The 576,716-nt window shown below is 42.2% G+C and overlaps 3 protein-coding genes across 4 annotated transcripts in view; all 3 read left to right on the forward strand.

The window, feature by feature from the left end:
• The window catches only part of cubn (cubilin (intrinsic factor-cobalamin receptor)), a 279,179-nt gene extending 243,077 nt beyond the window's left edge, over nt 1-36,102 (forward strand). Inside the window, 11 exon segments of the mRNA XM_039754274.1 lie at nt 6,401-6,530; nt 8,255-8,472; nt 15,063-15,268; nt 19,492-19,654; nt 22,363-22,425; nt 22,428-22,570; nt 25,754-25,898; nt 28,674-28,855; nt 30,475-30,640; nt 32,528-32,763; nt 35,800-36,102. Of these exon segments, the coding sequence (XP_039610208.1) occupies nt 6,401-6,530; nt 8,255-8,472; nt 15,063-15,268; nt 19,492-19,654; nt 22,363-22,425; nt 22,428-22,570; nt 25,754-25,898; nt 28,674-28,855; nt 30,475-30,640; nt 32,528-32,763; nt 35,800-35,907 (1,760 nt within the window). The 3' untranslated portion in view covers nt 35,908-36,102.
• Nucleotides 36,103-90,846: 54,744 nt separating this feature from the next.
• On the forward strand, nt 90,847-418,910 carry rsu1 (Ras suppressor protein 1). 2 transcript variants are annotated; one of them, XM_039754275.1, is made up of 9 exons: nt 90,847-90,864; nt 91,169-91,280; nt 121,459-121,509; nt 232,899-233,019; nt 249,789-249,907; nt 272,066-272,148; nt 272,443-272,557; nt 337,341-337,473; nt 418,342-418,910. In XM_039754275.1, the coding sequence occupies exons 2-9, from the start codon at nt 91,172-91,174 to the stop codon at nt 418,442-418,444; spliced, it is 834 nt and encodes a 277-aa protein (XP_039610209.1). In that variant the 5' UTR covers nt 90,847-90,864; nt 91,169-91,171; the 3' UTR covers nt 418,445-418,910. The 2 variants fall into 2 exon arrangements, with proteins under 2 accessions (XP_039610209.1, XP_039610210.1); XM_039754276.1 differs by lacking the exon at nt 90,847-90,864 and adding an exon at nt 90,871-91,018.
• Nucleotides 418,911-442,577: 23,667 nt separating this feature from the next.
• On the forward strand, nt 442,578-535,826 carry c1ql3a (complement component 1, q subcomponent-like 3a). Its single transcript, XM_039754277.1, has 2 exons — nt 442,578-443,382; nt 535,147-535,826. The coding sequence occupies exons 1-2, from the start codon at nt 442,792-442,794 to the stop codon at nt 535,324-535,326; spliced, it is 771 nt and encodes a 256-aa protein (XP_039610211.1). The 5' UTR covers nt 442,578-442,791; the 3' UTR covers nt 535,327-535,826.
• The last annotated feature ends 40,890 nt before the right edge of the window (nt 535,827-576,716 follow it).

Below are 576,716 nucleotides of genomic sequence, written 5' to 3' on the forward strand. Positions count from 1 at the left end.
CTGCAAACTGTGGAATTCCCACTAAATGTGACTCATACGCCCCACTGCTTACGTCCCTACCCTTTGTGCACACCCCCCTCCTACCGTGGTCGGGTATCTTGGTGGATTATATATAGAAAAGCAGCCAAAACTGAGGGGTATCCCATGGGGTCCTTAAAACATTCCTTTACAACTGAGGTTAAAACACAATGAAGTAGGCAGTCTTTAAAAAAGTTTCCGTTACGACGCGATCGTGTGCACCATAGCAAACTGTTTTACACGCTACATGCAGCAATTCGCATCCGCGACAAACATGCGTCTTCTTAGATCATATGTGTCAAACTCATGGCCCCCGAGATCATTTTATATATTACAGTATTGTTATTAATGGCCCGGGGATATGAAGCGCTGGTAACACAATAAACTACAGATCCCATAATGCAGCGCTTCAGCTGCCTTTTGAACACTTACCGCGTTAATCAAGTCTAGCTTATGATGCTGCAAGTTATTGCGAAGCTAGCCCACACGATGCCGAAGAGAAAAGGTGATTCTGAACATAGAGCCTTTAAAAACCGATGGGAGACTGAGTATATGTTTACTGACATTGCCGGTAAACCCGTGTGTCTCATTTGTGGAGCTAATGTGGCTGTAATTACAGAATTTAATCTATGAGACAAAACATCAGGATAACCTGAAACACCTGAATGCAAAGCAGAAGATACAGAAAGCAGAAGAGTTAAAGAAGAATCTGACACTTCAGCAGACGTTTTTACCCGTGCAAAATCACAAAGTGATTTCAAGTGAAGCTACTTTTATGGGAGACACAAATCTACCAGTGCAACTTGCCCCACTTTCCCTGTTGCCAAGTAATGTTGAACCAAGTCGGCACAACGGTGTTCCCAAATACGCACTTTGCTGATAAACTGAGCCACTGCACACGGCGCTTTGGTGACTTTGAAGAACATAAAAAGAATTTTCAGTTGTTTCAACCCATTTGCTGTCGATGTGGAAACTGCGCCTGTGCAGATTGAGATGGAGGTGATTGAGCTGCAGTGTAATGGCACACCGAAGGCAGAGTACGATACTGAAGGGCCTGCACAGTTTATTCACTCCATTCCCGCAGAAATGCTCCAGCTTCGTCTACATGCAGCTAGAACCTTGTGCATGTTTGGTAGACCGTGTGTCTACCCGGCGTGGGTAAGCCGATGAACCCCATTCAGGCTGCAAACTAAGTCCCACTAAGTGCGACTCATACGCTCCCACTGGTTGCGTCCCAACCCTTTGTACACACCTCGCTACTACCGTGGTCGGGTGTCTTGGTGGATTATATATAGAATAGCAGCCAAAACCGCACAGAGCAATGAAAAGTCTACGTCAGTCACAGGTACATCTGGACTGTGTAAAGACGGCGACTCAAGTGACGAGTTGGATGTGGACACATGAGCGGCAGTGCATACTGAACAAGAAATCAGCAGACTAGCACGACGGACGGAGCTGAATCGACGCCATTCTTCTCTCCTCCCGTTCCACACTCGCGCGTGCACCCCCATCCCTCTGTCTGGCAGGAGAAGGCGCGAGGACGGCGCCAGTTTTCAGTCACTTCAGACGATTGTGTGTTGGTTCGTTCCGTGCATTGTTACAATGTTGCTTTTCATGCTGATTTATTACATTACCGATTTTCAAATGTTAATTTTCTCCCTCTGCTTAAAAATCATTAAAAACCGCCTGATTATGCGTGTATGGTATGCCTGGGTTGGCTAGTGTTCTATATTTCTGCATAAATATGACCTAAAACATCATCAGATTTTCACTCAAGTCCTAAAAGTAGATAAAGAGAAACCAGTTAAACAAATGAGACAAAATATTATACTTGGTCATTTATTTATTAAGGAAAATGATCGAATATCACATATTTGTGAGTGGCAAAAGTATGTGAACCTTTGCTTTCAGTATCTGCTGTGACCCCCCAATAACTCAACTAAACGTTTCCGGTAACTTCTGATCATTCCTGCACACGGCTTGGAGGAATTTTCTCCCATTCCTCCGTACAGAACAGCTTCAACTCTGGGATGTTGGTGGGTTTCCTCACATGAACTGCTCTCTTCAGGTCCTTCCACAACATTTCGATTGGATTAAGGTCAGGACTTTGACTTGGCCATTCCAGAACATTCACTTTATTCTTCTTTAACCATTCTTTGGTAGAACGACTTGTGTGCTTAGGGTCGTTGTCTTGCTGCATGACCCACCTTCTCTTGAGATTCAGTTCATGGACAGATGTCCTGACATTTTCCTTTAGAATTCTCTGATATAATTCAGAATTCATTGTTCCATCAATGAAGGCAAGCCGTCCTGGCCCAGATGCAGCACAACAGGCCCAAACCATGATACTACCACCACCATGTTTCACAGATGGGATGAGGTTCTTATGCTGGAATGCAGTGTTTTCCTTTCTCCAAACATAACGCTTTTCATTTAAACCAAAAAGTTCTATTTTGGTCTCATCCGTCCACAAAACATTCTTCCAATAGCCTTCTGGTTTGTCCACGTGATCTTTAGCAAACTGCAGACGAGCAGCAATGTTTTTTGGAGAGCAGTGGCTTTCTCCTTGCAACCCTGCCATGCACACCATTGTTGTTCAGTGTTCTCCTGATGGTGGACTCATGAACATGAACATTAGCCAATGTGAGAGAGGCCTTCAGTTGCTTAGAAGTTACCCTGGGGTCCTTTGTGACCTTGCTGACTATTACACGTGTGCCTTGCTCTTGGAGTGATCTTTGTTGGTCGACCACTCCTTGGGAGGGTAACAATGGTCTTGAATTTCCTCCATTTGTACACAATCTGTCTGACTGTGGATTGGTGGAGTCCAAACTCTTTAGAGATGGTTTTGTAACCTTCTCCAGCCTGATGAGCATCAACAACTCTTTTTGTGAGGTCCTCAGAAATCTCTTTTGTTCATGCCATGATACACTTCTACAAACGTGTTGTGAAGAGCAGACTTTGATAGATCCTGTTCTTTAAATAACACAGGGTGCCCACTCACACCTGATTGGCATCCCATTGACTTGAATTTCACCTTCAAACTAACTGATCATCCGTGAGGTTCACATACTTTTGCCACTCACAAATATGTAATATTCGATCATTTTCCTCAATAAATAAATGACCAAGTATAATATTTTTATCTCATTTGTTTAACTGGTTTCTCTTTATCTACTTTTAGGACTTGAGTGAAAATCTGATGATGTTTTAGGTCATAGTTATGCAGAAATATAGAAAAGTCTAAAGGGTTCACAAACTTTCAAGCACAACTGTATGAAGGATTTCACTTCGCACATTAAAGGACCGCAGTCTCCTAAAGAAGAGTCTGCTCTGCCCTTTCTTCTCTACTTCTTCTGTCATACAAGATCAGTCCAGCCTGTCATTGATGGGGACCCCCAAGTACTTATAGGGGTGGACCACCGCTACATCCACTCCACCACCAGACATGCAGGCTCTTTGGTGCTGTGAAAGTCAATAAGCAGTTCCTCAGTTTTGCTGATGTTAAGCTGCAGACAGTCGTCCTGTAGATCCTCTGTGTTCCTACACCAGTTCTGCCTGTTCTTGAGGTGGACCCCCAAGTATTTGTTGCAATGTACATCCACCCCTTCAATGGTCAACGGGCTCAGAGCCTCTCTGGTGCAGCAATTCCTAGGTTTTTGCTATTAAGTGTCAAACAAATCTTCAATTTCTCCCCCTGACTCCTCTCCTCGGTCTCATCTCCCTCATCAGTACCCGCCATAAGTGCAGAATCCTATGAGAATTCTTACAACTGACCTGACCTGCTGCTCTATTTCTAGTCCAAGGTGTAAAGAGTGAAGAACAAAGAAGACAGGCCTGTTCCTTGTGGAGCTCCAATGTTGCCCACACAGTCCTTGAGTCTCACAATGAGTGGTCTGCCCCACAGAGAGTTCATCGTCAGGACCCCACAGGCTCATCCATCTGCGTATCTCTGACTTTAGCCCTTAACAGGGATGGCAGGAAGGCACTGGAGAAATCTACAAACACTCCTCACATTGCGGCCAGCTTTGTCCATCCTTGTGGAGCAGACAGATAATTAATAATAATAATAATAATAATTGTATCCTCTGCTCCAGTCTTTGGTCAATAGGCTGCAACTGCAATGTGTTCAGGTGGTCTACTACAAGAGGACTCATACAGTCCAGGACCAGCTCCTAGAAGATCTTCATGATGTGAGACGTGAGTGCCACTGGTCTGTAGTCATGAGGTGAAGAGGTGTCCACCTTACAATGCAGGATGGTTTCCACAGCAGTGGCACTTTCTGGAGCCTCAGTGACAGACTGGACAGGTGATAGAGGACTCCACACGGGCCTTAAGAACTTGAGGACGGACTCCATCTTGTTCCTCAGCTTTTCATATGTGAAGCTTTCCTCAGTTATCTCCTTCCACAATCTTCAGGTCTGGACGGTGCACACTGATGGTCAGAGGTGGACTCCTCACTGGCCATTCCAGCTGATGTGGTGGAAGTTGTTGATGTTGTAGGGGTGGTGTGGTGTGACTGGTCATTAGAAGGTGACAAAATGTAGATGGGATGCCTGTCCACTCACTCACACGGGGTCATTTTAAAATTGCCAGTTCAAACTGTCATGATCTGTAGAGCTTCTGCCAGGCATAATATGGTGAGGCCTTCAAAAAGAAGTTAGGAAGCAGGCCAGAAAGCTACAGTACCAGGCAGCCTTAACTTCAGCCAAACCAAGAAGCAAACTGCTGGCTTCATCTGCAGGAGACCCCAATAATAGGAAGATGGCAAAGCAGCTCAGTAAAGACCAAAAAATGTCACAACAACCCTACAAGTGGAAGGGTGACGGCAAACCTTTGGCTTGTCATTGAAGGGCGCACAGGGAATCTTTATGGATAAACATTTACTTTTCATAAATACTCTTGAAAAACAAGAACTCCACTAAAGGCACAGATGGACTGGCCTAGAAGAAGCAGTCCAGTAGTCAATGATGTCCCAAAACACAATCTGAAAGAATGGTCAAGAAACGGAGTTAAGAAGGCCGCAGTCCCGTAAATCTAAATTAGTAAAAGTAAAAACCGGAGAGCAGTCGCCGACACGACACCCGACATTACCGACGTACCCCATTGAACTGCCCACCTGCACTGCCTTTATAGGGCTGGGGGCGGTGCCTAGAAGGGGAGGGGCCATTGTCCCCACCTCTTGGGAACCACCCACAAAACACGACAACTTAACACATAGAAACATAATGTACACAAAAGTGAACTAAGTAACTATTATATAAAGAGCACTTTAACTTAAACAGAGGAGACATCAAAGAAAAGCAAAAACGGAGAATACGTCATGAACAGGTAGACACTTCACGCTTGGAAATGGAGAGAAAACCACAGAAGAAACCCCACCTAGTCATGGGGGGAACGTGCAAAGTGAAGACAGTAAATGAGCTGCTGTCCCACCATTCTGCCCTGAAGAAGAAATTAACCAAACATTTAGGGGGTCTCCCCACGAGGCCCCGCCTTTAAACTCCAAGGATGCTCTTTCAGTGCCCACCCAGACTGACTGCCAGACCCGGAGTTAGTCACTAAAGCAGAACGGTGTGCTCTGTGAAAGCTAGGGGGCATCACTGAGCCCCAATCCCCAAACATAAATGCACTAAATGGTCCCGGGTTCAAATCAGAGTTTTTTTTTGCATACCAATAAACAGGTCCTCCTCTTCTCTTCTCTACTCTTCTCCCTTTTCTCTCCTCACTTTTACTCCTGTAAGTCAAGTGTTGGTTTCCTTCTTCTCAGCTCCGACTTGTCGGGTTATGGAAGTGGTCTCCTTTTATTGTGTGCCCGGTAGCAGTTCTGGTGACGTGATGTGGCCACTTAGAAGCACTTCTGGGTCATAACAAAGCCGGGGAGCTCCTCCCCCTAGCAGCACCCAGGGACCCCTTCAGGGCTGCACTTCTGGACTCCAACTCCCATGCCAGCCCAAGGGTGTCCAAACTGGGTCTCTATATGAAGGACACCGCTACCTATTATCATGGGGGATGAACTGTTTCCTGCTGGCCTCTTTTTCCAGTTCCTGATGTGAATCATAAGGCACCCCTATTTTAGTCCATCTTTCCATTATAGCTTCCTGTCCTGGGCGGGATACCCGACTGTCCTCTGGGGCATCAACAGCTCATGTTTTTAATCTAAGGGAGCCACGAGTGGCAGTGACGACCCTAGAAATCAAAAAGTGTCACAGCTGTGAAGTGCCTTGTGGTGGTCTCACAGATAGTGAAGCCCCCTAGTGGTTAACTGGTCAAACCATCCAGCATTGAGATGATGCCATCCCAGTCTACTCCTCGCATGACACTGAATGTCCCTCGTCCTCTGCCAGGCCTCCTCTCACATGTCCCACATTTTGTGTTTTCCCAGCCTGTGGCGGCACATTCAACCAGTCATCCGGCACCATCAGCAGTCCGACGCACTCCGTCTCCAACTACCACAGTGACATGAACTGCACCTACCACCTGGTGGTGGCCAACAGCTGGGTCATCGAGCTCAAGTAAGTCGCACCGTCGTAAACCGCAGCAGGGTCTCCATGTAATACGGCTAAGGGAGCGAGTGGGACTCCATCATGACGTTTGAATTTCTCACTCTTTATTCATGTGGCCTTTTCCTGTGGTGGCATAATAATTACGATAATATATTTTAAAAAATTATTTAAGAGAGACCACCTGGTTAAGAATTGTTACAGAAAAAATGTGTGGTGAGGATTTTCAGGTTCTGAAGCCTGAAGTTTGGAGGTGAGGCGAGAGTGGCGGCATAGCGGGTGCAGGTGAGAACACGGGACAGCAAGGACCCCAGACGTGTCTAACAGATAGTGTGGCAAGGAGGTGAGAGAGGCGCCAGGCCAATAAAAGGAGAGACCACCGGCCCTTCAAGAGGTGAATGCTGGTGATGGGCGACTCTCGGATGATTTGTTCATTTTAGTGAAGACACATCGATTCGCCGGTACAAACAAATGGATTCAGTGGAGCTCAACGGGGTGCTAAAGCGCGATGCGTGTCCAGTGTGCTGTCATCAGGGTCTTATATTTCATGAAAAGGCACCGGAGAGAAGAGTTGCTGTTCTCCGTGTACTGGATGAATAGCTGACGTGGCGCCATTGAGCAAGTGGGGTCTCTAAAGGTGACGGTCACTCACCGCTGCACACCTCTGCGAATGCAAGTCTGCTATGTTGGCTCGTTGGCACTCTTTTTAGGAAGTTCAGTTTCTTATAGGAAGGACCTCACATAATAATACACAGTAATAACTACTGGGCTGACTATACTGCTGTATACTACAACTATATAACAACCCGAAACTCGCAGTCCAAAAGTTACAGTAATAAACTCTCTTATCAGAAAATTAAACCTACTAAAAACATCTCGGGTTTTGTCCAAATCTTGGCCGACCTGAACATCCGTGGCAGCACAACGGTGACGTCACATGCTGTGCGCATTTGACAACACAGTAGCAACGGCGCCACGAAATGCTGGTGATGACAAAAAATAAAATGGTGTCAAAAAAAAGATATGAATGTGACGTAATATGAATGTGACGTAATAACAAAAAAAAATGCCTCTTAACCCCATTCAGCAATCCAGCAATTCAGCAGAAACCATAACAACAACACAGAAAAATCTGAAATTCTCCACCAGAAATGAGTACAAATTTTTTTAAAAAAGCAAACATTTACAAAACCAGCAACCAAAACACAAAGCAAAACTCACAGTTGGGAATCGTTGGTGAAATTTGTTTATCCTGCAATTCCAAACCTCACAATAAAACTTTGGGTGTATCCGTAACCTCGGCTATGAAGTTTAACCTCCAAACTGGACGACAACCAAGGACTTGTGATCTGTGAGGCACTGTGCCACTCTGCCACTACTTTGTCAGTTAATAAATAAATTCAATGACTTCATTAGCTTTTTAATTTTTTTTATTCGTTTTATAAATGGTGACTTATGGTTAAATTCTATGAAGAAATTCCCAGTTTACCCAGTGCCCTCTGCCCTTTGCCTAACTCTGTTTTTCCTTCATACTCAGCTGTGAGGTGTGAATTCTGTCTTTACAGACAAGGCGAGGATGTGCCGTGCCAAGCCTGGCTCAGAGTGCCTTTTTGTTCAGCCTCTTGGGTGCCATGTGGGCACCGCAGTGCCATTTGCTGGCTCTCCTTCTGCCCCCTCTAACGCAGTGCCCTGCACTCTCTCTCTCTTTTTCTCTCTCGTGTCTGTTCCTCTTGCAGGTTTAATTCGTTTGACCTGGAGGTCTCCTCCAACTGCGCCTTTGATTACGTGGCTGTCTATGACGGAGTGGACACCTTTGCCCCCTTGCTTGGTAAATTCTGTGGCCGGGTCACCCCACCAGTCATTAAAAGCTCCTCAAATAACCTCTTCTTGGTGTTCAAGACAGACACCTCCATTACGGCGGGTGGCTGGAGGGCCACATTTCGTAAGACTATAGGTAAGTGACCAGGCCTCCTGCATCTTTGGTTCTGATTTTTGTCCTTACTGTCTGTTGAATTTGCTGACCTCCCAGCTTCCTGGTCCCTGGAGCCATTCAACAGAAGGTCAACGCTGCAGGATGTAGGATGGCATTGTGACCTCGGCTTAACTTTTTCATTTCCCAGTTCATCTTCTCTTTCTTCTCCTAACCGTTCTAACTGAGCGTGCATGACTTATTTCAACTGTCAGTATTGACTTTATAAAATATGAAAGCACACAGGCTCATAAAGGAAATTTGGATTGTGTTCACAAAAGAAAAGGCGCCATATAAAATTCCAGTGTGTTGGCTTAGATAGAGTGATTCTTCACTGAGTGCTAAAAACAGACAAAATATGAGAACAGCACTGATGGCTGCTTGGTGTTACAGTTTTTCTCGATTGGTTTGGCTCATTTCTTGAAACAGAAATTACATTCTTAAAACTATAAGATCATTTGGCCAAACAGTCTTACAGTTCTGCAACATTACAGCTCACTAGCAAAAGGTCATATCTTTCCCAAAACTGTTCATACATGCTTCAAAATAGATTCCTTTCCCATATAAAGAGTCAGTACCATCAAAATGTCAAAGATCTTTCTCAATTGCGTTGGCTCATTTGCATTCACTTAGTGCGTTTTCCAAAATAACCTGGATGGTTTAGCACAACACCATGGATCACCTGCAAAAGCTCGTATCTCTCCCAAAATAGTTTACCCATGTGTCAAAACTAAATTCCTTTCCCATTTAAATAGTTAGTGCCCCAAAATGCATCGTCCCTTTGGCATCGTGTAAGCACTGCAAGTCAAAATGCCTAGATGTTTTGTCACTATGGCAGAGGTCTAGCCAACAGAATACAATTATGTATAAAACTGAAAAAAGGATTTTACAGTAAGAGCAGCCTCCAAAGTTTGACATCAGACACACTGCACTCCTACTTCCAAGGAAATTGTAATCATTTTTATTGACACACATAAAGTAACTTCCATACATTAGAGTACATAAAATGTATACAGTATTCTGTACATGTACGAAATATAAACACAAACAAAAAACAAGAAAAATTATATCTAGCCTACAGTAGGGCTTACAGTAAATAAAGTTTCACAACTAAGGTAACTTTCACTGGTTGTTGTCGTCACCGTCCCTCTCCTGGCCACCATCCTCATCCTCCTGGCCATCCACGCTGCTCTCTGTTTGGCCATAGATTCTCATCCACATCAGCGGATATTTTCCCTTGCGATGCAGCGAGGAAGAAACGGCGAATGTCTCAACCATCCCCTACACTGATCCCCTGTAATGTCCTCACATGCAGCATCCATTGCATGGAGCAGGGATCTCTGGTCTTGAGCCTGATGTTCATAGACTTTCCACCTCCAAGCGGAAAAAAATTCCTCAATGGGATTAAGGAAAGGAGAGTATGGTGGTAGTAGCTCCATGAGCATCCTTGGATGGGTGGTGAACCAGGCCCTGATGAGCGCCCACGGTGGAAATTTACATTGTCCCACACGATCACATAGTGTGGTAGGTGAGGCCCTTCGAGACCTCTCTCATTTTCTGGGACCAGATGTGTATAAAGACGGTCCAAGAAAATGAGGAGCTTTGAGTGTTATATGGGCCTAAACTGGGGATGTGTGTGGCCACACCATTCTCAGATATGGCAGCACACATTGTTAAATTGCCCCCTCGCTGGCCTGGGACATCCACCGTGGCCCGCTGACCAATGATGTTACGGCCACGTCTGCCCTTGGCCAGGTTGAAACCAGCCTCATCGACAAATACAAGGATGTGAGATGTTTCATTCCCTTCCAATGCCATTATTCTCTACAATAGAGTAAAAAATCAAATCAGTCATATAGAGGAGTCATACACAACAGAAATAGAAAATTACATGGGATTGTTCTATGTTCTCCTCCACAAGTTCAATATAGCCTGCTACTGGCCACTACTCCAGTGGTTCCAAACCTGGGGTACAGGCCTATGCAGAGGCACTGCAGGGAGTATTTGACACAAAGAGGGAGAAACACTGTTGCAGTTTTAGGCAAAATGCTGTAGTCAGATAAAGCTGGATTCTAAAGGTAAAGAGGATACTGAAAACCAAACAAATTGGGAACCACTGCTTACTGTAATGTTACTATAATAGACAACCAATAACTGACTTACATGCACATACTGGTACCGCAGCTCTTTCACTCTGTCAGAATTCCTCTCAAATGGTACCCTGTAAATCTGCTTCATGGTCATCTGATGCTTCTTCAATACCCGGTCTATTGTGGAGATGCTGATAGAGTTGACATTTTGGAATATGGCATTGTCTTGAAGGATTGCATCACGGATCTGTCTCAAAGTGAGAGCATTATTTGCAATCACCATGTTACAGATCTCTTGTTCTTGTTGTTCATTGAGAAGTTTTCTTCTGCCACCCATGTGAGGTTGTCGTCCAATCCTAGACGTAGAAGTCAAAGGACAACACTGTATGACAATTGTAATGTATGCCGTATTTGTTACAGAATGAGTTACTGTACTGTAACATCATATTGCAACATCACATTGAGGTAATATATTACAGTACTGTAGGCCTACACACACACACACGGAATGAAGAGTTTATACATGTCTTGCTTTACAGTATGCACAGTACTGTATACTGTAATGACTCCATCATTGACTGAGTACATACCTGTTTTCCCTGCGAAAGGTTTGGATGATGGAGGAGACAGTAGAGCGAGGCACATTAGGCTGCACTCGGCCCAGCCTCTGCCATTGTCAGGCGATGGTTAACCACATGGTCTACAATTGTGGCCCGAATCTCATCCGGGACAGCATGGTGTCTTCGTGCTCCTCGGCCTCTTCCCCCTATTCCACCACCACGCATCCTCACTCCTCCTCCTCCGCCTCTTCTCTTCTTCTTCTTCCTCTTCCTCCTCCTCCTCCTCCTCTTCTTCCTCGAGCAGGAGGTTGCCCTTCTTGATTTACTTGGTGAGGTACCTCCATGTTCAAATGGTACTGGCCCTAGCCAAGCTCTATATATACACGTTTGGCAGCATTCACAACAATAGACAGCACCTGTCAGGTAACTAAACAAACTGTTTGGTTGGTCATCTGAGATGTGGGAAACTCCTCCTTCGTTGGTCAAGTTCTAATTTCACCTGATTGTCAATTACTGTCATGAATTTATCAAATGTTCCAAGAAATTCATATATGGTGTTCATGGTATTATGTTCTTGACTAATTTTGACAATTGAACAGACTATTGTGCATATGATGACTTACACGATGAAATCATGCTGACATGTTTTGGAGAGAACAACCATTAGACTGAGAATCAACTAATCAGTTTAGATCAGCAAGATCTATTTATTTGGAAAATGTGCTAAATGTGGGCTTATTGTGCTAACTGCAGGCTACTTGTACTTAACCATTTGCAAAGATGCACTGAGACACTTGAGACATGTACTAAGGCATTTGCAATTTGATGAAATCAATGAGAAATGCCATTCTGTTGTGAACATTTGCAAGGTGGTTTGGAGATCTGTCCATGTTATTTTGAGAATGTCATCTCGGTTTCAAGAAATGAGCCAAACCAATCGAGAAAAACTGTAATAGGGAGGCAGTGACCCCTAGTGGTCACAAGTTCATAGGTCAAGCCAGCAGCCATACCACATGCACTTCAGAACAGATCATCCACCTGAAGCTAAGCGTGATCAGACCCGGCCAGTACTTGGATGGGCTGGGGTTGCTGCTGGATGAGATGTGGGTGAGGCCAGTAGGGGGCGCTTACCCTGAGGTCTGTGCGTGATGGGGGACACTGATGTGAAAGTAGTGCTGTCCTTCAAATGAGACATAAAACCGAGGTCCTGGCTCTCTGTCGTCATGGGCATCCTTCTTAAAGAGTAGGGTGTATCCTGATGTCATGGCTAAATTGCCCACCATGGCCTGGTCATTCTGGTGCCCTAGTCATCCTCTAACTTCCTCTCTCATCCCTTCACCACATAATAACTAATGTTGGCACAAAATGGCTGCCGTCACGTCATCTAGGTGGGTGCTGCACATTGGTGGTGGTTGAGGTGGCTCCTAACTCCTTATGTAATTGATAATAGTTAACCCTTATACTGCCGCACACTTGGGGGTTAATGCCCACCCAGACGCTAAATACTTTTTTGCTGTGCTTTTTAAGTAAATGTCACGATTCACAAAGAATCGTCAATCTGGCTGAATGCCAGGCGCAGTGAGGCTGCAGTGCTGCGGGGGGCGCCAGTGTGCATGAATGGATGGCACGTACTGATCAGCACCGGCATGCTGACAAATTGCATTGGGAACCGACTATAGCCAGTTCTGGCGGTTTAAGGGTTAAGAATTATCATTGTTGTTGTTATTATTATTGTTATTATTTCGTTATTATTATTGTTATTAATGCTTAGCCATGTATTTGAACTATTTCTGTGTTTTTCTACATCATGGAGACAGACATTTTGTAATGCTCTGACTGTCCCAGATGGGCACCCATCTTAAGGCCTGGGTTTAGGACATCATGACAACCTTAAGCCACTACATCGTCCTAAATTTCACATCGTTATACAATGTGTCGTATCCAAGATATCGCACTGAAAATTGAACAATTTCCCTGAAGAATACGTGGGCTAAGCTTAAACAAGATCAGTGCACAGGCAGCCGAGTTATTTCATTTGGAGCGACAGACACAAAGACATGACGTCAGCAGTAGGTGCTTTTTGCATTTTATGTGGACGCACCTAAAAGCAGATATCCCAGTGCGTGACTTCTAGTCATGGGGTATGTCAGACTTTGTGACTGCGGTTCCTGAACTTGTCGCTGAACTATTGTATGTCAGTTTGCATTACCGAAAATCGATTGGTATATGTTCCAGTTTTTCTAGCCATTGTATACTCAGCAAAAAAAGAAACGTCTGACTTTCAACTGTTTTACTTTCAGTAAACTTAATGTGTAAATAATTGTATGAACACTAAAAGAGTCAACACCATAAGACATAAACTAAAAATGTTTCACAATGTGTCCCTGAATGAAGGAAGGGAGGCTCAAAATCCAAAGTACCAGTCAGTATGTGGTGTGGCCACCAGCTGCTTGAAGTACTGCAGTGCATCTCCTCCTCATGGACTGGACCAGATTTGTCAGTTCTTGCTGTGAGATGTTACCCCACTCTTCCACCAAGGCACCTGCAAGTTCCTGGACATTTCTGGGGGAATGGCCTAGCCCTCACCCTGCATCCAACAGGTCCCAGACGTGCTCAATGGGATTGAGATCCGGGCTCTTCCACTGCGAGGATGATCAGCTGTCCTTCCTGTCTCCCCTGTAGCGCTGTCTTAGGCGTCTCACAGTGCGGACATGGCCACATCAGCAGTCCTCATGACCTCCCTGCAGCATGCCTAATGCACGTTCACGCAGATGAGCAGGAACCCTGGGCAGCTTTCACAGTCGGTAGACAAGTCTCTTTAGTGTCCTGCGTTTTAGAACTGGGACCTTAAATGCCTACTTTCTGTAAGCTGTTAAGGTCTTAACGACCATTCCACAGGTGCATGTTAATTAATTGATTATGGTTAATTGAACATGCATGGAAAACATTGTTTAAACCCTTTACAATGAAGATCTGTAAAGTTATTTGGATTTTTAAAACATTATTGTTGAAATACACAGTCCTGAAAAGGGACGTTTCTTTTTGCTGAGTATATAAAGATTAATTGTGGGTCATGTCTCTATAAGACAATTGTCCCTTCTGTGATGTTTCTGAAGCATATTTTTGGAATTCTCTTTAATTTTTTCAACTTTAAAGGTAGTTACTCATTTAGGCTTGAGTAGGCCAGAGCCTGCAGGCAGTAATTTGGGACTTGGGGTTGGTCTCTACGGGATAGGCAGACTTAAACCGATTGCCCTCTTGAAGGGGTCGTCTCCAACCTCACAGATCGCGATTTCATCTCCTATGAGCACCTGCTATCTGGAGGAAGGAATGGAGCGGCTGGGATGCAATTTGACAATTTCCTGCCACTCATACCCTGGTAGGCACAAACCCAACCCACCACCCCCACACACACACCTTTCTCATTCCCTTAGTGGTCATCACATAACTGCCAGCGCATGTCAGTATAAGGTGAGCCAGGTAACTGAATGCCAGAGTAACGCCCCCTAGTGAGGTTAGCGCCATGTTGCTTCTCAAGACAGTTTTAGGCTTCTGTTTTCTTGTGTTCCCCAGACTCGTCCTTAGATATTACACGAGGGCTGACCTTAGAGTTCACGTTTAGTTAGTGACACTCCTTAGTCAGAATTAGAAAGCAGCAGTCATTAATCAAGTCTGACTATGGGGCCCCACTAATAGACAAAGCGAGGTCAGGGTCTCGATTTTCAGTGACACCCCATGTGTCCCCCACTGGAGTTTCTTGTATGTCTGCTGCATGCCCTGCTGTCTCATTTCATTTCTGTCCCACTTAGCTCACTGTTTATAATTTTTCTCCATCATACGGCCTCCATAAAAGTGTCGAGACACTCCAGGAAGTTCCATCCCAGTGCTGATTCGCTGCTAAGCTCTCACTTATCTCCTCTGACAGGACCACAGCAAGGCTGCGGTGGCTTCCTCAACGCGTCCACGGGCTCCTTCAGCTCACCTGACATCAACTCTGATGGCAAATATGAAATAAACCTCGACTGCCTGTGGTCCATAATGGTGCAGCCCAACAAATTGGTCAACCTCTCCTTCACGCAGTTCGATCTGGAGGGAACCTCTGGAGGGAATTGCCAATACGACTACCTCAAGGTACCAACAGTTGGGAATTTGGGAATTTCCCTGTATGTCTGTGGGGTTTTATTTTTAATAAGACATCATTACTCAGACCTGCTCAATTCTCTCTGGAGTAGCGTAGGCCGGAGCCGCTCATGGGTGTGAAGTGGAAACCAATCCTGCATAAGATGGCAGACCATTGGAAGGTCTGGTGTTTTTATTAGTGTGAATGTGAAGCTATCAATGTCATTCAAAGCATCTGATTTTATCATCTAGTGTTGAAATCATAAAGGCAACACCGCCATTATAATAAAGCTATTAGAACAGTAACAATCGGGTGACACTCCTCAGCCTCTCTGATGGCCTCTGCCCGGGCATTAGAAAGGAGGGTCTGTCTGTTGGTCAAACCTCAGATTCAGGAGGAACAGCAGTTGCAGAACACTTGAGCAACTCCTTATCCTCAGGAGAATTCCTGAAGGTCCATGGGTGTATGCCCAACCAGTTTACAAGTGTCCTGAGGACTTGGAAAAGGCATTTACCCGGGTCCCCTGGGGTGTCCTGTGAGGGGTACTTCAGGAGTACCAGGTACCAGGCTTGTGGTTGTGGGCTTTTCATTTCCTGTACTACTGGGGTGAAAGCTTGGCTCGCATTGCTGGCAGTAACTCAAATGTGTTCCCAGTGGGTTGGGGACTCAACTCTGTCACTGACTTTGTTCATAATTCTTATGGAGAGGATTTGCAGGTGCAGCCAAGGGGTGGACGTCGAAGCGGAAATGGGCACTCTTTGCCCAAAGAAGGCACTTGGAGTCTCAGGATAGGCAGCAGAATCCAACGCACATAGGGACTCAAATCAGATGACTTGAGTGATTAGCAATGGGGCTACCCCTACTTTTATTACCGTTCTTATCAAAAGTTTACCTCACTCAGTTCATTTGTCACCCACATCTGACTCCCAACATCTTATGGTCCTGCCGGTAATTAGTTCCACCAAATGAGTTTAGTACTCTGTTCTATCCATCATGCCCACCTGACAGGCCCTCTGCCCACCTTGAACCTGCCACCATCATTTCCAGTCCTCAGCTCACATTCACCACCTAGAATTGTGGGGGCTGTCAGTCAGCCCCTCTCTGCATACCTGACCTTGACTTCTGAAATATTGGTGGGTTTCCACCAGAAAAATAAAAAAATATACAAGCACAGGCCTTTTTATGACTTAACCCTTGCTATACTAGCATGCACTATGATGTAATGCTTATTTTCATATATGCTCCTAATTCTCTTTGAATATATGCAAATCATCATCTTTAAGAGAATACTTTTCTATATGGACAGGGCCCAGTTCAGTGACCTCAGGATGGCATTTCTGCCTTTTTTTACTTTCTTGTGTACGAAGTATAGGAAAGGAATTGTAATCATCCAAAGATTCGATGTCGAGATTTTGATGAATCTCAGTGTTGTAAGTCACTTTTAATAAAGACATCGGCCAAATGCATAAATATATAAAGAATTAAGCGCTCGATATGTGGATGGGTTTTACAGCAGGATGGTGTAGTCATTATGACCAGAGTCTCGTCCAACTCGCTCAAGTCTGTAACTTTTTACAGGCTTCTCATTCATGTCTCAGTAAAGCCTTCTGTAGTTCAGGGGTCTTCAGCAATACTGTGGTTACAGGTTTTCACTCCAAAACTTTTGAATCCGATTTACTTTCTCGTTGGGAAAGTATTGTAATCGTCCCAAAATTTGGCCTTGAGATTTTGATGAATCTCCATGTTTTAGACCTCACTAAGTCCACTTTACTTTCTCATAAGGTGTGAACACGCTGAATGCACCCCCAAGGGGACGTGGCTGCTCCTCCGAAACCCCCTCTTAAATAGTGACTCAATGGGAAACAAACACAGTTTTTTTTAGCTCCTCTTTGCTGGATCAGCTGCTGGCTTCCTGCTGCTGCCGTGCCACGTGAGCTACATCTCGCACGGCGCTTCGAACATTTAACAACCTGCACCGCAGCTGTCCTTTTTGTCTCACTGCCTTGTCTCTCTTCCCTCAGATATCCTCGGCTTTATTCTTTACGCTTTATTATACTGTATTTGAATAAAGTTTCTGTTTCTTGAAAGCCCTGAATGAACCTGTGCAACTTTGTGACCCAAGCGTGACAAGCGGTACCAGAAGTGGGAAAGTATTGCAGTCGTCCAAAAGTTCGATTTTGAGATTTTAATGAATCTCGAAGTTTTAGACCTCCCTGAGTCCGATTTTCTCTCTCTTAGGGAAAGTATTGGAATCGTCCAAAAATTCGACTTCGAGGTTTTGATGACTCTCGACGTTTTAGACCTCCCTGAGTCCCAAAATACCATTTTTGGAATAATGTCTGTGTGTGCGTGCGTAAACACGATAACTTGAGTGCTGTATCACTTCGGTCAATCAAATTTTGCATACAAGTATTAGGTACAAAACATGGATTTCTATCTACTTTTGGGCTAATTCCCAATCGGGAAATAATCGGGAGTGGTACTTTTGTGCATCTGCAGAGTCTGATTTATTCAACTTTACTTTTCTAATAATTGTTCAGTATCTTATTAATTTGATTTGATTTGTTGTTGATGGTTCTTTAATGTACATAATATACAATATAATCACTGTCTTGCCCTGCGGTGGGCTGGCGCCCTGCCCAGGGTTTGTTTCCTGCCTTGTGCCCAGTGTTGGCTGGGATTGGCTCCAGCAGACCCCCGTGGCCCTATGTTAGGATATAGTGGGTTGGATAATGGATGGATGAATCTTTGTCTTGCGGTTTACTCCATCCCCATATTTGCAGTTGATGTAGTGCTGTTGGCTTCATCAGGCTGTGACCTCAGGTGCACACTGGGGTGATTGGCAGCTGAGTGTGAAGCGGTCAGGATGAGGATCAGCAGCTCCAAGTATGAGGTGGTGGTCCTCAGTCGAACAAAGAATGGAGGGTCCTCATCAGGTTGGGGATGAGGTGCTGCCTCAAGCATAGGAGTTTAAGTAGCGTGGAGTCTTGTTCAGGAATGAGGGAAGAAGGGAGTGAGCGATCAGCAATTGGACTGAAGCAGCGTCCAGAGTCCGGTCAGTCGTGCTGAAACTAAAAGGCAAAGTTCTTGATTAACCGGTCAATCTACATTCTTACTCTCACCTACGGCCACAAAACAACAAGATTGTGGACACAAGAAGCAGTGGTGAGCGTCCTTCACAGGGCGTCTGTGCTCAGCGTTAGAGATACGGGGAGGGACACAGACAATCGAGGGGAACTCAAAGTAAAGTTGCTGCTCCTTCACACCAAAAGGAGCCCATCGAGGCGGTTCAGCCATCTGATTAGGGTCTCTGCCGGACGCCTCCCTGCAAACGTGTTTTGGGCAACGAGGACGTGCTCGAGTAAATAAGTAATGTCAAGCTTGGGTCACAGAGTTGCATGGGAGAGTTCAGCAGGTTTTCCAAGGAGTAGAAACTTTATTGCAGTTCTGCCAGTTACAAACACCAAGTCTCTTACAGAGCCTTTCAAGGAACAGGCGTCAAATGTGGCACATCGGCCCACAAAGTCTTCTTCATCACGGGGGTACAGCGGCCCAGTAGCGGCAGCCAGAGCGTCAGGGCCATCTTAACAGCATTATAGGCCCCCTGGCACTGGGACCCCTACCTACACAACCACTCAGCAAGTCACAGCATACATAGATTAGCATGGGGCACCTAATCTTGTGGAGCTCCCGGGCATTAAGATGGCCCTGTGGATTGGAGGGAATCAGGGGGAAGAGGGACAGGAGAGAGAGAGAGAGCCCAGGATGGCCGCGGCTCGGCCTTGTAAATGTTTGAAGCCCCACGCGAGGGTCATGTTGTGCACAAGCCAGCAGCTGATCCCGCAAAGAGGAGCGGTAAGAGTGAGTTTGTCTCCCTTTGAAAAACTGTTTAACAGGGGGATTCTGAGGGGCTGCCACGTCCCCCTGCAGCAGAAGTGGTCCCAGTAAATATGTCACTAGAGGAGTTGGAGGTCCTGGCAGGGAAATAGGGACCTCTGGGTACCTGTGCTGAGACTGTTGACCACATGGTAGAAGGAGAGATGGAGGGATGGATTGTAAAAGTGTTAGTAGAATTATTAACACCAAATGAACGCTGATGATTTGACTTCACTGCTAATAACGTCACCTCTTAGCCAGCGGCCACAATGACGACAGCAGATTGACTTGCTGGATTACCGTCGGATCGTAAGACTGTGTGTTTCTCTGTCAGCTCAGCTCAGCTCTCTCCTTTCAGATCTACGATGGCGACAGTGAACAGTTCCCGCTGGTGGGCACCTTCTGTGGTTCAGAGGTACCAGCGACCTTTGTCTCCAGCAGCAACTTCCTGACGGCACGCTTCATCTCAGACGGCTCCATAGTCAAGAGCGGCTTCATTGCCACATACGCTGCCATCGATGGTGAGTAGTCACGAGAGTCCAGTCTGAGGGGACTTCTCCAAAACCGATGAATCTCCAAGATGAACACGCAGTGTTACGATGAATGTGCAGAGATTACTTGTGACTTTTTTGTCTGTTTCCCGAATCCCCCCTTAAAATCGGCCATTTTACGAGTCAAAGCACTTGTTTGTTAACACCAGCCTGAAGCTGCTTAGTAAAACGCATTGGAGCTCATCTGAAAAAACTTCAATTGACGATACAAATTACAAACTAACGTCTTACGAAAATTTGAACACACGAAGAAAGTTCTTTTATTCCCGATTTCATTTCACAAACCACAGTGAAGCTGGATTTTTGCGGATACAACATCCAAGTCCGAGGAAGTTTCTAGATGTGCACCGTGAAGCACTAACACCCTTCACGGTCAATCCAAGTACACCTCGCTGCAGCCTGCACAACGGGGGTCTGGTGAGCTTGGTGCGGAGCTACAGGATTATGTGGTATTGCGGGTCCACAGCTCATGTCATCTTGGCATCATCTGCAAACTTTACCAGCTTGTTCGTTATATTCTGATCTAAATCATTTATAGATATTGAAAATAGCAGCGGCCCCCACACTGCCCCCTGGTGGTCACCACTCTTAACATCGGACAGTTCTGATGAAGTTCCTCGCACCTTCACCCTCTGCTTCCTGTGTCTGAGCCGATTCTGCACCCATCTAAAAACATCACCCTGAACTGCCACTTCTTTTAGTTTGATGGCCAACTTCTCATGTGCAGAGGCGGGTAGCAACGAGTTACATTTACTCCGTTACGTTTACTTGAGTAACTCACTGAGCCTGGAGCTGTGGAAGTCTTTTTACTCTTACTTGAACGTTTTGGTGGACTATAGCTTCTACTTGAGTGATTTTATTTTGGGTCGATTGTGCTGCTCATCAGACACTGACATTCGACAATCTTAGTGCATGCTGACTGTCCTGTCCTTGCAGACTAAATATTATAAGAAACGTCAGGCTGTGCACTGGTGACGTAACACATGAAGGCCGCGCACGAAATCAACAAACAGCCCAGCGGTGGAGACTCGACCGGCGCCTCTCCTGCTCTTTTTACACAGAATGACATTTTTGTTTTATTGTAAGCAGTTCAATTATTTTTGGCTCCTTTTCGCGGGGCTAAACATAACGCTAAGGGGGTTACATTAGCGGTTCACTTTATAAATATTCACATCATCAAGAGATTTTCAGAAATGAATGAATTTTCATAATGCGGGGAGGCCTGAAGTTGAGTTACTTCAGAAAGGATTCAGGCGTCGTCACTTTTTTCACATTTTGTTGGGTTGCAGACTTGTGGTAAAATATTTTTAAATTCATTTTTTTTTTCCTCATCAAACAACATTTAATACTGCAGAATGAGAAAGTAAAAAAAAAAAAAAAGAATTTGAGGAATTTCTGCAAATTTATTAAAAGTAAAAAACTGAGCTGTCACATTGAGCCAAGTGTTGGCTTTGGCTGAGGCGCCTCCCGTCCCACTGATCATAAGTGAGACGTTTCTGCTCTCTGCCCTCCGGTGGTCCGCTCAGTTGATTGGACGGATTAGGAAAGGCACACACTTGTCTGTCGGAGGCCAAAGGAGACAGGATGGTGTCGAGGCTCAGCTCTGAGGAATGGCTGCAGCATTGAAGAGCATAGCGGCCTTCCCAATTCTTACATGGAAGGACTTTGGAACCAACACAGCTCTGCCTAGAGCTGACCGCCCTGCCAAACTGAGCGATCACTGGAGAAGTGTCTCGATGAGAGAGGTGACCGTAAACCCGACGAGAACTCCGGCTGAGCTCCAGAGAGCCTGTGTGGAAATAGGGGGGCACTTCTAGAAGGACGACCGTGGGCTTTATGACAGAGTGGCCAGATTGAAGCCTCTCGTCAGTGAAAAAACACATTCAGACTGCGGCCAGGTGCCGGAATGACAGGTCACGACACCAAGGAAAAGCTGGGACCCCCTTTGGGCCCTGACATCCTATTACAAGCCCATATATGCAGCCATTTGTGTAAAGCCATTAGAAGCTGGCATGTGCCCGCAGAATGGAGAGACTGGCATACAGTCTGCGAAACACGGAAGTGAAAATGGACGCTTCTGGACTGTGCGCACCACTTTCAATTTTATTTCCTCAAGAAGATTGAAGTATTTGGCAGCTACTGTATAATAATAGTGATCATTTTTTTTTTTGTTTTTCCATTTTTGAGCTTCCAAGAAGGTGGAATATGCCACAAAATATTTTTTTCCGATAAAAACAGAAAATCCAGGGCTTAAAGGGTTAAAGTCCAAAACAAAATCACATCTCTTAGGCAATAAAGTAAATAGCCTGTTGAGCACAGCAACAGCAAAGTGTCCGGCTCCTGGCCGTCGAACAAGAGCCGCTCACTGGAGCTCCGTCTGGCAGGTCGCTCTTAGTGCAAATGGCGCCTCCTTCTGGGCCGAGTGGAAAGGAGACAAGTCTGAAAATGTCCGAGTTTGAGAATCAGGAGGACACAAGTGCCGGTCAGGAGAGGTTCAGACACACTAGGATACTAACAAAAGGCGCTGGAGGTGCACATGGGGCTCGAGATATCAAAGATTTTTCTGTGTATTCCATCACCGACTGACTGACTAGTGTTACAATTCTCTGCTACTTTTATATTTCAGATGAGTGCCGCTGCTTATTCTACTTGTTGTCTTTGCTCTTCTCTTTCTCCAGCACAATGTGGTGGGGTATTTTATGCCAACAGCACCCCACAGACCATCTCATCGCCCGCCTATCCCGGGCGTCCCCCGACTCCCTGCTCTGCCGCTGGGTCATCGACGCCGCATATCAAGAGAACGTCAAGCTGGTCATCCAGCACTTCCATCTGCAGCCCAGTCAGGACTGTGCCCAGGATTACTTGGAGTTTAAAGACTGGCCGGTGGTAAATAAATACATAAATAAATAAAAACATAAATCTACCAATTGATTGATTAATAAATATAAATGAACAAATGGACAAACAAATCAATAAATCAAAAATGAAATCAACTGGAATCCCCCCCTTCAGCCTTGAGCTTCTCCAGGTCCTTTTCACTGAGAATCAAAGTCTGGTCCTGGCACCAACAGCAGTGGGTCCTGCAGGGGGTGCCAGTACATTAAAGATGGCAGCAGCTTGCCCTTTGTCCCCTTAGCCCCTCCATTCACTCCCCCTCGCCGCTGTGCTCACACCTGCACTCCCATACAAGACTCCCTGTGGGTGTGGGCCCAATTGTGCTCTCTGTTACACTGGCGCCCCCTACAGGCACTTTACACCTGCACTCTTTCAGGGCTCATTTTTTTTTTTTTCCTTTTGTCCCAGGGCTGAAAATTATTCCAGAAAACTCAGTTTTCTAAAGCACACACAGAGCAAAGGGTTCACACATAAATCAACGTAAAATACGTATTTATGACAAAGATCACTCAGTTTTAGATTCCACGAGCCTCTGCAGTTTGTAAATCCACATACTTATTACGTACCTGTTTGTCTCATCACTTTTAAGATGAAAGACATTTTCTGGGGAAAGAAACAAATAAACCAGCTTGAAGTAGCTGAGGGGCTGGTAATCCATAGTGTGCCCCCTGAGACGCCGGGTGGGTCGTTTGATGAAGTCCAGTAGCCAGCTTGCCTGCCACGTATCGATGTCTGTGTAGCCGTCCCAAGCGAAGGTCACCATAGGCGCAGCAAGTTCAGCTGATGCAGGTCCCTGATTTTCATTGTCACTTGCATCAAAATCGGAGTTCAATGAGTCAGAATCCGATTCAGCAATAATAAATAAAAATAAATAAATAAGTACGCATGGAGTATTTCGCTTTGCTCTCTCGCCCGATGCCCTTGTAGACGCCGTTTAATCTACGCTACTCACGCACACGCAGGGATCTGACGTCAAGTCAATGAGTCTAACAGTCCTCTCAGTAAAGAGGGTCTACCTGTAACATAACGGTGACTTTTGTCAGTGTTTACAGCCCTGCCCCTGGATGTTAACTTTAGTCGACATCCACCCTCAATGTCTTGTGTCGACAAAAGTCCACATCCGCCCTAAAAGAGTTAAGGGACTGCTGCCTTGAAGATCGTTAGTTGAAAATCGGGTGGCTATATGGCATTCTCTATTTCTGATGGGGGCGGCACGATGGCACAGTGGGTAGCGCTGCTGCCTTGCAGTTAGGAGACCCATCTGGGTTCACTTCCCGGGTCCTCCCTGCGTGGAGTTTGCATGTTCTCCCCGTGTCTGCGTGGGTTTCCTCCCACAGTCCAAAGACATGCAGGTGAGGTGCTTTGACAATTCTAAATTGTCCCGTGTGTGTGTGTACCCTGTGGTGGGCTAGCACCCTGCCCGCGGTTTGTTTCCTGCCTTGTGCCCTGTGTTGGCTGGCGTTGGCTCCAGCAGACCCCCGTGACCCTGTAGTTAGGATATAGCAGGTCGGATAATGAATGAATGGATGGATGTTTCTGATGAAGCAGCACGTTCCACTTGTGGCCTGTAGGGGGTACTCTTGAGTCATTCCTGAATCACAGAACACACTCATACTGGGACAATTAATTATAAACACACGTCAGACGAGAAAGGATGAGCTGAAGGGGGCAAAGTAACCCCCAAAAAGGCGATGGGCTAACACATAAGCTGCCATCTGTTAGATCTTCACAGATTTCAATCACCTCCTGGACGTTTCTCACCACGTTGGTCCATTTTTCCTTCTGCTGTCACCTGCTCAGTAGAACTAAGGCCACAAGGAGTTCATATGCCTTCTTAATAATAACAATAATAATAATTCTTTACATTTATTTCTCGCTACTCAAAGTGCTTCAGTGAGTGGGGAGTCACCTCAACCACCACTAATGTGTAGCACCCACCTAGATGATGCGACGGCAGCCATTTTTGCTCCTGTACAGTCACCATACATCAGCTGTCAGGTGGTGAAGTGGTGAGATAGGCAATAAGAGAAAGGGGATAATTAGGGGGCCAGAATGACTAGGATGAGGTGGGCAATTTAGCCAAGAGATTAGGATACACCCTACTCTTCATGAAGGATGCTCAAGGATTTTTTATGACCACAGAAGGTCAGAACCACAGTTTTAGGTCTAATCCGAATGACGGCGCCATTTTTACAGCACAGTGGACCCGTCCCTGCACTGGCGCATTGGGATCCACATTCAAACCGCAGGGTAAGTACCCCCTGCTGACCTCACCAACACCTCTTCCAGCAGCAACCCAAGCTTTATTCTGGTTGGTGTCCCACTGAAGGACTATCTGGGCCTGAACACGCTTAGCGTCAGGTGGATGACCTCTTCAGAAGTGCGGGTGGTACAATATGGCTGCTGGCAGCAACAATTCTGGTTGAACCCTCAGATCATGTCTAGAGTCAGGAACAGCGTCCTCCTAGAACTCCATGGTGGCTCCAGGTGTCCCTTCAATCTTGGACCACAAGGTCCAGACAAACCCCCTTGAGGCTTGTCCTCCACAATATCAATCAATCAATCAACATTTATTTATATAGCACGTTTTCATACAGAAAAATGTAGCTCAAAGTGCTTTACAAAATGAAGAATAGAAAAATAGAAGACACAATAAAAAATAAAAATAAGTCAACATTAATTAACATAGAATAAGTAAGGTCCGATGGCCAGGGTGGACAGAAAAAACAAAAAAAAACTCCAAAGGCTGGAGAAAAAAAATAAAATCTGTAGGGGTTCCAAACCACGAGACCACCCAGTCCCCTCTGGGCAATCTACCTAACATAAGTCAAACAGTCCTCTTTGTATTTAGGGTTTTCATGGAAGGACCTGATGATGATGGTCACGTAGACTTCTGGCTTTCAGTCCATCAATGTTGGAGCATCATGATGCTTGGAGTAGGTGGAGGTGGTGACACAACAGGGGGTCAGGTGTGGGGTGCCGTCATCTGCTGGGCTCAGTTGTACTCAGCCTAATAACGAGTTAGGTTAAGGAGGAGATGGGCAGCATGGCTGTGCTCTTAGCAACACCCATTGCCTCATGATGCCTCACAAGCGCTCTTGCATTGGGCCTCCACTTCATTGTCCCGTCTCATGCAGACTCGCTCTAACTTTCATGTTATCTTTTGGTTTTCAGGGCGACTACGGCCAGGTCCACAGATTCTGCGGAGTGGACACAAGGATTCCCGACTTCTACTCGTACGGGCGGACGCTTCAAGTGATGTTTCAATCTGATGAGTACCAGCCTGGCAACGGCTTCAGCCTGACCTTCCAGATAGCAGGTATGTCCTCCGTTCTGATGGTCGCTGCTCACATTAGGAGCTTTGCTTAGAAATCAGCAAACAGTCCAAACCCAAGGGGAGACCATGAGAGTCCTGGTTGGCGTAGACCTTCATCCGCACCCATTCGGAGTCTGCACGCTCCGAGACCCGATTATTTATTTATCATCCGGTTATGGGCAGAAACCATTTCTGATTATTTCTGACCTTATTTTGTACGTTTTCTTCAACCATTTTTCCCAGTTAAGATTTGTAGAATCCGTTTTGTTCATTTCAAAATTAATTTGAAAAATGTGCCGCTTCTGTGTATGACATGCAGCGCCGCCTTAATGCGTGGGCACGCTGGGCAGTAGCCAGGGGTCCCCATGCTAATCTATGCACTGTATGCTGTGATGTAGATAGGGGTGCCAGTGCACTGCTTTGCCCGGTGGGCCTATAATGCTGCTAAGATGGTCCTGATCACATGATCTTTATCATGTGCACTTTTACAATGGTCTGCGTCACATCACAGCTGTCCTTACATTGGACAATGACAGACAGTGACAAACTAATTCTGCCAGCTTGAAATGTGTTGAAGTTAAAATATGGACCCTGGACCCTCGAGCACAGCCCTTGACCTGAAAATCGCTCTGGGGGTGCCGTACAATGGCTGACCCTGCCCTCTGACCCCCAAAGGTCATGTGAGAAAGAGATTTTCTTCATCAGGGATTAACATTGTATATCGAAATTGTTCATTTTATAATAAATGATATACATCTAAAAATATATGTTGTGTCCATACCATTTTATAGGTACAGAAATTGTATAATTCAAGCCTAAAATAAAATGTTCCACACAACCTCCACAGTCTACTCTGGTCACACCAGAAGATGGCTGCAGACACAACAACAACAACATTTATTTCTAGAGCACATTTTCATACAAGTGACGGAGCTCAAAGTGCTTTACATAATGAAGACAAAATAAATAAGAAAATAGAATTAGGGAACACTAAGTAACACAGAATAAGAGTAAGGTCTGATGGCCAGGGAGGACAAAAAAAAAACTCCAGACGGCTGGAGAAAGAAAATAAAATCTGCAGGGGGTCCGAGGCCACGAGACCACCCGGCCAGCCCCCTCTAGGCATTCTACCTCACATAAATGACCTCAAGCAGTCCTCATGGTATTCAGGGTTCACATGGAAGAACTTGATGATGTCGGTCATGTGGATGTCTGGCCTTTAGCCCATCAATGTAGTGACTGAAGGGTGCCCTGATCAGGTGGTGGTGGCGCAGATCAACACCACAGAAAACCGGAAATAGAGCAGCAGAGAAAGTAGGGGTTATTATGGATTACGGAGCCACCATGAATAATAATGATAATGCAATGCATATACAGAGTATCAGGATTAAACTAAAATGAAGCTCTGAGAAAGCCATGTTAAAGTAATTCATTTTCAGCAGTTTTTTAAAGTGCTCCACGCTATTAGCCTTGCGAATTTCTAGCAGTAAACTCGTATTTTACATTTTAGGTGCATAACAGCAGAAGGCCGCCCGCCCGTCTCACCTCTTCTTTTAAGTTTAGCTCTTGGAATTCTTAGCAGACACTCATGTGAAGATCTAAGGTTACGATTTGAAGTGTAAGGTGAGAGGCGTTCTGAGATATAAGATGGAGCAGAGGCTTTGTAAACCATCAGCAGTATTTGAAAGTCAATTCTAAATGGCACAGGAAACCAGCATAGTGACATCAGAACTGGAGAAATGTGCTCGGATTTTCTTTTTACGAATTAAGATTCTAGCAGCTCCATTCTGCACTCGTCGTAACCGATTGAAGTCTTTCTTGGGTGGTCCTGAGAGGAGTGCGTTACAACAATCTAGTTGACTGAACACAAAAGCGTCAGCTAATTTCTCAGCATCTTGCAATGATATAAGAGGTCTAACTTTTGTTATATTTCTTAAGTGAAAAAATGCTGTCCTAGTAATCTGATTAATATGTAATTTAAAATTAGGGTTAGGGTGAATAGTTTCCCCTAAATTCTTTACCTCCATCTTGACCTTTAATCCTAATGGATCAAGTTTATTCCTGATAACCTCATTATATCCATTTTTGCCAATCACTAAAATTTCTGATTTCTCCTTATTTAGTTTGAGGAAATGGCTACTCACCCATTTGGAAACACAAGTGAGACATTGGGGGTGAGTGAATCAAGAGAGTCGGGGTCATCAGGTGCTATTGATAAATACAGCTGCGTTTCATCAGCATAGCTGTGGTAGCTCATGTTACGCCCTGAGATAATCTGACCCAACGGAAGCATGTAAATCGAAAAGAGCAGCGGGCCCAGGAGAGACCCTCGTGGAATACCATATAGAACATCAGGGGTCTCTGAAGTATAATTACCACAACTCACAAAGCATTTTCTACCTGTTAAGTGAGACTCAAACCAATTTAAGACCCTGCCAGAGAGGCCCACCCACTGACTAACAATGTTGTGATCAATGGTGTCAAATGCGGCACTCAGATCTAAGAGGATGAGAACAGGTAGACGGCCTCTGTCTGCATTTATTTCTTTAACGAGTGCAGTTTCTGTGCTGTGATTTGTTCTGAAATCCGACTGAAAGTTATCGAGAATAGCAGGTTTATTGAGGTGGTCATTTAGCTGCGTAAAGACGGCTTTCTCTGAGATTCTACTTAAGAAAGGCAGATCAGAAATAGGGCTAAAGATCAACATCTTCACATCACGACAAATGAAAATGGCTGGCGCCAGTGAAATCTGACAAAATCTCCTCTTTTGCTTTGCAGGTTGCAGTCGAGAGTACAACCAATCATTCGGCCTCCTGAAGAGCCCCGGCTGGCCTGACGTCTACCCTCATAACATCGAGTGCACCATCGTCCTGCGGGCGCCCCTCAACAGCTCCATCTCGCTCTTCTTTGACGCCTTTGACTTGGAGTCTCATACGTCATGCAGCTATGACTATCTGGAGGTTTGTCTTGCGTGTACTGCCAAAGGCCACTAGGAGGCTCTCTGCTGTATTTCAGATGCTCCGCCCCCTCCCGGACGTCCGTCATTTCTGTCAGGCGTTTGTAAAGTTTGATATTCAGGTGTACCTACCATCTGTCTGTTCTATCTCAGAAAGAGACAGTGAGAAACATTCTAATTACAGAATCAGGAGGTGAAATAAAGGCAAAAAGGATTTTCCTAAAAAGCCAGCAAGCCCTAATCTGTAGGCCAACAATAAAATCCAAATAAATAATAGCAAAAATTCACAAAATAATGAAACGGAAAACCCAATGTGAATACACACCACAGCAACCTCAACGATGCTCGGAGGGACTCAACTCCTCCACCTCAGTATAAAGAGGGAGGGCGGGCTCTCAGTGGTGATGTCACAGTGGCCCCGCCCATTGGTTCTCTACCCGAAGGTGACAGGGCACATAACTAAACACCTTAAAAACACAACAGATTCACCAAATAATGTGCAACACCTCATGACAAGGACACGAATAATCACAGAAATGTACAAAATAACATCTGACAGACTTCAAAAATGAAAATTGACGTGAGCCACGGATAAAAACCCTGGCAAGTTTGTCTTGTGCTCCTCTTTGCTCCTTTGTGCTCCTCTTTGCTCCTTCCTGTGTGGTTTCTTTTCATCAAATCATCGAATTGAGTCCAATTCTGCTTTTTATTTTTAGCTTTTTCATTTTAGACAAGTTCATAAATTGTCACATTTTCTTTATTTGTTTTAATTTTTTTTCCTATAACTCGGTTGGTCACTGCCATTTTTGTCCTCTTGTTGCTGTAACTTTGGTATCATTTCCTGGCAGTCGCACCTCCCTGCGTCGATAGCTTATTAATATTTAAACCACTGGGGTGCTACAAACCGGATAGTCAAACAAATCTTTCCTGTGTGCCTTTTGGGATGTAGTGTTGTGGTTCCCAATCCGTCTGCTTCCGATCTCCAACATAAATTAGTGTTTTTCTTTTGACGTCTTGATTTACTGACCTCACGGTTTACAACCTTTGGCCCCCTGTCTCGACAGCGTTGTCCTCTCCTGGTCACCTTAGTGCAGTTGTGTGCCTCGTTTGCATTTCTTGGCAGAAGAACGACAAGGCCATTGAGACCATTGCATTTATTTCATCGATAAGCTAACAGCGATGTCCCAATGTCACATCAATTGTCTTAGTTAAAGGTTTTCAGAAATGGCTCTTTAACTTTCTTTGGTAGACGTTTGTTGCTTGCGCTATGACAAAAATCCTATCTCTGACACCAGTGTAGTGGTCAGTGCAGGAATCAGACCTGTCACATTCAACTCCAAAATGGATGAACAGCACCCCAGGAGGCTCCTCTCGCTCGGCTGTGCCATCACCAGGAACACTCAGCTCACACACACAAGTGGAGGGGTTAGATGACGAATCCACATAAACAGCAGACCCCTAAAGTGTTGTTGGGGGCAAATACAGAGCAGTGGCTGAATGGGGTCCATGGTAAGGACTGAGGGTGACAGCATGCAGGCAGACAGTGGTGTGCTTTTCTGCAAGGATCAGAACTCACTCAGGATGCTTTCTCAACTGACCTTTCACATTTCACTTTTATTTCAGATCAGAAATGGCAGCGACGCCTCTGCTGCTCTGCTTGGAAAGTACTGTGGCAGCACCCTGCCTAATCCTGTCTTCCCTGGGAGCAACCTGCTTTATCTCTATTTTAAGAGTGACTTTTCAATGGCACGCAATGGCTTTGAAATAACGTGGACTTCCTCGCCCAATGGTAAGCAAATCCGTGAAAAGCTGAAAATTAAATTTAGCAAAATCCTTTACTCCAACCCGTCCATTTGTCTGTTCTTTGCCCTTAGCCCCTGCTATCTGTGTCTGAAGCTCCACCCCAACTCTTCCTTTTGTTTATTTACCTTAGCTCCTCCCAGTTTTGTCCTATCATTTTGTTTGTCTGAAGCTCCACCCCAACTCTTCCTCCTTAGCTCCTCCCAGCCATTCATTTTGTTTGCATGCCTTGGCCCCTTCCTATCTGTGTCTGAAGCTCCACCCCAACTCTTCCTTTTGTTTATTTACCTTAGCTCCTCCCAGTTTTGTCTGAAGCTCCACCCAGCCTTTCCTTTGTGTGCTGTTTTCTTTCGCCCCTCCTCTCTGCATCTGAAGCACTGTCCCAGGCCTTCCTGGCTCCTCTCATCTGTGTCTGAAGCTCCACCTTTGCCTTTCTTTTCTCTGCTATTTGCTTTAGTCCTCCCTATCTCTGTTGAGGCTCGGCTCCATTCATTCCTTTAGTATATATGCCCTGGCCTCTCCTGTCTGTGTTAGAAGCTCCATCTTGGCCTTTCTTTTGCCTGCTATTTGCTTTGGACCTTACTATCGCTGTTGAGGCTCAGCTCCAGTCGTTCCTTTTGTCTGCTGTTTCTCTTGGCCCCTTCTAAATCTGTCTTACTCTCCTTCCTTCTTTCTCTTTACCATGGACCCTCCTATCTGTGCCTGAAGCTCCGCCCCAGTACTTCCTTTTGTGTATTCACCTTGGCCCTTCCTGTCTTTGTCTAAAGCACACACTGAGCCCCTCCTTTGTGTGCTGTTTGTTTTGGCCCCTCCTCTCATGCAGCCCGCCCCTTCCTTTTCTCTGTTAGACTTGGCCCTTCCTTAATTGTGTCTGAAGCTCCGCCTCACTATTTCTTTATGTCTATTAGCGTTTGCCCCTCCTATCTATGTCTGAAGCTCCGCCCCATTACTTCTTTTGCCAGCTATTTGCCTTTGTCCCTCCAATCTGTGCCTGTTGCTACTCTACTTATATAGCAGTCACATAATGTTCTGTGTATTGTATTGTATTTAACCCCTTTTTTTGTCACCGACTGCACCCCAACCTACATGGAAGGGGGTCTCTCTTTGAATTGCCTTTCCTTAGGTTTCTTCCATTTTTTCCCTACAAGGGTTTTTCCTTGTTTTCTTAGAGAGAGTCAAGCCTGGGGGGCTGTCAAGAGGCAGGGCCTGTTAAAGCCCAATGTGGCACTTCTTGTATGATTTTGGGTATATAAAAATAAATGGTATTGTATTGTATGATGGGGTGGGGTTAATAAGAAGGAGGAGCTGAGATGGTGTCATTGCTCTAGCATTATGTGTATTGTGTCTTTACAAAGACCACCATCTGAGCCATTTGTTCTAATGTTCAATGATTTGGGGGCATTTTGACTTTTTGATAATTAGTTTTGCGGCTCTCTGCTTGGTTCCCCTTTTAATTTGTACCTCTACTCACTGCTATGTTTGTTTTTGATTATTAATTTGAATTTTTGATGTTGAACAGACATCTTTTTGGTTTTTTTGTGTTTGTCATGACTCATCTTCCATTGTCTTGTCGTGTTTTGCACTTTGCTGTTAGCGTTGTGCTGCTGCAATCCAGAAAACATTTCACAGCCTACTTTGACTTCTAGGACGTAGCTAACAAGATGTGTGACCATAAAATCTTTTTGTTCAACAAAGGCATGGGTGACCCGTGGAAGGAGCCTTGCTAATGTACTTGTTCAAAACCTGCATTCACTTAGAAAATTGTGGACCCCCGTATTGAGCCATGTCGCTCAAATTAGCCAAACCTCCAATAAAGCTGAGAACTGCTGACTTGGTTCTTCCATTTTTATTCTTGTTTTGTGTCCTTCTTTTCCAGGATGTGGAGGAACCCTCTACGGAGATCATGGTTCCTTCACCAGTCCAAACTACCCTGCCTCATATGCCAATGGCACAGACTGTGAGTGGACCATCGTGGCACCAGTTGGACGTGTGGTCAGAGTCACCTTTGCCTTTGTAAGCATCGATGACCCAGGCGACTGTCTGAGCAACTACCTGAAGCTGTTCGACGGACCCAACGAGAGCAGCAGTTACGTGGGCCCTTATTGTGGACTGGTAGGTGGACACCATGGCTGTGCGTGTCAGGCAACTCCTCTCGATGCCAACAACAGTGGACCAATATGTGTGCCATCCATGGTTGTTAACTGCTCTGCCAGGATAAACTTTAGTTCTTGGCAATTTTGTTTTAAAGTAATGATTAAAAATCGGGTGTTGCAATTCCATGGCGTCCTGTAAAAAACGCACCGTTGAATAATTGAAGTGTTGGCATAGGATGAAACTCTGTGTTAGAAAATAAGGAACTGAAATACAGTAAACTCAAATGGCATAGCCCTCACTTTTACTCCATCCTTCCATCCATCCATCCACTGGTCTTCTGTCCCACTTAGGAACAAGAACCAATTGTGGCAGTAAAAGCTAGAAGGCTAGACGGTGGCCTGCAGGGGGCGCCGGTCCATCTGTCAATCGAGGCAACTCTGTGAGGACTCAATTCATCACTGCCATGAGTCACTCATTCATTCATTCAAATGGATCCCAGTGTGGTCCACCACACAAAGTCTCTACGTTTCCATTGTGCCATTTAAAGGGGCTTTCTGTGCTTCACACACAACTATTGCAATACTCAATGTCGAGGGTTCTACTCACTTTTATGACCTTTGCTCTTTATAGACCTGAATATCCTATACTCTTGGATCTCAGTTCTTTGTATGTAAACTTACCAGCCTAGTGTAGTTCCTGCCACCATCAGGGTCTCAAACTCAAGTGACTTGTTTCACTTCAAGGTTTGACACCCTTGCTTTACTTATTTATTTCACCCCAGGCGGAGTACAAAGCAAGCAGAGGAGCGGCTTCACACTTTCAAGTACTCCTGTGACGAGGATGGACAGGATTAGAAATGAGGACATTAGAGGGTCAGCTCAAGTTGGATGGTTGGGAGACAAAGTCAGAGATGCGAGATTATGTTGGTTTGGAGAGATGCGGAGTATAATGAGAGAAGGGTACTAAGGATAGAGCTGCCAGGTAAGAGAAGAAGAGGAAGGCCTAAGAGAAGGTTTATGGATGTGGTGAGAAAGGACATGGAGGTGATGGGTGTGACAGAACAAGATGACAAGGACAGAAAGATATGGAAGAAGATGATCCACTGTGGCAACCACTAACGGGAGCAGCTGATAGAAGAAGAAGAACATTTACATACATTTCAGTTTAATTTGTGCCTTGAGCAAGACCCTTAACCTGCCATTGCTCCATCCTGGGTATGACGTTAATGTGCCTCTAGGCCTGCAAGCAGGTCCTTCAACTTACAGGGAAAACTCAGGGGTTTAGTGGCAGTTTTGCCACTCCACCCACCATACAAAACCTCACATTGTGGTGCTGCACTCGGGTCCCAGTCCAGGTGGTTCATCGACTATCAGTGCCCATTCCCAACCTGGAATAAAAGCAAAGTGAGTTGGTTGAGGAAAACACGCCATACAACCTGGATGGACAGCACGACTGCTTACTACAAAATTCCAGGCACTCATTGTGCCCAAGATGTCAGGTGGTCCTATCAGATCTTGTGATGGTTAGTCTTTGGTGCGACATGGTCTCCTAGATGGATGAGGAGGCTGAGACCGTGAGATGCTGGTGGTTTCTATATTTATGTTGGTCTTATGTTTCTTTACTACACCCTTTGAACCAACGGAACATTAAAGTTTAGGAGCCATGCCTTGTGACTTTGAGCCAATCGTGATCATGCATTACCCACATTCTCAAGCCTTCTACCAATTGATGTTCTACCTTTGGCCGGAGGTAAAACGTGTCTGTTGGCTGCAGTTAAGGTGTGATGGTGGATAAGCTATAATTAGTCAACCTCGGGTTCCTCTTGTGACTTGTCATGGCTGGCCGTGGGCGTGCAAAGCAAACATTATGAGACTTATCTGTTAACTGAGATGTTACATTGTTACGTTGTATTCCTCTAGAATACAAGAAAGTTTTTGCTAAGCCCTATTTGGACGGAGGTCATTATGACTGGAGGAGGACTCTCTCATTCAAGTCCTGTCCAAATTACATTAAAGAACCATCAACGACAAATCAAATTAATAATATATTGAACAATTATTAGAAAAGTAAAAATTGAATAAATCGGACTCTACAGCTACATGAATAAAAAAGTATCACTTCCAGTTAGTGGAAATAGCTGAAAAGTTGATCGAAATTTACATTTTGTACCTAATACTTGTATGCAAAATTTGGTTGACCTACATGAAAGCGTCCTCAAGTTATCGTGTTTACATACAAACACACACAGACGTAATTCCAAAAATGGTATTTTTGGACTCGGGGAGGTCAAAAACCTCGAGATTCATGAAAATCTTGAAATGGAATTTTTGGAGGATTCCAATACTTTCCCTAAACTTTGCACAAGAGAAAGTAATAAACGTGTTAGAATGAAAACCTGCAACCACAGTAGTGCTCCTGGACCACCGCTGGAGACCCCTGAACTACAGAAGGCTTTACTGAGACATGAATGTGAAGACCGTAAAAAGTTACTGACTTGAGCGAGTCGGACGAAACTAGAATTACAAAGGTCCTCTGGTCATAATGACTTTACCTCATCCTGTTGTAAGACCCATCCACATATCGAGGGCTTAATTCTTTTTAAATGTATGCATTTGGCCGATGTCTTTATTAAAGGCGACTTACAACATTTGAGACACATTTGATTCCATTCATGGTCACATTTTTTAATTTTATTATACTTTATTAATCCCAAAGGAAATTACTTGTTTTTTTTGCATACCCCTTGGGGTCAGAGCGCAGGGTCAGGTTAAGGGCCTTGCTCAAGGGCCCAGCAGAGTAGCATCTCTTTTGGCAGTGACGGGATTCGAACCGGCAACCTTCAGGATGCCAGCGCAGATCCCTAGCCTCAGAGCCACCACTCTGCCAATGGTGTCAGTAGTGGGATTTGAACTTGCATCCTTGGAGTCTGAAGGCCAAAGCCGTACCCACTACGTCACACTGCCTATACATGCCTTATCGTTATCAAGATAATATCATACACTCGCTCACAGTCCCTTCTCAACGTGTTTTTCTTTCTTTATTTCTATTCCACAGGAAACCAACATCGCTCCTTTCACTTCATCATCGTTCCAAGTGTTGGTCAAGTTCCACTCCGAGTTGGTGGTGAATCCATCAGGGTTTAGACTGACGTGGAGCAGCTGAGGAGGCCCACGAAACAAAAATTTAAAATGCCTGAGCAGCGGCTGATGTGCCGGGCATTTGGTTTGAGTCTGCGCTGATCTTTTAGCCTTTGAGATTTGTGTCTTCTGTGCAATCTGTTGTATAGATTTTGAATACTTCATATTCATTGATGTTTAAAATTGGTCATTATTTTCTTATTAAATTAACTGAACTTGATGTTCTGTTCATTTTCTTTTTTCCGTCCGCCTGCTTGTTCCGTCAGTATTGTGTGATATACTGTAGTGCCTTCCACAGAGAGTTCTGCATCGCAGACTTTTAATCGAGCAGTTGCCCACCTCAGAGTGAAGATCTCTGAACTGTAAGGACGTCCAGTTGCTGGACGATACGATTAAAGCTCCAGCTTAAAACTCAAATGAGAAGAGCAGGCAAGCGACACTAATAATCAACCACTCACAAATGCTGAATAACCAACACAGGAAAGAAGAATAAGAACAAGATGGGTATCATGATTGCCATGCCCTGGATTTTGCTTTAACTTCCTTATAGTTTCTCCTTGACCTATAAAAATAATCAAAACCTCATTTTGGGGGTTTAAGACTGCAAGAAGGCAGCTTAAGCAGATGCGCAGCTCGAATGTGCGGCCATTTGGGCTCAACTGCAATGGCTGAGTAAAGAGGTGCTCTACTGCCATCTAGTGAACAAAAGAGGAATAAACGAGGAAATTCAGAGTTAAAGACAGAAATGTGTTTGGTGCTCCTTGTTTGTTATGACTGAACTAGTGATCTTTAAAAGTACAGACAAGGACTTGAGAAGAGGGGTTTTGTTTGGGGTAACAATGGAGCAGAATTAGTATTGACGATTAATACGACTTCTGCACAAGCAAACCTGAACTACAGCCCAGAGGGGCCCCGAAATATATATTAACTTGTATGAAAAAAAATATGTCTTCTGTATTTTTCACAGACATTTTAATGCCTCTACACTGGCCGATCGTGTCCTGTTTAACACCATCAAGACACTTTAGCCCCTGATGTTAGGTGTGTAGACCCAGATCTTCAAGAGCACACCACCCCGTCACCTTTTATATGGCCCCTGATCTTTGAGGGGTCAGCCCTGATTTCTCCTCATTGATTCATTTTCACTGTTTGTCTGAGACCGGGTAGAGAGGCCCACACGTCCCTTGCCCCAGCCACACTTGCCAACACGTTCTGTGGGATCACCAAGGCATTCCCAAGCCATCTGGGACATATAATATTATCCTCCAAGTGAGCCCTGGGTCTTCCCAGGGGTGTCCACCCAGCTAATTGAGACTGTTAAGCCTCCACATCCATATCAGATGCCCGAACCACCTCAGTTGGCTGCTCTTGATGTGGAGGGTCAGCAGCTCTACTCTGAGCCTCTCCCGTATTTCTGTACTTCTCACCCTATCTCAATGGGCCCAGACATCCTGCGCAGGTAGCTCATTTCGGGCCATTTGTGCCTGTGATCTCATCCTTACCCAAAGCAATAGGTGAGGGTAGGGATGTAGATAGTCTGGTAAATCAAGAGGTGTGCCATCTGACTCTGTGCCAGCTTCTAATGAGTTTTGAAAGTCCCTAAAGTCCTACTGTCTACCATGCTACTTGGTCGCTCATTCCAAGTGTCTATCGTTCCTTGTCTTAAGAAAAACTTCCTAATGTTTGTGTGAAATTCACCCTTCAAAAGTTTCCAACTGTGTCCCCGTGTTCTTGATGAACTCACTTTAAAGTCACCGTCTCGATCCACTGGACTAATTCACTTCATCACTTTAAACACTTCAATCAGGTCACCTCTGAATCTTCTGTTGATTTAACTGTAAATGTTCAGCTCTTTTAATCTTTCCTCATAACTCATCCCCTGTAGCCCCCCATAATCAGCCTAGTCGCTCTTCTCTGGACCTTCTCTTGTGCTGCTATGTCCTTTTTGTAGCCGGGGGACCAAAACTGCACCCAGGACTCCAGATGAGGCCTCACCAGTGTGTTATGAAGCTAAACAGAACCTCCTGTGACTTGTACTCCACACGTCAAGGCGCTATATAGCCTGACATTCCTTCTTAATGACTTCTGAACGCTGTCTGGAAGTCGATAGCTTAGAGTCCACTACGACTCCTAAATCCTTCACATAAGGTGGACTCTCGATTTTCTGACCGCCCATTGTGTATTCAAACCTCACCTTTTTACTTCCTATGTGTAATTCTTTACATTTACTGACATTAAATTTCATCTGCCACAAATCTGCCCAAGCCAGTCTGCTGTCTAAGTCCTTCTGTGATGATATAACGGATTCCAGATTATCTGCCAGTCCACCTATCTTGGTATCATCTACAAACGCAACCAGCTTGTTCCTTATCTTCCAATCTAAATCATTTATATTTATTAAAAATAGCAGCCGCCCCAGCACTGCCCCCTGCTGGTCACCACCCCTAACATCTGCCAGTTCTGATGAGGTTCCATGCACCATCACCCTCTGCTTCCTGTGTCTAAGCCAATTCTGTACCCATCTACACCCCACATCTTGACCTCCCACTTCTTTTAGTTTGATGCCCACCCTCTCATGTGGCACCTCATCAAATTCTTTCTGAAAGTCAAGATCCAGTTGTTCGGATCTGCACAGTCACCCTCTTTAGATAATGTGATAACATTTGCCATTTTCCAGTCCTTTGGAATCTCTCCAGTCTGCAGTGATTTCCTAAAAATATGCATCAAGGATTTATATCTGTACTTTCTAACCTCATTAAGAACTCTGTGATAAATATTATCTGGCCCTGGTGATTTGTTTGATTTCAGCCTATTTAATCATCACAGCTCTTCTCTCTCTACAATTTCCAAATCCCTCAGCACCTCCTTAGTAGTCCCTGTTACTGCTGAGAGGTTATTCACTTCCTCACTTGACAAGATCTGAGAGTTTAGAGCGTCTGCTATTTCCCTGTCTAAATCTTTTACTATTTCTGATGCACTTGACCTCCTCGCTGACTGTTCTTTTGCTACTAAAATACTGAAAGAATCTCTTAGGGTCGTCTCTCTCCATATCTGCTATATTCCTCTCCAACTGTCTTTTAGCCGCCTCAAGATTGCTCTTATTAGTTGCCCTCATGTTTTTATGCGCCCTACGATTAACACTGGAGTTATTAGTCTTATATGTTTTACTCATGTTGTGAAAGATGTCTGGGGACATTGCCCCACCAGGACGCTGAGAGAAGGGAAGGACCGGGAGAAGGGCAGTATTTTCCCAGGAACATGAGAGGACAGCCTTCCTGGGTTGTATGGGGGCCACAGAGCCAGAACGCTCAACCTTGTGAGAGGACTTGGCCACTGCCAGTGGGCGCCTGGACAGCTCTGGAATGATGGTCGACAGCACTTCTGCCACAACAAGAAGTGCTGCCAGAAGAGGAGCTGAACCCGTATGCAGCACTTCCTCCACACCCGGAAGTGCTGCCCGATGTTAATCAAGAAACACCTGGAGCACTTCTGAGTGCTGTATAAAGGAGGCCGCCGCACTCCACTCTGGGCCAGAGTCGGGAAGGAGAAGACAGGAGCCAGCAGAGAAGGTGGCCAAAGATGGAAAAGAAAGGATAAGCGAGAGAGCGAGAAAAGGGACTGAGTTGTCCGATTTAGGCATTGTGGTGTGTGACATGTGGCCGGCTTGTCATCCTGGCCAATACACCCAGGCCACCAGATGGAGCCCTCCCTGCAGTATGGAGGTGCCCCGAAAACCAGCAGGGAGTAATGGGAGATGTAGTTTTTATACACGACCCTGCTGGATACCACAGGGGCCGCAAGAGGGAGCTGCAGGGAGGACCAAAGACTTCTTTGTGCTCTTTAACCCGGAAGTTCGTCAAAGGAAGAGCGATGGGCTTCCGGGGTGAAAGGAAAGGACTTGTACCTGACCCAGAAGGGATTGAGAGTCACATGGACTGGGGATTGGAACACTTCCGGGTCAGGGAATATAAAAGGACTATGGGAGCTCCCAGACGGCGAGCTGAGCTGGGTGGAAGGGTGGCAACGCGTCTGGCAGTTGGAGGATTGTATTATTGTGGTTATTTGTGATTTATATGAGTATAGTGGAGGAGAGGGTGCTTTGTGCACTGTGGTGATTTAATAAAGTCAACTTGTGGACTTTTACCTGGTCTCTGGAGTCGTGGACAGGGGTTCAAGGGAGCGATAGCGACCCCTATCTGTCACAGGTGCTGCTTGTCATATTTAGAGAAATAAAAGTGTGTGTACAAACTACCGATTTTTTTTTTTAATTTCCTATTAATTCCAAATTTAGGTGCATATCTGTCCTGCATTACATGTAAAACATTTTTTAAACCTGTTCCACTGCTCCTCGACTGTGTCCTCAATTAAAAGCTTATCCCTGTCCAACCTCCTTAGACTTTGGTGCATCTGTTCAATGTTTGCCCTACCAAAGTTAAACTTAACAGTTTTTGTCTTTGCATCAGCGCACTCTTATGAAACTCTGCGAACTGCATTGCATTATGGTCATGTGACCCTGTATTACATTACGGTCATGTGACCCTGTATTACATTATGGTCCTGTGACCCTGCATTACATTATGGTCATGTGACCCTGTATTACATTACGGTCCCCTCCACACCCTCAATTCTATCCTGATTATTACCAAATACTAAATCCAGACAGGCTTCACCCCGTCCTGCTGCTGCTTTAACATACTGTGCTTAAAAACTTCTGCATTTGTGCTCCTCCATCTGCAAGGTTATCCCAGTTAATATTCAGGTAGTTAAAGTCCCCTTGTGATTATAATACCTCCCTGTAAACGTGCCTTTTTAATATTACTAAAGAAATGTGTATTGAAATTACTGCCTGCATTGGGTGGTCTGTAACACACTCCTAAAATAAGATCTCTTTCTCTAATGCTTTCCCGGCGAAGCCAGATGTTCTCACTAAGATGGGGCTCATCACCCAACTGAAGAAGACTTAAGTTCTGTTTGAAATAAATACAATAGAATACAATACAATTTATTTTTTGTATAACCTAAACTCACACAAGAAGTGCCGCAGTGGGCTTTAACAGACCCTGCCTCTTGACAGCCCCCCAGCCTCGACTCTCTAAGAAGACAACAACAACATTTATTTATATAGCACATTTTCATACAAAAAGTAGCTCACATGGAAAAACTCCCCAAAAAAAAAAACCCAGTAGGGAAAAATTGGAAGAAACCTTGGGAAAGGCAATTCAAAGAGAGACCCCTTTACCAGGTAGATTGGGCGTGCAGTGGGTGTCAAAAAGAAGAACAATACCACACACCAGCGTTTCTCAACCTTTAAGTATTTGTGACCCAAGTTTTCATAACAGTTTTAATCGCACCCCCCCAACATTTTTTTGAAATGTAGATGCATATTTTATTATACCTACATAACTTTTATCGACATTTATCTACAGTTGTGGCCAAAATTATTAGCCCCCCTGGAATCATGGAACATTTTCCTAAACTTCTTCCCAAAGTTTGCAACATTGATGAAACTTGATTTGATCAAACATCCACCAGTGCTATTTACTAGCTTTTGATACATTTTGTAATATAAAATATATTTTTAGTCTTGCTTTATATCAAATATAGTAAAAGATGGGGTGGTCCAAAATATTAGCCCCATGTTAATGTTTGCTTTCAAAACACACCTACACTAATTAACCAATCAGCTTTGAAACCACACCTGTGCAGTCAATTGGCTTCCTAACAACACTCAATCAGCATCAAAAGACTCCCAAGGAACAGGGCTCTTGAACACATGAGAGGGACTTCTGTTACTGACCATGCCAAAGACAAAGGAAATCAGTCTGGAGCTCAGAAAGAAGATAGTAGAGGCTTATGATAAGAGGGCAAGGCTACCCTGCCATTTCCAAGCGATTCACAGTGTCTAGAACTGCTGTACGTTGCATCATTGCCAAGTACAAGGAGACAAATTCTGTTAGAAACAAACCTGGCCGTGGCCGTAAGCGCAAGATTTCAAGACCTCTGGAGAGAAAAATAGTCAGAGATGTCAGCAAGGAACCCCAGACATCTGCCAAGATGATTGTTGCTGACCTGGCCTCTTCTGGAGTTGATGTTTCAAGAAGCACAGTTGTGAGGGCTCTTCACCGTGGTGGGCATCACGGCCATCGTCCCAGAAGAACCCCTTTACTCAAAGATCGGCACATCACAGCCCGACTGAGGTTTGCCCGTGAACATTTGAAATGTAAAGATGATTTTTGGAAGTCTGTGCTTTGGTCTGATGAGACTAAACTGGAACTGTTTGGGCACATGGATGTTGCTTATGTTTAGCGAAGAAAGGGACAGGCCTTCAACCCTAGGAACACAGTTGCCACAGTTAAACATGGTGGTGGGAGCATCATGCTGTGGGGCTGTTTTGCAGGCTCAGGCACAGGGAGCCTTGTTCGGGTGCATGGCATCATGAAAAAAGAAAATGATGTTGACATTCTGAGGGAGAATATGCAGAAATCTGCTCGTAGTCTAGGCTTAGGTCGTCGCTGGGTCTTCCAACAAGACAATGACCCAAAGCATACATCAAAATTAGTTCAACAGTTTTTCAAGGAAACCAAAACCAAGATCTTGGAGTGGCCCGCACAGAGCCCAGACCTCAATCCCATTGAGAATCTGTGGCGAGTGCTCAAAGTGAATGTCCATGCTCGGAAACCACCCAATTTGGACCAGCTAGAACAATTTGCAATGGAGGAATGGACCAAAATCCCTCAGGAGACCTGTGCTAATCTAGTAAAGACCTACTCTAATAGATTGTTGTCAGTTGTGGCTCAAAAAGGGTACAGTATTGACTATTATAACTCTATATTTATTGTTCTAGTATCAGAATGTAGTTTAAGTTGTTTTGGTTTCAACAGAAGTTTTTTCATATTTTTGATTCTTGTTTTCTTTTTTTCACATCTTCACGCCCCCCTTTTTGTTACTTCGCGCCCCCCTAGGGGGGCCCACCCCACAGGTTGAGAACCACTGCCATACACAGAACAGAACAAATCCTCAATACAGTATAAAAATAAAAATTTTAGAAGTACAGAGTAGAATTTAACAGTAGATGATATCCCATAATTCGATTTGGATTTCTTCAGAGTCCTGGAGACCTCAGCCATCAAGCTGCCTCTCCCATTTGGCCATTCCGCAGCTGAAATAGTGCTAATCCGATGAAAGGACCCCTCTTTCCCATGATTCCTGCGATCCTCCATCAGAGCTGACTTTACCACAGGCAGGCAGAACAACCTGGCAGGTGGGCCGTGGCACCAAGTGGCACATTTGAGTACCGAGAAGAGAAACAGAATAGGTGAGGGTTAGTAACAAATTACAACGATTATGTTACGTAGTGCTAATGACTGACAACAGAGATGCAGTCTGTACAGTTAATCAGCAACTCTAGTCAGGGTGTGCTAAACTGAAGTCGTGAGTCTTCAGCTGGGATTTGAAAGCTGAGACCGAAGGGGCATCTCTTAAAGTAGCAGGCAGACCAGTCCACAGTTTAGGGGTCCTGTAACTAAAAGCTCAACCTCCCACTGTTATTTTATTAATCCTTGGAATCCTAAGCAGACCGGCATCTTGAGATCTTAATGTGCGCTCAGGTTTGTAAGTCATGATAAGTTTAGACAAGTATTGACCTTGACCATTTAATGCTTTATATGTTAAAAGGAGGATTTTGAAATCTGCCCTGAATTTAACTGGGCGCCAGTGTAAGGATTTAAGAACTGGAGTTATGTGTTCGTATTTTCTTGTTCTTGTAATAATTCTTGCAGCAGCATTTTGGATTAACTGGAGCCTGAATAAAGAACAGTTTGAACATCCAGTGAACACCGCATTGCAGTAGTCAATCCTACTAGAGATAAACGCAGGAATTAATTTCTCAGAGTCCTGTTTATTTAGAAAGCACCTTAATCTCCCAACATTTTTAAGATGGAAGAAACCTGATTTGGACAACTTTGAGATGTGCGCTTTAAATGATAGCAACCCCACCTCCTTTCCTGTTCTGTCTATCCTTCCTAATAAATGTGTACCCCTCTATGTTAGACTCATCTCAATCTTTGTTATTTAGCCAGGTTTCCATTATTGCTGTAATATAATTTTGCTCCATTACATACAACTCCAATTCATTTGTTTTATTTTTGATACTTCTAGCATTAAAGCAAGCTATTTTTTAATGTATCAATCCTTTAAAATGTAAGCGTCGGGTTAGAATTTAAATTGCTACTCATTTTTATTTTTACACCATTGTTTGCTCCTCCATGTATGGAAGCACGTATATCCAGATAAAAACTGTAATTGATGGTTGTTGTATTTGTAATCCCAAGAGTGTGACGCGTAGATATAAATAGACACTGCAGATCATGATCCCTATCGGTGCCTTTCGGTTATTTTTTAAAGATGGCACCTAATCATCTTTCTTCCCAGCAAACTCCTGCAACACTCTAAAGCTGCCCAACGGTGTAACACTGCCAAGGCTGCTGGGATTTGTACAATGTGACTCAGTTGGCATTTCGTGACTAATGTGGGTGGTCTGTGACATTGTGGGTGCTCCGTCACCTGTGTCATACTTATTATGGGCTGCTGTTAGACTCATCTAGAAATGTCACACATGCCTTGCCCAGTCAATAGCTAAACAGGGTTTGGGAACTGCTGGCCTAGAGGAGACTATACTAAACTGGTTAGTCCATTCCAGGTCTTAACATGTCTTCTCTTTTTTGATTCAAGTTGTACAGTAAGCTCCTGACTTTGTTGTTTTTTTTTTTAAATAAATAGTACCTTAATAAATATCGAGTTCAGTATATTATATCACAGGTACATTTTTCCTATCATTTTCCTGCCTACAGTCTTAAAATAATGGCTCTTTGATGGCACTTTACTGGGTTGTGTGGTTCCTTGTGGAGCCTTTGCTTGATAAAGAACCATTTCATTCTGAGAAGGGGTATCTGCATACAAAACTGGATCTTGGGGCTATGGAAAGGTTCCTAATAGGTGGACAAAAGAGAACGTGAAGTTTACCTAACAGGTCAAGAAAACAAAAACTTTGCCCCGTGCTATTGAGTCCTTTAGAAGTCATAAATCCATTGGCATCTCACAAATTTGTAATAATCTATTCTATTATCTAAGGTTCTTTTTGGACCCTACACATGGATGGTTCTTTTAGGGACCAAAAATGGTTCTTCTGTGGCCTTTGTCTATAGAACCACTTTGGTACCAGTAGAGTATTTTGAGGGGAGCTTTTAGGACTCAATTGGAACACTCCCACCTACCTGTCCAATGAAGTTAGGCTTCTAGCCCCAGCGTTCAGCGTTTTGACAATGGTGGTCGACAGCGTGAAAACTTCACCGGGGCCCCTGTCATGATCAAGATCTTGATGGCCATCTGAATTGAACTGTGTTTGTGACTATAGATGTAATCATTTTGGGACCACCATGAGAAGTGTTTTTTCCTTCTCAGGTCTAATAGATGAAGGGGTTCATGATGGCTGGTGATCCAGTAGGTCCAGACATGAAAACTCGTTTCTTATCCATTACTAGGCTGACCTGCCTTTTAAGTTGACCACTTCTTAAGGCAATTCAATATGTCGATCAATATGTAGATCAATTTGATATTTTATACAAACTCATTCATTTGGTTATATTGCATTTGAGCAGTAGTACTTTAATACTCGTAGTTTCTGATATTTTTGTGATGAAATTCAAACTTTTTTTCTATATTGAGGTTGCCCTTTTGAACCCCCTGATATTTACTATGCGGTGAGGCATTTGTACTCCATCAACATTAATTATTTCCAGAGACATAATTTTGTCTATTTTTCCAGCGCATCGCGCACAAAAGCAAGGAAACGATGGGAGCACCAGAACTCTGCTCACATCGCATCGCTTCGTACCGCAAACTGCAAGTAGTAAGTCTGTGATAAGCGCAATACCGCTACGCTTTCCACTCACGGGACGGAAGGACAATCCCGACCGCTTTTATATAGTAAGAAGAAGAAGAAGATATCGCACAGTCTGGAGTAGAAAATCATCTTTTACCTGGAAAAATGAAACTACAAATCCCATCGTGCATTGCAAAATGGACGGGGCGTGTGTGAAACTCCGCGCCTGCGTAGCACTCACGGGACGGAAGGACAATCCCGACCGCTTTTATATAGAAGGACTGTTCAGTTTTTAGGTCATGTGGATCAACTCAGTAGTTCTTGTAGTCGGCAGCACCCAAAGTTGCTCAAGGGGCTCCAATGAAGTTCTTGCATGAGGCTTCTTCATCTGTAAATCCAAAACAGCACTTTCTATTGAAAACTCCTGGTGGTCAGCATCAGTCCTCAATTCAGTGCACACGTCTGCACCATAACGTACATTACTAAGGCTTCAGGTGGCCAGGTCTTCTCTTACTGTGCGCCCATTTCCATCATATAAGGGGTTTGCTGCTTTATTTTAATGTGTGCTCTGCCTTCGGTCCAATTTCAAAAATTTTCAGCGTGCTTCTGTCTTCTCTGGCTGCTCATATCGCACTTGTCATGATAGCAGGATAGCGATGGGGGATTTGAGAATGATTCCGTCATTTTTTAACGACTCTTTTCAGTGAATCATACCAATCGGTTTGTGAGCATGAATGGATCGATTCAGTGGAGTGCTAAAGCACATGAGTATCCTGTGTGATGGCATCAGAATCTTTCATTTCGCAGATGTTTGAAGTGCAGGAACAAGAACCACCTGAATCGAGAACCTCGACTCGCTTCACTTCTCATTCTTTTCAGTTCAAACTTTATCGATATCGGCAAACAAGATGACTCTCTCAGTCATCGTACAAGTTCAATACAGCAATGACACATTTATATTAGAATGCATTCATTGTTCGTTCTGTACAATTTATTATTGGAATTGTTTAAAGCTGAATGTTTAGGAAATGTCTCAGCCAGCGTTCCCCCCTTCGTGTCTCTTTTGTTCATTTTGATTCCTCGATGTTCAGTGATACCTTAAGATACGAGTTTGATTAATTTTGTGACCGAGCTCGTAAGTCAAAATCAGTCATCCCCATTGAAATTACAAACCGGATTCCAAAAAGTTGGGTTCGTGAATAAAACCTACAGGTGCCAACTTCTAATATTTTATTCAATGACACAAAAGTTTAAACTGAGAAAATGTATACTTTAGAATGCATTCATTGTTCCCAAAAAGTTCTGTACAATTTATTATTGGAATTGTTTAATACAGCTGAATGTTTAGGAAATGTCTCAGACTGGCCATTTCAGCGGATCCTTCTCCTACGCAGCCATGATGTTGTAATTGATGCAGAATGTGGTCTCTTTTGTTCCCTGAAAGAGATTTTGATGTTGTTTAGAACCTGAATATATTTTTCTGCATTGATTATGCAAGCTGCCCATACTCATTACCATCAGAGATGCAGGCTTCTGAACTTTTAACTTGGGTTGTCCTTGTCCTCTTTTTTGTCGATTTGTTCAGTGATACCATTTTAAGATACGCCTGAGTTTGGATTAGAAATGGCTTCTTCTTTGCACTGTAGAGTTTGTGACCGATGGCACGGTGGATTGTGTTCACTGACAAGTCTGGAAGTAAATTCTGTGATTTCCTTTCAGTAGCATTCCTGTTTGTGGTGCATCTAAGGACCCGGAGATCACGGGCATCCAGAATTTTCCAGAGATTGTTCCAGATTGAAAATATGCACAGTTGATGATGATAGATGCAAAGTCTTTGCAATGGGTAACAATATTTTTCTTTTCAACATAAGAAACTCTGAGAAGCATGTTGCCAATTGACCTAATTAATGAACATTTACTTTTTCCATATTGTATACAAACAAAATAAAACCTAATACATACGTTTGAAAGAGAATCTACAAGAAATAAACAGATGCTGGCCCCCAAAAAACCACCCCAATTTTTGTTTTCAACATAAGAGTCGTATACAAACAAAATAAAACCTAATACATGAAAGAGAATCTAAAGAAATAAACAGATGGCGAGTCGTACGATGTGATGTTTTTTTCTTTCACTTCACTTTTGCTTAACTTTATTTTCTTCTTCACTAGTTTTTTTATTTTTTGCCACACTTTCGTCATTTTCATTCGCAGAGCGTTTCAATAGAAACCTGTTCAAGCAGCTTTGTTTCTTCCTCCCCTTTAGAATGTTTCAGAAATGAGTTAGGCGAGTGTCATTAAATAGCGCCGCTGCACGATCAGTTGTAACTTTTTCAGGGTGTTTCTTTTCAATAAAGTTCGAAACTTTTTTCCCACATTGAAACACTTCCTTTATCTCACTTTAAAGATAACTTCCTCCTGCGAACCTCCATATGTTAGATAGATACTTTATTAATTCCAATTATTAATTCCAAGGAGAAAATCACATAATGTATGTTGCTGCGTCTGTAGTCTGTAGTTCCGTCAGTTCCTCAGAATGTGCGGCGACAAGCTCTTTGATGGCTCGTATTTCAAATTTTGGCTCGTAACTCAAGGCAAAAAATCGACCTAGTGAAGGCTCGTACCTCAAAACACTCATATGTTGGGGCACTCGTATCTCAAGGTACCACTGTACTGTATGTAAGTTCATGTGTTTTAGGGTGGTCCCACAAGAGATGGGGGGGGGAGGGGAGAGCCACCTGCCAATCTCCGCCGGGAACTGCCCTCCAGCCCTATCAAACCATTTGGTTTTCCAAAAGTTCCTGGCGGTTCATTGTCAATGTGCTCGGGAGTCAGTGAGTTTTTGTGTCTTGGTTGAGCTTTTGTGAATTTCTGCATTGTTGACCCTCTTGCTTTGTTCTTTCTCGATGTTCTATCGGGATTGTGTTTGCTTTAGATTTGCGTTATTGTTTAAGGCAACTCCTCTTTGGCTTTTGTGCTCCATGGAGCTTAATTCTTGTTATAAGCATTTGTGTGGACGTAAAGCTTTTTCATTTTATAAAGATTTTCTATGTTTGCTCTTATATCTAGCCAGGGTCTGGCAGTATGCCGCCCTCTCATGGACATTTTTGGAAGTGTTTTCGGAGAATTACAGGACTTTTTAGTGCTTAAAGAATTCTTCCATAATAGGGAGGACAGTAATACACGGGAAGCAAGCATGAGCTGATACAATAACTCCACCATGGACACCAAAACCTGGAAGAAACCCCACTCTGGACAGATACATAGACAGCTTCCGACAGAGGGTCAAAACTGGGATCCTGGACCGAGAGCAGAACCAGGTATACAATATCAGTTTACTAGAAAAGCTAGCCATACATTGACTAAGGGAAACCACAGAGATCATTGTCAAACCAGTCAATAAAGGGGGTGCCTTAGTAATCATGAACATGTCAAGTCAAGTCAAGTTGGGGAGCCTGTACTATGTTCAGACTATGTTCTATGTTCAATTTCCTCATAATAACTACTCATGGTGGCTCTAAAATCTGTACTGACCCCAACTCTCTCTTCTGTCTCTTTGGCCTCGCCACCTCCACCTACTCAAAGCTTCATGATGCTCTAACAATGATGGATGGATCAAAAGCCAGAAGTCTACGTGACCATCATCATCAAGCCCTTCCGTGAGACCCCTAAACCCAAAGAGGACTGTTTCATTTATGTTAGGTAGAATGCCCAGAGGGGACTGGTCAGGGGGTCTCATGGTCTGGAATCCCATCAGATTTTATTTTTTTCTCCAGCCGTCTGGAGTTTTTTTTTTTTTTGTCCCTGGCCATGGTCCTTACTCTTATTCGATGTTAATTAATGTTGATTTATTTTGTTTTCTTATTGTGTTTTATTTTTATATTCTTTATTATGTAAAGCACTTTGAGCTACTGTTTGTATGAAAATGTGCTATATAAATAAGTGTTGTTGTTGTTGTTGTTTCTGGTACAGTATGTTGTCACACCCACTACATAACAACACAATTCGGGATCCCGGTTGGCAACCCCCCAGGTAGACACGCAGTCCAGTCCCACCCTCTGGAAGTGACCCTCCATCTGCTGCAGCCAGGTGTTATGTGGGTGACCCCTTGGCCTGGTCCAGCCACTTGGGTCCCCAACAGTGAGGATCTTACGAGCTGATCACCCTACATGGCGCCACATGGCCGTAGTGCCGTAACTGACGCTCCCTTACAATGCAGGTCATGTGCCTCATTCAGGACTCCATGAGCAAAACAAAGTCAAACCAACAACACCCAAGGATTCTCCAGAGAGACACAGTAACAATGGAGTCCAGTCTTCATCTCAAGTCATTGGACAACCATATAGCAAGACAGGAAGCACCAGGCCTCTAAAGACTTCATCCTTTTGCTGAGATATCATGAGCACCACACACCCGTTTCCAGTGACCTCATGACCCCCCATGCTCTCCCAATCCGTCTACTGACTTCACAGGGAGAGTCACCAGAGACATGAATGCCACTGCCGATGTAAGTAAACCTCTCGATGACGAGGTCGACACTCTCTCTGCAGACAGACACACTGCTGATGGCCGTGCCCAAGAGGTCATTAAAGGCCTGGATGTCAGTTTTTATCAGGACCCTCACAAGCCCAGACACTCCTCACTCAGTCTCTTGAGCGTCCTGATCAGAGCCTCCATTGACTACGCGAAGATCACAGCATCGTCAGCAAAGTCAAGATTCGCATGAATCTCTCTTCACCAACAGATTCCCCACAGCCACTGGACCCCATGACCTTGACCAACACCCAGTCCATACAAAGAGAGTAGGAGAAGAACACACACCCCTGACAAACCCCAGAATCAACTGGGAAAAACGCAGAGGTGCGGCCTCCACTCTGCACAGCACTCGCAGTACCAGTGGACAGGCCGGCCATGATACCCAGCAACCTCAAGGGGATCCCACGAACCCGCAGGATGTCCCACAGGGCCACAGCACATGAATCATGAACACATCTGATTATATAAAAGAGGCAGCTTTCTAACACCACTTATTACTGCAAACTACAGGAGGACCCCACTGATGTTAACATGAAAGAACTAAAGAAACTGTTCAGCAACTTACCCGTTAACATCAAAGACCACATCAGTAGTCGAACCCCTGAGGATCCAAAAGTGGGATACTTCTACATGCTCCCCAAGATCCATAAAGATGGGAACCCAGGAAGGCCAATAATCTCAGGAATTGGCACACTGACGGAAAATATTTCAGGATGGGTTGAAAGTATTCTCAAACCCCTTGCCAGCTATGTACAGGACACCAGCTATCTCCTTATAAAACGTGCTGCCCTAGGCACCATTTCTGAGGGGGCCTCCCTTGTTACAATGGATGTGAAGGCATTATACACAAACATCCCCCATGATGATGGAACTATGGCCTGTCAGATGAACCTGCAACAACATGGCTTACAAACAGAGGCAGCGATACAATTGATAAAATTCCTACTAACTGTCACAATTTGTTTTCTTTTGGTCAGGACATTTACTTACAACTAATGGGAACTGCAATGGGATGTCATTTTGCACCCCACTTCTTCCTGGCAGGATCAGAACTTCTTGTCAACATGTGCGATTAAACCAATGCGTTTACCTTCGCTACACAGATGACATTCTTATAATCTGGACCGCAAGCGGAAAAGACCTTCTTTGCTTCCATAGGAATTACAATTCATTCCACCCCAACATAAAACTTAAATTAAATTATTCACAAACAGAAATCAGCTTTCTGGACACTACCATTCGCATAAAGGACGGTACCCTTATGACTTCTATTTTTCACAAATCAACAGACAGACGGACATATCTAAGAAATGAGAGTTTCCACCCAAAGCATATACTGAACTCCATCATCTGGTGGCGGCGGTGCCACTAAGATTCACACCGTCAAGATCGGTGATTTATTATTTTATAGAGGATCCCAGGGACGCTCCCAGCTTTGGCCTGAGCCTCATACACTCACAAACAGAGACAAAATAAAGCACACTGGGAACTAACAACAATCAAAGAATATAATGAAATGAAATAATATAAATGAAAACAATAATACCACCTCTGTACCCCTATGGCGGCGATATTACATAAAACACAACTCCACACAGCAAAGTCCAAGGAATACCACACGGGATGTAATGAGAGATGACGAGAGTAAGTCCAGAGATCTGTATGTTGAAAAGGAATTTTAAAACGGTCCTACCGGTGTAAGGGTGAAGACGGATGGATGGTTCAGGAGCGCCCCTACACTTGTGGGAAATCCACAATCAGTCCTTAGCACACAGGTAGACAGAAGATGCTCCAGACCCCAACAACGAATACGATCCAGGACACAGTGACTACATATGGCTTACTTAACAGACGAAACACAAAGTACAACAACAAAAAACACTTCTCCCCTTTCGGACACCTGCCCTTCTTTTAAACCCCTCTGACCACCTTCGACCCTAACAGCCCCTGCAGGGACTGCTGGGAGATGCAGTTTTAACTAACAGTAGCACTGCTACAATCTACAGCCGGGCAATACGTTACAAACATATTTGCTCAGACCCAGTGGATCGGGACACACAACTAGAGAAACTCAGGACAGACTTTATCAAACAAGGATACACTCCCAAATCAGGAGAGCTACGGCTATGCCCAGAGAAAACCTTCTGGAATACAAAGGTGCAGAAACCAAGAACCGGGTCCTACTAGTTGGAACTTATCATCCACATCTGGAAACACTTTGCAAAATTATGAAAGAGCTTCAACCCATTGTACAGAAAGACAATAAACTGAAGGATACAGTGGGAGGCAAAAGTTTGGGCAACCTTGTTAATAGTCATTATTTTCCTGTATAAATCGTTGGTTGTTACGATAAAAAATGTCAGTTAAATATATCATATAGGAGACACACACAGTGATATTTGAGAAGTGAAATTAAGTTTATTGGATTTACAGAAAGTGTGCAATAATTGTTCAAACAAAATCAGGCAGGTGCATACATTTGGGCACCGTTGTCATTTTATTGATTCCCAAACTTTTAGAACTAATTATTGGAACTCAAATTGGCTTGGTAAGCTCAGTGACCCCTGACCTACATACACAGGTGAATCCGAGTATTTAAGGGGGTCCATTGTAAGTTTCCCTCCTCCTTTAATTTTCTCTGAAGAGTAGCAACACGGGGGTCACAAAACAACTCTCAAATGACCTGAAGACAAAGATTGTTCACCATCATGGTTTAGGGGAAGGATACAGAAAGCTGTCCCAGAGATTGAAGCTGTCTGTTTCCACAGTTAGGAACATATTGAGGAAATGGAAGACCACTGGCTCAGTTCAAGTTAAGCCTCGAAGTGGCAGACCAAGAAAGATTTCGGATAGACAGAAGCGACGAATGGTGAGAACAGTCAGAGTCAACCCACAGACCAGCACCAAGACCTACAACATCATCTTGCAGCAGATGGAGTCACTGGGCATCGTTCAACCATTCGGCGCACTTTACACAAGGAGATGCTGTATGCGAGAGTGATGAAGAGGAAGCACAAACAGAGCCGCTTGAGGTCTGCTCAAGCACATTTGGACAAGCCAGCTTCATTTTGGAATAAGGTGCTGTGGACTGATGAAACTAAAATGGAGTTATTTGGGCATAACAAGGGCGTTATGCATGGAGGAAAAAACACACAGCATTCCAAGAAAAACACCTGCTACCTACAGTAAAATATGGTGGTGGTTCCATCATGCTGTGGGGCTGTGTGGCCAGTGCAGGGACTGGGAATCTTGTCAAAGCTCCATGGATTCCACTCAGTATCAGCAGATTCTGGAGACCAATGTCCAGGAATCAGTGACAAAGCTGAAGCTGCGCCCGCCGGGGCTGGATCTTTCAACAAGACAACGACCCGAAACACTGCTCAAAATCCACTAAGCATTCATGCAGAGGAACAAGTACAACGTTCTGGAATGGCCATCTCAGTCCTCAGACCTGAATAGAATTGAAAATCTGTGGTGTGAGTTAAAGAGAGCTGTCCATGCTCGGAAGCTATCAAACCTGAATGAACTCGAGATGTTTTGTAAAGAGGAATGGTCCAAAATACCTTCAACCACAATCCAGACTCTCATTGGAACCTACAGGAAGCGTTTAGAGGCTGGAATTTCTGCAAAAGGCGGATCTACTAAATATTGATTTCATTTCTTTTTTGTGGTGCCCAAATTTATGCACCTGCCTGATTTTGTTTGAACAATTATTGCACACTTTCTGTAAATCCAATAAACTTCATTTCACTTCTCAAATATCGCTGTGTGTGTCTCCTATATGATATATTTAACTGACATTTTTTATCGTAACAACCAACGATTTATACAGGAAAATAATGACTATTAACAAGGTTGCCCAAACTTTTGCATCCCACGGTATGCTGTATTCCCAGAACCTGCCCTCCTTGCATACAGACAACCACCAAACCTCAAACAACTGATTTGTTTGAAACTCTATGTGTGGCTCAGCAGCAAGTGGCACATCTCCCTGCCCACAGAACAGGTGTTGGCACCTGTGCACATGTCTACATGACAGATCAGGTAGTTATACCACATTGCCAGCAGGAGCATAAAATAAAGAGGTCATTCACATGCAGATCTGCTAATGTGGTCGGCCTAATCAGGTGCATAAGGTGCCCCAACACTGGACTGTGTGGAGGGGAAACTGGTCAGACACTGCGCCAGCGAATGAACTCACATAGATTTCATAACAATCAGAACAGTACTGATCTTTAACACATAATGGCCACAGCATAAAGGATCTGAGGGTCACTGTGCTTATGGGGAATTTCAAGACCCAACAGGAGCGGAGAGGATGGGAAGACAAACTTCTGCTTAAATTCAACACTCTACAAAATGGTCTGAATAGAGACAAGAGTTTTAGGAGCAGATATATGGACTAACAGACTGAGTGACCAGCTGACCACATCAGAGGCGCTCTTAAAGACAATGCACTTCAAAAAAAAACTTACAGGACTTTCTCTAGTGACGGTTATCTTTTCTCTACATTGTATTACACCGAAAAAATTATTACATTGATGTTGTTCATTCAATGTAAATGTTCTCTTTCAAGCAACTTAAGATTAGTCATTTAGTGTTGTAGCTTGAAATATTTGGTTTCAGATCTCAATCAAAGTAAATAAAATATGTTTGTACCAAAGTAAGTTATGGTGGAGGCAATAAACATAAAAATCCTATTTCAGTTAACCTAATATTTTCGGTTGTTCGTGTGCTGTGTTTGAGGGCCGTTTGTATATTTTTCAGCGTGCTGGCTTTCCAACTGCCAATAAAGAAGAACCCTTTCCAAAATGGAGCCGGCGTGGCTGTCCAGGTCTGGTCATTTTCAGCAGCAGACTTTCATAACGGAGGATTTCTGGTAAGTAACCCTGTTTCTCAACTGTTACTTTTAAGTATAAGAACTGGCAGTTAATAAAACAAACTTTCAAGAAAGCTGTAGAACCCTGCCTGGGATGGTTCCTGCCTTGTGCCCGTGTTCATAATTTTTGGTTGGATATTTAAGATTTACACTTGTGTATTTGCACTAGATTTTTAAATAAATGTGAAAGTACAGCATTGGAATGTGTTATGTTCATAATATTACTAATAGCATAAAAACAGGTTACGACCAATAAACCATTTTAAATTGTAACAACTTAAAAAATAGATTTACTTCAGTATAAAACAAGTGAATTACACCCAATCACTCAAAATGATTTGCCTCAACTTAAAAATTGTGGGTTCTATAAGATCCATCCATTATCCAACCTGCTGTATCCTAACTACAGGGTCTGCTGGAGCCAATCCCAACCAACACGGGGCACAAGGCAGGAAACAAACCCCGGGCAGAGCACCAGCCCACCGCAGGTTCAAGAAGATAAAAAGAATGATATTGGTTTAGATTGAAAATATAAAATGTGAATCATTACCTTAATTATTTTAAGTTGAATGGAGGTTATACTTTGTTCAGTGTAGTTCATTGTTCTCTTCTTTCAGGGTTAAATCATCTAAGGTTTATTAATTTTGCTAACATTTGAACAAAAAGGTTGATCAGATGAAATAAAAAAATCACTTTGCTGTCCCAGTATAAGCGAGAGTATTTTTCAGCTTCCTCGCCTGATGAAGGGGCCTTAGTCGCCTCGAAAGCTTGCATGGTTAATCTATTTAGTTAGCCCATAAAAGGCGTCTTTTCACCCTCCGTTCTCCTGTATCAATCTACAGTATGGCTAACTCGGTACAACACTCTACTGCTAGTGCTTGAACGGCAAGTCAGAGCAACATAAACAATTTAAAAACAATTTCAACAAATGAAACACACAGAACTGAACTGTATAAAATATTCTAATTTCTAACAATTATTTTCCACCAACTTTACATTAGTGCACATTTTTTTACAGCTCACTCACTTGGCTGAGCCTGAATGTTTTGAATGTGTTTCCGCCTGAACAAGTCACTTGATTCTCATCCAGCTGTGATTCTGTAATGTAGCGTCTTATTTTATTCCGACATCTTAAACTGTGCCGTACTGAAACAGAGCAATGACATATGAATTGTCTCATCGTTATCTCATTTTTCCATTCACTTTTCCCAGTGCGGGTCGTGGTGGCAGCAGGCCAAGCAGGTCAGCCCAGTCTACTCTGTCTCCAGCTAAAGATTCCAGCTCTTCCTAATTTCCAGGCATTCCCAGGCCAGCTGAGACATACAATCCCTACCAGCGTGTCCCAAGTCTACTACAGGGGGACCAGCCCTAGAAGGAGCCACCTCACGACATGCCCAGACCTCTAGTCTCCAATGCCAGGGTCTAGTATATCCAGGTCTTTCCTGCCTGTGCCTGCCCACTACGTGGGCATCGCACCTGACCCTCACCTTTCATCTTGCAGTTGGTGAGACCCCAAGATGACTCCACTTGAACATATCGGCCTGAGTCATATGAATTGTCAGCTTGTTAAATATATAATTAATTATATATACATTGTCAGGGATGCCAGGGGTAACGACCCGGCCGGGACGCCGTGAGGGACCGGATGTGGGTCTGCGCCCACCCTGGATCACGTGGGGGCCGCCTTCCTGGTTGCTTTGGGGGCCACGGGTTAAGGGCATGGAAGCCCCACCCTGCAGGGGCCCGTGGTCACCGCCAGGAGGCGCCCCAATGCCTTGGGGACCTGTTCCCTCAGCACTTCCGCCACACCAGGAAGTGCTGGGGGGAAGATTTAGAAGGGCACCCGGAGAGCTGCCGGGAGAACAGCCGGCACTTCCGCCACGCTGGGGCGTGGCCAACGAGGGACTGCCAGGAGCCACCTGGAGCTCGTCTGGGAGAGGATAAAAGGGGCCGTCTCCCTTCATTCAAAGCTAGAGTCGGGTGGGAGAGGATGAGGCATGAGGAGAAGGCATTTGTGGCCAGGACTGAGTATTGGGGTGTTTTTGTGCACAATTGACTGGGTCTTAGTGACCATTATATTTGTAAATAAACGTGTGGTGGTTGAAGAACAACATGTCCGCCTGTCTGTGTCCGGGTTGGCTCCACAACATATATACAAAATAAGGTACGAATTATGAAATGATATGTTTGTGATGTGACCAGTGGAGTGCCAATTATCAAACGTACCAACCTCTAATCCCAGAACTGAATCAAACGAATCAATTCGCTTAAATGTTTGAAACAAACTGAATCAGCAAAGTGAACTGAAATGCCCACCGCTGGCAGGGTGCTTGCTGTCTTAGCAAAAATCGTCCCTGTTAGTCAGTGAATCTCATTTCTCTTTAAGTGTTTGTTTTGCTTGTTATGTGTGTTTATGTTTGTGAATGCTGAAACAATTCAGGATTTTATTGTCTTTCAAATTAGAGTTGTAAATTTGTGTACGCGCTCAGAGCCTGTCCTCAGCGAAGGGGGCCGCACAATAACACACGGAGCCTAATTTAGGCATAATGGCAGTCAAATGGCGGGCAGCCTGTCAGCTCAAAACTATTTGCTCATTTTTTGCATACTCTGCATACTGAGTGCTACTTTACACCTAATTAGCAGGAGTGTCTGTCGTGTCCTGAGGCGATCGTCTAATCAGCCTTTTACTTGTAGCCTCGAGCACTTCAGCTTGGCGAGCTTCAGCAGACTCACCTCCAGAAGGTGCCGGGCCTGGCGCACCAAATGAAGGTAAGTGGGAGTGAAGAAGAGAGAAGCAGCACGTAGAAGTGGAACTGCGGCCATCACCACTGCAATAATGAAGGCAAGGCGGGGGGACGTGGGTGGGGTGAAGGCAACGTCTCAACCAGGAGGGGGCGCACGTCAGCTGTGCTCCGTAATCACTGCACGGCAGTCGCTTAAAATAAAACGTTAAAAAAGCACAAAGGAGTTGCCAGTGCAGAGTGTGGGAGTTTAGTAAAGACTTCTGTGAGATGAACCAGGAGCCAGCGTCCTGAGCCATTAGCTGATATCACAAAGTAAAATTTATGTCAGCCTCTCCCATCTGGAACCGAAAGAAACCATTTGTCATTGTGTTGAACTGGGGAAACATCACTGCTCAATGTTCCAGCTTGAGAAACTGGGAACCATTTTTATAAACTCATTTTAATGCTTAGAAGATTTCGTTGAAGGAATGCAGAGAAGGTCATTTTTTGATGGGTTACGCTTCTTCATCATTCGGCTGCTCCCATTAGGGGTTGCCACAGTGGATCATCTTCTTCAATATCTTTCTGTCCTCTTCATCTTACTCTGTCACCCCCATCACCTGCATGTCCTCTCTCATTACATTCATAAACTTCCTCTTAAGCCTTCCTCTTCTCCTCTTCCCTGTCAGCTCTATCCTTAGCACCCTTCTCCCAATATACTCAGCATCTCTCCTCTGCACATGTCCAAACCAACATAATCTCACCTCTCTGACTTTGTCTCCCAACCGTCCCACCTGAGCTGACCCTCTAATGTCCTCATTTCTAATCCTGTCCATCCTCGTCACACCCAATGCCAATCTTAACATCTTTAACTCTGCCACCTCCAGCTCTGTCTCCTGTGCCACCGTCTCCAGCCCATATAACATAGCTGGTCTCACTACCATCCTGTAGACCTTCCCTTTCATTCTTGCTGATACCCGTCTGTCACAAATCACTCCTGACACTCTTCTCCACCCACTCCACCCTGCCTGCACTCTCTTTTTCACTTCTCTTCCACAAACCCATTTACTCTGTACTGTCAATCCCAAGTATTTACACTCCTCCACCTTCGCCAACTCTACTCCCTCATCCTCACCATTCCACTGACCTCCCTCTCATTCACACACATGTATTCTGTCTTGGTGTCCTACTGACCTTCATTGCTCTCCTCTCATATCTCCACCTCTCCAGGGTCTCCTCAACCTGCTCCCTACTCTCACTACAGATCACAATGTCATCAGCAAACATCACAGTCCACGGGACTCCTGTCTAATCTCGTCTGTCAGCCTGTCCATCACCATTGTAAATAAGAAAGGGCTCAGAGCCGATCCCTGATGTAATCCCACCTCCGTCACTCCTACCACAGACCTCACCATGGTCACACTTCATATCCTGTAACACTCTTACGCACTTCTCTGCCACTCCCGACTTCCTCATACAATACCACAGCTCCTCTCAGTCACCCTGTCATATGCTTTCTCCAGGTCTACAAAGATGCAATGCAACTCCTTCTGACCTTCTCTCTACTTCTCCATCAACATCCTCAGAGCAAACATCTCATCTGTGGTGCTCTTTCTTGGCATGAAACCATCCTGCTGCTCACCAATCATCACCTCACTTCTTAACTGATCTTCCACTACTCTTTCCCATAACTTCATGCTGTGGCTCATCAATTTTATTCTCCCTGTAGTTACTGCAGTCCTGCACATCCCCCTTATTCTTAAATATAGGCACCAGTACACTTCTTCTCCACTCCTCAGGTATCCTCTCACTTTCCAAGATTCCATTAAACAATCTGGTTAAAAACTCCACTGCCATCTCTCCTAAACACCTCCATGCTTCCACAGGTATGTCATCTGGACCATTGCTGTCCTTACTTCCTCCTTGCAAATCCATTGCACTTCCTGATTCACTATCTCCACATCATCCAACCTCTTCTCTCTCACGTTCTCTTCATTCATCAGCCTCTCAAAGTCCTCTTTCAATCTGCTCAACACCCTCTCCTCGCTTGTGAGTCGTTTCCATCTTCATCCTTTATCACTCTAACCTGTTACTCATGTTTCCCAGCTCGGCCCCTCTCTGTAGCCCACCGGTCCTTTTCTCCCTCCTTAGTGTCCAACCTCTCATACAACTCATCATACGCCTTTTCTTTAGCCTTCGCCACCTCTCTCTTCACCTTGTGCCTTATCTCCTTGTACTCTTGTCTACTTTCTGCATCTCTCTGACTATCCCACTTCTTCTTTGCCATCCTCTTCCTCTGTATACTCTCCTGTATTTCCTCATTCCACCACCAGGTTTCCTTTTCCTCCTTCCTCTTTCCAGATGTCATGCCAAGCACCCTTTTTGCTGTCACCCTTACGTCATCTGCTGTAGTTTTCCAACTGTCTGGTAATTCTTCACTACCACCCAGTGCCAGTCTCACCTTCTCCCTAAACTCAACCTTGCAGTCTTCCTTTTTCAACTCCCACCATTAGATCCTTAGCTCTGCCCTCACTCTCTTCCTCTTCTTGATCTCCAACATCATCCTACAGACCATCCTATGCTGCTTAACTACACTTTCCCCTGCTACCACTTTACAGTCTTCAATCTCCTTCAGATCGACTCTTCTGCATAGGATGTGATCTACCTGTGGGCATCTTCCTCCACTCTTGTACGTCACCCTGTGTTCCACCCTCTTCTTAAAATACGTATTCACCACAGCCATGTCCATCTTTTTTGCAAAATCCGCTATCCTCTGACCTTCTTCATTCTTCTCCTTGACACCATACCTACCCATCATTTCCTCATCTCCACTGCTCCCTTCACCCATATGTCCATTAAAATCCGCTCCAATCACCACTTTCTGTCCCTTGAGTACACTGTTCACTTCATTCACATTACTCCTGAAATCTTTGTCATCCATTGCACACCCAACTTGTGGTGCATATGCACTAACAACATTCATCATCACACTTTCAATTCCCATCTTCATAATCATCACTCTGTCTGAGACTCTTTTCACCTCCAAACACTCTTGCCATGCTGTTCCTTCAGAATAACTCCTACTCCATTTCTCCTCCCATCCACACCATGATAGATCAATTTGAATCCACCTTTGATCCACCTGGCCTTACTCCTCTTCCATTTAGTCTCTTGCACACACAATATAGAGAATGATCTCTCCATCATATCGGCTAACACTCTCCCCTTACCAGTCATACTGCCAACATTCAAAGTTTCTACCCTCTGTTCCACTCTCTTTACCTTCCTCCTCTCTCCTGCCTCTGGACACGTCTCCCCCCTCTTCTTCTCCTTCTTCTTCTTCGGCCAACAGTAGCCCAATTTCCACAAGCACCCTGTTGACTGGTGGCAGTCGTTGTTAACCCAGGGGTCAAACGATCCGGTATGGAAATTTGTATTGTTGTCCGTATATTACTTGGCAAAATTTTACACCGGATGCCCTTCCTGACGTAACCCTCCCCATTTATCCAGGCTTGGGACTGGCATGAAGAAACACACTGGTGTGTGCATCCCCTGTGGCTGGAATATTTAAAATGAGATGAAATATGCCAATAGGTCAACTACCGATGCTTTTTAATGTTTAAAGTTCTCACCTGCAGCAGACTGAAAACTGAATATGCGGTATAAGAGAAGATAAGCGGTGCCAGATGTTGATTTGGCCACTGAATCTAAAGTATCTAAATCCATTTATTTATTTAAAGTGTCTTTTTCCCGTCTTCTTTACATTTGTCAGTCGTGTGGTTGCTATGAGCTCTTATGGGTTTTGGCTTCTTTTATTGTTAAGCTTTATAGTTTGTTTTGCCAATGAGGATCCTGTCAAAGCCCTTCTATGGTGCTCACCATTGCCAGCCCGCCAAGCCCTATCCTGGCACCATACAATCATTCCTACCCTTCTATAATGTGCGTAGCATCAAGTAAAGGGACATTTGGTGTTAAACGTGGCATGGAGGCTGGAAACAGAATCTGAAGAGAATTTCCTTCCTCATTTCTCTCGACTTTTATCCAAAGTGGCACACATCCTGCACTGAAAGCCGGACCTGAGAATACAGAGGACACCCCTATGTGTCACCTGAGGGGTCTTATCTCCTGAAATATCCGCCCTGCTATGCAGAGGACCCGAGAGAGCTAAACTAAGGGGGTCTCTTCACGACCAATTCAGCCTCTTGAAGTGTTGCTGACAGCCATCACAGGGAAGCAATAATTAAATCAGGTCTCCTGCCATGAAAAATAGGAACTGAGGCGTCCATCAAAACGTTACTTAAGGCAATCTTGTCCACCCACTCCAAATTCACAGTCTTAGGCTTCCTGCTGGGGTGGGATGTGACTGAGGCTGTGAGGGGGTCCGTGTCCTGCCCTGGCCTTTCATTTCCCAGTGTGCTCAGTGTGAGTGCTGGTGCCATCACAGGGTTGTGTTATAATGTGAAAGAAGGGCAAATGTGGGTGGATGATGAAGGAAAGTATAACATTACAATACAAGAGCAGGTGCTGGCGAGCGAGGATGGACTGTGCGCCGTGAAATGTAAAATAACGTGAGATGAAAAGGAAGCGCAACAATGTTACAACGTATCATGAATGATTCACCTAATATTTATTGATCTGCTCTCTCAACATGCTGTTTACGAGATTCAGGGGGGCCTCAACTCTACACAGCACAAGGCCGGAGCCCACCCTGGACAGGACGCCAAGGTGGCCTCACATGACCTCACCCACATCACCTCAGTTGACAGCTGCCATTCAGCCTCACAAAGCACTAGCGATGGTAAAAGGATAGCGTTGAAGCTGGTGTCAGTCAATCTGAAAGCGAGTGAAGCACCCAGTCAAAACACCGCTGTCATGTGACCCTGTGACGTTTGAAGGTTAGAACGTTGTCAGTGCTTCACAGCGCGCTTTATTGGTTTGACAGCTTTTCCACTAAATTAACAGTTCACTTATAATAAAATGCATCATTCTCATTCAGCAATGTTGGGCTGTGATGAGAGAGAGAGATTTGGAGAGCTTAGGTGACAGATGGGGAACGAACAGCGGAAAAATGGCGTTCCAAAGTTTGGGAATAAGGTAGAATATGTCGCCTCCTTATGGTCTACATTTGATGTTCTGATTAGAATCGTACTCTTACACTGTTAAATGATAAAATTATTGTGTCTCAATTATACAATGCTGTGTAGATGTGGTGTTTGCTGTCCACACAAGAGTTGTCTTATAACAACAACGCCTCATCCATGTTGAGACACCTGCGTCGCCATTTGTAAAGCTGCAGCAGGACATATCTCTGGTATGTCTTTTTAGTCCATTGTTTCGGATTCAGACTTTAATGTCTAATGATTGTGTATCCAATTAAATAGTATAAATGGACAAGGACCTTAGCAGAATAAAATGAACACAGACTTTTACTGACCTTTTTACTGGTGACATGAGACTGAAACAGTGAGTGCCGTTTCACTTGCACTCTGGAGAGCTCGCCTTGACCTCAGTTAACCACCAGATGTCACTGTTCATACTGGGGCTGAGGCTTCAAAGCGTCGAATCTTTTTGGCGCAAATAAAAAGAAAGCCTTAAAGCAGGGGTCTCCAACACGTCGCTCGCGAGATACAGGTGACAGGCCACCCCTTTCCAAGTAGCTTGCCAAAGGGTTAATGAATCCTACAGAAACTTGAAAACTTGATTAGTCAAATTAGTGCTGGGCGATCTTTCCAAAAAAATTATATCACGATCCTTTTAACACAAAATCACGACCCACAATCTGAACTGCAATCTCTCTTTTCAATGTGGCATACACTTTAGAGAATATTTGGACTAAGTAACAGTCAGTCAGTCAGTCAGTCATTAACCAACCCGCTATATCCTAACACAGGGTGACGGGGGGCTGCTGGAGGAAATCCCAGCCATGCACAGGGCGCAAGGGAGGAACAAACCCTGGGCAGGACACCAGCCCACTGCAGGGCACACACTCACCAAGCACACACCAGGGACAATTTAGGATCACCAATGCACCTAACATGCATGTCTTTGGACTGTGGGAGGAAAGCGAAGCACCCTGAGGGAACCCACGCCCAGGGGAGAACATGCAAACTCAGCGAACCCAGGTCTCCTTACTGCCAGGCAGTAGTACTACCACTTTGCCACCATGCTGCCCAACCTAAGTAACACTGTATTTTAAATATCAAAGTTGAATTCAATTGTTCTGTCGTTCGCTAGCTAAGCAGAGTTAAGGAAGACGCCCGAAGCTGGCGAGTGAGTAAGGAAGGCCCCCCCCTCGGCTCACTGCATGTCTCTCGGATTCGTGCAAATAAATCGTTACCGCAAGTGAACTCTGATACATAGCGAAATGAGAGAAGTCGCAAAATCAACCGGGATGTTCAAGCAGATTATAGAAAAAAAGGATCTAAATCCGTTAAGTAGTTCTCTTGTGAAAAACAACAGACATAGAGACAAACTGATGTTGGATTTTATACATTATATATTAGTAAACCTTCAAAATAATGTGCAGTTAAAGTCTCAACAGCATTCTCAGCATTTCTGGAGCTTAGTAGAGCCAGATAACTAGAAGAATCTTCACCAAGCAGCTCTGAATATGTCTGCTTTGTTTGAGTCTCCATACCTCTGTGAGTCTGAAATGAATGTCATGGCGCCAAAGTTCAGAACAAGACTGACAGACAGACATTTAAATGACTCCAGACGTGTGAACCTCATTGCCTACACTCCACCATACACCTCAGTGCCAGTCATCTAACTAACTATAAAACACATCACACGTGCAACTGGACATAATAAAGTGACACAGTGACATGTGACAAAATGACAAATGAATAAGGAGTATCTGTTGTAATAAATGGCTCTATATTGGCCCCTGACCCAACACAGACAGACACGGGAGGCACACTGATAAAACAAATAAATGTTTTATTTCTATTTCTTCGCCTGTGGGTAACGCCTTCCCCGTCCTCACAGGCACAACACAGTTCCACAAACACAGCACCAAACTCAATTCTCTTTCTCTTCTTCTTTCTCCACCACTCTTCTCCGTTAAGCTTTGTCTCCCTCCTCCCGACTCTGACTCCTGAGTGGTGGCTACTGGCTCCTTTTATATTTTTTTTTCTTTCCCCCCATACCAAACTAAAACGACAGATCCATTTTAGAAATCTGAAGAACATCAATGTGGATGCCTTGGCCCTGGACCTTAAACTTCTCTCCTCTGACCCTACCAGCTCCCTATCTGTTGCTGACCTTGTGGATTTTTACTACCAGTCTCTGAGCAGTCTCCTGGACTTCCACGCCCCCTTAACATCCAGGTCCGTCTCATTCTCGTGCTCAGCACCTTGGTACACCTGCGAACTGCGAAAAATGAAGACGGTTGGCCGTGTCCTTGAGCGGTGGTTCAAGGCCTCTGGGTTGACTGTCCACAAACAGGATTACAGGGAACACAAGAGGGCGTATGCAGAGGCTCTGAAGGTTGCACGGTCCAGGTTCTATTCCACTATCATCAGCAACAGCTCCAGGAACCCCAAAAAACCTTTTTCAACTATAAATCACCTTCTCAAACCTCCTTCACCTGCCTACTCTGAGGCCACCGATGAGAGGTGCAATATGCACATCAAATTTCTTCAAACAAAAAGTTGATAACATCCGCTTACACCTCTCCACCACGGATATCCTGCCCCCAACTGTCGACCTACTGTCTGAGACTGTCCAGCCCCTTTGCTCCTTTTCTGTTGCCACGGGAAGAGGTGGAGGATGTCATCAGGAAAATGAAACTGTCTACCAGTTCCCTGGACCCTTTCCCCTCAGCTTTGCTGAGGGCCAACGGCTCTGCCTCTCTCCACTTATCACCAGGATCATAAACCAGTCCCTTTTGGCTGGCCATATTCCTTCTTCACTAAAAACTACTGTTATCAGACCTCTACTGAAAAAAACCCACCCTGGATTCTGAAGTTCTCTCCAATTATAGGCCCATCTCCAATCTTCCATTTCTCTCTAAAGTTCTGGAAAAAACAGTTGCCACACAACTTCATGATCATCTCAAACTGAATAATCTGTTTGAAAAGTTTCAGTCTGGTGTCACACATGTGCGATTAGGAGGCAGTCAAAGAGCCTAAAGGTGAGTGAAACATCGAGATAGAGGGTTATCACGTGGTACTTACCCAAATCTCTTTTGGTCAACAGAACACCTGAAGAAAAATAGTTCCTCCACTTCCAGGTTCCAAAATGGCGCGACGCGTCACTTCCGCCAACCATGATGATGTCACTTCCGCTCCATCAATCCACCTCACTTCCGTCCAATCATGATGACGTTGTTTCCGGTTCCTGTTTCCAACGTCACTTCCTGCCAACCATTTCCTGTACCATAATCCTGTTCTGTATAAAGCCGCCATTTTGTCAAAGAAAGTTGTTCACTGTTTTACTTTTGGAAACTCTGAATCATTTACATTCTTTATTGTCTGGATGACAATATATGGGGACGGTCCCCAAAACTTTGTTTTGTTTGTGCTGTCTTCTTTGGGGAAGAATAAACACCACAATTGGCGAGTCGGCTAGGATTGTTTTTCGTCTGCTTCAAGATGTCGGAGGAACAGGACCTGAATACCGTTCTCAACACCATCATGGGCGATCTTCAAACCCTGAAATTACAGATGGGTAAACAAGGACCCAAGTAGCAGAAGCCACGCTCGTGCTGCTGCTGCAGGAGTACGGACGGAGGTCGCCGCCACCTCCTATTGCCATAACTACACTCACGGAGTCGGACGATATAGAAACATATTTTTGATCTTGAGCGCACGCTAAGCGGAACGCATGGCGAGGTCGGAATGGGCGCACCTACTGGCTCCCTACCTGAAGTAAACGGCGCAGAGAGCCTATTATGATCTAACTGAGGAGCAGGCTGCTGATTATGACGCTCTAAAGAAGGAGGTGTTCAAGCGCTCACGGCGTATCTCGGAACAGCAGGCGAGAGAATGGAGGGAGTGGCAGTTCGATCCGGAGAGACCGATAAGAACCCAGGGCTTTGAAGCCTGGGGGAAAGTATGTCGCTGGCTACGGCCCGACATTAATAATTCGCACAAGATGGCCGAGCTTATAGCGTGTGAAACCTTTGTGCATGCCCTCCCTGACCATATCGCCCAGCAAGTCCGCAAACAAAACTTCGAGGACATGGACACCTTAATACAAATCACAGAGCGCCACTGGGCGGCTTGCAAATCAGGGAAATCAGAACGGTTCTCACGCCGAACCCAACAGGCACGTGGGGCAGCTCCTGAGCCCACCCGACAAGCTCCCGAGCCTGCCGTCCGTAAACGGGACAGAGGTGCTAATCTTCCCCGCTGTTTCAAGTGTGGGGAGATTGGACATCTGTCTCCCCAACTGTTCCTTTGAGCCCATGGATTGCTCATTAGTTAGGGGAGAAAGGTATTGTGCCACTGTGACTAATCCTTTATCTCTTCCATATACAGGTGCAGTTATTATAAATGGCAGGAAGGTAAGAGCAATGTTTGATTCCGGGAGTAACATTTCCATTGTTGCTACCCGTTTCGTTTTACCGCAACAGTGGACTAGAATAAAAACTAGTCTAAAATGTATTCATGGGGATATCCGGTATTATAAAACTGCCAGATGTGTGGTATCGGTAAATCATCACCTTACGAGCATGGCCATGGCTGTATTACCGGATCCCCCTTTTCCAGTTATACTGGGTAGAGACTGGAATAAAATTACCAGCGGTAATAACGTAACTGTACCTAAAAAACATTTAGGCTTAGTAATGGAGAATACTGCTCCGACTGCCTCCACGCCATGTCCCACAGTAGCACGGACCCATACGGGTACCCAATGTGAAGGAATTGATGTCCCATCGACCTCTGCGGGAACTAGTACAGTTAACGAGAGGACGTGGTGACTGAAACCACACCCCTTGAGGTCGCACAAGACCCAATACAAGACTTAACTGCCCAATTTCTATTAACACCATCGTCTTTTAAAAGAGAACAATGGAACGATGATTCCTTAAAAAATATTAGGAATGCAATAGTATCTACCGAGGGTTATACAACCCTGGATCCCATGCCACCGATGCCGTTCTTTGTACTTAAAACGAATTATTATATAGAGTGGCAGAACATGAGGGAGAAGTGCGCGCTGTTGTTGATTCCACGCACCTTTCGGCGAAAGGTGTGTGAATTAGCACACGCTCACCTTCTAGGAGCCCACTTAGGCTCCGAAAAAACATTAGAGAGAATAAAACTCCGATTCTATTGGCCGGGAATTAACGAGGAGGTCCGGCGATTTTGCACTTCATGTCCGGAGTGTCAACTTCGCCAGATTCCAAGAAGGACGCGAGCTCCTCTCGTTCCCCTTCCCCTTATTGATATCCCTTTGAACAGTCGGTATCGATCTCGTAGGACCATTGGAACCCTCATTAAAAGGTTTTAAATATATTTTGGTGCTAGTAGATTATGCCACTGTTTTCCGAAGCTGTTCCGTTGCGCTCAGCTAATACGAAAAACATCGCACGGGAATTAGTAGGGATATTCGCCCGTGTTGGGATCCCCAAAGAGGTTTTAACGGACCAAGGGACTCCTTTCACTTCGGAGACGTTCAGGGAAGTAGCCAAATTACTCCGAATAAAACATCTGAAAACGTCTGTCTATCATCCCCAAACTGACGGGTTGGTGGAGCGTTTTAATCAAACTTTAAAACAGATGTTACGCAAGGTAGTTAACGAGGATGGAAGAAACTGGGATCAGTTGCTTCCTCTCGTTTTGTTTGCTTATCGGGAAGTCCCTCAGACCTCCACTGGTTTCTCTCCTTTGAATTATTATATGGAAGACAACCCAGGGGGCTTTTGGATATGTTAAAAGAAGGATGGGAAGAGGAGGTCCTCCCTACTTCAAATATTCTTGAATATATCGCAATTACGCGATAGATTAGAGAAAATCAGACCTATTCTAAAAGAAAATTTGGAAAAGGCACAAGCAGCGCAGTCCCGTTATTATAACCGAAACACCACCATTCGAGAATTTGTCCCGGGTGATCGTGTAATGGTGCTCGTCCCAACTTCTCATTCAAAGTTGTTAGCACATTGGCAAGGCCCTTATGAAATTAAAGAAAGAAAAGGTCTCGTTGATTATTTGGTTAAACAACCTAATCGCGACCGACTGAACGAGTGTATCATATTAATTTGCTGAAACCATGGAAGGACAGGGACCTGATCCCTCGTCCAATCAGCCTCGTTCTCTTTTATGTCATGTGCCCACCTTAATTTTGGCCCGATTTGACATTTAAACAACGACAAGATCTCGAGACGGCTATCTTGTCTGTCCCTAAAGTTGTGGACGAGTTACCTGGACGTACTGCGCTGATTGTTCACGACATTATTACTGACCCTGGAGTGATTGTCAGAGAGAGACCTTATAGGCTCCCGGAGGCAAAGAAAGCGGAAGTAGAGTTGGAAATTAGACGAATGCTGGAATTGGGGTTATTGAGAGCTATAGCCCTTGGTCTAGTCCAATTGTCTTAGTTTCTAAACCTGATGGGTCGTGGAGGTTCTGTAATGACTTTCGTCGACTTAATCAGGTCTCTAAATTTGATGCGTATCCCATGCCGCGAGTAGATGATTTACTTGATCGGTTAGGGAACGCTCAATTCCTAACTACTCTTGACATGACCAAAGGGTATTGGCAAATTCCCTTAGCGGACTCCGCCAAAGAAAAACGCTTTTAGTACTCCCAGTGGACATTGGCAATACAGGGTCCTTCCTTTTGGCTTGCACGGGGCACCAGCTACCTTCCAACGTCTGGTAGACACACTGCTACGGCCCCACAATTCATATAGTGCTGCCTACCTAGATGATGTTGTCATTTATTCCAGCACGTGGAAGGATCATGTATGGCAGGTTCAAACAATACTCTCACGCTAGCGTCTGCTGGTCTTGAATTAATCCGAAGAAATGTTTTTTTGGGTTAAGAGAAGCCAAATATTTAGGCTACCTAGTAGGAGGGGGTGTTGTTAAACCACAATGTTCTAAAATTGATGCCATTTTGAATTGGCCCCGTCCGATGAATAAGCGGCAAGTTCAAGCATTTTGGGATTGGCAGGTTACTATCGCGCTTTGTACCGCATTTCTCAGAAATTGCTGCCTTATCTAATTTAACAAGGAAACGCACCTTTAAAAGTGGTATGGGACATTTCGTTGATAAAGCATTCAGTGACTTAAAATTGGCCCTTACTTCAGCACCTGTTTTAAGTTCTCCTGATTTTTCTGTTCCTTTCATCCTCCAGACCGACGATCGCCACAGGTTTGGGTGCCGTGCTGAGCCAATGCGTTGATGGTGCTGAACACCCTGTTATGTACCTGAGCCGGAAACTGCTGGACCGGAGACCAAGTATGCTGCGGTGGAGCGAGAAGCCTTGGCGATTAAGTGGGCTGTCACGTCTTTGAGGTACTACCTATTGGGGCGTGAGTTTACTCTGGTGACGGATCATGCTGCTTTACAGTGGATGTCCCTTCATCGAGTCTAACCCTCGCATCACTAGGTGGTTTTGATCTTCAACCTTATCGTTTCAGTGTCATTTATCGTAAGGTTCCTTGCAGGCCAACGCAGATGCTCTCTCGTGTCCACGACCTCTCGGTGCAGGTCGCCCGACCCGATGGGTCTGGGCTGAGGGGGGGGTCATGTCACACATGTGCGATTAGGAGGCAGTCAAAGAGCCTAAAGGTGAGTGAAACATCGCGAGATAGAGGGTTATCACGTGGTACTTACCCAAATCTCTTTTGGTCAACAGAACACCTGAAGAAAAATAGTTCCTCCACTTCCAGGTTCCAAAATGGCGCGACGACGCCACTTCCGCCAACCATGATGACGTCACTTCCGCTCCATCAATCCACCTCACTTCCGTCCAATCATGATGACGTTGTTCCCGGTTCCTGTTTCCAACGTCACTTCCTGCCAACCATTTCCTGTACCATAATCCTGTTCTGTATAAAGCCGCCATTTTGTCAAAGAAAGTTGTTCACTGTTTTACTTTTGGAAACTCTGAATCATTTACATTCTTTATTGTCTGGATGACAATATATGGGGACGGTCCCCAAAACTTTGTTTTTGTTTGTGCTGTCTTCTTTGGGGAAGAATAAACACCACACTGGTTTCTGCCCTGGCCATAGCAACGAAACAGCCCTGGTCAGGTTCACCAATGATCTTCTGATAACAGCAGATACTGGTTCCCCTTCTTTACTCATCCTCCTTGACCTGACAGCTGCTTTTGACTCAATAGACCACAACATTCTCCTTCACCACCTGAAATACACCATTGGACTCTCAGGAAATGTTCACAATTGGTTCACATCTTACCTGACCGGCAGAACTGAGGACGTCGCCCTGGGCAGCACAAAATCTCATACCCACAACGTCACCTGTGGTGTCCCACAGGGCTCTGTGCTAGGCCCCATCCTTTTACCATCTACATGCTCCTCTTGGAAATGTCATTAGCAGACATGGTTTATCTTTTCATTGCTATGCTGATGACACTCAGCTTTACCTCAGGACTACCCCACCTCCCTCTACTGCTCCTCTGCCAATATCTACATTGACTACCTGCTTGAGGAGATAGAGGCATGGATGAGGCTCAATTTTCTTCAGCTAAACAGATCCAAAACAGAAGCCATCTTAGTTGGCACATCACACCATCTCCGCTCTTCTACCTTCACCAGTATCACTTTCCCTAACTAAAACATTCCCCTTTCCACATCTGTCACCAATTTTGGTGTTAAAATGGACCCTCAACTCACCTTTGACACCCACATCAAACACCTCTGTAAGTCTTCTTTCTACCACCTCAAGAACATCGCAACTCCACCAACTCTCACCCTGGCAGATGAAGAGAAGCTCGTCCATGCCTTTGTCTCCTCCAGGTTGGATTACTGTAATGCGCCCTCATCGGGATTCCTGGCAAGAGTATTCAGAGACTCCAGTATATTCAGAATTGCTGCCAGGATCCTGATGAGGGTGCTAAAGCATGACCATAACACCCCAATCCTGAAAACCCTTCACTAGCTCCCTGTTCCACTCAGAATTGAGTTCAAGGTCGTTCTCCTCACCCATCAGTGCATCTATGGACATGCCCCCCTTTACTTACAGGAACTCCTTACCCCTCATACCTCCTCACGCACCTCCGCTCTCTACACACTAACACTCTCCAAGTCCCTAGAACCAAGCTTCGCAGTATGGATGATAGGGCTTTGTCATCTGTGGGCGAGATTGTGGAACGCCTCCCTGACTACCTGAGAGCCCCACAGTCAACTGATGGTTTTAAACGGAATCTAAAAACTCATCTTTTAGAAAGATATTTTGTTAAAGTATAAATAGATTTTCTTGTTTTATTATGTTTGTTTTTACTATGTAGCACTTTGAGATTGCTAAAATATAAAGTGGAATATAAATAAAATTTATTATTATTATTATTATTATTATAAGGCACCCGGAAGTGCTCCAAGTGCTTGATTGCCCATTTCCAGCTGCACTTCCGGGTGTGGCGAAAACACTGCCCATAAGGGCTCAGCAGCTCCTCCTGCAGCACCCCCTGGCGGCACCTGTGGATCCCAACAGGCCTGAACCAAACTCCAACTCCCATGAAGCCCCAAGGGAGTCCGAGGCACCGCTGCAACCCAGGGGTGTTGCCATCTAGCGTCCCAGGAGAGGTATTGGGTAGCCCACGCTTGCTCCTCCGGAACATATACTGAAGGCTCGTCCCGCCAGGCATGGACACACTGTGGATTTGGAATTGCATTGTTTTGTTTTGACAGCCTTCATGTTTTAATTCAGTAGTGTGAGATACACTAGAAAATGCATCTATCTATCTATCTATCTATCTATCTATCTATCTATCTATCTATCTATCTATCTATCTATCTATCTATTATATAGTGCCTTTCACTCTATCTATCTATCTATCTATCTATCTATCTATCTATCTATCTATCATAGTGCCTTTCATTTCTATCTATCTATCTATCTATCTATCTATCTATCTATCTATCTATCTATCTATCTATCTATCTATCATAGTGCCTTTCATTTCTATCTATCTATCTATCTATCTATCTATCTATCTATCTATCTATCTATCTATCTATCTATCTATCTATCATAGTGACTTTCATTTCTATCTATCTATCTATTTAAAACAAGCTTATTCAGTTTGTTTGTGTTGAAATAAGCTATGAGAAGTAACGTTAGAAAACATGAGTAGTTCTCGGCCATTTTCGTTTTGTAAAAGGAGCTCTCAGGGGAAAAGAGGTTGGAGAGCCCTGCCTTAAAGCTTCACCATGCTTCATTTTCTCATCACCACAAAGCTTGTCACCGAGATCCACCAGAAAGGACCCTTGTGGACATACAGTATACTTCCTCGAAGTATTCTCACCCTTTGCTGTGTCACTCGGGCGCCTCATGTTTGCTTTCATTCTTCTTGAGATGTTTCCAGAACTGGATTGTTGCCCACCTGTGGCCTACTGAACTTACTGGACATCATTTAGATAGGCACACTTGTACCCGTGTATAGAGGGTCCCACAATTCACACTGCATGTCAGGACAAACACCAAGCCATGAAGTCGGCGGACTGCCAATTGTGCTGTGGCATACACCAGTGCAATGTAGAACTGGCATTTACCCCAAGGCACGTCTTTGGCTTGTGGGAAAGACACATGCCTAGGGTCACAAAGAGACCGGGCAGAGGACACGCAGGCAGCAAAGGCATGAGGCATTCATGCTTGGGACACAATCAGTGGCATCTTTGGCATGAAAATTGTGCTGGGGCCTTCCCAGAACTTTCCTTTCAGTATACAGATGCTAACATGAACACGTTTGAAAGTTTAGGTCTCGTTAAAGGGTTAGTGTTAAATGCAGTTTCAGAAGAAAAATGATACTAAAGATGACTCAAAAGGACGATGTTATGCTTAAATTAGCTGTACTTTAAAAACAAAACAAGACATGACAACAAGAAGAAGAAGAAGCCAGAAATCCCCATGGGTGTCTTGGTATTGTCTGTCTAACTTTGTTAAAGTTCACTTGCCTGAGACATCTGTTCCTGGCCAAAAATAATCGTAGGCTAAAGATAGTGAAGGACCCTCCTGCAACAAAACCTTCACAAAAATGTCTGTGCAGGACAAGGCGTGAGGAATTAAAGCATTCAGAGTCACAAAGGCGTCCCGGCACCAGCAGAGCGGCCCGCTTTGAACGATGTGCTTCCCGCTGAAGGTAAGGGCAGATGGCTCACTCTCATGGGCATCGGGGGACTGTCTGATTTGGCACTTGACTGGTTTGCATGTTTAATTTGAATTGTTCATTGCAGCAGATTAACACGCTGATCGAGATGCTGATGCCATTGCTTTGAGTTTATAAAGCTGAGCTTTAATATCAAAGGTTCTGGGACGGCTGCTTTTGGCTTAATGACATAAAGGAGACTCAGAAAGTATTGCGGCCACTTCACTTTCTGCACTTTTCTTCACTTTATTTTGTTGTCGGTTTCATTTTAAATATTAGAACATTAGAACAATCTGGACAAGAACAGGACATTCAGTCCAACAAAGCCATCCTATCCACTTAATTTTTCTAAAATACCATGAAGTTATGTAAATATGTGATTTTAGCCCATCAGTCTACACTCAGTAACCCAGAATGTCAAAGTAGAAATGTTCTGAAAGGTCCGCAAATTTATTAAAACTCAAAAGCTGAACTCTCTGATTCATAGAAGTGTGAATCCAAAACATCCTGCAGATACAATTCTAAAATGTTTATATACAAAATAGTAAGGTCTGTCCATCTCTCACGCAATAACCGCTGCAGTTAGAGCCTTGGTCTTGGTCTTAAATTGAAAGCTTCTGGCCTGATATGTTCTGGAAATTCAAAAAAAGTTTAGGTAGCATCATCCTTACCAGATTCACCTGTGTGTGTGGATTTATTACAGCATACTAACCGGCAAACCATGTAATATGGTGGAAAAAGTAAGAATAGCAGCAACATCTGCCGAGTGTCAAGCAAATCCTATGAGACAAAACGCCGTAATGGGAAATCCGTCTAACTATCTGACCCATATAGTGCCTTTTACATCTATCTATCTATCGTGATGGACAGCTCAACCCGGCCGACACACCCAGGACACTAGATGGCGACTTCCCTGCAGATTAACGGTGCCCTGGATTCCTGCAGGGCACTATGGGAGATGGAGTTTGGCTTCACAGCCCTGCTGGGTACTGTGGGTGCCATCGTGTGACGCTGCAGGGAGACACGGGGATTTTTGTTTCCCATATATATTGTGTTTTCTTCAGCCTGGAAGTACTCCTGTCCTTCCGTCCCCATGACTTGGGAGTACATCCGGGCTGAAGAAAACCCAAGACTTCATCTGACCCGGAAGTGCTGATGAATCACATGGAAGGAAGGACAGAAGTACTTCCAGGTCAAGGACTATATAAAGGACTATATAAAGGACTAGTGGAGACCCAGCAAGAGAGCCGGAGTTGGGAGGGAGTGTGACGGAGCTGCTGGGAGGAGAGAACTGTTGTATTTATTGTGTTAGTTTATTGTTCATTGGGGTGGTTGTGGTGTTTTGGAGCATAACACTGAAAAGAGAAGAAATTAAGTTACTTGTTAGTAATTTTATCCCATGTCTTGCGTACTGTCTGTTGGGGGTAAAGGTGATCTGATGAAGAATATTGTAATGGGAAAAAGAAGAAAAAGAAAAGCAGTGCCACTTGCTGAGTGTCAAATGTGGGATACACTATGCAAGAACTTCTTTCGGCTGCTCCCGTTAGTGGTCGCCACAGCGGATCATCTTCTTCCATATCTTCCTGTCCTTGTCATCTTGCTCTGTCACACTCATCTTATCCATAAACCTTCTCTTAGGCCTTCCCCTTCTCCTCTTGCCTGGCAGCTCTATCCTTAGCACCCTTCTCTCATTATACCCCTCATCTCTCTTCCTCACATGTCCAAACCAACACCATCTCGCCTCCCTGACTTTGCCTCCCAACCGTCTAACTTGAGCTGACCCTCTAATGTCCTCATTTCTAATCCTGTCCATCCTCATCACACCCAAATACAAGAATACAAGGATACACTATGCAAGAACAATGATGGAAAAATGCATGTGACTGTCAAATACGTGTTCAGAATTCATAATCAACTGTGAGTTCTTTTTGTTAACAACAGGCGGAGGGTTTAGTGCTCATATCGGTAGCTCCTTGTTTTTAACTACATTTCTGTTTCCCTTTGTAAGGGACGGCTGGTAGTCCAACCCGGCTGGGACGTCCTGAGAGTGAAAGGTTGGGGGAAGGCAGCTACTTTGGGACACTGCCTTCCCCCAAGATTCTGGATGACAGCTTCCCTGGAGTGTAGTGGTGCCCCGGATTCCCGCAGGGCACCATGGGACATGGAATTTGTTATCACAGCCCTGCTGGGTTCCATGGGTGCCGCAAGGGGATGCTGTGGATGGACGATGGGAGATAAGGTTCTCGCCTACTTCTGGGCTTCTGTTTTCATGACATGCCAGTTCTTCTGGGCTGATTAAAAAAAAGTGATCCATCTGACCCAGAAGTGCTGGTCAGGTCATGTGGATTGAAGAGCAGAAGCACTTCCAGGTTGGACACTAAATGGACTGCCTCAATCCCAGTAGTGAGTCGGGAGGATGTGGACAATGCTTGCTGGGAGGTGCGGAGGAGAAATAATTATGTATTGTGCTTTTATTTGCCCTGCGTTGGGCTGGCGCCCTGCCCAGGGTTTGTTTCCTGCCTTGCGCCCTGTGTTGGCTGGGATTGGCTCCAGCAGACCCCCGTGACCCTGTAGTCAGGATATAGCGGGCTGGATAATGAATGGATGGATTTATTTGCCTGTTAACCTGTGGCTGTGCTGCTAAGAGAGCACTGTAAGAAGAAACAAGAATAAAAAACGTTCTTGGTGCTTTGTTCTGCATGTCTGTCTGTTGGGTTTGAGGAGCGACAGTGCCCTCTAGCGTCCACACCTTTTATTTAAAAGCTGTAGGTCCGTGTGTTTCATTAGTGTATTATAAAATGAGCAGTAAACATTAACATACTCCATATGCAATCAATATTTGGTGTGCCCACCATTTACCTTTCAAACTGCTCCATTCTCTTTTGGGTCTGCTGTCTGCCTGTCCTTCTGTCTGTGGTTTGCCCCCAGACTTTTGTTGCACTCGCCCCAATTCTTCTGCACACTTTGGCTGTCTCCTTGCTCGGTCCTCCCAAACCAGCCTTGATGATGTGAAGATTGGCGGTCTGTGGAAGCCATGCCATCTGTTGTAGAACTCCTTGTTTTACTCTTTTTATGCCTAAAGCTGGCTTTGATGACCTTGGTTGTATCTTTGTGACCAATCAGACACCTCCCTGATGGCACTTTGTGATGCATGATGTGACAATATGGGCGTCGACCTGACACAGACAGACACGGGAGGCACACTTATAAAAGAAATAAACTTTTATTTTCTTCGTCTGAGGGCTACGTCTTCCACTTACCCACATGAAGCCCTGCTGGAGTCCGAGGTATCAATGCCATCCAAGGGGTTTGCCATCTAGCGTTCCGGGGGAGGTGATGCTCTGTCCACCCTTGCTCCCCCAGTCCTTCCAAGGCAGAGTCATCCCGGCCGGGCAGGGACCCCGGCCATCCATGACAATGACAACCTGCTTGGACATCTTCATCCTTTAGGACAGTGGTTCTCAACCTGTGGGTGGGTCGGACTCTAGGGGCAAGTAACAAAAAGGGGGGCGTGAAGATGTGAGAAAAAGAAAACAAGAATCAAAAATATGAAAAACTTCTGTTCAAACCAAAACAAATTAACTTAAACTACATTCTGATACTAGAACAATAAATATAGAGTTAGATAAATGTCGATAAAAGTTAAGTAGGTATAGTAAAATATGCATCTACATTTAAAAAAAAATGTTTTGGGGGACACGATTAAAACTGTTATGAAAACTCGGTCGCAAATACTTAAAGGTTGAGAAATGCTGCTTTAGGATTTCAGTCTTCCTGACAATCTCCAGAACCTTCCATGTTCTAGCATGGACTCTGTAGGATCTCAAACACCAGAAATAATATTTTAAATCAGAGAGGACCAGGAGACAAAGTTTGAGACCATTTTGATAATGGGAGGTTGAAATCATTTTAGCCGAACCAAAACTAAACCAGGGAATCAAAGTCAAAGAAAACAAAGCAAAAGTCAAAACCGCAATCAAAGAGATCCTGTGTTAGAACCAAAACAAGGTCAAAAATTCAGAGTCAAAAACAAGAGCGAGGACTTGTAATCTGGAAATAGTCACAAAGAAAGCCTTTAGAAAGCAATTCAAGGGTTCATCTGTCAAACTCGGGCTGACATTAAAATGAGTTCAGGGTCACAACCTCTGAGAACACACCCCTAGCAATCTGGAGGACGCATCATGGCAACGGAATCCACAAAAGGGCAGTGCCAGATAGAGAGAGACAAAATGGCGCCACGCAACATTTGAATTTTGTTAAGATGCATTAAACTCAAAAAGAAATCTCCAATTTGGAATCTCTGCCTGTTAAACGCCTATAATCGATAAACGATTAGCTTAGAAACTCTGTGAGATTTGCATAGTACATTTTTAAAAATCAAAGATCGTAAGAAAAACCACAGGTATGGTGAAATCTCTGAGGATCCAAAGGCGAGCAATAACAGAAACAAAGAAAATGTCACAGACTCCTTCTACATAAGAAATGGCATTGAGGATATCACAGAAAAGTGCACAATTTAGAATATGATGGCAATCGCTCTCTGGGGGCAAAAAAGTAATTGGTAAACCTTTGTTAGTGTGGCAGACGGCTAGGGCTCATGCCCAGTCAGGACACCTGGAGGATGGAAGGACCGGAGAGGAGCAACACCTCCCTGGAACCCGAGGGAGGCAGCCACCCTGGTGGGTGTTGAAGCCAACCTTGTGGGGACCCGTGGCCACTGCCAGGGCGCGCCTGGATGGTTAAGAAGCCATGGTATGCAACACTTCACCCACACTAGGAAGTGCTGCCAGACCAGGAAGCAGGTACACCAGGCAGTGTTGCAGGAAGGTCATCAGGGAGCACGTGGAGCACATCCGGGTGAACTATAAAGGGGCCACCTCAGTCCATTCAGGGAGCTGGAGTCGGGAGGCAGAGGACAGAGCTTGTGTGGAGTGGAGTGGAGTGGAGAGGAGAAGAGGCGGACAAACAGAAAAGAAGAGAGAGAAGAAGAAAAGGGACTGAACTTCATTGGGGTTTGTGTGTGCTGTGCTGAAATGGAAAAGAAGAAAATAAAAAGTGTGAACTTGTGCAAGTGTGCCTCTTGTGTCGCCATCTATTGTCACATCAGTGAACTCCATTTGTTGCTGCATCCTCAGGTGCTTGTTAAGGCTTTACTCTGCAGTCACTGTCCTGAAGTGCCACCAACGTCTCTGGGCTCATGTGACAGGAAATGTAGCGCAGTGGAATTGCATTTTGTGGTCCGCCGAGCCAACATTTCAGATCAGTTTTTGAAAAGAAAAAAGCGCAGCTATTGTGCACTGCAGGTCAAAGAGGAAAAGGACCATCCAAGCTGTTATGAGCGTCGGGGCAAAACCAGCATCTGTCATGAAGTAGGGGTGTGCCAGTGCCCATGGTATCTGTGATGGCACCATTAATGCAGAACGGTTCTGGACATATGCTGGAGCAGCATACGCCGAATTCCAGACATTACCTTTTCGAGAGATGTCCCCGCATTTTCCAGCTGGACAATTGTGCCCGGATTACAAGTGCATGGTGGTGTAAGCAGATAGCGGTACGAGATTGGCCTGCCTGCCCTCCTGACGAGTGGGACACATTACGAAACACAAAATATTGCAGCAAATGGTCCCATTGAATTACGGAGATGAAGACCTCCATTATGGATTGTCACACACGCGCATGGGAGACAGCTAAAGGGCTTGAGTGAATGGCAGTTCGAGACATGCCGGGATGTGGCAGAGTGCACTGACTCTTTTCTCCCTTCCCTGTAGACCATTCCCGGGAGTCCACCTGGCTCTGTTGACATCAATTCCGGGACCGAGCCAATGGAAGTCGACCTCACCAGCTCCGCCCCTCTGATGTCACGTCCGGCTGTGATCCAATGAGTGATGAACACGCGTCCGATCCTTATGACCTCACTTCCTGTCTTCCCTTTAAAAACCTGCCCTTTCCCTTTTCCCTCAGTCTTGTTTTGGACTCCGTTGTATGCACTTCAGTGCTAATTATTGTGATAAAACGACTTTTGCAGCCGGGATACCATATTACACGGTGGCTGCCCCAAACCTTTATCTGTTCATGTCTCGTTATTGTGACAGGATGAATTACGGAAAATTCCCTTGCTAAACTTAACCGCCTTGTGTCTCCAGTGTCCAAATTCTAATAAATGTTATTAAAAGAAATGGTGACGACATAACGGGAAACATCACCACTTATTTGAAAACAGTGAAATTCACAACATTAAATAATGTGTTGCTGTAGTATTTTCAGTAGAGTACGGGTGAAGACAAATCCCTCCTTTTTTATTGTCACAACTGTTTTTGAATTTTAACCTCCTTAGCATTGCATTTTATTCCAAAAGTCGGGAGTGTTCTCCTCCTAGACATTCTCATACACTCAGATATGGGGATGGATATTTGAAGAGTGAACTGCAAGAGAATAATTATATCTTCATATTATGTACATCAAAGAACCATCAACAACAAATCAAATCAAATGAATAATATACTGAATAATTATTATAAAAGTTGAATAAATTGGACTCTACAGCTGCATGAATAAAGGTTTAGTACCATTTCCAGCAAGCGGAAATAGCTCAAAAGTTGATAGAAAGTTACGCTTTGTACGAATACTTGTATACAAAGGTTGGTTGATCAAAGTGAAAGAGAACTCGTTATTGTGTTTACACACACACACACACAGACAGACACACAGAGACAGACATAATTCCAAAATTGCTCATCGCTGCTTCTTGTTTCCACAATCTTGTTCTTTCGTGGTCGTAGGTGCGAGTAAGAATGTAGATCGACCGGTAAATCAAGAGCTTTGCCTTTAGTTCAGCTCTCTTCAGCACGACTGACCGTTAGAACATCTGCGTGACTCTGGACGCTGCTTCAGTCCAACTGCTGATCTCTCGCTCCCTTCTTCACTCATTCCCAACCAGACCCCACGCTAACTTAAACTCCTCCCGCTTGAGGCAGCACCTCATCCCCAAACTGAAGAGGACCCTCCACCCTTTGTCCGGTTGAGGACCACCACCTAATACTTGGACATGGTGATCCTCGCCCTGACGCTTCACACTCAGCTGCTAACCACCCCAGTGTGCACCTGAGGTCACAGCCTGATGAAGCCAACAGGACAAATATGGGGATGGATATTTGAGAGTAAACCACAAGACAATGATTATATCTTTATATCATGTACATTAAAGAACCATCAACAACAAATCAAATCAAATTAATATGACATCGAACAATTATTATAAAAGTAAAGTGGAATACATCTTGCAGCTGCATGAATAAAAGGTAAAGTACCACTCCGGTTAACGGAAATAGCCCAAAAGTTGATAGAAATCTACGCTTTGTACATAATACTTGTATGTAAAATTCAGTTGAACTTCGTGAAAGCTTAACTCAAGTTATTGTGTTTACACACACACAGACATAATTTCAAAATGGTATTTTTTGGACTCAGGGAGGTCTAAAACGTCGAGATTCATCAAAATTTAGAAATTAAATTTTTGGACACTGTAATACTTTCCCTATACTTTGTATACCTAGAAAGCAAAAAAAAAAAATGTAAAAGCGTTGCATTTGTTTGTTGACGTGAAAAATTACATTTCTATTAAATCTCAAAAGTATAATGATACATACTAATGATGAATAAAAATAAGAATATGAAATGAAAAATAACAAAAACAATAATAATCTATATATATAATTCACTAAGGCAAGACAACTATGGAAAGCACGGGAAGGGCTGGATTCACTAAGCCGACAAGTGAGACACCTATGGCGCACACAGGAAGGAGCCACGCCCACAAACTCCAAGACCATTGGATACTTACGATTACCTCGCAGGGCCACACCCACCAACTCGGACGCCGACGACACAGAAAAATGGCGTCATTTATGTTCGCCTGTCGCAGAGGCCACATACAGTGCAGGTCAGGTTAATGTCATATACCTCCGAGCTACGTTGACTGTTCATAGAGGCATGTTTCTCGCAGAGGTGAATCGCCATATGCAGCGGTGAAACGGTTTATGCAGGGTATCCCATGGGATCCTTAAAACAATCCTTTAAAACTGAGGTTAAAGCACAATGAAGGAATCAGTCTTTAAAAACCAATAAGCCCTGTGCCTCTGTTTCATTACCGTCTCACCTGCTTCACCAATGCAGGCCCTGCAACAGTCGAGACGCTCTGTCAGCAGCTGACCTTCTCTGTGCCTGACCGGCTCACACAGAGGCAGCGCAAGAGAAAGCCGCGCCAGAGACAGACAGAGGCACACACACGGGCAGCTGGTGGACGGCTCTCCGTGAGTTTCTCTTGCGAGCGGACACATGAGCAGGCGGTGTGTATGCCTCGAGTGCGAGGGTGGACGCGACAGGACCGTCTAGGAAAAATCATAGTGCATGGATGTGATTCGCTGTATGCGCGCGTAGAACAGTTTGCGAGGGGTGTCCCTGTGTCTTTCCAGAAGTGTTCAACCATCAATAAATAATTATGCGGCGTTTGTTATGCCGCGGGTTCACTATTGTGTTGTATTTTGCTCTCTCCAGAGTTCCATCTTTTCATTCACTTACTGTTGTATTCTCACACTAACCTGTTTTAGACAACCGTGTCTTTCCAGAAGTGTTTACCATTCAATAAATAATTATGCATGAGATTGAGCGTGTGTCTAGGCGTGGTAAGCCGTTGAACCCCATTCGGCTGCAAACCGTGGAATTGACACTAAGTCACTCATACGCCCCACTGTTTTCGCCCCTACCCTTTGTACACACCCCCACACGCTGACTGTTAATAGAGGCATGTTTCTAGCGGAGGTGAATCGCCATATGCAGTGTGTGAAACGGTTTGCGAAGGGTATCCCATGGGATCATTAAAAGATTCCTTTACAACTGAGGTTAAAACACAATGAAGTGAGCAGTCTTTAAAAACGAAGTTTTTGTTTACGATGCGCACGACCGCGTGCAGCATAGTAAAGTGTTGTACACGCTACATACAGCAATTGCATCCGCGACAAACATGCGCTTCTTAGATGCTCCTGCACTTTGTACACACCCTCCCACCTCGCCACGCCGCACGGACAATTGTGTGTTGGTTCGTTCGTGCATTGTTACAATGTTGCTTTTCTTGCTGATTTATTACATTACCGATTTTGCAAATGTTACATTTTCTCCCTGTGCTTAAAAATGATTAAAAAACGCCTGATTATGTATATGGTACGCCATGGGTTGGCTAGTACTATTAATGGTGCCAAACCAGTATATAATCTCAAAATGAGTCCTTTGTGTGGTACATCTTAACTTACAGTGAAAGACACAATCCAATGTCATAGTCATGATAATATAATCATGTTTTCTTTCCAGATTGATCAGTTTTGAATAGCACACTGCGCAGGTACGAGTAGGGTTCTGTGTTTCTTTTCTGTTGGGGGTATATAATCAATAAAATGTCTACCAATAAGACTCTCTGGATTGACCCGCGATGTGCCGGGTTGACCGCGTCTTTTTAGCAGTAGTGTGGACGGTGGATGTGTGCCAATGATTTTGTCCTACAAGCTGTCATGTAAAGTTTGCATGAGACTCAGTTTCACCAGGTTTTCGTTTCTATAACACGAATTTGCTGTTCCACCAGATGACGACATATCTTTTTGTAGTTTTCATTTGTTGTCTCTGCATAACGGGATGGAAAGTCAATTCTTGATCCGCTGATCTACGCCGCCCATCATGCTACTGTAGTCGAGCACAACACAAGGCTTCGCGTGACCCAGTGACTGCAGCTGCATTATGTATGGTGCTAAGCTGACAAACATTTCATTTCATGCCAACACTTTACCCTTTTGCTGCTACTAGCGCACCGCACTCGTAATTTAGCTCTACCAAAGTCTTCAGGTATACCATGATGGTTAGGACACACTGTTCCACATGTGTTAGTCTTTCTTTGCAGCAAGATGTCAAATAGCTCTGGCTTAAGTATAAAATCTCTCCCTGTTTACACAGTCACCATGATCTGTCAGAGCGTCTATCAAAGTCGGCACTGATGACACAGCTACACCAAGACTGATCGTGATTTTCATATCAAACATTGTCCCTTTCCCAGTGTACAGATCCAGATTCCAAACGCTTTTGTGTTTTAGACTAACAAACTCGTAAAGCTTTATGCCAAGTCTTGATCTTTTGACTTGATGTTCTGTATCCATGACAGTCTTCCCTTATAAGCCAAGAGACTTTCATCGATGCTGACATTGTAGTCCGGCATGTAAACGCTCTGAAATTTTATTACAATGGCCTGGTATCCTACCTGGCAGGAGAAAATTCTTTGTTAGTTGTCGTAATTACAACTCAAAGACACATGATATTCTATATGGTGTTCCACAAGGCTCTATCCTGGGTCGCTGCTCTTCTCAATCTACATGCTTCCGTTAGGTTAGATTATCTCAGGTTACAACGTGAGTTACCACAGCTATGCTGATGACACACAGCTGTACTTATCAATAGCACCTGATGACTCCACTCTCGATTCACTAACACAATGTCTTACTGGTATTTCTGAATGGATGAATAGTAATTTTCTCAAGCTAAATAACGAGAAAACTGAAATTTTAGTGATTGGCAAAATGGATTCAATGAGGTTATCAGAAATAAACTTGATGCATTAGGATTAAAAGTTAAGACGAAGTAAAAACTTAGGGTAACTGTTGACTGTAATCTGAATTTTAAATCACATATTAATCAGATCACTAGGACAGCATTTTTCACTTAAGAAACATAGCAAAGTTAGAACTCTTATATCACTGAAAGATGCTGAGAAATGAGTTCACGCGTTTGTTTTCAGTCCACTAGATTACTGTAACGCACTCCTCTCAGGACCACCCAAAAAAGACATCAATCACTTGCAACGAGTGCAGAATGCAGCTGCTAGAATCCTAACTAATCCAAACACATCTCTCCAGTTTTGATGTCACTACACTGGTTACCTGTGTCATTCAGGATTGACTTTAAAATTCTGCTTATGGTTTATAAATCCTTCAATAATCTCGCCAAATCATATATATTGGAATGTCTGACACCTTATATCCCAAATCGTAACTTTAGATCCTCAAATGAGTGTCTCCTTACAATTCCAAAAGCTAAACTTAAAAGAAGTGGTGAGGCGGCCTTCTGATGTTATGCACCTAAAATATGGAAAATAGCCTGCCAATAGAAATTCACCAGGCTGATACGGTGGAGCACTAAAACACTGCTGAAAACACATTACTTTAAAATGGCTTTCTCCTAACTTCACTGTAATTTAATCCTGATACTCTGTATGTTCAATTCATCATAATAACTGCTCATGGTGGCTCTAAAATCCATACTGACCCCTACTCTCTCTTCTGTTTCTTTTTCCGGTTTCTTTGTGGTGGCAGCCAGCGCCACCACCACCCACTCAAAGCATCCTGATGCACCAACATTGATGGACTAAAAGCCAGAAGTCTACGTGACCATCATCATCAAGTCCTTCCCGTGAGAACCCTAACTACAAAGAGGACTGTTTCATTTATGTTAGGTAGAATACCCAGAGGGGACTGGGGGTCTCATGGTCTGGAATCCCTGCAGATTTTATTTTTTCTCCAGCGGTTTTTTTTTTTTTTCTGTCCACCTTGGCCATCGGACCTTACTGTTATTCTATGTTAATTAATGTTGACTTATTTTATTTTCTTACTGTGTCTTTTATTTCTCTATTCTTCATTATGTAAAGCACTTTGAGCTACTGTTTGTATGAAAATGTGCTATAAAAATAAATGTTGTTGTTGTTGGCATATCTCCCAAATTGTCTTCATTTTGGGTGCTGGATGGGTATTCTCATCAAAGTCTTCATTGTTGGTAAAGTGCAGATATTTCATAATTAGTGAATACCTGCACTCAGACGCAATTACTCCGAAGAACGTCAGCATTGACAGCACCTTTACAGCCCGAGTGATTCTCGGTTCTAATGCTTACGCAAGACAGCGACACTCGGAACTGACGCTTTTAGCACGGTTTTCACAGCCCGAGTAACGCTCAGGTCTAACACTAAGGACGCCAAGAAGCACAAAGCCACTGACTTGCCGTACGACGTATTGTGCAAGCGTCGCTGACCAACACTACGATTGCCTTTTCACTATTAAATGTTGTCAGGCATGAGCGTCAGAGGGTCACCTTCCGGGCTCATCCGAGGTAAGTGCTACCAGCAGGTCACTAGGGGGCACAGTCACTGACAGGATGGTCTCTTTTTTCACACACATCTCCGAGACGTGACCCCATGACGGCAACTAACTCCGCCCTTTCCAGACCCAGCCCTATAAAACCAACATGCCCGCAAAAGGAGGCGTCTCATTTGGGGAAAGAGCCGACCACTGGCTGGCTCTGCAACCGGCAACCCGAGACTTCGGTGCTAACCAGCCTTTATTCTGGAAGCCTTATAGCCTGATCTTTATATTCTTGAGTTTACGCCTGTTTATTTTGTTGCCTGGCCAAAGCTGCTATGAAAATAGGTGACCCGGTTGGCACCCCAGCATTTATTTTGGACTTGTATATTCCCTTTCTTGACCAGAGCGTGAAACATTATTACGGTTTTCTCCTATTTTTTCATAATTAAGACTACAACTTCATTGCCTTTAGTATTTGTGTATCCTTGCCATCAGATCAGATCCTTATAGATTTGGTCATATTCTTGTTTACGGACTTACAGTTTTGATTTAAGTAAAGTTTACTACTGGCCTTCACATATTCTGAAGAAATAAACTTACTGCATTTCAAAACATTCTTTTTATTATTTATTGTGATGTTTTATAATGATTATATGGGATTAATAATTGTGATTAGAGGAAAATACTTCTGTTTCTTATGTTAATGACCTATGGAAGCATGTTTTATGTGTTATACTAGATCAGTTATTAATAATCTGTAACATTTAATTAGGACATTAATTAAATTGTCCCTTTTATTTTGGACTCGGAAGGCATAATAGTTATAATTTAGGCATAATTGTACTTTCTCCTTAATGGGTTTGTTTGTTAATTAGTTTTGCTCTGAATTAAAATGTCCCCGTTGTTACAGTCATGAAAAAGTTTGTGAACTCCTCTCAGCCTGCATAATAATCGACTCTCCTTTCAACACAAAAGATATCAGTGGTGTGTCTTTCATTTCCTAGGAACATCTGAGTACTGCGGTGTTTTCTGAACAAAGATTTTTAGTGAAGCCGTATTTATCCATCCATCCATTATCCAACCCGCTATATCCTAACTACAGGGTCACAGGGGTCTGCTGGAGCCAATCCCAGCCAACACAGGGCGCAAGGCAGGAAACAAACCCCAGGCATGGCGCCAGCCCACCGCAGGGCACACCCACACACCAAGCACACACTAGGGACAATTTAGGATCGCCAATGCACCTCACCGGCATGTCTTTGGACTGTGGGAGGAAACCCACGCAGACACGGGGAGAACATGCAAACTCCACGCAGAGAGGACCCAGGAAGTGAACCCGGGTCTCCTAACTGCTAGGCACCAGTGCTACCACTGCGCCACCCAAGCAGTATTTAGTTGTATGAAATTAAATCAAATGTGAAAAACTGACTGTGCACAAATGTGTGTCCCCTTGTCATTGTGCTGATTTGAATGCCTGTCACTGCTCAATGCTGATTACTTGTTGGATGAGCTCATCAAGCCTTGAACTTCACAGACAGGAGTGTCCAATCATGAGTGGTCAAAGGTATTTAAGGTGGTCAATTGCAAGTTGTGCTTCCTTCCCTTTGACTCTCCTCTGAAGGAGGACAGACAGCATGGGATCCTCAAATCAACTCTCCAAAGATCTGAAAACAAAGATTGTTGAGTCTCCTGGTTTAGCGGAAGGCTACAAAAAGCCATCTCAGAGGTTTAAACTGTCAGTGTCAACTGTGAGGAATGGAATCAGGAAATGGAAGGCCACAGGCACAGTTGATGTTAAACCAACCCAGGTCTGGCAGGTGTGGACGCGTGACCCGGACACAGACAGACGGACAACGGTTTTGCACCCAACACACTCATATTTATTTACAGTACTTACAATTATCTTTCGTGCATAAACCCAGTGCCTCCTGCACCGATCCCCAAAGTCCAGGCCTCTCTTCCCAGTGCCTTCCTTCTGGCCACCTCCACTCCTCTCTCAGCTCCGTCCCTCTTCCACCCGACTCGCCTCGAATGCAGGGAGGCAGCCCCTTACATATCAGCCCGGATGGGCTCCAGCTGCTTCCGGCAGTCCTCCTCGGACACAAACCCGTGTGGCGGAAGTGCCAGGCTGCGCACCCGAAGCCCTCCGGTGTCCCAGTCTTCTCCCCCAGCATTTCCTGGTGTGGCGGAAGTGCTGAGGTCCAGGGTTCTTCAGGCACCGGGTGGCCCCAACACAACCAGGGCGTGCCTCGTGACGGAGGAGCGCAGTCTCCTCTGGTCCTCCTGGGCGTCCCAGCTGGGTACCACCCCAGCCGCCACACAGGCCAAGAAAATCCAGGAGTGGCATATGCAGAGTTAGGATTGTGAGAATGGTGACAGACAACCCACAGATCACCTCCAAAGACCTCAAGAACATCTCACTGCAGATGGTGTATCTGGACATCGTTCTACAATTCAGCGCAATTTGGGACATGGCTGTGTGTTGAGTTATTCTGAGGGGACAGCAACTTTACACTGTTATACAAGCTGTACACGGACTTCTTTACATTGTATCATATCATATCTTCAGTGTTGTCCCATGAAAAGATATCATAAAATATTTACAAAAATGTGAGGGGTGTACTTGCTTTTGTCAGATACTGTAAATGTAAAAGAATTAAAAAAAAAAAAAAAAGAATTATGTTGCCATTAACATGCAGTTAGGCGCACCCATGACTGAGTCAGAGCTCAACACGTACAGACACTTTTTTTCTTGTCATTATTCCCTAAACAGCACAGCCCTGTATAACAACTAAGTAAATTAAACTTACATTGCATTAGGCGTTATAAGTAATCTGGAGATGATTTAAAGTATACGAAAGGATGTGCGTAGGTTATATGCAAATTTTACGCTGTATTTTTTTTTTTTTTACATAAAGCTAGGATATAGTGGGTTGGATAATGGATGGCTGGACTTAAAGCATCGCACAGGGGGGTCCTGGAACCAAATCCCCACGGATACAGAGGGCCAAATGAACTTAAGTACAATTAATATCAAATATTTTAAAACTTCCACTTGTAGTTTGGGGTGCACACAGTGGTCTTGTAGCAAGGAGACGGGGTTTCATGTCATGGTTTCCTCCCTGCATAGAATTTGCATGTTCTCCCCTTGTCCATGTGGAGTTCCTCTTGCTGCTCTGGTGTCCCCCCACAGTTTGAAGACAGGCACGTTAGGTGGGTTGGAGATGCTAAACTGGCCCTAGTATGTGTTTGTGTGTTCACCCTGTAATGGCGCTCTGTCCAGGGAATTTTTCTGCCTTGCGCCCGATGTTTTCTGGTTTAGGTTCCAGCTTCCCCCCAAAATCTCGTCTGGATATGTGGGTTTATAAAACAGATGGACAGACTTGTAGTTTGCTCAGGGGCAAATGGTATAGAATGGTATTTCTATTTTTACTCAAGTATAGCTGATGCATACTATATACAATACTGGAATATGCTACACAAGTATGGGGGGGGGGTTAAAATGTATACACTAACATTTGTTATCTCAGGACTTTTCTGAAGTTTAACCGAATTACGGGAGCAATGTGTAGTATGACGTGATCTCGGAAGATGTCATTACTCGAAAGAACGAAACCAGCTACACTGGCAGCGCTTTGAGAAGAAATTGAAGCGGGATGCACGTTAGTCCCACTGGACACTTAGGCTAATGTTCTTCAAGCAGTAGTCTGCCATAATCAGCATTGTCTGGGCACTCATGGTAACCATTTTGAGCACCTGTTGTAAATGTTGAAGTCAAAAGTGACTTAAGTTAATCCCTTGATATTTGTATCAATTTAATATCACAACTTTAATACAGGGTTTTTTGTTGAAGTGTGTATACATTTTTTGGCCCCCTCTGTATTTGAAAAAACATAATTGTATACAACGTATCTTACGTGCTACATGTATACTTTTTATCTCGTGTTTATCTTCTTGTATTGTTTTTTTGTGACCAGTTTAAAGAAAACATGAAAGTAATTGTTTTATTGCCCTAAATGCACAAGGCAACACATAAGGCTGAAGTCCCCATTCAACTTCGGCAGGTGGTGTGCGGGTGCCTATCCTGGCCGCACTAAAGACTGAGCGATAACCAGAAGAAGTTGTGTATTTACACTTATTTTAAAGTACTTTACCCCAGCCTTTCTGTTTAAATCATTTCAAAATTGGCGTCCTTATAAGCTTTCTAACTAGGCGACGTCGGTCCGTCCTGCTCCTGGTCCCGCATCTTCACTCACGATCTCTTTGTAGCGTGCTGCGCCACCCGGCGCCTCCACTACTACTACAGGCAATACAGGCGCCCGCCGTTCAGCCTCCCGCGCCAGCTGGGGTGCCCGTTGCCCCGGTAACACGCTCGGCCACGCCCTCATCTCCGACACCGGCCCACACGTGCGACTGATTGGCTCGTCCCGAGGTTCTCCCGCCCGGCTCGCTCGCTTTCCAGAGGCGCCAGGGCCTGCGCGGCCGTCGAGTGAGGAAGTCTCCTTTTACGGAATGTGAGCATTTTCACTGCCTTCGGCGCTCATTTCCTGTTGGGCGTGCTCCGCTTTACGAGGAAGGGCGATTTTTTTTTTGCTCGTTTTCTTTCCGTATTCATTCTTCGATAACGCTAATCGGCATTTCCACGCAGTCCGGAATTTAGACGTAAAGGTCGGTTGCATCCTTTTTGCTTGTCTCGTCCTGTGCAGGTCGGAGGAGAGTTCGCTTGTCAGACAACTTTGTAGTCCCGAGTACAAGTTGCTCAGGCTTGTGTGTGTATGACCCGTAAAGCGAAACTTGTTTGTTTATTTCTCTTTTCAGAAAATGTCCAAATCTTTGAAGAAAATCGTTGAGGAGACTCGGGAGAAGAGCCTTCTCGAGGTGGACATGTCCGACAGGGGCATCTCCAACATGCTGGACGTGCCTGGGCTTTGTAAGTGAAACTCCGCCCTCCTTCTCCACCCCCGTTTGTCGGGAGTCGCAGGCGCATCACAAATACGAGGCTTTACGTGCTTGTAGCGTGCGGGTCTCTGCTGTCATAACTGATAGGTGATGGGGGGCACACGTCTGTTGATTTCACTTGGACGGTGAAACACCTGATCGTAACTGGGGGTAGTGGGATGAAATAAAGTTTTTTTTTTTTTTTATAATCATATCAGCCAGGCCATATAGCGCCTTTCGCATACCCAAATAAGTACATAGATCAGATCAATACGCAGGCCACATCACTGGAAATAAAACTGCAGGAAGTTTTCTGTTTTGTCAGAATTAATACAAGTCAGACAGTCTCAACATTCAGGTGTGTTCGGCGAACAAGTTAACTGATAGGGAATTTGAGGCATTTCATATTTTTATGTGCTTAAATCTAAGAATCAGTTGTTACATTTTTGTTTACTGAACAGGGAGCCATTTTCAAAAACTGATAACGATAACAGAATACAGTTTACAATACAATACAATACAGTTTATTTTTGTATAGCCCAAAATCACACAGGAAGTGCCGCAATGGGCTTTAACAGGCCCTGCCTTTGACAGCCCCCAGCCTTGACTCTCTGAGAAGACAAGGAAAAACTCCCAATAAAAACCTTGTAGGGAAAATGGAAGAAACCTCGGAAAGGCAGTTCAAAGAGAGACCCCTTTCCAGGTAGGTTGGGCGTGCAGTGGGTGTCAAAAGTAGGGGTCAATACAATACAATATACACAACAGAACAATTCCTTAAGACAGCATAATAATAAAAATTTTAGAAGTACGGTTTAACAGTAGATGATATGACATAATTAGGTTTGGATATTTTTAGAGTCCTGGAGACCTCATCCATCTAGCTGCCTCCCCATTTGGCCATGCCACGGCTGAAACGTTGTTCATGAAAGGACCCTCTTTCCCATGATTCCTGTGATCCTCCATCAGGGATGACTTTACCATAGGCAGGCAAACAACTTGGCAGGTGGGCGTGGCACCAATGGCCACATTTGGGTACCGAGAAAAGAAACAGAATAGGTGAGGGTTAGTATTCAAATATAATTATCATGTTACTTATGTTATAGTGCTAATGACTAACAACAGAGATGCAGTATGTACAGTTAATCAGCAGCTCTAGTCAGGATATGCTAAACTGAAGTAGTGAGTCTTCAGCCGGGATTTAAAGGCTGAGACTGAAGGGGCATCTCTTATGGAAGCAGGAAGACCATTCCACAGTTTAGGGGCCCTGTAACTAAAAGCTCGACCTCCCACTGTTATTTTATTAATCCTTGGAATCCTAAGCAGACCGCATCTTGAGATCTTAATGTGCCAGGTTTGTAAGTCATGATAAGTTCAGACAAGTAAGCGGACCTTGGCCATTTAATGCTTTATATGTTAAAAGGAGGATTTTGAAATCTGCCCTAAACTTAACTGGGAGCCAGTGTAAAGATTTAAGAACTGGGGTTATGTGTTCATATTTTCTTGTTCTTGTAATAATTCTTGCAGCGGCATTTTGGATTAACTGGAGGCTGTATAGAGAACAGTTTGAACAGCCAGTGAACACCGCATTGCAGTAGTCAATCCTACTAGAGATAAATGCATGAATTAATTTCTCACAATCCTGTTTATTTAGAAAGCCTTTAATTTCCTAACATTTTTAAGATGGAAGAAACATGTTTTGGACGACTTTGTAATATGTGCTTTAAATGACATGCTAGAGTCAAAGATAACTCCTAGATTGCGGGCTGATTCAGTAAAATTAATTGGGATTCCAACTGAGTTAAATGACGACAAAATATTGCTGTGATCAGCGCCATTCCCTCCAACAATTAACATCTCTGTTTTATCTGTATTTAAAGACAAGTAGTTCTCATTCATCCATTCCTTTAATTCACTAACACAACTAATTAAAGACAACATCGGAGAAACTTCATTTGATTTAAATGAAAGGTATAACTGGGTGTCATCTGCATACGAAAGTGAAAATTAACATTATGTTTCCTAATGAGAGATCCCAGTGGAAGCATGTAAAGTGAAAACAGTAAAGGTCCCAGTACTGAGTTCCTGCGGACACCATATTGAACTTCTGTGTATAATGATGGAGTACTGTCAGCACATTTCTGTACATACTGGAATCGATTTGATAAATAAGAACTGAACCAAGCGAGCACGGGGCCTGTAAGCCCAACATCGCTTTCTAGCCTGTGCAGTAAAATAGAATGGTCAATGGTGTCAAATGCTGCACTTAAGTCCAACAACATAATTACAGTGGAATTTCCTTCATCAGAGGATATCAGAATGTCATTTACAACCCGTGTTAGTGCCGTTTCTGTACTATGACCAGTGCGAAAGCCAGACTGGAATTTCTCAAATAAATTGTAACGCGTAAGGTGTGACTGAAGCTGACTGGCGACTACTTTCTAGTATTTTAGAGAGAAATGGTAAATTTGAAATAGGCCTATAGTTATTTAGTATGTGTGGGTCTAGGTCTGACTTTTTAAGTAAAGGTTTAATGACTGACACTTTTAGTGCATCAGGTACGGTGCCATGCAGTAATGAACTATTGATAACGGTTAGAATAGGCGCTGCAAGAACATCCATTGCACTTTTTACTAGTTTTGTTGGCACTGGATCTAGGGAACAAGTAGTGGGCTTCATTTTAGTAATTAAAGTTAAGACTTCCTGCTCAGTTACAGGATTAAAATTATTAAAGTGCTGAATGCAATGTGCGACAGGGTCTGCTAAGCTAGTATTTGGTTTGTACTGTGATGCTGAGATCTGGGATCTTATATTTTTAATTTTCTCATTGAAGAAGTTCATAAAGTCTGTACTGCTAATATCTGTTGGTATTTTGCACTGTTGATCTGAATTCCCATTTGTTAATTTAGCCACTGCTCTAAAAAGTACCCTAGGATTTTTATTATTGCTATCTATTAATGTAGAATAGTATTCTGAGCGAGCTTTAAAGAGGGCCTTTTTATATTTATATACACTCTCTGTCCATGCAATTTGAAAGACATGTAGCTTTGTTGTTCTCCATCTGCGCTCCAGTTTTCGACACTCTAATTTAAGAATACAACTCCATGTGTTAGCAGACTTCAATCCACACTTTGTAGCAGCACTTTACATTGGGGATCAAAATGTCACACGTCGAGGCGTGTGGTGGCTTAGTGCTCTCACACAGAGCAGACCTGCAATTCAGGTAAAAGTGAAAATGTCACCAACTGATGTGTGTTAATTAATGGTGGAGGCTCTGTCACTGACTGTTGTTCAGTTTTCCCAAAAATAACATTTTTGAAAGTCTACCCAATAGAGTCGTATCAATAATTAGCAAAGTATCCATTAATGTAAAATGACTGTTACTAGCAATAACAACATTTATTTCTATAGCACATTTTCATACAGATTATGTTGCTTAAAGTGCTTTACAAGGATGAAGGAAGAAAAATATAAAAATAAGATAAGACAACAACAACATTTATTTATATAGCACAAAAAAAATGTAGCTCAAAGTGCTTTACAAAATGAAGAATTGAAAAATAGAAGACACAATAAAAAATAAAAATAAGTCAACATTAATTAACATAGAATAAGTAAGGTCCGATGGCCAGGGTGGACTCGATGGATGGTGGACTCAATGATGATGGTCACGTAGACTTCTGGCTTTCCGTCCATCATTGCTGGAGCATCATTATGCTTTGAGTAGGTGGTGGTGGCAGGCCGCCACCACAAAGAAACCGGAAAAAGAAACCAAGAGAGTGTTGGGGTCAGTAATGGATTTTAGAGCCACCATGAATAGTTATTATGAAGAATTGAACATACAGAGTATCCGGATTAAGTTAAAGTGAAATTAGGAGAAAGCCATGTTAAAGTAATGTGTTTTCAGCAGTGTTTTAAAGTGCTCTACTGTATCAGCCTGGTGAATTCCTATTGGCAGGCTATTCCAGATTTGAGGTGCATAGCAGCAGAAGGTCAGCCTGCCCGCCTCACCACTTCTTTTAAGTTTTGTTCTTGGAATTCTAAGGAGACACTCATTTGAGGATCTGAGGTTGCGATTTGGAATATAGGGTGTCAAGACATTCCGATATATAAAATGGCAGATTATTTAAGGCTTTAAAAACCATAAGCAGAATTTTAAAGTCAATCCTGAATGACACAGGTAACCAGTGTAGTGACATCAAAACTGGAGAAATGTGCTCTGATTTTCTTTTCCTAGTTAGGATTCTAGCAGCTGCATTCTGCACTCGTTGCAAGTGATTGATGTCTTTTTTGGGTGGTCCTGAGAGGAGTGCGTTACAGTAATCTAGTCCAGGGGTCCTCAATCCCAGTCCTGGAGAGGCGCAGGGGCTGCAGGTTTTTGTTCTGACCTGGTTGCTTAATTAGAAAGCAATTCTTGCCAATAAAGCACTAACAAGCTATGAAATTAAATTAACTCTGCAATGTCAGGTCATTCTCATATCCTAGATTTTCTTTCCCTTTCTATCATGCAAATGATTTGAAGGCTAAAATGGACGAGTAATTCTCAGTCCTTCACTTTTTTCTCTTCATTTTTCTTCCAAGTATTTAATTAAACCCAATAGTGCAGGTAAATACACACAGGTGTAAATGTAAATAAGCTAAATGGAGAAATGCTGCTCTCTTGTCATTTGCATGTTATAAATAATAAGGAGCAATTAAAATAGCTGTTTAAGACAAAATTAAGCAATAAGGGCTCAAAATCACTAAAGTGAAGCAGAAGTGTTACTTTAGCAATAAGTGCTTTTATTAAGCAACTAGGTTGGAGCAAAACCTGCAGCCACTGCGGCTCTCCAGGACCGTGATTGAGGACCCTGATCTAGTCGACTGAAAAAAAAAACAATACTAATTTAAAGTAAGGTGCGATGGCTAGGAGGACAGAATAAAATCAATATCAATATTATCCAAAGAAAGGAGCAAAGGAACTAAAATAATTTCCCACTCTAGCTATTAATATTTGTTAAAACCCAGTAATTTGCTACAATTATAAAAATAAATGTGAACTTTGAAAGGAACCGATTTATTAGATAATGGGAATACAAATGGTTTACGATGGGCAAGAAGATGAGAGGCTTGTTGCGATTATTTGTGTATATCTGGGACTCGGAGATCAGGGAATTATGCCACTGAAGCCCCAACCTGATGCCACTTTCCATTTTTGAATCTATGTTTCTAAAAGTTAGAGCAACTGCCCCTTCCAAGTTATTAATTAGTTCAGACGCAGTTTATTTGCAGGTTGATAATGTCGTTTTTTTACAATAAAAATCTGCAGATAATATTGTTTCATCATTTCGGTCTTGTATGTGCTTACGTAATTGTTTTGCCATTCCAGAGAAGTGATACGTGTTTTTTTCCTACTCTTATTAGTTAACAGTGTGAATTGTGTGTGCTCATGTTTGGCACCCGTGCAGCTGTCAGATGAGTAAAGGAGGAAAATATACAAAGTATACAAGTTTAAGCAGCCGCTCTCACTGTAAAGTTTTTACAGTAACCTAATTACTAGTTGAAATCACGCAGAATGTTTCTCTGTTTAAAGACACACAAGTTCGCAAATTCGCCAATGCTTTCCAATGGGAGATTTCGAAGTTTTAAAGCTTCATACAGCGTGATCAGTTTGAGATATCTGATGGGAAGTTTAACTGACTCGACAAATTTGTTTGAAGAAAAGTGTGCCACATCTCAACAACATTGGTCCATGTTGAAACAAGTTGTTTTATATGGAAAGATAGACAGAGTGAACGAAGACATGGGCTTTCTCAATATGTGCAAGCGCACCTATAATCGGTATGGATTGGCCTTTATAGTACTTCCATGCAAATTAAACTTTTGTGATATTGCAGGAAATCACTCAGTGGAAGATTTTATAATATCACTGATTGTGCTATACAGTTTATAGATGGAAAGAGATGATCTGCTGTGCAACCCTTAATGGGAGCAGCCGAAAGAAGAAGTGCTATACAATTTTATAATCCAGTACAATTATTTATTATGTAAAGAAATGAATGGTGAGTAAAGTGAACAGTTTAAATAATATTAGTTAAATCCTTAACACATTGCATCAAGTCAAATGGCTCTATTATCATGCCATCCGTATGCAGTATTGCAGCATACAGTGGTACGAAGTAACAGGGCTGCGGTGCAACATATACAGTACATAAACACAGGACAATTGCAAGACACTATACTATAAATATATTAACAGTAAATAATGGGTAAGTAAATAGAGAGTAATAAATAATAACTGATAATAAAAAAAAAAATTGTAGTAAGACGGAGTACCAAATGTACTGCATATAAATAATCCACTAGGAGCAGATTTGAGGGTAGGGGGCCGCACAGAATGAAGTCAACAAGGTATACACAGCTTGATAGATCTGTAAAGGTAGACGCTGACAGAGGTATTAAGTCACTCCACGCCAATCTAAGTTTGTGTGTGTTCATTTCTTTCTGTTTATCATCAAACTTATGATCTGATAGGTCAAGCAAGCTGCCCAAACGTAATACAAATTTTGAGTGGCTGTGTGCCTCCATGTCCACCTGTATGTATATTAAAGTAACAAACTACTTGCGTGAAATCTTTGGAAATCAGCAGGCCTGGTACCATGACTAAGTGGGGCAAACTGCAAAACTCACAATTAAAATAAACAATTCTATTGCAGCTACCCTTAGACAGAGGTCAAACTGTTTCTGAAAAATACAGAGATAATGTCTGGACCAAACTGGATCAGAAACAGTACAATACGATACAATTTATTTTTTGTATAGCCCAAAATCACACAAGAAGTGCCGCAGTGGGCTTTAACAGGCCCTGCCTCTTGACAGCCCCCCAGCCTTGACTCTCTAAGAAGACAAAAAAAAACTCCCAAAAAAACCCTAGTAGGGAAAAATGGAAGAAACCTTGGGAAAGGCAGTTCAAAGAGAGACCCCTTTCCTGGTAGGTTGGGCGTGCAGTGGGTGTCAAAAAGAAGGAGGCCATTACAATACACAGAACTGAACAAATCCTCAATACAGTATAAAAATTAAAATTTTACAAGTTCGGAGCAGAATTTAACAGTAGATGATATCCCATAAAATGATTTGGATTTGTTTGGAGTCCTGGAGATATCGGCCATCAAGGTGCCTCCCCCTATTGGTCATTCCACAGCTGAGTCCACGCTGGGCCAGCCAATCCGATGAAAGGACCCCTTTACCTCACGATTCATGTGATCCTCCGTCAGGGATGACTTTACCTTAGGCAGGCAGAACAACTTGGCAGGTGGGCAGTGGCACCAAGTGTCACATTTGAGTACTAAGAAGAGAAACAGAATAAGTGAGGGTGAGTAACAAATTGTAACTAACAACAGAGATGCAGTCTTTACAGTGGGCTTTGGAGCCTGTGAGAATGATGTAACTTGTTTAAACAAGATACGTCATTTTTTTCAGCAGTTATTCTGTGCATTCTGGGTGGATATTTAAGAAGCCACATGTGCCACATTTTTGTTTCTTTGCCGAGATTTAGGTATCACAGAGTCATATACAAAAAAGGCCTAATATTGACTAAAACTGTCATTTTAAGACATGGAAGTCAATTTTGATTTTCCACAAGCACCCACAACCTGCTAAAATCTGCTTTTTTGATATTTGAAACATTGCATAATCAGACTCTCTACATATTTATTTCAATAGTGAATATTTGACCTCATTACCTTGTACCTCCACCTAAAAATAAATTTGGTAAAGTGAATGAGTTGTAGCCTTTCTCTAATCAAGCTGTGTTATGAAGAAGGTACAAAGCTGAGCAATTGCTGTTTTTGGATGTTTGGATTAACTCAGTTTCTTAGCAACTCGATCTGCCGTTTGTACTCTAAAACTTCCAGAATGAATCTGTGGAAAGATTTAGTAAAGTGCATAGAGTTTGCTGTAGGAGTGCTGGCTTGTTTCAACTCCATTGTTATCCATGGGTGATAGTGGATTTCCATAACATCTTATTCTCAGGCCGACTTAATCCATTTAAGTTTAATAGGGGCTTAATTCCATTCCTAGCTACAGAACAAGATAGAAAACAGGACAGGGTGCCAGTCCATTGTAGGGCTCAGTCACCTACACAAATGCGTTCACACTCATACCTGACACACACAAGGCATTTTCACACTCTTGGTCCATTTACACTGTGCCAGATCAGAACATACTTATTTTCTTCGTGCCAGTCTCCAGTAGTGCTGGGAGGAATACTGGTTCATACCGAAAACCGTTTTTTATTTTTGTTATACTGCAACACCGGTTTAAATAGCCTAAACATCGTTCGGAATGCGGCACAGTGGGAAACTGTTTAAGGGGGGACCTTTTTCACTGCTATACCGTACTGAACAGTGAAAATGGACAGAGAACATTCCGAAGCTGTAGCAGACAATAAAGTTGAACATGATGATGCGTGTCTGACCCCCTTCTTTTTGACACCCACTGCACACCCAACCTACCTGGCAAGGGGTTCACTCTCTGAACTGCCTTTCCCAAGGTTTCTTCCATTTTTTCCCTACAATTGTTTTTTTGGGAGTTTTTTCTTGTCTTCTTAGAGAGTCAAGACTAAGGGACTGTCAAGAGGCAGGGCCTGTTAAAGCCCATGTGTGATTTTGGGCGATACAAAAAATAAATTGTATTGTCTGTTGTCTGGAGATACTTTGTTTTAAAAGGTCGAATGTGGACCAAACAACTGTCTACTGCAAATGCTGTCAAGCGAAAGTTGTGGCTGGAGGCAGCAATTTGCTGCATCATCTTAGCTGCAAACATGCTTTGGAGTACCATGAACATATGGAACTAAGATTGGTACCCTCCACGCCCTCGAGTAAAACTGAAAAAGCTAGAGGACACTCGAGTCAGACGTCACTTGTAGACACGTTTGCTAGAGGTACTGCCTACGATAAAAAAAGCAAGCGGTGGATCGAGATAACCAACGCCATTACAATCCATATAGCTAACGTATCAGTGGAGAGAGATTGTTAACATTAACAGAAATTGTAGTTGGTTTACAATTGTACAATATACAATTCTCATGACAGTGGAAAAGGTTATTTTTAGGGCCGATTTATACTTCATGCTCAGAACGCGTACCTACCAAGATCATGGCTGCCACGCTCCCAGCGCTCATTTCACGCATCCTCTGAGCAGGTCTTCAAAATTAATGTGACGCGTGCCCGAGTTGCAGTACCAGCAAAAGTCGGGGCGAGTGTGCTAAAAGTCAGAATGTGACGCCAGAGTGTCTACATGTGACAGCAAGCCTCTATGGAGATCCTTCGGGATCGATGTACACGCTTTGCTGTTTGATGAATGGTTCAAAGTGGTGAAGCAAAATGCCAACATACAGATGCATTCGTGGTACTTTTATATTCAAGCGTCGATATTCCCGATCGTAATGACACGATACATTTTAAAAGTCTCACATACCATCTTTTGTGCCGCCTATTTTTTATTTTTTTACTTTACCTGCTGTCAGGTCCAAGAAGCTCAGAGCGATTTAAAACTGGGATGACGCTTACGATGGTCTGCTTTAATAATAAAGTAAACTACGACGTTAAAGTGGACATTTTGAGATTAAAGCCGAAATTTCCACTTTAATCACAAAATACACGCTTTCACCGTGTCCTTTATTTTTTTCTCAGTGGCTCAAATACAGCGCTATACATTATGTTGCCGATGTGAAGTTGCAAAAAAAAAAAATAGATGGCACAAAAGATGGTATTTGAGACTTTTAAAATGTACCGTGTCATTACGATCGGGAATATGCAACGCTTGAATATAAAAGCACTACGAATGCATCTGTATGTCGGCATTTTGCTTCAGCAGCGGAAAGCAGCAATAGATCGCCACACAGAACAAATTAAATGTATGATATTCCAACTCTCTGCACAGTTAAGAGTCTTTAGATTTATATTTGATATCACTTTCATGATGAAATGCATTAAAATGAGTATGTTACATTTTACATATAATTTCGTTTAAATAATGAATACTGTTAATAAATACACACATGGGGGAATAATTACACACATTGGGGTGTCACGATGGCGGAGCGATAGCACTGCTGTCTCGCAGGGAGTTATGTTGCTGGTATTTCCTGCTTGTATTCCATACTGTGCTCCAGTTTCCTTCCAAAGATATGCAGATTTGGGGATTTAGTGCCGCTAAAATGACGCTAGTGTATGTGTGTGCTTGTATTCACCTTGCGATGAGCTGAGGTCTCGCCAAGGGACTGTTTCTCACTCGTGCCCAATGCTTCCTGGAATGGACACATCCCTGGATTGATGGATTTAATCAATAAACATCCTTTTCAGAGATATTGCGATAAGGTGTCATCGGAATTTAATAGGTGTTCTAGGCAATTCACAACACAGAGAAGCCGAACATGTTCTCTACCGTGATAATATCTCACACTGCCACCTGGTGGATTCCTCCAGATTTACGTAAAGTACGCGCACAAGTATGAACACTACAACGCTTGTGTAGCAGAAGCATCTGCTGCAGCATGCATTGCGTCACATGAAGTATAACTCCGGCCTTAGCCAGTCTGCTGCAGTAATTGCAGTGGAAAATGTGGTTAACACCCACTCATGCATGGGAAAAAATATACCGTTAAATACCGTGAAACCGGTATAATTTTGAAAAATATCATGATATAGAATTTTGGTCTTACCGCCTAGCACTAGTCTCCAGTTAGTTATGGTGTGTTTCATACAGCAAACTACCAGGCGACCCATAAGTAACAATAAACACTCCATGGATGAGGCAGAAACTTCTTTGATTGGGCAGAAATTTAGTGAGAAATCAAGCAAAATGATCCCTTTAATTGGCTAAATTAAAAGATTACAATATGCAAGCTTTCGAGGCAACTTGGGCCCCTTCTTCAGGCAAGATGTAATCATTTTTACTCTTGGGGATACTCATGCAGGGTTGACCAAAGCTGTGTTTGTGCACCACTGCATTTGCAGTAATTGTGTGGCTTGTTTACCAAAAACAGCTCTGAGAGCAGAATGTCTGTTATGAGAAAACTCGAAGAGCACACAAAAATAACACGGCAGTCCACTTGCTGCAGAAAGAAAAGCATTCATCTGGGTGACTGTAGAGAAGGTGGTAAGCTCAAAGGGGGCGATACGATGGTGTGACCACTTCACTGACATTTAGACAGTCTGATGCTGCATATTTACTCTCGGACAGCCAATTGTATGAACACAGTGTCTACTTAGTTTATCTCAACTCACATTTACTGTCTTTAGGGCTGAAATTTTTATGAATTACGTTCATATTGGAGCTTCAGTGTTGGAGTGCTAGTGACATCATAATTTCAAAGCCATGAGGGTCTGAGATATTTTAAAACTTGTAATCTGAAAAATGCGTCCATCTTTTATATATAGTGGTATGCAAAAAATATATATATATATAAAATGTGACTCTTCCTATGAAGCCAGTAGACGGATTGGGAGAGCATGGGTGGTCATGGGTTCGCTGAAAAGGGGTGTGTGGCGCTCCCGATATCTATGCATAAGGATGAAGGTCCAAGTCTTTAGAGTCCTGGTGCTTCCTGTTTGTGAGACACGGACGCTATCCCGTGACCTGAGATGAAGACTGGACTTCTTTGGTACTTTGTCTGTCCGGAAAATCCTTGGGTACCGTTGGTTTGACTTTGTGTTGCTCATGGAGTCCCGAATGAGGGCACATTACCTGCATTGTGAGAAGGAGTCAGTTATGGCACTGCAGCCATGTGGTGCTATTACCCGAGGGTGATCTGGCTCATAGGACCCTCATTGTTGAAGACCCGAGCAGCTGGACCAGGCCAAGTGAACACCCACATAACACCTGACAGTGGGAGATGGATTATCGTTTCCAGAGGGTGGGACTGGACTGGGGGTTACCAACCAGGATCCTGAGCTCTTTCGTCATGTGGCGGGTGTGGCAATGTGCTGTACCAGTGCATGCTACCCAACCTGACCTGACCTGGTCTTTGTTGGTGAAGTGTGTGTGATCACCATGCTGAGATTGAGAGAGCTCTCAAGTCTTTAGAGTCCTGGTGCTTCCTGTTTGTGAGACATGGCCGCTATCCAGTGACCCGAGATGAAGACTGGACTCCTTTGGTACTATGTCTCTTCAGAAAATCCTTTGCTACCGTTTGTTTGACTTTGTGTTGCTCACACAATCCCGAATGATGCACACGACCAGCATTGTGAGGGAGCGTCAGTTACGGCACTACGACCATGTGGCGCGTTCCCCCGATGGTGATTCAGCTCGTAAGATCCTAGTGGGTGAGGCACCAGTGCATGCTTTACTTGAATTGTATGGAAAAGTTTGGGCACCTTTGCTTAAACTGTCTGTTAATGTGATTAGTTAAGTGAGCAGAAGATGATCTGATGGCCAAAAATCATGAAGTTAAAGATGACACATTTCCCTTCAGCATTTTTTGCAAGATTAGCGTCTTTCTTTTGTTTTGTACAATTGTATAGTGAAAAAGGGAAGGGAGCACCATGCAAAAGTTTGGGCGCCCCAATATATCTGAGGTCTCAGATAACTTTTCCCAAGGTGGTCTCAGACCTTAATTAGCTATTTAGGACTTTGGCTTGTTCACAGTCATTATTAGGAACCTCCAGGTGATGCAGATGTCAAAGCTGTATAAATTCTTGACCTCTTCAAACCTTTTGCCAACAATTAGCAGCCTCCCAGCACTCTGAAAAAAATAAAAGATTTAAGGCTCACAAAGCAGGACGCGGCTACAAGAAGACAGCAAAGCGTTTTGGGGTCGCCGTTTCCTCCGTTTGTAATGTTATTAAGACATGGCATTTAACAGGAATGGTGGAGGTCAAGTTGAGGTCTGGAAGACCAAGAAAACTTTCTGAAAGAGCTGCTCATTGGATTACTAGAAAGGCAAATAAAAACTCCCATCTGACTGCCAAAGACCTTCAGGAAGTTTTAGCAGACTCTGGAGTGGTGGTCCGCTGTCCTATTGTGCAGCTACACCTGAATAAATATAATCTTCATGGCACAGTCAGTAGAAGAATACCTTTCTTGTGTCCGATCCACAAAAGTCAGTGTCTGATGTTTGCAATTGAACATCTAAAGAAACCTGCTGCCTTTTAGAAACAAGTCCTGTGGACTGATGGAATGAAGATAGAAGTTTTTGACCACGATGTGCAAAAAGTATGTTTGGAGGAAAAAGGGAGTGGAATTATAGGAAAAGAACACGTCTCCAGCTATTAAGTATGGCCGTAGATCGATCAGGCTTTGGGTTTTTGTTTTAGCTGGTGGCACTGGGAACACATCATTGGTAGAGGGAAGGATGGATTCAAATAAATACCAGCTAAGTCTGGATGCAAACATCACACCATCTGTAAAAAAAAAAAAAAAAAGTTGAAGTTAAAAAGAGGATGGAGCCTACGACAAGATAATGATCTGAAACAGACCTCCAAATCTACAGTAGAAAACCTCAAGAGGCACAAGCTGATGTTTAGCTTGAGATGGTCATGACAAAACCATCATTAGAAATCTGTGGATATACCTCAAAAGAGAGAGCAGTGCATGCACGACAGCCCAAGAATCTCGAGGAATGAGAAGCTTTTGCAAAGATGAATGGCCGAAAATACCACAAGTAAGAACTGAAAAACTCTTAGCTGGCAATAAAAAGCTGTGATACCCGCCAAAGGGGTCTTGTTAAGTACTGAACATGTCAGGGGCCCAAACGTTTGCTTCAAGCTCTTTTCATTTTGGTATTTTTTACCTGTGAATGATGGAAATTAAAATATTAAAAGAAATGTGTTCTCTTTAACTTTATGCCATTTGGTGATCAGTTCACCTTCTGCTCACTTAACTGTTCAGACTGTTAACAGACATTTTAAGCAAGGGGGACCCAGACTTTTGCATGTCACTGTATCGTATAAAAAGGATTTCATTTTACCACCTCTCTGAAGTGCATTTTGTAAGGAGGGTAAAGTACTTAATTGTCTATTTGTCCCTTAGGGAAAATAAAGAAATTAAGAGCTATGTATTAGTGATGCGGACAAAATTAAAGGTTAATTTTTTTTTTTCAATTAATATCACCTGTTTATTGCATTGATGTGTTAGATTTATATAATATTCAACAAATTCAGCATAAAAGATTAAAGTGTTATCGTATTTATATTTACATGTTGATTAGCACAATTCCCCAATACTTTTTACCAAATGGCAACCAAATGGCAATAATGACCCCATACAACTATATTTGCAACAAGTAATTCATATAAGAGGGCGGTACGGTGGTGCAGTAGGTAGTGCCGTTGCCTCGCAGTTAGGAGACCTGGGTTCACTTCCCGTCCTCCCTGCATGGAGTTTGCATGTTCTCCCGTGTCTGCGGGTTTCATCCGGGTGCTCCGGTTTCCTCCCACAGTCCAAAGACATGCCTGTTAGGTGCATTGGCGATGCTAAATTGTCCCTAGTGTGTGCTTGGTGTGTGTGTGTGCCCTGTGGTGGGTTGGCGCCCTGCCCAGGGTTTGTTTCCTGCCTTGCTCTCTGTGTTGGCTGGGATTGGCTCCAGCAGACCCCCATGACCCTGTAATTATAGCGGGTTGGACAATGGATAGATGGATGGATTCATATAAGAACTCCTGGAGGCATCAACCACCTGTTGCACTTATATTTCACACATAAACCTTATGCTTACTAGCTGTTCTGGCTAACTAAGATGGGTTGATATCTTTGCTGTTATTTGCCTTTAGGTTTGGATTCATAAAAGCAGTGTTAATGTTTGTGATGCACCATCTGTTGGAGTGACTGAAATATAGCAAACAATGATACACACAGACACCTATCCTTTTCATCCATCCATTCATTATCCATACCTGCTATATCCTAACTACAGGGTCACGGGGTCTGTTGGAGCCAATCCCAGCCAACACAGGGCCCAAGGCAGGAAACAAACCCCAGGCAGGGTGCCAGCCCACCGCAGGACACGCACACACACACACACACACACACACACTAGGATCACCAATGCACCTAACCTGCATGTCTTTGGACTGTGGGAGGAAACCCACAAAGACACAGGGAGAACATGCAAACTCAACGCAGGGAGGACCAGGGAAGCGAATCCAGGTCTCATAAATGCAAGGCAGCAGTGCTACCACTGTGCCACTATGCCGCCTCACCTATCCTTTTTATTAAGGATGATTAATTATTAATTTTTTTGAGCCATACACCGTTTAATGCAAGTAAAATTAAGAGTTGTGCGTAAGACCCCACAAGACCTCATAAAATACGGTATTATAATTTTCTTTAGGATTGAACAGTTTTGTGTCATTCAAATAGGGAAAATCTACTGCAAGTCTAAGTGAGAATTTATACTCCTTATGTGATAAGATATCAGGTACAGTGCTTGTATAGAGGATTTTGTATAATAACCTCTAAATAAAATCCTTGAATCTTGCTGCTTGCCTAGAGAGTAGTCAAAAGGTCAGCACCTGCATATATTTGTATGTTTGAAGGGGCCAGGATGATATTGCAGAGCAGTAGCTTCCATGTGTGCAACTGTAAGGCATGCCTAATGTAAGAATGTTGTGACCATCGCTGGGTTGTGAGCACACAATGGGGGGAAAAAATGCAGTTTCAACTACTGGGATGTGAAGTAAGTGACAGTGTTATGTAATTCCCCATCTCTAGCTGCACTTAAGAAGTCATGTTTGTTTCAACTCGCAGGGCATTTTGATTGTTGCATGTGGGTCATCAGTGAACTTAAAAGGGTAAAAATGGATTCCAAAACCTCAAACTTTGAGAAACACTGTCAGATGCCCATCCTGCATGCATTAAAAAAAAAAAAAAAACTTATAGTATTACGAGTATTTCCCCAGATATACTGTATATAACACTGATCCTTGGGGACATTGCAGCACCACATGGCTAATTATGCATGTAAATTATGGTGTTCAGGTGCTCATAAAGTAAAATGGCAATACATTTATGAAACACGTTGGAAATTGGTTGAGTAGCATAAACACAGCTCAGCAGTCGGCACTTTTTCTGAAGGGCGAGCCAAGAATGAGTCCTCGGTCTGATTGACATGCTCGACAAAGCCAAAACATACCCTGAGAAATAAGCAACAGAGTTAAGCTGCAGTGAACCTCCATAGCTCCTCAAGTGCAGCTGAAGCTGTCAGATTTGATTGACAGTTTTCCCGCACCTACCCACGCCCACAATGCCTTTGGTCTGCAGCAACCCTTCTCAGAGTATGACGGCTGTCAAGTAATAGAAGTGACATCAGCGTGCAATCTAATTGGCTGCTCAGCAGAGCTCCAGAATCATGATTTCTGGGCCAAGCACAGGAGAAATGTGCATGTTTTGCTGCTTTCTTGTGAAAAATGATGTAGTTGTAATTATTTTTGTAAAAAAAAAAAAAAAGTTCACTGCAATAAGGTTTTTTTTTAGCATTAGTTCAATAGGAAATTGAGCAGGACCAGAAAAAACTGTTGAAACAGGGTTCATTCTAAGGGAATTTGATGACCTGTGTTTGAATTTAAAGTTGTTTTTAATATCGTGTTTCCACGAAAATAAGACAGGGTCCAATAATGTATAATGTACAATAATATATATTCCTATCCAAATACAGTCATGTCATCTTCTTCTGGAATATCATCATAACTCTCCACGTTCAAACCCTGAATTTCTTGCTACATCAGCTGCTTTTAGGACCCTCCAGAATCGATGTGCGCGCTTCGATGTTTGATGAATGGTTCGATGTGGTGAAGCAAAATGTAGACATACAAATGCATTTGAGGTGCTTTTATATTCAAGCGTTGCATATTCCCCAAAGTAATGACACTATGCTCTATAAAAGTCTCACATACCATCTACTGTGCCATCTTTTTTTTTTTTTCACAATTCCGTCAGAATGTACGGCGGCGTATTTGAGCCACAGAGAAAAAAAATAAGGACATAATGAAAATGTCTATTTTGTGGTCAAAGTAAAATTTCGTCTTTAACCTCGAAATGTCCACTTTAACCTCGTAGTTTAGTTTATCATTAAAGCAGACCGTCGTAAACGTCATCTTAAAACCGACCCAGTTGTTAAATCGCACGCGCTTCTGGGGCTTCCTACTGACCTGACAGTAGCGGCAAGCAGCATCGCCACACAGAACACATTACGTGTGTGATATCCCAGCTCTCTGAACATTTAGAATTCTTAGATTTCTACTTGATATCACTTTCATGATGAAATACATTAAAATATATATGTGACATTTTACAGATAATCGTTAACTTGGTTTAAATAATGAATACTGTTAATAGTTACACATATGGGGGTGGCGGCACAGGGACAGAGCGGTAGCACTGCTGTCTCGCAGGGAGCCCCGTCCCTTGTGATCCCTGCCTGGAGTTTGCATGTTTTCCTGCTGGGTTTCCACAGTGGGCTCAGTTTTCCATCCAAAGACATGAAGGTTTGGGGATTTGGTGAAGCTACAATGACGCCAGTGTGTGTATTGGCGCTTTTCCACTGCATAGTACGGCACTACACGGTTCAGTTCAGCTAACTTTTGGAGGGTTTTCCACTGGGAACAGTACCTGGTCCTTTTTAGTACCACCTCAGCCGAGGTTCCAAGCGCACCGAACCGCTACCAAAGCGTGGCGTGTAAACTCTGCTGGTCACAGATTGGCCAGAGAAAATCGCATTACTGCGTCACTGAACTTGCGACACGAGACACAACAGACCCGCTAGATTTTAGCACAGCCAGCGAGGTTCGACGCACCATTTTGTTTTAAACCAAAAATGGCTGTTTCGTGGTCTATTGAGGAAGTACAGACGTTCCTCGTTGGTAGCCGAAGAGCGGATCCAGCGAGAGCTGGATGGGGCGACGCGGAATGAAAAGTTTTTCAGGAGGTCGCTAAGCTCTTGGGTGCACACGGCTACCATCGGACTTACAAACAGTGTAGGGACAAGTTAAAAAAAATGAAGAGCGACTACAGGAGTATAAAGGACCACAACAGCCGGAGTGGTTCAAACAGGCGCTCGTGGAAGTGGTGTGTTTGTGGCGCGTTTACGATGATGCCACGGCAGTAGAGGCGGCGCAACTATAACGACATGTGAATAATCCCGCCCACTCTAAAGCGGTACTAAACTGCAGTCAAACGCAAACCGAGCCGAACGAAGGTGAGCTGTACTGAACCGTGCTGTGCCGTACTATGCAGTGGAAAAGCGCCATATGTGTGTCTGTGCTTGTGGTCACCTTGCGATGAGCAGATGTCCCGCCCAGAGATTTTGTTTCTGTCTTGCGCTGATACGCTGGAATGGGCACATCCCCGAATTGATGGATGTAATCATTAAACATCCTTTTCAGAGATATTGCGGCAAGGTGTCCTCGGAATTTAATGGATGTTTCGGGCACACGTGTCGCATCGTGTGAATAATAAACCTGGCATTAGGCGCCTTACTTTTCAGCTGACAATCTTGTCTAGGGCTTATTTTAGGGGTAGGGTTTATATTACAGAGCAGCCTAAAAATCATGCTAGGGCTTATTTTCGGAGTAGGTCTTATTTTCAGGGAAACACAGTAAGAGAGTTTGAGTCTTTTAACTTTTTCTTATCTTATAGCTCTGTTAAATGATGGATCGTAAACATATTTCACTTTTAACGCCGTAATCCAGAACTTCATGAGTTCATAAAACTGCAGTAGGTGCCCAGATTTCTTGGTCAATCTCTGGAGTTTTTGCAGTTCACATGTGAGACTCCCATCATTTTACCTGTAAACTCAGTCCAACAGTGTGACTCTGCAGCCCACTCCTGTCCTGTCCTAGCGGTGGCATTGTGGCTGGATGTTCATTATAGCCTTTTCAGGCTTACCCTGAACAAGCCACGTGGCTCCATTATGAAGACCCTCTACCTGCAAGCTGAAGGATTCACGTCAGACGCAGTGCCATTTGGGTGACAGGAGTCAGCATTGCCCAGGGCATAATTCAAATTGAAACTATGCCAACATATTCTGCTCACCACCCTGTCAGCACTACACTTGATGGTTATGTCAGATTAACGGCAGATGAATGCAGTACTCACTAATGTGTTTGAAATCTGATCTTCATAAGTACAGTATGTTAATCCTTATTTATATGTGCATACATTTATGTCTTCTTTCCTTGTAAAGTCAATGAAGTATTTATCAAAAGAAAATAATGAGCAGCCAGTAGGAATACGTGAAGGTCTGTTCTAAACGCTGCATATGCACCTGGAGCAAAATTGTAAGCTGTGCCTAATGACAGTGAAGGAATAGCAGCATCGACGTTTGTTTTAGCACATGAAAATGAATTCTGTATCCAATGGAGACCATTGCTCCACTTTGCTTTTGCATTTCCTTATTATTTTATTGTAGTTTAGCTCTTCGTGGGGATGTCACAGCCCTCCACATACTCTACTACCATTATTAAACTTTCCAATGGCTTTAAATATTTTGAGTTTTGTGCACTGGAATTAGTTCAATTTAAAGCAGTGGAAATGCTGAACCCTGCAGTCCAAGTGTGGATTTTCGGTGTTTTTAGGAAGTTAAATTTGTAAATCATTTGCTTTTCCATTCCGCTTTAGTTTTCTGTAATGCTGATCTACAGAATATGCACAGAATACTAAAATAGAAAACTGTGAAAGATAAGATTGCTTTCAGACCATTCCTAAACCCAGAAATATTGCTAAATAAGCCAGGGGATTAAATAATACAATATTTTTAATTAATAGAGCAATAGACTGGCGAAATTTAACACTAGAAGTACCAGAGTCTACGAAAAAACTTGTAGATCCATCCCACCTTAAATCGCTTCTTAAAACCGTTCTCACCTCTCCGCCAGCCTCCTTTGTCCTGTAAATGTGCTGATAAAACAAACTGCAAGCAGACGGCTATTCCAATCCCCACCGACTCAGAACATATACAAACTTCTCCCAGCTCATGCCTCGATTATCTGGGAGTGAAGTGGAGTTTTAAAGAGTGGAAATAACAGATTGTTATTTGGAACACACGCATTTCATGTCTGTTCCGTTTCTACAGTAATCTGTGTAAACACAATGTTAAAACAGAAACTTTTTCATATTTTAGTAATAAATGTCACATAATGTAGGCATAAACTATGAAATGTGTTAAGCCTGAAGGCCAAAGATCAAATAAACACTTTCACAAAAGGTTCAAGAATTTAACAACTGCTTCCATAGTGCACTGGTAAGATAGATTTGTCACTTAGAGCGCAGCAGACTTGCTGTACCTCAAGAGATGCGAGTTCCATTCCCCGCTGGGGAGAAAATTTATTTATTTTTAACCTTCGCTGTTCTGCCTGCCTGAACTCCCTGTCTATCTATACAGTAATAACAGTAATTTTATTATTATATAAGAGCTTCCCTGTCTGCCTATCATATAGTGCCTTTCCTTCCTACCTATCTATATATCTATCCCCTTAGCTGTTTTTATATATCTATTATACAGTGCCTTCCCTGTTTGTTTATATATATATAGTGCCTTCTCTGCCTGTCTGTCTGTCTGATTGCATATAGCGCTGAACTTACTGCTCTGTACTGTTCTGTCCTCTGTGTGTCCTGGAGTACAAAAGAAATACCACCATACAGCAACATGTGGGACTGGCAAGATCGGGGAAAAAACACGTCACTGATTACAAACCGCAAGATGAATGAAAGAGACAATACAGTGGTGTGAAAAACTATTTGCCCCCTTCCTGATTTCTTATTTTTTTGCATGTTTGTCACACAAAATGTTTCTGATCATCAAACACATTTAACCATTAGTCAAATATAACACAAGTAAACACAAAATGCAGTTTTAAATGATGGTTTTATTATTTAGGGAGAAAAAATCCAAACCTACATGGCCCTGTGTGAAAAAGTAATTGCCCCTGAACCTAATAACTGGTTGGGCCACCCTTAGCAGCAATAGCTGCAATCAAGCTTTTTATAACTTGCAATGAGTCTTTTACAGCTCTGGAGGAATTTTGGCCCACTCATCTTTGCAGAATTGTTGTAATTCAGCTTTATTTGAGGGTTTTCTAGCATGAAGCGCCTTTTTAAGATCATGCAGGTCATAGCATCTCAATTGGATTCAGGTCAGGACTTTGACTAGGCCACTCCAAAGTCTTCATTTTGTTTTTCTTCAGCCATTCAGAGGTGGATTTGCTGGTGTGTTTTGGGTCATTGTCCTGTTGCAGCACCCAAGATCGCTTCAGCTTGAGTTGACGAACAGATGGCGGACATTCTCCTTCAGGATTTTTGGTAGACAGTAGAATTCATGGTTCCAACTATCACAGCAAGCCTTCCAGATCCTGAAGCAGCAAAACAACCCCAGACCATCACACTACCACCACCATATTTTACTGTTGCTATGATGTTCTTTTTCTGAAATGCTGTGTTCCTTTTGCCAGATGTAACGGGACATTTGCCTTCCCAAAAGTTCAACTTTTGTCTCATCAGTCCACAAGGTATTTTCCCAAAAGTCTTGGCAATCATTGAGATGTTTCTTAGCAAAATTGAGACGAGCCCTAATGTTCTTTTGCTTAACAGTGGTTTGCGTCTTGGAAATCTGCCATGCAGGCCGTTTTGCCCAGTCTCTTTCTTATGATGGAGTCGTGAACACTGACCTTAATTGAGGCAAGTGAGGCCTGCAGTTCTTTAGACGTTGTCCTGGGGTCTTTGGTGACCTCTCGGATGAGTCGTCTCTGCGCTCTTGGGGTAATGTTGGTCGGCCGGCCACTCCTGGGAAGGTTCACCACTGTTCCATGTTTTTGCCATTTGTGGATAATGGCTCTCACTGTGGTTCGCTGGAGTCCCAAAGCTTTAGAAATGGCTTTATAACCTTTACCAGACTGATAGATCTCAATTACTTCTGTTCTCATTTGTTCCTGAATTTCTTTGGATCTTGGCATGATGTCTAGCTTTTGAGGTGCTTTTGGTCTACTTCTCTGTGTCAGGCAGCTCCTATTGAAGTGATTTCTTGATTGAAACAGGTGTGGCAGTAATCAGGCCTGGGGTGGCTACGGAAATTGAACTCAGGTGTGATACACCACAGTTAGGTGATTTTTGAACAAGGGGGCAATTACTTTTTCACACAGGGCCATGTAGGTTTGGATTTTTTTTCTCCCTAAATAATAAAAACCATCATTTAAAAACTGCATTTTGTGTTTACTTGTGTTATATTTGACTAATGGTTAAATGTGTTTGATGATCAGAAACATTTTGTGTGACAAACATGCAAAAGAATAAGAAATCAGGAAGGGGACAAATACTTTTTCACACCACTGTATATGTAAAACATCATCAGACTAATGCAATATTATTTGAAAATGAACACCGCCAGATCGGATTTGAATATGCCCGATCTGACACTGTTAATTTTCAAGTAATATTGCATGTACTGTACTATTTTAGAATAAAACATACATTTGATTTCAGTCAGTCTGTAAGAGCCAGTGTAAATGCATGATAATTGTAAAGGTTAGCTTTTTTTTTTTTAATTCAGTTCCATTCTTTCAGTCGCGTTCACGATCCCCCCCCCCCATCTGACACTGCTGTTTTCACATAAAGACGCGCAATAGCTCAAATGTGATTTATTTGGAGACGCGCTATAGCTTGAATGTTATTTATATAGGGAAGAAAGTACAGTGTCAGGTGCTCATTCAGTGTAATAGGAACCATAGCACAGAGAGCTGTGTACACTGCAACAAGTACACATGTCGTGAATGTAGGAAGAGTGTGTGGGAATTGTTAGTATTTGAATGGGATGATTTTATATAGCACGGATCGAAATCAGCAGTTCTTAGCATTGCACCACGCAAGCTATCGTATCAACCAGTGGGGGGTAGGGAAGGATCCTGAACACGACTGAGAGAATGAAAAGTGAATAAAAAAATAAATAAACTAACCTTTACAAGTATCATAAATTACACCGGCTGTTACAGACTGAAATCAAATGTATGTTTTTATTCTAAAATAGTAAGAATAAGAGCAGTTTACTTCTCAAAACTGAGTCGTGCAGGATCGAACTCATGAGCTTTTGATTACCAGTCAGCAGCTGATACCATTACACTACCGTGGCAATTGTAGTAAGTATGTGTCAATGTGGCATGCTAAGGCGGCTTTTTTTCTGCAGTTATATTTTTGAATAAAAGCGCACTTGTTCTGTTATATTTGCACCTTTTGTGAAAGTGTTTCTTTGATATTTGGACTTCAGGCTTCACACATTATACAGTTTATGCCTACATTTTGTCATTTGCTACTACAATATGAAAACGCTTTCTGTTTTAAAATATGTTTACACAGATTACTGTAGAAACGGAACACACGTGAAATGGTGTATTCCAAATAACGATCTATTATTTCCACTCTAAAACTCCACTTCACTCCCAGATAATCAATCAAGGCATGAGCTGGGAGAAGTTTGTGCACATTCTAAGTCGGTGGGGGATGGAATAGCCGGCTACTTGCAGTTTTCTTTATCAGCACATTTAGATTACAAAAGACGCTGGCGGAGAGGTGAGAATGGTTTTAAGAAGCGATTTTAGGGGGACGGATCTACGAGTTTTTTCGTAGGCTCTGGTAATTCTAGTGTTAAACACAAAGATAACAAAGTACTAAAGAAGCAGAAGAAAAGGGAAGACTTGGTCTTGATCCCGTGTGTAATGTCCTTGGTGCATTTAGAGCACTTTACCCTCCAACAGTACCACAATTCTGCTTCCACCTTCGATACTTCTTATAGACCCATGGCCACTCTCTCTACTTCTTGCCAGCTGAGTGGCTGTCCTTCCACTCTTTCCGACTCCACAGTCATTGGACTCGTTCAATCCAGGGCTCGGTGCTAGTAAGGAATGTGGACAAGGCTAGCACCATGTACCAATTTTTAAATTGACATTCCTTCCTTCCACCAGCACCTCCTCCACTATCTTGGTTTGTGTCCAGCCCTTCTCTATTTTTACCAGTCTCATCCTTAGTACATCAGCAACTTCAACCGCTGTGGCCAGTAATGAGTCTAAAGCTGTTGGCCAAGTGGTGAGACAACTAAGGAGGCTACACACAGGAAAAGCTGTATTACCAGATGCAGTTAGTCCTGGAGTTCTTAAGGACTGTGCTGACCAACCTTGTGTTGTCCTCTGTCACCTGTTCAGTCTGTCATTAAAGCCTCAAAAAGTGCCACTGCTGTGGAAAACATCCTGTATTGTAAGACCGGCACATCTTCACCAAATGAATACAGACTGGTGCTCCTTACATCCTACATCATAAGGACCTTTAAGACGCTGGTCCTGGACTATATGAGTCCTTGTATGATCAGCAGGACCCACTGCAGTTTGCCAATCAGACAAAGACTGGAGTGCAAGATGCGATTATTGATCTCCTCCACAAGGCATATTCTCACCTGGGCAAAGCTGGTAGTACTGCGAACATTTTGTTTTTTGATTTCTCCGGTATCTTCAATACCATCTAGCATGCCCCATTAAAGGGGGTAAGCTCAGAGATATGCAGGTATGCTGCGTCATGGACTGTTGGGATTTCAAGTACTCCTGGGGTTGGTAGGTAGAGTTCTTATTTGGCAGCCTAGAGAGTTCCAAAGGACAATCTGTCGGGCAGAGCCTCAAGCACTGTGTGAGCAACCCTGGAGCACCGCAAGGTACTGTCCTGTCTGCTCTTTGCTCTTCACTCTGTACACCTCAGTTCATTTCACTTGCAGAAATTCTCTGAAGAATCTTCAGTAATGCAGCATATTGACAAGGGGGATGAGGCAGAGGAGAAGAGTTAGGTAGAGAACTTTGTTTCTTGGTGCAAAGAGAATTCTCTACAGCTGAACATCAGCAAAACCAATAAATGGTGAGTGACTTTTTCTACACTAAAGGACCTCTATGACTGGTCAGTATTTTGGAAGTGGATGCAGCGGTGACGACTGCTGCAGATATTTGGGGGTCCACATCATTGACCGGCTGGACTGGTCTAGTAACAGAGAGGAACTATGTAAGAAGAGGCTGAGCAGAGCTGAGCTGAGCTTTTTCTTTTCTTTAAAGACTTTGTTCCTTTAATGAGGGCATTGACACCATGTATATCTTCTATTCCTCTGTGATGGCCAGTGCAATTCTTTTTTTTTTTCTTTCTCGTAATAATATGGTATGCTCAGCCTGTAACATCACTTTAAAACAGGGGTCTCCAACACGTCACTCGCGAGCTACTGGTAGCTGGCCACCACTTTCCAAGTAGCTCGCCAAAGGGTTAATGAATCCTACATAAATTTGAAAACTTGATTTAGCCAAATTAGGGGTGGGCGATCTTTCCAAAAAAATCATATCACGATCCTTTTAACACAAAATCATGATCCACAATCTGAATTGCAATCTATTGTGTCAAAGTGGCATACACTTTAGAGAATATCCGGACTCAAACTCATCAAGACCTAAGTAACACTTTATTTTAAATATCAAACAAAGTTGAATTCAATTGCTCTCTTGTTTGCTAGCTAAGCAGAATTAGAGTTGCGCCCCGAGGCTGGTGCGTGAGTGAGGAGGGCCTCGGCCCGCTTCGTCTCACTCGGATTTGCGCTAATAAATCTGTACCGCAAGCGAACTATGATACATAGCGAAATGAGAGAAGTCGCAAATTTAACCAGAATGTTCAAGCAAACAGAACAAAAAAAACGATGTAAATCCGTTAAGTAGTTCTCTCATGAAACGTGGACAGACAGACAAAGAGACATTGGATTTTGTATAATACTAGGGGGCTTCGCTTGCCCACCTCCGGGTTTGGTTTACCTGATATACAATTTAAGGGGTTAGTTATTTTCATTGGAATTGTTACATAAGCATTCACTTTCACTTTAAAACATTTGTAAAAACAATACTTGTCCTTTATTTCTGGCCCCCGGCGTGGGGCTGAACGCACACTAAGGAGAAGCAGTCGGATCGTGCGCTGGTTTCCTGCTGCTGCTGCTGGTAAGCTGCATGTTCTGCTTGTCGCTTGTTATTTTAAGAGCTGGGACCACATGATGTCTGTCTGCCAAAAGCATTCCAACAACTGCTTGGTGTGATGTCCGTGAACTTGTTTTAATTGTCTCACTGCCTTGTCTCGCGTGATGTTAAAGTGTCTCTCGCGGGACGTCAGATTGTCTTCCGAGAAGATCACGTCTTGTCTCCCTAGTTTTCCTTCCTGGATTTTTTTTTTCTAATAGAGAGATATATTGGTAAACCTTCAAAATAATGTGCAGTTAAAGTCTCAACAGCATTCTCAGCATCTCTAGAGTAGAAAATTATTGCCCATTGATTAGCACTTAATAATAATTTCAGTGTAAATGTGACAATAATGACCCATTAAAACTGTACTGTGTACCTTACACTTGATAATTATTTACATTTCTTTCAGATAATTATTTGTAAGTCTAATTATCATTAAAAAATGAAAGCCTGAATAATTTGGGATTGCTGTTACTGTTGTCTTCATGAATAGAATGGCACTGCTAAACAACAACTTGTAAAATAAAGATTTGCTTTATTCTTCAGCTTAATTCATGCTTGATTATTATTTACAATTTAGACAATAACTATTTGTAATTCTTTATAATGTTGTTGATTTTATTGAAATCACACAACAATCCATACAAATAGATGAATTTTACAAGGATAGGACTGAGAAAGAGAGCATGGGCAGCAGAATAAATCTTAAACCTAGTAAAAATAAGTAAATAGATAATAAGTGAATATAGATAAATGGAGAAGAAAAAGAAAATGGAATAGGGAGAGAATCTGCTTCCTCAGTGCTTTAAAAGCTTATTCTAAAATGTCACTGATCAGATCCTGCCAGGTTTTGAAAAATTTCTGCACAGATCCTCTAAGTGAGAATTAGAGTTTTTTCCCAATTTCAAATAGTAAATAACATCAGTCACCACACTGACTTAAAAGGGGAGAGTTAGGATTCTTCCAGTTGAGCAAGATAAGTCTGTGTGCCAGTAGTGTAGTGAAGGCAATCACAGTTTGTTTGTCCTTCTCACTTTAAACCCATCTGGAAGAACCCCAAACACGGCTGTTAATTAATTGGGTAATGGGTTAGGAGGGATTGGGACACCAATGCTGTCTGAAAGGCACTTAAAAATTTTGGTCCAGAATGATGTTAATTTGGTGCAGGCCCAAAACATGTGACTATTTGTAATTCTAATAATAATAATAATAAAATAAAATATGGAAAGACCTTATTGGTTCAGGATCTTCTTTCCTTCCTTCCAAATACTTTAACTGACACAAAACCAATGCTACCTGTGCTAATCCATTCATGGAGCCGGAGAAGAATTACCCTTTTGAAAATTGTTAACCAAGCTGTTTTTATCTTTGCTGCGGCCTTTTCCTCTTTGAATAGAGCCTCCCATTTTCATTGCTTCCTCTCATCGTTGCGTATCAGATTGACCACTCTTAACAGTCAAAAAATGCAGCGATGGTCGTTTTCACATTGGCCTCTTTTAGCTGTGCTAGCTTTTTCATGTCAGGGCTGCTGTTGTCAGAAGTACAAGTCGATTTATCGTTATTTTCACTCATCCCTTGCCCACCACTCACGGTTATAAGTTTTTAACTTTACAGATATGAACCTCGGGTTCATGTAGTCTGAGCAGGTGCAACAATTGTTTCTATTGTCGATGTATAACGTTGGACAACAGACTAGGCCGATAAGACCAATTTTCATATTTTAGAACCTTATTTAGTATTTTTAATATCATTTTTTTATTTTTTTGATCCTTGTACATGTTTAGCTTATTCTTAAAGTTTTCTTCATAACTCTAGCAACCTGGTCGGAGTGGTGGCTCTGAGGCTAGAGATCTGCTCCCGCAATTAGAAGGTTGCCAGTTCGGAGCCAGTAAATGCCAGAAGTGACTCTACTCCATTGGGCCCTTTGAGCAGTGACATTAATCTGAATCCATCCCCGCAGGCAGGCAGGCCGGCCCTCCAACTTACAGGGAACACTTGGGGGTTTGTGGCAGGGTTGGTACTCCAGCCACTCTTCCAGTGTGGTGCTGAGGTGTCACCCGCTGCACTCGGGTCCCAATCCAGGTGACAATGTGCTATCGGCGCATGCTCCCAACCTCTAGCAACCGGACACACACACACTTATCCTGCTGTTAAGGTGGATGATTTCATTGCTTTAATTCATATGAAGGACACCTTATGTTGACTACGAAGCATTCACCTGAAGAAATTGGTCCTCTCACTGTTCCCACTCGTTCTTTTCATTTGTCTAGTTGATGAACGACATGAGGGCACAGCGTTTAACACTGCTTCCTCATGGATCCAGGGCCCAGCATTTGCATCTTTTACATAGTTGCTTGGTTTGTGACTTTTGCACGAACTCCCAGTGTCAGTTTTTTTTTCATAAATCCCCAAATATGTACTTGCCACCTCCAAATTGAGGGGCTCTGGCCCACTGTAGCCCTGAATTTTGTTGATTTTGATAATTGTTTTTGTTATATTACTCTTTTCCAGTAGATGTCAGAAGGGAGCTACAGCTGTCAGGGCCACAAAAGGCTGCTTTGTCCTGCAGTGGAGATTGAAGCCGCCTGTGCACTAAGTCGGAATACAGTGCACCTTTATTTTGTATTTTTTCCTGTTTGGTGGAGTTCAATTTTATCTTAATACTTGTAAATCCTGTACTGTTATGTCTCTGTGATTGTTTGATTTAATCCTTTAGAGCAGGGGTGTCCAACTCCGTTCCTGAAGGGGTGCAGTGGCTGCAGGTTTTTCTTCCTGCCACTTTCTTAATCAGTTGCCAGTTTTGGCTGCTAATGAACTTTTTTCCTTTTCATTTTAATTGACTTGATTTTTAGTGTTCTGTCCTCTGAATTCTTTCTATCTTGCTTAAATGTGAACAAAACAAAAATGAAATATGAAGTGAATCAAAAGAAGAACAGACATCTACCAGCTTAACTCCAGCCAGTTTATTATTTAAAAGCTGATTATTGCTATTCATGTGGAAGAAATGACCATCACTCCCCACTTCTCCCCCAGCCTCATGTGACCCCCTTTCTTTCGTACAATTTGAAGGTAATGAACACAAGCAAGAGGAAGCATCAACCAGTCTTCTTAATTTTTCTCTAAGTCTTGCATGCTAGAGGCAGCACTTCTCACAAACATGCACACCAAGCTGGCAGCGTGTAAGTGTTACAAAGAGGAACTAATACTGTGTTCCTGTATACACCTTATCAATTACACAATAGTTCCAAAAATATATTTTATCAGCAAAGACCTTTACCATTTACATTTTGTTGCTATCAGAATACAGCAAAACGGAATTACGTAGTATGGTCTGGAGTGACCACATCCACTAAACTTACTGGCAGCCCATCAGCTCCACTGACCCATGTATACTGTATGTGACTTAAAACTCATACTAAGCACTTTGTTACAAACGGACCCATCAGTCAGTTTCTGGAGTCTAGTTCAACCTTTAGCTTCTGAACCTTCATCTCTTGCTGGGTGCACACCAAACCAGGGTTCAAAATTTTCTCCCACATTAATTAAACCCATCATTCAATTTCATGGCTTTTTGCTGCTCTCATTCTGACACCACAGACATTTCCAAAAGATTTTCTTTTTCTAAAACAGATCAGACCAGAGCAGATCAGCCTTACTCAGCCTTTATTTGCCAAAATTGCACAATGGACACAGTCTAGCTAGTCACGCGTTGGCTCATTTTGTATCTCATTACCTTTTGGTGGCTAATTATGGAAAAAGGAAACCAGAGGTGTGAGTCTTAAAATAGTAAGTCGATTAAATTAAACCAAAATAAGTTAATTAGCAGAAAAAAATGATCACTTGTTAAGAAATGCTTAGAATGAATGAAAATCTGCAGTCATAGCGCCCTCCAGGATCAGAGTTGGACACCCCTGCTTCAGAGGAGGAAGAGTTGTGTTTTTTTTTAATAAAATTGGATGGCAGTTTTAAACAATTTAGGTCATAACTTGTTTAAGGTAAATTACCCAAAAGGCACGGGTAATTTTGTTTCACATTGCCTTATGCCAGTGTCCATCCTTTTACGTTTTATCGTGTATTAAGAGATTACAACTTAAAAGTATATTGTAAAATAAATATTTCCGTAGATCTAAGATTTTTTTGGAAATTTGTCTGCTCATCTTTGCTCATTGGAAATATTTTCCTTTTGTTTTTCAGTCACTCTTTCAAACATCACTCAGCTGGTTCTTAGTCACAACAAGCTCACAAGTAAGTACTTACTCACTTTAGAAATGTATTCTTGTGTTCCTTTTTGCTGGTATATGCCTCAGCTCTTAAATGAATCATTTTGAGCATGCATGGTGCTTTTTGGATTACTTGCTTACATTTAGAATTTAAGAATAAGGGGATTTGCAGGACTGCAGTAACTACAGGGGATAAAATCGATGAGCCACAGCATGAAGTTATGGGAAAGAGTAGTGGAAGATCGGTTAAGAAGTGCGGTGATGATTAGCAAGCAGCAGGATGGTGTCATGCCAAGAAAGAGCACCACAGATGTGATGTTTGCTCTGAGGATGATGATGGAGAAGTAGAGAGAAGGTCTGAAAGAGTTGCATTGCATCTTTGTGGACATGGAGAAAGCAAATGACAGGGTGACTGAGAGGAGCTGTGGTATCATGTGAGGAAGTTGGGAGTGGCAGAGACGTAAGAGTTGTACAGGATATGTACAAAGGAAGAGCGACCGTGGTGAGGTCTGCGGTAGGAGTGACGGAGGTGGGATTACATCAGGGATCGGCTCTGAGCCCTTTCTTATATGCAATGGTGATGGACAGGTTGAAAGATGAGATTAGATAGGAGTCTGTGGTGTTTGCTGATGACATTGTGATCTGAAGTGATAGTAGGAAGTAGGTTGAGGAGACCCTGGAGAGGTGGAGATATGAGAGAAGAGGACTGAAGGTCAGTAGGACCACCAAGACAGAATAAATGTGTGTGAATGAGAGGAAGGTCAGTGGAATGGTGAGGATGCAGGGAGTAGAGTTGGCGAAGGTGGAGGAGTTTAAATACTTGGGATCAACAGTACAGAATAATGGAGGAGTGTGGAAGAGAAGTGAAAAGAGTGCATGCAGGGTGGAGAAGAGTGTCGGGAGTGATTTGTGACAGACGGGTGTCAGCAAGAGTGAAAGGGAAGGTCTACAGGACGGTAGTGAGACTGACGATGTGGGTTCTGGCTCCACACTCCCATTGCTATTTGGAAGCCTTTGAACCCAACACCGTCGATAATGTTACCGAGTGAGCTAGTCAGTGGAGGCAACAAGTAAGCAAGGGGATGGTAAAAGTGCAAAAGTGCTTTTATTTAAAAGACAATCAAAACAAAACAAAGTGTTCATAAAGTGCAGTGCTTCAAAAATTCAATAAATAATCCATAAAAAGGAACGTGGAGGTAAAATCAATAAATAGAAAAAACAATCCTTAAAACCACAGGTTAAAATGTTTCTTTGGAAGCAGTCTTTAAAATCAACAACAACAAGTCCGGTGCTTCTTCTGTGCTAGCGTCTCACCTGCTTATCCCACTTGGGCTTCGAGCAGGCAGACTCTCTCTGCAGCCGCCCTTTTCCCATTACACATTCAAACGAGACTGGAGACCTCCCGATCCTTCGCCGGTCTGGCACTCATCCCAGTTCGAGACTTGATTTCCACCACGGCCAGGTCGCTCACGTTGGGGACTTCACCACCAAGCCTCTCAACTTCCGCTGCCTTTCCGGCCTTCTGCGCTCGTCGCCATCCCCTGGTCACTCCTGCTACATGATCGCTCAGCGGGAGCGACTTCTACTTCAACTCCTGGGTGTAGGCCTAACACCCAGGTTTCCATGCAGCTGCCCACGAGCGCTCGTTCGCTCACCCACACGCTTCGTGTGTCTCTCTCACACCGCCCTGCTTCCTCATTCGCTCCCAGTAACCTCCGTCCTCTTTCATTCTCTTTTCTTTCGTTCTTTTCTTCCCCTAACCAAGTCGCTTCTTTTTATAATGCGAGGGGCTATAGCAGCTGTAACAAATTAGCCACGGAGCAATCACGGATGTGGGCAGTTCCTCACCTGTGCACTCGATGAGAAACGCCCACACCACAGATCGCCGCTGCTTGTTATGGACCAACGCCTCGCTAAGCCACGAGGCGTTGATTTATTTAAAATGGCCTTTGCTAAACAAGCTGTGGACCCACTATACCACAGAGACCAGCTATGTTGCATGGGTTGGAGACGGTGGCACTGACCAGAAAGTAGGAGACGGAGCTGAAGGTGGCAGAGTTAAAGATGCTAAGATTTGCATTGGGTGTGACGAGGATGGATAGGATTAGAAATGAGTACATTAGAGGGTCAGCTTGGATGGTTGGGAGACAAAGTCAGAGAGGCAAGATTGCGTTGGTTTGGACATGTCCAGAGGAGAGATGAGGGGTATATTGGGAGAAGGATGCTAAGGATAGAGCTGAAAGGTAAGAGGAAAAGAAGAAGACCTAAGAGGAGGTTTATGGATGTGGTGAGAGAGGACATGCAGGTGATGGATGTGACAGAGCAAGATGACGAAGACAGAAAGATATGGAACAAGATGATCTGCTGTGGCGACCTAACGGGAGCAGCCAGAAGAAGAAGAAGACATTTAGACAGGATATGTAGGAGAGTTCATGAGGCTCTTTGTGGTAGAAACCCACTTGATTTTTTTTTTTCCTTTTTTAAATTCCAACTGCCCTGAAGGGGGGTTGTTTTTTTCTTCCTGCCACTTTCTTAATCAGTTGCCAGTTTTGGCTGCTAATGAACTTTTTTTCCTTTTTATTTTAATTGACTTGATTTTTAGTGTTCTGTCCTCTGAATTCTTTCTATCTTGCTTAAATGTGAACAAAACAAAAATGAAATATGAAGTGAATCAAAAGAAGAACAGACATCTACCAGCTTAACTCCAGCCAGTTTATTATTTAAAAGCTGATTATTGCTATTCATGTGGAAGAAATGACCATCACTCCCCACTTCTCCCCCAGCCTCATGTGACCCCCTTTCTTTCGTACAATTTGAAGGTAATGAACACAAGCAAGAGGAAGCATCAACCAGTCTTCTTAATTTTTCTCTAAGTCTTGCATGCTAGAGGCAGCACTTCTCACAAACATGCACACCAAGCTGGCAGCGTGTAAGTGTTACAAAGAGGAACTAATACTGTGTTCCTGTATACACCTTATCAATTACACAATAGTTCCAAAAATATATTTTATCAGCAAAGACCTTTACCATTTACATTTTGTTGCTATCAGAATACAGCAAAACAGAATTACCTAGTATGGTCTGGAGTGACCACATCCACTAAACTTACTTACTGGCTGGCAGCCCATCAGCTCCACTGACCCATGTATACAGTGGTGTGAAAAACTATTTGCCCCCTTCCTGATTTCTTATTCTTTTGCATGTTTGTCACACAAAATGTTTCTGATCATCAAACACATTTAACCATTAGTCAAATATAACACAAGTAAACACAAAATGCAGTTTTTAAATGATGGTTTTTATTATTTAGGGAGAAAAAATCCAAACCTACATGGCCCTGTGTGAAAAAGTAATTGCCCCTTGTTCAAAAAGAACCTACCTGTGGTGTATCACACCTGAGTTCAATTTCCTGATTACTGCCACACCTGTTTCAATCAAGAAATCACTTCAATAGGAGCTGCCTGACACAGAGAAGTAGACCAAAAGCACCTCAAAAGCTAGACATCATGCCAAGATCCAAAGAAATTCAGGAACAAATGAGAACAGAAGTCATTGAGATCTATCAGTCTGGTAAAGGTTATAAAGCCATTTCTAAAGCTTTGGGACTCCAGCGAACCACAGTGAGAGCCATTATCCACAAATGGCAAAAACATGGAACAGTGGTGAACCTTCCCAGGAGTGGCCGGCCGACCAAAATGACCCCAAGCGCAGAGGCGACTCATCCGAGAGGTCACAAAGACCCCAGGACAACGTCTAAAGAACTGCAGGCCTCACTTGCCTCAATTAAGGTCAGTGTTCACGACTCCACCATAAGAAAGAGACTGGGCAAAAGCGGCCTGCATGGCAGATTTCCAAGGCGCAAACCACTGTTAAGCAAAAGAACATTAGGGCTCGTCTCAATTTGCTAAGAAACATCTCAATGATTGCCAAGACTTTTGGGAAAATACCTTGTGGACTGATGAGACAAAAGTTGAACTTTTGGAAGGCAAATGTCCGTTACATCTGGCGTAAAAGGAACACAGCATTTCAGAAAAAGAACATCATACCAACAGTAAAATATGGTGGTGGTAGTGTGATGGTCTGGGGTTGTTTTGCTGCTTCAGGACCTGGAAGGCTTGCTGTGATAGATGGAACCATGAATTCTACTGTCTACCAAAAAATCCTGAAGGAGAATGTCCGGCCATCTGTTCGTCAACTCAAGCTGAAGCGATCTTGGGTGCTGCAACAGGACAATGACCCAAAACACACCAGCAAATCCACCTCTGAATGGCTGAAGAAAAACAAAATGAAGACTTTGGAGTGGCCTAGTCAAAGTCCTGACCTGAATCCAATTGAGATGCTATGGCATGACCTTAAAAAGGCGGTTCATGCTAGAAAACCCTCAAATAAAGCCGAATTACAACAATTCTGCAAAGATGAGTGGGCCAAAATTCCTCCAGAGCGCTGTAAAAGACTCATTGCAAGTTATCGCAGCTTGATTGCAGTTATTGCTGCTAAGGGTGGCCCAACCAGTTATTAGGTTCAGGGGGCAATTCCTTTTTCACACAGGGCCATGTAGGTTTGGATTTTTTTTTCTCCCTAAATAATAAAAACCATCATTTAAAAGCTGCATTTTGTGTTTACTTGTGTTATATTTGACTAATGGTTAAATGTGTTTGATGATCAGAAACATTTTGTGTGACAAACATGCAAAAGAATAAGAAATCAGGAAGGGGGCAAATAGTTTTTTACACCACTGTATGTGACTTAAAACTCATACTAAGCACTTTGTTACAAACGGACCCATCAGTCAGTTTCTGGAGTCTAGTTCAACCTTTAGACTCTGCACCTTCATCTCTTTCTGGGTGCACACCAAACAAGGGTTCAAATATTTCTCCCACATTAATTAAACCCATCATTCAATTTCATGGCTTTTTGCTGCTCTCATTCTGACACCACAGACATTTCCAAAAGATTTTCTTTTTCTAAAAACAGATCAGACCAGAGCAGATCAGCCTTACTTAGCCTTTATTTGCCGAAATTGCACAATTGACACAGTCTAGCTAGTCACGCGTTGGCTCATTTTGTATCTCATTACCTTTTGGTGGCTAATTATGGAAAAAGGAAACCAGAGGTGTGAGTCTTAAAATAGTAAGTCGATTAAATTAAACTAAAATAAGTTAATTAGCAGAAAAAAATGATCACTTGTTAAGAAATGCTTAGAATGAATGAAAATCTGCAGTCATAGCGGCCCTCCAGGATCAGAGTTGGACACCCCTGCCTCAGAGGAGGAAGAGTTGTGTTTTTTTTTTGTTTTTTTTTAATAAAAATTGTATGGCAGTTTTGAACAATTTAGGTCATAACTTGTTTAAGGTAAATTACCCAAAAGGCACCGGGTAATTTTGTTTCACATTACCTTATGCCAGTGTCCATCCTTTTACGTTTTATCGGTGTATTAAGAGATTACAACATAAAATATATTGTAAAATAAATATTTCCGTAGATCTAAGATTTTTTTTTTTTTTTTAAATTTGTCTGCTCATCTTTGCTCATTGGAAATATTTCCCTTTTTGTTTTTCAGTCACTCTTTCAAACATCACTCAGCTGGTTCTTAGTCACAACAAGCTCACAAGTAAGTACTTACTCACTTTAGAAATGTATTCTTGTGTTAATTTTTTGCTGGTATATGCCTCAGCTCTTAAATGAATCATTTTGAGCATGCATGGTGCTTTTTGGATTACTTGCTTACATTTAGAATTTAAGAATAAGGGGGATTTGCAGGACTGTAGTAACTACAGGGGGATAAAATTGATGAGCCACAGCATGAAGTTATGGGAAAGAGTAGTGGAAACTCAGTTAAGAAGTGAGGTGATGATTAGTGAGCAGCAGGATGGTTTCATGCCAAGAAAGAGCACCACAGATGTGATGTTTGCTCTGAGGGTGATGATGGAGAAGCAGAGAGAAGGCCCAGAAGGAGTTGCATTGCATCTTTGTGGACCTGGAGAAAGCATAGGACAGGGTGACTTTGACGAGCTGTGGTATTGTGTGAGGAAGTCGGGAGTGGCACGTACGTACGTAAGAGTTGTACAGGATATGTACAAAGGAAGAGCGACCGTGGTGAGGTCTGCGGTAGGAGTGACGGAGGTGGGATTACATCAGGGATCGGCTCTGAGCCCTTTCTTATATGCAATGGTGATGGACAGGCTGAAAGATGAGATTAGATAGGAGTCTGTGATGTTTGCTGATGACATTGTGATCTGAAGTGATAGTAGGAAGCAGGTTGAGGAGACCCTGGAGAGGTGGAGATATCAAAGAAGAGGAATGAAGGTCAGTAGGACCACCAAGGCAGAATACATGTGTGTGAATGAGAGGGAGGTCAGTGGAGTGGTGAGGATGTAGGGAGTAGAGTTGGCGAAGTTGGAGCAGGTCAAATACTTGGGATCAACAGTACAGAGTAATGGAGGAGTGTGGAAGAGAAGTGAAAAAGAGTGCATGCAGGGTGGAATGTGTGGAGAAGAGTGTCAGGAGTGATTTGTGACAGATGGGTGTCAGCAAGAGTGACAGGGAAGGTCTAAAGGACGGTAGTGAGACCAGCTATGTTGCATGGGTTGGAGACGGTGGTACTGACCAGAAAGTAGGAGACAGAGCTGAAGGTGGCAGAGTTAAAGATGCTAAGATTTGCATTGGGTGTGACGAGGATGGATAGGATTAGAAATGAGTACCTTAGAGGGTCAGCTTGGATGGTTGGGAGACAAAGTCAGAGAGGTGAGATTGCGTTGGTTTCTACATGTGCAGAGGAGAGATGCTGAGTATATTGGGAGAAAGATGCTAAGGATAGGGATGCCAGGGAAGGTGGAAAAGAGGAAGGCCCAAGAGAAGGTTTATGGGTGTGGTGAGGGAGGACATGCAGGTGACGGGTGTGACAGAACAAGATGAGGAGGACAGAAAGATATGGAAGAAGATGATCTGCTGTGGCGACCCCTAACGGGAGCAGCCAGAAGAAGAAGAAGACATTGACAGGATATGTAGGAGAGTTCATGAGGCTCTTTGTGGTAGAAACCCACTTCAGATGGTTTTATCCATTTGTTTGATATTGTTGTGTAACAGACTTTTACGTTATCAGAGAGATCAATGCTGGCAACCCATTGATAACCATCACTGGTAAGGAAAGCTTAAAAAATACCTTCATGAAGTGTTAACAGGAAGTTCTGACCAAGAGTTACTCATACACTAAAAATTCAGCAGAATGTTTGTGGGAAGAGTTTAGTGAGGCCATGGATAGTGACCTTTTTGTTGATCTCAGAGACGTTCCTTACCATTGGCAGGGTAAGGAGATATTCAAACAGGCTTCTTCTCAAGTAGAGAAACATTAACCTAAATAGAGAATATCCTCAAGATGTGGACTCTGAGCCTTTTGAAGGGGCTAGTAAACCTGATAGATATTCTCTTTCTTTAGGATGGCTGTCGGAAGAATTGCCTAAGGTCGATCCCATTTTTGTTACTGAGGTCACTGTGCCGTTAAGTTCATAGAATTAAGGCTAAATATGAGACGCAACCTGAAATACTGAAAGCACTTTGCTTATTTTGTGAGCGCTTTGGTTAGCATCGCCATTCAACGTTTTGTGGAGAATAAGGACAGATGTTAGAAGTGTAGGCCTTTCCTTTAGAGAAATTGCAAAAGTGTCAATGAGTACAGTGGTGTCCTACACAATCCTAAGGCAACTGGAAGAAACTCGATAGGAAGAGATCTGGCAGAGCTAGACGTAATAGTCCTAATATTTGACAAGAAGGTATGATCTAATTATTTCAACTTTCTGAGAAAGCTTATGCCAGGAGACTGGAATGAGGAATCAATCCAGTGTTGAAACGTCAAAGTTAATTCCATACAACAAGTGGAACTGTAGACCCAACTCTTTGGCCTTGTTTGCATTACAGCAGTGTCAATAATACGTGGGAGAAAGGCAAGTGAGAATTCTGTTCTGCTGTGCACTCATGACCGTAAACTTGACCTTGAACTTGAACTTTGTTTTTGATATTTAGATGCAATCTGTGTCAGAGCAACACATTTTAAGAAGTGCTCCTGACTGACCAGCTCTGATTTGCTTCATACTTACTGAAGATAATGTCGTTGGACCCAATAACTAGTGTTGAAAATCTTAGGGTTGTATGGTAATTAGTTTCTGTGATAAGGGGGCGGGACCCTAATTTTACTGAAAAGCAAGTGCTACTAAACAAGGTCAATGTTCCATAGGTTGTTACGTTTGCACTGTTAATGTTAGATGTGTGAATTTTTCAGATATTGTTCATTATTACATGTCTTTAACTTCTAAAATAGCCGGCCCTTCATTGCATTTTCACCAATTTATGGCTTACTGAAAATTATATCAAATATGTATTTTATGCTGTAGAGCAACTTATGGCCCTTTATATGTCTACACCAAACAACATCAGAGGTTTCAGTTTGTGATAGGTATTACTAATGTTGTAGTTCTTTTTTTTGTAACTACACTACTGGTGAAAAGTTTTAGAATACTTCGATTTTTCCATTTTGTTTTCAAATTTAATTAATTGAAATGCAATGAATGACCTAAAATGGTGAAAGGCACATTTACAGGCCCGTCTTAAGTTTGCCATATGTGCCATCTTGAGCAGGAGGACCTTGTGGGCGCTGCAAGATTTCAGTCCATTACGGCGTAGTGTGTTCTTGGTGACAGTGGTCCCAACTGCCTTCAGACTCTTAACAAGCTCCTCCCGTGTAGTTTTGGGCTGATTCCTCACCTTTCTCATGATCATCCTCACCCCATGAGGCAAGATCTTGCATGGAGCTCCAAACCGAGGGCAATTGATGGTCATTTTATATTTCTTACATTTCCGAATTATCACACCAACAGTTGTCACCTTCTCATAAAGCGTCTTGCTGTTGGTTTTGTAGCCCATTCCAGCTTTGTGCAGGTTTTGTCCCTGACACCCTTTGACCGCTCTTTGGTCTTGCCCATGGTGGTGGAGAGATTGGAATGGAAGAAACTGATTCTGTGGACAGGGTAGGTTTAGACACATCATGAGTTGAGATCAGGAGTATCTGTAAGTGATTGATCGATTGTGGCACACAGCCAATCTGTGGGTTGGGTTGGGTTGTAAGGGATTGAATACTTGTTTCTCTCAATGACATGCAAATCAATTTATAACTTTTATGTAATGTGTTTTTTCTGGATTTTTGTTTGTTATTATATGCCTCAACAGTAAAACGAAACTACCATAACAATTAGTGACTGTTCATTTCTTTGTAAGTGAGCAAACTTACAAATTCAGCAGGGGATCAAATGCTTATTTCTCCCACTGTACACCCTTCAGATGTTTCTTTACAATTAAAGAAAGTTGAACCTTGCAAGTTGAAGCAAACAATTTGCACAGGTGCCCCAAATTCTGTTGATTACTTAAAATCCTCTGTGTCTCTTAAAGCAGAGCTGAAACAGTCTGTGTTACTGCATCCTTTGAAGTACTGCTTGGACAATATTGCAATGTAGAAAGTTTGAAATTCCAGTGATAATGGCAAGAAAATTGCAATTTACAAATGAAATGAGACAGAACAGTATTACCCTTAGAAGTGTAGGCCTTTCATTTAGAGTCCAGTGGTGTTTTACACAATCATAAGGCAATCGGAAACTCGATAGGAAAAGATCTGGCAGAGCCAAAGTCACAGCCCAGTCAGAAGAGAAGTTTCTGGGGGTCACCAGCTTTTGTGATTACAGGTGCTTCACAGCACAAGAGCTTCAAGCACAGCTTAACTGTGCAGGTCAGAAAAAGCAAGTATCAGTTTCTACTGGGAAGGGGAGACTTTGTGCTGCAGGTTTGACAGGGTGAGTGGTAATAAGAAAGTCATTACTGAAAGTACAAAATAGAGCCTTGAAATACCACCTGTGGACTATTTCAGACTGGCAGAAAGTCTGATGGACCGATGAATCAAAGTTTGAAATCTTCGGCTCATCATGCAAATCGAGTTGGTGATGGTTCCTCAGTGTGTGACATCAGCGGTCAAACATGGTGGAGGACGTGTGGTGGTCTGGGGTTCTTTTTCTGGATCCAGAACTGGTGCCTTGCACAGAGTGACTGGCATTCAGAATCACAAGAGTGACCACAGTTTGGCTGTTATAACGGTAAAAGTTGCAGACTACTTTGATGAATTTGAAGAAAAGTTTGTACATGTGGTAATTCCTGGACTCTTTTTATTTAGTTGTTCTATGCCATGATTTTATGCAACATTAAGATATTAAACTGCATACATTTCCATAAAAACTGAAAAAACTGAGGTGTTCTAAACGTTTTGACCAGTAGTGTAGGTGCCTGTCTGAAAGAAATCAACCTTTCTGATTTTTGAGGCATTAAAATGGAAAAAATGATTTCATGCCTATATTTCAAATGCATATTATCAGTGTATTACAAAATCTGACATAAAATAAAATACAACTGAAGGTATAAAAATATGAAGGTTGTGGCGAGTCGCCGGGGCTGCAACCCGGCCGGGATGCCTGGAAGGACCGGGAGGTGGCATGTATGTCCTCCGGACCACGAGGGGGCAACCGCCCTGGATCAGAGGAGGACCAAAGGGGAAGAACAAGGAGGCTTACGCCTATTGGGACCCGTAGCCACCGCCAGGGGGCGCCCTGAGCCTCAGAGGACCCAGGACTGATTCACTTCCGCCACACCCGGGAAGATGGAGGAGGATCCCTCCAGGGACGCCCGGACTGCTTCAGAATGCTCTCCGCCACATCAGGATGTGTCATCAGAGGGATCACCTGGAGCACATCCGGGTGAGAATAAAAGGGCCCGCCTTCCTACAGTCTGTGAGCTAGAGTCGGGAGTGGGAGCGGGATGAAGCTCCTGTGGAGAGAGGAAAGGCGGTCCAGGGACAGAAAGAGTGGGAAAAGCCCGTGAAGGAAAGCTGATTGGGGCAAGGAACCTAGTGTACTGTGCGGGACTGTGTATTTTGAAGGAAAATAAAATGTGCCTTTTTATAAAGATGCGCTGTCTGTCTGGTGGTGTTCGGGCATGTCTCACAACAGACCAAACTATATTTACTAAGGTATCAAGCACGCCATGTTTTACTGCAAAGATAAACGCAAAGTCCTGCTTCTCAATTGCTCTACTTTCCCCTTTTGTATTATTAACATGTAGCCTTTGTCAGAATGCCTCAAATCTCACAGACTTACCACTGTTTCTAAGATATTGTACCATATGACTTCTGCCAACCTTCCCTTCTACATTTATAACCTCAGGTAATTAGGTGTAGTAAAACAACAAGCAGGAGTTACATTTTAAATAATGTATTATTGATGATATTCATACATAATAATGATAAGCAAATTACATTTGAAAATTGGCAACCATACAGCCTGATAAATGGTGAGGTGCAGTTTCAGGTGGCACACAGACTTGTTAGTTACTTAAAATGTCTCTAGTTAAGCCCTCATTTGTGCTCATTCAGCTTTCTTCAGAATAGGCTGCATGCCTGTCTCAATATGGCTGCCGAGCTGTGCTCTTCACAATGTTGTCCTTTTCAGTTCCTGGTGTGTGAGATGTTCCTTCATCATTTGGTAAGAGAGAGAGAAAGGGGTAAAGCAAGCAAATTTATAGATTTTCTGTCCAACCTCTACAGCCAATAGGACGTCATGATACTCAAAGGCTTCTGATACAAGCCAATTCCAAACAGCCATACTTCAGACCAATGGGGCAGAGAATACCTTCACATCTGCCACCACCCAAAACCACGTGTTAAGGTGAAGCTTGCCAGCTGGACAGTCTGGCTTTCCTGTGGGGGTTGATTGAGAGAGCCTTGCAAAGAAACATTTGCCAAACTTGTTTTAGGCAGTTCCACCAACCCTGTTGTAAAATGCACGATCCTGACTTAGTCTCGAGTTGGCTAAACATGAGTGCTTCTCACTAGCAAAATACTAATATTACATTGCTTTGCCTAAGTTACAAATAAAGACATAAAAATATTTATCAACTTGTATGCAAAATTTCATATCACAGCAGTACTTATAATCAAAGACCTGTGTAAAGCAATTATTAAAATGTATCCGTGAATTCATGAACAAATAGTCAATGGTTTTATTTCTCCCATGGAGCAGGCTGCCATTGATGAAGCTATGTTCTGTGCATATCAGGTATATATGCAACTGTGGCAAAGACAAAGGAGCCACTGTTTTGTATCATCTACTTGAAGGTTTGCTAGTTTATAAAATGATTGCAGCCGCTGATAACGGCCTCCAAATAAGTCTAGCAAGGGTGGGTAGGTAGAACAGAGGAGCAGAGCTCTGCCAACATCAGCTGCCATTATTTGTATTGGCAAGTACAAACTCTCACAGCTATGTACTTCTAAAAAATAGTTACTAATACGTTGCAAAGTTTGTGGATTTAAAGATTACCTTTAGATTTTTATAGTATTAATAATTATTATTATTATTATTATCATTCATATGCTTTAAAAGAACAATTCTCTTTATAGCTACGATAACATGGCATTTTGGATATCTTAGTGAATACAGTTTGGTTCAAGGTACCAACTTCATATTTTGTGTGTTTACTAATTATACGTTTTTTCCAGTGGTATGTGTTCTTTATATGGTAGATTATAAAGATAGATAGATCATAAACGGGTAATATGTATTTAAAATAAATATTTTGGTGCCTGAAACATTTTAAGTATGAAGTATTTCGGAGATGGCTAGGAGGCCTCTGATGATTTCATTTGTATCTTATCTACATATCATTAACTGGGAAAATTCTTATTACAGTGTATCGCATTGTATCTCATGCAAGGTGTTTCAAAAATATCCGTTCCCTCAGTTGTTCCTGCACGCCATTCAGTCCCTGTACTTGTGAAACAAGAGTTGGACGTCCATGCTTTCCATTAGGCAAAAATTTGGGTGTGTTACTCTGCTAAGGGCCTTCCTCGCCTGTCCTTGATATCCTGGCCATGAAAATCATACTGAATTGGAGGTTTGGAAAGTATTTGTTTTGGTAATATAAAATTTGAATGTCTGCTCTTTGTTGATCAGGTCCTCTTAGTTTGTGATTTTTTTTTTAAATTGTTTTTTTTGATTAGGGCAAAACTCACTTTAGATGCTAATAGTAAAGTTTCACTGTAATTAAACTATGTGAGATTTGTAATCAATGCTTCTAATATCCATAAAAAAGCTGCTGCTATTCTGGTGACAACCTGCTATTTAGAAGAATAAACCAGTAAAATTACTGTAAAACGACGAGTTTTTTTTTTTTATTTGAATAACTTTTTCTATTGATCAGGATTCCTTTGATCTCAGTATTTTTGGTAAAAGTTCAGTGGTCAGGTAAAACATTGCCAGCTTCCTCTGTACATTGTGTGGCTGCAACTTTTCATGGTTTCTGTTTCTCATTAGAACCACCTGCAATTTCCCAAGAGGCGAGGTGTCATCACAATGATAAAGTCTCACATGAGTCAACAAACATCCCCAAGATCTGTTGATTGTCAAGGCAAATGATGGGATGACAGGAAACCTGGTGATATTTCGTTTACTGTGGCGGTGACATTGTTAGTGTTGCGTTTTCATGACACCATCCGTGCCATTTCTGCATTGTGGAAACTGCATGAGCTCAGTTTTGGTCAGCTTGTATTGTTGTAGGGCTTCCTTTACCACCAGAACAGCGAGGATGTTATACAGTAGTTGTAAATAGTTCTCAGTTACAATATAATACAATACAAAACAAGTTATTTTTCACAGAATGCAGACGTGGAATACTGTGAACAATTTTAGATGATTCTAATCATTAAATACAGAACTGGTACACATAAAAATGCAGATTTGTTAAAACACACAACGAAAAAGATAGAAACTGATTAAACATAAATTAAAACCAAGCATATTTGTGAATGAATTAATAAACTATGACAACGGAGGAGATTAAAATTGTAAAAGAGAAAATCATAAATAGTCCCAGTCCTTGAGACCTTGGCCAACTGGCCACCTACCTGCTCCTGGGTTTTCTTTCATGGAGTCTTTGCTGGCTGTCCAATCTGATGAGAGAATATTGCTGTCCAATGATTATAATTCTCCTTTATGCGAGATGACTTTCCATATGCAGGAGAGTAGCCTGGCAAGTAGAGCAGTGGCATCAAGTGTCACATCCAGATAGCGAGAAGAAAAACCAAACAGAATAGAGGAAGGGTAGTAATGGTTGAGGAATACTCTGATGCTTCTGTTTTTCTACAAACATTTGGGGATGCCCGGCTGTCACTCAGGTTGATAAAAAGTGAAACCATTTCCATTTATTATTCGGCAATTAATTTATTATTTGAATATTGTTCAAAAGTCAAACTGCCATTATTAATGAATAATGAATTATAGTTGCTACAAATCATTTAGCATGCCTTATCATACACAAAGTTTTTGGTTTCGCCATTAGGAACAAGAACGTATAAATTCTTTCTTGGTCCTACTCTGGATCAGGCAAAGTATAGCTGGCCGTGTGAAAAGCATGATTCTTTGAGGTAAACTCCTCCAGTCACTTTAAGTAATTGTCCTTATGCTTTATTGATGGACACTGCAAATGCAAGACATACTAGAAATTGATGTCGTTTGAATGCAAAAGGGAGTTCTTTGGAAATCACAGGTATACTTACATGTGGAATGAAAATGTCTTCTCCCTTTCTGATTCTGGTTAGAGTAGTAGCCTCGGTTGAGACATATATATATATATCACGATATATATCCACGTGAAAGACCAATACAAAGTGGTGTACACGTGAGAAGTGGAATGAAAATCATTCATGATTCCAAACGTTTTTTTACAAATAAATAACTTCAAAGTGGGTTGTGCGTAATTCTTCAGCCGCCTTTGGTCTGAGTGCAGTCAGTTGCCCATAGACCTTGCCTGATGAGTGCTAATGACTAAATAGAGTGCACCTGTGTGTAATCCAATGTCAGTACAAATACAGCTGCTCTGTGATGGCCTTAGAGGTTGTCTAAGAGAATTTTGGGAGCAACAACACCATGAAGTCCAAAGAACACACCAGACAGGTCAGGGATAAAGTTATTGAGAAATTTAAAGCAGGCTTAGGCTACAAAAAGATTTCCAAAGCCTTGAACATCCCACGGAGCACTGTTCAAGCGATCATTCAGAAATGGAAGGAGTATGGCACAACTGTAAACCTACCAAGACAAGGCCGTCCAACTAAACTCACAGGCGAACAAGGAGAGCGCTGATCAGAAATGCAGCCAAGAGGCCCATGGTGACTCTGGACGAGCTGCAGAGATCTACAGCTCAGGTGGGGGAATCTGTCCATAGGACAACTATTAGTCGTGCACTGCACAAAGTTGGCCTTTATGGAAGAGTGGCAAGAAGAAAGCCATTGTTAACAGAAAACCATCAGAAGTCCCGTTTGCAGTTTGCCACAAGCCATGTGGGGGACACAGCAAACATGTGGAAGAAGGTGTTCTGGTCAGATGAGACCAAAATGGAACTTTTTGGCCAAAATGCAAAACGCTATGTGTGGCGGAAAACTAACACTGCACATCACTCTGAACACACCATCCCCACTGTCAAATATGGTGGTGGCAGCATCATGCTCTGGGGTTGCTTCTCTTCAGCAGGGACAGGGAAGCTGGTCAGAGTTGATGGGAAGATGGATGGAGCCAAATACAGGGCAATCTTGGAAGAAAACCTCTTGGAGTCTGCAAAGACTTGAGACTGGGGTGGAGGTTCACCTTCCAGCAGGACAACGACCCTAAACATAAAGCAAGGGCAACAATGGAATGGTTTAAAACAAAACATATCCATGTGTTAGAATGGCCCAGTCAAAGTCCAGATCTAAATCCAATCGAGAATCTGTGGCAAGATCTGAAAACTGCTGTTCACAAACGCTGTCCATCTAATCTGACTGAGCTGGAGCTGTTTTGCAAAGAAGAATGGGCAAGGATTTCAGTCTCTAGATGTGCAAAGCTGGTAGAGACATACCCTAAAAGACTGGCAGCTGTAATTGCAGCAAAAGGTGGTTCTACAAAGTATTGACTCAGGGGGCTGAATAATTATGCACACCCCACTTTTCAGTTATTTATTTGTAAAAATGTTTGGAATCATGTATGATTTTCGTTCCACTTCTCGTGTACACCACTTTGCATTGGTCTTTCACGTGGAATTCCAATAAAATTGATTCATGTTTGTGGCTGTAATGTGACAAAATGTGGAAAAGTTCTTTTGCAAGCCACTGTATATATAATATATTTTATATATATATTGTGAATAAGGCGCTATATAAAGCGCCCGACCCGCCACAGATTCACACTGAGGCACGTGTAAATTAAACAGAAATCTTTTTTTTTTATTTTCTCTTCACCTGTGGGCACACGTCTTCCCCGTGTCCCACAGGCCCAACACAGTCCCAAACACTTAAACAGTTCAAACACTCTTCCCCTGTGGGGCACGTCTTCCCTGTGAACCCCACAGGTATAACACATTCCCAAAGCACCTTACTTTACACACAGAAATCCTTCCGCTGGCACCACCAGTCCTCCTCTCAGGCAACCTCGTCCTCTTCCTCCCGATTCTGGCCCAGAGTGGTGGTTGCTTGCTCCTTTATGGCCCTCCCAGGAGTGCTCCTGTTGCTTTTTCACCTGTTCCCAATTGCACTCCCGTGTGGGCCCGATGATTAAACCAGCTGGGCTTAATTACAGTGGTGTGAAAAACTATTTGCCCCTTCCTCCCATGTTTGTCACACAAAATGTGATCATCAAACACATTTAACCATTAGTCAAATATGTAAACACAAAATGCAGTTTTAAATGATGGTTTTATTATTTAGGGAGAAAAAATCCAAACCTACATGGCCCTGTGTGAAAAAGTAATTGCCCCTTGTTAAAAATAACCTAACTGTGGTGTATCACACCTGAGTTCAATTTCCTGATTACTGCCACACCTGTTTCAATCAAGAAATCACTTCAATAGGAGCTGCCTGACACAGAGAAGTAGACCAAAAGATGATTAAACCAGCTGGGCTTAATTATCTCTGCCTGGAAAAACGAACCTTCCCTGGCGGCCATTCTGGGTCCCCACAGGGTTGGGGAGAACTCCATTTCCCATGAAACCCTGCGGAAACTGAGGCATCATCAACCAGGAGGCTGCCACCAAGCGACCCCTGTGATAGGGAGGTACTGAGAATTCTATGGCTGCTCCACCCCAGACCATATACAGCATTGAGGTCGTCCCGACCAAATAAAGGGCATGGGACCCGCTGTCCATTACAATATATATATATATATTTTTTATAAATTAAATTAGAATTTACTGTTTTAGGGTTTTCCATAATTTTAAGACTCACGCTCACACATTTTTTTTTTAATATTCACTGAAACTGTAACTTTTGGATATTTACTCTCTCTCTCCCTCACTTGGTGATTGTGTTGTGTTGAACATTCGGACAGACAAACTTTCTTGGTTATCTATTAGATGACTAACAAACAGAAATGTTGGGTGCACAGCTATTCTGAAGCTCTAGTCAGGGTATGCTGGACCAAAGTAGTTCAGTTTGGATCATTTTATTATTGCCCTATCCTTGCTCTTTTTATAGTTGTTAAATAAACTGTCTTGTGCATCTACTTCCTTTTGTTGCGCTTCACCTTCTTACCAAACCAGATATTGGATCTGTACAATATGTTACAAACATGGCTGTTCATTTTCTCAGAGACCACTTCTTTAACATGCGTTTACTGTAAGCCACAGTTCTTGTACTAACCTGTAGTTAGAATGGGTATGGGGGCTACTCGTATTGACCCAACAAGAAAAACTGAAAAGAAGGCGACACCACTTTCTGCTGTAAAGGCCTTTGGTGTTTTGAAAGATGACACACACGTGACAGTCTCATGAAGGAGGTGGTAGCTGAACTTCACAGGCTGCCGTTGCATTGTTCACTTGTTTAAGCCGCACAGGAGTCAGGGATGGCTGTCCTTCCATGTCTTTTCAGCCAACCTGATTATTACAGTATGTGATGATGAAGAAATTCACAAAAAATGATTTAATAAAACCACAAGGGCTGCTTTTGAAATGGCTTCTTATTTTTGCATTTTTCTTATAAATACAAACTGTGTAACAGCACTAGCAGCAAAAACATTTATTTAAAAAAAAAAAAGTCAGAGTCCAAAAATGGCTCTTTTGTCTAGACCACAGCACAGGGAGTGAAATATCACGTAGGGGGTCCCTCACTGGTGGCCTTGATGCATTAAAGGTTGTAAAACACAGACTCCCAAGGCACCTGAACCCATTCCTCCTTTGAGGTGCATCAGTAGCCATTCTGTTGCATATAAGAGCATACTGACACGCTTTTTCTCTTTCATGGGAAATACTAACTTGCAGCTTCAAATGATCACATAGAAAAAGTATTTTGTTGGTGATGTTTACTCAGGTGAGAAATGGAATCTGACACTGCATGACTACGTTAATTTTATGGGGCACAAAGCACTTTAAAATTGAAGGTATACTGATTCAGAAAAGCTGAGTAACAGAGATAAATGCAGCTGAGTGTTCAAAAGATGTTCGTTCGTTGCAGGTGAGCAGGTTTTGCTTTTTAAACTGTTATTTTAAGGGAACTGATATTTGGCATGCCTGCGTATTTTGGGCACAGCAGGTGTGTCTGCTGATGGCTCTGCACGTTGAAAAGCTGTGGTGAAGTAAGCTAATCTGCCAAGTTTAATAAAATACTGTAGTAATAGCTCACAGTGTCTCATGCGTCACGTACAATAAATACAACTTAAATATTAACATCCCAGATGGTTTAATGGGCATTTGAAGCAAAATTAAAATGAAACTATAAAAAATGTTGCCTTGGGATTCTGTTTAAAAAATCATGCAGTATGCTGTCAATTTGAGGTTGCGTCTAAAATGTGCCACCTACGACTTCAAATTGTACAGACGTCGTTTCTGAGCAGCCTGTGAAACCACATACCACAACAAAATTTTGGTTGTGTTGCTATCTGAACATAAAGTATGTTAATGTGAAGAAAAACAAATTAAAGTATAAATTGGATTTCAATTGGTTGTCATTGGGCTACTTTATTACTGCTTGTGCAGCCACAATTCTACAATAGATAAGGCTGATTAAGGGTTGGGTATGAAGGTTGTGTGCAGGGACTGGTATTCTCTCTATAGCCAGTAGGGGTGGCTGCTGAGCTCCCAAATCCTTAGTCACAACTAAATAGCACAGTCTTGGGTTCAAACACAAGATATTTTTTATTTTGCAATACCATACACAGCCCTCCAAATCCACTTCCACAGGAGTACAATACGGTGATATGATTTCTTTCCTCACTCTGCCTCTTCCGCGTAGTCTTATCCACACTCCTACTACTACTCGTGTGTGAAAACAGGCTTCTTTTATGCCGGACTCTGGAGCACTTCTGGTGCCCCCGACTCGTGTGGAAGACCTTCAAACAAATGGTAACGTTTACCTGCAGCTCCCCAGGTGGCCCCAAATGAGGACACTGGGTCTGAAACCCAGGGAACCATAGCCAGTAACTAAAACGAAGACTTGTAAATAAGGAAAGAAAAGTGTGCTGATCATCCTTCTATGTGTCCCAGAGAAAACCAACTTGGAAGGATTGGAACAAAGCATCGCCTACACCAGGAGTCAACAGGAACCAAACAATAAGTACACCTACTTTGACTTTAAGAACCAGCTAATATATTCTTGTTATTAGTATTAGTGTAACTGAACCTTTGTAAAGGATATGTTTTTAACAATTTTAAGTATCTCTTCTGATATTCTGTAGGAAAGTACAGAGCAGCTTCTCAAATGTACACACATGTACGCAGACTTCCCCTTCTTCTTTTTGCTTCTCCCATTAGGGGTTGCCACAGCGGATCATCTGTTGCCATCTGTTGTCTGCTTCTTGCTCTGTTACACCCATCACCTGCATATCCTCTCTCATGCTATGAGCAAATTAATGTCACTCTTATGGTACAGATGGCAGAAACTTAAAAACTAGGTAAGAACATTTTTCATCTTGACCAGGGTGATTAAAAGATCAGAATTCATAAGTTATGTGCCCTTTTCTATAAAAAAGCTAGCAGCTAGCATATATTTAGTGGTGTTTGTTATTGTCCTTTGTTGTTATAGCTGTATTTGTGTACAGTGATTCCTCGCTATGTCGTGCTTCAACTTTCTCGGCTTCACTCCATCGCAGATTTTAAATGTATGCATATCTAAGTATATATCACGTATTTTTAAGCTGGTTCTGCGGATTTCTGGTTTTATGGTACATGCCCAGTTGATTTCATACAAGGGACGCTATTGGCAGATGGCTGAGAAGCTACCCAATCAGAGCACGTATTACGTACTAGCAAAATACCCGCGCTTCGCAGCGGTGAAGTACTGCCTTAAAATTTTTATTAATAAGAAAATTAAACCTTTTTAAACTGAGGGAAAATATACCAATAATTTTTTGTTAAGGATCTCTTTGCATACCACATTGTCAGTTCGGCCCTCCGGTTGTAATATGACCAAGCTGTGCGCTAAGCTTACTCTTGAGCATGCAACATACAGTTGGCCATTTGAAAAGTAATCTTGTTTCAGATTTCACAGCTTGGATTGCTGCTGTCATAATCGGTTTGAGTTTCATGGTTTGTTTCAATTAAGACAGCATTTGCAGAACAAGCGTTGTAAGCACACAACCGGTTTCATCGATAACTTCACATCCAGCTTTTGAGAGTTTAAACATTCATAAACATCAAAGTGTCCACTACTGAAATCGTCACCTGTGAACATAAGATGTTTAAGAGGCATTGACAGATGTCGAAAGGTGTAAAATATTTGGCCATTTCGTACACCTGAAAGCGACAACCGAACAATTCAGCGGCAGCCATCAAGTCACATGCAGAACCATAGGTGAAGGGCTTAAGCATTTCACTCTTCTAGTGCTCCTGTATAGTATAATTATCTCCTGTACCGTCATCAGTCCACACCTTGAACCTGTCCCAGTCATTCGATACATAAGACACAATGATTCTCAGGATTTCAACAGTGAGCCTGATATGGCTGTGCAATATGTAACAAAGACAATGGAAAAGGCAGGTGCCATCTCAGGGCATGGAAACCACTCGGTAAGTGACAGTTCTCTGATCGATGGTGATCGACTCGATAGACATGTTAATGGGGGTACAGTTGGAACGATAAAGGAAATGGGCACCTGAACAATGTAAAGTAAGTCTAAAATACCTACACAATAACTATGATTGTAATAACCGAACAATAAAACAGCGGAGAAGCCGTAGATTAAATAAAAAGGCCGCAGTTATCAGCAGGGAGACGTGAATCCGGTGGCGAAGCAAGGAAGGGAATGTAGAGACAGGAGCGACAGACCTTCGACAGGCCTTATATAGGCAGGCAGCCAACAAAGTGGGAGGCGTTGGGATGGGGGACCCAACGCCGCCTCACACGGTGACCGAGCTGCAGGCTATTGACGTGTATATATATACGTAAGTAGGATTCAGTTAGCGTTGGGAACCAGCGTACCAAATTTCTTGAAGATGGGCCCATAAGTAACAAAGACCGTTGGAAAGTTCAATATGGCGGCCGACAGTGGCGTCATACCACCGAAATAAGTATGTACATCGGTTTCAGTTAGCACAGGAAGCCGCCTACCAAATTTCGTGAAGATGGGTCCATAAATAAGAAAGTTCAACATGGCGGACGTTGTTGACCATTGTGACCGTTATCGTAGAATTTTGAAATGAAACCTGCTTAACTTTTGTAAGTAAGCTGTGAGGAATGAGCCTGCCAAATTTCAGCCTTCTACTTACACGGGAAGTTGGAGAATTAGTAGCGTTGGAAAGTTCAATATGGCGGCCGACGGTGGTGTCATACCACGAAATAAGTACGTACATCGGTTTCAGTTAGTGCAGGAAGCCGCCTACCAAATTTCGTGAAGATAGGGCCATAAATAAGAAAGTTCAATATGGCGGATGTTGTCGACCGTTATGACCGTTAACGTGTAGAATTTCAAAATGAAACCTGCTTAACTTTTGTAAGTAAGTTGTAAGGAATAAGCCTGCCAAATTTCAGCCTTCTACCTACACGAGAAGTTGGAGAATTAGTAATGAGTGAGTGAGTGGGTGAGTGAGTGAGTAGTCAGTGAGGGCTTTGCCTTTTATTAGTATAGATTAAATAAAACTCCTCGATATACGATATGCTTCCCACGGGTGCTTCACATACTTGAAAGCCCGAACGGCATGTACTGATTTTTGATTGTTTGCTTTTCTCTGTCTCTCTCTCTGTCTGACATTCTCTGCTCCTGACGGAGGGGGTGTGAGCAGAGGGCTGTTCACACTATAAAAATGCTGAAAGACTACCTTCACATTGCTCCCTTCCTTGCAGCTGCTTTGTCCTGTGGTGCGTCGCATACTTAAAAGCCCGAATAGCACTATTGATTTTTGATTGTTTGCTTTTCTCTCTCTCTGACATTCTCTGCTCCAGACGCGCACTCCTTTGAAGAGGAAGATATGTTTGCATTTATTTAATTGTGAGATGGAACTGTCATCACTGTCTTGTCATGGAGCACAGTTTAAACTTTTGACTAAAGGGTGTTATTTCATGTCTAGAGGGCTCTAATAATGTTAAACATATTTAGAATGTCTTAAACAGGTTTTCTATGCTCTAACTGCGAAAATATTCGATTTATAAACAAAGAATCCTACTTCGCGTAAATTCATTTATCACGGTAGAGTCTGGAACAGGCTAACCGCGATAAACGAGGGTTTACTGTATATCCGTATATACTTCTATACATTTATCTTCTGTTATCTTTGTTATGTGTGAATTGTATTACTTGGTTAATTGTAGCAAGTGCATTTCGGGTAGTTGATAAGAATCCATTTATCACCTTGTTCAAATCACAAATAGAAAGTGGGAGTGCTCGAATGTAGACTTTCACCAATTTGTGAAATTTGTTCATAATTTGTACGGATCAAGTCATAGTTCTGAAAGGTGAAACCGATAGATCCCTCGCACATCCTGCACCTGACAATGCACTTGAACTTAAAACTGCATCTCTGATCACACAGCCACACTATAAATGTTAACATCAAGTGTACCAGTCATGACCTCTGCACTTCTTGGAGCGCATGTGTATGCTATAGTGGGGTAAGCAGGCTTTTTAACTGTAAGATCACCTTTTGAATTCCAAATAAATGGAAGGTCCACTGTCATATACAGTATGCCAGACCTAGTCTATCCTGAGTAGATATTTATTCCAACTTCACTACAGCTACATCCACATCAATATAACTGTTTGCAGCATCTCAATAAAGTGCTGACAATCATGGCATTAACAGTCAGTCATACGTCTGTGGCTGTACGCTGTCTACAGGCGCTTAGTAGTCTTACTTGTGTAATGTCTGTTAAGTCAGTGTTCTGTCACATTTCTCAGCCCCTTCGAAAAATCCTCTGTGTCTGTTTTACTCGTGTTTCTCCATTTTCAAATTGGACACTGCTGTGTTTTTATTTGTCTATTCACATCTCATTTGTACCTTTTGCATCTGGTTTTGATTTCAGCAGCAGTGTCAAATAGTGGAATTTGAGGAGTTCATGCAAACTTCTGTTTGAGTATTTTCTATTATGTGTACTTTTCTTTCTTCTGGTTACATCATCGTTCATTGTGGTTTTACTTTTCTGGTACTAGAATTTATTGATTTATTTTTTTTTTCATTTAAATGTCACTTTAAACTTGTCTTTTATTAGTTTTAATTCCAGACATACATTTCAAGTTGTTTTGTTTCCTTATTTTTGTTTTTATTGTGATTTCTTGCCCTTCACTTTTTCCATTACTGTCTGTAAAAAGACAGCAAAGTCTGATTGGAAGCATGACACAGCCATATCTGTCACATTTTGCTTCCCTTGCTTTTGACAACAATGGCAGCAAAAAGTGACAGAACATAAGTATCATCACACTGCATGGATTTTCCAGCAATTTTTCAGTTCATATTTTGACAACCCTCACTTTTTTAGGTCTAGGAGAAAGTAATAGTTTGAGTAGAAGTGTGTCATGTTACAGCTTTTTTAGTTAGGGAACGACCTGTGATTTATAGTGAAGTACATTGTAGTCTCGAAAAATGGACTGTATGGGGAGGCAGTGCTTGTTGATCAGTGAGTCTGTTATTTAAGTTTTGTATTTTCCTATAAGCACTCAAGTGAGTATATACAGTGTCCTCCATAATGTTTGAGGGAGATGCCCTTTTTCCCTTGATTTAGCCCTCTGCTCCACAGTTTAAAATGACATATCCAACAATACAGACATGATTAAAACGTACATTGCAGACTTCATTTAAGGTTCTTTGCATACTTTTCAATCACAGCATGTATAAATGACAACACTTTTTCAGTATGGTCTACACATATCAGGGGTGACACCATAATGCCTGGAACTAAAGGCTCACAGGTGTTTGTGATTCCTCGGGTGCGTTTCATGGATTCATAAGATACCTTGGCTTGCTTTGATCCTTTGGAGTCTGTAGTTGCTATTGTTCAACATGAGGTCAAGAGCTGTGCCACCGAAAGTCAGAGCAGCCATTATGAGGTTGAAAAACAAGGATAAAACCATTTGAGACATTGGTAAATCCTTTGGATGACATAAATCAACTGTCTGATATACAGTGGAACCTCGGTTCGCGACCATAATTCGTTCCAAAACTCTGGTCCTAAACCGATTTGGTCGTGAACCGAAGCAATTTTCCCCCATAGGATTGTATGTAAATACAATTAATCCGTTCAGACCGTCGAACTGTATGTAAATATATATATTTTTTAAGTTTTTAAGCACAAATATAGTTAATGAAACCATAGAATGCACAGCGTAATAGTAAACTAAATGTTAAAACATTGAATAACACCGAGAAAACCTTAAGAAAACCTTGAACAACAGAGAAAACTAACACTGCAATAGTCTAAGTAAACCGAGGCTATGAAGCGCTACTAGTGAGTTCAACCGCTGGCTAAAAGCACTTTTCTTAATGAGTTTTAAGCACAGGGAAAAAAATGAACATTTGAAAAAATCCGTAATTTAATAAACCACCAAGAAAAATAATATTGCAACAATGCACGCTACAAAGCAATCGCTGGAAACAGAAGTGAAAACAAAATCAAGTCCAGTGCATTCTTTAACTGCCTTCCTACCTTAATGCGTCCAGATATCTCTCGGTGCCTGTGTGTGCGTCGTCTCTGCACTGTATGTGTGTGTGTGTGTGTGTGTGTCGCTCTCTCGCTCTCTCTTGCTCGCTGCACAGGAAATTCACAGGGAGAGACTGAATATGTACACACCGAAAGGAAAACTGGCTTGTTCGTATACCGAGTGTGTAGTCGTGAACCGAGGCAAAATTTTGGCGAACTTTTTGGTCGTAAACCGAGTTGTACGTGTACCAAGACGTTCGTGAACTGAGGTTCCACTGTATCTTGAAGAACAAATGCTGCACTAGTGAGTTCAGTAATTGCAAAGGGACTGGTAGGCCAAGGATGACCTCCATTGCTGAGGACAGAAGAATCCCCACTACGGTAAAGAAAAAGGCCCAAACGCCTGTCCCACAGAATAGTGGCAGTCTTCAGGAGGCAGATCTGGACGTGTCAGAGATGAATGTCTGCATGAGTAGACCTACAGAGGCCACACTGCAAGATGCAAATCACAAAAACAGGATGGCCAGATTACAGTTTGTGAAAAAAATGTTTTGTTGACAGGCGATACAAAGACGAAACTCATCAGAGTGATGGCAAGAACAAAGTGTGGATATAACAAAGAACTGGCCAAAATTCAAAGCATACCACTTATCTGTTAAAAATGGCGGGGTGAGGGTGTTATGGCTTGAGCATGTATGGCTGCCACAGGTCCTGGTACACTTCACTTTATTGACAATGGAACTGCTGACAGCAGCAGCACAATAATGACTTCTGAGGTGTGTAGAAACATTTGATCTGTTCAGATTCTAGTAAATTCCTCCAAACTCTCTGGATGGCACTTCTTCCTACAAGTTAATGGTCCAAACATACTGCTAAGGCCACATGGGAGCTCGAAAATGGAAAATTCTTGAATGGCCAAGCCAGCCACCTGGTTTAAATCCAATTGAGCAGGCCTTCCATATGGTGAAGAGAAAACTTAACGGGACAATCTCCCTAAAACTAGCAGGAACTGAAGATAGCTGCATTAGAGGCTTGGCAGAACATCACCAGAGAAGATCCTCAGCACCTGCTGATGTCTATGAACCACAGGCTTCAAGCGGTCATTGCATGTGAGGGATATGCGACAAAGTCCTAAATATGACAGCTTTAGTAGACTGCCATTCCTGTGTGCCAAACATGATGGTGCCCTGAAGTGGGAGGACCTTGTAGAAAAAGTGTTGTGTGACTGAAATGTCTGCAAATCCCCTTAAATGAAAGTCTGCAATGTGCACTTTAATCCCAAGTCTGAATTGTTTCATTTGTACTTTTAAACTGTGGAGCAGTGGGGGAAATCAAGGACAAATGTGTTATCCGAAACATTATGAAGGGCTGGTATGTCTACTAGTGTTGTATTTAGTAATTAGTATAATCTAAACTTGTAAACTTACTCGGGAATGGAAGTTGGGGGTGCAGCTGGATTTCATCATCCCTGCTACGTCTGCCACTTGAACAGGGTTTATGTGTACCACTGAAGGCCTATCGGAATAGGCAGTGTCACCTTTGACTGTCAGATGTTTCTCCAGAGATGTACAAGTTTGGGCTCTGGTTGGCCTATTCAAGGCCGTTTCTCAGCGTAGTTTCTAAGCCACCCCTGTGTTGCCTTTGCTTTGTACTTCGGGCCCTTGTCCTCATGGAAGGTGGACCTTCAGCCCAGTCTCGGGTCCAGAGCACATTTTTAATTAAGTATATCTCTGCACTTTACACCATTCAGCTTCCTTCTACCCTGACCTGTCTTCCAGTCCCTGCCACCACCATTCTTCACTGTTGCTTTGGAATTACACAGGTGATAGCAATGCCACCCTAGGCAGTGTCTCAGTAGAGTCAGCAGACGTTTCACAATGCTTGGTTAGTGGTGGATTTTCCTCAGCTCCTGGGGTACTTTGTCATTATCAGAAACTGTTGGATTTTGAAGCATCATGTCAACATACTGTATCTACCTGTGGTTCAGTTTAGTTTAACACTTTGAACGTGAGGTACGAGTTAGCTCTTGTTTCATTAAGCCTGTCAAGGCGTGATGGACGCGATAACACATACCGCAGTATACATCTGCTATAGACACTGCCAGTGTGCTGCCGACTTTTGCTGCCAGTCTCAGTTCCCTGCTACAGTGCTGCCATCTAGTGGGTAGCCATAGAATTTTTCTGTTTTGGTGGCAACAACTTGTGGAAAATAGTGTTATAAATAGACGGTGTGTAGTTATGTCATTGTGAAAAAGGTGTAGAGCTGCTGATGTTTTGAAACAACTAGACTTGCTGCAAGATGATTATTTTGATGATGATGACGGTGATTGAAATCGTGACAATCAATATTATGGTGTGGAACCTGTAGGCTCTTGCACTGATGCAGGGAGTTGCCCCAAAGGAATTTTCTTCATTACAAGGTACCCGACTTGTTACGACCATCAGCACAGCACAACATGGACATTCTGCTGTCCACCCAGCGCAAAGAGTCCCCAACTACCAAATGTGTGTGTGCAACAAATGAGGACAACACAAAGAGATGCGTTACATTTATGGTGCGTGTGCTTCTAAGCCTGCTCTCTGCATAGTGCCACGCTTGAAGGATTCTCCTTGAAATGAAGATTTTTAGTGAAACTGTTGCTGAAAAGACATTTTTCAGTGGATTCATTTACATTTTTAGAGTTACTGTTGATAAGTATAATGCATTTCTTTACATTTTCTATGAGTTTTGATATTTCTCACACATGCAGACCTGGTAGTCCGTGTGTTCAGTTATTCATTTTATACTTTGTTTTTGGTTGTTTATTCACCCTCTTGTATTAGAAGTTTATTTTTTGCATACCTCTTGGAGTCAGAGCACAAGGTCAGCTATTGTATCGCACCCCTGGAGCAATTGCAGGTTAAGGGCGTTGCTGAGGTGCCCAATGGAGTAGGATCCATTTTACCAGTAATGGGATTCAAACTGGCAACTCTTGGACACCAGAGCAGAGCCTTAGCCTCAGAGCCACCACTCCACCTACAGTAACATTTCTTCAGTGTCTTTTTATTAACTTTGAAAAAATAAAGAATTCTGCGTTTCCATCAAGAGACATTTTTCATTGCACATTCCAACTTGCATATCAAACTGGGTTAATTAAAAGTAAGAAAGATGCCCAGATTCTGAGATAAGCCCTGCAGTGACAGGAGTCCAGTAGGGCTCAACTTCGGTTCCGCTGTGTTTGAGGATGAATGCATTCATGTAGGCATATTTTGCACAACTTGAATGCGCAGCTTTGTTATGATCCAGTAGATTCGGCCAGGAGTCGAGTAGAAATTGGAGTGGCTTCCTGATGCAGATCACGTCGCACTGAATCCCTGCATCATGTTCAGCCCAAATGGAGAGATTTGAATAGTTCTGATTTCAAACAGAGAAGGGGAATAGGGACACTGTGAGAGGAAGGCACGTAAATAAAATTTTGTTTTATTAACGCACACCTCAGTCAGTCGAAGCAAAAAAGGAGAATTTTGCATTTGCCTTCCTGTAAGGATTACGTTGGCCTGTGTTCATTTGTTTTTGGCTGTTGTCACTAGAGGGAGCCCTTGGTTCAGTTATGCCTTTCACTTTAGCTATTTTTTTTTTAACGTATTATTATTGCCTTTAAATAAAAAAGAAAATATTCATGCATTGTAATGACACAGATCTCACAAGGTTACCACATGATAACAGTATGTTGTCCTAGATTAATTTATGAATACGCACACCTGATGTTGGTGCTACAGCCAAAATCTTGTGTCTCTTACCTCCTTACCTTTAACTTTTTTTTCCTTCATAGACTAACCTGTCTTTTAAACAGTGTCCAGGATGGCTATAATAATAGAAGGTTTGCATTGCTTACACATCACATAGGGGCGAGCATGATAACTTATTGATCCGACAATAACCCTCGAAGCTATGGCTGGTCTTATGCCTCAGGATATTTTTGTTATTTGATATAGTCGAGAGCTTTATCTATCCAAGTGTTTGCTTATTTGCTCACATATGCATTCCATAAGGAGTGAGCGCGGTGGGAGCTTTTTATGTATAATACGGGAGAAGCAAACCACATTCAGAAGTAATATTTCTGTTAATATTTTTTCTTTCAGTAGCAGTCCTGTTTTTTTTATTTTTCTTCTTCTTTTGTTCCTTTGCTGCTGTTTTGATTTTACGCATTTCACACATGCCACTGAGAGATCAAGCTGTGCATTTCCTGATTCTTTATAAAACCTGTAAGAAAATAATGATGATTATCATAGTTATAGGGGACATTTTTAATTTTCAGGTAGGGATCCTATGAAATCTTCTAGCAAGGCAAGAATAAGGTTTAACCTGAAATAAGAAAATATGTATTTACATAAAATAATACAATGATCTCCTGATTATTAGCTGGTATTTTGAGAAATTATTTAGTTGTAATAGTGGGCCCAATCATCGTATGGCATGGCAACCTGAAGGGCGTTAGATTTAGAGAAGCCGTACTTCTTCCAATTACTTCCCCAATCGGCTATCAAACAGGCAGAAAGGCAAATAGTAGGTAGGTTACTGAAGTGAATATACATATTAATGAAAAAGAAGTGAAACAAAATGCCAAACAGTATAAATATCTCACCTTCCTCTCCCCTAACATGAGTGAACGGCGGAATATTATAATAATAAATAATAATATACAGAGTAAAGCCTCCCTTGATCCTACACTGAACATTAAACAGATATGATGCACACGAAACACATAACACATGTAAAGTCCAGTAATGTGTCCAGAGAGTGATTAATGATTTAGAATTAGAATTAGAACAATCTAGGCGAGAACAGGCCATTCAGCCCAACAAAGCTCGCCAGTCCTATCCACTTGCTTCCTCCAAGAAAACATCAAGTCGAGTTTTGAAAGTCCCTAACGTCTTACTGTCTACCACACTACTTGGTAGCTTATTCCAAGTGTCTATCGTTCTTTGTGTAAAGAAAAACTTCCTAATATTTGTGCGAAATTCACCCTTAACAAGTTTCCAACTGTGTCCCGTGTTCTTGATGAGCTCATTTTAAAATACAAGTCTCGATCCACTGTACTAATTCCCTTCATAATTTTAAACACTTCAATCATGTCACCTCTTAATCTTCTTTTGCTTAAACTGTAAAGGCTCAGCTCTTTTAATCTTTCCTCATAATTCAACCCCTGTAGACCTGGAATCAGCCTAGTTGCTCTTCTCTGGACCTTTTCTAGTGCTGCTATGTCCTTTAGTAGCCTGGAGACCAAAACTGCACACAGTACTCAAGATGAGGCCTCACCAGTGCATTATAAAGGTTGAGCATAACCTCCTTGGACTTGTACTCCACAGATCGTGCTATATAACCTAACATTCTGTTAGCCTTCTTAATGGCTGCTGAACACTGTTTGGAAGTTGATAGCTTGGAGTCCACTATGACTCCTAAATCCTTCTCATAAGGTGTACTCTCGATTTTTCGACCGCCCATTGTGTATTCAAACCTAATATTTTTACTTCCTATGTGTAATACTTTACATTTACTGACATTAAATTTCATCTGCCACAAATCTGCCCAAGCCTGTATGCTATTCAAGTCCTTCTGTAATGATATAACGGATTCCAAATTATCTGCTAATCCACCTATCTTGGTATCATCTGCAAACTTAACCAGCTTGTTACTTATATTCCTATCTAAATCATTTATATATATTAAAAATAGCAGCGGCCCTAGCACTGACCCCTGTGGAACACCACTCTTAACATCGGCCAGTTCTGATGAGGTTCCTCGCACCATCACCCTCTGCTTCCTGTGTCTGAGCCAATTCTGCACCCATCTAAAAACATCACCCTGAATTCCCACTTCTTTTAACTTGATGCCCAACCTCTCATGTGGCACCTTATCAAATGCTTTCTGAAAGTCCAGATAAATAATATCATAAGCTCCAGTGATAACAAACTTGAACCGTTTAGAAAATGTCCAGCGGTAACTGCGATATGAAAGCACTTGATTGTTTGCTTCTTTCCCGAAATAAAAAGAACCGGTCTCACCATACGGTCCTTGCCGTGTCCTGTTACTACTGAACCTCAGGGTTTTGTGATAATGGCGAGATTGTTACAGGTCCGGCATTGAGAACAGCAAGCTGTGGAAAGTTGCGTGACAACCCGGATCGGCGTTTATGTTTCTTGATGTGTTTCTGTGTTGTATTCTGGTTTGTTTTTTTTTTTCTTCCTCCTTCTGTCCTCTTGTTTTTATTGGAAATAACTCAGGTGAACTTGATGGTTAGACAGGAAAATTACCCTGAGGGGTCACGGTCCTGCAGTGTTCTCCCTCCCCCTTTGTTTCCAGGTGACAGCATTTACACAGACCCACTATAGACTACATAAACGGGATAACGCTGCAAAAGGCGTGACTCGGCACAGAACACAATAAGTCGTCCCCATTCACGTAACTCCGCTACATAGTAATCTTGGGGAATGGTATTGGTCATTTATGTGCTTAGATAGATAGATAAATGTGAAAGGCACTATATAATAGATAGATAGAATTTTGCAGGTCATTACATAAACAAATAAGTAAATATATCTCTCAAACAGACGCTTTCATGTCCCGTCAGACTAGTCTTTGTGCCAAGAGATTTAACCAGGCCCGGGGCCGGAAATAAAACAAAGAGTAGATGACAAAGTAGAACGTCATAAAGAATTCAAAAACGCTGGTGCGGTACACATGCAGAGCAGGTTCGAGATAACGGAAGTACGAAAAGTCCAAAGTCTCAAAAAACGGTTAGTAAAGATAGCATTAGCGCAAAAAAACGGAAATTATGACTCGGTGAAATAACGGAACAGCGAAAGGAGATTGAATATATTGTTCGGATTTAAACTTGAAGTCGGAGACTTGTAGATCGTCTAATCCGTGTTGCCATCAGGGAATAAAAAGTAGTATCTCTTTCAAAAGAAGAGGCGTATCCCCAAGAATTTAAAGATTTGTTGTTTGGTTAAAGTGAAATCCCGCGAAAGAACGTTTCTCTTTCGTGTGAATACTATTGTCAGACACATTTCCTGTAGAGAAAAATGAAACTATATTCACTCACTGGCAGTTATACGTTGTGTTGTCACAATGAAATTACAAACACGGAATCAAAATTCAGTGTGATATTGACAAAAAGGTAAAAGCGGAAAGAGATCGAATATATGGACATAGGGGATATGATAGAAGTGCGCCGTGCGAGATGCAGATCACGTGGCACGGTGGTAGCAGCAGCAGCAGCAATCCAGCAGCTGATCGAGCAAAGAGGAGATTTAAAAAAAAAAACTGCATTTGTATATTGGGGGGGTTGGCAAGTGAATCGAGCAGGAGGTAAAGCCCCCCTAGTTTTGTAGAAGGGAGACAAAAACCAAGAAAAATGTGTGGTGTAGCCACCCGCATACTTGAAGAAAAGAGTTCTTGTTGAGCACAAAAGAGTATTCTTAACAGACTAAGTCCACAACTGAACTAACTGAAACACAAAACACGGCGGGCTTATATAGTGAAGACAAAGTCGGCGTCGAGAGTAAGGTCGGATGGGATTTCCTTCTGAAGGTCTGCAGAGGAAACAGTTTAAGGTGTTTGTGTGCCTCGCCAACCCCTTGTCCTGCGTACAGATGTCATTAGTGAAGACCATCGACTGCTTCCCATGCACACGTGTGACAATATATATACACACAATATTGACTTAAAAAAGAGGAAGAAATGTTTTAAAAGAATGAAATCGTCAGACTTTTTAGTCCCTGCCCCACTGGTGTATTACTGTTGGTATAAAGGTCCCCCAGTGGTGTTTCTTGACACACTTCTAATGAAAGATTCGCTGGCTGAAAGTCCTTAGTGTTGCTGTGTCACAGAGAGGATGTGCCACATTGTCTATAATGGCACTCAATTTTGTCATAATTCTCTCCTCCTCTACCACCTCCAGGCTTCCAAAAAATGTTTCCCATAACTGAGTCTGCCATTTTAATCAGCTTGTTAGTTCGGTGAGCCTCTCCTGAAGTGATGTTACCAGCCCAGCACACCTCTCTGGACATCCATTTTGTGGAGAAGATGGACTCTGAAATGAAACCTACAATTTGCAGTTGTATTTCTGGCACTCTGTGCAGCTGTGCAGTCACATAAATGTTTCCGATTTGTGTATGCCGATGTGTATTACATTTAGAGCATTCTCCAGCCTTCTGAATGCAGTGTTGTGAGAACAGGTTAACCGTAAAACTCTGGAGTAAGCAATTCATATCTTTAATTGTATTGAAAGAACGGTCTGTGAAGAAACTGCAGGCTTTTTATTTTGAAATGGACAAGTTGCGTTTTGACTTTATCCTTCCTGCCTTTCATCTGAAGGACTCGGCTAGTGTGACTTTCTACTCCTCAGCTTAGAGCAGGGTTCTCTAACCCCAGTCCTGGAGGGCCGCAGAGGCTGCAGGATTTCAATTGACTTATTGTTGTTGTTAAGATTTGTTTCCCTGAATTTCTTCATCGTTGTTTCCCTGAATTTCTTCATTTCTTTCCTTAAACGACACACAAACAGAAATGAAATAAGAAGTGAGTGAGCCAACAGAAGACCAACTAAGTCAGGGTCTCCAACTCCAATCAATTTCACTCCAAGTAGTTGCTTCATTAGGTGCTGATTCTTATGGTTAATTAATCCCATTCTTTAATTCCATGGCTTGTTGCTGCCCTTATTGTGCAACAGCAGACATTTCTGAAATTGTTGATTTTTCTCTTTTCTAAGAGAACTGGGGACCTGAGCAGATCGTCATTCCTGAGACCTTCATCTTTCTTTATTTTCAGATATTGTATGATGGACACCAGTTGTTTTGGCTCATTTTGTATCTCACTTTTGTTTGGCAGTTAATTAAGGAAAAAAAAAAAAACAATTAAGGGGTCTGAGTCTTCAAGAGCTGGTCAATTAAAATTAATTCAAAAGAAGTTAATTAGCAGCAGAAACAGGTCAATAATTAGGAAAAGGGTTAGAATGAAAACCTGCAGCCTCTGCGGCCCCCATAAGCAGAGTTTGAGAACCCTGCCTTGATTGATTGCAGACTAACTTATAGATCATACAGAGCTAAATTTCATAATCTTAGCCTTCAAAAACCAATGTACTTAAGCAGATCAGCACACACTTCATGCTATGCGTCTCTTCTACCAGGTCTCATTTTTCTGCAGTGTTCACACTTCTGTTCTGTGGGTGCTTCACCACATGCACATTTTTACAGGAAGGGCAGATGTTTGCTTTATGATGTTATCGCCCGTGGACAGTATCATCAGATCACTTACTAAGAACTAGTGTTAAGCTCATGCATAATACATGAATCAAAGGCTCTTTATGCACATGGTCTTAAATATTTGGCAAAGCATTCTGCCTGCATGAAGTCTGGGAACTTTAGACACACTTGGGCCTCCTCATACTTAGTCAGTGGAGCTCAGCATAATACAACATACTGGTCATCATAGTTCAGTGTGACTCAGTAGGGTGTGCAGCCCCCACATGCTTGCATGCACTACCCTCAATGTCTTAGCATGCTCCTGATGAGACGGAGTATGATGTTCTAGATCAGGGCATCAGTGAGCTCCTGGACAATCTGTGGCACTACTTGGCGGCATTGGATGTACCGATCCCAGAGGTTTTCAGTTGGATTCAGGTCTGGGGAACGTGCAGTGGTATCAATGCCTTCATCTTCCAGAGACCCTACACATTGTGGCCAGGCATTGTCCTGCACCAGGAGGATCCCAGTGCCCACTCTGCGGTCTGACAGTGGCTCTGAGGATTTCATCCTGGTACCTAACTGCAGTCAGGGTCCTTTAGCCTAGGACATGGAGGTCTGTGCAACCCTCCAAGATATGCCTCCCGAGACCATTACTGATCCACCACCAAACCGGTCATCCTGGATGATGTTAAAGGATGCATGGCTTGTCACCACAGCGTCTCTTTCACATCTATCACCTGTTCTCAATGTGAAGCTGCTGTTATCTGTGAAGAGAACGGGGCACCAATGGCGGAGCTGTCAATTGTGGTATTCTCTGGCGAATGCCAGTCGAGCTGCACAGTGATGGGCTGTGAGCACAGGTCCCACTAGAGGACATTGGACCCTCTTTCCTCCCACATAGAGTCTTTGTGACAGTTTAGTCAGAAACATTTTACACCATTAGCCAGCTAATAGTCATTTTGTAGGGCTCTGGCAGTGCTCCTCATGGTCGTCCATGCACAAAGAAGCAGATGGCGGTCCTGCTGCTGGGTTGACACCCTTGTATGACCCTGTGCAGCTCACCTCGTGTTAACGGCCTGTCTCCTGGTATCTCCTCCATCCTTTGGAGGCTGTGCTGGGAGACTTTACATCGAGTCGAGGCATGGTGAGTCTGTTTATATTTCACAAATGAAGTTACTGAATGTACTCTATGTTGCATTGTAATGATGTTTTCCTCCTCAGTTTTTTTCGGTAGGAACTTTTTATTAACAGAAACTTTACCTTCTAAATAAAAAAAAAAAAAAACAGCAAAAGTTTAAAACAAATCAAAAGAAGCACAGGTTAGAGTTTAAAAGCGAAAAAGCATTTTTTGGAAGGTAGACTAAGTGTGTGGAGATTGTGCGCTGCAATTACACTCTGATGGTCCGATTTGATAAGTTTGTAGAGTGAGGCTCCAGTCAAGTGCTGTGGCAGGGACCCAGTGGTCACAGAATAACATATAGGATTAAACTAAATGGGAGCAAAAATGTAACACATGTAAACTTAATGCATCTTTTTCATTACACGTTCATTTTAGGACTTATGCATCAAACCAGCAGCTTCCAAAAAATATGTGTGGTTGAGGTAGCTAGATATGCTTTCCTGACACTGCAATCACCCCTTAAAACTGTGACTTTAAAGCCATTAAATAATAAGAGGAAAATCTGAAACATGGCAGTTATTTACCATCATGTTTAATTAAACTAGCTTTTGTTTGTTATGATGAGTGCTCGAGGGTTTTAATGTAAAACAGGAGCAAATCAGGGATCTCGGGTGTTTCAGGATCAGGAGCAAAATGTAGTTTTGGAGCACTGGGCGAGTGTTTAAAATCTGCTGTTAGTGCACCCATTAACCAAAATGCAGAGCAGTGTAGTAGGAAAATCTGTCCATTGAATAATTAACGATACCAACTAACAATCAAAAATGATAAAAACACTGAGAATGGAAGTGATGTGTAAAAGAAGCTCTTGAAGCATAGAGATGTCTGGAGTAAGCAGGATGCGGAAGTTTAGCGTGAGGTAAAATAACCTTTTAGAATCAAATGTCAGCAGTTGCCACTGAATACACAATTTTCCATCTGGATTTGAACTATATTCAAATAGTGATATTTGACCTAACAGTAGTATTGGCCTACACTATTTCAGCACTCAATGTGTTTGCCATTAGCTGGTGGATAATACAAATCTGCTTATTTTAAATAAAATTTCTGAAACTAGAATTGTTTACACACAAATGCAGTGCAATTAAAATACATGTAATAAGCTAGTAATTCATACGCGACAGGTTTGAAAAGTAGAGGAGATGATAATATATTTGTTGTGTTTGCCTGTGCCCCCTGCTTGGTGACTTCTCGACATCTCAATTACTAATGTCCTAGAGAGTTCCCTCTGGGGTATTATTGCCTAGGCCAAAACATCCATACGCACAGCTCTTGAGTACCTCAACACCATCGCGCCGTAAAAGATTCATACATCGAGCCTCCATGGCCTTGTAGTGGTTTCAGCTTCACAGACAGAGAGGTCATCTTCCCACTTGTGTCTTCTCAGTCAAGAAGGTGGAGGATCAACGTTAGCAACAAACGTCTGTGGAAAACCAGTAGATGGTGCTGAAGAGACAGTGACAGCATACACTTAAAAAGAAACACTTGGGGACAAATATTGTTGGTAACATCTTAAGTCTCCCCCAAGTGACAGCATGACAGATTTCTCTAGAACTGGTAACTTGCTGTTTTGCAATACTGGAAACTGCAGCAGAGGGAGGTTGCATTGTTCCTGAATATGCATAAAATAAAACTGCATATTAAGTTTGGGTTTTATTTGATTGTTTGTATTAAATGATTACACTTTATCCACCCGTGATGTATTTTTCCACACTTTTTTCTTTGTACAAAATGAAGGAGTGAATAATAGCAAGATTGTCATGTCACATCAATTAACATGTTGTTAGTTCATTCATTCATCCATCACCCTGTGCTGTGGTGAAAGCCAGTCTGTCAGATGATGCCGTGAGACAAAGTCCCAGTAGGCTAATTTGTAGTTGCCAGTCTGTCGAACCTCAACATAGGGAGAACTTACGAATATCAGAATATACAGAGGCTGCCTTATGCCAAGAGATCTGAGGCAGGACTGTGGTATGCTTTCTTATTTTATAACCCAAAATACCTTTACAATGTAGACAAGTTCTATTTTAGCCTGTTTACGTTGGTGAGGAAGCATTGCAAAAATATTTGAAAGCGAGATGACCAAGAAGCATCTATAAACCTCACTCCATCGCTTCAGTCCACTGGCCCGGGTACTTGGCTGATCGCGAGTCTTGGAAAGGATCCTTGCTTGGATTGGCTCATGGAGTTTTGGAAAAGGAGTATAGATAGTGCTGCCTCTGACCCCAAATGAATGGCATGAATGAACAGGCAGTTAACACGGCAGAGTAAAGGTCATTGGAGCTACTTGGAAGGAGCAGTGGAAGATCGAAAGGGGAAGAGGCAACATTTGGATGCGGCTGGGGAAGCAGAAGGCCTCCAGTAAACCTCACATATGAGGGAGAGATGCTGTGTTTGACAATGCTTTAGGCTACCAGTCATAGTGACGATAAAATATCAGCTGAATAATGCCAAAATCAACACAGGTAATGGAGGGTTATTAGTATAGATTTATTCATCCAGAAAGAAATATTCTGTTACTTCAACAACATTAAAAATGTCAACCCTGAAAAGCAGAAAAATATGCAGACCTCTGTAGTTACGTAAGTGAAAGACCTAGAAGTGCACACATAATTAATCTATACTAATAAAAGGCAAAGCCCTCACTCACTCACTCACTGACTGACTCCTGACTGACTGACTGACTCACTCACTTATCACTAATTCTCCAACTTCCGGTGTAAGTAGAAGGCTGAAATTTGGCAGGCTCATTCCTTACAGCTTCCTTACAAAAGTTGGGCAGGTTTCATTTTGAAATTCTACACGTAACGGTCATAACTGGAAGCTATTTTTCTCCATTTACTGTAATGGAGTTGAGCTTGAAAGCCGTGGGGGGCGGAGTTTCGTGTGACATCATCACGCCTCCCACATAATCATGGGAACTGACTGTCAACGCAGTGCGTAGAAAACCAGGAAGAGCTCCAAAAAGCGCTGAAGAAAACATGCATTATATAATTGAGAAGGCAGCGAAACAATAAGAAGCGAGCGAGTGACGTATACAACCATATTCATGAGTGCTGCTACTTCGGAAACAAAGCACGGTGTAAACCTAAAGTTTAAATTAACTTCATAGACAGGCTGCCGCTGGTGTTTGTCATGCCCACGGGTAATGCGGGATACAAGTTTAATGAGAGGACGCAGGATATAAATGAGAGTTTTGATTACTTTGTAACTAAGTTAAAATTGCACGTGAAGGGCTGTGCTTATGCAAATTCGAGACTGTGTTTGTGGGGATTGACAGTTAAGGCGGGTGGGGAGTCACGTCATCATCTCCCTCCCATTCACCTCATTTGCTCTGAGCTGAGCTCCACAGCTAACGCCGTCTTCGAAGCAACTTTGTCACACTGCCACCAAATACTCACAGAAAAATCCACAAGTTAATACACACGCTGTCTCTAGAGTTTCTCCACACTGAATCCATTGACAATCGTGTTACGTTATTTTTAAAATGTTTCCTTTTCTTAGCACAAACACAGCTGAGAAGCTTGATGCATGTGCTCCATAATAGCGTTAAAAATCACGCATTTAATCACACTTTGCAATACAAGCAAAGGGAACTTCTGTCAATGCATGATTTCCTGGTACACCGATTACATTGATCAGCGCTTCCCGATTCATTTTACCCTCGCACCCCCTTGGTTTGAGAAGAAGTATTAAAAATATGAGGTTAACACAGAAAAACAGATCACCAATTGAAGCTTTATGAATAATCGATTCGCCATCAATAATTGTTTTGGTAAAGCCATACTCAGTGTAATCCTCCTTCCATTTTATAATTTTTCCGCCACTAGCCATGATTAAATGAGCGGTAAAAAGTAAGAGCGAGGGTGACTTATTCAGGCAGGCAGGCGACAGCTCAATAGCTTGAATTTGGATATAAGTGGGTTCTATTTAGTCGCCAGAAATATCTTTCTTAGGAATGGAAGTTGAATTTAGTCTTTAAATTTCTATGGTAAAGAAAAAGTTATGCAATGATGACTAAATTTAACTATATAAAGTCAAAAGTTTTATATATAAAGTCATTCCCGAATATATAAAGTCAAACCTTGATTATATAAAGTCAGCGTTGGTATATATAAAGTCAAAACTTGTTTCTGAATATATAAAGTCAAAACTTGAATGTATAAAGTCATTCCCAAATATATAAAGTCAAAACCTGAGTATATAAAGACGGCGTTGGAATATTTCTGAATATATAAAGTCATATCAATGACAAACCAATTACATTAACAATCATGTTACGTTATTTTTAAAATTTTTCCTTTTTCTTTTTCATAACTTCTTTATCACACTACTTCTCCGCTGCGAAGCGCGGGTATTCTGCTAGTAGTAATAATAACCAGGGGGCATCGCCCACCCTCGTGTTTGGTTTACCGGATATGCAATTTAAAGAGATTGTTGTTTTCATGGGAATTGTTACATATGCATTATTTTCACTTTTACTTGAAAATGTCAGTTAAAACAATACCTTTATTTCCAGCCTCGGGCGTGGTTACATCTCTTTCTTGCAGGACGTATAATGCTGCTCGCGTTGTAAAGGGGGTGAGGCTGAATGCACACTAAGGAGATGCTGTTGGATCATAGGCTGTCTTTCTGCTGCTGGCGAGCTGCTTGTCTCGCTGCCCGATCATTTCAAAGCCTGTACAGCAGCTGTTCTTTTGCCACTTCGTGTCTTTGCCATTTGCTTTGTAAATGGAAGGGGGGGGATGCTTAGGGTGGCTGAACGCATGCTAAGAAAAAGCGGTCGGATCATCTGCTGGTTTTCTGCTGCTGGTGTTCTGCGTATTTTGCTTGTCGCTTGTCCTTGTTTTAAGAGCTGGGAGCACATGATGCGTGTCTGCCAACAGCAATCCAACAACTGCTGGGTTAGATGTCTGTAAACTTGATTTAAATGATGGCTCACTGCCTTGTCTCGCATGACGTTGTAAAAACAATACTTGTCCTTTATTTCCGACCCCGGATGTGGTTATAACTCTTTCTTGCAGGACGTATAACACTGTTCACGTTGTGAAGGGGGGGAGGCTGAACACACGCTAAGGGCAGTGAAAGGCAACCTTTTTTGAGTTGCGGCGCACTAAGTCCAAAAATTTTCTTTTGCGCCGCACCTGAGGGACTGCCCATAAATGAAGTCGTGACAACACAATCTATGGACAATCATCAATAAAACAGTTAATTTTACAAGTTTGAAAGACATTTTATTAATAAAGGAATCAAAATATAAATCTTAAATTTAATTAATGTGAACGTTGAGATTTTTTCTCAGCACATATGAGATTGATGCGAGGATTGATTTTTGAAAGACAGATGCGCATTTCCTTGTCGATCATTTGAAGTCTCTTGCGTTTATTATAACGAGTATCTGTTTTTCCAACATAAAGTATATTTTTTAAACATTATCTTTTTAATCAACCAAAAGTTTAAAAGCACTAGCAATTTTAAATATTTTACAAATGTTTTCGCGGCGCACCAGTGCGCTGTTGCACTAAGGAGATGCCGTCAGATCATCTGCTGTCTTTCTGTTGCTGCTGCTGCTGTCGCACTGCCAGTCGATCATTTTAAAGCCTGTACTGCCACTGTTCTTTTTGCCACTTCATGTCTCTGCCGCTCGCGTTGTGAAGGGGTTAGGGTGGCTGAACGCATGCAAGGAGAAGCGATTGGATCATCTGCTGGCTTTCTACTGCTGGCGAGCTGCGTATTTTGCTTGTCGCTTGTCGTTGTTTTAAGAGCTGGGAACAAGTTAAAGTGTCTCTCGCGGGACTATAAATTGTCTTCCGAGAAGATCACATCTCGTCTCCATAGTCTGCCTCCCCAAGATTTTTTTTTACAATAGAGAGATGATAAAAAAATATACGAGACATCCTTATACCTGTCTGTCCTTTATAACTAGATAGAGCAAAGATGGGCATTACTTAAAAATAAGGTATCCAGTTGGTGTCTGTAGGCCCTAGTAGTACTTCCGACCACAATCTGGTGGAGTAAATTGGTGAATAAGGTTTCTCTGTGTCATGGGTTATGAAGAGGATGGATAGCAATAGGCATAATGACCATGATCCTCTTTTCTGCCACTGCCCATGCAGAGTCCAGGGTTAGTCCTGTAATACAGCTGACCTACATGATCAGTTCATTCATGATCTTTCTTCAGCAGACCACAGTATATGACATTATGATGCCCACTGTGGACTGGTAGGGCATTCCTGGCAACTTTTTGGACCTGTTAAAAAATTTTGCCTCCTCTTGAGCTTTTTATAGAGCAAGTCTATACTGTTCACCCAGTTCGGTGGGTATATCCGGTGGACCCCCAGGTATTTGTTCATGTGTACACCTCCTTCTGCCCTATTATGCTTCCAGGGACTCCCCGTTATGCTCCTAAGAGATCTCACAACTCCATTGTCATGGTAAATTTCATCTGCAGATGTTTGTCTTGGCAGTACGTGTCCTTGTCTACATTTCTGTCCTCCTCCTTCTCTACTTTATTAATCCAGATCCAAATCACGTACATTTGAGTTATGTTTAAATTTTACTTTGAAGTGATACAGAGGTAGAACAAAAGTCTGGGGTGACCCTGTGTTGTTGACCACCACACATTCCAGACCCCCATCAATTAGGTATTTCATGATCCAGGATATTGGGGTGTCACCTGCCTGCAGGGTGCCAGCTTTGTCCATACATTTTTTTACTCTCACGCAGCACAGACTAACACCACGGCCCGTTTTCAATTTCTTGGCAAAATTGGGCATCATGTGACGCCAAACATGGGCATTTCATGGGGTTAGGTGGAATTTCAGTGTAGGGCCTGTAAAGAACGACGTGATCATAATGGACTACCTGATGTATCTTATTAAATTTTGACTAAATTTATTCACTGACTCTTTCTGTTCAGTAACTAAGGCTTAAAATCAATACAAAAAAAATTTTTTAAAGTCAAACATTTTTACATCAGTGAAACGTGAAAATTTGAATACCAGAATTATGCAGAATATATTGTTTAAAGCAGCTGTAGTAACAACACATTTTTGAAATCAGTTTGTCAGTTTTGTGACATTTGCCATTCTGAGGTGAGATGAATGTTTGCATAATTATGCTGAGGAAACATTAGGGGGTTAATAGCACTTACCGAAAAGTTATTAATAGACATGTCAAAAGTACTCCGATTTCAAATGTCACAAACTCCTGATGCCTTTACTTTTCCACAAATGTCCCTCCTTTTTAGGTGTGTTTTCTGTTGGATCTGATAATGAGTATTCAATAAAACACAGATGGGCGCCAATAAATGTTTGAAACGGAAAGATGAATTTTGTTAATTATCAGTTTTGTCTTTGGTAATAGCAGTAAGTAATGAAATAATTTGTCCAGGTTCCTACTTTATTTACCTTGCCTTTCTCTGTTCTAGGAGGCCTTTATACTTGTACTGAGGTAACGGAAGTCCATTTGTTTTTGGAGATTTATTGATCGACACAAGGATTATAGAAATATGATAACTGCATATACTACATACAGTGGGCATAGAAAAGAATCCCCCCCTTCGAAATATTCCCATTTTTTTTTGCTTTACAGCCTTAAATGAAAACACACAAATGAATATTTCTTCCCAGCTTTACTTACTCAATGCCACCTCTAACATCCAAGTGAAAGACATCACAGCTACAGTTCAGAAAAACGATAACAAAATCAAAAACAAGAAATATTGAGATTAATAAAGGATAAAAAAAAACTCAATCAGGTGTCAGTGCCCACCATTTCCATTGCGGTTGCTGTCTTCCTTCCACCTGTGATCAACTGTAATTGGTGTGATTAGTGAAGCTGTTCCTGGTCCATTCATCCCTTTACTTAGTAGTGCGACTGACAGCAAACAACTGACTGTGGGTGGCAAGCAATTTTCAAAAGATCTCAGGGATAGAGTTGTGGACAGACAGAAGGCAGGAGATGGAGACAAAAACATCTCAAAGGCTTCATCAATCCCAAGGAGCTCAGTAAAGTCCATCATAAAGAAGTATTTGGTACGACTAGGAACCCTCCAGACTGGATGGAAGAGCAAGGAGGACACTAGTAAGAGAGGCTACCTGGAGGCCAATGGCCACTTTGAAGGAGTTACAGGATTTGATGGCACAGAGTGGTCATTAATGGTGTGCACGTGACAACAATTTGACAAGTGCTCCACCATTATGGCTTGTTCGGGAGAGTCACAAGGAAAAAGCCACATTAAGGCTCGTTTGAGCTTTCCCATAATGCACCTTGAAGATTCTGATGCCAAGTGGAAAAAAGGTCTTATGGTCAGATGAGACCAAAATCAAACTCTTTGGCCTCAACACCAAACGGTACACCAATGCAGCTCACCAACCACAACACATCATACCTACAGTAAAGCATGGAGGGGGCAGCATCCTGTTGTGGGGGGGCCTGGGGCTGGGAAAAATGGATGGGGCAAAATAGCATCAAATTCAGGAGGAAAACCTGCTACCCTCTGCCAGAACGTTGAAGACGGGCAGAATGTTCATCGTTCAACATAATGACCCGAAGCACACAGCAAAACGGACCACCCAGTGGCTGAAGGAGAAGAAAGTGAATGTCCTGGTGTGGCCAGTCAGAGCCCAGACCTGAATCACAGTGAAAATCTGTGGAAAGATCTAAAGATAGCAGACCACCAACGCTCACCAGCCAATGTGACCGAACTTGAATAGTTAAACTGTAAAGAAGAGCGGGGGGCAAATATTACACAGTCTACAGTAGGTGTGCCAAGCTGATAGAGAAGAATCAACAGACTGTCATTAAAGCAAAACGGGGGTCAACAAAATGACATTGACATGTGTGGGGGGGCTGACCCTTTATTAATCTCAGTTGGTCTTGTTTTTATTTTTTATAATTTTTCTGAACTGTAGCTGTGATGTCTTTCACTTGGATGTTAGAGGTGGCATTGAGTAAGTAAAGCTGGGAAGAAATATTAGTTTGTGGGTTTTCATTTAAGGCGGTAAAGCAAAAAAAAAAAAATGGGAGTATTTCGAAGGGGGGGATTCTTTTCGATACCCACTGTATATGTTGACATGTAAGACAAGACGCAGACACACTACAGGTAGGCAGTCAGCCATGTAACAGGCTGGCTGTTTTGAGTTCTGCCTTATCTTGGCATAGATAAATAGTTTTACGATACCAAGTCTTTAAAGATAATGTCCGATGTTGTGTGTGGTTGTTGCTTTGGTGTTGCTCTGGGTTCAAGTGGAGGATTCTCCTTGTGTTGATGTTCACTGTTTCTCTTTGCCGCATGGTCTTTTGTCTATGGTATTCTGTGACGCTGCTTTCTCAGCTTGCTTTCTGCTGTTAGGCCCTTTGCTGCGTCTTCTGAAGCATCTTGGGGAATAGCATTACTCTTCCTGGCACAAGAATTTAGATGCTGTAGTTCCCTTCTTGAAGTGATGGTGGGTTCTTAGCCATTTCAGCCCACTGGCCTACAGCTGGGCTAAGCAGAGAGATTGTCAGTTCAGCTCCCCAAACAGACGACGACTCACCAGCTTTTAGTTGCAAAGAGGAGTTTCAGAAGGTCAGTTTGCAGAATGAGAGCACAGTTTTCCCCTGGGGCTCTGAGTGCCTGTTGAGAATTTCATCAGAGTTCCCTTGAGAGAGCCAGAGATTGTCCCCAGAGAATTCCTCTGGATGGTGCAGAGAGTTTTAAGGGAATGCATAACTTCTCTTGAAAGGATTTAAGCAATTTCCAGTTACAGAGTCCATGTGTCCTCAGTCTGTGCATCAGAGTTGTCATTCCTTGAATTACACAAGTAGCTCTTTGCTCTTGCTTGAGTCCATTTCGGGTCTTCTGGCTCATAACGTCTACAGATTAAGGGCCTGTGGGGAGATGTCAGTTCATCTCTGATTTACACCTTGGTTATCAGGAACAAGCTGGAGTTTGGTCAGATTGTTTGGAATGCAAGTGGTGGGATTTGTACAGCTGGATGCCTGTATCCCTGTTAAAGCTGCTTTCTAAACAGGCCGGGTCGGGTTCCGGTTAGTGTGGTCACTAAAGCCTAGCAGAATAGGCAATGCCCACTTAGTCCTATATTGCATATGATGCAAAAAACACCTACTGTGAAAAAATGCTTTTTGGAGACCACTGATCAAGTCATTCGGGGTATAAATCAGTAATTATTTAGATCGGCAGCCAGTCAATTGGAGCACCACAAGTTTTTACTAAAATGAATAGCTAAACTGGGAACTTAGTGACTTTTCTCTTATTTGTAAAGTAATATTGATTGTGATTTGTGCTTGTATTGGTGGTCAGTTTGTATTTATTGCTTTATTTATTTTGGAGATTTCACTTTATTGTTATGAGTTGGCAAGTAGTGGGTAATTGAGAGGTAAGGTATTGTTACACTGCGGTGGGTTGGCACCCTGCCCAGGATTGATTCCTGCCTTGTGCCCTGTGTTGGCTGGGATTGGCTCCAGCAGACCCCCGTGACCCTGTATTTGGATTCGGCGGGTTAGAAAATGGATGGAAGGGTATTGTTACAGTAGTTGAGAAAAAGGTGATTGTATTTACTGCACTCAATACTTGGCTGTGTAGGCTATTGGGATTTTTAGATTTTGGGAATTTTTTTCTGGATCCCTTAGAACTAAAAAGAAACACAACTTCAAAAGAAAACCTTAAATTGCATAAATGGAGTGTCAGATCAATACTAAATTCTTATCAGAAAAGCTCCAGGCCTGCTCCCCTCTCCATCCTGGTCTTAATAAGCCTGTAATTTTACCTTGAGACTAACTCTCCATCAGGTACCTCTTTGAAAAATGTCATCTTTAAGAAGTTTGATCAACGGTGAGTCACAGACCCTCCACAGCCGGCAGCAGCCCATCAGTCGATGTCATTTTTGCATGTCTATGAATGGTGTTGAGTCACCACAAGCGTAGTTTGGCTGTACAGTATTACTTACTGTTACTACATGGCATTGCTGTTAGAAAGTGGAAAGAATGAAAGTGAAGCCTCCATTTCATTATCGGGGCCATGTGCGTGGTGATGTATTAATACAAAGCCGTTAACCTCCCTGTCATTTCTCACGTCCTCATTCTCTTCTGTGACTCTGGTGACATCATCACACTCTCAAACACTAGCACACACATCTGGTATCTTTATTCTGAAGTAATTCCATAATAAGAGAAAAGCAAGTAGCAATTCTGAAAGCAGTGTTACCAACAACAACATTTATTTCTATAGCACATTTTCATAAAAATAATGGAGCTCAAAGTGCTTTACATGATGAAGAAAGAGAAAAAAATGACAAAGTAAGAATTAAAATAAGACAACACTAAGTAACATAGAATAAAAGTAAGGTCCGATGGCCAGGGAGGACATAAAAAAAAAAAAAGAAAACTCCAGACGGCTGAAGAAGAAAATCAAATCTGCAGGGGTACCGAGGCCACGAGACCACCTGGCCAGCCCCCTTTAGGCATTCTACCAATCATAAATGATCTCAATCAGTCCTCATTGTATTCAGGGTTCTCATGGAAGGACTTGATGATAATACCAGGTGCATGGTTTCTCGCCCAGCTGGGATATTTTTGATCGACATCCATGGTGAAGACAAATGGGCTTTTACGGGTTGTGTTTTTTATAAACAACGCTGTATTTTGGGCTTTTTTCAACCCCCCTTGCATTTTTACCATGTTTTCCATCCATCTGGTACCCCTCCCCTCGCTATTTACACATTTATATGTTCTTTACTGTTGTGAAATCTGTGAAGGGGACCCCCTCTCCACACTGTGTCATATGGAGTTTGGGTCACAAAGTGGCACAGGAGACTTCAGTAGATTGAATACCTGTAACACCCATGGTGGGCTCAGATTTTGTCTGAGGCTTTCTGAGGGGTCCATAGTCACTTCAGAAAGATTATTTGCTGCTCCCTGCCTTCTACAAAGATTCAGTGTTTCTGACGATTCTTTTCTAAACTTTTAGATGATGACTTTTTGCTTGTGAAGATCAGAGTAAGCAACTTCTTTAGTGAAATACTTCCATTCCATATTCTTTGCACATATGCCACCCTTTTCTTTAATATACAGTTAAAACAAGTGTTAATCAGCACCATTTGGTGTTAATAACATCACACAACATCTGGCCAGTGTTGCACACATCACTGCTGTGCTGCTAAAGTGAATTATCTGCATAAAACTATTGAACTTTAGAGACAACAGATGCGTAAGAAAAAAAAAAAAAAGACATTTATTGCAAGGTTTTTTTTTTTTTTTTACTTTTTTATCTAATTAGATTGCCATGGTTTTCAAATGATATTTATTTATAAATAATTCTCAAGTGTTGAGGTTTATTATTTATATCTGAAAATGTTGTGCTGTTTTAAACACCCTCTTTTTAGCTTATTAGATCAGCAGACATCCACGTTGTAATGGAATTAAAGTTCACTGCTTTTGTGGCATGTCCTGGTATTGTCCATCTCATCTGTGGCTTTTTGTCACAGTTCTCTGTTTTCAAAGGCCAAATACTAAAAGAGAAAAACAAAAACGTGTCTCACTTTAGTGGAGATCATGTTTGGATGTATTGAGAAAGGGGGATGAGACTGACAAGAGGAGTCGGGGTGAGAACTTTGAGAATTGTCTGAAGCGTAACATTAGAAGAAATCAAGGAATTGCTTATTGACTTTTACTGCACATAAGAGTCTCTGTGTCCGGTCACAATTCAAGGAGTGCATGTAGAGGTGGTGCACTCCTACAGGTACTTGGGGGTCTCTATCAATGACAAGTTGGACTGCACTTGTAACACAAAGGAACTAGAGAAGATAGGGCAGCGCAGGGCAGGCTCTTTTTCTTTAGGAGACTGTGTTCCTTTAATGTGGGTAGTGACATCCTTCATATCTTCTACAGTACAACTCTGTGATGACTAGTGTGGTGTGCTGGGCTGGTAACATCACTTCAAGAGAGCACCACAAGCAGGGTTAGTTATGGGATACTCTGTGGACCCCGTGGAGTGTCTGCCAGTGAATCATCCAACAGAAGTGTGTCAAGAAATCAAGACAAGGGCTCCTTTTATATCAACAGCAATATGCCTTTATAGAGCCTTACTTGGGGGCTGAAGTTTTCGTTCTTTTTAATTTTTTCTCCCTTTTAAGTCATTCTGATGTGTGTGTGTGTGTATGTGTATATATATATATATATATATATATATATATATATATATATATATACACACACTAGCAGGAGTACCCGGCGAATCTATAAACAGTAACTCGGGGTGGCGGAAGAACTGCTCTCAAGGGCTCATCAGCAGCTGTAGTGCCCCCTGGTGGCTCCCATGGATCCCAACAGGGCTGCACCAAACTCCAAAACCCATGAAGCCCAGTGGGAGTCCAAGGTGCCACTGCAACCCAGGGGGGGCTCTCTTCCAGCATCCTGCGGGAGGTAATGTTCTGGCCACATCTCCTCCCCTGTTCCTTCCAATGTGGAGGCGTCTCGGCAAGGCAAGGATCCTGGCCATCCACCACAACACATACATACATACATATATATATCTATATATATATATATATATATATATATATATATATACTGCTCACAAAATTAAAGGAACACTTTAAAGAAACACATTAGATACATCAGATCTCAATATGAAGTTGGATATCTATACAAATAACGACAGGGCAATGTCTTAGGAACAAAAGGATGCCAAGTCTTTTAATGGAAATAAAAGTTTTCTGCCTACAGAGGGCTCAATTGTGTAGACACCCTAAAATCAGAGTGAAATGAAGATGTGGCAGGCTAGTCCATTTTTTCAAAAACTTAATTTCTGCTACTCAAAATGCTTTTCAGTATCTTGTGTGGCCCCACGAGCTTGTATGCATGCTTGACAACGCCGGGCATGCTCCTAATGAGACGACGGATGGTGTCTTGTGGCATTTCCTCCCAGATCTGTATGAGGGCATCCCTGAGCTGTTGTACAGTCTGAGGAGCAACCTGGCGCCTAATGGACCGAAACATAATGTCCCACAGATGTTCTATTGGGTTTAAGTCAGGGGATCGTGAAGGCCATTCAATTGTTTCAATTCCTTCATCCTCCAGGTACTGCCTGCATACTCTTGCCACATGAGGCCGGGCATTGTCGTGCATTAGGAGGAAACCAGGACCTACTGCACCAGCGTAGGGTCTGACAATGGGTTCAAGGATTTCATCTCGATACCTTATGGCAGTCAGAGCACCATTTCCTACGCAGTAGATGTCTGTGCGTCCCTCCATGGATATGCCTCCCCAGACCATCACTGACCCACCACCAAACCTGTCATGTTGAACGACGTTACAGGCAGTATATCGTTCTCCTTGGCTTCTCCAGACTCTTTCACGTCTATCACAGCTGCTCAGGGTGAACCTGCTCTCGTCTGTAAAAGTACAGGGTGCCAGTGGCGGACTTGCCAATTCTGGTGTTCTTGAGCAAAAGCCAGTCGAGCTCCACGGTGCTGGGCAGTGAGCACAGGGCCCACTACAGGACGCCGGGCCCTCAGGCCATCTTCATGAAGTCTGTTCCTGATTGTTTGGGTAGAGACATTCACACCAGTGGCCCTCTGGAGGTCATTCTGTAGGGCACGAGCAGTGCTCAGCCTGTTCCGCCTTGCACAAAGGAGCAGGCATTGGTCCTGCTGATGGGTTGAGGACCTTCTACGGCCCTGTCCAGCTCTCCGAGAATAACAGCCAGTCTCCTGAAATCTCCTCCATGTTCTGGAGATTGTGCTGGGAGACACATTAAACCTTCTTGCTGCAGCACGTGTGGATGTGCCATCCTGGAGAAGTTGGACAACCTGTGCAACTTCTGTAGGGTTAAGGAATCGCCTCATACTGCCAGTAGAGATGATTACTCAAGCCAAAACTAGCACGAGTGGAAAACCAGCCAAAAAGATCAAGAGGGAGAAACTTGAAATGACCTCCACATGTAAAACCAGTCCTGTTTTGAGGGTTTTCTAATTGTTGCCACTTTAGTGCACCTGTCGTTAAGTCCATGAACACCAATACAGCTGAAAGTGATTAACAATGACCTCAGCTGCTTAACCAACCAGAAAATTATCAGACAGGTTTAATTGATTTCATGCCAGGCCCAATAAAAAAAGTGTTCCTTTAATTTTTGTGAGCAATGTATATATATATATATATATATATATATATATATATATATATACACTAGCAGGAGTACCCGGCGAATCTATAAACAGTAACTCGGGGTGGCGGAAGAACTGCTCTCAAGGGCTCATCAGCAGCTGTAGTGCCCCCTGGTGGCTCCCATGGGTCCCAACAGGGCTGCACCAAACTCCAAAACCCATGAAGCCCAGCGGGAGTCCAAGGCACCACTGCAACCCAGGGGGGCTCTCTTCCAGCATCCTGGGGGAGGTAATGTTCTGGCCACATCTCCTCCCCTGTTCCTTCCAATGTGGAGGCGCTCGGCAAGGCAAGGATCCTAGCCATCCACCACAACACATACATACATACATATATATATCTATATATATATATGTGTGTGTGTGTGTGTGTGTGTATATATATACACACATACATACAGTATCTCACAAAAGTAAGTACACCCCTCACATTTTTGTAAATATTTTATATCTTTTCATGGGACAGCACTGAAGATATGACACTCTGATACAATGTCAAGTAGTCCGTGTACAGCTTGTATCACAGTGTCAATTTGCTGTCCCCTCAAAATAACTCAACACACAGCCATTAATGTCTAAACCACTGGCAACAAAAGTGAGTCCACCCCTAAGTGAGAAATGTCCAAATTGTGTCCAAAGTGTCAATATTTTGTGTGGCTGCCCACCATTATTTTCCAGCACTGCCTCTCTTGGGCATGGAGTTCACACGAGCGTCACAGGTTGCCACTGGAATCCTCTTCCACTCCTCCATTTGCTGGTGAATGTTAGAGACCTTGTGCTCGCTCCTCCACCTTCTGTTTGAGGATGCCCCACAGATGCCTAATAGGGTTTAGGTCTGGAGACATGCTTGGCCAGTCCAGCACCTTTACCCTCAGTGGTCGTCTCGGAGGAGTGTTTGGGGTCGTTATCATGTTGGCATACTGACTTGCGACCCAGTTTCCAAAGGGAGAGGATCACGCTCTGCTTCAGTATGTCACAGTACATGTTGGTATTCATGTTTACCTCAATGAACTGTAGCTCCCCAATACCAGTAGCACTCATGCAGCCCCAAACCATGACACTCCCACCGCCATGCTTGACTGTAGGGAAGACACACTTGTCTTTGTACTCCTCACCTGGTTGCCACCACACACGCTTGACACCATCTGAACCAAATAAGTTTATCTTGGTCTCATCAGACCACAGCACGTAGTTCCAGTAATCCATGTCCTTAGTCTGCTTGTCTTTCTTGTGCATCATCTTTAGAAGAGGCTTCCTTCTGGGACGACAGCCATGCAGACCAATTTGATGCCGTGTGCGGCGGGCGTATGGTCTGAGCACTGACAGGCTGACCTCTGCAGCAATGCCGGCAGCACTCATACGTCTGTTTTCAAAAGACAGCCTCTGGAGATGACGCTGAGCACATGCACTCAACTTCTCTGGTCGACCATGGTGAGGCCTGTTCTGAGTGGAATCTGTCCTGTTAAACCTGTCGCTCTATGGTCTTGGCCACCGTGCTGCAGCTCAGTTTCAGGGTGTTGGCAATCTTCTTATAGCCTCGGCCATCTTTATGTAGAGCGACAATTCTTTTTTTCAGATCCTCAGAGGATTCTTTTCCATGAGGTTCCATGTTGAACTTCCAGTAACCAGTATGAGAGAGTGTGAGAGCGAGAACACCGAATTTAACACACCTGCTCTCCATTCACACCTGAGACCTTGTAACACTAGCAAGTCACATCACACCGGGGAGGGAAAAATTGCTAATTGGGCACAATTTGGACATTTGTCACTTAGGGGTGCACTCACTTTTGTTGCCAGCGGTTTAGACATTAATGGCTGTGTGTTGAATTATTTTAAGGGGACAGCAGATTGACACTGTGATACAAGCTGTACACGGACTACTTGACATTGTGTCAAACTGTCATATCTTCAGTGTTGTCCCATGAAAAGATAGAATAAAATATTTACAAAAATGTGGGGGGTGTACTCACTTTTGTGAGATACTGTGTGTGTGTATATATATATATATATATATATATATATATATATATATATATATATATATATATATATTTTGTGTGGCAGGTGGCTGAGGGCTGTGCACAGCCGGGACACCTAGAAAGACCGAGGGGGACTATGCCTCCCCCAGACCATGAGAGGGCAGCCACCCTGGTTTGTATGGGGGCCACCTCCAGGGGGCGCCTGGATGAGTAAGGAACCCTGGTGATGGAAGAAATACCAGGGACACCCGGAGTGCTTCATCAAGGTCCACCTGGAGCATGTCCGGGTGGAAATTAAAGGGGCTGCCTCCCTCCAGTCGTCAGCCGGAGTTGGGAGGAAGAGGCCAAAACTTGGAGGAGAGCAGTGGAAGCGGTGAAGAAGAGTTGGATCATTAAAAGGGCCGGACTTGAGGGTGATTGGTGGAAGGACACTGGGTTATGTGCAGGACCTTACTAGTTGTAAATATTGGGAATAAAGGCATGTGTTTGGAACTGTTGGTGTCTGTCTGTCTGTCTGTGTCCCAGGCTGGTTTTCCACTATATATATATATATATATATATATATATATATATATATATATATATATACTCAGCAAAAAAAGAAACGTCCTCTGACTTTCAACTGTTTTTAGTTTCAGTAAACTTAATGTGTAAATATTTGTATGAACACTAAAAGCGTCAACACCATAAGACATAAACTCAAAATGTTTCACAATGTGTCCCTGAATGAAGGGAGACTCAAATTCAAAAGTACCAGTCAGTATCTGGTGTGGCCACCAGCTGCTTGAAGTACTGCAGTGCATCTCCTCCTCATGGACTGGACCAGATTTGTCAGTTCTTGCTGTGAGATGTTACCCCACTCTTCCACCAAGGCACCTGCAAGTTCCTGGATATTTCTGGGGGGAATGGCTCTAGCCCTCACCCTGCGATCTAACAGGTCCCAGACGTGCTCAATTCCTTCGACGATAAACACGAATCCGTCCATACACCCTGGTGAGACAAAACCGTGACTCATCAGTGAAGAGCACTTTTTGCCACTCCTGTCTGGTCCAGCGAAGGTGGGTTTGTGCCCATAGGCGGCGTTGTTGCTGGTGATGGATGTCTGGTAAGGACCTGCCTTACAACAGGCCTACAAGCCCTCAGTCCAGCCTCTCTCAGCCTATTGCGGACAGTCTGAGCACTGATGGAGGGATTGTGTGTTCCTGGTGTGACTCGGGCAGTTGTTGTGGCCATCCTGTACCTGTCACGCAGGTGTGATATTCGGATGTACCGATCCTGTGCAGGTGTTGTTACACGTGGTCTTCCACTGCGAGGATGATCAGCTGTCCTTCCTGTCTCCCTGTAGCGCAGTCTTAGGCGTCTCACAGTGCGGACATGGCAATTTATTCAGCAGTCCTCATGCCTCCCTGCAGCAGGCCTAATGCACGTTCACGCAGATGAGCAGGGACCCTGGGCATCTTTCACAGTCGGTAGACAAGTCTCTTTAGTGTCCTGCGTTTTTAGAACTGTGACCTTTAAATGCCTACTTTCTGTAAGCTGTTAAGGTCTTAACGACCATTCCACAGGTGCAGGTTAATTAATTGATTAGGGTTAATTGAACATGCATGGAAAACATTGTTGAAACACTTTACAATGAAGATCTGTAAAGTTATTTGGATTTTAAAAACATTATTGTTGAAATACACAGTCCTGAAAAAGGGACGTTTCTTTTTTTACTGAGTATATATATAAATATATATATTGTGGCCCCGGCCGGGGCGGGAGCCCGGCCGGGACGCCCAGGAGGACGTGAGGAGGGCTTGTGCCTCCTCCAGACCGCGAGGGGGCGTCCGTCCTGGTTCTGTTGGGGGCCACGGGTTGAGGGCATGGAAGCCCTTCCCTGTAGGGGCCCGTGGTCACCGCCAGGCGGCGCCCGATGCCGGGTTTATCCCGCGGCGGTTGCCGGTCGGGCAGGAGCCCTGCCGGGACGCCTTGGAGGACCGGAGGAGGGCGAGTGCCTCCTCCAGACAGAGTGGGGCGTCCGTCCTGGTTAGGCACGGGCCTCAGGTACAGGGCTTTGAAGCCCAGCCCTGTAGGGACCCGTGGCCACCGCCAGACGGCGCCCCGTGCCTGATTATCCGGGAACCCGACACTTCCGCCACACCAGGAAGTGCGGGGAAGACATTGTGGGAGGCAGAAGGACTGAGCTGGAGAGCGGACAGGAGGCGGCCAGGAAGAAAGGCACAGAGACTGTGGGCCCTGGACTTTGGGGGATTCGGTGCAAGAGGCACTGGGGTTCGTGAGTGCACGTGACATTTCTATGACTGTAAATAGTGTAAATAAACGGTGTGTGGGGAGCAAAATATGATGTCCGTCTGTCTGTGCCGGGGCCAGCGTTCACAATATATATATATAAAATTTGTTTTTGAGCTTCTGTAAAATGTCAACATCTAACTGTCTCTCTTTCTGTCTGTCCATCCGCATTGCAAACTGCTGTCCTCCTTGTGAAGAGGATTAGATCTCTTGATCTCCTGTATGTTTTCTATCGTCTTCCTTTTATTAGCTACTTTCATAAATGGGTTTGCTACTTCACTGCAGGTCAGTTTTGATGTTCAAAAATTTACTTTATATTACGGCCTTGAAATTAAAGATGTGTGGTTTACAACTGTTAAAGTTGTGCTTGTTAAATCTGTAGCCATTTCTGATTCCAGACTGAACTTCAATGCTCAAATCATAATGTGAAAAGATCCTGTAAATGTGGCCAGCTGTAAACTCATACTGCCTCACTGTGTAATAGTTTTTTATTTGTGTCCTTGTATAAATCTGTTCATGTCCTTACCGAAAGCTGCAAATCTTTTATTTATTGGATATCTGATGCAGTTTGCTTTCACTTGAGCATGTATGAGAAAAATGAATTGCATACGGACTACTGTTCATCCTGCTGTATTGGTCTGACAGGTAACGGCTACTTTTGCTTGACATGCATCTTTCTGTGCACTGTGCACCCATCCACTTTCCTGGCAGTTTCTTTTTTGTGCATGTGACATTTGGGAGGTATATATTCTTTGTCATATATAATTTCTTCAGTTAAATTATAAATGGTGGAAAATTGGGTCTATTGTGCTTTGAGCTATTGGACTTGAATTCCTTGAGATACTGCAGTATTCTGATTGACTGACCTTGATCTCAGTCAGTCACAAATACATTTTTCTTTCACCTTAATTGGGACATTTGCTTGCCATTCTATGTCTCTGATCATTCTTATTTTTTCATGTTTGTTTTAGTTCAGGGGCCTCATTTATAAAACTTTGAATTTGAGCGTTAAAATCCATCCATCCATTATCTAATCCGCTATATCCTAACTACAGGGTCACGAGGATCTGCTGGAGCCAGTCCCAGCCAACACAGGGCACAAGGCAGGAAACAAACCCCGGGCAGGGCGTTAGGCCAAATACATATGACAAAAAAAAAAATCTGCCAGCACACCGGCAAAAGCAAACCTCCTAAGAAAGACAGTCGCTTAGCTGCTAATTCACAAATGCTGTGAGCATGAATCCTTCTAGCAGAGAGATGCCCAGAGTAGTTCTGACGAGTTAAACACTTCCAAGGATCCCATGCTACACAGTTAGTATATACCAGGCGACTGCCATCATTCTTTATTTTTGAGCAGCACCGCGGCCCAAATTAAATACAGTTGGCCGGTTCCGAGCATCAACTATATGATAACATACACACACCACCCAAGGACAAGCACATTAGTGAGACTTTATCCATCCATCCATCCATTATCCAACCTGCTATATCCTAACTACAGGGTCACGGGGGTCTGCTAGAGCCAATCCCACCCAACACAGGGCACAAGGCAGGAAACAAACCTCGGGCCTGGCACCAGCCCACCACAGACACGGGGAGAACATGCAAACTCCACATTTGGAGGACCCGGGAAGCGAACCCAGCTTTATTGTTTGTTAATTTATTTTTATTTTTAAAGTTTTTTATTATGTTTTTCTCAAACTATTAAAAAAAACCTTTATCTTTCTCCCTGGGCAACGCTGGGTATTTCAGCTGGTATTTCATAAAGCCCGCATCATAGATGTGAATCTAAAAAAGAAAGGGAAACGACACAAAGCACTGCTTTGATGCCAGGTGCCGTCAGTTTGCAAAACTGAGTAGAAAAGTGTTTATGCATGGCGTGAGGCTGCCGTGAAAATATGTGTGGTGTTACGCTAAGTTTAGTTTTTATAAATCTCAAAGTGAATGCGGAACAACATTTTTATGCATACGCACCATTTAGACATGAGGCCCTAGGCCTTAAATAAAAGGAGAAGAAATAAAATGGTGACTAAGTAGATCTCTGGTCGTCGGCAGAGTGTGCTTCTAACGGAATGAGGCAAATAACACACCAGCGCTCTCTGATTTCATTCCGAGAATGACATCTGTAATTTGAGGTGCCTTTTTAAGTGGCATTATGCCAGAGCAATCCTGACGACTGTCAGTCTCATCTTGGCATCACAGATAATGTATGTTAATAGAATGTCACTGCTTATGGTTAACAAAACGAGCTTCATTCTCACAAGGTGCCCTTATTGCAATTTGAATGAATTAAAGTTCTCCGATTACTTGACAAGAACCGGACATTGCAGCAGATTGCCTTTTTATGTTATGTAACAACAGTGTGCAAAATACATGCATGCTTTGCTAAAGTATTGTTAAATAAAAAAATGAAATTACTCCACAAATGGGAAGCCCTGGATGACTTGGCATGTAGATTATGCAACACAAGTAATGCAGAATTGTTAACATATGTGCACCCACACCATATGAAAACTGGATGTAGCGCCTCTTCAGTCAGTGCGGCGGGCATAATGGAGTGAAGCTTGGCTGAGATATTCCCAACTTGTCGGGCAGTGACCCGAGAAGCAACAACAGGTAACCTAAACTGAGAAAACAAAAATGTTGTAATATGCTTCTGTATAGACAGGCAGAGGAAATTTAGATTTTTACAGAACTTCTTTAAATGAATATATTAATAAATAGAGACACACACACACTATAGTCTGAACACACACCACAATGACTAAAAAGGCAGAAAATTTAAAGACAGAATGGACAGTCCCATTCAGGTGCTATGCGGGTGTATAACAATTTGTTGGCTGAAAGTCTTCATAGTTGTTGTGTCAGAGAGAGGATGTTCATTATGGCACTCAGTTTGGTCTTCAGTCTCTCTTTCCTCATTGCATCCCATAACTGAGCCTGCCCTTTTAATTAGCCTGTTGATTCAATGAGCCTCACTTGTAGTGATGTCACCACCAGCCCAGTACATTGGGCCACACTGGCCATTGCAGAGTTGTAGGAGATGTGAAGGATGTCACTACAAACGTTAAAGGAACGTAGTCTTCTAAGTAGTTAGAGCTTGCTCTGCTCTTTCGTATATAGTTCTTCTACGTACCAAGACCAGTTCAACCCGTCATTAATGTGGACCTCCTCTACATCCACTCCCTAAGTAGACATCAGACATAGAGAATTGGCGCAACAAAAGTCTTTAACCAGTTTCTTGGTATTGCTGATGTTTAGTTGCAGACAATTCTCAAAATTCTCCCTCGACTCCTCTCTTCTGTCTCAGTACCCTGCACAAGTGCAGATTCATCTGTGAATTTCTACAAGTGACTTGACCTGCCATTATATTTATAGTTGGAGGTGTACTGAGTGAAGTATATATACAGTATGAAGATGTGTAAACAGTTGTACTACATTTACAGATTTTAAAACCCTAAAGATGGGTAGAGGTGTTAAATAAAATGTAGCTGGTGTTACACCATTGAGAATGAGCCACACATAAAAAGGGTTTGGGGCAGCCATCCGTATATTAGTTCCTGGCTGCTAAATTGAATAAATTAGTCACAAAGATGTGTATCGATCAGAGTCCAGAAGAGAACTGTCTTGTTGGCAAAAAATGTGGCGGTTTTAAAGCAGACCACAGGAAGTGACATCATGTCTGGGGCCGGAACTGGAAGTGACGTTGTTATACATAGACACAGAACTACTAGACGCCGCATGACCAGCAGCATCATACGTCAACGTCGCCGCCATATTGCGAGTGGCACTGCTGTGGAGTGAAGTAATGGATAAAGATGCCTACATGTGCTGCTTGGGATTGTACAAACCGCTGTACGCTCCAAACCAGATCCCGGGGGATTACATTTCATAGGTAAGGCTGAACAATTATTTAGGTTATATTTGGCCATTAGAAAATCCCTGTTTTATAATCTTAACTTTAGCTTTGCCAGGCTAAGCTAGCAAAGCTATGCATTTATGAGCTCAAGTGAGCCTCTAAACAACATTTTGGCTAAGCGTATTTAGTCACTAACTGTGTAGATTGTTGTTAGCTGTTTCTCAAACTTTGAAGGTTTCCCAAAGAAATCCACCTCAGGAAGCAGTGGGAGGTCAGGTAGCCCTTAGACGGATTTTGAGAAAGCTGTCCTGTGACGTGTGCCGTGCTAGTTTGGTAACAGATGCTGTACCGGCATCATATGTTCAAAGCTACCACTCGCTCACATTAAAAAACGAAGGAGGTCTGATGATTCCTTCTGAGGGTCCAGTCAAGGTGGTCAAACTAGCTGAGCGTGTTATTCGACAGTCGACATGAGGGCAAGCTGTCAGCGTATCTTTGATCAGTCAGTTTGTTCGGGCTGAGATTGGTTCAGACATCAAGGAAACACAGTTTGAAATTGACAGCCAGCATCTTCTGCTCATGTCTTTAGTTGTGTCTGTCTTCCACAAACTAAGGTTGCATCATATTGACAAACTGAATACTCTCAAATTATAGAGTGGCAACACGTGGAAAAGCTATGGAAGACAGTTCTGTTTCATGGATTTTAGATCCTATCCTTTCAGACATTGATCAAGTTTTCGTCTCAATAATTAATAATGATAATACATTTTATTTAATAGGCGCCTTTCTTAGCACTCAGGGCCACCTTACAATAAAATTAAACAACATTAGTAAAATTTAAACAAGAGAATGATAAATCAAAAAGCAATAATTAGCAAACAAACAAAAATAACTGGCAGTAACAGTACCAAATTCACAATTGGTATGCCAGTGGTTTTGAGTGGCCAAGTTTTAAGGGCAGTTTTAAAATGTGTTATTAAATCGAGCTGACGAATATATGAGAGGGAAGAGAATTCCCGAGTTGAGGAGCACCAGGAGAAACGCTCGAGTTTGATGTGTGGTACAGAAAGTCGAGCAGCAGAAGAGGATCTGAGTGAGCGAGAGGAGTGCCAGTCTGGAGGAGATCAGTGAGGTGTGGAGAGCTTTAAATGTTCAGAGCGGGATTTAGTATTGTATTCTGTAGTGAACAACAAGCCAGTGAAGTTGAGAGAAAATCGGTGTGATATGTTCGGTGGATTTACAACAGCAGGTTATTATCCTGGCGGCAGAATTTCGAAGAAGTTGTACGATGGTAATGCTTTTTGTCAATCAATCAATCAACATTTATTTATATAGCACATATTCATACAAAAAATGTAGCTCAAAGTGCTTTACAAAATGAATAGAGAAATAGAAGACACAATAAAAGATAAACATAAGTCAACATTAATTAACATAGAATAAGAGTAAGGTCCGATGGCCAGGGTGGACAGAAAAAAAAAAAAACTCCAAAAGCTGGAGAAAAAAATAAAATCTGTAGGGTTCCAGACAAGAGACCGCCCAGTCCCCTCTGGGCAATGTGGGATGTCAGCTAGAATAGCATTACAGTAATCTACACTATACGTGAGGTGGCATGAACCGATACTTCAGTACTGTGTTGTGTAAGAACGGGATGAAGTCTAGAAATGTTTCGGAGATGGAAGAAGGCAGTCTAAGAAATGTCACTTATATGGGAGGAATCATTTAATAATAACAATTATAATTATTTAATAATTGCCATTATTAGTGTATAAATGGATATAAATAATTACATGTAAGGGTACGGTGGCGCAGTGGTAGCGCTGCTGCCTCGCAGTTAGGAGACCCGGTTCGCTTCCGGGTCCTCCCTGCGTGGAGTTTGCATGTTCTCCTCGTGTCTGCGTGGGTTTCCTCGGTTTCCTCCCACAATCCAAAGACGTGCAGGTTAGGTGGATTGGCGATTCTAAATTGGCCCTAGTGTGTGCTTGTGTGGGTGTGTTTGTGTGTGTCCTGCGGTGGGTTGGCACCCTGCCCAGGATTGGTTCCTGCCTTGTGCCCTGTGTTGGCTGGGATTGGCTCCAGCAGACCCCGTGACCCTGTATTCGATTCAGCGGGTTAGAAAATGGATGGATGGATGGATAATTGCATGTAAATGATTCGCCAAAATCTGTTGTATGTAAACGATACTGTTTTCAGTGTTATTGCTTTTTCATCAGAAAACCCGGTTTCCACGTCTACCTGTATTAGTTTAAATGGCACTTTTGCCACTCGCAATATGGCGGATGCGCTGATGTATTGTATTGACTGGACAACACAGTGAATGCGGCGTCTACCTATATATGTCTATGTTGCTATACCCGTGACTGGACATGACATCAACTCTGGGGGCCGGTACTGGAAGTGGAGTCATTGAGACCAGAACTGGAAATGACGTCATCGAGGCCAGGCAGAATTTTCTGTAACTGGTCTGCAGAGGATTGAGAGAAAGAGTTAGTGCGCTCTGCCACCCCCTGGTCAGGCATGGAATTACTCTCATTCAGGCCCTTTAGCTGCCTCCCATGCGCACGTGTGTGACAAAGGTTTAAGTATTTTTTTCATCAATGGGAAAAGTGGGTTGCAATTCCATAATACAGGCATCTCTTGTTTCTTATTCTTAATCTGTGGAATAATGTTGTATATTTAAAGGACTGCAGCCCAAAATTGGTATTTTTATATGTTACTTTTTGCATGTGACTTGTTGTGAGAACACTTTTAAATGTCATGCTTTCATGAAGAATGGAGATGACCGTGTTTCACTGGAGCCTGTGCTGAGCAGTCCCGGACAACGGCAAACACTACTAAAAACATCCATGAAAAGCGTTGACGTTACTCATGTTGCATAATCTGCTTGTTCAGTCTTCCAGTCACATGCTAACAATGTGCAAAATACATGCATGCTTTGCTAAAGTATTGTTAAATAAAAAAATGAAATTACTCCACAAATGGGAAGCCCCTTGAAGACATCTCTTGACCAGTAAATGAGGGGGGAGAGATGGGTCTTCATTCTTAAAGCGTGATCCTGTGCAAAGGGGCTTCCTGTTTGTGGGCCACTTTGATTTTTGCAGAGGAATTTATTTTATATTATAACCAAAAATGTATGCGTTTTTTTTTTTTTTATGTTGTAAGCATACAACTGGATGACATGGCATTGGATTATGCAACACAAGTAATGCAGAATTTTTCCATATTTTCAAATTGTTTGGTATTTTCTAGTGTTGGTCACCATAGGCTCCCATTTTGTCTGAAACATAGCTTTCTTTTCTCCGTGAAGTATTTTTCTTGGCCATGATTGCAAACTTCATAGGGTAAGTAACATTTAAAAAAATGAAAGTATTTTTGGATGTAATGTTCCTTCAAATATCCCTGCAAACAAGTTTCCCTTTTGGAGTGTAAAAAATGCAATCTGCTGACAGCTTCTCCTTCTACATGGTTGTACTTTTGTCTGTCAAGTAACATACCCGTTCACAACCGAAGAAGCGCCACGTCTTTCTGTGCTGTGGCGCTCATTTGTCACCCGTCTGGTATAAACACTTCATTCAGTGCGGTCTGGCATTTTTAAAAGTGTGTAAGCGTACAGATATAATATTAGATATGTGCATTGACTATTATAATTCTAGAGTCATAGTGTCAACTATTTCTTACTTGCAAAAATGTATGTGCGTTTGCAAGGTGTCGCTGGCAGCTTCTTTGCCCTCCAGGGCCGAACATTTGCTGGGAAAGATTAAGGATACACAATTATAACATCGACAGCTTTAAAAATCACTTTTGAGACTGACAGAAAATCAGCATCAGTTTTGACTGAGAACTTGATAAAATTTGCACTTTTGCTTAGTTTAGTTCTTTCACAACAGATGCATGAACAATTTTTGTTTTTGCCTGCAAAATATGAAAATATCGCCGAAAAAGTGAAAGCCATTTTATTGCTACAGTCTGTAATGTTATGTACTGTATGAGTCATTTGATTTTATGGTAATGTGGAGTGTGGAGCGGAGCTGTGACTGGGGAAGGGCACCAGACGCATGGCTAGGACTTCATTTTCCTGCTGCACAAGGTTGAGGTGCAGCACAGCAGGATGAGGTCACCCACAACACCAACACACACCAAGACAAAAGACACAGCAGAAAGCAACACAGAGGAGTGGCAGACAACAACAATAAATACAACATACCGCCTTTTTAAGGTCATGCCATAGCATCTCAATTGGATTCAGGTCAGGACTTTGACTAGGCCACTCCAAAGTCTTCATTTTGTTTTTCTTCAGCCATTCAGAGGTGGATTTGCTGGTGTGTTTTGGGTCATTGTCCTGTTGCAGCACCCAAGATCGCTTCAGCTTGAGTTGACGAACAGATGGCGGACATTCTCCTTCAGGATTTTTGGTAGACAGTAGAATTCATGGTTCCATCTATCACAGCAAGCCTTCCAGGTCCTGAAGCAGCAAAACAACCCCAGACCATCACACTACCACCACCATATTTTACTGTTGGTATGATGTTCTTTTTCTGAAATGCTGTGTTCCTTTTACGCCAGATGTAACGGGACATTTGCCTTCCAAAAGTTCAACTTTTGTCTCATCAGTCCACAAGGTATTTTCCCAAAAGTCTTGGCAATCATTGAGATGTTTCTTAGCAAAATTGAGACGAGCCCTAATGTTCTTTTGCTTAACAGTGGTTTGCGTCTTGCAAATCTGCCATGCAGGCCGTTTTGCCCAGTCTCTTTCTTATGGTGGAGTCGTGAACACTGACCTTAATTGAGGCAAGTGAGGCCTGCAGTTCTTTAGACGTTGTCCTGGGGTCTTTGTGACCTCTGGATGAGTCGCCTCTACGCTCTTGGGGTAATTTTGGTCAGGCCGGCCACTCCTGGGAAGGTTCACCACTGTTCCATGTTTTTGCCATTTGTGGATAATGGCTCTCACTGTGGTTCACTGGAGTCCCAAAGCTTTAGAAATGGCTTTATAACCTTTACCAGACTGATAGATCTCAATGACTTCTGTTCTCATTTGTTCCTGAATTTCTTTGGATCTTGGCATGATGTCTAGCTTTTGAGGTGCTTTTGGTCTACTTCTCTGTGTCAGGCAGCTCCTATTTAAGTGATTTCTTGATTGAAACAGGTGTGGCAGTAATCAGGAAATTGAACTCAGGTGTGATACACCACAGTTAGGTGATTATATCTATAGCACATTTTCATACAAATAATGCAGCTCAAAGTGCTTTACATGATGAATATGAAAGAGAAAAGAGACAAAATAAGAATTAAAATAAGAGAACACTAACATAGAATAAGAGTAAGGTCCGATGGTCAGGGGTGACAGAAAAAACAATAAAAACTCCATGGGTACTGAGGCCACGAGACCACCCAGCCAGTCCCCTCTGGGCATTCTACCTAACATAAATGATTAGTCCTCATGGTATTCAGGATTCTCATGGAAGGACTTGATGATGACGGTCATGTGGACTTCTGGCCTTTAATCCATCAATGTAGGGACATCATGGTGCTTTGATCAGGTGTTGGTGGCGCAGGTGGTCACCACAGAAAACCGGAAAAACAACAGAAAAGAAAGTAGGGGTTAGTACGGATTTGGGAGCCACCATGAAGAATAATAATAATAATTAATTGAATATGCAGAGCATCAGGATTAAACTAAATTGAAGTTATGAGAAAGCCATGTTACAGTAATGTGTTTTCAGCAGTTTTTAAAGTGCTCCACCGTATCAGCCTGGCAAATTTCTATTGGCAGGCTACTCCAGATTTGAGGTACATAACAGCAGAAGGCCCGCCCGCCTCACCACTTCTTTTAAGTTTAGGTCTTGGAATTCTAAACAGACCCTCATTTGAAGATCTAAGGTTACGATTTGGAAATTAAGATGTCAGACACTCTGATATGTAGGATGGAGCAGATCATTGAAGGCTTTGTAAGCCATCAGCAGTATTTTAAAGTCAATTCTAAATGGCACAGGTAACCAGTGTAGTGACGCTCAGACTGGTGTGATGTGCTCGGATTTTCTTTTCCTAGTTAGAATTCTAGCAGCTCCATTCTGCACTCATTGTCACTGATTGATGTCTTTTTTGGGTGGTCCTGAGAGGAGTGCGTTACAGTAATCTAGTTGACTAAAAACAAAAGTTTGAACTCATTTCTCAACATCTTTCAATGATATAAGAGGTCTAACTTTTATTATATTTCTTAAGTGAACAAATGCTGTCCTAGTGGTCTGATTAATATGTGATTTAAAATGCAGGTCACAGTCAACAGTTACCCCTAAGTTCTTTACCTCTGTCTTGATTTTTAATCCTAATGCATCAAGTTTATTTCTGACTAATTTCTAGGACATGCAGACAGTGACCCACAAAACGTTAAGAATATTGAGTAAAAATGACATTTGATTTACAAATAAATATATGTTTGTGCTCCTCCGCATCAAGAGGAGTCCGATGAGGTGGCTCGGGCATCTGATCAGGATGCCTCCTGGATGCCTCCCTGGTGAGGTATTCTGGGCACGTCTAACTGGGAGGAGGCCCCGGGGAAGACCCAGGACATGCTGGGGGGACTATGTCTCTCGGCTGGCCTGGGAATGCCACAGGATTCCCCGGAAGAGCTGGAAGAAACGACCGAGTAGAGGGAAGTCTGGGCATCTCTGCTCAAGCTGCTGCCCCTGCGACCCAATCTCAGACAAGCCGAAGAGGATGGATGGATATATGTTGTGAGTTGCTTAATGCATTTAAGGTTAGCATTGAAATTAGTAGAGCTTGACAATCATCAGAAGGCAAGCATTTAGTATCCTGAGATGGCTACGTAGTGCTATGGTTAGCACTGCTGCCCAGTGGGTCTGAATGTCTTGTCTGGTGTGAGGTTTGTGTGTTCTCTTTGTGTTTATGTAGGGTTTCCTCCAGGCCGTCTGGGTAATTTAGTTATTTCAGATTATTAGTTCACTGTTTAATGTTTCATTCCCAGTATAGGTTTGTTTATTGTTTTTTTGTGCAATGCTACTGGGAAAGGCTGCTGAACTCCACCCCACACAAACTTAAAGTGGATTACACAAGTCTGAACTTTAGGTTGTCTTATCCTGCAAGCTGCTGTTTGTCTGCCAGCAGATGTTCCATAGCCTAGTGAAGAGAATCTCCGTGCCTTCTGAGGAATATGACATATGAGGTTGAGGTTTAAGGCTGACCCCGAGTCAGCCCACTCCACACATAGATCAGCAGCAGTATAATGTTTACTTGTTTGTTATCCACAAGATGTCTGTCTGCAGGTTTAATTTATTTTTTTATTTTCATTTGAAAAGTATGACTCACGTATTGTAGCTGAACTTCAACTTAACCGCTTCAAGCTTTTGGCACATTAGTCACCTTTTGATGAACGTTTACCACTGCTTACTAAGTGAAAACAAAAGAAACAGTGCCAACAAGTTTCTTAATGATTGATCATAACAAAGTACGAGTGAAGTTGGGAAGCATGCACTGGTACAGCGCGTTGCTACACCCACCACACGACGAAATAACTCGGGATCCCGGTTGGCAACCCCTCAGGCAGACACGCGGTCCAGTCCCACCCTCCAGAAATGACCCTCTATCTGCCGCAGCCAGGTGTTATGTGAGCGACCCTTTGGCCTGGTCCAGCCACTCGGGTCCCCAACAATGAGGATCTTACGAGCTGATCACATGGCCGTAGTGCCGTAACTGACGCTCCCTCACAATGCAGGTCATGTGCCTCATTCAGGACTCCATGGGCAACACAAAGTCAAACCAACGGTACCCAAGGATTTTCCAGAGAGACACAGTACCAAAGGAGTGCAGTCTTCACCTCAGTTTACTGGATAGCGTCCCTGTCTCACAACCATATAGCAAGACAGGAAGCACCAGGACTCTAAAGACTTGGATCTTCGTCCTTTTGCAGAGATATCAGGAGTGCCACACGCTCCTTTCTAGCGACCTCATGACCCCCTCGATGCTCTCCCAATCTGTCTACTGACTTCATAGACAGATAACAAAGTACTCTTGCAGAATAATCAGATCTTATATGATTATGATTAGCCACAAAAAACAAAGAAATGCTCTTCATCTCTTGCAGCTGCATTCCTCTGGTTTCCAAAAATTCTCCAGCTTCTGCTTTGTCATGGGGTTCAGGCAATGTGTGGGACTAAAACCTTCCAGAACCCCTGCAGCGTCTCCTGGTGGCACCCACGGTCCCCAGCAGGACTGCGAAGCCGAGATCCAGATCCCATGGTTCCCTGCGGGAATCCGGGGCACCGCTATGCTGCAGGGAAGTCGCCATCTAGTGTCTTGGGGGAGGCAGTGTCCCAAAGTTGCTGCCTTCCCCCATCCTTCCAGTCTTTGGGCGTCCCGACCGGGTTGAGCTACAGGCCGGCTGTCCGTCCGTCAGTCACAGTGTTTATTTGAGGTTGTTGAAACCTGATATCAGTTGCACCTTGTTTCCCAATTAAGATTTTCTTCTGGGATAGTCGCATCACAGCTGGAGAGTCACCAAAGGGCACCAGATTAAAAGAAGACAGTAATGCATTACAATTGGAAATAAGTGAGCCACACATGGAGGAGGTACATTGAAGTCCTCCTTTACTATTAAGGCTATCTTTAGAATTGCATACTGTGGAAATAAACTAATTACATTTATTTTAACTTTAACCAATGGATGGTAATCAACATCAAACGTCAAGGAAAACTGGCCGCAAGATATGCAAAAGAACAGAACTCCAGGTAGATGGCAATAACTTTTAAATTTAAAACTCAGTCTGACGCCTCCTCATCTTCACGGCAGGTTTAAAAGTATCAGTGTTCATATTTAAAATAATGTCATAAATTGGGAAAAAAAATGCTTGTTAAATAAGGACTGTACATTTAGAAGTGCCACCAGAATTTGTGACACAGCGCTTGAAGACAGACTATAATTGTGGAGCATATGGGAGTCAGAAATATCTTATGAATATATCTAAAATGGGAGTATTATAAAGAGGAACAATCACAGCTCTGCCTTAGAAATGTGTTTTTTGGTGAATAAATGCTGCATGAAGGTGAATAGAAAAGGTGGGTCCAACAACCACGGTGGGCTTTTCTCAATATTCATGACACAGCGAGACGTGGCTTCAGTCGCCACTTGTTGTGATGTCATTGACTTGTAAGCCAGCCCGAGGAGCGATGTTAAGCCCTTTCTTGTGAATACGTCGTTTTCTGGTTAAATGACTTGGCGCTTTGTTTTCTTCCACTGAGATTCTTATCTTACACATTTGGTTTTGTCGTTTTGTACGTTTTGCATTACTGCGTTTTCGTCCTTGCTAGTTTTCTGTTTCCTTTTTCTTCTCCTGGTCCTTTTATCTTGCCTGCCAACTTTTCTCTGGATTCATCTTACAGATTGTGATTGTGAAATTGGCATCACTAAAAATGTATCATCCTTTTTTAATTTTGTTTTGTTTAATTTTATTTTTTTATGATGATGTGGTGTGCTAGGCCTAGAACGTCACTTGAAGAGAAGCCCAATGGTAAAAGTGGTATCTCTTTCTGTGGAGATCTGTGCACCCGGTGTTGCCTGTTGTCAGTTGCAGATGACGTTGGTATTTGGTGTGAATTTCATGAAGAAGACAGCTGAGGACCTGGAAGGTGTTTGTTTCTCAAATTGCAGACTTTGTTGTCCTACTGCTTTTATTCAGTTGCCCATCTGGGGCTTCCCCTTCATTTTTTCTGAACACCAACTCCTCCAAAGGATCCATTGGAATATATGGGGGTCAGAGAAATACCGTAGATCCCGTTATATAAGCCGAGAATTTCGTCCTAGATTTTTGGCTTGGAGTTTGGGGGTCGGTTTATATAACGAGTATCGTTTCAGATTCAAAATTTCCAGCGCAATGCTGGTTTTGCCGATGAATACGGAAGTAAATAATGACGAAACCACAGAGCCATCTTTCAGGTGAAGAAGTAACTTTGCATGCCGGTACTTTAAATTAAATAAAGAATTGATTCAAAAAAGTGTTTTAGTTGTTGATTTTATTAATAAAATTTATTAGAAATTATCGGGAAGTTTAAAATGAAATTTTTTGTTTTGATTTACGACCAACATCTTGCGTTACGAAACGGATGCGGTCATGTGTATCCGCTTGCGCGATTGTAAACAAACAACCGAGAGCGTTAGTAGCGTCAGTCGGAGCCCAGATACATGTGTTTGTGGATATAATTTCCGTCATTGCAGTGATTTACCTATATATATATATATAATTCATTAAGACCATGCAAGCAAGACACATAATTGCTAAGGAAGGAAGAGAAGGTAAAAGTAAGCGATCGCAATCGAAACGAAGATGGACATTGTATGGAAATATCTCCTCCCTTACTGCAGCCCAAAGATGTCAAATTAAATGGTGAGTACAGTATGAAATTGTTTCTAGAATAGAATGCCTTTTATTGTCACTATACACATCTACAATGAGATTAAAAGCAGCTCCTTCAGTGCAGAAAAAATGTTCTGTATAGGGCTTGTATGGTTGTTTTTTAGCTTTAGCATAACGCCGGATCTGCGGCCCCGCTTCTGCTTTCCTTCCCTCCTCCGTCTGTGTCGTCTCCTAGACCCGACAACAATCCACGGAGAACCCGCTGGTCTCCCTATGTTGTCTGGGATGTTGTGCGTGTGATGAAAAACACTCGATGTCTATAAGGTTCCGAATGGTGTAGCGGATGTTTGCCGAACCGATCGTGCACAAACAAGGACAAAAAAAAGAGTGCACTGAAAAGGAGAGCCCTGAGCCACTGCGACCATGCGTGCCGCCATGCTCCTAGCTTAATCGAAGTAGGCTAGGTGCTTTTTATAACTTTTTGGTTAGTACATTAGAAAAATTATTGTTTTGGTAAATTATGCACATTATATTATATATCAAAAATGCCGGCAGTCTCAAATTCTCGCCGATAAACATTATAAATATACCCGAAGAGACACCTGAAGAAGGGGCCTGAGTTGCCTCGAAAGCTTGCATATTGTAATCTTTTTAGTTAGCCAATAAAAGGTGTCATTTTGCTTGGCTTTTCTCTACATTCATAATGGCTAACACGGTACAACAACCTAGTACTAAGGAAATTTAGAAAATTTTGCTTGGAGAAGGGGGTCGGCTTAAATACCGGTCATCGACAAATACATGTAATTTAGTAGGTAGAGAAGGGTATCGGCTAATATACCGGGTCGGCCTGTATTCTGGGATCTACGGTAATGAGTCCAGCTGCACTTTTAGCTCGGTGCAAAGACAGAGAAAGAGAGAACTTGATTTGTCCCCGGGGTAAATTTGGCTTTTCACAAATACATAAAAAGGTAGATATATAAATACATAAAAGTGTACACACACACTACGGTCAGAACACACACCAGAATGAGTAAAAAGAAAGAAAACTTCTGACTTGGCTGACCCAGTCCCAGTGAGGTGCTACATTGGTCTATTGGTGTTGGCATAAAGAACATTATCTGAAAGTCCTCAGTGTTGTTGTGTCACAAAGAGGATGTGCAGCATTGTTCATAATTCTCTCCTTTGCTACTACCTCCAAGGTGTCCAGAGTGCATTCCATAACTGAACTCGACCTTTTAATTAGCAAATGTTGATTTGGTGGGCCTCTCTTGAAGTGATGTTACCAGCCCAGCACACCACAAAGGCCCATCACAGAGCTCTAGAAGATCTGAAGGATGTCACTACCCACGTTTAAAGATTGCAGTCTTCTAAGAGAGAAGAGCCTGCTTTGCTATTTCTTCTTTGCGGTCCAAGACAGGTCTAACCTGTCGTTGATGTGGACCCCCAAGTACTTGTTGGAGTGGAGCACCTCTACATCCACACCTTGGATAGTGACCAGACACAGAGACTCTTTGGTGTGGTGAAAGTCAATAACCAGTTCCTCTGTATTGCTGATGTTAAGATGCAGAAAATTCTTAAAGCTCTCCTCTGTCTCAGTACACCCCATAAGTACAGGATCATCTGAGTGACATGACCTGGCATTACGTTTATAGTTGGAGGTGTACTGAGTGACGTTTTGCTGAGGTTCAGTTTGCTGACAAATCTCTCTGCACCAAGAAACAAAGTTCTCCCCCTGACTCCTCTCCTTGGTCTCATCCCCCTTATCAATACATCCCATAAGTGCAGAATCATCTGAGAATTTCTGCAAGTGATTTGAGCTGCTGTTCTATTTAGAGTCAGAGGGGTCCAGAATGAAGACCGAAGCAGACAAGCCTGTTCATTGTGGTGCTCCAGTGTTGCTCACGCAGTCCTTGAGTCTCACAAACTGCAGTCTACCTGACAGGTAGTACATCATTCAGGACACCACCGGCTCATCCACCTGCATATCTCTGAGCTTACTGATTAACAGAGATGGCTGGGTGGCATATTTATCCCTACAAGGCAAGATGTTACAAGAATGGCAACAGTTTAATCATTCGCATATTGCAGAGACAAATGCGGAAGTTTGAATAATAGCCATAAGCTTTCTAAAGGGCCAGCAGAGAGTGTGACCTTGGCAGCCAAGTTGAGCCACCAATTTGGCCATTCCTTCATTATTTTCATTTTGCTCTGTTGCAGCATGTCGTGTTATTTTATGTTACTAACATTACCCCTCCTGATATTTAAAGGAATACTTCACTCAAATAAGAGAATTTTTAAAATGTTACATATCCCATGTGGTTTGTACTGATGCTCAAGAAAAAAAAATGAATCTCATGTGTTCATACAGAACTGAGGTGACAAAATGTATGTGTAAGAGCCATTTCCTAGTTGCATAAGAATCATAAATGTTTTACTAAGTGATACTGCATAATTTATGGGAGGTTCCTATAACCCCCATAAGTAGAATTGAATTGGTATATTCTAGCTATTTCTAACTGCTCTTCTGACTTAACATTATTCTCAGTTAGTGATCAGCCTTGCCATGTGTAAGGTGTAGAGGGCACATGGTTTTAAACCGGGCCTGCACACCTTTCGAGCATTGCGTACCTTTGTGTGCTAAGAAACATGCAAGAAAAAGCACTTAACTTTCTATCTATCTATCTATCTATCTATCTATCTATCTATCTATCTATCTATCTATTATATAGTGCCTTTCACATCTATCTATCTATCAGTTATATAGTGCCTTTCACATCTATCTATCTATCTATCTATCTATCTATCTATCTATCTATCTATCTATCTATCTATCTACAGTGGTGTGAAAAACTATTTGCCCCCTTCCTGATTTCTTATTCTTTTGCATGTTTGTCACACAAAATGTTTCTGATCATCAAACACATTTAACCATTAGTCAAATATAACACAAGTAAACACAAAATGCAGTTTTTAAATGATGGTTTTTATTATTTAGGGAGAAAAAATCCAAACCTACATGGCCCTGTGTGAAAAAGTAATTGCCCCCTGAACCTAATAACTGGTTGGGCCACCCTTAGCAGCAATAACTGAAATCAAGCGTTTGCGATAACTTGCAATGAGTCTTTTACAGCGCTCTGGAGGAATTTTGGCCCACTCATCTCTGCAGAATTGTTGTAATTCAGCTTTATTTGAGGGTTTTCTAGCATGAACCGCTTTTTTAAGGTCATGCCATAGCATCTCAATTGAATTCAGGTCAGGATTTTGACTAGGCCACTCCAAAGTCTTCATTTTGTTTTTCTTCAGTCATACAGAGGTGGATTTGCTGGTGTGTTTTGGGTCATTGTCCTGTTGCAGCACCCAAGATTGCTTCAGCTTGAGTTGACGAACAGATGGCCGGACATTCTCCTTCAGGATTTTTTGGTAGACAGTAGAATTCATGGTTCCATCTATCACAGCAAGCCTTCCAGGTCCTGAAGCAGCAAAACAACCCCAGACCATCACACTACCACCACCATATTTTACTGTTGGTATGATGTTCTTTTCTGAAATGCTGTGTTCCTTTTACGCCAGATGTAACGGGACATTTGCCTTCCAAAAGTTCAACTTTTGTCTCATCAGTCCACAAGGTATTTTCCCAAAAGTCTTGGCAATCATTGAGATGTTTCTTAGCAAAATTGAGACGAGCCCTAATGTTCTTTTGCTTAACAGTGGTTTGCGTCTTGGAAATCTGCCATGCAGGCCGTTTTGCCCAGTCTCTTTCTTATGGTGGAGTCGTGAACACTGACCTTAATTGAGGCAAGTGAGGCCTGCAGTTCTTTAGACGTTGTCCTGGGGTCTTTTGTGACCTCTCGGATGAGTCGTCTCTGCGCTCTTGGGGTCATTTTGGTCGGCCGGCCACTCCTGGGAAGGTTCACCACTGTTCCATGTTTTTGCCATTTGTGGATAATGGCTCTCACTGTGGTTCGCTGGAGTCCCAAAGCTTTAGAAATGGCTTTATAACCTTTACCAGACTGATAGATCTCAATTACTTCTGTTCTCATTTGTTCCTGAAGTTCTTTGGATCTTGGCATGATGTCTAGCTTTTGAGGTGCTTTTGGTCTACTTCTCTGTGTCAGGCAGCTCCTATTTAAGGGATTTCTTGATTGAAACAGGTGTGGCAGTAATCAGGAAATTGAACTCAGGTGTGATACACCACAGTTAGGTGATTTTTTAACAAGGGGCAATTACTTTTTCACACAGGGCCATGTAGGTTTGGATTTTTTTTTCTCCCTAAATAATAAAAACCATCATTTAAAAACTGCATTTTGTGTTTACTTGTGTTATATTTGACTAATGGTTAAATGTGTTTGATGATCAGAAACATTTTGTGTGACAAACATGCAAAAGAATAAGAAATCAGGAAGGGGGCAAATAGTTTTTCACACCACTGTATCTATCTATCTATCTATCTATCTATCTATCTGAAAGTACTGTGGCATATGTTTAAAGCGTACAGAAGAAGTTAAGAATCTTTAAGTATAGAAACAACTAAAGTTTTTCAAGAAAAGCTTAAGTTTAGAGAAGATACATTTTTCCTTTTTTTTGCATTTTATTCTTCATGTGTAACAGCTTTTTAATCCATTATCCAGCCCGCTATATCCTAACTACAGGGTCAGAGGGGAGGACGCAAGGCAGGAAACAAACCCCAGGCAGGGCGCCAGCCCAGCATAGGACACACACACACCAGGGACAATTTTAGGACCGCCAATGCACCTAACCTACATGTCTTTGGACTGCGGGAGGAAACCGGAGTACCCGGAGGAAACCCACGCAGACGCGGAGAGAACATGCAATGTCCACGCAGGGAGGACCTGGGAAGCGCTTGTGTGGATTATTTGCTTTGACTTTACACTAAATATTTTTAAAACAAACTTTTGGACTGAGAGATTTCTTTCAGTATGTGTTTTACCCGTGCTTGAACTCGCCTTACACTCCGGCGGCTACAGTATGTGTGAGTGGAAGCGTACGTGAACCAAAGCTTGACGACACCAAATAACATCAACAATGTCCATTAAAACAATCTTGCGTCACTTATGTTGCGTATTCCATGTCAAGTCATCCGTGCTCAAAACATTTTTTTCCCTCAATATTGTTTAATAGAGACCTCTGGATAAAGAAAGTTCACACCCTCAAAGTGTGGTGTCGCATTTTTGAATTGAAGACAGAACTGTTGAGCAGTGAATCAGGGCTAGAGGCGGGTCATCAAATTAAAAGTGCAACTCCATGTTGGCAGGGTTTCCAACTTGTGGACTCTTTTCTTTGCCCAGAGGTATCCATTTAACAATCTTTAGTAAAAAAATGCATGCATTTTGTACGTTGTGAGCATGTGATTGGATGACTTGACATGTGGGTTATGTGACACGTAAGTAACATGAGATTTTTTTCCATGGACATTTTTGATATTTGTATTGGTGACCACACGCTTCTAATCAAGCCTAAACTTTGTAAGCTCCATTCTCCGTGACATCATGAGATTATATGATTTTTCTTGGCCAGATCTGCTAACCACATCAACAACAACAACAACATTTATTTTTATAGCACATTTTCATACAAAAAGTAGCTCAAAGTGCTTTACGTAATGGAGAATAGAAAATAAAAGACACAGTAAGAAAATAAAATAAGTCAACATTAATTAACATAGAATAAGAGTAAGGTCCAGTGGACAGAAAAAACAGGAAAAAAAAACTCCAGACGGCTGAAGAAAAAAAATTAAATCTGACGGGATTCCAGACCATGAGACCCCCCAGTCCCCTCTGGACATTCTACCTCACATAAATGAAACAGTCCTCTTTGGATTTAGGGTTCTCACAGAAGGACTTGATGATGATGATCATACAGACTTCTGGCTTTCCATCCATCATTGTTGGTGCATCATGAAGCTTTGAGTAGGTGGAGGTGGCGCAGGCCGCCACCACAAAGAAACCGGAAAAAGAAACAGAAGAGAGAGTAGAGGTTAGTACCGATTTTAGAGCCACCATGAATAGTTATTATGATGAAATTGAACATATAGAGTATCAGGATTAAAACTAAAATGAAGTTATGAGAAGGCCATGTTAAAGTAATGTGTTTTCAGCAGTGTTTTAAAGTGCTCTACTGTATCAGCCTGGTGAATTCCTATTGGCAGGCTATTCCAGATTTTAGGTGCATAACAGCAGAAGGCCCCTGCCTGCCTCACCACTTCTTTTAAGTTTTGTTCTTGGAATTCTAAGCAGACCCTCATTTGAGGATCTGAGGTTACGATTTGGAATATAAGGTGTCAGACATTCTGATATATAAGATAGGGCGAGATTATTTAAGGCTTTATAAACCATAAGCAGAATTTTAAAGTCAATTCTGAATGACACAGGCAACCAGTGTAGTGACATCAAAACTGGAGAGATGTGTTCGGATTTTCTTTTCCACATGACATAAGTGATGGGGAGGACCATATAGAAAAAGTGTTGTTTTACCAAAATGTGCCATCTGATGTGGTTGATTTGTAGTTTCAAATTTTGGAGCAGAAGGGTAAATAGAGGACAAATGTGTCTTTGTCCTAAAACATTACGGTAGGCACTGTATGATGTTGGAGTTGAAAGGAGCACCTTGGGAAACTCGGACAAATCTAGACCTGGAAGACATTTTCGGAACACTAAATAAAAGAAAATAAGATGTTTTAATGTAGACCAAGACATTTCTTATTTCCCATGTAAGTTGTATAGCATTTCTCCTTTAGTCATAGTAATAATTCAGAAGAAATGATGACTAACGTTCTTCATTACAGTGATATTTTTGTAGGACTACAGCATGACATATTATTATACCATCTAAGCCTAGCCAAAGCACCCTTTCACACTGGCGTACAGTACTGTGTATGCCCAGTAATAAATGCAGCCAAGCTCAAGTAACGGTGTCATCTTTATTCATTTGTGGTTTTGTCTGTATGTAGACATTTTTATGCAAATATACCCATAGTCGCACTTCATGGTTTTGTCAGCTTGTTTGGAGTTCTGCTTGTTGTCCGGATTTATTAGCGGTTTGCTAGCTCTTGTCTTTTTTTTCACCTTTTTATCTCATTAGCTAAACTAAGAAACATGTCTCATTTTGAACTTTCTCTTAAACCTATGTGGTTGACTGCTCCACTGAAATTAATTGAAAACGCCTGACTTGTTACCTGAATCAAAGCACTCGAACAGCTCTTTTAATCCTACACTCCTCTGCTGTACATACATAATTAGCTCCCTTCAAACAGTAAGCCAGGAGCTGAGATAGCAATTTGCATTCTTACTGTGCAGACACCTCTTCAAACGAGGTGACACTACTACGTGAACAGGACTGGAAGAAAATTCTGCAGGTTTGCTGTACGTTCCTTTGTCTGTTAAAGCCAATTTATGGGAGATGATGAAGTGATGGAGGTTATGTATCTGTGAAGGAAAGTGGCCTTCCCCTCCTTAAAAAAAATGTGAAGGTAGCAGAATAAAAATAAAATATGGAAGTAGCAGACTAGAACAGAAAACATAGTGTGTGAAAAGATTGGGACTCACTACCTAAGGTCAGAGTGGCGAAAACAAAACTGGGGAAACCCTTATGATGATCATTATTGAGATTGGTAGCTGGTTCCAAATCTGAACATTCGTGTAATTAATATTCAGTGGTGACGTTACGGCAATGAGGTTAGTGCTGCATTCTTAATAATGTGCACAATACGTCTTTGTTGTGACTCTCTGCATGTTCTCCCTATTGTTAGGAATGTGCCCTTTATTTAAACCTTAGAGGATTTCCTTCACCTTTTAGGGATGTTTTTAAAAGGCTAGCACCTGAATTTACTGTTAGTTCTGTGATCGGTGACTTAATCTTGATTCTGTACATTTTTTTTCACCACCATTTTGTTTGTTTTACATTCACAGCGATTTTAAACTCCCAGCATTAGGAAAGCAGCCCACGTTGTTAGGGGTGTGTCTCCGGGTGTCGTGACCTTTGTCATTGGTGCCATTGGTTTGAAAGGTTCATTCCCTACTTCTAAAATTTTTCAATTCAAAGTTATCCTTTTTTTTTTGTTCCTTGTAATTTTGTTGTAATGTTTGATCTTTATTTTTGTCTCACAGTTTGGTCTTCGTAACGGTGCTGCCGACTCCTCGGGTTTTGACTGTTTTTTTTTTCGGTTTTGACGTCTTGCCTGAAGAAGGGACCTGAGTCGCCTCGAAAAGCTTGCATATTGTAATCGTTTTAGTTAGCAAATAAAAGGTGTCATTTTACAATACAATACAATACAATACAATACAATTTATTAAAACCCCAAAGCACACAAGAAGTGCCACAATGGGCTTTATCAGGCCCTGCCTCTTGACAGCCCCCCAGCCCTGACTCTTAAGAAGACATGGAAAAATGGAAGAAACCTCAGGAAAGGCATTTCAATGAGAGACCCCTTTCCAGGTAGGTTGGGCATGCAGTCGTGTCAAATAGAAGGGGGTCAATACAGTGGAACCTCGGTTCACGGCCATAATTCGTTCCAAAACTCTGCTCGTAAACCGATTTGGTCGTGAACCGAAGCAATTTCCACCATAGGATTGTATGTAAATAAAATGAATCCGTTCCAGACTGTACGCGCTGTATGTAAATATATATTTTTTTAGTTTTGAAGCACAAATGTAGTTAGTTATACCATAGAATGCACAGCATAATAGTAAACTAAATGTAAAAACATTGAATAACACTGAGAAAACCTTGAACAACAGAGAAAACTAACACTGCAATAGTTTGAGCTATAGTGCTAGGAACCGCTCGCTAAAAACACTTTTTTTTTTTTTTTATGAGTTTTAAGCACAGGGAAAAAAATGAACATTTGAAAAATCTGTAATTTAATGAACCATCAAGAAAAATAACATTGCCACAATGCACGCTATGAACCGATCGCTGTAAACAGAACTGAAAACAAAAAACAAGCCTTTTCTACCGTATGCGTCCAGCCTTCCTTCTCTCTTTCTTGCTCGCGCCGCTTCTCTCTCTTTCATGTGTGTGCGTGTGTCTCGTTTGTGAGCCTGGAGCGCCTGTGTGTGTGCCTCTGTCTCATGTGCCTGTGTGTGTGTGTCTCTCACATGCACGCCTGTGTGTGTGTCGCGCTCTCTCTCGCTCGCTGCACAGGAAATGCACAGGGAGAGACTGAACATGTACAAACCTAAAGGGAACTGAGGCAAAAGTTTGGCGAACTTTTTGGTCGTAAACCGTGTTGTACGTGTACCGAGACGTTCGTGAACCGAGGTTCCACTGTACAATAAAATACACAGAACAGAACACAAGTAATCCTCAATACAATATAATAGTGCAATAGAAATATTACAAGTACAGAGCAGAATTCAGCAGGAGATGATCTTCCTATATAATACGCTACCGTGACTGTTCGTTTGTCTGTCCAGGATTTTAAATCACCTGTAGCTCGCAAACGTTTGAACTGTTGACCTGAAACTTGGTACATATATACTGCATGACGTCTACTATCTGCTTTCCGGGTAATGATTGACCTCCAAGGTTATTCCTCTTTTTATTTTTATTTTATTTTTTTGTAGAATCAACTCTCGGCAGTGGCCAGCACGGTGGCCGTGCAGCGCATGCGAACGGGTGCCGTTCTCATTCCCTACCACCTTTGCCATCACTTCCTCTACCTCTTCATATCTTAAATCATTCTTGATGCAGATTGAAGACTTAAGTGAAAAATGAAAGAAAACGTAGTAAACAATTGCAACACAAACACTGACTTAATCAGTTTTAATGCGAAAAGATGACGATGAATGAAGAGAAGAAGCGGGCTGCTAGGGTGGAGAAAAGAAGAGCTGCTCAGGAAGCAGCAAGCGCATCAACCTCTGAGCAAACGAATGATAAATATACAGAGAAAGAAAGAGGGTGAAGACTAGGAATGCTCAAATCAAGTGTACTCACTGCTCACTATCGTTCTAGAACTGCGCCGTTACTGGTATCTCGTAATACGATTTGGATTTGTTCAGAGTCCTGGAGACCTTGGCCATCAAGCTGCTTTCCCCTATTGGACATTCAACACCTGAGAGAGCGCTGGGCCAGCCAATCTGATGAAAGTACCCCTCTACCCGACGATTCCTGCGATTCTCCATCAGGGATGACTTTACCTTAGGCAGGCAAAACAACTTGGCAGGTGAGCTGTGACACCAAGTACCACATTTGAGTACAGAGAAGTAAAAAGAATAGGTGAGGGTTAGTAACAAATTATAACTGTCCTGTTACTTAATGTTTTAGTGCAAATGACAGTCTGTACAGTTAATCAGCAGCTCTAGTCAGGGTGTGCTAAACTGAAGTCGTGAGTCTTCAACTGGGATCTGAAAGGTTGAGACCGAAGGGGCATCTCTTAACATAGCAGGCAGACCACTCCACAGTTTAGGGGGTCTTGTAGCTAAAAGCTCAACTTTCCACTATTATTTTATTAATTCTTGGAATCCTTAGCAGACCAACATCTTGAGATCTTAATATGCACTCTGGTTTGTAAGTCATGATAAGTTCAGACAAGCAAGCAGGACCTCGGCCATTTAAGACTTTATATGTTAAAAGGAGGATTTTGAAATCTGCCCTAAACTTAACCGGGAGCCGGTGTAAGGATTTTGCTTGACTTCTCATTACATCCATAATGGCTAACACAGTACAACACCCTAGTATTCCAATTACCTTTGAAATATTCTTAAGCTTGCCTAGCGTATTACCTACTTTATGTCATCATGGATTTTATTTACAGTATGTACTCTCTGCTTCTTCCTACTTCCCAAAGACACAAGTTGGGATAACTGGTGGCTGTAAACTGGTGTTCATATGTAAGTGTTCTGTGTTAGTTCTCTTTTTCTCGGCTGTTGGGTTAGATCGTCTGTTGCTGTCTGTGGATTACGAGTAACCCCAACAATCCAACCCAAACTGACCTCCCATTTTGGTGTTAACAATCAACATTGTTGTGCCATATTGTTCCCTTTTTGTAATCACGCTCATTTCACAAAGGCAGACCCCACTCCTCTACTCATTAATGATGCTTTATAGCCCAATGAGGAAAGCGGCCTTCAGCTGCAGTTTGTGTGTGGCCAGTGAAGTTAAAAACTTTTAAATGGGCTGTGAGACGATAAAAGTGGAGAAACACAATTGTATATGATGGATTGGAGTTTTAGCATGGGTTGCCCTGGCCCTGATTTTTTCTGGAATACACGTGAGTGTGTTTGAGTGAGAATGTTTCTGTATGTATGTACACACACATCATACTGTATAAACACTATATGTATACATGCTTTGTGAAAGTGCTTGTGCGTATGTATACATGTCTGTACATATACAAATCAAGTCAAACTTTATTTATAAAGCACTAGTACAACAGCCGAAACTAAACCAAAGTACTTGTATTATTGTAGTATTTCCCTCTACGTACCCTTTACCTGTTTCCTCAAGGGTAAGTGTTCTCGTCAAGTTCGTTATCGAGTTGGTCTACTGTTGCACTTTAAGATGAACACACACACAGACCTATGAATGACACACACACGCTGATTACCCTTAGCACTTTAAACCACACAAGTGCTATAGGAATAACATCATTCAGCACTTCAAGAGACTGACTTATTTTCGGCACGAACAACATACGATGTTTTAGTGATATCTCAGACCTAAATATTACTTTTGGTCTACAAGAATACATTTAAACACACAAACACTCAGCACTCTTGACTATAGGCCATTTATCAGCCAAGAAAACCTTCTTTATCGTATTGTCCCTAACTATTGAGTAGCGCGCTCTCACTCTCAACCTTATAATCCTCGCAGCACAGAAATAATGGCAAAAATCTGGCTGTCACCAGGTGCTCAAAGAAATCTAACTTATTACTTCAATCACTCGACATTAAGACAAAGCATAGAAAGTTAAAAGCAGCTTGGTATTTATTACAAGAATAATAATAATACCACAAGAACAAAGAATACTAGAGAATAGGTACTGATAGGAAAGTCTGAAGACATATAGTCTTTAGAAAAAAGCTTATGAAAAAGTTACAGATGACAAGGATGAATGTCCCAGGGAGGCGTTTGATTTAACAATCGATGTTCATGATGCCTTTCTGACGACCAGGGCCGTCTTCGTCCGTTCCTCTTCTTCTTCTCCCTTTTCTTCCCTCTCACTTGCTTTTCAAACCAAGGCATATTTATTATGAAATGTCATGCCTTGGTTTCACAACACATGCACCTGATTGGCTGGCTGTCCAAATGATTGATGAATTAATTCACTGTCCGTTTTCCCAAACAACAAAACCTTTGATGTACTCTGAGGTGTCAGTAGTTCTTCCTGTCCCAGGCTGTAAACCAAACTGTTGTTCCAGATGTCCATCCATAAAGTAATACTAAGCTATGAACAAGTGTTATAAAAATAAGGTGTAAGGGAAGAAAACCTGCTTTAATTTGTCTTAGTTCATCTGTTGTCTTGTCTCAAACAAAATATAATGGAAACCAAAATGTACAGATTTTATACACCATAACAGTACTGTACAAGAAAGGTAAAAGAAGCAGTTATATATAAGAAGCAATGTACACACTTCTCTCTATGCTGTGGTTTCTATTGTGTGTGTAGCACAGAGAGGTGTGTACACGGCAACAAGTACACGGTCGTGAAATGTGTATATGTATATATACATATACACATGCACACCACAGAACTGCAAATGTAACCAACCATTACATAAAAGATAAACTCACGATACCCACACTCATGTATTTATAATCATGAATGTACATGAGCCGACATACACAAATATAATGCCAACTTTTGCAGGGTCAAATGCCAGCGAGAAGAGGTAAGACTTTAATGATGACTTGAAACTGGCCAGTGATGGGGCAGCCCTAATATAATAAGACAAGCCATTCCATAATTATGTATGTACAGCAGGGGAGTGTTTGTTCAAAAGCCTGATTCCCCCCTTTTGTTTCAGCCTCGACCATGGCACAACTTAGAGCATCTGGCTAGTAGACCGCAGTGCTATTGTTGGCACATACAACTGAAGAAGTTTTGAGAGGTAAGGTGTGGCTGTTCCATTCAAACGTGTATAAACAAGTAATAGAATTTTAAAATCAATTCTGCAGTGTATCAGATGCCAATGGAGCGAGGTCAGTAGTGATGAAATATGGTCAGACTTTACGAGAGCCAGTCAGTAAGCAAGCAGCAGCATTCTGGACGTGTTGTAGGCGTCGTAACAAGGCCTGATCAACACCTACATACAAAGAATAGTCCAAACGAGATGTTATGAAAGCATGGATGGCCTTTTCAAGATCACTAATTGAAAGAAAACCCTTTACCTTAGCTAATAGTGTCGGCTGGAAAAAGCTACATTAAGCACTGATTGTCGAGTTTGAATGAGCTGTAGGAAATCACACCGAGGTTTATAGCTGAAACTTTATGGTATATGGCAAGGGGTTCAAGAGCAACTTTAGGGACACTCAAGGTTCCTGAATACACACATGAAATATATTCATACATATTATATGTATCAATACTCATATATATATATATATATATATATATATATATATATATATATATATATATAATATTTATTTATGTCACACACACAAGAATTGGGAATATCTCATGGGTGTGGACTCATGTAAAATGTGAAGAAGGTTGTATGTGTGCTATTTACACAGTTTCCATTTCCTTTAGGGTAGAGAAGGCTACTCTTCCTCTTCCTCCACTATTTAACCAGCTCTACACAGGAAGCCATTGTTCACTGTGAACCCGACTTCTGATCAGCACAGAATTGCTCTGTGAAGAAGTCCACACCAGGCTGCCAAAGCCAACCAAATGCCACATGTGACATATTTCTACAGCTTGGACATTAAACATTGTGTTCTTTGGAGTCCTAATTCTTCTTTTGTTTCCCTTTTATTTCTTTAAAATATTTAGGTGTTTATACCAATTCGACATGTCGACTTTGAGCACCCAGTGTTAGCTTACTGTCCCATATATCCCTGACCTTGACATGCATCATTGTTATTAGACAGTCACCGCCATTCGCTTCATATGGCAGAGGTTGGAATGTTTTGGCTTATCAGTGTGTGCGTGTGTATACATTATATATAATAGGTATATACTGTAAATATAGATACATTATACAGTTTTAATGCCTCCATCTGTCTATCTTTATTTTAATTATCTTTATGTATATCTAAAGTACATACTGATTCTCTCGATATTCCAGTTTACTTATGTAGGCTTTTGTGCAGATACTAAGGAGTACAATATCTTGGTAAATGAAACTCGCCCTCTTGTTCCATTTAAAACTAAAAAACGTGAAGCATCAGCTCTGTGTGCCAGTCTTGAGGCAGTGTGCCCGCCTACCCCACAGCACAGGTGTGTTAGCATGTTTCAAATCCCAAGACGCGGTATATGGGTAAATGTATTTGTGTTTGATTGTCTGTCCCTATCAAACGCATTTCTGAAATTAAAAATAAATTTGTAGTCATTTTAAATTAGGGGCATTTGTATCGTATCCAGACCTATAACAACAACAACATTTATTTATATAGCACATTTTCATACAAACAGTAGCTCAAAGTGCTTTACATATTAAAGAATAGAAAAATGAAAGACACAATTATAAAAAATAAATCAACATTAACATCGAATAAGAGTAAGGTTCAATGGCCAGGGGGGACAGAAAAAACAAAAAAACTCCAGACGGCTGGAGAAAAATAAAATCTGTAGGGATTCCAGACCATGAGACCCCCTGACCAGTCCCCTCTGGGCATTCTACCTAACATAAATGAAACAGTCCTCTTTGGATTTAGGATTCTCACAGAAGGGCTGGATGATGATGATGGTCACGTAGACTTCTTCCTTTTAATCCGTCCATCATTGTTGGAGCATCACGAAGTATACTCTATACTTAGTGATGAATGTGCTTTGTCAAATTGAAGGAGATTGCAGCAATCTGACGTAGAAGAAAAGTGCTTGCCAATAGTTTTGTAAAAAAAAAAACAATTAACAAATGGAAAAGTTTGGAGCAGTTTTTAAAGTTTAACAATTGAATTTGTTCAAAAAGCAACACTGTCTTGAAATGGAAATCGAATCGTGAGGTGCTACAAATGGCCTGCAGACCCAGTATGAGGTCTGTTTGGCTTTGAACCTGCTTGTCAGACTGGCTTTTCATAAATGAGCGCACGGTGGCTTTGTGACATCTGTTACATTTGGCTCTGAAATTGTTCATCTCTGATTCTACAGCAAGAGCTCAAACTGTTTTATGAAAATGCTACCTTATCAATGAAAGTGAAAGCTCTTCAATAACTTTTTAGTTGTCACTGTCTGAAGGTTTTGTTTGATTGATTTGTCATGCTTTACTCTAGATGTTGGATGGCCTTCTCTTAAATTTGAATGCATTGTTTCAGGCAGAGTGAAGATTTTTATTTCTGGGTTTTGGTGATGGCTGAAGCACTATGAACTATGATTTTACTTCCCAACTTGAACGTATGTGCGCTATGCATGTTTTTCATATTTGGGTGATTTCTCCCATAGAGAAGTGTTTTCTTTCACTGGCCAAGAGCACATGTGTGTTTTGTGCCCACTGATGGAGAGCCCAAGGAGTCAATATGGTATCTAGGACTGGGCGTCGTGTGACTGCCGTTCACCTGGGATTGGCAACCATGTTTCTTTTCTCTAGTTACTTTGTCTTAACATGTTTACATTGTAGTTTTGTTTTATAAATGGTTCCCTTTGTCTTTCAGGGCAAGTGGAATTAAAAAAAAAATCCTGATGTCTTGGCACATTATACAACTCTGTCCACTATTTTCTGATCAACAGTACAAGTGTTTCCTAAATATTTTGACTCTACTTAATGTCCCAACAGAAAAATAAATTGTTTCTTGCATTCTACTTTATTAATGGTAGGAATGCACAAGTTGGATCAAAAAATGATATTGTCATTGTTTTAACACAAATTACTACGGTTGGAGATGCAATATTGTAAACATTTCGAGGATAAGTTTATTTTTCAAGCTGAAGTTATTTCTTCACAAATACGATATACTGTCCATGTGTTTGCCACATGTGCTCCAAAGTCCAGCGATTTCTATTCATTTAAAAACATTTTACCTGTACTGGCACTTTACAGTGGAGGAAGTGGCGCATGAAGATCCACTGTCAGATTAAAGTCTAAAACTCACAGCATGCATCCTCATTGACTTTGATTAAAGAGAAGTTCTCTTCTGTGTTTTTAACACGTTTGTTACAACTTAAGGGGATCCGGAAATAGTAATTCTAGTGCGTATTCCTGATGCTGTTTTATTCAAGGTATGGATGCGTTTTCTATTCGCACGTTCGAGTTCCCAGATAAATAAATACAGCAGTAAATCACAACAAAACCAACCACGTGGCAGGAAAAGGTGACTGTGATTTGTTCTGTTTTGGAGGAAACCACTTCCCTTTGGGGTGAAATGTTAGCGCTGAGGTATCGCGCACAGCTGGCTTTCTCTTAAAATGGCCAGATCTCATTATACTGGTGGGTGTTTTTTGTTTTTCTTTCTTCAAACAGGTAAAAACATTGCACAACAGTTTTTTTTTAAAGTCTTGCTTCCTGAAAAGTTTTTGCTGATTGTGACAGGTACCTACTGGCTATGCACAAATTTAGTTTTGGTTTTACTGCATCACATAGGAACTCTGAGAAATGGACGTTTATATGTTTACTGACAATAACGTATTTAGTCACGTTTGTTTCGTATAAGCTATTAAATTCAACAGAATTAAAATTGTTTTGCTCCTGATTTTCTTTTGTATTCAATGTCTGGTGCATCATGTTGCAGGGTCCAACAGTAGTCAGCAAGCATTGACGGATTCCAGTTGCCCTGGTATCGTCTCTCCATTGTAGCAATGTCCTGGTGAAACCTTTCGCCGTGTTCGTCGCTGACAGCACCAACATTTGAGTCCAAATGTGAGTGGAGGAAATGAATCTTGAGTGACATGTTGGACTTCATTGGCTTATATACTTTGAGAAGTTTGTCTACCAGCTGAATGGAGTTTGGGGCTCTGTAATTGCCCAGGAAATTGTCAACAACGTCTTTGAAGGCTTTCCTGGCATTTTTTTCTGGCCCAACTAACAGATCTTCAAACCTCTTGTCAACTCATAACATGTCTTATCTGGGGGCCAACACACATGCCATCTTAGATCGTCAGTTATTCTTAGGAGCATCTGTCGTGAATAACGAAAACCTTCGCCTTCCTTGTTTAGTGCTTTCACAAAATTCTTTATGAATCTCAGTTTTATGTTAAGAGAAGTCAAAAATATCTTTGCTGTGTCGACAAGCGATTCATGTGCCACATTTTTCTGTCCTGTAACTAACTTTTTATGGAGTGGTCATTTCTGTTGAGAATAGTGCGATTCTTTGGCACGGGTGTCCCATTCACAGTACTTTGTATAGCTGAGCTGCAGTCCTAGTAGCAGAGCAACGACTTTAAGATCTCCACAGATATTCCAGTTGTACCTGCTATGCTGGATGTGCTTCAGCAACAGTTCCATATTCTCATACGTTTCTTTCATGTGTGCTGCATAGCCAACAGGTACTGAAGGATAAACGTTGCCATTGTGTAGCAGAACAGCTTTCAGGCTTAACGCTGACGAATCAATGAGGAGACGCCACTCTTCCGCGTTGTGATCACAACTCAAGGCCAAGAACAATCCTTGAATGTCACAACAGCAACAGAGACTGTCGACTTGTGCAAAAAATGTGGTTATATCGTGATGTTGGCCTTAAAACACAGACATTTTTGTACCTGGTGACAGCAAACACCATTCCTGCAGTCTCGAACCAAACAGTTCGACTTTTGCTTTTGACAGACCCAAATCACTGACAAATCGTTCAATTCGGACTGTGTTATCAGATGTGGATCGCCTGATGTGCACAGTTCAAAATCCGGGTCAATGTCACTGCATTGCAGTTTCTTCATCTGGTTCGTCTAAGGTCCAATCCTCTGCTGGTTTCGGAATTGGAAGACTGTTGTCATGTGGCACGGGTCTCATTGCTGAAGGCAGATTAGGATATTTAATTGACTTCTTGTTTTTGGCATAAAAAACCAGACACATTAGTCAAACAGAAGTTACAGTCCGTCACATGGTCTTTCTGTTCTCGCCATATCATTGGAACAGCAAGCACCATCGTCTTTCGAGTGCCTCTGAGCCAGGCTCTCAGACTGACTGCACATGTCGCACAACAAATATGAGGCGCCCATTCCTTGTCTTTATCACCAATTTTGCAGCCGAAATACAGATGATAAACTTTCTTCACAAGAGCAGTCATCCAACGTCTCTGAGGTGCAAGTGTATATTCGCCACAGATATAGCAGAATGTATTGCAGCTGTTACGACATTGACGAGACAGATCACCCGACACCAAAACATCTATAGCATCAATCTTACTTACTGTTCTATTGCTACAGATACTATCCTTTACTATACTGATACCATACATACACACTGACTATCAATGGAAACCAAATGAGCAGGATCAGTGTATGCAGACCACCTTTATAGCATGCTGAGACAGCGTCAAGCACACATACACACCAGGCACACATTAAAGACAATTTAGGATCACCAATGCACCTAACCTGCATGTCTTTGGACTGTGGGAGGAAACCCACGCAGACACTGACAGAACATGCAAACTCCAAGCAGGGAGCACCCGGAAGCGAACCCAGGTCACCTTACTGCGAGGCAGCAACGCTACCATTGCACCACTGTGCCACTCTGCTTTAATTTCATAGCATCCTTAATGTGTCCCAGCAATTACTGTGTAAGGTAGTAAACCTTCTGAGATCTTGGCAGTCCCACAGAAAAAAAAAACACACATATAATTAAATCTAACCAGCAGATGCACAGCCACAACACGAGCTCTGACACAGGTAAGCAGCTTGATAGGCGCCTGTCTCATTAGTTGAGGACAGGTAGAATGTGCTGCTTGCAATTCCCAGCATGCTAAGTACGCCTCACCCCTGGCCTATCTCGGGGAGTTTAGTTACAGGGATGGAGGGGTCACACGTGTAACGGTACCTCAGTAAAGAAGTATGGTTTCTGCTGAGGGATCAGTCATTAGGTAATGGTAGGTTTTTGTGCTATCATTTTGCACTTTTACAACTTTATGAAAATACTGTGCCATTATCAAAAACTGTACAAGCATAAGGCCATCATACTGTACTGTACATACCTGTGGTTCACTTTGCCAGTATTATCAATAATGGACATTTTCCCTGCAAGTTGTGACTTATGGGCCCAAACAGGTTGCAGATGCAAATTGGGCAGGAATGGCTGAGAACTGGGATGCCATGTAAGGAAGTAATCTGAACGTCAGTCAGTTCTGTGCAAGTCAAGGTAGAGCACACTAAATCTGATAGTCGTACACAGAGGCATAAAAAAGTAACTGTGCAGAATGAGAGATTAAAAAAAAAAACTCACGACTGCAGCACATACTGTGTCACTGAATGGATTTGATTGATTTAACTGTTTTATTGTTAAATTTATCATATGTCCTCTTTGTTTAATAAGCCAAGACAACATCTTTTTGAAGCAGAATTTCATTAAATTTGAATGTCTGAATGTGCTACTCTGTTTATAATAATGCACTCCAGAATCGGTGAACTGCTATATAGGCTGAGAGTGGTGCTTTTAATTATTGGGATTGCACCCACAAAATACAAGGAAACAATAATGTTTACATAGTATCATCCAGTTTATTTATTTACTAACAAAAAATACATCAATAAAATAAACAGCAGAAAAACAATGTAATAAACAAAGAAGACACAGAAAAGGAAAATAAACAGAAACCAGGGAATACATTGTGGATGAAACATGGCGCTCCCCTGTTGAGGGCATTTTTGATTTGAAAGCTTTTGCTCTAAAATTGGGAATGTGCAGGCCGGAAGGCTGCATTTTCAGTTCACGGCCGTCATGGGGTCTACCAATAAATAGAATCTAAAAAGAGATGAGTAGAATCCAGAGCCAAAAACATCAAAGAACAGCAATTCTCTCTCGAAACTCCAAAAAGATTCAATGATCTGCTGCTGGGACCCGCTGTTTAAGCACAATATAAATACTTGGGATTAAAAGTACAGAGTAATTGGGATTGTGGGAGAGAGGAGAAGAAGAGAGTGCAGGCAGGGTGGAATGGGTGGAGAAGAGTGTCAGGAGTGATTTGGGACAGACGGGAACCAGCAAGAGTGAAAGGGAAGGTCTACAGGACGGTAGTGAGACCAGCTGTGTTATATGGGCTGGAGACGGTGGCACAGGAGACAGAGCTGGAGGTGGCAGAGTTAAAGATGTTAAGATTGGCATTGGGTGTGACGAGGATGGACAGGATTAGAAATGAGGACATTAGAGGGTCAGCTCAGGTTGGACGGTTGGGAGACAAAGTCAGAGAGGCAAGATGGCGTTGGTTTGGACGTGTGCAGAGGAGAGATGAGGGGTATTTTGGGAGAAGGATGTTAAGGATAGAGCTGCCAGGGAAGAGGAGAAAGGCCTGAGAGGAGGTTTATGGATGTGATGAGAGAGGACATGCAGGTGATGGTGTAACAGAACAAGATGATGAGACAGGAAGATATGAGAGAAGATGATCTGCTGTGGTAACCCCTAATGGGAGCAGCAGAAAGAAGAGGAAGAAGAAGTGATGTCAGGGTGACCCACCCCACAAAACACATGGAATGGTGGAATATTTAAAGGCACATCAGATTAATATGAAATAATAAATAAACACAATCAGAATCGCATGAAAAAAAAAAAAAAAAAACCAAAGCAATAAAAACAAACAAAATAAAAACAAACAAAAAAAGTGGTTTTAACAGTTAACAATACTGATGCAGATTCTGTTTCATTATAATTTTAGCACAGTGGTTTTGAAATTTATTATTGCGCTCATACATTGTGTGTATAGTGTAAATATGAATAATAACAAACATCAAAGTTAAACTTGTCAAAATGTGAGACTTTTTGCAGTCAGAAATCATTTGTGAACTCCATAAAAGTGTTAATTGCATCTAAAACTCTTAGCAAGCATTATTTAGTTTGCAGAAGCCCTTAATGGCATTGCTTGTATTTGCATTTACTGCACGGGCTGATCCAAATTTAGTGTTTTACATGAGGAAACAAGAGAAAGAAACTGTTTGTAAATATGCTAACATTTTGTGCCGCACTCTCGTCATTAATTTGCAACACCATTTCTTATGGGCTGCCAGAAGTAACAAGCCTGCTCTTTACAGAGGATGTGTTGCTCATGCTGGGAATTGATGGAGTCGACACATGGCGCCTCACATGATTTGTGAAACACCTGGCTTTTTGCGTTCATGAAGGTAACGTGTACCACGCAGCTCACTCCAAGAGCAGGAATCATTTTTTCCTCCCAATTAAAATTTATAAAATGTCAGAAAGGTCACAGTAGATATTAATTTTCTTTAACTGCTTTTTCGTGGGTTTCTCTTCCTTAAAAATCTCAAGGATTTGCTATCGGAGGACTCTATCTATCAGATTATTAATTTTAGCAAAGTAATGTATTAAAGGTTACCAAAAATGAACTCTTTCCTGAGATGAACTCTCCTATTTTTGTAGATTTTTTCATTTGAAGTTATTTTTTTCTGGCGAGAAGGAGTATGATGTCATAGCAGAGGCTTGATGGGAGTTTAAACCGCAGGGCTGCTGTTTCACTTTACGCTTCATCGTGACAAATATTAGTGATGCTGAACTAGGTAATGAGGCCACCACTTGACAGACTGTAAGAAAAGGTTCCTAAAATGGAATAAAATAGTGTCATGAGTAGCAAAATGCTGCATTAGGAGGATTATTTCCATAGTCCATAAGAAAAAGTAGAAACCATTGTTACAGTAGACCAAGATAAGCCATTTGTCCCCAAAACAACAAGTTTCTAACCTTAAATTGATAGATAACAAAGTACAATGTGCCAATAAATTAATAACTTTACAGATAGTAGCTAGGGTGTTTTACCGTGTTAGCCATTATGGATGTAGTGAGAAGTCAAGCAAAATGACCCCTGTTATTGGCTAACTAAAAAGATTACAATATGCAGGCTTTCAAGGCAACTCGGGCGCCTTCTTGAGGCGAGATGTCATACAGAAACTGGAGTCCCCTGTGAATATAGACACCAGGACAGATAACAACATTGGAAAAACTTTAAGTTGAGACGTCATGATGCCTTTCGGGATAAGACTTTTCTTTTTGCATTTTGTTAATAAGAAGATGTCACTGTCCATGTGTGCCAGTTTCTTCCAGCGGGTCTTCAATTCCATGTAGTCGCGGTACATTTCAGTGTCTTGTATGTCTGTAGTACTAGGGTGTTGCACCGTGTTAGTCATTACGGACATAGTGAGAAGTCCAGCAAGATGACACCTTTTATTAGCTAATGAAAAAGATTACAATATACAAGTTTTCAAGGCAACTCAGGGCCTTGAAAGCTTGCATATTGTAATCTTTTTCGTTAGCCAATAAAAGGTGTCATTTTGCTGGACTTCTCACTTTACAAAGAAATAGACAGGTTAGTTAATGATGGTAAATGAAGTAGGTTTCGTAAATGTGGACACTTATTGTGGTTAAGGGGTAGCAGTGGGTGGTATGCTGGGTCAACTGGTATACCAGGTGAACTTCTTCTTCCGGTATGGATTTGTAGCAGTGCTACGTAAATGAACTACAAATCCCAGCAGCCCCATGAGTACTTTGCCATTGGTCAGCTTCGGGTGTTGCTGCTGGTGTTGGTGGGGGAAATGAGGCGTGGTGTGCCAGAAGAAGAAGAATGAATTACGCTTCCCCAATATCTGTTTAGCAGCACTAGATGGCAGTGGATTTGTGAGAGACAGCTAAAACATAGGCATTCGTTGGTGGAGCTGTTAAGAATCTCCTCCAGGCTTATACTACTGAAGACTGCATCTCTATATACTGTATAATCCAGTCACACCTCAAAACACAGACATTCAAACTAAACAAATTGTTGTGCTTTAAATTAATTACACAGAGATTCAAACTCTTCATTTAGATCTTGATCTTTGTTTGTCTGCGAATTCCATGCATGCGTAGACCACCTTCCAGTTTAGTACGTTGTTGTTAGTCACGGATGTCAACAATGTGCCGGAATAACGAAAGGAATGGTGGACAGTGTTATGCTGGTTAGCTCCTGAGGCTTGATAAAAGGTACGTGCCTACGTAACTTATGGATGAAAGAAAGAAGACAGTGGGTACAATGAATGACAACGTAACAGCATGTTCTGGAAATTATTATTGTTACGTTGTAGCCGGCGAGTGCTGCGTGTCTCACAGTTGTACCGTGGCTTGCTCACATGTCAGTGAAGTGATCTCTATTTATGCTTTAAAGAGCCTGGATACCTGTGTGTCCCTCTTTTATAACCATTGCTCCGTGTATATTGCCTTACTCTTTGGATTGCCACAAAGCAACCTGCGAGATTTGAGAAAGGTTGAGAAGACATCATGAGAGGAAACAACAGCGTCGTGAAAATGAGACGGACTGTGAACAGACAGAAATGCTCCTACACCACCACATAATTATGATTCGGACAGTGATTCCGAGCAGGTCGTTCCTATCGAATCAATGTCCAAGGGCTTTCTTTTTTAATTTTGTTTCCCTTATAAAATATCATAATGCTGTGCGACGAAGGGCCCAGTTCACGACTGGCAGCCGCGTTTAAACAGGGAGCCCTTCACAAACAACTTTAACACGCGCAACGTAGTTGGGTGCACATGGCTAGTTAATTTATAATCCTCAATTGGCACTGGAACTGGATTGTGGTTGGACTTTGTATTGTCATGTTTATCAGCCATCTTTTTGTTCTGAGTGTTTAGTTGTGTGTTAGTTAATTAACAGTTGCCGTTGAGGATATTGGGGAGGGTTTTTATGTATGCATGAATTGTTTAATAATTGTTTATTATCTTTATTTGTTTTATATATATATATATATATATATATAAAATTTATATTTACTATTTACAGGTAAAATTCCATTACATTGAACTCCCAGGGACCTAAAAAATATTTCGTTATAATGAAAATTTCATTGTAATGAGATTCTGTATTTGTTACTATAGTGCTTTCTTTAACTTGCACCTAGGCGTTTGCAATCATTTCAATAGCTTCTTTTTTTGAGCAGATGCGACAATGTCTAAATAGGATAAACTGGGATAAGCTTTTAAGTGTGGAGACAGTCGAGGAGCAGTAGAACAGGTTTAAAAATGTTTTACATGTACAGAGGGGACTGGGTGGTCTCATGGTCTGGAATCCCTGCAGATTTTTTTTTTTTTTCTCCAGCCGTCTGGAGTTTTTTTTTGTTTTTTTTTTCTGTCCACCCTGGCCATCGGACCTTACTTATTCTATGTTAGTTAATGTTGACTTATTTTAATTTCTTACTGTGTCTTTTATTTTTCTATTCTTCATTTTGTAAAGCACTTTGAGCTACATTTTTGTATGAAAATGTGCTATATAAATAAATGTTGTTGTTGTTGTTGCAGGACAGATACAGATCTAAATTTGGAATTAATAGGAAACAAAAAAAAACTCCACAGTCGATTAATAAAGATTTAAAAAAAGAAGTTACAAAGGAAAAAAAAACTGCTGTATAATGCATATAAGACTAATGACTGCAAAGTGAATCGTAGCGCGTATGAGAACATGAGGGCAACCATTAAGAAGGATATCAGGGAGGCTGAAAGACAGTTGGAGAAGAATAGAGCAGATAAGGCGAAAGAAGACCCCAAGAGATTCTTTCAGTATTTTAGTAGTAAAAGAACAGTTAAGGAGGAGGTCAAGTTCATCAGGAATAGTAAAGGGGAATTAAAAGATACAGACAATGAAATAGCAGATGCCCTAAACTTACATTTTTCTGAGGTGTTCACAAGTGAACAAGTGGATAACCTCAGAGCAGTAACAGGGACTACTAAGGAGGTACTGATGGATTTGGAAATTGTAGAGGGAGAAGAGCTGCTCAGATTAAATAAGATGAAATCAAACAAATCGCCAGGACAGGTAATATTTATCCTCGTGTTCTTGAAGAGGCCAGTGAGTACAGAGAGAAACCCATGACACACATATTTTTAGGAAGTCACTGCGCACTGGAGAGATTCCAAAGGACAGGAAAATGACAAATATCATCCCATTATATAAAATGGGTGACAGGGCAGATCAGAGCAACTATAAGCCAGTAAGCTTAACATGAAACATCACAGGAAAATTAATGGAAGGAATTATTAAGGATAAGATTGAGCAACACTTGGCAAGGACAGGAGTTATTAGGAACAGTCAGAAGAGGGAGGTCGTGTTTTACTAACAGGCTGGAATTCTATGAGGAGGCAACAAAAGGATACGATCAAAGTGGAGCAAATGAGATTATTTATCTGGACTTTCAGAATGCATTTGATAAGGTGCCACATGAGAGGTTGGGCATCAAGTTAAAAGAAGTGGCAGTTCAGGGTAATATTTTTAGATGAGTGCAGAATTGGCTCAGACACGGGAAGCAAAGGGTGATGGTGTGAGGAACCTCATCAGATCTGACTGATGACCAGCAGGGGTCAGTGTTAGGGCTGCTGCTATCTTTAATATCTATAAATGATTTAGATATGAATATAAGGAACAAGCTGCAGATGATACCAAGATAGATGGACTAGCAGATAATTTGGAATCCTTTATATATTAACAGAAGGACTTGTATAGCATACAGAATTGGGCAGATTTGTGGCAGATGAAATGTCAGTAAATGTAAAGTATCACACATAGGGAGTAAAAATGTTAGGTTTGAATACACAATGTGTGGTCGGAAAATCGAGAGTACACCTTATGAGAAAGATTTAGGAGTCGTAATGAACTCTAAGCTATCGACTTCCTGACAGTGTTCAACAACAGCAACATTTATTTCTATAGCACATTTTCATACAAAAAGTAGCTCAAAGTGCTTTACATAATAAAGAATAGAAAAATAAAAGACACAATAAGAAAACAAAATAAATCAACATTAATTAACATCGAATAAGAGTAAGGTTTAATGGCCAGGGGGGACAGAAAAAACAAAAAAACTCCAGACGGCTGGAGAAAAAATAAAATCTGCAGGGATTCCAGACCATGAGACCCCCTGACCAGTTCCCTCTGGGCATTCTACCTAACATAAATGAAACAGTCCTCTTTGGATTTAGGGTTCTCACGGAAGGGCTTGCCTTTAAATCCATCCATCGTTGTTGGAGCATCATGAAGCTTTGAGTAGGTGGAGGTGGCGCAGGCCACCACCACAAAGAAACTGGAAAAAGAAACAGAAAAGAGAGTAGGGGTCAGTATGGATTTTAGAGCCACCATGAATAGTTATTATGAAGAATTAAACATATTGAGTATCAGGATTAAGTTAAATTAAGTTAAAGTGAAGTTATAAAAAGGCCATGTTAAAGTAATGTGTTCTCAGCAGTGTTTTAAAGTGTTCTACTGTATCAGCCTGGTGAATTCCTATTGGCAGGCTATTCCAGATTTTAGGTGCATAGCAGCAGAAGGCCGCCTCACCACTTCTTTTAAGTTTTGTTCTTGGAATTCTAAGGAGACCTTCATTTGAGGATCTGAGGTTACGATTTGAAATATAAGGTGTCAGACATTACGATATATAAGATGGGGCAAGATTATTTAAGGCTGTATAAACCATAAGCAGAATTTTAAAGTCAATCCTGAATGACACAGGTAACCAGTGTAGTGACATCAAAACTGGAGTAATGTGTTCAGATTTTCTGTTCAGAAGCCATAAAGAAGGCTAACAGAATGTCAGGTTATATAACACCTTGATGTGTGGAGTACAAGTCACAGGAGGTTCTGCTCAGCCTTTATAATGCACTGGTGAGGCCTCATCTGGAGTCCTGTTGTGAAGTTTTGGTCTCCAGGGTACAAAAAGGACATAACAGCACTAGAGAAGGTCCAGAGAAGAGCAACTAGGCTGATTCCAGGGCTACAGGGGTTGAGTGATGAGGAAAGATTAAAAGAGCTGAGCCTTTACAGTTTAAGCTAAAGAAGATTAAGAGGTGACCTGATTGAGTGTTTAAAATTATGAAGGGAATTAGTCCAGTGGATCGAGACTGTTATTTTTAAAAAGAGTTCATCAGGAACATGGGGACACAGTTGGAAATTTATGAAGGGTAAATTTCGCACAAACATTAGGAAGTTTTTCTTTACACAAAGAACGATAGACTCTTGGAATAAGCTTCCAAGTAGTGTGGTAGACAGTAAGATGTTAGGGACTTTCAAAACTCGACTTGATGTTTTCTTGGAAGAAATAAGTGGAGAGGACTGGCGAGCTTTGTTTGGCTGAATGGCCTGTTCTCGTCTAGAGTGTTCTAATGTTCTAATGTTTTGTGTTAATTTTAACCGCCTCCTGCCTACAAGTTATGCTGATGAGAATTTTTCTCAGAATTTCCTTCCAGCGTCTGTTTCCGGGGTAGGGCAAAAACAGGCTCATATTGCTGCAGTGAAGTGACACAAAGCAAGTCATAAAAGATCGGGGTCGCGCTATAAGTCCTTGTCTTGCACCCCAAAACACGAGGCTGAGTCTCAGTACTTTAGAAAAACTAACTTTATTCAGTTTGAAACACTTATTTATTGTAGCGTGATCTGCCACTCTGCTATACACAGACACAGAAGTCAGGCTGCATCACCCATCAATATCTTTTCTGTTTACTTTGGCAGAGAGACGCCGCATAGCTGAAACTTGCAGAATATCTTTGAGCCAGCTCTTGCCCCGGCAACAGATAAACAGTCTTCCATAGACGTGGAGATCGGACTTCACAACGCTCTTCAGCGTGTCGTCCAGTTAGTGGAGGTCCCAAGAGAGTTTACAAACCTCACATTTTCTTGAATGTGTGCCGCATTAATAGGAATGTTTCTTTAATGAGCATCACTGAACCACATCAAAATGGCTTTTTTGACGCCTTCAAATGCAGCAGTCCACATACGTTTGCAACCTGAGATTTTTTTTCTTTTTTTGCTCAGTCTTTCAAGAAAGTTGACAGCATCGATGGTGAAATTTCAAATTCACTGGCAACGTCTTTTTTTTTTTGACGCAATCGAGAGCTGCAAAAATATCAAGTTTTTTTTTCTAATATGAACTGTTAGCGTTTTTTCGTATCTGTCGTTTCTATAGGAGGGTGACAGTGAATTAAATTCCAATGAATGTTTCTTAAATGTTGATGAGCAATAAGCAAAAGGTATCACTGAAAACCGCAGGAAACAAAAAGGCCAAAAATAAAAAAAACAGTACGAGGAAAGTTCGAAGAAAGTAAAAAATTTACAATGTTTGTGTTTGGGGATCGTTGTGCACAACTGAGCTGCGACTGCAGAACTAACTGCTCTGCAGATGATTCATTCAGGCATTTCAAGGTCTTTTGGGCACTTTGTTATAATGAAAGTATCTGCTGAATGTACTTCGTAGTAACGGGATTTCTATAGACTCGCGTCATATGGGGAAGCTGTCGGGACCATAAAAATAGTTTGTTGTAAAGATATTCGTTATAATGGAATTTTACTTGTACTCATTTTCAGCAGCTTCTTTACATGTCTCTATGTGTATGTGTGTGCAAGCTTGGTCAAGGCTGGGTGTTTTCCTGGGGTCCCCATAATAAAATAAACAACCACTGTTTTCAGACGGTGTGAATATTAGTGTCATGCAGCTGCTACAGATTTATTGTGAACTCTTTTACTGGTGTGCTAAGCATTAGAGGAAAAGTTGCAATACAGTTAAATGCAAAGCGCACACGCAGAAGGAAACTGGAAAAGAATCTGCATACTCACATCTTAAAGGTCTTTTTGTGCGGACTTGTATGTGATCTGTGTGTAATAAATGAGCCTGCCACCTTTACTACTTACTGTTACTTGAAATGTTGTGCTGTTCACGGATTCCTGTGCTTTGTACTTGTGTAGAAGCAGCAGGTCGAGAGATGAAAATGTTTTAATAGCAGAGTTTTTATGAATATTTCAACAGGTAAGAGCTGTGCCTCTGTGCATAATTAGTTGGTAATACATCTCTCTATTATAAAAAAAAAAAAAATCTTGGGATGAGACTTTTTTCCCTGCGACGAGTTGTGATTTTTTGAAGAGAGACAGAGAGAGACTTTCATGTCCCGCGAGATGGTCAAGTCACACCCTACTTACAATCTTTGGAAGCAAGTCCTATGAGACAGTAACTTTTCAAGTCACGCCCTACTTACAACCATTTTCCAACAAGACCACGGTCATCTATGCTTTTGGCAGACACACCTCAAGAGATTTCAGTTGTTGGAATGCTTTTGGCAGACACACTTTCTGTGCTCTTAGCTCTTAAGCGAGAATTTGTGCCAAGAGATTTAACCACCGAGTGAAGAGGCTAGTTTGAAAAAGACAAAGTAGAACGCATTCCTAGTAAAGAATTCAAAAGCTTGTTTCACCTGCACAGGAGTCACTATGAGTAAATTAACGACACACAGTAATACTCATGCAGAGCAGGTTAGAGATAATGGGAGTAGGAAAATTAGAAAGTCTCAAAAAAATGATAGTAAAGATCACATTAGTGCAAACAAATGGAAAATATTGCAGATCCGCCCCACCTTAAATCGCTTCTCACCTTTTCATCAGCGTGAAATAACGGAACAGCTATCACATCCCCACCCCAAAAGAGATTGCATAGTGTTTGACCATGTCTGGGGGTCAAGAGAGACAAAGCAGTAATACTAAAGGACAGTTGCTGTTTAGGCTTTAAAATGTTCGAAGCGCTGCACAATGTCACACCCTAAGATGCAGATCACGCTGTTGTACATGAATGCTTTGATATTTGGATGAAATGCATGTGTCCCAAATAACCAAATAGTATTTATAAAAGGTGTCATTTTGCTTGACTTTTCACTTTATACAACTCCAAGCAACTGACACGCAGGTACACACACTTGAGCTGAGAAAACTGTGCTGGGTGAGGGGATGTGATAGCAGGCTGCTTGCTGCTTATCAACACATTTAAAGGACAAAAGACGCTGACGGAGAGGTGCGAAGTGATTCAAGGTGGGACGGATCTACGAGTTTTTTTGTAGGCTCTGGTAATTCTAGTGTTAATGTAGGTAGGAGAACAGGCCAGGAGTTTTGTGTCACTGTGCTTTTTGAATTGTTCACAATGGCAACCCGTTCAAAACTTGTTCTTGTTTGTGCTCAGAAGTATAGAGTCCTTTGATGTGTGTACTTTGTACCCATTTCAATGGCTTTGATTAATTGTTAATATGTCTATAAAGATTCTTGCTTTTAAACTGGACAAAAATGGTTAACTTCTGTAAGCTTGATGGACTATGGATAGTTTAGCTGTAATGTGACTTGGGTTTTACTAACGTTCAGCTTCTAGGTTACATGCGTCTTACTGATAAACACATGCCAAAATCTGCCTCGATATGTGTTACCATACAGCAAAAGTACACTCACGATACCAATGGAAAATATTAACGGCCAATTGGGTCCAGGGTTAGGAGAAAAATCAGGATGATGCAGCCGTATTCTCCAGGACTCAGTCTGCTGTGGTGTTCTTGCTGCCCAAGTTTGTGGCATCTGAGCCAAGTGAACTCGGGTACACCTTCACACCCACGGCAATCACCCAATGGAAGCACGGACCCTGTGTACAAATTGGTAGTGAAACCTGGCCTTGTATCAAAATATTAACTCTAGCCTCCTGGAGAAAAGGCAATTTTAATTTAATTTTAATCTGGCAGGCCTTATCTTTATTATACCCAGCTAACTGCACACGCTGTAGCTTTGCTGACCCACTAGAGTGAGGCCAGTTTGTTTGTGAGTAAAGACTTTCATGTTAACTCAGATTCATTTCTGCTCTCTTGGTGGGTAGGGAATTCTGACTGTAACTGTTCGATGGAGTTTTATAAATGCAGCACTGTATTGATCTGAAATATATGCAATGTAAGGAAATCTTGAAGGCAATAAATAATAAAAAAAAGTAGTCCAAGTTATTCACTGTTTACCTGAGGCAGTAGAATAAGTAGGCTGTAGATTCAGTCTGAGGATCTTTTTTTTTAAAGCCTTTAGCTTTGACCAGATAGGTAGAGTCGATGCCACAGTGTACATCTTCTGGCCAGCAGTTTAATTATGAAGCAGGCTATTCCGGCTTCTTTAAAAGCCTCACAGGTTTATCAGGTCCTTTTTGTCACACGTGAAATTCTTCCTTGCTTGTCTTAATCAAAATGGAGCACGTCTACCCTCTCAGGTGCTGTGATTAGTGAGTAGAACTACTTGTATGAAAATGTGCTTTATGAATAAATGTTGCTGTTGTATTTGAGATGAAATTAAAATATGCGGCAAAGAAATGGACCGAATTAAAGGGCTGCACAAAATGGCACCTGTTTTCTGAAACATCACTTTGTTGATGTCATTTTGCTGCTGCTTCACTTTGCTGTGTATTTATATTTCGGCCAGTCCACGGGAAATTGACAGAGGCCTCCTAATTAGCCATCTCTGATTGGCTTTGTACTTTATAAAAATAAAGTTTTCGTACCCCAAAACTAGTGTACCTAAACTTTAGGGTTGTATCTTCTAGATTCTGAGATTTGGAGGCTTTAAAAGCCAGTGTAGCCCTAATTTTATTATATTTTACTGAAGACATGAAGCTTATAAGCCATAACTTTTAAACTGTTCATGATAGATGTAAGTAGTTTTCAGTTATTGTTCTTTAGTATAAGATGCCATTACCTTTTAAAATAGTTGAACCACAGTTGTATAGCTTGCTGAAACTGAATGAAAATTTTTTTGTGCTGTGGAACAGCTTTGGCCCTCTGCATCTCCACAGTAAACCACATCAGAGTTTGCAAATTTTGTTAGGCGCTACTCGTGTTGTGGTTCATCTTTAGCAACTAGCGCCTGTCTGCACAAAATCAAACTTTCTGATTTATAAGTTATTAAAAACTGGGAAAAAATCATTTCATGGCTATATTTGAAATGCATGTTGGCCAAAGTCTGCCGTAAAAGATAAGAGAATTGGATGAAACTTCATTTGTCCCCAGGTAGAGATTTGGCTTTTTATAGAAGCTCATCAGATAGATAGCTAGATAGACAGATGGATGGATGGCTGGCTGGCTGGCATCCTTATCTGGATGGGATGCCCTCATGATGTAATGATATGGGGTAACAGCATCTGTGGGGCATTGTCTACCCCGGACTGCAAGATGGCAGCTCCCATCCAACAGTTTTCCACACAGTATCATGGGAACTGGGGTTCTTGGACTTGGCCCTGTTGGGTTCCACGGGTGATGTCAGGGTGCTTGGGAGCTGGAGCACCTCTTAACGTCCACAACAGATAGATAGATAGATAGATAGATATACACAGTATATACACACATCAATATGACAAAATGGTAGAAAATAAAACAAAAGAAAAACTTGATCTGATTTGTCCTATCCCCTGAGACACTATACAGGCGTATTGCCATAGGTGTGAAGGACCCCCAGTCTCGCTTACTTGACACATTTCCACTGAATGATCTATTGGCTGAAAGTCCTCAGTATTGGTGTGTCACAGAGAGGATGTGCAGAATTGTTCATAATGGCACTCAGTTTTTCCTTTATTCTCTTCCTCCACTACAACCTCCAGGGGTCCAGAGTGTGTCCCATAACTGAGCCTGCCCTTTAATCAGCTTGTTGATTCTTTGGGCCTCTCTTAAAGTGGTAATACCAGCCCAGCACAGCTCACTGGCCACCACAGAGTTGAAGATGATGTGAAGGACAGCACTACTCATATTATAGGAGCACAGTCTCCTAAGTAAAGAGTCTGCACTGCCCTTTCTCATACAGTTCCTGTGTTACGAGAGCAGTCTAATCTGTTCATTATGTGGACGTACTTATAGAACTGCACCACCTCTACATCTTCTCCCTGAATACTGACTGGACATAGATACTCTTTTGGTGTGGTAGAAGTCAGTAGCGGTTCATTTGATTTGTTAGTATTGCATTTCAGACAGTTCCTTCTCTACTAAGAAACAAACTTCTCCTAGAATGATGCCTCTGGAAAGACCTTGTGTAATTAGTAAATGCTCAGAATATTAAATTTTGTAGCTTGAACCATTCAATTTTTGCTTAGATATCAAACATGCCGTGGTTTACTACAGTTGATGTGCAAAGCACTGAGGCATACTATTTGTAATAGAGTTACAGACCTGTGTAATCTGCTCTGTAATAAATCACAAAGGGAGGCGTATCTAATCCCTTACAGAGATCTGATTGGTCAGTCTGTCTTTGGAGATGTGACCAAAGAGGAAGTGCAAGTGAAAGACGCACAAGGTGGAATAAAGGCACACGCGAGAGAGTCAGCCTTCAAAGTATAAAACTGAACAGGAGGCACAAAAGGCGACACATCATTGCCGTTTGACCCTTTTGAATCTCAATATAATATATCGACACAATATCTAGAGTTTGGACTCTGTCTCACCAAAATTGTTTCAATGTGTTTATTCTGAAAACAAACCAGAAGACGATACCAGAGACGCTTTAAAACACGTTTATGTCAATTTACCTCAATATAAAACCGAGGTCAGTGTGCTCCAAATTGTCTCAGGCGCTCGCATTTGCACTTGCACTACACATCTGTCTATCTTTGCATGAACCAACAGTAGTCACCCATCATGCTTCGGTATCAGTTTTCCTTCACTTTTGTATCTTGATGAAATCTTTCTCCATATTCATCTCTGACATCACTTAGATTTGGTGGAAATAAAGTTGAGATGAGAGTATAAAAAATGCGTCTTCAGTGACCTTCTGGCTCCCGTAAGCTGATACGCTTTCATCAGGTTCTTCACAAGCTCAGTGTAATTCTCTGCTCTGTGACTGTCAAGAAAATTCTGGACAACCTGCACGAATGAGGGTGTTGATTCGGTGGGCTTCAGTTTCCTTTTGAAGTCATCACCAAGCATCAGTTCATGGATTTCAGGGCCAACAGAAACACCTTCCTTAATGTTGGCTTCACTTTTCTCGAGACCAAACTTATTTCTTAAATGCTGAAACGCATCGCCTTTACTGTCCCGTCACCCTAGTTGTCCAAGACCTGGAACATCGTAACTAAAAAATGGGACGTGCTGGACAAAACGGTTTTCAGATTTGGAGTCAGCAAGTGAAATTTGTTAAAGGTGAAAGAATCCCAGTAGCAGAATGCTTGTTGACCAGTGTTATCATTCTAGCAGTGCCCCGTTACTGGTTTATTGTAATTTTATTTGCAATGTAAAAACTCCTGATAAAAAGGGAATTAGAGTAACATAAAGTAAGGATTGATTAATTTTAAAAGAGGCCTGGTGCTCAGAGCAGTGGCTGTTAATCTCCCACTGGTGTATATTTGCGGTTTTCAGAACATCCCGATACACTTCTGTTACACCAGTGCATTAGCCTACTCATTGGGAATTTTTTCATTTCTTAAAAGTGATTTTTCTCCCATAGTTGGGTTTAGATGAATTTCTGCATGGTGCACAAATGTTTCACTTGGTCTGACTCTTCATACGTTTCTGATGAGGTCTTGGTGTCCAGTTATTGGCCTCTTTAAATAACATGCAGCTGTTCCTTTGTTGGCTTGGAATTTAAAGATATTACTATAAGCCCAGCGGGTCTATTTATGTTTATTTGTTGACTTGCTGCAGTCTGTTTGTTCTGAAATAATGCTTACATTGGTAAATCGATTAAAACAAAAAAAAAAAGTATATATAACAGAAATACAAGGATTCTTGTGGTTATTTGAAATTCAGCCTTCAAGCTCTGAAAATGTCTACATTGCCATTTTATATGTGCATAGCCTTGTCTGGGAGTTCTGATCTGTGAATGCGTATTCATGTCATGTTCACTGATTTTTTTTTCCCTTTTATTTTTATTATTATACATACACATTGATCAGCAGCTTATCTGAAAGAACCTTGTTATCATCATTGATCTGCAGTCGCTCCTCAATTGAATCAGATCAAGGGAGAAATAAATCACTTGTGTTAAACATTTCATCATTACAAAGTCAAATATGTCCAGACTAGAATGATTGATAATTATTTAGTTGTTATGAGTAACCCTTAATTATATTATTCAGTAAGTAATGAAGTTATGCTTAAAGTTTGGACAATTGCCACTGTCTCTGCTTCAAGGTTATACGCTGAATAAGTCTTACTGTGATAATGTAAACCCAGAACAAATTCTAGATAGACAAATACAAAAATTTGACTTTTTACAGAAATTATATACACATACTGTACATGGCACCCTTTCAGTCTGGTGTCAGGGTGCGGCACAGCTGTGAAACTGCTCTGCTATGGGTAACCGATGATTTGCTTATGGCAGCAGACTCTGGACAGACCAGCATATTCATTCTGTTCCACCTCAGTGCAGCATTTGACACTCGGGGCAGACATGACATTCTACTGTCCAGAATGCAGAACATGCTGGGTATCTCTGGCACTGCCCTCCAGTGGTTCAAGTCCTATCTGACTGATAGGCAAGAGTTTGTTAGTCTTGGCAACAGCAGATGCAGCACAACGCCAGTCACACAAGGAGCTCCTCAGGGCTCTGTCCTCAGCCCTCTTCTCTTCTGTATTTAGATGCTTCCCCTTGGCCATATTATCCGTAGCTATGGACTGGATTATCATTTTATTTAGATGACACTCAACTCTATTTCAATGTCAAAAGCGCAACTTCATCAAGAGTTTTCTCAGCTCACAACTTGTCTCAATGAAATTAAAACCTGGATGGAGCAGAAATCTTTAAAATTAAATTACAACAAAACTGACCTCCTGTAAATTGGGACTAAAGTGCAACTTAAGGAAATGAGCTCCTTCCCAGTCACTCTTGATGGTGATCTCATCAGACCTTCTTCTGATGCAAGGAATCTTGGTGTCATTTTTGATTCCTCCTTTTCTTATTCCGCATAAACCACATTAAGAAGCTTTCAACTTTCACCTCCGTCACGAATCCCGTGTGCACGCATTCCTCTCCTTTTCTAATGCTGAGAAACTTGTCCCTGCTTTTATCACATCCTGCATCGATTATTGTAACTCGCTGCTTTCAGGTGCCCCTTCTAATCTTGTATCACAGCTCCAGTTAATTCAAAACTCTGCTGAAAGAGTCCGCACATCACAGCCATCCTGCTCCGCCTTCACAGTCTTCCTGCATCTTACAGGATTGAATATAAAATTCTACTAATAACCTTCAAAGCTTTACATGGCCTCACACCGGACTACAGCAGTGACCATCTAAATCACTAGGCTCCTGTTCGCCTACTAAGGTCTTCTGATTCTGGTAATCTTGTTGTGCCTCACACTAATCTACACTATGGGTGTAGACTTAATGAGATCAGCCGACTCCATTCATTCTTTTAAAAAACACATTCTTTTAAAAAACAACTTAAAACTCATCTATTCAGGATGGGGAGGGTCACAATGGTCTTGAATTTCCTCCACTTGTACCCAATCTGTCTGACTGTGGATTGGTGGAGTCCAAACTCTTTAGAGATGGTTTGGTAACCTTTAACAGCCTGATGGGCATCAACAACTCTTTTTGTGAGGTCCTCAGAAATCTCCTTTGTTGGTGCCATGATACCCTTCCACAAACATGTGTTGTGAAGAGCAGACTTTGATAGATCCTGTTCTTAAATAACACAGGGTGCCCACTCACAGCTGATTGGCATCCCATTGATTGAAAACCCAGTCAATTTCACCTTCAAACTAACTGATAATCCATGAGGTTCACAGACTTTGCCACTCACAAATATGTAATATTCGATCATTTTCCTTAATAAATAAATGACCAAATATAATATTTTGCCTCATTTGTTTATCTGGTTTCTCTTTATCTACTTTTAAGACTTGAGTGAAAATCTGATGATGTTTTAGGTCATATTTATGCAGAAATATAGAAAATTCTGAAGGGTTCACAAACTTTCAAGCACAACTGTAACTTAACTTTCTGAGCTTTCTTTCAGTTTACCAGGTGCTCAGGATAATTTGTGTGTCTATTATATCACAAGTTAGGTTTTTCTTTTAGTATTGAATTTTGTATTTTACTCTGGTTTATTGTCCTTTATTCTATTTAATGCTTTGTTATCTGTTTCATTGATCTATTCAGGAAAACATTTGTATCCAATGTTACATATACCCTGCTGTTTATTTCTAAGACTCTGTGAAGCGCCTTGAGCATGGGAAAGGCGCTATATAAATAAAATGTATTATTATTATTATTATTATACACAGAGACAGTAGATATAAAAGTCTGCTCACCCTGCCAAAAGCAAATTATGTAAATTAAAAAAAAAAAAAAAATGGAACCAAGATAAATCCTGTCAGAATTTACTTCCGCTTTATTGCAATCTATACAAAAGGAGGTGAAAACGAATCGGAAACTGTTTAGTGCTAAAGTCCTACAAAAACCTGATCTATTCTTAGCTGTATCACATTTCCAGTCTACATGCACTTTGTTAATATTTAATTGTTTAACTTGAGTCAAACATTTTGGGTCGCCTTCCATAAACTTCTTACAATAAGATGCTGAACGTTTGTCCCACTCCTCCAGACAGAACTCATGTAATTGGGACAGGTCGGTAGGCCCCGTGCTCGCACACACTTTTGCTATCGGATTGAGGTCATGGGCTGTTTGCTGGCCCCTCCAGTACCTTGACTTTGTTATCCTTAAGCCATTTTGACACAACTTTGGATGTCTGCTTGGGACCATTGTTTGTTTGCAGCTGAGCTTCGACTTCCTTGCTGAGATGTTGCCGCAGTTTAACTCCATCATTTTCCTTCCTCATGATGCCATCTATTTTGTGAAGCACACCAGCCCCTTCTGTAGCAAAGCACTCCCCCACAACCTGATGCCCCTACTCTCCATTCTTGACGGTTGAGATGATGTTCTTTGGCTTGCAAGCCTCACTATTTTTTCCTCCAAACATAACAATGGTCATTATGGCCAAGCAGTTTGATCTTGGGATTCGTCAGACCAGAGGTCTGATTTCTCTGGAAGGTCAGATCTTTGTCCCAATGTGCCACTGCAAACTACAGTCTGACTTTTTTATGATGGCTTTGAAGCAGAAGCCTTTCAGGTGATGTCGATGTCAGACTTGTTTTACTGTTGATATGGACAGGGCTGTGGAGTCGGTAGATAAATCCTTAGACTCTGACTCCTTAGTTTCCAGTACTTCTGACTCCCCGACTACGACTCCTCTGTATTTAATATGCTAATGTATTTTTCACGTTGATTGAAGGAAGGCAACATACACGTCGTCATTAAACCACAGAGCTACTGAACCCCTGAACACACCTCAGGCCACAGCACACACCTCCACCTACATCATTACACTTGTTTGCACTCACATGAACTTGTTAAGCACATTAGATCTGAAATCAAATGAAAACACTTTTTGTAATGTACCATAATGCAGGTTACAGTATGTGAATGTCAGGTTGTATAATCGCTCAGCTGAACTTCACACTTGTAGTAACACAACTATGCACTGAGTTTTATTCTTACATCAGAGAAGTACTTCATTGTGAAATGCGACATTTGAACTTGCTGTATTTTTTTTTCCATTACAATTTAGATTTATTAGGAGTTCATTTTTGCCGACCCCGACTCCAGGTACCCAAAATTGTCTCTGACTCCTCGACTCCGACTCCACAGCCCAGGATATGGAGACTTGTCTACCTGTTTCCTCCAGCATCTTCACATGGTCCTTTGCTGTTGTACTGGAAGTGATTTGCATTTTTTGTGCCAAAGTCCGTTCTTCACTATGAGAGACAATGCGCCCCCTTCCTAAGCAGTATGATGGCTGTGTGGTCCTGTGGTGTTTATACTTGCATATTATTGTTTGTACAGATGAAAGTGGAACCTTCAGGCTTTTGGAAATTGATCCCAAATGTCAACCAGATTTATGGAGGTTTGACGATTTCTGAGGTCTTGGATTTTCCTATTAAGTCAAGCAAGTGAGTTTGATGGTAGGCCTTAACATCCATCCACATGTTGACTCCAGTTACCAGATAATTTGTCTAATTGTCTAAAGGCTTGAAATCATTTTTTTTTTAATTTTCCAAGCTGTCTAAAGGCACAGTTAGCAAGGTGTGTGTAATCTGGTGTCCCACTGGAATTGTGATTTAGGCAATAAAAAGTGAAATACTCTATAAACTCTGTGAACATCCATCCATCCATCCTCTTCCGCTTATCCGAGGTCGGGTCGCGGGGGCAGCAGCTTAAGCAGAGAGGCCCAGACTTCCCTCTCCCCGGCCACTTCTTCCAGCTCTTCCGTGAGAATCCCAAAGTGTTCCCAGGCCAGCCAGGAGACATAGTCCCTCCAGCGTGTCCTGGGTTGGACGTTTGACGTGCCCGAACACCTCACCAGGAGGCGCCCAGGAGGCATCCTGATCAGATGCCCGAGCCACCTCATCTGACTCCCTCGATGCTCTACTCTGAGCCCCTCCCGGATGACTGAGCTTCTCACCCTATCTTTAAGGGAAAGCCCAGACACCCTGCGGAGGAAACTCATTTCAGCCGCTTGTACTCGCGATCTTGTTCTTTCGGTCACTACCCATAGCTCATGACCACAGGTGAGGGTAGGAACGAGATCTACTGGTAAATTGAGAGATTTGCCTTACGGCTCAGCTCCTTTTTCACCACGACAGACCGATGCAGAGCTCCTACCACTGTGGATGCCACACCGATCCGCCTGTCGATCTCACGCTCCATTCTTCCCTCACTCGTGAACAAGACCCTGAGATACTTGAACTCCTCCACTTGGGGCAGGATCTTGAGAGGGCACTCCACCCTTTTCCAGCTGAGGACCATGGTCTCGGATTTGGAGGTGCTGATTCTCATCCCAGCCGCTTCACACTCAGCTGAACATTGTTGAGGAAAAGATGACAAAGTAGACGTCTTAAAGGATTTGCCAAATTTGTAGCTTGTTAGTATAAAATCTGTGGAGGGTAACAGAGTGAGTTTTAAAGAATTCATCCCATGTATGTGGAAACGTCCGACTTCAACGGTGTAAAGGAGCCACCGTCGCATGTTTGCACCACTTTTGTGTATGTTTGTGGCATTCATCTTGTTGCTGTTTGCACATTGCTAGGGATGCCCTGATCAGGTTATTTTTAGGGCTGACACCGATCCTTGATTTCACATTACAATACAATACGATTTATTTTTGTTTAGCCCAAAATGACACAAGGAGGGACGTAATGGGCTTTAACAGGCCCTGCCTCTTGACAGACCTCCAGCCTTGACTCTCTAAGAAGACAAAAATAAAAACCCTTGTAGGGAAAAAAAATGGAAGAAATCTCGGGAAAGGCAGTTCAAAGAGAGACAGACCCCTTTCCAGGTAGGCTGGGTGTGCAGTGGGTGTCAAAAAAGGGGGTCAATACGAACACAATACAAAGAACAGAACACAAGTTACCCTCAATACAATAGTGCAATAGAAATATTACAGGTACAGAGCAGAATTTAACAGTAGATGATATCCCATAATAGGATTTGGATTCAGGTACCGATTCTGATTTGTTTTCTTAATCCCTTTAACTTTGTACTTATTTTCCTGCATGACCAACCGTGTGGAAGCTCTATACGTTATATTAAAGCAGTATTTTTTCATCTAAGCTGCAGGCCACAGATTTCATATGTTCATTTTTTTGTTAACAAAATTAATTTCTGTAGGCATGTTGTTCTGTGACCATTAATAAAACAAATACTAAAATCAATACCCTCCCCCTTTAAACCCTCATCTGTTAAAACATGTATACAAAATATTTGTCCATAATGCCATCAAAGAAATGAAAAAGATTTTTATTATTTCAAGCCATTTATCAAGACGGTACAAGGCTAACAAGACTAACAGGCTTACACATCGTCAAAGATGAGACAATAAGCCACAGAAAGATTTGGGGCAGCCACCCGGATAATTTTCCCTGGCTTCAAAACCGTTAACTTGTGTCCAGTTGTGTTCAGTTACGAGTCCATCGCAGAACTGTCTTGATGAGGCAGAGATGGCGGTTTTAAACCAGAGGATAGGACGTGACGTCATCAGGGCTGAAACCGTAAGTGACTTCACCAGGACCAGGCAGAATTTCCCATAATCGGTCTGCAGTTGGAAAGAGAGGAAGGGGTCAGTACACAATCCACCACCCCCCTGGTCTGGCATGGGTCATTCAGGCCCTTTAGCTGCCTCCCCTGCGCACGTACGTGTGTGACAACATAAAGTGACCACATTTGACTCTCAATCTAGTAAGCCTGTTGTTCACTAAGCAGTCTTCTTTAGCTGTTCTTTTTCTCATTAAAAATGTGAGCTGCTCTAGTAAACACTGGCCGTCTCGCGGTCCACACTCAGACTCGGGTGCGTCCATTTTAATTAAAGGATGAAATGAAAAGGTCTTAACTCATCAGGGAGCTTTTCTTTTTATTTCTGTCAAAGATGGAACTCTCTCTCCTTCCTTGCACTTCAGCTTCGGGTGGATGGCGTCTACAGTACCCTCCATAATGTTTGGCACAAAGACACATTTCCTTAATTCCCCCTTTGCTCGACAGTTTAAAATTGCAAATAAAACCATTCGGACATGATTCATGGGCATATTGCAGACTTTCATTTAAGGGGTATTTGCATACATTTAGGTCATGCCATGCAGAAGTGACAACACTTTTTCTGTATGTTTTCCCCCATTTCAAGAGGGGCACCATAATTTGTCAAGCCTACACGGGCTTGTTTAACGTATAACAAAGAATTACTTTTGGCTGGAGTGTTCCTTTAAGGTGCCCAGTCTACCTCATTAGAGCCTGCAGAGACAGATTGGAAAGCAACAGTTAAAACCGAGAAGTTCAATACGTTCCTGTGCCACTTCTTAATCCACTGCTTATGAATGGCTGGGCTATCCTGCACTTTCAGATTTGTTTGTAAATGTGCACGTGACTCTACAGCAAAGAAATTATCAATCCAATTCTTTTAAAGAGTATGCTTGTTCAATGTTTCTGTAATGTCGTTTTGCTTTCATTTAAAGTGATAAATGGTTGATTTTCACATGACGAGTTTTCAAAGCTGTTATTCTTGTGTACGTGTTAGCCTGCGTGTCAAGCTAAAATTTATGAAGCAACGTTTTCATTTCCTTCCATTCCTTTCTGTTCTTAGCTGTTCCACCAAACATAGCGGATCTGAAAAATTTGGAAGTGCTGAATTTTTTCAATAACCAGATTGAAGAGCTGCCAACGCAGATCAGCAGTCTTCAGAAGCTGAAGCATCTTAACCTGGGGTAAGCGCACAAGCTGTTGCATTGACTTTGTTTCAATAATTAGTTATTTACTCGTAACTGTTTCTAAGTTTCATTTGTGCTAATTTTGTTTGCTGTGAAACATATCATTACATTCTCTAACTTACTATAGGACAGAAGTGTCGAAATGTCTGTAGGTGAGGAAGGAATATACAGTCATCATCAGCAGACAGCAGTTAAGTGTTAAAGAATGAGCGGACATTATTGGCTGTACTGGGCCTTTAACATTTCACTCGTGAACTTTAGACATACCACAGCTGAAAGCAATACCACCTGTCCCTGGGCATAGTGTACGTGCAGTAAAGCTGGGTGTGCCACCCAAGGTGGCATCTCTTTATGTGTAAGATGCTCAGGTAGTTTGCTTTATTGCATTTGGTTCTTGAAAAACTGCTTCTGATGTTTGCACCTTCATTGTTGTATGTATTTGGCTTGCATTGTACGCCACCTTGGATAAATGAGCCTGCTAGATAAATAATAATGATGATAAAAAAAAAAACAAAACTTTGAAATGCTTGGAAGGTGGTCAGCATATGTCTGGACGTGTGTCACCAATCATGCACATATTTCTTCCTAATTTTTCATTTGCAAATTCATGTTTCAGAGGCTGTTTTTAGTACTTCTCACTTCAGACTAGGAATGGAGTACTTGCTCTTTGAGATTCATTCCTTCACTTCTAACATCGTTGAGTCTGACACTGTTATAAACCCCACAACATTCAGTGCTCTTTGCAGGACAGAAGAAGGTGAGGATAACGTTTGTCAAGGCATTTATGATGCAGGTCAAGTCTTCCAGGAAAGGCATGCCTACAAACCTGGCTCTTGATCTTGGGGTCAGACTGACAGAGTTCCAAACCAGATGTGTACACCACGGTCCATTATAGGATATTTTCAGGCCTACACGCACATCATGACTCTGTGAATGTGTATACAGTATATCATTACAAGAACGACACTTAGACATCATAAAGGTTTGGGGCAACCACCCGTATAATGTGCCTTGGCTTCAAAAAGGTATTTTTAAAGGTTGTGAGTTGTTCACTCGACTGAGTCCAAAACAGAACTGCAATATTAATTCAAGATGACGGCTTTAAAGGCCAGTGCCAGAAGTGACGTCATCAGAGCGCGTGCCCGGAAGTGACATCAACAGAGGGCATGACTGGAAGAGACATCATTAGAGAGCGTGCCCAGAAGTGACACCAGGAATGGAACTAATGTCATCAAAACAGAACTGCAATTTTGATTCAAGATGGCGGCTTTAAAGGCCAGTGCTGAAAGTGACGTCATCAGAGCCAGAAGTGGAAGTGACATCATAAGCGTGAATGGAAGTGACGTCATCAGAGCCAGAAGTGGAAGTGACATCATCAGAGGCATGGCCGGAAGTGACCTCAACGGAGGGCGTGACCGGAAGAGACATCATCAGGGAGCGTGCCCAGAAGGAACACCATCAACGGCACCAGGAGTGGAAGTGATGTCTTCAAAACAGAACTGCAATATTGATTCAAGATGGCGACTTTAAAGGCCAGTGCCAGAAGTAACGTCATCAGAGCCGGAAGTGACATCATCTGAGGCCTGACCAGAATTGACGCCATCATCTGGAATTGATGAGCAGATGTCCAGTAAGTGACACCATCAGACGAAGTGCACCAGGCAGCGGAAGTAATGTCATCAAAGGCGCCGGAACCCTGTGGGATTTCCCGAGAATAGTCTGCAAGGGACCGAGAACGCCAGACGTGGATTTGCCATTATCCTGGCCCTTAAGTTGACTCCCACTCGCACGTGTGTGACAATATGTATACGCAGCATATGTAGAACATATGTAGATGAATATTCACACCGTTTTAATTCATTGATATCAGAAATGGTGGCGCCAGAGAAGCAAATGGTACTACAGTAATCCCTCGCTATATCGCGCTTCGACTTTCGCGGCTTCACTCTATCGCGGATTTTAAATGTAAGCATATCTAAATATACAGTATATCACGGATTTTCCGCTGGTTCACGGATTTCTGCAGACATGGGTCTTTTAATTTATGGTACTTGCTTCCTCAGTTTGTTTGCCCAGTTGATTTCATACAAGGGACGCTATTGGCGGATGGCTTAGAGGCTACCCAATCAGAGCATGCATTACATATTAACTAAAACTCCTCAATGCTATAGGATATGCATCCCGCGCGGAGCTTGATTGTTTGCTTGTCTCTGCCTCTATCTCACCCTCTCTGACATTCTCTGCGCCTGACGGAGGTGGTGTGAGCAGAGGGGCTGTTTGCCTAGCGGATACGAACGCACCTCTAAGAAATGCTGCTTTATTGCGGTGCTTCCAAAAACACACTTATTGATTTTTTGATTGTTTGCTTTAATCTCGCTCTCTCTCTCTCTCTCTCTGACGTTCTCTGCGCCTGACGGAGATGTGAGCAGAAGGGCTGTTTGCACAGAGGATACTGACGCTCCTCTAAAAAATGCCGTCAAACTTAAAAGCACACGTATTGATTTTTTGATTGTTTGCTTTTCTTTGCGAGCGCGAGCTCTCTCTCTCTGAAATTCTCTGCTCCTGAAGAGAAGATATATTTGCATTCTTTTAATTGTGAGAAAGAACTGTCATCGCTGTCTTGTCATGGAGCACAGTTTAAACGTGTGACTAAAGGGTGTTATTTCATGTCTAGAGGGCTCTAATAATGTTAACAGTGTGGGAGAGTTTATAAGGGCTTAAAATATATAAAAATAACCATACAAACATATGGTTGCTACTTCGTGGATTTTCATCTATCGCGGGGGGTTCTGGAACGCAAACCCAGCGATCGAGGAGGGATTACTGTAATTTGTCTGTTTTTTAAACCCTTGATAACAATGCCCATTAAATAAAGTTTTCAACTTTAAATAAGCTTGAAATAAAATGCATCAGGAGCATTCACAATTGTAGCAGTTTTGCATGAACACAGACACACAGACGCAACTTGGTACAGGACAGCTTGGCAAAAAGAGAGGAGTTCGTGTATACAGCAGACCCTTGCAGTTGTTATGATGAGAGACGGGGTACAGAAAAATGTTAGTTTCTGCTTCATTTGTTATCGTACGTGCAATGCAGAAGGAAAAGCGTTGTTTTGCGGTTTGCCTTTTTTGTGTCTGTGATTGTAGATGAAAATCTGGGGCTCTTTTTGGTTCACCTGAGGAGTGGATACTACCAGAAACTTAGGTTTAGCACTTAGTTTATCCCACCTTGTAGTTATCGACAATTCAGCAGTTGCTGTGCCATTCCTGGGAAAAGCAGGATTAGTATCAGATTTTTGAGCAGAAAGCATTAATGTTGAGTCAAAGAGTCTTTGATCTTTCTTGATTTGGTATAAAATGGAGATTATGTCTTCAAGCTTAGAAGTTATTTGTTGGAGCTCACTGCAGTCCGCACAGTCAGGAGAAGAAAGATTATAAGTGTTGGAAAGTACTAGAGGCATTACAGGGCTTGAAGTCAAAGACATCTCTCAAAAGATAACAGTAATTCTGTTTTAGTCTATTAAAAATTGTGTAGCAGTCTTGTACTTGTTGAATGCTCCAGTGGAGACAACTCCGAGCCTTAATGTTCTACAGAGCTTTTCATGAACCAACATTTAGATGGCCTCTAACATTTAGACAGCTGTAATAAATGTATCTACTTAACAAACATACCTAATAAACCATCACACTCGCCCTGCGCTTTCTTGTTCAGTCTTTTCACTTCAAGCAAGCATGACAGTATGTTAGTTAACCGTGTGGATTAGACAACAGCGTGGCACTGCTGATATTGAAATGGAGACAACCGTTTAAAACAGGCTGACAGATTGCTGGACTTACATGCCATCCATGCTTTCTTCCTGCGGGGTGAATAAAGATGTAAGATCAGGCCAAATGCTTGGGGTTTCAACCAGACAAAAAACGTATTTAAGTGGAACATAAAACACAATTATGCGCCTCCATGTGCTTTCTTAAAGACTTTAGTTGTCCTTTCTGGAACTAATGATTGTGTTTGGCTTAGGTCAGCATCAGAACGAGGCGCCATCCTCTGTGAGTGTTCTCCTTTTATAGTGGGTGGACTGGAAGAGACGGGGCTGCCCTTGCTTTAGTGCCCTCAGGGGGTGGTTTCTCAAAGCTGTGAGGGGGGGAAAAGGAGACCAGACCGTTAGCGACAGCGCCCCCTCTCGTCCTAGTGTGGTACTGCTTACTTTCTGCAAACCTGGAAGGTGACTTGCTTTTTGTAGGTGGCTCTCACTCTGCCATTGCTCCCAAGACATGGTTTCCACTCCACCTTATGTAAAAATGAAAACTGAATGACCACACTGGATTTGAGCTGTTGTTCAAAAACTCTTTCTGTTTGCCAAATCAGCTAATATGTCAGAATGAAATCAACAAAAAAAATCCATAAAAGCAGTCAGCCTCAAATGCTTTAATTTATCAGACTGAAATATACTATATACATTAATATCACATGCAAATCACAAACCAGAGAAAATCCTTATTATATCAAACATAATGAATACATATATTATAACAACATAAAAGCCTGACTGAATAGGAAAACAAAAAAAAAAAAATAAAAACTCTCAGCCTGTCGTTACTCATAACTGCCATCTTCAGCCAAACTCTCATATTCATTTGACGATTATGGGGAAAATGTGTATACTACTGTGGCCGGGTCCACCAGCGATTTACTATCTCTAATGGTGGCAGCACAAGGACCGCTCCATACCCACTGTGTCTAGCGTGTCTGGTAAACAGTAAACCAAGCGCAGTAACAGTAATTGGATATCGACTGCAGGATCAGGCTTACTGTGTAACTAACATGCTTGTAGCACAATGGTTAGAACATTTAACACTGGGCACTTCCTGGTTTTCTGCCTTGTTTTCAATGCTGCTAGAAAAAATCTTGCCGTCTTGCAAACTCTGAATAGATTAGATTAAATACACTTCATTGATCCCCAATTAGAAATTAATTTTTATACAATCCATAGGTGTCGACTGAAAGTACAATATGAGACAATAGAATAAAAATGTATAGTATAATAAATATTATGCTAAAAACTGCTAGTCAACTGAAGTTTGTAGTTTTTTTTTTTTGACGGCTTCTGGCTGGTGTGAAAGTAAGGACGTTAGGAGAAAGCATTGGACTTTCTAATATCCACAGGCAGGAAAAAGTCCCCAGGCACACTTCTTAATACACTAAGGACTAAGCCTGTGGCTAGAAAGTGCCCCATGGAGGGGACGGGCAGTATTGATTATGATGGCATCCAAATTCGCCATCATGCTCTTTTCTATTGCAGCTTCCAGAGTGTACAAGATCAATCTTACAATGGAGATGGCTTTACTGATCAGTTTGTTCATCTGTTTTGCGTGACCTGAACTCAAAGAGATTCCTCAGTTGGGTGAATCAAGGATTGAGTTGTACGTCACATTTTTGCTTGTGCCCGTTTGTCACACTCAGAAAGATCAGAATAATAAAATAAATGAACAGCAGCACAGTCGTTGTTGTGTTGAAATAAACTCTCCAAAAGCGACCAAATTTACAGTGGTGTGAAAAACTATTTGCCCCCTTTCTGATTTCTTATTCTTTTGCATGTTTGTCACATAAAATGTTTCTGATCATCAAACACATTTAACCATTAGTCAAATATAACACAAGTAAACACAAAATGAACTTTTTAAATGATGGTTTTTATTATTTTAGGGAGAAAAAAAAATCCAAACCTACATGGCCCTGTGTGAAAAAGTAATTGCCCCCTGAACCTAATAACTGGTTTAGCCACCCTTAGCAGCAATAAATGCAATCAAGCGTTTGCAATAACTTGCAATGAGTCTTTTTCAGCGCTCTGGAGGAATTTTGGCCCACTCATCTTTGCAGAATTGTTGTAATTCAGCTTTATTTGAGGGTTTTCTAGCATGAACCGCCTTTTTAAGGTCATGCCATAGCATCTCAATTGGATTCAGGTCAGGACTTTGACTAGGCCACTCCAAAGTCTTCATTTTGTTTTTCTTCAGCCATTCAGAGGTGGATTTGCTGGTGTGTTTTGGGTCATTGTCCTGTTGCAGCACCCAAGATCGCTTCAGCTTGAGTTGACGAACAGATGGCCGGACATTCTCCTTCAGGATTTTTTGGTAGACAGTAGAATTCATGGTTCCATCTATCACAGCAAGCCTTCCAGGTCCTGAAGCAGCAAAACAACCCCAGACCATCACACTACCACCACCATATTTTACTGTTGGTATGATGTTCTTTTCTGAAATGCTGTGTTCCTTTGACGCCAGATGTAACGGGACATTTGCCTTCCAAAAAGTTCAACTTTTGTCTCATCAGTCCACAAGGTATTTTCCCAAAAGTCTTGGCAATCATTGAGATGTTTCTTAGCAAAATTGAGACGAGCCCTAATGTTCTTTTGCTTAACAGTGGTTTGCGTCTTGGAAATCTGCCATGCAGGCCGTTTTTGCCCAGTCTCTTTCTTACTGTATGGTGGAGTCGTGAACACTGACCTTAATGGAGGCAAGTGAGGCCTGCAGTTCTTTAGACGTTGTCCTGGGGTCTTTTGTGACCTCTCGGATGAGTCGTCTCTGCGCTCTTGGGGTCATTTTGGTCGGCCGCCACTCCTGGGAAGGTTCACCACTGTTCCATGTTTTTGCCATTTGTGGATAATGGCTCTCACTGTGGTTCGCTGGAGTCCCAAAGCTTTAGAAATGGCTTTATAACCTTTACCAGACTGATAGATCTCAATGACTTCTGTTCTCATTTGTTCCTGAATTTCTTTGGATCTTGGCATGATGTCTATCTTTTGAGGTGCTTTTGGTCTACTTCTCTGTGTCAGGCAGCTCCTATTGAAGTGATTTCTTGATTGAAACAGGTGTGGCAGTAATCAGGAAATTGAACTCCGGTGTGATACACCACAGGTAGGTGATTTTTGAACACTGCAAAAACTGCATTTTGTGTTTACTTGTGTTATATTTGACTAATGGTTAAATGTGTTTGATGATCAGAAACATTTTGTGTGACAAACATGCAAAAGAATAAGAAATCAGGAAGGGGGCAAATAGTTTTTCACACCACTGTATAGTTCAAAGTACAGCATGTTGAGTGCTTGCACCAGCCACACGATCCATGAGAAGTGTGATTATGCAGAGGTGTCGAGCTCCAGTCCTGGAGGGCCGCAGTGGCTGCAGGTTTTCATTCTTACCATCTTCTTAATTAGTAAGCAGTTTTTGCTGCTGATTACTTCTTTTAATTAACTTGACTCAGGTTCTTTAGTTGTTTCTTCTTCCTTAATTAGCAGCCAATAATAATGAGACACAAAACAAGCCGCCACATGACCAGCTCATCTGTTCTCATCACATAATATCTGAAAATAAAGAAAGGTGATGTTCTCAGTAAGGTTAATCTCTCAGGTCACCAAAACATGTTGACAATGTTCTCAGAAAAAAATAGAAAACCAACAGTTTTGGAAATGTGTGCTGTGGCAGAATGAGAGCAGCAACACGCCATGGAATTAAATAACGGCTTTAATTAACAGCAAGAATCGGCTTCTCATTAAGAAACTGGTTGGAGTTTGAAGCCCCAGTTTAGCTGGTCATCTGTTGGCTTGTTTCACATCTCATTTTTGTTTGGCTGTCATATAATGAAGAGAAGAATCAATTCAATGGGCTGAATCCTTCTAACAGGGCTATTAATATGAAGGGGGAAAAAAGTTAATTAGCAGTGAAAACTCGTCACTGATTAGTGAAAGGGTTAGAATGAAAACCTGTAGCTGCTGACACCTCTTCTGTAGAACATGCATGGAAATTAAAGCCAGCATATCATGCAGGACTTCCATTGTCAAGCAGCACGTTACAGACAAAAGGTTTTGCATCAACAAAGTGCTAGTACCAATTGTCTTAAAGAACAATTGTGTTGGTAGAACACAAATCTCAAACATGCTGACAGCAACTCTGGATGTATGGAGTACCTGATGCAAATTAATAACAAAGCTTTACCAGGGAAAGTGAAATTGTGGTGCTTTCATTTCAGCCTGATGCCCCGAATCTTGTGGCCAACCACAATCTATGAAGTTTCTCTTTGACTTGTCAATGACTTGTAGTGACTGAGTTGGCTCTCATGTGAGAAGGTGGCTTAGGTTACCAGCTCCATGACAAGGCTTCTGGACGAGGTATGAGTCATGGGGCAGGCCTTCAGAAATTAGTCCCCCTGTGATGCTGCTGAAGTGGGCAGGCCTTGACTGTGGTCAGAAAGAAAGGACACCAGTTGGGCTTCTAAATGACCGCTCTCAAACATCAAACAAACAGCTGGGGAGCACACACACCTGGGTCTGATCAATCTGTGATTGGCCTACCTTGGCATAGAGGTATCTTTTATTTAAATGGCCGACACACCCAATAGCATCTAGGTGCATAACTGAGGGTATGTCACAAACCAAGCAACTTCCCTAATTGGATAACATAGAGGAAAGAAAAATCGGCCCCACTCTCTACTGTCAAGACAGTGCTGAAACCTCAGGGACTGTAATATCCTGTCCTATAAAGCAATCAATAGGTAACAGTGCACTGACTATTGTTTAACTGCAAAGGTCAAATTGAGCAAAAAAAAAAAAAAAAGACATCTCAAAGCCAGCAGTAAATAAGATTCAGCGTGGCCTTAAATCCCCTCTCTCTGTTTATTTAATCACACACCCCGTCCTGCACATGTGCAGACTCCAGACTGAATTCCAAATGCCATACCAGATGAGCTGTGTCTGCCAGGATAGGCACCCGTCCCTGAATCTCTGAGCTGGATTAAGTGGGTTTGATAATGAATGGTTGGATAAAGCTTTGCTTTCATTTTAATTAAAATTTAATTCTGATCATCCTTAAAGGATAAGTTTGGTATTTTTCAAGCCAAAGTTATTTCTTCACAGTCATGGTAAATATTAATTTGCTACATGAAGTTGTCTTCTAAAGTGAAGTTATTTATTTATTTATTTTTTAAACAAATGTAGAAAATGTTACCTGGCCTGCTTTTGTGTTTTTTAATGGAGGTGCAGGGTTTCGGGTCCATACATGAAAATCCTTAAAATATACTAAATATATCAATTTTTCAAGTCAGTTATTTGTCTGCTTCTTGTGATTGCACACACAGTGCCAAACAGTATTTTCATGTCATTTTAGGAAGGAAAAACTAAAAAGCTAAACACTTTTGTGAGCTTCAACCAGTTTAAAAGCAGATCAGCTTTGTGCTTCACCTCTTTGATAGTCTACCTCTGCAGCAACCTGTCAACTCCAGGGGCGCAGTTGCACCATATACTCACCAACCCAAGCGTTACATCTTTTTTTTAGGTCTATTACTTTCTCACGCTGTTTGTAGTGAAGGCCAAGAAAACTTTTAGTCTCACTTTGTAACGATTAAACACTATAATCCCTGAAGCCTACAAAAAAGTCGTAATCGCGGCCACCTGAAATTCTTTCGCACCGCTTTCATCAGCACCTTTGTTTTGCAAATGTGTCAAGCAGCACAGGCAGCAATCAGCCTGCCATCCCATCCCTCACTGACACAGCAGAAGTCGCACAGAAGATTCTTAGATCTTAAGTCTCTTTATCTGGGTGTGAGGTGCCTGGAATTGTAGAGAGTAAATAATATGTTGTCATTTGGAATACACACATTTCACTTGGAATACACACATTTAAAAACGCTAACTTTTACAAGTACCATTTTACAGGATTCAAATCAAATTTATCTTTTATTATACTTTAGTAATAATTGACAAAATGTCTTTATTTAAAAACTAACAGTGTCAGATAAGAGGAAAGCATGACTGAGAGAATCAAACTGAAATTGGGAAAAATGTTAAATAAGCTGCCAGGTAACTTAAGAGGAGGTTTATGGATTTACAAGTACCATAAATTTACACTGGCTGTTATAAATGTTGGGAGGACTTGGGATTGAAGCCACAACCTCTTGATTATGAGACAGTGGTTCTTACTGCTCCACCAACCAAGCGGACATATCTATTTTGTACCCTAACCCAATTTCTTTTTTTTTGGTCATATTCTTAAACTAGCAAAATACCGAAAAAGTAAATGTTGGGAGGACTTCTCAGTGGTTCTTACCGCTCCACCAACCAAGCAGACATATCTATTTTGTACCCTACTGCTTTAAAAGCGCGAAGTTTTATTAAGAAGAAAATTAAACCTTTTTAAACTGAGGGAAAATATACCAATAATTATTTGTTAAGGATCTCTTTGTATACCACATTGTAATTTCGCCCTCTGGTTTTAATATGACCAAGCAGTGCGCTGAGCTTACTCTTGAGCATGCAACGTACAGTTGGCCATGTGAACAGTAATCTTGTCTCAAATCTCACAGCTTGGATTGCTGCTGTCATAATCGGTTTGAGTTTCATGGTTTGTTTCAATTATGACAGTATTTTCAGAATTTGTTGTATTGAAGTGACATTCGCATCTGTCAAGCGTTGCAAGCACACAACCGGTTTCAGCGATAAAATCACATCCAGCTTTTGAGAGTTTAAACATTCATAAACATCAAAGTGTCCACTACTGAAATCGTCACCTGTGAATCTAAGATGTTTAAGAGGCATTGGCGGTTGTCCAAAGGTGTAAAATATTTGGCCATTTCGGTACACTTGAAAGCGACAACCGAACAATTCAGCGGCAGCCATCAACTCACATGCAGAACCATAGGTGAAGGGCTTAAGCATTTCACTCTTCTAGTGCTCCTGTGTAGTCTAATTATCTCCTGTACCGTCATCAGTCCACACCTTGAACCTGTCCCAGTCATTCAATACATAAGACACAATGTTCCTCTGGATATCAAGAGTGAGCCTGATATGGCCGTGCAATATGTGACAAAGAGAATGGAAAAGGTAGGCGCCATCTCTGGGCATGGAAACCACTCGGTAAGTGACAGTTCTTTGATCGATGGTGATCACCTCGATAGACATATTAATGGGGTACGGTTGGAATGATAAAGGAAATAGGTACCTGAACAATGTAAAGTAAGTCTAAAATACCTACACAATAACTATAATCGTAATAAACGAACAATAAAACAGTGGAGAAGCTGTGGATTAAATAAAAGGCTGTAGTTATCAACAGGGAGACGTGAATCCGTGGCAAAGCATGGAAGGGAATGTAGAAACCAGAGTGATGGACGGCCTTATATAGGCAGGCAGCCAATATGGGAGGCGTTGGATGGGGACCCAACGCCACCTCACAAGGCGACCGAGCTGCAGGCTATGGACATATATTTGTATGTAAGTAGGATTCAGTTAATTGGGAGCCTTCTACCAAATTTCTTGAAGATGGGCCCATAAGTAGCAAAGACCATTGGAATGTTCAATATGGCGGCCGACAGTGGCGTCATACCACTGAAATAAGTATCACCGTGAAGATGGGGCCATAAATAAAAAGTTCAACATGGCGAATCGACCGTTATGACGTAGAATTTGAAATGAAACCTGCTTAACAGCTGTAGCCAAATTTCAGCCTTCTACCTACACGGAAGTTGGAGAATTAGTGGCGTTGGAAGTTCCGCCATACCACCTAAATAAATACAAAGTCTACCAAATTTCATGAAGATGCGGCCATGAATAAGAAAGTTCAACATGGCGAATGTTGTCAACCGTTATGACCGTTACGTGTAGAATTTCTAAATTAAACCTGCCTAACTTTTGTAAGTAAGCTGTAAGGAATGAGCCTGCCAAATTTCAGCCTTCTACCTACACGGGAAGTTGGAGAATTAGTGATTAGTGAGTCAGTCAGTCCGTCAGTGAGGGCTTTGCCATTTATTAGTATAGATAAAAGCACACTTGTTTAGTCACACTGTACCTTTTGTGAATGTGTTTATTTGATATTTAGACTTTAGTCCTCACACATTATACACTTCATGTCAACATTTTGTCAATTATTACTAAGCTAAACTTTTTTAGGTATGTGTTCATCATTTCCTGCCTCGCTTTTCCTGTCGTCCTACATTTACCCAGATCGTTGTAGACACGGAGCACACATGAAATGTATGTATTCCAGATGATGACATATTTACCCTCTACAACTCCAGACACCTCACACCCTGATAAACACGTTTGAGCTTTGAGAGTCTTCTGTGGTGACTTCAGCTCTGTCGGTATGAGGGTGTGATGGGATAGCAGGCTGCTTGTCGCTTGTGCTGATCGACAATTTTGCAAAGCAAAGACGCTGATGAAGAGCTGTGAGGGAATTTAAGGTGGCCCAGGACTACAACTTTTTTTGTAGGCTTCAGGGATTCTAGTTTTAATGGAAATAGCAAACTCTTATTTACTTCAATGGGGCCCCGCTTTGAACTGCAGCAAATAATGTCAAAAAGCCTATGAAAACTCTCAAATTACTCATGTCTCGTGATGTACATGTCAGGTATCCAGTCATATGTGCACAACATCTCCAAGACATTTGGCTTAAATAGTGTTAAATAAACTACTTCCAGAAGATTCTCTAACGCACAACAGAGGAGTGCATTCAAACTTCTGGCCACCTTGGGAATGATCTGAAGAGCTATTATTCCTCCAGGGTTTGCCACTGGTTCTCAAGCACCAAATGCTGTATGGGATGGGCATAAGGTGATCGTTTTCTGACCAATTCTGACTTGTAACAGCTTAGCTTTGGTGTTTCAGCTTTCTAAATTTCTCCTTTCATGACCTGTTGGTGAACAGGAAAATTGACTGGCTAGGTTGTCCCATTTTTTTCATTAAGTTAGATTTCTTAAACTGGAATCTGAAGTGCTGCATAGCAGACGTAAAGATGGACTTAATGTACTTACAGTTGATTCAGAAAGTCTTCAGATTCGGTCGCTTACTGCACACTTTATTGTGTTGTGCATTTAGTTTTAAAGGAATATATATGGCATTTGTGCACCCATCGCGACAAAGTAAAAACCTGTTTTCAGATAAGTTTGCAAGTTCATTAAAAATCTAAAACTGAAATCTTTCATTTATTGAAATGAATTATTCATTTGAATTGTTATCTTTATGTTGATTGGTTCAAATTAAAATACACTGCTCAAAAAATTAAAGGAGCACTTAATTCATCACAATTTAACACCAAGTCAGTGAAGCTTCAGGGAGTTAGGAAGTCCAGTTAGAAAGCAAAAGAAACTGACAACAGGCGCACAAGAGAAGCAACAGCAAGACGGCCAACAAAATGGGATTTTTTTTTCCCCAAGTGGCGGCCACAGACAGTTGCTCTTTCCTTATCCTTCCTGAATTTTGCTATTGTCCTTGTCACTGTTGTTAGCATGAGACAGTACATGTAGCCCATTCAGATTGCACAGGTAGTCCATCTCCTCCAGGATGGCATATCCATACATGCCATCACAATAAGGTTTGTTGTGTCGCCCAGCACAGTCTCAAGAGCATGGAGGAGATACTAGAGAGAGACCAGGAGATGGACTGTTAATATGAGAAGAGCTGTACGGGGCTGTAGAAGGGCATCAACTCAGCAGAAGGACCAGTAGCTGCTCCTTTGTGTGAGGTGGATTACTGCCAGAGCCCTACAGAATGACTTGCAGTTGGCCACTGATGTGCATCTTTCTGACCAAACTATCAGAAACAGACTCCATGAGGATGGAATGAGAGCCCAATGTCCTCTAGTCGGGATCTGTGTACACTGCCCATCACCATGCAGCTTGCTTGATATTCTCAAGAGAATAGCACAATCGGCAGCCCTGCTATTAGCATCCCATTCTTTTCACAGATGAAAGCAGGCTTATACTGAGCACATGTAACAGACGTGACAGAGTCTGGAGAACGCTGTGTTGAACGTTATGTAGCCTGCTTCATCATTCGGCATGTATGGTTTGGCGGTTGGTTAGTGATTGTCTGGGATGGCATATCCTTGGAGGGTCACACACCCCTCCACATCCTAAGCAATGGTACCCTGACTGCTGTTAGGTACCAGGATAAAATCCTCTGAGCCATTGTCACACTTTAAACTGGTGCAGGAAAATGCCTGGCCTCATGTGGCCAAAGTGTGTATGCAGATCTTGGATGACACAGGCAATGATGCCATTGACTGGCCCAAACTTTCCCCAGACCTGAGTCCAAGTAAGAACCTCTGGGGCATCACCAAATAATGCCACAGACTGTCCAGGAGCTCACTGATGCCCTGACCAAGGTCTGGGAGGAGATCCCCTAGGACACCATCTCATCAGGAGAACATTGTTGGGAGAGCATACAGGTACACGATGGCCATACACACTACTGAGTCGCATTAGGATTTGCCGTGCTGAAAGTCACACCAGTTGGCTCAGCCTGGGATTTCAATTTTTTACTTTGATTTTCAGTGTGATTTTTGAATCCAGCCCTCAATGGGTTGGTGATTTTGGTTTCCATTGATTGTTGTTACATCATTTTGTTCTTAACGAATTACTCAGTATTATTCAGTAAAGATTTTCCACTTGAATATTTCATTCTACAAGCTCCCATTTGTGATTTAAGTGTCCCGTTATTTATTTTTTTTTGAGCAGTGTATAATCACATAGTACACGATGAAAGAAACTGTTCTCTCTGAACTAACCAGTCATGCTCTAGAGCAAAGTACTGTTCACATTGCATGACTTAACTGGTCAGGAGTACATACAAAATGTCCATGTTAAATTTCATATATGACAATGGCTCCAGCCTCTTCTTTATTTTACGCGACAGCCTGCATCTGCTGAGTTGCTTACACAATAATAGTATTGTGGTGACACCTTAGTTTCAGTGCTGCAGAAGTGCCTCTTTTGCTCATTTACTGCTATGTAACAAAACCTTAACAAAGGCCTCTTTTGGTCTTACTAACCTTTACAAAGCATCAGTAAAGTTGTAATTCACCTTTGTGCAGTGTGGAATATTGACATGCTGGGAAGATCAATGGTCGATATGAAGAATTCACAGGTCTTACTCTTGAATATGCAATCTAAAAAAGAAACAGGTCTCAGTTATGCCACCTCTGACCATTCCAAAGTGAAGTTATTTTAATAAGCCATATTGCAAAAATGAATAAAAACTTAATTGATGCTTTGTAGGTGTTATTAAGACTGGAAGAGGTGTTTGTTACTGTCTTATTACATGATCACAAAAAAACTTGAAAGCCCCACTGAATGTGGAGAAGAGAGCCTTCAGGTCAGGAGATAAGGATAAAATCAAGCGGATGCAGTCAGAACTGAAGATGCAGCTCTGTGATGCCCACTACAGAGGCAGACTTGAGCACATATTATCAGATCTTCAACAGTTTTGACTCATTCTTGTCAGTCGAACTGTCCCTCAGCACTGCTAGCAGTTGTGTGTTAGCTGAGGAGGTTCCAGAATCCCAACTGCCATCTATATCCTGCGCAACTTTCTCCTACAATGACCTCACACCTCTGGTCTCCAGCCCCCCTCTACTTCCTGGACTTTGTGTCTCAGCTGATCGAGTGAGGACAGAGCTGGGAAAACTCTGCAAAAACAAGGCTTCATGGTCAGATGAAATCAGCCCCAGGGTGCTGAAAACACGTGCTAGACAACTCTGTGGGGTTCTTCAACATATTTTATTCCTTTCCCTGAATTTGCAGAAGGCATTCCTACTGTGGAAAACATCATATGTAGTTTCAGTGCCAAAGAAAGGACATTCCAGTGATCCCCAGGACTTCCGACCAGATGCTATTACTTCATAAACCATGAAAACCCTCTACAGAGCCTACTCCCGCTTGGGCAAAGCCAGTCAAGATCATATTCTTTAACTTTGCCAGTAGTTTTAACTTCATTCTTCCTCTTCAACCGGGGGGAAAGCTCAAGGCTCTGCGTCTTGAGGCTCCCATAATCTCCTGTATAATAGACTACCTGATCAACTACTAGCAATTTGTAAGGCTGAGGGACTGTGTGTCAGAAATGGCGGTGTGTAACCCTGGAGCACCTCGGGGAACTATCCTGTCTCCCTTCGTGTTTACCTTCTGTACATCAAACTTCCAGCACAACACCAGCGCTCGCCATCTACAGAAAATGTCTGATGACTCCTCCATCATAAGCTGCATTAATTAATAATGGAGCTCTGTCAGAGTACAGGAAAGCTGCGGAGAACTTTGTATTTTGGTCAAGGGAGAATAGCCTGCAACTCAACATCAGCAAGACAAAAGAGCTGGTGGTGGACTTCTGACATGCCATAGAGCTTCTGAAATCAGTCACCATTCAGGAGGAGGATGTGGAAGTGGTGCATAGTAACGGGTATCTGGGGGTTCACATAAACAATAAAATGGACTGGTCTGACAACACATTTGGAGAAGACTGGACTTCCTGAAGAGATCTCATCTTTTAATGTGTGCAGCAAGCGGCTGGAAATGTTCTGTCAGTCCATAGTAGCCCGTGTGGTGTTCTGTGCTGCAGTCTCCTTGGGGAAGCAACTTGAGAACTGGCAATGTAAGGTTTCACTGAGGACATTTCACTCAGTGCTGTGTCCAGCTCCACCCAGTGCCTGAGAACGCATGGACTTGTGCTGAAATGAGTTGTGTCCGTCAGTGCTGTGTAAAGTAGTTAAGACGTAAACAGCAAATGGCTGTTGTGCAGGTTCAGGTAAGCGTAATAAGCAAACACAAGATTCAAGTTATACAGCCACTTTGGGGTTATTTTTTATGGCATTTCTTTGGCCTATAATCACTACTTCAGAAATTTGGTTAATGATATTTGTATCATTTATTATAGAGAGATATTTAGGATTAAAGAAATATTTGGAGCATTGTCCAGATGATTTATCTGATTTCTTTGTTCTTTCTTTCAGCATGAACAGGTTAAGCTCTCTGCCCAGAGGATTTGGGTCCTTGCCTGCACTGGAGGTCCTGGACTTGACTTACAACAACCTTAATGAAGCTTCACTTCCTGGAAACTTCTTCTACCTCAGTAGGCAACTCTGTTTTTAAATCATTCCTAGATTACTAACCATACGTTACGCAGTGTGGCTGTGTGGTATAGCTCCAGTCATTTCACACTGAAGAGACCTACTTGATGTCTGTTGTTCATTACCTTGTTTATTCTAAGAAGAACCTGTCAGGTGAATCCTGCATCTTCACACTATGAAGTATACTTTGTCAAATAAGTAAATGTGTCAAGGCTCAGAACTTACAAGTCATCATTAAAGAAAACAACATTGTGTTGTTGTCACACCTGTTCTGCCCTTGTATAGACGTGTGTAAAAGAAAGTTCACCCTCCTTTAATAAAATCACAGGATTTAACAGGGTCTAAATCACTATTGTGTTGTCATCATTATCTTCTATAAACAGCAAAATCTAACCTCAGCTGACAAATAAAACATAACAGATTTCAATATGTAACTTACTTTTTGGATAAAAAATAACATTCAGAAACCATTTGGGGAAAAATACGTTCACCCATCCAACTTCTACAATAATTTAAGTATTTAGCGCCAATCAAATGCACAAGATTAGTTAATTACCGAGAAGTGTCACTACCCCTATAGAAGCAAAACTGTGGGAAGTTTGATTTTGTGGAACACAGCGTTCGCATCATGCCAAGAAGAAAAGACAGCCATGACATCAGAGAAGCAACTGTTGCCGCCTATCAATCTAAGAAGGCTTAAAAGGCCATTTCCAAATAATTTGAAATTCACCATTCTGCAGTGAGATATTTTTGAAATGGAGAGTTTTGAAGGCAGTTGCCAATCTTCCAGGAATTGATGTCCCAGCAAATTAAGCCCAAGGTCAGACCATATAATGCTTTGAGAAATCAAGATAAAACTAAGAACTATGTCTTGTGACCTTCAGACCTTGGTAAACACGTTAAATGTTCTTGTTTAAGACAGTGAAATTAGAAAAGGACTGAAAATGAAAGGGTGGCAAGTCAAAAGCCCCTTTGCCCAAAGAGAATATAGCAGCATAGCTTAGGTTTACTAATTTGCACCTGAACACAAGGCAGCAATTCTGGAACTCATCAGGCCTTTAGACTGATGAGACCTAGAGGTGGAGATACTTGGCCTTCATATGAGGTGCCATGTTTGGTGAAAACTGAACACAGTGTGTGACGGCCGACCCCTTACCCAGACTGGCCACTACACTACCAAGACTTATTCCTTGGATCACCTGAGGTTTCTTGCTCTAATAACAAGCCGTACTCCTTACAAGTTCTCTTACTATTATCGACACGACGAAATAACCAGTAAACAATAACAGATATGTAAAATCAAACATGGATATATTGTAAATTGAAAAGACAGACAAATATTCAATTTTCTATCTATCTATCTATCTATCTATCTATCTATCATCTCTCTATATATATCTATATCTATAGATATAGATATAGATATATATATATATATATATAGATATATATATATATATAGATATATATATATATATATATATATATATATATATATATATATAGATATATGTGCACGCAAAACACTACTATCCCAAAAACACCAGTGACTAATTACTATAAAAGAACACGAATATACAAATATTTACATTGACCCTCCTTTGCCCCTAAACAATAAACAAAAACACGTAACACAAATACAAACACGGATTAGATAAACGTAGCAACTGAAAAGGTGATTAATCCAAAATAAAGTCTGGCACTACTGCTACTGGCTCTAGTGTATTGTGCTCCTTCCCAAAAATGAAACGACCTCACCGTGAAAAGTCCTGGCAGTGGCTGGGATGAATCTGAACCCCTGGGTTTCTTGCTCTGGCTGTGGTGATGTTGAGTTGGTGGTTGAAAATGTAAGCAGTGGAATAAAGCAATCATCGGCAGTAATGAGTTTGATAATAATCCGGTAAAAAGTCTCCTTTCTCCTCTCGCCTGTCACCTCCTTCTTTCGCCTTCGCTCCTCTTTTTGAAATATAGAATGTCCCGGTGAGTTAATAGGTGATTTCTGTCTCGGGGCTGCGGTCTCTCTCCATCATCTTTCCCCTCTGCACTTATGGGGACAACATTTACTGACGTACATATAACGGACAGTAAACGGGACGATGAAAGCAAAATGTACTCAGCACAAATGTAGAACAACCTATTATTATGTAATCCCGCTACAAGTGTATCCCCACAAACACCTCATACCAGGGTTAAAATTTGGGATTGCTTTGTAGCCACAATACCTTGGAAACTTGCAGTCATTAAGACAACACTTTATACCAAAATATTGTTGAGGCAAATGTGAGGCCATCTGAGGCCATCTGTTCGACTGCTTAAGCCAAAATGAAATTGGATCAGGACAGTGACCCCCAAGTGCACCAGCAAAGCAACATCCGAATGGCTAAAAAAGAAAAAAGGTGAAAGTCAAAGTCTAGATCTCAATACCAGTGGGATTCTGTGGTAGGATCTTAAAAACATCAGTGAACTGAAGAAAAGAAAAGAAAAGTAGGCTGAAATTTTTCTGAAACGATTTGAGGAAACGCTTGCTTCAAACTATTGTGGCTAAAGGGTTTTTTTTTTACATGCTACTAAGTTATGGGGTGCACTTATTTTTTCCCCACTGTTTGCTTATGTTTTGGAAAAAATAACATATTGAAATCCATTCCATACCATATCATTTCTAAACCGGCTTAATCCTGAGCAGGGTCATTGGGAAGCTGAAGCCCAGCGGGCACACGGCAGAAACATTCCCTGGACATGGTGCCAGGCCTTCACAGCATATTGTAGTCTATTAGGGTTTATTTGTCTGTTAGCGGAAGTCTGTGATGACAACACAGTTGTGACTTAGACCCTGCTTAATATAATCACAGATATGAAGGGCAGTGCCCTCTTTTTTACTCCTGAGTGTGTGTGTTGATAGGTGTGTGTGTTGATAGTTTTCCTCAAACCACCTGTTTATTCTGCAAGGGGTGCCATGTCATCCACATCTTTCACTGTTACACAGTTGTTAATTTAAGTCATTCTTAACCCAATTTGTGATAAGTCAAAACCCTTCTTGAACTAGTAACTTTGTAAAGCAGTGGTTCTTAACCTGGAATGTCCACATCCCCAGTGGGTGTGAGGTGGCATTTCAGGTGCTTCAACAAAGAGGAAGGCTACGTTGTGATGTGCCAAATTTGAGTGAGGTGCGTTACCCAACTTTATTGTGGTGCAACTGGTGTCTTTCAGTGTCCTGTCGTTTGTAGGTCATATATTGGTTAGTATTCCTGTTTTATGAGACGAAAATATTTGAGCATGGCAATTGTCAATTGTGAATGAGCCGTGAAAATACCTGCTCTCATGGGTTTCTTGCTGCGGGAAGAGCATTCGTAAAGGCAAATAACTAAGAGAATGGAATTTGGAACCTTACAATGCTCCTTAGAGAAGGTCAAGGTCTAGAATCGATTTCTGTCCAAGCCCTGATCATAAAACATCACCGATTTCAAGGTTTAATTGACACTTTTGCCCGGGAGTCAAGGGACACCTGCTGCTTAAATTCAGATTCCGTCCTTCTCTCCTGCTGTCGGTCTTAGCGGTAGCGTAGCCATTTTAACTGAATAACGCATCTGTTTTTGAACTGAAGCACAGGGCACAAAGCTTGTTGATTGTGTTTTATTGCTTAGTGGTGTGCCAGCAGGTTGATCGCCGACCGCGTGTCATTTTCTTGCGGTGGGTCGTGGAATACCACAACCCCCATATCGTCAGTCCAGTGTTTAAGCTTCACGGAGGGAACATTTACAAAATTGGCGTTTATAAAGGTAAATTGCTCAATATATTGCGACGTGTGACTCCCTGTCTTGCACCCTAAAACACGAGACTGAGTCTCAGTACTTTAGCAAAACCAGCTTTATTCTGCTTGAAACAGCAGCAGCGCGGTTATTTATTGTAGCGGGATCTTCCACTCTCCTGTACACAGACACAGCAATCAGGCGGGGTCGTGGCCAAGTAATACTGTCCCCTGCATTTATAATGTTGCCTGCATCACCCATCGATGACAGGTGCTAATAGTGTGACTGTGGTCGAATGTAGTTTTGCTTTCACAGCGAGCCGCTGCTGCTGGGAGCCTGCAGTTGCCCCAGAAACGGAGAAGCTGTCTTCCACAGATATGGCAATCATGCTTTGGGACACTGTTCGCCGTGTCGTCCTGTTAGTCCCAAAAGAGTTTAGAAACTTTACAGTATATTTGCATTTTCTAGGTTCTGAGGTTAAAAGTTGTTCGTCCCATAGTACTGTAGGTGGTTCAAAAATTTATAAATTTGAGTTATCTTCAAATATGACATTACTGTTGTAAGGGTACAAACAGAAATCATACATTTTCTAAGGGTGTGGGCCATCAAAAATGTTGGGAGCCCCTGGTGTAAAGTAACCCTCTTACCAGACTGTAGCTCTGTTTCAACATTTCTAGACAACCACACTCTTCTACTCATTTTCTTTACTTTTGTTTTCATCAATATGACTGTAGTTTTGTGAAATGTAGAAATTATTAATTCTGCAAATTCAGACTATAAAATGAGAGAATAATATCGCCTGCATGAGGACAAGCCTATGGGAAAATCAATCAATGTTTTTAAAATTGCATGAAGAATTTTGAGTTGCATGCATAAGTAGATTCTTTGGTTTACAAGTTCCTCAGTGCAGAGTTCTGTCTTCTAGTGTGCTGTGGTATGATCTTCTCTTTTCGAGATTGTTGCCTTTTCATTGCTAGATATAACTTATAAAATGCCCAACAGCTCTGCCGATGTGACAAGTACAAGTTATTAAAATCTTATCAACCTGCATTAAATTTTTATGTTTGAAACTTCACCATGTCAGCACCTGGTAATTTAGGTTGAATGTGTCATTTATATTATGAACTGTTAGTGTTTAAATGAACTCCTATGGCTTCATTTTTTCCCCCCAATACAGTATACACATGGAAGTTGAAAATTGAGATTGTTTTGAATGAATAGAAATGTTCCTGTTTGGAAATGCTTCCAGGACGCATGTCTCACACTGGGCTAAATTTGTAAATCAAGCAATTATTTGGTCCCCACATCAGTTAAGTCGTTTACTGTAGACTGATGATTTGTTCACAGAATAAAAGGTTGCCACCAACACAACTTAATTAGGTAGCTGCAGACATTGACGTGACATGTACGTTTGGTCCCCCTTAGCTGTCATTTCTATTTTCAGGTCTCACAGTAATAGCGCATAATTGCGTCAAAGACTTAAAATATCTGTAAATTACTGTGCATATCTCTCTTAATGCTTTCTTTGAGAACTGGCCAAGTGAGGTGAACAATGGGAAGCGTTCTGTTGTGTGTTTAAACCACCTGCTGAAGAAAACGGGTGCTGCACTTAACTGTAACACCTATGTCTCTATTCAGTATTTAAGCTGTGCGTACATTCAGCTGTTGACACGGGTTCTGGGATGTGCCGTATTTGATATTGAGAGGACGCCAGGAAAACAGCAACATCTTCATGAGTTTACCATTTCACATGATATTCTTTTTAGCCTAATCACTTCTCAAAAGCAGCTGTAATTGATTATGCTATTCCATCCAAAAGCCTTAAAGATACAGCGTTTGATTCATCCTCTGAGGAGAAACAAGAGCACACCAGAGTACAATGAGGAAAAGAACCTGAATCTTGACATTGTTTTGAATCTGTATGCTTTGTCATCATCTTCTTCTTCCTTTGGCTTCTTCATTTAGGGGTCGCCTCAATGGATAACTCTGGCTCTGGCCTGTGCTTGAACCAGCATGCGTCACCGTCACTTCTGATTTCCTATCCAATGTCAGGCTACGTCTGTTAAAACCCCCCACCTGAACTGTTTGGCTCCTTCCAGAGGATAATGTGGATGCTTGAATCTAGAACCTTAAGTTGAATTTAGATAGATAGATACTTTATTAATCCCAAGGGGAAATTCCCATACTCCAGCAGCAGCATACTGATAAAAACAATATTAAATTAAAGAGTGATAACAATGCAGGTATAACAGACAATGACTTTGTATAATGTTAACGTTTACCCCCCCGGGTAGAATTGAAGAGTCGCATAGTGTGGGGTCTGTCAGTGGAGCAGGACGGTGACAGCAGTCTGTCTCTGAAGCTGCTCCTCTGTCTGGAGATGATCCTGTTCAGTGGATTCTCCATGATTGACAGGAGCCTGCTCAGCGCCCGTCGCTCTGCCACGGATGTCAAACTGTCCAGCTCCGTGCCTACAATAGAGCCTGCCTTCCTCACCAGTTTGTCCAGGCGTGAGGCGTCCTTCTTCTTTATGCTGCCTTGGGCTTTGTCTGTTGGCATATCTTCTTCAGTAACGTTGATTTTTTTTCTTTTGAGTTTTCATTAACATTTTTTCTCTTTTAATTCACTCCCACTCCTTACTTACTGGTGTGTACGGCTGCTGCAGCCCAAACATTAACACTTGTGTTATGGCCAACTGTTACGCTCCATGCTGTGTGCGTCAACCTAACCTAACCTGACATGACTGTAACTCTTGTCTTGACTGTAACTACCAGCCCACGACGCTATTCTCAGTATTGTTATCTTTTTGTGTTTTCGGTCAAAATGTGGATGGAACGAGTTCTATCAACTTTCTATCTACCATGTCTTATTTTTCCATTGAGGAAGTTATTTTCGTGATAATTATCTTTATTGTTTTATCGCCCAGTCCTAATTTTCAACCTTTGCTGACTCGGCAGAGACAAAGGAAAAAATGGTACAATGCCTGCCGTGGCCACTGTTACCAGGCATTCTTCAATGTCTTAAGCTGACAAACAAATCTGAATAGCTGGATTTAGAGGTTCAGGTAACAAAAAGAACAACTTCCTTCTTTGATGTCCTTATGCAAGAAGGCAAAGAAAGGTCTCAGTCATTTCTCAATAGACCACCAGAGTAGTGGACAGATAATGCAACCTTCAAGAAATTTTGTGAAATGCTGGCACACATGATGATAGCGAACAACACAGCTGAAGAGGAATGAGTCTCATTGAAAAATATAATGGCCTGCTGACAAAGAACGAGGAACAGAAGCAGTTTAATCTTCCAACTGGTGGCAAACTTCTCAAGAATATTCCAGCTTTGTCAAAGACGGTACTGATGTTGTAGACCTACAAGTGTGAAACGGTCGCTACTGTTCAGTTTGGGTGACATTAAAACTGACACATGGAGTGACTGCTAAATGCTGATCATTTTCATTTGGATTTTTTGTATTTGTTGTATATTTGATAGCCTCATGGAGAACTTGAATCTAATCTTTTTTTTTGGACGAACCAACTGGACACACTCATGAGCCCATCATATGGCCCTGTAATGACTCATAGTGTTGAGATTCTGGCAAGAAATCATTGAGCGGTATTTATATTTGTTTTACTTCCATGCAAATGGAAGTTTGGTGACGGGTTCATTAATTCACTATTAATTTAAGTTCAGATTCTAAATCTACAATGTTCAAAAAGTTGAGAAAAGTCCAATTTATTTAGCATGTTGTTTGTATGTCTTTTGAATATCAAATTTAATTTGGACCAGTGAATGCCCATACAGAAGTATCCTTCTATATAAAAGCGGTCAGGATTGTCCTTCCGTCCCGTGAGTGCTACGCAGGTGTGGAGTTTCACACACGCCCTGTCCATTTTGCAATGCATGATGGGATTTGTAGTTTCGTTTTCCAGGTAAAGATGATTTTCTACTCGCAGACTGTGCGATATCTTCTTCTTCTTTCTTACTATATAAAAGCGGTCAGGATTGTCCTTCTGTCCCGTGAGTGGAAAGCATAGCATTATTCCGCTTATCACAGACTTACTACTTGCAGTTTGCGGTACGAAGCGACATGATGTGAGCAGAGTTCTGGTGCTCCCATCGTTCCCTTCCTTTTGTGTGCGATGCGCTGGAAAAATAGACAAAATTATGTCTCTGGAAATAATTAATGTTGATGGAGTACAAATGCCTCACCGCGTAGTAAATATCAGGGGGGTTCAAAAGGTCGACCTCAATATAGAAAAAAAGTTTAAATTTCATCACAAAAATAACAGAAACTACGACTATTAAAGTACTACCGCTCAAATGCAATATAACCAAATTAATGAGTTTGTATAAAATATCAAATTGATCTACATATTGAATTGCCTTAAGAAGTGGTCAACTTAAAAGTCGGTCGCCTTAAAAGGCGGGTCAGCCTAGTAATGCATAAATGTAGCAACAAGAAATACAAATTTGAATCTTAAAAATAGAAGAGAAGCTCGTCTGTCTGATGTCTCATGTTTTAAATACTAAAACAGAATAGAAAAAGGAAGAAAGGGTCGAGACTGTGGCTGAACTCACCAGAGCTGTTAAGCATTCGCACAGTGCTGGCTCCATCAGGCAGCATGGGGGCTGTGAACCTCACAAACTGAAAAGCTCCTCGTCTGTCTCATGTTTTACATACCGTAACAGAATGCGAAAAAAGATATAAATGTACAAAACTGCTGCTGAACTCGCCTCATCTGTTAACCCTTCATACAGCTCCATCTTTATCAGGTAGCATGCTATTAGCTGTCTGGAGAATGGACAAACACGACACGACTGGAAGGTCAGCACCCAAGCTGGTAAATGTGACCTGGGCTGCAATATTCAGACATGCAGTTTGACATGTTGCAGTGACAAGATCAGCGACTGCAATCAGTCAATCTGACATACCTTACGACAAAGAAATTAGGATGTGAGCATCAGTAGGCTTTGCGCCCTAGGAATCAAGTTACCCAAACTATTCTATAACACTTCAGCAATTATTTACCACTCTGATGCTGATTTTTCTGATCATAAAATATTACAATAGCAATTGACGAGAAGAGTTCATAATTAATTACAGAGTTCTGGTATTTGAGGGTTCTTCTGGAGGGCCTCTTTCTCTTGCATGATTTGGCTCAAAAAACAAATCAGCACATCGACATCTCATAACAGGCCTAAGTTTTGAGTATTTTTCCATCCAGCCGTTTTAGCTCTAGACGGTCCTCAAGGAACCTGTGACGCACAGACAGATACACACCCATCACCGAGATATTAATGTTTTCGGTTTCAGGGGATCCTAAAATGTCGAGGTCCATCAAAAACCAGAGATTGAAATTTTTGACGAATCTCAATTTTTTTCGTTCCTTCTCCATAGACGATAGGTTATGGTGGGGGAGGGCACAAGGCAAAAAGTCACGTAATGTGACATAGGCTTAAGTTAAGCTGCTTGGGACTACCTCATCAGAAGAATGTGTGCTTATATTGCCCTTCCTGCAAAGAAAAGCAGAGATGTCCGTCTGGTTCAGAAAAATGCAAAACATCAGCTGGGACACGTATTTGGGATGCTGGGAAAAACCAGCAGTGGGTTCTTAGTGTCCAGTTGCTGATCTAGATGCTTGCCCGTGACTGAGCTTTTTGCAAAAAATGCATCTTGTTACATATGGTGACGTGTATACAAAAGCACAAACTGATTGAAAACAATGACAAAATATGGACCGTACAATAGGGATGGCCAGATCGATACTTCAATACTCAAACTGTACTCATTTGGTATTGTGCACCATTAAAAAATATTTTTTATGTACGAAACGGTTGCATGGTTCTTGCAGAGGCCCAGAATGTACTAAGACAGTTTCCTGATGCAAGAATTCCATGGACCCACACCCCTTTGATGCAAGAATTCCATGGACCCACACCCCTTACACAAGCGCAGACTGTACGACAACAGCAGACCAAAACATACCATTATATGCGGCCACTTTTTACAGATGGTAAAGAATACGGCCGCATAATGGCAAAGTTTATGAGAAGCAGGAGCAGTACGGTGGTAAAACAAGCAGCCTGTTTAAACATTTAAAAGGCACACATGCTGACCCAGAGAAAGACATTTGTAAAACATCAAAGAGATGAAGCACCGTGATTTAGCAATGATCAGCGTCAGATAAGGGACATTGCAGGAGATGTTATCCAGGTTACTCTACTGCTGGCGGGGTTAGGTAGACGGGGGTTTACCTAAGACTGTTTCAGTCGCGTTTAATACTTACTATACCATATATACCGAGGTACCACTGTATATATTAAAATGTACTAAGCAGTTATATGGGAATAGTGTATTTTTTTTTTTTTAACAATATTTTCATCTTGATTTTCATTCTACTTTTCTAGGTGTTCTAATTGTTTAATTAATCCATTTTTTACTAATTAGTGGGTCTGATGCTAAAGTAGTTGCAGCCTTTGAGTATTCCGTGTTGTTTGCCAGCATGTCTGTTCTGCTCATTTTTAATTGTCATTAATAAGACACAATGAAGGGGAAAACTGCACAGAGAAAGGGCAAAATAGAATGAAATCAACAAAAGAGAGTTTAAGCATTTACAGCAAATAGCAAAAGCACAAATATTTCTAAATGTCTATAAATGTAAAAATCATGCTGCTGTGCTTTTCTTAATGTAGAATAAAAGAAAAGTAATAGCATCTAATGAAAGTGTTGTCACTGATTAGGAATCTGGTTGGAACAAAAACCTGAAGACACAGGGAAGTCTCCAGGACTGAGGTTGGGAAACACTGTTCTAAGGGGATCAGTTGAAGTACTTTTGTAAAGTGGTTGCCTGTTTTACAAGTATTAAACAATTAATCAAATCTTTATGAAAACATAAAAGTTCATATTATCTTTATTCCGTTTGTATGTTCATTCTGGGCGGCATGGTGGTGAAGTGGTGCTACTGCTGCTTCACAATAAGGACACAAAGGTTTGCGACCTGGATCCTCCCTGCGTGGAGCTTTCATTTTCTCCCTGTGTCTGTGTAGGTGATCTGCCCATCCTCAAACAACACACACACACACACCAAAGATATTCAGTTTAGGTGAATTAGCAAACGTAAATTAGCCATAGTGTGTGTGTCTGGTGTGTTTGCCCTGCAATGGATAGATGCCCGGTCCTGGTTTTGCTCTCACCTCGTGCCCTATGGCAGCTGGAATAGGCTGTGGCACCCTCCCCCGGCCGTGGTCTCGGATAAGCAGGTTAGGAAATGACATGACATGTTCATTCTATTAATATATATCTCTCTATTATTAAAAAAAAGAAATCTTGGAAGGAGACGATACTGGATTTTCTCTGAGACATTTTAACGTCCCGTTAGACAAGGCAGTGAGACAAAATGACAGCTGCTGTACAGGCTTTTAAATGATCGACGCGCAGTGCGACAAGCAGAACACGCAGCAAGCCAGCAGCTGATCCGACCGCATCTCCTTAACGTGCCTTCAGCCCCTCTCATCCCTTCACAACGCGAGTGGTTTTGCAATAAATTTGTTATGGTGACCTTGAGGCTGTGCCGTGATATTACAGACATTAATATTAGCCATTCTAAAACACTATCACAATTTGAAAACAAATTCCTATGCTGTTTAAAAAAATACTTTGTATCGATATCAGAAATACTGACACACAACATACTTGTATCAGTATTGGTTTTAAAAATAGTGGCATCGCCCATCTCTACTGCCCAATGCCTCATTGTTAGTGATGCCTGCTTTATATTAATCCATGCCAAAGCAAGGACACTGGAGTTGAAAAGAAGAACGTTGGGTTTATGTGCTCATTTGTATCCGCAGAGTTGTCAGTACTTATTTATTATGTTTGTTTTATTTTTCTTGTATTTCTTTATTCCCATATACACTGATCAGCCACAACATTAACAGCACTGGTAGGTGATGTGAATCACATTGATCATCTCGTAACATTGATGTCTTTCAAGGGGTGGCATACATTAGACAGCAAGTGAACAGTCAGTTCTTGAAGATTCTGATGTATTAGAAACAGAAAAATGGGCCAACTTTGAGGATCTGAAGGACTTTGACAGAGACCAAATTATGCTGGCTACACGACTGGGTCAGAACATCTCCAAGATGGCAGGTCTTGTGCAGTGGTGCATGCCTACCAAAAATGGTCTAAGGAAAGACAACCGGTGAACCAATGACAGTGTCATAGAGTCATGGACACCTGAGGTTCATTGATGCATGTGGAGAGCGAAGGCTGATCCCACTGAACAGCCACTGTGACACAAAATTCTGAAAGGTGCAATGCTGGCTGTAGGAACAAGATGTTGGAACATGCAATGCATCACAGCTTGCTGTGTAGCCACAGACTGGTCAGAGTGCCAATGCTAAACCCATCCATTGTCGAAATGCCTGCAATAGGACCATGGAGCAAGAAGAAAGTGGTCTGGTCTAATGAATCATGTTTTTTTGTTGATCATGTGGATGGCCAAGTGAGTGTTCATCATTTACCGGGAGAAGAGATGGCAGTACCATGGGAAGACGGCAGTGTGATACTCTGGGCAACATTCTGCTGGGAAACCTTGGGACTTGGCATTGTCTGACACCTGCCACCTACCTAAAGATTTCTCCTGGCCATGTAACCCCTTCATGGCAACGGCATTCCCTGATGGCACTGGCCTGTTTCAGTAGGGTAATATCACCTGCCACACTACAAACATTTTTCAGGAATGGTTTAAGGAACATGACAAAGAGTTCAAGGTGTTGACTTGGCCTCCAATTTTCCCAGGCGTCAGTCCAATCGAGAATCAGTGGGATGTACTGGAAAAACAAGTCCAATCCATGGAGACCCCATCTCGCAACTAACAGGACTTAAAAGGATGTGCTGCTAACATCTTGGTGCCAGATACCAAAGGACACCTTTCAGTGGTCTTGTGGCGCCCATGCTTCGACGGGTTATGAAGGGGACCTACATAACATTAGGCAGGTAGTTTTTGCCCGATGAATACGTTTTAAAATGTAAGTTTGTTAATGGCCGTAGAGACGTGTGCAGATTAATGGGAGCCAATGACTTGTATCCCGGCTCCAGCTTTGGAGCTTCTCTGCCAGAGTACATCGTATTTTATTTTTCTAGCTCCCTGTGGCATTCCGGTCTTTCACAGAGAACCACGATATGTGAATTGCTGCTACCTTTAAAGATTAAGGAGCCACTTAAAGAAAACTAGAGGGCTGAAACATTTGTTGAGATGCCAGAGTCTGCCAGCTCTGTGCTAAAAGGAGATTTGCTGGGACACATTTTAGCTTATAGCGTCTACGGTAAATGCTTCCATATGAACGTTTGTAATAATGGTACATTTTTATGAAGCATCATTTCTATGCTGAAAGCCCTTAAACTCTCGGCATTTTTAAAAAAGAAAGTAAACACTGCAGAGTTCAGGGAAGCCTTACTGGTCAGAGACGAATGTGGGCAAAATAAATGCAGTTTGTGAAGGAAAAGACCGTTTATTAGATAACATCACAGATGAAGTCAGTTAAAAGATGGACTAAAAAAGGGAAACAGCAATTCTGCTTGTAAAAATGCATGTCAAGCAGCACATTGGAGAAAGAATATTTAGTGTATGTTTAAGTCGGGAATCGGGTGAATATACAGCTTGTCCCTTTTAAGCAGACATGTGCAATCGCATTGGAAAGAGTAGCCAACCCCACATGAATCACAAAGCGCTAAAGCGTTTGTGCTTTCTATATCTGGACCTTCTACTTAGAATTCTCAACAATCCAGAATGGGGAGAGTATAGTAGAGATTTAAGACTGGCACTTCTATTGTTTTACATTTAGCTCACAGCAAATTTATCACGTTCAAATAAAAAATGTATTTGCTGATAATGTGGCATTTTACTACAGGTGTTCACTGCAAACATTATTAGGAAATATTAAATAATTACAAGTCAATGGTTTATATAGCACCTTTCATAATGAGCAATGCTATATACACTACCGGTGAAAAGTTTTAGCACACCTCAGTTTTTATGGAAATGCGTGCAGTTTAATGTCTTAATGTTTCATGAATAATGGCAGATAAAAAAACAAGTTAAGGAATCATTTAAGTGTACAAAATTGTATTCAAATTTTTGGTTCATCAAAGTAGTCACTTTTTCCTGATATAGTAGCCCTTGTTATTTAGAATGCCAGCCCCTCAATGCAAGTTACCAACTCTGCCTCCACCAAAAGAACCCCAGACCGTCACACTTCCTCCTCCATGTTTGACTGTGTGAGTCACACACTCGCGAACCATCCGTTTACCAACTTGACGGCGCGCATAAGCACCCGAAGAGTTCAAATTTGGATTCATCGATCCGTAAGTCTTTCTTCCATTCTCCAGTAGTCCACATGCCAGAATTCCAAGACCCTGTTTTGTCCTTTCACGAATGGCTTTCTTTTTGCCACTCGTGCTGTCAGCCCTGCAGCACAGAGTCTCCTCTTCACAGTAGAAACTAGATACTGTCCAAGTAGCACCTCAGAGGGTGGAGTACACAGCCTGTTCCAGCTCTGCTTTTAAGACAAGCCGAGGGTTTTAAAGTAATCAACAGGTGTTGGGACCCCTGTGCAAATTGTTTGCTTCAACTTATAAGTTTTCATTTATTTGAGCTGTTGCAGAACATTTGTAGGTTGTAACCTATTAGTTGTTCCCCGAATAAGCCCCATTTGTAAATTTGTGAAATTTCCTTTTTTTCAGTTTTTGCTAACCTAAGCTTTGAATTTAAACCTCTGGCAGTGTACTGCTTACCTTTTCACCGTTGTAGGCGGAGTGGTGGCTCTGAGGCTAAGGATCTGCGCTGTTATCCTGAAGGTTGCCGGTTCGAATCCCCGTCACTGCCAAAAGAGATCCTCCTCTGCTGGGCCCTGAACCTTCAATTGCTCCAGGGCACACTGTACAATGGCTGACCCTGCGCTTTGACCCCAAGGGGTATGCGAAAACTAACAAATTCTTAATACAAGAAATTGTATAAGGTGAAATAAAGAACAAAAAAAAAATTAGGTCATTCATTGCATTTCATTTGATTTGAAGAAAATTGAAAAAAAACGGAGGTGTTCATTAACATTTGACCAGTCGCGTTAAGTTTTAATGTTCCATTGAAGTACTTTTAACAGCCATTTACTTAAATCTTTGGCTATGATAAAAGTGTTTGACTCTCAAGTTTGTGTGCAAAAATCTAATATTGTACTCCTTTTCTTTATTTCAATTATGATACAGAAGAGATACGCCGTTAGCAAGAATGTGGCTTTCCTGACTCTCCGGTCCAAATCCAAGACTGGTCATTACGTGTTGTTTTTGTGAGGTTTGTCTGAGTATACGAGTTTCCTGCCACATTCTGTGGACACCCATGTTAGGCTAATAAGATACGAGTCTGAATTGGACTTTTATTAGTAAGTGTAAATTGTAATGCTGAACAGAGTTGATCTCCACATTGAGTGCATTTATGTGTGCTTTAATAACTCAGTTAATCACAGGAACCTGCTTTCTAAAATGACATGTAAAGTGTTACTCCTGTTAGAGAATCCAGGTTATTGGTCTCTGAGAAACTTCGCTATGTGGCTCTGTAGACCCTTAACCAGATTACATTTAAGGATTTTGTAGTATGCATGTGTACATTGCGCTCTGCTCTCTTACGCGTGTGTTTCAGCTTAGCACATGCTTTCACATGCATGCGTCCTCAAGATAAATTTCTTAAGGCAAATGCATGAGCCATTGTAATTCTTTTTTCTCCCAGCTGAAATAATCTGTGTCATGATTTCAGAAATTGCAAAATTTATGTCGATGACCTGAAATATACGGTGTAAAGCATTAAAAGTAATGTGTGTTTAGTAGTCTGATTACTTTTTAAAGTAACAAGTAACTCAGTGCAATACTAATTTAACTGACATAAAAATACCTGAGTTGTTGTTATCAGAGTAGAACTGGGTTTAGTGCAAGAAGCAGACGTATCGGGTCCATTGCAGGGCTCAGTCACTCACACACACAAGCAAACAGGAGCGTGCTGCCAGTCACAGACACATATCATGAAAGTGTCAGTTTAGTTTTAATCAAGTTCTTTGCTCTAGGAATGTTGAAAGAGTGTGATCAGGTGACGCAGCAGCCATTGTTCATACCGAGAATCATTGGAGGCTCAGCTCGAGGATGTAAAAAGAGGATGAATGTTATTTAGATCACAGCGCATGAAGGATTAATTATGTATTTATAGCAACATAAAAAAATGATCACACGCCTCATGCTTATTTTCAGGTTCACAGTCGTTGATGATGACACTTAACTTTAAAATTGAACTTTTGGCACAGTTTTAATGACATTTGATTGTTTTGACAAAGGAGAACTCCAGAAGCGTTCTGGTTGCTGTCAAGGGTGCTTTTTAACTGGTTTATTTATTTATTTTAACCAGTTTATTTACCTTATTCCATTTTCATGTGTGCATGCAGATAGCTAGATAGAGCAATAGATAACAACAGCAACAACAACATTTATTTCGAGAGCACGTTTTCATACAAATGATTGAATGATTGAGCTCAAAGTGCTTTATAAGATGAAGAAAGAAAAGTCTATATATATATATATATATATATGTGTGTGTGTGTGTGTGTGAATACACTCACCTAAAGGATTATTAGGAACACCATACTAATACGGTGTTTGACCTTCAGAACTGCCTTAATTCTACGTGGCATTGATTCAACAAGGTGCTGAAAGCATTCTTTAGAAATGTTGGCCCATATTGATAGGATAGCATCTTGCAGTTGATGGAGATTTGTGGGATGCACATCCAAGGCACGAAGCTCCCGTTCCACCACATCCCAAAGATGCTCTATTGGGTTGAGATCTGGTGACTGTGGGGGCCATTTTAGTACAGTGAACTCATTGTCATGTTCAAGAAACCAATTTGAAATGATTCGAGCTTTGTGACATGGTGCATTATCCTGCTGGAAGTAGCCATCAGAGGATGGGTACATGGTGGTCATGAAGGGATGGACATGGTCAGAAACAATGCTCAGGTAGCCCGTGGCATTTAAACGATGCCCAATTGGCACTAAGGGGCCTAAAGTGTGCCAAGAAAACATCCCCCACACCATTACACCACCACCACCACCAGCCTGCACAGTGGTAACAAGGCATGATGGATCCATGTTCTCATTCTGTTTACGCCAAATTCTGACTCTACCATTTGAATGTCTCAACAGAAATCGAGACTCATCAGACCAGGCAACATTTTTCCAGTCTTCAACTGTCCAATTTTGGTGAGCTCGTGCAAATTGTAGCCTCTTTTTCCTATTTGTAGTGGAGATGAGTGGTACCCGGTGGGGTCTTCTGCTGTTGTAGCCCATCCGCCTCAAGGTTGTGCGTGTTGTGGCTTCACAAATGCTTTGCTGCATACCTCGGTTGTAACGAGTGGTTATTTCAGTCAAAGTTGCTCTTCTATCAGCTTGAATCAGTCGGCCCATTCTCCTCTGACCTCTAGCATCAACAAGGCATTTTCGGCCACAGGACTGCCGCATACTGGATGTTTTTCCCTTTTCACACCATTCTTTGTAAACCCTAGAAATGGTTGTGCGTGAAAATCCCAGTAACTGAGCAGATTGTGAAATACTCAGACCGCCCGTCTGGCACCAACAACCATGCCACGCTCCAAATTGCTTAAATCACCTTTCTTTCCCATTCTGACATTCAGTTTGGAGTTCAGGAGATTGTCTTGACCAGGACCACACCCTAAATGCATTGAAGCAACTGCCATGTGATTGGTTGATTAGATAATTGCATTGATGAGAGATTGAACAGGTGTACCTAATAATCCTTTAGGTAATTGTATATATAAAAGATTAGGCAATACTAAGTAACAAAGAATAAAGCAAGGTCCGATGGCCAGGAGGACAGAAAAATAAAAAAAATCTGCAGGGGTTCCAAGGCCACAAGACCACCGAGCCCCCACTGAGCATTCTACCTAACATCAATAATCTCAAGCAGTCCTCATGGTTTTCAGGCTTCATGTGGAAGAATTAGACGGTGATGGTCATGTGGACTTCTGGCCTTCAACCCATCAATGTAAGGACATGCACGGTGCCCTGATCAGGTGGTGGTGGCGCAGATCAACACCACAGAACAACAGAAAAAGTAGGGGTCAGTGTGGAGTGCGGAGCCTTGATAAAAATGACAATTAAATGCATATACAGAATTTCAGGGTTACACTAAAATGAAGCTATGAGAAAGCCATGTTAAAGTAATGAGCTTTCAGCAGCGTTTTAAAGTGCTCAACTGTATTAGCCTGGCAAATTTCTATCAGTGAACTGGTATTCCAGATTTGAGGTGCATAACAGCAGAAGGCCGCCCGCCCGCCTCACCACTTCTTTTAAGTTTACCTCTTGGAATTCTAAGCAGACACTCATTTGAAGATCCAAGGCTCCGATTTGGAGTGTAAGGTGACAGGCGTTCAGAGATATTGGATGGAGCAGATTATTGAAAGCTTTGTATATTAAAGTCAATTCTTAATGGCACCGGTAACCAGTGTAGTGACGCTCAGACTGGTGTGATGTGCTCAGCTTTTCTTTTCCTAGTTGAGATTCTTGCAGCTCCAATCTGCACTCGTAATCGATTGATGTCTTTTTTCGGTGGTCCTGAGAGGAGTGCATCACAATAATCTAGTTGACTACAAACAAAAGTGTCAACTCATTTCTCAGCATTTTACAAAGTTTTACGGCATCTAACTTTTGCTATGTTTCTTAAATGAAAAAATCTGATTAATATGTGAATTTAAATTCAGGTCAGAGTCAATAGTTACCCCTAAATTCTTTACCTCTGTCTTGACTTTTAAGCCTCATTGATCAAGTTTGTTTCTAATACCCTCATTATGTCCATATTTATATCCAATCACTAAGATTCCTCGAGATGGAGATGCTTTATTTGTCCCCAAGGGTAAACACGCTTATTGTCAATGGTGTGGCTGCCATAGGCTAGGACTCCCTAAAACCCTGCAGAAGAGCAAGTTGGTTCAACAAATGAGCTTGTAAATACAGTATGTACTTTACAGTTTTTATAATTGAGCTTTCTGGGGTTTATACCTTTAAGTTTGACATTGTGCACATAGTGTTGTGTTTGGTGCACATTCATGTGAACACTGCAGATTTATACATCAAGAAATGCTTTTTAGTTAAATTAATTAGTTCATTTAAACAACTGTGTTAATTATACTAAGACTCCAGGATGATGATGTCCTGCTAATGCTGTAATTGTTACCATACTGTATTAGCTTAAGTGCTCACAGCCTCCCTCTCATTTCTACTCATACTGATGTTACTCTGTGGTTTATGCTGACAGATTAACTGTAAAATAACCAAATTATGAAAAACTGTGTCTACAGGAAAAGTACTCTTGCAGTTTGAACGCACCCAGAAACATTCACGTTCCTGATAGAAATTGTTACCTTTTTATCAAGATACCTTTAAATTGACAACTGTGACGTTGCTTGTGCTGTGAATGGTTCTTACTGCTTTTATTTTTCACATCTGACTGCAAAGCCTTATTTTTAGCAGCCATTCATTCTGTACTGTTTCCTGTTGGTCAACTCCTCTAGCTTATCCTTAATTTGCCATTTTAAATTAGAATTGGTTATTAGAGAAGCCTTTGAAATTCCGTTTGCACCTTGTACTGGATGGACTGGTGTCCCACATGGGATGGACTTTGTTCCCTTACCTGGCCAGCAGGCCCAGAGAAATGTGACACCGCGGGAGACGGACTCCCGTATGCTGAACATTCCCCCATACATTGGATGGCAGAATCCCTTTTTGGCAAACCCCAGTTTGGACACTTGCATGGCAGCGTGGTGGGTGTGCACTGTTGCTTTACGTGTGGGCCACCATGGGTAGCTATTGGGAATTGACCGCCTGTGACCAGAAGATTCTGCCTGACCCAGAATTGCTTCCTGGAGACAATGGAATACCCACCTGAAGTACTCCTGGGTCAGGATTAAAAGAGAGCCCTCCAGCAAGTCAGGAAAAGAGCTGAACGACACTCGCCTAGGACGACCAGAGAAGAAAGAAGAGAAAGAATTGCATTGCAGTGGTGTGTTGGGCTGAACTAAATGTGAAGAAGCTTGTTAAAGGTACTTTGCTAAATAAAAATACTTGTTTTGAACCCTGGACTGGTCTCTGAGGAGCAGTGACTGAGGTCTGGGACTTGGCGGTGCTCCCTAGTGTCCAAAACAAGTGAAACTTTTTATTCTGGTCACTTGGGTTGCAAGGTACTGACATTCATAAAGTTCAGTTCCGAGTTCATAAAATGGCCAAAATGAAACATGTCAGTCTTTACTTACAGGTCCTCACTTTCAGTCGGCGTCTTCATTAAACACACAACAAAGGCTGACATGGGCAGAAACACAGACAGGGGACAGAAGATGACTGGGAAAAGCGTATTATGGCCATCTTTTCACTGTTGGAGACAACACGGGTATTTGGTGTGTATTTAAGGAAGAAACCAACTGAGGACTCCTCTTATCCTTCTTTTTCTGTCCTGGTTAGATCCTCTTCTCATCCTCATCCTCATCCTCTTCTCTCAAGATAGTTATAAACATCTTTGTATGAAATCTTCAATTTCTTGGCAGTCTGTCTCTTGGACAGAAATGACAAAGAAAGGAATAGACCAACATGTTTCTGAAGACGCTGTTTCACTTTGGCCATTTTTTGACCCCAGAACTGAACTTTGGCAATGCTGAGACCTGGCAACTCAAAGAAAAACAATTCACTTGCTCTAAGAGAAATAACAAGTGTCGGTGATGCTAATGCAAGCACAAAGGTTTTCTCTAATAACCAGTTAGCAATTAAAATGACTGATTAAATGTGAGCTAAGGGAGCTGACCACTAGCACACTGATGGAATTGCTTTTGAAAATGGGGCTTTGCAGTGCTATATGAACAATACGTTCAACATCAGTCGTCTCAAGCAGTAATAGCCATTAGCAAGGCTAGCAGTGTCTTAGCTATATTTTAAAATCAATCTAATGGTAACTTGATGAAAAAAGGTATCAATTTCTATCAGAAACGTGACAATTTCTAGGGGTGTCTAAACTTTTGACTGGCAGTGTAAATCCAGATCCCTTCACTTTCTGCACGCTTTATCATGTTGTAGATTTAATTTTAATAAAAGGTGACTATACAAGAAGCAATCTGAATACATTAAATGTAATGTAATTTGACCAGTTGGCTCATTGAGAGAATCTGTTCAGTGCTTATGTGCTATTTACACAAAGTCAGTCGGTGTCAAACGTGGTCCTGTGGACCCCCTGTGGCTGCAGTTTTTTGGTCCAACCAACTTTTCTTTTCATTTGACCTCCTAGCCTTACTAAGCAGCTTAGGATTTCCCGGTTTCTGTGTTTTGGAGATCAGTGAAAAAACAGGTGCATCTCAATAAATTAGAATATCTTTGAAAAGGTATTTCAGTGGCGGCGGCACGGTGGCGCAGTGGGTAGCACTGCTGCCTCGCAGTTAGGAGACCCGTCTGGGTTTGCTTCCCGGGTCCTCCCTGCGTGGAGTTTGCATGTTCTCCCCGTGTCTGCGTGGGTTTCCTCCCACAGTCCAAAGACATGCACGTCAGGTGCATTGGCGATCCTAAATTGTCCCTAGTGTGTGCTTTGTGTGTGTGTGTGTGTGTGCACCCTTCAGTGGGCTGGTGCCCTGCCCAGGGTTTGTTTCCTGCCTTGTGCCCTGTGCTGGCTGGTATTGGCTCGATCAGATCCCCGTGACCCTGTAATTAGGTTGGAGGATGGATGGATGGACTTAAAACTGTATCAAAAATATCAGTGTTTCTGAATGTCTTACAAATGTACAAATCACATCGAGGTGCTGTTCTGAATGCAAATTAAGTGATGGTGGAGAAACTAATACCAAATTAAATGAGATCAGTTAGAGGAAAAATGACTGACAAAAAAATTTGCAGCCACATGGGGATACCCAGGCCCGAGTTTAAGGACCACCACACTCAGTAAGTACAGTATATATCCCAATGTTTGTAACCGTTTTTTTTTTTTTTTACCATTGTCACCTCTGTTCTGCTGTTCTTGTTTCCTTGCCAAAAAAGAGTTATGGGCCAGGTAATAAGACAGCTTTAATTTGAATGGTTGTGCCAGGATGCTACGGGAGTTGTTAATTGTGTCAATCCATTGTGGATATAGATGTTTTCCTCAGCACTATGCCAACACAATAAGTCTGTAAATCTAAGTTTGACCTGCTTGTTGTTATTGTACGCCCTGGCTATGTCAGAGGCTTTTCACCAAGCTCGCGTTATTAATCAAACCTGACTCTTGTTATTGATCAGACCTCAAATGGTCTGCTTTTATGCCACCCTGTTTATATATTGCTGTTTAATTTGCAGCCACCCTGCGTGCACTCTATCTAAGTGACAACGATTTCGAAATCCTGCCTCCAGATATTGGAAAGCTTACCAAGCTGCAGATAGTAAGTAATTTATCTAAATTCGTGAAAAATCAATTCACTTTTCTCGGCCCTTGTAGGTCTTGAATCAAGTCAATTTGAACAGCAATTGGGCTTATTTTGAAGAAATAAACTACAACACCTGGTGCTGCTCTTTGCTCATCAGCTAAGGCTTGACAAGTAGTGAATAACGGGATGTATCAGGGGTATACACATTTAATGGGGGTGGGCATTTGCAGTGGGGCAAGCTTGTGAATTTGTTGTGTATTTTGATGCAAGCAAAATGTATCTCATATGTCTGATTCCTGTCTCTTTCAGCTTAGTCTGCGGGACAATGACCTTATTTCTTTGCCCAAAGATATCGGTGAACTCACACAGCTGAAGGAGCTCCACATACAAGGCAACCGCCTCACAGTGTTGCCCCCTGAATTGGGTAAGTTCTCTATTTCTGACGAGTCATAAAAATGAATGGAATTTAATTTGCAGAAATTCTTTGCGTTTGTAGAGGAGGAGTGAGGGCATCCATTAGCCCTTTGTAACCTTGAAATGATTTGGATTTGTTGTTCATTGACACATTTAAATTCTTTTATCATCTCCCAGCGGAGCTGTAATATTTAAACAGTTTGTAACCAGCGTTTGAAATAGTGAAATAAATGCAGCGCAGTTATATTGATTACAAGACATTACAAGGGCCGCCCTGTGGTGTCAGTAAAATATTTCAAAAAGATGGCATCTTCTGCACTGCTAATAGTGTGTGTGGCCTTACAGTGACTTGAAGTCATAATTGAGAGTTCCTTAGATTGCAGATCTGGGCTAGGAAGAGATCTGCGTCCATTGTAATCAAGTCGGCTAAAAATGAGCTAAAAGGAAATACAGTTTTATCATGTATACGTATATATGGGGGAAATACAATATCATACGTGAAAGCAGCATTCACCCTTGAGCCCGTCATGAAACCTGCAGAATAAAACTTCACCTTACTGTGCTTTCTACTACACGTCAATAGATGTTTATAGTGATTTATTAGAAAGAAAATTGTATCAATAAAATAAAACTGAAATGCCTCTGTAGTATGTACCTGCTAGTTTAGACAAGAGGGGAAGAGCTCACAACTGAATTATATTGACAGGGAGGCAAATCTAAAAATAAAAGATGAAGCAGTCCAGAAAATAACATAAAACCAAAGTGAAATCTTAAACTAGATTATTAGTTGTGAGCTTTACTGCCTGGGCCGTGTCTGACATGCTGGTCCCAACTCCAGGTGACTTCTGTCTGGAGCTCACTTTTTTACTTTCTCGTAGGGAAAGTATTATAATCATCCAAAATTTGATTGCGTGATTTTGATGAATCTCAACATTTTAGACCTCCCTGAATCCAATTTACTTTCTCATAGGGAAAGTATTGTAATCATCCAAAATTTGATTGCGTGATTTTGATGAATCTCAATGTTTTAGACCTCCCTGAATCCAATTTACTTTCTCATAGGGAAAGTATTGTAATCGTCCAAAATTCAGTTTCGAGATTTTGATGAATCTCAACGTTTTAGACCTCCCTGAGTCCGAAAATACAATTTTTGGAATTATTTCTGTGCGTCTGTCTGTGTGTATATGTAAACACAATCACTTGAGTATGTTTTCACTTAGGTCAACCAAATTTTGAATACAAGTATTAGGTACAAAACACAAAATTCTATCAACTTTTGAGCTATTTCCGCTAACTGCAAGTGGTACTTTTTTATTCATGCAGCTGCAGAGTCTGATTTATTCAACGTTACCTTTATAAGTCTTGTTCAATATATACTTAAGTTGATTTGATTTGTTGTTGATGGTTCTTTGATGTACATAATATAAAAATATAATTCTGCTCTTGCAGTTCACTCCATCCCCATATATGAGTATACGAGAAAATCCTGATTTTTTTTTACTTTTTACATCTCAGTCTAACGTCAGGTTTCTTTCAGAGTTTCAAGCGCTTTCAGTCTTATTGGTTCATCCAGGGTAGGTTGTAGACTTCATGAAGTTGATGTATTTGTGGCAAAAAGTGGGTACAGACAATAAATAAATGGAATTGTATTTGTCTCACAGAAACCAAGTACTGTTTTTAGTTTTTGTGCTTGCTTATGACAAAATACTTAATGGATGACATTATCCCTCCTGCTTAGAAATCTGAAAGCCAAGAGCAGTAGAAACAAATCTTTACACAGGATTTTTTTTGTCAGATGTTTACTGTTATATATTTCTTAATTTAGCATTTTCCTCCAAAACCTGATTATAGACAAACTTATTTGGAAATGTCTTGGTAAAAATGCAGCTTTAAATGATTGTTGGAAATTAAATATCCTAAATGAAATTTGATCCTGTCAGATTTGATCTTGCATGTGCTGGCTTTAAACGGTGATTGTTAAATATGGCTAGCAAACATCTTTCTTGTTTCAGCTGCCGTTTAATGTATTTCCAGCAAGTTAAATTCATTTACACAAATGATGTACTTCTTTACCTTCATCAGTGGAAGTCACTGTCCTGACAAAATATTAGGCCAAAGTTATTTTCCTTTCCATAGTGATACTTGATTCAGGCTTCCAGTTGTTTTTGTACCTCATCAGTATGTTCCATCATGCTGTCGTGTCACACTGTTAAGGCAATACTCTGTCTCGTACTTAGTGTATTGATTGTTTTAGAGCTGAATAAGGACATTTTTATTGTTGTAGCTGACCTAAAATTCTTCCTTTCTAAATATGCTTCTGCATGACACCATCTTTTTGCAGTCTCCTATTATCTACTTCTCAGTTTGCTCAGGGCCAGTCATTGTAATACTCTTGTCTGTCTTCTCAGGTGTCCTTCAATCAATCACATTTGACATTTTGCTGTGCATACCATCACAAAGAATAGATTTCAAAATAAAAAAAACTTTAATACAGAATCATTCAAATACACCAGGGGTGCCCAACTCCAGTCCTGGAGGGCCACAGTGGCTGCAGGTTTTCATTCTAACCCTTTTCTTTATTAGTGACCAGTTTTTGCTTCTAATTGACGCCTTTTGCTTTGCTCTTAAAGGCTTAGACCCCTCAATGGATTCTTTTTCCTTAATTAGCAGCCAAACAATAATGAGATACAAAACGAGCCAAAACAGGACCAGCAAACTGTGACCATCATACAATATCTGGAGATACAGAAAGGTGAAGTTCTCAGGAATGCTGACCTGCTTTTAGAAAACAGAAAATCCACAATTTCGCAAATGTCTGCTATTGCACAATGAGAGCAGCAACAAGCCATGGAATTAAAGAACGGGTATAATTAACGACAAGACTCGGCGCCTCATTAAGCAACTGGTTGGAGCGAAATTGGTTGGAGTTTATGGCCCTGACTTAGTTGGTCTTCTGTTGGCTCACTTACTTCACATTACACTTCTGTTTAGGTGCCATTTAAGGAATGAAATGAAGCAATTCAGAGGAATGATGAAGAAATTTAGGGAAACAAATCTTAAAAAACCAAGTCAATTAAAATTAAGAAAATTAATCAATTAAGCAGTTAATAAGCAGCAAAAACAGATCACTAATTAAGAAAAGGGTTAGAATGAAAACCTGCAGCCACTGTGGCCCTCCAGGACTGGAGTTGGCCACCCCTGAAATACACGATATGGCACAAGTTATACATATTTACTTTTACTTATTTGGCTAACGCCTTTTATCCGAGACGACTTACGATTGGTTCCATTTCTTTTGGTTTTCCAATTGGAGCACAGGTAGGTCAGGTGACTTGCTCAGGGTCACAAAGTGTCAGTAGTGGGATTTGCACCCACAACCTCAGAGTTTCAAGTCCAGAGCCATAACCACTACTCCACTCTGCCTCTCATATATTATGAGCAGCCCTACGAATGTGAAAATGTATCAATTATAGATGTCACAGTCGAGGGCTGGGTGAAAACATTGCTGTTTAAGGGCACAGATATTGGCTCAAAAGTCTTCTCGATGTTTAGGGATGTCTGTCACATTATTGATGGGCTGCAATTTCATGCTGTTTCTTCAGTCTAGTGATATTTTCCAGATGACTTTTTGTAATCCAGAGGTTTGCTATGATGGGGCATTTTTTCATCCTTTCTCTCTGCTTACTCTCTTGTAGACATTGCAACAGCAAAGCTTTTCACAGATTGGATAGGATCTCTCCATAAGTCCTCGATCTGTGGAGTTCTAACAGGATGATGGGTCACATTCTTAACCATGAGTATCTTGCTGGGGTTTTGTGAGGACTGTTTAATCTAGGAAGTATCTGGGTTGTGCCATGTTCTTTCTGTTTCCTAATTATGAGCTAAAGATTCGACACGTCACTCTGCACGTTTCAATCCACGTGTTTCACGAATGGTTTCGTGGATATCAAGATACACATATTTTCATGGCACAGACTGCCTGCTGTTAATCATTATTGGAATAGATGGATTTCATATCACATCATGCCTGTCAAATCTATGATAACAGATGCGCTCCAGTCAAGTGTTAGATTCACCTTTCAATTAAATTGGATGTACTATAATGTACTTTGGAGCATTAGCATAGGATCCGAGTACTTAATATATTATGAACGTTCAATATCATCCATCCATTCCTCCATTTTCAGACTCGCTTATCGTGAGCAGGGTTCTGCTCAAGGCAGAAACAAACATCTGAACATGGCACCACACCATCACAGGCTGAACAGACTCACTTACAAACACTATAATACTATGAGCCAACTCAGTAATGCCAGTTTACCCCTCCTGCATGTCTTTGGAGTGTATGAGGAAACCAGAATACCTGGAGGAAACCCACATGAACATGGCGAGAACATCCAAACTCCATGTAGGGAGCACCCAGGATGTGTACCTTGGTCTCCTTATTGTGAGACAAATATTTTAATTTGATTTCCAAAATGTACATTCCATTAAATAAAAAGAAATCTTTTGTAAATGTATATCTGTGTCTAGCAGAAACATCATTCTGCTTACAGTACTGCCTCCAGGCCACAATGGCTGCAAAACAACAACAAAAGACGATCACAGCACAAATAATAAGTTTAATACGTCTATAAAAGAATCAATTAGCATTAAAATGCAAAACGAAGCTCTGCCAGTAGACCCCGGTAAAAGTTGACCACGATGAACACAGCAGCTAGCCGAGTTGTTCAGAGTGCTGTTGTCTTCTCCAGATGCTGTCAGAGGATGTAGAATTTTGGTGGGAAGAAGGTTACAGAAAATATCCCAGAGTGCAGCAGGTCAGAAGCTGTGGTGCTACAGCATGCTTGGGGCTTAGCAGTTGTGGTGTCTGAAATGTCCATGGCATGATACTTTTATAAATTTAAGATGATATGGTTTCTGTACAACAAGCCAATCCATTTAAAGGGACTCTCTACCCAAAAATGTGTGTTTATATAATACATACACTAGGGGCTTTGCCCCCTTCTTGCTTTGCTCACTAACCCCTCACGCCAAGCAACGTTGTGAAGAGGGGGGCTGAACGTACCCCAAGGAGACGCGTTTGCTCCACCGAAACCCCTGTTAAATTGTGATACAATGGGAAACAAATTCCTTTTTTTTTACCTTCTCTTTGCTCGATCAGCTGCTGGATTGCCGCTGCTCCTGTGTGGCGTGATCTGCATTTCGTGTGGAGCTTCGAACGTTTAAAAGTCGCTGCCTTGTCTCTCTTCTCCCCCAGACATCCTCAAACACTATTTGATCTCTTTTGGCTGTTCCGTTATTTCACTGAGTAATATTTTCCGTTTGTTTGCGCTAATGTGAGCTTTACTCTCATTTTTTTGTAGTCTTTCAAAATTTCCTACTTTCATTATCTTTAACCTGCTCTGCATGTGTATCACGGGACTAGCTTCCAAAGGCTGTAAGTTTGACGTGACTTGCCTGTCTCGCGGGACGTGAAAGTGTCTCTCAAAGATCTCTCTTCAAAAGATCTCTCTTCAAAGATCACATCTCATTGCAGTCTCGTCCCAAGTTTTTTTTTTTTTATAACAGAGAGATATATACATATATCTATATGGTGGTCCAGATCTAATTACACGTCGCACTTATACAAACTGTTGCACGGTAGGGGCACCCACACTGGTAACAGGAATAATAGCTGGAGACTTCAGCCAACTGACTGCCCACTCCCTCCTGGTTACAGTGAAGTCAGTGCTGGGCCATCTAATGTGATGACAGAGTCTTTCTATCCATTGATTCCAAGGCTCCCAGTGTTCTCAAGTGTCTTTCAGTGAGCAGGAAAACACCTTTTGCAGTACAACAGTGGCACCAGTTACCACAACAAGATATCGAGAAGAGAAACTGAATAGATAAGGGTTGAAAGTGACCATCAAACAGAGATGCAATATACATAGCTAATCAGCAGCTCCAATCAGGGTTCACCAAATGCTAGAGTTTTAAAGGATTATACACAATCTTGGATGGAATTCTGAATGAACTTCCTACTTATAAAGTATTATGCACGTGACATTACAGTTTGTGACTTCCAAAAACATACCCCTAAGCCACCAGTGTCTGTGATGACTGAGCCACAAAATGGTGGTAACCCTGAAAAACAAAATGGCACCATTACGTAAACAAGCCATAACACTAATAACTAGTAACACTATCAAAATCATTATTATATGCTAGAAATAATACATTCTCATTCTACATGACTCAAAACACCAAAACATTTTTGCTGTGAACTTGGAGAAAGTTTACCACATCCTAACACCTGGAAACAACAGCTTCAGCAAACACTTAGAAGAATGAAATTGTATGGCTGGAGTGGTGTCTCTTATTAACTGGTACGGCATCTGATGTTCTTGTATTTAATGCCACAGCCTAATCCAGATGTGTATACCATGGTGTTTTCTAAATAATTGTTAGATGGAGTTCTTGTCATAGTCTTACAAACTGAAACCTCATATTTCATTACTCATGGATGTTAATTTATTATTTTTTTTTTTGTTCTTTATTTCGTCTTATGCAGTTACTCGTATTAGGAATTTGTTAGTTTTCGCATACCCCTTGGAGTCAGAGTGCAGGGTGAGCCATTGTACAGCACCCCTGGAGCAATTGAAGGTTAAGGGCCCACCAGAGTAGGATCTCTTTTGGCAGTGACGGGAATTCGAACCGGCAACCTTTGGCATACCAGCACAGATCCTTAGCCTCAGAGCCACCACTCCGCCTTAAGTTTGCACCAATTAAAGAAATTTGATGTTGCTGAGACACTTTTATCCTATGGGAATACAAAACATCATTGCAGTGGAAGATTTTTAAAAGGCATTTGGCATTCTCCTCGAGTATGTGCTGAAGTGACAAGTTTTCTCATAGCTGCTGTTCTAATTATTCTTTTGTACTTCAATTTTGTGTCAATTTTTTTTCTAATTGATTTTTTTTTTACTTTATACTTTGCATGTCACCAGCTCCTACTGATCCATTGAAGGCTATATAATGATAAATATGTGTATGCATTTACTTTCCTGGGTAGCTACCACTAGTCCCTAGCGTCCACTCTGCGAGCTGCTGTTCTCACATTTTCTTGGTGTTACTCTTCGGTTGGGGCACTAAGGCTTGTTTATGTTTTTGTTTTTTTTCTTTTTTGTTTTCTTATTATTTGGTTCAAGTCTGACAGCATATTTAAATTCATTGGTTTAAATACCAAGTCATCATCTTAGTTCATTTTTTCCCACTTTTCCTGAGGTGGTTCATCATGTGGTGGGTGTGGCAATGCACTGTATCTGTGCAAACTCCCAACCCCTTCCTCCTCCTCCTCCTCATGTGGTCGATGTGTTTGACCAGCCTGCTCCATTGAGCTCAATCCTGTACCTCCTCCCCAGTCTGACCCTAACCTTTCAAGTCTTCCTTTACCATATCCATCCAAGGGAGGAGTTTCCATACACTTAGGGTGGATTCTTTTATAAGCCACCCGCAGATTTTATACTAACAGACTATATATTTGGCATGTCGTTTAAGACATCTGCTTTGTGCAGGACAATGTTCACAGGCAGATTATTTCACTTTTTATTGACTATATCACAGTTCCAGTAGGTCACAGGCTTACATATACTTGGTTTACTGTGCCTTTTAAACAGCTCGGAAAATTCAAAAAAATGATGTCAAGCCTTTAGGCAATTAGACAATTATCTTCTGATAGCCAATTAGCCTAATTGGAGAAATAATCTGTCTGTGAACGTTGTTGGAAAAAATTACGTCTACCCTGCGCAAAGTAGATGTCTTAAACAATATACAAAATGTAATGTTTGCTAGTATAAAATCTGTGGAAGGCTTTTAAAGGGAGTTTTTTTTTTTTAAAGAATTCACCCTTAGTGTATGGAAACGTGACTGACGTGACTTTAACTGTACACTTTGGCCTTCTCCACTTTCTATTACCCACTACAATCACAGTCACCCTCGCAAAGCTGGTCTGATGCTTGTGGTATAGCGGGTCCACAACTCAGATGAAAAAGCCCAGTTTTAAATGGATAATTGCTGCTCTCGCGCCTTATAGAGGGGGCGTGGTCATGTGGTTGGAGCGGATCCCGAGCGCTTCGTGATGTGGGCGGTCCACACTTAAGTGCACAAATGAGTAGTCGTCCACATCCATAATTCACCTGAGCCACCTCCCCATTATATATAGTAGGAGCGCAAGTGCGGAGGGGAGAAAAAAGAAAGTGAACGGAAGTTAAGGGAGAAGAAGGGGGCAGGAAGGAGAAAGCCGGTGCGAGATTGAGAGAGCGAGTGATCAGGAGCTGACTCGCTGGTGGTTCTGTAGGGAGAGCCCCCTGGAAAGGGTGTTTGGCCGACAATCAAAGGGGCTGAAGGAAGCGGTTGCTATAGCTGAGCGATCAGGGAGCTGGAGTGACCCAGAAGGTGGTTGACTCGCTGCGTAAGGCCGTGGGAGCCAGGAAGGCTTAGGAGAATGAACCCCAGCGTGAGTGTCCTGGCCATTGGGGAACCTAAGACTTGGTCTGACAGACCAAGCGACCAAAAGGCAACCGGACGTAAAGGTCAGCTGCAGGTAAGGTGACTCCCCTGGTGCAAAGCCTAGATGGGAGAAGCAGGGGAGTCGCAGGTAGAAGGAGACATCGGCTTTGTTTTTAAAAGGACTGCTTCCAGACAGCTATATTTTAACTTTGTTTTTATTAGAAGTATTTTAACCTCCACATTTTTCACTTGGTTTTTAATGGATTTTGTATTTAATAACATTCTTTAGGAGGACTGCACTTTATTTTGAACACTGTGATTTTGTTGCTGTTTAAATAAAAGCACTCTTGCACTTTTTTGCACCGTCCCCTTGCTTCGTTGTATCTTCACTGTCCATGTCATCTGGTGACGTTACCGACAGTGTCGGGTTCAAGCGCTACCCAAAACGGAGATGGGCGCATGAAGTGGAACCCGCATTGTCACAATGCTGCATCTCCCTCACCTTAAATCCGTCCTAAATACTTTGGGGTGGTGGGGTTTGGTTAGGTAAAGCACCACTGTTGTCATCAATGAAGTAAAACATGCCTCCTGAAACACCCTCTAATATTACGAATAAAGACTTGCAACATATTTATCAACTTATAATCTAGAAGTCACTCCACCTTAATAATGTCAGAAGCACCTGTTGAGACTCTCTACATCAAACTAATTCACCCCCAGTGGACCAGTAGTTTTGTTCTGTTGTGGCACACACATCAACAGATTTCCTTGAAAAAATTGTAGAACAGATTGTGCTGCACAAAGTATTGAAATATTAACATCTCACACTTAAAAGCATTTGCAAGCTCTGGGTGACTTCAACTATGAATTAGTTTACTGTTACAGTTTTACCTTCAGAGCAGTTACATGAACTTATGTGATGTATATTTTGCAGGGATAGGCCAGTTAAATTTAATCAGAACTCTGAGGGTGCCACATGTGCAAGCCGCTCACAAAAACTCGCTTATCTGAGAATGGAAGAGGAAATCATTTATTTATTCATTTATTTTAAAGTACATTCAAACAATCTAAACAAGAACAGGCAATTCAACCCAACAAAGCTCTCCAGTTTTCTCCACTTAATTCCTTCTAATATAACATCAAGTTGAGTTTTGAAGGTCCCTAAAGTCCTATTGCCTACCACCCTATTTGGTCACTTATTCTATGTGTCTGTGGTTCTTTGTGTAAAGAAAAACTTCCAAATGTTTGTGCAAAATTTACCCTTCACAAGTTTTCCAACTGTGTCCCCGTGTTCTAAACCGTCTCGATCCACTGGACTGATTCACTTCATCATTTTAAACTCTTCACTCAGGTCTCCTCTTCATCTCCTGTAAAGGCTCAGCTCTTTTAATCTTTTCCTCATAACTCATCCCCTGTAGCCCCATAATCAGCCCAGTCTCTCTCCTCTTGACCTTTACTTGTGCTGCGATGTCCTTTTTGTAGCCTGGACTCCAGATGAGGCCTCACCAGTGTGTTATGAAGCTTCAGCAGAACCTCCTGTGACTTGTACTCCACACGTCAAGGCGCTATATAGCCTGACATTCTGTTAGCCTTCTTAATGGCTTCTGAACACTGTCTAAAAGTTGATACTGTCGAGTCCACTACGACTCCTAAAACCTTCTCATAAGGGGTACTTTTGAAATTCTGTTGCCTAATAAGCACAGATTGAAGTGACAAGTTGTCTGTATTTACATCACAGTGTAAACTGCCTCACAGCTGCATCATGTGCAAGTTATTAATGTCAAGAACAGACGCTCTTACCCTGCAGCTAAAAGGGGTTTGAACTGATCAGTCACACAGGAAGGTGCAGCTCCTCTAAGTGATTAAAAGAGAGCATGGGGGCTAGAAAAGGAACTGCAGGTATTGTGAGCACAGAAGATCAGAGCTGTGGGGCGTATAACAAGGACTGCAGTGTTTAAACATTTCTTTAGGGCACGAAAAGGCAGATTGTGTTGCAGATAGCAAGGTCACAACTATTAAAAGCACATCAATCAATCAATGCCATTTTCACATCACTTAATTTTGCATCATCTGTGCGTGGAAGTCATTGAACCACCACAACATCAGCTGTGCTCCACTTTTAAATACTTACTGTAGCTTTGTAAAGTACTGCTAAAAAGTAGGTTTGTCACGCAGTCTAACAAATGTAATTGTGTTCATAACACAGCACTTTGAAGTCATTTTAGTGTTTTGTTGATTTGTCTTGATGTCTAGTTATGCAAGACATTCAACTTTCTGGTGTTCCTCCCTATTCTTGGCTCTCCAAATCTGAAAACCCCTCCTTTTTAGGAATTTACACCCTCATGATGAAAAGTAAACCGATAGATGTCTTCAGCAAAAATGATCAGAAGAACTTGAAGTTGTGCGTGGCACATCAACAGACCCCAATGAAATAAAAGGAGTCAAAGTTACTCCTTTTCACAAAACCTTTTTATATGGGGGCAGCAATAATATAGGCATGTGGAGTGTCGTATTATGCCATTTTGAGGTTGTCGATCACAAATATATATTTTAATATTTGATTCTTTACTGGTGGTCCTAGCCCCGTAAGAGCCAATCTCAAAAGGGTAAAAATGGCAAATTTCAAACCTAAAGCAGGGTATCATGGTCAGTGATTCCAAATAGGATGCTTATCTGTGATCCTTTACTAGGAGTCTAGCCCTTTATGGACCGCTATCAGAGTGTGAAAAATAATACATTTCCATTACAATTGAGAATATTTGGACGCGAAGCACACATTTTAATCCTTCCAGTATTTGACACCACTATTCTTGGTTATTGTGTTCATTTACCTCATGAGGAATATCAGCACATTTCTTATGAACACCCAGAGTTAGGGCAGCTTACACTAATACAGACTTTATACATTTATTTATCTCTGTTATTTTAATATATAACTCATTGCTACAAAAATATTTAATAAACACAAATGTGGTTAACTGTTCTTTGATAAAGTAACCAAAAAACTGTACAATACCCCAAGTTTCTTATGAGTCTCTGAACGGACTTGAATGTTATGCCACTTATACTTTTCTAGCTCATTAAATATATGTGGCATCCAGCTGTATGTAGAAAAACAACTTGTTACACATCCTTCATTATTTAGTTGTTATTGTTTAATTAGCGAAAGAAGTAAAAATTGTTGTTTGCAAAACGAACTTAAACCTGAAAAAAAGAGCCATTTGGCTGTGATAGGAAAAATGTTAGGGTCCACAAAAAAATGCTAGAAATTATCTTTCACTGTTTGCAGTGCAAAAAAGTGGCTGTACTGTATCTCAAGGAATCTTTTAAACAAATGAAATTATTTCTGATCTCCAGGAGGAAGGTAAAGTTCATATGTCAAGCTTCATCAAAATCAAAACTAGCAAGCGCTGTTACACAGGTAGGCAGGCAGTGTGGTGCAGTGGTTAAGGCTTTGGACTTCAAACCCAGAGGTCGTGGGTTCAGATCCCACTGCAAATACTGTGCGACTCTGAGCAAGTCACCTGACCTGCCTGTGCTCCAATAGGAAAACCAAAAGAAATGTAACCAGTTGTGTCATAAATGTTGTATATATGTATATATACACAGTCTGTATATGTATATTATATATATGTGTGTGTGTGTATATACGGATGTATGTATATAGATATATATACAATATATAAGTATATATATATATATATATATATATATACACACAATATATATAATGTGTATGTGTGTGTATGTATATGTATACTATATATACTGTAAATGCTTATTAATAATAGACCAGAAAAAATACCTCACATGCAAACAGATTTGATTTTTCTCTCAGATTTGTTGGCTGTAAACAAACATTTTCTTCTCATTAAAGTATTCAGCTATTGATTTGTTTCACCTTTGTGAACTAAGATCCAATGTGCACTTTCAACAAGAACCTGAACGATTACATTCTTGCTTTTTGACATTTTTTGTATTTTTCTCACTAACGTAGTCTGGTAGCATTTTCTGTACCATCAAGTCCATGGTGTGGTATTTTCCTGTGGCAGAACAAGACCTCCCCGAAACCAGTAGAGTCTGTGCACAATTTTTCTAAATGTGTTTGAAATGCAACACAACACGTCTGTCACTCATACCTTTCACAGTGGAAAAAAGCAATTAACAGCTTTGTAGATGAGAACTTATTTTGTCATTAAAAGGTGAATGTTAGCAAGATGTGGGTAATCACACCATAGAGAGACCTCCATTGGGTTAAAGACCCAACTCTCACTTCATTATTTTTAAAAGGTCTGTATGCATTGCCTTTATTCCGACATTTGGCTGGTACACATGTCTTGAAATGACTCACCTGTCAAAGATGGCCTCATTAGTAAGTGCTACATGTCATAAATCAAAGCATTGGCGCAGTAATGCCTTCTTGAGCAGCTCACTAAATTCTGTTAAAAAAATAAAGCAGTCTCACCGTAAACTCGCCTCCAGTGCCATAGACAATTACAAGACAGAATGTTAGCTTCTGTTCCTTTCTAAATTTGAGGATTTTCTTTATTTCCATTTTATCCAGCTGGCCTTCTTTTTAGATGGGCTAAGACTTAGCATATTTACAGACAATAAAAATAAGTTTTATATGCTTATTAATCACAGTTAGATAGGGGTATAGCTAAAATATTTTAATATGCTTATTAACTTTAGTAACATTAGTAATCATTATTGGGACTAGAGTAAGGTCACCATCCCTCTTCCGTGTCATGCAAGGTGACTAAAGGAGGGTGGCATCACTCCTGCTATCAAAATGCCTGCTCCAATACCCGCTTGATGATAAGATACATTGGATGTGTGGATAGCGAGAAGCGCTAGATAAATGTAATGAATTATTATTATAAGAGTCACAAAGCATGGTTAGTGTGGAGGAAGCATGGACGGTGGACTTTAGTTTTGAGTTAAGGTGTGGCTGTAACAGAGATCTTTGATATTCATGATATTTGTGGAGATGGAGACCAGAGAAGTGTGTGAAAGGCTTTCCATGTGAGCTCTTGTTTGCAGGCGTTCTTTTTAAATAGCAAAAATGAGAAGATACTAAACTGGAAAGATAGTTAAAGGTATCAAGGCAAATACAGAAAAGATGAAGTAGTAGAAGTCAAGGAAAAGGTAGGTACATGGCTGCATGGTGTATGTGGCTAGGGGTGAGACTCAATCATATGCACAGTTCGGAAGTAGATGCATAAAAGATACAGTGATGTGAAGGGTAGTCTGAGATGGCCAGCCCAAGGTACCTGAGAAGGGTGTAGAATTAAATTTGAATTTAGATATTGGCAATGGAGAAAGTAGGGGAGTCCTGTTATTAAGTGACATGGTGGAGGTTTAGGCACAGCAGTGATGGTCAGAATATGGAAAATGTTCTGGAACCGTCTCTTATTCTGACTTCTAAAGGAGTCCTCCAAGTGTAAAGTTTATGTAATCTTCATGAGGAAGAGGATTATGAGAGTGCGACATGGCTGATGAGAACAGGAATCGGAGTTATCAAATAGATGTGTGGAGTGTAACGGAGTGAGAAGAGGATGAAGGCTGAGTTAAGTAAGAAGAAGACATGATGTGCAGGCGATTGGAAAAACAGGCTGAGGTGGGTTTAGACTCGTGGAGAGAAAGGCAGAGGATATTTGAGTGAAGAGATTCACCAAAATGGAGGTGGAGGGAGGCAGAAGACGACGACGTTGGAGAGGGTGTTGGAAATTTGAAAATGTTTAAGGTCCCCGGCGAGACGCTCCATGGCCATTCCTCCCGGGCAACGCTGGGTATTTCAGCTAGTGTGTTTATAAATACAGGTAACTTCAGTTTCTCTATTACACCTTGCCTGAAGAAAGGGCCTGAGCTGCCACAAAAGCCTGCAATATTATAATCTGTTCAGTTAGCCAATAAAAGTTGTCATTTTGCTTCACTTCTCATTGTACCCCAAAGACTATAACAATTTAAATACAGACTATTAGTCGAGACACCTGAACTTAGCGGTATTGTGCAAGGGGCTACAGAACTATGAGTCCCTGGAGTCCAGCAGACAACCAGCAGCTTTAAAGTGTCATTACGCAAAGGCCATTCTCTCAAGAGCAGCGGTGTGTGTGTGAAGTCTTTTCACTCAGAGCCTTTAATTCTCCTTCCCTCAAATGAGTGTTTTAATTCCTCAAATGAGTGTTTTAATTGTTTGCTCAGAACCTAAGTTTTAAAGGCTGTTTTCATGTTTCTAATGAAGAAATTTGACTTTGAAGGGAAAAGGGAACAGAAAATGATGCATTCTTTGTGAATTCTGTTCAGTTAATTTCTGAAATTGTAACATGTGAAAATCAATTGGAAATCAATGGCCTTCCATGTTACAACTAGGAGCACTGCAGGACTGCAAGGCATGAGTTATGAGGACAGATTGAAGGAATTTGTATCGGAGATACTTTAACCTTTTCATCTGACAGATTTCTGGTAATAGGCCTGAACAGGACGGCAGTGGATTCTGGGAAAGCTGAAAGGCAAAGCGGGATTCAGAGTACTTTACATAGTTAGAAAGCAAGAGAAGAACTTTGTCATTTTTCTTTTTTTTTTTTTAAATAGAATGTGTTTTTGCAGCTTTTTGATACCCATGTATGATAATGACTTAGCACCATTTGAGAAACTTCAAAATGGTCAACCGCCTCGTTTAGCAGAAATAAAGCCAGGCGCTTGCTTATGTTGAACGAGGAGGAAGTGGGGAGACTGGCTGCCTTTCATCAGACTTCTTTTTTAAGAGCTCTTTTAGTTCGGTTCAGTCGCTACCAAGGATGCTTTCATAGAGGTTTTAGTTCTGTCTTTTCTAAGGCATTCATCTCAGTTGCCATACAGTAAGTAGATGCTTGCAAGGAGCGTGCCGGGAGCTCTGTCTGACTGTCTGTTTGCTGCTGAACTCTCAAGTTAAAGACTTCTACTCACCATAAAGAACTCTTTCTTTTCATGTTCAGTTAAGGATTTGAAACTTGTAAGTAAGGAACTGGACCACTTGGAGTGTCCTACTGATATGTGGACCTAAAAGAGGTCCTTTACAGTGGAACCTTGGGTTGCGAACGTCTCAGACCACGTACAAATCGGGTTATGACCACAAATTTCACCAAACTTTCATCTGTTCACGACCACACACTCGGGTGACGAACAAGGCAGTTTCCCTTCCGGTTCTAACCCGCCAATGATTTCCGCGCGTGTTCAGGCTCTCCCTGTGCAGCGAGCGAGCGAGCGAACTAGAGAAAGAGAGGGAGAGCGCGAGAAGGCAGTTAAAGAATGAACCGGGCTTGTTAGTTGTTAGTTTTCTCTTCAAGGTTTTCTCAGTGCTATTCAATGTTTTTACGTCTAGTTTACTATTACACTGTGCATTCTATGGTATAATTAACTATTTTTGTGCTTAAAAGTCTTTTAAAAAATATATTTACATACAGAGCTCAGTACGGTCCGAACAGATTAATTGTATTTACATACAATCCTATGGGGGAAATTACTTCGGGTCACGACCAAATCGGGTTGCGACCAGAGTTTTGGAACGAATTACGGTCATGACCCGAGGTTCCACTGTATATATTTGCAGCTATTAGTTAATATAAACTTACTTAGTTAGTGTAAGCTTAAATTAATGTCTCTATCAAATTACCTCTAGCATGCTAAGAAGTTGTGATTGTCCATTTCTTGTGTAACTGCGGTCCGTTGCTGGCACAAGACAGCACTTCTGTGGGTTCCTCGGTTGGGGGTAAACTGGGTTGAAAGTAAAAAGCATCCCCAGTCAGCAAGCAGCCTTCCATTGGAGTTCCATCCATCCATATTCCAACCCGCTGAATCCGAACACAGGGTCAAGGTGGTCTGCTGGAGCCAATCCCAGCCAAAACAGGGCACAAGGCAGGAACCAATCCTGGGCAGGGTGCCAACCCACTGCAGGACACACACAAACACACTAATTTTTTGGCCAATTTAGAATCACCAATCCACCTAACCAGCATGTCTTTGGAAGGAAACCGGAGCCCCTGGAGGAAACAAACGCAGACACGGGGAGAACATGCAAACTCCACACAGGGAGGACCCGGAGGCGAACCCTGGTCTCCTAACTGCGAGGCAGCAGCACTACCACTGCGCCACCCCATTGGAGTTCCAGAGAGTTGAATACACGGAGTACAGTGTGGACAATGACACAGGTAAGAGGTTTCAGGTAACAGATGTATAGCTGGTCTTGACATTCCTTCCCATCCCACCATTAAAAAAGAGCCTTACAGGTTAGTTAGGTGCATATCATAGGCGATCTGATAACATCATAACGAGTTGAAACTTTTATTTTCAGCAAACAGAAACTAAGAGGTGACATGACTGTAGGCTTTACAGTTATGTCAAGCATTAATACAGTGAAACCCCTGGTGTTACAATAAAATAAATTCTTCAAGAAGAGCACGAGGACACAGTTGTAAACTTGTTAAGGGCAAGTTTCACACACATTTTGGAAAGGTTTTCATCGCACAAAGAACCAGAGACACACTGAATAAATTACCAGGTAGTGTGGCGGAGGGCCTAGGAGTGTGGGGACCTTCAAATCTCCACTCACCGTTAGTTTAAAGAAATGCAGCTTGTTGGGCTGAATGGCCTGCTCTCGTCACAATTGTTCTTCTGTCCTGAAATGTCCAGAATGATATGCACTAGCTGAACTAGTGCTGTAAGCTTGACTTTTAATGTTCATTTTAATCAGTATTGAGAAGCATGTTGTCTGTGCTCAAATGAAAACATTTATGCTTCACTATTTGATAACACTTTAGTTTGAGTATTACTCCTTTACTGTTTTCTAACAAGACCTTAACAAAGGCTTCTTTTGGTCTTCATAATACTTCTAAACCATCGGTAAAACAGATGTTCCTCTCTGCACAGTGTGGTACATTGACATGATGATATAATTACATATTAATATGAAGGATACAGTGAGGAACATAAGTATTTGAACACCCTACGATTTTGCAAGTTCTCCCACTTAGAAATCATGGAGGGGTCTGAAATTCACATTGTAGGTGCATCCCCACTGTGAGAGACAGAATGTAAAAAAAAAATAAATTCAGGAAATCGCATTGTATGATTTGTAATGAATTTATTTGTATTGCACTGCTGCGCATAAGTATTTGAACACCTGAGAAAATCAGTGTTAATATTTGGTACAGAAGCCTTTGTTTGCAATTCTAGAGGTCGCGTTTTCGTAGTTCTTGACCAGGTTTGCACACACTGCAACAGGGATTTTGGCCCACTCCTCCACACAGCTCTCCTCTCGATCTGTCAGGTTCCAGGGCTGGCACTGAGCAACACGGAGTTTCAGCTCCCTCCAAAGATTTTCGATTGGATTTAAATCTGGGGACTGGCTAGGCTACTCCAGAACCTTGATATGCTTCTTACGGAGCCACTCCTTGCTTATCCTGGCTGTGTGCTTCGGGTCATTGTCATGTTGGAAGACCCAGCCACGACCCATCTTCTGTGGGAAGGACGTTGTTGCTCAAAATCTCACAATACGTGGCCCCATTCATCCTCTCCTTAATGCAGTGCAGTCGTCCTGTCCTCTTTGCAGAAAAGCACCCCCAAAGCATGATGTTTCCACCCCCATGCTTCACAGTAAGGGATGGTGTTCTTGGGATGCAACTCCTCCTTCTTTTTCCTCCAAACACGGCGAGTGATGTTTAGACCAAAAAGTTCTATTTTGGTCTCATCTGACCACATGACTTTCTCCCATGCCTCTTCTGGATCATCCAGATGGTCATTGGCAAACTTCAGACGGGCCTGGGCATGTGATGACTTGAGCAGGGGAACCTTCCGTGCAATGCGTGATTTGAAGCCATGATGGCATAGTGTTCTACCGACAGTGACCTTCATGTCATTGACCAGCTCCTCCCGTGTAGTTCTGGGCTGATTCCTCACCTTTCTTATCATCTGTGATATCCCACGAGGTGAGATCTTGCATGGAGCCCCAGTCCGAGGGAGACTGACAGTCGTCTTTAGCCTCTTCCATTTTCTGACAATTGCTCCACAGTTGATCTATTTTCACCAAGCTGCTTGGCAATTGCCCCACAGCCCTTTCCAGCCTTGTGGAGGTCCACAATTTTGTCTCTGGTGTCTTTTGACAGCTCTGTGGTCTTGCCCATGGTAGTAGTCGGAGTCTGACTGACTGTGGGGTGGACAGGTATCTTTAAAGAGCTCAGACAGGTGCTACTAATTAAGATGACTAAGTGGAGTAGAGGTGGACTTCTTAAAGGCAGAGTAACAGGTCTTTGAGAGCCAGAATTCTTGCTGATTGCCAGGTGTTCAAATACTTATGTGCAGCAGTGCAATCCAAATAAATTCTGTACAAATCATAGAATGTGATTTCCTGAATTTTTTTTTTTTACACATTCTGTCTCTCACCCTGGAAATGCACCCTACAATGTGAATTTCAGACTCCTCCATGATTTCTAAGTGGGAGAACTTGCAGAATCGCAGGGTGTTCAAATACTTATGTTCCTCACTGTATATGAAGGGGGCGGCACGGTGGCGCAGTGGGTAGCGCTGCTGCCTCGCAGTTTAGGAGACCTGGCTTAGTTTCCCAGGTCCTCCCTGCGTGGACTTTGCATGTTCTCCCCGTGTCTGCGTGGGTTTGCTCCCACAGTCCAAAGAAATGCAGGTTAGGTGCATTGGTGATTATAAAATGTCCCTAGTGTGTGTTTGGTGCCCAGGGGTTTGTTTCCGCTGTTGCCCTGCCCAGGGGTTTGTTTCCTGCCTTGCACCCTGTGTTGGCTGGGATTGGCTCCAGAAGACCCCCGTGACCCTGTAAGTTAGGATATAGCAGGTTGGATAATGGATGGATGGATATATGAAGGCCTTATACTCAATATGTAATATCAAGAGAAATGCGTCTCAGTTAAGCCACCTCAGACCCCTCCAGACTGGCATTTTGCTCTTATGTCACATTGCAGAAATGAAGAAACACTTCACTAATGTTTTGCAAGTGTTATTAAGACCCAAAGAAGCCTTAGTTAAGGTCTTGTTACCAAACAGTAAATGAATAATAGATGCATTTTTGCAGTACCTAATTATTTTTTTATATTCATACTGATAGTGAAAAAAGAGTTTCACCTCAATACAGACTTAAACAAGGATCTTGGCTTCAGCCCACCAATCATTCACTTTGAGCAAGTTACTCCTGCCGTGGCAAGTCTATGTTTGTAGAGGGATGGGGTCTGGACCCCATGGGACCACATGAGATTAGCCTGGAGTCACGAGTGCCTCTGTTTATTAAAGGCTAATGTTTGTACCAGAGGGGACTGAGCGGTCTCATGGTCTGGAATCCTACAGATTTTATTTTTTCTCCAGCCGCCTGGAGTTTTTTGTTTTTCTGTCCCCCCTGGCCATTGAACCTTACTCTTATTCGATGTTAATTAATGTTGATTTATCTTGTTTTATTATTGTGTCTTTTATTTTTCTATTCTTTAATATGTAAAGCACTTTGAGCTACTGTTTGTATGAAAATGTGCTATATAAATAAATGTTGTTGTTGTAGATTATTGATTTCATGGCCTTTTTTTATGGAAAGAGAAGAAACTGTTGAATCATGAAGTTAAAGGGAGAAATCTTGACATCTCTTCAAAAAGTGGTGTCAAACTACAGTCCTGGAGGGCCGCAGTGGCTGCAGGTTTTCATTCTAACCCTTTTCCTAATCAGTGCCCAGTTTTTACTGCTAATTAACTCTTTGCCCCTTCATTTTAATAGCCCTGATTTTAAAGATCCCATCCTCTGAATTGATTCTTTTTTTTTATTAAATGACAGCCAAACAGAAATCAGATAAGAAATGAGCCACCAGATGACCAGCTAAATTGGGGGCTTCAAACTCCACCCAATTTCACTCCAACCAGTTTCTTGATGAGAAGCCAGTCCTTGTTGTTAATTAAAGCCATTATTTAATTCAATGGCTTGTTGCTGCACTCATTCTGCCACAGCAGACATTTCTAAAACTGTTGATTTTCTGTCTTTTCTAAGATCACCGTCAAGATGTTTTGGTGACCTGAGCAGATCAGCCTTACTGAGACCTCCACCTTTCTTTATTTTCAGAAATTGTGTGATGAGCTGGTCATGTGGCGCCTCGTTTTGTGTCTCATTATTGTTTGGCTACTAATTAAGGAAAAATAATCAACTAAGGGGCCTGAATCAAGTTAATTAAAACTAAGACAAAAGTTAATTAGCAGCCAAAACCGGTCACTAATGAAGAAAAGGATTAGAATGAAAACCTGCAGCCACTGCGGCCCTCCAGGACTGGAGTTCAACACCCCTGTTTTAAAAAGTGTGTGGATGACAAATTTATACAAGTTACACTATATGGCCAGAAGTTTGGGGATATCTGACAATCACACCTATATGAGTTTGTTTGAACATCCTATTCCCAAAATCGTGGGCACTAAAATGGAGTCCCTTGGCCCCCAATAAACCCACCTACCTCCTTTTACAACTGTAACAAACTCCACTCTTCTAGGAAGGCTTTCCACAAACATTTGAAGTGCATCTGTGAGAATTTGTGCCCATTCAGACTAAAAAGCGTTTGTGAGGTCAGGTACTTGACCTCCTTGTCTTTTTAGAGAGACAAAGCTGGGGGGTCTGTCAGAAAAACAAGGCCTAATAAAGCCCTTTGAGGCACTTTTTGTGCCATTTTAGGCTAAACAAGAAATACGTCGTTGTTGTACCGATGTTAGACGAGAAGACCTGGCTCACCAATTCATCCTAAAGGTGTTCAGTAGGCTTGAGTTCAGGGCTCTGTGCAGGCCACTTGAGTTCCTTCGTGTCTTTTTGCCTAGTTGGGGCTGGGTGGTCTCATGGCCTTTTTTCTCCAGGCCTCTGGAGTTTTTCTTTTTTTTGTTTTTTCTGTCCTCCTGGCCATCAGACCTTACTTTATTCTTTGTTAATTAATGTTGCAATGGGATGCCTACTTTTGTCTTTTTCTTTCTTCATCTTGTAAAGCACTTTGAGCTACGTCATTTGTATAAAAACATGCTATAGAAATAAATGTTGTTGTTGTTTATAGACCTGACTTTGTGCACTGAGCCATAGTTATGCTGCATCAGAATAGGGCCTACCCCAGACCGTCTCAAATGGCTTTGTGTTATGGTAGCATTAACAGTACCCTTCACTGCAAACAAATAGCCCATCCCAAACCCTGCCATTATCTCTTCTCCACTAAACCGAACTTTAGCCACTGTGCAGTCCAGAAGGTCGCATTTTCCTGGCATCCACCAAACTCTGATTGGTCCTTTACTCTCCCGAAAGAGAAATGTGCTTCCTCACTCCAGTGAACACATTTCCACTGCTCCAGAGTCCATTGCTGGCATACTTTACACCATTCCAGCCAACACTTGGTATTGCACATTGTGATTGTAGGCTCAGCCATGGAAACCCATTTCATGTGGTGACGGTGCTTGCAGAGTCTGTTTGGAATTCTGGTGTGAGTGAAATACGACAGAGGAATATGCTATTTCTGTGCTCAGTCCCACTCTGTGAGTTTCCATGGTCTACAGCTTCATAGCTGAACTTGCTCTTATCCTTTCATTTCACAATAATAGCACTTAGAGTTGACTGGGGCAGGTATAGCAAAGCTGAAACTTCACATGCTGACTTGTAGCAAAGGTGGCATCCTGTGACAGTGCCGTGTTTGAAATCACTGAGCTCATCAGTTTTAACCAAAGTTTGTCAATGTAGATTGAATGGCTATGTGTTTTTTAGATTGACACACCTGTTAACAATGAAACACCCGAATTCAATCAGACTAGAGAGAGAGAGCGAGAGATATGTGAAAGGCACTATATAATCGATAGATGTGAAAGGTGGTATATAAAGGATAGATATATATGAAAGACACTGTATAATAAATATACAGGTGCCGGTCATAAAATTAGAATATCATGACAAAGTTGATTTATTTCAGTAATTCCATTCAAAAAGTGAAACTTGTATGTTAGACTCATTCATTACACACAGACTGATGTATTTCAAATGTTTATTTCTTTTAATTTTGATGATTATAACTGACAACTAATGAAAGTCCCAAATTCAGTATCTCGAAAATTAGAATATTGTGAAAAGGTTCAATATTGAAGACACCTGGTGCCACACACTCTAATCAGCTAATGAACCTCAAAAGCCTTTAAATGGTCTCTCAGTCTAGTTCTGTAGGCTACACAATCATGGGGAAGACTGCTGACTTGACAGTTGTCCAAAAGACGACCATTGACACCTTGCACAAGGAGGGCAAGACACAAAAGGTCATTGCTAAAGAGGCTGGCTGTTCACAGAGCTCTGTGTCCAAGCACATTAATAGAGAGGCGAAGGGAAGGACAAGATGTGGTAGAAAAAGTGTACAAGCAATAGGGATAACCGCTTGTACCCTGGAGAGGATTGTGAAACAAAACTGTGGGGGAGATTCACAAAGAGTGGACTGCAGCTGGAGTCAGTGCTTCAAGAACCACCAGGCACAGACGTATGCAAGACATGGGTTTCAGCTGTCACATTCCTCGTGTCAAGCCACTCTTGAACAAGAGACAGCATCAGAAGCGTCTCGCCTGGGCTAAAGACAAAACTGCTGCTGAGTGGTCCAAAGTTATGTTCTCTGATGAAAGTAAATTTTGCATTTCCTTTGGAAATCAAGGTCCCAGAGTCTGGAGGAAGAGAGGAGAGGCACAGAATCCACGTTGCTTGAGGTCCAGTGTAAAGTTTCCACAGTCAGTGATGGTTTGGGGTGCCATGTCATCTGCTGGTGTTGGTCCATTGTGTTTTCTGAGGTCCAAGGTCAACGCAGCCGTCTACCAGGAAGTTTTAGAGCACTTCATGCTTCCTGCTGCTGACGAACTTTATGGAGATGCAGATTTCATTTTCCAACAGGACCTGGCACCTGCACAAAGTGCCAAAGCTACCAGTACCTGGTTTAAGGACCATGGTATCCCTGTTCTTGATTGGCCAGCAAACTCGCCTGACCTTAACCCCATAGAAAATCTATGGGTATTGTGAAGAGGAAGATGCAATACGCCAGACCCAACAATTCAGAAGAGCTGAAGGCCACTATCAGAGCAACATGGGCTCTCATAACACCTGAGCAGTGCCACAGACTGATCGACTCCATGCCACGCCGCATTGCTGCAGTAATCCAGGCCAAAGGAGCCCCAACTAAATATTGAGTGCTGTACCTGCTCATACTTTTCATGTTCATACCTTTCAGTTGGCCAACATTTCTAAAAATCCTTTTTTTGCATTGGTCTTAATTGATATTCTAATTTTCCAAGATACTGAATTTGGGACTTTCATTAGTTGTCAGTTATAATCATCAAAATTAAAAGAAATAAACATTTGAAATACAATCAGTCTTTGTGTAATGAATGAATCTAATATACAAGTTTCACTTTTTGAATGGAAATACTGAAATAAATCAACTTTATATGTCATGATATTCTAATTTTATGACCGGCACCTGTATAAGAAAGAGAGAATGAACAAATGAACTTCAATTATCCCCAGAGGGAAATCTGGCTTTACTGTCATTTTTCTGCCAAATAAATGTTGACTGAAACTCCTCAGTGTTATTGTGTCATGGAAAGGATGTACAGCATTGTTCATAGTGGCACTCAGTTTTATTTTCATTGTCTCCTCCAACGCTACCTCCAGAGTGTGTCTCATAACTGAGCCTGCCCTTTTGAATTCGCTTTTATTTCAGTGGGACACTCTTCAAGTGATGTTACCAGCCCACACAGGGCATCAGAGAGTTGTAGAAGAAATTCCACTCAGCACTGGTGTTGCAGAGCTATAAAGATTATACCATTAAAAATGTAAAGGTTTGATTTAATAAAATTGTAAAACTATGACATTTAGAACTGCAGTTTTAAAGAATGATCTTTTTCAGTAATTAGACTCATGTTAAAAGCTAGTTGTTTCGTGATTTGTGATGACCTCGTCTAAAGTGCTCCATTATCAATTGTTACCAGACTAACTATGCAATACAGTGATTTTTGTGTGTGGGTTTCATTTAAAATGCTTGCATTCAGCATATGTACAGCCATACATTGTCTAACTAAGGAAGGCATAAAAATCTTTTCAGGTGGCTATAACAAACTAAAGGACTGCAAGTGAAGGTAGTGATTTAAACAGGTGCGCCATTCCAGTCTCACAGAAGAAAGCAGGATGTGCTAAAGCAGTGGTGCCCAATGCGTCGATCGCGATTGACCGGTAGGTCGCATTGCATTCAAAAAAACTTTTTTTTAAACGTTAGTCTATCATATATCCTGTCTATGGCATTTGTCACTTGATTGACATACAGAGCGGCCAGTCTGAGATCTCTTGTCTTCTAACACACTGGTCATTCCGCACACACGATCAAACGCACGAGCTACTGAAAAACTCCGCTATCTAAGTGATCGAGTTAGCCTTCCAATTTATATCGACTAAAGAAGGGATTTAAAAAAAAATGGTTTGGAGAGGGTATGGGCTGGATGTGGAATTGGAAGAGGATGTTTTTTCTCCCAATGTCACAGTTGAAGTGCGTTTGCTACGAAACTGATGTCCTTCCAAAAAGCGATCTGAGAAAGAGAAAGGAGAGGGAACTAAAATTGCAGTTAATCGGACAGCCGTCATTTTTCACTCGGCTGAATTCAAAAGCTTCTTGACTGCATTATTCGGCCCTACTTACAGTATTTATGCGAGTCAGCCTTTTCCCACATGAAAATTATTAAATCCAAATACTGTAGTGACCATAAATGTATTGAATTGTTATTGTGCCATAAAGGTTATATATATATATAGCATTTTTAATGTAGGTGGATCATTTCAACCTGGTCATTTTAAAGTAGCTTGCAGAAAAGCCGTGCTAAAGGAAAAGCTTGCATTGGTCAGTAGAATCTGAAGAGAGCTCGCTGTAAAGTTTTGAAATGATTATTAATCTATGCCAAGTAATGGTCAGCGGAAAGTGTGAGTCTAAAAGTTTGTCAGAGTTTCAAAATGCCGGAAGCCACTTGGAACAAATGCGATGTTGACTCTTTGCCAAGAGAAATACCTTCGGTTTTACCTAAAGATGTTCCATTGCTTCACTTTGGCTGTACGTACTGTGGCGAACGGATGGGTACCTTACCCGGCCGGGATGCCTGGAAGCTCTGGGAGAGGGATTATACCTCCTCCGCGCCACGAGGGGAACCAAGCTGGGAAGCTCAGCCCTATAGGGGCCCATGGCCACCGCCAGGGGGTGCCCAATGGATCCTAGAGCCCTAGAAACCAGTACTTCAGCCACACCAGGAAGTGCTGGCAGAATGAATTCCAGGGTCAACCCGGAGTGCATCTTCAAGGGGCACCTGGAGCACATCAAGGGGCACCTGGAGCATATCCAGGCGAGCATAAAAGGGGCCGCATTCTAACAGTCGAGGAGCGAGAGTCGGGAGGAAGCGGACAAGGCATCGGAGAGAGAAGGGAAGGCGGCCCGAAGAGGACCATTGAGAGACCCAAGAAAAGGGTGTTTGGTGCTGGAGCACTGTGTGCTGTGCGGGACTTTACATAACTTGTATAGTGTAAATAAACCGTGTGTGGTGAACTTAAGAACATTGTCTGTCTGTCTGTCTGTGGTCAGGCTGGCACTCACAGTATGTATGTATTATGTACTGTAAGGAACCTTAGGAGTGAAAGTTACATTTTAAAGCAAGTTAAATATATACTTTCTTTTGTGCCTTGTTTCATATGTCTTAATATTTCCATCATGGTTACTGGAAACGGATATGCATAGTTTTATAGTAGTATAAGTAGTTTGAAAAGAACACAGATCTTTGGAGCATGTACCCCGTTGAATACAGCAGCTAAGCTTTATAAATAAGTTTCCGTCATCAGGTAAAATAATAACTCAGTCCACACTGTTCTTGAGCTACTACAGCCATGTGTGGATGATTCCTCAAACTCCATCTTATATATATATACTTATATATATATATATATATATATCTTTTCCCATCACTCCAAACAACGGTAATGTTTAATTCATAAAATGAACCCCTTCCCGTTTCCAACATGTGATGGGCCAGGTAAGGTTTTCTTAACTTTAATGGAGTGTCTCACTTGATCCACGTCAAAAGCCTAAGTACTGATTAATTTAATCAATAACATGTAAAATGAAACCTCTCTTGTCTCCAGGTGGGTTTACTTTGCAATCTGAGCAGTGTAATCTTACAGTACAATGCATTTATGGTGCTTCTTAGTCACAACTCATTTTTTCTACGGCATAATACAGTGAGGCATTGGACAATATTGTAGAGAATATGAAGAGACTTAAAAACTGTGTACGTGTGATGGCATGTACAAAGTCAGAGATTCAGTAACTAGAAGTTACTTTATCATTTCTCTTGGCTTAATTACCAACCTGAAGTCGTATGTTTCTGCCTGTCTGCCGAGACAATTGCTTCAAGGTACCATCTTTTTCCTCTTCTATTGTACTGCAGACTCCCATCCCTAGTGGTTTAATTTAATGTTTCCCAAAACTGTCACTCAAGTTTTCTTTCTGCAAACAAAGGCAAAAAATCTTTTGTATAACACCCTTCAATAGTGGTCACCATCCTAAACCTTTAATGCTAGTTACAGAAGTGATTTGTGTCAATACCTTGGTTTTGCCTGTAATGGTCCACCATGTGAAATTTGAGGATGATGCCAAAGTTGGAGGGACACTGGGCAGTAAAAGCAAATCCTGGACTGTGCTTCACATCTGGGCAAACACCTAGAAATTGGCGTTCATTTTAGAAAGTTGCAAAATGCTTCATACAGATCAAAGGCATGTTAAATACGAGAACATTAGGCAGATTTTAATGAGAGCAGTCCATCCCGCCCAGCATACCTCATCAATCCTTATTCTTCACTGTTACTATCAAGTTGAGATTTGAAAGTCTTCAAAGTACTTCCCCTTTCCTTGACTTGAACTCAGCACAGCATGGGTGCAATTCTTGATTTCCCTGACTCTGCAGCATTTTTTCTTAAATAATGGGCCGTTTGCTTGAATTTGGATCAGGCGGAGACTCACAGTTGTGTTTAATGTGAAAAAGCTGTGCTGAGGAGTGTCTCGTGATGGATCGCCGGGTGCAGATTATATAGTTTATGCCAACAGTTTGTCATTTACTACTAAAATATGAAAAACGTTTCTGTTTTAACAACGTGTTTACACAGATTATTGTAGAAACGGAACACACATGAAATGCATGTGTTCCAAATAACGATCTAAAACTCCAGCACTTCACTCCCACATAATCAATCAAGGCATCAGCTGGGAGAACTTTGTGCACGTTCTATGGCTGTGGGGGGATGAAAAAATAGCACGCTGCTTGCTGCTTGTCTTTATCAGCACATTTACAGGACAAAAGACGCTGACGGAGAGGTGTGAACGGATTTAAGGTGGGCCAGATCTGCGAGTTTTTTCGTAGGCTCTGGTAATTCTAGTGTTAAGCAATCGAGGGATGACTGTCAGCAGTCATTCTCCAAGGGGGACAACCCCCCGGGTCAGCTGGTCTCCAATGTTCCCGTAAACACTACTCTGCAGTATCTGCCAGACCCCACCCCAAGTTTAGTGTCAGGTTTAAATTTGACCAGCTTGTATGTAACATTTTGATCTGGATCATTTGTGTAAATCAACAGACTCATCTTGGAGGAACTCCACTTTTAACAGCACCTAAAAGTTCCTTGCATTGGGTGTCAGCTCGCACATACACACAAGCCCACCCAATGACCTAAGACAAAATCAAACCTGTTTGATCTGGTCAGACTGAGCTGCTGGGGATTTCAGACTACACGACTGGACTTCACAGGATTTCACAGCGGCTGCATCAACTCACCGCGATTATGTGAATGAGCTCAGGGACTGAAATATTTTATAATGTAACTTGACTCTTTCAGGGTGGATGTCATTGAGGGTGGCAGTAGTCGACATCCAGGGGTAGAGGGCGATAACCAGCTGTAAACATCGACAAAACCCACCGTTATGTTAAACTTCAACCTTTTCGATAGAAGGAAAGTTAGCCTCATCGATTTGAGCTTGATTCCTTGCACTACCATGAGTAGCGAAGAGCAATCAACATCAAAAATGGCATCAACATTTGGCGAGAGAACGAAGTGAATATGCACTCCACAGACGACGTTTTGAGTATCATAACTGAATCAGATTTTGATGCAAGTGATCTGGAGGTCGAGATCGAACAGGAAAGTGAAGTAACCCGTGCCAGCTAATCACTCTCCAGCTGATCATGGTGCTGAACACGCTCATGTAGCTGATACACCTAAGGCAGCATTCACCTGGGAAGAATACCCAACGATGCGGCATGCTAGTGGACACAAAGAACTACTGGCTGCTGGAATACTTCAAGCAGTTCTTTCCGGAGGCTACCTTTTGAGCTCATGAGACATAGGTACCCTGAACATTTTTTTTTTATTTCCCAGCTGAATTGTCACAGCATTCTTGTTTCTCAAAGTCAAAGCCCGCAACCAAAGACAAGATAAAGGTTTACGTGGCATTGCAGATTGAGATGGGACTGGACTGGCGCTATAACTATAGGGTACACTAGTCCAAATGTACTCTGCTACATGATAGGTACGTGCTTCTGCAAAGTTTCATTTATTTTTGAGACAATGAGAAGCGCCTCCCAAGGGATGAACCAGGGTATAACCCCCTTGTGGGATATGGCCGGCTGTTCATCCCGGCCATTACCCCTAGGCCGCCAGGTGGAGCCCTTCTTACAACATAGAGGTGCCCCGAGTTCCAGCAGAGCATCATGTACAGTGGAGTTTTTCATCACAGCCCTGCTGGATACCATGGGGACCTGCAGGGAGGAGCAGAGACTACTGTTTTCCCTATAACCCGGAAGTACGTGTTAGGAACAGCGACAGAGGAAATGACGTACTTCCGGGATGAAAAAGAAGACTTTTGATCTGACCTGGAAGTGATGATAATCACATGCACTGAGAGGATCAAAGGGTCAGGGACTATAAAAGGACTATGGGAAATCCCAGACAGACGAGCTGAGTCGGGTGGCAGAGGAACAACGCATCAGGGAGTGGAAGATTGATTAATTGTGGTGATTTATTGATTGTATATTGGAGTAGTGGTGCTTTGTGCACTTTATTATTACAATAAATTCACTATTTGGACTTTTATCTGGTGTCTGGCATCTGATCAGAGGGTTCAATGGATCGATAGCGCCCCCTATCTGTCACACTCCTGTGTAAAATTCAGCCTCTGCTAGACTTTACTGTGCCAACGTACAAACAAGTTTATTAGCCTAGCTGTGATTTGTGTGTAGATGACCTAGTGATAAAGTAAAAGGGGTGCCGGCTTTTCCATCAGGATTTTGTGTTGGGAGAAGCAAACACTGCTTTCTGCCTGAAAAACATGACGTACACGGGAAAATACTCCTTTCCTCAAACATACAGTCTCTTGATGAGTCAAGTTGTCTTGTTTAACACTTGGGTTACGTAGTGTACATGGATAACTTGTTATTTATTCATCGAGTTACAGAACAGGGGATTTAGAGTATATGGCACCGTCAGGATAAATAGGAGACATATGCCTTCAACAACTGAAGCCAGACAGGCTGAAAACATGGTGATGATCCAGTTTTTATGTGGGCAGGAAACTTGGTGGCAGTGACATGGCATGACGTGAAACGAGTTACTTGTCAGACAACAGTGCGCACAAAATACACCTGTGAGAAAGTTATTTGTCAAAAGGAAAGCCAGGTTCAACAGCGGAATATAATTGCAAAATGTCAGGAGTCAATCAACTGGAAAAGATGGTGTGGGGTCGTACACCTACAGCAACAAGTGCAAAAAAATGGTACCACACTGTGTATCATCGCGTCCATGAGGTTGCACTGACCAGTGGCTTCTTACTGTTCAATCGGGCAAACGGTGACAGCTGAATGACTGCTGCTGATTGCTGCAAGAAGGTGGTCGACGGCTTGCTGTCAGTGTATGTCATAGCGCCTACTGCAAAGCAAGGAAGGCCATCATAAAGACCAGTTCCAGACAGGCTGACTTTCCTGCCATGTACAACGACAAGTACAAACCAGATTGTGTCGTACGCAGCAACAGATGCCTGAAACAGTGGCACCAGTGCAACACCTACTGCAAGCTGTGTAATGTGGCAATGCATGCAATTGGCTGCTTTGAATGTTACCATACCTGGCAGGACGATGCCACATATACATAATAGGTACAGTATGTGAAATCACGTTGGGTAGAGGCTCTTACAACATCCAATGCATTAATATTTGTCATAAATATTTTTTGTAGATTAACGTGTGAAACCATTGCCTTGTGTGCTTTTTAGTAAACTTGTGTTTTTTGGAAAAATATTAATTCCTGTGACAAATAGGAGAAAAAAAAAACTAATTAGCCCTCAAAGAGTTAAGGCTGTGGGTAAAAAAATATAATAATGCTTAGCTGCAGTGTGAGATCTCATTCCACCAGTACACAGTAATGGTAGTGATGCCGAATATGAAGACAAATGACTAATTATATTTATTTGAACACTGTGTGAAGCAGTGTTTCAGTGATTATTTTTACTTAACCACAGATACTTGCATTTGTACCACACTTATCATATTGTACTTTGTCTCCTACAGTTGACTTGTTCAGGTTTGGTCCTTGCTGTACACCAGGGCTGTTATAGTTAATGAAAACTAAAATCAAAACTGAAACTATTATTAAAAAAACATTTTCATAAACTGAAATTAAATAATTAACAAAACCAAAATGAAAAACTAAAACTAAGTGAAACCGTTATAGTAGCTGGAAAAACTAACTGAAATGAAGTAATAATTTGCTAAAATATTGTTAGTTTTCATTTTTGAATGAATATTCTTGCCATTAGTCTTTAATCCAAGACAAGGCCTACAGGATCTTTTAAAAATGAAGGTATTTATTTGAAAATCATCAAAAGAGACACATAAAGGCAAAGTAAGGGCAACAATGATTTGCCTTAAATGTCAATCTAAAGCAAACAAGTCTAATCCGTAATCTTAAGGTCTTTAATCCTTGTAATTTTTAACCTTAAAACAGAAAGTCATCGACCACAAGCTACCTGCATATATTTATCCCTTGAAAGGCGGATGGTGACGGAGGGCGGGTGTTCACACTGCATCACGACAAGCTAACCACAGGCACGTAAAGCATGTGAAATAGAAAGCGATTTACTGTGCCACCTTTCTTTGTGCTTCTTGTATATCAAGATGTAACTCACACGTCTGAAATCGGAATGTGCTGCTCAACAAAACCTTTACCGTATGGACAGAAAAATCACGAGTGAGTAATGTTTTAGTTTATTTCTCAGGTGTCTGCTTTTTGTTGACAGTAATTCACCTGTCACTTCGCACAGGAGAAATCCTTTCTGAAAATAAAACGGCGCTGATCGAGAAACTGACATCATACAAGATCAGCATATTGTTACTGAACAATCACTTTGCTTTAAAAAAGTTGTTTACCAACAAAACGATACAAACCTTGTAAAATTCCCGAGCTGGCAATGTCAGCTACAGGTAGGTAGGAGAAAAGAGTCTCTGCCGACTGCTTAAAAACTAAACATACCAATGTGTTTTTGTAATTATTCTACATTTATTAATTTATCATTTCTTTAGTTTGCATTCACAGTTCAAAATACGTGATATTGTGAAAATAATCCAGTAGCAGAATTATGTTTTAAAATATCTGTCCCCCTTTTTTCAATTTTTCTCTATCTCTCTCAAAATAGATAGTTGAAATATCATATTCTTTTTGTTGTTAACATCAACCATGTCATACATATTGCATGCCAGAGATTTTAATGTAATATTGAAGGCATTAGTTATAAGCACATTGTCTTAGAGTGAGATATGTCGTGTGCTGTAGACATTTAGAGTATAAACCCTCAATCCTTAAAATTCACCATTTCATTACAAATTGGCCCATTCTGGGCAAGTAAAGGAAAAGATGAAAAGTGCCAACAGTTAGCGCACAAATGACATAGAAAATATTTTAAAAATTATAAAATTGTATAAAACTGGTATTGATTATGCTTGTTTTTATCAAACAACAAAAAAAAAAACAGTGAATCATGTAGTGTAGTAAACTTCCGCAAACACTAAACTCATCTTCACATCCGTTTAGTGTACAGTTCTGTCTGATTGTGACACAGAACTAAACTCCATAGTAGCTCTTTAACCATACCATAATTACTAAAACTCAACCGGAAACTAATATATATATATAAAACCAAAATAGAAATGTCGCTGTGAAATAAGAAAAAGACAATGAAGGAGAACTAAAACTAAACTGACTTTCAAATTAAGGTCAGAAAAAATCTAAAAATAAAAACTATTATAAAAAGACAAAACTATAATAACAGTTCTGGTGAAGTCAACACTGGCCTAAACCTAACACACTGGATGAATGAATATGGCATTTAGTGTTAAGCCTATTTATAGCATTGTTAGTGAACTTACACTTTGTTTGTTTTGTGCTGTAACAAAGGCATTCATCCAGTGCACCAAATTATGGAGGACTTTAGTTATTGTAGCCTTCTTTGAGCTAAACCATAAACATGAGGTGAGACACAAAAATAACTGGAGTGATAAAAAATATATATATATTTATTGATGACTTACAGCATTCTAAACGTTGTCACCTTCTCTATACTCCCCCTCCCGATCTCTACACCTCTTCATACGTATCTTCCATTGATTGAGACAGCGCTGGAAGTCTTCTTGCTTGAGGCTTTTCAACAGGCTTGCTGTTTCTGTCTTCACTTCATCCATTGAAGAAAAATGTGTTCCCTTCAGGTCACTTTTGGTTTTCGGGAACAAGTAAAAATTACATGTAGCTAAATCGGCGAATTGGGAGGATGATCGAACACAGGAATGTTTTTGTCAGTCAAAAACCACTTTATGGAAAAAAAAAATTTGTGTGGGAGTGTTGTCTTGTCTTGTCTCACTGTTTGCTTTTCTTACCCGACATTGTCGCGGCAACTTGTGTAGCGATTGTTCTGCAAATACCGACTGGGCTCTTCACAGGATATGTGTAGCCGGCCGGCGGTTTGAGAGGGCTTGTAGGAGGGGATATAGTTCCATGATTCATGTCTGACCGACTTCCAGACGGTTTTCCAGGAAAGCCCTAAGGCCAGTCCAGTTGTTTTTATGTTTCACCTCGTATATCGAGTGAAACTTCTATAGCATGAAATAACCCAGTGAATTAAGGAGCTGAAGGTGATTTTTACCCCAATCCCTTTTTCTTGATTAATATGTTAAGCAGGCTCTGGTATAAAGTAATTCAGATGAGTTTTGTGCAAATTTCTGCGATTATGTTTTTATATTGTGCATGAAAATTGGTCACTGAATGACTTGTGCCCAATCTATGGAATTTTCTTTAAATCCACAGTTCTTTTTTGTTCAATGTTTCTATCACTTTCGGCCTTTTTTTTTACCATTTTGTTAAGGACATGGGTGACTTTAAAATGCTGCTGATTATATGATAGCTTTCTATAATGTTCCTAATGAGATGGAGGCAGCTTATTAGCCTTCACTGACTAACGTGAATGTGTTTGACGTGTTATTGGATATGTTAAGGGGATGTGTGACTACTTGTAACTGTGACTGGTGCTGTTGGTATTAAATTACATTTTCTTCCTAAAATAACCCGATTAGAGTACATGATTCCACTGAGTGCATCTTTGGACACTCTGAGAACGACATCATTGAGTATATACAGGTACAACATCAAGCAAGGCATCTATCTATCTATCTATCTATCTATCTATCTATCTATCTATCTATCTATCTATCTATCTATCTATCTATCTATCTATCATATAGTGCCTTTCACTCTATCTATCTATCTATCTATCTATCTATCTATCTATCTATCTATCTATCTATCTATCTATCTATCTATCTATCTATCTATCTATCTATCTATTTTCTAAGAATGGATTGCAGTAATATAGTTTCCTTGTGCCATCTCCCTCAAGTCAGACTGTCAAGAGTGAAAGTTGTGTGCTGTGATTTGAACCTTCTGCAAACGTCCTTCTTCTGACACAAAACCAAATTTTTGCATATTTCGGTTACAGATGTGCTTTCCAAATAAAAAAGGATGTGTGGTCTTGAAAAAGACCCATAAACCAGTATGCCTAGACTATGCCTCACCCCAGATGCCTTGACCTCCAAACTCTGCAGTCAGCCTTCAACCTATACAGGCTGTGAAATGAAACACCGTTAACACCACAAAAAGGTTTTTGGCAGCCACCCCGTATACTTGAAGTCTGGCTGAAAAAGGCAAAAAACGGAGCAATTAGTCTTTATAGACAAGAGTCCAAAACAGAACTGAGGTTTTTAAGCCAGACAGGGGAAATGACATTGCCTGGACAGGAACTGGAAGTGACATCTTTGATCCCAAGCAGAACTTCCCATGGTGGTTCTGCTGGGACAAAAGAGAAAGGATTTGTGCACTCTGCCACCACCTGGTCTGGCATAGAATTACCTTCTTTTGAGCCCTTTAGCTGCCTCCCATTGTGTGACAAGGCCCAAATGGGAAATTTTCATTTAAAAGTTCAAAAATGCCTTAGAAGGACAAGGCCTACAGGATCTTTTAAAAATGAAGGTATTTATTTGAAAATCATCAAAAGAGACACATAAAGGCAAAGTAAGGGCAACAATGATTTGCCTTAAATGTCAATCTAAAGCAAACAAGTCTAATCCGTAATCTTAAAAACAGAAGCCAGAAATCCAAAAGCTGTCAGAACGCATACCCTAGGACAGCTCACAGAGCCCACTCAATCAGCACATAGGCGCTGGCTTCAAACCAGGGTGCTGAATCTGTGGTGCAGCAGTGCTGACCAGTGTACCACCTTGCCACCCTGCCGTGGTTAGTACTGTTTAAGGTAAATGCATACATTTACTTTGATTTCCCTGAAAGTTCTCCTATAATTTGTAGCTTGAAAACCAAGCTAACACTCGTATTACCGCACTGTAGGACAGATCAACGTTGAAGATAACAGTCACATTGTAGGCTGAGTCAACAAAATGAACATTCAGCCCTTCTGAGGTAAATGGTGGCAGTACCTGGTAACTGTCAGCAGCAGTCCCTCCAGCTCATAGATTTTCTTGTCTCTGTATAAAGACAATAATTTATCACTTATCCAATGTTTTAACCCACTTAAACAATTAATTAAAGACACAGTAGGAGAAACCTTGTTACGTCTGATCGATAGTTGACTGTCATCCTTCTAAGGGTGAAATGGAGTACTGTGGGTTTTTTATTTATTTATTTTTTAACAATATCTCTTGTTGAATTAATGTAAAAGTTACACATTTAATGATTTGACTTCCAAGCCATTAGGGACACTTTGTGTGACCTTAGAACTTATTGATGGGGTCAAATACTTTTAAAAAAAATCAGATAAGAATAAACTGAACTACACAAGATCAGTGCCTAATAATCCAAAATGCAGAATGGACCAAATACCAGCACCCCTACATGAAAAGGATTTTTCAGAATTGCAAAATGTAGCCTCAAAGGCGAGTCCTTGTGGTAAAGCAAGTTGGGGGTCCATGGCGGTGCAGGATTTTAAAGTACAAACTGTGCGGCTCAAGCGTGTGAGGGTGTCTGCTGCGAAAAGGGGAGTTCAATGGGGAAACGAGCTGATTACTTGGTACTGTGCAGACGCAATCATCTCCTGAGAGTGTTGACAGCTCCTCCGTTTTAAGATGGATGCGTTTGCAATATCCACCAATGCTTTTCAGTGTGAAACTTTAAAACTTTCTACAGCACAATCTGTTCAAGATATCTGAACGAAAATTGAACTGTCTTGACCAATTTCCTTAAAGAATAAGTTTGCCACACCTCAACAAAATTGAGTTGCTTCATGAAGACAGACAGACGTGGGCATTCACAAATGGCTGCTTTGCAAATTATCTGCAAACACTCCCAAAAATGTTGTCACACACGTGCGAGTTGGAGGCAGTCAAAGAGCCTAAAGGTGAGTGAAATCTCGCGAGACAAGGGTTTATCACGTGGTGCTTACCTGACTCTCTTTCTATCTACAGAAAACCGGAAGACAAGTAAAACAGTCGCAAACTCACAAATCCAAAATGGCCGCGATGACATCACTTCCGGTTTCCATCTGATGACGTCACTTCCGGTTCTAACTCGATTACTTCAGTCTGCTCCTGGTGACGTTGGTTCCGTGGTCCCGCCTCCAAACGTCACTTCCTGCCAACCACTTCCTCCCATCATCCCATCCTCTATATAAACGCCATTTTGTTATAGCATTTGATTCATTTGTGTACTGAAAAGGTCATATTTGGATCATTCACTTCATTTTTGTCTGGACGACAATATACGGGGATAAAACCCCAAACCTTTTTCTATTTTGAAGACTCTTTATTTATTACAGTTGGCGTAGTCGGCAGGATACAATTGTTCATCATGAGCGAGGAACAAGACCTGAATACTGTTCTGAATACGATCATGGGAGATCTCCAAACCCTGAAGATCCAGATGGGGGAGACCCGAACCCAGTTGGCAGAAGCCGAGGCTCGTTCCTGTGCTGGTGCACGGACGGAGGTGGCTCGGTCACAGCCAATCCAGTTAACACCTTTAACTGAAAGTGATGACATAGAGTCCTATTTTTTGATCTTTGAAAGAACCGCGAAGCGGAATGCTTGGCCGAGGTCGGAGTGGGCGTACCTACTGGCTCCCTATTTGAAGGAACGCGCAGAGGGCTTATTACGACTTAACCGAGGAACAGGCAGCCAACTATGACGCCTGAAGACTGAGGTGTTTAAGCGCCACGGCGTTTCATCCGAACAACAGGCGAGAGTGGAGGGAGTGGCAGTTTGATCCCGAAGGCCGATAAGAACGCAGGGCTTTGAAGCTTGGGGAAAGGTGTGTCGCTGGCTACGGCCCGACATTAACTCCTCCCATAAAATAGCGGAGCTCCTTGCATGTGAGACCTTCGCCCATGCCCTCCCTGACCACATCGCCCACCAAATAAGAAAACAAACGTCGAGGATATGGACACCCTGATTCAGATAACGGAGCGCCATTGGGGCCAGTAAATCGGGCGGTCGGAACGGACTTCTCCAACCCAACAGATCGTGGGGCAGTCCCTGAGCCCCCGACAAACTCCGAACCTGCCGTCGTAGAAGGGACAGACCAGCCGGCCCCTCGCTGTTTCAAGTGCGGGAGATCGGACATCTGTCCCGAAGCTGTGCCTACGAGCGATGGATTGCTCGATAGTAAGGGGAGAAAGGTACTGTGCCACAGTGAATAACCCTCTGTCTCTTCCATATACAGGTGCAGTTATTATAAATGGCAGAAAGGTAAGGGCAATGTTTGATTCCGGGAGTAACATTTCCATTGTTGCTACCGTTACGTATTACCGCAACAGTGGACTAAGGAGAAATCTAGTCTAAAGTGTATACATGGGGATATTAAATATTACAAAACCGCCAGGTGTGTCATATCCGTAGAATATAAAATAATATCTATGGCTATGGCAGTATTGCCCGATCCCCCTTTTCCAGTCATATTAGGAAGAGATTGGAATAAAATTAACAGCGGTAAAACGTAACTGCATCTAATAAGAATTTGGGCTTAGTAATGGAGAATACTGCTCCGACTGCCTCCACGCCGTGTCCCTCAGTAGCACGGATCCATACGGGTACCCAGTGCGAAAGTTTTGATGTCCCATCGTCCTCTGCGGGAGCTGCTACAGTCGACGCAGAAGACGTAGAGGCAATAGCTCCTCCCATTGAATTAGAACAAGATCCTATTCAAAATTTAACGCACAATTTAGATTAACCCGTCATCATTCAAAAGAGAACAATGGAATGATGATTCATTAAAAAATGCTAGAAATGCAATAGTATCTACTGACGGTTATACAAACCTAGATCCCATGCCACCGATGCCGTTCTTTGTAATTAAAAATGAATTATTATATCGAGTGGCAGAACACGAGGGTGAAGTGCGGGCTTTGTTGTTAATTCCACGACGCTTCGTGAAAGTATGTGAATTAGCACGCCCACCTTCTAGGAGCCCATCTCGGCCCGATAAGACTTTAGAGAGAATAAAACTCAGATTTTTTTGGCCGGGAATTAATGAGGAGGTCAGGCGATTTTGCGCTTCATGTCCGGAGTGTCAATTGCGCCAGATACCTAGAAGGACTAAAGCTCCTCTTATTCCCCTTCCCTCATTGATGTCCCGCTTGAACGAGTAGGTATCGATCTCGTTGGTCCTTACAACCCTCGTTAAAAGGATTTAAATATATTTTAGTTTTAGTAGATTATGCCACTCGCTTCCAGAGCTGTTCCGCTGCGCCAGCTAATACAAAAATATCGCACGGGAATTAGTAGGGATATTCGCGCGTGTTGGGATCCCCAAAGAAGTCTTAACAGATCAAGGGACTCCTTTCACTTCAGAAACGTTCAGGAAGTGGCCAAATTACTCAAGATAAAACATCTAAAAACATCGGTTTATCATCCTCAAACTGATGGATTGGTTGAACGCTTTAACCAGACGCTAAAACAGATGTTACGCAAGGTAGTTAACGAGGACGGAGAAACTGGGATCAGTTGCTTCCTCTCGCTTTGTTTGCCTACCGGGAGGTGCCCAAACCTCAACAGGGTTTTCTCCTTTGAATTATTATATGGAAGACAACCCAGGGGGATTTTGGACATGCTAAAAGAGGGTTGGGAGGAGGAGGTACTCCCTACCTCAAATATTCTTGAATATATCGCGCAATTACGCGATAGACTAGAGAAAATTAGGCCTATCCTAAAAGAGAATTTAGAAAAAGCGCAAGCAGCGCAGTCACGCTATAATAATAGAAACACCACCATTCGGAATTTGTCCCGGTGATCGTGTTATGGTATTAGTCCCAACATCCCATTATAAATTGTTAGCCCATTGGCAAGGACCTTATGAAATTAAAGAAAGAAAAGGTCTCCGACTATTTAGTTAAACAACCAAATCGAATCGAAAGTGAAAGAATATATCATATTAACTTGCTGAAACCGTGGAAGGACAGGGAACCCGACCCTCCTCCGACAGCCTACTTCACTTTTTATGTCCTGTGCCAAACTTAATTTTGGTTGCAACTTAACATCAGAACAAAGACAAGATCTCGAAAAGGCTATCTTGTCTGTACCTAAGGTGGTAGATGAATTACCTGGACGTACTGCATTGATTGCGCATGATATTATTACGGACCCTGGAGTGATTGTCAGGGAGAGACCTTACAGACTCCCCGAGGCAAAGAAAGCGGAAGTAGAGTTGGAAATTAGACTAATGCTGGATTTAGGGGTTATCGAGGAAAGCTATAGCCCTTGGTCTAGTCCAATTGTCTTAGTTTCTAAGCCCGATGGGTCTTGGAGGTTTTGTAATGACTTCCGGCGACTCAATCAGGTCTCTAAGTTTGATGCTTATCCAATGCCACGAGTGGATGACCTGCTTGATCGGCTAGGAGGCTCAATTCCTAACTACCCTTGACATGACAAAAGGGTATTGGCAAATTCCCTTAGCGGATTCTGCTAAAGAAAAAACCGCATTTAGCACTCCCAGTGGACATTGGCAGTACAGAGTCCTTCCATTTGGTTTGCACGGGCCAGCTACTTTCCAACGCCTGGTAGACACACTGCTACGGCCCCACAATTCCTATTGTGCGCCTACCTAGATGACGCGTCATCTATTCCAGCACATGGAAGGATCATGTATGGCAGGTGAAAATGGTACTTTCCACACTAGCAGCAGCCGGGCTTCGTATTAATCCAAAGAAATGTTTCTTTGGGTTGAGAGAAGCCAAATATTTGGGCTATCTGGTGGGGGGAGGTGTCGTGAAGCCACAATGTCTTAAAATTGATGCCATCATAAATTGGCCCCGTCCGATTAATAAGCGGCAAGTACAAGCATTTTTGGGTTTAGCTGGTTACTATCGTCGCTTTGTGCCACATTTCTCAGAAATTGCTTCGCCCTTATCTAATTTGACAAAGAAACGGGCACCTATAAAAGTGGTATGGGATGATATAGTAGATAAAGCATTTAGTGACTTAAAATTGGCCCTTACGCCAGCACCTGTTTTAAAATCTCCTGACTTTTCTCTTCCTTTTGTTCTCCAGACCGATGCATCGCCACAGGACTGGGTGCCGTGTTGAGTCAATGTATCGACGGTGCTGAACACCCCGTTATGTATCTGAGCCGGAAACTGCTGGACCGTGAGACAAAGTATGCTGCGGTGGAGCGAGAGGCCTTGGCGATTAAGTGGGCTATCACATCATTGAGGTACTACCTATTGGGGCGAGAGTTTACTCTGGTGACGGACCATGCCGCTTTACAGTGGATGTCCCTTCATCGGGAGTCGAATCCTCGCGTCACTAGGTGGTTTTGATCTTCAACCATATCGCTTTAGCGCTACTTATCGTAGAGGTTCCTTGCAGGCCAACGCAGATGCTCTCTCCCGGGTTCACGACCTCTCGGTGCAGGTCGCCCGACCGGATGGGTCTGGGCTGAGGGGGGGGTCATGTCACACACGCGAGTTGGAGGCAGTCAAAGAGCCTAAAGGTGAGTGAAATCTCGCGAGACAAGGGTTTATCACGTGGTGCTTACCTGACTCTCTTTCTATCTACAGAAAACCGGAAGACAAGTAAAACAGTCGCAAACTCACAAATCCAAAATGGCCGCGATGACATCACTTCCGGTTTCCATCTGATGACGTCACTTCCGGTTCCAACTCGATTACTTCAGTCTGCTCCTGGTGACGTTGGTTCCGTGGTCCCCTCCAAACGTCACTTCCTGCCAACCACTTCCTCCCATCATCCCATCCTCTATATAAACGCCATTTTGTTATAGCATTTGATTCATTTGTGTACTGAAAAGGTCATATTTGGATCATTCACTTCATTTTTGTCTGGACGACAATATACGGGGATAAAACCCCAAACCTTTTTCTATTTTGAAGACTCTTTATTTATTACAATGTATATATATTTTTGGTGGGCTGTTTCTTTAAGACTGCGTTAGTGAGTAATACCTTTTAAGTAGCAGCTGTATTCTTTAAAACTGCCAGACAGTCTGCAACCTAAAAGTGTAAAGCACATGTTAGGCACCTTTTTCAAACACTTTATCTTCGGATTTGTATGAAAGCACACAATAATACTTCCTGTTCTTTGTAATTCCTGGTGTGTAATATGTGAGTTCTGCTATGCCGTATTGTAAGCTGCAGGTAGTAAACACACATTAATTTGTGACTGGTGAGTCACTTGGTCAATAATAAGCACTTTATTCTATCAGTCGAGCAGTAAAGCACCAAAGCCCGCGCCCTGTGCCTGCCATCATACTTTGTCAGAAGCACTGGCTTTGTCTTATTATGTTCCCTGTGTCACATTGCTTAATCCCTCTGCCTGCTGGTTTGATCCTTGTTAAAACAGCAGCAGCGCTCAGCCCTCTAATAGAAGAGAGGGGTGTGAAGATTCTAACTGGAAGCAGTGAAGCGTAAGGCAAAGAGGTTTGTTGCTGTCTGACTGACATCTGAGGTCAAATGCATTCAGCATGTTATTGTTTAATAGAACATACTTGAGAAATCTGACAGAGCGGCCTCACTGAAGTGCTTGTGACTTGGCTCGTGTGGAACAACTGCCACTCTTACGTTTATCCTGTGACATTTGGGATGCAGCGGCTACTGATATGTCTCAAAGTGACCATTTTCTCTGACGTTATCTTTTAAAGGAGTTGAAACGATGGATTCTCAAGACAAGTGACATCACTCTTGTCATGTTTTTGTTTCTTTTTCCTTTGCCTTCAGTGTTTTATGTGTATATTTTGAAAAAATATCTCGCCAGTTTGAATTAAATAGAAAATCTCTCTCTCAAGTGCCATGTTTGTGCAGGCAGTTGTTCATACATTAGAACTGTTCTTTTTACTCAAGAAATCTATTTTTCCACAACATTCAGATGTGTGTTGTTACCATGTTTGATTTCCTGCTTGACTCACTTTTGCTATCACCCCACTGCCACGCTGCACCATATCTACACTGCTCACAAAAATTAAAGGAACACTTTAAAGAAACACATTAGATACATCAGATCTCAATATGAAGTTGGATATCTATACAAATAACGACAGGGCAATGTCTTAGGAACAAAAGGATGCCAAGTCTTTTAATGGAAATAAAAGTTTTCTGCCTACAGGGGGCTCAATTATGTAGACACCCTAAAATCAGAGTAAAATGAAGATGTGGCAGGCTAGTCCATTTTTTCAAAAACTTCATTTCTGCTACTCAAAATGCTTTTCAGTATCTTGTGTGCCCCTCACGAGCTTGTATGCATGCTTGACAACGTCGGGGCATGCTCCTAATGAGACGACGGATGGTGTCTTGTGGCATTTCCTCCCAGATCTGTATGAGGGCATCCCTGAGCTGTTGTACAGTCTGAGGAGCAACCTGGCGGCGCCTAATGGACCAAACATAATGTCCCACAGATGTTCTATTGGGTTTAAGTCAGGGGATCGTGGAAGGCCATTCAATTGTTTCAATTCCTTCATCTTCCAGGTACTGCCTGCATACTCTTGCCACATGAGGCCGGGCATTGTCGTGCATTAGGAGGAAACCAGGACCTACTGCACCAGCGTAGGGTCTGACAATGGGTCCAAGGATTTCATCCTGATACCTAATGGCAGTCAAGATGCCGTTGTCTAGCCTGTAGAGGTCTGTGAGTCGCTCCATGGATATGCCTCCAAGATCATCACTGACCCACCACCAAACCAGTCATGCTAAACGATGTTACAGGCAGCATAATATTCTCCACGGCTTCTCCTGACCCTTTCACGCCTTTCACATATACTCAGGGTGAACCTGCTCTCATCTGTGAAAAGCACAGGACGCCAGTGGTGGATCTGCCAATTCTGGTATTCTATGGCAAATGCCAATTGAGCCCCCGGTGCTGTGCAGTGAGCACAGGGCGCAGTAGACATTTGGGCCCTCAGGCAACCCTCATGAAGTCTGTTTCTGATTGTTTGGTCAGAGACATTCACACCAGTGGCCTGCTGGAGGTCATTTTGTAGGGCTCTGGCAGTGCTCATCCTGTTCCTCCTTGCCCAAAGGAGCAGATACTGGTCCTGCTGATGGGTTATGGACCTTCTATGGCCCTCTCCAGCTCTCCTAGAGTAACTGCTTGTCTCCTAGAATCTCCTCCATGCCCTTGAGACTGTGCAGGGAGACACAGCAAACCTTCTGGCAATGACACGTATTGATGTGCCATCCTGGAGAAGTTGGACTACCTGTGCAACCTCTGTAGGGTCCAGGTATCACCTCATGCTACCAGTAGTGACACTGACTGTAGCCAAATGCAAAACTAGTGAAGAAACAGTCAGAAAAGATGAGGAGGGAAAAATGTCAGTGGCCTCCACCTGTTAAACCATTGCTGTTTTGGGGGTCATCTCATTGTTGCCCCTCTAGTGCATCTGTTGTTAATTTCATTAACACCACAGCAGCTGAAACTGATTAACAACCCCCTCTGCTACTTAACTGACCAGATTAATATCCCATAAGTTTCATTGACTTTATGCTATACTCTGATTAAAAAGTGTTCCTTTAATTCTTTGGAGCAGTATACATGTATGAGATGTACAGTATTCATATTGCCGTAGTTTTCCATGTAACGTGGGTAAGAACTGGTCCATAGCAAAGATATCCGTCAGGAAGCCTCAAATAATTTAATGCACAGTATTCAGAAGTGTTCAGCAGTACGTACACATTGAAAATTAGTAAAATGGATGACGCATAACAGGTCATTGCTCTGGCTTTTAGTGTGTGTCCATACTTTAAACCTGTGAGCAATCAACTCACCCACCCTTCTACTCCACATGACAGCCAAAATAACTGCCCCATGAGTACAAGTCACCCTGAACTTTAGCGCAGTTTGGTGACCATCCTGAACTACAATATGTACTTGTGTTAAGTAGTAATGAAACAGGACAAGCTTTAAAAATCAATAAACAAAAAGGTATCGCCAGCTAAGCAGTGGCCTGTTATTCTCTAAAGCGCAGAGGTAGACCGACTCCCCACTCCTGACGTCACGCAGCAGCCTCTGTCTCAGATTACTGTGAATATATCGCTCCTGCAAATGAACTATGATTCTTAGCATGATGAGAGAAATCGCAAAATCAACCGGAATGTTCAAGCCAATTCTAGAAAAAAAAAACCCAATCTAAATCCTTTAAGTAGTTCTCTCGTTCACTAGCCAACTGGATGTAAGATATGCCCATGAGGCTGGCGCGTGAATGATGAAGGCCCCGCTCCCCTCGCCTCGGCCTGCTGGGTGTCTCTTGGATTCGCACAAATAAATCAGTACCACACGCGAACTATGATACTTAGTGCAATGAGAGAAGTCGCAAAATCAACTGAAATGTCCGAGCAAATTATTGAAAAAAACCGATCTAAATCCGTTAAGTAGTTCTCTCATGAAAAGCAGACAGACGGATGTTGGATTTTACATACATACATACACACACACAGTAGACCCCCACGAAGTCACGGTTCAGCATTCGCAGATTTTTCCTTAGAACCTAACTAATAATTGTTAGCGGAAACCACAAATATCCTCCGCAATTCTTATGGCTTTTCTCGTGGCAATACTGTACTGTAGAGAGAACAGGAATCAGCTGTAGAGAAAACCGCGACTTGGGATGGTGAAAGTAGCCAATAGAATTTGAAACTACAACTCCCAGCAGGCCCTGCAGTGGCTCTTATTGGTTTTCAGCTGAGGGTGCTGGGACGGTTGAGATCAAAGAATGTCAGCACGGCTTTTTAAAAGGGGGCCGGTGACCAAAAGCAAAAAAATTTGTGTTACAAGTTCCTGTCTGTCTGCTTTCGGTTGGGTTACCTGTACTTACTCATTTTGTCCTAAATCGTTTCGTGCGTCTGGATTGTCTGCCTGTGTACCTGAGGACTGCAAGTGGATTCATGGCCATCCTGCAAAGAAAGGAGCGCTCCTGAACCCATCCACCCGTCTTCACCATTTCAGAAACTACCAGTAGGACTATCTGTACGTTCCCATTTTACGTGCGGATCTCTGGACTATCTATTTTCATCATTACATTTCATCTGTTGCCGTTTTTCATGAACTTTTTCATGATTTACTGTGTGTGTTTTGTTTGTGCTTTGTTGTATTTAATGTGTAACCGTCGTAAGGGGAACAGGGGTGGTATCGTCATTTTCTTATTTCATTTGTTTTCATTATATTCTTTACTAGCAAAATACCCGCGCTTCGCAGCAGCGAAGTACTGCATTAAAATTTTTATTAAGAAGAAAATTTAACCTTTTTAAACTGAGGGAAAATATGCCAATAATTATTTGTTAAGGATCTCTTTGTATGCCACGTTGTCAGTTCTGCCCTCTCGTTGTAATATTACCAAGCTTTGCGCTGAGCTTACTCTTGAGCATGTAACGTACAGTTGGCCATGTGAACAGTAATCTTGTCTCAAATCTCACAGCTTGGATTGCTGCTGTCATAATCAGTTTGAGTTTCATGGTTTGTTTCAATTACGACAGTATTTGCAGGACTTGTGTTGAAGTGACGTTCGGCATCTGTCAAGCGTTGTAAGTATACAACCAGTTTCATCGATAACTTCACATCCAGCTTTTGAGAGTTTAAACATTCATAAACATCAAAGTGTCCACTACTGAAATCGTCACCTGTCAATCTAAAATGTTTAAGAGGCATTGGCGGTTGTCCAAAGGTGTAAAATATTTGGCCATTTCGGTACACTTGAAAGCGACAACCAAACAATTCAGCGGCAGCCATCAACTCACATGCAGAACCATAGGTGAAGGGCTTAAGCATTTCACTCTTCTAGTGCTCCTGTGTAGTCTAATTATCTCCTGTACCGTCAACAGTCCACACCTTGAACCTGTCCCAGTCATTCAATACATAAGACACAATGTTCCTCCGGATATCAAGAGTGAGCCTGATATGGCCGTGCAATATGTGACAAAGAGAATGGGAAAGGTAGGCGCCATCGCCGGGCATGGAAACCACTCGGTAAGTGACAGTTCTTTGATCGATGGTGATCACCTCGATAGGCATGTTAATGGGGGTTGGAATGATAAAGGAAATGGGTACCTGAGCAATGTAAAGTAAGTGTAAAATACCTACACAATAACTATAATTGTAATAAACGAACAATAAAACAGCGGAGAAGCCGTGGATTAAACAAAAAGGCTGCGGTTATCAGTAGGGAGACGTGAATCCCATGGCGGAGCAAGGAAGGGAATGTAGAGACCGGAGCGACGGACGGCCTTATATATACAGGCAGCCAACAGCATGGGAGGTGTTGGGATGGGGGACCCAACGCCGCCTCACACGGTGACCGAGCTGCAGGATAAGGACGTATATATGTACGTAAGTAGGATTCAGTTAGCGTTGGGAACCTATGTACCAAATTTCTTGAAGATGGGCCCATAAGTAACAAAGACTGTTGAAAAGTTCAATATGGCGGCCGACGGTGGCATCATACCACTGAAATAAGTACGTACATTGGTTTTGGTTAGTGCAGGGAAGCCGCCTACCAAATTTCGTGAAGATGGGGCCATAAATAAGAAAGCTCAACATGACGGACGTTGTCGACTGTTATGACCGTATACGTAGAATTTCGAAATGAAACCTGCTTAACTTTTGTAAGTAAGCTGTAAGGAATGGGCCTGCCAAATTTCATCCTTCTACCTACACGGGAAGTTGGAGAATTAGTGATGAGTCAGTGAGTCAGTCAGTGAGTGAGGGCTTTGCCTTTTATTATTGTAGATTTGCTGTTTGATTACCGGTTTGCTTTGTTTTTGTCTCTCAAGGCTGGGTGCATCCCTGGAATCTCCACCATAAAGATAAATAAATCACAGTCTTCTCGATTTGCAGTGTCTCGCACAACAATACGCTTACTTAAAATCCTGCACAGCACCTTTCCTTTTTGGCTGATTGCTTTGTTTCTCTCTCTCCTCCCCCAGACAGTCTCTGCTCCTGTTGGGGGTTGTGCTCCCCTATGATGTTTGTCTATTATTTAATCGATAACTAACTGCATACTGAGCTCTTTTTACTTCTGAAAGAGACATGTTTGTTTGAAGTGTTTGAATAAAGTTCCTTTCTCTACTATCTCCTGTGTTTCTGTGCAATTCTGTGACCCAAACTGCACTAAGACTAGCCTGCCAACGTCAGTGTTTACCTCTGTGTGCTTGCGTGCTGCCAGTTCAAGCGCAGTTGGCTCAGTGATTGGCATCAGTTGCACTTTGTACATATTGTTCCAGTAGTTTTTTAAATAGTTTTTACAGTTCGGTTTGGTTTGGTTTAGGTTTATTTGTCATATATAGGTTAACACAGGGTTAACATACAATGGAATGTGTATGACGAGAAAAACAAGTCACTCAGCCTAGATCCAATAAAGCTAAAATATAATTAAAAAAAAAAAATAAGTTCATTAGCAGTGCGTAAAATTGTGATGCTCTTTGCATGAAAAAAAATGAGTTCCATTAAAATTTCGCTTTTTCTTTGTTAATTGTGACGTTTACTTAAAGTGCAGCAAAAAAGTATTTGGCATCCAGGAATGCATTAACCCCCAAGTATGTGGCAGTTTAAGGGTTAAAGCCCCAAGATGCTGCCGAAACGAGCTCCACCGTCTAAGGCACGGGTGTCGAACTCCAGGCCTGGAGGGCCGCAATGGCTGCAGGTTTTCATTCTAACCACCTTCTTAATTAGTGACCTGTTTTTGCTGCTAATGAACGTCTTTTTCCTTAGTTTTAATGAACTCGACTCAGACCCCTTAGTTCTTTCTTTTTCCTTAATTAGCAGCCAAACAATAGTGAGATACAAAACAAGCAAACAGGTGACCAGTTGACCACATCATCTGAACATAAAGAAAGGCGAAGGTCTCAGTAAGGTTGATGTCTCGGGTTAATAATCAGAAACAGAAATTCAGCAGTTTGGAAAATGTCTGCTGTAGCAGAATGAGAGCAGCAACAAGCCATGAAATTAACCAACAGGTTTAATTAACAAGAATTACCTTCTCATTAAGGAACTGGTTGGAGTGAAATTGGTTGGAGTTTGACGTTCCAGTTTATCTGGTCATTTGTTGGCTCGTTTCACATCTCATTTCTGTTTGGCTGCCATTTAATGAAAAAAGAGTCAATTTAGAGAACTGAACCCTTAAAAACAGGGCTATTAAAATAAAGGGAAAAGGAGATAATTAGCAGTGAAAACGGGTCCATTTTTAGAATGAAAACCTGCAGCCACTGCGGCCCTACAGAGTTTGACACCCATGGTCTAAGGCTTCTGGCAATGAAAATGTGCTTGCATGAATTACAGTACATATAGTGGTGACATTGGTATTTTACATTCTAGCACTGCGGAAGACATAGCATATTTAGGGTTTAAACTATGAGAATAGGCTTTTTTTTAACCACATCCAAAATTTGTGGTTTTTCACAATTCGCGGGTGCCCTAAGAAAGTAACCCCCACGAATTTTGGGGGTGTACTGTATATTATAATATATATATATATATATATTTATATATATATACTGTATATATATATATATATATATATATATATATATATATATATATATATATATCACTGAGTCATTTAATTGATTTAAAATTTGCAGTATAGCCAAGACATTACTAATGTGCAAACAGTAGGATGTTGGCCTTACAGGCAGAGCATTAAAGAAAAGGTTATAATGAGCAAAAGAACAAACATGGCATAGTGGACGACTGGAAAACGAATGTTATGGACTGCTTTTTTTGTGTTTTTAAAACAATTAATTATGAGCACACACACAAGCAGTGCCAGTAAGAAGTATTCACCCCCTTGGTAGTTTTCACCTATTATTGCTATGCCACATTGAAACACAGTGGAATTAAATTTGCTTTTTTGACATTGATGAACAGAACAGACTCTTTCATGTCAAAGTGAAAGCAGATCTTGCAGTCTAAATTAATATGAAGAATGTGACTGACTGAAACAACTTCTTGTGTTTAAATCAATATGCACATTTGTTAACAACCACCTATGGACTCAAGAAAGCGCTTCACTCTGTAAAAAAATAGGCTGCTACACACGCAGACACACTCTCTGAGATATTAAATCAAAGCTAGCAGAACTGGCTCTGGAGGAGGAGGATGACAGCATTACCAGTTTAGAAAACCGACGAGAGCAATGGTGGCACTGAAGATGCTCAAAATCAATACCCACATAAACACCCAAGTGAGGTAAAAACAAAGATACAGCTCCTATGAAAAATGTTCACCACCGTGAAGTTTCCAATTTTATTATGCAGCATTGCGTCACAGTGGATTTAGTTTGGGGGTTTTTGACACGGATAACAGAATAATAGTCCTTAGTATCAATGAGAAAGCAGATCTCTGTAAAATTATATTAAATACCAATATAAAACACCAAATAATGGATCACTTAAGTGTTCACCCCTTCAAGTCAGTATTTAGCAGATGACAGCCGTGAATCTGTGTGATCAGCTCTGTCTCTCTGTCAGCTCTGCCGTTTCTCTCCTCTCTTCTTTATATAAGCGCTCAAGCTCTGTCACATATCATGGGGGTCGCCAGCCACAAATACTCAATTGGTGTGAAATTTGGACTCTGATTTGGCCACTCCGGGCACGCACATTGCTGCCTTTATCTCGGTTGTAAGGCTTGTTGCATTGCTGGAAAAATGAGTCTTCTCCCAAGGTGCAGGTTTCTTGCAGACTCCATCCTGGATTTCTCCCGATTTTGGTATATTCATTTTACTGTCTGCTACAGAGAAGCATTCCCACAGCCAGATACTGCCACCACCATACGTCAAGGTGGAAATGGGCACGTTTCTGGTAATATGCAGTGTAACATGATGTTTGGTCTAATGGCCAAAAAGATCCATTTTGGTCTCATAGGACATTTCCCCGACTGAGTTTAGTCTCAGATGTGCTGAGGTGTTTTTTCTCATTGTTAAAAGGTTCACCTGCAGAACAATTGTTACTGAATCTCAAGGGGCGAGAGCAGAGGGCCAGCATTTTGTCCCACTCTGCCGAGGCCCGAGTGCCTGCCAGTCTGCTTCAGCAATGTGGTTGAATGACTTTATCCTTTGGGGTCTGTTGTGTTAGCAAGTCTTGGCATTCTGTTCTCAGTATTAGTATCTATCTATCTATCTATCTATCTATCTATCTATCTATCTATCTATCTATCTATCTATCTATCTATCTATTATATAGTGCTTTTCATATCTATCTATCTATCTATCTATCTATCTATCTATCTATCTATCTATCTATCTATCTATCTATCATATAGTGCTTTTCATATCTATCTATCTATCTATCTATCTATCTATCTATCTATCTATCTATCAATCATACACTTTTTTCACATACATTCATTACATTTCTACATTGGCATTGAAGCATAGTGCTATTGAAAGTGATTTGCCTCTTGAGCTCTTAAGCGCGAACACATTGTGATGATTGTTGGTACACAAAATGATGTGTTTATGGTTAACAGGTAGCAAAATTGTATTGTGAGTCGGGTCCACCAGAACCTGCTTCAGTATCAGTAGGGTTTTCAGGAGCGTAACCCTGGCAAGATAACAAGAATTGAATTTATTTTGATGCATTCATTTTCCCCTCTCGATAGCCTGATGATGCCACCACCATGCTTCAAGCAGGTGATGATGTGTTTTGGGTGTCATCAGACCACTGAACCTTCTTCTTGCTGACTTCAGAGTCTCCCATATACCTTCTGCTGAGATGTCCTGTACATTTGTTCTCCTTGAAACTCTCCCATCAAAATGCAACTCGTGAAGCACCAGGGTTCGATTGTAGTCTGCACAGTCTCATCTACTGTAGCTTGTGACACCTTCAGAGTTTATAGAGGTCTCTTGATGGCCTCCCTCACTCATCTTCAGTTTTTGTGGCTGGCCTGCTCTATTGGATTTCAGCTCTGCCACACTTTCTCCATTTCTTCACGACTGATTTATGTGAATATTTAGTGACTTGCACAGTTTTTTGCTTCCATCTCCTGACTTGTGCTTTTCACAGAGTTGCTTGTCGTGATCCTTTGTCTTCATCGTGTAGGGCAGGCCAGCAGACTGACTCAACACAAGCTGGACCTTTCAGATACAATCAGTGGACGCCCCGTACAGGTGATCTTAGTCACAGATAATGAACTGTCTGTCGTACAGACCGTACAGACTCGAGGACTCTGTTTGCGCACCACAAGGGACAGGCCTGACTCCTGTTCTCCTCTTCAGTCCGCACGCCTCTATAAATATAACAGCAGGTCATGTCACTTGTAGAAATTTCCTTATCATTCTGCCCTTATGGGGTGCATTGATAAAGGGGGACAGGACAGAGGAGAGAAGTCAGGGGGTTTACTTTGAGTATTGTCAGCAAAGCCAAGGAACTGCTTATTGACTTTGACCAAAGAACCTCATTGACCGCTCACTGTTCAAGGAGTGGAGGCAGAGGTGGTCCACTCCTACAGGTATTTGGGGGTCCACATTAATAACAAATTGGTCTGATCTCGGATCACTGAGAAACTATAAACGAAAGGGCAGAGCAGGCTTTTCTTCTTTAGGAGACTGTGTTCCTATAGTGAAGTTTTTTTGCAGAGATCAGCTTTTACTTTCTCATTAAAAAGTCTCTTTCTGTTGATGAGTGTTAAAAAAAAAAAAAAAAAAGCTAAATTAAGTCCCCAGTGATTTAGTGTACTTTAAAAATAAAATGTAAAAACTTCCAAGGGGGTGAATAACTTTATAGACACTGTATAAACACAGAGATAACAGTCAGTTGGTTTCCCCTCATATTGTTGTTTTAGCTTCATTGATTTGAATCTCGGATGCAGAAACCATAAGCAGTTATGGGTTTAAAAAGTAAATAAAGTGTTGTAGGCGTTAAAGTGTGACGTGACAGGCCCTGTCAACAGCATGCAGGGAGCAACAGAGTGACGTGATGTGGTAGCACGAGCCAACTTTAAGTACGTGAAAAATAACCGCAGGACAGTTGAATATCATAGGTACGTTACGTGTGTCGTGTTGTGATTGGATTCCTCCATCACCTTACCTGCTTGAGCTCTCTTGCTGTCTGCTGTCCTTGCTGCAAGTCATTCTTCTTCAGGTGGGAGCCATTTCTCACACGCGCCCAGGCATACACTTCTTTGTAAATGCTGTAAGACTCTTAGGTGAAAAGGAAATGAAATTAAGTTATCTGCTTGTATGTTTGTTCTAATTTGGAGTAGTCCTTGTGTTTTAACTGGCCGAGGATTTGTTGTGTCTTAGACATCAGATGTGGAGGACAGAGTAACGTGTGGGGTTATGTTGTATTGAGATAAGGCTCTGTACTTGGCTGTTTCAATGGCACTTTCCTTATTTAGCTACTTTTGATCCTTTAAGTTTAATGAGGTCTCACAATATTGCTTGGTTTTTAGCTGGTGGCTCTGTAGGGCCAGGTGGTTGTAGTTATTTTTTTGCCTTTCCTTCTCTTTTTTGTTAGAATGGATTAGGGTCTCAGAGAATTTGGTCCTTTCCAGTTTTAAGTATATTTTTCATAATATTTTTTCATATCCCTTTTTAGGTGGGTTTGCAGAAGATGCACAAAGTCTATCTGTCTGTGTGTCTGCAGGTTGATACAGCTGGCGCCCCAAAGAAGGCACGTGGAGACTTCAGAACATCGCTATATCATAACTACAGGGTCACGGGGGTCTGCCGGAGCCAATCCCAGCCAACACAGGGCGCAAGGCAGGAAACAAACCCCGGGCAGGGCGCCAGTCCACCGCAGAATACACACACACACCCCAAGCACACACTAGGGACAGTTCAGAATTGCCAAGCACCAAACCAAACCAAACCAAACTCCACGCAGGGAGGACCCGGGAAGCGAACCTGGGTCTCCTTACTGCAAGGCAGCAGCGCTATCCACTGCGCCATCGTGCTTTCACTTCAGAACTGACAGGAGAATTAAGTTTTATTGTATGGCGCGCATACAGACTCCTTTAAGATGGAACAATGAACAAACAACTAAAAGCAACTCTTTCATTTATTACAATTCTTAGCACACAAGTCATTATTCATCCTCATCGGACTCCTAGCCTTCTACTGCTCTACTGTTGTCCTGCCTCTAATTAATTCCAGCAATACGTCAAGCCCTGCTCTGTCTGTCTTATCTGTTTGATAAAGTCTGTTCTTGCTTGCTACAATAATTTACAGCCAAAGAGTTCACATTCTCTCTCTAGGCCAGGGGCCTTTCTCCAGCTCTCCTGCATGTCTTACCTTTGGCTTAATAAACTATTAGTGGTTTCTAACTCATACACAATATTAAAAAATCTTTTTAAAACCTTAACTCTTACACCTTAATGCTTAATAAAATATAGTGTCTACTTTTCTTATGTGCTTTTAATACTTTTCTAATACATAGAGATTACCAATTTTAAGAGTACTATTTTCTATAATAACTCGGCCCCTGTGCTCCAATTTTGAACTGTGGAATGCTTATTCTTCAATGAATCTTGTCAAGACGTTTCAGTTTTCATTCAGATATCTCCAACAGATTGCACTGTGTGAAATTTAAAAATCTTCCTCTAAAAAGCATTGCGAATTTGCAAACTTGTCAGTCTTAAAATGGAAAAAACATTCTGTGCGACTTCAGCTGCAAATTAGGTTACTCTTTCATTCAAATTTACCTTTAGAGCAGTTGCTTGAACTTGTATATTTTGTATATTTTCCCCTTGTACTTGTCTGGCAGCCTCTCAAATCCCTTGTTTATATCTCCATTGTGAAGTGCTGATAAAAAGCTTGTTTTTCGTGTCATCTACTAACACATGGAATTGCCTTCTGTTATCGCTATTACTTTTGAATACAACTAATTGTTAGAAAAAATCTCTCTATTATAAAAAAAAAAAATCTTGGAAAGAGACAAGACATGTTTTTCTCGGAGATACACTTATATGTCCAGCGAGACGAGCCCATGCCCGAGGCTGGAAATAATGGAAAAAAAAAGTAGATAACAAAGTAGAACATCGTAAAGAATTAAAAAATGTTGGCGCGGTACACAGAGCAGGTTAGAGAAAGGATAAGAAAGATCGCGCTAGTGCAAACAAATGGAAATTGTTGCTCGGTGAAATAACGGAACAGTGAAAAGAGATGAATATATTGTTCAGATTTAAGCTTTAAGTTGGAGATGTGTAGATGGTCTAATTCGTGTTGCCAGCGAGAATTAAAAGATTCCAAAAATGTTGCCGCGGTATGAAGTCCCGTGAGACGAAGACATTTAACATGAGATTCTTTCAAGTCATGCCCTCCTTACAACTATTTTCAAACAAGACCACGATCATCTAACCTCAGTCGTGTAAATGCTTTTGTCAGACACACTTCCTGCGATCTCAGCTGTTAAAACTTTTATCAGGAGTATAATTTTATACATTCTAGATGACACGTCAACGACTAAGCGAAGAAGAAAGAGCATGGACAAACATTCAAAAAAGTCATTTTATTTATTAGAGAGAAAGAAACGATATTCACTCAGAGGCAGTCATATGTTGCGTTGTCATGATGCAAGTCAAACACGGAATCAACATTCAATGCGATCTTTAAGAAAAGTTCATTCCAAACATTGTTTTTACTGAAGTTTTAAAGTAAAAATGAAAATAATGCATATGTAACTATTCCAATGAAATTAACAATCTGTTTAAATTGTATATCCGGTTAACCAACCCAGGGGTGGGCAAGCAAAGGGAGCAGGGGGCAGAGCTCTATCCAGCAGGGGGCGCTACCTCCCTGGTTAGAATACGTTCTTTTGTAATTGGGGCATGTTACGTAACCAGAAACAATATATATATAACATAAAAAGGCGATACCCCTCCCTTAGTAATACAGCGGTAAGAAATCACATAGGAGAAATAGCTTAGCTTTCTTTAATGACGGTTTACGCAGCATAACAGACGGAAAATCATGATAGGACCTTGTGTAGAGTCTGCCATTTTCATCACTGCGTTGGAAGCATTTTCTGGATCGGATGACGTTATCTCCTATCCGTCGGTTGGCTTCAAAGGTGTGCCGGGAAGGCTTTATACTCTTTCTCCATGTGCCGGCCGCCACTTAGGTGAATCGTGCCATTCCAAACAAGGAAAAGAAGATCCAATGTCATGCTGACTCTGACACACAGAAATAGTACAATGCCCATTTCGACGTTTGTTCCTGTCTTCTAATGCTTGTCTAACAGTTCGAGATGATGAGCCCCAGTGTGCTAAATCTTGTGTTAGCTGTACATGTGAGAAGATTGTACAGAGCACCGTGACATATTAAACATATAAACTTATTACAAGAGCCCCCTAGTTTAGTAAACAAAAATGTAATAACTGACTCTTGGATGACGTAAATAAAAAAAATGTCAATTTCTCCAGCTTTCAACTCAGTTAACTTAATCACTGAAGGCACCTGAGTAGCACACCATGCTGACATTGGCTAACTTGTAACCGACTGTTTTTGACATAACGGATTATTCCTGCTTTTGACCTCCTGGATGCATTGTAGCTGTTTTGAGACTGTGATCTCAACAAACTATTGTATTATTTTTTTTTTGTGTGTAATACTTAACTGGAGTTTCTGATTTACTTGGCTACTACTACCAGGGTGCAGAGGTAAAGACCTGACTCTGTGGTTGGTGATGCCTCTAAATGTCTGTTCGTAGATGAACTACTCACATGGACAGATATTGTTGGGTTTCATTTCCGTTAATCGGTTTCAAAATACTTTGTTTTCCTGTCTGTTTTCACAAACCTATGTCTTTATGTGTATTCATTATATAATTTAATAGTTTGTCAAATTTATACTTGGAATTTACCTAAGAATTTGGCACACTGGGTTAGGTAGGCATTATTATCCCAGAGGGAAATTTGTTTGCAGTAGGAAAGCACAAACACACAAGATATTGTTACAGAGATCCAATAGATCAACAAAGACACAACATTTGACAACCAATGTTATTGCGTAAACACACACTCCAATCAATACAAAGAAGAATTACTTTCAATCATACACAAAAGAATAATACAAAGTTTAACATTTAGCATTATCCCTTAGGGACAGACTGAACAAGTGACAGAGGACACCATAAAGTTGGTCAGCATAGGCCTTAATAACTCAACCATCTGGTGCCACAGCTTTTCCTGCGTGTAGTTTCCTCAGTTGTCTCCTTATTTGGTCTTCACTTATGGACAGAAGTGGACTTGTCACTGGCCATTCGGGAAGAGTAATTGTGTGATTTGTTGCACTGGACACATTTAGAAACGCTCTTTATTGTTAACTAGAAAACCCGCAGTGTAGCATACGCCACATAATTATTTATTGATGTGTGAACACTTCCTGTGTTCACAGTTGTCCAAATGGGGTGGGTTTGAGGATACGACTGTGAATGAATGAAAAGATGGAACTCTGGAGAGAGCAACATACAATTGTCCGTGACTGAAAACAGGTTTTGGCAGATACAGGCATATCTTTTTGAAAGTTTGGCCCTGTGCCTTATTGATTGTCATTGCAAACGGCAGTCTAACAGGAAATTGTCTGTGTGTAAAAGTAAAAGGCAAATTTGAATCTGATGGGGTCAGAGAAATCTGGGGAATAAGGACAGTTTGTGAGGTAGCAGCTGCGATAGTTTTATACTCCAGTACATTGCGGTGAATGCTGGTAACAGTCATGCGGGCGGGCAAGCCAACAAAAACACTATGCTCTTAGTATGGTATGAATCAGGTTTTTGTAGACAGGTTTTCCCAGTTCCTGCAGGACCATCTAAGAAGAAGCATGTTTGTCATGGATGGGAATCGCTGTATGCAGCATGTAAAACAGTTTGTGAGGGTGGACGTGGAAGGAGGGTTAGACTTGGTGGACGGGGCTCTGTCGTGTGTATCTCATGGTCTCTGTCTTGCTTGCCATGGTCGGCTGCTTAGTGAATTATACTGTATATATAGATGTGAAAATGTCATTGGCAGACCTCGGCTTCTTCACAGTCGTGGACTTTGCACTTTCTGTCTGTGTCTGTGTGGGGTTTTGTAACAGTATCAGGAATTCTAACATGTATGTGTTGTTAGGCTACTTGATGACTCCAGATTGCCTCCGTGCAGGTGTGAGCCGGTATGGACTCTGAGATGAAGCCATTGTCTGGTGCTGACAGGATTGCCTCCACTTACTTGTGACACACAATTGGATTGAATTGTTCAAGAAATGGATGGCTGTGTTTGGTGGACGCCCAGATGGGCTTAAAGTGGAAAAAGACAGACAGACTGTAATGGCCTTTACTTCACTACTAGCGCATATACTTATCTTGATCAACTGGAGTACTGGGGTGTTGTACCGTGTTAGCCATTATGAATGTTGTGAAAAGTCAAGCAAAATGAGCCCTTTTATTGGTTAACTAAAAAGATTACAATATGCAAGCTTTCGAGGCAACTCGGGCCCCTTCATCAGGGAAGATGTAATCAACTAAATCAGGCCTGAGTCGCCTTGAAAGCTTGCATATTGTAATCTTTTTAGTTAGCCAATAAAGGGGGTCATTTTGCTTGACTTTTGATCAACTGGAAGAATCCAGACCCACCTGTGTTAAGTCAGGTAGGTAACTAATGTTGTATACCAAGAGTTCCCAAAGTGGTCGATATGACCCCTGGGGTCGATTTGAACTTTCTAGGGGTCGATAGTTTCAATAAAAAAATGTGGGGGTCGACGACAGCAAAAATAGACCCCCTTACTACTGCTATTTGTTTGTTACTTCAAAATATCTATGATTCCAATAGGTACCTAATTAAGAAGTAAAATAATTCAAAAAAACACTTTTTTGATAAAAACACATTACATACCAAACTTGTGAACGAAAAGGTAGAATGTGTCATTAAAAGAGTCACACGAAAGAATGCATGAAAATACACGTAGCACAACCATGTCTGTGCATTGTCTTATCGAACGTATCAAAGCAAGTGTGGACATGAAAAAAAACGTTGCAAGTGACTAGGGGGTCGACGGTTTTAAAAGTTTTTGGTAAAGGGGTCTGCGGCCGAAAAAAGTTTGCGAACTCCTGTTGTATACTATTTGAAACTGGAAACAGTCAGATTCTCACTTTGGGGATCTTTTTTAAAACGTGGCAGGACCTAATCTATAACATTTTGGAATAAGCATTTATATTGGGGGGAAAAGACTCCTTTGTCTCTTTACTACTCTTTTAACAGTTTTGCTCTGGTTGTTGGCCTTTGTCTCTTTTAAATTGGTGGGCTTGATTTGATTTTAGTTTTATTAAGTGTGACTTGATTGTATGGAGTGTTATATGCTTTTAATAAATTCAATAAAAATTAAGAAAAGAAGAAAAAGAAATGGATGGCTAGATAGACGGATGTCTTCTATAGTAAATATGAAACGCATTGGGAGTGTGATCCTTACAGGGAGGTTCTACGTAAAATGAAATATTTACTGTACTGCTTTGAAGAGGAGACTTATAAGGTGTCAGTGTTATCCTTGGATTTAAAAGTTTAAGGTGTTCAGTTTCATATCTTTAGATTCCTACTCCAAAAATGTGAGATTAAAGCTAAAAAAAATCCATCCATTATCCAACCGGCTATATCCTAACTACAGGGTCATGAGTGTCTGCTGGAGCCAGTCCCAGCCAACACAGGGTGCAAGGCAGGAAACAAACCCTCGGCAGGGCGCCAGTCCACCACAAGGCACACACACTAGGGACAATTTAGGATGGCCAATGCACCTAACCCTGCATGTCTTTGGACTGTGGGAGGAAACCCACGCAGACACGGGGAGAACATGCAAACTCCACACAGGGAGAACCTGGGAAGCGAACTTGGGTCTCCTGACTGCGAGGCAACAGCGCTACCCACTGTGCCACCGTGTTGCCCAGCTAAAAAAATTGTTTCTGTAAATTATGATTTATTCTATTTAATTTAGTGCATAAAAAACTTTTTGCTACTGTATATTTGGTGGATGTTGTATTCCAAAATAACTTAGAAAATCAGCATTAGACAGTTGTTTCCATCTGTTTTTACCATCGTTGGGTTACGAGCAGGTAAAGTGACCGGTTCAGTGTGTCAGCGGAGAAGAAAGAACTGCCTGCCTTGTACTTTAAAGTCCAGCACCCCGGTGCCTAATTTGATGTGTTATTGCAAAGTAGAAAATCCAGTCGAATGGAATTTGTCACTTGGAAAGCAGAGCTGCGCGGTACATTGTCATCAAAGCCGCCAGTCCTGCTAATTTGCAGTGCGTTTTCTTTGACAGCAGATAACAATCACTTAACCCAAAAGGTGTCCCCACTTCCCCGCCTGCCTGTCTTTATCCTGCATCTCCCACTGTCTGTCTAACTTACACTTTATAGTCCTCACAGCGTGCTTAATGCTTCGTACGCCCCTTGGGGTGGTCCAGATATCTGCCACATTCTCCTCCATCTGCTGACCATTATCTGTAAATTATGAACAGAACTCCCGGTGTCTGTGATGGATGCTTTGTCCTTCAGAATAGCTTATTCCCCTCAGCTATCGGACATTTCTGTAATGCATCCGTTCACATTCGTTTACAGTTTGCGTTCTTTTTATGGGTCCTGAAGCAAGGGGTGCACTTTTCTTTACTTTTATGGTATGTATGCCCCCCTTTAACTCTGTTGACCTGGCAGCCTGCCCACTGAGCTATCAAATACTAAATTAGAGGATACACACCTGAATGTGTTGCACGTGCATGATTTCTCCTCATGGCTCAGTGTGTCCCTTCATTTCAAAGGCCCACCCAGAAGAGGAAGCAGGTGGGCTCTCCCACACTCATTGACTCTAAGAGGATTAAAGTTAAAAAATGAATAAGGAATCGGTGCCATTATCATAAAAAAACAAATTAAATCTTTTTATATCATTGCAAATGTAGGCCCTCCAGCATTAGCATGTAAGACGTCTTGTACTGTATAACGGACCGAGTGTGAGCAGCTGTCAGAAAAAAATGTGCTAAGCAGAGAAAAGAGCCAGTTAGTTATTTGGCAAGGAAGCAAAAATCACATTTATTTACAGCAGTGAAGTGGGTGCACACCTTAGAGTCGTAGCAGTAGTTACCATATTGCTCAGAAGTCTAAACAGAGCTTTGAAAAAAGTTAAAAATATAAATAAATAAATAAATTAAAAAGAGGCTAGAAAAAGACACGCAGTACGACACAAGCCGAGGGGCCGGGCACAGTGGGACAAATTCAGCATTGGAGCAAACTCTTACCTGCGAGGTGTTCTGATTTCTCGTTCTGGCATCAATTCTGAAGAATTACAGAATAATAATAGCACCCTTTAAAATGAAGGATTAGGTATTAAAACAAAGACAAAAAAAATACAATAAAGAGCAACACGACATTGGTGTGAAATAATTATTACAGCGTAATGGAGGTTTATTTAAAAATCCTGAAATTGTATTTGTTTTACAATCTTTAAAGACTAAAGAAGTTAATCTAATAATTATTTTGCGCGTGTTATATGCAATACTAGCTGAAATACCCAGCGTTGCCCAGGAGAAAAATAAAGTGCTTTTTATGTAATTGTTTGAGAAAAGCATAATTAAAAAAAATCTGAACTTAAAAATAAATTAACAAACAATAAAGACTCACTAATGTCCTTGTCTTGCGGTGTTGTATGTATGTTATCATCTAGTTGATACTCGGAACTGGCCAACTCGATTTAATTTGAAAAGCAACAGGGGTGCGGTTCTGCTTAAACCTGCTATATACTAACTGTGTAAGCCGAATCTACAAAGTATTGAAATCGTCAGAACTACTCTGGGCATCTCTCTGCTATGAGGATTCGTGTTGCCAATGTGCTCGCTTCGTTTGTGCATTAGCAGCTAAGCGACTGTCTTTCTTAGGAGGTTTGCTTATGCCGGTGTGCTGGCTTCACTTGCGTATCCTCGGAGCTGGAGCCCTCACCCCGACACTACGTCTCACTTCCGGGCTGGACAGACACACACACTTGCACGTGTAGAACTCTTATTTAATTTCAAAAGCGCCAGGGACGTGGTGGCACTCAAACATAAAGAATGCTGGCAGTCACCTCCAGTTCGCCCGCTGGTGGTCGTTCCGAGTGTCAAATGAATGATAACATGCATACAAGACCCCGTAAGATCACCCCCACCCTACCCAGAAGGGGGTGGGTTAGGGCTGATTTCACCCTACAGTATTTATAGTCGACCATTGAGAAACATGTGTGGCATGAAAATCGCTCCAGCCATTCGAATGTGATGCTGGAACATACATACATACACACATTGACTTTATATATATATATACATACAGTGGGTACGGAAAGTATTCAGACCCCCTTCAATTTTTCACTCTTTGTTATATTGCAGCCATTTGCTAAATTCATTTAAATTGTTTTTTCCTCATTAATGTACACACAGCACCCCATATTGACAGACAAAAAAAATAATTTTTGAAATTGTTGCAGATTTATTAAAAAAGAAACACTGAAATATCACATGGTCCTAAGTATTCAGACCCTTTGCTCAGTATTTAGTAAAAGCCCCTTTTGAGCTCATACAGCCATGAGTCTTCTTGGGAAAGATGCAACAAGTTTTTCACACCTGGATTTGGGGATCCTCTGCCATTCCTCCTTGCAGATCCTCTCCAGTTCTGTCAGGTTGGATGGTAAACGTTGGTGGACAGCCATTTTTAGGTCTCTCCAGAGATGCTCAATTGGGTTTAAGTCAGGGCTCTGGCTGGGCCATTCAAGAACAGTCACAGAGTTGTTGTGAAGCCACTCCTTCGTTATTTTAGCTGTGTGCTTAGAGTCATTGTCTTGTTGGAAGGTAAACCTTCGGCCCAGTCTGAGGTCCTTAGCACTCTGGAGAAGGTTTTTGTCCAGGATATCCCTGTACTTGCCGCATTCATCTTTCCCTCGATTGCAACCAGTCGTCCTGTCCCTGCAGCTGAAAAACACCCCCACAGCATGATGCTGCCACCGTCATGCTTCACTGTGGGGACTGTATTGGACAAGTGATGAGCAGTGCCTGGTTGTCTCCACACATACCGCTTAGAATTAAGGCCAAAAAGTTCTATCTTGATCTCATCAGACCAGAGAATCTTGCTTCTCACCATCTCCGAGTCCTTCAGGTGTCTTTTAGCAAACTCCATGCAGGCTGTCATGTGTCTTGCCTCTCCTCAGTGTGTAAAGACAACCAGGCACTGCTCATCACTCAGAAAATGTAGCTGTCGACGTCTGACACGTCTCCTTTTTACTGTTTTCTCGCAGCTTAGATTGCTGCTGACGGACGGCCTTATATGGGCAGGCAGTCAGTTACGTGGGAGGCGTGGTGATGGGGGACGCAACTCCGCCTCACACGGTGACCGAGCTGCAGGCTATGGACATATATATATAACGTAAGTAGGATTCAGTTATGACCGTTGAAAAGAAAAGGAACGCGTAGAATTTCAAAATGAAACCTGCTTAACTTTTGTAAGTAACCTGTAAGGCATGAGCCTGCCAAATTTCTTCTTCTACCTACACAGGAAGTTGGAGAATTAGTGATGAGTGAGTCAGTCAGTCAGTCAGTGAGGGCTTTGCCTTTTATTAGTATAGATAACACAGACACACATATATGTGGTGTGAAATGATACGCCTTGACACACGAAAAAGGTTTGGGGCAGCCACTCGTATACTTGAATCCAGGATGCAGAAAAGCAAGTATTAAGTACAGATGTGTACAGAGTTGAGTCCAGAACAGAATTGAGTAAAAGCAAGCAGGATGTACTGCGGCTTTTATGGCTGGTCGGCGGAAGTGATGTCATCAGGGCCAGAACCAGAAGTGACGTCATCAAGGCCGGAACCAGGCAGAATTTCCCGTGATTTGTCTGTAAGGTTATCAAAGAAAGGTTTAGCACATCCCGCCAACCCCCTGGCCTGGCGTGGAATTACCTTCTATTAGTCCTTTTAGCTGCCTCCCATGCACACGTGTGTGACAATGTACAGAGTCATGTCATGTCACTGTTTCAGTGTTGCACTGCACCGGCTGACTGCCCAGATGGATCAGTGCAGTCCAACACCTTACAAGTCCAAGGAGGTTATGCTGAAGCTTTATAACGCACTTGGTGAAGCCTCATCTGGAGTACTGTGTGCAGCTTTGGTCTACAAAATGATAAAGGGAAATAGTCCAGTGGGTCGAGACGGTAACTTTAAAATGAGTTCACCAAGAACATGGGAACACAGTTGGAAACTTGTTAAAGGGGAAATTTCACACAAACGTTAGGACGTTTTTTTTTTTCGCATAGAGAACCACAGACACATGGAGTAAGCGACCAAGTAGTGTGGCAGACAGTAGGACTTTAGGAACCTACAAAGCTTGACTTGATGTTTTTTTGGAAAAACTAAGTGTATAGGACAGGCGAGCCTTGTCTAGATTGTTCTAATGTTGTTGTGTCCCAACTAACTTTTAGCAGACTAGACCCCGACATGCCAGTCCATGCCATGATGCTGTCATATTTGCATATTCTTAGACTTTCAGGCCCCCCTGATCCTTTCCTCAAGCCCTGTCATCACATGGCCCTCAATGGTTGTCTTATCACTTGCCTGAAGTGCCTTAGCTTACAGGTTTTAATGTGGCTCAGCAGTTCACTTTCCATTCTTTCCAGCTTGCAGACTTGGCGTAAAGAGTGTGTACCTCAAATGCAATTCTACTTGTAGTACTCAAACTGAGATCTAACCAGTGAGTTCTCTTGCCTGAGCGTAAACTCCCTTGACAAGTACTGCACAAGGCAGGAACACCCTGGGCTTTATAAGTTAACCTCCTTGTGGGTGGCTTCTGGTCATTGTCTTGAAGCTGCTAGTGACCAGTCCACCGTTCTTCTCATAGGTTCTGTATTCAGATCTCACATTTTTATATTCTTACATTAAAATGTATCTCCTGAATGCCAGTATTCTGTCCAGTTCCCTCTGTAGACCCTCTTCCATTCTTAAGTTGTAAGTTTGTATTAATGTTTCATTTGTATGAACTTCACATAATTACACTTGCCACAACTGACATTATTATGGAAGTAAAGTAAAGATGTTTCCTTACATGTTCACTATGAGCGAACAGAGGAACTGAAGTAACTCCCATAAGTCACACAGGGGAGCTGATGGGGGGGACTTGAACCTCTGACATTTTCACCCCTACCACGAGGGTCAGACGTTTAAGGTGAGCAGAGTAACAGGCAATAACAAGACTGGTTTTGTTTTATTTTCCAGGCAATCTGGACCTCACAGGCCCCAAACAAGTTTTCAAAGCAGAGAATAACTCCTGGGTGACGCCTATTGCAGACCAGTTCCAGCTCGGAGTTTCACATGTTTTTGAATATGTTCGCTCAGAAACCTACAAATAGTAAGTAGGCTGTTAATTGTTGTTTGATTTGGTTTCGCTTGCACCGTTGATTGTATTGTCTGTGTGCAGGTTTTTGCACCAAAGATGAGCAGCAAGCAGTGATCCACTTTTATGGGCAGAAGGAGTACCAGGGACGAAAATCCATTAAAGGCTTCCGCACATTATTGAAACACTGCATGGCGGAGTGTTTACGAATGGATAGAGGAGTTCAGAAATGGGCAAACAAGCGTGAGGCACAAAGAAGCAGTGCATTCACATCAACTACTGACAACGACATGGAGCAAATCCATACCATGAGACTGATTAACCGATGGGGATTTCAGCCCCTAGTACACCATCAGCCCATAAAACCAAATCACTTCGCCACTCTTCTGTGGTGCAAACAGACTGTGGAGTGGTCATGTTTAGAAACCGACAAGAGACACGGACTGATCAAAACCTGAACTTTACCACCGTGACTACGGGCACTCCATCTGTTCCCCAAGTGCAAGGGAAAGTGTGCAGCCAACCCAAACAAAATTATTACAAAGGCACAAATCGTTTTAATATTTATTTCTGAAAAAAGCACTCAAACACTAAAATATGACATGTGAACATTGCCAAGCTCATGTTTTGGTGTTTGTTTCTTTTTAATGATAGTCCTCTACAAACTTATCATATTAGAACATGGATTGTAAATTTTCTGTATCGTTTTAAGTTTTTCTGTCCTTTCCATTTGAACTATATGAGTGACACGCATAGCACATTTAATTATTTATGGCTCTGAAGATCACAGCTGCTTTCTTGCCTTTTGTGCAGCTGTACAATAGGCAGTCAACTTAAAGTTTAGGAGATCACAAACAATGACTGTACCTATAAAAGTATTCATTCTCTTGAATTTTTCAACTTTTATTATTATACAGTATTCACTCACAATGAGTTTAAATTGACTTTTTGATCAACGGAATGTCAAAGTGCAAACAGATCTGTTCAAAGTGGTCTAAATTAACTACAAATATAAAACACAGAAAAATTGATTGCATTCACCCCTTTTACTATGACACCCTAAATCTACCCTGGAGCAGCCCATTTGGTTTTAGAAGTCCTACCATTATTTTAATGGAGATCACCTGTCTGGGGTTTCAGTTGATTGTATTCGATGGTCCAGCTTGTGGCGAGTCAGTATGGTGGTCTATCATACACAATAAACACAAAAGGACACAGGGAGCGCAAGTCAGAGGGAGGAGACAAGAAAACATCAAGTCACTGAATATCCAAGTAAAGCAATCATCAAGAAATGGAATGGCTATGGAACAACTGGGAATCTGCTAGAGCAGGCCATCTATAAAACTGAAGATGATGAGTGAGGAAGGCCATCAAGAGACTTCCGTCAAAATTTAGTAGATGGCATCTCTGTCTTTATCTTCTCTGCCATTTCTCCTCATTCCTCATTGCAAAGCTCCTCAAACTCTGTTTAGGAGTTAATACTTGTTCAATGAATTATTTTACGTTTTATATTTATTACAAACTAGCGTCCCCGCTGCGCCCAGATTGTAGTGAAACAGGACAAACTTTAAAATCAATAAACAAACAGGTATTGCTAGCAGGGCTGTGGAGTCGGTAGATAAATGCTCCGACTCCTCAGTTTCTAAATCTTCCGACTCCGACTCCCCGACTCCGACTCCTCTGTATGTATATACTATGCTAATGTATTTTCTACATCCATTGAAGGAAAGGAAGGCAACATACATGTCATTTCACCACAGAACTACTGGCTAGGAAGCCAACACTCTACTATAATGCCAGATTAAAGACAAACACAATGAAAACAAGGTTTTGTTTATTTTTTTTTTTTAAACAAGTGTCTGGATAGTAATAGCAGGCATAAAAATCAGGAACAGGAAATGTATTGGTTCAAAAATACAAACCACATTCTTTGGTAGTTTTAACTTTTAAAACAAAAAAAAGCTTAACTATATGAACTAAAAACCATATCTGGAAAACCTATATTAAACTTGGAATACAGTTATAGTTAAAGGAAAGAAAATAAATATGGCAGCCTCCATATTCCTCTGACCTCGGGTTCCCTTTAAATGCAATCTAAAATCAGTGGGCTTTAGGCTAGGTTCACAGTTCCCTGTAACAGTGGAACACGACACAATGGAAAGCGGTGCCGCACCTTACCTGTGCATTACATCCCATATAGTGACGCATACAGTCAATGAAAAGCATGCTTCATGGTTACTTGACATGTTAGTTTTGTGGTAACATTATGCACTGCATGCATTGGGCTTTATTCTTACAGCAGAGAAGTAGTTCATTATGACTGTTTGTGAATTGGGACATTTCAACTTACTTTTTTATTCCCATTTAAATTTAGTGAGTCGGTTAACTTTTGCCGACTCCGACTCCACCCAAAATTGTCTCCGACTCCTCGACTCCGACTCCACAGCCCTGATTGCTAGCTAAGCGAGGCGGCGAGGTCTGCTCAAAGCGTGGCCAGAGGTAGACCAACTCCTTAATCCTGACATCACACTAACCCCCATATATACATGTGTGTGATATACAGTATTCATATTGCCATACTTTTCCATGTAGTGAGTTGAAGAACTGGTCCACGAAAAGATAACAGGAAGCCTCCAGTAATTAAATGCACGGTATCCAGAAGTGTTCAACAGTACATACATATTGAAAATGAGTAAAATAGATGCTGTATGACAGGTTGTTGCTCTGGCTTTTAGTGTGTGTCCATACATCAACTCACCCACCTTCTACTACGCATGGCAGCCAAAATAACTGCCCCTCAGGTACAAGTCACCCTGAACTTTAGAGCAGCTTGACAACCACCTTGAACGTTTCTGCACTAGTGTTCAAAAGTTTAGAATCACTCACAAATGTTCATGTTTTTCTAGGAATTAATATATATATATATATATATATATATATATATATTGTGGAAAGCGGCCTGAACACAGACAGGCAGACATCGTTGGTTCAAACCCACACACGTTTATTTACAATTACTAATATTTACAAAGTGCACACACAACCCCAAACTCCCCAAAGTCCAGGCCTTTCAGACACTGCCTTCTTCACGCCTCCACTCCTCTCCACCAAGCTCTGTCCACGGAAGTACCGGCTACACACCGGAAGCATTCCGGTGTCCCTGATCTTCTTCCCCCAGCACTTCCGGTGTGGCGGAAGTGCTGAGGCCACGGCTCCTCAGGCAGTGGGGCACCCCTGGTGGTGACCACGGGCCCCTATAGGGTTGAGCTTCCAAGCCTCGTTCCTGTGGTCCACAAAGCCACCAGGCGGTCACCCCTCATGGTCTGGAGGGCGCAAGCCCTCCTCCGGTCCTCCTAGTCATCCCAGCTGGGTACCACCCCCAGCCACTCGCCACTATATATATATACACACACTAGCCATTCCCCACAGCTCTGTCCAGCGTAGTAGTAAAACAGGACAAACTTTAAAATCAATAAACAATCGGGTATCGCTAGCTAAGCAGAGGCCTCTCCAAAACACAGAGGTAGACCGACTCCCCACTCCTGACCACGCCTCCCCTCCCTCGGCCCGCAGCCTCTGTCTCGGATTAGTGTGAATATAGCGCTTCTGAAAAGCGGACTATGATTCTTAGCGCGATGAAAGAAGTCGCTAACGTTCAAGCAAATTCTAGTAAAAATCCCGATCTAAATCTGTTGAGTAGTTCTCTCGTTCACTAACTAAACAGAGTTAAGGCCACGCCCGAGGCTGCAGCATGAGTCAGGAGGCCCCCCCTCCCCTCAGGATCCGCCCTAATAAATCAGTACTGCAAGCAAACTCTGATTCTTAGCGTGATGAGAGTGGTTGCTAAATCAGCCAGAATGTTCAAGCAAATCATAGAAGAAAAAATAAAAAACATCTAAATCCGTTTAGTACTTCTCTTGTGAAAAGCGGACAGACAGACAAACATTGGATTTTATACTGTATATAGAGCAGTTTAGTCAACTTTGCCATTATTTTCAAATTAAAGAGTCTTTTTCTGTTTATTAGTGTCAAAAAGCCTAATGAAATCCACTGTGAATCAGTGATAAGAGGAGATGTGAGTGTGGTGATGCTTTCTTGGCAGGATCGCAGCCGGTAGATTAATAGGCCGTAATTGATGGGGCAGTGTGTCTTTTCCAAGTTATTGTCTTTTTATTTATACTTTCTTATTATAGGTTTATTTCATCTCCTTCTCTTATTTCATGTGAGCAAATTGTTTTAAGGACCTACATTGGGACCTCCACTGGGAGACACCCTAGAACAGTTTAATATGTTGCCTTTTTCTGCCAGTGTAACACTTTGACAATAGAAAGTTTGCTGAGGGTCCAGGCAGATGGAGTCACACATGTCACGACTGTCTCAGTCTTCAAACAAACAAAGCGTAAATTCCACCTGCTAAGGGCACAGTGCACAGCTGTAATAGGTGGCTTCTGCTGCTGTTTTTGGCAAAAATTGGTACAAGTCAGAGATCTTTTCTGGAAATGTTTTTTTATTGTGATGCAGATGAGGAAAGAAATGTCATTTTGTGTAAAATTTAGACCCAGTACCAGTGTAGCTGGCATTTTCTGGGGATGCCTTCAAATTATAATGCATCACTCAGGAGTCAGAAGTCAGCTGTGGTATCATAGTGCTTAGATAGACAAGACGTGTATAGAATGGGTAAGGTGGCATTCTGTGAATTTCATTGAATGGCAGCTTAAGCAAATGTAATGGAACTAATAAAACACCTTAAATGACACCGAAGTCAAATCGACCTGACGCAGAATACTCGCTACACATCTACAATACCTCTGGGGTGCTGCTCTGAACAGACATGGCCGAGTGTAATTAACTAATCATATTGTGACTTACTACATTAATGGAAAGAATCATCTGCTACCCAAAATGGCACATGTTTTAAGTTTTCTTCCACATTCCACCATGCCAGGTTAGCGAGTAGCCAATTATCTAAACTCGCACACCCCTAGCATGTAGAGGAAAAGCCTGGATTTAAAAAAAGAATGCGAAAAAGTAGGGGGTCATTTATATTGTAGTCCATGCAGCCTATTGGGTTTTAATTCATAAATTAACATCATGTTATTCTGTTTTCTGGTTGACCACATTCTCATTATTGAATACACGGTATCCTCTAGAGTCCCATTCAGGCTCCATGCTTGTCTGAGACAGAAACGCAAATCTCCTGTGCCATATGTTAGGAAATCCTCTCTTAGCTTGCAAGGCTTTCTCTTCTGATTACTTTGCTTTCTGAAGTCTGTATCTTTATTCTGTAAATGGATGGATGCACTGGTGTGGGTTACAGCTGTCCAAGTCTTTGAACAGAATCTGTAGTTAAGATTACAAAAATTGCAGAAACAGACTGGATCCTATAATTAGTGTACGGCTGTCAAATTAGACAAAAATTTGGGGTTGACTTTTTATATTCAATAAAGTAAATATTGAAATATATTTGAACATAGGTTCAAAATTATAAGTGCTTTAAGATTCAGGTACAGTGGTTACATATGTGCAGCTTTTTATATCAGAAGGACAGCAGTCAGTCAGTCATTTTATAAACCGCTTAGTCCTTAACAGGGTCACAGGGGTCTGGTGGCACGTATCCCAGCAAGCGAAAGGTAGAAGGCAAGAAACAAACCGTGGACAGAGCACAGGGCAAACACACACTAGGGCCAATTCAGGATTGACCAGTCACCTAACCTGCTTGTCTTTGGTCTGTGGGAGGAAACTGGAACACCTGGAGGAAACCCGCACATACACAGGAAGAACATGCAAACTGTACGGATAGCAGAATATTACAGTTTTGAAGAGAACAGGCTGGTCAGCCCACCAAGCGTCTCAAATCCTCTTCTCTTAGATTCTCCCAGATGGCCCTGAATCGAGGTTTGAAGGTCCCTAAAGTTCTACTGTCAGCCTCACAATAGGTCATTTATTTCATGTGTCTGGGGTTCTTTCAGTCAAGAATAACTTTCTATCATTTTTTGCGTGATCTGTCCTTATCAAGTTTTCGATTATGTCTCTGTATTTTTGTTGCAGAATTTTTATTTTAATGTAACAACTAGGAATCTACTGTACTCATTTCTTTCACACTTTAGTTCTTTCTGTAATTTAGCTCCTAATACTTTCTTTCTATAATTTTAATAATGTCATTTGTGATTTTAAACACGTCAATCATCCATCCATCCTCTAACGCTTATCTAAGATCAGGTCGCGGGGCAGCAGCTTGAGCAGAGATACCCAGACTTCCTTCTCCCCAACCACTTCTTCTAGTTCTTCTGGGGGAATCCCGAGGCGTTCCCAGGCCAGCCGGGAGACACAGTCCCTCCCTGGATTTCCCCGGGGCCTCCTCCCCCTCACCAGGGAGGAGTCCAGGAGGCATCCTGATCAGATGCCCGAGCCACCTCATCTGACTCCTCTCGATGTGGAGGAGCAGCGGCTCTACTCTGAGCTTCTCACCCCATCTTTAAGGGAAAGCCCAGACACCCTGCGGAGGAAATTCATTTCAGCCGTTTGATTTTGCGATCTCGTTCTTTCGGTCACTACCCACAGCTCATGACCATATGTGAGGGTAGGAACGTAGATTGACCCGTAAATTGAGAGCTTTTCCTTATGGCTCAGCTCCTTTTTCACCACGACAGACCGATGTACAGCCCTCATCACCGTAGACCCCACAGCAATCCACCTGTCGATCTCATGGTCCATTCTTCCATCACTCGTGAACAAGATCCAGAGATACTTGAACTCCTCCACTTGGGGCAGGATCCCGCTCCCAACCCTGAGAGTGCACTCCACCCTCTTCCGGCTGAGGACCATGGTCTTGTATTTGCAGGTGCTGATTCTCATCCCAGCCACTTCACACTCAGCTGTGAACCGATTCAGAGTGAGCTGAAGATCACGGCCTGATGAAGCAAACAGGACAACACATCTGCAAAAAGCAGTGACCCAATCCTGAGTCCACCAAACCGGACCCTCTCAACGTCCATAAAAGTTCTGAACAGAATCTGTGACAATGGGCAGCCCTGGCGTAGTCCAACAGTCCCCGGAAACGGGTTTGACTTACTTCCGGCAATGAGGACCAAGCTCTGGCACCGGTTGTACAGAGACCGAACAGCCCTTACCAGGTGGTCCGGTACCCCATACTCCCAGAGCACCCCCAACAGGATTCCCCAAGGGACACAGTCGAACACTTTTCCAAGTTCACAAAACACATGTAAACTGGTTGGGCAAACTCCCATTCATCCTCCAGGACTCTGCTAAGGGTGTAGAGCTGGTCCGCAACTGGGACGAAAACCACACTGTTCCTCCTGAATCTGAGGTTCGACTATCTGATGGACCCTCCTCTCCAGAACCCCCGAATAGACTTTTCAAGGGAGGCTGAGGAGTGTGATCTCTCTGTAGTTAGAACACACCCTCCGGTCCCCCTTTTTAAAGAATCCTGTCCCTCTTTAGTCTCTGCTTACGTAAACTGAAAGCTCCAACTCCTTTGATCTCCCCTCATCGCTCGTAAATCTTGGGGTCGTTCTTCTCTGCACTTTCTCTACTAATGCTGTGTGATTTTTTTATAATACGAAGACCAAAACTGAACTCCAGTTGAGGCCTGAAGCTGAAATGAAGATATAAGTTAGCAATTTAAGAATATGAAAATGACATTTGTGGAAGAGATGTGCAAAAACAGATCTCTAAAATACCACAGCATGTGTGGAGTAACACAGGGCTTGGTGAAACAAGCCAAATGTCTTCAATAAAATAACTTTTTTTTTTAAATACATTCAAACTATACTCGCAAAAAAAAGCGTCCTCTGACTTTCAACTGTTTTTCCTTTCAGTAAACTTAATGTGTAAATATTTGTATGAACACTAAAAGAGTCAACACCATAAGACATAAACTAAAAATGTTTCACAATGTGTCCCTGAATGAAGGAAGGAGGCTCAAAATCCAAAGTACCAGTCAGTATGTATCTGGTGTGGCCACCAGCTGCTTGAAGTACTGCAGTGCATCTCCTCCTCATGGACTGGACCAGATTTGTCAGTTCTTGCTGTGAGATGTTACCCCACTCTTCCACCAAGGCACCTGCAAGTTCCTGGACATTTCTGGGGGGAATGGCCCTAGCCCTCACCCTGCGATCCAACAGGTCCCAGACGTGCTCAGTGGGATTGAGATCCGGGCTCTTCCACTGCGAGGATGATCAGCTGTCCTTCCTGTCTCCCTGTAGCGCTGTCTTAGGCGTCTCACAGTGCGGACATGGCCACATCAGCAGTCCTCATGCCTCCCTGCAGCATGCCTAATGCGCGTTCACGCAGATGAGCAGGGACCCTGGGCATCTTTCTTTGGGTGTTTTCACAGTCGGTAGACAAGTCTCTTTAGTGTCCTGCGTTTTAGAACTGTGACCTTAAATGCCTACTTTCTGTAAGCTGTTAAGGTCTTAACGACCATTCCACAGGTGCATGTTAATTCATTGATTAGGGTTAATTGAACATGCATGGAAAACATTGTTTAAACCTTTTACAATGAAGATCTGTAAAGTTATTTGGATTTTTAAAACATTATTGTTGAAATACACAGTCCTGAAAAAGGGACGTTTGTTTTTTTGCTGAGTATATATTCAAATAGTCACAGTTCAATCTGACAGCACGTGTGTGGTGGCTTCTTCCAAAATTAAACTTGTTTGTTGGGGGTTTTTCTAAAATGTACCTTTCACTGCCTTTTCAGTTCCCTGCTTTGGACAAATATTTATTGTGCTTTTTTATCATTTGCTTATTGCTGTTTTTGTGTAAACCTACAAGACCTTAGAAAATCTTGACAGCCCGAGCTGTTGAAGGTGAAGGAAAGGTAAATCAAACCTCATTGTTGTCTAATAGCTGACAAGTCATTCTCTGATAGAGAATTTCAACTTTGCAGAAGCTGCTGTTTCTGGAAACCTTTTGTTCTCATTAAAAAGACCTTCCAGCTTCAAATGAGGAGGAGGAGGATAGAATTTGTTGTTCTCCTTTATTTCAGGAGTTTTTTTTAGCAACGTAAACTCCAATATTCACCTGCTTTACAGTGTGGACTACTTCAATGCCTCTTCCTAAATACTAGGTTTGTATTCAGTGGTTTTTAGAATTTCCTTTTTAAATTAATACCAATAAATAATTTCATTACTCCCATTTAATCCTTAAAAACCATGACCAGTATTGTTCATAGAAGCTTCTATTTCTGTTGTTTTTTTATTATTATTATTTGTGTTTATTAATTGTCTGTTTCCATTTAGTGACATAAGTACATTCCAGTTAAAAATAAAATCCATAAATTAAGTTTAGGTGGCACCAATGTCCCTGCAGGTAGCCCTTCTTCCTTAGAGCTCCTTGGGCCGGGATTTAAATGTCAGCCTGGCCACTGTCACCGTCTGTGCAGAGCTTGTATGCTGGGCCTTCTGCCTTTGTGGGTTTTTCTCCAGGACCTCCGTGTTTTTTGTTTTTTTTCCACACATCCAGTAGGGGCTGTTTAGAGTTGACAAGTAACCAGAAACACCAAAGGCTTTAAGAACGGCAGGTCAACTTGGAGTACCTGGAGGAGAAGTCCAGGCCACGAGAAACACTCACAGTGCACAGCAATAGAGAAGGTAGCCTTTACAAATGTACTCCATTATACAACAGTTTTACCAGGTAGGACTGAACTGTGATTCAGTTGGGGCCCCCCTTCTGCTGGGGTTCAAGTGCTGTTCTTCATTGTCCGTCAGTTTCAATGTATCTACACTACTGGTCAAAAGTTTTAGAGCAACTCGGGTTTTTCAGTTTTTATGGAAATGCACACAGTTTAACCCTTAAACCGCCACATACTTGGGGGTTAATGCACCCCTGGACGCCAAATCTTTTTTTGCTGCACTTTATAAGTAAACGTCACAATTCACAAAGAAAATGTAAAATTTTAATGGAGCATGTATTTTCTTTCATGCAAAGAGCATCACAATTACTGCAACGCTGATCATTTTACACAGTGCCAATGAATTGTAAAAACTATAAAAAAAAAAAGAAAATAATAAAAACTATTGCAACAATCAATTATTCTGTGTACAAGGGGCAACTGACGCCATTGATGAAATTCAGTAAATCACGAGCCAACTGCTCTTGAACTGGCTGCACACGAGTACACAGAGGCCAGCGTTGATGACTGCAGGCTAGTGTTGTGCAGCAGCAGAATCCCAGGGACAGTGATGCTGATTCGCTAGCGGGCGCCAGTGGTCATGAGGTGGCCATTCAACGAATGTACGGCACGGACTGATCAGCTCTGGCGTGCTGGCAAATTGATCTGTGAAGCGACCATAGCTGGTTGCTGCGTTCATTGAATATACGTTGCTGAATATACTCGGCTCCAGCATGCTGGCAAATTTCACTGGGAAGCAACTATAGCCGGTTGTAGAGTTCAGTGAATGGACATCGCCGAATATACTCGACTCCGACGTGCTGGCAAATTGCATTGGGAACTGACTAGATAGATAGATAGTCACTTTATTAATCCCAAGGGGAAAGCATTTTAAGGGTTAATGTCTTAAATGTTTCATGAATTCAAGGTATAAAACAAATAAACAATGGCAAATAAAAAAAAAATAAGTCAAAGAATTTCAATAAGCATGCAAAATTTTATTTATACTATAGTTCACTATCTTGCCCCTCGAAACACAAGGCTGAGACTCAGTACTTTAGCAAAACCAGCTTTAATCAGCTTGAAACAGGAACAGCATGGTCGTAGCGGGTTCTAGCACTGTCCTATACACGGACAAGGCAGTCAGGCAGGGTCGTGGCCAGGTTAGTGGCCAAGTAATACTGTTCCCTGCATTTATAGTGTTCCTTGCATCCCCCATTGATGACAGGCTCTTATAGAGCGACCGTGATCAGCTCGTAGTTCATTCCGCAGCTCTCCACTGCAGCACTGTGAGCCTGCGGCTGCCCCAGCAATGGACAAGCAGTCTTCCACATACGCAGCAGTGGCGCTTTGGAACGCACTTCGGTGTGTCGTCCTGTTTTAGTCCCAAAAGCGTTCAGAAAGCTCACAATATTTTTGATTCATCAAAGCAGCCACCTTTTTGCTGATATAACAGCCAAACACATACGTGGCATTCTTTCTATAAGGGAAATGAAATATTGGTCAGAATGATCTTCCCAGCACTGTTGCAGAAGTTCCCACAAATGGGTTGCACTTGTTGGTTGCTTTCCTTTCACCCTCCTGTCCAGTTCATCTCAGACTAACTCAGTGGCATTGAAGTCTGGATTCTGTGCTGGCCAGTCCATGTTTTGAAGTGGTCCTTCTTGTTCTTTTCTTTTAACGTACTGCAGCTCGGACATAGCCTGGAGGTATGTTTTGGTCGTTGTCTTGCTGTAGGATGAACCCTAAACCTACTAGACACAGAAGGGAAGGCACTGTGTGGTGCTACAAAATGCTGTGGTAACCCCTTGTGATTCTAAATGCCAGTCACTCTGTGCAAGCCACCAGACCATCACAGTTCCTCCTCCATGTTTGACTGTTGGTGTCACACACTAAGGAACCAACTCAGCAGCATACAAACACCCTACATGATGAACTAGAGTTCACATTGTGATTCACCAGTCCGTAAGACTTTCTTCCAGTCTGCAGTAGTCCACAGGCGGTATTTCGAGACCCTGTTGTGTCCTTTAAGGGATGGCTTTCTCCCTGTCACTCGCCCTGTCAAACCTGCAGCACAAAGTCTCCTCTTCACAGTAGAAACTGACACTTGCTTTTAACAACGACCGCTGTGAGTTGAGCTGTGCCTTGAAGCTGTTGTGCTGGGAGGCCATGTGACCACTCAAGCTGGTGACCCTGAGAAACTTGTCTTCTGATTGGCTTGTGACTTTGACTCTGTCAGATCTCTTCCTATCAGAGTTTGTTCCAGTTTCCAATTGCCTTTGGATTGTGTAGGACACCAGTGGACTCACTGACACCTTGATTTTTATTTTATTTTCATATTTTTTTGCAGTTTCTCTAAATGAAAGGCTTACACTTCTAAGAGGAATAATGTTTTGTCTCATTTATTTTGTTAATTGACATTTTCTTGCCATTATCATTGTCATATTTTCCAAGCAGTACTTCAGAGGGTGCAGTAACACAGTCTGTTCCAACTCTGCTTTAAGACAGACAGAGGGATTTTAAGTAATCAACAGAAGTTGGGACACCTGTGCAAATTGTTTGCTTCAACTTGCAAGGCTTCATTTAGTTGAATGGCTGCAGAACATCTGTAGGTTGTAACCTATAAGTTGTTCCCTGAAGAAGTTCCATTTGTAATTCTGAAATTTCCTTTTTTTTTTGTTAAACTAAACCTTACATTTAAATCTCTGGCAGTTTACTGCTTACTTATCCACCATTTTCAGGCATTCTTTGCATTTCAACTGATGAAATTTGAAGAAAAACTGAGGAGTTCTAAAAATATTGGCGGGGTAGTACCTTACAATACAATACAATTTATTTTTGTATAGTCCAAAATCACGCAAGAAGTGAGTGGGCTTTAACAGGCCCTGCCTCTTGACAGCCCCCAGCCTTGACTCTCTAAGAAGACAAAGAAAAAACCATGAGGGGAGAAAAATGGAAGAAACCTCAGGAAAAGCAATTCAAAGAGAGAACCCTTTAAAGGTAGGTTGGGCGTGCAGTGGGTGTCAAAAAGAAAAAGAATACACAGAACAGAACAAATCCTCAAAACAGTATACAAATACAAATTTTTGAAGTATGTAGCAGAATTTAACAGTAGATGATATCCCATAATATGATTTAGATTTGTTTAGAATCCTGGAGACCTCATCCATCAAGCTGCCTCCCCCATTTGGTGATTCCACGGCTGAAACAGTGCTGAGCCAGCCAATCCGATGAAAGGACCCCTCTTTCCCATAATTCCTGCGATCCTCCATCACCATAGGCAGTCAAAACAACTCGGCAGGTGGGCCGTGGCACCAAGTGCCACATTTGAGTACCAAGAAGAGAAACAGAATAGGTGAGGGTAGTGTATACATTTACTCTTTCATTTTGTATGTCTTGTGGGAAGTTCCTGAAGAGGCGGGACCACCTGCCCATCACCACAAAGTGTTGACCTCAGCAGTGCAGAGGCGGAGGAAACCCCACAGTTCCTTACGGTTCAGTGAATGTGTCTGTGTTGCTGAGTGTCTTTTGTGATTATTCTGTGCTTTGTGAAGTGTACTGGATTTTTTGACCTAATGCTCAGTTTTTGACTTTGTATTCTGGATTTGTATACTGGGACCTGTTTGCCTTGGATTGCTTTTGACTTTTCAGGCATTCCCTGCTTTGCATGTTCTGCTCTTCGGAACTTCACTGTTTTTAGGATATTTTTTGTGTTATCTTTTTATTTCTAAAGACAGTTTGTTGCCCAAATCCCTACTAATCGGAGTTTGACAGTTTTCCCCCCTCTAGTGGTCATTTTGAGAATGTTTGGGAGCTCTTTACTTCATTACAGTAGGTAGGTCAGTATGTCTGGCATCACACACGTCAGTTGTCTTCTTCAGAGGTGGCTATTGAGCCAATCTCAACTGTTACCTTTAAGGCAAAAATGAGTTGAAAGAAAATGTGATTTCTTTACAGAAGAGTTTTACTGAGTCACTAAGTAAATTTGCCCTGTACTTCCATATCAATTAGTACATACTTTCTGTATGCAGGCTTACTGCATCTTGGTGTGCATTATTCACATTGCATCTTTCATCATGCATCAATGTAGGTATTGATGTAGCATGAACTCTGTACTAGCGTATGCATTACACGTGTGCGTGCACTGAAGTAAATGACAGTGCTGGAAAAATTAATTTACATTAAATTCAACTGTTCTCCTATTGGCAATGAGTGCATCTCACAACAGTCAGTCAGTAGTAATCACAGCACAGCAGTACATTCTGGAAGAAGTGGCACGTCCTTTGCTTCCTTTGCTGCCATGTGTAATCCTTTAGAATTAGCGGACGCCTCTGCACTATATGACATAGAATCAGCATGCGATATGCAGGCTAGGGGCTTGACTAGTGGTTTGTAGTTAAATAAACAGTACATCGAGATCCATTAGCTTTAGTTAACCTGTAATCATAGTTGTGCCAGTATATAATCCAGTAAGGCGTATGAAGTCCTGTTCAAACAAGAATGTAGACAAATAACAGTGGAACAGAGGAAAAATAAATTCTACTTAATAGAGTTTGTAAAGTAAATACGCTTCTGGAGAGCCTACAATTATATTTGTAAAGTATATTCAGAGTCTAACTAACCAAAGCTAAGTGGCCATCCTCAGGTAGCTTTTAGAACGTTCTGGGAAAAAATGACTGGCCACTGGCATTGCCTTCTGCTGTACATACTGTACAGTGGATTCACAAAGTCTTCAGACACCTTCACTTTCTGCACATTTTATGGAGCTGTAGATTTCATTTTAAATGGATAAGTTTACCATTTTTGCTGTCCAGTCCACAGTCAATAACGCATAATGACAAAGTGAAGGCATCTTTTCAGAAAGGTTTACAAATCTATTAAAAATCAAAAATGGAATTCTTTCATGTATATTAAGTATTCATACCCTTTGCTGAGTCGTTCCAAATTGTGCTCAGGTGCCTCCAGTTTCTTTTAATTCTCCTTGAGATTTGTCGAGAACTTGACTGGATTCCACCTGTGGTCAGCTGAATTGCTAGGACATCATTTAGAAAACCACATGTGTACCTGTGTAGAGAAGGTCCACAATTCAGAGTGCATGTCAGGCCAAAATCTGAGCCATGAAGTCCAAGGACCCCTATGTAGACCTCCACGATCAAATTGTGGTGAGGCACAGATCAAGGCAAGGGCAGAAAACTATTTCTGAAGTTGTGAATTTTCTGAGGAGCTCAATAACAGTGAAATGGAAGAAGTTTAGAAACAACGGGACTTTTCCAGAGTCTCAAGCGGAGTTACCAGGCTAGAAGGGCCTTGGTCAGGGAGATGATGAAGAACATAATGGTCTCTCTGACAGAGCTAAAGAAGTCTTTTGCTGAGATGGGAGAACCTGTTGGAGGGAAGACCATCTGAGCAGCACTCCTCCAGTCAGGCAACAACAACATTTATTTCCGTAGCACATTTTCATACAGCAATGAAGCTCAAAGTGTTTTACAAGAAGACCAAGAAAAAGTTACAAGAAAAGAAAAACAATTAAGATGAGGCAATAATATTAAAGAATAAGTAACAACAAAGGACAGATGGACGCAAGAACGGAAAAAACTAAAAAAAAACCCTTCATACTGGAGGGAAAAAAAAGAACAAAATCCGCAGGGGTTCCAAGGCCAAAAGACAGCCAGGCCTCCACTGGGCATTCTACCTCACATAATTTTTTTTTTTTAATTCAGTCCTCTTAGTTTTCATGCTTTACATGATGAGGTTGGTCTCGTGGAAAGCTGAGATTCCCAACTTCCTTATGTCATCACAGACTTTTTTAAACTGTTCCACAGTATTAGCCTGGCATGTCTCAATTGGTAGGTGCACAGCAGCACTCGGCCACCTCACCACTTCTTTTAAGCTTTGCTCTTTGAATTATAAGCAGACTTTCATTCAGAGATCTAAGGTTACGACTTGGAGTGTATGTGAACAGGCATTTCAAAATATCGGAAGGGGCAAGATTGTTTAAAGCTTTATAAGCCATTAGCAAGCATTTTAAGGTCAATTCTAAATTAGATGGGTAACCAATGTAATGACACTAAGATTGGTAAGATGTGCTCGGATTTTCTTTTTCTCGTTAAGATTCTTGCTGCTGCATTCTGCACTAATTGTAATCAGTTGATGTCTTTCTTAAATAGTCCTTTTAGGAGTGCATTACAGTAATCCAGTCCACTAAAAACAAAAGCGTGAATTAATTTTTCAGCATTTTGTAGTTATAAGTGCTTTAACTTTTACATTATTCATTAAGTGAAAAGATGAAATCCTTGTAAACTGGTTATTATGTGATTTAAAGTTTAGGTCATATTCCATGATTACCCCTAAAGTCCTTACCTTGGCCTTGACTTTTAAACCTAAGGGATCAAGTTTATGTCTAATGTCCTTACTATATCAATCACTACGATTTCTGTTTTCTTGTTGTTTAGTTTGAGTAAGTTACTACTCATTCAGTCAGAAATACTGCCAAGTCATTGAATCAGAGAGGCATGAGCATCAGGGTCGTCAGGCACTATTGATAAATAAAGCTGTGTGTCATCCGCATAGAGTGGTAGCTCACTTTGTGCTTTGAGATAATCTGACCTAATGGAAGCACAGAGATTGAAGAGAGCAGCGTACCCAGAGTAGATCCTTTTGGTACACTATATACAATATCAGAGGTCTCTAAAGTACAATCACCACAACTAATTAACACTAGAATTACCAGAGCCTACGAAAAAACTCGAAGATCCAGCCCGCCTTAAATGCGTTCGCACCTCTCCGTCAGCGTCTTTTGTTCTGTAAATGTGCTGATAAAGACAAGCAGCACGCATCCTACCATTCCATCCCCCCACAGCTGCAGAACGTGCACAAAGTTCTCTTAGCTCATGCCTTGATTAATTATCTGGGAGTGAAGTGCTGGAGTTTTAGAGTGGAAATAATAGATCGTTATTTGGAACACATGCATTTCATGTGTGTTCTGTTTCAACAGTAATCTGTGTAAACACATCGTTAAAACAGAAACGTTTTTCATATTTTAGTAGTAAATGACAAAATGTTGGCATAAACTATAGAATATGTGAAGCCTGAAGTCCAAAGATCAAATAAACACCTTCACAAAAGATTCAAGGATAACACAACAGCTTCTGTGGCATAGCGGTAAGATTTGCTGACTTGTAATCAAGAGTCCTCGGTTCGATCCCGACTGCCTCCTATATTTGCCGTTTTCAGTAGTGAGCTGTTCTTATTGTTAATATTATACAGTACATGCATACATTTGGCTTGCGTCTGTAACAGACCGTGTACATTTATAGTATTTGTTACCGTTTTATTTTCACTTTTATTCTCTTAGTCACGATCACAAATCAAACAGACTCACTTGCCCTTCACTTCTAGGATGAGAGATTTATTTTCCCCACTGTTTCTGAAATTTTCTGCACTCACTTGCTATTGTGCATTTCTTTGGTTCTGCCATTTTTGGTCACCCGTAGCAAAATTGTTCTTTGGTTACACTTGTTTGCGAAGACACTGCCTTGGTCAAGACAGTAGCTCTGCCTTGTGTTAAACCTAAGAAGTACAATACAGTTAAAAACAAGTTTCATGTGTGGGCCATAATTCATTATACTGTATTTTTAGAATTTGCTGCTGGCCAATTAAAATGGACCACGGTCCACAGTTTGGACACCCCTGTTCTAGGGGCAATCAGAGTAATGTCTGATTTTTGATTTTCTTAAACAAAGCACATAATGGCTGAACTAGGGCTTGAAGCTTAAGGGTAAGTTTTTATGCTTACTGATGCTGACTTTCTAATGGAAGATGGCACTTAAGTACTCTGAACTCCTAGGGCCTTGATTTAGATTCATCTAAGCAGATGGTAACATTGTCTCTTTTGCTATGTTTATATTTATGAACTAAGGTCTAGATGTCATGCTTTTTGTGTTTTAACTTCTACACTGTGTGCATGCCTAGTGAAGGCGTAGGCCTGTGTCTTGTGTGTTTTCTGGTGGTTCTGTGTATACCTTCGTAAACGATGTGAACACTCATGTGCATACAGCTGGGGGGTTCACCCCCTGCTCACTTTGCTCGCCAACCCTGTGCTACGTGCCTGCCACTTCAAGTCTCTGCTGCTCGCGTTGTGAAGAGGAGGGCTGAACGCACCCCAAGGAGACGCGGTCGCTCCTCCGAAACCGCGTCTTAAACGGTGATACAATGGGAAACAAATACATTTTTTTTTATTACCTTCCTTTTTGCTTGATCAGCAACTGCTGCTGTGCTGTGTAATCTGCATCTCGTGCGGTGCTTTGAACATTTAAAAGCCTGTACAGCAGCTGTCCAACTCTTTGTTTTTTATTTCCGGCCCCGGCCCTGGTTAAATCTCTTGGCACAACACGTTATCGGCAATACACTAATAACCCAATTGTGCTCCACTCACTTAGAATCTGGAACCAATGTAGAAAGCATTTTAAGACGGAGAAGCTTCTTTCTGTGGCACCCCTGCAAAAGAACCACCTCTTTCAACCTTCACAAACATATGCAGTTTTTAATATCTGGAAAAAATTAGGAATTAACTTGCTTAGAGATCTTTATATAGACAACGTCTTTGCATCCTATGAACAATTACATTCCAAATTTAACATTCCAGCTCCACATTTCTTTCACTATCTTCAAATCAGGAACTTTGTGAAACAGAACCTTCCAGATTTTCCTCATCTTGCACCCTCATCCACGCTGGAAAAATTATTGCTCAATTTCAAGGAGTTAGACTCCATCTCTACAATATATAAAATCCTTTTACAATCCCTTCCTTTCAAAGATCCAAGAGGACACTGGGAAAATGACCTCTCAATTAATATATCAGAAAGGAGTGGAAAGTAGCAATGCAGAGAATTCACTCAAGCTCCATACAGAAAGCATACAATTATACAACTCAAAATTATATATCGAGCACATCTGTCTCACTAAAACTCTCCAAAATGTTTCCAGGACATGATCCAACCTTAACGTTGCAACCAAGCCCCAGCCTCACTAGGGTCACATGTTCTGGGCCTGCACCAAATTAACATTATTCTGGACAAACATTTTTAATTACCTCTCAGACAGTCTTGGACTCACAATCCCTCCTAACCCATTAACAGCTGTGTTTGGGGTTCTTCCAGAGGGTCTTAAAGTGGAGAAAGACAAACAAACTGTGGTTGCATTCACTACACTGTTGGCACGCAGACTTATTCTGATTAACTGGAAGAACCCAAACTCTCCTCTTTAAGTCAGTGGAAACTGATGTGTTATATTATTTAAAATTGGAAAAAATCAAATACTCAGTTAGAGGATCTGTGCAGACTTTTTTCAAAACATGGCAGGATCTAATCAGTAATATTTTGAAATGATTTTATAAAGCACAGAGAATTTGTTGATTTAGGTATTTTACAAGCCTTAAATTTTACACCGTTTGGCTTGCTCTCTCTCTCAAGGGTGGGGATCGATCTTTTCTTAGCATAATTCTTTTTTTTTTTTTGTAAAAACTGTAATAAATAATATTAAACTGTAACTGTAAATATTAAACTGTAATAATATGTATTGATTGTAATAAAATTAATAAAAAAAAAAAAAAATCTCTTGGCACAAAGTCTCGTCTCGCGGGACGTGATTTCTTGATATTTTTAGTTTTTAATTTAAAAACGAAATAAGAATCTGAAAATCTAACAACATCACATTAAAGTTCGATAAATTCTGAAAAGAATGATACCAAACATATATATATATATATATATATACACTGCTCACAAAAATTAAAGGAACACTTTTTTTATTGGGCCTGGCATGAAATCAATTAAACCTGTCTGATAATTTTCTGGTTGGTTAAGCAGCTGAGGTCATTGTTAATCACTTTCAGCTGTATTGGTGTTCATGGACTTAACGACAGGTGCACTAAAGTGGCAACAATTAGAAAACCCTCCAAACAGGACTGGTTTTACATGTGGAGGTCATTTCAAGTTTCTCCCTCTTGATCTTTTTTGGCTGGTTTTCCACTCGTGCTAGTTTTGGCTTGAGTAATCATCTCTACTGGCAGTATGAGGCGATTCCTTAACCCTACAGAAGTTGCACAGGTTGTCCAACTTCTCCAGGATGGCACATCCACACGTGCTGCAGCAAGAAGGTTTAATGTGTCTCCCAGCACAATCTCCAGAACATGGAGGAGATTTCAGGAGACTGGCTGTTATTCTCGGAGAGCTGGACAGGGCCGTAGAAGGTCCTCAACCCATCAGCAGGACCGATACCTGCTCCTTTGTGCAAGGCGGAACAGGCTGAGCACTGCTCGTGGCCTACAGAATGACCTCCAGAGGGCCACTGGTGTGAATGTCTCTACCCAAACAATCAGGAACAGACTTCATGAAGATGGCCTGAGGGCCCAACGTCCTGTAGTGGGCCCTGTGCTCACTGCCCAGCACCGTGGAGCTCGACTGGCATTTGCTCAAGAACACCAGGATTGGCAAGTCCGCCACTGGCCTGTACTTTTACAGACGAGAAGCAGGTTCACCCTGAGCAGCTGTGATAGACGTGAAAGAGTCTGGAGAAGACAAGGAGAACGATATGCTGCATGCAACGCGTTCAACATGACAGGTTTGGTGGTGGGTCAGTGATGGTCTGGGAGGCATATCCATGGAAGGACGCGACAGACATCTACTGCGTAGGAAATGGTGCTCTGACTGCCATAAGGTATCGAGATGAAATCCTTGAACCCATTGTCAGACCCTACGCTGGTGCAGTAGGTCCTGGTTTCCTCCTAATGCACGACAATGCCCGGCCTCATGTGGCAAGAGTATGCAGGCAGTACCTGGAGGATGAAGGAATTGAAACAATTGAATGGCCTTCACGATCCCCTGACTTAAACCCAATAGAACATCTGTGGGACATTATGTTTCGGTTCATTAGGCGCCGCCAGGTTGCTCATCAACTGTACAACAGCTCAGGGATGCCCTCATACAGATCTGGGAGGAAATGCCACAAGACACCATCCGTCGTCCCCTTAGGAGCATGCCCCGACGTTGTCAAGCATGCATACAAGCTCCTGGGGGCCATACAAGATACTGAAAAGCATTTTGAGTCGCAAAAATTAAGTTTTAAAAAAAATGGACTAGCCTGCCACATCTTCATTTCACTCTGATTTTAGGGTGTCTACACAATTGAGCCCCCTGTAGGCAGAAAACTTTTGTTTCCATTAAAAGACTTGGCATCCTTTTTGTTCCTAAGACATTGCCCTGTCGTTATTTGTATAGATATCCAACTTCATATTGAGATCTGATGTATCTAATGTGTTTCTTTAAAGTGTTCCTTTAATTTTTGTGAGCAGTGTATATGAAAATAAGCTGATTTAAAGCATGACATAAAAAGTCATATAAAATAGTTGCACTTTTAGGCTTACGATTTAATATAAATATAGAGAGTAGATCTAGCTGCTTTCTTAAGTTCAAGGCGTTTTTAGTGTGGACGTAGCCTTAACCTGAGTGACTCTCCGGCAGTCGTTCAATAAGGATACAAAACAGGCTGCGTGACAACATTTAAGAGCCAAGTGTGCATCGTACAATGTGCTTCCTTTATCATTTCACAAGGGGAGAATAAAGTAGTCGCCACAATACAATTGTATACCACAATTTTCAGGCATTTCTTCAGAAAGCAAACATAAAGCACCATCCCTTGTTTTATTGCTTAGTGAAACATAATAATAATAATAAAAATAATCATACATTTTATTTATATAACACCTTCCCAGTGCTCAAGGAAACTTATAATGCCTTGCACTAGTATTCTGTGCCCTTGAAGTCCATCACCTTTCTCTAGATTTCAAAAAATGCACATATTCCTTTAATAAATGTTGAAATAAATTGTCAAAAATATATTTCTAAAAAATAAAAGCTGGAAAAACGTGGTGTCCTGGCACCCTGCTCAGGAATTGTTCCTGCCTTGCACCCCATGCTGACTGGGACATATTCCATCTTCCTTGCGACCCTGCTCAGGTCCATTTATCGGATGAATGGATGGATTTGTGTATGAAGGTCCGTGCCAATTGAATTGTGCTGTAAATTAGGCGTTGCTCTGTTTTCCCCGTGGGTCTGTACTTTTACTGGATTATTGACTTTTAAGCGCACTTAAATAACTGATACTGCCAAAGATGTTGACAAATGAAATCTTTCTATTTTAGGACTTGTCAATCTTTAGGTGGTGATTGATCAGACAATACATTTTTGATGAATATTAAAGTACTGAAAGTGCACTTTCCAGACAGAAAAAAATCAGATCTGTCAAAATGTAATCAGCATCAGCAAAGCGCCATCATGTGCATAATGTAAAAGTGTGCTCTTCTACACCATGCTGTTAGATCATATCCAGTCATTCAAACTCCTTTGTTTTGAGGTATCACAGTGCTCAGTTATCGAGAGTGCATGTATTTGCATCAATTGATTACTGTAAGAGCACAGCGTTAATGAAGAATAATAAAGAAATATTCCAGGCCATTGTGATCTGAAGGTTACCAGCCACATGATAAAAGTAAAGAGTATAAATGGGAATACTCTAAAAATACACTTCACCTCCTCCCATTTGCTTATTCAGGAGTTTTTGTCCATTGCTGTGATTTGCTTTTCAGCTGCCTCCAGAATTTTTCCACTTTCTTCAGTTTTTGGTTTAGTGTTTTTCAAATGAACATCAATGGACAAAAGGCCAGGAACTCCCTGAACTGGTGAACAGTCTGAGCTACTTCACAACATGAGCATCTGTCAATGTAAATCTTGAACTGTGTGTGAGGTGATCAATTCGTTTATTTTATGTATATATACATATATATATATATATATATATATATATATATATATATATATATATATATATTTTATGTATATATACACAGTGGGATGCAAAAGTTTGGGCAACCTTGTTAATAGTCATTATTTTCCTGTATAAATCGTTGGTTGTTACGATAAAAAATGTCAGTTAAATATATCATATAGGAGACACACACAGTGATATTTGAGAAGTGAAATGAAGTTTATTGGATTTACAGAAAGTGTGCAATAATTGTTCAAACAAAATCAGGCAGGTGCATACATGTAGGCACCACAAAAAAGAAATGAAATCAATATTTAGTAGATCCGCCTTTTGCAGAAATTACAGCCTCTAAACGCTTCCTGTAGGTTCCAATGAGAGTCTGGATTGTGGTTGAAGGTATTTTGGACCATTCCTCTTTACAAAACATCTCTAGTTCATTCAGGTTTGATGGCTTCCGAGCATGGACAGCTCTCTTTAACTCACACCACAGATTTTCAATTATATTCAGGTCTGGGGACTGAGATGGCCATTCCAGAACGTTGTACTTGTTCCTCTGCATGAATGCCTTAGTGGATTTTGAGCAGTGTTTCGGGTCGTTGTCTTGTTGAAAGATCCAGCCCCGGCGGGCGCAGCTTCAGCTTTGTCACTGATTCCTGGACATTGGTCTCCAGAATCTGCTGATACTGAGTGGAATCCATGCGTCCCTCAACTTTGACAAGATTCCCAGTCCCTGCACTGGCCACACAGCCCCACAGCATGATGGAACCACCACCATATTTTACTGTAGGTAGCAGGTGTTTTTCTTGGAATGCTGTGTTCTTTTTCCTCCATGCATAACGCCCCTTGTTATGCCCAAATAACTCCATTTTAGTTTCATCAGTCCACAGCACCTTATTCCAAAATGAAGCTGGCTTGTCCAAATGTGCTTGAGCAGACCTCAAGCGGCTCTGTTTGTGCTTCCTCTGCATCACTCTCGCATACAGCATCTCCTTGTGTAAAGTGCGAATGGTTGAACGATGCACAGTGACTCCATCTGCTGCAAGATGATGTTGTAGGTCTTTGGTGCTGGTCTGTGGGTTGACTCTGACCGTTCTCACCATTCGCCGCTTCTGTCTATCCGAAATCTTTCTTGGTCTGCCACTTGAGCCTTAACTTGAACTGAGCCTGTGGTCTTCCATTTCCTCAATATGTTCCTAACTGTGGAAACAGACAGCTTCAATCTCTGGGACAGCTTTCTGTATCCTTCCCTAAACCATGATGGTGAACAATCTTTGTCTTCAGGTCATTTGAGAGTTGTTTTGTGACCCCATGTTGCTACTCTTCAGAGAAAATTAAAGGAGGAAACTTACAATGGACCCCCTTAAATACTCGGATTCACCTGTGTATGTAGGTCAGGGGTCACTGAGCTTACCAAGCCAATTTGAGTTCCAATAATTAGTTCTAAAAGTTTTGGAATCAATAAAATGACAACGGTGCCCAAATTTATGCACCTGCCTGATTTTGTTTGAACAATTATTGCACACTTTCTGTAAATCCAATAAACTTCATTTCACTTCTCAAATATCACTGTGTGTGTCTCCTATATGATATATTTAACTGACATTTTTATCGTAACAACCAACGATTTATACAGGAAAATAATGACTATTAACAAGGTTGCCCAAACTTTTGCATCCCACTGTATGTATATATATATATATATATATATATATATATATACACTGCTCACAAAAATTAAAGGAACACTTTAAAGAAACACATTAGATACATCAGATCTCAATATGAAGTTGGATATCTATACAAATAACGACAGGGCAATGTCTTAGGAACAAAAGGATGCCAAGTCTTTTAATGGAAATAAAAGTTTTCTGCCTACAGAGGGCTCAATTGTGTAGACACCCTAAAATCAGAGTGAAATGAAGATGTGGCAGGCTAGTCCATTTTTCAAAAACTTAATTTCTGCTACTCAAAATGCTTTTCAGTATCTTGTGTGGCCCCACGAGCTTGTATGCATGCTTGACAACGTCGGGGCATGCTCCTAATGAGACGACGGATGGTGTCTTGTGGCATTTCCTCCCAGATCTGTATGAGGGCATCCCTGAGCTGTTGTACAGTCTGAGGAGCAACCTGGCGGCCTAATGGACCGAAACATAATGTCCCACAGATGTTCTATTGGGTTTAAGTCAGGGGATCGTGAAGGCCATTCAATTGTTTCAATTCCTTCATCCTCCAGGTACTGCCTGCATACTCTTGCCACATGAGGCCGGGCATTGTCATGCATTAGGAGGAAACCAGGACCTACTGCACCAGCGTAGGGTCTGACAATGGGTCCAAGGATTTCATCCTGATACCTAATGGCAGTCAAGATGCCGTTGTCTAGCCTGTAGAGGTCTGTGAGTCGCTCCATGGATATGCCTCCAAGATCATCACTGACCCACCACCAAACCAGTCATGCTAAGCGATGTTACAGGCAGCATAATATTCTCCACGGCTTCTCCTGACCCTTTCCGTCTTTCACATATACTCAGGGTGAACCTGCTCTCATCTGTGAAAAGCACAGGGCGCCAGTGGTGGACCTGCCAATTCTGGTATTCTATGGCAAATGCCAATTGAGCTCCCGGTGCTGTGCAGTGAGCACAGGCGCAGTAGACATTTGGGCCCTCAGGCAACCCTCATGAAGTCTGTTTCTGATTGTTTGGTCAGAGACATTCACACCAGTGGCCTGCTGGAGGTCATTTTGTAGGGCTCTGGCAGTGCTCATCCTGTTCCTCCTTGCCCAAAGGAGCAGATACTGGTCCTGCTGATGGGTTATGGACCTTCTATGGCCCTCTCCAGCTCTCCTAGAGTAACTGCTTGTCTCCTAGAATCTCCTCCATGCCCTTGAGACTGTGCAGGGAGACACAGCAAACCTTCTGGCAATGACACGTATTGATGTGCCATCCTGGAGAAGTTGGACTACCTGTGCAACCTCTGTAGGGTCCCTCATGCTACCAGTAGTGACACTGACTGTAGCCAAATGCAAAACTAGTGAAGAAACAGTCAGAAAAGATGAGGAGGGAAAAATGTCAGTGGCCTCCACCTGTTAAACCATTCCTGTTTTGGGGGTCATCTCATTGTTGCCCCTCTAGTGCATCTGTTGTTAATTTCATTAACACCACAGCAGCTGAAACTGATTAACAACCCCTCTGCTACTTAACTGACCAGATTAATATCCCATAAGTTTCATTGACTTTATGCTATACTCTGATTAAAAAGTGTTCCTTTAATTCTTTTGAGCAGTATATATATATATATATATATATATATATATATATATATATATATATATATATATTTAAGGTGATTATTCTAATTCAAGACTGAAATCCTGTGCCACCAGAACTGAGTTCAACTCCGCTCAGGACAGGGTGCCAGTCAATCGCATGCTCACAATAACACAGGTTATATTTTGCTCCTTAATTAAATGACAGCTTTATTACAAATGCTTACATTCTACAAAAAAATAAAAATAGAGTTCCATTGTGTTATCACCAAACATACTGATAATAAATGATTTACTGTGTTCAATTTTCTAAAAATGGAAATTAGAAATGGTATTTCCAAGTCTCTCGTTGAATTGTTCTCATTACACAACTCTTGAATTCAGGCAGGTACTTTCTCAAAGGAGTTGACCTATTTATGATCATGGCTTAGATGGATGAAATCATTCATTAAGTGAAATGACGACTATGCAGTCGTGTGGGGAGTTTACCCAGACTTCATTCGACCATTAAGAGCATAATGTTAGAGTGTAGATACACAGAACTTTATTTCTCCCCAGGGGGAGATTTGGCTTTTTACAGAAGCTCCTTCAGTAAATAAATATATAAATGGGTAGATAAATAAAAAAAATGCACACACACACACACACAAACACTATGGTATAAAAAGACATCAGACTGAATAAAATGAAAGAAAAACTCCTGACTTGGTGGTCCCAGTCCCAGTGAGGTGCTGTACAGATGTATTGCTGCTGTTATGAAGGACCCCCAGTTGCGTTTCCTGACACACTTCTGCTGAATAATCCGTTGGCTAAAAGTCCTCATTATTGGTGTCATAGAGAGGATGTGCAGCATTGTTCATAATGGCACTCAGTTTTGCCTTCATTCTCTCCTCCACTTCTGCCTTCAGGGGGTTCAGATTGTGTCCCATCACTGAGCCTGCCCTTTTCATTAGCTTGATGATTCGGTGGGCCTCTCTTGAAGTGATGTTGTCAGCCCAGCTCACCACACTGGCCACCACAGAGTTGTCGAAGATGTGAAGGATGTCACCAGCCATGTTAAAGGAATACAGTCTCCTAAGATAAAATAGCCTGCTCTGCCCAGTTTTATGTACTGTATTCTCCATGACCTTTGGGACAAAGACCCATTTTTTCCTTGATTTCCCCCACACACAGCTTTGAATTACAAATTAGATGTGATAAAAGTGCACGTGGCAGACTTTCATTTAAGGGTATTTTCTCGCATCTCGGTTACACCATCTAGAAATTACATCAATTTTTATACAAGGTCCCCCTCATGGGTGCATTAGTGGCTTGGCAGAGCGTCACCTGAGACAATCCTCAGCATCACCATCACCTCTGCTAATGTCTGTGAATCGCAGACTTCAAGCAGTCATTGCATGTGAGAGTTAAATGTGACAGCTTTAATTTACCTGCTATTGCTGTGTCCCTAATATTACGTTACCCTTAAAGGGGGCACTATGTAGAAAAAAGTGGCGTAACCAAAATGTATGCAAATCTCCTTAAATGAAAGTCTGCATTGTGTTTGATTTGTAGTTTTAAACCGTGGAGCAGAGGGAGGAAATCAAGAAAAAGTGTGTCTTGGTCCTAAACATTATGGTGGGCACTGTATGTATATACAGAGAGAAAAACAGGCTTTGTCAAACCTCAATTAATTAATTAATTGATTTCATCTGCTGTTCTAATCTGGCCAATCAGGAAAACTGGAGAGTCCTTGGCCGTGTCCCATTTTGTTTTTGCCAAACTAGTATCGGAGCTTGTGTGTTCTGGCAGTGGGTTTGCTCCCTAATTTGAAGCAGTTACAATAAACGCGAGAGACGGTTAGTCCTGCTGAAATGTGAAATGCAGCTAATATGCGTACTGTCAAATCAACGATAATCATGTCAGCGAAGGCCCGCACCTGTCATAAATATTTCATTTGCATCTTGTTAAACTGACAGCACATTCGCAGCAGAATGAAATGAAAACCAGTTCTTAACTTGGACTGTAATGCATTTTCACATTGTAAACCTATTACAGAGGGGGCTTTTATATTATTAATAGCAGTTAAATGCTGCTCATAAAAGCTAAAGAAATCGATGCATGAACTGCTTATAAGTAGAAAGGAGCGGTGTAATCTAATTTGACTTTAGTGAAGCTTAAAGAGGACTTGTGTCAGATGGATGTGGTTGGCGTATGTAACACGTAATGACCAGCAGTGTTGTTAAATACCTCAGCCAGCCCTGCTCGGTCCACTTTTCTCGCTCCTCTGTTTTGGACTAATTGCAGATACTCCAGCAGATTCTGAAGTAGGTTTTAACCGCAGGTCATAAGGCTGTGCAAGAGCGACTTATACATTAGATCAGATACATTACTTGTGGTGTACATGCAGTATGTTGGCACTGAGGTAGCTGCTGTATTAATTATCCTCATGCTAACCCATCATGTTACTAATCTGAGAGAGAATTTTATTGTGCTGGGTACAGTAAACACGAGTCGCGAGGGAACACTAAGGAAGGAACTTCTTCGGTCCTGTGAAAGTGACTTAATCACAGTTTTCTTCATAATATTTGTATTTATATGCAGACTATAAGAGCCATTCATAGTAAATTAATGGTAATGTTTCATTTCGTGTAGAAGGACAAATAATGCTGCACAGTAAAAGCCAAAAGCTTGGGGTGCCAACTGGGTAAATCTCGTATAATTCCAACAAAAATTAATCAAAATTACGTGCTCACAGGTGCTACCTACTAAGGACAATTCCCTTTAGGTAGTTCTCTCCCCAGTCACACTTCCTCTGCTTTTCAAAGTTTTCACTGTCGTGGTCGGGTACGAAATGAGATGCCATCTTCCAGGAGCTTCTCCCTTTTATACCAGGCAGACCGGACAGGGCTGTGGCTTCCTTGGCATTGTTGCCCTCAATAGGAGGTTTCTCGAGTCTGTGAGGTTAAGGAGACCAAACTTTTAGCAACAGGAGCCCCTCTAGACCCTGGGATGTTACCACGTACCTTAGGTGGGCCTGAAAGGCAACCCTCTGGCGCATTTGTGTGACATTACACTGTGTGCACAATTATTAGGCAAAATGTATTTTTGAGGATTCATTTTAATATGGAACAAACACAGTGCTATCAGTCAATCCAAAATGGTAATAAACCTGAAACCTGAATGTTTTACAGAGGAAATGTGAGTGTGAACATCATCAGGGGAATACATATGTGTGCGCACAATTATTAGGCAATTATTAGTGTGCAGAATTATTATGCAACTAAAGGAAAAATGAAAATCTCCCTTGTTTATTTTCATCAGTTACAGTGAGAATAATAAACAAACAACTTCACAAATAAACATTTCTGACATTTCAAAAAAGAAAAAAATCAGTGACCAATGTAGCCACCATCTTTTCAGTAACAGTCACAACAACAAGAACCTTTATTTCTGTCGCACATTTTCATACAAATAATGGAGCTCAAAGTGCTTTACATGAAGAAGAAAAGAGAAATAAAAGACAAAGGAAGAATTTAAATAAGACAACACTAATTAACATAGAATAAGACTAAGGTCTGATGGCCAGGGAGGACAGAAAAAAACAAAAACAAAAAACTCCAGATGGCTGGAGAGAAGAAATAAAATCTGCAGGGGGTCCAGACCATGAGACCCCTCAGGCCCCTCTGGACATTCTACCTAACATAAATGAAACAGTCCTCTTTGTATTTAGGGTTTTCATGGAAGGACTTGATGATGACGGTCATGTAGACTTCTGGTTTTTAATCCATTAATGTAGAAACATCACGGTGCTTTGATCAGGTGGTGGTGGCACAGGTCGCCACCACAGAAAACCAAGAAAGAAACAGAAGAGAGAGTAGGGGTCAGTACGGATTTTAGAGCCACCATGAATAGTTACTATGATGAACTGAATACCTAGAGTATCAGGATTAAATTAAGGTGAAGTTATGAGAAGGCCATGTTAAATTAATGTGTTTTCAGCAGTGTTTTAAAGAGCTCCACCTATCAGCCTGGCGAATTCCTATTGGCAGGCTATTCCAGATTTGAGGTGCATAACAGCAGAAGGCCGCCTCACCACTTTTTTTAAGTTTTGCTCTTGGAATTCTAAGCAGACCCTCATTTGAGGATCTAATCTGGATGGAGTCTGTCAGTTTCTTGATCTGTTGACGATCAACTTTTTGTGGAGCAGTGACCACAGCCTCCCAGAGAGGTATATTGTTTTTCTTCCCCGTAAATCTCACGTTTAAGAAGGTCCCACAAGTTCTCAATAGAGTTTAGGTCAGATGAGGAATGGGGGCCATATCATTATTCTTTCCTCTTTAAGGTCTTTACTGGCTAGCCACGTAGTGGAGTACTTTGATGAAAGGGATGGAGCATTGGCCTGCATAATAATCATGGTCTTCTTGAAAGACTTTTTCCTGTATCACTGTTTGAAGAACATGTCTTGTAAAAACTGGCAGTAGGTTTAGGAGTTGATTTTGAGTTCATCTTCAACACGAAAAGGTCCACCTAGCTCATCTTTAAAAATACCAGCCCATACCAGTACCCCACCTCCACCTTGCTGGCATCTGAGTCGAAGTGGAGCTCTGTGCCCGTTACTGATCCACGGGCCCAACCATCTGGTCAGTCAAGAGTCACTCTCATCTCATCAGTCCATAAAACCTTTGACAAAATCTGTCTTCAGATATTTCTTGACGTTTCAACTTATGTTTCTTGTTCAGAGGTGGTCGGGTTTCAGTCCTCCTTACCTTGGCCATGTCTCTGAGCACTGAACACCTTGTACTTCTGGGCAGTTCTGGAATATGACAGCACTGGAGGATAACGGGTTCCTGGTAGCTTCACGTTTGATTCTTCTCAAATCTTTGGCTGTCAATTTGCGTCTTTTTTTTCTCAACATGTTTCTTCCAGCCCTGTTGACTATTTGCACCAAAACGTTTGATGGTTCTGTGATCACGCCCCAATATCTTAGCAATTTCAAGAGTGCTGCATCCCTCTGAAAGACTTTTTACAATTCAGTTAAATAACTTTTTTGGCCCATTTTGCATGGGGAAATCTAGCTGCCTAATAATTCTGCACACCTTGATAGAGGGCATTGGTCTCCTTAGGCCACACCCTCCCTCATTACACAAATACACATCACCTGACATGCTTAAATCCAATAAGCATTCAAGTTTATACAGCTTGGAGTTGGAATATACACATATAAAAATGATATGATCAAAATACTCACTTTCCTAATAATTGTGCACACAGTGTATATATGAATTTATTTTGTAGTGTTCAAATATTTGAATGTGTAAAGTACAAAGTTAAGTAGATAACAGTAGATTCTAACCATATCCCCTACAAGCCAGCATGTAATGGCATGACCTTGTTATGCCAAACACAAGGCAAGCTACAACTGAAGAGACGAAGGTGACCAGAAGAAGAAACACCATGAAGGTCTTTGCAAGAGAAGGTCTGTCAGATCTTCTACCAAACCAAACTTTTTTTTTTTTTTTTTTTATTTATTTATTAATTTTATTACAATCAATACATAGCAATCAAGTTTTTAAAAAAAAAAAGAATTATGCTAAGAACAGATCGATCCCCACCCTTGAGAGAGAGAGCAAGCCAAGCGTGTAAAATTTAAGGCTTTTAAAAATACCTAAATCAACAAATTCTCTGTGCTTTATAAATCATTTCAAAATATTACTGATTAGATCCTGCCATGTTTTGAAAAAGTCTGCACAGATCCTCTAACTGAGTATTTGATTTTTCCAATTTTAAATAATATAACACATCAGTTTCCCACTGACTTAAAGAGGAGAGTTTGGGTTCTTCCAGTTTATCAGAATAAGTCTGCGTGCCAACAGTGTAGTGAATGCAATCACAATTTGTTTGTCTTTCTCCACTTTAAGACCCTCTGGAAGAACCCCAAACACAGCTGTTAATGGGTTAGGAGGGATTGTGAGTCCAAGACTGTCTGAGAGGTAATTAAAAATTTTTGTCCAGAATAATGTTAATTTGGAGCAGGCCCAGAACATGTGACCTAGTGAGGCTGGGGCTTGGTTGCAACGTCGCAGGTTGGATCATGCCCTGGAAACATTTTGAGAGTTTTAGTGAGACAGATGTGCTCGATATATAATTTTGAGTTGTATAATTGTATGCTTTGCATATGGAGCTTGAGTGAATTCTCTGCATTGCTACTTTCCACTCCTTTTCTGATATATTAATTGAGAGGTCATTTTCCCAGTGTCCTCTTGGATCTTTGAAAGGAAGGGATTGTAAAAGGATTTTATATATTGTAGAGATGGAGTCTAACTCCTTGAAATTGAGCAATAATTTTTCCAGCGTGGATGAGGGTGCAAGATGAGGAAAATCTGGAAGGTTCTGTTTAACAAAGTTCCTGATTTGAAGATAGTGAAAGAAATTTGTAGCTGGAATGTTAAATTTGGAATGTAATTGTTCATAGGATGCAAAGGCGTTGTCTATATAAAGATCTCTAAGCAAGTTAATTCCAAATTTTTCCAGATATTAAAACTGCATATGTTTGTGAGGGTTGAAAGAGGTGGTTCTTTTGCAGGGTGCCACAGAAAGAAGCTTCTCCGTCTTAAAATGCTTTCTACATTGGTTCCAGATTCTAAGTGAGTGGAGCACAATTGGGTTATTAGTGTATTGCCGATAGCGTGTGTTTATTGGAGCACAAAGCAAGGAATACAAAGAAGTACTGCAGGATTTTACTTCTATTGCGGTCCATGCCTGTGTATGTTCTTCTATTTGTGTCCAGGTTCTTATCGACTGTATATTTGCCGCCCAGTAATAAAACTGGAAGTTAGGTAGAGCCATGCCGCCTTCTGCCTTTTGTCTTTGTAGGGTCTCTTTTGATGCGTGGATGTTTAGAATTCCAAATAAATGAGGTTATTGTTGAATCTAATTGCTTAAAGAACGATTTATTAATGTATATTGGTATGTTTTGAAATAAAAAGGAGCTTAGGAAGAATATTCATCTTAACAGTGTTAATTCTTCCAGCTAGTGTGAGATGAAGGGTTGACCATCTATGCAAGTCTTGTTTAATTTTTTCCATGCAGACGATAAATTTTGTTGATAAAGAGCTTTATGTTTACTTGTGATGTTTACCCGAGGTATTTAAACTGTTCTGCAATGATAAAAGGAAGGGTGTCTAATCTAATATTATATGCTTGCGAATTCACGGAAAGAGTACACTTTTATTCAGATTAATTCTGAGACCAGAGAGCTTTTGAAATTCTGTGAGTGCTGCTAAGACTGCAGGCACAGAATTTTCTGGGTCCGATATATACAGTACCATGTCATCTGCATATAATGAGATTTTCTGTTCCAGTCCTTCTCTGCTAATCCCCTTTATCTGATCAGTATTTCGACAATGTATTGCCAGTGGTTCAATGGCAATTGCAAACAGCAGTGGTGACAAAGGGCATCCTTGTCTTGTGCCACGTTCTAGTTTAAAGTAGTCTGAGCAAATGTTATTGATGCAAACTGAAGCTTCTGGGTTAGTATACAGTAATTTAATCCATGCACAAATGTTCGGGCCAAACCCAAACTTCTCCAAAATAGTAAAAGGTATTTCCATTCAATCATGTCGAATGCTTTTCTGCATCCAATGATAATAATATTTCTGGGGTGTTTGATTTAGTTGGTGAGTATATTACATTAAACAGGCGAAGATTTGAAGATAAGTGTCGGCCCCTAATAAATCCAGTTTGGTCTTGTGATATTACTGAGGGGAGCACTTTCTCCATCCTTCTAGCTATGATTTTAGAGAGTATTTTAACGTCGTTATTCAGAAGTGAAATTGGTCTGTATGATGCACATTGTAATAAGTCCTTATTTTGTTTTGGAAAGACAGTGATTAGTGCTTGGCGAAAGGTTTGTGGAAGAGATTGGTTATCTCTGGCTTCTGTAAATGTTGCTAATAGGAGGGGAGCTAGCTGAGCGGAGAATTTCTTGTAAAACTCTGCAGGGTAGCCGTCAGGGCCTGCTGCTTTTCCACCTTGGAGTGACTTTATAGCATCCAGTAATTCTGATAATGACAGAGGTTTATCGAGCTCCTCCACACTAATAGCGTCAATTTGTGGTATCTGTAATTTATCCAGAAATGCATTAGATTGTATATTGTCTTCTTTAAACTCAGTAGTAAACCAAACTTCTAACCAACCTGAAGTGTAATACATAATGCAAGTCCTAAACGCTAACCAGAACTTCACTGGGGCTTTGCTTGTTTATATCCCAAACTCAGATGACCAGAGGTACACGACGATGACGATGACGTCAGCACCACGTACCTGTTGGTGGTATTGCACAGTAACGTTCTGGCGACTGCTACTCAAAATGACAGCACCCAGGAAAAAATGAGATAGACAGAAAATATCTAAAAACCAGATCCTAGTTAAAAGTAATACCAATGATGGATTCTGTGACCCAAAAAAACTATAGTAGAATTTATTTTTTTCTTCCAAAAATACATTGCTAATAAACACAGGTCATAGGTCATAACAGCCCAAAAATAATTTGCTGCTGTTCTGAGTAGAGACGACTTCAGTTTTTTTTTTTTTTTACCTTTATGGGTGTCAAATAGTTTCTAACCTTAACCTGTAGCCTATTGACTAGAAATGAACATAACCAGAGCTTAATATGGCTTTAGATTTACGTTTTATTTGTCACATATACACTTACAGGACTATACAGTGAAATGCGGCCTTTACTGTGCAATAAAATTAAAGTATATATCTAAAAATAAGTATTAAAAAGTTCAGATTAAAAATACTCCAGGAGCTGTACTGTAGTACTAAGGTGTTGTACTGTGTTAGCCATCATGGATGTAATGAGAAGTCAAAGAAAATGACACCTTTTATTGGCTCACTAAAACGATTACAATAACAAGATTTCGAAGCAACTCGGGTCTCTTCTTCAGGTAAGGTTACGTCTTGCAGCTACACAAACCATAAGTGGAGGGCCGGATTTGAGTGGAACAAAAAAAATGCAGACTGAAAGTTAAATCCTTAAAGTGAAACATTAAAATTACAAACTTAATATTTCAGATAGATATGAAAGGCACTCTATTGTACATACATAGTGTAATAAAACACAAAGAAGCTCGTAAACGGTCTGGGGCACCTGAAGGCAAACCCTGTATATTATAAAGAGCGCAGAAGATGCGTGTTAACACAAAGTCGAGACTAGTCCCGTTGTTTCAGTCGAAGTCTGTTTCGTGATGGCGGTAGTTTCGTTTATAGGAGGAAGAGGCGGGCACTGATTTGCTGACCCCAGATGTGACATCATAGATGGTGGCACGTCAGTCTTCCTTTTTGAAGAGGGGAAAGTAGAAGAGATACCATTCTTGCTTAGCGGCCTCGCTTGGTTGAGGGTAGCATTGTCATCATCTAAGCCCCCCAAGTGCACACTTGTGACAATCGATAGATGGATAAATATGAAAAGTACTCTATAATAGACAGATAGATAGGAACTTTATAAATCCCAAAAGAAATTGAAAGGATTACAGTAGAAGATAAAAATGGTGCAAATATACGTACAACAAGAATTTATTGTAGGTATGCTAACAAGGTACAAATACATATAGGAATTGTCTGTAAGCAGATTTAAAAAGCGTAGGTATTTGCTAAGCTCAGTACAACTTATTTTTTGTAGAGTGCAGGCACAGGGTGCTATGAACAATTCTCAGTCAAAATGCAAGTACAGATGATACTAATGACTAAATACAAAGAACAAGGTAGGCCGATGTTAAAACAAATGGCAAACAACAATACCTGTCCATTAATTAATTGATGAACTGTGGCCAGTTCACAACAATGGATAATAAAATCGTAAAAAAGAAAGTCAGAGTCCCGGTTTTCTATAGAGGAGTCTCTTCTGGCCATCCAAAGTGTAAAGTGATTAGAATTGAACATCCTTGTAAGTAACAGTTTTCATAGAACCGGATGTCATCAGCATAGCATATAGCACATGGCGCCATTGTCTGTGAAGATGTCTGCTAGACCAGCTGATTACCATTTAGAACACAGAGGGCACAAGACCACCTCAGCTGCCCGATGGCAAGAGAGGGTAGAACTGACCGCACATGGCGCCCCTTAGAGCAGTGCAGTGGTCATCGTCTGGGATGGTGAGCAGCTTCCTGACTCTTTGTGCCACTTTCTCTAGTAAGTCCAGCCTGACTCCAGAGGCCGATTTGGCCTTTTTGATTAACTTTTTTAATCTGTTGGCATCTCCTACACATCATACTGTGAAAACTCCATTTATTCATTCATCCACACTTATTAGGGCTTCTACCAAGACACCGTCAGCCACAGATTAAACTACTGCTTCCATTATTTGGGTTTGGATTCTCTTACCCTGCATAGGCCTTCATTACTCCCACTGCTAAAGAGCACTGGTGGTCCTGGTTTCAGTGCCATTAAAAATAAGTCAGGGTCCTCATATCTGGTTAGATCTTTTGTGATTTACTTAAATAAAGCAGTAAGCTTTGAATATAACTGATCATCTTCTGTAACTTTTTTAAGGGTTATCTGTAATAGCCGTGTAGTTTTGTGGCAATAACATTATTGAGACCATTTATTAAATGCTAGACTGTTCGGTTTATTTGTGTTGTGCCAAATCAGGCAGTAATCCTAAAGTTCTACTTGGAAAATACACGGCAGAAATTCCATCATTTTAACAATGAAATGGGCATTGCATTGGCAAGCTGGTATCTGTTCAGTAGCAATGCTTCTGTAATTGGATTAAAGCTGTTATAAATTGAAAGTGGTGAGGAAATCCCCAGGCGAAGCATAACAAATAGTTTTTGCAAATGATGTAAGCTTTATTGAGTAAAGGTAATAATGAGAAAGTAATTGGCCATTTCATTTTAATGCTCCAATGTGTTCGCAATTAGCATCCATTACTCAGCCTGTTGTGTGTAGCGTATTAGTCATGGTAAGCTGCATCTTCTTGCTCGTGTATATTTTAAATTTGAGTGGGTTAGTGAGCTTGTGAGTACGGCTGAGCCAGATTTCACTGCAGTAAAATTGCATTTATTAGTCTGAAGAAAATAAACCGCCAAGCACACATATTTTTGGTCAATTCAGAAGAAAAATGCATGCGTGTGTCCTTGCCTCTGCATACTCAAACAGGGATACTGCTTGTCTTATCTGCCTCTTAAATATCTGCTTCCACACGTCACACATTTTGCACATTTCCTAGGTAATTATGCTTATGTAGGGAGTTGAAATGCTCACTGTTGTCTTAACTACATCACCATGTCAATGGGAATTATGCAGTTTACATTCGCATCTTTTGCTTGATGCTTTCTTTCGTTTATAGCTTCAGCCATGTTGCACGAGGATATATTAAATAAGCAATGCCAAAACCATTTCACTAAGTACTGGGTTTGTGTCAAGTTTGAGGTTGTGTGGTATAGTGAATAAGGAAATGGACCCTAAATAATAACTGAAGACATGTTCAGTTTCCTCCTTCACCCTGTTGTTCTCTGTTAGACACTGATGCTCAGCATAGCCGCTACCCCAACCAGGTCTTCCTAGCCAGACTCCGCTGCAGCTCCCTACTTTTATGTTCTGTTAGCACCATCATTATAGGCCTGCTCACTAACAATGACGAGACCTGCTTACAGAAAAGAGCTCTGGGATGTAATACAGGGTGCCAGAACAACTATCTCATCTTTAAAGGCAGAAAAACCAAGCAGAGGCTGCGAAACACTCCAGTCTGCGGAGAGGATAAGCAGTTTGATATTTCTGATAACCTGAAGTAGGCACAATAAGTCATCAAGGAAGGGTGAACAATGATTTCACGTCTTCAGATGTCGACAAAAAAAGCTCAGATGTTCTCATCCATGCTGAATAATTTCTACAGGTGCATGATCGATAATGGAGGGGAACGGCACTATATAATAGATGGATACATACATATATACACTACCAGTCAAACGTTTTAGAACACCTCAGTTGAAATACAATGAATTACCTAAAATGGTGAAAAGATCAACAGTAAACAGCCAGAGGTTTAAATGTAAAGTTTAGTTTAGCAAAAAAGGAAATTTCAGAATATTACCAATGGGCCTTCTTCAGGCAACAACTAATCCTTATATATAATTTGATACTATCCTTATGTATGGTGTTCGCGTCGTCAATACCCCGTATTTATGGTGTTCACGTTGTCAATACAAGTTAGAACCACGCAATGGGACTCTGCCTCTGTAGTTAGAACATAACCTGGCAAACGCGGACGCAGTATTGCATGATTGGCTAATAATGTTCGAATGCTTCAGTGACGCCGCTGGACGGCCGAGTATAGTAAGCCGGTGTTGGTTCGAGCAGATATCAGTACGTTCGGATGGTTTTTGGAACGTTGGTTTGGTGGGGCGTACTTTCCAGGTCTAACATCGTCAACTGACTTAAACCCTTTGACAGCTCCAGAAAGTAAGTAATTTAGAACGTATCGCCATTTGCTTGGTACGTCAAAATCTATTTTTCGGCAGTTAGGTTTTGGCATCCATCCTTCTGACATCTATTGGCAAACTGAGTAATGACGGTCATTGTTTAAATTATAGCTGATCTCAGATCTAAAATGACCACGCCAACATAATTATTACTCCGACTCTGATTAGAGTTGTAAAATATGGTTTGTTTTGAAAATTTGTTTGCCGGGAAAAAATCAAATGAGGTGCGCCGAAGAGCTGAGTTCACGTCTCGCAGCCCCGTGTAAACAGGAAGCTCTTCATTACATCGGCCAAATCAGTGCCATGATGATAAAATCATTTCAAGGACTTAAAAAAACAAATAATTCTTTGCAGAGAAAGTATGAACTTCACAAACGTAGAATTTGTAGCCCGATTCGATCAGGCTCCCAGTCGCTATAGGTTATAACCTACAGATGTTCTGCAGCAATTAAAGTAAATGAAGCCATGCAACTTGAAGCAAACAATTTGCACAGGTGTCCAAACTTGTGTCGATTACTTAAAATCCCCCTGTCTGTCTTAAAGCAGAGTTGGAACAGACTGTGTTACTACAAGGCTTAATTTGCTTTAATTGCCATAGAGCAGAAAACAAACTCGTACTATTAGTGTAAAAGAAAAAAAGACAGAGAGGATGAGAAAAGAAAGAAAACTGCATTTGTTGTCATGGTGGTAATAGAGATATTCAGACTTTTTGCTGTGTAGTCAGGTCCATCTTATTTGCTTTAATTCTCCTTGAGATGTTTCTAGAACTTGGGTGGAGTCCTCCTGTGGCAAATTGAATTGACTGGGCATCTCTCTGCCCCTGTTCACCCACTAAAGTCCTGCTATTCTGGCAGTTTTGTTGTGCCTCACCCTACCCTGCAGTCTATGGGTGACAGCAGGGCCTTCAACTGTATAGTGCAGGCTTTGGAATGACCTCCTGTACTTAACGAGATCCGCCGACTCCATTCATTCTTTTCAAAAACAACAAGCAGCTCATCAGTTCAGGAAGGCTGTTGACTTAACTTGACATTCAGTCTTCCTCTCTGTCCAGATGCTCAGGATAATTTGTGTGTGTGTTAAATAACAAATTATATGATTTGTTCAGGCATTTCTTTTAGTATTGAATTTAGTTTTTTTTCTGGTTTTTCTTTTACTTTTATTTTATTTAATGCCTTGTATATCCTCTTTTTATTTATTGTTTTATATAATGAGAAGTTGGCTAACTAAAAAGATTACAATGTGCAAGCTTTCAGGGCAACTCCGGCCCCTTCTTCAGGCAAGATGTCATACAGAAACTGGAGTTCCTTGTGCTCTATGCAGAAAACAGGTATTATCTTAAGGGTCACGGGGGTCTGCTGAAGCCAATCCCAGCCAGCACAAGGCAGGAACAAATCCCGGGCAGGGTGCCAGCCCACCACAGGGCACACACACACACACACACACACACCAAGGACAATTTAGCATCTCCAATGCACCTCACCTGCATGTCTTTGGACCGTGGAAGGAAATCCTCACAGACACGGGGAGAACATGCAAACTCCATGCAGGGAGGACCCGGGAAGCGAACCCATGTCTCCTTACTGCGAGGCAGCAGCGCTACCCACTGCACCACCGTGCCACCCTAAATAAAATGTGTTATTATTATTATTATTTATTATTTACAAAGGCACACGTGTGTACCTGTCTATAGAATTCACACTGCATGTTAGGACAAAAATCAAACCATCAAGTCCAAGGAAGTCTCTGCAGAGCTCTCTGATCAAATTGTGATGAGGCACAGATCAGGGTAAGCCATCAGTCAGTGCTGTGGTAAAATGATTGCTGTAGGCTTAGATTTAGCCTGCCATACTCTGTACTGCATGTGAGCTTGATGGGCAATTAACAGTTGTGTTCCATGTTTTCTTGACCAGTCTTCATCTGTACTCAATATAAAATAAAGTTCTTAGGCCGAGGGTGTCACTCAGGCTTATCTGGTGGCATTGTGACTTCAAGTTCACTGGTGTTTAAATCAGCAGTATGAAATAGTTTAGAGGTTCTGAAGAGGCAGAACCTTAAAAAGATTTAGTCGAGAACAGGTCATTCAGCCCAACAAAACTCAACAGTCTTGGTATTATTTTGGAAGAATTAAATAGACAAGTCTAGCCTTTAAGGTTCCTAAAGTCCTACTGTCCACCACACTACTTGGTCACTTAGTCCATGTGTCTGTAGTTCTCTGTGTGAAGAAAAACTTCCTATTGTGTGTGCAAAATTTACCCTTAACACAACATTAGAACAATCCAGACAAGGCTCGCCTCTCCTATACATCTAATATTTCCAAAAAAACATCAAGTCAAGCTTTGAAGGTCCCTAAAGTCCTGCTGTCTACCACACTACTTGGTCGCTTATTGCACGTGTCTGTGGTTCTCTATGCAAAATAATTAAACGTCCTAATGTTTGTGTGAAATTTCCCCTTAACAAGTTTCCAACTGTGTCCACATGTTCTTGATGAGCTCATTTTAAAGTCACAGTCTCAGTCCACTGTCCTGTTTCTCTTCATGATTTTAAACACTTCAGCTCTTTTAATCTTCCCTCATAATTCATTCCTTGGAATCCTGGAGTCAGCCTAGTTGATCTTCTCTGGACTTTTTCTAATGCTTCTATGACACAAAACTCCAGATGAGGCCTCACCAGTGTGTCATAAAGCCTGAGCCGAACCTCCTGTGACTTGTACTCCACACGTCAAGGCGCTATATAACCTGACATTCTGTTAGCCTTCCTAATGACTTATGAACACTGTTGCCAGGCAGTTGATAGTGAGAATCCACTACGACTCCTAAATCCTTCTCATAAGGTATATTTTAGATTTTCAGACCTCCCATTGTGTATTCAGACCTCACATTTTTACTTCCCACGTGTTATACTTTACATTCATTGGCATTAAATTTCATCTGCCACAAATCTGCCCAATTCTGAGTGCAGTCCAGATCCCTCTGAAATGATTCAATGGATTCTAAATTATCTACCAATCTGCCTCACTTGGCATCCTCTGAAAAATTAACCAGCTTGTTATTTATATACCAATTTTGAGACTCCTTGTCAAAGTGCCTTGACTATCAGATCTTAAAGATCAGCCCAAGATTATTTTATTTTGATGACCGGGTTAACCTGTATTAGTGATGATTCTAGTTTTTAGAACTGATGACATTTAGGACGTTTCTATAGGATGTAAACAAACTTTACCTTAAATGAATTTTAAAATCCCAAAGATATATGCAGATAGATCCATACACAGTACTATATCTGTCCCAAGGGGTTTTACAAATTTTCAAGAAATATATATATATATATATATATATATATATATATATATATATATATATATATATATATATACACTCACCTAAAGGATTATTAGGAACACCTGTTCAATTTCTCATGAATGCAATTATCTAATCAACCAATCACATGGCAGTTGCTTCAATGCATTTAGCTGTGTGGTCCTGGTCAAGACAATCTCCTGAACTCCAAACTGAATGTCAGAATGGCAAAGAAAGGGGATTGAAGCAATTTGGAGCGTGGCATGGTTGTTGGTGCCAGACGGGCCGGTCTGAGTATTTCACAATCTGCTCAGTTACTGGGATTTTCACGCACAACCATTTCTAGGCTTTACAAAGAATGGTGTGAAAAGGGAAAAACATCCAGTATGCGGCAGTCCTGTGGCCGAAAATGCCTTGTTGATGCTAGAGGTCAGAGGAGAATGAATGGGCCGACTGATTCAAGCTGATAGAAGAGCAACTTTGACTTAAATAACCACTCGTTACAACCGAGGTATGCAGCAAAGCATTTGTGAAGCCACAACACGCACAACCTTGAGGCGGATGGGCTACAACAGCAGAAGACCCCACCGGGTACCACTCATCTCCACTACAAATAGGAAAAAGAGGCTACAATTTGCACGAGCTCACCAAAATTGGACAGTTGAAGACTGGAAAAATGTCACCTGGTCTGATGAGTCTCGATTTCTGTTGAGACATTCAAATGGTAGAGTCAGTATTTGGCGTAAACACAATGAGAACATGGATCCATCATGCCTTGTTACCACTGTGCAGGCTGCTGGTGGTGGTGGTGTAATGGTGTGGGGGATGTTTTCTTGGCACACTTTAGGCCCCTTAGTGCCAATTGGGCATCGTTTAAATGCCACGGGCTACCTGAGCATTGTTTCTGACCATGTCCATCCCTTCATGACCACCATGTACCTATCCTCTGATGGCTACTTCCAGCAGGATAATGCACCATGTCACAAAGCTCGAATCATTTCAAATTGGTTTCTTGAACATGACAATGAGTTCACTGTACTAAAATGGCCCCCACAGTCATCAGATCTCAACCCAATAGAGCATCTTTGGGATGTGGTGGAACGGGAGCTTCGTGCCCTGGATGTGCATCCCACAAATCTCCATCAACTGCAAGATGCTATCCTATCGATATGGGCCAACATTTCTAAAGAATGCTTTCAGCACCTTGTTGAATCAATGCCACGTAGAATTGAGGCAGTTCTGAAGGTCAAACACCGTATTAGTATGGTGGTCCTAATAATCCTTCAGGTGAGTGTGTATATATATATATATATATATATATATATATATATATATATATATATATATATATATATATATATATATATATATATATATATATATATATATACATATATACCAGTAACGGAGCACTGCACGATAACATGCAGTGAATACACCTGATTTATAGTTTTCATCCTCTTTCTCTGTATGTTTAGCATTCGTTTGCGCTTGCTGCTTCCTTGGCAGCTTTTCTTTTCTCCACCCTAGCTGCCCGCTTCTTCTCTTCTTCCATTGGCATCTTTTTGCATTATAACTGATTAAGTCTATGTTTGTGTTGCAATTACTTAGTACATTTTCTTTAATTGTTCTCTTAAGCTGGCACTCAAATCTTCAGTCTGCCTCAAGAATGATTTAAGATATGATGAGGTAGGGCAAGTGATGGTGAAGGTGGTAGGGAATGAGAATGGCGCCCGTACGCAATGAAATAAAATATAAAAAAAATAAATAAAAAATAAAAAGAGGAATAACCTTGGAGGTCAAGCGGATAGTAGACGTCACATAGTATTTGTGTACCAAATTTCAGGTCAATTGGTCAAAAGTGTTTGCGAGCTACAGGTGATTTAAAATCCTGGACAGCCACAGTAGCATATTATATAGAAAAATGGTAGGTCAAAGTTGACTAGACGGACATGGCAATGTACAAAAAAGTGTAGCAACTGTGCAGAATGTGACATTTGGAAACATTTTTGCTTTTTTCAAAGATGGGGCACTTTAGTGAGGCTCTTAACATTTCTGAGCTGAAAAGATTCAGTTTAAGATTTTGAATGGGTTGTGAACAAACTGCACTAAATGCAGTGGAAAATCCATTAAAGTCAATGGCGGGCCAAAACTGACCCAAACGACGTGGTAAGATTACGTTTTTATAGATGCTGTACAAATGATAGGAAGTTTGCGTTTTTTTTTTTATTATTATTTTTTTTTTAATTCTTCATTAATTTGGAGAAGTGTAGGAAACATTCTCTTCTTCCTCTGAGCCCATTGTACTGTTCAGAAAATACAGATATAGCCTGAAATAAAGAAGTGCAAATGTGATGTTGATGCTGAGACATAAGCAGAGAAATCAGTCCAGACGATGATTTCTTATGAGTGGTAAGTAACAAAGGCATCGCTGCTGGAACGAGTAGCGAGACAAAAGTTATCTTTGCATAAATGTTTTCATTTTTCTGTTAGGACATCAAAGGAAAGACTTTATCGGCTTTCTTCCGGTGTGTTGGTTCTCTTAAAAACACTGCAGATGTTCTGTATAAATATATTACTACAGTGCAATATGAAATTTGTCAGAAAGAAAATCTCTAAATTTAGTGTCAACATTCAATTCCAGTAACTCTTAATATCTTTCAAGTATTGTATGCCTTTTTAATTGATGGTTTGAACCACAGTGTGTTATTTGTATTTAATACTAGGGGGCTCCGCTCGCAAACCCCTGGGTGTGTGTATGGGATCATCAAAGAATTGTTTGAGGCAGAAGATTTCGTTAAAAATAGTAAAACGTAATTAATTGAAAGAAAATTATGTTTCATGTTGTGTTTAGCTATCATTTGCGTTATACGTTTTCATTCTGTTTGTCTTTGATATTAACATGCAAATACTTTTTAAACTTACAGTACTTTAAAACTTCAGTAAAAACAATATTTGGAATTAACTTTTCTTCAATATCACATTGAATTTTGATTCCGTGTTTGGACTTACATCGTGCCAACGCAACGTATAACTGCCCGTGAGTGAATTTCGTTTCTTTCTCTCTAATAAATAAACCGACTTTTTTGATTGTTTGCCCCTGTGCTTTGTTAATTGCCATAGCAAAAGCGATTCTAACAGGAAACTGTAAATGTTTTAATACAGATGGCATATCAAGATCTCCGTTGGTGTCTAATGTTATTCACAGAATATGTACTACATTACCTTTCTCGTCGCCTGTTAAAATTTTAAATGTTAGAATTGTTCGACCAATTTTTATACAACTAATCTTGTCCCATTGCATAGCCCATCACTCAAACATAAATGACGCAATAACATTCCGACAGTAATTCAGCAGCTGGAAGGCCGGATGGTGTTAACGGTGACTTGAAAAAATCTCATGGCAAAAGTCTCGTCTCACCGGACATGAAAAAATCTCTTTGAAATAGTCTTGTCCCATCTCAGGATTTTTTTTATATAATAGAGAGATGTGAATTCTTTTTTCAAGAATAAAAATGCATACAAAACTTGAATTTGCAAACAGTGACAGCTTAACTGGTCCTCAGCTGTTCATTTATCACAACAGATGTCTCAATTAACTCTTAATTGCTAGAATAATATTGTTGAAAGTGTTGCCAGGCACTGCCTTTTGCATTGAAGTCATTGAAACTCAATGTCCGAGTCAGCGGAAGGCGAACTTTGAAGGCATGAAGGTTTCTTTTGACATTGAAAACTCAAACCCTGGACATACTCTGTTCTCTTGCTCTTTGTACCCAGAATGCTTTTGTCTCCAGTGTGAATATCTTGTACATGAGGTAAAGAAGGTTACATGGAGCAGAACTTGTTTTAAATGAAATGATTATCTTAATAATCATTTTAATAGTTTAATAGATACATTTTAATAGATTAGATAAACTTTATTAATTCCAGGGGAAATGTAGACGCATACAGCAGCAAAAACATAAAAAGCAAGGATCAGAACTCACAGCACAAATAGTACAATCAATAGAAAAGTAAATAAATGAATGTATACTGTGCAACGTAAAGAGCATAATTATTTAGTCTAGAACATCAGGTGGAAGCATTGAATTGAACCAAACCCAGATATGCTTCTTAGCACACCGTGTAGGAATGAGCCTGTAGATGAAAGTGCTCCAAGAGAGCTTCTCCTGGAGGGGATTTTTCATGATTGCATCCAAATTTGCTACCATCCTCTTTTCCACAATACCTTTCAGTGTATCCAGAATTAACCCTGTGATGAAGCATAAGTTTGTTCAGGCATTTTGCTTCATTTGAACTCGTTGTTCCCCCAGGAGACAAAAACATTAAACAATGCACTGGCTGCTGTAGAATTATAACACATTTCCTGCATCTTGCTGCACACATTGAATAACTTGAGTCTCCTAAGGAGGTTCATTCTGCTCTGTCCTTCTTGTCCAGCACCACTGTTTTGTCATAGCAGTCCATTTCCCTGTTCATATGGAGCTCCGGGTACTTGTAGCTCTGCACCACTTCCACGTCCTCCTCCTTAAGGGTGACTGATTTCAGAGGCTCTTTGGCACTCCAGAAGTCCACCACCATCTCTTTTGTCTTGTTGATGCTGAGCTGCCAGTGGCTTACCCTGCATCACAAGATGAAGATCTCCCTAAACCACCTGTACACCCTAAACCACCTGTCTCCCATTATTAATGCAGCCTGTGATGGAGGAATCATCTGAGAATTTCTGTTGCTGGCAAGTCCATTATGTAGACGGTAAACAAGAAGGGAAACGGGACAGTTCCATGATGTGTTCCAGTATTACACACTACCATTTCTGACACACAGTCCTTGAACCTCACAAACTGCTATCTGTTGGTCAGGTAGTTCATGATCCAGGAAACTGAGGTGACATCAAGATGCATAGCCTTGAGCTTCTTCCCCATACGATGAAGCAGAATGGTGTTAAAGGCACTGGAAAAATCAAAGAATGTGATACTTACTGTGGTACCGGCTTTGTCCAAGTGGGAGTAGGATCTGTGGATCATGGAAAACTATGCATCCTCCACACCTGTATGAGAAGATTATATTGAAACATTGTGCATTCCCCAGGATAGCCTTTATGAACCTGAATGAAAAGTTACCAGGGGGTAAAAATCAATATACAAACTTACAACATCACTGAATAATGTAATTCCAATTCATTATAACATCTTTGAATAATATAGTCCCAATTTTTGGCCTTCAATAAGCAGCTAATTATTTAATAATAATTATTATAATAATAAATATATATGTGTGTTTATATATATATATATATATATATATATATATTTATTGGAGCCAACCCGGACATAAGACAGGCAGACATGTTGTTTTTCAACCACCACACGTTTATTTACACTATAAATATTTACAAATATAAAGTCCAGTGCGCAGACCCCAACTCAGTCCTGGCCACTCAATGCCTTTCTTCGGGCCGCCTCCACACCTCTCTCGTGCCTCGTCCTGCTTCCACCCGACTCCAGCCTTGAATGAAGGGAGACGGCCCCTTTTATATACTCCTGGACCATCTCCAGGTGGTTCCCGGCATTCCCCTCTTGGCCACGCCCCAGCGTGGTGGAAGTGCCGGCTGTTCTCCTGGCAGCTCTCTGGGTGTCCTCCTAAATATTCCCCCCAGCACTTCCTGGTGTGGCGGAAGTGCTGAGGTCACAAGTCCCCAAGGCATTGGGACACCTCCTGGCAGTGACCATGGGCCCCTACAGGGTGGGGCTTCCATGCCCTGAACCCGTGGCCCCCAAAGCAACTAGGAAGGCGGCCCCCACGTGATCCCAGATGGGCACACGCCCACTTCCGGTCCTCCAAGGCGCCCCGCCGAAGTCGTTGCCCCTGGCATTCGCGACACTATACACTAATATATATATATATATATATGGAAGAGAAGGTCTGTGATACGGTTTGCATATTTGCAGCTGGAGATCCACAAAGGGAGAAAATGAATCACATATAAAGTAGTTTTTATTCTTCAGCTTTCAACCCCTGCCAGGGGTCTTCATCAGAGGATAATGCTTAGACTTACAAGAATCAAAGGCAATATATAGCAAAAAAATTACGTGGTATTGGGTATGAAGTCTTGTTTATTATGAATATGTTCTTCTTAAGTTTGCATATGCTGGATTTATGTCCAAGTGTCTGTTGATGGTGTTCTCGTTTGATAACCAAGATTCGGCCAGCTCTCTGGCACTTTTCATACCGGCCTTGAATTTTACTTGTACAGTTCATCCGGAAAGTATTCCCAGCGCATCACTTTTTCCACATTTTGTTATGTTACAGCCTTATTCCAAAATGGATTAGATTTATTTTTTCCTCAGAATTCTACACACAACACCCCATAATAACAATGTGAAAAAAAGTTTACTTGAGGTTTTTGCAAATTTATTAAAAATAAAAAAGCTGAGAAATCCCATGTCCATAAGTATTCACAGCCTTTGCTCAATACTTTGTCGATGCACCTTTGGCAGCAATTCCAGCCTCAAGTCTTTTTAAATATGATGCCACAAGCTTGGCACACCTGTCCTTGGCCAGTGTCTCATCAGATCAGAGAATTTTGTTTCTCATGGTCTGAGAGTCCTTCAGGTGCCTTTTGGCAAACTCTAGGCGGACTGCCATGTGCCTTTTACTAAGGAGTGGCTTCCGTCTGACCACTCTATCATACAGGCCTGATAGGTGGATTGCTCCAGAGATGGTTGTCCTTCTGGAAGGTTCTCCTTTCTCCACAGAGGACCTCTGGAGCTCTGACAGAGTGACCATTGGGTTCTTGGTCACCTCCCTGACTAAGGCCCTTCTCCCAAGATCTCTCAGTTTAGATGGCCGGCCAGCTCTAGGAAGAGTCCTGGTGGTTTCGAACTTCTTCCACTTACAGATGATGGTGGCCACTGTGCTCATTGGGACCTTCAAAGGAGCAGACATTTTTCTGCAACCTTCCCCAGATTTGTGCATCGAGACAATCCTGTCTCGGAGGTCTACAGACAATTCCTTTGACTTCATGCTTGGTTTGTGCTCTGACATGAACTGTCAACTGTGGGACCTTCTATAGACAGGTGTGTGCCTTTCCAAATCATGTCCAGTCAACTGAATTGACCACAGGTGGACTCCAATTAAACATCTCAAGGATGATCAGGGAAAACAGGATGCACCTGAGCTCAATTTGGAGCTTCATGGCAAAGGCTGTGAATACTTATGGACATGTGCTTTCTCAGTTTTTTTATTTTTAATAAATTTGCAAAAATCTCAAGTAAACTTTTTTCACATTGTGATTATGGGGTGTTGTGTGTAGAATTCTGAGGAAAAAAATGAATTTAATCCATTTTGGAATAAGGCTGTAACATAACAAAATGTGGAAAAAGTGATGCGCTGTGAATACTTTCTGGATGCACTGTACGTGGTCCCAGTTCAATGTATCTGCTACGGTGCCCAGAATTAGGGCGAAACACGTGTTGTGTACTCTTTGCATTATTTGACAGTAAAACTGTGCAACATTCTATGATCTGCTTCTCGCAACTGAAGAGGGCACCGTGGTGGATGTTAGCCAACTTGCAGACCAACCACAAGCGTTACCTGGTAGGTAACCACCCATACAATCAGATTGTGATTCAGACTTTGAATGCCATGAATATATATATATATATATATATATATATATATATATATATATATATATATATATATATATATATATATATATAATATAGTCATAGATGGCCTGGGCCCTTGCCTGGCCAGGACACCTCTGCTATGGAAGGACCGGGGCAGCTAGTGTGGACAGAACACTACCTCCCCCGAAAAACTAGATCGGAGTCCCCCGGGTGGCAGCCGTATCTCGGACTCCTGCAGGGCTTCATGGGATATGGAGTCCGAAACAGCCCTGTTGGGATCCGGGGGCGCTGCCAGGGAGCACTGAAGCTGTTCCTGAGCCCTTGTGGGCTGTTCTTCAGCCACATCCGCAAGTAGGACAACAAGCACTTGAAACACTTATATAAGGGGCCAGTGGACAGTATTCGGTGAGCCAGAGTCAGGTGGTAGGAGGACGAAGCTTGCCAAGGATCAGTGGAGAAGAAAAGAGAATTTATTGGTATTATGCTTGTGGGAAACCGGGAAGGCATTTCCCATGCAGTGAAGAAAAAATAAAAACATTTGTGTTTTTATCAGTGCGCCTCTAGCAACTGTCTGAGTCAGGTTGGGTGGCTGGCATGCCCCCTATATCATATATAAATGTCTGCGCGTGGAAATGTGTCTCTCTGTCTGTCCGGCCCAGAAGTGCGAGGCTACAGCATAAATCTCAAAGAGCCGGCAAGGTGGCCCCAAGTTAATGAGTCGGAAGAAGAAGAAAGTACGAGGCTACAGCATGAAGCTGAAAGAAAGCAGCTCCATCTCCAAAGTGAAGCTGCCGAGGAAAGACAAATGAGAGACAAACTCGCTTAGCTGCCGAGAGACTGGGGGGGCGAGTACGTCTGCAAAACGAAATCACCGACTTTGCTTTTCAATTTTGTTTTCTGACGATATCTATAGTTTCTGGGAGCTCAAGATTGTTACAGCACAGGCTTACACAGCTAGTAATATATATAAAGCAAAGAAAACATCTGCCTTGGCATTCACAGTCACCATGAGACATTATGGTAGACGTATTGCTGTTGGTATAAAGGAGCCTCAGTCGCATTTCTTGACACACTTCTGCTCAATAATTCATTGGCTGAAAGTCTTCAGTGTTGGTGTGTCACAGAGAGGATGGTGTAGCATTGTTCATAATGGCACTCAGTTTTGTCGTCATTCTGTGCTCTACTTCTTCTGCCAGGGGTCCAGAGTGTGTCCCATAACTTTGTTGATTTGGTGGTCCTCTCTTGAGTTGGTGTGACCAGCCTAGCACATCACACTGGCTATCACAGAGTTGTAGAAGATGTGAACGATGTAACTACCCACATTAAATCAATGCAGTCTCCTCAGGAAGAAGAGCCTGCTCTGCCCTTTTCTACAGTAGTTCCTCTGTGTTATGAGACCAGTCCAGCCTGCCATTGATGTGGACCTCCAAGTACTTGCAGAAACGTACCACCTGCTCATCCTCTCCCTGAATAGAGACCGGACATAGAAGCTCTTTGGTGCGGCAGTTTCTTGGTTTTGCTGATACTGAGTTGCAGACAGTTCTCCAAGTTCTCCCCCTGACTCCTCTCCTCTGTCTCATCCCCCTCATCAATTCCCCCCATAAGTGCAGACTTATCTGAGAATTGCTGCAAGTGACAAGAGTGTCATTTCAAGTAATTTAGAGCCCCTTACAGCATATAGAAGTGTGTTATTAACTTTGACACTGGATTATGGAGACTATCGGCCTAAGAATCATATCCACAAAGAGAAGACCAAACTGGGCTCGATTCAAACAACTTAACATGGCACCCAGTCTGGTTCACAATCCTGACAGGTGCAATTATTATGCTTGTTTGTCTGTTTTTAAGGAGGAGAGAGAAAAATGTTGAAGTTGCGGCGGGTGCCACTTGAGAACCGTTCTCTTGGCAGTCACTAGATGATCCTAGATTTTGATCTATTTTATACATTTGCCTACTGCTTTGGCCTTATCTGCATTGTCTAGGTTAGAATTGGTCAGCAATTCTATGTCTGGTGGACATTTATTTTTCCCTAAAAAGCTTGGTTTTTGTCAAAATTGACATCATGGTGGAGTTTTTTTTTTACTTTCCTGTCCTCTGCTGCTACCAAGCCAACTTTGGTATTTACTTTATATGTGAAGCCCTTGTGCTAAAAGTTTGACAAATTATTATATTCATAGATGCATCCACGGGCTTGCTTTCAAATCGAACTCTTTTGGTATAAAGGAGATTGTGGGGATATAATAATAATAATATAGTAATAATAATGCATTTTATTTACTGTATAGGGCACTTTACATTAGCAGTAAATCAAGATACATAACCTTGAGCTTTGTCCCCTGTCAATGTAGCAGAATGGTGTTACAGGCACTGGAAAAGTCAAAGAGCGTGAACCTGACTGTGGTGCCAGCTTTGTCTGAGTGGGAGTTGGATCTATGGAGCATGGAGAACAAAGAAAGCATCTATATGAGAAAGTGGCTTCGAAATTTGGTGCATTTTTCAGGATAGCCTTTATGAATTAGAATGAATGTGGGTGAGTGTGTGCCCTGCGGTGGGCTGGCTCCCTGCCCAGGGTTTGTTTCCTGCCTTGCGCCCTGTGTTGGCTAGGACTGGCTCCAGCAGACCCCCGTGATCCTGTAGTTAGGATATAGCAGGTTGGGCAATGGATGGATGGACATACCAGGGGGTACAAATCAATAATTCCTGTTCAGTTGGACCACCGAACCACAAAATTCTTATCGTATTGAAACTCAGACATTACTGCAGCACTCATAAGCTATAAATGTGAGAGTGAGACATTGACACTTGTATTCCTCGCTAGGAGTATTTATACAGCAGTGGGCCATGCATTGCTCTCTACGGCAGTCCTCTCACATGGTGAAGAGGGAGAGCAGCTGAATTCCCAGTGCTTGCTTTACTGGTCAAATCATCCTGCTGTCTCTGCTACATGCATCCCACGTGAGGGTAGATGATATTGACATAGCAGATAGGCCTCGGCTTTGTGTGGAATGTTGACGTCCACATGTATTTTAAAAGGGCATATCAGGTCTGACCAAAAAAAAAAAATGAGACACCCCAAGTGTGGGAGGGGACAACAAAGAGATGGTTCTAGAATACCGTATGTTCTGACGTGTCACAGTGAGAAAAGGCTCATGTCGGGTCGTTTCACTCGGTACGAGTAGACTGAGTGTTCAAATGTACATTTTCTTACCCTCGCTCGGAAAATGTCGGCATGCAAGAGTGAAGAGCACGTTAATATCAAGTTTCTTGTGACACTGAAGAAATCTACAACGGAAGCTTTCCAAGCGGTGTAAGAAAACTTTTTACACACATTAATTTTATTTTAATTCTTTTCATTTTTATGACTCTTTAATTGAATATTGTTTTTTGTATCCGTATACTGCTGCTGAATTAAAAGCTATATAAATAAAATGTGTCATTATTATTGACTGAGGCTTACGGTCAGAGTTCATGTCTCGCACAAGTGTTTTTGAATGGCACTAGTCCATACTCAATGGAATTCATTTATTGTCGGTACAAGTTGTGAAAGCAAAAATGACGGAGATCCTCAACAGCCTTTCAGAAAATGATGTGCAGAATTCCTTTGAATGTTGACAGCATTGTGTGCAGCTCTGTGTCAACTCAGAATGAGAAGGTGATCGTAGTTCGTTTTCAAAATAAAGAGTTACAGGCACAGTCTTGTGACACGCGACACATTCTTCATGGATCCCAGTCAGCACTCACAGCTAACAGGCCAGTAAGGGAATCAAACAGTAAAACAAAAAGGCAAGCCATTGTTGGAGAAATGCTTGATGTTAACATAGACAATAAAAAGATGCATTTAAATTTGAGTGGTTTGCACAGCAATAACTTTAAATATATTTGGCTGCAGTGCAAATGTTTTATGTTAATATTATGTTAATAAAAATAAAAAAGCTTACAAAAACATACTGTATTTGTACATCAATTTGAATTTCACAATGTTTTTGATTTATGAATTTCTAATAATAAGTCACACTAAACATACAACCGATTTCTGTTATAAAAATGGCACATCGTAGGAATACCGTCTGGTGAAACCTGAACTGCACTATGAATTACATCGTGTATCGTGACAGTCCTTGTGTTCACATGCACTTTAATAACCCAGTTAGGTACAAACACCTGGTTTCCAAAATGTCATAAAGACCCTAATTCATGTTAGCCAGGTTAACAGATGTTGATTTCTTCGTTGGTGACCTGGTTATTTTGCCATATAAACCCTTCGCCAGGTTACCCTTAAAGATTTTTTAGTCTGCACATGTCTGTTGCACTCTGCTAGTCTGTACAGGTATTTGCTTCACACGTTTTCAGAAGCCACAGTTGGATACGTCCACAAGATAAATTTCCTGTGGCAAATGCTTGGACGATCTCATTACTCCTGCTCCTGGTTGAAATAATCAATCTCAATAATTTACAAATCGCAAACTTCATGTTGATGAGCTGAACGTGCAGTGCTAAGCTCAGCAGCACAATCTCTGGAGCAGCATTTGGGGTGATGTGTTAAAACACCTGTGCGTGACTTAGTCCAGTTACTTTTTAAAGTAACACGTAACATAATGCAATACTTATTTTATTAAAATAAAAATACCTGTTATTTCTTTAGAATAATTTATATTCATTATTATTATACTTAGTAGTCATTCTCATGTGTGTTCAGACCATAGTGTGTATATACAGAGGGTACGGAAAGTATTCAGACCCCCTTCAGTTTTTCACTTTTTGTTATATGTGCCATTTGCTAAAATCATTTAAATTAATTTTTTCCCTCATTAATGTACACACAGCACCCCATATTGACAGACAAAAATAAGAATTTTTGAAATTGTTGCAGATTAAAAATATCACCTGGTCCTAAGTATTCAGACCCTTTGAACCCTCAGTATTTAGTAGAAGTCCCCTTTTGAGCTCATACAGCCAGGAGTCTTCTTGGGAAAGATGCAACAAGTTTTTCACATCTGAATTTGGGGATCCTCTGCCATTCCTCCTTGCAGATCCTCTCCAGTTCTGTCAGGCTGGATGGTAAACGTTGGTGGACAGCCATTTTAGGTCTGTCCAGAGATGCTCAATTGGGTTTAAGTCAGGGCTCTGGCTGGGCCATTCAAGAACAGTCACAGAGTTGTTGTGAAGCCACTCCTTCATTATTTTAGCTGTGTGCTTAGGGTCATTGTCTTGTTGGTAGGTAAACCTTCAGCCCAGTCTGAGGTCCATAGCACACTGGAGAAGGTTTTTGTCCAGGATATCCCTGTACTTGGCGTATTCATCTTTCCCTTGATTGCAAACAGTCGTCCTGTCCCTGCAGCTGAAAACTGTATTGGACAAGTGATGAGCAGTGCCTGGTTGTCTCCACACATACCGCTTAGAATTAAGGCCAAAAAGTTCTATCTTGGTCTCATCAGACCAGAGAATCTTATTTCTCACCATCTCAGAGTCCTTCAGGTGTCTTTTAGCAAACTTCATGCAGGCTGTCATGTGTCCTGCACTGAGGAGAGGCTTCCGACAGGCCACTCTGCCATAAAGCCCCGACTGGTGGAGGGCTGCAGTGATGGTTGACTTTCTACAACTTTCTCCCATCTCGTGACTGCATCTCTGGAGCTCAGCCAAAGTGATCTTTGGGTTCTTCTTTACCTCTCTCACCAAGGCTCTTCTCCCGGTAGCTCAGCTTGGCCGGACGCCATCTCTAGGAATGGTTCTGGTCGCCCCAAACGTCTTCAATTTAAGGATTATGGAGGCCACTGTGCTCTTGGGAACCTTAAGTGCAGCAGAAAATTTTTTGTAACCTTGAATCAAACACAGCTGGACTCAAATGAAGGTGATCTCAAGGATGATCAGAAGAAATGGAAAGCACCGGAGTTAAATATATGAGTGTCACAGCAAAGGGTCTGAATACTTAGGACCATGGGATATTTCAGTTTTTCTTTTTTAATAAATCTGCAACAATTTCAAAAATTCTTTTTTGTCTGTCAAAATGGGGTGCTGTGTGTACATTAATCAGGGAAAAATTAATTTAAATGATTTTAGCAAATGGCCACAATATAACAAAGAGTGAAAAATTGAAGGGGTCTGAATACTTTCCGCACTCCACTGTATATACAGTGGTGTGAAAAACTATTTGCCCCTTCCTGATTTCTTATTCTTTTGCATGTTTGTCACACAAAATGTTTCTGATCATCAAACACATTTAACCATTAGTCAAATATAACACAAGTAAACACAAAATGCAGTTTTTAAATGATGGTTTTATTATTTAGGGAGAAAAAAATCCAAACCTACATGGCCCTGTGTGAAAAAGTAATTGCCCCTTGTTAAAAATCACCTAACTGTGGTGTATCACACCTGAGTTCAATTTCCGTAGCCACCCCCAGGCCTGATTACTGCCACACCTGTTTCAATCAAGAAATCACTTCAATAGGAGCTGCCTGACACAGAGTAGACCAAAAGCACCTCAAAAGCTAGACATCATGCCAAGATCCAAAGAAATTCAGGAACAAATGAGAACAGAAGTAATTGAGATCTATCAGTCTGGTAAAGGTTATAAAGCCATTTCTAAAGCTTTGGGACTCCAGCGAACCACAGTGAGAGCCATTATCCACAAATGGCAAAAACATGGAACAGTGGTGAACCTTCCCAGGAGTGGCCGGCCGACCAAAATTACCCCAAGAGGCGCAGAGACGACTCATCCGAGAGGTCACAAAGACCCCAGGACAACGCCTAAAGAACTGCAGGCCTCACTTGCCTCAATTAAGGTCAGTGTTCACGACTCCACCATAAGAAAGAGACTGGGCAAAAACGGCCTGCATGGCAGATTTCCAAAACGCGCAAACCACTGTTAAGCAAAAAGAACATTAGGGCTCGTCTCAATTTTGCTAAGAAACATCTCAATGATTGCCAAGACTTTTGGGAAAATACCTTGTGGACTGATGAGACAAAAGTTGAACTTTTGGAAGGCAAATGTCCCGCTACATCTGGCGAAAAGGAACACAGCATTTCAGAAAAGAACATCATACCAACAGTAAAATATGGTGGTGGTAGTGTGATGGTCTGGGGTTGTTTTGCTGCTTCAGGACCTGGAAGGCTTGCTGTGATAGATGGAACCATGAATTCTACTGTCTACCAAAAATCCTGAAGGAGAATGTCCGCCATCTGTTCGCATCTCAAGCTGAAGCGATCTGGGTGCTGCAACAGGAAATGACCCAAAACACACCAGCAAATCCACCTCTGAATGGCTGAAGAAAAACAAAATGAAGACTTTGGAGTGGCCTAGTCAAAGTCCTGACCTGAATCCAATTGAGATGCTATGGCATGACCTTAAAAAGGCGGTTCATGCTAGAAAACCCTCAAATAAAGCTGAATTACAACAATTCTGCAAAGATGAGTGGGCCAAAATTCCTCCAGAGCTGTAAAAGACTCATTGCAAGTTATCACAAACGCTTGATTGCAGTTATTGCTGCTAAGGGTGGCCCAACCAGTTATTAGGTTCAGGGGCAATTACTTTTTCACACAGGGCCATGTAGGTTTGGATTTTTTTTCTCCTAAATAATAAAACCATCATTTAAAAACTGCATTTTGTGTTTACTTGTGTTATATTTGACTAATGGTTAAATGTGTTTGATGATCAGAAACATTTTGTGTGACAAACATGCAAAAGAATAAGAAATCAGGAAGGGGGCAAATAGTTTTTCACACCACTGTACATATACACACACATACACACACACATATATATGTATATATATGTATATGTATGTATAGATATAGTTATCTATATATTCGTATTTTTATTGTCTCCACTTTTGACAATAAAGATCTGTCTGCCTCTCTGTCTGTCTGTCTGTCTGTCTATGTGCCTTTCCTATCTATCTATCTATCTATCTATCTATCTATCTATCTATCTTATATAGTGCCTTTCACAGCCAAGTAGAAAAGATCGTGCTGCATGCAGTGCAGTAACAGAAACACATTGAGAAGCGTCAGTTTGGTTTTCATCCTGCTATTTGATGTAGTTGAACTGCAGTGTGATGAGGTGACACAGCGGCCAGTTTTCAAACCATGAATCATCGGTAGCTCAGGTCAGCAATGTGTGGTTTATTTCACAGCCCACGCAGGACTAAATGTATTTATAAAACACAAGAAGATTATTACAGGCTTCCTGCTTGTTTTCGGATTCACAATGACCAATGGTGATGTTTAACTCTTTTGCACAATTTCATGACATCTTAACTCCAGAAGCACACTTGTAAATGGCGGTTTTTAAGAAAGCAGGTTTCTCCCTTCACTGGGTTTATTCATTTTATCCCAGTTTTGTGTGTGCATGTAAACACTCTCAAATGATGCAGTTATACGATGAGACTGGCATCCACCATCAAGATAAGAGATCAGCATGCACTTCAGCATGTCACACCACAGTCTTCTTCGATGAGGCAGCCATGTCAACTGTATGTGTCTTCTCATTTCATTGGTTGCAGATTCCTGATTCCTTGTGGTGTAAAACACTGACATGACACCTGGAAAGGCACACAGGTGTGTCATGTACAACACCAAAATGGTGCACCGTAATGGTGTCCTTAAAAGTAATGTTACCCTGTGACAGAGCAACCCAGCCACTTAAGGTAGCAAAGCCACCCAAAGGCTTGTGACGTCTGGTATGGTGTTGGGCAGATTTATCACAAAAAAAAATAAAAGGCCTTCATCATAATTTGGAATCCAAGCACACCATTCACAAACAGTAAGACCACTCGGAGCAACACGTGTCAGTCATAAAGTACAAAGTCAAACATCCCGCTCGACCGCCGGCCTTCAACATTAATTTGTCTTTACAAAGACCGACATGCATTGTGCATTGCATACCACACGGACCTGAACTGCTTTTCTGCTCTTGCCTGCATGATTACATGATTTGATTTGACCTTTTTTACTGAGAGACCAAGAGGGAGTTAGAATTCCACTGCAGTCTGTCCAGACAGAGCTGAACCTTTCAAAGCTTATTTTACAGGATAATAAACCGCAGAATTGTTTCTATTTACATTTGTGCCTGATGAGCTTTTCAAATGACCGAAACGCATCATTTAAACGCACATCACGGTGTGAAAACCGCGCTTGGCAGACTTTAAATCCAATTGTAACTCAGAGTCCACCAAGCCAGTGGAAAGTTCGCTGCCTCAGCTCTTCTGTCTCCCAAAAGCCACAAGAGATTTTTTTTTTTACCGCCAGTACAAGTTTTCAAGCAAGGAACGGGATTAGTGAGGCAGCGGGAGACAAGTTTATCAAAACAGCTGCTTTTGAGGTTTTACACTTTAATAACCATACAGATCAGAGCACAGCTTCATCCCGAAATGATCCAGGAGATGGGGGGAAAAAAGCAAAGGGCTGCACAAACGTACCATCGGGAAGAGTTCATCTGGCAGCCCAGGTTGTTTGTTTTTATTTTTAGGAGTTTTGTATGGCAGAAAGTTTCAAGTGGAAGTTGTTTTGGTCATTTTTGCCATCGTGCATTTTTTTTTGCTGTTAACTCTTTGATAGAAAACAGAAGGTGAAACAGGTCAGCCATTTTAATCTCTGCATATAAAAGGCAAAGCCCTCCCTGGCTCATCACTGATTCTCCCACTTTCCTTATATGTGGGAAGCTAAACTTTCGCGTGCTCATTCCTTGCCGTGTACTTCCAAAAGTTAGGTGTGTTTCATGTCCTATTGCAACACCCAAGGGGGGAAACGGGTGTACCCCCTAAACTGTATATATAGGCAGGGGAAACCCCTCCTCAATATTTCTGCGACTTCCAATATACGTAGGAAGCCCGAATTTCCCGTGTTCATCCTCTACACTGTACTTACAAACGTTAAGTATGTTTCATTATGCGCCGTGCCCCATTAACGAACTTTCAAAAATAACGTCTTCCTTTTGGCGGTTCCATTTCCTTATTTCCATTAACAGAGGATTTATTTCACGGCAGAGATGCGCAAGGGCGCCCCCGGTCCCCTTCCTATTTCCTCACACCTACCATGTGGTTGGCTCCCTGCCTATATACATTAACGACATCCCGCGCTCGTGTGCCTCCTCACTCGCTTCCTTACTTTCCTCAGCTGTTCGTCATGCTCACTGCTCCCTTCTTCTTCACTCCACTGCTTCAGGCCACTTTTTGTTGGCCTTCCTTCATGTCTCCCTCCTCGTGACTGTTGCCTTTTATTTTACTCCACCGTTTCAAGGCTGTCATTGTCGGTCTTCCTTACTTGCTCACGTATGTCTTCCTGGTGCCGACTTCTGCTTTTCATTACCTGCTCCACCTCTTCTCAATGGGTGCAAGTTCACCCCTAATAACATGTCTATTCCGGTGGTCACCGTCGATCACAATTTCGCCGACCCTTACCCAGTGGTTTCCATTCCCCGAGTTCGCGCCTCCCTCTTCCATTCTCTCTTTTACTAATCGCATGGCCATATCAGTGTCAGCCTTGACATTGTGTCTTATGTACTGATTGACTGGACAGGTTCAAGGTGTGGACTGATGACGGTACAGAAGACAATTATACTACACAGGACCACTAGAGCAGTGAAATGCTTCAGCTCTCAACCAGTGATTCTGCATTTCAACTGATGGCTGCCACGGAATTGCTTCGTTGTCGCTTTCAAGTGTATAGAAATGGGGAAATATTTTACACCTTTGGACAACCGGGAATGCCTGTTAAACATCTTAGATTCGTGGGGAGCGATTTGGGTAGTGGACACTTCGATGTTTATGAATGTTTCAACTCTGACAACGTGGACACAAAGTTATCAATGAAACCTGTCGCATCTTTACAACGATTGACAAACACGGAATGTAACTTGAACACAACACGTCCTCCAGATACGAACCTGATTGAAAGAAATAATGGGAATCGAATCCTTGATGACAGCAACACTCATAACACTCACAAAACAATTACATTGACAATCAGGTTATGTTATTTTTAAAATGTTTTCTTTTTCATAACTTCTTTAACACACTACTTCTTTGCTGTGAAGCGCGGGTATTTTGCTAGTCTTTTATGTATGAGTTGTTAGGGTTACCAGACATCCCATATTTCCCTGGTCACTCATGCATTTCTTGCCCTTTTTGGTGAGACTTTAAAACATCCTGATTTGGCCTCTTATTTTAAACATAACTCATTTCTTAGTTTATCAACAGAGCAGCATGCTAGTCATTGTAGATAGAGTGCTTGGGAGCGTCCATCCCTTCAATGCATTTCAAATGACCAGTCCTGTCAATTCCATTCAAAACAGGCAATGTCACATCATGAAATGAAGCTTATGAACTGGTTTCCAGCTTGTCAATATGCCTACACATTTGTGCTCTTTTATCAAAGAATTTCTGAGAAAACTTAGCTTTAGAAAAGACGTATTTGGTTCATAGAAGAGCAAATTGATATGTCAAACATGTGGAGGCAGATGTTGTGTTTTCCGTGGATGACGCAGAGGTATTACTCAGCCTCTATGAAAAAAAAAAAACACAAAGACGCCAAAAAAGAGTGAGTGCGGCAGGTAGGCCAGGAATTGAAGCAGGCACAATTAATGCAAGTGTTGGGCTGTTCACGTGTCATTGGGCAGAATAAATGAAGTATTCTCTGAGTGGCTGCGTAGGGCTGTGCAAGCCGTGTCCAAGTGGCTCTAGATGGCATTGTGGCACAGCAATGCTCCCCCAGCCAATGCACGAGGCATTGTTAAAAGTACAAAAAGGAATAAAGTACCATATTTTAATAAATGGCTTTGAAGGCTATATTTCTTAGGTTTTATTCTTTAGAGTTGTCATGCGTATGAGCTGTGTAAATGCGTTTGTATACAGCATTGTCATATCGCAGTACCCCCAGTCTCTGCTCCCCAATGACCCACTGCTTCCCCAAAGGAACCGTCCCATATTCTTTAAGGGACAATCTGGTCACCCTATTGTTGTTCATGATGATAGGGCCCATTGTGGTATCCTTGCATTATTCATATCAATGGCCATATTCTTAAAATAAAAATTGGTACTCAGTGGGTTTATTTTTCTTCCATGAATAATTATCTTTTTTTATAACTCCTCAAAAATCTGTAACCCACAAACCAATAGCACACTATGAATATTCAGACTTCATTTTAGGTCAATGAAATTAAAAACAGATTCTTGAGGTAAGGAGACAATCACACACACACACGTTTGTATTCCAAGGATGGTTGGATGAGGCACCGGCATGACGCCTCGTAGACTTAACATCTATGGCATATTACTATGACGTACATTAGGCACCCGAGAACTGAATGGTGTTTGTCTCTCTATTATAAAAAAAAAAATCCTGGTAAGGAAAAGCAGGGCATCGATACGTGATCTTCTTGACACTTAAAAGACCCACGAGACACAAACAATATCAAATAACACTCAGTCGTGTAAAGGCACGTGGCACACACAGATCCTGTGCTCTCAGCACATATAAAGCATATAAGGACAATACGTTCTCGATGAAACGTCAACGATTAAGTAAAGAAGAAAGAGCAGCGTGAAGAAAAGAGACTCCAAAGCGTTGGAGAGAAAAAAGGCAGATAAGAGATTGTGAAAGCAGTGGAATTCGAAAGGCTCAAACAAATGGGGGTCTCTAGAACTAGTTAGGACCGAGATGAGCTGACAAATCTCACATGGAGCAAGGGGATGGTGGAAAAAGTGCTTTTATTAAAAACAGACAAAAACGAAGCAAAAGTGTCCACTGTGCAGTCATCTAAAAACAGTACATAAAGAAATCCAAGTGAAAAGTGGGGGATATAATGAGTATATCTGTTAAAATGTAGTCTTCCAATCTCAGGACACCTCCTTCTTTATTTCCCCGACTCACCCATCACTCACGTAGCCGGCGGAGACTCAGCAGCCACGAACTTCACTCCTCTGACCCCGGTCTTGGCAGCCTCAATTGCGCAGCCAGACCGTCAGAGGTCAGCTCCCCTCCTGTCGCTTTTCTTGGATCCATAGAAAGTTCCATTTTCATGCTCGCCTCACTCCATGCAAATATTCAGTGAACCCGCCCCTTGAGCGCCACAACCTGTGCTCCTTCACGGGGCCCCAGCTCGTATTTCCTTCACCTTCCAGGTGGCCAGATCGTCCTCCCGAGACTGCTCTTCACGTCTTCACCTCAGTTCTCTCTCATTCTTTCTCTCTCACAATTTCCCCCCCGTGTGCCAGCCTGTACTTGTATGGCTCTGTGGGCACAGCACCTTAATCACATACCGCAGGAAGCCGATGAAGCAATTGAGAACCTGTATGTGCAGGTGCAACTCGCCCCAATTACCTCAGTAACTTCCTGCGGTCGTGCAGTCGCGCTCATGGAGACTGACACGGCTATCTGGATTTAAAACTGGCCTTTGAAGCCACGGACCCGCTGCACCACATACCTCCCCCCTTTAGCCTCCAGTTGCACAGGAAGGCTCCATGACTCCACCAACCCAGTGCAACTGGCAGCCTAGGTCCTCGGCTTGGCCCTGCCACTGCACTAAAACCACCAATCTTTATATATAATACATTACCGTGGCTGTCTAGGATTTAAATCACCTGTAGCTCGCAAAGCGTTTGACCAATTGACCTGAAATTTGTGGTACACATGTACTACATGACGTTTACTATCCGCTTTCGGGGTGATGATTGAACTCTAAGGTTATTCCTCTTTTTTTTTTTCCATTTTATTTTATAGTAGAGTCAACTCTTGGCAGCAGCCAGCAGGGCAGCCGTGTGGCACATACATACGGGCACCATTCTCATTACCTACCATCTTCGCCGTCACTTCCCCTACCTCTTTATATCTTAAATCATTCTTGAGATAATTGAAGACTTAAGTGCCAGCTTAAGTGAAAAATTAAAGAAAACATACTAAGTAATTGCAACACAAAAACTGGCAATCAGTTTTAACGTGAAAAGATGCCAACGAATGAAGAGAAGAAGAGGGCTGCTAGGGTGGAAAAAAGAAGAGCTGCTCAGGAAGAAGTAAGAACATCAACCTTTGAGCAAATGAATGATAAACAGAGACAGAGAAAGAAAGAAAGAAAGAAAGAAAGAAAGGATAAAAACTAGGAATGCTCAAGTCAAGTGTATTCACTGCACGTTATCGTTATACCAGTGCGCCGTTACTGGTAAATAATAAAATCCCACCCTGACCTTTAGTATTATTTACTTAACCTCGAAGATGTGTTTACCTTCAGAGTCTTCTATTTCATTTTCAGGCCCTGGCACTGCATGGGTGGAGTTGGCATGTTCTTCTTGTGTCTGCATAGGTCTTTCTCTGTGTATGCCAGTTTTCATCCCAAGTGCATGCATGGCTAGGTTAATTGGCAACTCCACATTGGCCCAGTATGAGTGTGTGTGGGTATGCCCTACTGTGCACTGGCACACCATCTGCACTGTCCTCCATAATGTTTCGGGTGACACAAAGATACGTTTGTCCTTGATTACTGTACTCTGCTTCACAATTGCTGAAGAGAAAACAGAAGAGGACAAGCCCCCGCAATAAGCAGGAGCTGAAGATGGCCACATTAGAGGCCTGGCAGAGTGTCACCAGAGAAGATCCTCAGCACTTGCTGATGTCTTTGAATCACAGGCTTCAAGCAGTCATTGCATGAGAGGGACAAGTCCTAAATATGACGGCTTTAATAGACCTGCCATTGCTGTGTGCCAAACATTTATGGTGCCCTAAAATGGGGGGCTATGTACAAAAAAGTGGGGTAACCAAAATGTATGCAAATCACCTTAAATGAAAGTCTGCATCGTGCGTTTTAATCATGTCTAGGGACATCAAGGAAAAGTGTGTCTTTGTCCTAAACATTATGGACGGCACTGTATGTATATACAGAGAGAAAGATATATATATATGTATTTATATTTAGAGCGAGAGAGAGAGAGAGAAATAGGCTTTGTCAAACTGCTAGTTTTCAACATGAATTTCATCTGCTATTCTAAACTAGCCAATCGGGAAAACTGGGGAGACCGTGACTGTGTCACGTTTATATTTTGCCAAATTAGTATCAGCTCAGAAAATGTGTGGAAATGTCTTCAGATCCCCTTAAATGAAAATCCGCAATGTGTCTGAATTGTCTCTCTATTATAAGAAAAGACTGAGAAGAGAAGAGACTGTGACGAGACGTGATCTTTTGAAGTGAGACAGAGAGACACTTTCATGTCCCACGAGACCGACAAGTCACGTCATACTTACAACCTTTGGAAGCAAGTCTCGTGATACACATGCAGAACAGGTCACAGATAATGGAAGTAGGAAAATTTGAAAGTTTAAAAAAAATGAGAGTAAAGATCACATTAGCGCAAACAAACGGAAAATAAGCAGTAAGAGATTGAGGAGTGTTTGAGGATATCTGGGGGAGAAGAGAGACAAGGCAGTGACTTTAAAACGTTCAAAGCGCCGCACGAAATGCAGATCACGCCGCACAGGAGCAGCAGCAAGCCAGCAGCTGATCGAACAATGAGGAGCAAAAAAAAAAAGGAACTTGTTTCCGGTTGTATCGCTGTTTAAGAGGGGGTTTCAGTGGAGCGACCGCGTCTCCTTGGGGTGCGTTCAGCCCCACTTTTCACAACGACGTGTAACGCTTGGCACGGGGGTTGGCCAGTGAAGTGAGTGGGGGTGAAGCCCCCCTCTTTAATTTAGAATTTTAAACAGTGGAGCAGAGGGGCAAATCAAGGAATGGAAAACCTTATGGAGGGCACTGTAGGTTGGGTTGATTCCTGTCTTGTGCTACTGGAACACTAAATTGAATAATGAAATTTTAAATGGGTGGAAGAATGGGTTTAGGTATTTAAATTTTTGGCAGGGCACTTTTACTGGTCCCGAATTAAATTAGAGTTTTTTTAGTACTGTTAACCATAAGTTGGAACGAACACCATATAAAGATAAACTAAATAGCATACCTTGGGCCAAGGGCCTCTCTGACGTTTTAGTGTACAGTATTTTCTGATATAATGTTTTATTTGCCTTTTTAATTGCTTCTGCTCCTTGCCTGTAGAATGACACCGCTATGTCAACATAAGCCCCTCAGTGTTTTAAGAGTTTGCCTCTTGTAGATCAATGTCATGTCTTGTACTTGTAATTAATGTTCCTGTTAACTAGATTACCCACTGGTCTACATTTAATTATATTTCCCATTACATTTTCTTGTCGTCTTTATCTCTTGTTCAGATTCATGGTGGTCTTTTTTAGTATTAACAGACTAGAACTGAATTGAAGCGCCGCTACAGAGTCCTGACTCAATAGAAACAGAACCAAAGGTGAAATGTGAAAGGATAACAAATCTGTTAGATTGTGCACACTAAATTAACATCCCGCACACAATTTGGCCTCTTCCTCTCAGACGGAGTCATGGTCATCTACTTCTGATGATAATTCACGTCCCTGTTTTCCTTTACGTCAACTTTATACTAATTGTGACCGATGTCCTGCCTTTTTGTCGCTGTCATTGCAGATTCAATTTCTTTTGATCCACACTTTGTTGTTTTTCCTCCATGATTGTTGTTCTGACTCAGAAAGAGACATTAAGAGTTTATCAAAAGAGATGAGAAGAAATTAGGCCGAGGTCAAAGCCAAACGTTAACCGATGGGATGTCAAGATCAAACTTCAGGATAAAAAAAAAAATCAAATGTCATGAAAACAATACTAAGGTCATTTACCAGAAAAGAATCAGACAATAGGAGAACCACACATCAGCACTGCTATCATCCTAATCCGGAATACAAAAGGGAAGCAGTCAATTTTGGTGACATCATAGGTGGCGAACTCCCAGTGCCTTCTGGGAATTCATTTCATGGAAACCGTGATGCTAAGTGTAGTCCACAAAACTGGCATTGCAGTATAATAATAATAAAAAATGAACTTTTTCTAGTGGTATTATGTGGACAAATTAATATAAATTATCAGTCTAGAACAACCCTAAAATGGATGCTTAAAAGTCGAAAAAGAATTCTAAAATGTCTACAAAAACACTTGTGTTTATTAGGTGTGTTTGCATATATCCTGCGAAAAGCACCTACTGTGTTAGTCGTGTTTGCCTGGGCTCCCAATGAACTGATTCTTGTTGAAATTTGGCACAGCTTATTCTTTAAGGTAGTTTCTCAGGACAAATACAGTTTTGTGGATCTCTCAGAATGTCTCACTGTTACACATTTGTACAGTTTAAAAGCATTGGCGAATTTGCAAATCCTTCTGTCTTTAACCAGAGAATAACAACAACATTTATTTCTATAGCACATTTTCATACAAACAGTAGCTCAAAGTGCTTTACATAATGAAGAAAAGAAAAATAAAAGACAAAATAAGAAATTAAAATAAATCAACATTAATTAACATAGAATAAGAGTAAGGTCCAATGGCCAGGAGGAACAGAAAAACAAAAAAAAACTCCAGACGGCTGGAGAAAAAAATAAAATCTGCAGGGATTCCAGACCATGAGACCCCCTGACCAGTCCCCTCTGGACATTCTACCTAACATAAATGAAACAGTCCGCTTTGGATGTAGGGTTCTCACGGAAGGACTTGATGATGATGGTCACTCAGAATTCTGCCTTTTAATCCGTCCATCATTGTTGGAGCATCATGAAGCTTTGAGTAGGTGGAGGTGGCGCAGGCCACCACCACAAAGAAACCGGAAAAAGAAACAGAAAAGAGAGTAGGGGTCAGTACGGATTTTAGAGCCACCATGAATAGTTATTATGATGAATTGAACATACAGAGTATCAGGATTAAGTTATAAAAAGGCCATGTTAAAGTAATGTGTTTTCAGCAGTGTTTTAAAGTGCTCTACTGTATCAGCCTGGCGAATTCCTATTGGCAGGCTATTCCAGATTTGAGGTGCATAACAGCAGAAGGCCGCCGCCTCAGCACTTCTTTTAAGTTTTGTTCTTGGAATTCTAAGGAGACACTCATTTGAGGATCTGAGGTTACGATTTGGAACATTCTGTGTGAGTTCAATTACTGATTAGTTTATTCACTTTTTACCTTAAGATGGATTCCTCAGACATGTCTGTGTCTTATTATTTTTTTTTTATTTTACTCGTTTGACAGTAGAACAGCTGCAGTTTAGGACTCTGAAGCAAATATTCCTCACTGAGCATGTGGGATGTGGCAGGTCAGATGACTACGTATTACCATATAAGAAAGGTACAGAGTTAGAAGCATATTTATTTATTACATTTGATAGTTATATCATTATATCATATATCATGTCTGATTGGCCTGTGCAATGTGCTTCACTCTTAACAGCAGATATTCCCACTGTCCTTTCGTTTCAGCTTTGGTGTGTGCCTACACGGCTATTCTTTACCTCTCAACCAAGGTGTGTCCGCCATTTGCCTAGAGAATGACCTGAGACCCCCATTACTTTGTAGGTGTGTGGCCCACACATCCAATTGTTTGCTGCTGGAGCACATATCACATCCTAAGCTTTTGATAAAGACCAAGATGAAGAATCAAGGGCCAGTGATTTGCAGGTTTTTGCATAACAGATGGACATCCTTAGAATTATATATATATATAAATTAGCTGTGGTACTCATCTAAGTACTAATATTGAATCTACCTGCATTAGAATGTATTTTCTAATTCATGTAGTAATGAAAAGCATTGCACTTGTCATTCCAACATTTGCCACATCACATGGCACATAACAGAGGCGTAGTAACCGGATGGACACACAGACATTTTTCTTTTTATTAAGGTCAAAGACAGGTTGAAATCTAAGTATTAAACAGCATATTCAGCATTCACATTTGCAGTGCACCATCTTTTGGAATTTATTTTGTAATGCATGCAATAATAAAATGTATCCCATTTGTCACTGCAACAGATGGCACATCACAAACCCATGCACTGGTATTGTGAACCATACCAAATGGCTTATAACAGAGGCGTAGTAGCCAGACAGACATGTATTCCTTTATTAAAGTGGAAAGGCTTACTAGGTGTTTTAGATTTCAATATGTATTTAGAGTAACTGTTATAAAGGGAGGAGAGGGTTTTAGGAGCCTTCATCTTGACGTGAAGGCCTTGTACGTTATGCAAGCAGAGCACAGCAAGGTAATCTTTCTCGTGCTCTTAAATACACACAAGAGCCATTAAGACTGTCTTAGCGCTGGCCTCTGGTAAATATTTAATGTTAACTTTGCTGTGACTAAGCCATTCCTGGCATTTAGTAGGTGGTAATTAGAATTATTTTTTAAATGACATATTTTAATTATAGTCTGCATTTGGCTTGCTTCCATTACACAGCCCAGTCTATTTCATTGTGGCTTGCACTCACACCACCTTAATCATAGCCCACTTTATCAACATTTAATCAGTGGTACTTATTAATGTGGCATTGATGGCTGGGTAGCTAGCCCAGTGCCATCGATCACAGCAGCATAGCGAAGAAGGGCTCTGACATCATTTCTCTTTGTCACATTATTGTGCCCCTGGGTTTTCTGGTTAGGCAGGAAACTCACTCGGCTGGAAACGGGCACTCTGTCTCTCCAGCTCAACCCAATTTGTGTAATTGTTGATGTTTTTCCTTCTGCCTCTGAGAAATGTTTTTTTTTTTCTTCTTTCTTTTCCCCTACTTCAGCTAAACAGAGAGATGCCAGTGTAAGATCTAGTGCCCACTTCGCCGCTGTGTGTCTGTCTGCAGTTCTCCTTCACGTAACCCGAGCTCATGTATGTGTTAACGTGGTAACATGTATGTGTTACCAACAGAATTCATATTATGAACTTCACCTGGACCCTTACTATAAGGGAAAAGAAGTGATTAGACAGATTAAGTGTTGGGGAGCCTCTCCGTGTATTGGTCGTGAGTTCCAGTAGCTGAAGACAAAGTCCAAATCAGAACAAAAATCAGATACATCTCTGTTAAAATAAAAATGTCTTGGGAGATGAGACGTGACTTTCAGAGAGACTTTTCGGAAATGAAGTCCCATGAGACAGACTTTTAACATGAGATTCTTTCAAGTCACGCCATACTTACAGCCATTTTCATACAAGGCCACGGCCATCTAACTTCAGTCGTGTGAAAACTTTTGGCAGACATACTTCCTCCACACTTAGCTTTTATAAATTTTATCAGGACAATAATTTTATACGTTCTAGATGACACATCAATGACAAAGCGAACAAGAAAGAGCAGGGACAAACATTCGAGAAAGTCATTATTCATTAGAGAGAGGGAAACGATATTCAATCACAGGCAGTTATACATTGCTTTGTCACGATGTAAGTCCAAACACGGAATCAAAATGCAATGCGATCTTAAAGAAAAGTTGACTCCAAATATTGTTTTTACTAAAGTTTTAAATTAAAAGTGAAAATAATGCCTATGTAACAATTCCATGAAAAAAACAATCTGTTTAAATTGTATATCTGATTAACCAAACCCAGTGGTGGGCGAGGCGAGCAGGGAGCAGAGCCCCCTAGTTTGACAAAATTTCAACGGAGTCACAAAGCTTTTATAGAGGGACAAATAAAATGAATGGATGTGATGAATATCGAGGAAGCCGGAGATGACGTAAGAAGGTCAGGGTCGGAACTGAAGTCATCAGGATGGGACTGGAAATGAGGTGATTCCAAGAAGCCGATTTAGAGCATTTCTGCATTGTGAGGACAATGAGGAGATCGGTCGCGGTACGAGCTTTTTATTCGGGCGTCTTTCTGTAGAAAAGGAGAGAAGAGTGTTAATACCATGTCTCAGACTGCCATCTCTTGTAGTTTTGTGCACGATCGGCGCTGAGTATCCCCTAATCGTGCGTGTGTGACATGCACAATTAATAGAAGTGCAGAGTACTACAGGAAGGCACATCGCTCACATTAGATACTGTACATACAGTCATATCCTCCTAAAAACTTTGTTTTGATAAACTAGAAGGATAAACTAGAAGGTTCTAACTGACATCACATTTTATCTTTAAATAGTCTGTGGTTCGGGATGGGGGTGGGAAGATAGTTTGCGTACAGAAAATAAGGTGACCGGAAAGAATCGCACGGGAAACAACCGCACGTGGATAAATGCGACGTGGATAAATGCGCATACGGCAAAGGTGTATATGCAAAGAAGAAAACATTTTTATATTATACATGAAATAAACGAAATTGCATCACCACAGTCAACACTGCAGCCCATTCCAAGTCGTAGGGTTTGCCAAAATAAGTTCAAATTTTTGTGAAAAAAAGCAATTGCAAAAGATTTTCATAAAGTACATCTGACATCCTTCCAGCACTTTTATTGTGAATTTCACTTTTTCTGCAATTCCATTTGGAGGACAGGAGAGCGAGAATTGTTTGTTTTTAGCTCAACTCTCTCCTCTGTGTGACTTTTGTGCGAGGAACTGGATGGAGGCTGAAATTAAATTATAAATGTACATGTTAAATATGGTGCAATAGCATTTTTTAGCTGCTTGAAATGATAAAGGATTAAAACGTAGAATCAAATTGAAATACAGTAATCCCTCCTCGATCGCGGGGGTTGCGTTCCAGAACCCCCCACGATAGATGAAAATCCCAAGTAGAAACCATATGTTTGTATGGTTATTTTTATATATTTTAAGCCCTTATAAACTCTCCCACACTGTTAACAATATTAGAGCCCTCTAGACATGAAATAACACCCTTTAGTCAAAAGTTTAAACAGACAGAGATTGCAGTTCTTTCTCACAATTAAAAGAATGCAAACATATCTTATCTTCAAAGGAGCGCCGTCAGGAGCAGAGAATGTCAGAGAGAGAGAAAAGCAAACAATCAAAAAATCAATACGTGCTTTTAAGTATGCCGAAGCACCGCGATAAGGCGCCATTTTGTAGAGGAGCGTCCGTATCCTCTGTGCAAACAGCCCCTCTGCTCACACCCCTCCGTCAGGCAGAGAGAGTGAGAGAGACAGAGAGAAGCAAACAATCAAGCACCGCTGGAAGCACATCGTATGTCATTGAGGAGTTTTAGTTAATATGTAATACATCCTCTGATTGGGTAGCTTCTAAGCCATCCGCCAATAGCGTCCCTTGTATGAAATCAACTGGGCAAACAAACTGAGGAAGCATGTACCATAAATTAAAAGACCCATTGTCCAGAAATACGAACCAGCGAAAAATCCATGATATATATTTAAATATGCTTACATTTAAAATCCGCGATAGAGTGAAGCCGCGAAAGTCGAAGCGCGATATAGCGAGGGATCACTGTATTGATGACTCAGTACTGGTTATTCTGATTAAAGGGCTTTAATTTAGCAATCCTGTGTCAAGTAACTTGAAATAAAACAGTTTCTTTAATTCAGAGGAGACATTAGTTGTGCATTATAGTTTAACTTGGGAGTCGTGCACCTACAAAGTCATATAATGTGATTTATATAAAAGGCTTATAAGTCAAAGAAAAATGACCTGGAATTCAAGGTGCAATGTGTAGATGGGTGCAAAATTGGCTCAAAGGAACACCCTACCCAAAAGTGACATATTTATATGTTAGTTACCTCGTGTACTTGTATTTTGTACCAATGGCTGAGGAAAATCTGCAGTCTAATGCTATTCATGCAAAAATGGAGATATCAGTGTTTCTGATATAACGGGGGTTCATGGTTGTCATGATCTGCTGCTTAAGTATCTCCTCCTCCACCTTCTACCAATTTATGGTTTCTGTCCCCAAATCATGCCCCTCCAGGTGATATTTATACAAATATTATGGCTTAGCCACAGAAACGTTTGTTTTTAATGTGCAAGGAACGCAAAACGGCTTTTTAAAGCTCTTATATTCTTTCCAAACTATGAGGCAAAATAGATAAACTGTATCTAAAGATAAAACAAAGTAAACTATAGAAATCAAATAACAGCAATTTAGACTCTTCTATTGGTTCTACTATTTTCTTAAATAAGTAAATCAATCAAACACTGTTTTAGTCAGAGACCAGTTTCTTTATATAGTTTCTAACTTTTCTCATATTTTGGAAACTACCATCAGTCTTGACTTGCATTAGAATTTGTATCTTTTAAATATCCATTAAATCAAATCAAATAGCCTTTGATTGTCAATTCACTATACGTACAGAACATACAGAAGAATCGAAATACTGTTTCTCTGAAATAAAATATTGTACTACAAAGATGAGAGAAAAACAGTATTTATATCAAATCATATTAATAGATTCTGTGTATTTCCGCATAATAAGATATCATCAGAAATGACCGTTGTGGACATAAAAGACACCTTATATGAACATACACATCATACACAGCAAAGACTAAAATTGTTAACTTGAACTGTCTGCAGATGATACCAAGATAGGTGGATTAGCAGATAATTTGGAATGCGTTATATCATCACAGAAGGACTTGGATAGCAGACAGGCTTGGGCAGATTGGTGGAAGATGAAATTTAATGTCAGTAAATGTAAAGAATTACACATAGGAAGTAAAAAGGTGAGGTCTGAATACACAATGGGGGTCTGAAAATCAAGAGTCCACCTTATGAGAAGAATTTAGGGGTCAAAGTGGACTCTAAGCTATTGACTTCCTGACAGTGTTCAGAAGCCATTAAGAAGGCTAACAGAATGTCAGGTTATATAGCCTTGATGTGAGGAGTACAAGTCACAGGAGGTTCTGCTCAAGCTTTATAACACACTGGTGAGGCCTCATCTGGAGTCCTGGGTGAAGTTTTGTTCTCCTGGGTATAAAATGGACATAACAGCACAAGAAAACAACAACAACATTTATTTCTATAGCACATTTTCATACTAACAGTAGCTCAAAGTGCTTTACATATTAAAGAATAGAAAAATAAAAGACACAATAAGAAAACAAAAATAAATCAACATTAATTAACATCGAATAAGAGTAAGGTCCAATGGCCAGGGGGGACAGAAAAAACAAAAAAAACTCCAGACGGCTGGAGAAAAAATAAAATCTGCAGGGATTCCAGACCATGAGACCCCCTGACCAGTCCCCTCTGGACATTCTACCTAACATAAATGAAACAGTCCTCTTTGGATTTAGGGTTCTCATGGAAGGACTTGATGATGATGGTCACGTAGACTTCTGGCTTTTGATCCATCCATCATTGTTGGAGCATCATGAAGCTTTGAGTAGGTGGAGGTGGCGAGGCCACCACCACAAAGAAACCGGAAAAAGAAACAGAAGAGAGAGTAGGGGTCAGTATGGATTTTAGAGCCACCGTGAATAGTTATTATGAGGAAATTGAACATGCAGAGTATCAGGATTAAGTTAAAGTGAAGTTATGAAAAGGCCATGTTAAAGTAATGTGTTTTCAGCAGTGTTTTAAAGTGCTCTACTGTATCAGCCTGGTGAATTCCTATTGGCAGGCTATTCCAGATTTGAGGTGCATAACAGCAGAAGGCCTCACCACTTCTTTTAAGTTTTGTTCTTGGAATTCTAAGGAGACACTCATTTGAGGATCTGAGGTTACGATTTGGAATATAAGGTGTCAGACATTCCGATATATAAGATGGAGCGAGATTATTTAAGGCTTTATAAACCATAAGCAGTATTTTAAAGTCAATCCTGAACGACACAGGTAACCAGTGTAGTAACACCAAAACTGGAGTAATGTGTTCAGATTTTCTTTTCCTAGTTAGGATTCTAGCAGCTGCATTCTACACTAGTTACAAACGATTTATGTCTTTTTTGGGTAGTCCTGAGAGGAGTGCGTTACAGTAATCTAGTCGACAAAAGGTCCAGAGAAGAGCAACTAGGCTGATTATGGAGGACTACAGGGGATGAGTTATGAGAAAAGATTAAAAGAGCTGAGCCTTTACAGTTTAAGAAAAGAAGATGAAGAGGAGACCTGACTGAAGTGTTTAAAACGATGAAGATTATTAGTCCAGTGGTTTGAGATGGTGACTTTAAAGTGAGTTCATCAAGAACACGGGGACACAGCTTAAACTTGTTGAGGGTAAATTTCGCACAAACATTAGGAAGTTTTTCTTTACACAAAGAACAGTAGACACTTGGAATAAGCAACCAAGTAGTGTGGGAGACAGTAAGACTTTAGGGACTTTCAGAACTCGACTTGATGTTTTCTTGGGAGAAATAAGTGGAGAGGACTGGCGAGCTTTGTTGGGCTGAATGGCCTGCTCTCGTCTCGAGGGTTCTAATGTTCTAATGTTGATTGTTTCTGGCTGTCGTTAGTTGTTTCCCCCAACTGAGTTGTCTCTTTGTTTCGTGCCTGTGCACAACAAATCAGGCACTACGGAGCCAGCCTCTAATTAGCAGCTCATATTTGGACCCCATATGTAGGCAGTGCCGTAGCCTCCAATTTGAGCGTATCAATAACAACAATAGACAGATATTTACCTAAACAAGAAACTTATGTAACAAGATAATGAAGCACTCTACCAAGAAAAAGATAAGGAAAAACTACCAACATTGACTAAACAATCCTGTTAAACAATACCTGTGCATATGAAAAGCCAAACCAATAAACTGCACCCTCAAGAGCCGACTCACGGTGAGTTTATCATAACGAGTATAGGTGATATTTATGTCCTGTATTGCACGTTATTATCCCTTGTGGAACGAGCCACGGACGCAGACAGGTAGACCTGTTTAAAAGCACCACCACACGTTTATTTTATAACTGCTATATACAATAATAAGTGAACAACACACAACTCTCCCAAAGTCCAGGCCTCTTTATCCAATGCCTCCTTTCTCCTGACCTCCTCCATTCCTCTCCTCCTGAGCTCCGTCCTCTTCCACCCGACTCCAGCCATCGAATGGAGGGAGGTGGCTCCTTTTATAGTCCCCTGGATGTGCTCCAGGTGTCTGCCGACACTCCCCAGCACTCTGGGTGTCCCTGATCCTCTTCTGGGTGTGGCGGAAGTGCTGAGGTCCAGTGCTCCAAAGGCATTGGGGTGCCCCCTGGCGGTGACCACGGGCCCCTACAGGGCTGAGCTTCAAAGCTTTGTACCCGTGGTCCCCATAGCCACCAGGGCGGTCGCCCCCACGTGGTCTGGGTGAGGCGTAACCCCTCCTTCGGTCAAGCCTTTAAAACCGATGGGAGGTTGAGTATATGTTTACTGACATTGCCAGTAAACCCGTGTCTCATTTGTGGAGCTAATGTGGCTGTAATTACAGAATTTAATCTAAGATGGCACTATGAGACAAAACATCAGGATAACCTGAAAGACCTGAATACAATGCACAAGATACAGAAAGCAGAAGAGTTAAAGAAGAATCTGACACTTCAGCAGACATTTTTACCCGTGCAAAATCACAAAGTGATTTCAAGTGAAGCTACTTTTATGGGAGACAAATGCACCAGTGCAACTTGCCCCACTTTCCCTGTTGCCAAGTAATTGAACCAAGTCGTCACTCACGGTGTTCCCAAATACGCACTTTGCTGATAAACTGAGCGACTGCGCACTGAGTTCGACGGCGCTTTGGTGGCTTTGAAGAACAAAAAAAGAATTTTGAGTTGTTTCGCAACCCATTTGCCGTCGATATGGAAACTGCACCTGTGCAGATTAAGATGGAGGTGATTGAGCTGCACTGTAATGGCACACTGAAGGCAAAGTACGATACTGCACGGCCCGCACAGTTTATTCACTCCATTTCCGCAAAAATGCTCCAGCTCCGTCTACATGCGGCTCGAACCTTGTGCATGTTTGGTAGCACATATCTGTGTGAGAAGCTCTTCTCAGTCATGAAGACTAACACAACAGCACACAGGAGTCGCCTCACTGATGAGCACCTGCAATCCATCCTGAGAATCTCCACAACACAGAAAATCACAGCAAACAGAAACGAACTTGTGGCCAAAAAGATGCCAGGCGCCCATCTCTGATAAAATGACGTAAGAGCAAAGACAACTGAATGATTTGATTTGTTATTGCTGAAAAGAACACATTTTATTTATATTTCCAGGTTTTGTTATGCACCATGTTCATTTTACTATTATTTACGTTTATTTTTATATAAATTACATAAGAGTAAAGAAATTTGAATGTTTGTTCTTTTAACGCTTACTTTATTTCTAACTTGTATAATTTAGACAGGATATATTTTTATGGAGAGCAAAATATTCTAAGTTATTTAAGGTTTGAATTGATTTATTCCGAATAATATTCTGTCGACTAAATAAAAATTCCTTCTATTTCAAATTTAAATAGAACTTGAACAGAAACGATAGTTCATAATATCCACGCAGACTTGCACGTAAGAGCGGAGTCATCCGCTTTAACAAGCAGCGTATTGCACTGATCTGAAATAACCTGCCCATTTAATTATTTAGGAATGGATAAATAAATGAAGATTTTGTACAACTAATGTTTTTCATTTTTCTTCCTTCATGGATTCTGGCACCCCAGCAACAGTTGCTCGCACCCCAAAGACTGTATATTATGTGTGTGTGTGTGTGTGTGTGTGTATATATGTAGATATGTATGGATATGTATATATATATATGTTTATATGTGTGTGTGTGTGTATGTGTATATATACTGCTCAAAAGAATTAAAGGAACACTTTTAATCAGAGTATAGCATAAAGTCAATGAAACTTATGGGATATTAATCTGGTCAGTTAAGTAGCAGAGGGGTTGTTAATCAGTTTCAGCTGCTGTGGTGTTAATGAAATTAACAACAGATGCACTAGAGGGGCAACAATGAGATGACCCCCAAAACAGGAATGGTTTAACAGGTGGAGGCCACTGACATTTTTCCCTCCTCATCTTTTCTGACTGTTTCTTCACTAGTTTTGCATTTGGCTACAGTCAGTGTCACTACTGGTAGCATGAGGCGATACCTGGACCCTACAGAGGTTGCACAGGTAGTCCAACTTCTCCAGGATGGCACATCAATACGTGTCATTGCCAGAAGGTTTGCTGTGTCTCCCTGCACAGTCTCAAGGGCATGGAGGAGATTCTAGGAGACAAGCAGTTACTCTAGGAGAGCTGGAGAGGGCCATAGAAGGTCCATAACCCATCAGCAGGACCAGTATCTGCTCCTTTGGGCAAGGAGGAACAGGATGAGCACTGCCAGAGCCCTACAAAATGACCTCCAGCAGGCCACTGGTGTGAATGTCTCTGACCAAACAACCAGAAAGACTTCATGAGGGTGACCCAAGGGCCCCATGTCCTCTAATGGGCCCTGAGCTCACTGCCCAGCAGCATGCAGCTCGATTGGCATTCGCCATAGAATACCAGAATTGGCAGATGCACCACTGGTGCCCTGTGCTTTTACAGATGAGAGCAGGTTCACCCTGAGCACGTGACAGAAGTGAAAGGGTCTGGAGAAGCCATGGAGAACATTATGCTGCCTGTAACATCATTCAGCATGAGCAGTTTGGTGGTGGGTTAATGATTGTCTGGGGAGGCATATCCATGGAGGGTCACACAGACCGCTACAGGCTTGACAAAGGCACCTTGGCTGCCATTAGGTATCAGGATGAAATCCTTGGACCCATTGTCAGACCCTATGCTGGTACAGTGGCTCCTGGTGCACGACAATTCCTGGCCTCATGTGGTGAGAGTATGCAGGCAGTTCCTGGAGGATGAAGGAATTGATACCATTGACTGGCCACCACACTTTCCTGACCTAAATCCAATAGAACACCTCTGGGACATTATGTTTTGGTCCATCCAATGCCACCAGGTTGCACCTCAGACTGTCCAGGAGCTCAGTGATGCCCTGGTCCAGATCTGGGAGGAGATCCCCACAACACCATCTGTCATCTCATTAGAAGCATGCACCGATGTTGTCAGGCATGTATACAAGAACACAGGGGCCATACAAAGTGCTGCGTACAATTTTGAGTTGCTGCAATTAAATTTTGGCAAAATGGACTAGCCTGCCACATCATTTTTTGGGGCGTCTTTGAATTCAGGGCTCTGTAGGTTGATCATTTTCATTTCCATCAAACGATGTGGCATCCTTTCGTTCCTAACACATTACCCAGTCTATATCAGTATAGATATCCAGGAGGATTTCTTTTTCCCATTGAGATCTGATGTGTTTTCAAAGTGTTCCTTTAATTTTTTGAGCAGTTTATATATATATATATATATATATATATATATATATATATGACAGAAACACTCACAACAGTGACAAAACAATTACATTGACAATCATGTTACGTTATTTTCAAAATGTTTCCTTTTCTTTTCATTACTTCTTTAACACACTACTTCTCGGCTGCAAGCTGGTATTTTGCTACTGTATATATATATAGTAGTACTGCCTTAAAATGTTTATTAAGAAGAAAATTAAACCTTTTAAACTGAGGGAAAATATACCAATAATTATTTGTTAAGGATCTCTTTGTATACCACATTGTCAGTTCGCCCTCCGGTTGTAATATGACCAAGCTGTGCGCTGAGCTTATTCTTGAGCATGTAACGTACAGTCGGCCATGTGAACAGTAATCTTGTCTCAAATCTCACAGCTTGGATTGCTGCTGTCATAATCGGTTTGAGTTTCATGGTTTGTTTCAATTACGACAGTATTTGCAGGACTTGTTGTGTTGAAGTGACATTCAGCATCTGTCAAGCATTGTAAGTATAAAACCGGTTTCATCAATAACTTCACATCCAGCTTTTGAGAGTTTAAACATTCATAAACATCAAAGTGTCCACTACTGAAATCGTCACCTGTCAATCTAAGATGTTTAAGAGGCATTGGCGGTTCTCCAAAGGTGTAAAATATATTTGCGGGTTAAGGACTGTGCTTAGCATATTCATAAGTAAGGCTGCTGCGCTACTCAGCTACGCCTCCCATTAAATTGACTGCCTGCCCATATAACAACAACAACAACATTTATTTATGTAGCACATTTTCATACAAACAGTAGCTCAAAGTGCTTTACATATAAAAGAATATAAAAATGAAAGACACAATTATAAAACAAAATAAATCAACATTAATTAACATCAAATAAGAGTAAGGTTCAGTGGCCAGGGGACAGAAAAACAAAAACTCCAGACGGCTGGAGAAAAAAATAAAATCTGTAGGGGGTCCAGACCATGAGACCGCCTGACCAGTCCCCTCTGGGCATTCTACCTAACATAAATGAAACAGTCCTCTTTGGATTTAGGGTTCTCACGGAAGGGCTTGATGATGAATATAAGGCCATTCTTCGATACGGTGTGTTCATTCCTTTCCTTGCTTCGCCAAGGAAGCGGCCTTCTCACAGCTTCTGCACTGTTTTATAAACGAACGACATATAAGAAAGTCCTTTTTCCTTGCTTTGTCAACGAAACAGCCTTTTTATTCAATCCACGGGTTCTCCACTGTTTTATTGTTCATTTATTACGATTGTTATACATATTGTGTAGGTATTTTACACTTAGTTTACTGTTCAGGTACCCATTCCTTTAATTTAATCTGCGGCTTTTCTGCTGTTGTTTTGTTCGTTTATTACGATTATAGTTATTTGATTCCCTTTCTTTGCCTGACTGCCTGCCCATATAAGGTGCTCCGCAGCTTTTTTGTGAGGCAGCCTTTACACAGCTTCTTCGCTGTGTTATAAACGAATGCCATATAAGTCCGCCCTTTCTCCTTGCTTTGCGGTTCTCTACTGTTTTATTGTTCGTTTATTACGATTGTTATAGTTATTGTGTAGCTATTTTAGACTTAGTTTACTGTTCAAGTACCCATTTCCTTTATTTAATTTGCGGGTTCTCCACTATTTTTTTGTTCCTTTATTACGATTATAGTTATTTATTGATTCCCTTCTTTGACTGACTGCCTGCCCATATAAGGCTCCGCTGTTTTTTGGTGAAGCAGCCTTCACACAGCTTCTCCACTGTTTTATAAACTAACGCCATATAAGGCCGTGCTTTTCCTTGCTTCGCCAACTAAGCAGCCTTTTATTTAATCCACGGGTTCTCCTCTGTTTTATTGTTGGGAGCTCTTCCTTCTTTTCTGCACTGCGGTCACAGTCAGTTCACGTGATTACGTGGGAGGCGTGATGATGTCACGCAGCTCCGCCCCACCCCATGGCCGCCGAGCTAATCTCCATTACAGTATATGGAGAAAAATAGCTTCCAGTTATGACCGTTACGCATAGAATTTCAAAATGAAACCTGCCTAACTTGTGTAAGTAAGCTGTAAGGAATGAGCCTGCCAAATTTCAGCCTTCTACCTACACGGAAGTTGGAGAATTTTGGATGAGTGAGTGTGTCAGTGAGGGCTTTGCCTTTTATTAGTATAGATGACACAACAGAAAATGTTCCTGTGATAAAAAGCGGAATGTGCTGAGACCCAAACGAGCATTTGAACTGTAGATCCACCTCCCATTGGTGTGTTTGCAGTCGCATCAATAACTGGAGTATTTAATGGTCGACTGTGAAATTGCACAGGTGAACTGTTGAAGCGTCTCAGACCCGCACAGTTTAAAGTGAAGGAATGTGCTTTTACTGGGTTTTATCGTTTGGTGCCATTTTTTATTGTCATCTCACATAACTCAACGTTAGCCAATGAAGAAGCTGGACTCCTAACCAATGAGTGAGTCAGATGCTCAGGTTTTTCATTTTCGTTCACAAGAGCATTTTCTAGAAATTGCCTATTTGATAATATTTTAGTAAAAGTACATGTGTCCAGGACATTGTGAGCATATGACTTGGGTGACTTGACTATTGGGTTATGTGACTAGAGATTGGCAGACTGGCCCAAATGGCCCATTTTTCTCAGCACGAAAGTTGAAAACATGAATGTTTCATACACTGGACCTTTACTGTGTATTGCAGTTCATTCATAAACCTTTTTTTTTTTTGCCTCTTTTCATTGCAGTTTGTATGGAAGACATTTGCAGGCAAATCCAGAACCTCCCAAAAAGAACAACGACAAGTCAAAGAAGATAAGTCGCAAGCCTCTGGCAGCGAAGAATAAGTAAAGGAAGTCACCATGTTGGAATCGAAGCGTCTTGCATGTGCCTTTTATCTGTTTCAGTACCTCAACATGAAAAGGAGCAGAAAAATCATTTGTATGTAAAAATGTTTCAACTCTCAAGACAGGATTCTGGGATGGCATTGCCAGTGTTCTCTCTTGCAGTTTGTACTCATGCTTGCTTGAGTAGCTTCAAATGTTTAATTTATGCAATCTGCATTTTCTACCACTTGTTGTATTATTTTCACTTACTGTAATAATGGACACTGCCCTGAGAACACCGCTAAGCCGTTACTAACATAAAATATTCTGATAAACCTCTGAAAAAACTTTGCTGTTTTACACTGAGCAAAAATGATGGAACAAAAATGTGTGTTAGGAGAAGTATTAGAGGATAGAAAATATTGTATACTGAGTGTCATTTTTAACATTGATGGTAACTATTATTAAATGCACAGAAGTATGTTCTGGTGTGCCTGTCTGGAACTTTGTGATTTACATTAGCGGCTTTTCCTTTATTTTCTTTCTGTATGTAAGCGATTTCTATGTTGCCTTTGGTTGTCACCTCAAAACTCTTGTGATATTCCAGCAGCCCCACTGTCAGACTCTGTACATCCGTTGGGAGGATCACTGGTCCAGTTCCAGCAGCCTCACAAGACAAAGATGGGCAACTTTGAATCCATGACCAGTGGACAGACCACCGCATGAAAATGCTGACCCCCCCCAACTCAAAGCAAGTCCTCTACTCTACTCCCTGTTAGCCAGGAGAAGTCGGATATCCAAGGATCCCATCAAGGCCGGATCAGCCTTACCAGCTAGGAGACCAGAGCCTTTGAATATTCAGTATGGCATTGATTGAGGCACCAGTTCACATCGAGACCAGCCACACTTCTGAGGAGCCATTCAGAAGACTGTGGCAGGAGAAGAAGAAGAAGACACCCTGTTTGTGTAAGGTATGGAGAATCTGTGACTTGGGGGGGTGCAGGTGCACAAATATAACCACGACAGACATCTTTCTTACTTTGTGAGACCAAACAGAGTATGAAAGGTACAGCAGGTTCTTTACACAAATTCACCAAAGTCTACCAAAGCAAAGCTTCCACTCACACAAAGTCTCTTTAAATTCAAAATCAGTGTATGAATATTGGAGAAAAATCATGATTTAAAAGTTGTGATAGAAAGTAAGGATTGACTAAGAAGAAACTCCACCAGTTGGCCATTCATGCACAGCATACACAACACAAGATTAGTCTTCAATTTCAAGATCACCTTTCATCAATTTCAAGATCACCTTTCATAGTCGCAGAAAGTGCTGAACAAGACAGTAGAGTACAGAATAACACACAAAGCACCCCGCTTTTATTTTATATATCAACTTACAATATGCAGCATCAAAAGGCACATTGTGGAGTAATGAAGAATGCTCTGTAAATCAGACCTGTCAGTTGTTTTTCTATATAGCGCCTTTCATCACAAAGTAAATTGGAATAACTGCAAAATCATAAAATCATTACATTTAATATAAGAATAATAATACATTTTATTTATATAGCGCCTTTCCCATGTTCAAGGCACTAAGAGGGAACACTCATTAGTGTATATGAGGAACACACAGTCAGACATACTCTGAACAGATGAAATTTTGGACGTCGAAAGTTAACAAGCAGTCAACAAAATGAAAAAAGGCAAATGTTAGTCAACCAGAAAGCCGAGGTGATGATTATTGATTGTAAAATTAATCATCAGCAGATCATAAGATTTGCAGGCTTGGGAAGTAGCAGAGAATCTTATGTATCTCGGTGCACTGATTTGTAATGACGACGTTAGCCGTGAATAAATTCAACGTAGAATAGAAATGGTGATGATGACTTATCTAAATAAAATATTTGTTGTGCTTCCTGCCACAGCCTACCTCAGAAATGGCAGATAGGCCTCAAATTTAACAAAATCAAAACTTACCTTCTTTGCAGGTCTGAAACCTCTAAATATCCCTCACCATAGACAGCCTTGTCCCAAACCTTAATGGCAGGCTTCTGGCCTGCTTAGGCCCAGAAATGGGACCATGGGTTTAAAATAGTAAAATGTGAAAAAGTTCCAAAGTAAGCAAGAAGGAAACTTTGAACTTTTAACAATCCCTTTGAGTGCCATTCAGAGTGTTGTTAAAGAGTGGCACCATCAACACGTTGCCTTGATCAAATTGTGTGGGACAAACTGGATGACCGGGCCAGGATGATATTGAACCAAGAGGCCAATGACAGCGTTGATGGACTTCCAAGTGTTCATGGCTGAGATTGGTCAGTCTGTGCATGTGACAACCATCTGTGTGGCAGGGTGGCAAGAGAGAGCCTCTTCTGAGTCTTGTTGGCACTTTGCAAAAGAGCTCTTGAAAGATCTGATGCCACACGTGTAGCATTCCAGCCGGACTTTATTCAGACGATGCACTCAATAATCCTGACGAATGGACCATGGTGGGGTATTCCAACACGTTTATTCACAAATTACCATGGACACATCGTAAGAGCTGTTCGCCTTCCAGCTTGATGCTAATTTAAAGATGGATGGAAAACGATAACTTTCTCATTAACCTTTTCTGGTGAGCAAAAAGTAGCAGTTTGAACTTCCTTCCCGGAAGTTGCCCATTTCAAAATAAGAGTCTAATGAACATTATAAGGTATAATTTGTTCAGGGATTTAAGTATCTAATCAAATAGAACAAATAATGTGGGTTATTTACAACACGGTCAAACGTTTTATGGTCAGATGAGTCCAAGATTGAACTTTCTGGACTGAATGCAAGTGTTATGTTTGGGGAAAAAACTAAACACAGCATAGCATCATAAACACAGCATAGCATCATGATGGGAACATTAGTTTGTTGGGGTGTGCGAGGAACAGGTGATTGGTCAGGATTGATCGGAAAACGGATGCTACCAATTACACCCACGTTTTTGAGGAAAACCTGCAGCCCTTTGCCAGACAGCGAAAGATGGGCACAACATCCCTAAATGTACCACCCAAGAGATAATGCAAAGGCTTAAAGGATTGGGAGATGAATGTCCTTGAGTGGCCAAGTCAAAGCCTTGACTTAAAGAGAAAATCTGTGGATGGACTTGAAGAGAGTAGACCATCACTGCTCACCATGGAATTCGACTGAACGTGGAAGAATTTTACAAGGAGCCATGGGCATACATACCCAGATGAAAATGGGCAAAGCTGAAGAAGACAAATGAAAGCAGACTCACGGCCATCATTAAAGCAGAAGGTGGCTTTCTGAACTGTTCAGTCAAGGAATGGATCAGTTTTTCAACACTGCTCTTCTAGTTTTTCATGTTTTATTGATCAGAACTGTTATTTTTTGTGACTTAAATGTTGTGTGGGGGTCCCGGTCGGGACACCCCTTCAGCATATGTTCCAGAGGAGCAAACATAGGAGACCCAATACCTCCCCCTGGATGCTAGACGGCAGCCACCCTGGGTTGCAGCGGGCCTCGGACTCCTGCAGGGAGTTGTAGTTTGGTGCAGCCCTGTTGGGTTCCTCAGGCGCCACCAGGGGGTGCTGCAGTGGGAGCTGCTGGGCCCTTGTGGGCAGTATTTTCGCCACACCCGGAAGTCGGCCATCAAGCAGCTGGAGCACTTATGGGCACCTAATAAAAGGAGCCAGCGGCCACCACTCTGAGAGCCTGAGTCGGGAGGAGGAGGACAACGCTTGCCGAGAGCAGTGGTAGAGAAGAGTGTGTTGTAGTTTGTGCTTTACTTTGCTTTATTTGGTGTGCTTAAGTGCTTTGGGACTGTGATAGGGCTGAGGGACACGGGGAAGACGTGGACCTCAGCTGAAGAAAAATGAATGTTTTTGTTGATTTTAACATGCCTCCGCTGTCAGTCTGTGTGGGGTCGGGCGCATATATAGCGCCTTTTACAGTTGTACAGTAAAATGTGTCAACAAAGCAGGAATAAACGTTTTTAATGGGTTTTCTTGTCTTCCTGTAGGACAAAAGTAAGTGACGACTTCCAAGGAGTCTTAACAATTTTCTGTAGACAGCGTATTGTATATCTGGATGTGCCCGAGTTTACAACACTGCGTCTCGTTCAAAAGCTGCTGACTTCAGCTGATGCAGGCCTTAATGGATTCCCTATCCGAGTTAGGGGCTCTCTTGCACATTTTAGGGATTAGATAGATAGATACCTACTTACTTAATTTATTAAACCCAAGGGGAAATTCCCATACTCCGGCAGCAGCATACTGATAAAGAACAATATTAAATTAAAGAGTGATAACAATGCAGGACAATGCAGGTATAACAGACAATAACTTTGTATAATGTTAACGTTTACCCCAGGTCTGGAATTGAAGAGTCTCATAGTGTGGGGTCTCCTCAGTCTGTCAGTGGAGCAGGACGGTGACAGCAGTCTGTCTCTGAAGCTGCTCCTCTGTCTGGAGATGATCCTGTTCAGTGGATGCAGTGGATTCTCCATGACTGACAGGAGTCTGCTCAGCGCCGCCGCTCTGCCACAGATGTCAAACTGTCCAACTTACTCCTACAATAGAGCCTGCCTTCCTCACCAGTTTGTCCCTCTTTTTTATGCTGCCTGCCCAGCACACCACCGCGTAGAAGAGGGCCCTCGCCACAACCGTCTGATAGAACATCTGCAGCATCTTACTGCAGATGTTGAAGGACGCCAGCCTTCTAATGAAGTCTAGTCGGCTCTGTCCTCTCTTACACAGAGCATCAGTATTGGCAGTCCAGTCCAGTTTATCATCCAGCTGCACTCCCAGGCATTTATAGGTCTGCACCCTCTGCACAGTCACCTCTGATGATCACGGGTCCATGAGGGGCCTGGTCCTCCTAAAATCCACCACCAGCTCCTTGGTTTTGCTGGTGTTCAGGTGTAGGTGGTTTGAGTCGCACCATTTAACAAAGTCCTTGATTAGGTTCCTATACTCCTCCTCCTGCCCACTCCTGATGCAGCCCACCATAGCAGTGTCGTCAGTGAACTTTTGCACATGGCAGGACTCCGAGTTGTATTGGAAGTCTGATGTATGTTGGCTGAACAGGACCAGAGAAAGTCCAGTCCCCTGCGGCGCTCCTGTGCTGCTGACCACAATGTCAGACCTGCAGTTCCCAAGACGCACATACTGAGGTCTGTCTGTAAGATAGTCCATGATCCATGGCACCAGGTGTGAGTCTACTCCCATCTCAGTCAGCTTGTCCCTAAGGAGCAGAGGTTGGATGGTGTTGAAGGCCTAGAGAAGTCCAGAAACATAATTCTTACAGCACCACTGCCTCTGTCCAGGTGGGAGAGGGATCGGTGTAGCATGTAGATGATGGCATCCTCCGCTCCCACCTTCTCCTGGTATGCGAACTGCAGAGGGTCAGGGCGTGGTGGACCTGTGGCCTCAGGTGGTGAAGCAGCAGCCGTCTCCATGGTCTTCATCAGATGTGACGCCAGAGCAACAGGCCGGAAGTCATTCAGCTCACTAGGACGTGATACCTTTGGACTGAGGTGATGCAAGATGCTTTCCAAAGCCTCAGGACTCTCCCTGTTCCAGGCTCAGGTTGAAGATGCTGTAGAGGACTCCCCAGCTCCAGTGGACAGGCCTTCAGCAGTCGTGGCGATACACCATCTGGACCCGCTGCTTTGCTGGCATGAAGTCAATGTAATTGTGGGTTGGGATGTCTCTGCTATGCTGGTATCCGCAGAAGGATGGGTGGAGGGTGCAGTACTCCGAGGTGAGAGTGGGTTAGGGAGGTCAAACCTGTTGAAGAAGTTGTTCATCTGGTTTGCTCTCTCCACGTCTCTCTCGATGGAGTAAATAAATAACTGCAGGGGGTTCCAATTCCTAAGGCCAATTCTCTCTTCCATGAGCTAATCAACATGTAATGTGCCGACACTCTCTGGCCCCCTCATTAGTGAGTACAACCACCGGACCCCGTAGCTGATGTGTCACATGTCGATTATCACAGCCAAGCAAAAACCTCACCACATGCTGCACAGGCGGACCACAAGGACTCCATGAACCCACAAACGTCCTCTCCCTTACCGCTTTGGCTGCCCCGCTCAGTCGATGTGACAGTCAACATGAGTCAGTTTATGGCAGCAGATCCAACACAAGGAAACTGAACGTGTCGAGTCCCAAAAAGTAAACTGAAAATGGAAAATCCAAAAAGCAAAGCAGAAGGTCAAAAAACAAGCATTTGGAAAAGGAACCCAAACACCGGAGCCTACCTGAAAAAGCCACGAAACTCTGCTGTAAGACACGTGCAGTGTATGAAGGAGAAAAGAACCAGGAGGTGACTTTACTTCAAGCAGATGAAGCTACGATTATTGTGAGCAGTACGTGTTAATTCTCAGTGTTATAAGGGGTGATGCTTTTTTTATGTCCAAGAACTTCTCTTGATGCTCAGATTAATTGTATGTTGCCTCAGGAAGTAGCGTTAATTATGTGATTGCACCGTCATTTATGTACAGTTGTTAGGACTCCGCTGCCGGTTACCGGGGCACGAGGTTCCATTCTCCTCTACCTTCTGTAGTCACTGGCGCAATGACAGACCGTTCAGTGTCCGTGATTTGGATGACAACAAAGTACTTGTGCACGTTACTTTTTGAAGTCAGGATTGTGATCTCGCTGCTAATCTACCGGCTCCATTTGGCCAATCTGACCACAACTTGATTCCCAGCTACAAACAGCAAACTGACAGCACCAGAATAACGAGGACATGGAGGCCAAAATGGCTCTGAATGAACAAGTGACAGACTGAGCGCTGGCATGTGAGTCACATGGGAACGATATTGAGGGACTCTGTCACAGGATCACAGACTATACTGTATATTGACTTCTGTGTCGACACAGCGGTCCTCTCAAAGACGGTGCGCTGCTCTCCAAACAACAAGCCCTGGATGACTAAGGAGCTAAAAGGTCTCCAGAATGAGAAGAAGAGAAGAGCATTCAAATCTTGTGATAAGAGGCTCTGAAGACACACAATGAAAAGAAAGAGCCGAGTGAAGGAAAGGAAGCTTACAAAGTGATAAGAGAACACAAACTCACTCAGAATAACATGAAAGATGGCTGGGATGGACCGGCATCGTTAAGGAACTCAAACAGCAGACTCTTCTTCCTTGGGAGACGGCATTCCTTTAGTGTGGGTAGTGACATCCTTCACATTTTCTACAACTCTGTGGTGGCCATCACTTTAAGAGCAGACCACCGAGTCAACAAGTTAATGAAATGACAAGCTCACTTACAGGATGAACATTGGACCTCCTGGAGGTCATAGTGGAGGAGGAGAGAATGAGGACAACACTGAGTGCCATGATGAACAACGCTGCACATCCTCTCTGTGACACAACAACACTGTTAACACTCTATGTACGTATGTCCAGTTCTCTATCTATCATATAGTGCCTTCCATATCTATCTATCTATCTATCTATCTATCTATCTATCTATCTATCTATCTATCAAATCCTGCCTACTATACTAATATTAAATTTTATCTATCTATCTATCTATCTATCTATCTATCTATCTATCTAATCCTGCCAACTACACTAATATTAAATTTTATCTATCTATCTATCTATCTATCTATCTATCTATCTATCTATCTATCTATCTATCTATCTATCTATCTATCTTATTTTTGGAGATCGACTTTGACTTTCTGCTCCGACTGTTACTAAGCTACATAAAGTGTGGGATACGGGGCAGCGTGTGATTTTTGTTTATCTACCATTTTTATTTTATTGTCCCTTTTCCTATTGTTGTCTGTGCTCACTTGTATTCTTTCTGCGCACTGCAATAGAAAGTGTAGCCCCTTATATAGGAGACCCCACTAGAAAGACTTGGGATATTTCAAGTCCAGTTTGGGAAAGCAGAAAGGAGAAGAGAGATTGAGCAGCCATCCTTAGGGATTTGATGGCCACAACCAGGACCTGCTGAAGGAGAAAGCCAAGAGAAAAATCCCAGAAGGAATTAAAGATGAAGAAGGTCGCGGTTGGAGGACACGTTCTGATCGGCCGAGTGGCAGATTTGCGGGGTCCAGACATCGTGGAGGAGAGTCTTAGAAAGCGGCTGATCTCAGGTGAGCTCCACGTCGTCCATTTGTAGCTAAGACGTGTTTATAGTGAAAGAACTGATTTTGGAATCTGGAATGGCCGGCACTCATGAGGTTAAGGGTTTAGTGGCCCAGGACAAGTCAAAGTTAAAGATGTTGAATGAGGTGATACTTCTTACGTTAGAAGTGCTGTGTATGTTTTTTGTTTCCTTTGTCATCAATATCTGATCTGGCATAACCTTAGGAGTTAGGAGTGCTGCAGGAAGGGCTTTTGACACTAAGACTATTGCGGCCGTCAGCTGGGTGGGCCACGACAAGTGAAGACAGTTATAAAATGCTTACACAGGTCTGCTGTTTTTATTAACGTCCTTCTCGTTTCTTCTTCTGCTCCCACTCTTTCTATTTTTCCTCTCGGCCTTTGCGGAGTACAAAGAAGATGTTGATGTGCACACAAAATATCACAACGTGAAAGGAAATCACAGGTCACAGTCATCAGTGGTCAAACAGCCTCAGTCCAAAATCAAGTTGAAATCCAATTTTTTAAGAATTTTACCCAAAACCGTGAACATTGAAATTTCTGCATTGCCATTTAAAACGAGAACAGTGCTGTGACGTCACTCAACTAGTGCCACCTGCCTGCCGACATCCCATGTGGGACAAAACAAAACTCTAAAGTGGTGTCCCAGTGATGTCACAAACGCAATGTTAACCATCAACAGAATTAAATGTGACCAATCAGAACGTCTAGAAGTTCTAAAATGGATGACTTCTGACAGCAAATTTACTTTTTTTTTTAGCAAAGGCAGGGAAATAAACAATTTATGCAAATCTCGTATCCCTGACACCCCTCCCTCTGTCATGTGACAGCTGCACAACAACTATCGCTAAGCAACAGACCTGGATGGGAGGGGCCTGGAACAGGAATGACTAGGAGTGGAGGCCCCGCCCACAGGTGACTGACTTAATATTTGGGTTCCCGTGGCTTTGACCCTACGGCGCCCCCTATTGCAACCCACGTTCAGCCTCTCGAATTCTGCCCAAGTGCTTTATCTCTTCAGACCTCTGCTGTGGCTTCTGTTTAGGTGGCAGGATTTGGGCACCGATGTCAGGGCTGATGTCTTAACCCGTAGAGCTGGGCCGCGCCACACGAGTTGCGCTGGAGTGTAATTTACTGAAGGGCCGTGCTGGGGAAATATTTCATTAGCAGAAAGTTAATTGAGTGCTTTGGTCAACGGTTTTGAAAGCTCTGAACGCGATCAATACGCTCAAGTGCTACTTAACTGCCATCGACAAGCAGCGAGGCGCCGGCTTCACGGCCAATCAATCCTGATGTCGGCGCAGGCGGGCGGCTCAGCTTCGTCTTCTATTCACTCGGCTCTCCTCGTCCGCCGATGGCGGAATACAACTACGGTTAGAAATTGTAAGAGCGCTTCACTTGTGATGATCAATTTTGTCACCTTGTCCTGTCACACCTGTTCCCAAACAGTCCCCCAGACTGATGTTTACTCGATGATGTGTTTGGGTGAAAAGCGCCTGCTAAGCAAATTCATGTAAATACAAATGAACTGGTGGGCCGCCCAGCAGCATTGACTTGTGTGATCTGTGGGCTTGAAGGGTGCAGAGGGGGGAACGAGGGTGAAAGTGACACGACGCTTTGGAGATCTGAGTCTTAGGGGACAGCTGTGGCAGTGGTGACGGTGACAGAGAGAGAGAGACCCCAGGTGACGTCACCACACGTGGGCGGACTTCTCCTTTTAGCTCACGCCACAAAGCACAAATTAATAATTATTTAATAATTAATAATGTATTCAATATTTTAATAATTAATCAATATTTTATTAGTTAATTAATTTAATAATTACATTAATAACAATTCACAGCTCCCCACCGACGCAAATCTTCAAACTGAGGGGCTTCACGGTGCGAGTCCACAGCAATTCACAATTCCGCGTACAAACCCCAGGAGACTTTAGAGCCGTAAGAATGATTTAATGGCACTGAAGTGACATCTGAGATGAGGAACGTCAGGAGGGCACGGAGTTCAAAAGCATTAAAGAGAACGGTGGCTGGGGGAAGACCACCTGTGTGGCTTGTTACGCCAGATCAGCCCTAGCGAGCAGAATCACCTGCCAGGTAAGAAAATGTCGACAGGAGACCAGAAGAGCGCCGAGTGTGAAGGACAAGCAGTCACGATGGACTAGGAGATCAAACCGACCACAAACTGTGGAAGATCAACTGCAAGCCGATGTGTAAACCACATTGTGATGCGAAGCGTGTGATGGTGACGGTTCTATCGCCTCGTCATTAGAAACATTTCAACGCGACGGCACGTCGTTTGTCTATCAGTTTAAAGTGCGACACAAAAGCACATTATGTTTGAGTTTCTCATTTTCTCGTGAGTCATAACTTAAAACAAGGAAGACGTATTGCATTTCACTGCTGTGAGTCGATTGCTTTTTGAATCAACGACGATGCGTTAATCAGGCGAATTTAATCCAACGACCAATCGGCATCAGCAGTGGGGGTCAGAGGCCTACATTGAGGTCATAACGCTATAAATATGCAGACGTTTCACTGTTTGCTGTTCCTCGGTGGCTCACGCGACATTCGGTTTGGCGTTGTTGGCTTTTTTATTCCCAAGTTGACCCTCATGCCAGGTGGATTTTTTGTTTTTTTCACTCTCACCTGCGCCCTTCACTTTTGATTTTTTTTTTTTTTTGTGTTGGCGTTACTGTCTCGCCTCTTGGCTCGTCCGTTCTCGCTCCATTTTGACTTCCTGGTTACGTTTGGTCCCCTGTGTCGTTTGCCACATGTGTTGAAGACCATGGAGCGGCTGCTGCTTCACCACCTGAGGCCACAGGTCCGCCACGCCCTCGACCCTCTGCAGTTCGCATACCAGGAGAAGGTGGGAGCGGAGGAGGCCATCATCTACATGCTACACCGATCCCTCTCCACTTGGACAGAGGCAGTGGTGCTGTAAGAATTATGTTTCTGGACTTCTCTAGTGCCTTCAACACCATCCAACCTCTGCTCCTTAGGGACAAGCTGACTGAGATGAGAGTAGATTCACACCTGGTGCCTTGGATTGTGGACTATCTTACAGACAGACCTCAGTATGTGCGTCTCGGGAACTGCAGGTCTGACATTGTGGTCAGCAGCACAGGAGCTCCACAGAGGACTGTACTTTCTCCGGTCCTGTTCAGCCAACATACATCAGACTTCCAATACAACTCAGAGTCCTGCCACGTGCAGAAGTTCACTGACGACACTGCTATGGTGGGCTGCATCAGGAGTGGGCAGGACGAGGAGTATAGGAACCTAATCAAGGACTTTGTTAAATGGTATGACTCAAACCACCTACACCTGAACACCAGCAAAACCAAGGAGCTGGTGGTGGATTTTAGGAGGACCAGACCCCTCATGGACCACATGATCATCAGAGGTGACTGTGCAGAGGGTAAAGACCTATAAATACCTGGGAGTGCAGCTGGATGATAAACTGGACTGGACTGCCAACACTGATGATCTGTGTAAGAGAGGACAGAGCCGACTATACTTCATTAGAAAGCTGGCGTCTTTCAACATCTGTAATAAGATGCTGCAGATGTTCTATCAGACGGTCGTGGTGAGCGCCCTCTTCTACACGGTGGTGTGCTGGGAGGCAGCATAAAGAAGAGGGACGCCTCACGCCTGGACAAACTGGTGAGGAAGGCAGGCTCTATTGTAGGCACAGAGCTGGACAGTTTAACATCTGTGGCAGAGCGATGGGCGCTGAGCAGGCTGCTGCCAATCATGGAGAATCCACTGAACAGGATCATCTCCAGACAGAGGAGCAGCTTCAGAGACAGACTGCTGTCACCATCCTGCTTCACTGACAGACTGAGGAGACGCCACACTATGTGACTCGGGGGGGTAAACGTTAACATTATACAAAGCTATTGTCTGTTATACCTGCATTGTTACTTTAATTTAATATTGATTATTATCAACAACAACATTTATTTCTGTCGCACAGTTTCATACAAAAAGTAGCTCAACGTGCTTTACATACTGAAGAAAAGAAAAATAAAAGACAAAATAAGAACTTAAAATAAGACAACATTAGTTAATTATAGTAAAGGAGTAAGGTCCAATGGCCAGGGTGGACAGAAAAAAAAAACTCCAGACGGCTGGAGAAAAAAATAAAATCTGCAGGGTTTCCAAGGCCACAAGACCACCAGTCCAGTCCCCTCTGGGCATTCTACCTAACATCAATGAAACAGTCCTCTTTGTAGTTAGGGTCCTCATGGAGTCACTTGATGTTGATGGTCACGTAGACGTCTGCCTTTTAATCCGCCCATCATTGTTGGAGCATCGTGAAGCTTTGAGTAGGAAAAAGAAACAGAAGAGAGAGTAGGGGTCAGTACGGATTTTAGAGCCACCATGAATAGTTATTATGATGAATTGAACATACAGAGTATCAGGATTAAGTTAAAGTGAAGTTATGAGAAGGCCATGTTACAGTCATGTGTTTTCAGCAGTGCTTTAAACTGCTCTACTGTATCAGCCTGGTGAATTCCTATTGGCAGGCTATTCCAGATTTGAGGTGCATAACAGCAGAAGGCCGCCTGCCCGCCTCACCACTTCTTTTAAGTTTAGCTCTTGGAATTCTAAGGAGACACTCATTTGAAGATCTAAGGTTACGATTTGGAATATAACGTGGTGTGAAAAACTATTTGCCCCCTTCCTGATTTCTTCTTCTTTTGCATGTTTGTCACACAAAATGTTTCTGATCATCAAACACATTTAACCATTAGTCAAATATAACACAAGTAAACACAAAATGCAGTTTTTAAATGATGGTTTTTATTATTTAGGGAGAAAAAAAAATCCAAACCTACATGGCCCTGTGTGAAAAAGTAATTGCCCCCTGAACCTAATAACTGGTTTAGCCACCCTTAGCAGCAATAACTGCAATCAAGCGTTTGCGATAACTTGCAATGAGTCTTTTACGGCGCTCTGGAGGAATTTTGGCCCACTCATCTTTGCAGAATTGTTTTATTTGAGGGTTTTCTAGCATGAACTGCCTTTTTAAGGTCATGCCATAGCATCTCAATTGGATTCAGGTCAGGACTTTGACTAGGCCACTCCAAAGTCTTCATTTTGTTTTTCTTCAGCCATTCAGAGGTGGATTTGCTGGTGTGTTTTGGGTCATTGTCCTGTTGCAGCACCCAAGATCGCTTCAGCTTGAGTTGATGAACAGATGGCCGGACATTCTCCTTCAGGATTTTTGGTAGACAGTAGAATTCATGGTTCCATCTATCACAGCAAGCCTTCCAGGTCCTGAAGCAGCAAAACAACCCCAGACCATCACACTACCACCACCATATTTTACTGTTGGTATGATGTTCTTTTTCTGAAATGCTGTGTTCCTTTTACGCCAGATGTAACGGACATTTGCCTTCCAAAAGTTCAACTTTTGTCTCATCAGTCCACAAGGTATTTTCCCAAAAGTCTTGGCAATCATTGAGATGTTTCTTAGCAAAATTGAGACGAGCCCTAATGTTCTTTTTGCTTAACAGTGGTTTGTGTCTTGGAAATCTGCCATGCAGGCCGGTTTGCCAGTCTCTTTCTTATGGTGGAGTCGTGAACACTGACCTTAATTGAGGCAAGTGAGGCCTGCAGTTCTTTAGACGTTGTCCTGGGGTCTTTTGTGACCTCTCGGATGAGTCGTCTCTGCGCTCTTGGGGTAATTTTGGTGGCCACTCCTGGGAAGGTTCACCACTGTTCCATGTTTTTGCCATTTGTGGATAATGGCTCTCACTGTGGTTCGCTGGAGTCCCAAAGCTTTAGAAATGGCTTTATAACCTTTACCAGACTGATAGATCTCAATTACTTCTGTTCTCATTTGTTCCTGAATTTCTTTGGATCTTGGCATGATGTCTAGCTTTTGAGGTGCTTTTGGTCTACTTCTCTGTGTCAGGCAGCTCCTATTGAAGTGATTTCTTGATTGAAACACGTGTGGCAGTAATCAGGAAATTGAACTCAGGTGTGATACACCACAGTTAGGTGATTTTTGAACAAGGGGCAATTACTTTTCACACAGGGCCATGTAGGTTTGGATTTTTTCTCCCTAAATAATAAAACCATCATTTAAAAACTGCATTTTGTGTTTACTTGTGTTATATTTGACTAATGGTTAAATGTGTTTGATGATCAGAAACATTTTGTGTGACAAACATGCAAAAGAATAAGAAATCAGGAAGGGGGCAAATAGTTTTTCACACCACTGTAAGGTGTCAGGCATTCCGATATATAAGATGGGGCGAGATGATTTTTTAAGGCTTTATAAACCATAAGCAGAATTTTAAAGTCAATCCTGAATGACACAGGTGACCAGTGTAGTGACGCTAAGACTGGTGTGATGTGCTCGGATTTTCTTTTCGTAGTTAGGATTCTAGCAGCTGCATTCTGCACTCATTGCAAGTGATTTATATCTTTTTTGGGTGGTCCTGAGAGGAGTGCGTTACAGTAATCTAGTCGACTGAAAACAAACGCGTGAACTAATTTCTCAGCATCTTTCAGTGATATAAGAGGTCTAACTTTACTTATGTTTCTTAAGTGAAAAAATGCTGTCCTAGTGATCTGATTAATATGCGATTTAAAATTCAGGTCACAGTCAACAGTTACCCTAAATTCCTTACCTCCGTCTTGACTTTTAATCCTAATGTATCCAGTTTATTTCTAATAGCCTCATTGTATCCATTATTGCCGATCACCAAAACTTCAGTTTTCTCTTTATTTAACTTGAGAAAATTACTATTCATCCATTCTGAGATACAAGTCAGACATTGTGTTAGTGAATCAAGAGAGTCGGGGTCATCAGGTGCTATTGATAAGTACAGCTGTGTGTCATCAGCATAGCTGTGGTAGCTCACGTTGTGCCCTGAGATAATCTGACCTAAAGGAAGCATGTAGATTGAGAAGAGCAGCGGACCAGGATAGAGCCTTGTGGACCACCATATTGGATATCATGTGACTTCGAGTTGTAATTACCACAACTCACAAAGAATTTTCTCCCTGCCAGGTAGGATTCAAACCAATTTAAGACCCTGCCAGAGAGGCCCACCCATTGACTAAGGCGATCAGTATGCTATCAGTATACTGCTGCTAGAGTATGTGAATTTCCCCTTGGGATTAATAAAGTATCTATCTATCTATCTATCTATCTATCTATCTATCTATCTATCTATCTATCTATCTTATATAGTGCCTTTCATATCTATCTATCTATCTATCTATCTATCTATCTATCTATCTATCTATCTATCTATCTATCTATCTATCTATCTATCTATCTATCTATCATATAGTGCCTTATCTATCTATCTATCTATCTATCTATCTATCTATCTATCTATCTATCTATCTATCTATCTATCTATCTATCCATGGCCTCAGATTTGGAGGTGCTGACTCTCATCCCTGCCACTTCACACTCGGCTGTGAACCGCTCCAGTGAGAGATGGAGGTCACTGTCCGATGAAGCCAACAGAACCACGTCATCCACAAATAGCAGAGACGAGATTCTGAGGTCACCAAACCAGACCCCCTCTGCTCCTTATTGCGTCTTGAAATTCTGTCCATAAAACTTAAGAACAGAATCGGTGACAAAGGGCAGCCCTGGTGGAGTCCAACCTCAACAGGAAACGAGTCCGACTTATTACCGGCAATGCGGACCAAACTCCTGCTCGTCCGTAACAACGAGCCTTGTACCCCGTACTCTTGGAGCACACCCCCCAGGATGCTTCGAGGGACGTGGCCGAATGCCTTCTCCAAATCCACAAAACACAAGTGGACTGGTTGGGAAAACTCCCAAGCCCCTTCCAGGATCCCAGCCAGGGTGTAGAGCTGGTCCAGTGATCCACAGCCGGGACGAATCCACATTGTTCCTCTTGAATCCGAGATTCAACCATCGACCGTACTCTCTTCTCCAGCACCCCAGAATAGACCTTACCGGTGGAGGCTGAGGAGTGTGATCCCCTATAGTTGGAGCACATCCTCCGGTGGCCCTTCTTCAAAACACAATATATTAATATTTATGAATACAATGAAGTCCTATCTGAATGTTTAAATACCGTGCATTGTAAATCTACTCTCCAAAGGGTGTCCAGTCCCCCTGAGCAATCTGATTGGTCAGCTTGACTTTGGTGACACCAGCGTGAGACGCACAAGGAGGAGTAAAGGCGTCTTCAAACATGCAACATATAAAACCACAAAGGCGCTTCGAAAATAACAACAGAGTCTGAGTTGCCGGCGTTTCGAGAACGCGCTCACGAGAGGGACTGCCGGTTCATGTAGGGCAAGACAAAGTCAACATTATTAGCTGTCAACAGGAACTGATTAATAATAAACTGCAAAAAAACATGACCATGCCATTCATGACCACTTGGAGGCCATCTTCAGGGCTCCAAAAAAATGAAGCGATGCCACTCCAGAGCAGTAGGGGGCGCCCACATTAACACTCCTGTAGCAGCACTACTTACACTTCCTACAACGCCCAGCAGTCCCTGTAGGCTGACACCATTGGGTAGCTCCAGAGTAGCTGGGGTTGCTGGGAATTAGACGCTCCCTTTAAAAAGCAGCCATGAAGGCGCCGAGGGGTCGCGGCCCTGTGTGTTTCTTTGTTTCTGCGCCCCACAGGCGCCACTGGATTCCAGTTTCACTCCAGATGTATGTGCTTGTCCTGTGCCTGCCTGTCCGTGTGATTTCATCTTCGTCTGGAAAGCATTGCTGTAAGTGACGCTCCCTCGCCATGCAGGTCATGTGCCTCATTCTGGACTCGGTGAGTAACACAAAGTCAAACCGGTGATACCTGAGGACCCTCTGAAGGGACACACATGAAGGAGTCGAGTCTTCATCTCAGGTCTCCGGGTAGCGTCCATGTCTCACAAACTGGGAGCACCAGGACACTAAAGACTTGGACCTTCGTCTTTTTTCAGAGATATCAGGAGGGGGCGCCACACACCCCTTTAAAGTGACCTCATGACCCCCCAAGCTCTCCCAATCCGTCTACTGACTTCACAGGAAGAGTCACCAGAGTCACATGAATGTCACCCCTGAGGTAAGTAAACCTCTCGTTGACGAGGTCGACACTCTCTCCGCAGACAGACACACTGCTGATGGCCGTGCCCAGGAGGTCATTAAAGGCCTGGCACTTTGGTTTTTATCAGGACCCTTACAAGCCCAGACCCTCAGACTCCTCACTCAGTCTCTCGAGACCCCCGATCAGAGCCTCCATTGACTCCGCAAAAGATCACAGCATCATCAGCAAAGTCAGGATCTGGGAATCTCTCTTCACCAACAGATGCCCCCCAGCCGCTGGACCCCATGGCCTTGACCAACACCAAGTCCATCTCACCCAAAATGATTCAGGAGGGCGATCCACAGACACACATGCCTGACCCCCCTGATTTAAAAAGGCTGCCCCTTCACACCTCGTCCTTTGCTTGGATTTGCCAATTTGCTCTCATTGGGGGTCCACGGGCTCATTTTATTTGACCATATTCCACACACACACACACGTGTTTTATTTCACTGTGCACACACTACGCCATTGCAGCGGTCAGACTACAGGGGGTTACCTGCGTCACTTGTACCGATGACATGCAGGGTCATGGCTGTCATCGGAGTTGCAGTAAACACGGAGCAGGAGTTTCCTCTCCGGCCACAACAATGGAGATGCTCATTTAAGCAAATTGAATTTGTATCTCATTAGGGACGATACAGGGTGGTCCGGTCAATGCCAGCGTAGTCTGATAAAAATAGTCAAGAAAGAAAGAAAGTGAGCACGGAGTGAAGACAGCAGAACTGGGCAGCCATTAGATACGTACAACCGTAGTGATGTCAGAGTGGCCCCACCTTTTTATGACTCCACCTATAGCAGTAGAGATGTCGAGGTAGCTCCTCCTTCTGTGGCTCCATCCCACAGCAGCAATGATGTCAGAATGGCCCCAACCCTCCTGGAGCTTCATCTTCATCAGCTGTGACATCAGGGTGGCCCTGCCTTCTGTGACTGAACACACATAATAGGAAAAGATGTCAGGATGGTCCTACTTTATGCTGCTCCCCCCACAGCAGCTGTGATGTTTGGGTGGCCCTGCCTCCTTTGGCTCCACCTACAGCATTAGAGCTGTCAGCATGATCCTGTCTTCTGTGGCTCCACCCACAAAAGGAACATCAGGTTGCCCCCACCTTCTGTGGCTCCACCCACATTAGCAGTGATGTCATGATGGCCCCACCTCCTGGAGCTCCACCCTCAGCAGCTGTGATGTTTGGGTGGCCCCAACTTCTTTGATCCACCTACAGCATTAGTGCTGTCAGCATGGTCCTGACTTCTGTGACTCCACCCACAAAATTAACATCAGGTTTCACCCACCTCTGTGGCTCCACCCACAGCAGCAGTGACGTCATAATGGTCTCACTTCCTGGAGCTCCACCCACAGCAGCTGTGATGCCTCCTTTGGCTCCACCTACAGCATTAGAGCTGTCCGCACAAAAAGGAAAACCATGACCCCAACTTCTGTGGCTCCACCCACTGTGATGCCTCCTTTGGCTCCAAAGGAAAATCAGGTTGCCCCCACCTTCTGTGGCTCCACCCACAACAGTAGTGATGTCAGGGTGGCTTCACCCACAAACTTCACAGAATGGACTCACATTTATAGAGACAGTAAAGTCACAAGTCAAACATATTGGAAAACACACAAAAAAACGCCATGAAACATCAACATGCAGATCCATATGTAACACATGCCACCTGCTCACCTGGACTTGGTGACAAACTCCTCTGCCATAATGTCCCCAACTCCAAGAGCTGTCCCAGCACCAGGGTCCTACCTGAGTCGTGGACCATTTGCGTGTTCTGAACGCCTCTTTCCGGTGAGTCCTAAGAATCGCCTGGTGAGCTGAGCACCGATGAGCACCAATGAGTCGATTCCGCGGAGCTCGACGGGAGTGCAGTAGTGTGTGTGCGTCACGCCGCCACCATGTTTGAGATGTTTAAAGTGAAAGTGCGAGGACCAGCAGTCTGATTCGGGATTCTCTTAATATGATTTTGGGTCCGAGCTGAGTCATTACTGGAGATCTGTCCATCACCGATGGCTCTCTAGTTCATCACACAATGACACCTGTAAGTGGAATGTAATATAGCGCCCTGAGAGGGGCAGGGCTACCTGGACAAGACGGCCATAAAGGCAGAAGCTAAGAGGAGTCAACTGGCATGTAAAGGTAAACCAATGGGGCCAATCAGGACTCACCGAGTGCTGCGAAAGGCGCTATACAAAGGGACAAGAGCTTTATTATGAATACAAAATGAAAATCAGAAATAGATGGACTGTCCCATCATCACTTGTAGGATAAATGCAATTCATTCAAAAGGTACTTAAGGAAAGGACCCCCAAAATGTGCTGCCACCTGGCCAGGACCCCCTGCTGATATAAACCCAACGCTGTGAAGTGCAACATGAACTTTCATCTCGGTGACTGCTGACAAAGAAAGACGCAGCAGGATTTGAGGTAAAAGTGGACCTGATGGTCCAAGCGAAGGCCTAAATGGACAGCAGGCTGAGGGAGTCTTGAGACCCTCCACTTCTACCCACTTGACTGTGGTGGAGATTTCATCTGAAGTGGAGAAATTGGCCATTTCTGTCCACCAGTCTACCCTCAGTAACTCATGATGACAAAGTGACAACATGTGACCAAAAAGCTTTGCAAACGTATTAAGAATCAGAACCTGAAATCTCTCATTCCTAGAAGACCCTCGCAGTGGCACTCTGGTCCATCCTCTCTGCTTCACTTAACTTCATTGGAGCCCACCTGAAACTGAATTGAGTGGGCTTCACTGAGAAAGGCAGACATGTACCTCTGTCTCATAACATCAGGACAAAAAGCTGGCCATGGAGTCCAAGGGGCTCTCTGTAGACCCCTGCAATCAAATTGGGCTGAGGCTTACATCAGGCCAAGGGGATAAAACCAACTTCAAAAGCTTTTGAGTGCCCCCAAGAGCACAGTGGCATCAAGAATTATGGGATGGAAGATGTTTGGCTCCTCCACGACTCTTCCTAGAGTTGGCTGTCCAGCAACACTGAGAAAGAGGGATCTGACAGAGCTACTGACGTCCAGTGCTGAGACAGGAAGGTCATCTCAGCTACACCACATCTGTCAGACCTTCATATCGATGGGGCTGAAAGTGGAGACCACTCTGGAGCTAAGGGCGTTTCACACTCGACTTGGGGGGCTCTAAGAACGTGTGGTCTGGAGAATCAAAAACTCCAAGCACTCTGTCTGATGAAGACCAGGCACCGCTCATCACCCGCCTAATGCCATCTCTACGCTGATGCCATGCTGTGGTGATAAGGAGACTCTTCAGAATCGAAGGAAAGAGGAACGCAGCCAAATACAGAGAGGTCCTCAGAGAAAACCTGCAGCTCCAGAGAGACTGGGGTGACAGTTCAATGCCCCGACACATACAGCCAAGACAGTGCAGGAGTGGCCTGGGGACAAGTCTCCCTCTGAGGGTCCTCGAGTGGCCTGGACTTCAACCCTGTGGAGGGTCCTGAAGATGGCAGTTCACAGACGCTCCTCATCCCATCAGATGGAGCTTAGGAGGATCCGAATGGGATCAGCTGGCCAAACGCAGCTGTGCGAAGCTTGTAGAGAAGAAGACCCCAAGCAGGAATTGCTGCCTTCCACCAAGTCCTGAATTAAGAGTGTCGGTGCTTCGAGGAACGGCAGATTGGAGTGCAGTAACCTCCATTGTGTCAGATTGGGGGTTGATGGACAAAAATGACAATCTTTTTGGTTTCAAATTAAATCAATTAAAGTGTGCAGCAAGTGAGGGGGTCTCAAGACTTTCACAGTCCACCTTCTGCAATCATTGTATTGGGGTCTTTTTATTAACTTTGCAGTTTATTATTGTATTGTGTGTATCTTTAACTGGATCATGTGGAGTGTGTGTGTGTGTTCATCATGATATTCATTTTCACGTAAAGCCCATTGGTAGCTCACTGATTGCTGCTGCTCCTTCACAAATCCCTCACATGAGTGCAGTTTGCATGTTCTCCCCGTGTCTTTGTTGGTTTTCCTCTCACATCCACAAAGACACGCCAGTCGTGGTCATCTGACGTTCCTAAACGGTCCGACTCTGAGTGGCCATCTCGTCCCAGGTTGTTTCCTGCCTCGTGCCCAGTGCTGCTGCGAGAGGCTCCATCTTGACCCCATAAGCAGCCCTGGACTGTGTTAAAGGAACTGCCTGTGACGCCGAGCTCTAGTCGGAGCTTGAATTGTGATACATGAATTATTAAGAGTGTCCTGCAAACTGAGCTGATCTGCCTCTCATTTTTGGTTTCAGGTCTGCCACCGGTGCCTGGTCAGATGTCCACTGGGCCACCCAAGAAAATGTGGAACCAGCTGAAGTAAGCGTATGAAGCACGGAGAGAGCACCTCACCTGTCAGCTGCCACCTCATTGACTGCTGCGTTCATTCAACAGTTAAGTAAAAGGCGCTATATGAGATGATCTTGTTAACTGCACATGTAAGGCGCTGTATAAACGGCTTCTTCAAACAGCTCAGAGTGTAAGGCACTATATATAAAGTGACCTTGTAAGTGCACTATTAAATAGTTCAATGTGTAAGGCGCTATATAAAATGACCTTTGTATCTGCATTGTTAGATGGTTCAGCTCTATAATGTAACCTCACGAGGGTCTAATAAGCAACATTAAATGGTTGTGTTAACTGCTGTGCTCAAAGGTGAAGTGTAAGTCACTATACTTAAGAAACAAAGTGTATTGTTAAGCCGTTTAGTGTGTAAGGCGCTATATAAATGGACCTTATTGATTGCTGTTTTAAACGGCCCAGTGTGTTAGGCGCTACATGAAAATAACCCTGTTAATTGCATCGGTAAATGAGCTGGCATGTAAGGCGCTATATAACTCGGAGTCTGTTCATTGTTTCCTTAAACGTTTGAGATTGCATTGTTAGACGGTTCAGTACGTGAGGCCGCGCTCATTACGCCATTAAACGACTGTGTGACTTGATCTGGCTGATTGCCTTGAGAACGGACTAGCATGTAAGGCGCTATATGACTGAAGTGCTGCTTTAAACGGCTCTCTATAGAAGACGCCGCACTAAACACCCTTGTTGGTCGCATTGTAAACGATATAATATGTAAGGCGCTATATACATGGGCCTTGTTATTTGCTTGTTTAAATATCCAGTGTATAAGGTGCTAAATGACTTCCATCCATCCGTCCATTATCCAACCCGCTATATCCTAACTACAGGGTCACGGGGGTCTGCTGGAGCCAATCCCAGCCAACACAGGGCGCAAGGCAGGAACAAACCCCGGGCAGGGTGCCACCCCACCGTAGGCTAAATTAATTGATTTGCTTAATTACCTTGTAAACGGCCTAGCAGGTAAGGCGCTATATAAATTAACTTTATAAACTGCTGCGTTAAACGGTTCTGTACTTAAAACGCATAGCACAGCCTTGTTAATTGCATTGTAAATGTTCCAAAGTGGGCGCACGGTGGCGCAGTGGTTCACTTCCGGGTCCTCCCTGCGTGGAGTTTGCATGTTCTCCCGTGTCTGCGTGGGTTTCCTCGGCGCTCCGGTTTCCTCCCACAATCTTAAGCCCAGCGTGGATTGGCGATTCTAAATTGGCCCTAGTGTGTGCTTGGTGTGTGGGTGTGTTTGTGTGTGTCCTGCGTTGGGTTGGCACCCTGCTCAGGATTGGTTCCTGCCTTGTGCCCTGTGTTGGCTGTGACCCTGTATTCGGATTCAGCGGGTTGGAAAATGGATGGATGTTCCAAAGTGTAAGGCGCTATATAAATGGACTTTGTTAACTGTTGCTCTAAACAGTTCTGTGTATACAATAAGACGCCCCACAACACAGCCTCGTTAACTGCGTTGTAAGCGGACTAAAAGGTAAGGCGCTATATACGTTAGCCTTGTTAGTTGCCTCTTTGAACGGTTCAGTATGTAAGGCGCTATATAAAACAATTCTGCTAACTGCATTGTTATAGTACCTCACAGAGTGAACCGTTTAACAATGCATGTAGCAAGATTGTTGTATATAGCGCCTTACATACTGACCGCTAAACGGACCAGCGTGTAAGGCGCTGTATACAATGACGTTGTAAACTGCTCCGATAAACGGTCTAACGTGTAAGGCGCTATATTAAAAATTAACATCATTTTTAAGTGTTTATTTAAAGGCCTCAAGCCGTTAGACACAATATAAGCGGCCTTGTCGATTATTTCTTTAAACGTTTAAATACGCATATGAATTTGAAATAACGTTTGAATTTGCGGCGCTTCGTGACACAGCGGCTCAGTATATGAGGCAGCACGTGGAATGGCCGTGTTCATTACACCGATAAACGGCCCCGTGTGTTTGGCGCTATATAAACTGACGGAGACCCCCAGCTCATCGATTGGTGGGCCAGTCGAGAATTCGGACAGGAGACGCACGGACTTGTCGACCTGCGCGACGCAGACAGCGCACTTCACTTCACTTCACTTCACGTGACGCGGCCATTCACTCAGACGCGGGTGTGTTGGGGAGTGCGGAGCGGAGTGAGTCAGTCGACTTGCGCTCGGTCTGCTCTCTCACTCTTACTCTCACTCTCACTCTCTCCTTGCTTAGCAGATCCACCAAATGAACTCTGAAGGAGCTGCGAGGACAGCCGCGGATCGCCTCCCACATTAATTCCTGACGTTTTTTCTTTCTTTTTTTACTTTGGGGGCTCCGGCGGGCTCCCCTGTGACTCGCTCAGACAGCGGAGGCAGCGGCGGCTGGTGGTCTCGAGCTCGTCTCTCCGCGCTCTCCCGCTCACCCTATAGCGCAACTCGATTTTTATCTCTGAAGTGGGATGGCTCGCAAAAGTCGATCGGCTTCGAGAGCATAAAAATGAAGTGGTGATGCTGCGCTGCCGAGAGCTGCCGGCTCGCGGACGGACCGAGGGACGGGCGGACTGGCGGACCTGCTCTGAAGCCGAGCGCTCAGGTGTCGTTGGACGCCGTCGCACCTGAAGACTCAGTGAGGTGACGGGCCACTCCGAGGAGCCACAGAGAGGCGAGCTCGGCGACTGGAAGGGGGAGCGCGCGCGCGCTTATCGATCCGTCCACCGAAACCCGATTCTCCTTAGCGAGGCTCCGCACGACCAGCAAAATTTCGTCCAAAAGCAGACAAGACGATCGCCCCGCGCTGACACGAATTGTCGGCAGGAAGCGGCTCATCGCCGCCGGGGCTCTGGGGGTCGTCATGGTTCTGGTCTTGGTGATCCTCATTCCGGTGCTTGTCAACTCGGCGGGGACTTCGGCCCATTACGAGATGCTCGGCACCTGCAGAATGGTCTGCGACCCCTACGGGACTAAGTCGCCCAGCAGCACCGCCACTGCAGAGACCATTCGGGACCACAGCCTGATCCAGTCGTTGCCCACCTTCATCCAAGGACCGAAAGGAGAACCGGGCCGACCGGGGAAGGTTGGCCCTCGGGGACCCCCTGGAGAGCCGGGGCCTCCAGGTCCGGCGGGACCCCCGGGGGAAAGGGGAGAGCCCGGCCGGCCAGGATTACCCGGTCCGCCGGGCCCAAACGTGGCCGCCGGGGCGATCAGCGCCGCCACGTACAGCACGGTGCCCAAAATCGCCTTCTACGCTGGGCTTAAGAAGCAGCACGAGGGATACGAGGTGCTCCGGTTCGACGACGTGGTCACAAACCTGGGAAACCACTACGACCCCACGACCGGCAAGTTCACCTGCTCCATCCCTGGCATCTACTTCTTCACTTATCACGTCCTCATGCGAGGGGGCGACGGGACCAGCATGTGGGCGGACCTCTGCAAGAACAACCAGGTGAGCGAGCTGAAGCAGGTAACTCGGCCGGGGCTCCGCAGGTGAGCCGCGACGGTTTGGGTAAAGTGAAGAAGAGGGGCGAGTAGCTTTTTGGGGGGGGAATGGCGAAAGCTGGGGCTGGTAAAAGTTATCGGATCGGCGAAATACAGTAATTCTGAACAAGAGCTGCGCGAGTATGGAGGAGAAGCAGCGACTGGGACCAGCGCCGTGTATCGCTCCTGCCTAACGGTGATGCTGATGCCGGGGTAGGCTGCTGTCCCTTTCGTACGTCAGTTTAAGAATCCATCCATCAATTTTCCATCCCGCTATATCCTAACTACAGGGTCACGGGGGTCTGCTGGAGCCAATCCCAGCCAACACAGGGCGCAAGGCAGGAAACAAACCCTGGGCAGGGCGCCAGCCCACCGCAGCGAGTTTAAGAATCTTAATCTTTAATAATATAATAATAAAACAGCTCATCAGTTCCTTTCACTCCACTTTAGTTTGTATAGCGCCCTTCGCAGAGCGCTGTCACATTATCTCAGGTATATATAATATATATATATGAGGGCTAGTATAACTGTGTCATTGGGTAGTATAACTGTGTCATTGGGCTCCGACCACCGCAGATGTCACTTCGCGTCTTAAGTTGACCGAAACTTTAAGAATAATTTGGGGGGATAAATAAATAAATACGCTACTCGAGCTCCCATCTCCCGGCTGATTCTGAGTTAATCCGAGAGATGCGACTTGACGACTCCCGTTATCCGCTCTCCAGATGTCCTGTAAAACTCCGGTAACGTGGCGGCGCGCGTCCCTTTTTTTTGTTCCAAACTTCGTTCCAGCTTCTGGATTGCGCGCGAGCCTTTCCAGCTCAGCTTCTTCCAGTTCTCCCAGTTCTTCTGGCCCTCAGACCGACTCTCACGGCCACGTTAGCGCCATGCGACTTTGGATTTTAGGCTCTGGTCACGTTTGAGACGGACTTCTGTTTAAGTGTCGGGGTGGGAAGGGACCGTCAGCTAAGGAGACGGAAAACAAACAAACACAGGAATACAAATGCTGAATACCAGCAATATGGTGGACACCTGTGCAAGGCACTATATAGGGCACCACAGTAGGCCGATATAAAAGGCTCGATAGGTAGACCTAGTCTCTACTTACTTGACAGATCGAAAACATGCTGTGTGTAATTTTAGATGGACGGATATGAAATACACCATATAATAAATAAATAGCCTGCAATTTTGAACACTGGCTTTATCCCCCATCTTTATATGAAAGGCACTATATAAGAAATATATAAGCGATAGATAGAAATACTGTATTTAAGACACTGGCTTTATCCTCACAACCTACAAAAAGACACAACATAACAAATAAATAAATGCAGTTTTGAACACCAGCTTTATTCTTATCTCTTCCAGATATGAAAGGCGCTACATAATGGACTAATAGATTTTAAAAACGCCTAATTTAAGCGAGCGATAGACTGCAGTTTTAAACCCCAGCTTTATCCCCTGTGTTTCACGTATGAAGTTCACTGCATGATAAATGAACAGAAAAAGCGCAGTGTAAGCGACAGATAAACTGATAGACAGACTGCAGTTTAAATCTCCACCCCTTCAGTATAATTATCAGTATAATTACTGTAGATATTAATTAGATATAAAGATACACTGCGGTTTTAAACGCTGGCCTTATCCCCATTTTTCACACCTGAAAGGCACCATATAACAGAAACATGGCTATAAAACGTGCAGTGTAATCCAAAGATGTACAGGTAGCAGTATTTCCATATCGGCTATCAGATAACAATTGCAGTTTTAACACCAGCTTTGTTTCCATACCTTCCATATATAAAAAGACGCCATATAATAGATTAATTTTTTAAAAGCCTAAAAGCGATAAGAATGCAATTTGAAACACTGGCTTTATCTGTCATCGTCCACATATGAAAGGCGCCATATAATTGATAAATGGACAGGAAAAGTGCGGATATAATTGATAGATATTGAGATAGTTTTAAACTCTTTTTATCTTATCCGCATACATATCATAAATCATCATATATTATATATCCGTCCATTTACGAAAGGCACTATATAATAGATAGACTGCAATTTCAAAGCCAGGCTTTATCCGCACACCTTCATGTAGGGAGGGCGCTATATAACAGAAACACAGAGAAAGCGACAGCTAGCACTTTGACACGCTGGATTTGTCCCCGCACCTTCCAAATATGGACACACGCTATATAACAGAAAACATTTTTTGTTACAGATAACAGATGTAATAATAGGTTTTGTCCCCATACTTTCCTTATATTAAACTCACTATATAATAGAAAAACCGATGCAAAATGCACAATATAGTTAACAGATCTCCATTTAACCGCCGGCATTGTCCCCATCCTTCCCTTTTGTCTCTTAAGGTCGCCATGTCGTTATACGGTCAGCTCCTACAAAAGCCAATGCTGAAGCAGCCTCGTGTTTTTATTATTCCTTATTTATTTTATGTATTTAATTTACGCCTCTAGTTGCACACACCGTCAATACATGTTTAGAGGCTAAAGGAGCTCACAGAGGAGAACACAACGCTGCTCGTCCGTCCGCACACACGCGCGACTCCACGTTCTTATCAGATAAAGTTCATACTTTAAATATTTAAGTGTTGCCCTTTTTATGATGTATGGCTACAACAGAAGCAGTGCCATAAATAGGAAACGAAAAGTCGTGTATAACAGACATGAAAGGCCCACTAAAGGCACATAAAGTACAGAACAAAAGATGGACATGAACGACGCTATATGATAGATGAGCTGATTCGACGCTACTACGGGAAATCCGCACACGTGAAGCGCAGCGGTTATCGTTCTACTTTTATGTCTCCCCGTTTACGCAGTTTAATTAATTCCCAATTTCCTAAGCCATCCGTCCAGCTCATTCATGTTTAACAAATTCTCCGCCTATCTGTCTCGTCTCGGTACGAGTGACAGTGCGGGCCAGTCTGGGGCCGGTCCCCTCCATCGAGCGAGCGTGCGGGTCAGCAGAAAGTTACCCGTTGGTTCCGAGAACGCGGCGAGGCGGGAGCGCATTACGAAGTGTCACCGGTGGTGACAACATCGTGAGGGAAAGCTGTCATGCGGGGTCACGTGACGCCGAGCGAGCGCATTTTGAACCCAATTAGTGGCGCGATCTTCATTGACAAACACGAGCGGAGGCACAAATGAGTCCCACGAACGAGAGATGAGTGACGCGCACTTGATAACTGAACCCGCAGTGAATCGGACACGAGATGCGCCGCGCTCACCTGTCAGCTCTCCTACCTGTCGAAATAAAGTACAACAGAAATCGTTTAAAAAATAGGAGGAACAAATAAGGCAGTGCCGTTAAAGAAATGGTGGAGATACCTAAAATACAAGCGTCATGCAAAGATACCAAGACGAGCCTCGAAAACCTCATCTCGTTGAACATTTTATACGAAAAGTACGTAAACCGCTAGAGGCGTGTTTGACTTCTCAGAGCCTCGGGCATTTGGGGTAGCGGAGAGAAAAATCGGCAGTGGTCTCACCTCGACTTTAACGTATACTCAGATATGGGGATGGATATTTGAGGAGAAAACCGTAAGACAAGGATTATAACTTTATATTATGTACATGAAAGAGCCATCAACAACAAATTAAATCAAATTAATAATATATTGAAAACATATTATAAAGTAAAGTTGAATAAATCTGATCTGCAGCTGCATACATAAAAGGTAAAGTACCACTTCCGGTTAACGGAAATAGCCTAAAAGTTAATAGAAATCTACGTTTTGTACCGAATACTTGTATGCAAAACTTGGTTGACCGAAGTGAAAGAGCATTCAAGTTATTGTGTTTCCACACACACACACACACACACAACAAACATTACAAAAATGTTGAGATGCATCAAAATCTTGAAACTGAATTTGTGGAGGATTCTAATACTTTACCTGTACTTCGTTTACGCGAAAGTAAAAAGTAAGAACACAAAAGTGGACGAGTTAGGGGCGCAGACACACACGACTAGGACAGCCTGGGCTCGCACGGTGTCCCTCGGTGGTCTCGAAAAGAAGAGGGCGGGCATCGGCAAGAGCGCCAGGACAGAAAACCGAAAGTCGCACAGCTGGAGAGATCGGCCAAAATATGAAGAAATCTGCACGGGCAGCTTTGTTAGGGCGCCTTACAGGTACATTTACACTGCAGGGATTTCTTCTTCTTCTTCTTCTTCTTACCCGAAACACATGTAGAGTAAGCGACTCACACGGTGACTCAGAGCCGAGGACTGAGCCACAAACTCCGCGGCTTGAAACTGTGACCCACCGCTTGAGGTATTCGGCCAGGGAGAAGACAACCTTAGAATGGCTGAGATGATGATGATAATAATAATAATAATCCATCCATTCATCCATTATCCAACCCGCTATATCCTAATTACAGGGTCACGGAGGTCTGCTGGAGCCAATCCCAGCCAGCACAGGGCGCAAGGCAGGAAACAAATCCCAGCCCACCGCAGATAATAATAATAATAATAATAATAATAATAATAACTTTAAAATAAAATCCTGTACACACAGCTAGAAAGGTTCAAATTATGAAGTAAAATATGGGAAAGGCGCTATTGATTTAAGATTATGGAGGTAAATATGTGAAAGGCGCTCATCTGTCGCAATTAGGAAGAAAAGAAAGGAAAGGCACTATATTAATCTATTTCAGAGTAATGGAGTAAATATGTAAAGACGCTTTATCTGTCTGTCTATGTACAGTTTTCTAATGCACGGTTATTCATCTATCTATTGTCGCCTTTCAAATATCTTAAATAGAACCTCTTACATCTACTATAGCACACATATCTATCTATCTATCTATCTATCTATCTATCTATCTATCGATGAGTGTCAAAGAGTCGGATGAGCTCCGTGCTTTTCAGTTTGAAGAAGTCGCTGTCCCACTAAAGATGTCCCTTTTATCCACCTATTAAGAGCCTTTTCAAAGCCTAAGGAGCCTCCTCCATATGCGAAGATGCCATCCCAGAAAGAAATGTTTCTGTTTCAAGCAAGGGGTTAACAAGGAACCAACTACACAGCCCAGTGAAGTACCATTAAAGAGCCGAGTGTGACCGGACATTCGCGTCTTAACCTAACAGTGGTTAAGGTTTTGGACCCCAAAGCCTGAGGTGTGTGACTATGAGCGAGTCATTTCACATGTCTGTGCTACATTTGGGGAAACCAAAAGAAAAGGAACCAGTTGGAGCTCAAATATTATAAATGGACATGGATAAAGGAGTCAGCTTAATTAATAATAATAAGGGCCACGCAGAGCAGGGCAGAACGCACAACTTCCCCACGGCCACTCCAGAAAGAAACGACCCAGTATGAATACGTGTACCTTGATTTGTGACCCTTTAGTGCGCTCCGTCCCCAGAAGCCCAGTAGGTCACCGACACGTCACCATCCTCAGCCTCACTCCATCCATCCGGGCTTCTCGTCGGCTGTGCCGTTCACAGACGAATTGGTTTGTAATTTGTTATTTTATTCACTCGGACTTTAAAAACGATACAAGGCATAAGCAGCGCTCGGAGTCGGCGCTCATACAAACACAAACGGGGCTGAAGTGAATTAAAATAGCCGACCAAAAGGCAACTGCGCGTATTTCATGGTGTAGAAGCCACTAGCAGACAAACTACATAATAATAATAATAATAATAATCAACTAAAGCCGAGTTGTTCACCACTTGTCCAGATGTCGAGGTCTCAGTTTCAGTCCTGTCGTGTTAATCTTTTTGTGCATTTTTTTGCGCCGCCCTTTGCGTTATAAAGTTCCCGTTTAGGAAGCCCCTCGTGTCCATAACATTACATTATACTCGTAGTTGTAGAAGTAGGATTTCAAACTCCGAGGCTGTGGGTTCAAATCTCGCTGTCACTGTGTGACCCTGAGCGAGTCACTTCACCTGTCCGTCCTCCAACTGGAAAACCAAAAGAGATGAAAGTCGCGTTGAATAAAGACGTCAGCCGAATACAAATAAAGACGTCAGCCGAATACAAAGTGATGGCGATTAGAAAGGATTGAAAGGCACTCTTAGATAAATATGAGAGGTACTATAATAAATAGATAAATATGAGAGGTACTATAATAAATAGATATAAATATGAAAGGCAGTGTGGTGTAATTACAGGGGCTTTGGACTTCATATCCTAAGGCTGTGGGCTTAAATCCCAGTACTGTGACCCTGAACCAGTCACTTCACCTCTCTGTGCTCCAATTTGGAAACTAAAAGAAATGGAGTCGTTTGTGTCTCAAATGCCATAAGTCTCCATGGAAAAGGGCGTCTGCCATGTAATAATAATCATAACAATCAATGAAGATTTCTTTACGCAGCACACCTATTCTTTTTTATGCATCAGCTGTCAATTTAAGCAGAACTATCATTGTCTGATATATTGCCATTAACAAAACACTCAGCGACTGGGAGTTTTCAAAAGGACATCACGGATGTGAAGTCCCCCAAGTGTGTAGATATGACCGGGGTCTGTTCCGAAGGCCCCCAAAAGCGGCAGGCTGGGCATGTTTTGCCGTGTCAGGCAGAAATCGTCACATTATGAGCGATGGAGTCCGCCTGATGACCCCGTTAAGTTAATGTGCGTGGGCAGGACCCCCGTCCCGAGACTTTCTTGCAGCTCTTTTTATTTTTTTTTTCTCCCACGCTTGTAAATTGTTTGATGTTTGATACAAAAGACGCGCAATGAGGCAAATCTGCTGATCTCTGCGGGCGCCCCCAGCTGGCGAACTCACGAAGCTCGCGTCGTCATTTGAACCCCCGTTAAGGCCAAACTGAATGAGGCGCGTGTGCCCGGCGGACTTTTTCACAGGTTCTTAATTTTTTTCTTCCTCACTAATAATTGAAAGAATAATTTGGGTTAAACATCGCAGGTCACCTTTGGCAAACAGGGAATCCATCATTGTCGGGATGAGTTGGTATCCACATTCGCAACGTTTTAATTAAAGAGAAATCCGCCTGAGCTTTGTGACTCGGCCAAAGCATTAAAGAGAGCCGCGAATGATTTCAGATAAACGGATTGTGAGTTTAGTTAGTTGTTTATTTATTTTCCGTTTCTGCTGATACGCAACTTCCTTAAGCAGCACTCAGCACGAGCGCCTCCGCGTCCGCCAGTTTGATCAGCCGCCCCTCTTCACCTCTTAGGGGGGCTCCAGTGTTAGGAGTCAACTGTCGCGATGACGTCTCAAGATTTGGTCATAGAAGATGACATTTGGTCCCTGAAAGGTGGAGTCCTCATCCGTTAACCTGAACAGCTTTAAATCATGGCGGTGCTGCTTTATGTCGTGGAGGTCGGGGTCTGCCGCTCCGCGCTACATGAGCTTTCTTTCTTTCTTTCTTTCTTTCTTTCTTTCTTTCTTTCTTTCTTTCTTATCCTATTCACCCGAGCTCTTATTGCGCTGCAGTTTTCAGTTCTTCATCTTGGCTATCATTCTGGTTCTCACCGTTTCTTTTTATTTTCGTGCACACCACACCCGAGAAGTGAGGATTTAATATTATTATAAAGTGCCTTTCCTGTCTGTCTGTCTATTTATCTTGAGAGACAATCACCATTATCATCAGCAGTTGTTGCTGTTTGGCATTAGTTAGTGAAATCAACAATGAAATTTGGTGCCATGTGGGTACTAAAGGATACAAAGACTAAGACCAACAGTTTCTTCTTTAGGCACCTTGAATGGCTGCTCATCTACTGAATGAGGTGCCCAGAGCAGGATGAATCTGATCCCCTTTCTTCTTTTAAAGGCCTTGGGCTGGAAGGGGCACATTTGCAGTCATAGAGCCAGAGGCCGCGTCACCGTTTGTCCTGCAAGTCATCTTGCGGTCTGAGGGAAACAGGAGGGGGTAAGTTAAGGACGGTGGGACGCTCTTATTCCCTGCCGTACCTTCCTTTTCAGAGCAAGGCAGTTGCTCCTGCAGCTCACATGTGTGCGGCATTATCTGTCACTAAGTAATCAGCCTTTCACGCCTGTCTTTTTTGTAGTGTTTTTCATACTTCTGTGTGTTATATTAGCAATTTATATCAATTTATGTATCTCTCCATTTGTAATACTATTTGTAGAGGTAGTAGTACTATTGTCCCAGTACTACATACTGTAGATAGATAGACTTGACAGTCACTATATAATAAATAGATAGGATAGATATGAAGGGCACTATATAATAGATAGATGGATGTGAAAGGCACTATATGATAAATAGATAGATATGAAAGGCACTATATAATAGACAGATAGATGTGAAAGGCACTATATGATAGACAGATACTGGACAGCAGTAGACGTATTGTCAGGTGTACAGAGTCCAGTGAATTTCTCACCTCATACTCGTCCTCCACCATCCAGCACGTTGCCCCTTGGCATCACAATAAAGACGACGGTCTTCAGGTGGAGGGCTGCTTTGAGTGACCGAGTTGCTCGCCTGATGTCCTCCTCGGCTTTGTTTCCACACCACTGGCCCAGATGTGCAGTTTACTTGTAATAATTCAAGCCGCTGCCTCGCAGTAAGGAGATCATCAGTTTGTGTCTCGGGTCCTCCCTGCGTGGAGTTTGCGAAGCACTTTAAGTAGTGAGAAAGTGCTATATGAATGTAAAGATCATAATAATAATAATTATTATTCTAGTTATTAAGATAAAGTATACAAAGACATTTATAGAATGTAACTTATTTTTACTGTATTGTATTATTTATAGAATACTAGTAATGATGCACTTATGAACTGGGTGATCATTTTATACTGCCAGCTAAACGCTTGTGCTCGAGCAAGTCAGACACGTGAACTCATAAAATACGATGCAGGATAAATCTCATTCTTAATAAACTCTACTGTATCTTTTAAAATGCAGTGTTAAAAATCAAAGAATTAGAATTAGCTGCCATAACTCAGGGTGTTTGTGAGACATGTGAAGGTTTAGTTCAAGAGGTTGAACTACATTAATAAACAAGAAGAGTCACCTGAGATATCTGAAATATTAAAATGTGTGCTTCAGGTTAAGTGTTTCAATTCTAAGTATTCTCCAACATAACAGAGAGATGTCACTCTCAGATAAAAAACGTCCATCGATGGCTAGTAAAGGATCTAAAATAACTTCTTATTCATAATCACTGACCATGAAATACTCTGAAACAATACCCCAAATGGCAGTTAGGAGACCCTTAAGGGTTCACTTCCCAGGTCCTCCCTGTGTGGAGTTTGCATGTTCTCCCCGTGTCTGCGTGGGTTTCCTTCCACAGTCCAAAGACATGCAGGTCAGCTGCATTGGCGATCCTAACTTGTCCCTAATGTGTGCTTGGTGTGTGTGTGTGTGTGCCCTGCATTGGACTGGCGCCCTGCCCGGGGTTTGTTTCCTGCCTTGCGCCCTGTATTGGCTGGGATTGTCTCCAGCAGACCCCTGTGACCCTGTAGTTAGGATATAGTGGGTTGGATAATGGATGGATGGAGGGATACCCCACATTCCTCATTTCAAACCTTCTGGGAGTGACTATTGGAGGACTAGGACCACCGGTAAAGAATCAAACATCAAAAGCAGGACCACATTATTTTATTCATTTAGCTGATGCCTTTATCCAAGGCGACTTACATCATTTATGATAAAGTTTCTTCCGTTTCTCTTTTGGTTTCCCTATTGGAGCAAAGGCAGGTCAGGTGACTTGCTCAGGGTCACATAGTGGTGTCAGCAGTGGGATTTGAACTCCCAAACCTCAGAGCCTTAACCACTGCAACCCCTGAAGCCTACAAAAAAACTCGTAATCCTGACATCCCTTTGCACCTCTTCATCAGCGTCTTTTGTGTTGTAAATGTGTCGATCAGCACAAGCAGCAAGCAGCCTGCAGACCCCCACTGCCGCGGCCAAAGACGTCTCCCAGCTCAAGTCTGTTTATCTGGGTGTGAGGTGTGTCTGGAGTTGTAGAGGGTTAATAATATCTCATTATTTGGAATAAATGCATTTCATGTCTGTTCTCTGTCTGCAATGATCAGGGTAAATGTAGGATGACAGGGAATGCAAGGCAAGAAATGCTGCACACATACCTAAAATAGAAACTTTTTTCATGTTATTGTAATAACTGATAAAATGTTGACATAAATTTGTATAATGTGTGAGGACTGAAGTCCAAATATCAAATAAACACGTTCACAAAAGGTACATGTATAACAAAACAAGTGCTCTTTTATTCAAGAATATAACCGAAGAAAAAGAAATCGGGTTAGGAGACGACACTGACACGACAGCTTGGGTGGTACAGCAGTAAGAACTGGCGACTCATAATCAAGAGGTTGCAGGTTCGATCCCGGGCCCTTCCTAGATTTACCATTTTGAGTAGCGAGCTGCTCTTATTGCTACTATTATAGAATAAAAACTTACATTTGATTGGAGTCTGTAACAGCCGGTGTTACAGCGCATGGTAACCACTACACCACACTGCCTGCCATTCGTATTCATGATCAGCAACCTCAAAATAGCATAAACTGACGCTCCTCAAACTGATCTGAAGTTTTTTTTGGAAAAACTTTGACCCCTCATAACGGGCCACATAACAAATGCGACTCTACTGAGGTCTAAAGCTGAAGGCAACATGACGCAGTTGATGTGGCCTGCTCAACACCAGGTCCTTCTGCCCATTTTTGCTGAAAAAATCCGTCTCTCGGCCCAAAGAAATCTCACTACGGCACATTGATCAACTAAGGTGCAGACGAGCGTCCACGTTCATTTGACGTCAACGAGACGAACAGCAGAGAGCTGTGTTGTGCGTGATCAAACTACCCATAAGCCACTGTGATTGTGTTGCATCGCAGTTATCACGTAGTTTGCAAATGTCACATATGGGCACTTTGTCGTTCTCTTTGGCAGTCAGTTAACTTTTATATTTGCAATATCTGTGCCTTCTGGTGGGCAAATAGTCTTTTAAAAAATGGCAAAGCCCACCTTAGGTTTATAAAAAAATGAGCAGACATCATCTCAATGTGTAATGGGGCATCTCACCATATTGGAGAGTGGCTGGCCGGGCCATAGGGAGCATTTAATTGCAAAGGGGGCCGAGCAGGTACAAGAAGTAGAATTAGTGTGATTAGTGAACATTGGTTAAATATGCGGTAAGGGGGCTTCAGACTTGAAATTCCACTCCCACCAGGGCTGAGTTCAGATGTGTCCAAGGTGCAGTCCGACGGGATATGTGAGTGCTGAGTGTCCCAAGAAAAACAATTTCAGAAACAAGATGAGGGACTTCACAATGGGAGTAGCTTATCAGTGGCCAGCAGGAAATCTGGACGCCTAAACTCCAATCTGAAATGTCACCTCCACCCAAAAAATAAGAATAGAAGAAGTTTAAACAACGAAAGGAGACCATTCAGTCCATCGAGCTTGTTGGGTAAATGAAGACCTGAGTAGAGTCGGCCATTCGTGAACGCCGGGTTTGAAATCTGAAAGCAATCACCACGAGAAAAATGAGATCAATAAGGGAAGGCCTGAACATAAAATATCTGTGTGCGCTCGGGAGCTGCTGCTTTATATCCCACATATTTACGCGATCATCTATGCCATCCATATTAAGTTTGCTAGGAGAATTTCTTAAGATCTCCAGATTCAAAATGACTTTGTATGAAAGTCTGCTTGTTATTCCAGAGAACTCTCTAGTAAGGTCAGAACACATCAGATATTTTTATTGATTGTATCAGAGCAGTTCGAATTATTATGACAAGGGAGTATAAAGATCTCTTTAAACTCAATTTTGGTAGGACGATGGAGAACGTCAAACAAGGTGTTAATAGAGGGCCTTTCCTCCATCTTACTTCAGACAAGAGAATCAATATTGTCAAAGTGAATATCCTCCCAAAGCCCCTCAATCTCTTTCATAAAATCCCAACATACATCGACAAATCCTTCTTTAAGAAATTAGACTCAATTATAACATCATTGATCTGGGATTCGAAACGGCCACAGATCAGAAAGGCGACTCCACAGAGGCCTAAAGCTGAAGGCGATGTGCCGCGGCCTGGCATTCACTTCTATTACGGAGTACAAACATTCATGCAATGAAATATCAAAGCTGGCCGAAGACCTCAAATCTTCACCTGCTTGGTTAGTCACGGAAGGGAAATTTTGCTCTAAATCGGCGTTTCTTAAACTTTAATTTCTTGTAACCCAATCTTGCCATTCTTAGTGTTTTCGAGAGCCAGTCGGATCTTGCCCCTCTTGGAGAGTCGGTTGATTGCGGTGTAATGTCGATTGCTTAAAAATTTCTGAGCACCACATGACGAGACACCACAAACCAGACGCGACCATTTAATACAACGGTCAATCATGACCTTGCATGACCCAAAAGCCATCAACCCGCGACCCATAGTTTAAGAAACTACATCCTAAACTCTCTCTCCTAAAGCCTCTCTTTGTAGGCTTTGCTCCAGTTACTAGTAAGAATTGTGAAATTAACCAGCAACCCAGTGGTCCACCACTTTGTAAACCTAACCCTGACCCTAGTTAGGATTGTTAGCCAAACTTCCGCCATCTTCGACGTTGCATCCCCACCTGTTATGAAGCTTTCTCCACTTCTTTCTATCCTGTGCCTCTTGCTCCAGGTTTCTCCCTCTTGCTCCTCTGTCTCTTGCTTCCTGTATCTCCATACCTCTCCACCTGCTCTTCTCCCTCCTACTGGAATCCATATTTCCACTCTTCTTGCTGTCCATGAGTCAGCCATGCGCCACACACACCCTGCTTATCTTATCATTCTCTATACACCTACACTGACAAAACTTTTCTCCCAAATCCTCATTACTACTTGTTCTTGACCATCTCATTCTCGAAACTCCGTCTCAGGTGTTATTTGGTCAAACACATCCAGCCTTCTCTTAATTGCCCGGCTGAATATCCCGCTCTCGGCTCCACACAAAGCTACTAGTTCATTGTGGACTCTTCATTTCGTCTCTGCACCCCTAAAGTCCTCTTTCTAACTTAACCTCCCTGACCTCCCGCCAAACTTTAATCTCTTCATCACGTTCATCTCACAGCCTCCTTTCACCGTGATCTCGCATCCCAAATACGTGAATCTCTCTACTCTTTCCAGCTCTTGACCTTTCAGTTTCAATCTGTTTGTTTCTTCTTGCTCACCAATCTTCATCCATTTTGCTTAATTCCACCTTCTCTGACTCCGATCCAAATACTCTCAATAGCTCTGCTAATGCCGTTACACTCACTGCCGGAAACGCCATATCATCTGCATATTCAAGACCTCTCAGTGGTGCTCCGCTACTGTTATCTTTTTCATCAACCTCCCTCAAGACCTGGTCCACAGTCAGCTTGGACAAGCATGGTGACATAAATACATCCTTGTCTTTCTCCTTCCTGTCTTGACTCCAGACCACTGGGTCCTCTCTTTTTCAATTCTCATGCACACTTCTGTGCTCTCGTACAGTTTGATTACCATTTTCATGATCTTCTCTGGTCTATTGTCTCTTCCCATTATCACCCACCGTCCCTCTCTTCAAACTGAATCGTGGGCCTGTTCAAAATCTACCAAACACACATAAAGCGTTTGTGCAAACACCACTGACTTGTCAATAATGCGATGCATTGTGAGAATTTGATCTTGACATCCACGGGCCGGTCTGAGTCCACGTACGACTTGCTTTACCTTTGCAAATATTCGATTCAGAATCGCTCGCTCGTGTTTCCCAGGACACTTATATATGCCGCTTGCATTATTACATTCTTTGTGACTTCCTTTCTTTTGCAGTGTGTGGTCAGGTGTGGTAACAACAGACTCGAAGGCAGTGGAATGTTGAGACACCAACTGGGTTATTTCTTTTATTCATCAATGTATAAGAAACAAAAGTGGAAAAAACAAAAATCACGTAAACCGCGTGTCTTGGTCCTTTTTCCTTCTACGGTTCACAAAAAGGTTTAGGGTGGTGCTTCATCCTGCAACTTGCTTGAGCCTTCTGGGACATCTGGGATTTATGTCGGTGGGATCGGAATGAGAAGCTCTTCTTGCCCTCACTGGGCAGGTTCTCAGCATTATGAGGGAAGAAACAGAAGACAGGATTAGCATCAGCGCCCCCCTCTCGCCCCGGTGGGTTATTACATACCTTGACAGAGCCTGTGAGGGAGTCCTCTGACACACATGCGTGACAATTGGAACATTTACCATTTTTCTTCAGGTATCACTTCATCCCTCCACTCCAACCTCACCACTCTGCCTACATTCAGTTACCTTCTCTCCTCCATCCTTAAGCCGTTCCACGTATATATCTTGTCTATAACACCTACTTTACGATTCACAAGTTGTTCAATCGACAGTTCTACTGTACTTCTGTAACTCTTGGATTGACCGCCATTTTGTTGTCCACCTGTACCAAGCTTTCTAATCTAAGTTGCTCTAAGTCTCTACACCCACTCTCCTTATTTAGCAATGTTTCAAAATGCTGCTTCAGTTGGTTCCTGATCTCTTCCTTCTTTGTCAGTCTTTCCTTTCCATGAGCCCTTTTTATAGAGTCCAAGCAAACTGGTCCCTGTGGAAATGGTGGCTGCCACCACTGGTCCTAGACCAGAAAACTCCAAATAAACAGATGAATCAATGAACCCTCACCCTAACCCTAACCCTACTACGGGTACATTCTGTTGCTTGTACGTGTGATAATCAGTGTGATAATCACTTCTTTCAGTCATCATTAACATATGCAACATTTAGGGATTGTGACATTTAGAAGTCTCTCTGTTGATAATGTTGTGAGAAACTGAACCTGAATGGTGAAATGGGGTCTCTCACCTTCCTAAAAATTGTCCTCCGAATCACAGAAAGTATTTCTTTGCAGATCAGAAGATGAAAATGGGAATGAAACAGAATATATGCCAGGGTCGAAACCAAAGAGACAAAACGATCTTTCACCAAAGCAAGAATTAGAAACGTAAGATAGAAAGCATGTCAGAAAAACCAAGAACGTTAAGTTGGTTTAGTTTATTTAAACATGGATACCAAAACAGAGCAGAGTCAATGTTGTGTCATTTTCTAACCTGCTCAGTTCAGACCAGGGCTGTGGCCGAGGTGTAGATGGCACCTATCCCAGCTAGCAGAGGGCACAAGGTGGCAACAAACCCCAGACAGGGTGCATAGCAGGACCCATTATAGGGTTGATATAATGATGATGTCACGAGAGCACACTTCCAGGGAATTCTGGGAGGTCGACTCAGCAAAGGCCAACACAAAAATCACAAAATGGTGCCAATCAATATTCAAAATGGCTCGTCGAAGGGATGCTAAAAAACTACCAAGATTGGAATGAGTTAAATATCCATCCATCCATTTTCCAACCCGTTGAATCCAAACACAGGGTCATGGGGGTCTGCTGGATCCAATCCCAGCCAACACTGGGCGCAAGGCAGGGTGCCAGCCCACCGCAGGACAAACACACCCACACACCAAGCACACACCGGGGACAATTTAGAATCGCCTAATCCATGTCTTTGGACTGTGGGAGGAAACCGGAGCGCCCGGAGGAAACCCACACAGACACGAGGAGAACATGCAAACTCCACGCAGGGAGGACCTGAGAAGCGAACCCGGGTCTCCTAACTGCGAGGCAGCAGAGCTGCCACTGCGCCACCGTGCCGCCCCATGAGTTAAATATCCGAGTTATATTCCTCAACCTTAGAAGATAAAGAATATTCACCAAGAAGACCCAAAAAACTCAACAGGAAGGCAGAAAGATATGAATAAAGACCACCAGTCACAACACGGCACTGGAGTTCTTGTCGTTGGTTTGGTTGAGTTGTGCTCCTTTATGTTTTGTTCTCAAAGAATCGGATTAAATAAATGGCTACACTTTAGTGTAGGTGCTGCACAAACACAACGCATTACTCATAAAGTGCTGTTTATCAAGACCCCAGCAAAGGCTTCTTGTGGATTTAGTGACACTTACAAAGCATCAGTGAAGTGGTTAGTCACCTCATGTGAAGAGCCTCTGATACGTTGGTGGAATTACTTATGAATATGAAGGATTAACAGATCTTATAAAAAAACAAGCTGTGACCACCACAGTGTGAAGGTATTCTGGTGGGCCGTGTTGTAAAGATGAATGGCTGCTCTACCGATGCCGTCCTTGTTGTGTTATTCAGAACAGAAGACGTCTTTGTTAAGGTCTCATTTCATGACAGTGCAGGAGTAACAGATTCATTTTTTCAAGTCCTAAACTAAAAACAAAAAGAAAGCCAATTGTATTCTTCATGACTGGAACACAGGCAGGGAAAAATGGCAAACTGGACCAGAAGACGGACAAAACTTCACTTGTAATTTCTAGTCTGGCTTGCTACCCTCACTAGCACGGCCAGATCTCTCCTCTACCTTCAACAAGATCAACCACCTTGTCACCCTCTCTGTCACCCTCTCTGGCCTTAGCGTCACTGGGACCACCCTCATGTGCTTTGAGTCCCACCTTTCTTGGGGTGATCCTGCCAGACAAGCAGAGAAGTGTCCCAAGGATCGCTCTTAGGTCCTCTTCTCTCTCTCTTTCTCTCACCCAGTCTTATGGTTTCTCTTACTAGTGCTTTGCCGATGATATGCAGCTGTGCCCGTCGTTCCCTTCCAGTGGACTACACATTATCAGCTACAATCTGTGCCTGCCTCACTGATATCGTAACCAGGACGGAGGAACATCATGTAAAGGTCCGCCTGGCAAAGACAGCCCTTCTTGTTATGTCAGCTTGTCCATCTAATCATCACCCCCATCTCTGTTCAGCTTGGCTCACCACTCAAACTTGGGGTGGTGGTCGATGGTCAGCTGTGCTTCACTGACTATGTTGCTCTGGTTGTCTTGGTCTTGCAGATTTACTTCTTACACCGTCTACAAGATCAGAATGTACCTGGCAGAGAGTTTGCACCACAACTCCTGGTCCAGACTTCTGCCTTGTGACATCTGGGCTACTACAGCTGTCTGCTGGCACGAGCCACCGGTATGTGTCACCAAGCCACTGCAGATGATTCATAATACAGCAGCAACCAACCAAGGCGGGCACTTGTCACTCCTCTCTTTAGATCGCTACTTTGGCCCCCTGTAGTGTCACTCATTAAATTCAAATCCTACAGAGTAGTCAGTGGATCAGCACCTATATATGTATGGAGACCATTGTGAGGTCCTCTACTACTTCTCACCCACTCAGGTGTTCTGATGTATGGCACTCGGTGGTGATGTCAGCTCTGTGTGACATCAAATCTCAATCCAGACCCTTCTCGTGTGTAGCTTCTGGCTGGTGGAATGAGCTGCCCACCTCCTTCAATGTGCTTAAGATGTGTTTGAGGACCCTTTTGATTTGCGAGTTTCTGTCCAACTGAAATTAGTTGTTAGGCTTTGCAACCTGTGAACTTGCTGGCATTTTGTACTGAGCTCTTTATTTGTAGTGGTAATAATAATAATAATTATAACTAGCCGAAGCCCGTCGTAGCATACGGCGGTGTAAGAATAGGAACGGAAAATGGTGAGAAAGGAATTCAGTATAACAAAGGCTTAGGAAACCACCGTCGCAGTATAACGGAAATAGCAGGGAGCGAAACCAATGCCAATGGTCGAGAGAGTACCTTCATGTAGCAGGCTACGGAAAACACAGACATATGTAGATAGACGCTGCATTCACTGGGTTACCCAGTCGACACGATAAGTCAGCGCGTCCGCCATATTGCGAGTGGTAAAAGTGCCATTTAAACTAAAACAGGTAGACGTGGAAACCGCGCTTTCTGATGATAAAACAGTAACGTTTAAAACAGTATCGTTTACATACAACAGATTTTGGTGAATCGTTTACATGCAATTATTTATATCCATTTATACACTAATAATGGCAATTATTAAAAAATAATAATAATAATAAGTATTATTATTAAATAATTCCTCTCATATAAGTAACATTTCTCGGACTGCCTTCTTCCATCTCCGACACATTTCTAGACATCGTCCTGTTCTTATCTAACACAGTACTGAAGTATCGGTTCATGCCACCTCACATATAGATTACTGTAATGCTATTCTATCTGGCATCCCACAAAACGTACCCATCGCTTACAACTTCTTCAAAATTCTGCTGCCAGGATAATAACCTGCTGTTGTAAATCCACTGAACATATCACACCGATTCTCTCTCAACGTCACTGGCTCCCTGTTCACTACAGAATACAATACTAATACCGCTCTGAACATTTGAAGCTCTCCACAACCTCACTGATCTCCTCCAGACTGGCACTCCTCTCGCTCACTCAGATCCTCCTCTGCAGCTCGACTTTCTGTACCACACGTCAGACTCAGTGCTAAGGGAGCTCGAGCGTCTCTCCTGGTGCTCCTCAATTCTCTAATTCTCTTCCCTCTCATATTCGTCAGCTCGATTCAATAACACATTTTTAAAACTACCCTCAAAACTTATCTTTTCAAACTGGCATACCAATTCAGAATTTGGCACTGTTACTGCCAGTTATCTCCGTTTGTTTGCTAATTATTGCTGTTTGATTTAGCCTTCTCTTTATCCTCGAGAGCAACGGTGGACGCGGGAGGAGGGTTAGAGTGGGCGGGCGAGGTTCTGTCGTGCGTACCCCATGGTCGGGCGGCTCAGTCGATTATATATATATATAGAAAAGCAGCCGGTATCGAAAAGAACAATGAAAAGTCAACGTGGCTCTGAGGTTCATATGGACTGTAGCAGAGACGAAAGCGACTGAGGCTGTGTCCAGATATTATTTATCTGGACTTTCAGAAAGTATCTGATGAGGTGCCACATGAGAAGTTGGGCATCAAGTTAAAAGAAGTGGCAGTTCAGGGTGATGTTTTTAGATGGGTGCAGAATTGGCTCAGACACAGGAAGCAGAGGGTGACGATGGTGTGAGGAACCTCATCAGAACTGGCCGATGTTAAGAGTGGTGACCAGCAGGGGTCAGTGCTAGGGCCGCTGCTATTTTAATATATATAAATGATTTAGATAGGAATATAAGTAACAAGCTGGTTAAGTTTGCAGATGATACCAAGATAGGTGGATTAGCAGATAATTTGGAATCCGTTATATCATCACAGAAGGACTTGGATAGCAGACAGGCTTGGGCAGATTTGTGGCAGATGAAATTTAATGTCAGTAAATGTAAAGTATTACACATAGGAAGTAAAAATATTAGGTTTGAATACACAATGGGCGGTCAGAAAATCGAGAGTACACCTTATGAGAAGGATTTAGGAGTCATAGTGGACTCTAAGCTATCAACTTCCTGACAGTGTTCAGAAGCCATTAAGAAGGCTAACAGACTGGCAGGTTATATAGCGCCTTGATCTGTGGAGTACAAGTCACAGGAGGTTCTGCTCAACCTTTATAATGCACTGGTGAGGCCTCATCTGGAGTCCTGTGTGCAGTTTTGGTCTCCAGGCTACAAAAAGGACATAACAGCACAAGAAGAGGTCCAGAGAAGAGCGACTAGGCTGATTCAGGTCTACAGGGGATGAATTATGAGGAAAGATTAAAAGAGCTGAGCCTTTACAGTTTAAGCAAAAGAAGATTAAGAGGAGACCTGAATGAAGTGTTTAAAATTATGAAGTGAATTAGTCCAGTGGATCGAGACTTGAATTTTAAAATGAGCTCATCAAGAACACGGGGACACAGCTCAGAAACTTGTTAAAGGTAAATTTCACACAAACATTAGGAAGTTTTTCTTTACACAAAGAACGATAGACACTTGGAATAAGCGACCAAGTAGTGTGGTAGACAGTAAGACGTTAGGGACTTTCAAAACTCGACTTGATGTTTTCTTGAAGGAAACAAGTGGATAGGACTGGCGAGCTTTGTTGGGCTGAATGGCCTGTTCTCGTCTAGATTGTTCTAATTCTAATGTTTGGTGAGGTGTTGCGTGCGGGCACATGAGTAGGCAGTGCGCATGCCTCGAGAGCGAGGGTGGAGGCAGCAGGTGAGTTAGAGTTGGTGGGCGGGGCTCTGTGAGTTGGTGGGCGTGGCTCTCTGTCTTGCGTGCCCCTAGTGAATTATATACTGTATATAGATAATAATAAATCTTTTTTCGGCTGCTCCCATTAGGGGTTGCCACAGCGGATCATTTTTTATGTATGTACCTGTTCTGTGCATCTTGCTCTGTAATAATAATAATAATAATAATAATTTACATTTATAAAGTGCCTTTCTTACTACTCAAAGTACTTCAATGAGTGTGGAGCCACTTCAACCACCACTAATGTGCAGCATCCATCTAGATGATGTGACAGCAGCCATTTTTGCACCAGTATGCTCAACACACATGAGCTGTTAGGGGGTGAAGGGGTGATAGAGAGAGGGGATGATTAGGGGGCCAGAATGACTAGGCTGTGGTGGGCTGTTTGTTCAGGCCAACATCCTACTGTTTATGCAGGATGCTCAGACATCATTAACGATAGTCGCAGATAGTCAGCACCTCGGTTTTACATGTCATCTAAAGGACGGTACCATTTGTACAGCACAGTGTCCCCGTCACTGCACTGGGGCATTGGGATCCACATTAAAGGCCACTGGGTAGGCGCCCCCTGCTGGCCTCTCCAACACCTCTTCCAGCAGCAACCCAAGGTTTTTCTAGATGGTAAATTCTGTCCCCTCATCTTGTCGCACTTGTTCCCAAACAGACTGATGTTTATTCGATTATGTTGACGTCTTTTGTTAGTCACTTTGTATAAAAGCATCGGTTCAACAAAATGCAACAAACTATCAATCCCAATATGCAAACCCCAGAAGACCCCCAGGAGTTTCTAAACCTACAAGCCATAGATGCACACTAGCTATCACTGTAAAACATTTTCTCTTCTTTAGTCCAGAATCTTGGACAACCAGGAAGGGCTGACCTTTGATAGGCTCACAGCAGTGATGTCGCCCACCACCCTCTCCGTGAAACGACATCGCCAGAGAGATGGGGAGTTGTAATGAATGATGGCAACCAGAGGACAGACAAGAAAGAAGTAATAAAATGCATTGCACTTGTCATTCCAACAGATGGTGCCTCACAAATATCCTTAGTAATAAACTGGATTACTGCAAATGCTTGTGATGATCCATCTTTTGGAATGACAAAAGCGATGCATATGTGTTAGTTATGTGCCATTTGGTGATGGCATTCGTAAAAGCAGTGGTAATGTTAGTGAAGTGCCACCTTCAGCATGGGAAAGGTGCTAAATAAATAACATGTATTACTATTATTATTATTATTACTATGTGTTTGAATGACAGATGCAATGCATTTTAGTAATTAATAATAATTCTTTACATTTATATAGTGTTTTTCTCACTACTTGAAGCGCTTTGCAAACTCCATGCAGGGAGGTCCCCAGATGTGAGTCCATGATCTCCTTACTGCGAGGCAGCCGTGCTATTTATTGCTAAAACTGTTTGTGATGCGCCATCTTTGTTATTAAGGTGGATACCAGCGGGCCCAGTCCACAATAAATTGTAGATTATTGATCTAGCGCTTAAATCTCAGTGCAGAAGTGTCACCTAATCAATATAAATGTGCCACCATACCTACAGAGCCAGTTGCGACTCGCTCACTCCAGGGCGCCATCCTGGGCACAGCCATTTGAAGGTGTGCTGTGTGTTCTAATAAAATGCGTTGTGTTTTTCATTCTAGCACATGGCATATAAAGGGGATGATATGAACTAATAAAGAAAATCTGAAACAGAACAAAATGACAGAAAATCAAAACGTATGATCGAGGAAGCGCTAATCCATTTGGAGACCCCTGACCGTCGGAGTGCCAGTCTGACATCAGAACCCTAACTCAGGAGGCCAGCGTACCCTCTTTACAAGGCGTTAATGGAATTTGTGATTTATTGACACAATTTCTTCTTGCTCTCATTTTCGAGGACGGATCGCTTGAATGTTTAATGGACCCCAATGAGATTGGGACTCTGTCTATCATTCTTTTTTTATTTCTTATATTTTTTATTCCTTTATGAAGTTATTGTGTAGGGCACAAGGTGCTGCATCACGACAAGCAGGCCAGGGTTTGTGCCCCGAGTTCCCTCTCTGGAGTTTGCATGTTCTCCCTGTGTGTAGAGGGATTTGATTTTATGTTTTATTTCATGATCTTTAAAATTGTTATAAAGGTTGTAGACATTATACTGTATGCTATTACTGCTCTATGCTAGAAGTAACTGTAAGAGGAGATGTTGGTGCAGACAGAGAGCAGACAGTAGGATTTATAAAGTTAAAACTTTAAGCAGTGAAATTATATATTAAGGTCAAGTTTTAATTGTCATGTTGTGTTCCATATGCCATTCCAAAAGTGAAGCTCTTGACCCATTGGTTATCGTTTTGTTGTGCTCATTTCATGGACATGTACTGTGTGACCACTAAGGGGTGGCCCAGGGCCCCGGACATCAGACACAATTCCAGGTTAAAACAACGTCATTTCATTTTTGTTAATAACAATAGCTCACTAGGCTCAGTGCAACACAACACACCTTCTCCTCTTCCTCACTCCCCTGACTCCCAGATGTGGTGGCATCTTTAACGCTGGACTCGAGAGTACTTCTGGTGCCATAGCATTGTATGTCAGAAGCACTTATGAACCAGACAGAAGTAAAGTAGCCTTGGTGGCCCCCAAGTACCCTGGCAGCCTATCAGGACTACAGCTCCCAATATGCCCTCTGGGTATACAAGAGGAATATTTTCACCGTGTATATTGGGCACATAACCCTGGGAAGTTCCCTCCCACTCCAAAGTCCTTCTGTTATGTCCTCCAGACTGGGGAAGGACCAACAACCCACATGGCCGGGAATGCCTGTCCATCCACATCCTTTCATTATGGCGAGAAATCACCTTTTATCCTGGTTAGGATGCCAGTCTGTCTGTTATTGTATTTAGAACTGATATGGTCTGTCAAAATGTCATTGGATGGAGAGGGGCTACGGTGGGTCACCTTGACACTGACAAGCGGTAAAAAGTCATCAGCTTAAAATGAAAGTATCATTCCTATCATTCAATCATCTACTGAATTGAACAGAAGAACCAGGAAGGAAGAGGAGCACAAAAGAGCACCGACATCCAGAAACGTGACCTTAAAGAAACCGAGTGCCACACACGTGTAGGTGCGTATGCCAGCAGCGTCTGTGACAGCTCCTGAAATATTCCAGCTTGTGTTAACTGATTTACCGCACATTTATATTTTGCTTTCATTTTTGTCACATTAAGAATATTTAAGGATGTTAAAAATGTTGGGGGTGAGTGAGAAGGCAGAATGAATCCTTAATTAGTTGGGGTGCCACCCGGAGATATGCCATTTAATTTCAAACAAAATGAAAAGCACAAAGGCCTCCTATTGCTCTGTAGCAGTATTTTCAGGTAATTACAAGTTTTGTAGTCATTCCTGAAAGTCGGACTCACAGGTCCAAATTAGAAGCCACATTCTGGGGACGTCTCCTTTTTATATCGCCCTGACAGAAGGGGTGGTGCTTATTTGGCTCTGTTACCCTACATGGGTGGTGCTTATTTGGCTCTGTTGCCCTACATGGGTGGTGCTTATTTGGCTCTGTTGCCCTACATGGGTGGTGCTTATTTGGCTCTGTTGCCCTAAATGGGCGGTGCTAATATGGCTCTGTTTCCGTACATGGGTGGTGCTTATTTGGCTCTGTTGCCCTAAAGCTGTGGTTTCTCAACTCAAGACTATTAGCGGCAGCTTCTTCTCTCAACCTGGGGTGGTACCACCTGCCTTAGATATGCCTGGTAGGTAACCCTCCGACATGCATGTGTGACACTGATTAAAACTTTATTGCCTGCTCCCCTCACTTGTGTTTAGTATTTGCTCTTTTTCACCATCTGGGGTATACATAATGAGAAGGAGACGTCCTCTAATAGGTGAAGTGTAGCACAGCCACAGTCGCTTCTAGGAGCAGATTGGATCTGTAGTCCCAGCTGGTCTCTCCACCCAGGTCAGGTGAGAACAAGGATAGGAGAACAAGAGTTGGTGTGGAGAACATGTATGTGGATCTACATGACAAAGAATCTGGACTTGGGGGGGAAAAAAAGTTTTTATTGTTGATCAGATAGATTCACAACAAAACCCTTCCTCAATAAAACACTGTGTTCATGTGTGTCTCCTTTGGGTGCTCAGGTTTCATCCCACAGTCCAAAGACATGCAGGTTAGGTGGGGTAGGGAGGTTAAATTGTCCCATCTGTGTAAGCAGGTTTGGAAATTGGATGAATGGCTGGGCGATCAGATGAAGTGGACAAAAGGCAGTTACATTCATTTACAATAAGAGTGTCGAACTCCAGGCCTAGAGGGCCGTAGTGGCTGCAGGTTTTCATTCTAACCCTTTCCCTAATCAGTGACCAGTTTTCACTGCTAATTAACTTATTTTTCCCTTCATTTTAATGGCTCTGTTTTTAAGGATTCAGTTCTCTCAATTAATTCTTTTCTTCATTAAATGACAGCCAAACAGAAATGAGACATGAGACGAGCCAACAGGTGACCAGCTAAATTGGGGCTGCAAACTCCAACCAATTTCACTCCAAACACTTTCTTCATGAGAAGCCGATTCTTGTTGTTAATTACACTCATTTTTTAATTCCATGGCTTGTCGCTGCTCTCATTCTGCCACAGCACCATCAAAATGCTTTGGTGACCTGCGAGATCAGTCTTACTGAGACCTTCACCTTTCTTTATTTTCAGATATCGTGTGATGGGCGCAGGTGAGCTGGTCATATGGCGGCTTGTTTTGTTTCTCATTATTATTTGGCTGCAAATTAAGGAAAAAAGAAACACCAAAGGGGACAGAGTCAAGGTAATTAAAATTAAGGCGAAAGAAGTTAATTAGCAGCAAAAACTGGTCACTAATGAAGGAGATGGTTAGAATGAAAACCTGCAGCCAGTGCGACCCTCCAGGACAGGAGTTTGACACCCCTATGTTTATATTCCTCACTCTCTAAATACGCTCTCGGCATACAGAAACAGTTCACTCCGTCATCCCCAGATGTGACTCTCAAATAAGAATACACATCTGTTAAAAATGTAATAGTGAATAGTGGTGAAATCCTCTGCTGCAAAGGCTGCAGGGTCCCTTCCTGAAACACTTGGCTGACCGCACACTCACGTGCCAATGCAAGCACATCATTCAGGTGCCACATTCTGACCTCGCAGTGGGGCGGAGGGTCACAGCTGCTCTCAATCAAGCCACTGCACAGCAGAGAGAGAAGGAGACAAAGAAAAAGAGAGAGACAAGGGACGAAGGAAAAAGAGAGAGAATGGAGATGGAGGTTAAAAGGGAAAAGATTAAAAGGAGTCACCAGGGTGCAGAAGAAAGGAGGCAGGCAGCCAGGAGGAGAGCCCCTTGGTAGAGAGTAAGGCCAGCGCTCGAGGGGGCTGAAGAGGGTCACTCCAGCTGAACATTTCTTAGCTTATTCCAGCATAAGCCTGAGGAGTAACATCGGCAGATGAAGGAGCGAGGTGCGGTGATCCTGGGGTCATATAAGCGACCCGAGCCTGTTAAAGATGGCTGGCTGTGCCTGTCAGAAGGACGTCTCCTCGGGCTGCAGGATCCCGTGCAGGGTAAGCAATGGAGACATCGGTTTTAGAAAGGATACGCTGGCGACTGAGTTTTTAGAAACATTCCCTCCCCTAGGATTTTAACCTCATTTTACCAGATTATTTATTGGATTTCTAACCTCACGGATTTTATCATTTTTATGGATTATTTATTTAGTTATCCAAAGAAGATTTTTGATGCACTGCATTCTTATTTGTTATCTTTCATAAAAGCTCTGACATCTTTCATAAAAGCTCTGACACTTTCACACCTACTCCTCTCTGTCAGTGTATGTCCTCATCTGCGTGGCTCATCCTGGTCTATGACTATCAACGTTTTGGGTTCAAGAGGCTCCTGGAAGCAGCAGAGAGCATGGAGCCGACCCGGACCGTCACAATTTTCCTGGACCAGGCCTCTAATTTTTTCAGGCTTAGATCGACTCCGACACTATCAACAGAGAGAACACACGGCACATGCGGCAACACATCATTCACTTTTACTGCTAGTCTATCGATGTCTTTGAATGCCGATACATAATCCAATTTTACAGAAAGGTTTTTCTTTTGGCACGGGTTATGTTAGTTTTTAAAATATGCAATGAGCTCTTTTCTACATTTATATACACATTTATATGTCTAATAGTGGTTTTAAGGAGACTTTCTCGGCTGTAGACGTCCATCGTAATCAAAAGCTTGCTGTGTGTTGGATCAGCTTAGTGAGAGACCCTCTGATGTTTGCAGTTCAAAGTCACCGTCCCTGCTGTGAGCTCCGCCTTCACGTGGCATTTGATTGGTTTAGAAATGTGACACTCAGTGAGGCGTCTAATTGTTCCCACCCCGGTTTTAAACACAATTCACTCAGGGATGACTCCAGGTGTTGGTGTTGTACGTCTGGCTCAGCGAGACCACTAGAGCCCCAATGATGAAACATTCTGCATATGTGGTGACTTTGTAGGGAGCAATGACTAACCTTGGTGTGTGTGTGTGTCTGTCATATTTCATTCAAGCTGGATGTGTGTTCATTTGTTTAAATTTTATTTTATTATTCAAATCCAGAATATTAGAGTGGCAATCAACGAATCAAACATATTATAACAGCATACCCCATACAACCATTTACTTCAAATGAATTGCAAAGAAAGCAAAACAAAAATACAAATAAAAAACAATAGCAGAGGAAAAAGACAAAATGAAAAGAAAAGATTCAACCCCCACTCATAAGCAAGAGAAAAAATAGAGGGATGCTGGCAAAAATGGAATCAAAGAAACAAAACCCTTGTCATCGTTTTTTTAAGAGGTGATAAACGAGTTATTGAGGTTACTCCGTCAGTCACAGGCCCAGTGTGCTTTTCCTAATAAATTCTTTCCATATTTTTAAAAAGTTTTGAATGTGACCTCTGAGAGAGAATTTGAGATCATAGAGAGAAGGTCAATTGCTCACAGAGTTATAGGAGGTGGGCTGCGATGCTCCCATTGGCATACGAGTAGTTGTGTGGTGGGGGGCATTACAGTCGATGTCTCAATTAATGCCATCCTGGAGTCCACCAAATGTCACAAAGACAGACTAAGCAGAAATCTTAGAAATACTATATGTACTGAAAAAGAATTCAATCAATGAATACAGCAACTTATGAAAATACTGTATATAATTTCACTCTTTATATATTATTTATAATAAAGGAAGAAACTAAAAATTAAAAGAAAAAATTAAACATATGGAAAGGAACACATCTCAAAACCCAAACCGATATTGACAACTTCAATAGAGTTACAATGAAAAGCATATAAATAAAATAAATGCACAATCTACAGTATATTCCAATCTAGGAGGGTCATTGTGTGGTGGGTGCAACAAAGTGCTGTAGAAATCAGGCCATGTGGCCCCAACTCTCTCTCTCTCTCTCTCTATACATATATATATATATATATATATATATATATATATATATATATATATATAGAGGTACAGAGGTATCGGTATCCACTTTGGAGTAAGTCCAACTCGGTATACGTCCTGTTTGGACGCGGAAAAATTTTGCTTGGTATACGACCTTTGTTTGGAATACGACTCGCGTGCTAGAACACCGCATGAGCGATACCCTTGTTTACCTCTCTCGAGACAAAGCCACGACTGCCTACGAGAGTCAGTACGCCAGTGGCTAGAATTCAGTGAACAACCTGCACTATAACTCTCTGTGAATTTTCACGTGATTTTGTGTTTTTTGCATAAATTTGAATTGATTGTTGAAAAGTATGAAGTTGGCATGCGTATCCGGGACTTGGCTGCTGCATACCGTATGCCGAGAACGATTGTGAAAAAAACGTTATTAAAAAGTAAAGTGGCGTTAAATTTTCATTTATTTCATCTAATTGCTTTTGTATTTATGTATTTTAGTATTAAGCAGTGTTTAAATTATTTTACTACAACCCCATCAATACGTATATAATATGCCAATAACAATAGGATTTTTTTTTCATGGGAACGGATTAATCATTTTCCCTTTATTTGTTATGGGAAAAATTTGTTTGGCATACGTCTTGTTTAGTAGAAGTCAAAGGATTTGGAATGGATTAAGGACGTATACCGAGGTACCACAGTATATACTGTATATATACAGTCATATGAAAAAGTTTGTGAACCCCTCTCTGCCTGCATAATAATTGACTCTCCTTTCAACAAAAAGATATCAGTGGTATGTCTTTCATTTCCTAGGAGTACTGCGGTGTTTTCTGAACAAAGATTTTTAGTGACCAGTATTTAGTTGTATGAAATTAAATCAAATGTGAAAAACTGGCTGTGCACAAATGTGGGTCCCCTTGTCATTGTGCTGATTTGAATGCCTGTCACTGCTCAATGCTGATTACTTGTTGGATGAGCTCGTTAAGCCTTGAACTTCATAGACAGGAGTGTCCAATCATGAGTGGTCAAAGGTATTTAAGGTGGTCAACTACAAGTTGTGCTTCCTTCCCTTTGACTCTCCTCTGAAGAGTGACAGACAGCATGGGATCCTCAAAGCAACTCTCAGAAGATCTGAAAACAAAGATTGTTGAGTCTCCTGGTTTAGGGGAAGGCTACAAAAAGCCATCTCAGAGGTTTAAACTGTCAGGTTCAACTGTAAGGAATGTGATCAAGAAATGGAAGGCCACAGGCACAGTTGATGTTAAACCAACCACAGGTCTGGTAGGCCAAGAAAAATACAGGAGCGACATATGAAGAGTCAGGATTGTGAGAATGGTGACAGACAACCACAGATCACCTCCAAAACCTGCAAGAACATCTCGCTGCAGATGGTGTATCTGTACATCGTTCTACAATTCAGCACAATTTGTACAAAGAACATCTGTATGGCAGGGTGATGAGAAAGAAGCCCTTTCTGCACTCACGCCACAAACAGAGTCGCTTGTTGTATCAAATGCTCATTTAGACAAGCCAGATTCATTTTGGAACAAAGTGCTTTGGACTGATGAGACAGAAATGGAGTTATTTGGTCAGAACAAAAGTGCTTTGCATGGTGGAAGAAGAACACCGCATTCCAAGAAAACACCTGCTACCTCCTGTCAAATGTGGTGGAGGTCCCATCATGCTGTGGGGCTGTGTGGCAGTTCAGGGACTGGGGCCCTTGTTAAAGTCGAGGGTGAGATGAATTCAACCCAATATCAAGAAATTCTTCAGGATAATGTTCAAGCATCAGTCACAAAGATGAAGTTACGCAGGGGTTGGATATTCCAACAAGACAATGACCCAAAACACAGTTGGAAATCTACAAAGGCATTCATGCAGAGGGAGAAGTACAATGTTCTGGAATGGCCATCACAGTCCCCTGACTTGAATATCATCGACAATCTATGGGATGATTTGAAGCAGGCTGTCCATCACATTGAACTGAACTGGAGAGATTTTGTATGAAGAATGGTGAGAAATACCTCCATTCAGAGTCCAGACACTCATCACAGGCTATAGGAGGACAGCGTCTGGAGGCTCAAAGGAGCAAAAGGAGGCTCAACTAAGTATTGATGTCATATCTCTGTTGAGGTGCCCACATTTATGCACCTGTCTAATTTTGTTATGATGCATATTTCATATTTTCTGTTAATCTAATAAACTTAATGTCGCTGCTGAAATCCTACTGGGTCCATAAGGCATGTCAGATATTAAAAGGAAGTTGATACTTTGACAGCTCAGCCAATGAGAAACAAAAATCCAAAGAATTAAGAGGGGTTCCCAAACTTTTTCATATGACTGCTGTGGTACATGGCCGGCTGTTCATCCCGGCCAATACCCCCTGGCCGCCAGATGGAGCCCTCCTTGCAGCATTGAAATACCCCGAATTCCAGCAGTGAATTATGGACAGTGGACTTTTAATGCACAGCCCTGCTGGATACCATGGGGGCCACTAGGAGTCGCTGCAGGGAGGCCCAGGGACTATTTTTCTACACCCCGGAAGTACGTCCCAGTCACATGGACAGAAGAAATGACGTGCTTCCGGGATGAAGAAAGTTTTTACCTGACCCGGAAGTGATAGAACGTCACATGGACTGAGGCACAAACACTTCCGGGTCAAGGACTATAAAGGACTCTGGAAAATCCCAGACGGAGTTGGGAGGCAGGGTGGCTAAGCGTTTGGGAGAGTGGAGGATTGGTTATTGTTTATTTGATTATTGGTTATTGTTATTGGACTATTGTGGAGAGGAGGGTGCTTTGTGCACTTTATCATTATAATAAATATTAATCTTTGGACTTTTACCTGGTGTCTGACGTGTGGTCTGAGGGTTCAAGGGAGCGAGAGAGCCCTAAACTGTCACACTGTATACACACACATACACACACACACACACACACACTAGCTGTTGCCCGTGTAGTAGTGAAACAGGACAAACTTTAAAAATTAATAAAAAAAAAATGTAATTTGCATTAAGAAGCATTTATATTGATAGCTTTCATATCTGAGGGCCTCTTGATATACAATATTTTTGGTTTTGCTATCAGAGTTTCTTGGGGAACTAACCCAGGAGAAAGTGACGTAAAGCTGACCATGCGAGAAGCCTGGTGAGCTAAGATCAAGCCCTGCCATCTTGAGTGTCTGTCCCTGGGCCTTGTTCATTGACACTGCAAAGCAAAGCTTCACCGGGAACTGTAATCTCTTGAATTGAAAGGCATGTCCGTCGTGATTAGAGGAATGCGAGGGATTGAAACCCTCTCGCCGGTGTCTCATCCTGTAATGATTATCGTCTCTGCGATGTTGTTCTGAAGCTGACAGACCTGGAGACGGGTACCATTGCAAAGTTTTGGTGGGCTCAGGTTTCTCAAAATGGTAATCGGTGCCCCTACTTTCAATGCTGAGTCATGGGGCGGCATACCAGGAGGATTAATGGAATTAAAAAAATTCTGTAGGATAATAAACTGAATTGTTGTGTTATTGAAGCATATGTCCGAGACAGCATGTCATATAATTTGATCAACAATTGATTAATTTCATGCATCTTCCTCCCCTCGGGCTGCAGTCTCTCTGTCTTTGCTTTGCGCTTATAAATCAGTGCCAGAAGCAAACTGATACTCAGCGTGATGAGAGAGGTTGCAAAATCAACCGGAATGTTCAAGCAAATTATAGAAAAAAAAACCATCTAAATTCGTTAAGTGGTTCTCTTGTGAAAGGCAGATGAATATACAGACAACAGACAGACAGACATTGAATTATATATACTGTAGATATACATACACTAGCTGTGTAAGCCTGTGCTGTAAAAAGCCCGGGCTCCTAGAAACTATTGAAATCGTCAGAAAAAAAATTAAAGTTAAAGTCTATCAGTGGCTAAGCGAGTTTCTCTCTCCTCAGAGGTTTCGTTTTGCAGATGTGCTCGACTCACTTGTGTATCAGCAGCTAAGCAGGTTTGTCTTTCATCGGCTGTTTCACTTTTGCGACGGAGTCTCTTTCTTTCAGCTCCATGCTGTAGCCTCGCACTTCTGGGCCAGACAGACAGGCACACACATTTCCACATGTAGACATTTATATATAAGACTAGCCATGTGTTAAAGTTGTCTGTGAAGGGCTCCCTGTTTAAACGCGGCTGCCAGTCTTGAACTGGGCCCTTCGTCGCACAGCTTTATGATTTTTTATAAGGGAAACAAAATTGCAAAGAAAGCCCTTGGACATTGATTCGATAGGAACGGCCTACTCGGAATCACTGTCCGAATCGTAATTATGTGGTGAAGGTGGTGTAGGAGCATTTCTGCTTCTGTCCGTTCACAGTCCGTCTCGTTTTCATGACGCTGTCGTTTCCTCTCACGATCTCTTCTCAACCTCTCTCCAATCTCGCAGGTTGCTTTGTGGCAATCCAAAGAGTTAGGTTATTACAGGGGGACACATAGGTATCCAGACTCTTTAAAGCATAAATAGGGATCACTTCACTGACATGTGAGCAAGCCACGGTACAACTGTGAGACGCGCAGCACTCGCCAGCTACAACGTAACAATAATAATTTCCAGAACATGCTGTTACGTTGTCATTCATTGTACCCACTGTCTTTCTTTCATCCATATGTTACGTAGGCACGTACCTTTTATCTTCGGCAATCTCATTCTCTAACCAGGCCTCAGGAGCTCACCAGCGTAACACTGTCCACCACCCCTTTCGTTATTCCGGCACATTGTTGACATCAGTGACTAACAACAACGTACTAAACTGGAAGGTGGTCTACGCACGCATGGAATTCGCGGACAAACAAAGATCAAGATCTAAATGAAGATCTCTTTAGTTAGTTTAAAGCACAACAATTTGTTTAGTTTGAATGTCTGTGTTTTGAGGTGTGACTGACGTACTACAGTCTTCAGTAGTATAAGCCTGGAGGAGATTCTTAATGCAATGCCTATGTTTTAGCTGTCTCTCTACTGCCATCTAGTGCTTCTTCTTCTAATTCATTCGCTGACAAACAAAGATCAAGATCCAAATGAAGATTATATATAGAGATTACATATATATATATATATACAGAATATATAGTATGTAGATATAGCATGTTCCCTTATACTAACTTAGCATTTAAACAAGACGTTAAAATAAAATCTAACAAAGAAGCAATGCAGTTAAACAAGTGCCAATAAAAAAAGCACAACCGAAAGGTAGAGAGTAAAATAACTTTGAAACATGTATAAAATGAACAATCACAAAATAGCTACAAAATAACAATCGAAAAAAGTGTGAGCCCATAAAATGAACCGATCACTCCTAGAATTATCTGACAATCATTTGTAGAGAATGTGTCATAAAGCCTAAACAGGGACAGCATCAGGAGGAACTGAGCGAAGTGTCACTCGATTCCTGATCGTTTCCAGTGATGTGAAGTGTGGTTCTGGCTGACGTGTTTCAAAGGAGGATTGTCTTCCTCGGAGCACATCAAACCACTATTGAACATACAAAATATAATAAAACACTAAACAAGTAAAAACAATAGAATATATACATCAATAAATACATGAGGTGGCACTGTGGTGCAGTGGGTAGCGCTGCTGCCTCGTAGTTAGGAGACCCGTCTGTGTTCGCTTCCCAGGTCCTCCCTGCGTGGAGTCTGCATGTTCTCCCCATGTCTGCATGGGTTTCTTCCCACAGCCCAAAGACATGCAGGTGAGGTGGATTGGTGATCCTAAATTGTCTCTAGTGTGTGCTTGGTGTGCCCTGCTGTGGGCTGGCACCCTGCCTGGGGTTTGTTTCCTGCCTTGTGCCCTGTGTTGGCTGGGATTGGCTCCAGCAGACCCCCATGACCCTGTAGTTAGGATATAGTGGGTTTTATAATCAATGGATGGATGAATACATGAAACTACCTATTGTATCAGGGCAGGTGCTCAGAATTGTAGATCCATCATCAATCAGTTGACCAAAAACAAAAGCTGTATGAACAAAAGAAAGAGTAATCATAAATTAATAAATCGGATGTATCTGCACTAAAGGAAGAAACTACTCAACAAGAGGTGAAGCTTACCTCACCAATAAATAAATAAATCCTCATAATCTCTTGATTGAGGGGCTTGTAATTAACTGAAAGGAAAGCTCAACAGAATGAACAGTCAAGAAAGCCGAGTCAGAGAGCCAGCCAGCCAACTGATGCAGAGTGAAAACAATGAAAACCAGTTTACCTTCTTCTTCCTTTATTTTGAATAATATGTATACGGTGAAATTATATATTTTGATAATTTGTTGTAGTCATTGATTTCATTATTTTTCAGAATATTTAATATTGCTTCAGTTTCTTCTTACTCTGTCTTTGTGGTTTTACGCCTAGTAAAAAGGTTAATGTAATTTCTTTTGCGATTTGTACGGTAACTTTGCTTCACCAAATGTCGCCGCTAATGGATTTGGAGCTAATGCAGCATAGAAGTTGTTGGAGACGTAGGTAAAAATGTTTGTCCAAAATAATCTTCATTTAGTGCATCCCTAAAAATGTGGCCAGGTGATACTGGGGTACGTGTTTTATGGGAGATAAATGACAAAATTTTATTTGAATTATGGAGTGCTTGACACAGATAGAACTGACGTGGATCCAATGGATCGCTGAGTTCTACTCCTGTTTCTGAGAGGTTCCTGTCCCACCATTCCCTAGGATCTTTGAGAGGTTGATTCTTTGAAATGTTTTTATATATTGAGATGCTGTCTGACCTTTGAAGAATTGATGGCCTTGAGTTGTGGTGCTGGCAAAGAATATTAACCATACCAAGGACCACCAGGACTATCTTGGAGGAAGTTTAGCTGGAATGCTCCTTAGAGGGGAGGATGGCAAAACTCTGTGTCATGTACTTTGGACATGTTGTCATAAGGGACCAGTCCCTAGAAAAGGACATCATGCTTGGTAAAGTGGAAGGACAATAAAAGAATGGATGACCCCCTATGAGATGGATTGATAAAGTGGTGGCAACAATGGGGTCAAACCTGTCAGACATTGTGAGGAAGGTGCAGGACTGGGCAGTTTTTCATTCTGTTGTACGGTGGGTCACTATGAGTCGGAATTGGCTTGATGGTCCCTAACAACAGCAAGAGCAATGAGCAGTGCTGTACAACGGCAAACGATGTGGAAAACGTTCATGGAAAGAAATAAAGAAAAAAAGTCTCACGTTACTCGTGCTACATAATCCACGTGTCAGTTATCCAGTCGTATGAGCAAAACATACAAAATGCCTGCTTTATTCATAATCATTGTATTAGAATGACCTCTTAAGTTATCAGCGCGTGTGTTACCGGCCTCAGGCCTAGGGAATCCTGGGTCAGGTACAAAGCACTGTTGTTACACGGTGTAGTCACAGCGATACGGCGAAAAAGCATAAAAGAAGCAGGCAACAGTCACGAGTCTCAGACCAGATGTCTCTGTTCTACTTTAGTCTCATTTACCCAAATATATAAAAATGTTTCAATCTCTGCATAGATCAACATGATGATCAGTTAAACAATGGTGCATTTGTGTGGTTCAACAAAAAAGGTATTGTTCTCAGCTCTCAAGAAGTACCTGATTAGAAACCAATGTCCCCAGAATAAAGGAAGCAGGCAGTTCTGTATCACCACATCGTGTGTGGATGACATACTAAATCAAAGCAGTCTGATTATTCAAAGCAGGTCACTCTTTTGCAAGACAGGTAAATATTTATGTCCTGTGCATAGCCATCAACAATAACCTGTAGCAGAATTTTCCAGAAATGTTGCCTTGTCTTTGAAACACTGGTCTACAGCCCATTACACTAAGCCACACACAGAAATGTCATTTTCTGTAAATCACTAAATTCCAGCCCATTACATGTGCATAAATAGGGAACCTAAAGCCTTATGGGACTGACTTTGTTGAATTGATGACAGGACTCTCGACCAATGAATGAGTTTTTAGGTATAACTGCCACCATAAACACCACTGTGAGTTTGGCGCTACTTTGCCTTTCTGCTGACAGAAACGTCTCATGATGTACCTCAAGTTAGCCGACCCACACTGCTATATCATTTTGTAATGGAGTTTCATTCTCTCAGCTCCACTTGCTATAAAATGGATTTGTTTGAACTTTTCATGACGTATATGCTATGCTTTTCTGCATTGTTTCACTGTTCTGGATTATTAAATACTCAGCTTCTAACACTGAGGTTAGTATATGGTTTACATTTTTCAAAAGTCGTTACGTTGTTTGTGTTCCTTTTCTGATGCCATTTTGTTTTTCATGGGTGCCACCGTTTTGTTAGAGGACGTTGGTTTGGAGATCACGGCCTGTCACTTACCATTGCACCATTTAAAATGTCAGCACAATTCAAGTCCTGGCATCCGAGATTACGGATAAACTACCTCAATGTTATCAATTGTGCACTCTAAGAATTTTGTTCTTAAAATATTTTTTTGAATAATATATTATGTGGGAATTTGGTCTGATTATTCTCTTGCACGTTCTGCGTTGTTCCTTTCCAGAATGTAATGATTAATTATTCACAGGGCCACAACACCATTGTGTTTTACAGTCGGGTGGAACCAGGTTGTTCTTCCCAATACTGGCTCACAGCTCCCAGTTGATGTAGAAGTTATGTAGCGCAACAGCGAGCCTTACGTCACCAGTGGGACCCTATATATCTGGCACAAAGATTCATTTGATATCCTAAGTGAGATAAAAAAAGTACACTTTACACTGCTTTCTGTTTCTGATTGTACCGTTTTCCTCTCTCTGACTTTATGATTATCGTGATTGGTGTTTAGGGTTTGGTCTTTACAGTTTCAACTCATTTCTGGTTCGACAAACGTTTCACGTCCTGGTCTCCTTCTCGTCTTCATGCAGAATGCTCAGAACTCAGCGTCTGATTCTTATTGGTTTGTGTTTCCTGGTATAAGAAATTTACCTTCAACTTTTGACTTTGATTAACAATAAAATGTAACACGTATCACACAAAAACAATCACATTAATCTTGGGTCCAAATAGACTTTTAAAGTCTGTGCATAAATGTCTACATCAGATAAACCCATTCTGCAAGAGTTAGCCAGCTTAGATTCCAAACTCATTTCTTTTACACTTTGTGGACACGACCCGGACACAGACAGGCGGACATGTTGTTTCTCAACCACCACACGTTTATTCACAATATTTACTTGGTCACACAGACCCAATTCAGTGCACATTCCCCAAAACACAGTCCTGGCCACAATGCCTCTCTTCGGGCCGGCCTCCACACCTCCTCTGTGCTTCGTCCTTCCTCCTCCCGACTCCAGCGCTGAATGAATGGAGACGGCACCTTTTATACAGTCCCTGGATGAGCCCCAGGTGTTCCCGGCATTCCTCCCTTGGCCACGCCCCAGCGTGGCGGAAGTGCCGGCTGTCCTCCCGGCAGCTCTCCGGGTGCCGTCCTAAGTCTTCCCCCCAGCACTTCCTGTTGTGGCAAAAGTGCTGGGGTAACAGGTCCACAAGGCATTGGGGCGCCTCCTGGCGGTGACCACGGGCCCCTACAGGGTGGACCTTCCATGCCCTGTATCCGTGGCCCCCAGAGCAACCAGGAAGGCGGCCCCCACGTGATCCTGGGTGGGCTCTGACCCTCTTCCGGTCCCTCACGGCATCCCGGCCGGGTCGTTGCCCCTGGCATCCCTGACAACTTCCAGTCCACAAGTCTAAGAGGTAAAGATGGCACTCAGCCGACAACAACAACAACAACAACATTTATTTCTATAGCACATTTTCATACAAACAGTAGCTTAAAGTGCTTTACATATTAAAGAATAGAAAAATGAAAGATACAATTATAAAACAAAATAAATCAACATTAACATCGAATAAGAGTAAGGTCCAATGGCCAGGGGACAGCAGACTGGAGAAAAAAATAAAATAAAATTGACACCAGTTGTTTGCCAAGGCACTCACTCCACGATGCCCCATGGATGTCCATCTTGTGACTTGTTTGTTGTTGGCTTTGAATTAATGTGTGTTGTCAGGAAGTATGGACTGATAAAGTGGTTACAATCATGGGATCAAACCTGCCAGAAATTGTGAGGAAGGTGCAGGGTTGGGCTGTTAGTTTATTCTGTTGTACGTAGTATTAATATCAGCATTAGTATTAGTAATTAGTATTAGCATGAGTAGTAGCAGTGCAGCTTACTTCATGGGAGATAAACGACAGAATTTTATTTGAATTATGGAATGCTTGACACAGAACTGGAGTGGATTCAATGGAAGGCTGAGTTCCACTTCTTTTTCTGAGAGGTCCCTGACCCACCATTCCCTAGGATTAGCATTAACATTGATATTAGTAAATAGTATTAGTATTAGTAATTAGTATTAGTGTTAGTATTGGTATTAGCATTAATATAAATATTACCATTAGTATTAGTAATTAGTATTAATAATTAGTATTAATATCACTATTAGCATTAGTATTAGTAAACATCCACCCATCCATCCATTTTCCAAGCTGAATCTGAACACAGGGTCACGGGGTCTTGGAGCCAATCCCAGCCAACACATGGCAGTAGGCAGGAACCAAGCCTGTGCAGGGTGCCAACCCACCCAGGGTTTGTAACACTGCCACACACCAAGCACACACTAGGGCCAATTTAGAATCACCAATCCACCTAACCTGCATGTCTTTGGACTGTGGGAGGATAGCGCCGGAGGGTTGGACACGGGAGAACAGGCAAACTCCTATTAGCAGTTTTAGTAATTAGAATTACTGTTAGTATTAGTAATTAGCATTAGGATTAGCATTAATATTAATATTAATATTAGTTTTAGTAATTAGTATTAATAATTAGTATTAGTATCACTGTTAGATTAGTTTAGTTTTAGTAATTAGTTGTTAGTATTAGCATTCACTTTAGTATTAAAGTATTGTATTAACATTAGCATTAGTATTAATATTAGTAATTGATATTAGTATTCGCTTTAGAGAGAGAGGGAGAGGGAAGGAGCAGACACTGAAACAGCGCATCGCCGCACCCCCACATGACAAACCAACTTTAGGACCCGAGTGCAGCCACACAATGTCTAGTATTAGTAATTATTATTAGCAACGGCATTGACTCAATGGTACCTAACAATGAATGGTTAAATCCACCAGTGAGCACGAGCAGACACTTTGGGTGACAGCTTCTCCTCTTTTACCTCTGAGGCTGATCTTCCACTGGAGTTCTGACGTCACTTCCTTCAAACGACAGTTTGAAAGGCAACCGGGAGGGGAGACAAGGACAAAAAAACAAAGCAAAGATCAGAAATAGTAGTGAAAACGTAAGACAAAATAGTCAGGAAAAGATGAAAAGATGTTTAAAAACAAGCAAATCAAAAAGAGTCATTTAAAGAAAGGGACAACACAAGGGTTTTGGGGAAATTCATGTACTTGTATGCAGAAACAATGGGAACTGCTGACAAAAAGGCAAGATGGCGGCATAAACAGTCTGATGAATATATTAAAAAAAAAACTACGGCAGTAGGTGAAACTCTGATGTAAGCACTAGAATCCTTTTGGTAAGAACCCCCCATATATGCACCAAATCAGGGATCACTGGAATTTCCATAATAAATCAACAAATGCAGAGCAACGTGACACTCGGCCCACCAGACCAGATGTCTGCCTCTTCCATCTCAGATTGGATAACGATACTCCCTGTGAATTAAATAATTGTAGGATATCAGTTTAATGATGGCGGGGGGTCAAGCTGTGCCTATGGGTCCTTGTGTAATGTGCTGTTCTGTCACATAACGGGATGCTCTTTCTTCGAAAAGGAGGCGCCCTTTTTGAAAGGAGGAGAGGAGCAACCTGGACAAGGAGTTCAACGGGCTCTCCAAAAAAACCCATGAGACTCCAGTGCGGGTGGATTGGTTTGTGTGCACACTATGAAAAGTGTTGACCAACCATCACAGGACGTCCATTTGTCCATTTTTGCTTTCTCATATATGAAGTAAAGGGAAAAAAGTGTAATCGTTCAAAATTTGATGTTGAGATTTTGATGAATGTCGATTTTTTGGACCTCCCCAAATCTGAAAATACCATTTTTGGAAATATGTGTGTGTGTTTGTGTGTTGTGTGTGTGTGTGTAAACTCGATAACTTGAGTTCCCTTTCACTGAGGTCAACCAAATTTTACATACAAGTATCAGGTACAAAACGCACATTTCTGTCAAATTTTGGGCTATTTCCGCTAACTGGAAGTCCAATTTCTTCAATTTTACTTTTAAGTCCAATTTCTTCAATTTTACTTTTATAACAATTGTTCAATATATTGTTAATTTGATTCGATTTGTTGATGGTTCTTTAATGTACTTAACATAAAAATATAATCATTGCTTCAAATATCCATCCCCATATCTGAGTATACAAGAAAGTCGAGTGGAGAGCACTCCCGATTTTTTTTTCTAATGAAGCTTGCGTCTCCCACTGCAGAGTGAGGAACGCGTTACACCATGACACCTGGGTGAGGCGTTCATCGGCTTCAAGGACAGGATTCGGCTCAGAACCGGTGAGAAGACTCTATTATAGCTAAAGGGAAAGCACACCAGTTGTTTCATTTTTCCTGTAACTTGGAATTAACTGTGGATTACCCAGTCAGGTTGGATCTTTTAGAAAATACACAGGGATAAGGGTACTGGTTCAAAAAAGGGACTGGCGGTCTGTTGATTGTGGGGTAAAGGAGAGGTACTGTATGTCTCTGTCTAAAATATATATAAAGGTGGAATCTCATTGTAATGAAATTCATGGTACCATAAAAATATTTCATTATAATGGAAATTTTGTTATAACAAATATGGGGAAAATACGTACAGTGATCCCTCCTCGATCACGGGGGCTGCGTTCCAGAACCCCCGACAAAAGGTGAAAATCCATAAAGTAAAAACCATAAGTTTAAATGGTTATTGTTATATATTTGAAGCCCTTATAAACTCTCCCACACTCTTCTAAACATTTCCCACACAGTTATACAGCAGAAACCCTTTGTATTCTCTTAGATATTAGGTAAGATTTGTTAAAGTTATGTATGTAAACACACTGTTTATATACAGTAAAACCTAAATATTATTTTAAAGATATCGAGTGTCTCCGATATCACAGATGTTACAGCCATTACGACAGACAGGCCACCAGCAATAAATACGTACAATGCAAGAAAAATTGTATACAGTAAAATGTGTGTACAGTGACACTAAACGTACGTACATGTACTAAGTGCTGTAAGTAGAAAATGAGTTCTTGTCATTTTTCTCCAATATTTCGGCGAGTGTTATCCCCTTATGGTACCCTAGCTCCTGTTCTTGTCTGCTTCATTCTTATTGCACCATCTTCTTTTATCACCCTTGATGGCCTTAACGTTCCCCTTTCTTTGTCACCGTAATACTTATATGATGGATGCTGAATCTCTCTTTTTCTCCTCCTCCTCCTCCTCCTCATCCCCTTTCTCATTGCAAGCAGGACTGAAATCATTCCGGAAGTCGTCGTCCCCCCCCAGTCTCTCCCTACTGTCACCCCTATTGCCTAAATCATGAGGTTCTCTCTCAAATATTTTTTTTATATTTTTATATTGAGTTTCCACAAAGAACAAATGACAGTACAGAAAATACAAAATGAATTACTGTATGTAACAAAAATACATTACACATGTAATATCCCTGTTTTCCTAATTTTATTTTTATACATCTAGGGTCCAAAAACAAAATGAAAGTACAAAATAAAGGTGACAAAACCTCTGTAAACATTCAGTAAATAATCACAATGGAGTAAGGAGCCTCCATTTGTTTAACACTTAGTTTTGTTTTCTAGGCCTTATTTGAAGCCTGGGGCTGGAGTTTGTAGGCAAAGCCTCATTTTGATCACTGACCACAGCTAATAAAAGCTTTTAGAAGTGATGTCTGATTTGGTTTTTCCTGAGTTTCCCTTCAGCCCAAAGTGTTCTCACTCATTGAATCCGCTCCTTATGTTTCCCTTTTGTTTAGAGTGATTATGCTTGGCATTGGGGCCATTTTGTGTGGTTTGAGTTGCCTGTTGCCATGGTAATTCTTCCCATGAAGCACCACAGTGGTGTGATGATGATGTCACCGACGCAGTGGTATATAAAGACCATCACATTGGAGGCTGACTAAACTTAAAGATTCTTTTGGTGATTCCCGGCTCTGAACTTGGCTTTGATTTTTTGACTTTGTTCTTTCTCCTGGTCCTTAGTGATCCATTTTTTTTTTGCAGTCAGCACAAAAGTGAAGAGCCAGCCTTTTAAGACTTTGGAAACTACAATTAATAAAAATCTGTCACACACCTTTCTCGATACTCTGATCACGCTGCCCAGGATTTACCGATAAACGACCCTTCATTGGTGCTCACCTGTCAAGTAAAGACGCTATAAACATCAGGCATTTGCGGGATGCTGGAGATGGATGAGGCATCACCAAGTTTGCTGGGCACATTATGTCTTCTCATGAACAGTCTGATGATTTCTTCTGTTGCTCAAAAATCACAGAGAATTTCAAAATTTATGTTTCAGACTAGTGAGTGTAGTGAGACAATTTATTGTGATTTTGGTGAGTGTCTCGGATCAGGAGGTAAAAATGTGAATGAAAGTCATAGGCAGTGCCAGGCAAAGGTCAAAAATGGGAGATCAAAAAAAATATACCAAGCGGCCAAAGCACTGGAGCAACCAAAAACCAAAGTGTGTTTGCACCAAAGAAGAGCAGCAAGCAGTACCAGGGGCCGAAATCTACAGAGGGGCTTTCTGCACAAGTCTTACATATGAATGGATTGAGAAGTTCAGAAATGGTCAGACTGAAGAAGAAGTGGGACGTCTATTCGTGTCCATTACCAACCGGCAACACTGAGCCAAGATTGTGATAAATCATGATATGGACCATGATGGACCCTCATAGTTAATCAAAGCAAATACTTAACTGGAGCAGACGTTTAATGTGTATGTGATCAGATATTAGGAATCATATATTATCCTGTTGCATAAAAATGGTGCCCGGGCAGATCCAAGAAACTATCGGCCAGTAAGCTTAACGTGCATCACAGGAAAATTAATGGAAGGAATTATTAAGGATAAGATTGAGCAACACCTGGCAAGGACAGGAGTTATTAGGAACAGTCAGTGTGGGGTCAGAAGAGGGAGGTCGTGTTTTATTAAAATGTTGGAATTCTATGAGGAGAAACAAAAGGATACGACCAGAGTGAAGCAGGTGAGATTATTGATCTGGACTTTCAGAAAGCGTTTGATGAGGTGCCACATGAGAGGGTGGGCATCAAACTAAAAGAAGTGGGAGTTCAGGGTGTGGGGTGCAGAATTGGCTCAGACACAGGAAGCAGAGGATGATGGTAGAAGGAACCTCATCAGAACTGGATGATGTTAAGAGTGGTGACCAGCAGGGGGCAGTGCTGGGGCCGCTGCTATTTTTAATAAATATAAATGATTTGGAAAGAAATATCAATCAATCAATCAATCAATCAGTCAATCAGTCAATCAGCATTTATTTATATAGCACATATTCATACAAAAAAATGTAGCTCAAAGTGCTTTACAAAATGAATAGAAAAATAGAAGACACAATAAAAAATAAACATAAGTCAACATTAATTAACATAGAATAAGTAAGGTCCGATGGCCAGGGTGGACAGAAAAAACAAAAAAAAACTCCAAGAGCTGGAGAAAAAAAAATAAAATCTGTAGGGGTTCCAGACCACGAGACCACCCAGTCCCCTCTGGGCAATCTACCTAACATAAGTCAAACAGTCCTCTTTGTATTTAGGGTTCTCATGGAAGGACCTGATGATGATGGTCACGTAGACGTCTGGCTTTCAGTCCATCAATGTTGGTGCATCATGATGCTTTGAGTAGGTGGTGGTGGCGCAGGCCGCAACCACAAAGAAACCGGAAAAAGAAACAGAGAGTTGGGGTCAGTACGGATTTTGGAGCCACCATGAATAGTTATTATGAAGAATTGAACATACAGAGTATCAGGATTAAGTTAAAGTGAAGTTATAAAAAGGCCATGTTAAAGTAATGTGTTTTCAGCAGTGTTTTAAAGTGCTCTACTGTATCAGCCTGGTGAATTCCTATTGGCAGGCTATTCCAGATTTTAGGTGCATAACAGCAGAAGGCCGCCTCACCACTTCTTTTAAGTTTAGCTTTTGGAATAATATAAGTAACAAGTTGGTTAAGTTTGCAGATGATACCAAGATAGATGGACTTGCAGGTAATCTGATGAATCATTACAGAGGGACTTGGACAGCAGACAGCCTTGGGCAGGTAACATTTAATGTCAGTAAATATGTAGAGTTACACATCGGAAGTAAAAATGTGAGGTTTGAATACACAATGGGCAATCGGAAAATCGAGAGTCCACCTTATGAGAAGGATTTAGGAGTCGTAGTGGACTCTAAGCTATCGACTTTCCACAGTGTTCAGAAGCCATTAAGAAGGTTAACAGAATGTCAGGTTATATAGCGCCTTGATGTGTGGAGTACAAGTCACAGGAGGTTCTGCTCAAGCTTTATAACACACTGGTGAGGCCTCGTCTGGAGTCCTGGGTGCAGTTTTGGTCTCCAGGCTACAAAAAGGACATAACAGCACTAGAGAAGGACCAGAGAAGAGCGACTAGGACTGATTATGGGGGCTACAGGGGATGAGTTATGAGGAAAGATTAAAAGAGCTGAGCCTTTACAGAGATGAAGAGGAGACCTGACTGAAGAGTTAAAAATGATGAAGGGAATTAGTCCAGTGGATCAAGACGGTGACTTCAAAATGAGTTCATCAAGAACACGGGGACACAGCTGGAAACTTGTGAAGGGGAAATTTCACACAAACATCTGGAAGTTTTTCTTTACACAAAGAACGACAGACACTTGGAATAAGAGACCAAGTAGTGTGGTGAACAGGAGGACTTTAGGGACTTTCAAAACTCAACTCGATATTATTTTAGAAGAATTAAGCGGAGAGGACTGGTGAGCTTTGTTGGGCTGAATGGCCTGATCTTGTCCCATTTATTCTGATGTTCTAATGGAGATGTCACTTGAGATCTCCAGACGGTAACGTAACTACACTGATTAAGGCCTACATTCATACACAAAGTGAATATTTATTTCAAAACTATATATAGCATTTTAAAGAAGTTCTTTCAAGAACAGGAAACAGCAATCCATAAGGGCAAAACTAATATGGATTGGAAGATGAAGCCTTTTCATAGATGGTACCAATTAAAGTATCCTACCGTTAGTCAGAATTTGTAATGTCAACCAAAAGTCTTCATCAAAACGCAATTTCTAGTTCATAAACTGCAAGATCAACCATAAAGCCACTTTTAGACTATCAATACAATCCCAATGCTAGGATGACGAGTGCCTCACACCGCTAACTTAAATACCGTCATGTCGATGGCACCTAGCAGCCTGCCACCACGCTCTTAACTACAAGCCACAGAATGGCGGCCTCCATTACAAAACCAAAATGACATTGCGGTGAATTCCAAATTAATTAATATTCATTTTATAAATAGTATAACCATAACTGTTCTACGCTGTTGTCAAAAGATGTACAGTACCTGAACAAAGTAATCCGGAAGGTCTCCTACATCACAGGCCGAACCCTGGACACACCAAAAGAGGATGGTGGTGTTAAATTTCAGCCAGGATGGCAAAATTGGATGCCATCATGAAAACTCCCCTCTGTCCCCTCCAAGAGGCGCTCTCTCTTGGAGCACTTTGAGCCACCGGCTCATTTCACAACAATACAATACAATACAATACAATTTATTGTTGTATAGCCCAAAATCACACAAGAAGTGCCACAATGGGCTTTAACAGATCCTGCCTCTTGACAGCCCCCCAGCCTCGACTCTCTAAGAAACCAATAAAAAAAATCCCAAAAATACCATTGTAGGAAAAAAATGGAAGAAACCTCTGGAAAGGCAGTTCAGAGACAGACCCCTTTCAAGGTAGGCTGGGCGTGCGGTGGGTGTCAAAAGAAGGGAGTCCATACAATACAATACAATGCACAGAACAGAACAAATCCTCAATACAGTATTTAAATAAAACTTTTAGAAGTATTTAGCAGAATTCAACAGGAGATGATATTCACATAATATGATTTGGATTTTTTTAGAGTCCTGGAGACCTCATCCATTAAGCTGCCTCCCCATTTGGCCATTCCACGGCTGAAACTGTGCTGCCAGCCAATGATGAAAGGACCCTCTTTCCCATGATTCCTGTGATCCTCCATCAGGGATGACTTTACCATAGGCAGGCAAACAACTTGGCAGGTGGCCCGTGGCACCAAGTGCCACATTTGAGTACCGAGAAGAGAAACAGAATAGGTGAGGGTTAGTATTCAAATTTAACTATCATGTTACTTATGTTTTAGTGCTAATGACTAACAACAGAGATGCAGTCTGTACAGTTAATCAGCAGCTCTAGTCAGGATATGCTAAACTGAAGTAGTGAGTCTTCAGCCGGGATTTAAAGGCTGAGACTGAAGGGGCATCTCTTATAGTAGCAGGCAGACCATTCCACAGTTTAGGGGCCCTGTAACTAAAAGCTCGACCTCCCACTGTTATTTTATTAATCCTTGGAATCCTAAGCAGACCGGCATCTTGAGATCTTAATGTGTGCTCAGGTTTGTAAGTCATGATAAGTTCAGACAAGTAAGCTGGACCTTGGCCATTTAATGCTTTATATGTTAAAAGGAGGATTTTGAAATCTGCCCTAAACTTAACTGGGAGCCAGTGTAAGGATTTAAGAACTGGAGTTATGTGTTCATATTTTCTTGTTCTTGTAATAATTCTTGCAGCAGCATTTTGGATTAACTGGAGGCTGAATAAAGAACAGTTTGAACAGCCAGTGAACACCGCATTGCAGTAGTCAATCCTACTAGAGATAAATGCATGAATTAATTTCTCAGAATCCTGTTTATTTAGAAAGCACCTTAATTTCCTAACATTTTTAAGATGGAAGAAACATGTTTTGGACAACTTTGTAATATGCTTTAAATGACATGCTAGAGTCAAAGATAACTCCTAGATTGCGGGCTGATTCAGTAAAATTAATTGGGATTCCAACTGAGTTAAATGATGACAAAATATTGCTGTGATCAGCGTCATTCCCTCCAACAATTAACATCTCTGTTTTATCTGTATTTAAAGACAAGTAGTTCTCATTCATCCACTCCTTTAATTCACTAACACAACTAATTAAAGACAACATTGGAGAAACTTCATTTGATTTAAATGAAAGGTATAACTGGGTGTCATCTGCATACGAGTAAAAATTAACATTATGTTTCCTAATGAGAGATCCCAGTGGAAGCATGTAAAGTGAAAACAGTAAAGGTCCCAGTACTGAGCCCTGCGGGACACCATATTGAACTTCTGTGTATAATGATGGAGTACTGTCAGCACATTTCTGTACATATTGGAATCGATTTGATAAATAAGAACTGAAAACCAAGGCCTGTAAGTACATTTTCTAGTCTGTGCAGTAAAATAGAATGGTCAATGGTGTCAAATGCTGCACTTAAGTCCAACAACATAATTACAGTGGAGTTTCCTTCATCAGAGGATATCAGAATGTCATTTACAACCCGTGTTAGTGCTTTCTGTACTATGACCAGTGCGAAACCAGACTGGAATTTCTCAAATAAATTGTAATGCGTAAAGTGTGACTGAAGCTGACTGACGACTACTTTTTCTAGTATTTTAGAGAGAAATGGTAAATTTGAAATAGGCCTATAATTATTTAGTATGTGTGGGTCTAGGTCTGACTTTTTAAGTAAAGGTTTAATGACTGACACTTTTAGTGCATCAGGTACTGTGCCATGCAGTAATGAACTATTGATAATGGTTAGAATAGGCGCTGCAAGAACATCCATTGCACTTTTTACTAGTTTTGTTGGCACTGGATCTAGGGAACAAGTAGTGGGCTTCATTTTAGTAATTAAAGTTAAGACTTCCTGCTCAGTTACAGGATTAAAATTACTAAAGTGCTGAATGCAATGTGAGACAGGGTCTGCTAAGCTAGTATTTGGTTTGTACTGTGATGCTGAGATCTGGGATCTTATATTTTTAATTTTCTCATTGAAGAAGTTCATAAAGTCTGTACTGCTAATATCTGTTGGTATTTTGCACTGTTGATGTGAATTCCCATTTGTTAATTTAGCGACTGTTCTAAACAGTACCTGAGGATTTTTATTATTGCTATCTATTAATGTAGAATAGTATTCTGAGCGAGCTTTAAAGAGAGCTTTTTTATATTTATTAACACTCTCTGTCCATGCAATTTGAAAGACATGTAGCTTTGTTGTTCTCCATCTGCGCTCCAGTTTTGACACTCTAATTTAAGAGCTCGAGTGTTTTCATTAAACCAGGGAGAGTTTCTATGTGCTTTGATCACTTTTGTTTTTAGGGGAGCCACTGTGTCCAGAGCATCTCTCAAGGTCACATTATAATGTGATGTTAGCTGATCTCAATGGTTTTCCACAATTACACTCGACTTACTCAAAGTATCTATAACTTTTAACACAGAATTACAATCTAGATGTCACACTTTCTTTGTTTTAATCTGTGAGTGCATTGCCAAGGGCAGAGCTAAATCAAATGTAATTAAGTAGTGATTGGAAATAACTTCATTTAATGGAGTAATATTTAAATTTTGAATTTCAGCTTTGTAAGTTATAATTAAATCTAATGTGTGGTTATGATTATGAGTTGGACTTTTGACAATCTGACAAAATCCTACTAATTTTTGTACAACAGTGTGCAAAGAAGCACCTCTAGGGGTCTTTTCTGCCTGCTGCCATCAGGCAATTCAGTGCTTCCTCCTGAGGTCCCAATCTAAATGCCTGTACTCTATTAAGTTCATTGAACAATTTCTGCACCGATATGTATTTGTGATTATGTTGTAAATGTGTCCTAGAAGTCTCAATCTATTTTTTATGTTTCTGCTGCTGTATGCATCTAAATTTACAACTGAGATTAATATAGTTTCTTGAGTCTAATCTAATCTAAGAAACCCCCCAAATAATAAAATATTGAAAATCCATGATTTAAAAATATAGAAATTATGTTTGAATAAACACTAGAAAACCAGTAAAAATAATGAACAAAGTTCAAAATTCACAAACAAATTGAAATCAAATTTCTAGCAGCAGGTAGCCTTAGGCAGGAGTACTTGAGCTGGTTGCTGAGTACGTCCATCCATCCATTATCCAACCAGCTGAATCCGAACACAGGGTCACGGGGGTCTGCTGGAGCCAATCCCAGCCAAAACAGGGCACAAGGCAGGAACAAAGCCTGGGCAGGGTGCCAGCCCACCGCAGGACACACATCAGGGACAATTTAGGATCGCCAATGCACCTAACCTGCATATCTTAGGACTGTGGGAGGAAACCCACACAGACACGGGGAGAACGTGCAAACTCCATGCAGCGAGGACCCGGGAAGTGAACCCAGATGGGTCTCCTAACTGTGAGGCAGCAGCGCTACCCACTGCGCCACCGTGCTTGCTGAGTATGTGTTTACAGTAAACTCTTATCATGAATTTTATGAAAATTACCAGAGAGATTTCAAAGGACTTGAAAGGTGACTGGGCAGATTCAAGTCACTAAGTGCCAGTAAACTTGACATGCATCACAGGGAAATTCATGGGAGGAATTATTAAGGAAAAGATCGAGCAGCACGATGTGTGTTTTATCATCGGCGTCTCTATTAGATAGTACTAGATAGATAGATAGAACTTTATTTGTCCCCAGTTGTAAATTTGGCTTTTCACAGAAGCTCATCAACTCCTCCATAATGAAAGGATAAATGTTGGTGTGTCTGTCCGGTTGCTATGTCTCTGTCACACCAAAAGTTGATGCATCACAAACATTTTTAGTCATAAAATGCATTGTGCTTGTCATTTCAACAGATGGTGCACTAACAACACCAACACTGCTTTTCTGAATCTCATACCCAATGGGATATAACAGGCATATGCAAGGCATGGTGCACTGCAAACGTTAACACCGAGGTCTGCATTCTAGAAAGTTGATTCAGTTCATCTGGACATCATAGTTTGTTTTCCAGGTAGATACGTTACATCACTCTCGTGTCTCAGTTGATTGCAGGTTTCTCCAACCTTATAAACAGTAACTTTGCATAATGACCGGAACTAGCACCATTGACTAACAATGGGCCGTGTGATCAATGATATGCAAATTGTCCATGAGTACCATTCACAGAGAGTTGGGGAATGACTGCAATCACACCATTGTAAGATGGCAAAAAACACTATGGCCAGACGAACTGAATCAACTTTCTAGAACTTCCTTACCTGGATCATTGAGAATGCATCGCGAGGTGTCCTGTGTGCCTATCTGTTGGGTTTAAGGGGCAACAGTGACCCCTAGTGTCCACAATATAGCGATAACTTGCAATGAGTCTCTTACAGGCTCTGGAGGAATTTTGGCCCACTCATCTTTGCAGAATTGTTGTAATTCAGCTTTATTTGAGGGTTTTCTAGCATGAACCGCCTTTTTAAGGTCATGCCATAGCATTTTAATTGAATTCAGGTCAGGACTTTGACTAGGCCACTCCAAAGTCTTCATTTTGTTTTTCTTCAGCCATTCAGAGGTGGATTTGCTGGTGTGTTTTGGGTCATTGTCCTGTTGCAGCACCCAAGATCGCTTCAGCTTAAGTTGACGAACAGATGGCCGGACATTCTCCTTCAGGATTTTTTGGTAGACAGTAGAATTCATGGTTCCATCTATCACAGCACGCCTTCCAGGTCCTGAAGCAGCAAAACAACCCCAGACCATCACACTACTACCACCATATTTTACTGTTGGTATGATGTTCTTTTTCTGAAATGCTGTGTTCCTTTTACGCCAGATGTAACGGGACATTTGCCTTCCAAAAGTTCAACTTTTGTCTCATCAGTCCACAAGGTATTTTCCCAAAAGTCTTGGCAATCATTGAGATGTTTCTTAGCAAAATTGAGACAAGCCCTAATGTTCTTTTGCTTAACAGTGGTTTGCGTCTTGGAAATCTGCCATGCAGGCCGTTTTTGCCCAGTCTCTTTCTTATGGTGGAGTCGTGAACACTGACCTTAATTGAGGCAAGTGAGGCCTGCAGTTCTTTAGACGTTGTCCTGGGGTCTTTGTGACCTCTCAGATGAGTCGTCTCTGTGCTCTTGGGGTCATTTTGGTCGGCCGGCCACTCCTGGGAAGGTTCACCACTGTTCCATGTTTTTGCCATTTGTGGATAATGGCTCTCACTGTGGTTCGCTGGAGTCCCAAAGCTTTAGAAATGGCTTTATAACCTTTACCAGACTGATAGATCTCAATGACTTTTGTTCTCATTTGTTCCTGAATTTCTTTGGATCTTGGCATGATGTCTAGCTTTTGAGGTGCTTTTGGTCTACTTCTATATTTTATGTGACACCTGGGAGTACCTCTGGTGACCTGAAGCACTTCTGGGTGAAGTTAGAGCCTGACACAGCACGGCTCACCATCTCCCTCAGCGCCCCCAACAGGGCTGAGCAGGTGGTCTCCAATTCCCATGATGCCCGGTGGGAAAGCGTGGCGATGCCACAATCCAGGAGGGCTGCCATTTAACATACTGGGGGAGTCAATACCCTGCAAACACCGTCTCCCCCATCCTCCCATACTGTGGGCACCCCAGCTGGGCCGGAAATCAGTTGAAAAATATATTAACTGTTAATTCCATGAATATATGTAATTAATTATGATTCATTGCATACTGTATAACATTAAAAAATAATACATAAATCATGAAGTAAATACACACTGAATCACACGTTTAATGTAGAATCAACAGAAAGGAATTAAAAAAAATAATAATAGCATAGTTTAAACCTAAACAATGACCTTACACCTGAACTTTTCACAAAATACAACCTGAGCAAAGAAAACCTGAATCTGAAGGGCAAGTTAAAAAGAAGGCAACAAGAAAACAATGCCAATGTATTCATTCTTAAATTGGCATAGCATGTGAGACACAGACGTGTCAAACTAAAAAATGAAACAATCAAAATGACTGCTGACTTTGAATACACTGCTGAAGACTGATTTAATTAAAAGAAAGCACATCTCTTAAACGGGCATACATTAACACTTGTGTTAAAACTCCACAAACACTCTCCTCAACTGTTCATCACCATCAGCGACTTGATAATTATACTCTACACAAGTGTTTCTCAACTGGCGCCCTGTGGAAATAGCAGGCAGAGAAAAACAATTGGAAAGCAACTGCTGTACCTGCACCTTTGGTGCTGGCACACGAAAAGAGATCTCCGTAGCTAGCTGGTGTCTCACGTAAAAACTGACACTGCGCATTACAATACAATACAATTTATTGTTGTATAGCCCAAATCACACAAGAAGTGCTGCAATGGGCTTTAACAGGCCCTGCCTCTCGACAGCCCCCCAGCCTTGACTCTCTAAGAAGACAAAGAAAAACTCCCAAATAAAAAACCCTTGTAGGAAAAAAATGGAAGAAACCTCAGGAAAGGCAGTTCAAAGAGAGACCCCTTTCCAGGTAGGCTGAACGTGCGGTGGGTGTCAAAAAGAAGGGGGTCAATACAATACAATACAATGCGCAGAACAGAACAAATCCTCAATACAGTATAAAAATAAAAATTGTAGAAGTACGGAGCAGAATTTAACAGTAGATGATATCCCATAATATGATTTGAATTTGTTTAGAGTCCTGGAGACCTCAGCCATCAAGCTGCCTCCCCAATTTGGCCATTCCACAGCTGAAACAGTGCTGGGCCAGCCGATCCGATGAAAGGACCCCTCTACCTGATGATTCCTGTGATCCTCCATCAGAGATGACTTTACCACAGGCAGGCAAAACAACTTGGCAGGTGGGCCGTGGCACCAAGTGGCACATTTGAGTACCATGAAGAGAAACAGAATAGGTGAGGGTTAGTATTAAATTCTAACTATCATGTTACTTATGTTTTAGTGCTAATGACTAACAACAGAGATGCAGTCTGTACAGTTAATCAGCAGCTCTAGTCAGGGTGTGCTAAACTGAAGTAGTGAGTCTTCAGCTGGGATTTGAAAGCTGAGACCGAAGGGGCATCTCTTATAGTAGCAGGCAGACCAGTCCACAGTTTAGGGGGGTCCTGTAACTAAAGGCTTGACCTCCCCCTGTTATTTTATTAATCCTTGGAATCCTAAGCAGACCGGCATTTTGAGATCTTAATGTGCTCTCTGATTTGTAAGCCATGATAACTGCAGACAAGTAAGCCGGACCTTGGCCATTTAATGCTTTATATGTTAAAAGGAGGATTTTGAAATCTGCCCTAAACTTAACCGGGAGCCAGTGTAAGGATTTAAGAACTGGAGTTATGTGTTCATATTTTCTTGTTCTTGTAATAATTCTTGCAGCAGCATTTTGGATTAACTGGAGGCTGAATAAAGAACAGTTTGAACATCCAGTGAACACCGCATTGCAGTAGTCAATCCTACTAGAAATAAATGCAGGAATAAATTTCTCAGAGTCCTGTTTATTTAGAAAGCGCCTTCATTTCCCAAACATTTTTAAGATGGAAGAAACCTGATTTGGACAACTTTGTAATATGCTCTTTAAATGACCTGCTAGAGTCACTAGAGAACTCTGAGATGATTCAGTAAAATTATTGGTGATTCCAACTGAGCTAAATGATGACAGAATATTATTGTGATCAGCGTCATTCCCTCCAACAATTAACAGCTCTGTTTTATTTGTGTTTAAAGACAAGTAGTTCACATCCATCCACTCCTTTAATTCGCTAACACAACTAATTAAAGACAACATTGGAGAAACTTAATTTGATTTAAATGAAAGGTATAACTGGGTGTCATCTGCATACGAGTGAAAATGAACGTGATGTCTCCTAATGAGAGATCCCAGTGGAAGCATGTAAAGTGAAAACAGTGAAGATTAAGGTACTGAGCCCTGCGGGACACCATATTGAACTTCTGTGTATAATGATGGAGTCCTGTCAGCACATTTCTGTACATATTGGAATCGATTTGATAAATAAGAACTAAACCAAGCGAGTACAGTGCCTGTGAGCCCAACATCAACAGCCCAACAGCCCAGCTTGGATGGTTATGCTCCATTCTTTGTATAAATAAGCAAAGATACTTCAAACGTGAATAACTGGTACAGATAATCACTACACTTCTGTTCTGTAGAATCGTGTCGTCATAGTAGGTCAGTCAGCACTGTAAGCTACCTGGCAGACCGACGAGTTTAATACCGAGGCACTGGAGGCTGATTTTGGTTTTAATGCCACTCAAAGATAACTGATTTAGTACTCATGTGATATGACGCTCTCTCGATCTTCTTACAGAAACATGAATAAAAAAATCAGGAGTGCTCTGTCTCCCCTCGACCTTCTCGTATACTCAGATATGGGGATGGATATTTGAGGAGTAAACCACAAGACAAGGATTATATCTTTATATGATGTACGTTAAAGAACAATCAACAACAAATCAAATCTAATTAATACTATATTGAAATTATTATTAAAACTAAAGTTGAATAAATCAGGTGCATAAATAAAAGGTAAAGAAATAGCCCAAAGGTTGATAGAAATCCATGTTTTGTACCGAATACTTGTATACAAAATTTGCTTGACCAAAGTGAAAAAGTACTTAAGTTATCAAGTTTACACACACACAGACAAATTTCCAAAAATGGTATTTTCCGGACTCAGGGAGGTCTAAAATATCGAGATTCATCAAAATCTTGACATCAAATGTTTGGATGATGTTAAAATGTTAAATGGACAATGCTAAAAAAAATTAAAAAATACACAAAATTGCCTCTCTGACCAAAACACTGCATGAGGCGTTAACCTGATGGCTGGCCCTGGATGCTGTGATATTTTTTAACATGTAAAACAGGCCACATTAATTGCAAAAATTAATGCGTTAACTTCTCTAGACCCTATATATACATATATATATATATATATATATATATATATATATATATATATATATATATATATATATATATATATATATATATATAATCTTCATTTGGATCTTGATCTTTGTTTGTCCGCAAATGAATTAGAAGAAGAAGCACTAGATGGCAGTAGAGAGACAGCTAAAACATAGGCATTGCATTAAGAGTCTCCTCCAGGCTTATACTACTGAAGACTGTAGTACGCAGTCACACCTCAAAACACAGACATTCAAACTAAACAAATTGTTGTGCTTTAAATTAACTAAAGAGATCTTCATTTAGATCTTGATCTTTGTTTGTCTGCGAATTCCATGCATGCGTAGACCACCTTCCAGTTTAGTACGTTGTTGTTAGTCACGGATGTCAACAATGTGCCGGAATAACGAAAGGAATGGTGGACAGTGTTATGCTGGTTAGCTCCTGAGGCCTGGTTAGAGAATGAGATTGCCGAAGATAAAAGGTACGTGCCTACGTAACATATGAATTAAAGAAAGACAGTGGGTAAAATGAATGACAACGTAACAGCACGTTCTGGAAATTCTTATTGTTACGTTGTAGCCGGCGAGTGCTGCGCGTCTCACAGTTGTACCGTGGCTTGCTCACATGTCAGTGAAGTGATCCCTATTTATGCTTTAAAGAGCCTGGATACCTATGTGTCCCCTTTTATAACCATTGCTCCGTGTATATTGCCTTACTCTTTGGATTGCCACAAAGCAACCTGCGAGACTGGAGAAAGGTTAAGGCGAGATCGTGAGAGGAAAGCGATAGCGTCGTGAAAACGAGACGGACTGTGAAAGGACAGAAACAGAAATGCTCCCACACCACCACATAATTACGATTGGACAGTGATTCCGAGTAGGCGTTCCTATCGAATCAATGTCCAAGGGTTTTCTTTGTAATTTTGTTTCCCTTATAAAAATTATAATGCTGTGCGACGAAGGGCCCAGTTCACGACTGGCGGCCGTGTTTAAACAGGGAGCCCTTCACAGACAACTTTAACACGTAGTTGGGCACATGGCTAGTATATATACATAAACTGCTCAAAAATTAAAGGACCACTTTGAAACACATCAGATCTCAATGGGTAAAAAAAAAATCCTGCTGTCTTTCTCTGCTGATATGGTGATGTGTGAGGAACGAAAGGATGGCAGCCTCATCATTTGATGGCAATGAAGATGATCAGCTGACAGAGGGCTGAATTCAAAGTCACCCCGAAAATCAAAGGGAAACAAATGATGCAGTGGCAGGCAGGCAGGCAGGCAGGCGAGCCCATTTGTCCGAAATTTCTTTGCAGTAACTCCAAATTGTACTCAGTAGTTTGTATGCCCCCCAACCCCCATAGCTTGACGATGTCCTAATGAGATGACGGATGGTGTCCTGGTGGATCTCCTCCCAGATCTGGACCAGGGCATCACTGAGCTACTAGACAGGCTGAGGCATCAGATGGTGTGAATCATAATGTCCCACCCAGAGGTGTTCTATTGAATTGAGGTCAGGCGAGTGAGTGTGCTGGAAGGCAGTCAATGGTATCAACTCCTTCATCCTCTCGCCACATGAGTCTTGGCATGGTCGTGCACCAGGAGGAACCAGCATAGGATCTGACAATGGGTTCAAGGATTTCATCCTGATACCTAATGGCAGTCCGGGTGCCATTGTCTAGCCTGTAGTGGTCCCTCCATGGATATGCCTCCCCAGACCATCACTGACCCACCACCACAACGGTCAGGCTGAACGATGTTACAGGCAGCATAACGTTCTTCACCCTCCTGAAGTCTGTTTCTGATTGTTTGGTCAGACATTAACACCAGTGGCCTGCCTGCCTGCTGGAGGTCATTTTGTAGGCCCTGCCAGTGCTCATTCTGTTCCTCGTTGCCCAAAGGAGCAGATACGGTGTGTCCTGCTGATGGGTTAAGGACTTCTACGAGGGGCCCTGTCCAGCTCTCCTAGAGTAACTGCCTGCCTGTCTCCTGGAATCTCCTCCTTGCCCTTGAGACTGTGCTGGGAGACACAACAAACCTTCTGGCAATGGAAGGCACATATTCTGCCATCCTGGAGAAGCTGGACTACCTGTGCCAGCCCTTTAGGTTCCAGGTATGGCCTCATGCTACCAGTAGTGACACTGACCATAGCCAAATACAATATGAGTGACAAAATAAATGAGGGGGGAGAAATGTCAGTAGGCTCCCTCCAGCTGTTAATCCATTCATTCCTGTTTTGGAGGTCATCTCATTGTTGTAACCCAAGTGCACCAAGACAGCTGAAACTGATGAACAAGCCCCTCTGCTACTGAACTGAGCAGATCAACAGCCCAGAAGTTTCATTGACTTGATGCTTTACTCTCATTCAAAAGTGGTCCTTTAATTTTTTGAGCAGTATACACTCACCTAAAGGATTATTAGGAACACCATACTAATACAATGTTTGACCCCTTTCGCCTTCAGAACTGCCTTAATTCTACATGGCATTGATTCAACAAGGTGCTGAAAGCATTCTTTAGAAATGTTGGCCCATATTGATAGGATAGCATCTTGCAGTTGATGGAGATTTGTGGGATGCACATCCAGGGCACGAAGCTCCGTTCCACCACATCCCAAAGATGCTCTATTGGGTTGAGATCTGGTGACTGTGGGGCCATTTTAGTACAGTGAACTCATTGTCATGTTCAAGAAACCAATGTGAAATGATTCGAGCTTTGTGACATGGTGCATTAATCTGCTGGAAGTAGCCATCAGAGGATGGGTACAAGGTGGTCATGAAGGGATGGACATGGTCAGAAACAATGCTCAGGTAGCCCGTGGCATTTAAACGATGCCCAATTGGCACTAAGGGGCCTAAAGTGTGCCAAGAAAACATCCCCCACACCATTACACCACCACCACCAGCCTGCACAGTGGTAACAAGGCATGATGGATCCATGTTCTCATTCTGTTTACGCCAAATTCTGACTCTACCATTTGAATGTCTCAACAGAAATCGAGACTCATCAGACCAGGCCACATTTTTCTAGTCTTCAACTGTTCAATTTTGGTGAGCTCGTGCAAATTGTAGCCTCTTTTTCCTATTTGTAGTGGAGATGAGTGGTACCGGTGGGGTCTTCTGCTGTTGTAGCCCATCCGCCTCAAGGTTGTGCGTGTTGTGGCTTCACAAATGCTTTGCTGCATACCTCGGTTGTAACGAGTGGTTATTTCAGTCAAAGTTGCTCTTCTATCAGCTTGAATCAGTCGGCCCATTCTCCTCTGACCTCTAGCATCAACAAGGCATTTTAGCCCACAGGACTGCCGCATACTGGATGTTTTCCCTTTTCACACCATTCTTTGTAAACCCTAGAAATGGTTGTGCGTGAAAATCCCAGTAACTGAGCAGATTGTGAAATACTCAGACCGCCCGTCTGGCACCAACAACCATGCCAAGCTCAAAATTGCTTAAATCACCTTTCTTTGCCATTCTGACATTCAGTTTGGAGTTCAGGAGATTGTCTTGACCAGGACCACACCCCTAAATGCATTGAAGCAACTGCCATGTGATTGGTTGATTAGATAATTGCATTAATGAGAAATTGAACAGGTGTTCCTAATAATCCTTTAGGTGAGTGTATATATAAAGAATAAACAATCACACACACACAGTATAAATGTTTATATACAGACACACACTATGGTCTGAATGCATACCAGAATGACTGAAATGGAAAAATGTAAAAGAAGAAGAAAACCTCTGACAATCCTAGTGGAAACGAGGTGATCTTCTCATGTATCGCTGTTGGTATGATGGACCCCCAGATGTGTTTCTTGACCACTTCTGTTGAATGATTTGCTGTCTGAGAGTCCTCAGTGTTGTCGTGTCACAGCGAGAATATGCAACATTGTTCATAATGGCACCCAGCTTTGTCTTCATTCTCTCCTCCTCTGTTATCTCCGGGAGGTCCAGAGTGTGTCTTGTTGTTGTTTTGGTGGTCCCCTCTTGAAGTGATGTCACCAGACCAGCACACCACACTGGCCGTCACGTGCCAGGATGTCATTACCCACATAAATGGAGTGCAGCCTCCTAAGAACAAAGAGCCTGCTCTACCCTTTCTTCTTCAGTTCTCTGTGTTATGAGACTAGTCATTGATATGGATAGATAGATAGATAGATATGAAAGGCACTATATAATAGATACTGTATATAGATAGATAAATAGATAAATGGAGGAAAGGCGCTATATAAGAGATAGATAGATAGATGGAGGAAAGGCACTATATAATAGGTAGATAGATAGATAGATAGATAGATAGATATGAAAGGCACTATATAATAGATAGATAGATAGGTAGATAGATAGGTAGATGGAGGAAAGGCACTCCCAGGTATTTATAGGTCTGCACCCTCTGCACTGTCACCTCTGATGATCATGAGGTCCATGAGGGGCCTGGGCCTCCTAAAATCCACCACCAGTTCCTTGGTTTTGTTGGTGTTCAGGTGTAGGTGGTTTGAGTCGCACCATTTAACAAAGTCCTTGATTAGGTTCCTATACTACTCCTCCTGCCCACTCCTGATACAGCCCACCATAGCAGTGTCGTCAGCGAACATTTGCACGTGGACCCTCAAGTACTTGTAGGAGTGGACCACATCTACATGCACTCTCTGAAAAGTGACCACCGAACAATAGAGGCTCTCTCTTCAGTGTAGTGAAAGTCAATAAGCAGTTTCTCTGTTTTTGCTGCTGTTGAGCTGCAGACGATTCTCAAAGTTCTCCCCCTGACTCCTCTCCTCTGTCTTATCCCCCCTTATCATCTGAGAATCTCTACAATGACCTGCTGTGTTGTTATATTTCTAGTTGGAGGTGTGCAGAGTGAAGAGTGAAGGTGACAGGCCTGTTCTTGTGCTGAGCCTCACAACCCGCGGTGTGCCAAGCAGAGGGCCCTTTATCCAGGACAGCATTCACGGGCAGTGACTTGTTCATGGATTAAGAGACTGAGAATCATTAGACTGGCTCTTGGGTAGCGACGTGTTAACGGATCAAATGAGTCAAGACTCCTGAATCACTCAATCTAATGAAAAACAATCAAAACGAAAGATGGTGATGACATGACACAGGAATGACACGCATGAGTTTCAGAACGCCCGTTGAACTCCACTGCACCGATTGTGTTCATGAATTCATTTAAATGATTAATTGGAAAGAGTTGTTCAAAAAGTACAAATTGGCTGCCCGTCTCTACGACTAGTGTGAAGTTATGAGCTGCTGGGTGTGAGGAGCAGTGACGAGAGACCTTCATTTTGTATTCTGTTTTAGTAATAACAGTTTTACTTCTGATTCTCAGAGCTGGTCAATCTAATAGGAGACATAGGTGGCACCATCACCCGAGGAGTGGCACTTATGAAGCTTAAGGGGTGCCATTCATATAAGCCAAGCATTGTGCACTCTGGAATAACTCAATGCCACGCTATGGTAACTTAGGGGGCTTGTGCTCTGGACACCCCCTGTCCTCCAAGTCTAGCAGCCTAATAATACAGAATGTGCACGATGGACACTGAGGGTCCCTGTTTGTGTAACTAACCCGCTCCCATCCCCTCTCCCGGACACCAAGGGGGACAAACCCCACTCACCTGTGGGCTTTGACGGGCACTGCCAATTGATAGATAGATAGATAGATAGATAGATAGATTAAAGGCACAAAATAATAGATAGATAGATAGATAGATAGATAGATAGATAGATAGATAGATAGATAGATAGATACTTTATTAATCCCAAGGGGAAATTCACATAATCCAGCAGCAGTATACTGATACAAAAAAAATGTAATTAAAGAGTAATAAAAATGCATGTAAAAGCAGACAATAACTTTGAGTAATGTTAGCATTTACTCCCGGGTGGAACTGAAGAGTCGCATAGTGTGGGGTCTCCTTAGTCTGTCGCTGAAGCTGCTCCTCTGTCTGGAGATGATCCTGTTCAGTTGATTCTCCATGATTGACAGGAGTCTGCTCAGCGCCCGTCGCTCTGCCACGGATGTCAAACTGTCCAGCTCCGTCCAATAGAGCCTGCCTTCCTCACCAGTTTGTCCAGGCGTGAGGCGCCCTTCATCTTTATGCTGCCTCCCCAGCACACCACAGCGTAGAAGAGGCTCACCACAACTGTCTGATAGAACATCTGCAGCATCTTATTGCAGATGTTGAAGGACGGCAACAATCTAATGAAGTATAGTCAGCTCTGTCCTCTCTTACACAGAGCATCAGTATTGGCAGTCCAGTCCAGTTTATCATTCAGCTGCACTCCCAGGTATTTATAGGTCTGCACCCTCTGCACAGTCACCTCTGATGATCACAGGGTCCATGAGGGGCCTGGTCCTCCTAAAATCCACCTCCAGCTCCTTGGTCTTGCTGGTGTTCAGGTGTAGGTGGTTTGAGTCGCACCATTTAACAAAGTCCTTGATTAGGTTCCTTTTCTCCTCCTCCTGCCCACTCCTGATGCAGCCCACCATAGCAGTGTCGTCAGTGAACTTTGTATGTGGCAGGACTCTGAGTCGTATTTGAAGTCCGATGTATGTTGGCTGAACAGGACCGGAGAAAGTCCAGTCCCCTGCGGCGCTCCTGTGCTGCTGACCACAATGTCAGACCTGCAGTTCCCGAGACGCACATACTGAGGTCTGTCTGTAAGATACTCCATGATCCATGGCACCAGGTGTGAATCTACTGCCATCTCAGTCAGCTTGTCCCTAAGCAGCAGAGGTTGGATGGTGTTGAAGGCACTAGAGAGTCCAGAAACATAATTCTTACAGCACCGCTGCCTCTGTCCAAGTGGGAGAGGGATCATTTTAGCATGTAGATGATGGCCTCCTCCGCTCCCACCTTCTCCTGGTATGCGGACTGCAGAGGGTCGAGGCGTGGCGGACTTGTGGCCTCAGGTGGTGAAGCAGCAGCCGCTCCATGGTCTTCATCATATGTGACATCAGAGCGACAGGCCGGAAGTCATTCAGCTCACTAGGACGTGATACCTTTAGGACTGAGTGATGCAAGATTTTTAAGCAGAAGCAATATGGCTGTGGGTGCTCGTTTTTCATTTTAGTCTTTGAGTTTTCCATTTGTTGTTTTTTGATTATTTTCTTTCTGTCCTACATGAAGTATCTGAGAAAGAAGAAGAAGGAGGAGGAGGAGGAGGAGGATGAGTCTGTTTTTTTGTCCTCATCACTGTTGATTTGGAGCCGCAGTTATTATTGTACTGTATTTGGCACCTGACTTTACTTACCAGTGCATGCTCCCTAGCCTGACCTGACCTGAACCAGAATATATATCATCATTTTTGACACATCTGGAATTAACCAGAATTTTTGATTTTTGAGCAGTCACTATTGTCTGGGTCTCAGTTCTTCATCTTCTGGCTGCTCAGTTATGGCTCCAGGTTCCCAGAGTCTGAATTGTGGGCATGGGGCACCACAGTAGCACCAGCTGTGTTTAGGTTGATACTCGTATGTTCAATTTATGTTGTACTGGGAGTTGACAGCAAATGCCATTCTACGGTGACAATAAAGGCTGATCCATGACATGGTATTCTTGTCTAACTGGGAACAGGTGCTGTGTGAAGTTCTTATAACTTCTAAAATCGGCTGCTTTGGCTCAAGCTTCTGAAATTGTAAATGGGAGCCAAAGCATTTTCATACAGCTTAGTAGCGCCTCTCGAAATCAGCCAGCACAGCCATTACAGGATCAGTTTGCATTACAGATGACAGCAAACACAAGTCCAAGCAATACCTGAGATAGATGGAAGGCTGCAGAGCTTTTACACTTTCTGCTTAAACTAATTGTCAAGTACAAACACCAAACCTTTAGTGAACAAGACACGGTTGTGGTAAGCCAAGAAGAATGACCTGCTGCTTTAACATAACAGGCTCTTTGAGCGTTACAAGAAAAGAAAAAGAAAAGCATTACAATGCAAAACTAGACATCTTTGTACAAGACACAATATATCAAGAAGATCAGGCGTGTTAGTGAGGGCTCTGAGCGGCAGGTCGTGTTTGGCTAATATGGAGGACTAGCTGTGCTACCCATCTAAGACAGCTTGAAGTAATCAGTATAGGCCATGGCATTAACATGTGCAGTGCACCATACAACGTGTGTGTCTTTGTTATATACCATTTGGTATGGGATTTGTAAATGAGGTGCTAATGTTTGTGATGGGCTATCTGTTAGAATGAAAAATGGAATGCATACTTCGCTGTTCTATGCCATTTGGCGTGTGATTTAGTAAAGCAATGTTAATCTTTGTGGATCACCCTCTGTTGGAATGAAAATGCAATGCATGCTCTGTTATATGCCATTTGGTATGGGATTTATTAAAAAAGTAGTGTTCATTTCTGTGATGTGCCATCTATTGGAATGCGGGTAGCATAGTGGCACCAGTAGTGGTGCTGCTTCATAGTATGTTAGTCCAGGGTTCAGGTCCTGGGTCCTCCATGTGCGGAGTTGACATGTTCTCACCATGTCTGTATGGGTTTTCACCAGGTGCTCCAGTTTCCTCCCACTGTTCAAGGACATGCAGATTAGGTGAAATGGCAACTAAAAATTGGCCCTAATGTGTGTTTTGGGTGCAAGTGTGTGTGTGTTTATCCTGTGATGTACTGCCACCCGGTCCAGGATTTGTTCTTGCCTTGAGCCCTGTGCTAGCTGGAATAGGCTCTGGCACCTCGGCTTTGATTTAAATTGAGCGAGTTAGAAAATGACATGTATTGGTTACTGTTGGAATGGCGAATGCAATGCATATGTTTCTGTTATATGCCATTTGGTATGAGATGAGTAAAAGCAGTGTATTTTGTGGTGCACCATCTGTTGGAATGTCAAATGCAATGCACAGGTCTCTGTTATATGCCATTTAGTGTGCAATTTATGTAAGCAGTTGTAATGTTTATGAATTGCCATCTGTTGGACTGAGAAATGCAATGCACATGTTTCTGTTTTGTGCCATTTGGAATGGGATTTATTAAAGCAATGCTTGTGGTATGCCATCTGTTGAAATGGCAAATGCAATGCATTTGTTTCTATTATAAGCCATTTGGTATGGATTACTAAAAGCAGTGTTGTGTGTGGTGCACCATCTGTTGGAATGTCAAATGCAATGCATAGGTCTGTGTTATATGCGATTTAGTGTGGAGTTCATTAAAACAATGTTAATGTTTGTGAAGCGCCATCTGTTATGTGTCATTTGCGTTGGGATGCGTACAAGAAGTGGTCATTTTTGTAATACGCCATCTGTTGGAATGACAAGCGGAATGCATTTTTTTACGAAAAAGGATTGTGATGCACCACCTTTTGTAATGACACAGACAAGGTAACTACATGGACATACAGACAGACACACAGGCACTTATCCTTTTATAAACGTTGAATCAATGAGGAAGCATCAAATGCAGATGATCAGGGAGGTGCTGATTATTGATTTGGATCTTCTGAAAGCCACTGCTAAGAGACGTTAGCACGCAAACAAGACAGAGTTGGAGACTGAAGCAAGTTATGTAGGTGACAGGAAAATTTGTTTAAAACCCAGTAACCGAATGTTTTGTTGCAAGGGACTTTTTAGGAATTAGGTGGTGCTAACAGTGGTGTCCATCAGGGGTCAGTGCTGGGGCCGCTGCTCTCTTTAATTACATAAGTGGCCTGGATAAGAATATAATCAATACGCTAGTGAAGTCTGCAGATGACACCAAGCTTGGTGGAAGGGTCCATCTGGTGTGAGCAGCTAAATCATTATAGGCAGACCTGGACAGCAGACTGGCTTGGACAAATTTGTGAACTTTAAAGTTAGTAAATGTAAAGAATTGCATGGAGGGAGTGAAAATGTGAAAAAGGTTTGAATAAAGAATGGGAGGTTGGAAAATCAAAAGGCCACCTATGAGAAGGATTTAGGAGTTGTAATGGACTCGACACGATCAACTGGCAGACATTAAGACGCCATTAACTGTCAGGTTATATAGCGCCTTGACGTGTGGAGTACAAGTCACAGGAGGTTCTGCTCAAACTTTATAACACACTGGTGAGGCCTCATCTGGAGTCCTGGGTGCAGTTTGGTCTGCAGGCTATGAAAAGGACATAGCAGCACAAGAGAAGGTCCAGAGGAGAGCGACGAGGCTGATTACGAGGGGCTACAGGGTTGGAAAGATTAAAAGAGCTGAGCCTAATGCTTGCATTAACTTTAAGTCTTGTTAGGTCTGATTACACAATGGGCGGTAAGAAAATCGAGAGTCCACCTTATGAGAAGGATTTAGGAGTCGTAGTGGACTCTAAGCTATCGACTGCGAGACAGTGTTCAGAAGCCATTAAGAAGGCTAACAGAATGTCAGGTTATATAGCGCCTTGACGTGTGGAGTACAAGTCACAGGAGGTTCTGCTCAAGCTTTATAACACACTGGTGAGGCCTCATCTGGAGTCCTGGGTGCAGTTTGGGTCTCCAGGCTACAAAAAGGACAAAGCAGCACAAGAAAAGGTCAAGAGAAGAGCGACTACAGGGGATGAGTAGTGAGGGAAAGATTAGAAGAGCTGAGCCCAATGCTTGAATTAAGTTTAGGTCTTGTTAGGTCCAAATACACAATGGGCAGTCTGAAACTCGAAAGTCCACCTTCTCAGAAGGACTTGAGTCATAGTGAACTCAGTATTATCAACGTCCAGACAGTGTTCAGAAGCCATTAAGAAGGCTAAGAGAATGTCAGGTTATATAGCGCCTTGACGTGTGGAGTACAAGTCACAGGAGGGTCTGCTCCACATTTATAACACAACTGGTGAGGCCTCATCTGGAGTCCTGGGTGTAGTTTTGGTCTCCAGGCTATGAAAAGGACATAACAGCACAAGAGAAGGTCCAGAGGAGAGCGACTAGGCTGATTACGAGGGGCTACAGGGTTGGAAAGATTAGAAGAGCTGAGCCTGATGCTTGAATTAAGTTTAGGTCTTGTTAGGTCCAAATACACAATGGGCAGTCTGAAACTCGAAAGTCCACCTTCTGAGAAGGACTTAGGAGTCGTAGTGGACTCAGCATTATCAACTACCAGACAGTGTTCAGAAGCCATTAAGAAGGCTAACAGACTGTCAGGTTATATAGCGCCTTGACATGTGGAGTACAAATCACAGGAAGTTCTTCTCAAGCTTTATAACACAACTGGTGAGGCCTCATCTGGAGTCCTGGGTGCAGTTTGGGTCTCCAGGCTACAAAAAGGACAAAGCAGCACAAGAAAAGGTCAAGAGAAGAGCGACTACAGGGGATGAGTAGTGAGGGAAAGATTAGAAGAGCTGAGCCTAATGCTTGAATTAAGTTTAGGTCTTGTTAGGTCCAAATACACAATGGGCAGTCTGAAACTCGAAAGTCCACCTTCTGAGAAGGACTTAGGAGTCGTAGTGGACTGTAAGCTATTGACTGACAGCCAATGTTCAGAAGCCATTAAGAAGGCTAACAGAATGTCAGGTTATATAGCGCCTTGATGTGTGGAGTACAAGTCACGGGAGGTTCTGCTCAAGCTTTATAACACACTGGTGAGGCCTCATCTGGAGTCCTGGGTGCAGTTCTGGCCTTCATATTACAGAACAGACAAAGCAGTGCTAGAGAAGATCCAGAAGAGAGTAACAAGGCTGCTCCTGGACCACAGAGACCAACAATGGAGGGAAGACTGAACCCAAAGGCCCATTGTTGCCTAAATTTATTTCCAATCATATAAAAAAGAAATTATTTGTGCTTTTACTGTCAAGCAGATGCTAAATTAAGTGGAGACTGTTAATTTGGATATAGCACACAAGCAAACAGTAAGCTGGGACGTATTTTTATCTTAGCACAGCTTACCTCAAATTTAGATAATTTCTCGAAATTAGCAGCCAAAATCCACAAGCACAGCCACGCCAACACTTCACTTCCATCAGGCTGATGCAGTTTCCACGACGACTGCTAGATGGCGTGACCAGTGCTTCCAATACGTTCCTTGGTACCAGCATTGGCGGGATACATACGCCACCGCGACTGCATTAGGTTTGAATCGATTTTGCGACAATCGTCTACAAGGGGTTAAGAGGTGACATGATTGAAGTGGACTCAAGTGACATTGGAGGCTCTTTGGATATTAGTTTATATAGCGCCCTGATGTGTGGAGCACAAATCAAGGGATGATAATGCTCAAGACATGTATCACACTGTTGAGGCCTCACCTGGAGTTCTGGGTGCCCCATATTGTAAAAGAAGACATAACAGCACGAGAGGAATCCTCGGCTGATTCTGGGATGAAGAGGTCTGGGCTTTAAGAAGTTGAACCTTAACGGAGATCAAGAGATGATGTGAGTAAAGTGTTTAAAATTAGAAAGGGAAAGAGTCCAGTGGGTCGAGGCAAGGACTTTAAAATGAGTTTGACGAGAACACGGGGACAAAGCTGGGAACACAAACTTTAAGACATTCTGCTTTATGCAAGGAGCCACAATGACCAGGTAGTGTGGTGGACAGTAGGACTTTAGGAACCTTCAAAACTCGACTTGATGTTATTTTCGCTATCCAGTAGTGCTGGGGAAAAGAACAGAGGACGCCGAATCGGAACTGAGAGGTCTGTGCTATGAGGAGAGATTGAATTTAATTAAACGTGTACCACGGCCACGACCGTTACAACAGGACTACAGAGTTTAAAATTACGACAGGCATTAGCACAGTGGGTGGGCCCTGGCTGTGACTTTAAATAAGCTGGAAACTTAAGGGCAGGTTGCACTGAAAAGTTCGACAGCTTTACTTCACACAATGACGCAGACACATGGAGTAAACTACGGAGGCGTATGGAAGACAGTAAACCTTCAGGGACTTCCGTTATATTAAAGATTGACCGAGTTACCAGCAGATTCTTCTTTGCATTGCCACAACACGCTGCGACTCCTGTTCGTGTTTTAGTCTTTTAAGATCTTTTTCTGCTTCTTTGGGCAAACCTAAGATACAGAATTGGCCATCAAATATTACTTTTAGATTGGCTGGAAACACGAGGCCATACCTGATCTCAGCTCTGCGTAAGCGCACTTTGATACTGTAGAGTGCAGCTCGTCTGGCAGCCTGGGAAAAATACGACTACGGCTGTTCTCAGATATGATCTTCTCTTGGTGTCTGAGAAGTTTTCATTAAATCGGTAGCTTGTGGAATCCGACAGTCGGGCTTCTAGGCTTTGAGGCAATCACTCAGCGAATGCAACAAGCCGTCCGATTTAAAGTCACGCCCTGATATTCTGTAAAATAATTCAGCTATGGATTTCACAGCTTTCAGGAAGTCTATTTGGTTCTGATGTCGTTCCTTCAAAATCCGTCTTCAAGAGCTGCTACTTCATCACGAAGCTCTCTGTGTTTCGGAGTCCAAGGCCGTTTTTTTGTTTTTTTCTTGGCGGCGGATTCAGCTGTTTTAATTCTTTAATGTGAGTTGTAAATGTTTGCTTGACTTCTTCCAGGTGAGCATTAAGTACTCCATTTTGCTCATATTTTCATTTATTTCTCCATTGGTTTTTGCCAGATTTTCTAAAAGAGTTTTAGGCCTTCGACAGATCAGACACTGTGAGGCCCAGAAATGCTTTGTATTTATGAGAGAAACACGATGACGTTTAGTTTGAGCCTCCTGTATACCTGTGCGCTTAAGTAATTCACTAATTGGATTCAACAGACACTTTTATTGTGATATTGTCGTGTGTCGATTTACCTAAAAATCTAAATTAAACTTAATCTAAAAGTGCTGCAGTCCAGGGCTCCAGAACTGTCCGGGCGCCCCCTGGCGGTGTCCTGGGGGAGGTCATTTTTCTCCCTTGGTCTTTTCATCCTTCAGGTGTCCCGGCTGGGCAAGAGCCCCAGCTGTCTGTCACTACAGTATATGTATATACTGTATATATATATATATATATATATATATATATATATATATATATATATATATATATATATATATATATATAGTGGTAGAAATTTAACATCCTGCGGTGGGTTTGTGCCCTGCCCAGGGTTTGTTTCCTGCCTTGCCCCCTGTGTTGGCTGGGATTGGCTCCAGCAGACCCCCGTGACCCTGTAGTTAGGATATAGCAGGTTGGCTAATGGATGGATGGATGGAATTGAACATCTTATTAAAGAAAAAAACATCCTCTAACAGGTGTGACAGATAGGGGGTGCTGTCGTCCCCTTAAACCCTCAGATTAGACGCCAGACACCAGGTAAAAGTCCAATAAATTATTTTAGTCGGACAATAATGTGCACCAAGCACCCTCCACTCCACAATACTTATAAATAATAACAATAATCAATGCAATATTCAAATCCTCCACTCCCAGACACATTGTCACCCTTCCTCCCAACTCAGCTCAATGGTGGGGTCTCCCACAGTCCTTTTTATAGTTCTTGACCTGGACGTGTTTCTCTTCTCTCTGTCCATGTGACTGGCAACACTTCTGGGTCGGATGAAAACTCTTTTTTTCTTCAACCCGTAAGTACGTCATTTCTTCTGTCCACGTGACTGGGACGTACTTCCGGGCTTCCTTGATCCTCCCTGCAGTGTCCTCTGGCGGCCCCCATGGTATCCAGCAGGGCTGTGAATAAACACTCCATTGTCTATGATTCCTTGCTGGCATTCGGGGCACCTCCATGCTTCAGGGAGGGCTCCATCTAGTGGCCTGGGAGTATTGGCCATACAGTATACCACACAGGACAATTCAGTAATCAGGCTGGAGAAAAGCTCTTCATTGTTATCTTTTAATTTACCCCTAAGCAAAATTACTTGGAGGGAGCCGTCTGTCACAGCCTGGTCAGAGAAACAAAGGGAAGAGGTTTTTATAAACTGTTTGCATACAGTGTCAATCAAAGCATACATTTTACTCTGGTAGGTTCGTTGGTTTACACCCAAATGATTTATATAAAATAAAAGTCTGTTATATTAGATTTTGGTTCTTCTTATACCTTTTGAGATGAGACACCACCCTTGAAATTTCTGTGCATAAAACAAGTGTCCATTCTCATTTGTCTCAGTACATCTGCTGATTTCTTACTCATCCTTCAGTACGTTTTGTATATTACATCAGCCTTTCTTCTGGTACATTCTTTATTTACTTGACCATCTTGGTATTTTTCCTAAACCAAATCTTGTCTTTCAGTGTACATTTTGTTGTTCACTTGACCTTTATTTGGTTTCCCACATTTATTAACCCTTTATGCTATTTCTTTAATACACACACACACACACACACATATATGTACATACACATATACAGTATATACACACACACACATATATATCTCTCTCTATATATAAAAAAAAATCCTGGAATGTAAAAGCCAGGCAACAAGACGTGATCTTCTCGGAAGTTCTCAAAAGATATTTTAAAGACCAGGCCATGGAGCATCTCTGGGACCGTAAACATGAGACTTGGTGCCAACAGATTGTCCCAGGGCCGTCTCACGGGACGTGGAACATAAGAGTCTTGCAAGTCACACCTTCTTATCAATTAAGAGCTCGGACAGCCAGCAACACATTCAGTCATGTAAAGTCACACTTTTAGCAAAGAAGAAAGAGCAGTGCGGAGAAAAGAGAAACATATGCAGAGAAAGGTAAAGAATATGAAAGCAGTTACAGTCGAAAGTATTGTAGCGTCCCAGCCAACCTGAAGCCTTTTTTGTTTTAAGTGACTGTTAGGTCCATTCGAGGGAGGGCAGAATACAACACAGCAGACTAATAGCTGGGTGCTGATTGATGCGGTAAGGGGGACGCGAGACTTGTGAGAGGAAGGGTTGGAGAGGGTGCTAGAAAGTTGTGTTTGGGGTTACGCAGTCGGCGATTGTTAATTTATTACGTCAGTCGCTACAGTATCAAAAAAAGATAGTACAGATCATTATTGACACAGACAAAAGGAAATGAGTTTAAGTCAGAGAATTTCAAAAACGGGGTTTAACTCACGTGCATTGATTGGTTACTTTGCAAAAAAAATGCTGCTGATGATGAAGATCATTTTGTCTGTGCTGAAATTTCAAACAGAGAAACCTATTCTGAATTATGGTACAAAGTTATTAAACACACGTCTCACAGACCTCATTAAAAAGATTCAGCATATTGGGACACGACAAATTCCAAATATTGTTTTTACAGAAGTTCTGAAATGAAAGTGAAACTAATGAAATAGCAACAATTCAAAGAAAAAAAATCTTACAAGTGTGTATCCGGAAAGCCAAACACGGGGGTTGGCGAGCAAAGCAAGCAGGGGGCAAAACCCCCTAGTGTGTATGTAATATATATTGTGACGGACAGCCAGGTCCCATGCCTGGTCGTGACTCCTCTGCTACATACGTCCCGGGGGAGCCACCATGGACAGTGCAATGCCTCCCGGCGCCTGGGGCAGCCTCCTGGCCGTGGGTCCTTCCTCAGTCTCCCCGTGGCTCCATGGGACATGGAGTCCACCACAGCCCAGTTGGGAGATGGGGTGGCCGCTAGGGGTTCTATGGAGAGCCAGCCGCTACAATGGACGACTTACCAGCCCCACCCGGAGGTGCAATTAAGACCAGCTGGTTAGGCACCTGGAGCACTTCGGGTGGGCTATAAAGCAGGCAACCTCCCTCCATTCTGGGCCAGAATCGGGAAGAAGAGGACGAGGTTGCCTGGGAGGAGCGGTGGTGGCAGAAAGGGTTGGTTGTAGTTTGTTTGGTGCTTTTGGGACTGTGTATTGCCTGTGGGTCGCGGGGAAGACGTGCGCCCACGGGTGAAGAAAAAACAATAAAGCCTGTGTTTTGTACACGTGCCTCTGCGTGGTCTGTGCCAAGTCGGGCGCTATATAGCCTTTACTATATATATATATATATATATATACTTATAAAACGCAAAGCCCTCACTGACTGGCTGACTCACTCATCACTAATTCTCCAACTTCCCGTGTAGGTAGAAGGCTGAAATTTGGCTCATTCCTTACAACTTACTTACAAAAGTTAAGCAGGTTTCATTTCAAAATTCCACGTGTAACTGGAAGCTACTTTCGTACATATATACCGGCCATAGCCTGCAGCTCGGTCGCTGTGTGAGGCGGAGTTGCGTCTCTCATCGTCACGCCTCCCACGTAATTGAGTGCCTGCCCATATAAGGCCGTCCGTCAGCGGCAATCCAATAGACACGCTGCCGCTAAATATTCACGGGTGAAGGACTGTGCTTATGGAAACAAAGATGAGATGGTCAGGGATAGACTAGTGTTCGGCACAAACTCAGCGAAATTGCGACAGAAACTTTTAAGTGCCGGGTCTGAGCTAACATTAAAGCCGTGGACATCGAAAGATCACACGAGATAGCACAAGCACAGCTGAGAACCTTCGATGCATGTACTCCGAGCGGCTCACGTGAACTCACTTTGCAGGACTGGGAAAGGTAAACCCGTGCATGCAGTGTATGATGTCTCAGATAACGAGGAAGACGAGCTGCTTATTGATGCAGTAGGAAAGGAGCAACACTCTAAAACTGAACAAGTCTTTGTAGACATATCAATAGGAAAGCAAGATGTAAAGCTTAAGTTTAAATTACGTTCATAGACACGCGGCCGCTAAATATTTGCAGGCAAATCCACAACTTAATACCGAGAATGCCTGTTAAACATCTTAGATTCACGAGTAACGATTTGGGTAGTGATCACGTCGATGAAACTTAACTGATAGTTATCTTTACAACGGTTGACAACGAAGATGAGATGGTCAGGGATAGACTAGACAAACACGGAATGTAACTCGAACACAACACATCCTCCAAATACGAACCTGATTTAAGGAAACAATGATAATCAAATCCTTGATGACAGCAACACTCATAACAGTCACAAAAAATCTACATTGACAATCATGTTACGTTATTTTTAAAATGTTCCCTTTTCTTTTTCATAACTTCTTTAACACACTACTCCTCTGCTGCGAAGTGCGGCTATTTTGCTAGTATATATATATACATATATACACACACGTAGTATAGTTCTCTTGTGCAGTTCTCTCATGAAAAGCGGACAGACTAACAGATGAATTTGATATACAGGGTGGGCCATTTATATGGATACAAGTTCAATGTGAAATGAGAATGGTTGGTGATATTAACTTCCTGTTTGTGGCACTTTAGTATATGTGAGGGGGGAAACTTTTCAAGATGGGTGCTGACCATGGTGGCCATTTGAAGTCGGCCATTTTGGATCCAACTTTTGTTTTTTCAATAGGAAGAGGTGACACATCAAATATTGGGAATTTCACAAGAAAAACAATGGTGTGCTTGGTTTTAACGTAACTTTATTCTTTCATGAGTTATTTACAAGTTTCTGACCACTTATAAAATGTGTTCAATGTGCTGCCCATTGTGTTGGATTGTCTTCTCCCACTCTTCACACACTGATAGCAACACCGCAGGAGAAATGCTAGCACAGGCTTCCAGTATCCGTAGTTTCAGGTGCTGCACATCTCGTATCTTCACAGCATAGACAATTGCCTTCAGATGACCCCAAAGATAAAAGTCTAAGGGGGTCAGATCGGGAGACCTTGGGGCCATTCAACTGGCCCACGACCAATCCACTTTCCAGGAAACTGTTCATCTAGGAATGCTCGGACCTGACACCCATAATGTGGTGGTGCACCATCTTGCTGGAAAAACTCAGGGAACGTGCCAGCTTCAGTGCATAAAGAGGGAAACACATCATCATGTAGCAATTTCGCATATCCAGTGGCCTTGAGGTTTCCATTGATGAAGAATGGCCCCACTATCTTTGTACCCCATATACCACACCATACCATCAATTTTTTTGTTCCAACAGTCTTGGAGGGATCTATCCAATGTGGGTTAGTGTCAGACCAATAGCGGTGGTTTTGTTTGTTAACTTCACCATTCACATAAAAGTTTGCCTCATCACTGAACAAAATCTTCTGCGTAAACTGAGGGTCCTGTTCCAATTTTTGTTTTGCCCATTCTGCAAATTCAGTGCGCCGATCTGGGTCATCCTCGTTGAGATGCTGCAGTAGCTGGAGTTTGTAAGGGTGCCATTTGTGAGTAGCTAATATCCGCCGAAGGGATGTTCGACTAATGCCACTCTCCAGTGACATGCGGCGAGTGCTACGCTGTGGGCTCTTGCTGAATGAAGCTAGGACAGCCACTGATGTTTCTTCATTAGTGACAGTTTTCATGCGTCCACATTTTGGCAAATCAACACTGAACCAGTTTCACGAAACTTAGCAAGCAGTTTGCTAACTGTAGCATGGGAGAAGGGTGGTCTCGTAGGGTGTCTTGCATTGAAATCTGCTGCAATGACACGGTTACTGCGTTCACCAGACATCAACACAATTTCTATCCGCTCCTCACGTGTTAACCTCTGTGACATGTCAATGGCTGTAAACAAAGAGAAACTTGTAAATAACTCATGAAAGAATAAAGTTACGTTAAAACCAAGCACACCATTGTTTTTCTTGTGAAATTCCCAATAAGTTTGATGTGTCACATGACCCTCTTCCTATTGAAAAAACAAAAGTTGGATCCAAAATGGCCGACTTCCAAATGGCCACCATGGTCACCACCCATCTTGAAAAGTTTCCCCCCTCACATATACTAATGTGGCACAAACAGGAAGTTAATATCACCAACCATTCCCATTTTATTGAGGTGTATCCATATAAATGGCCCACCCTGTATATATATATCTAACAATAGCAAGAGACACATCCATTCTGGGGTTTTGCTTCAGATGCCAAACTGAGAGACCTCGATATCTGAGAAGTTTAACAATTGTTGAATACACAGGCCTGAACAGAAACTAAATGGTGTGTTTAACGTAGGCGTCAGTACACTGGTGAAAAGGGGCGTGGCTCCTGGAAAGTGGGTGGAGACAAAGGAGAGGCCGCTGACAGGGTGCGTCATCTTACGGGCCTCAGAATGTCTCAGGTCGCTGAATCTGTCCGAGGCTTCAGACTGTCTTGCCTGCTGCTGGACTCTGTTGAGGTTTTCTTTTAGCTTTACGTGAATGTTATTGTTTAACTGTACCTCCTGATCTTTTACGGTATACCCTGGTTCAGCTTATTTATTCTGCTGTGTGATCGCATGATATCCTTCTTCACATTCTTCTTTATTTATTATAGAATTCGTTTTAAAGCTTTGGTACTTACTTTCAGAGCTGATTATGGACGAGCTCCTGAGTACCTAACCAGTCTGCTCCATCGTTATACAGCTTGTCGGACTCTTAGATCTGAGCAACACGGCCTTCTAGTCGTCCCCCGTCGGGATCGTGACTTTGAGTCTGTGGCACCGAGACTGTGGAGTAGCCTGCCTTCTGGTCTGCGCGCAGCTTAGTCTGCTGATTCTGTTAAAAACAACTGAAAATATTTCTTTGTAAACAGGCTTTTAATCAGTGCTGAATAGTTCAAGTTTATTTATTATTTTTATTGGTTTTGTTTTAACTGTTGTATTTGTACTGTATTGCCGCTCAGCAATACCTTGGGATTTAATAACTGGTTGGCCCTCCTTTGGCAGCAATGACCTCAAGCAGGCGCTTCCTGTAACTGAAGATCAGACCTGCACATCGTGCAGGGGGGAATTTGAGCAGAACTGCCTTAACTCTTCCATATTCTTTGATTGTCTTCTCTCTGTTCAAGTCATTTAATAGGATTGAGATCTGGGCTGTGACTGACCGCTCCACAAGGCAGACTTTGTTCTTCTGAGGCCATTGTGCTGTGGATTTGCTGTAATGTTTGGGGTTAGGGTTAGGGTTAGGGTTGAGTCCCTGTGGCATCACCCAGCCTCTTTCTTCTGAGTTTAAGTTGACGGACAGACACCCTCACATTAACCTTGGGTATTTGTTGATAAACTTGTGAATTCGTTTTCCCCTCAATGATGGCAAGCTGTCCAAGGCCTGATACAGCAAAGCAGGCCCAAATCGTGATGTTCCCTCCACCGTACTTTACTTGTAGGGATGATTTTTTGCTGTTGATATGCAGTGCCCTTTTTACACCAAATGAAGCTGTGCTTGTTCCTCCCAAATAGTTCCATTTTGGTCTCATCACTCCACAAGACCTTTTCCCAGTAGCATTGTGGAGTGTCCAAGTGCTCGTTCAGCGATGTTCTTTTTTGATAGCAGTGGCTACCTGCCATGGACTCCTTTCTTGTTGAATGTTTTGCGTATAGTTGACTCCTGAACAGAGATGTCAGCCAGTTCTGATGACTTCTTCAAGTCCATTGCTGTCACTCTAGGGTTCTTCGTTGCCTCAAAGCTGACTGTGCGTTGTGCTCTTGGGGTCATCTTGACAGGGTGCCCATTTACAGGCAGAGTGGCCACAATACCAAATTGTCTCCATTTATAGACACCTTGCCTAACAACAGACTGATGAATATCTCAGATCTTTGAGATGACTTTGTAATCCTTTCCAGCCTCATGTAGATTAACAAATCTCCATCGTAGCTCTTCAGACAGCTCTTTTGTGCGAGGCGTGATGCCCATCTGGATTTGCGTCTTGTCAAAAGCTCAAACTCAAACCTTATCATGGTTTTTATCAATCAAGCTAATTCTAGGCCTCACCTCTGAACTCGTTTCATTAAATGGACTCCAGCTGTGCTAAATTCGGACTGCAATGAGCTTTTTAAAAAGTCGTTAGCTTAGGGTTCACTTACTTTATCCAACCTTCAGTTTTTTCAGTTTGAATGATTTACTCAATACGGTCAAAAATTCTCTGAAAATCTGTGTATCTTTAGTTCTAGGAGACGGTGTTTGTTCATTAATGTGACTGACATGAAGATACGACCATTTTTTATATGGGAATTAGACATAAAAAGAGAGAATTCCGAGGGGTTCACATACTATTTACTCTGAATGCTCAGAATGGATTCTCACACTGACAGTTGTGACATTTTCATATAATAAAAGCTCCTTTTCCTTCTTATTTCATAAACACAATCCTACAGCGTCCGATTTCTTTTTCAAAAACGCTGTCGTCCCCTAAGATTGGGTTACGGGTGACACCATTCTGCACATTCAGGACCATCTTCTTTTTTTTTTTTTTTCTTTTTGACCGTCCTCTCATGTCACCAGAAATCGGAGTCTTTTCTTTCTTGACAAATGCAGTTCATTCTGGCCAATGACAAGCTCGATAGGAAAACTGTAGAACTTTTAATTGCAGAAGAAGAAGAAAAAAAAAATCCCATGAATAGGATTAATTGCAAAGAAAATGAGGAGGAAATGAGAAGCGTGTTTGAAAGAAAGGCAGCCACGCACCGGGAGTGAGGATCTCCTTGCGGTGACCTTACTGAGTTCCTTTCACAATAATTGCCTCTGATTGTTCGCCGATTTTCAGATAGAGGACTCGTCGTTGCCATAAAAGATGCGTGCAGCAATAAGTACAAATGAAAAAACGCACCAAACGTTTAAACCAAATACAATAAACCAAAGATCAAAATCTATAAAATACAGACACACACTAGCTACCATCGCAAAGCTTTTTTGTTGTTGAATCCAAAATCTCGGACAACAGGAAGAGTGTGACACTGAGCTTCATACCATTACAACGATGACATCATGTGCCACCACTTCTGGTGGTTAAGTGGTAGAAATTGGGACAGAAACCAAACACAAACATGACTCAAAATGGCAGTGCCTATCAGACAACAAAATGTTGGCAGGCCAAGATGGTAAATATTTTAGGTGCGTAAAATGACCTCAAATCAGTCAACTGAAAAATTCCATGCAAACCAAATTCTTCAAACACAAGAAAACAGGAGGGAAATGCATGGAATATGTGCAGAAGAAAATTGAAAAAATGTACAAATCCATCACAGATGGAAGCCCCGATGCAGTGACAAGCACATATTTGTTTAGAGCTCGCTTGATATCGCGGTGCCAATCACTTCTGTAAGGTAAGAGACATTAAACCCACGTTAGAAAACTGGAAACAACTGCAAACCCGAGGATTGTGAGACACATTTTAAGGATACGGGACACAGCGGAGCGAAACTTATGACTTACGTTGCACCACTTTAGGTGAGGCTGTGCCCAGTGGCCCTTAACGCACAAAAACCATTGACGTGTTTGTATGTAATGTGCAGGCAAGGTAAACTCCTGGCACATGTGAACGCATTAGCCGAATAACACAAAGTTCAAGGTAAAGAAAGTACATAGAAAGTAGTAGTATTAGTAGGGCTAATTTTGAGCAGATGCGACAAAGTCTAAGTAGGATAGACTGGGATAAGCTTTTAAATGTGGAGACAGTCGAGGAGCAGTGGAACAGGTTTAAAAATGTTTTACATGTAATGCAGGACAGATACATACCTAAATTTGGAAGTAATAGGAAACTAAAAAATCTCCACGATGGATTAATAAAGATTTAAAAAGAAGTTGCAAAGGAAAAACTGCTGTATAAGGCATATAAGACTAATGACTGCAAAGAGAACCGTAGCAGTATGAGAAAATGAGGGCAACCATTAAGAAGGATATCAGAGAGGCTAAAAGACAGTTGGAGAGGAATATAGCAGATAAGGCGAAAGAAGACCCCAAGAGATTCTTTCAGTATTTTAGTAGTAAAAGAACAGTTAAGGAGGAGGTCAAGTTCATCAGGAATAGTAAAGGGAATTAAAAGATACAGACAATGAAATAGCAGATGCCCTAAACTTACATTTTTCTGAGGTGTTTACAAGTGAGCAAGTGGATAACCTGCCAGAGGTAAACGCAACTACTAAGGAGGTACTGAGGGATTTGGAAATTGTAGAGGGAGAAGTGCTGCTCAGATTAAATAAGATGAAATCAAACAAATCACCAGGCCCAGATAATATTTATCCTCGTGTTCTTAAGGAGGCTAGTGAGTACATATATAAACCCTTGACACATATTTTTAGGAAGTCACTGTGCACTGGAGAGATTCCAAAGGACTGGAAAATGGCAAATATCATCCCATTATATAAAAAGGGTGACAGGGCAGATCCAAGCAACTATAGGCCAGTAAGCAACAAGCATCACAGGAAAATTAATGGAAGGAATTATTAAGGATAAGATTGAGCAACACATGACAAGGACAGGAGTTATTCTGAACAGTCAGCATGGGTTCAGAAGGGGAGGTCGTGTTTTACTAACATGTTGGAATTCTATGAGGAGGCAACAAAAGGATACGATCAAAGTGGAGCTTATGATATTATTTATCTGGACTTTCAGAAAGCATTTGATAAGGTGCCACATGAGAGGTTGGGCATCAAGTTAAAAGAAGTGGGAATTCAGGGTGATGTTTTTAGATGGGTGCAGAATTGGCTCAGACACAGGAAGCAGAGGGTGATGGTGCGAGGAACCTCATCAGAACTGGCGATGTTAAGAGTGGTGTTCCACAGGGGTCAGTGCTAGGGCGCTGCTATTTTTAATATATATAAATGATTTAGATAGGAATATAAGTAACAAGCTGGTTAAGTTTGCAGATGATACCAAGATAGGTGGATTAGCAGATAATTTGGAATCCGTTATATCATTACAGAAGGACTTGGATAGCATACAGGCTTGGGCAGATTTGTGGCAGATGAAATTTAATGTCAGTAAATGTAAAGTATTACACATAGGAAGTAAAAATATTAGGGTTGAATACACAATGGGGTCGAAAATCGAGAGTACACCTTATGAGAAGGATTTAGGAGTCATAGTGGACTCCAAGCTATCAACTTCAAACAGTGTTCAGAAGCCATTAAGAAGGCTAACAGAATGTTAGGTTATATAGCACGATCTGTGGAGTACAAGTCCAAGGAGGTTATGCTCAACCTTTATAATGCACTGGTGAGGCCTCATCTTGAGTACTGTGTGCAGTTTTGGTCTCCAGGCTACAAAAGGACATAGCAGCACTAGAAAGGTCAGAGAAGAGCGACTAGGCTGATTCCAGGTCTACAGGGGTTGAATTATGAGGAAAGATTAAAGAGCTGAGCCTTTACAGTTTAAGCAAAAGAAGATTAAGAGGTGACATGATTGAAGTGTTTAAAATTATGAAGGGAATTAGTACAGTGGATCGAGACTTGTATTTTAAAATGAGCTCATCAAGAACACGGGGACACAGTTGGAAACTTGTTAAGGGTAAATTTCGCACAAACATTAGGAAGTTTTCTTTACACAAAGAACGATAGACACTTGGAATAAGCTACCAAGTAGTGTGGTAGACAGTAAGGCGTTAGGGACTTTCAAAACTCGACTTGATGTTTTCTTGGAGGAAGCAAGTGGATAGGACTGGCGAGCTTTGTTGGGCTGAATGGCCTGTTCTCGTCTAGATTGTTCTAATTCTAATTCTAATTCTAAAGTGACTCCATTCTGTGAGCTTCAGTTACTTACATGAGTTACAAAATGTCAGCGTGATGTAACATTCAGAGGCGTTCAGTAACTTAGTTAACCGATTTATAAGTTGGTTCATTTTCTATTCATAAAAACGCTTGGTAATCATCCCTGTTTTTTTTTTGTCCAGTGCCACCTGACCCACCGGTACGAGATAAATCTCTCATTCAACATACCATTCAAGCCGTCCTGATGTTTAGTAATGGAAAACATCAAACTTTTTGGGGATTCCCCCCTCTTTTTGCCCCTCTAGACCCCAAACCCCTCATTTTTAGGCTATATTTACACCCTGTTTTGTTCAGGAAATGACACACCTTATGACAAAAAGTAAATCAATGGCTGTCATCAGCAAAGATGATCGGAAGGACTGGAAGATGTGCAGGCAACCGCAACTGACCCCTTAATGGGATATGAGGGGTCAAGACTGTGGATCAACAATATTGATATGTTGTTTAATGATATTTCGAGGTTACTGATCATGAATGTGATAAGAATTTTGATATTTGATTCTTTTTTTTTTTTTTTTATTAATTTTATTACAATCCATACAAAGCAATCAAGTTTTTACAAAAAGAAGAATTGAGTTAAGAACAGATCGATCCCCACCCTGAGAGAGAGCAAGCCAAACGCGTAAAATTTAAGGCTTGTAAACATACCTAAATTAATAAATTCTCTGTGCTTTATAAACTTATTTTAAAATATTACTGATTAGATCCTGCCATGTTTTGAAAAAAGTCTGTACAGATCCTCTAACTGAGTATTTGATTTTTCCAACTTCAAATAATATAACACATCGGTTTCCCACTGACTTAAAGAGGAGAGTTTGGGTTCTTCCAGTTTATCAGAATAAGTCTGCGTGCCAAGAGTGTAGTGAATGCAATCACAATTTGTTTGTCTTTCTCCACTTTAAGCCCCTCTGGAAGAACCCCAAACACAGCTGTTAATGGGTTAGGAGGGATTGTGAGTCCAAGGCTGTCTGAGAGGTAATTAAAATGTTTGTCCAGAATAATATTAATTTGGTGCAGGCCCAGAACATGTGACCCAGTGAGGCTTGGACTTGGTTGCAACGTTAGCAGGTTGGATCTGCCCAGGATACATTTTGGAGAGTTTTAGTGAGACAGATGTGCTCGATATATAATTTTGAGTTGTATAATTGTATGCTTTAGCATATGGAGCTCGAGTGAATTCTCTGCATTGCTACTTTCCACTCCTTTTCTGATATATTAATTGAGAGATCTTTTTCCCAGTGTCCTCTTGGATCTTTGAAAGGAAGGGATTGTAAAATGATTTTATATATTGTAGAGATGGAGTCTAATTCCTTGAAATTAAGCAATATTTTTTCCAGCGTGGATGAGGGTGCAAGATGAGGAAAATTTGGAAGGTTCTGTTTAACAAAGTTCCTGATTTGAAGATAGTGAAAGAAATGTGGAGCTGGAATGTTAAATTTGGAATGTAATTGTTCATAGGATGCAAAGGCGTTGTCTTTATAAAGATCTCTAAGCAAGTTAATCCCAAATTTTTCCAGATATTAAAAACTGCATATATTTGTGAAGGTTGAAAGAGGTGGTTCTCTTGCAGGGGTGCCACAGATAGAAGCTTCTCCGTCTTAAAATGCTTTCTACATTGGTTCCAGATTTTAAGTGAGTGAAGCACAATTGGGTTATTAGTGGTTTGCCAATAGCGTGTGTTTATTGGGAGCAGAGCAGGGAATACAAAGAAGTACTGCAGGATTTTACTTCTATTGCGGTCCAAGCCTGTGTATGTTCTTCTATTTGTGTCCAGGTTCTTATCGCCTGTATATTTGCTGCCCAGTAATAAAACTGGAAGTTAGGTAGAGCCATGCCGCCTTCTGCCTTTTGTCTTTGTATGGTCGCTCTTTTGATGCGTGGATGTTTTGAATTCCAAATAAATGAGGTTATTGTTGAAGATATTTGATTCTTTACTAAAAAGAATGGAGATAAATGCCATCAACCCAGAGAGGGAGAGGCAAGTTCGTTGTAATACGTGAACGTCGCTGACAGAATAAAACTGAAAAATAAAAAAAACAAGCGGTAACTTTTACAAGTAGCCAAATTTACACCAGGTGTTAGAGACTCAAATTAAATGTTTGTATTAATTATATTATAGTAATAATAAGCGTCTCACTACTCAAAACGAGCACCGCCCGTTCTCAAACCCGGTACCTTAGGGTTATAAAGAAGCAGTTCTTACCTCTGCACCATTCAAGAATATATATGAGCTTCCTGTCGATTTATATCTGAGCTTGGGGTTTTAACGTTTGACAGCAACATGTAAACTGAATGTTTCGTTTTTTTTTTAACTTTGGTTATATTTTTGAATAAGAGCGCACATGTTTATTTGATATTTGAACTAAAGTCTTCACACATTAAACATCTCACGTCATTATTACTATAACAAGGAAAGGTACGTGTTCAACATTTCTTGCATTTCTCGCATTTCCTTTCATCCTACACTTACCCAGATATTTGTAGACACGGCACGCACATGAAATGCACGTATTCCACATAACAATATGCTGTATTATTTACCCTATGCAACTCCAGGTACATCACACGCAGGTAAGGAGCCGTGGCTTAAGCTGGGAGAACTTTCTTTGCCCAAGTTGAGCTCCATCAATTGGGGTGGGATAGCAGGCTGCGTGCTGCTCGTGCTGATCGACACATTTACAAAACAAAAGACGCTGATGGTAGAGGTGCGAAGGAATTTAAGGTGGGCCCGGATTACAAGTTTTTTCATAGGCTTCAGGGATTCTAGTGTTAAATAACTCCTTTCCACTTCCATTCACCTCCAGGTAGCAGGTTATCTACAGACAGGTGCTACCTTTCAGTTATCTCGTAAACTGGCTTTAGGACTGCGGCGCCAAATACAAGCAAATTCGTAGGTAACACACGTAAACAGAGGTCAGTGGGTGTCTGAAATAAAGGCTGATTTATACTTCTGTGCTGAGCTGGCACCATTGGCTACAGACACACACCTGAATGTTAGTTGGCTTTTGTAGCACGCAAGAAAAGCAAGTGAGCCGTTAAAATGCAGTTTTTGCCTTTAAGGATCACAACCTCTTGTGCTACACATTTTCTTTCATTGGTGAAAGTATTTGTCCCACACATTTTTTCACTTTTTTGTGCATTCAATGACTTCCAAACCGGAAGATGAATGGAAATACATTTCAGAAAATATCTTCTTCTTTCGGCTTTAGCTTCATTTAGGGGTCGCCATAGCGGATCATCTGTCTCCATCTCTCTGTGTCTTTTACATCATTTACTGCCACACCGACTGCCTTCATGTCCTCCCACACCATATTCATAAACCTTTTGCTTTGGTCTTACTCTTTTCCTCTTGCCTGGTGGTTCCATCGTCAACATTATTTTCCCAATGTACCCCTCATCTCTCCTCTGGACATATCCACACCATCTCAATCTCGTCGCTCTCACTTAGTCACCAAACTGTGTTGTCCCTCTAATGGACTCAATCCTAATCCTGTCTACCCTCAGTATTCAAAGTGAAAATCGTAGCATCTTCAGCTCCACCACTTCCAGCTCTGCCTCCTGTCTTTACGTTAGTGCCACCATCTCCATACCATACAACATAGTGAGTCTCACCACCATTTTATAGACCTTCCCTGTCACCCACAAATCACTCCCGCCACTCTTCTCCACCCAGTCCACCCTGCATGCACTCTCTTCTTCTCCTCTCTAGCACACTCTCCATTGCTTTGGACTGTTGAGTCCAAGTATTTAAATTTATTTACCTTCACCATCTCTGCTCCTTGTAGTCTCACCCTTTCACCAGCCTCCCTCTCATTCATGCATAACTACCAGTACACGTGCATTTCAGGAAATCCGTAATTACCAAACTGGCCAATCAGAATCCTAGGGGTCTGTGTCGGGTTTTATGAAGAGATGCGCGTCATGCTATGCTGTGGATACACGATGGGGGACGCAGACTATGGAGTACCCCTGGCGTGTACTTGACTCAGAAGTATAAATCAACCTTAAGAATGAAAAATCAGCGTGGCATCACAGAACAAATTATTTCAATTAGTTTTATTTTTTTCCCATATTTCGGACATTCATAATATTCCAGAAATTACTAAAGTCTTAGAAACTGACAATCGTAGTATAGTACACAAAATACGATATATGAAAAAATCAGTAAAACGAACGTCGATATCGGGTACTGACGTGTCGCATCGGAATGTGAGATTGTGACGTGGCCAGAAAGGTAAAGTGCTGCACATTGCAATTCTAAAATGTTTGATACTTTTAAGATGTAAATATTTCTTACAATTGTATCATTGGTTAATTTGTAACGCCACCTTGACCAAAGTGCCACCTCACCCCACGCGCCAGCCCCGGCTGTTATTGATTAACAGTTTTAGGTGTTTGTGTTTTGTCCCACAATAAGGCCGCGTTTGAAGTTCCATGAACAACACTCGTGCTTTAGCGCGTGGGTGAGATATGAATGCAGCGTGGTGTCCATACATGAGGGGCCATTTATGTTGCATTGTGTGTTCCTAGAAAGCGATCGTCATAGTAAAATACAATATTTGCTTAGTTGTTCAAATCATTATTTCCATTATTGACTTTTATATACAGTACATTGACTAAATGAATGGCAAGTCAGCCCTTGCCAAATGAAAAGAGCTTTGGATTAGTAACTGCGGAGATACTGAAGGACGCTCCCCTCACAACTGTAAGATGAGATCTTGATAGACGCTGGAGTGCGGCCCAGGTGCAGAGACTCCTTTTCTTTGCTGTGTTTCTCTCGTTCACGCACATCTACAAGTACACATCCATTTCAGAAAATATGTAGTTAACAAAGTGGGCAATCAGAGTCATAGAGGTCAGTGTAGGGTTTGTGCCGACACAATGCATTGTCACTTTTATGCAGATGTGTGTGTCATGCTGCACTACGGATACGCGACAGGTGACGTGCACTATGGAGTACCCATGGCGTATATTCGTTGCAGAAGTATAAATCAGCCTTAACACTTTTAGGGAGGATGTCGAATAAACTTGCCATTTGGGACAGAGGGCAAAAAATGGCTGTAAACATCGATAAAACTCGCCGTTATGTTATAGGGAGACTCTCTTTGCTAGGAGGACTCCTTGACTTGACGTCAAATCCCTGTATGTGCGTGAGTAGAGGAGAGTAAAGAACGTAAATAATGGCATCGACATCGGGCGAGAGAGCAAAGTAAAAATGAAATGCAAATCCCCCATGCATATTATTTATTTATTTTTTGCATATTATTTTTAATCAGACTTTGACTTATCGAACTGTAATTTTCACGCAAACAATCTGGAGATCTACAACGAAAGTCAGGTACCTGCATCAACTGATCGGCCCCCAGCTGATTGTAGTGCTTAACGTCTTTGTGCAGCTGACGCACCCACAGAAACGTTCACCCTGGGAGGTCTGCACAGACTTAGACCAGTGAGAAGCAAACTGGTTACTGGACTTCATCAAATGAGGTGGCGTGCCAGTGGGCACTACGGACTACCAGCCACTCTTTTTAACAGTAGGTGCCTTTCAGTTTATGAGTGATGAACAAACAGGCATTTAATAAGTGTGTGAATTTACATACTGGAGAGGCTAGAGTGACACTTGTCATCAATAAGTATGTTATGTTGATTTATGTGTGAAGCCATTGCTTTGTTTGCTTTTTAGAAAACCGAGTTTTTTGGGAAAATGTTCAGGCCAAGGAAAAAAAAAACAAAACATATCAGCCCTAAAAGAGTTGAGAATGGAAAATCCAGCGTGGCATCGCAGAACTAAATATTTCACTTACAGGTAGTTTTGTCTTATTTCGGATAGCAATTATTTCTGACAAAAATGATTTACTATGCTGGCACCCTGCCCGGGGTTTGTTCCTGCCTTGCACCCTGTGTTGGCTGGGATTGGCTCCGGCAGACCCCCGTGACCTTAGGATATAGCGGGTTGGATAATGAACGGATGGATGACTTACTATTCTCATTGGGTCTACATGGATGTCATTCAGATGCTTTGGTTTCCTACCACAGGACAAAGACGTGCAGGTTAGGTGTAGGGGCGATGTTAAATTGGCTTGAGTGTGTGTGTGTGTTTGCTCTACAATGGACTAGCACCCCATCCTGGAATTGCTTCTGCCATGTGCTTGCCAGGATGGGCTCCCGTAGGATGAGGTGGTCTTTAAAAACGATATGATATGCAGAACCACAGCCATCTGAATATCCCTCAGTGATTAACGTCTCACCACTTCACCAAATTATTGAAGATCTAACTTGATATACCCGGCCGAGTTATCGTGCAGCTGGCGTGCACAAACAATTTGATTTTCCATGTGCCAACTACGAGGTAACTCAAATAGATTTTATGGAGAGAAAAAAAGAAATCTTGTGAGTTCTGCTCAATAGTAAAAATGCATTTAATTAGCATATTAAAATAAGACCCCTGATTTTTCCACTGCCGTTGGAGCAAAGTGAGCAATTTTCACTGTTAATGTTAAAGGGGCATTAAAGACGATAACAGGCGCTGCTTCTGTTTGAATCGGATGAACACACTGAACAGCCACAACATTCAAACCACTGAGACATGAAGTGAATCACATTGATGGTCTCGTCACAATGGCACCTGTCAAGGGGTGGCATATATTAGGCAGCAGGTGACCAGTCAGTGCTGGAAGGTGATGTGCTGGAAGCAGTGAAGGATCTGAGCGACTTTGTCAAAGGCCACATTGAGACGATGAGACAACTCAGTGAGAGCATCTCCAGAACAGCAGGTCTTTTGAAGTGGTCAACACCTACCAAACGTGGTCCAAGGTAGGACAATCGGTAAATCGGTGGCTCACTGATGCCCGTCTGGTACAATCCTACAGAAGAGAAACTGTAGCACAGATTTCTGGAAAACGCAATGCTGTCCATGAGAGGAAGGCATCAGAATAAGCAGTGCATCATATGGAGGGGCCATGATAGCCGTAGATCAGTCAGAGTGTCCATGCTTACCCCTGTCCACCGCTACAACGGGCATGTGAGTGTCAGAACTGGACTATGGAGCAATGGAAGAAGGTGGCCTGGTGTGATGAATCATGTTTTCTTTTAGATCATGGTGGGCAGCCGGGTGCATGTGTGTCATTTACATTTGGAAGACATGACATCAGGGTGCACCATGGGAGAAAAGGCAAATCATGTGGAGGCAGTGTGATGCTCTGGGCAACATTGTGCTGGGAAAACTTGGGTCTCGGCATTCATGTGGATGTTACTTTGACACGTACCACCTATCGAAAGACTGTTGAAGACCACATACACCTCTTCAAGATAATGTGGTATTCCCCCTCAGCAGTGGGATATTGCGCCCGGCCACACTGCACAAATAGTTCAGGAAAGGTTCAAGGAACGTGACCTGGAGTTCAAGGTGTTGACTTGGCCTCCGAATTCCCCAGATGTCAATCGGACTGGGCATCGGATAAGGCCAATCCATGAAGGCCCCACTTCACAACTTACAGAAGAACTTGAAGGGATCTGCTGCTAACACCTTTGAGCCAGATATGACAGGACACTTGTCTTGTGGTGTCCATACCTCTGGGGGTCACAAGGGGGACCTTCACACTACTAGTCACGGTGGGGTTGATCTGTGTGTTTACAACCGATTGTGAAACAAAACTTGTCTGCTTCACTCGTCCCACACGCTTCCTTAATCGTCCTGTCAGCTACAAGACGTCTGCCTGCCCTTTAGAATTAAACATACGTGGCCCTAAGTGAACAGACATTGGAGCTGCGACTGACACCTTCGTGACATTCCAGAAATTAACAAAATCTTACAAAATGACAATCAAAGTACATTACACACAATACAATATATGTGAAAAATTAGAGAAACGAATGCTGGTATCGGGTACTGACGTGTGCATTGTGACGCGGCCAGTAAGGCAAAGAGGTGCAAATTGCAGCTCTAAAATATTCAATACTCTTAAAATGTAAATAATTCTTACAGTTGTATCATTGATTAATTTGTAATGCTGCCTTGACCAAAGTGCCATCTCACCCCACACAGCAGCCCCGGCTGTTATCGATTAGCGGTTTTATGTGTTTCTGTTTTGTCACACAATACGGCCACATCTGAAGTTCATGCTTTAGCGCGTGTGTGAGATATGCAAACAGCATGGCGTCCATACATGAGTGGACATTTCGTGTTCCTAGGAAGTGATGGCTGAAGTAAAACACAAATTTGCTTAGAAGTACAAATAATTATTTCCTTAATTTTAGTTATTATTCCTAACCAACGATGAAATCACAGCCCAATCAGACAGTCAGTCAGTCATTTCCCAACCCGCTATATCCTAACACAGGATCACGGGGGTCTGCTGGGGCCAATCCCAGCCAGCACAGGACACAAGGCAGGAACAAACCCCGGGCAGAGTGCCAGCCCACCGCAGGGCACACACACACTCACAATTTAGGATCGTCAATCTACCTAACCTGCATGTCTTTGGACTGTGGGAGGAAACCCACGCAGACGCGAGGAGGACATGCAAACTCCACGCAGGGAGGACCCTGGAAGTGAACCCAGACGGGTCTCCTTACTGCGAGAGAGCAGCGCTACCCACTGCGCCACCATGCTGCCCTTGTGGTCCAATCATTTGACTCTGATTTATTGCTTTTAGTTTAGTTTATCTTTATGATATAAATTAGTTTTAAGCTACTGTAATAATTGACTTACTTTGCCTTATTGTCTTCTGCGATGCTTTGGTGTGAATACCCCTAGAAAGCAACACAAAAATGTCACTCACTCTTTGTAATAAAACCTCAGGGCTTAGTGGCAATCTTAGTGTCCGCTGCCATAATTAATATTTCATATGCGATCTGAGAGGCTAAACGCCATTCCTTAGTGTGTTTCAGAATAAAACCTCAGAGGCCAGGCAGCTTATCTTAATCTTCAAGGCCTGACTATTAAAGATTACTCACCAAGTGGGACCTGGACTGCGACTGCGACTGGGACTGGAACTGGGCTTGGATGCGCACCGCGTCACTTTACTTCTTTTCTTTGTAATTCTTGTGTGTTTGAGATGGTGGCTTTTGTTTTTATTGTACTCGAGCTTCTGTAAAATGTCCCCATTGGGACAAAGTGGTATCTATCTATCTGACCAATATAGTGCCTTTCACATCTATCTATCTATCTATCTATCTATCTATCTTATAGTGCCTTTCACATCTATCTATCTATTGTAAAAAAAAGGCGCTATATTGTGCCCAACCCGGCACAGACTGGACATGGGAGACACATATAAAATAAAAGACTTTTTATTTTTCTTCAGCTGGAGGGCACGTCTTCCCCGTAATCCTTTCAGCCACAACACAGTTCCAAGCACAAACTACACCACAGAACACTCCTCTCTCTTTAACCACCACTCCTCCACAACTTTGTCCTCCTTCCACCCGACTCTGGCCCCTGAGTGGTGGTTGCTGTCTCCTTTGATGGCCCACCTGGAAGTGCTCCAGGTGCTTGATCACCTGCTTCCAGTTACACTCCTGAGTGGAGCTGAAGATTTGTCCAGCTGGGTTCAGGGACTTATGCCGCGCCCCCTGGTGGCCACCCCAGACCCCGATAGGGCTGTGGAGAACTTCATCTCCCAGGAAGCCCTGTAAGAGCCTGAGGCACTGTTCCAACCTGGGGGGTGGCCATCCAGCGTCCAGAGGGAGGAACTGCACCGTCCAGGACTGCTCCCCCTGAATACACATCGAATACACACTATCTATCTATCTATCTATCTATCTATCTATCTATCTATCTATCTATCTATCTATCTGTCTATCTATCTATCTATTATATAGTGCCTTTCATTTGTTATCTATCTATCTATCATATAGTGCCTTTCATATCTATTTATCTATCAATTTTATAGTTCCTTTCATATCTATTAAGGCGTTTCACCTTGAGATTAATAAAGTATCTATCTATCTATCTATCTATCTATCTATCTATCTATCTATCATATAGTGCCTTTCATTTGTTATCTATCTATCTATCTATCTATCTTTCTGACTGATATAGTGCCTTTCTATTTATCTGTCTAAGACAGTGCAGTGCTAAGATAAAGATTAGAGATGAGCGACCAGGCTGATTAAAGTGCTGGCAGCTCTAAGCCATGAAGAAAGATTAAAGCCGCTGCTCCTTTTCTGTTTAAGCAAACAGAGAGTAAGAAGTGAGATGATTGAAGTTCTTTTTTTTTAATTATGAAGGAGATCAGTCCAGTGGATCCCAGTTGTTACTTTAAAATAAATTGTTCAATAAGAACAGAGAGAGAGAGAGAGACACACACACAAAGTCGGAAACTTGTTAAGTTCAAATGTTAGAAAGTTTTTGTTCACACAAAGGCCCCCAGTAACACAGAGGGGTTAAATAAGAAAGCGCAGAACTGAGTCTTTATTCTGAGGAGACTTCACTCCTTTCATGCGGGTGGTGACGTCCATTACATCTTCTAGGAGTCTATGACAGGTCAAGAGCGGCCCACTGAATCAAGATGCTGATTACAAGGGCAGGCTGAGTTATGGGGAGCTCTCTGGACCCGCTGGAGGTGGTGGTGGAGGACAGAATGAAGCTAAGGCTGGTAGGCATTATGAACCGTGCTGCACAACCTCTCTTGGACACGCTAGCAGGTTTAAGTCATGAAGACAGATTAAAGTAGTTGAACTTTTTCAGTTTAAGGAAACAGAGATTAAGAGGTGGCCTGACTGAAGTTTTTAAAGGAGTTAGTAGAGTGGGCATCAGATGTTCCATTAAAAGCAAAGACATGGAAACAGTTGGAAACTCATTAAGTTCGAATGTTTGAAAGTTTTCCTTTACATTGAGAACCACAGACAAGTCGAATGATTGACCAAGTAGTGTGGTGGACAGTGAAATTTGAGGAACCTTTAAATTACCACATGATGTTCTTTCCGAGAAGTTCGGCGATTACAGTTGGTAAAGTCTGTTAGGTTTAATGTTGTGTTCTCGTTGCCATTTTGCTGATGTTCTAATCACACACTCCTGACTTTGCGATTCCTTTAAGTATTTTTTGCTCTTGTAGTCATTCAGTTCAAATCAGAGTCATGAAGAAGCTTCACCTGCACAGCACTGGACTGTAGGAGGACTATGTAGATGGCACACCAACGATAGCCATGCTGGGATTTGAACCCAGGAGTCTCTGGAGGTGCAAGGCAGGAGTGCTGACCACTGAGGTCCCATAGGAGAACACCAGATTATGGTGATCGGCGTCTCTTGACAAATCTGCTATTGCCAGTGCATACGCTACATGCCCACCTGTGTGTTACACACGTCACATGCTGTAACCCTCCCAGATCAAGTTTGGCATATTAATCTCAGAAAAAAAAAAAAAAAACGTTTTCATAAATTTGTTTGAAATAATCATCATTTACTAATTGATGTCATCGTAACAAAAACAAATGAAGCCGTTATCGTGCCAGTCAGATTTACTGCGGCACCTCTGCATAAAGCACGCTAATGACTGGCACCTCATCATTGGGCATTTGAAAGGCCGCACACACACTCGAGATTCATTCTTCTCTTCTTTTATGTCTGTCTCTCGCACACATTTACATTTTTATGCAGTTCTGCAAGCCATTCCAGGAGAAAATGACCGATAATTCTGCACGATGTGTCACACGGCATTAAATCTCTCCTTGCAAATTTCACAGCCCTCCATGTGGAATAGCGGCTGTGTGATGAAGTCGGATTTATACACATAAAGGCCCCAAATGTTTAGGAGGTTTGAAACGAGCCTGAAGTTGTCAAGTAACCCGAATGGCACAAAATCCGGGCCTGGAGACGCACCTTCTCACTGCAAAATAGAAATGTGGAATCAGAAGGGGAAGAAAACTTTTGAGTTCCCATTTCAGATTTCTGTTCCCGTAGTGCAGGCGGTTGCTGCTTTGTTTGCACCTCTGGTGAGTTTAGGGGGAGACTGCAATTTGCTGTTTTAGTAACCACTTGTGCCTTTTTGCTTGCAGGTCCGAGCCAGCGCCATCGCACAGGATGCTGACCAGAATTACGACTACGCCAGCAACAGTGTGGTCCTTCACCTGGAGCCGGGAGACGAGGTCTATATAAAACTGGATGGTGGGAAGGCCCATGGAGGAAACAACAACAAATATAGTACATTTTCTGGATTTATCATCTACGCGGACTAAGGCAGACATTATTATTATTATTATTATTTTTCTCCTTTTTTTTGCGTTCCTCACCGAGGGGTCCCGAGGTGGAATGGATTTCCTGACAGCCTTCTCGCCTGTAAAACCGATACAAGAAAACGAATGACACCGGACAATCCAGTGATGGAAGGCGAACAACGAGAAAGGGAGAAGAAACGAGCTGCCTCACGTTTGTAAACTCCCAATGCGCCATGTAAAAATAATATGAATAAATAAAACAAAAAATAATAATAAGTGAGTCTAAGGTGGGAGTTCAAACTTATTCGGCCAGGAGAGTTACCTGTGTATTTCATGTCCTTGTTAGCAAATGTAAAACTTTTTATAAGAAATGGTAATATGTGCACTGAATATTCTATAAGCCTGTCATTTGTGCCTCCGATACGACGTCTCATAACCCACCTGTTCATTTCCGATGCTTGACGTTCTCACTTGATGTGCAGAAGAAAATGCGTTTGTGATGTCCATTAAAAGAAAGTGCACGCCGACTTTATCAAGTTTTACTTTTCCCATTCAGGTAATCTCACAATTAGCAACTAAAAAACGAACGACATTTAGGCCAATGCAGTGGTGATGGCAGTAAATGTGTACGGACTTAAGCAGCGGTGTAAGTGGCAACTGGGCCATTGGCAGCACAGGCAGACAACAAGAAGGAGATAAAAGCAACGCGTTTGAAATCGAGACAATGCTGGGAAGGGCAATTGGAGGCTTTTCATGGCAGATCGATTTATTACACGTAGGATACAAGGTGGAAGATCTCTTATGTGAGTGAAAGAGGACAAAAAAGCAGAATGGAGCACCAAAACTGAGGAAGGAGAGCATTGACTTTGTAATGAGGGCAATGCTACCTTAACGATAAACTTGTCGAGCTCTTATTAGCACATTAGACCTGGCTGTTCTGCCACTTCTCCTCTCAAAGCTTATTGTGAAGCAAAAGGAAACAGTTTTGGAACAATACAAGAGAAACATGTACATATGTAAATATATTGTAACTAAACAATTACACACTTTTACTTACTAGGACAGCACCAACAAAATAAAGTCCCCTGTAACTGTCTCTCGGGCAAATGCCTGTCCCATAGACAGTGACACTTCCTTAAAACACACCAAATTCCCACTTTTCATTATAAAGGATGGCCAGGCACAACAAAGCCTACATATCGTAAAATGTAAATGTCTAAGCGTGGAAGTGTGTGTGTGTGTGGAGGTGGAGTTGGGGTAAGAAAAAGACAGTCGCTTAGCCACTAATAACACACATAAGGTGAGCACATCGGCAAAGCAAAACCTCCTAGGAGAGAGACGCCCAGAGTAGTTCTTTTTATTTACATGAATTCTCTAGATTTCAATTTTTATTCTGATGGTTTCAATAGTTTCTAGGACCCCTTTTAACAGCACGGGCTTACATGGCCAGGATTTACATAAATGTACCCAAAACTCTCAATTTGACTTAAAGAAACAAGAGGACCGCTGTGCAGGTCAGGCACACATATATATATATATATATATATATATATATATATAGTGGAACGTGACCTGGACACAGACATGTTTAAAAGCACCACTACACAATTTTTACACTCGCTATTTACACAAGTGTACACAACCCACAAACTCCCCCAAAGTCCAGGCCTCTCTATCCAATGCCTCCCCTTTGTCTCTGACTGTCTCCACTCCTTTACTCGCAAGCTCTGTCCTCTTCCACCCGACTCCAGCCATCAAATGATATCCATCTACAGTCGTATGAAAAAGTTTGGGAACCCCTCTTAATTCTTTGGATTTTTGTTTCTCATTGGCTGAGCTGTCAAAGTAGCAACTTCCTTTTAATATCTGACATGCCTTATGGACACAGTAGGATTTCAGCAGTGACATTAAGTTTATTGGATTAACAGAAAATATGCAATATGCATCATAACAAAATTAGACAGGTGCATAAATGTGGGCACCTCAACAGAGATATGACATCAATACTTAGTTGAGCCTCCTTTTGCTCCTTTGAGCCTCCAGACGCTGTCCTCCTATAGCCTGTGATGAGTGTCTGGACTCTGATGGAGGTATTTCTGACCATTCTTCATACCAAATCTCTCCAGTTCAGTTCAATGTGATGGACAGCCTGCTTCAAATCATCCCATAGATTTTCAATGATATTCAAGTCAGTGGACTGTGATGGCCATTTCAGAACATTGTACTTCTCTCTCTGCATGAATGCCTTTGTAGATTTTGAACTGTGTTTTGGGTCATTGTCTTGTTGGAATATCCAACCCCTGCTTAAGTAACTTCAACTTTGTGACTGATGCTTGAACATTATCCTGAAGAATTTGTTGATATTGGGTTGAATTCATGCGACCATCGGCTTTAACAAGGGCCCCACACAGCCCCACAGCAGATTGGGACCTCCACCACATTTGACAGGAGGTAGCCGGTGTTTTTCTTGAAATGCGGTGTTCTTCTTCCGCCATGTAAAGCGCTTTTTGTTCTGACCAAATAACTCCATTTGTGTCTCATCAGTCCAAAGCACTTTGTTCTTAATGACTCTGACTTGTCTAAATGAGCATTTGATACAACAAGCGACTCTGTTTGTGGCGTGAGTGCAGAAAGGGCTTCTCTCTCATCACCCTGCCATACAGATGTTCTGAATTGTAGAACGATGTCCAGATACACCATCTGCAGCGAGATGTTCTTGCAGGTCTTTGGAGGTGATCTGTGGTTGTCTGTCACCATTCTCACAATCCTGCCTCTCATATGCCGCTCTTGTATTTTTCTTGGCCTGCCAGACCTGCTGGGTTGGTTTATCATCAACTGTGCCTGTGGCCTTCCATTTCCTGATTCCATTCCTTACAGTTGAAACTGACAGTTTAAACCTCTGAGATGGCTTTTTGTAGCCTTCCCCTAAACCAGGAGACTCAACAATCTTTGTTTTCAGATCTTTGGAGAGTTGCTTTGAGGATCCCATGCTGTCTGTCACTCTTCAGAGGAGAGTCAAAGGGAAGGAAGCACAACTTGCAGTTGACCACCTTAAATACCTTTGACCACTCATGATTGGACACTCCTGTCTGTGAAGTTCAAGGCTTAACGCGCTCATCCAACAAGTAATCAGCATTGAGCAGTGACAGGCATTCAAATCAGCACAATGACAAGGGGACCCACATTTGTGCACAGCCAGTTTTTCACATTTGATTTCATTTCATACACTTCATTCAATGCCGTTTTTGTGGTCAGAATGCAGAGTTTCTTAAACTACGGGTTGCGCCCCAAAATGGGTTCAGGATGCGAGTTACAAAATGGTAATTCTTACAGTTGTATCATTGATTAATTTGAGTAAGCCACCTTGACCAAAGTGCCATCTCACCCCACCACGACAGCCCGGCTGTTTCGATTAAGCGGTTTTAGGTGTTTCTGGTTTGCCGGCCACATCTGAAGTTCTCTGAACAACACTCATGCTTTAAGCGTGTGTGAGATATGCAAACAGCATGGCGTCCATACATGAGTGGACATTTGGTGTTCCTAGGAAGTGATGGCTGAAGTAAAATACAAATTTGCTTAGAAGTACAAATAATTATTTCCTTAATTTTAGTTATTATTCCTAACCAACGATGAAATCACAGCCCAATCAGTCAGTCAGTCAGTCATTTCCCAACCCGCTATATCCTAACACAGGATCACGGGGGTCTGCTGGAGCCAATCCTCAGCCAGAACAGGACACAAGGCAGGAACAAACCCGGGCAGGGGTGCCAGCCACCGCAGGCACACACACACTCACAATTTAGGATTGTCAATCTACCTAACCTGCATGTCTTTAGACTGTGGAGGAAACCCAGAGCGAGGAGAACATGCAAACTCCACGCAGGGAGGACCGGGAAGCAAAACCCAGGCGGGTCTCCTAACTGTGAGGCAGCAGCACTACCACTGCGCCACCATGCTGCCCTTGTGGTCCAATCATTTGACTCTGATTTATTGCTTTTAGTTTAGTATATCTTTATGATATAAATTAGTTTTAAGCTACTGTAATAATTGACTTACTTTTGCCTTATTGTCTTCTGCGATGCTTTGGTGTGAATACCCTAGAAAGCAACACAAAAACGTCACTCACTCTTTGTAATAAAACCTCAGGGCTTAGTGGCTATCTTAGCGTCCGCTGCCATAATTAATATTTCATATGCGACCTGAGAGGCTAAGCGCCATTCCTTAGCGTGTGTCAGAATAAAACCTCAGAGGCCAGGCGGCTTATCTTAACGTGTGTTACATTTCATTCAAGGCCTGACTATTAAAGATTACTCACCAAGTGGGACCTGGACTGGGACTGGGACTGGGACTGGGACTGGGCTTGGATCGCAGCGTCACTTTATTTCTTTTCTTTGTAATTCTTGTGTGTTTGAGATGGTGGCTTTTTTTTATTGTACTCGAGCTTAGGTAAAATGTCTCCATTGGGACAAAGTGCTATCTATCTATCTGACAAATATAGTGCCTTTCACATCTATCTATCTATCTATCTATCTATCTATCTATCTATCTTATAGTGCCTTTCACATCTATCTATCTATTGTAAAAAGGCTATATTGTGCCTAACCGGCACAGACTGGACACAGGAGACACATATAAAATAAAAGACTTTTTATTTTCTTCAGCTGGAGGCACGTCTTCCCGTAATCCTTCCAGCCACAACACAGTTCCAAGCACAAACTACACCACAGAACACTCCTCTCTCTTTAACCACCACTCCTCCACAACTTTGTCCTCCTTCCACCCGACTCTGGCCCCTGAGTGGTGGTTGCTGTCTCCTTTGATGGCCCACCTGGAAGTGCTCCAGGTGCTTGATCATCCTGCTTCCAGTTACACACCGGGTGGAGCTGAAGATTTGTCCAGCTGGGTTCAGGGACTTATGCCACGCCCTGGCGCCACCCCAGACCCCAATAGGGCTGTGGAGAACTCCATCTCCCATGAAGCCCTGTGAGAGCCTGAGGCACTGTTCCAACCTGGGGGCGGCCATCCAGCGTCAGAGGGAGGAACTGCACCGTCAGGACTGCTCCCCTGAATACACATCGAATACACACTATCTATCTATCTATCTATCTATCTATCATATAGCGCCTTTCATATCTATTTATCTATCTATTATATAGTTCCTTTTATATCTATTAAGGCGTTTCACCTTGAGATTAATAAAGTATCTATCTATCTATCTATCTTTCTATCTTTCTGACTGATATAGTGCCTTTCTATTTATCTGTCTAAGACAGTGCAGTACTAAGATAAAGTTTAGAGATGAGCGACCAGGCTGATTAAAGTGCTGGCAGCTCTAAGCCATGAAGAAAGATTAAAGCCGCTGCTCCTTTTCTGTTTAAGCAAACAGAGAGTAAGAAGTGAGATGATTGAAGTTCTTTTTTTTTAATTATGAAGGAGATCAGTCCAGTGGATCCCAGTTGTTACTTTAAAATAAATTGTTCAATAAGAACAGAGAGAGAGAGACACACACACACAAAGTCAGAATCTTGTTAAGTTCAAATGTTAGAAAGTTTTTGTTCACACAAAGGCCCCAGTAACACAGAGGGGCTCAATAAGAAAGATCAGAACTGGGTCTTTATTCTGAGGAGACTTCACTCCTTTAATGCGGGTGGTGACGTCCATTACATCTTCTAGAAGTCTATGACAGGTCAAGAGCAGCCCACTGAATCAAGATGCTGATTACAAGGGCAGGCTGAGTTATGGGGAGCTCTCTGGACCCGCTGGAGGTGGTGGTGGAGGACAGAATGAAGCTAAGGCTGGTAGGCATTATGAACCGTGCTGCACAACCTCTCTTGGACACGCTAGCAGGTTTAAGTCATGAAGACAGATTAAAGTAGTTGAACTTTTCAATTTAAGGAAACAGAGATTAAGAGGTGGCCTGACTGAAGTTTTTAAAGGAGTTAGTAGAGTGGGCATCAGATGTTCCATTAAAAGCAAAGACATGGAAACAGTTGGAAACTCATTAAGTTCGAATGTTTGAAAGTTTTCCTTTACATTGAGAACCACAGACAAGTCGAATGATTGACCAAGTAGTGTGGTGGACAGTGAAATTTGAGGAACCTTTAAATTACCACATGATGTTTTTCAGAGAAGTTCAAGATTACAGTTGGTAAAGTCTGTTGGGTTTAATGTCGTGTTCTCGTTGCCATTTTGCTGATGTTCTAATCACGCACTCCTGACTTTGCGATTCCTTTAAGTATTTTTGCTCTTGTAGTCATTCAGTCCAAATCAGAGTCATGAAGGAGCTTCACCCGCACAGCACTGGACTGTAGGAGGACTGTGTAGATGGCACACCAACGGTAGCCATGCTGGGATATGAACCCAGGGTCTCTGGAGGTGCAAGGCAGGAGTGCTGACCACTGAGGTCCCATAGGAGAACACCAGATTATGGTGATCGGCGTCTCTTGACAAATCTGCTATTGCCAGTGCATACGCTACATGCCCACCTGTGTGTTACACACGTCACATGCTGTGCCCCCAGATCAAGTTTGGCATATTAATCTCAGAAAAAAAAAACCTTTTCATAAATTTGTTTGAAATAATCATCATTTACTAATTGATGTCATCGTAACAAAACAAATGAAGCCGTTATCGTGCCAGTCAGATTTACTGCGGCACCTCTGCATAAAGCACGCTAATGACTGGCACCTCATCATTGGGCATTTGAAAGGCCGCACACACACTCGAGATTCATTCTTCTCTTCTTTTATGTCTGTCTCTCGCACACATTTACATTTTTATGCAGTTCTGCAAGCCATTCCAGGAGAAAATGACCGATAATTCTGCACGATGTGTCACACGGCATTAAATCTCTCCTTGCAAATTTCACAGCCCTCCATGTGGAATAGCGGCTGTGTGATGAAGCCGAATTTATACACATAAAGGCCCCAAATGTTTAGGAGGTTTGAAGCGGGTGGCGTGTTACAGAGCCTGAAGATGTCAAGTAACCCGAATGGCACAAATCCGGGACTGAGGCGCACCTTCTCACTGCAAAATAGAAATGTGGAATCAGAAGGGAAGAAAACTTTTGAGTTCCCATTTCAGATTTCTGTTCCCGTAGTGCAGGCGGTTGCTGCTTTGTTTGCACCTCTGGTGAGTTTAGGGGGAGACTGCAATTTGCTTTTTAGTAACCACTTGTGCCTTTTGCTTGCAGGTCCGAGCCAAGCGCCATCGCACAGGATGCTGACCAGAATTACGACTCACGCCAGCAACAGTGTGGTCCTTCACCTGGAGCGGAGCGAGGTCTATATAAAACTGGATGGTGGGAAGGCCCATGGAGGAAACAACAACAAATATAGTACATTTTCTGGATTTATCATCTCGGACTAAGACATTGCGATGGCAGACATTATTATTATTATTATTTTCTCCTTTTTTGCGTTCCTCACCGAGGGGTCCCGAGGTGGAATGGATTTCCTGACAGCCTTCTCGCCTGTAAAACCGATACAAGAAAACGAATGACACCGGACAATCCAGTGATGGAAGGCGAACAACGAGAAAGGGAGAAGAAGCGGCTGCCTCACGTTTGTAAACTCCCAATGCGCCATGTACAAATAATATCAATAAATAAAACAAAAATAATAATAAGTGAGTCTAAGGTGGGAGTTCAAACTTATTCGGCCAGGAGAGTTACCTGTGTATTTCATGTCCTTGTTAGCAAATGTAAAACTTTTATAAGAAATGGTAATATGTGCACTGAATATTCTATAAGCCTCGATCGACATCTCATAACCCACCTGTTCATTTCGATGCTTGCGTTCTCACTTGATGTGCAGAAGAAAATGCGTTTGTGATGTCCATTAAAAGAAACCGACTTTATCAAGTTTTACTTTTCCCATTCAGGTAATCTCACAATTAGCAACTAAAAAACGAGCGACATTTAGGCCAATGCAGTGGTGATGGCAGTAAATGTGTACGGACTTAAGCAGCAGTGTAAGTGGCAACTGGGCCATTGGCAGCACAGGCAGACAACAAGAAGGAGATAAAAAGAAGCGTTTGAAATCGAGACAATGCTGGGAATGGCAATTGGAGGCTTTTCATGGCAGATCGATTTATTACGTAGGATACAAGGTGGAAGATCTCTTATGTGAGTGAAAGAAGACAAAAAGCAGAATGGAGCACGAAACTGAGGAAGGAGAGCATTGACTTTGTAATGAGGGCAATGCTACCTTAACGATAAACTTGTCGAGCTCTTATTAGCACATTGGACCTGGCTGTTCTGCCACTTCTCCTCTCAAAGCTTATTGTCAAGCAAAAGGAAACAGTTTTGGAACAATACAAGAGAAAAATGTACATATGTAAATATATTGTAACTAAACAATTACACACTTTTACTTACTACGACAGCACCAACAAAATAAAGTCCCCTGTAACTGTCTCTCGAGCAAATGCCTGTCCCATAGACATAGACACTTCCTTAAAACACACCAAATTCCCACTTTTCAGTTATAAAGGATGGCCAGGCACAACAAAGCCTACATATCGTAAAATGTAAATGTCTAAGCGTGGAAGTGTGTGTGTGTGTGGAGGTGGAGTTGGGGTAAGAAAAAGACAGTCGCTTAGCTGCTAATAACACACATGAGGTGAGCACATCGGCAAAGCAAAACCTCCTAGGAGAGAGCGCCAGAGTAGTTCTTTTCATTTACATGAATTCTCTAGATTTCAATTTTATTCTGATGGTTTCGATAGTTTCTAGGACCCCTTTTAACAGCACGGGCTTACATGGCCAGGATATACATAAATATACCCAAAACTCTCAATGTGACTTAAAGAAACAAGAGGCCGCTGTGCAGGTCAGGCACACATATATATATTGTGGAGCGTGACCTGGACACAGACAGGTAGACATGTTTAAAAGCACCACTACACAATTTTACACTCGCTATTTACACAAGTGCACACAACCCACAAACTCCCCAAAGTCTAGGCCTCTCTATCCAATGCCTCCTCTTTGTCTCTGACCGCCTCCACTCCTCTACTGCATAAGCTCTGTCCTCTTCCACCCGACTCCAGTCATCAAATGATATCTATCTACAGTCGTATGAAAAAGTTTGGGAGCCCCTCTTAATTCTTTGGATTTTTGTGTTCTCATTGGCTGAGCTTTCAAAGTAGCAACTTGGGGTCATTGAGTGCTCACGTACCTTACAATCAACAAAAGTTCTAAGCATGCATTTAGTTTGAATTGCGTTAAAGTTTGTCAGTGACGTCTTAAAAAATAGGTTGAGTGGTAGGGAAATTAACCAAAAGTGACGGCTAAAATTAAACCCTCAGCCCATGCGGGATTAAACATCTACGAATAAAACGAACGTTGAGATCTTCTGAGCTGCCTACCGCTGTGCATGATGACCCCTTCGTCACTGGCCGTCAGTAGTTGAGAGCTTCACGCACTCACCTGACGAGTGTGCAATCCTGGAATTATTCCGGATGCTGTCCGCTTCACAGATAGTCCAGAATTGTCCTGTCAGCTCCCTTTGCTGGCGAGCAGCCGACACGCACGATCACAATGAGGACGACGCCAGCTCTTGAGTCCTGCAGTCACTGGAGACACAAGAGTCAATTCACAACACGACAAACACCTCACGGCCTGTAAAATGGAGATGACGTCAGTTGCGTTTCGTCGGCAAAATGCGTCTTTGAAAAAGCAGGAAAAATGCTTGAAAAAAAACAAAATCCAAAAAAAGCTTGAAAAATGCTGAAGAAACTTTGGAAATGTGTGAATGGACCCTTTGTAAAAAATAAATAAATAAAAATACACATAACCCTTGATTGCTTTTTGTACAAACCTAGTAGTAAATATCATTTACATAAAAAGGCCCACCAGAAATGCAAACAAAGTAGGGAAAGTGAGACGTCGCAATTCCAAACATGTCCACCTCGTGTCCACATGGCTTTAGGTTCACATGTGGCTGTGCCATCGGACCCTTTGGCCACCAAACTTTTTTTACGTCGTGGGCTTCGACTCATCGTGCTGAACTCCAGCGTCTTCATTGTTTTCCTCATTTCGTTGTGTTGCCGTCTTCTGCTCATATCCTTTCAATTCCTCGCTACAAGCAACACTCAACTCCCCAGAATGACAAAGTGAAAACTGGAGTTTAGAAGTTGTTTGCCGGTTTATTACAAATAACAAACTGAAGTATTTACTCAGTGCTCAGGTGAAGCCCCTTTGCCAGCCTTCCCCCCCCCCTTCTTGGGTTGACACGACAAGTTTCACACCCCTGCCTTTGGGGCTTTCCTTCCTTTCATCTTTGCAGATCCTCTCAAGCTCTGTCAGGTAGGATGGAGACCCCCTTTGGACAGCCATGTTCTGGTTTCTCCAGAGATGTTCAATTGGGTTCAAGTGCTGTTTCTGGCTCGGCCACTCATGAACATTCCAAGAGTTGTTGTCTTTGCTTTGTCCTGTTGGAAGGTCAATGTTTGGCCCAGCCTGAGGCCCAGAAAGCTCTGGAGCAGGTTTTCCTGAAGGATATCTCGGTACTTTGCTTCATTCGTTTTTCCCCCTAAACCCTGTCTAGTCTTGTAGGCCTGTCACTGAGACCAACCTCACAGCGTGATGCTGCCACCGTTGGAACTCACTGTTGCAATGGTGTTACACAGGTGACAATTGATGCCAGGTTTCCTCCAGATGTGATGCTTAGAAATGAGACCAAGCAGTTCGATGTTTAGTGGAGAATCTTGTCTTGTCATAGTTCGAGGGTTCTTTGGGTGCCTTTTCCCAGACTCCAAGTAGGCTTTCATGTTTCTTGTGGCCACTGTGTCACAACATCCAGATTAGTGGAGTGTTGCAGGGCTGTCAGTCCTTCTGGAATTTTCTCCCATCTCCATACAAGTTCTCAGGAGCTACCGTACCAAAGTTCTTTTCCTCTAACTGTTCAGTCTGGCCCGGTTGTTTCCAATTTTCCCCTAGTTATGAGTTATGGAGGCCAGTGTGCTCTTGGGAACCTTCAATGCTGCAGGAATCTTTTCGTAATGTGCTCCTCAACACAATCTCTGTGGGCCATTCCTCCGACCTCAGGGCTTGGGTTTTACTGAACTGGTGGACCTTCTACAGACTTTGACTCATCACGTTGAACTCCAGCGCCTTCATTATTTTCCACGTTTCGTTGTGTTGCTGTCTTCTGCTCAAATCTAACCCTAATCTCTCCTAATCAGTCCACTCAATGGGATCGACACCGATGGACTCCAAACAAGGGGTAGAAACATCTCAACGATATTCCAGAGAATGGGATACACCTGAGCCTAATGTCAAGCGTCATAGCTAAGGGTTGGAAAACACTTGTGTCCATGGAACGTTTCAGCCTTTTAACTTTAATAAATGCCCACAACATTCTAAAATTCTGTGTTCATTTCATCATTCTGGTAACGGGTCCATAAGCTCCTTCAAAGCTCATCCTGGAGGGGATGTCATTTGCTGTCCACATCTTAAATGAGGTTTGGACTGCACTCCAGGGTATACAACCCTGATTCCAAAAAAAGTTGGGACAGTCTGGAAAATGCTAAAAAAATCAACAAGGTCTGGAGTCTTGAGAGCTGTTTGATCTGGAAAATAATGAATTGAAATGACGGTAGCACAAGGCTGCAACAAAACCAATTGTGATCCAAGCTCGGAGCACTTGCGGAAGGCACTTTATCTACCTCATTTCTGACTCCCTTGATTGTTCTCAATTTAGTTATCTTTTTTATTTTCTTATGTCTTTGCTAAGGTGACAACATCCCATGAAAGTGTGCATCTCCAAATATGATTTACAGCTGACATTGTCTTCCTTGTGTGACACGACATTTCAATTTCTCACCAAACCTAACGTTTCAGTTGTCAGAAAGATGAAACTTGACAGGCCATGACAGCTTGGAAAAGACTGAGGAGATGATCGTGACAACTAATGACACTGTGGGGCCTGAAACCAGAAAGACTCCAATAAATGAAGTTGAAAGAAAGCATAGCCAGAAACCAAGAAAACCAAGAAAAACCCATTAGAAATCTCGCACCTCGACTTCTGACAAATCCACAATCTTGGACACCTTGTCGCGTGAAGTGCCAGATAAGGAGTGGGTGTTGATGCACTGAATGTGCAAGACGATTGTTCAGAGATTTGAAATAACCAGGTGAGGGTTACCACGAAACAGAAACACAATCTGACCAGACGAGGATCATAGTCCAAAGATCGTAACGAAATTGAGAAGGGTCAGGACTAGCTTCGTAAATCAGGACTTAAAGGAAGCTGAAACCCAAAACGTAAATCTAACTCTGGGACCTACCTGAATTTAGAAACAAGCCACACTACCAGGAGGCCTTGAACAAAGGGGTACCAAAATATGGAATTGTGACGTTGTCCGTGTGACATCTGCAGTTTGTGCGTTTTATTTGTTTTTCTTGGTCTCACCAGTTATGACTCTCTGGAAGTGTGAGGCAGCAGTGCTGACCACCAAGGTCGCTAACAAGGAATGAATGTTTACTTAACGGCAGAGATTATGGAGAACAGCAACCCCAGTACGATCCAATAATAATATTTTATTTAGATAGCACCTTTCACATGCTCATAATGCTTAAATACACATTGTCACATGCATTCTAGGAACCAAATATTCAGATTTTCACGATCGTTTTTCCATAGAACGCTGCATCTCAAAGTTGAACATTTTTATCGTTTTTTCCACGGTGCCGTCTTTATTTCCATCATTTGGAGACAATCGCATTCTGCTGTCTCTTTAGTAACTTAACCCACAGTTCCCTGGGTGGTGCATCAGGGAGATGACAGTGTAAAACTCAATTCGGCATCTTTGGGGTGTCCGAGTATGCGGATAAATAATTATCTTTGCATCTTTCTTTTAGATCACTTCTTGACTTTAGACCTCCATGTCTTTTAAGTTTGTGCTCCTGTTTGTGATTTAGGCCAGGGGTCCCAGACTCAAGTCCTGGAGGGCTGCAGTGGCTGCAGGTTATCCTTCTGACCCTTTTCTTAATTAGTGACCCATTTTTGATGTTAATTAACATCTTTTGAAATAATTTTAATTAATGAAAACCTGCAGCCACTGTAGTCCCCCAGGACCGGAGTTAGGGACCCCGATTTAGGCTTTGTCAAAATGATCAAATCCTGATTCTTGGATTGATTTCTGACTCTGTGTATCTCCTGGCCATTTCCATATGAAAAGTACAAGGTGACTCCTCCACATGGTAACACAAAAAATAAATCAAACATGACGTGAGACAAAATAAACTTTGTCAGTCTGCATCAAATACAAATTAATCCATGGAAAGGGAATCCTTAGGTGATAAAAATAAAACATAAAATTAACAACGTTATACCTACAGTATAACGAGGTGTTAATAGGACAGTCACATGGTGTGACTTCCACAAACCGCACCCCTAGCAACAAAGTGTTGAGGCAATAAAGCTGCAAAATGTTGCCGCCCAAAGAAAACAAAATGGCAACGTCATAAGATGAAACACAATGCTGACTAAATTCCAGATTAGTTCAGAGAAAAGTTATATAAGGGTGGCTGGGCAAACAGTCAAGTCGAGAAGTGGGGTACCACCCTGGTCACCCCTCTAAACTGCAATAAAGAAGACAGCTGATAACAAACAACAAATCAGGGCTGTTTGCAAGCGAATAGGAGCTCTGATCTCTGCCAGAGTCCGTTTGGCATCTGACGGCACCATCTGGGAGTGGCCCGGCTTTATAGGGCAGAGAATGGAAGGGGTGGAGTTTTCTCAGAGCGGTGAGGAGGCGGGGCCAGTTGGCCTTATTGGGCTTTTATTTTTGGATGCAGAAGAGGAAGGAGAAAATAACGTTAGCATCAGCACCCCGTCTTGTTCCAGAGTGGAACTGCTTACCTTATCAGAGCCAGGAGGGTGGTCCCCAGGCGCACATACATGACAGTTGAAATTAAAGTATTAATAACATCAATTCCTTGATGTTTAAGACTTTAATTGTACTAAGAAGTATTTTTTAACAAGCAGAAAAGAGCTGAAGTTTCCATTGACATTTAGGTCAAAGTGGCAACACACAACTCCACTGTGTTGACTTGCATACCGCCAAAGACACACAGAGTGGACCTTTATTGTGTAGCAGCTTCAGGGATGGATTACGACCCCCATAGACCCCTGGGTGACAGGGAGTTGATCATACAGCACGCGATCACCCAAGTCATTTCATGCAGCGTGGAATTTCTCATTCTTGATGACGTGATTACGGTGTGAGAGTTGAAGGTGGGGGTCCGCCTCGGTCATTTTGGCTTTCCACTTACATACTCAATCATTACATCAGACTGGGTGGTTCCCCTTGTCTCCTTGACAATTTCGGCCCCCTAACACTCCGTCACTTCATCACTGGGGCGGGTATTTAAAACAGGCCGCTTGTCATCATGGGCCCCTGGGTGTGCATCCAGAATGCTCTAGTGGACAGTAGGGTGTAAGTTAGGTTTAGGGTAGGGGATAAAAGCTACAAAGGCAAGCACTGCTATGCTAGTCCATACATCCAATTTAATTTAATTATTTGTAATCCATACATAAACAAGAATCCCAATAAAATTGAAAACCATAAAACTATCCCGTAATGTGTTTCTTAATCAATAAATAAATAAATATTTAAAATATACTTAAAAAAATGGCTACAAAATTGTATAAAAAAGACATATCATGTAAGGGTTCAAAAAGAATGCTCCCCTACAGACGTGTCTTGGTATTGCAGGTAAAATAACCTTTATCTATAGTTTTTAATAAATATTTATATTTAAGCAATGTTCTAAAAAACACTATTATGAGGATTCCTAGGGTTATAAATATTTTAAAATTAGGGATCTTAAAAGGTTAAAAATTATAAAATTAATACTAGCGTTAAACTAAGGGCCCTGAGGTACATTTTTAACATCCGGGCCCCTAAAGAGAGTCATTAACATAAGGGCCCCTATTTATTGACATTAAGATAATGGTTTGTGATTGGGGTAGGGCATACAAATCTAATAATTACTCAGTTATTATTCAGTTTCTTCATCCAGCCATTCAATAACATATTAGCCGACTGAGGTGTCGAATAAGATTCATCGTCCTGTTAGGGTTAAGAGTTTTGCCTCAGTACCCTGCAAGACAGAAAAAGTGGACCCCTGTGAGATACACAAACTGACTGCTTTCTGACATAACGGATCCACAGCACCTTCAAAGCTCATCCTGGAGGGGAGACAACGTCATGGGGGTGCCATTTGCAGTCCACGTCTTAAATGGGGTTTGGACTTCACTCCAGGATTTACAACCCCGAAAAAAGTTGGGGCAGTCTGGTAAATGGTAATGAAATCAAAAAGGGGTGACCTGTAAATTGACTTTGACTTTTACTCACTGAAAATGTATAAAGACGAGGCGTTTCACATTTCACCTCGTCAACTGCATTGTTTTTCAGCCACCAAGTGCCTAATACTGCGTTGGTCCCCCTCGGGCTACCAAAACAGCTCCGATCCACTGAGGCATGGACTCCACAAGACCTCTGAAGGTGTCCTGTGCACCAAGAAGTTATCAGCTCATCCTATAAGTCCTGTAAGGTATGAGGTGGGATCTCCAAGGATCAGACTTGTCTGTCCAGCATATCCCTCAGGTGCTCATTGGCATCGAGATCTGGAGAGTTTGAAGGCCACGTCAACACCTTGAACTCTTTCTTATGTTCTACAAACCATTTCTGAGCAATTCTTGCAGTTTTACAGGGTACATTAATCTGCTGAAAGAGGCCAGTGCTATCGGGAAATAAATACTGGCATGAAGGGGTGGTCTGCAACAATCTTTAGGTAGGTCAAAGTAACATCTACATGAATGTTAGGACCCAAAGTTTCTCACAGCAGAACGTTGCCCAGAGCATCACATTACTTTTGCTGATCTGCCTTCTTCCCATAGTGCATCCTGCTGCCACCTCCTCCCCATGTAAATGACACACCCGCTCCCGGGCCGTCTACCATGATTAAAAAGAAAACGCGATTCATCAGACCACCTTCTTCTGTTGCTTTGTTGCTAAGTTCTGATGCTCAAGTGCCCATTGCAGGTGCTTTTGGAGGTGGATGTGGTCAGCTTGGGCACTCTAACCGGACTGCGGCTACGCAGCAAGCTGTCACACACTGTGTGTTCTGACTCTTTTCTCTTGTGGCCAGCATCAAGTTTTTCAACAATTTGTGCCACAGTGGCTCTTCTGTGGGATCAGACCAGATGGGCATCCATGAGCCTTGGGTGCCCATGACCCTGTTCCATTTGCTGGTTCACCCGCTCTGTTAGGCACTCACCACTGCACAAGACCTGCCATTTTGGAGATACGCTGACCCAGTCACAATGTGGCCCTTGTCAAAGTCCCTCAGATCCTTCATGGTCGCCTATTTCTCTTGTTACAAAACATCAACTTCAAGAGCGGACCGTTCACCTACTGCCTGATATGTGCCACCTCTTGATAGGTGCCATTGTGGTGAGACAATCCATTGATTGACTTCACCTGTCAGTGGTTTGGATGCTCTGGCTGATCAGTGTGTGTGTGTTTTATTTCATTAAATGACATAAATCATTTTTCAGGTAAGAACACCACGACATTAAACATATTGGTACTGGGCTGAATGATGACAAAGATCTCAAATGATGACAAAGATCTCAAATTCTTAACTGGAGTTGAGAAGCTTGCGGCATGACTGTTCTGTGTCTACCACGGACACCACCTCTCTGTACACATGGTCATTCCTCACGATGAAGATCTCATTGCCCTCAAACATGATATCAACAGACGTCCACCCATGAACACCCTCACAGGACTGGCAGAACCCTCAATGCTTACTCCTCTTTGATAACACATTTTTATCAACGGGTCAGTGATGGAGCTACTAGAATGGTACTCTGATAAGCCAACATCTTCGACGGCTGGGTGGAAGTTCATTTCTTTTCTATCTACCTAGACTTTGCACTGGGCTAGCACAAAAGATGAATCTATGACTGTGCTGGTGCTACCTCTTGCTCCAGAAGCCAGCTACAGGAATTTGTTCCATGAATTTAGTGGCCTTCATCAATCTCTCATGGTTGAGTGTCGATGTTTCTACCCCAACTAAGCCATTTTTACGTATCATTCTTTCCATCAGCTTTTCCGGGACGTCTGTCTATTACAAGCCAACTGACATCCAGACTCACCTTCACGACAGCTCCTTACATCCCTGGTATACTAAAAACTCTCAACCTCTTCCATAGTTCCTCAGAATCCGCCGCCTCTGCAGTGATGAGGTGGACTACTGTAATGAAGCTCTCAGAAGCGGAAGTTTCTTCATTGATGGAGGACACTCTTCTCATGTTGTGGAGAGGATCCTCCATGAAGTCAGACGTAGACCTTCTAACATCCACTCTAAAGCCTATGTCACATTAGACGCCTTTTCCAGTGATTTTCGGTTGTAGCCTTCATTTACTTACGTAACCTCGGCCCATTCAGAGGCAGTTGGTGATGCACACCAGTTTTAAGCACAGGGAAAAAAATGAAATGCCACTTCTCTTGGGAAACTTTTCAAACCATCCTCTACTGGCTTTAAATTCCTCACCTTCGCCACTCGAAGAAGGATGTTTTTTTTTTCAGCAAATCGCCATGAATCTTCCTGGCTTTCTCGCATATGATCGCCTTGCTTATGCTATCCCCTGCAAGGTGCTTCTCGTTCCACCACACTAGCAACTGTTTTCCCACCTCTTCCAGCACTTGAGGCCTCTGCTTGGTTAACATTGCAACTACTTTTGCAACATCAGCTGCTGTGTTAGGCCCAGTATACACAAACAAAAGAAAATGGAAAACGGAGAACGGCCACTTACGAACCAGAAGAGAAACTGGCCGCCAGTGTTTTTGTTCGCCACCAGAGTGTGTGGTCGTGAACAGATGCAAAATTTTGGCAAACTTTTTGGTCGTAACCCGATTTGTACATGTTCCGAAACGTCCATGACCCGAGGTTCTACTGTAGTTTGGCCTTCCTGTCCTGCAGAGGATCTCTTGCCGAAATGGTTTTAGGCCCTTTACCCCAAACCCTGTCGTAAAATTCACTTCCTGACTCAGTCCTACAGACTCTTGGATTAGACATGAAAGCATATCAATAGCACACTAATGTTACATTTGCTTTGTCTGACTTACAAATAAAGACGTGCAAAATATTTATCAATTTACATACTGTCACACACGTGCGAGGAGGAGGAAGCTGAGTGGACCAAATGAAGGTAATTACCCGCCAGGCCAGGCTTCTGTTATCTCTGTAGGCCAGATATGGGAAAGCCTACCTGATTCATCATCAGCAACGTCACTTCCAGAGCCAGGAATGATGTCACTTCTGGTTCCAGCACCACAAAGATGTCACTTCCAGTTTCTGGTGCCACGAAGATGTCACTTCTGGTTCTGGTGCCACGAAAGACATCACTTCCGGTTCTGGCCACAGATGCTGTCACTTCTGGTTTTGGCCTTTAAAGCCACCATCATATCACAGCTTCAGCAGTTCAGTCTGGAATTCAACCAATGCACATCAGTGCCTATCTCAAAACCCCATTTGCAGCCAGGGACGGGTGGCTGCCCCAAACAACAACAACAACAACATTTATTTCTAGAGCACATTTTCATACAAACAGTAGCTCAAAGTGCTGTACCTGATGAAGAATAGAAAAATAAAAAACACAGTAAGAAATTAAAATAAGTCAACATTAATTAACATAGAATTAGAGTAAGGTCCGATGGCCAGGGTGGACAGAAAAAAAACAAAAAAAAACTCCTGATGGCTGGAGAAAAAAACTAAAATCTGCAGGGATTCCAGACCATGAGACCGCCTGACCAGTCCCCTCTACCTCACATAAATGAAATAGTCCTCTTTGTACTTAGGGTTCTCACGGAAGCACTTGATGATGATGGTCACGTAGACTTCTGGCTTTTAGTTTATCAATATTGGAGCATCATGATGCTTTGAGTAGATGGTGGTGGCGCCCAAAGAAACCGGAAAAAGAAACAGAAGAGAAGAAACCATTCCAGTGTGTTGAGACTCATTCTTTTGCAATGTCACACTGCAATACTAACCCCCTTTATGGCGGCCACACTGATGTCTCTGCTTGTGTTCTTCCACAGGGCTTCAAAGACAACTAGAAGAACAAAAGCTTCTTCTCAGCCCGGTGGAATAACCGACTTTTCCAGGTCTTAATGGTGGACTAACCTTTAAAACCTCCCTCTTCATCTTCTATAATGGCAGCTTTTACTCACATCCTCTCTGTGGTATAGCAGGTGCAATGCCCTCTCAGAAAGGCCAGCTTTAGGTAAATAAGCAATCACCGCGCTCGCGGCTTAGTGAGGGGTGTGGTGGATGTAGCAGATCTCAGGGCGATCTGCGGTGTGGCCGTTATTCTCACCTCGTGCACAGGTGAGGGACTGCCCACATCCGTGATTGTTCCTGAGGCTGTTAATGTGCTGCAGCTGCTATGCCCCCCTCAATATTACAGTAGTGATGGGAAGTTCGGATCATTTTACCGACTCAGACCTTTGAGTCTCATTCAGCAAAATGAACAAATCATTTTCGAGTCATCTCGTTCAATTCTGTTTCCGGCTCAGACTGAGTTGGTTAAGCGTATGGGGCTGTCACGTGATGAACGAACAACTCGCAAAACCGAAGACTCGAAACAGGTGAATCAATTCCAATGCAGAAACTATAGGAAGTTGTGCAAATGCGCATGCTGCGACTGAACGAATCACTCCACGAGGCGACTCGTTCTTCGAGTCACATTAAAGATTCGTTCAAAATGAACGAATCGTTCAAGAACGACCCATCACTACTCAATATATAGAAGCGTGAGTCGGTTAGGAGATCAAAAAGAGGAAAAAGAGAAGGAAACGGAGGTTGCAGGAGGAAAGCAGGAAGCAGTGAGGAGAGAGAGAAAGAGAGAGCGCAAGTCGGTGCAGCAGGAAGCAAGCGAGAGCAAGCTAGCGGCAGATGAGTAGGCAGCCTGGGTGTTTGGCCAACACCTGGGAGAAGTAGTGGTTGTGGTCGCTCCCGCAGAGTTTGTTTTGAAGGGCGGGAGGGACCGGAAGGCGCAGGACTCTCCGCAGAAGGTAGCGGGAGTCGGGACTTGGGACGTGGTTTCCCCAACGTGACAGCTTTGGCCGTTAGGGGAATCCCAAGTCGCTGTCCGGAGGAGCCGACCGGAGCCAAGGATCAGTAAGGCAACTGACAGCAGAAGCAGCTGCAGAGAGGCGTCGTCTCGCCTGCTGTAAAGCCCAACCGGGAGAAGCAGGTGAGACGCTAGTTTGAAAGAGGCACCGGGCTTGTCATGGATTTTAAAGACTGCTTCCTGATGTACGTTTTAACGTTGTTTTAAAGGATTGTTTTTTTGTTGTAGTGTTTTTAACCTCCACATTTTCTTTTATGGATTATTTATTTATTGAACATTGAAGCACTGCACTTATTTAATTAAACACTTTGTTTTGTTGGATTTTGTAATAAAAGCACTTTTGCACCATCCCCTTGCTCAAATGCTATGTTGCCTCACTGTCTAGCTCATATCGGTGACATTACCGACGGCGTTGGGTTCAAGGGCTCCCAAACAGCTGATGGGAGCATGGAGCTGGACCCGCATCGTCACACTCTCACCTTTTCACTCTCGCTTTGTTCCCTCCTGTTTATGTGACCCGCTCTTTCCTTTTTTCAGATGCACACTTGGGGTCATGTTCATAAAAATTAGGCATACGCACAAAAGGGGCTTGAAATGTTCCTATGCAACTTGTAACGGCTGACCGTTAACTATTCATAGTGGCTCTAAAATCCGTACTGACCCCTACTCTCTTCTGTTTCTTTTCCGGTTTCTTTGTGGTGGCGGCCTGCGCCACCTCCACCTACTCAAAGTATCATGATGCTCCAACATTGATGGACTGAAAGCCAGAAGTCTAACGTGACCATCATCATCAGGTCCTTCCATGAAATCCCTAAATACAAAGAGGACTGTTTGACTTATGTTAGGTAGATGAGGGTTTTCTAGCATGCCCAGAGGGACTGGGCGGTCTCTTGGTCTGGAACCCCTACAGATTTTATTTTTTTTTCTCCAGCTTTTGGAGTTTTTTTTTTGTTTTTTCTGTCCACCCTGGCCATCGGATCTTACTCTTATTCTATGTTAATTAATGTTGACTTATGTTTATTTTTTATTGTGTCTTCTATTTGTCTATTCATTTTGTAAAGCACTTTGAGCTACATTTTTTGTATGAATATGTGCTATATAAATAAATGTTGATTGATTGATTGACCCTTATCTAGCCAGCAGCTTCACCTACATGATCTGTGGCCTGGATAAATTACTGAAATTAAATCTTATATATCAAGCCGTACCTCTAACAAATATAATTTTCCCCACAATTGATGGATTAAATATAGGCACACAACTGCAGATATGTAAAATTAAGTAATTAATTATATTAAATGAAATAACAAAAAATACAAATTTCACACGTTAAAAATATGTATATCTACTGTATATGTATATCCCTCCACCACCATATATATATACTGTATATATATATATATACAATAGCAAACCCTCCCTTGCCCTGTAACATATAACAAACAACAGCGAATAACAACAATGAATGAACTGCGGAATGAATGACCGTGAACTTGAGTCCCAGTATATTACTGTCCTGAGTGCTGATGACTAGTTAACAGATATGAGATGCGTTTGTATTTCCTGAACAAATGGAACAACCTCACCGTGAATCCTCGGCTTGTGGTGGATGATGAAGTCTGACCCCGAGGTCTCTAGAGATGAAGGAACTGAAGAAAGTCCGGCGGAATGAAAAACAAACTGGTTACCAAAAGCGCGATGTGGAAAACAGCAGGTAAAGATGGTTCATGGTCGTGAAAATTAAAATCTCCCTCTTTCTCCTCTCCTCTCTCTTTCTTTGATACCCCCTGATTGTTTAAATAGATAAGAGCCGGATGTAACTGACTGAGAATGAAAACAGGTGCTTTCCATCATCCGTCCCCCTGTATTCACAGAGACGACATTCACTGACGCCCACATAAACAGCAAACGGGACGATGGAAACAAAACGCACTCAGTACAAACATTGAAAACACTATACTATGTATCCCCGCTGCAAACTTTCCACTCAAAGTTTTATAGAAGAACACCTGACTGGAGAAGGTGCACCTATTTACGACAAGTCTGACCCCAGTGTACACAACACTTCAGACAGCATCGATGAAGAACGGAAAATCAGCTAAATGTCAACTCACACATTGGAACAACACTAGAAGAACAATCTAGACGAGAACAGGCCATTCAGCCCACCAAAGCTTGCCTGTCCTGTCCACTTAACTCTTCTAAAATAACATCAAGTTGAGTTACAGGGGTCTCTCAAGTCCTTCTGTCCACCACATTACTTGCTCGCTTATTCCAAGTGTCTGTTGTTCTCTGTGAGAAGAAAAACCTCCTAACGTTTATGCGAAATTCACCCTTCACAAGCTTCCAACTGTGTCCCCGTGTTCTTGATGAACTCATTTTAAAATAACAGTCTCGATGCACTGCACTCATTCCCTTCATCATTTTGCACACTTCACTCAGGTCTCCTCTTCATCACTCTAAAGGCTCAGCTCTTTTAATCTTTCCTCATCATTCATCCCCTGTAGCCCTGAATCAGTCTAGTCGCTCTTCTTTAGGCCTTTTCTTGTGCTGTTATGTCCTTTTTGTAGCCTGGAGACCCAAACTTCACCCAGGACTCCAGATGAGGCCTCACCAGTGTGTTATAAAGCCTGAGCAGAACCTCCTGTGACTTGTACTTCCACACATCAAGGCGCTATATAACCTGGCATTCTGTTTATGGCTGCTGAGCACTGTCTGGCAGTTGACACTTTCTTGAAGATGGATCAATGATCAGCGCACTGTAATTGACCTCTCAGTGCTTCTCAAAGAGACCATTGGTTCTTGGTCATATCTCTTACCAACGCCCATTTCCCATGATTACTCAGTTTTTCCCAAGGCAGTCAGTGTGCTGAGGTGAGGCTCGCAGCTCATTGCCTTTTATAAATAGTGGCAGGAGGGCTGGGGCAGTTGGCTGGGGCAGTTCCCGGGCACGATGTGGCGTGGGTATTTCCTCACTTAAGTGCATGGGTAAGGAATTGTCCGTGTCCATAATTGATGCCAGGAGCTGCTAATCTGTGCCACGTCCCCACGTATAACATGAGAATCTTGAGTGAAAAAAAGAGCAGAAAGAGAAAGAAAAGGGAACAGAGGTAGAAAGACGACTGAAGAGCAGTCTCGGGAGGATGATCTGGCCACCTAGAAGTATGAACAGGGGATCTGCGAAGGAGCGAAGGCTGTGGTGCCCTAGGGGCTGGTTGGCCCCACTGAACAATGGCGTGGAGTGGGGCGAGCATGGCAGATGACCTCCCCAGGGTTCTGAGGTACGATGGTGGGTGCGTGAAGGGTGATGGAAGGAGTGCCCACCTCGGCTGGTGTGGCTGCACTGTGAGGAGGGAGCTAAGACGGAGGGTCGGGAGGATGAAGTTCGTGGTTACTGAGATCTGGGATCTGAAGGAGCCAGTGGCGGCATTTTTAACCTCTCCTTTTAATGGATTTATCTATTGTGTTTTTATTCCCCACTATCCTCTTGTTTTTATGGATTATTTATTTATGGACATTTTTGAGGCACTGCACTGTGGACACCGTTTTTGGTTTTCTTTTGATTCTTATTAATAAAAGCATGGGACGCTTTTTACACCATCCACTTGCTCCATGTGTCATTTGTCCCCATCTATCAGCTCATTCGGTCATAACTATCAACGGTGTTGGGTTCGAGAGGCTCCCAAATGTGAGGAGGGAGCATGGAGAGGACCCGCACCGTCACAGCCAGCTCTCAGAAGAGGAGTGGTGCATCCATTTCAGAGTTATGGAGGCCACTGTGCTCTTTGGGACCTGCAGTGCTGCGGGCTTCTCAAGATCTGTGCCTCGACACAATCCCACCTCTAAGCTCCGTAAGCAGCTCCTTTCAACCCCATGGCTTGGTTGTTGGACCCCCCGTGTGGACCTTCTACAGAGAGGTGTGTGTGTGTGTCTTTCCTAATCAGTCCAGTTAACTGAACTGACCACAGGTGGACCCCAAACAAGGTGGAGAAACATCTCAACAGAACAGGATGCACCTGAGCCAAAGGAAAGAGTCTGAATATGCATGTTAATATGAGGTTTAAGTTTTTTATTTTTAAATTACATTTGCAAACATTCCTCAACTCCTCTGTTCGCGTTGTCATTCTGGGGTATCGAGTGTTGCTTCATGAGGAAAAAAATAAAAGAATTTCAATGATTTTGGCAACAGAAAAAAATGTGATCAAAGTAGAGTAGTCTGAAGACTTTGTGAAGGCGCTGTATTGAAGGTGAAGGTTCGTTTTCCAGCAGAGTGAGGACCCCAAGCACACAGTTTGAGAAAGACAAGGAGTGGGCCATGGAAAGACCCCGCTAAAAATCAGTAAGAAGATCTAAAAACTGCTGCCAGCATGTAATTTGGCAGAGTTGGAGGACATTTCTGTTGTTATGGCTCTGGTGTGAATTGCATACTCGAGGGTCTTTATGTTGAGCCGGTTGAGTTGCCGGACCACCCCAGTGTTCCTGTAGAGCCAGCAGCCCTGGTCTCTTTGATTTTGCATTTGTTCTCCAGTTTCCCTCTTTGATTTTGCATTTGTTCTCCAGTTTCCTGGCCTTCTGACCGCCTTTCTCTTCGGGGTAACGTTTTAGGATTTTAGATTGGATTTCTTTGTTTTCAGGCAAAACCTTTTGTTCTCTTTTTCTCTTTATGCTTGCCTGTGTTCTGCTTTTCTGAATTCTAAATAAATCTTCAAATATAAAATAGTTTGGGTTTTCTGGGATGGAGATTTAAAAATATATATATATATTTATGACTTTTCTGTTCTCCTTGTGTGCCACTATTGGGCCTGTGAGGGCCGTTTGCCTGCATCTTAAGCTTGGGGCCAGGCTGCTTTGGAGCGGTGAGGCCTACAGCGGGAGTTCACTTTGAAGGCCTTTCACTATTTGTGAGCAGTCAGAATCATCACCCTTGTCACCAAGTGGGCCACCTGTCAGCAAGAGAACTCGTTTTCATTTCATAAGTTAACTATTTCATAAGTTAACTGTGGTATTAATGGGCAAGCAAACTACGGCGAATTGACCCTGTGTTTGGTCCTACGGCGACTTGATGGTGATGACGATCATCTAAACACTCGTCTCTTGTCGGCATCAGAATGAAACGCAGCAGAACTGCTGAAATCTTTTTAGCTTTGCAAATGAGCAGCTTCAAAACACGAGGTGGGCGGGTGGGCTGAAATCCGAATGACAGATCTGCGTAAACTTATTTGAATTAGGGAGGGTTTGACAGAGGCCCACCGTATTTCAGCGTTTGTATTTTTTTTTTATTAAAACATGACGACTCTCCTTCATTTATTTTTTTCCTTTGCTCTTCAGTCAGGTTATGAAAGAGAACTGAGGCAAGTATGTCAGGAGCCGGAATTCATTCACACCTTTGCTTGCAGTACAGATGGCGGCGCAGGCTGCTGGCTCGTCATGCTCCTGGATTCGGTAAAGTCTGGCCTGACCCCAAGTGAAGTGCGATCCACACAATGACGCCACGTGTCCATCAGAGCTCACGGGGGGCCGTGCTGCAAATCACCATGCGCCGGAGGAAGAAGGGAACGTGGCAGGACCTTGAGAGGTAAGAAAGGACACGGAAAAGCGCAAAGGATTGGGAAATATGACAACGCCTGGCATGTGACACCCATAAGAGAACAAGGCCAACAACTGCCATGAAAACGCACGCCTCTCTCATAATCTGGGGACCATATTGCTTGCCGCATTCATTTTCCCCACAAATCACACAACAGACCCTTAAAGCATAAAAAAAATATAAAACAGATTCAAAAAGAAACAGTTTGGTCTCCATCAAGAAATACATTTAAAAAAAGTGAAAAGCAAACACAGTATGGTGACAAACGAGGGCTCAGCAGAGCTAAGAAGAAAGAGAAGAAGCGACGGTGCCGTTAACACGGCTGCGTCACAATTCCAGGGGGGCTCAGTTCAAAGTCAGGGTCTGCTCAGGCTCTCTCAGTTGATAGCTTCAAAGCAAACTTTATTGTCACCTCAGCCATATACAAGTATACAGGCAGACGAAACTGTGAAGCTCAGGGTCCACAGTGTAACAACATGAATTGCAACTAATAAGTGAAAAATAAATTAAAAATAGAACTAAAATGAAAATTTAAAATTAAGACACAAACAAGACAAGACAAGGAAGTAGCAGCAATACTGACGTGTAGTTAGCAATATGAACATTGATGCCATGTATGGTATTATGCAATCTAGAAAAATATAGTCAATAAATATGTAATATAATGAATAAATCTACAAATTTCTTTCACTATCTTCAAATCAGGAACTTTGTTAAACAGAACCTTCCAGATTTTCCTCATCTTGCACCCTCATCCACGCTGGAAAATTTATTGCTCAATTTCAAGGAGTTAGACTCCATCTCTACAATATATAAAATCCTATTACAATCCCTTCCTTTCAAAGATCCAAGAGGACACTGGGAAAATGATCTCTCAATTAATATATCAGAAAAGGAGTGGAAAGTAGCAATGCAGAGAATTCACTCGAGCTCCATATGTGCAAAGCATACAATTATACAACTCAAAATTATATATCGAGCACATCTGTCTCGACTAAAACTCTCCAAAATGTTTCCAGGACATGATCCAACCTGTGAACGCTGCAAATTAGCTCCAGCCTCACTAGGTCACATGTTCTGGGCCTGCACCAAATTAACATTATTCTGGACAAAATTTTTAATTACCTCTCAGACAGTCTTGGACTCACAATCCCTCCTAACCCATTAACAGCTGTGTTTGGGGTTCTTCCAGAGGGTCTTAAAGTGAGAAAGACAAACAAATTGTGATTGCATTCACTACACTTTTGCGCGCAGACTTATTCTGATAAACTGGAAGAACCCAAACTCTCCTCTTTTAAGTCAGTGGGAAACTGATGTGTTATATTATTTGAAATTGGAAAAATCAAATACTCAGTTAGAGGATCTGTGCAGACGTTTTTCAAAACATGGCAGGATCTAATCAGTAATATTTTGAAATGATTTTATAAAGCACAGAGAATTTGTTGATTTAGGTATTTTTAAAAGCCTTAAATTTTACACCGTTTGGCTTGCTCTCTCTCTCAAGGGTGGGGATCGATCTGTTCTTAGCATAATTTTTTTTTTTTGTAAAATGTGATTGCTATGTATTGATTGTAATAAAATTAATAAAAAATAAAAAAATCATAGATGTAGATAATACAGAGATGATCAGTGTATGATGACAGTTGTTTAAGACGTGTAAACAATGGCAGGTCAGAATGTTTCACAGCAGAAGGATATCAAAGGTCAGTATGAGATTTTCAGTTCTTTTCTACCTGCACACTCGTCTTTACAGGACAGCGGCTCTCACGTATAAAAGTTCTGTTTCTAGAGGTGGTTGAGGCCGTGTGGAAGATGCCAGGGGGCAGCCTGGTGTTCAGGAGTCTGACAGCTTGGGGGTAAAAACTCTCCTGCAGCCTGGCAGATCTGGCTGTGATGCTGCAGTATCTTCTCTTGGATGGCAGAAGTGTGTAAAGTCCATGTGAGGGGTGTAAGGGGGTCCTGCACAATGCTATAGGCCTTGCGGACACCTGTAGTGAAGGGAGAGGCACCCCAATAATGTTCTCTGCTGTCTTCACTATCCTTTGCAGGCGCTTGTGGTCAGATATCTTGCAGTTGCCATACCAGACAGTGATGCAGCTGGTCAGGACACTCTCAATGGTGCCTCTGTAGAACAGGGTGAGGCTGGAAGGGGGAAGACTTGCTCGCTTCATCTGCCTCAGGAAGTGTAGTCTCTGCTGGGCTTTCTTGATTAGTGATGAGGTGTTATGCATCCACATAAGTTCCTCAGTTACGTGCACACCGAGGAACTTGGTACACCAAACAGTCTCCACATCTAAACCGTTGATGCTGAGTGGGATGTGGGCAGGATGTGATTTTCTGAAGTCCACGATTATCTCTTGTGTCTTGTCGACATTGAGAGGTAGATTGTTGTCTTCACACCATGCAACATCTTTGTATGCTGTTTTATCATCCCTGCTCATCAGTCCCAGCACCATCGTATCATCCGCACACTTGATGATGTGGTTGGTGTTGTGCGTGGCTGTGCAGTTGTGAGTCAGCAGGGTGAAGAGCAGAGGACTAAGCACACAGCCCGGCGGCGCTCCAGTGCTCAGTGTGATGATGCTGGAAGTGTTGCAGCCCATCCGAACTGACTGGGGCCTCTCTGTCAAGAAGTCCAGGACCCAATTGCAGAGGGTGGTGTACAGGCCCAACCTGCTCAGTTTTACAACCAGCTTTGGAGGGATGATTGTGTTGAAGGTGGAGCGAAAGTCTGTGAATAGCATCCTGACATGTGTGTCTTTTTTATCCAGATGTGTCAGGGAGAGGCGAAGGACAGAACACATGGTATCCTCAGTTGACCAGTTTGAGCGGTATGCAAACTGAAGAGGGTCAAGGGAGGCAGGGAGATTTTATGTGTGACATGACTAAGCTTTTTGGAGATGGAACAAGATGGCCGTCTTAACAGCATTATAGGCTTCCAAGCAAAGCAGTGCACTGGGACTTCTACCTACACAACCACTCAGCAAGTCACAACATACAGAGATTAGCATGGGCCCCCCAGGAAACTGCCCAGCATGCCCATGCGTTAAGATGGCCCTAGCTGGTGCCCTGTAGTAGACCTCTGAGTGCATCTCCAAGCGACCATCGGACTCTCGGCTCTGTATTATGAACAAATTAGTCCAGTGGATCGACACGGGGACTTTAAAAGGAGTTCAGCACACTTTTTCGTATTTTTTACTTACACGTGTTAGTTTAGCAGACGCTTTTATCCAAAGTGACTTACAAAAGAGGTCAACGTCATCGAGTAAACATCAGTCTGCTGGGCTGTTTGGGGACAAATGTGACAGGACAAGGGGACAAAATTGAATAAGTGAAGAGCTCAGCACAAAATATAAGTGAGTTACACATCGTAGATAATAAAACTTAATGGATAAAATCAGAAATTCCCCAACAAGAGGGTCTTCAAATGCTTCATAAACACAATTGTCATCTCTCAGCCAGGGTTCAAATTCTTGCGTCATGTCTGTTTTGCTCATTCTTGATTCGTTCCTTTAACTTCATGTTCTTTTGGTTGACTATGTGCATTATTATTGGCTTTGTATCTAGGCTGCCTGTGGTTTGTGGGCGGTCCCCCAGGAGGCGGGGCCACCAGCCCTTCACCCTATAAATCCACAGTTCCTGGCGGTTTATGTCTGTGTGTTCTTGTGCTTTTGTAGGATTTGTGATTGTTTGACTTTCTGACCTTTTCTTTGTTTTTTTAGACCATTCTTTGAATTTCTGTATTGGGTTTGACGTTGCATTGCCTTCTTCTCACTGGCAATTCATTCCACTTTCTCTTCCTGCTCCACGAAGCCTTATTATGATTGGGATACCTTTTATTTATGTGTGAAGAATACATCTTTAACTTTATAGGATTTGATGCTTGTCCTTATTCCTAGCTGGGATTTGACGGTGATATTCCCCCTCTAGTAGGGCATTATTGGAAGTGTTTGGACCTACACGATTTGGAACTCTCTAGGAGCTTGGGGCTCCTAGTTCACGACGCATTGAAGGAGTCAGGATTCCAAATGGAAGTGGGCAACTCCTTCCGCCAGCTAAGAATGCAAAGAGTCTGGATTGAGGTGGCATTACCACACACTGTTCATCGGCAGAGCCGAGTGAGCGAGAAGAAGTTGAGGACCTCACAGGTGATCAGAAGAGCTCAGTGCATAAATACAAGTGAGCTTCACTTCCTAGACAGTAATGCCTAACTGATAATATCACACAGGAATTCACCAACAAGGGGGGTCTTGAAGAGCTTCATCTCAGCAAGGGTTCAAGTTTTTGTGTTACGTCTTGTGATGGGCGGCCACGGCCATTAGCTGGCTGGGACACCAACGGAGTGGAAGGTCCGACCGGGGGAAAGAGCATCGATGAAGCAATACCTCCCCTGGGACGGTAGAGGGCAGCCCTCCTGTGGCACCACGGATTCCCACAGGGTGCTCTGGGAGCTGGAGTTTGGTACAGGGCGAGTTGCAGAGCCCTATAGTGGACTTCCACCACACCAGGTAATGCTGATGAGCCACATGGAACACATCCAGGACCTGAATAAAAGGAGCTGCCTGCCTCCATTTGGGGAGCCGGAGTTGGGAGGAGGTGGACGAAGCTTGCCTGAGAGGGAGTGGAGGTGGAAGGATGGAACGAGAGAGGAAGAGAAAAGCAGTAAAGGACTGAGACTTGTATTGTACTGTGGTATGTTGTGCTGTGCTCTGGGGAGAGAGAAAATGCTTCCCAGCTGTAAATAAACCGTCTGTGTTGGACTGGAACTTGTGTCTGCCCATCTGTGTCGGGTTAGGGTGGCTGTGTGCCACCCTGTTTAGCTCATTCCTGATTCTGTTAATTAAGTTCATGCTGCTTTTGTTGATTTGGAGAGTGACAGCATTTTCATAATTTTGCCTCTGTACGCCACCACAACGGATTTGGATTTGAAACAAAGCAATCAAGATAGGATTGAAGTGTAGACTTTTAGCATTAAATATTATATGAACGTTTTAGGAATGGCAGCCATTTTTTCTGTATAGCCCCCTCATTTCCAGGGGCTCAAAAGTATTTGGACATCAGACTGACGGTGTGTTCCATAGCCTGGTGTCCCTCATTATCGCATTAACTATTAAACAGGTAGAAGGTCTGCAGTTGATTCCAAGTGTGGGATTTGCATTTAGAAGTTGTCACTGAGAACTCTCAATATGAGAGCTCTCCATGCAAGTAAAGATAACGGGCCATCATTACCCTTTAGAGAAACAGCAGAAACACCAGGAGTGGTCAAATCAACCGTCTGGTAGATTAGAAGGAGCACACTGGTGAGCTCAGCAACACCAGAAGGTCAGGACAACCACAGAAGACTACAGTGCTGGAGGGTCGCAGAATTCTGTTTTCCCAACATTTAGACAAACCAAGAGAAGACTTCATGACAGTATAGACAGAGGGTTTACTAGAAGGTGCAGACCACTGGTGAACCTCCAGCATAGGAAGGACAGATTAGACTTTGCCAGAAAAAAGAATTTAAACACCGGTCCTGTTCTGCAGCAATTTTCTTTGGACAAAGGAAGCTAAAATCAATATGTACTGAATGATGGAAAGAGAAGAGTAAGAAGAAGAGAAGAAACGACTCCTGATCTGATGAATAGCACATCATCTGTGAGACATGGTGAAGGCCGTGTTATGACCTGATCATTATGGCCGCCAATGGAAGTCACTCACTGGTGTTTATCGATGATGTGACTGCTGGTAGAAGTCGCAGGATGAATACTAAAGCGTAGAGGACGCTCAGATTGAGACAACTGCTGTAACACTGACAGGACGACACTTCACAGTACAAATGGACAACGAGCCAAAACACACTGGGACAGCAAACCGAGGGCTTTACAACACAAAGTAGTGCGATATTCTTCAATGGCCGAGTCTATCAACTGGGCACAACCCAACTGGACGTGCAGTTCACTTACTGAAAACAAAACTGATGGCAGAAAGTCCAACGAACGAGCAGCACCTGAAGACAGCGGCACTACAGGCCTGGCAGAGCATCACTGGGCTGGAAACGCAGCACTTGGAGATACGGCCGTGGGCTCAGACTTCAGGCAGTCATCGACGGGGAAGGACTTTCAGACAAATATTGAAAATGCTCGTCATATTTAGGATCAGGTTAGTCTGTTCAGATACTTCTGAGCTCCTAGAAATGGGAGGACCGTGTATAGAAATGGCTGTCTTTTCTAAACAACAATATTTCTTTAAAACCCATTCAAATTAAAGCTGAAAGTCTACACTTCAATCGCATCTTGATTGCTTATATTATATTCAGGATTAGGTTGGTCTTTTGAGACCCTGGAAACAGGGGGACCATGTATAAAAACTGCTGTGAGTACTAAACAGTTCATATAATATTTTTGTTATACCCCCTGAAATAAAGCTGAAGCCTACACTTAAATAATGATAATGATTTCTTCATTTCAAATCCATTGTGGTAGCGTACAGAGCCAACATTATGAAAACCGTGTCCCAGTCCAAATACTCGTGGACCTGACTGTATGTGCTTTACTCTTCATTAGTGTTCATGTACATACGCTGCTTGTGTTATGTTTGATGTGCCCAAGAGGCAGGGCCACTAACCAATGACTGCCAGGAACTTCCTTACAGCCACAGGGTCTCCCACAGTTCCAGGTGGTATGTTGTGAATACCCTCTGGAGTTGGCGAGTCTACTTGCGTCTTTTGATTTATTGGATTTCTCAATTTCCGACCTGCTCTGCTCTGTTTTTGACATTCCTCTGGATTTGTGTACCGGGGCCTCGTTCATTTGGGTTGCCCTTTGTGCTCTATGAAGCTTGCCTTTGTTTCATTGTATTTTTGTGGAAATAAACCTTTTTATTTTATTAACGGTGACGCGTGAGTCGATGTCTTGCATCCCAAAGACGAGGCAGAGTCTCAGTACTTCAGCAAAACCAACTTCATTCCAGTTGAAACAGGAACAGCAGGGTTTTTTATTGTAGTGGGATCTACTATTCTACTATACCCAGACACAGCAATCACGCAGGATCGGGGGCCAGGTCAGTGGCCAAGTTATAATGTTCCCTGCACCACCCATCGGGCGACTGGCACTGTGTGCATGGCAGCGGTCAGCTTATAAGTTGTTTCTGTGGCACGTCGAATTTCCGGTTGCCTCGGTGATGGACAAGCAACCCATAACAGATGTGGCAGTCGTGCTTCTGCGTGATGCCCCGTTAGGGAGGGTCTCAAAAGAGTTCAGAAATCTCACAAAACATATGTGTCTGTCTTTGGTGTTAGAGGGTTTGGATGGTTTTTCCCTCTAGTGGTCATTTCTGGAATTGCTTTTTGGAGCTTACATGCTTTTGGACTCCTAAGTCACAACACTACATAATAAAAAGTATAAATTGGGGAAACCCAAGGTCACCATAGGACCCTAAATGTCAAAACACTGGTCTTGTGTCGTTCTGTTTGGTTTAGAGCTCTTCACTGGTGATGATCAATTTTAGGCCCTTATCCTGTCACACTTGTTCCAAAACGGTTGATGTTTACTGGATTTGTGGGTAAAAGCGTCTGCTGAGTGAGCAAACGTAGAGTAAATGAGGCTCACTTACATAAGCATGGCAGTTGATTCTTCTAGTCGATCACCCCGAACAAAACTGTCTCTTAAGCTTTTCTTTTCAAAGGTTCTGAGAGCTTCTAAGAATCAGGATTTCTGGTGTGAAATAAATAAAAATGAAGTCAATGCCATATGTTGTTCCAGAACAGCAGATTTTCAATTAAATATGATTTCAGTTGATATTCAGAGTTTGCCGGCTTTATCAATAATGAAGGGAGTAGCCACTGCATCTGCAATTCCTTAGCACTAAATGACCTTCTACTGTTTAGTGGATCGGAATTAAGTACAAGAAAAGCAAAACCTGCAAATAAATACTTCATAATAGAGAACTAAAATATATGTTTAATTCTTCTGATTGAGCAAATCGAGGCATATGGGGGAACCACACAAGCACTAAAGCAGGGGTTCTCAAACTCGGGACCCCCTGTGGCTGCAGGTTTCTGTTCCAATCAGCCTCTGTTTTTAATTGGACTCCTGGGCTAATTAACTGAGCTGTTATTTCCCAGATTCCCTGTTTTGGGAACAATATAGAAATTAGAAATCCAAGTCAAAAAATATTAAAATGTACTAAGCAGTTATATGGGAATAATGTATTTTTTTCATTTTAACAATTTTTTCATTTTGATTTTCATTCTGCTTTTCTAAGTATTCTAATTATATCACATGTGATGAAGACCATGGAGCGGCTGCTGCTTCACCACCTGAGGCCACAGGTCCAATGACCCAAAACACACCGCAAATCCACCTCTGAATGGCCTCGACCCTCTGCAGTTCACATACCAGGAGAAGGTGGGAGCTGTAAAAGAGGAGGCCATCATCTACATGCTACACGATCATGTAGGTTTGGATTTTTTTCTCTAAAACCCACCTGGACTAATGGTTAAATGTGTTTGAGGCAGTGGTGCTGTAAGTTTTTCACAATTATGTTTCTGGACTTCTCTAGCGCCTTCAAAACCATCCAACCTCTGGTCCTTAGAGACAAGCAGACAGAGATGGGAGTAGATTCAGACCTGGTGCAGATGGATCGTGGACTATCTTACAGACAGGGACTGCAGGTCTGACATTGTGTTCAGCAGCACAGGAGCACCACAGGGGACTGGAATTTCTCTGGTCCTGTTCAGCCAACATACATCGGACTTCCAAAACAATTTGGAGTCCTGCCACGCTAAAAAGTTCACTAACGGCATGGCTATGGTGGGCTGCATCAGGAGGAGGCAGGAGGAGGAGTACAGGAACCTAATCAAGGACTTTGTTAAATGGTGCGACTCAAACCACCTACAACTGAACACCAGCAAGACCAAGGAACTGGTGGTGGATTTTAGGAGGACCAGGCCCCTCATGGACCTCGTGATCATCCTGTCATGGGTGCAGACCTATAAATACCTGGGAGTGCAGCTGGATGATAAACTGGACTGGACTGCCAATACTGATGATCTGTGTAAGAGAGGACAGAGCCGACTATACTTTCTGAGAAGGCTGGTGTCCTTCAACATCTGCAGTAAGATGCTGCAGATGTTCTACTAGACGGTTGTGGCGAGTGCCCTCTTCTATGCTGTGGTGTGCTGAGGAGGCAGAATAAAGAAGAGGGACACCTCACGCTTGGACAAACTGGTGAGGAAGGCAGGCTCTATTGTAGGCACGGAGCTGGACAGTCTGACATCTGTGGCAGAGCGACGGGCGCTGAGCAGACTCCTGTCAATCATGGAGAATCAACTGCATCCACTGAACAGGATCATCTCCAGACAGAGGAGCAGCTTCAGCGACAGACAGACTGCTGTCACCAACCTGCTCCACTGACAGACTGAGGAGACCCCACACTATGTGACTCTTCAATTCCACCCGGGGGGGTAAACCTTAACATTATACAAAGTTATTGTCTGTTATACCTGCATTGTTATCACTCTTTAATTTAATATTGTTCTTTATCAGTATGCTGCTGCTGGAGTATGGGAATTTCACCTTATAAAGTATCTATCTATCTATCTATCTATCATTATATAGTGCCTTTCACATCTATCTATCTATCTATTGAATTGTTTAATTAATCCATTATTTACTACTTTGTTGGTCTCACACTAAAGTAGTTGCATCCTTTCATGATTCAGTGCTGTTTGCCTGGGGGTCCACTCTGATCATTTTTAATTGTCATTATTAAGATACCACGAAGGGAGCAAACTGCACAGAGAAAGGACAAAATATAATGAAAAGAGAGTTAAGCATTTAAAACCATAGCAGAAACAGAATATTTCTAAGCTTCTTATAAACGTAAAATCCTGCTGCTCTGCTTTTCTGAATGTAGAATAAGAGAATAGAAAAAACAAAGCCGCCAATTAAATGAGGTGAGTGTTATCAGGTGTTGTCACTGATCAGGAATCTGATTGGAACAAAAACCTTCAGCCACAGTGGGCCCCCAGGACTGACTCTGAGAGCCCCTGCACTAAAGCAGCTCACAGGAATGGTAAGAGCAGGAAGAACCAATTCATTGACATCCATTCATCTCTCTATTGTCTGTGGGGTCCCAGCCACGGGGGTACATGTCTAGGCAAAGGATTTGGCCCAGAAGTTGATGGACCGACAGCATGCCAGGGCGAATTGCAGACGTCTTGAAAAAGAAAGAAGGGCCAACACTGTAAATATTGACTATTTGCATTAACTGAATGTCATTGTCAATAAAAGCCTTTGAAAATTATGAACTGCTTGTAATTCTACTTCAGCATCCCATATAAACGTCTGACAAAAAGATCTAAAAACACTGAAGCAGCAGACCAATAATGATGTCATTCTCAAAACTTTTGGCCACAACTGTACATTGATCTTCTCCGAATGTCCACCCTGTCTCTAATGCCAAGCCCAGACACCTTACGAAGGAAGCTCATTTCCGTTACTTGTATTCACAAATTAGTTTTCTCGTCACTACCTAAAGTTCGTGACCACAGGAGAGGACAGGAATGTAAAAGCTTTAGTAGTAGTTGCAGATGCTGCACTGATCCACCTGTTCATCTCCTTTCTCCCTTCTTCCCTCACTCATGAACAAGATCCTGAGATACTTACACTTCACCGCTTGAGGCGGCACCTTGTGGCCTACCTGAAGAGGGCACTCCTCCCTTACCTGGCTAAGCTCATATTTGGAGCTGCTGATCTTCATCCCAAACACTTCACATTCGGCCACAAACTGCCCCAGTGCTTGTTTTCTGAAGTCACAGCCCGATGAAGCCAGACAAAGACTTTTGTTAATTAACGTTAGGTCAGCAAACTGACTAGATATGAGAAATTAGATACAGGAAATTGCCAAGAGAAAAGACGAGGGGCAAAAAAGGATCAAAACCGGGAGATCAAAAAGTCAAAATGACAGACAAAAGTAACTACAATAAACAATAGCACTATCTATCATATAGTGCCTTTCACTTTATCTATCTATCTATCTATCTATCTATCATATAGTGCCTTTCACATCTATCTCTCTATTATATAGTGCCTTATCTATCTATCTATCTATCTATCTATCTATCATATAGTGCCTTTCACTATATCTATCTATCTATCATATAGTGCCTTTCACATCATATAGTGCCTTTCACATCTATCAATCTGTCTATCTATCTATTATATAGTGCCTTTCACATCTATCTATCTATCTATCATATAGTGCCTTTCACATCTATCAATCTGTCTATCTATCTATTATATAGTGCCTTTCACATCTATCTATCTATTATATAGTGCCTTTCATATCTATCTATCTATCTATCTATTATATAGTGCCTTATCTATCTATCTATCTATCTATCTATCTATCTATCTATCTAGAAGAGAAGGTGGGGAGAAGTTATAAAGTACAAGACCAAAAGTAACGGCAAAAATACAAAGTCAGCACCAGGAAAAAAAAATAGCAAAATCTTTTAGATAAGCAACACGTTTTTTTTTAACAAGGAAGCAATTTTTCTAGATGACCTTTTATTGGCATGGCACTGTTGCATGAATGGTGTGACCTCTGAGCAGCACATGAAGTGGTCCTGACAATGGAAACAAAACATAGCAGCAAACCTTTTAATGCGGTTGGGACTTCGAAACTCAACTTGATGTTATTTCATAAGAATTTCGTGGACAGGACTGGTGAGCCTTGTTAGGCCGAACAGCCTGTTCTCGTCTACATTGTTCTAATGTTCTAAAAATTCTCCAAAAAAACACCATAATCATAATTACAAGCCCCATGTCATTATCAGTTTGGCTTTAGGCAATGCCAGAAATTAACGAGGCTGTAGTGGCAACGGCTGCTTAGATTCTCAATGTTAAGAAATTACGATTTATTTATTTGATTTGGAGATTCTAGGAAGACAACCACCGCTTCCAAACTTCAACTAAAAAAGAAAAATGGATTAAACACAGAAAATGCAGTGACTTGAATGTATCCCAAATTCTTGACTAGTAACTAGTCAGTGAATCATTTTATTAAGGGACTGAGAGATAAGCATTGTCAGTCAATGCCAAGAGATCAAAGAAAACCGGCCACTAAAACTGAAATATAAACCAAGGGAATAGTAGTCAGGGAGAGTCACTGGGGTCAGTGACACAGCTGCCTCGCAGTAAGGAGACCCGTCTGGGTTCACTTCCCGGGTCCTCCCTGTGTGGAGTTTGCATGTTCACCCTGTGTCTGCGTGAGTTTCCTCCCACAGTCCAAAGACATGCAGGCCATTCTAAAAAATTGTCCCTAGTGTGCGTGTGCCCTGCGATGGGCTGGCGCCATGCCCGGGGTTTGTTTCCTGCCTTGTGCCCTGTGTTGGCTGGGATTGGCTCCAGCAGACCCCCGTGACCCTGTAGTTAGGATACAGAGGGTTGGATGATAGATGAATGGATGGATCTCATATAGCAAATCAAGTCCTGTGGTGATCTTTCATCCCATCATGCTGCATGTCTTGCTTTCATTGCAAATTGTTGTCTCTTTATTTCCAGTGCGTCTGACTCTTCTTAATGATTCATGGTTTAAGTGACTGTGTTTGGACTGAAGGCCTAAAAGCCATAAACAAAGCAACTGCCAACCACCGACATGGAGGCCAAACTACCTAACTGGCAAGCATCAGCTCAACAAATGGTTTTGGGGGCAGGTGTGGAAGGCAGTGTGTGCTCCCCATTGGTCTGAACTATGGCTGTTTTTGATTGGTTTTGAATCAGAGGCCATTTTGCACCACAACACCCTATTGGTGTAAGGGTTTGGACCGAGAATGAATAAATGTGTCTGCTTTAAACACCCCCCCCACCCCACAGCATTTCCATGAAAAGGACAACACAATTAAAAGCACAGCTAAACAGCCATATTGAGACAGCCATCCTGAAGAAAGCTGACTAGAAATGACGACTTAGCTAGAGACATTTAAAATAACTACATGTCTGTGTGCCACCTGAAACTACACATCAGCATTTATCAGGTTGTATGGTTGCCAATATTCACATGTAATTTGCTTATTGTTATTATTTTATTAATATTATCAGTAATATTTTAACTGTAACTTAACTCCTGGTTGTCTTTTATTCTATGTAATTGCCTGAGGTTATAGATATGTGAATTTCCCTCTGGGATTAATAAAGTATCTATCTATCACTATCTATTATATAGTGCCTTTCATATTATCTATCTATCTATCTATCTATCTATCTATCTATCGAGAAGAGAAGGTGGGGAGAAGTTATAAAGTACAAGACCTTAAAAACAAAGGTAAGTCTACGGGATCTGAGGCATTCTGATAAAGTCTACAAAATAAAGAGAACAAAAGGGGAAAGCAGACTAATATAGAACTCAAAAAGACAAAACAGTCCCATTTTCTGTGTGGGCAACCAGCACTGTATTTAGTGTACCTGACTGGACAGACTGAGTAATTCTACAAAATCAAATAAAGGATCTTGAATCTTAAACCAGAAGGGAGTTTGTCCATTAGTGATGCCTCCGAAAAGAAAAAAAAACACACAAGTGTGAAAAGGGTTAATCTCTTTTTGCTTGCTTGGTTTTATAGCAGTCAAGTATGGAATTAAGAAAGCTGGTGGGCCTAACATAGGCTGCCAATCAGCTGAACGGTTAGGTCTTTGGTTTGATACTTAAAATAGGCACATTTACAGTAGCTGTCCAAGAAAGGTAATACAATAAATGTTAAAATATTTGATATCTCTTACCTTATGTGCACCTTCAGCACTCCTCCTATGCCATTGCTCGGTATCCTCGTCTGTCTCAATCGTTCTTCCTCATCTCTCCCACTCTCAACCGCATTCTTGTAAAGCTTACTTCTCAGACTCTGTCCTATTGAGGCACGTTGCTCACCGTCCTGTCCACTTTGACTATCACCGATTATCAAAGCATCATTCACTTCCTTGCAGATTTGGTTGGCAGTTGAAGGAGACTCTCAGTGTCCCTCCTATGCCTTTACTTGGTATCCTCACGTGTGTTTCAGTTTCCTTTACCTGGTGCTTCTTGTCTCGATTGCGTTTGACAGTGAAACTCACCAATCAGGTTGCTCAGAGGGACCCCACACACACACACACACACGAGACATAAGCATTATAGGCAGCTTTTGAATTTCTTCCTTTTTCCTCCAGAGCAGAACATCTGTAAGCTCCAGACAGTGCAGTGCATGAAAATCGCAGCAGGGTATCTTTTTGAGATGCTGAGACCACCACATCTGGCACTGCCATTCACACTGCAGTCCAACATCCTTTGCTCGAGGATGCTGACCATTCTGTGGTTTGGTCAAGCAACAACTGAACCTCCTGACCCAGTCTGCAGGCTGGTGGACCTAACAAAGTGGACACCCAACCCAGGAACAGACAGAGAAAACACGCTGTCCACAATAATCATTTTTATTATATTAGGTCAATAATAGATGTAGGCATTGATGACATTGAGTTGTAAATAACATAAAATCTACAAATTAACAGAATAAGTGTACATTCAGCATAAGGCATTTATAAGACAATTTCCACATTAGTAATACAACAATTTAAAAACTCCGAGCAGGACATGTTGTTAAACGGGGTGTCAGACGGCTCTAGGTTTTTATTCCAGTCATTTTTTATTCGTAGATGAGTGAACTCCATTGAATTGAATTTGCCGCGAGATCAGAGAAATCTCAAAAATGTTTGGGAACTTCGTCAAACTCAGCAAAGTGCACTTAAGTCAAAGGGGAAGGAGAAACTGAAACCGTCTTGAGTGGATTATAATGGTGCACTAGGTCTTTAAAGTGTCCCATAGCTCTAGGGAGGTGTCTGGTCAAAAAGGAGATCTGTGCTGTGAGGCAGCCATGCTAACCGCTGTCCACCGTGCCTCCCTGAGATAAATTTAATAGAATGAAATGTTGGAACAGTAACAACAGGGGCAGGAAGCATGCAATCACCGAGGCTTGAGCCCACAGATTCCATAGCGGGTTCAATCTCAGAGAAAACACATTTTAAAACAGCAGACAAATACAGAAAACACAAACTTTCACCAATGTGCGATCAACTGCAGATATCAACGCATACTTCCTGTATCTCATGGTGTTTTGAGGCTTTAAAGCTAGCTTATCAACGCAGTATTTTGTTCTCTGCTCTGTACAGACGACCCGAGGCTGGGCTCCTGCCTCCTTGCAACTGAATGCTTCCGAGGAAGGCACTTTTGAGGTCTTTAATTATGAAGAATCAGCCAGTGAAGCCGAATAACTAAACAAGTTGTAAAGTTTGCTATGCAATGCAAGTGTGATAAATTCTTTTTTTATTTTATAAAGATTCTTCAGGTACCTTTGTCTTCTGAAGTGGCCTACAGGTTATCCTCTTCTTTGTGGCCATTTCTGTGTTTTTCTTTTTGAACTTTTTAAACTTGAGGCCCGTAAAGGCCTTAAAGCCTACACTTTTGAGTGTGAGGCTAGGCTGCCTGGGATGAGGCCAGTTTCTAGGCAGATTAGAGACCTTCTCATTTTAAGGCCTGTTTACCTCCTTTTTGTTGCAGTTTCACACCAAATCCTAATTGTTTCTTTTTGTCCTGCTCTATTACCACCAGGTTGTATTCCCAGGCTCAGACTTGTTTTCTTCATTTCTGTTGTTGTGTTAACTTTA

This window comes from Polypterus senegalus, chromosome 5 (assembly GCF_016835505.1).
Source record: "Polypterus senegalus isolate Bchr_013 chromosome 5, ASM1683550v1, whole genome shotgun sequence".
Classification (NCBI taxonomy): domain Eukaryota; kingdom Metazoa; phylum Chordata; class Cladistia; order Polypteriformes; family Polypteridae; genus Polypterus; species Polypterus senegalus.

What these genes read in the sequence shown, in the direction of transcription:
- rsu1 (XM_039754275.1), top strand. Translation starts at nt 91,172, where the DNA reads ATGTCCAAATCTTTGAAGAAAATCGTTGAGGAGACTCGGGAGAAGAGC. An exon ending in CTGAAGCATCTTAACCTGGG is followed by an intron (nt 233,020 to 249,788) that starts GTAAGCGCACAA and finishes TCTTTCTTTCAG; the next exon opens with CATGAACAGGTTAAGCTCTC. An exon ending in CGCTCAGAAACCTACAAATA is followed by an intron (nt 337,474 to 418,341) that starts GTAAGTAGGCTG and finishes TTTTCATTGCAG; the next exon opens with TTTGTATGGAAGACATTTGC.
- c1ql3a (XM_039754277.1), top strand. Translation starts at nt 442,792, where the DNA reads ATGGTTCTGGTCTTGGTGATCCTCATTCCGGTGCTTGTCAACTCGGCG. An exon ending in ACCTCTGCAAGAACAACCAG is followed by an intron (nt 443,383 to 535,146) that starts GTGAGCGAGCTG and finishes TTTTGCTTGCAG; the next exon opens with GTCCGAGCCAGCGCCATCGC.